The sequence below is a fragment of the Oncorhynchus gorbuscha genome, linkage group LG16, assembly GCF_021184085.1.
Source record: "Oncorhynchus gorbuscha isolate QuinsamMale2020 ecotype Even-year linkage group LG16, OgorEven_v1.0, whole genome shotgun sequence".
Classification (NCBI taxonomy): Eukaryota; Metazoa; Chordata; class Actinopteri; order Salmoniformes; family Salmonidae; genus Oncorhynchus; species Oncorhynchus gorbuscha.
The window spans coordinates 55,451,718-56,028,433 of record NC_060188.1 but is presented as its reverse complement, the minus strand read 5'-3'; the positions used below and the strand labels follow the sequence as shown (position 1 = coordinate 56,028,433).

At 42.6% G+C, this 576,716-nt stretch overlaps 1 protein-coding gene across 4 annotated transcripts; it reads left to right on the top strand.

Annotated features, from left to right (window-relative positions):
- The first annotated feature begins 96,730 nt into the window (after window positions 1-96,730).
- LOC123999450 (cell adhesion molecule 1-like) lies at window positions 96,731-540,027 on the top strand. 4 transcript variants are annotated; one of them, XM_046305264.1, is made up of 12 exons: window positions 96,731-96,865; window positions 426,160-426,177; window positions 447,218-447,364; window positions 467,506-467,658; window positions 469,791-469,928; window positions 480,941-481,099; window positions 487,841-487,937; window positions 490,752-490,924; window positions 500,725-500,811; window positions 513,713-513,745; window positions 534,835-534,963; window positions 535,822-540,027. In XM_046305264.1, the coding sequence occupies exons 1-12, from the start codon at window positions 96,793-96,795 to the stop codon at window positions 535,938-535,940; spliced, it is 1,326 nt and encodes a 441-aa protein (XP_046161220.1). In that variant the 5' UTR covers window positions 96,731-96,792; the 3' UTR covers window positions 535,941-540,027. The 4 variants fall into 4 exon arrangements, with proteins under 4 accessions (XP_046161220.1, XP_046161221.1, XP_046161222.1 ...); XM_046305265.1 differs by lacking the exon at window positions 426,160-426,177; XM_046305266.1 differs by lacking the exon at window positions 513,713-513,745.
- The last annotated feature ends 36,689 nt before the right edge of the window (window positions 540,028-576,716 follow it).

Sequence of the window (576,716 nt, the reverse complement as noted above, 5' to 3'; positions counted from 1 at the left end):
TGTATATATACACTATCGTTCAAAAGTTTGGTGTCACTTAGAAATGTCCTTGTTTTTTAAAGAATAGCAAAATAGTAAAATAACATCAAATTGATCAGAAATACAGTGTAGACATTGTTAATGTTGTAAATGACTATTGTAGCTGGAAACTGACGTTTTTTAATGAAATATCTACATAGGCATACAGAGGCCCATCAGCAACCATCACTCCTGTGTTCCAATGGCACGTTGTGTAGCTAATCCAAGTTTATAATTTTTAAAAGCTAATTGATCATTAGAAAACCCTTTCCCAATTATGTTAGCAGAGCTGATAACTGTTGATCTGATTAAAGAAGCAATAAAACTGGCCTTCTTTTGTCACGCCTTGGTCTTAGTAGTTTGTGTTTTCTTTAATTATTTGTTCAGGCCAGGTGTGACATGGGTTTATTGTATTGTCGTATTGGGGTTTTTGTAGGCATTGGGATTGTGGTTGATTAGGGGTGTGTCTAGTATAGGCTTGGCTGCCTGAGGCAGTTCTCAATCAGAGTCATGTGATTCTTGTTGTCTCTGATGGGGAACCGTATTTAGGTAGCTGGGGTTTCACTGTGTATTTCGTGGGTGATTGTTCCTGTCTCTGTGTAGTTTCACCAGATAGGCTGTAATTAGGTTTCACGTTCCGTTTTGTTGTTTTGTATTTGTATCAGTTATTTCATGTACCGCGATTCATTCATTAAAGACATGAGTAACCACCACGCTGCATTTCGGTCCGACTCTCTTTCAACAAACGAAGAACGACGTTACAGAATCACCCACCACACACGGACCGAGTGGCGTGGTAACAGGCAGCAGGAGCAGCGAAGGGAGGAGGTTATGGACAGCAGAGGTATGGAGTATACTACGTGGGAAGAAATAGACAGGTGGGCGGTCGACCCAGAGAGAGTGCCGGAGCCCGCCTGGGATTCGCTGGAGCAGTGCGAAGAGGGCTATAGGAGAATGGAGTTGGAGAGGCAATCACGACGGCGCAGAGGGAAGCCCGAAAAGCAGCCCCAAAAAGGTATTGGGGGGGGCTCAGAGGGAGAGTGGCTGAGTCAGGAGATAGACCTGAGCCAACTCTCCTTGTTAATCGTGAAGAGCTAAGGAGGAGACCAGAACCAGAGCCGGTGTTAGAGGTGAGCGAAGCAGAGACTGTGAGGGAGTTAATGGGGAAGGTGGAGTGGAGAGTAATGAGGGAGTTGATAGCTTGGTGCGTTAGGTCCAAAAATTCATCCGACGGAGTGTGTCGGGGATTTGATGGCATCTGGGTTAGCGCTCCATACTCGTCCTGAGGTGCGTGTTAGTCGGCTGGTGAAAAATGTGCCAGCCTCACAAACTAGGCCTCTGTGTACCTACCTAGCCTTACACATCCTGTGCCAGTCCTGCTCTCAGGCTCTCCAGTACACCTTCACGGTCCAGTCCATCCTGTGCCACCTTCATATACCAGTCCTCCAGTAGCACCTCCCCTCACCAGGCTTCCTGTGCGTGTCCTCGGTCCAGTATCACCAGTTCCAGCACCACGCACCAGGCCTTCAGTGCACCTCGCCTGTTCAGCACAGCCAGAGCCTTGCTTCCCTCCTGCGCTGTCGGAGTCTCCCGCTTGTTCAGAGCTATCAGAGCCTTCCTCCTCTACAGTGCTGCCGGAGCCTCCTCCCTGTTCGGAGCAGCCTGAGCTGTCAGTCTGCATGAAGCAGCCAGAGCTGTCAGTCTGCATGAAGCAGCCAGAGCTGTCAGTCTGCAAAGAGCTGCCAGTCTTCAAGGAGCTGTCAGTCTGCAAGGAGCTGTCAGTCTGCAAGGAGCTGCCAGTCTGCAAGGTGCTGTCAGCCTGCATGGAGCAGTCAGAGCTGTCAGCCTGCATGGAGCAGTCAGAGCTGTCAGTCTGTATGAAGCAGCCAGAGCTGTCAGTCTGTATGAAGCAGCCAGAGCTGTCAGTCTGCATGAAGCAGCCAGAGCTGTCAGTCTGCAAAGAGCTGCCAGTCTGCAAGGAGCTGCCAGTCTGCAAGGAGCTGCCAGTCTGCAAGGAGCTGTCAGTCTGCAAGGAGCTGCCAGTCTGCAAGGAGCTGTCAGTCTGCAAGGAGCTGCCAGTCTGCAAGGTGCTGCCAGTCTGCATGGAGCAGCCAGAGCTGTCAGTCTGCATAGAGCAGCTAGATCCGTCAGTTAGCCATGATCTTCTAGATCTGCCAGTCAACCAGATTCTTCTAGATCTGCCAGTCAACCAGATTCTTCCAAATCTGCCAGTCAACCAGTCTCTTCCAGATCTGCCAGTCAACCAGAATCTTCCAGATCCGCCAGCCAGCCAGGATCTACCGGAGCCTACTACCTGCCTGAGCTTCATCTCAGTACTGGGCTTCCTCTCAGTACTGGGCTTCCTCTCAGTACTGGGCTTTCTCTCAGTACTGGGCTTTCTCTCAGTACTGGGCTTCCCCTCGGTCCCGAGCTGCCCCTCGGTCCCGAGCTGCCCCTCGGTCCCGAGCTGCCCCTCAGTCCCGAGCTGCCCCTCAGTCCCGAGCTGCCTCAGTCCCGAGCTGCCCCTCAGTTCAGTGGGGTTCTGGGTGAGGACTATTAGGCCATGGTCGGCGGCGAGGGTGGATTATCGCAGGACGCGAAGGGGAGGAACTATGACATTTATGGAGTGGGGTCCACGTCCCGATCCGGAACCGCCACCATGGACAGACACCCACCCGGACCCTCCCTATGGTTTTGAGGTGCGTCCGGGAGTCCGCACCTTAGGGGGGGGGGGGGGGTTCTGTCATGCCTTGGTCTTAGTAGTTTGTGTTTTCTTTAATTATTTGTTCAGGCCAGGGTGTGACATGGGTTTATTGTGTTGTCGTATTGGGGTTTTTGTAGGCATTGGGATTGTGGTTGATTAGGGGTGTGTCTAGTATAGGCTTGGCTGCCTGAGGCGGTTCTCAATCAGAGTCAGGTGATTCTTGTTGTCTCTGATGGGGAACCGTATTTAGGTAGCCGGGGTTTCACTTTATATTTCGTGGGTGATTATTCCTGTCTCTGTGTAGTTTCACCAGATAGCCTGTAATTAGGTTTCACATTCCGTTTTGTTGTTTTGTATTTGTATCAGTTATTTCATGTACCGCGATTCATTCATTAAAGACATGAGTAACCACCACGCTGCATTTCGGTCCGACTCTCTTTCAACAAACAAAGAACGACGTTACATCTTTAGACTAGTTAAGTATCTGGAGCGTCAGCATTTGTGGGTTCGATTACAGGCTCAAAATGGCCAGAAACAAATAACTTTCTTCTCAAACTCATCAGTCTATTCTTGTTCTGAGAAATGAAGGCTCTTCCATGCAAGAAATGTACACTCTAATGTACTTGTTCCTTTATTACTTTCTAACCCTACCACCCCTCCCCTCATTGGAGTAAACTAGTGAACAACAATGCTTATGCCTCTACTTCCAGCGTACACATATTATATACATTTCAGTCACACCGTCTATTTTTACAATAGTTATATTTGTTTGTTTTTACTACTGTCCTTCCTCTACCCTCAACCTCTCCCATCTGGTTTGATTTCTATTTGCCATAACTTTCAAACTGTGCTATTATTTGTTGTTACTAGTCCCAACCTTCAGCTCCGTTCAACACCTCCCATCTATCTTTTAACACCCTCCATATTGGATTTGTATTTGCCATATATTGTCAAGGGGTGAATGTAGCTGGTGCATGGAAGTGAGGCGCAGGAGAGCAGAGATGAGTGGACAAAGCCCTTTACTAAGGCAATAAATTGCACAGAACGCAACCGTGTCCCAAAACAAATGCCCAACGAACAAGTGAGGCAGCACAAAGTACAAAAACCCAAGTACAAAGTACCAGCTGCCACAAAGCACGGGTAATAAAACCGGTGCAAACCAGCCGGCAGCGTGCCAACCTTGACAATAAACAATTTCACACACAGACATGGGGGGGAACAGAGGGTTAAATACATGACAAGTAATGAGGGAAATGTAAACCAAGTATGTGGGAAAACGAGACAAAACAAATGGAAAATGAAAGGTGGATCGGCGATGGCTAGAAGTCCGGTGACGTCGACCTCCGAAAACCGCCCGATCAAGGAGAGGAACCGACTTCGCCGGAAGTTGTGACATATATTTTTCAACTGTGCTGTGATGTTTCAAAAAAGTTCTGAACCTTTCTATTCTCATAGTTTCTACAGATTGTAAATTGAAAATATATTTTTTTGCTTAAAGTATTATTATATTATTGATCAATTAACTATGACTTTTCAGATCACCCAGTAGTGCTATCTGCAGGGTTAGCTCCAGGAGACTGAAACAAAAACATGTGCTTAAAGCTTCCTCTTTCAAAATATAATTTGGTGAATCATGGGTGACTCCGTGATTTGTAAAAAGTTTTGGTAAATTATGTTTGGTAGCATTTCTATGTTGAAGAAGGGGAAAATTTTTCAGATCGTTTGTAATGTTTTTTCCTTTACGGTCCATTGAGGTATTTAAAACAGTATTATAATCTCACACCACAATAACCAAAACAAAAAATTGCTTACAGGATTGAAAATGTACTATATATATTTTCAAAGAAGTGTGGATCCTGATTATTTGGTCCGTAAAGATTAATGAGCCATATCTGTTTATGGTCCAATAACATTTAAAATCATCCATCTACCTTGCACATCTGTTTGAACAGTTTGCACATTCTGATAAAAAATGACTGTTAATTAATATCTTCACCCCCCTTGAGTTTCTTTGCCCATGGGAGATGGTATATTTTACCAACCCAGTCCTTTATCCACAAAATGTAACCTACGATTGTTGAGTAAGTTTCATGTAAACAATCAATATTACATTATTTCTCTTTGATCCAGGTAAATATTGTTCTTCTTTTCTTATAATCTGCTAAGACATAACAATTATAACTGGCTATACTTATTTCACCATTTACCATAATGAGATACAAATTTCAAATATATGTATCATAATATATGCTTGTAAATGTACCATTAAAAAGTACCATAGTGATTGGGTGTCCATATAGCTGTACCATGATATTTGCATTGCTACTAAGTAGCCCTCCAATTGTTCTCCACTATTCCACTGGCTAAAGCCCCTCCCCATTCCTGGTTGGGTTGTTATCCCAGTGACCAGCAGACCACCCCTGTGCCAGGATCAATCCTTTGAAAAGAGCACACAGTACCACCCATTGAACAGAAGCAGATCAACCGCTAAAATAATTTCCAATGCTCTCACCTCAATTTGCTTTATATATAGCAATTAAAAATATATATATATAAAATATTGAACAATTAATATGGGTAATACTGTTGACAGTTCATTCCAAGGATTGTTACCTATAGCCATGATTGCCATTGCATTACATTTGTCATGTTTGTCATTTATTATCATGTCTTGTCCCTGTGCTCCCCATTCTATTCGTTTCCCTCTGCTGGTCTTGTTAGGTTCTTTCCCTCTTTCTATCCCTCTCTCTCCCCCTCCCTCTCTCACTCTCTCGCTCTCTCTTCTCTCTATCGTTCCGTTCCTGCTCCCAGCTGTTCCTATTCCCCTAATCATCATTTAGTCTTCCCACACCTGTTCCCGATCCTTTCCCCTGATTAGAGTCCCTATTTATTCCTTTGTGTTCCGTTCCTGTCCCGTCGGTTCCTTGTTTATTATTCACCATGCTGTGATTGCGTTTCGCCCTGTCCTGTCGTGTTTGTGCTGTGATTGTGTTTCGCCCTGTCCTGTCGTGTTTTTTTGCCTTCATCAGATGCTGCGTGTGAGCAGGTGTCTCTGTCAACTACGGCCTGCGCCTACCCGAAGCGACCTGCAGTCTGTGGCCGCTTCTCTTGTTATTCCCCTCTACAGACTAGAGGATTTCTGTTATTCCCTGTTTGGACTTGAATAAACTCTGTTTCTGTTAAGTCGCTTTTGGGTCCTCTATCACCAGCATGACAACATTACATTTTTGTCAAGCAATTATTGTTTTAGCAAGCAGTTATTGTGATTCATCCTATATTGTCCCTAACATCCTTACCCCCCTTGCAACAGATGTGGGATACACACACACACACACAGCTGTTTGAGAAAGCATGCAAGATTGAGCAGAAATTCCTAGGTGATGGAGATCAGATCCACCCCTTTCGCCTGAAACACACGCTGGTCCCCCGTTGTGACCATTTTCTCAAGAATCTCTCTGCAGTCAGACCTAACCATGTGTATGTGACCAATAAACCAATACATTTGATTTGACCTTTGATTATTTTGTGCCACCAGGGCCACAATAATATGCCCCCTCTCTGATTGTCCGAGTGTGACCCCCTCCCCATGAGTTACTGGAGCCAGTGTTGCCAGCACTGCCACTTCCAGGGTGGGGGTACACCACCGGAATCCCCACCAGCTAGGTAAAATATCATCATGGTTCTCATTAGCAGCTTTGAGAATGTCCTTGTATATTATGCTCTCCCATCAGGGGGCTCTGGCTTTGTAGGACCAACCCTGCCCGGAAGGCTCAGAATCTTGAGGTGGTGGTGCTGCTCTAGTAGGTCTCTGACTGCATGTATCTTTCTGGTTTGGCTTCGTATAGGCAACTTACAGCAGGCCCATAAAACAGATAAGGACTTCTCTTTAGTGTATGGGTCACTCAAGTGGGTGTCTAGGGTATAGAATTGTGGACCGTTCCATTATGATAGGACAATCAATAAATGAGATGTATAATTTATTTCAAAATGTATATCCCTCACCTGCACAAAATGTAAAGCTCTCTTTCACAACCCCTGCTCACAGACACACATTGGTTCTGGGATATGCTACATTTCCTTTTCACTCACTTAACGCGACACTTTTCCAAACACAAAAACACACACCACACCTTCCATCACAATACATCCACACATACCCACATAGTGTGCTCTCTGTTTACTGTGTTTTTATCTCCACCATGTTGATTGAGTATTTATGTGTTCCAATTAGTTGTATTTGAAGATGTATTATTTTGCTAGTTATCCTTCCTTCTAATGCCGTCTTATTCATTTATAAAATAATATAAATGGAAAATTGAATACAAATTCTCTTACCACATTCCCCATCTTCAAGGGTACAGTGTAGTTTATTTATTTTACAATTGTTTTATTGTATTGCTTTTCTATCTATTATTAGTAGTATTACAATCCCTACCATGGCTGGTATCATGTGTTCCATTATTCATAATTTTAGAATAGCCATGGAGTAGTCTTCGTTTCTCGGAACATTGGTTGTCAATATACAGTTTATCGATTAAGAGAGCTACACGCTTCCCTTTTAATCTAATTCTCCTTGAAGATTGGGTACAGAACTTTGCGCCGCTCTGCAATCTCCCTCTGGAACTGAATATTCATGCCTATTTTCGTGCTTGCAAGTCTTTACCCAGGCTTTTAACCATTACTTTATCCTTAAAGAAAGCAAATTTGGCAATGATTGGGCGCTCAAATCTCTGTTCCCTTTGCCAGAAACAGTGTACACATTCGAGTTGGACTTTATCAATAGCATCGAGTGGGATTTGAAGCGCTGTAAGAAAGAACTCCTTCAGTACCTTTTCGGGAACTTCTTCTCTTTCTTGGATACCCGTAAGTACTAGATTCTCTCTCATAGATCGAGTCTGTTTGTTTAGTAAAGCTTCTCTCAGAAATATGGTCTCTTTTTAAGTTCATTAACATCCGTTTCTATCTTATTGACTGTCCTTTCTGCATTATCACAGCTTTTTCGTCACTCATTTCGAGGCTCGCCTTCAACTCTTTTTTATTCTTACAGAACAATTCAAGTATGCCAAGTTTGTCATTTATCGACTTTCTACAGATCGCTTTCCACCCTTACCTGTCCCGGTGGTGAAAAGCATTACTTTCCGTCATGTTTGAGTATTGCTTGTTTTCGTATTTTTTGCCAATACATTTCTCTAGCCTTATGATTTGTTATCCAGATTGAATGTTATTACCCACGAGTATATGAATTGTTAATATTTAGTCTAACTTACTGATATTGAAAATTACGTTTTTATCTTGAGGCCATCTGCACCGCTGTGTTTCATTTTACTCAAGGCATTCTTCGCAAAGAGCAATTTCTCAAGCAAGAAATTTGCTAGGACTGTCTGGGAGTGGACTTCCATAGACTTACACAGTAATTATGACAACTTCCGGAGGACATCCTCCAAACTATCAGAGCTCTTGCAGCATTAGCTGACATGTTGTCCATCCAATCAAAGGATCAAAAAATGAATCTAGTACTAAAAGCAAAGCTACACTAGCTAGCTTTGCAGTGCATAGAATGTGGTGAGTAGTAGTCTCAAAGAGAGGGGAAGACATTAGTTGAACAGTTTTCCTCAAATACATTTCTTCAAAAATGGAGAAGCAAGAGAGAGAGAGAGAGATTGTAATTTTTTCAATTTCATTTACTTAGCTAGCAAATGCAGCTGGCTGGTTTTGTTACTCAAACACCTGGCTCAAACAGAGAGATGCAATGTTAGCTAGCTGACCTTGACTCTCCAACACAACACTGGAACTCATGAAAGTCAAGGTTAGCTTTTAGTTTCATTAATTTACTGCCACCGGGCAACGCTGGTGTAAATACTTACTGAGTATACACTATAACATTACTGCATGATTGTAGCAGTTTTACTAATGCATTAGTTCTATTAGCTACAGTTGAAAACGGAAGTTTACATACACTTAGGTCGGAGTCATTAAAACTCGTTTTTCAACCACTCCACAAATTTCTTGTTAACAAACTATAGTTTCTACTTTGTGCATGACACAAGTAATTTTTCCAACAATTGTTGAGAGACAAGATTATTTCACTTCTAATGCACTGTATCACACCTCCAGTGGGTCAGAAGTTTACATACGCTAAGTAGACTGTGCCTTTAAACAGCTTGGAAAATTCCAGGAAATGACATCATGGCTTTAGAAGCTTCTGATAGGCTAATTGACATCATTTGAGTCAATTGGAGGTGAACCTGTGGATGTATTTCAAGGCCTACCTTAAAACTCAGTGCTTCTTTGCTTGACATCATGGGAAAATCAAAAGAAATCAGCCAAGACCTTTGACAAAATTGTAGACCTCCACCAGACTGGTTCATCCTTGGGAGCAATTTCCAAATGCCTGAAGGTACCACGTTCATCTGTATAAACACCATGGGACCACGCAGCCATCATACCTCTCAGAAAGGGGACGCTTTCTGTCTCCTAGAGATGATCGTACTTTGGTGCGAAAAGTACAAATCAATCCCAGAACAACAGCAAAGGACCTTATGAAAATGCTGAAGGAAACAGGTACAAAAATGTGCCACAAAAATATGTCCACAGTAAAATAAGTCCTATATCGACGTAACCTGAATGGCAAGGAAGAAGCCACTGCTCCAAAACTGCCATAAAAAAGCCAGACTACGGTTTGCATCGTTATGTTTTGAGGAAAAAGGGGGAAGCTTGCAGACTACGGTTTGCATCGTTATGTTATGTTTTGAGGAAAAAGGGGGAAGCTTGCAAGCCGCAGAACACCATCCCAACCGTGAAGCACGGGGGTGGCAGCATCATGTTGTGTAGGTGCTTTGCAGCAGGAGGGATTGGTGCACTTCACAATATAGCTGGCATCATGAGGCAGGAAAATGTGGATATATTGAAGCAACATCAAGAAATCAGTCAGGAAGTTAAAGCTTGGTCGCAAATGGGTCTTCCAAATGAACAATGACCCCAAGCATACTTCCAAAGTTTTGGCAAAATGGCTTCAGGACAAAAAAGTCAAGGTATTGGAGTGGCCATCACAAAGCCCTGACCTCAATCATATAGAACATTTGTGGGTGGAACTGAAAAAGTGTGTGCGAGCAAGGCGGCTTACAAACCTGACTCAGTTATACCAGCTCTGTTAGGTGGAATGGGACAAAATTCACCCAACCTATTGTAGGAAGCTTGTGGATGGCTCCCCAAAATGTTTGAACAAATACTACTGACCCACTGGGAATGTGATAAAATAAATAAAATAAAAGCTGAAATCAATTATTTACTCCACTATTATTCTGACATTTTACATTCTTAAAATAAAGTGGTGATCCTAACTGACATAAAACAGGGAATTGTTACCAGGATTAAATGTCAGGATTTGTGAAATACTGAGTTTAACCCGCCCAGCAGAAAAAGCATTACAAACCGTAACCAGCCAAGTAGACAAGTAACAAAAGTCAGAAATAGCCATAAAATTAATCACTTACCTTTGATGATCTTCATATGGTTGCACTCTGAAGACTCCATGTTACATGATAAAGTCCCTCTTTGTATTCAAAAACCTCCGTTTTGTTGGAGCGTTTTGTTTAGTAATACATTGGAACAATGTGCGCTCACAACAGACAGACGAAAAATCAAAGTACCATAAAAGTTTGTAGAAACATGTCAAACAATGTTTGTAATCAATCCTCAGGTTGTTTTTGTCATAAATAATCAATCATATTTCAACTGGAGAAAAGCATCATCAATAGAAAAGGAAAAACAAGAAAGGTGTGCTCCCGGTAAAGCGCTGGACTCATGTCTGGGAATTTCCACTGTCCACTCATTGAAAGTGCTGTTTCTCCCTCCTTTTTCAGAGTAAACGCCTGAAACAATGCCTAAAGACTGGCCACAAGTTGTGGAAGCCACAGAGATCGTGAACTGCGTCATAAGTCTTTGTATGGTGGATAGGCTTTCAATGGAAAAGAGACATATCAAAATAATAGCACTTCCTGGATGGATTTTCCTCCGTTTTTTGACTGCCATATCAATTATGTTATACTCACAGACATTATTTGAATAGTTTAGGAAACTGTAGAGTGTTTTCTATCGAAATATAGAATTATATGCATGTCCTAGCTTCTGGACCCGAGTAGCAGGTAGTCTACTTTGGGCACGCTTTTCATCCAAAATTCAGTATGCTGTGGCTGCTATGAAAGTGAACTGTGTTTATGTGTGATCAGCGGTGGATTAATTCCGACGATTCTGTTGAAAAATGTTTTTTAAACGGAAGCAAACGAAACAGGGATAAAATACCTGAATTTGTCCAATAGAAACTCTAATTTGCAACTGTTGGACTAATGATTACACCCTAGATATGCTAGATGCAGGCAAGAGTGTGCAAGGCGGGATTGGACGTGTCACTGTCTGACATCTCACACTTTTATATAAACCTGTTTGCACCTTCATTGAAAACCTTAATTCATAGGCTAGATTGTAGCAACCTCATGATGGGTATAGGGAAAAATGTTGTATCATACAGTAGCCTAAATCTATCGATGTTACATTGAGTTGGGTGAATGGAATATGAATGACAGTCATCCAACATGTTGTAATAGAAATAAATCCATGCTCATGAACAAAACAACATTGTCCTCCCTAATCATGAACGGCACTGACTGCCACTCCTATCAGCGGAGTCTGGCAGCAAAACAGTTCTTTCAGCCTCATTTACTGACTATGGCATAAGGGAATGATGAGCGGATAAGAGGCAATTCGTAATTTAGATTAAGACATTAATGAGCGAGCTTGGACAGACGTAGTCAATTTAACTTTGTTCAGCACTTTTGAAATGTACACAAACAGAATTCAGAACATGGGCCATTCTTAGAGTATTCTCCCTGTACACCAATTCAGAACCATAGGATAAATAAAGGGGGCATATAAGCAGACATTGAAAGCTTTTACAATATTCAATGATTACATTTCTCTAAAACAGGCTAGAGGCTACATGTGCACCATCAAGTCAGAAAAGTAGGCTAAGTTATGAGGGAGGAAAGGGACCAAATTATTAGGGTGAGACACATGGGCTACTAACAGCTTACTACACAACATACACTTAGTATTACTTTCTTGGCTACAGTATACATATCTCCCTGGCATATTACATTATTTATGCAGTGGCATGCAAGACATATTTGGACTCACCTTGTTGTGCTGTGCTCACTTGAACAGGAAGGTGGCACAGCAGTTCTTCTTGTGGACTCTAGAAAGAGGACTTGGAATTCCAAGTTGGAGCTAGTTTTATCCAAGTTTTCAGTTGTCTTGAACTCACTGAAGTCTGAGATTTCCCAGTTCCGAGTTTCCAGTTGTTTTGAATGCGGCAGAAGTCATGCTGGATTGATAGCATGGCCAACATGGTCAAATGTTTCTGGCCCATGCCGTTGCCCCCTTGTTTGCGATATCCAAATGGTAGTTACGATCTTGCCTCATTGCTGCAACTCCCCTACGGACTCGGCAAAGGTTGAGAGCCAAGCCATACAGCTTCCTGACACACTGCTCGCTTAAGCCGGAAGCCAGCCACACCAATATGTCAGAGGAAACACTGTCGAACTGACGACCGAAGTCAGCTTGTAGGCACCCGGTCCCCCACATGGAGTCGCGCGAGCATGATGAGACTAGGACATCCTGGGCCGGCCAAATCCTCCCCTAACCTGGACAACACTAGGCCATTTGTGCACCGCCTCATGGGTGTCCAATAGCCGATGAGCACCAATACGTTTTATCTATCATTTCTCTTCATATGACAATTGCCGATTTCAAACATGATGATGACTGCCTGTCTCGCTTGCTAGCTAAGATTTTGAAAGTATGATGTTGACAAGATCAGTTCAATCAAATCTATGGTAATTATAACGTGATTTGACTTCATTTTATCTGTGGCCAATGACCTTGAGCCTTCTTGGGTGGGCACTTAATATAATAATATAATGTAAGTCTGTGGCAGCACCCAAGGCGCTTGAATTTTCGAGCTCGACCCGTAGATTTTGCCGTGACGTAGTGTCCCCATGAGTGACAGAATCCTGAGCCAATCACGGCGCAACTGGAGAACATTACCAACCCCTAAGCTCCGTATTTTCCACTGGCTGGCCCACCACTACAGAAAGCACTGAGCTAGGCTGAAACACCTGCATTTTGGAGCCACCTCACTCACTTGTATGCATTTTTTTTTACATTGTTTGCAAACTGATATGTGACACGTATTGATGCCAAAATTACATGACGGCTGTAGACCATTGTGTGATTTTTCAATGTGAACTTGTCATGTTGCAAGGTTGCAAGTTCAAACCCCCGAGCTGACAGGGTACAAATCTGTCGTTCTGCCCCTGAACAGACAGTTAACCCACTGTTCCTAAGCCGTCATTGAAAATAAGAATTTGTTCTTAACTGACTTGCCTGGTTAAATAAAGGTAAAATAAAAATAAATAAATAAATGTTGAATATTAACTATACATCAATGCTCCACTGAGGTGCTACCTTCCAATTGCTACCTTCCAAAAGCTAAATGTTTTATACTTCCACAAAATCATGTGGATTATTTAGAAAACTACCAAATAAAACATTAGAAAATGTAGGGGAAAAGTATGGAGAAAATACAGTTTTTATTTAATGGTGTCTGATTATAGCGCTAGCTAGCAACTGTTCACATTGTGGTTTGTTGACATGAAGACCGGAACTGGATGGCCTGGCTTATGTTTTTGGCGGAAGTACCTGGTTCTACACTATTGTATGCGGTAAAGTTCACTAACGCTTTTGCAATTGAGTGAAGAATGATGCCTTTTAAAGTTATGGTTTGCAAATAATCAAAAGGAATGGCTTCTCTCACACTATGAAAGCCACACCATCAGAAAGGTAATCTAATTCAAATCTGGATTGAAAAGTGAAATAATGTGTTACCCTTAAAGGAATTCAACATATTGAATATTCAGTATTCCACCAAGGTTCAATTCCCTGAATTGGGTCTGATTTAGATACTGAGGGGAACACAATTGGATATTTCCCTGATTCATTTAATTTTCTCTCTTTCTTATGTGGTTGCCATTTCCCATTGCTACTCCATCAACCAAATAGAGTGTTCACGGTAATGGAACAAAGCAGGGGTTGATATAGCAGCAATTTGATAAACTGGAGAAAAAAATACATAATTTATAAATTACGTGAAGCTATAAAAGTAAGATGGATGAACACATTACATTAACCCTGAATTTATGCCATTATCTTTCAGAGGGGCTTGTCACACTCTGATCTGTTTCAGCTGTCTTTGTGCTTGTCTCCAGCCCCTCCAGGTGTCGCCCATCTTCCCCATTATCCCCAGTGTACTTATACCTGTGTTCTCTGTTTGTCTGTTGCCAGTTTGTTTTGTTTCGTTAAGCCTACCAGCGTTTTTTTCCTGTTTTCTAGCTTTCCCGGTTTTAACCTTTCTGCCTGTCCTGAGCCTGCCAGTCAGTCTGTACCTTGGCATACCACCTTGGATTACTCTCCTCTGCCTGCCCGCCGTTCTGTACCTTTTCGACTCTGCTCTGGACTGCTGACCTCTGCCTGCCCCTTGACCTGTCGTTTGCCTGCCCTCCTATTTTTGATATAAACATTTGTTACTTCGAAACTGTCTGCATCTGGTCTTCTCCTGAGCCTTGACAGTGCTCTTATACTGTTCTGGGATAAGGCCTCTCACTGGACTAAAAGTAATTTACTGACCCTACCATGGTCATTTACAAATGACTCTACATGATTGTTGAAGTTGAAGCACTGCTATTTTCTGGCAGGCAAGAGGAAGACAAAGGGGATTTATTTCATCTGACTGTACAATACATCAACTTGAGATATATGATTCCATAAAAAAATAAACAAAGTCATAAAACAACTAAGTCATATGTTTCATCATTTGGGGGTTGTTGCTGTTACAGTGTTACAAATGCCAACGTGATTAGATTTATTTATTTTTAAATCAATTGACAAAAGAAATAACAGTCTTGAAGCATACAATGCACAATGTCTTTGGCAAAAGCACATGACATACAGCATAAAATCTAAATGTCCAGAGCCAAACAGTAGGATGATGAAAAGGCAGATCTGTGTTACAAAAGCAATGTAATGTAATGTGCAATGAATTGTATTTTTTTTTTAAAGAGCGACTGCCCCTAAAAAGAAACAAATCCCTTTGATAAATAAACTATGTGGCATCTATAGTTAGAAACAGGATCATTTTGATCATAAAGTCACAGGGTTCTATATGGAACCCAAAAGGGTTCTTCTATGGTGACAGCCGAAGAATCCTTTTGGAACCATTTTTTTCAAAGAGTGTAGTATGTAGAACAGGTGGTTGGAGTTCATCGGTCCCCAAGTATGCACCAGTAATGCTAGCTTGGTGTGCAATAATTATAAGTGAGTATAACCAGAAATACTGGAATATAATGACCTCTCTGGTTTAATTTAGCTAACGACGTTAGATAATGTTACTGCTGTTTTTGTAGGTACCTATCTTTTGTTATACAACTTGTAGCTCTAATCCTGAATGCTGAATGCTGGTTAAAACCGCATCCATAGATCCAGAACAAAAAGACTGAACAACTGGGTCGCGTCTCTATCAACCAGCCAGGTTGGGTATCAACCCTAGATTTGTGTCGGCCAAATCCTAACCCAGACGACACTGGGCCAATTGTGTGCCGCCCTATGGGACTCCAAATCACTGTTGGTTGTGATACAGCCTGGAATTGAACCAGGGTCTGTAGTGACGCCTTTAGTACTGAGAAAGAGTGCCTTTGACCGCTGCTACACTCTAGACTATATCTTGTGGAAAGACGAAATAGTATGAATAAAGAAATATATAAAAATATGTCAATCATTATTTGAATATGTTGGTAAGCCGTTGTATAAAAGTGAAAATGCCCTCAAAGCCAGTGTTTGGAGGATATATTGGCATTGTCTGCTGGCCCTCGAAGAAACTGTGCCAATATATCCCCCAAACACCGGCTTTGAGGGCATTATCACTTAATAATCATTTGATAATGCTAGCGAGGTAGGCTAGCTATCTAACATTAGCCTACAAGTTGTATTTGCAAGTTAGTTTGTAGCTCATATAAGTGTATTTTGTATTGTCTTGGACTAAATCTGATTAATACAGTGGATTAGGAGCAACAAACTGTAACGGCATCACCTGCCTGAATCTAATCTAATCTGGAGCTACAGTCAGTCTACATCTGTTAAGCATAGAATTAGGGACTCTACTAGTTACCACAGCCACAAAATCTATTTATTTATTTATTTCAGCTTTATTTAACCAGGTAGGCCAGTTAAGAACAAGTTCTCATTTACCATTGCGACCTGGATGGGCTATATTGTATGGGCTATATTGTAAAAATTCAAGATTTTGTTGTTGCTTTTTGGTCTTAATTTCAGATTAGGCATAAAGTGATCCGTGTGGTTAGGGTTAAGGTTAGGTTTAAAATCTCATTTTAAGAAGAGAAATTGTAGAAATAGGCGGGTTTTATGACTTTGTGGATGTGGTACTAGTGGTGACCTAGAATTAGCGTGACCCCAGTTACTGCCCTGATGACACAGACGGCTTCATCAACAACGGTAATGTAAATTATGTGAAAATTTGTATAGAAAAATACCCGGTTTGATAAAGTAGTAGGTTAATTACCCAGCCAAGAAGATACAAGTAGTAGAGCCTTTCTATGTAACAAAATGCAATTTAGCATTTGGCTGTCTATTGTATCACTCTGTCACAGGTCCTCCCAGTCAACACCACCGCATAAGATGAGGAAGTACATTGTTTATGAGGATTGCCAGTTGTTCGAGAGATGCATGTTTGGCTGCGAGCTGTACAACATAGAGTAGACCAGCAAGTGGACCCCTCAACATCAGGGATGACACTTGAATCAGATTGGTGACATTTGACCCAGAGAAAGGTCAAAACAATTTTGAGTTCTGTCTGAATTCACCTTCATAACCTCGTCTGCTGGTACCAGCCTGATTGCTTTGTTTATCATTTGATATGATTTCACTTCACATATCATGCTATCTGAAATGAAATAGAGAGGTGAACGCAGCGATCAGCGATCATGTTAATCATAACCACCATTGATAATGTCACCAGTGCTCTGTGTGTGTGTTTGTGTGTGACCAACCAGTGTCTTTGATGAGAGGCCAGGAGCTGATCAGTGCTGCTATGCCCATCATTGGGATGCTGGCAAAGACCTCACCTCCAGCCTCACCTCTCGCCTGCTCACCAACGGTCTTCGATGCATAGACCAGAATTAGGTAGGTTTAGTCTGACCTGTTCAACATAGTATATGTTTTTGTGTCAGCAATAAGATGTTACTGGACAAAACTGGTACTTTTATTGTTATTGAATTAAATGGCACTAGTCAATAGGGGGAGGAAGAAACCCTGTGTATTCTCCACCAGGACCAGGGAACTCCTGTGTTATGTTTTTGACGCTGCTGCTACTCTTTACTAGCTGTCACTTTATTCCTAGTTATATGTAAATATCTACCTCAATTGCCTCGTACCCCTGCACATCCACTCTGTACTGGTACCCCATGTATATAGTCATTACTCATTATGTATTACTTTTATTATGTGTTCTCCTTTTCTATTATTATTTTTTAAATCTCTGCACTGTTGGGAGGCATTTCACTGTCAGTCCACACCTGTTGTTTATGAAGCATGTGACAAATAAAATTGGATTTTTATTTGTATATGGAACAGCACACAGGAAGGTTTGACCACTTACATGTTTGGCAAGGAAGCCTCAGCACAAGCACGGTATCTGTATCGCCTGGGAATGACAATGGAAGATGAAAGACAAGTGTGACATTTACATATTGTCATATTAGCAGAACACTGCTTCTATGGTATTATGTAAAGGGTTGTTTATTCTACATGGACCTGTTACTACATTTGAAAGTTATCTAAACACTTTGTTTAGAATATCTACATAAGTTCAGAAATGGCACTGTTCTCTATTACTTTGCTGACTACTGATCTATTCAAAGCTTCCCCCGCATCTCCCAATACATCTGCCTGTAGTTACTGAACACAACCTGCAAGACCCAAGGGTTGAGGCAAACTCCCTCATATCCAGGATGACACGCAGGTAGCCTAGTGGTTAGAGCTTTGGGCCAGTAATTGGAAGGTTGCTGGATCAAATCCCCAAGGTAAAAAATCTGCTGTTCTGCCCCTGAGCAAGGCAGTTAACCCACTGTTCCCCAGGTGCCGTGGATCTCGATTATGGCAGCCCTTTGCACCTCTCTGATTCAGAGGGGTTGGGTTAAATGCAGAAGACAGATATCAGTTGAATGCATTCAGTTGTACAACTGACTATGTATCCCCCTTTCCCAAAGACCCAAATGGAGTTCCATATACTGTAGATATACTGTCTTCATATAAGTACCTTAATATGAAACAATTGTACAGCAGAAAATGTTGGAGAAATCTTCCAATTGGGATTTTTGGAAAACCTGGTGATTTTGGTAAAGTTAACGGAATTTACCCAGCCAAGAAAGAAAGAAAAAAGCTGCCGCTTTTTACTTAATGATGTCTTATGGTATTCAAATGCATTTTATGGTTAACATCGAGATCAATCGTGAGCTGGGCATTATCAGGCCCTGTTCCCTCTGATCTCATTTGTCCCACAGTTTTAAGACAAATAAGCTTTAGACTCAAAGGAAAGATGTATTTTACTTCCACACCATTATTTCCCAAAATTGCCCTCGTAATGCCTCGTAAAATCGAACCTCTCATTAACGTCACCTTCAATTCCGAACTAAAGAAGCGTAATGTCGTCAGTCCCCTTTGGTCTCAGAGCAATCACATTCAGTGAGTACACATGAAGCGTGTTTGATCGCTTGACTTGAGCATCTTCAATGAAAGACAGGCCACTTACAAAAAGAGTTGTGGCACAGCTGAAGAAGTGCACGAGGCAGCCAACTGAAGAGATCAGCCACTTCAAGATGAGGAATATGCCTATCGACTGCATTTCATAGTCTGTGAAACATTCAGGATTCTGTGTCATCTGTGCTGGAGACCCTTTGTTCCAGCCTCACAATTATTTCCTCCTAGCAAGCCCATCTCTCAAACATTACCCACAACAGTGCTATTTGCGATTAAAATAGAAAATGGAGGAAAGAGACAGTAGTAGCAATTACAGTATAGCATGGCTGTTAACAATAGTATCATCATATAAAAGCAGTAGTAGGGGGTGAATACCAAAACAGCTATTTAGTTGTAATCATAGCAGTAGTAGTAGTGGTAGCATCAGCAACTTTAGTAGTAGTAATAGCAGTAGTAGTAGTAGTAGTGGTAGCAGCAGCAACTTTAGTAGTAGTAGTAGTAGTAGCAGTGATAGCAGCAGTTACAGAATTATTAGTATTAGTAGTAGAAGTAGTAGTAGTAGTAGTAGTAGTTTTAATTACTGCTATAGCAGCAATAGTTGAAGTAGTAACAGTTCTAGTTGTAGTGTTGGTAGCAATAGCAGCAGAGAAAGTGCAAGCTACCTGTGTAATAGCAGAATTAAAATAGGTTGAATAAGGCATTTCACATAGTCATAAATAGTCATTGAAAGAATGCGTGACACCTCAGAAGTGAAACGTTTTACTGAAGCAAGTTCCAGGGCGCCACATGCTATTTAAAAGCAGTTTTCAAGATGACTGGCAATTTCCCAAAAAGGGAATTGCGAACGTTATCTGGCTTAACATTCCGTTCACAAAGAAAGTGGGAGCGAGAGTAAGCTGAGAGACTTAGCAATCAATTGAACTGAAAAAGAGAATGCGTGACACATCAGAAGTGAAAACTTTTTACTGAAGCAAGTTCCAGAGCGCCACATGCTATTTAAAAGCAGTTTTCAAGATGACTGGCAATTTCCCAAACAGGGAATTGTGAATGTTATCTGGCTTACCAAGTAGATAATGACGCTACAGTCTTTTGTACCTTTATCCAATCGGGCAGCAATAGTTTTGAGCCTTGAAATGGTCCATGAATTCAATTGCATCAGCACATCACAGTGAATCTCAACATTATAAAGGCTGAGCAAACAAAAGGTACATGACACCATAATGGGTGCAAATTGCCCTTGACAGTCCTTGGTAATCAATAGAGACAGGAGATGATTGATGACTGTGAACAAAGACAGTGTTGTCAAGATCCATTAAAACGTTTCAGTGGTTGCCGTGGTAATCATAATACTAATAGTATTACACACAGAGCACAGATTTCTTTTAACTAAGCAAGTCAGTTAAGAACAAATTCTTATTTACAATGACGGCCTACACCGGCCTAACCCGGACGACACTGGGCCAATTGTGCACCGCCCTATGGGACTCCCAATAACGGTCGGTTGTGATACAGCCTGGATTCGAACATTTAACTATTAGTGATTGAATGCAGTTGTGATTGTAAGACTTGTGATAAGGATTTACAATCCTATTAGTATGCCCTCATATTTACACCCAGGCTTTATCTTTAGGCTTTAAGTAAAGTGAAGCAAAACAACTCAAATGTACTATCTGAAGTGTTAAGAAAACATTCCATCACAATAATGTCACAAAATGACTACCTGTTTTGAAATGGTATGATGATATTTATGCTTTTCAATAATGCTTAAAGGACTACCGTTTTCAGGCTCATTTCTGCATGGCAACTTGTGATACGAATTCAACAGTTTGTGTTGTTTAGTTCTAATTTACAGTGACACACAGGGGTGGAAAAAGTACCCAATTGTCATACTTGAGTAACAGTAAATATACCTTAATAGAAAATGACTAAACTAAAAGTGAAAGTCACCCAGTAAAATACTACTTGAGAAAAAGTCTAAAAGTATTTGGTTTTAAATATACTTAAGTATCAAAAGTAAACGGAATTGTTAAAATATATTTAAGTATCAAAACTTAAAGTAAAAGTCATGTCACATTCGTTATATTAAGTAAACCAGACAACACAATTTTCTTGTATTTACAGATAGCCAGGGGCACACCAACACTAAGACATAATTTCCAAACGAATCATTTGTGTTTACTGAGTCCGCCAGATGAGATTAGAGGCAGTAGGGATGACCAGGGATGTTCTCTTGATAAGTGTGTGAATTGGACCATTTTCCTGTCCTGCTAAGCTTGCAAAATGTAACAGGTACTTTTGGGTGTCAGGAGATGTATGTTAAAAGTACATTATTTTCTTTAGAAATGTAGTGGAGTAAAAGTAGTCAAAAAATATAAATAGTAAAGTGATGTACAGATACCCCAAAAAACTACTTAACTAGTACTTTAAAGTATTTTTACTTAAATACTTTACACCACTGGTACCACAGGATGTAAAATATTCTGTGCCTCTTATCTCTTGCATGGAAAAAAAGCATGACTCGGTGGCATGCAACTCAACCGTTCACACACCAGGGGGTAAAATAATGTGTGCGCATTTTCCTGATGCTGTGGAGGATAACCTAGCTACTACAGGAATGCGGGTGGATGCAGAGATGAGATGGGCAGTGAAGCCCAGGAATAAATCATCCCCAGTCTGTGCAGTAATCCAATGCCTCACTGGTCTGTCACTGCCAAGCTTGGCTGCAGAAAAACTGCAGATGGGGAACAGATATCATCTGCAAGTATTGATGTGGCCTGCTGCCCGTTTCATCGGAAAGGACTACAAGCGAGCTCTGGATGCTCTCTGCCATTTCATTGTTCCTCGCTCCCCTGCGACAGTGAGATTCATGTGGATATGGTCGAAATGCAAACAGCACTCAAGTTTACTTGCATGGAATGCCGATGTCTGGTCCTGCAAAATACAAAACACATTAGAAAAGTGCAGTACAGTACCTTTGGAGGTTGACAGAATGAACAGAACGTTATTTGTTTTGTTAATTTTAGGATGGATATGATCCGGTGACATTGTTTAAAAGGCCAAAGAATCCTGGATTAGTGTGTGTGTGTGTGTGTGTGTGTGTGTGTGTGTGTGTGTGTGTGTGTGTGTGTGTGTGTGTGTGTGTGTGTGTGTGTGTGTGTGTGTGTGTGTGTGTGTGTGTGTGTGTGTGTGTGTGTGTGTGTGTGTGTGTGTGTGTGTGTGTGTGTGTGTGTGTGTGTGTGTGTAGTATGTTGGTCTTACAAGAAAAGAGAAGAACAAGATACATATATTGGCCAATTAGCTGTATACAAATTACTGTATACTAAGTGTGAGCAATAATTTCACCAAACACTTACGACTATCACTTCATGACAGTAGACAACAGCATTTGCAATGAGTGTCAACACGTCTACAAAACAACAGAGAATGAGGTAATGAAAATTGAATTCCTCTATTTGTTTGCCAGTATTCATGCGTGTGGCAAGACAACTAGAATACAAGCTATTGGGACATTGGTCAGTAATGTCACCTGCAAAATTCATCACATTGGCCTCATTGTTGGTGCCATGAACAATCCACCATGGGTAGCTGGGGAGAGGATTTGATTGCATTCATCAGTAATGGCACGTTCTCCTCAGAAACAGGTTTCTGATCTGATTACTAAAAAACAACCTTGATGTATCAGGGAGAGGGGTTGTCCTGGGCAAAGGTGTATACCCTGAAAAGATTAGGGAATTTGAGACCGAATCGGTCTAAAAAGGAATAATTTGCACTCACAACAAACTCGCTCGACCACAAATCTGAGAAATACAAAAAGTAAAATAAGAAAAGCAAAACAGGAGATTAAGTGAAAGAGCAGGATGTTGATGACTGTATGTTTACTGTTCACATTGATATTTAGATTTTTTTAGATGGTGTAAAATACTCATGATAAAGATGTTGAGCAGTAAACAATAGTTTTTTCCACTTTCAAAGCCTATCCATCCAGCAGTCCATCTCTAATTTTACATCACTGTCACAGTCAGAGGAAAACTTGGACATGGTTTCCAGCTATTTCGCCACAGTTGTTGAAAGCAGTGTCAAAATCATTATCCGCCCATCAAGCCAAGCCTTTGATAAAGATGACAGTTGGCGAGCAGGAAACATACAATAACACTCCGGCTGTGTCCATCTCACCACATATTCCAACTTGATTGGAAATACTCAGATTTTGTCCTCATCAATTTTGTCCCAAGATGGCTGATCACGTGCTCGGTGATGACAGATTGAGGCCGTTAAGACAGTCAAAGATCAAAATCAAATGTTATTGGTCCGATGTCATTTTATTTAGCAGATGTAATTGCAGGGTGTAGCGAAATCCAACAGTGCAGCAATATCTAACAAAGTAAAATAATGGAATTAAGAAATATATAGATAGGATGAGCAATGTCAGAGTGGCATTGACTAAAATACAGTCGAATAGAATACAGAATATACATATGAAATGAGTACGTAAACATTATTGTCCATTTGGAACAAAATCATTTTTCAACCACTCCACAAATTTCTTGTTAACAAACTATGGTTTTGGCAAGTTGGTTAGGACATCTACAGTACTTTGTGCATGACAAGTAATTTTTCTAACAATTGTTTACAGACAGATTATTTCACTTCTAATTCACTGTACCACAATTCCAGTGGGTCAGAAGTTTACATACACTAAGTTGACTGTGCCATTAAACAGCTTGGAAAATTCCAGAAAATTATGTCATGGCATTAGAAGCTTCTGATAGGCTATGTGACATCATTTGAGTCAATTGGAGGTGTACCTGTGGATGTACCTTCAAACTCAGTGCCTCTTTGAAAAACATGAACAAATCAAATAAATCTGCCAAGACCTCAGAAAAGAATTGTAGACCTCCACAACTCTGGTTCATCCTTGGGAGCAATTTCCAAACGCCTGAAGGTACCACTTTCATCTCTACAAGCAATAGTACACAAGTATAAACACCATGGGACCACGCAGCCATCATACCGCTCAGGAAGGAGACGCGTTCTGTCTCCTAGAGATGGAAATACTTTGGTGCGAAAAGTGCAAATCAATCCCAGAACAACAGCAAAGGACCTTGTGGAGATGCTGGAGGAAATGGGTACAAAAGTATCTATATCCACAGTAAAAACGAGTCCTATATCAACATAACCTGAATGGCCGCTCAGCAAGGAAGAAGCCACTGCTCCCAAACCGCCATAAAAAAGCCAGACTACGGCTGCAAACTTTCTACTTTTAAACTCGGACAAAACAGAGATGCTTGTTCTAGGTCCCAACAAACAAAGAGATCTTCTGTTGAATCTGACAATTAATCTTAATGGTGTTATGCAGGTGAATGAGGACCCAAAAGCGACTTGGCGAAAACAGAGTTTTTAATCCAGTAAAGATACTTTACAAAACAAAAGGCATAATACTACTCGTAAAGACGAGAACAGACTGGAGACTTGATCAAGAACTGCAGGTTGCCTCGGGAAGGCACTTGAACCTAGCAGACTCAGACACCTGCTCACCACGCAGCATCTGAGGGAAACACGACACGACAGGGCAATACATAGACACAGCACGGTGAATTATAGACAAGGATCCGACAGGGCAGGAACGGAAAACAAGGAGAGAAATAGGGACTCTAATCAGGAAAAAGGATCGGGAACAGGTGTGGGAAGACTAAATGATTGATTAGGGGAATAGGAACAGCTGGGAGCAGGAACGGAACGATAGAGAGAAGAGAGAGAGGGAGGGGGAGAGAGAGGGATAGAAAAAGGGAACGAACCTAATAAGACCAGCAGGGGGAAACGAACAGAAGGGAAAGCATAATGACAAGACAATATATGACAAAACATGACAGTACCCCCCCACTCACCGAGCGCCTCCTGGCGCTCTCGAGGAGGAACACTGGCGGCAACGGAGGAAATCATAGATCAAACGGTCCAGCACGTCCCGAGAAAGAACCCAACTCCTCTCCTCAGGACCGTAACGGAAAAACGAAAAAAAAGGGAAACTAGGGTACTACTCTAAAAAAAAAAAAAATGAGACACGGGTAGAGAACTGAAAACTTTAGAGCAAACAGGACCAAACAGGCCAGGAGAGTAACAACTAGGGACAGACTGAGACACAGCAAGGGCAGGAACAAGAACAGGAGAGATGCGATGGCAGGGAACAGACTGAGACCCAGCAAGACCAGGAGCAGAAGCAGAAAAATACGCACAAGGGTGGACCCCATCGTCAGTATCGGAGCGCTGGGACAGAATGGCTCCCACGCCCACCCCGACGCGTCAACCTCAACAATAAACTGTTTAGTGACGTCAGGTGCAACAAGGATAGGAGCGGATGCAAAACGCTTCTTAAAGAGATCAGAACAACAATCATACGACCGGTGAGGAGGAAGGGAGTTGGTTCTGGACCGACTGAAGACCGTGCGCAGACCATGATATTCCTCCGACACTCCTGTCAAATCACCAGGTTCCTCCTGAGAAGAGGGGACAGAACAAACAGGAGAAATAGCAGACATTAAACACTTCACATGACAAGAAACGCTCCAGGAAAGGACAGAACCACTAGACCAATCAAAAGAAGGATTATGACACACTAGCCAGGGATGACCCAAAACAACAGGTGTAAAAGGTGAACAAAAAATCAAAAAAGAAATGGTCTCACTATGGTTACCAGATACAGTGAGGGTTAAAGGTAGTGTTTCACATAATATACTGGGGAGAGGACTACCATCCAAGGCAAACATGACCGTGGGCTCCCTAACTGTCTGAGAGGAATGTCATGTTCCCGCGCCCAGGCTTCGTCCATAAAACAGCCCTCTGCCCCAGAGTCTATTAATGCACTGCAGGATGCTGCCGATCCGGTCCAGCGTAGATGGACCGGTAAAGTAGTACATGTACTTGACGGAGAGGACCGTCTCGTAGCGCTTATCAGTCGCCCTCCGCTTACTGATGAGCTCTGGCCTTTAACTGGACATGAAATGACAAAATGACCAGCGGAACCGCAATAGAGACAGAGGTGGTTGGTGATTCTCCGTTCCCTCTCCTTAGTCGAGATGCGAATACCCCCCAGCTGCATGGGCTCAACACCTGAGTCAGTGGGGAAAGACGGTAGTGTCGGAGAGAGGGGAGACACTGTTAACGCGAGCTCTCTTCTATGAGCTCGGTTACGAAGATCTACCCGTCGTTCAATGCGAATAGCGAGTTCAATCAAAGAATCCACGCTGGATGGAACCTCCCGAGAGAGAATCTCATCCTTAACCTTAGCGTGGAGTCCCTCCAGAAAACGAGCGAGCAACGCCTGCTCGTTCCAGTTACTGGAGGCAGCAAGAGTGCGAAACTCTATTGAGTAATCCGTTATGGATCGATTACCTTGACATAGGGAAGACAGGGACCAGGAAGCTTCTTTCCCAAAAACTGAGCGATCAAAACCCTTATCATCTCCTCTTTAAAGTTCAGATAATTGTTAGTACACTCAGCGCTTGCCTCCCAGATAGCTGTGCCCCACTGCCGAGCCCGACCAGTAAGGAGTGATATGACGTAGGCAATCCGAGCTCTCTCTTGAGTATGTGTTGGGTTGGAGAGAGAACACGATATCACACTGGGTGAGAAAGGAGCGGCACTCAGTGGGCTGCCCAGAATAACAAGGTGGGTTATTAACCCTAGGTTCCGGAGGCTCGGAAGAACCGGAAGTAGCTGGTGACACGAGACGAAGACTCTGATACTGTCTTGAGAGTTCGGAGACCTGAGCGGCCAGGGTCTCAACGGCATGCCGAGCAGCAGACAATTCCTGCTCGTGTCTGCCGAGCATCGCTCCCTGGAACTCGAGAGTAGAGTAGAGAGAATCCATAGTCGCTGGGTCCATTCTTGTTCGGATCCTTCTGTTATGCAGGTGAATGAGGACCCAAAAGCGACTTGGCGAAAACAGAGTTTTTAATCCAGTAAAGATACTTTACAAAACAAAAGGCATAATACTACTCGTAAAGACGAGAACAGACTGGAGACTTGATCAAGAACTGCAGGTTGCCTCGGGAAGGCACTTGAACCTAGCAGACTCAGACACCTGCTCACCACGCAGCATCTGAGGGAAACACGACACGACAGGGCAATACATAGACACAGCACGGTGAATTATAGACAAGGATCCGACAGGGCAGGAACGGAAAACAAGGAGAGAAATAGGGACTCTAATCAGGAAAAAGGATCGGGAACAGGTGTGGGAAGACTAAATGATTGATTAGGGGAATAGGAACAGCTGGGAGCAGGAACGGAACGATAGAGAGAAGAGAGAGAGGGAGGGGGAGAGAGAGGGATAGAAAAAGGGAACGAACCTAATAAGACCAGCAGGGGGAAACGAACAGAAGGGAAAGCATAATGACAAGACAATATATGACAAAACATGACAAATGGTTATACAGTCGTCTCAAATAAAACTATGAAGGATAAAGAAAATGATTTTGGGAGGTAATGCGGTTGGCATCTGATCGTAAGGTATTCTAGGTCGGGTGAACAGAAGGACTTGTGTTTCTGTACGTCATCACAATCACACTATGAATGGTTAATCATGAAACATACTCCACAACCTTCTTCCCTGAGAGTTCTTTATTCATCTCGATGTACTGACAATCCAGATCGCTGTATGGACAAGGACAATATATCCGGAGAGAGCCATGATTCCGTGAAACAGTGTATGTTACAGTCCCTGCTGTCTCTCTGGAAGGAGATCCTCGCCCCGAGCTTGTCTACTTTATTGTCCAGAGACTGAACATTAGCGAGTAATATACTCGGACGTGGTGGATGGTGTGCCCGCCTCCTGAGTTGGACTAGAAGTCCACTCCGAATAGCTTTTCTCCTCAGGCGGTGTCTTGGAGCAGCCTCTGAAATAAGTTCAATTGCCCTGAGGAGGTGCGAACATAGGATCCAATTCGGAAAAGTTGTATTTCTGGTCGTAATTCTGGTGAGTTACTGCCACTCTATTAACCTCTTGAACCTATGGGGGCGCTGTGTCATTATTGGATAAAAAGACGTGCCCGTTTTAAGCGCAATATTTTGTCACGAAAAGATGCTCGACTATGCATGGAATTGACAGCCTTGGAAAGACACAACTCTGACGTCTCCAAAACTGCAAAGATATTATCTGTGCGTGCTCCAGAACTAATGCAACAGGCGAAACCAAGATGAAGTTTCATACAGGAAATGCCCTGGATTCTGAAGGCGCTGTGTTCCAATGTCTCCTTATATGGCTGTGAATGCGCCAGGAATGAGCCTGCACTCTCTGTCTATTCCCTGAGGTGTCTGCAGCATTGTGACGTGTTTGTAGGCATATCATTGGACGATTGACCATAAGAGACTACATTTACCTGGTGTCCCGCCCGGTGTCCTGTGTGCGTAATCTGTATGTCCATGCGCGTTCCATTTCTTCAGAATTGAAAGTAAACTGCCACGATGGATTTTATCGTCGATAGATATGTGAAAAACACCTTGAGGATTGATTCTAAACATCGATTGCCATGTTTCTGTCGATATTATGGAGTTAATTTGGAAAAAAGTTTGCGTTTTAATGACTTTTTTTTTTCCTTAACCAAACGTGATGAACAAAACGAAGCGATTTGTCGACACAAATAATATTTTTTTGTAAAAACGGAACATTTGCTCTAACAGAGTCTCCTCACTGAAAACATCTGAAGTTCTTCAAAGGTAAATTATTTTATTTTAATGCTTTTATGGTTTTTGTGGAAAATGTTGCATGCTGAATGCTAAAGCTAAATGGTACGTTAGCCATCAATACTGTTACTGTTACACAAATGCTTGTTTTGCAATGGTTGAGAAGCATATTTTGAAAATCTGAGATGACAGTGTTGTTAACAAAAGGCTAAGCTTGAGAGCAAATAGATTAATTTCATTTCATTTGCGATTTTCATGAATAGTTAACGTTGCGTTATGGTAATGAGCTTGAGGCTGTAGTCACGATACCGGATCCGGGATGGCTCGACGCAAGAAGTTAATACACAATATACATTAGTAGCTGTAGCGGTTAGCCTTGAAAGCTTAATAATGATTTTGTTTTGTAGTTGCCGATAGGGGGAAGTGTACTTTCTAATTGACATATTTTGCAATTAAAAGCTGGCTAACACAACTTAATACACAGATGTGCTTATCTGTATCAGTGTACATTTCCAGTCTTACTGTATGAATCAACAATCTCACCTAATTTTACCTTGTCAATGCACAATGGCCACTGTGCAGACCTGTTGGCTTGAATGGAAAATAAATGAGACGTTACATATTACTCTACCTCTAGAACTCACCCCACTGGAATAACAACAACTACAATGCTTGACACAACCACAGAAGTGCTTAATTTCATGCTCAGGTGGCACAAACATTATACTAAAGACCTTAAAAAAGGTTTTCCCTGTTAACACTGGATCCAGGGCCCACATTTACATGAGGACGGTTTGTGTGATCAAGAAGCATGTAATAAGGTAATGAAATTTGAATCAAAAGCATGATGATGAAGATATATCCCTGCCTCTGGCAGGTTCTGGGGCTGCCTCCTTAATATACAGATGTTTATTAATTACTATGCAGTTACATCAGTCCAATCAAAATCAGTTTACTGCACCCATAGCAGTCCTTTGTCTGGGTTAATGCTCCAATTCTACTGCATTATTAAGCGAACAGATGTTTATTTAACACTCATAGCTAATTATACTATTTTCGCCCTGGCAAAATACTGAATTATACAATGGATTTACTCCTGCAGAATAGCAATATTTTCCTCCTCTGAATGCAATATCTACACACATGTATAAGTGGCTGTGCGCTAGTAGTCAACACAGAGGTCTACGTGAGTTGTATGTCCAAATCCTCAATGTAGATTGTTGAAAATTCCTGAGGCGTAACTATCAACATGATATCATGAGGCTAAATGCGGTCACTGGGGACCGGCAATGTTCAACTGTCAACTTTTTGTCCGTTTTGGATTTGGAATTGGCTTAGTTTGTGAAGTAGTGCCAGGAGAGAGAGCAGAGAGATTGTCCTAAAGCACGTTACCTTCTCTTCTGCATTTGCAGTGTTAACCCCAGATAATTATAATCTGGTAATCACATGGTGTGTCCAGGAGGTTGCCAGTTCAAAGGTGTTTTAGGTCTTGTCAGTTACAAGACGGGATGCCAGCAGGTTTGTGGTCGAACAGGAGCGGGTGGTACAGCCAAAGTCAGCCATGGCGGGAGGAGTGATTGATTGGGCCTTGCACGTTGCTACGATGAGCTACATGCGAACATATCTGATGTCAGAATTATTATTTATTTACAGAAGAAGACGATGGTGGTGGTGGTTGTATTGAACTATGCATGTAAACAAAAAATATTGTTGCTGTACGTGGGCCCAATAATGGTAGGGTATTATTGTAATGTTCATACCTCTTGATCTGAGTAAGTTTTTACTCAAGTTGAATGGAGTTTTTAGTTGCTTGCAAGTAAAAAGTAAAAATGTTGACATTTGAAAAAAATAGGATTGGATCTTTTTGTAGAATCAGTTTTTATTTGTGTGTTCGTTAGAACAAAACAACTTGATGAAAGCCACTGTTGAGTATGGCACAGCTCTATTAAAAATATGAATTCCCAGACTTCAAGCACTTTTTGATTTGATGTGATGGCGCACTACTGCCTATGGAGATTTGCAGTGGGAAAAGCTGAAAGGTTTGATCACCAAGAAAACAATTGTCCTTGATGCTGATTCAACGGGATTTTTCGAGAGATTGATCAATAATAGATCAATGGCTTAATGTTGCGGCTATAGAGAGATACTTCCAGATTTTATCTTTATTTTACTCTCTCTCCCTCTCTCTCCCTCCCCTAGTACAGTGCTATTCAGTTCTGCTTGTCACATAGGATGCAGCAGAAGTGATTTCAAATTACCAGTCACCTGGAGCACTTTGGATCCATTCTCTGATGGCACACAAACTGACAAAGGTCAGTCTGCTTTTCTGACATTTGAGGATCAAATAACACTCAATCACAGATCCTTGGACTGTGTAGCAAAGGCCGGTGCCCCGAGTTTGTACATTTTAGACCATTGCATTGGGCCTTAAAAGTGCAAAATGTAGAAATCTCTCCCTCATTTCCTGGTTGCTAAAATTCTAATAGTTTGCTTAATTTCAGTTTATGCAACAAAAACAAGCAAGTATAGTGTAGAGAAACACTGTACCATCTAAACCGCTATGAAATATCTTTTCCATAACCAAAAATATTGTATTTGTTTTTTTGAAGCTGGTCTACAAAACCGAAAATAAATAATAAAACCTAAACTTAAGAATTGGAAGCATAGAAATTGTGCACATAGAACAGATCTACTACTTCTTATACTTGTTTTCAATGAGAACGACAGATCTATAACCCACATTTCTATGTGCATTTCGTTAGGTCTTCCAAAAAGTGACGTATTACATTGAAATCTCCATCCACCCGGGGCACTGGGCCATGCAAAACTAACTGGACCATTGCCTTTACCATTCAACTGTACTAGAGCAGAATTTTGGAGTGATAGTGGAATGACCCAATTTTGACTTGCAATGGGTGGGGCCATACATATTTCCCGTTCTTAATGCTCACTAACAGGGATGTTTTGATAATCATGTAAATGTCTTTCGAACAAGGTGACTTTTATCAATATATTTGGCTCTATTTACGCTCAGAATCGAAAATGCTAATTAGCATCAAAGTAGACATGATGCAAGACTACAAATCCCTAAAAACTCCTGCATGTCATCTCCCGCTGACACCTTTGCTAACAGGTATTGGGTCAATTTAAAACTTACACAAGACAGTTCAGAGAATTGTCAGTTTAAAGAAATGTAAATGTAAATTAAATGTATTCATTATATATATATTTAGCTAACATTAAATAGTTAATCCAGAGTTTCTTACTTTACCAGCTAATTATCTTTTCATTTTGGTGGGGGGTCTTCACACGGTTATCAAAAAGTTATGCTGAGGTAAGCCTACATGAAACACAGCCCTTATTTTAAGTGTTTCTAAAACGATTGGAATCATTTTCTAGTTTGACCACTAGGTTGTATGGCTATTATGACTCATACTGTGATAATCTATTAAAGGCTACTTTAAAATGTGCAGTTTTGAGGGAGTGTGCAATTGGCATGCTGACTGCAGGAATGTCCACCATAGCTGTTGCCAGAGAATTTAATGTTAATTTCTCTACCATAAGTCACCTCCAATGTCATTTTAGAAATGTTTTCAGTACATCCAAAAGGCCTCACAACCGCAGACCACGTGAAACCACGCCAGCCCAGAAACTCCACATCCAGCTTCTTCACCAGCGGGATCGTCTCAGAATAGCCACCCGGACAGCTGATTTAAACTGTGGGTTTGCACAACCAAAGAATTTCTTCTTCAGAAACAATCTCAGGGAAGCCGGGTCACCAGGGTCTTGAACTGACTGCAGTTCGGTGTCATAACCAACTTCAGTGGGCAAATACTCCACTCCGATGGCTACTGGAATGCTGAGAAGTGTGCATTTCACTGACAAATCCTGTTTTCAACTGTACCGGGCAGATTGCAGACAGCGTGTATGGCATTGTGGGGGCGAGTATTTTGCTGATGTCAATGTTGTGAACAGAGTGCACCATGGTGGGGTTATGGTCACATCAAATCATATTTATTTATATAGCCCTTCGTACATCAGCTGATATCTCAAAGTGCTGTACAGAAACCCAGCCTAAAACCCCAAACAGCAAGCATTGCAGGTGTAGAAGCATGGTGTGGACAGACATAAGCTACGGACAACACAATTTTTTACCTATGGCAATTTTAATGCACAAAGCAACCGTGACGAGATTCTGAGACGCGTTGTCGTTCCATTCATCCGCGGCCATCACCTCATGTTTCAGCATGATAATGCATGGCCCAATGTTGTATGGATCTCTACACAATTTCTGGAATCTGAAAATGCCCCAGTTCTTCCATGGCCTGCATACTCACCAGACATGTCACCCATTGAGCTGCTCCATTGGGATGCTCTGGAGAATAAGAGGACCTCCTCCCAGCTGCCCAATGCACTGGGCATTTTCTACAGCTGGCCATGCCTTCCACCTGGCTACCCCTACCGTGATCAACTGCCCTCCAACCCCCACAGCAAATTGCCCAAACCTCCCCCACTTCTCCTTCACCCAAATCCAGATAGATGACAACTGTTCTTCGATGCAAGTAAAACTAAATGCATGCTCTTCAACCGATCGCTGCCCGCACCTGCCCGCCCGTCCATCATCACTACTCTGGACGGTTCTGACTTAGAATATGTGGACAACTACAAATACCTAGGTGTCTGGTTAGACTGTAAACTCTCCTTCCAGACTCACATTAAACATCTCAAATCTAGAATTGGCTTCCTATTTTGCAACAAAGCATCCTTCACTCATGCTGCCAAACATACCCTCATAAAACTTACCATCCTACCGATCCTCGACTTCGGCGATGTCATTTACAAAATAGCATCCAACACTGTACTCAACAAATTGGATGCAGTCTATCACAGTGCCATCCATTTTGTCACCAAAGCCCTATACACTACCCACCACTGTGACCTATACGCTCTCGTTGGTTGGCCCTCGCTTCATACTCATCACCAAACCCACTGGCTACAGGTCATCTACAAGTCTCTACAAGATAATGCTCCACCTTATCTCAGCTCACTGGTCACCATAACAGCACCCACCCATAGCACGCACTCCAGCAGGTATAATTCACTGGTCACCCCCAAAGCCAATTCTTCCTTTGGCTGCCTCTCCTTCCAGTTCTCTGCTGCCAATGACTGGAACAAACTGCAAAAAAATCACTAAAGCTGGAGACTCTGACCTCCCTCACTTTAAGCACCAGCTGACAGAGCAGCTCACAGATCACTGCACCTGTACATAGCTCATCTGTAAATAGCCCATCCAATCTACCTAATCCCCATACTGTATTTATTTATCTTGTTCCTTTGCACCCCAGTATCTCTACTTGCACATTCATCTTCTGCACATTCTACCTTTCTAGTGTTTAATTGCTATATTGTAATTGCTTCGCCACCATGGCCTATTTATTGCCTTTACCTCTCTCATCCTACCTCATTTGCCATGCTGTGTTTAGATTTGCCGACTATATTATTGATTGTATGTTTGTTTATTCCATGTGTAACTCTGTGTTGTTGTATGTGTCGAACTGCTTTGCTTTATCTTGGCCCGGTCGCAGTTGCAAATGAGAACTTGTTCTCAACTAGCCTACCTTAAATAAAGGTGAAAAAGAAAACTGAAAATCAACATGTACAACAGCGTTTTACAGTTCCCACCAATATAAAATCAAATCAAACTTTATTTGTCACATGCACCGAATACACCAAGTGTCACTCCAGAGAACACATTTACACTACTCCAGAGTCCAGTGGTGGCGAGCTTTACACCATTCCAACCGACGTTTGGCATGGAGCATGGTGATCTTAGGTTTGTGTGTGGCTGATCGGCCATGGAATCCCTTTTCATGAAGCTTCCGACGAACAGTTCTTGTGCTTACATTGCTTCCAGAGGCAGTGTTGCAAAATAGGACAAGATTTTCACGCACTACGCGCTGCCTCCGGAAAAACAAGGGGTGACAGTCTGTGTCTATTTGTCAATAACAGCTGGTGCGTGAAATCCAATATGAAGGAAGTCTTGAGGTTTTGCTCACCTGAGGTAGAGTATCTCTTGACAAGCCGTAGACCACACTATTTACCTATATTTTTCGTAGCTGTCTATTTCCCACCACAAACCGATGCTGGCACTAAGACCACACTCAACAAGCTGAATAAAGCCATAAGCAAACAAGAAAATGCTCATCCAGAGGCAGCACTCCTAATGGCTGGGGACTTCAATGTAGGGAAACTTAAATCTGTTTTGCCTTATATGTGCAACAAGAGGGAAAAACACTCTAGACGACCTTTACTCCACACACTGAGACGCTTACAAAGCTCCCCCTCGCCCTCAGTTTGGCAAATCTGACCATAATTCTATCCTCAAGATCCACTTTACAAGCAAAAGCTCGACTCCAACGCCATCATTAAGTTTGCCAATCACACAACAGTGGTAGGCCTGATCACCAACAACGATGAGACAGCCTATAAGGAGGAGGTCAGAGGCCTGGAAGTGTGGTGCCAGGACAACAACCTCTCCCTCAATATGATCAAGACTAAGGAGATGATCGTGGACTACAGGAAAAGGAGGCCCGAGCACAAACCCATTCTAATCGATGGGGCTGTAGTGGGGCAGGTTGAGAGCTTCAGTTTTCTTGGTATCCACATCACCAACAAACTATCATGGTCCAAACGCATCAAAAAACGCGCTAACAAAAGGAGGTATTTGGACATAAATTATGGACTTTATCGGACAAAACAAACATTTATTGTGGACCTGGGATTTCTGGGAGTGCATTCTGATGAAGATCATCGAATGTAAGTGAATATTTTTATAACGTTATTTCTGACTTTTACTGACTCCACAACATGGTGGGTATCTAATGGCTTGTTTTTGTGTCTGAGCGCCATACTCAGATTATTGCATGGTTTGCTTTTTCCATAAAGCTTTTTTGAAATTTGACACTTCTTGGTGACAGGGGGGCAGTATTGAGTAGCTTGAATGAATAAGGTCCCCATAGTAAATTGCCTGCTACTCTGTCCCAGATGCTGATATATGCATATTATTAGTAGTATTGGATAGAAAACACTCTGAAGTTTCTAAAACTGTTTGAATGATGTCTGTTAGTATTACAAAACTCATATGGCAGGTGAAAACCTGAGTAAAGTCCACCAGTGGGAAATCCGCAGTGGGAAATCTGAGGCTTGCAGTTTAACTCAGCCCCTATTATAGATACAGTGGGATATTGGTTATGTTGCACTTCTTAAGGCTTCCACTAGATGTCAACAGTCTTTAGAACTTTGTTTGAGGATTCTACTGTGAAGTGGGACCGAATGAGAGAGGAATGAGTCAGAGGTCTGGCAGATTGCCACAGGCTCTGAGGCGCGGTCATGAGAGAGTTAGCTCTCGTTCCATTGCTTTTCTACAGACATAGGAATTCTCCGGTTGGAACAATATTGAAGATTTATGATAAAAACATCCTAAAGATTGATTCAATACTTAGTTTGACAAGTTTCTACGGGCTGTAACGGAACTTTTTGAACTTTTCGTCCGACGTTCGCCTGGACCTGAACGCGCTTTTGGATTCGTTTTACAAACGCCCTAACAAAAGAAGCTATTTGTACATAAATGATGGACATTATCGAACAAAACAAACATTTATGGTAAAACTGCGATTCCTGGGAGTGCATTCTGATGAAGCTCATCAAAGGTAAGTGAATATTTATAATGCTATTTTTGACTAATGTCGACCACCCAATATGACGGATATCTTTTTGGCTGAATGCTAAACTCAGATTATTGCATGATTTGCTTTTTCCGTTCAGTTTAAAAAAAAATCTGACACAGCATATCTATAATTCCATGTATACCAGTTGTATTTTCAGCAACATTTATAATGAGTATTTCTGTAAATAGATGTGGCTCTCTGCACAATTAAAATTAGATTTTTGATATAAATATGCACTTTAACGAACAAAACATAATTGTATTGTGTAAAATGAAGTCCTATGAGTGTCATCTGATGAAGATCATCAAAGGTTAGTGATTCATTTTACCTCTATTTGTGATTTTTGTGACTCCTCTCTTTGGCTGGAAAAATGGCTGTGTTTTTCTGTGAGTTGGTGGTGACCTAACATAATCGTTTGTGGAGCTTTCGCTGTAAATAATTGTTTTATTCAGACACAGTGGCTGGATTAACGAGAATTGTATCTTTAAAATGGTGTAAAATACTTGTATGCTTGAGGAATTCTAATTATGAGATTTGTGTTGTTTTGAATTTGGCGCCCTGCACTTTCACCGGCTGTTGGCGAGATGGGACGCTATCATCCCACATATGCCAGAGAGGTTAAACAAATCAAAGTATAAGTTCTTCAAAGTAGCCACCATATTCCTTGATGACAGCTTTGCACACTCTTGGCATTCTCACAACCAGCTTTACCTGGAATGCTTTTCCAACAGTCTTGAAGTAGTTCCAATATATGCTGAGCACTTATTGGCTGCTTTTCCTTCACTCTGTGGTCCAACTCATCCCAAATCTCAATTGGGTCGAAGTCAGGTGATTGTGGAGGCCAGGTCATCTGATGCAGCACTCCATCACTCTCCTTCTTGGACAAATTGCCCTTTCACAGCCTGGAGGTGTGTTGGGTCATTGTCCTGTTGAAAAACAAATGATAGTCCCACTAAGCGCAAACCCGATGGATGGCTTATCGTTGCAGAATGCTCTGGTAGCCATGCTGGTTAAGTATGCTTTGAACTCTAAATAAATCACTGACAGTGTCACCAGCACTGTATTCACACACCATCACATTTCCTCCTCCATGCTTCACTGTGGGAACCACACATGCGGAGATCATCCATTCATATACTCTGTTCCTCTCTGTGGTTGGAACCAAAAATCTCAAATATTGACTACTTTGAAGAATCTAAAATAGAAATATTTGTTTGTTTTTTGGTTACAACATGATTCCATATGTGTTATTTCATAGGGTTGATGTCTTCACTATTATTCTACAAAGTAGAAATAGTAAAAATAAAGAAAATTTTAAAACTTTTGACCGGTAGTGTAGATTCATGAGATATAGAAACAATCTGTACATACAGTTCAGGGATGGCCACAATTGCTTTAGAAGAGCTACAGGGTTATGCACAGTGCTTCATTTGTGAATCGGAAGGTCCCTAACACATAGTGAGCGTGAGTGGGGGGGTTTATCTGGGGGGCTCTGAGGTACCGGAACACATTGAGAAAAAAAGTGTTGTTTCTAAGCCGAAGCGCCCTACCTTTTTTCATGTTGTACAGCCCAACTTTGATATCTTCATGACAAGCCAGGGGTTATACGTTTGCTTGTTCTTGAACTGCATATTGCACCTGCTCCGAGCACTTCATCAGATGCACTGCCACCCTCCCTCAGCTCCCCGTCTCTCTCTCCCACTGAGTCTGACTCGCTGGTAGGCCTACTAGCTAGTGGAGGTGCCGGTGGTGATGCAGAACTGGTGGGATTAACATCGCCATCAGGAACAGCTTGCCCCTCAGTTCTTTCCTCCGGCACTGACAGTTCACTGGCTCGTGCTGGGTTTGATTCATCATCTTTCTCTGGATTTTTGGGCTTGAAAAATGTTAAACTCGATTGCCTTTTCTTGTGCATTTTTATTTGGCTTTCCCACAATTCAAATTCAGTAGGGAGATGAATAGACTAGTCTACGTGACGTGATTAAGTATGTACCTCTTCACTAACTGACCACCACTATGAAGACCTGTGTCAAAATCATTTACTTACCCCACTGGCATTTGTGGAAACATTACCCTGATTAACTCTTTAGTCATATCCCAGTTTACATATTTGCTTACGGTCTTGCCTACACCTAGCGACCTGTTTTTTAAAAAATTATATAAGTAAAGAAATATTCAATTTCAAGTGGAAGGGAGAAAAAGTAAGGAACGTGTCACTCGTCCCTGTATTAAAGCCAGAATTGTAATAAAAAAAATTGTAATTAATATAACATTATACCAGTTTAATTTAAAACCTCTATGGGATCGGTGTCCCTCCACGGGACGGTTGGGCTAATGTAGGCTAATGTTATTAGCATGAGGTTGTAAGTAACAAGAATATTACCCAGGACATAGACATATCTGTTTGGGCAGAAAGCTTAAATTCTTGTTAATCTAACTGCACTGTCCAATTTACAGTAGTGATTCCAGTGAAAGAATACCATGCTATTGTTTGAGGAGAGTGCACAGTTATGAACTTGAACATGTATTAATTAACCAATTAGGCACATTTGGGCAGTCTTGATACAACATTTTGAACAGAAATGCAATGGTTCACTGAACCAGTCAAAAACTTTGCACATACTCTGCTACCATCTAGTGGCTAAAATCTAAATTTGAATAGTACATTATGGCATTTCTCTTGCGCTTCGAAGATGATGGAACAAAAAAATAACATTAATTTCACATTTCCACAAAGTTCAAAGTGTTTCTTTTCAAACGTTATCACGAATATGCATATCCTTGCTTCAGGTACTGTGTTACAGGCAGTTAGATTTGGGTATGTCTTTTTAGGTGAAAATTGAAAAAAGGGGTGGATCCTTTTTAGAGGTTTTAAGGGCCAAATAAATGACAGCAGTGCCATGTAGATTGCAAAATAGTTTTGACCTACCGATTTCATGCCACATGGTTTATGAACTGATACGCAAAACGACGATGCCAAAATCCAAAGTTTGAATTTTTCAATTTAAATTATTGTACACATAATTTTATATATATGTGGGGGATAGAAACTTCCCAGCTCTGCAGATTTTGCTGAGAAGAGACAGTCATTATATTAATTTATTTTCGTACTATCCATATGTAGCTTGTTTTTGGTCACAGGTCCAGAATGGACATAAAACTGCAGATAGCAATACTGGGTGATTTGAAAGTAATAGTCAATCAATCAATAATATAATACTACTTATAGCAACAACAAAAAATATTTAATTTACAATCTGTAGAGATTATGAGAATAGAAACGATCAGAACTTTTGTGAAGCATCACGGCACAGTTTAAAAATATGGCAAAAATCCACAAATTAACTTTTAACAAGGCACACCTGTTAATTGAAATGCATTCCAAGTGACTACCTCATAAAGCCGGTTGAGAGAATGCCAAGAGTGTGCAAAGCTGTCATCAAAGCAAAGGGTGGCTACAAATATAAACATTTGTTTAACACTTTTTTGGTTACTACATATGTGTTATTCCATATTTTTAATGTCTTCACTATTATTCATCAAAGTAGAATGAGTAGCTGTGTCCAAACTTTTGACTGGTACTGTATATATTTACAACAAAAAATATATATATGGAGGACTGGAAATGATGCAGACAATAAAATTGATGGAAGCTACAATCTATCCCCAATATTAAAGCTGATTTAAACCCTAAAAAAAGGTAATAATAAAATAATTATAATCATCATCTTTATTATTGTTGTGGTTAGTAACAAGTCATTTCATCCAGTAGATTAATCAATACAATGCACGTTATATTTCTTTTGTCTTGATACATGTTATTATATGTCTTGAGACATAATGTACATACACTAAAATTATGTGGACACCTGCTTGTTGAGTATTCATCTAGTTCCACTAGGTGTTGGAACATTGCTGCGGGGACTTGCTTCCATTCAGCCATAAGAGCATTAGTGAGGTCAGGCACTGATGTTGGGCGATTAGGACTGGAATCAGCCTTCCAATTCATCCCAAAGGTGGTCAATGTTGTTGAGGTCAGGGCTCTGTGCAGGCCAGTCATGTATGGACTTCGTGTTGTGCACGGGGGCATTGTCAGGCTGAAACAGGAAAGGGCCTTCCCCAAACTGTTGCCACAAAGTTGGAAGCACAGAATTTTCTAGAATGCCATTGTATGCTGTAGCGTTAAGATTTCCCCGTCACTGGAACTAACCATGAAAAACAGCCCCAGACTATTATTCCTCTTCCACCAAACTTTACAGCCTTATAGATTCGCTGCAATGACTTTTAGTGTGGCCTAAACACAACCACTCATGATGTTTTTATCTGATTGTCAAACAATCTTATAACAAAGGCAATCCTCTAGGCTACCAACGCACATTCACCCACTCACACAATAATTTCAGCATCCAAACCCCAACAGTGCACTGTGCACCTACAATTTGATGAATAGAAAGAGACATCTGCTGCAAAACACCTACATGTATTGTAATGACATTCTGCAATTGTCATTAGGCCTACACTTGTAGCCCGAGTTAATGCATCCACTGTTTTCCGTGTGCGCCTTGGTCTTGGCCACTCACCTCTGCCTTAACCAAATGTAAGTGTTCTCTTCCAACCACAATACAATTTGAAGCGTATGCCACCCAGTTTACATTCAATTCGTACATTTTGTATGCGGCTGACATACAGGAATGTTAAATGAGGGCGTAATAGCCTATAGTTTTTGTATTAATTGTGATAGGCTCACGTTTTACCTGAACGGTGTGCCACCATTATTTACTTTCCCCCTGGTCATACCTCTTTACCTAGCAACCAGTTTAGGAGAATTGGAATACACAAGTAACCTGTATACTCCAAAATGTGTTCAATGATTAAACACATCAGAGTAACATGCTTTAGCAGTCAACATCAATGATGAATGAACACGAATGCCAATAGGATGCAATTCAAAATTGTACTGTGTATCAAAACATCTCCCAGGCATAGCCATGTATGAAGTCAAGCATTTCATGTAGACATCTAGGCATGTAAAAATCTAAATCAAAATGGTTTGCCTTCAGGGAACACCACGAAGTCGCACCACTCTAGCCAAGTTATTAGCATCTGGCCTTGTGTCTGTCAGTAGTAGGCATGCTGTGGCTTCAGCTCCAGTTTGCCACGCTGGAGCTTCAGGTAAAGCAGTCAACATAACCTGGAGTATGGGCATTTGATCTCCATTCGGCCAAATGGTGGGCTCTCAATGGGGTCGTAGATCAGCCCATCAGACCTGAGCCAAGGGGCGTAAAGGTGGATTACAAACCCACATGATGTGTAGTTTATGTTCTTGATGTGGCAGTACTCACAGACAGCAGCAGGTTCCATGGCCAGACCCGTCTGAGGGGTACCTACGCTGAGCTCTGTCCTCGGGAAGAGGCAGACTTCACTGAAGCCTGAGAAGATTAGGCGTGGCCAGGGGAGGATTGGACATCTGGCAATTCTGGCAAATGTCAGATAGGCTGGACCCTTTTTGTTGTTGTGTATGCTTGTGGAATTTGGCACACGCACACATTTTTATTTTATAAAAAAAATGAAAAGGGTGGCCTGTAAAGATTTTTCCTTAATTAGTTTTTTTTCACAATTTCTCTGTTAAACTAATCTAGAATCAGCATTTGGCTGAACAGTTGGCAACCACCAGCCCCACATTTTCTCTGATAGGCTGAGCTCCGGTCACGCAAACTCACATTCAAAGTCAAATGAGGATTCACACCATACACAACATTCACATACATATATTTATTTATATTCCGGACTCTGAGCTTTGCACATTCTGATATTGCTTGTTCTAATTCATTTTTATTATTTTTTACATCTAAATGATGTGTGTATGGTTGTTATTATTATTGTGTATTGATAGATATTCCTGTATTGTTGGAGCTAGAAACTTACACATTTCACTTCACCTGCGATAACATCTGCAAAAATGTGTATGCGACCAATAAACTTTTTATTCGATTTGAAACGTTAAAACCATGATTTGTTCAAACAGGAAAATGCATTATCCTCATGATTCCTGTAATGAAAGTGTCCGCCCTGTGCCTGTGCCCTCGCTGGGGTCTGCTGTTGTGATGAGCAAGCCACTCTCATCTCCCCCATGCGCTCGAGAGAAAAATGCATTCTGATCATATAACATTTCAAAATGCAATTGAGGGAAAAGCAGAGCTTTGGAAGCTTTGTCCCCTTGACCCTGTCGAAGAGAGGAGGGTCCTAGCTTTCTGTAGGTATGATTTGTATTACCTCTGAATATTCAGCTCAATAACAGCTATTTTACAACCAAGATATTTGATATGGCTTGGAGATAGGGAGTGGCGCACACACAAAATGCGCACAGGCCATTGCGGGGGCATATGCCTATAGGTCTCATGGGTAGTAGCCTATAACTGCAAAGTTTTGTTAAGATATTAGATTTACTGTTGGATGAATACATGGCTACTAGCAGTGGGTATCACATTTACAGTTATCAGTCTAGTAAATGTGTTTTGAGTTTCCACTTCCTCAGGTGTTGCACCCCAAATCAATTAGCCCATGATATTAGTTAGTGCACATAAACATTTATGTAATTCAACTCTATTGAGAAAAAAAAATATCTGAAATCCTGGAGTCCTATTTTGACAGTAAAAATATCAACTATAGTCAACCCAAAATTCATGACAATCACTGGATTAGGTTGCACATCCGACTATCTTGAATCATGAATTCCTGCTTAGACGTATTAGAGGAGACAACGTATTTATTGAATGCCTCAGTAGTCTATTTATTATACTTCTTAATAAAGCACTATGAATGACATCATGAAATGAATACTCAGGATTTGGGTCTGACCAACTGTAAAAGTCAGTGGCAACAGTGACACCAGTGGAAAAAAGTGTTAGCTTGGCTTTTAAGTATATGGCTTAAGCAGACAGGTAGACAGACAGACAGAGAACAAGAAGAAGCTAAGAGTGACAGCAGAGAAGATGCCAAGGCAGATAGAGAGCACAAGAGAGGCAAACAAAATGTAAGGAGCAGAGGCATAGTTATAGTGGTGAGTGGTATCTCCAGTGGTGTATTTTCATATTGTATTTGTTTTAAACATGAGCTGGTTATAAAATAGTAGGAAGACCATGTCTGTCTCACCAATCACTGGTACAGAAATGGACGAGAAACGCTGTACTGTACTTCCAGTGTTATGTGTCATCACAACCAGTGGTGTAAAGTTAGGGGTATCTGTACTTTACTATTTATATTTTCGGGAACTTTTACTTTTACTTCATTACATTCCTCAAGAAAATAATGTTATTTTTCCTTGACACCCAAAAGTACTTGTTACATTTTGAATGCTTAGCAGGACAGGAAAATCGTCCAATTCACACACTTATCAAGAGAACATCCCTTGTCACGGATCCCTCTGGAACTTTCATTACGCACACCTGTCCCCTATTGCCAGTGATTAGTACTTGTATGTGTGTGCCCTTTGGTTTCCATTGGGCTGTCGATTATTGTTCTAATGTCCGTTGGTGTGTGTGAGTACCTCTGCTGTGTGTTTTGGCTTTCGTGCCACTGTAGATTGCGCAGATGATTATGGGTCTTGTCCAGTGCGTTAATCATTGTGCACATGTGTTATTTGTTCGAGGTACTCCTTGCTCTTTTGTTTTTGAGATTTAACCCTGTGTTTTGTATAGTATTTATTTGGTCTTCGTCCCTGTGCCTTTATACGGCACGCCATATTTTGGGTACAAAAAAAACTATTACGCATTCCTGCGTCTGACTCCCGAATCCATTTATAACAGCATGACAGAATAATCCAACATTGAGGGACGCTGCGGCTGGTCCATCCAGCACCACCGCTAACTTTGACGCAGCGACTGGTCTGTCCGGCGCCACCGCAACTTCGACAGCTACAACTGGGCCATCAGACATCGCCACAACGAGTTCGTCCAACGTCCCGCACTGCATTCCTGTGATCATCTTTGAGGCTGGTGTCGTTGCGCTGGGGGGGTGGGGGGTGTACTGTCACAGATCCCTCCGGAACTTTCATTACGCACACCTGTCCCCAATTCCCACTGATTAGTACTTGTATAAGTGTGCCCTTTGGTTTCCATTGGGCTGTCGATTTTTGTTCCAATGTCCGTTGGTGCGTCTGAGTACATGTACTGTGTGTTTTGGCTTTCGTGCCATTGTGGATTGTGCAGATGATTATGGGTCTTGTCCCGTGTGTTAATCATTGGAGGTACTCCTCACTCTTTTGTTTTTTGTTTTCAACCCTGTGTTTTTGTATAGTGTTTGTTTGGTCTTCGTCCCCGTGCCTTTACTTGGCACGCCGTAATTGGGTAGAATAAAAAAAACTACTACGCATTCCTGCGTCTGCCTCCCGAATCCATTTATACCAGCGTGACAGTCTGACTCACTAAACACAAATGTTTAATTGGTAAATGAGTTCTGGAGTGTGTCCCTGGCTATCCGTTAAAAAAAAATGTTACTGTCAGGTTTTCTTAATGTAAGGAATTGTAAATGATTTATACTTTTACTTTTGATACATAAGTATATTTAAAACCAAATACTTTTAGACTTTTACTCAAGTAGTAGTTTACTGGGTGACTTTCACGTTTACTTTAGTCATTTTCTATTAAGGTATCTTTACATTTACTCAAGTAATACTTCTTCCATGGCTGACCACTACTGCCTGTGTGAAGGGTCAGGGTGTATGTGTGGGGATGGGGTGTGTGTGTGGCGGTGTGTTGGCTGGTGTGCCAGGTCATACACGCCCCAGGACATGGCCTTAGTTTCTGCCAGTCCAGTGAGGTGCTCTGTTCTTCAATGTTGTGAACCCTATCCCAGGTGGTCTCCAACAATCTGAGCTGTTTGTTCACCTGCACCCGCCTGCAATTGCTAATAACCCATTTGCAACCACCCGACTGTACTGTATGTGATAAAATGAAAATCTGAAGCCCACCCCCGAACCTTTACAGTCAGAAATGGCGGAACATTTTTTTTGACATGCCTTTTTTAAATAGGCTTTTGATTCTGCTTACAATTTCCAACATTTTGGTAGGCTATTTGTTAGTCAACTTGTCTATAATTAGATACATGCATCTTCTGTCATTACTTGTTGCCCTAGAAAACTAAATAAATCCTTGCTCACCAGAATAATGTCATGAATCGATAGAATGAATGCTTCAATCTAGTTGACATTGGTAAAGTTTGTTTTCTCTTTCCACTTTCATCTCCGTTTCTCTCAAGCAGCAAAGACGTTTAGGGACCGGAGAGAAAATACAATAACTCCCCCCAATTTTTTTTGTGATTTTCTGTGAAAAATGTGCAAATGACAGTTTCGCAGGTTTAAAAAAACGAAAACCTGTTAAAACGACCAAACATGTTGGTAAGATATCAGTTGGTCTTGGATACATATTTTATGTAGTTGAAATACTATCAGCTATTATGATGCTGTTAAAGGTAGCACCTTTATAGACGGTCCCTAACCGTGCGTTCATTCTTTCAAGATGCTGAAAGAATTCAATCATATTTCTCCAATCCTGTTCTCGAGTCAATGTACATTTGGTGTAAAGTTTTATTGCAATAAATGCTTAATTCTGCAGGAGTTAATATTATATTAGGCTATGTGAGAGGTTACTGACCTACAATCTGTGTCCAGATATCAGTGTGGCTACTTTTCCATTTAACCCATATGAACAGTACAGTTCCCTTGACCTGCCATGTTGAAGTCCCCATCTTGTGACTGTCAAATTTGTATAGCACCTCACAATCATCACACATAACATGATGCTATCATCCTCTTTTAACACTTTACCAAATCTTTCCCAAACATTAATTTACTGTTCTGGCTCTCCCTTCTATTTATTTCCAACTCTCCATTCCGTGGCTTTTCTCTTATTGAATTAAACTCCGACATTATCCTTTTTGACTCAGTGGAATGACAATTCATTTTTCTGCCCAAGTTCCCAAAGCATTTGGCAATTGGCCTGTACTTGGCACGCTACAGTTAGGCCCTAAAGCTTAGGCTTAGGCTATGCACTAAATGCCAGATAAAATATGAATTGCACAATAATTATACATTTATTGATTTTTTATGCATTGTTTTATTTTTATTCAACCCGCTTGCCACCCAGCTGCCCTTCATCCATACACCATTTCATAACCCTAAACCTGCATGCCCCAGGACCTGCAGGTTATGAGTCAACCCGCGCATCACTAATCCACACACAGATTTACCAACAGTGAGTAGTGCTTGTGCCAACACTACTCGCTGTCTGTGCAGCTAAGGACTGGGGGCCAGTTTTGAGTTGTGAATAATGTGCTTGCTGGTACAGCAGAGCAACTACAGTGCATTCGGAAAGTATTCAGACGCCTTGACTTTTTCCACAGTTTGTTACGTTACAGCCTTATTCTAAAATGGATTAAATAAAACAAATCCTCATGAATCTACACACAATACCCCATAATGATAAAAGTAAAAACAGGTTTTTAGAGATTTTTGCACATTTGAAAACAAAAAAACAGAAATACATTATTTACAGAAGTATTCAGACCCTTTGCTATGACACTCGAAATTGAGCTCAAGTGCATCCTCTTTCCATTGATCATTCTTGATATGATTCTACAACTTGATTGGAGTCCACCTGTGTTAAATTCAATTGATTGGACAGGATTTGGAAAGGCACACACCTGTCTATATAAGGTCCCAAGGTTGACAGTGCATGTCAGGGCAAAAACCAAGCCATGAGGTCAAAGGAATAGTCCGTAGATAATCGAAACAGCATTGTGTCGAGGCACAGATCTGGGGAAGGGTACCACAATATTTCTGCAGCATTGAAGGTCCCAAAGAACACAGTGGCCTCCATCATTCTTAAGTAGAGCTAGCCGCCCGGGCCAAACTGAGCAATCGGGGGAGAAGGGCCTTGGTAAGGGAGGTGACCAAGAACCTGATGGTAACTCAGGGCTCCAGAATTCCTCTGTGGAGATGGGATAATCTTCCAGGTGGACAACCATCTCCACAGCACTCCACCAATCAGGCATTTATGGTAGAGTGGTCAGACAGAAACCACTCCTCAGTAAAAGGCACATGACAGCCAGCTTGGAATTTACCAAAAGGCACCCACAGGACTCTGTTGAAGTCGATGCCTCTCCTTGTTCGGGCGGTGTTCGGCGGTCAACGTCGCCGGTCTTCTAGCCATCGCCGATCCATTTTTCATTTTCCAATTGTTTTGTCTCGTTTTCCCTCACACCTGGTTCTCATTTCCCTCATTATGTGTTGTGTATTTAACCCTCTGTCCCCCCCCCGTGTCTTTGTGTGGTATTGTTTATTGTAAGTGCTTGTGCACATTTTGTTTGACTGGTGTGCCTCGGGTTATTGTGCCCATACTTTATATTTCTTATGCCGTTGGTTTAACTATTAAACAGCTCCGGCTATTATCAAGTTCTGCTCTCCTGCGTCTGACTTCCCTGCCACCAGATACGCACTTCTTACACTCAGACCATGAGAAACAAGACTTTCTGGTCTGATGAAACCAAGATTGAACTCTTTGGCCTGAATGCCAAGTGTCACATCTGGAGGAAACCTGACACCATCCCTACAGTGAAGCATGGTGGTGGCAGCATCATGCTGTGGGAATGTTTTTCAGTGACAGGGACTGGGAGACTAGTCAGGAGGAAAGATGAATGGAGCAAAGTACAGAAAGATCCTTGATGAAAACCTGCTCCAGAGCGCTCAGAACCTCAGACTGCGGCAAAGGTTCACCTTCCAACAGGACAACGACCCTAAGCACACAACAAGACAAAGCAGGAGTGGCTTCGGGATAAGGCTCTAAATGTCCTTGAGTGGGCCCAGCCAAAGCCCGGACTTGAACTCGATCTAACATATCTGGAGAGCCCTGAAAATAGCTATGCAGCTACACTCCCCGTCCAACCTCACAGAGCTTGAGAGAATCTGCAGAGAAGAATGGGAGAAAGTCCCCAAATACAGGTGTGCCAAGTAGAGGTCGACCGATTATGATTTTTCAACGCCGATACCGATACCGATTATTGGAGGACAAAAAAATCCGCTACCGATTAATCGGTTATATATATATATATATACACACACACACACATTTCTGTAATAATGACAATTGCAACAATACTGAATGAACAATGAACACTTTTTTATTTTTAACTTAATATAATACATAAATAAAATCAATTTAGTCTCAAATAACATGAATGATGAATGTTGAAAACAAAAACTGTAATTTCTATATGCAGGAAATCCTATTTTAATAATGGGCATGGTAAGAATTGACTACCAAAGTGCGAGTCATAATTCCCATGACACCTTCTAGCAAAATCTGAAAAGCGGTTCCTTCATTCATTTATTCCATAGGATATTTTTAGATTAACTTAAAATACGATCTGTGTAGGCTTACACCACCTTGCTAATTTCATAACTGTGTAGATACCCATAAGACAAGGTAACTCTGATCAATATTGACTAAATATAAGCGAAGATAAAAATTTGTAGAGTGGATTTATGAAAATATGTTGACAAACGTTACCTTATCCTAGTGAGATTTACACGGGTATCAAAATGCCAAGGTGGTTTAAGCCTGCACGAAACAGACCTTATTTGAAGTAGATCAAGACATTCTCTATTCTCCCTTTCAAGTTCAGCCGCAAGTTATTACAGGAATTATAACGCGTTGGCTATTTCGCTCTAAACCATATACCTTTGACTATTACGAGCATGCTGCTGCCTACCACCCCTCAGTCAGACTGCTCTATCAAATATCAAATCATAGACTTAACTATTTATTTATTTATTTATTTATTCCGTTCCGTATTTTATCTAAAGGGTGGCATCCATGAGTCTAAATATTCCTGTTACATTCCACAACCTTCAATGTTATGTCATAATAACGTAAAATTCTAGAAAATTTGTTCGCAAAGAGCCAGGCGGCCCAAACTGTTGCATATACCCTGACTCTGCGTGCAATGAACGCAAGAGGTGACACAATTTCCCCTGGTTAATATTGCCTGCTAACCTAGATTTCTTTTAGCTAAATATGCATGTTTAAAAATATATACTTGTGTATTGATTTTATGGTTAAGTACACATTGAAGCAACGACAGTCGTTGATTGATTGTTTTTTCTAAGATAAGTTTAATGCTAGCTAGCAACTTACCTTGTCTTACTGCATTTGCGTAACAGGCAGGCTCCTCGTGGAGTGCAATGTAATCAGGTGGTTACAGCATTGGACTGGTTAACTGTAAGGCCCAAAAATACAGATTTCCGATTGTTATGTCAACTTGAAATCGGCCCTAATTAATCAGCCATCCCGATTAATCAGTCGACCTCTAGTGCCAAGCCTGTAGTGTCATACCCGAGAAGACTCAAGGCTGTAATCACTACCAAAGGTGCTTCAACACAGAACTGATTAAAGTGTCTGAATACTTATGTAAATTTGATATTTATTAAATTTTTAATACATTTGCAAACATTTCTAAAAACCTGTTTTTGCTTTGTCATTACGGGTATTGTGAGTAGATTAAAAAGCAATTTAATCCGTTTTATTTTAACATAACAAACATTTTTACAAGTCAAGGGGTCTGAATACTTTCCGAATGCACTGTTTTTGGTTTCATAAAGCTGTAGCAGCTACACATGAACAGCACAGGGCGCGAGTCCTTCAACACGATCTGTAAGTAAAGGTGTAGAATATAATTTATGCCAAAAATATGTCACATTTCATTCAAATGTTCTAGAAATGATGTAGGCAGAAAGTTAAGTACGTTAAGATATGATGAATTAAGGAAAGGGAGCACGTTGAGACAATGAAAGTCAATGGGCTCATACTGTATACAAACTATATATACACAAAAGTATATAGACAGGCCTTCAAATCAGTGGATTCAGTTATTTCAGCCACACCCGTTTTTAAAATCAAGCACATAACCATGCAATCTCCATAGACAAACATTGGCAGTAGAATGGCACATACTGAAGAGCTCAGTGACTTTCAACGTGGCACCATCATAAGATGTCACCTTTCCAACAACTCAGTTCGTCAAATTTCTGCCATGCTAGAGCTGCCTCGGTCAACTGTAAGTGATGTTATTGTGAAGGGGAAACATCTAGGAGCAGCAATGGCTAAGCCGTGAAGTGGTAGGACACACAAGCTCGCAGAACGGGAACACCATATGTGCTGAAGCACGTAGCGGGACATAATCATCTGTCCTTGGTTGCAACACTCATTCCCGAGTTCCAAACTGCCTCTGGAAGCAACGTCAGCACCGGTACTGTTTGTCGGGAGCTTCATGAAATGGTTTTCCATGGTCGAGCAGTCGGCTGAAGATCCCCATGCGCAATGCCAAGTGTCGGCTGGACTCTGGAGCAGTGGAAACGCGTTCCCTGGAGTGATAAATTGCGCTTCACCATCTGGCAGTCTAACGGACTAATCTGGGTTTGGTCGATACCAGGAGAACGCTACCTGCACGAACGCATAGTGGAAACTGTAAAGTTTGGTGGAAGAGGAATAATGGTCTGGGGCTGTTTTTCATGGTTCGGGCTAGGCCCTTTAGTTCCAGTGAAGGGAAATCTTAATGCTACAGCATACAATGACATTCTAGACAATGCTGTGCTTCCAACTTTGTGGCAACAGTTTGGGGAAGGCCATTTGCTGTTTCAGCATGACAATGCCCCCGTGCACCAAACGAGGTCCATACAGAATGATTTGTCAAGATCGGTGTGGAAGAACTTGACTGGACTGCACAGAGCCCTGACCTGAACCCCATCGAAAACATTTGGGATGATTTGGATCGCCATGCGAGCCAGACCAAATTGCCCAACATCAGTGCCCGACCTCACTAATGCTCTTGTGGCTGAATGGAAGCAAGTAACTGCAGCAATGTTCCAACATCTAGTGGAAAGCCTTCCCAGAAGACTGCAGGCTGTTATAGCAGCAAAGGGGGTTTCCAACTCCATATTATTGCCCATGAATTTGGAATGACATGTTCAACGAGCAGGTTTCCAAATACTTATGGTCATGTAGTGTATGTATATGTAACAATTATTATTATCACAAAGTATTGAGCAATTTTATATATTATGTTCACTGAACAAAATTATAAACGCAACATGTAAAGTCACATGTTTCATGAGCTGAAAAAAAGATCCCAGATATTTGTGGGCTATACTCAGCCATGTCTCAGGATGGTAAGTTGGTGGTTGAAGATATCCCTCTAGTGGTGTGGGGGCTGTGCTTTGGCAAAGTGGGTGGGGTTATATCCTTCCTGTTTGGCCCTGTCCGGGGGTGTCCTCGGATGGGGCCACAGTGTCTCCTGACCCCTCCTGTCTCAGCCTCCAGTATTTATGCTGCAGTAGTTTGTGTCTCCTGTCCTATTCGGTGTCCTGTGTGAATCTAAGTGTGCGTTCTCTAATTCTCTCCTTCTTTCTTTCTCTCTCTCGGAGGACCTGAGCCCTAGGACCATGCCCCAGGACTACCTGACGTGATGACTCCTTGCTGTCCCCAGTCCACCTGGCCATGCTGCTGCTCCAGTTTCAACTGACCTGAGCCCTAGGACCATGCCCCAGGACTACCTGACATGATGACTCCTTGCTGTCCCCAGTCCACCTGGCCATGCTGCAGCTCCAGTTTCAACTGTTCTGCCTTACTATTATTTGACCATGCTGGTCATTTATGAACATTTGAACATCTTGGCCATGTTCTGTTATAATCTCCACCCGGCACAGCCAGAAGAGGACTGGCCACCCCACATATGTTCTCTCTAATTCTCTCTTTCTTTCTCTCTCTCGGAGGACCTGAGCCCAAGGACCGTGCCCCAGGACGACCTGACATGATGACTCCTTGCTGTCCCCAGTCCACCTGACTGTGCTGCTGCTCCAGTGTCAACTGTTCTGCCTTGTTATTATTCGACCATGCTGGTCATTTATGAACATTTGAACATCTTGGCCATGTTCTGTTATAATCTCCACCCGGCACAGCCAGAAGAGGACTGGCCACCCCACATAGCCTGGTTCCTCTCTAGGTTTCTTCCTAGGTTTTGGCCTTTCTAGGGAGTTTTTCCTAGCCACCATGCTTCTACACCTGCATTGCTTGCTGTTTGGGGTTTTAGGCTGGGTTTCTGTACAGCACTTTGAGATATCAGCTGATGTACGAAGGGCTATATAAATAAAATTTGATTTGATTTGATTTGCGATCCAATTTTGTGCACACATTTGATTACATCCCTGTTCGTGAGCATTTCTCCTTTGCCAATAATCCATCCACCTGATAGGTGTGACATTGAGCTGGCTAATCAGAATGCGGAAGTGTTGCCAAAGTGGGCGTAACTAGAGGCTATTGAGTGTTCCTGGCCTATTCATGAAAATCAGTATTTTTTGCATTGAAACGTAAGTTTATTACTTTTTCATTTCCACTGTAATAACCCATTTAGGACAACAAGAGACAGGCATTTTCTACTCAGCCTCACTCAACATAGTTCAGGATTACAGTAAGCAAACAATTGCAGGCCTGGCCAGTGATTCTTCATAGATAGTGCTGATTGGATGTTTTAATAATAAACTAGCAGCGTAGAGCCAAAGTCTTCTCTTAATGCTGTTGGAAGCCATCAGTAAAACGTGTCGAAAAACATTTGGAACCCAAATCACATTTGTCTAAGACAACTCTTATTTTCCCAGCTATTCTGTCGACCCGGCCGAGCACTTCAATGCAATGAATCATATGCGTGTGACTCCGGAGTGGTTACTATTTGCATCCAGCAGATAAACTGGAGTCATAAATCAAATGGACGCTTGTACAACTGGATATATGAAAAGCCTTTGCCGTGAATAACAATGATTTTGAGGAGAAAAAAAGACACATTTACATTAGAGGGATTTCATGACCAGTGTTACTTATATGTCATATTTCCTCACCGCGCCATGCCGCCCGCTCATTCCCTTTAGGTATAGCCGCGGGAAGATGTTTTGAGTTGGGGTTGCTGTGGACACGTTATTTATTTTTAGCTGTGTCTGTGGCCATTCATAAACGCATTTAATGTAACTCAACATCATTAAGCCTAAATGACCGCCCTTACAAAAACAAAACAAAAATCACATGTTGAAACTACATTTCACATGAAACCATATTTCCATATCTATAACATTTAGGGTTTACATGTTAACATCACCATTTCACATAAAACATATTTTAACCTCATGTGAATTACTGTTGCACACTTGAAATTTGCAGTTTAAACATGTGGTCCTTCTGTAGCTCAGTTGGTAGAGCATGGCGCTTGTAACGCCAGGGTAGTGGGTTCGATTCCCGGGACCACCCATACGTAGAATGTATGCACACATGACTGTAAGTTGCTTTGGATAAAAGCGTCTGCTAAATGGCATATATTATTATTATTATAAAAACTTTCACATGTATCAAATCGGATATGCAGTTTTACGTGAGAAAACTCCACATGTGAAAATCTGACTTTCACATATGGAATGGTATTTTCACATGTAAAAATCACATTTGCAGTTTCACATGTAAGAAAACTCCTTGCAGAAATCTCACTTTGATTTTATAGATGCAAGTGTCTTTGGATATGTCTCTATAAGCTTGGCACATCTAGCCACTGGGATTTTTGTCCATTCTTCAAGGCAGAACTGCTCCAGCTCCTTCAAGTTGGATGGGTTCCGCTAGTGTACATCAATCTTTAGGTCATACCACAGATTCTCAATTGGAATGATGTCTGGGCTTTGACTAGGCCAATCCAAGACATTTAAGTTTCCCCTTAAACCAAGTGTTGCTTTAGCAGTATGCTTAGGGTCATTGCCCTGCTGGAAGGTGAACCTCTGTCCCAGTCTGAAATCTCTGGAAGAATGAAACATGTTTCCCTCAAGAATTTCCCTGTATATAGCGCCATCCATAATGTCTTCAATTCTGACCAGTTTCCCAGTCCCTGCCGATGAAAAACATCCACACCGCATGATGCTGCCACCACCATGCATCACTGTGGGGATGGTGTTGAGAGGTGTTGGGTTTGCTCCAGACTTAGCATTTTCCTTGATGCCCAGAAATCTCAAATGTAGTCTCATCTGACCAGAGTACCTTCTTCCGTATGTTTGGGGAGTCTCTCACATGCCTTTTGGCGAACACCGAACATGTTTGCTTATTCTTTTCTTTAAGCAATGGCTTTTTTCTGGCCACTCTTCCGTAAAGCCCAGCTCTGTGGAGTGTACGTCTTAAAATGGTCCTATGGACATATAATCCAATCAAGCTTTGCAGCTCCTTCAGGGTTATCTTTGGTCTCTTTGTTGCCTCTATGATTAATGCCCTCCTTGCCTGGTCCGTGAGTTTTGGTGGGCATCCCTCTCTTGGCAGTTTTGTTGTGGTGCCATATTCTTTCCATTTTTGTAATAATGGATTTAATGGTGCTCTGTGGGATGTTCAAAGTTTCTGATATTTTTCTATAAACCAACCCTGATCTGTACTTCTCCACAACTTTGTCCCTGACCTGTTTGGAGAGCTCCTTTGTCACGTTCTGACCTTTATTTCTGTTGTTTTTGTCATTATTTAGTATGAGTTGGGGTGGGCAGTCTGTTTGTTTTTCTATGATTTTGGGGTTTCTATGTTTCGGCCTAGTATGGTTCTCAATCAGAGGCAGGTGTCATTAGTTGTCTCTGATTGAGTATCATACTTAGGTAGCCTGGGTTTCACTGTTTGTTTGTGGGTGATTGTCTATGTTGATTGCTTGTGTCAGCACAGTTCTCATTAGCTTCACGGTCGTTATTTTTTTGTTGTTTTTGTATAGTGTTTCAGTGTTCAGTGTTTTCTTTATTAAAATTCATGATGAACACATACCACGCCGCATTTTGGTCCTCCGATCCTTCTCGCCTCTCCTCTTCAGATGAAGAGGATGACGACCGTGACATCCTTGGTTTTCATGGTGTCACTTGCTTGGTGGTGCCACATGCTTAATGGTGTTGCAGATTCTGGAGCATTTCAGAACAGGTGTATATATACACACGACAGATCAGGTGACACTTGGATTGCACACAGGTGGACTTTATTTAACTAATTATGTGACTTCTGAAGGTAATTGCTTGCACCAGATCTTATTTAGGGGCTTCATAGCAAAGTGGGTGAATGCATATCCACGCATCACTTTTCCTTTTGTTTACACATTTTTTTAAACAAGTTATTTTATTTCATTATATTTCACCAATTTGGACTATTTTGTGTATGTCCATTACATGAAATCCAAATAAAAATATATTTAAATTACAGGTTTGAATGCAACGAAATAGGAAAAACACCAAGGGGGATGAATACTTTTGCAAGGCACTGTAGTAGCAGGGGCTTTTATCCAAAGAAACTTAGTCATGCATGCATACATTTTTTACATATGCGTGGTCCAAACCCACTATCCTGACATTGCAAGAGTCTTGCTCAACTAACTGAGCTACAGAGGACCATGTGAAACTATGTGAACATTTGCAGTTTCACATGTAAGAAAACTCAACATGTGAAAATCTTACTTTCACCATTCACATGTGAGGAGAATAACTACAGTGCCTTGCGAAAGTATTCGGCCCCCTTGAACTTTGCGACCTTTTGCCACATTTCAGGCTTCAAACATAAAGATATAAAACTGTATTTTTTGTGAAGAATCAACAACAAGTGGGACACAATCATGAAGTGGAATGACATTTATTGGATATTTCAAACTTTTTTAACAAATCAAAAACTGAAAAATTGGGCATGCAAAATTATTCAGCCCCCTTAAGTTAATACTTTGTAGCGCCACCTTTTGCTGCGATTACAGCTGTAAGTCGCTTGGGGTATGTCTATCAGTTTTGCACATCGAGAGACTGAAATTTTTTCCCATTCCTCCTTGCAAAACAGCTCGAGCTCAGTGAGGTTGGATGGAGAGCATTTGTGAACAGCAGTTTTCAGTTCTTTCCACAGATTCTCGATTGGATTCAGGTCTGGACTTTGACTTGGCCATTCTAACACCTGGATATGTTTATTTTTGAACCATTCCATTGTAGATTTTGCTTTATGTTTTGGATCATTGTCTTGTTGGAAGACAAATCTCCGTCCCAGTCTCAGGTCTTTTGCAGACTCCATCAGGTTTTCTTCCAGAATGGTCCTGTATTTGGCTCCATCCATCTTCCCATCAATTTTAACCATCTTCCCTGTCCCTGCTGAAGAAAAGCAGGCCCAAACCATGATGCTGCCACCAACATGTTTGACAGTGAGAATGGTGGTTCAGGGTGATGAGCTGTGTTGTTTTTACGCCAAACATAATGTTTTGCATTGTTGCCAAAAAGTTCAATTTTGGTTTCATCTGACCAGAGCACCTTCTTCCACATGTTTGGTGTGTCTCCCAGGTGGCTTGTGGCAAACTTTAAACAACACTTTTTATGGATTACTTTAAGAAATGGCTTTCTTCTTGCCACTCTTCCATAAAGGCCAGATTTTGTCATGTTTTGTCTTATATTGTCTTGTCATTTTGCTTTTCCCTCTGTTCGTTTTCACCCTGCTGGTCTTTTTAGGTTCGTTCCCCTTTTTCTCTCTCCCTTCCTCTCTCTCTTCTCTCTATCGTTCCGTTCCTGCTCCCAGCTGTTCCTATTCCCCTAATCAATCATTTAGTCTTCCCACACCTGTTCCCTATCTTTTTCCCTGATTAGAGTCCCTATTTCTCCCCTTGTTTTCCGTTTCAGTCCTGTCGGATCCTTGTCTATTGTTCACCGTGCTGTGTCTGTGTATCGCCCTGTCGTGTCGTGTTTCCCTCAGATGCTGCGTGGTGAGCAGGTGTCTGAGTCTGCTACGGTCAAGTGCCTTCCCGAGGCAACCTGCAGTACAGGATCGAGTCTCCAGTCTGTTCTCGTCATTACGAGTGGAATTGTGCTTTATGATTGTATATTTACTTTACTGGATTAAAGACTCTGTTTTCGCCAAGTCGCTTTTGGGTCCTCATTCACCTGCATAACAGAAGGATCCGACCAAAGAATGGACCCAGCGACTACAGACGTTCGTAACACTGCCGTCGAGATCCAAGGAGCCATGCTCGGCAGACACGAGCAGGAATTGTCTGCTGCTCGCCATGCCGTGGAGAACCTGGCCGCTCAGGTTTCCGACCTCTCTGGACAGTTCCAGAGTCTTCGTCTCGTGCCACCTGTTACTTCCTGGCCTGCCGAGCCTCCGGAACCTAGGGTTAATAACCCACCTTGCTACTCCGGGCAGCCCACAGAGTGCCGCTCCTTTCTCACCCAGTGTGATATTGTGTTCTCTCTCCAACCCAACACATACTCTAGAGAGAGAGCTCGGGTTGCTTACGTCATTTCACTCCTTACTGGCCGGGCTCGAGAGTGGGGCACAGCCATCTGGGAGGCAAGGGCTGATTGCTCTAACAATTACCAGAACTTTAAAGAGGAGATGATTCAGGTTTTTGACCGTTCAGTTTTTGGTAGGGAGGCTTCTAGGGCCCTGGCTTCCCTATGCCAAGGTGATCGATCCATAACGGATTACTCTATTGAGTTTCGCACTCTTGCTGCCTCTAGTGAGTGGAACGAGCCGGCGCTGCTCGCTCGTTTTCTGGAGGGACTCCACGCAGTGGTTAAAGATGAGATTCTCTCCCGGGAGGTTCCTTCAAGTGTGGACTCTTTGATTGCTCTCGCCATCCGCATAGAACGACGGGTAGATCTTCGTCACCAGGCTCGTGGTAGAGAGCTCGCGTCAACGGTGTTTCCCTGCTCCGCATCGCAACCATCTCCCTCCTCTGGCTCAGAGACTGAGCCCATGCAGCTGGGAGGTATTCGCATCTCGACTAAGGAGAGGGAACGGAGGATCACCAACCGCCTGTGCCTCTATTGCGGACTTGCTGGACATTTTGTTAATTCATGTCCAGTAAAGCCAGAGCTCATCAGTAAGCGGAGGGCTACTGGTGAGCGCTACTACTCAGGTCTCTCCATCTAGATCCTGTACTACTTTGTCGGTCCATCTACGCTGGACCGGTTCGGGTGCTACATGCAGTGCCTTGATAGACTCTGGGGCTGAGGGTTGTTTCATGGACGAAGCATGGGCTCGGAAACATGACATTCCTTTCAGAGAGTTAGACAAGCCTACGCCCATGTTCGCCTTAGATGGTAGTCATCTTCCCAGTATCAGATTTGAGACACTACCTTTAACCCTCACAGTATCTGGTAACCACAGTGAGACTATTTCTTTTTTGATTTTTCGTTCACCTTTTACACCTGTTGTTTTGGGTCATCCCTGGCTAGTATGTCATAATCCTTCTATTAATTGGTCTAGTAATTCTATCCTATCCTGGAACGTTTCTTGTCATGTGAAGTGTTTAGTGTCTGCCATCCCTCCCGTTTCTTCTGTCCCCACTTCTCAGGAGGAACCTGGCGATTTGACAGGAGTGCCGGAGGAATATCATGATCTGCGCACGGTCTTCAGTCGGTCCCGAGCCAACTCCCTTCCTCCTCACCGGTCATATGATTGTAGTATTGATCTCCTTCCGGGGACCACTCCTCCTCGGGGTAGACTATACTCTCTGTCGGCTCCCGAACGTAAGGCTCTCGAGGATTATTTGTCTGTGTCTCTTGACGCCGGTACCATAGTGCCTTCTTCCTCTCCGGCCAGGGCGGGGTTTTTTTTTGTTAAGAAGAAGGACGGTACTCTGCGCCCCTGCGTGGATTATCGAGGGCTGAATGACATAACGGTTAAGAATCGTTATCCGCTTCCCCTTATGTCATCAGCCTTTGAGATTCTGCAGGGAGCCAGGTGCTTTACTAAGTTGGACCTTCGTAACGCTTACCATCTCGTGCGCATCAGAGAGGGGGACGAGTGGAAAACGGCGTTTAACACTCCGTTAGGGCATTTTGAGTACCGGGTTCTGCCGTTTGGTCTCGCCAATGCGCCAGCTGTTTTTCAGGCATTAGTTAATGATGTTCTGAGAGACATGCTGAACATCTTTGTTTTTGTCTATCTTGACGATATCCTGATTTTTTCACCGTCACTCGAGATTCATGTTCAGCACGTTCGACGTGTTCTACAGCGCCTTTTAGAGAATTGTCTCTACGTGAAGGCTGAGAAGTGCTCTTTTCATGTCTCCTCCGTTACTTTTCTCGGTTCCGTTATTTCCGCTGAAGGCATTCAGATGGATTCCGCTAAGGTCCAAGCTGTCAGTGATTGGCCCGTTCCAAGGTCACGTGTCGAGTTGCAGCGCTTTCTAGGTTTCGCTAATTTCTATCGGCGTTTCATTCGTAATTTCGGTCAAGTTGCTGCCCCTCTCACAGCTCTTACTTCTGTCAAGACGTGTTTTAAGTGGTCCGGTTCCGCCCAGGGAGCTTTTGATCTTCTAAAAGAACGTTTTACGTCCGCTCCTATCCTCGTTACTCCTGACGTCACTAGACAATTCATTGTCGAGGTTGACGCTTCAGAGGTAGGCGTGGGAGCCATTCTATCCCAGCGCTTCCAGTCTGACGATAAGGTTCATCCTTGCGCTTATTTTTCTCATCGCCTGTCGCCATCTGAACGCAACTATGATGTGGGTAACCGCGAACTGCTCGCCATCCGCTTAGCCCTAGGCGAATGGCGACAGTGGTTGGAGGGGGCGACCGTTCCTTTTGTCGTTTGGACAGACCATAAGAACCTTGAGTACATCCGTTCTGCCAAACGACTTAATGCTCGTCAAGCTCGTTGGGCGTTGTTTTTCGCTCGTTTCGAGTTTGTGATTTCTTACCGTCCGGGTAGCAAGAACACCAAGCCTGATGCCTTATCCCGTCTTTTTAGTTCTTCTGTGGCTTCTACTGATCCCGAGGGGATTCTTCCTTATGGGCGTGTTGTCGGGTTGACAGTCTGGGGAATTGAAAGACAGGTTAAGCAAGCACTCACGCACACTGCGTCGCCGCGCGCTTGTCCTAGTAACCTTCTTTTCGTTCCTGTTTCCACTCGTTTGGCTGTTCTTCAGTGGGCTCACTCTGCCAAGTTAGCTGGTCATCCCGGTGTTCGAAGCACTCTTGCGTCTATTAGCGAGCGCTTTTGGTCGCCGACTCAGGAGCGTGACACGCGCCGTTTCGTGGCTGCTTGTTCGGACTGCGCGCAGACTAAGTCAGGTAACTCTCCTCCTGCCGGTCGTCTCAGACCGCTCCCCATTCCTTCTCGACCATGGTCTCACATCGCCCTAGACTTCATTACCGGTCTGCCTTTGTCTGCGGGGAAGACTGTGATTCTTACGGTTGTCGATAGGTTCTCTTAAGGCGGCACATTTCATTCCCCTCGCTAAACTTCCTTCCGCTAAGGAGACGGCACAAATCATCATCGAGAATGTGTTCAGAATTCATGGCCTCCCGTTAGACGCCGTTTCAGACAGAGGCCCGCAATTCACGTCACAGTTTTGGAGGGAGTTCTGTCGTTTGATTGGTGCGTCCGTCAGTCTCTCTTCCGGGTTTCATCCCCAGTCTAACGGTCAAGCAGAGAGGGCCAATCAGACGATTGGTCGCATACTACGCAGCCTTTCTTTCAGAAACCCTGCGTCTTGGGCAGAACAGCTCCCCTGGGCAGAATACGCTCACAACTCGCTTCCTTCGTCTGCTACCGGGTTATCTCCGTTTCAGAGTAGTCTGGGTTACCAGCCTCCTCTGTTCTCATCCCAGCTTGCCGAGTCCAGCGTTCCCTCCGCTCAAGCGTTTGTCCAACGTTGTGAGCGCACCTGGAGGAGGGTGAGGTCTGCACTTTGCCGTTACAGGGCACAGACTGTGAGAGCCGTCAATAAACGTAGGATTAAGAGTCCAAGGTATTGTTGCGGCCAGAGAGTGTGGCTTTCCACTCGCAACCTTCCTCTTACGACAGCTTCTCGTAAGTTGACTCCGCGGTTCATTGGTCCGTTCCGTGTCTCCCAGGTCGTCAATCCTGTCGCTGTGCGACTGCTTCTTCCGCGACATCTTCGTCGCGTCCATCCTGTCTTCCATGTCTCCTGTGTCAAGCCCTTTCTTCGCACCCCCGTTTGTCTTCCCTCCCCCTCCCGTCCTTGTCGAGAGCGCACCTATTTACAAGGTACGTAGGATCATGGACATGCGTTCTCGGGGACGGGGTCACCAATACTTAGTGGATTGGGAGGGTTACGGTCCTGAGGAGAGGAGTTGGGTTCCGTCTCGGGACGTGCTGGACCGTTCACTTATTGATGATTTCCTCCGTTGCCGCCAGGATTCCTCCTCGAGTGCGCCAGGAGGCGCTCGGTGAGTGGGGGGTACTGTCATGTTTTGTCTTATATTGTCTTGTCATTTTGCTTTTCCCTCTGTTCGTTTTCCCCTGCTGGTCTTTTTAGGTTCGTTCCCCTTTTTCTCTCTCCCTTCCTCTCTCTCTTCTCTCTATCGTTCCGTTCCTGCTCCCAGCTGTTCCTATTCCCCTAATCAATCATTTAGTCTTCCCACACCTGTTCCCTATCTTTTTCCCTGATTAGAGTCCCTATTTCTCCCCTTGTTTTCCATTTCTGCCCTGTCGGATCCTTGTCTATTGTTCACCGTGCTGTGTCTGTGTATCGCCCTGTCGTGTCGTGTTTCCCTCAGATGCTGCGTGGTGAGCAGGTGTCTGAGTCTGCTACGTTCAAGTGCCTTCCCGAGGCAACCTGCAGTTCATGATCGAGTCTCCAGTCTGTTCTCGTCATTACGAGTGGAATTGTGCTTTATGATTGTATATTTACTTTACTGGATTAAAGACTCTGTTTTCGCCAAGTCGCTTTTGGGTCCTCATTCACCTGCATAACAGATTTGTGCAATATACGACTGATTGTTGTCCTATGGACAGAGTCTCCCACCTCAGCTGTAGATCTCTGCAGTTCATCCAGAGTGATCATGGGCCTCTTGGCTGCATCTCTGATCAGTCTTCTCCTTGTATGAGCGGAAAGTTTAGAGGGGCGGCCAGGTCTTGGTAGATTTGCAGTGGTCTGATACTCCTTCCATTTCAATATTATCGCTTGCACAGTGCTCCTTGGGATGTTTAAAGCTTGGGAAATCTTTTTGTATCCAAATCCGGCTTACACTTCTTCACAACAGTATCTCGGACCTGCCTGGTGTGTTCCTTGTTCTTCATGATGCTCTCTGTGTTTTTAACGGACCTCTGAGACTATCACAATGCAGGTGCATTTATACGGAGACTTGATTACACACAGGTGGATTGTATTTATCATCATTAGTAATTTAGGTCAACATTGGATCATTCAGAGATCCTCACTGAACTTCTGGAGAGAGTTTGCTGCACTGAAAGTAAAGGGGCTGAATAATTTTGCACGCCCAATTTTTCAGTTTTTGATTTGTTAAAAAAGTTTGAAATATCCAATAAATGTTGTTCCACTTCATGATTGTGTCCCACTTGTTGTTGATTCTTCACAAAAAAAATACAGTTTTATATCTTTATGTTTGAAGCCTGAAATGTGGCAAAAGGTCGCAAAGTTCAAGGGGGCCGAATACTTTCGCAAGGCACTGTATGTTTCACCAACACGTGAAAAGGTGGTGTTAACATGTTGCAGTAACAATGTCTCCACATATGAAATTGCAAATTCTGTAATGCCATTCTGTAAAAAGGTGAATTAGCCTATCTGAGAATTATAATTGAATTGTGTTAAAAATAAATATTTCTTATTTCTGAGACATCCATTCTGAGTGTACCAGCTCCTCTTCTTCATACAATGGTCAGTGAAAGTTGGAAGTCCAGTGAAAAGAACAGAGAAGCTAAAGTAGCACTCAGTGTCTCCTTATTTATCAATTTTAAATGTTCTTTTCCTTGTTTTATGTATATTTCCACAGTATGATTTTGGAATAATACTGTGAAATTGTGAAAATTATGATAATGCCCTTGTAGTGTAAGAGCTGTTTGAAAATACTGCCTGAAATTTCTGCTTAATTTGGTAGGATAGAGTTTTAGCCTGTCCGGTGACATCACCAGGCGATAAATTAGTCGATAGACCGATAAGAAAGAGGTCCATACCTCTATGCCAATAACAGCTCGTTTTCAGTTTTCCCATCCCCACTCAGGCCCCTCCCAGATAGTCCTAGAAAATTCATGCTTGAGAAACTGCTCTTTGCTAAGAAGTGATTTTTGTTTCTTTTTGACAATTTAAATTTAAATCAATCACAGTAATGTACATGGCATACTTCATTAAATTATTTGATATTGAGATAAAAGTGGCTGCATTGGACTTTAGTTAATGTTTTGTCATTTTAGTGCACAATAATTTGAGGAGAAAGAAAAAGAAAGTGTGATTATCAATTTACCTGATTTTGCTAACCATTATTTTGGACAAAATAAAACGGCAAAATAAAAATATTATTCAAATGCTTTTTGTACAAAGAATTTAGGTTTAAAAAATGTATTGTTTGACAGTCTTAGTTATTTATTTATTTAAACTTTTTTTAAGCAGGGAGACATCGTAGAAAGCAGGGAGCCCTGCATATAGAATTTCATAAGACAAAATCAAATACAAAATAAAACAACACAGATATTCAAGAAAAATAATTACATTCCTCAATTACATTCCTCAATAAGAAGGTCCCAAACAATATTTGAATTCCCCGATCAACACCAGTACATCCACTTCTAATGTATTTTGTAGTTGGTTCCAGCAATGAGGTGCTTTACAACTAAAATTGGATTTCCCTAGTTCAGTGAAGACCCGAGGAACCTCGAGTTAACCAACCTTGTGAACGGATTTGTATCAAATGTTTTTATACAGTGCGTTCGGAAAGTATTCACCTTGACACCTTGACTTTTAACACATTTTGTTACTTTACAGCCCTGTTCTAAAATGGATTAACTATTATTTTTTTCTCATCCATCTACACACAATATACCATAATGACAAAGTGAAAACAAGTTTTTAGACATTTTTGCAAATTTATTAAAACAAACAACAGAAAAACCTTTTTTACATAAGTATTCAGACCCTTTGTTATGAGACTCGAAATTGAGCTCAGGTGCATCCTGTTTCCATTGGTCATCCTTGAAATGTTTCTACAACTTGGTTGGAGTCCACCTGTGGTAAATTCAATTGATTGGACATGATTTGGAAAGGCACACACCTGTCTATATAAGGTCCCACAGTTGACAGTGCATGTCAGAGCAAAAACCAAGTCATGAGGTTGAAGGAAATGTTCGTAGAGCTCCGAGACAAGATTGTTTCAAGGCACAGATTTGGGGAAGTGTAGCATTGAAGGTCCCCAATAACACAGTGGCCTCCATCATTCTTACATGGAAGAAGTTTGTAACCACCAAGACTCTTCCTAGAGATGGCCACCTGGCCAAACTTAGCAATCGGGGGAGAAGGACCTTGGTCAGGGAGGTGACCAAGAACCTGATAGTCACTCTGACAGTGCTCTCCAGGGTTCCTCTGTTGAGATGGGAGAACCTTCCAGAAGGACGACCATCTCTGCAGCTCTCCACCGATCAGGCCTTTATGGTAGAGTGGCCAGACGGAAGCCACTCCTCAGTAAAAGGCACACAACAGCCTGCTTGGAGTTTGCCAAAAGGCACCTAAATGACTCTCAGACCATGAGACACAAGATTCTCTGATGAAACCAAGATTGAACTCTTTGGCCTGAATGCCAAGCGTCATGTCTGGAGGAAACCTGGCACCATCTCTACGGTGAAGCATGGTGGAGACAGCATCATGCTGTGGGGATGTTTTTCCGCAGCAGGAACTGGAAGACTAGTCAGGATCGAGGGAAGATACAAAGAGCTCTTTGATGAAAACCTGCTCCAGAGCACTCAGACTGGAGCGAAGGTTCACCTTCCAACAGGACAACGACCCTTAGCACACAGCCAAGACAAAGCAAGAGTGGCTTTGGAAAAAGTCTCTGAATGTCCTTGAGTGGTCTCTTGGCCCTCCCAACCCTCCTGCGTATCCCAGTCCAAGCTCTTAATCTGTCCTGGCATCCCAATGATGGAACCAATTTCCCCTTAGACTAGGACAGCTTCCCTTCCCATCTTCCAAAAGCATCTAAACCCTATCTCTTCAAACAGTATCTAAAATAATCCTCCTCACCTCGAATCCCCCTCAAATATTTTTTAAAAATAACCAGCACTTGCACTTGACCCCACCCCACCTCCTTCTAGCTCTGACTCTACTGATAGTTACGTTATTGAGGAAAATTTTTATTTCTATGCCTGTGATATGTGGTTGTCCCACCTAGCTATCTAAGATGAATGTAAGTTGCTCTGGATAAGAGTGTCTGCTGAATGACTAAAATGTTTTTAAAAAATCATCTATTTAAAAAAAATCTTAGATTTTTAACTAGCTCATCCGCATGTATTTTAAACGTAAAATCTTTGTCAATTGAAATGCCCAGATATTTAAAACGGGAACCTGATTGATGGGTGAACCATCCAATTAATAAATATGTCCACAGGTCTTGCACTGCGCCTGTGACAGAGTGCAAATCTGCAGACTAATTTTCCCGGTCTGGACCCATGAAGCACCTAAAATAAAACACTTAAAACAAAAATATTGAGGCTATAAAACAATTTAAGAAGCGGGCAACTTTGAAAAACAGTGCTATTACCGCTGAGTAGCATAGTTGTTGAGAAAAAAAATGGTAACTTCTACAGACAGATTTTCGCGATACCCACAATAACATCTGCTAAACACGTGAAGGTGACCAATAAAATGTGATTTGATTTGATCAGTCTTCTCTTTTCAGCAGTAGACATTTGCTTTCCAAGCGTTTTTTCGCAATTGTATTTAGAAATTTGCGATAGGCTGATTATAACTGCTGTTTACTGACAGCCGCAATCATGGAATATAATCTATTGAACGGACGTGCCCATTCCAGTCAGGACTGGCAGCCACTGCGAGTGTACCAATGACTTTACAAGTCAAATTGCTAGGGTTAGAGGTGCCAAGGCCCTTCTACGGATTATATTTATATGGCCGCAATACAACAAGCTGTTCATGCTTGAGTCCCAAATTTTTGCTCTCTGGTATTTTTTTGATGTCTCTACAGACAGGAGTAATATTATAATATTGGCAAATGTGTTTCAATTTATCAGATGGTGCTGCAGCAACTCCACCACCCCTACTTCACGCGGCTATGCCTTGAGGATATGTTCTCATGAATTATCCTAAAACCTTCTTGGCAGCAGGCACAGAAGCATTGCCAGTCACAGATTAAATGCAAGGACATTCAATTAAAGGAAAACCTTCCCTTAAACTGAACATGCCTTTGACTCTGAGAAAAGAACAGAAACAGTCAATAACAATGATTAAATCCACAGTCATAACGGTACCAGCTAACCGAACAGATAAGACTGCCTCAATTAGCTTAATCAGCAGACCAATTATCATAGTTTTACAATTATCTGTCTTCATGTAGTGTTAGGGTTATGATTTTCGTGATGCAAAACATTAACTGGGGCTTTGCCTTGATAAAGTTGCGTATTGTTTTCTTTGCTTGTTTATTAAAGCATTACTCATAATTAACATACTTAACCAATTTATTGGATGATTTTTGTTTTGGCTATTGATGCTGCTGTCATGGGAAACATTATTATCGCTCTCTGATTCATGGCCATTGATCTAGAAGAACCTTGGTAGATGAAATTTGGCAGATAAATTGCCAATACTGAGCTCTCTGTCTCACACTCCCTCCCTCTCTCTCTCTCTCTCTCTCTCTCTCTCTCTCTCTCTCTCTCTCTCTCTCTCTCTCTCTCTCTCTCTCTCTCTCTCCGGTTTCCTCAGGAAAGAATTGTATGCTTGAAACTAATCCTTTGTATATCCGCCTGTTTATACTGTGCTGTCAAATTATCTCTCTAAAGTCTTGTTCACACTGCAGGCCTTAATGCTCAGATCAGTTTTGTTTTTAAAATCCATTTTGGAATACTGACTGTCCAAACAGCAAGTTACAAGTGACCAAATCGGATTTGTGTGTGTTCAGACAACAGTCATTTGCTGACATGGCTACACTAGTTGTCATAGTAACAGTTGGTGTGTGCACAGTGGTGTAGGCTGATTGGAGTGGTGCTTCCTATCACTCAGAAGTAGTTTTTTTAGCAAGCTAAGGTGACAGCAATGCCTGCCATGGATGCTTCCCAGCTCCTTAGAATGTTCAAAATCATAGTGTAAAAACACTTTTAAAGCCTCAAAGGACAAGATGATCCAACTTTCAAAACAAGTCCTTTTTGGCTAAGCACAGCAGACAACTAGCTAGCTAGGTAGCTGTTTAGCTTTCTAGCGCATTCACTAATTTGTTTGTAAACAATTAACAAGCTAGTTAGTTACCACACATTCTTGTCAAACTGTCAACAGAGTTGTTAGCAAGTATCAATGTATGCCAAATAACAGTCTTAAAAAACACTTATGGGCAAGTAAATCAGACTTGTCAATTCAGACACAAGTTGCATGCCAGGAATCAGATTTGTGTCTGATTTCAAACAGCGTATGAAGGAGGTTTGAAATGTGACATGAAATATCTGATTCCCATGTGCTTTTTGGCTGTTCAGACTGCAGGAAAGCGAACATATTTGAATCGGATATGCAAAAAAGTAGGATTTAAGTCAATCTGCAGGTGCAAACAAGGCTTTAGTAACGATGTAGCATCCACCAGAGCTTATAATGAAGAGGTGGAGGTGACACAAGGCTCACTCTTTGGCTTATAGGGTATCATCAACATGTGTTCAACTTAAAGCATGCTGCTGCTGGTTAGAAAGCTGACTGGTTTCTTGACATGTTTTATTTATTTATTGCATAATGTGTCTGACATTTACAACTATTACTCTTTTCTTCTGGCAAAAACTGAAAAATAGTCTGCAATCATGAGAACGTGACATAATGAGAATCACAGACTGGTCAACTGAATGCCGGAGGACCTGTTTTCCTGTTCCAACTCCTTCACCTTCTCATGCCTCATTGTCCCTGGTCTCATCTATCCATTGACTTTATCCCTGATCTCCCCTCTGACGGTTTCAGCACCATTATGGTGGTTGTGGATATATTTTCTAAATTCTATCGTTTTATTCTTCTTTCTGGTCTCCAGGTCGCTGAGGCACTATTCCAGCAGGTCTTCCAGCATTATGGCCTTCCGGAGGACATCGTCTCCGATCTTGGACCCCAATTCGCATCACGGGTATGGAGAGCCTTTATGGAGAAGCTCGGGGTCACGGTTAACTTCACTTCCAGGTACAGGCCTCAGTCCAATGGGCAGGTGAAGCGAATGAACCAGGAGTTTGGGAGGTTCCTGAAGTCTCTGCCAGGACCGGTAGGGAGAGTGGGCCCAATTCCTTCCATGGGCGGAGTACGCCCAGAATTTGTTAAGTCACTCCTCCACCGGGCTGACTCCCTTCCATTGTGTTCTGGGTTCTCTGCCAGCTCTGGCTCTGTGTACCCCGGGCCAGACCGACGCTCCTGTGGTTGATGAATGGTTCAGACCTGCATAAGAAGTGTGGAGCGAGGCACACGTCAGACTCCAGCGCGCCGTCCACCATCAGAAGGAGCAGGCAGACCGCCATTGCAATGAGACTCCATTGTTCCATCATGGGGATCGTGTCTGGCTCTCTACCGGGATCCTCCCACTCTGCCTATCCTGCAAGAAGATGAGCCCCCGGATTGTGAGGCCATTCACGGTTCTCCAGGGGGGTCAGTGAGGTGACTTATAGGTTACAGCTTCCCAGTGAACACTGTATCGCACCTTCTTTTCATGTCTCCCTTCTCAGGTGGGTGGTTCCTGGTCCCCTGGCTGATGCTGTGCCCCATCTGGACATCAAAGGAGCTCCTGCCTATGTACTCCCGACATTGTGGGGGTCGACTCCAGTACCTGGTGAACTGGGAGGGGTATGGCCCGGAGGAGTGGTGTTGGGTTCTGGTGGAGGACATTCTGGACCTACGTTTTATCGGTCGATGTTCGTTGCTATATTAATCTCACCAAATGCTTCTCGACTCCCAGCGTCTACATAACACCCACGATGGAGAGCCGCGCCACCTTCCTCTTCAAGTGAGCACAGCACAACAAGGTGAGTCCAAAAATGTATTGTATGCTGCTGCATAAATTATGTAATATGTAATCAAATCAAATGTATTTGTCACATACAAATGGTTAGCAGATGTTAATGCGAGTGTAGCGAAATGCTTGTGTTTCTAGTTCCGACAATGCAGTAATAACCAACGACTAACCGAACAATTCCAAAACTACTACCTTATACACACAAGTGTAAAGGGATAAAGAATATGTACATAAAGATATATGAATGAGTGATGGTACAGAACGGCATAGGCAAGATGCAGTAGATGGTATCGAGTACAGTATATACATATGAGATGAGTAATGTAGGGTATGTAAACAAAGTGGCATAGTTTAAAGTGGCTAGTGATACATGTATTATATAAAGATGCAGTAGATGATAGAGTACAGTATATACACATACATATGAAATGAATAATGTAGGGTATGCAAACATTATGTTTAGTAGCATTGTTTAAAGTGGCTAGTGATATATTTTGCATCAATTTCCATCAATTCCCATTATTAAAGTGGCTGGAGTTGAGTCAGTGTGTTGGCAGCAACCACTCTATGTTAGAGCTTTCATTATCTGCTTATATGCCCCCCTTATATACCGTATTTATTTACAGTTCTGGCTTGGTGTACAAGGGAGAACACTGTAAGAACGGCCAATGTTCTGAATTATGTCGTTATACATTTCAAAAGTGTTGAACAAATAGTTATATTAACTACGTCCGTCCTAGCTCGATCATTCACGTCTTAATCGAAATTACGGATGGCCTCTTATCAGCTTGTCGACTCATTATGCCATAGTTTGTACATCTCAATTGTCAGTAGAAACCACATTTGTTTAAGCAAGTCAGCCACATCAGCTATGTTTATTTAAAAGGCAGTAAACAAGGTTGAATTGACTGTTTCGCTGCCAGACAAGGCTGCACTGATTGCCAGTTGTCTCTCAGTGGTAAGGTGTTGGTTGGGACTGCTGTAGGGCCTTAACAGTTTTTGGTCACGACGTTTGGCACCGTTATAGTGCAATTCATGTATTGTTTAGTGTTGTGTAGTGGCTTTACTGGCATGCATCCCCCCCAAAATATTTTTTTGTTTGCCCCACAAAGATTTTTATATGCTAAAATCGCCACTGTGTTTGACAAAATGCAAAGATTATGTATACTGTTTGCAGAGTGTAATCTGTTACATGCAAGGAATTACAAAAAACTGGTAACTGTAATCCGTTACGTTACCAGCAAAAACATTGCAATTAGATTAGATACTTTTGAAAAACTAGATGATTACTTTTAAATTCAGAAAGGATGTTTGCGAGAAATCTTTGACACTTCTCTGTTTTCTCAAGGACATTCAAATCAGCATTGAAAAAAGGTGCAAGTTTAAATTTGTTCCACCTGAGCGAGTCTGATCACAAGTCAGAGACCACTATGATGATGCACCCAAATGTGTTTGAAGGATCGTGGGAAAAGAGCTTGTACTGTAGCCTACAAAAGCCTATTCGTAATATGTCTTATAATGGTGCGACGGCTGTCGGCATCCAAATATGATTTAAACTTGAATAAATGCTTGAAGGTAAGGATGACAGCAGTTGTGTAGTCTACGGCGATACGAATATCTCTTATTATTGATATCTACAAATAGCGCATTGATGTGAATCACACTGCTGCTCTCTCATTTAGGTATTTGCACCTTTCGGATTGGGGTTGTTGTGGATGGCTGTTCACAAATCTAAATGTGTATTTGAACCATATGGTTAAATTCAAGAAGTTTAAAATGCCTTTTTATAATTGTTTTTAAAACCAGTGGACAGCCAGTGAAAAAGGTGCTGTTGCAACAGCTGCATAGTGTGAATCCCAGCCCATGGAATAAAAATGTTTTTAAAAATCTAATTCATGCTGATAAAACAAAATCCATAGGCCTAATGGACACATGCTCAAACTCGTACTCTTTTGATAGGTATAAAGGGGCAATCTGTTTTTGCTACATCCGTTTTTGGACTTATAAATGATATATATTATTGTAAATATATAATTGAATTGTATTATGTAGTAGAAAGTGATGGGTTAGAAGAAGCCTACATAACCAAACCATGAAGTAAAATGTAACATCCATATATGGCCAGCTACGTAAACTTTAACATTGATTTATCCTGCAGTAGATGTCATTCAATTGGTAACATACATTTTTGTCTTCTAATGCCTTTTAAGTGGAAAGTAATCTAAATGTAATCAGATTACATTACTGAGTTTGGGTAGTCCAAAATGTACATTACTGATTACAATTTTGGACAGGTAACTAGAAAAGGTAACGGATTACATTTTGAAAGTGACCTACCAAATCCCGATTGTATGTACTGTGTGTACATTGTTAGTTTGCGATACTACCAGTTTTTTTACAATGGGATAAGAGGTTGTTGCTGTACACCTACCTGATACTTAAATATCAGGACCAATATGAACTGATTTGAACACACAACCGTAAACAGTTCTTAAACTCAAGCTTGAACCCACCTACTGGAACATTCTCCAGCTCACTGCTTATTTCCGAGCATGAACTTCAAAATATCCACTCGCTAAACCACTGTTTTATGTGCCACAGCACATTCATAGTTTCACCGACTTTAAACAATTACCTACACTTTAATGGAGACCTGATGCTGTTACGGAGTAGAGGAAAACAATAACTGGACACTGATCCATTGTCTCACGTCTCAAGTTGTCAGTCTCCCAAGGATAATTACAGTGACGACAAGACAGCCACTCTCCGCATTTTACTGTCCACCCTAAGGTGAAGAGACAAATTGAAAATGTCCGGGCCTCCAGTGGAAACGATTTATGGTTCTTTTCAGTATTAATTCTCCCTGATGGCTGGAGTTAAAGCAGAGAGACCCCGCCACCCTAGCCTCCAGGAAGGGATTAAGCTTAGTGCTTCATCGGGCTGATGTGGCAATCAGCTAGGAGGAAATGTTTCCGGCCAGTTCAGTCGCTAGCTACAACAGGGAGGACTAGTTTCTGTGTGGAATGCCACAGCTATCTGTGACAGGAATGAAACGTTTCTGGCGCTTTCCTTGCATCCATTATCTCTCTTATTAGAAAGCATGGGTCCTTTGAGGAAATTGTTTCCAAAGTATCAAACCTGATGAATGAATGGTGACAGAGGAGTTGCTGTACTCTCTTCTGAAGTTGTGTTGAGCCTGTCTCTCTGCTGCAACAGTGGTGAAGAAATAAATGCAACAATGTATTTTCACTGCTGCGTTGACAAATCAATGTGCCACTGGTCTGAAGAGAATGTAATGGTTCTGGCTGACGTATCTGCAATTGAAGAGTCAGTGTACACAAACCAAAAAATCTGTCAAGTTGGATTGATAAACCTTGGTCCTATCCTTGGAATCATTGAGAAACTGGGATTCCATTCACTGTACAGTAAAGGTGGTTGTGCATTGTAGTACATGTATCGTCAATCAAAACTTTTTAGATTAACCCTGACTGCCCCAATGTCCTGTTGCTGTTGGTTGGAGCAGTGAGTTCCTAGAATGTTTGCTTTTAAATATTGGGGATCACAGTCTGACTGCCCTTTGAAGAGAGCTTCTTTTGGCAAGTGGCATCTGTCAATGGGAACTATGGTCAGGGCAACTCTACCTTTGATGGGCAAACAGTTTTGTGTGCAGTTCACCTCTACACATCCACATGTGTATTGTAGGCTATCGTAGTGTAATGGTTGTGATAGCAGAACTATTATCGAAAACCTCTGGCAAAGGCTGTTTTATACATCATACTGTGAAGTATATTTAGATTCAGGCTCCTATGGGTCCTGACGTTTCTTAACTGGGACCTTCAGAAACTCAATTTGAGATTTAAATCTTTCAGAATCTTTATACAATTGTCTGAAACTCCATCTATCTGCTTTCAGTACTATTAGATGCATTCAGTATGAAATGGTGGAGACTTTTAGTGTACTGAAATTTCAACCCACCAACATACTGAAGAGTAACAATTGGGTATAAAATTGTATTGTCGACAATTATTGTAATTTGTTACAACCCTGAAATATGCTCATGTAGTGGTTTACAGTAGGGTCTCAGTCGTCAAATGACATGTATACTAGAAGTTTAAATAAGTTAAATATGAGCTCTCCTCCATCCTGCTAGCCTGATCTATTTCTATCAAGATTTCATTTCGTTTGGCTCATGGGGAGTAGAAGACTTTTCAAACAATGTTATGGTTATTACCTATATGTACATAGAACATCAACTTCTAAGTGCTATGAGACATTTATGGCATACTATACAAATCATGTGCAACAACCTAGGTTGTCTGTGTGCTCACTCCAATAAAGTGTTAGCCTGCAGAGCTAAAGCATTAACACCGGTCTTCAGGTCTGCGTGTTTCATTGAAACACCTCACTTACAGTTGCATTATCAAAGTAAAAATTAGATGCACATTTTGTTCAGTACAGCATTACCAAAATGGGGATGTATATGTAACATTTTATACCCTCTGTCCATTGGCATTCACAGACTTGACTTTTTATAGAGAATACAGAAAGACTTCTCTGTGATTCTGTTAGTAAAGTATTTCGAAAAGTACAGGCTGTGGATCATTGTTAGAGATCCGGCTCTTCAGTATTGCTTGAGGTGATACTGTACTGAATAGATTTATGACATTCAGTGTTTGCACACGACAGCGATGGCCTCTCCTTCTATTAATTCTGACACAATTCTGAGTTTCTCACACCATTCAGTCCATTTTTTACTCCCTCCACGATCACTGTAGATGCCAGGCCTGGAAATTCTCTACATTGTGCACTTTATGAGAATCTAAAAGTAGAACTTGTAAACTAGGGGAGTATATTGGGCTTTCACCCAAATGTAAATCGTTTCTTAGGTTATGTGGTGGTAAATGTCGTTATGGTGGTATAAAGATGGAGTCCTCACAAGGTTTAAACAAGAGGACACTGAGTGATAGTACTTGTCATGGCTTTTAGCTTCTCCATTGGGACTGCAACACCAAAAGCTTTCCCTAGCCCCCACATCCTTACACAAAGGTTTTTCTCCCCCCTCTGTCACACTATGCTCTTAGCAATAAAGACCCTGTACTCCGAGCAACCATAACAGACTTGTAGGGACCTATACTGTCATCATGACAATGACCCTGGGCCTTCACACAACCGATACAAGGGGAGAGAGTGACCTCTGGACACTAGATCACATGGGAGGTATTGGGCTTCTGCTTCTATTGTCCAAGGGTCATCAAGCCTTGTTCTAAGCATTGAACTCTGTGGCACTTACTTTTGTAAATATAGTGTATGTGGACACCCCTTCAAATTAGTGGATTTGGCTATTTCAGCCACAACCGTTGCTAAGTAAAGATGGCACCGACAGAGAGGGCTGCCTCGCTTCTAGTTCTTAGGGAATTTTGCAGTGTTTTTTAAATGTATAATTTCGTACCAAAACAAAGGAGATGATCGTGGACTTCAGGAAACAGCAGAGGGAGCACCCCCTAATCCACATTAACAGGACAGCAGTGGAGAAGGTGGAAGGTTTTAAGTTCCTCGGGGTACAGATCACTGACAAACTGAAATGGTCCGCCCTCAGACCGTGTGATGAAGAAGGCGCAACAGCGCCTCTTCACCCTCAGGAGGCTGAAGAAATTTGACTTGTCACCTAAAACCCTCACAAACCTTTAGAGATGCACAATTGAGAGCATCCTGTTGGGCTGTAACACGACCTGGTATGGCAACTGCAATGCCCACAACCTCAGGGCTCTCCAGAGGGTTGTGCAGTATGCATAACGCATCACCGGGGGCAAACTACCTGCCCTCCAGGACACCTACAGCACCCGATGTCACAGGCAGGCCAGAAATATCAAGGACAACAACCACCCGAGCCACTGCCTGTTCACCCCGCTATTATCCAGAAGGCGAGGTGAATCAAAGCTGGGACCCCAGAGGCTGAAAAACAGCTATCTCAAGGCCATCAGACTGTTAAACAGCCATCACTAGCACAGAGAGGCTGCTGCCTACATACAGACTTGAAATCATTGGCCACTATAATAAATGGAATTACCCCTTAATTCCATGACAAGTACCATCACTCAGTGTCCTCTTGTTTAAACCTTGTGAGGACTCCATCTTTATCCCACCATAACCACATTTACCACCACATAACCTAATTCCAAGGATCAAGTGTAAGTTAATTTCCTTTATCCCCCAGTAGTTTGTCAAACGCTCTTAGCAACTGTTGATCGGGTTATTAAGAGCAAATTTCTGAGTAGCTAGCGGACACTCTGGTACTTGGAACCTCATGGATTTTCACCTAGAAAAAGAAACAGGAGACTATTTAAATCAACAACACAAGCGTCAAAATATTTACTCGCTCCTATAGGTTCTCAAAGTTAGTCTACTGCATGGGGACAAAGATGACTGAAAAAAAACAGAGCTTTCATTCTGTATTTACGGTAGGTTATAGATAAATTAAAATAGTTTATTTGATTACTTTGGTTTTAAGTTTTTGGAATCTGGGAAAATGATGTTCTTTCAATACATAAAGCAGATGAATATAGCAAGGCTTGAACAGTTCTCACCCTATTCTGTATTCTCACTTTACATTCGCACTCTCTCCCACACACTGGGCCACCATCTGTCAACATGTCTCAATTCCTCACACAAATTCTATTTATGACACAAACACGACAACTTCAATGAGTCTGCTATGGCACTGAGATCGACAAAATTCAAAAGTCCTCAAGGTGACGTTGTCATCCTAAATAACTTCAGGGATTGTCAGATCCTTCAGTAGAGAAATAGAACATGTCTGATATGTGTGGAATCGCACTGTTGTACCCAATACACCCAGGTATAATCAAATCATTTTAATCCAGTTTGGTGGCAATTACCTTGCCAAAAAATGCTGGTTGTAGATGCAGTGCAATAGTCCCACTGAGCATGCCACACACAGTTGACCTCTCCCTTGGTGAGGGGGAAGAAACAAGTGGTTGCCATCTTGTTGGTTGGCTCTGGGGGATAACCCCTAGGAAGTGTCCTGGGATGCTTACGTCCCTGACGCAGACAGCTGGTCTGGGAACAGACTGAATATGGAGAGCGATTTCCCCTGAGTTACAGCTGCCGCCAGGGGTGTATCTAGGATTTGAAGACATTCGGGGCTTACCCCAAAGCCAGTAGCGTGGTCTGAGGGCATCCTCCAAAGGCAAAAGAAATTTCAAAAGCTACATGTATGAATTTGGTGCACTTTGAGAGATTTTATATTTTTCAGGTACAGTGGGGAGAACAAGTATTTGATACACTGCAGATTTTGTAGGTTTTCCTATTTACAAAGTATGTAGAGGTCTGTAATTTTATCATGGGTACACTTCAACTGTGAGAGACGGAATCTCAAACAAAAATCTAGAAAATCACATTGTATGATTTTTAAGTAATTAATTTGCATTTTATTGCATGACATAAGTATTTGATACATCAGAAAAGCAGAACTTAATATTTGGTACAGAAACCTTTGTTTGGAATTACAGAGATCATACGTTTCCTGTAGTTCTTGACCACGTTTGCACACACTGCAGCAGGGATTTTGGCCCACTCCTCCATACTGACCTTCGTCCAGATCCTTCAGGTTTCGGGGCTGTTGCTGGGCAATACGGACTTTCATATCCCTCCAAAGCTTTTCTATTGGGTTCAAGTCTGGAGACTGGCTAGGCCACTCCAGGACCTTGTGATGCTTCTTACAGAGCCACTCCTTAGTTGCCCTGACAGTGTGTTTCGGGTCGTTGTCATGCTGGAAGACCCAGCCACGGCCCATCTTCAATGCTCTTACTGAGGGAAGGAGGTTGTTGGCCAAGATCTCGTGATACACGACCCCATCCATCCTCCCCTCAATACGGTGCAGTCATCCTGTCCCTGTTGCAGAAAAGCATCCCCGAAGAATGATGTTTCCACCTCCATGCTTCACGGTTGGGATGGTGTTCTTGGGTTGTACTCATCCTTCTTCTTCTTCCAAATACAGTGAGTGGAGTTTAGACCAAAAAGCTATATTTTTGTCTCGTCAGACCACATGACCTTCTCTCATTCCTCCTCTGGATCATCCACATGGTCGTTGGCAAACTTAAGACCGGCCTGGACTTTGCGTGCGCTGGAGGATTTTTATCCATCACGGCGTAGTGTATTACTTATGGTTTTCTTTGAGACTGTGGTCCCAGCTCTCTTCAGGTCATTGACCAGGTCCTGCCGTGTAGTTCTGGGCTGATCCCTCACCTTCCTCATCATCATTGATGCCCCACGAGGTGAGATCCTGCATGGAGCCCCAGACCGAGGGTGATTGACTGTCATCTTGAACTTCTTCCATTTTCTAATAATTGCGCCAACAGTTGTTGCCTTCTCACCAAGCTGCTTGCCTATTGTCCTGTAGCCCATCCCAGCCTTGTCCAGGTCTACAATTTTATCCCTGATATCCTTACACAGCTTTCTGGTCTTGGCCATTGTGGAGAGGTTGGAGTCTGTTTGATTGAGTGCGTGGACAGGTGTCTTTTATACAGGTAACGAGTTCAAACAGGTGCAGTTAATACAGGTAATGAGTGGAGTACAGGAGGGTTCTTAAAGAAAAACTAACAGGTCTGTGAGAGCCGGAATTCTTGCCAGTTGGTAGGTGATCAAATACTTATGTCATACAATAAAATGCAAATGAATTACTTAAAAATCATACAATGTGATTTTCTGGATTTTCGTTTTAGATTCCGTCTCTCACAGTTGAAGTGTACCTATGATTAAAAAAAAATACAGACCTCTACATGCTTTGTAAGTAGGAAAACCTGCAAAATCGGCAGTGTATCAAATACTTGTTCTCCCACTGTAAACTTGCACCTTCCCACCTGCCACAACAGACACTGCCGGTATTCAATTACAGTAGCTACTGAGGATCTCTACATTTACATTTACATTTAAGTCATTTAGCAGACGCTCTTATCCAGAGCGACTTACAAATTGGATCTCTACTCTGGAACACTCTACTCTGGAACACATACATCTAAAGTTTATTGCCAAAAACCTCCATACCACTCAAACGTTGGACAAACAGTAGACTCTGACCTGTCCAATGAGCCAAGCTGATTTAAAGAATCACACACACACACACACTGTGCAGCTTTAAGTGATACATCTACTGTGTGTTCCACCCCTACTCTGCTTCTCTCCACCACTGTCTTTGTTTCGTATGTTGCTGTCTCTTTTGTCTACCCTTCTCTCTCGTACAAATACTGATTGTAAGTGTAAAAGGGTCATGTCCACAGAATGGGTTCCTTTTGTGACCTATTGAAATTGAAGCATCCTTTAATATAGACCACATGGAGAATAAATAGCTAAAGTGCCAAAATTTGACATTTTGACATGTCCCTCCATCAACACTTTGTCACCTCTAGGAACATTTTAACCCCAACATTTCTCCAGGTTTCACCATTACTGTAAAGGCCTAGTTACGTTGCTTTGACAAAGTCATTTCTGAAGATGATTATTTATTTAATCTGATTAGTGATTCACTTGCCTGTCACTAATTTTAAAGTCAACCCTGTTACGTGAACTGAATTCTTGCTTTAATATGGTGAAACTATTCAGTTTGTATATTTATTTCAAATAAAATAATAATAAATAATAAAATAATATAATAATAATATATGCCATTTAGCAGATGCCTTTATCCAAAGCGACTTACAGTCATGTGTGCATACATTCTACGTATGGGTGATCCCGGGAATCGAACCCACTACCCTGGCATCACAAGCACCATGCTCTACCAACTGAGCTACAGAAGGACCATGAACATGAACATGAAACATGAACAAATCATTGTGTAAAAGCAGGTGAGCTGGTTCTATTTTTTTGTTGCCATTTTCTGGTTTGTGTTGGAAGACTGAGGGAGCATAAGACTTCAACGATGTTGCCCATAGATAGACAGGCTAGAATTCTTTTTTTAGTTTTTTTGTGAAGCTTGCATTTTATTGCCAGCCCCTATTGCACACAACAAGCTTCCATTCCCCTTGTCACAATGGGATTTGTGGCTGACTTAAGATAAAATCGTCAACCCTGTTACTTTATTTGGCACATAAAATCTGTTAAACTTTTACTCTCTCTGGTGGCATTTTCTAAACAACGTATAATATTGTATGCTACCCTAATAAAGTACATTTCAGTTTTTGTTTTCATTTAGCAGAAGCTCTTATCTAGAAGAACACAGAAACAATTAGGGTTTTGCTCAAGTAGACACCGACATATTTTTCACCAAGTCGGCTCAGAGATTTGATCCAGCAGCCTTCCAGTTACTGGCCCAATGCTCTTAACCACTAGGCTACCTGCCAATTTCAAAACTGCAATTCCTACAAACACATGCTTGGTGTCAGAAACACTGACGCTTACAGAGCCCGAGATACAGCATGTTCCCTAATTGTTTCCATGTTGGGGAATAAGAGATATGTCACCAATTACTGTTCCAAAATCTTTTACCTGATGGTGGCACTCTAGACATGTGCAAATTCACATTAAAATGAATTTAATTGTAATTTTTTGATCAACATTCTACACAAGCCTCCTGAGTGGCGTTGTGGTCTAATGCAGTGCTAGCTGTGCCACTAGAGATTCTGAAACCGGGAGACCCATGGGGCAGGGTACAATTGGCCCAGCGTTGTCTTAGGAGAGGGTTTGGCCGGCAGGGATTTCCTTGTCTCATCGCGCACTAGCGACTCATGTGGCGGGCCAGGTGCAGGTCGCCAGGTGTACAGTGTTTCCTCCAACACATTGGTGCAGTTGGCTTCCGGGTTAAGTGGGCATTGTGTCAAGAAGCAATGCGGCTTGGTTGGGTTGTGTTTCGGAGGAAGCATGGCTCTTAAACTTTGCCTCTCCTGAGTCTGTACGGGGGTTGCAACGATGAGACAAGACTGTAACTACCAATTGGAGAGAAAAAAGGGGTATTTTTTACAATCTAGACAAAATACATATAAATATATATATATGTTTTTTAGATAAATAAAAAGAAACACTTAAACATAGCCGTTGCATATGTATTCAGCCCCTTTGTTTAGGCCTAAATTAGTTCAGGAGTACAATTTGGCTTAACAAATCATGTATAAGTTACATGGACTCACTCTGTGTGAAATAATAGGGGTTGACATGATTTTTGAATGACTAACCCTTCCTCTGTCCCCAATACAGTACATACGACATCTGTAAGGTCCCTCGGTCAAGTATTGATTTTTAACCTATAAAGACCAGGGAGCTTTTAGAAAGCTTTGTAAAGAAGTGTAGTGATTGTTAGATGGGTAACAATAACAAATCAGATGTGGAATATCTCTTTAAACATGATCAAGTTAATAATTATGCTGTGGATTATGTGTCAAACCACCCAGACACATCGAAGATACAGTTGTCCTTCTGAACTGAGCTACAGGACATGAATGGGGTGGCAGTTGTCCTAGTGGTTAGAGCGTTGGGCCAGTAATCGAAAGGTTGCTAGATCTAATCCCCAAGCTGACAAGGTAAAAATCTGTCATTCTGCCCCATAACAAGGCAGTTAACCCACTGTTCCAAGGCTGTCATTGTAAATAAGAATTTGTTCTTAACTGACTTGCCTAGTTAAATAAAGGTTAAAATAATCTGTATATTAATAGAGATACCCCTCTATACTGCCCCCGTTGGAGAAAGTGCGTACCCATAGTAAACTGAAAATATTTTTTGCTAATATATGCATATAAAAATTATTATTGAATAGAAAACACTCTAAAGTTTCTAAAACCGTTTAAATTATGTCTGTATGTAAAGCAGAACTATCAGGGCAGCCTTTCTCCCAAATTCTCACTTGTGAAGAGAAAAGTTGGGTCAACTTTGACGTCATGGCCCCCACCCTTCCCAGGCAGCTACGGATCCAGGAACAGTCTCTATCTGTTCATCGCGATGTCAGCTTTCAAATGGCACGTTCATTGTGAGAATCTCACGAGCCCTGCACGTTTGGCGGGCGAAATTGCTCGTGTCCCTCTGAAAAACAGGCACTCTTTTGCGCGCGGCCGATTTGGAGTACGTCTTTTTCCATGATGCAGCATTTCAAGCCGGATTGTCTGTTAGCGTTGCTCTTTGTTCTACATGCTAAAAACATCATAAAGCTCAATTTTTCACATTGTTTGACCAGTTTAGTGGACATATAATATGTAAATTGGAAGTTTTGATGCGCAAGAGTGCTGGACCAGAAGTCATTTTGGATGCATTTCAGCCGAAGCTGTTAACATGTGCTAATACAGAGAGTTCCCAAATTGGAACCCTAGTCCCCTTCTGGTTAAAATGAAACTGCTCAGTGATGTTACCGTAAGGCCATTGGAGATTTTAAAACAGCTACAGAGTTCAATGGATGTGATGGGAGAAAACTGAGGATGGAGCAACAACATTGTTGCGACTCACAGTAACGACCTACTGTGAATGACAGAGTGAAAAGAAGAATACAAATATACAGAATCAAAAACATTCATCTTGTATGAAACAAAACACTAAAGTAATACTGCAAAAAAACACAGCAAAGGCCTAAATGGATTTGTTTGGGGGCAAATCCAACACATCACTGATTAACTGCCTCTTTATTTTCAAGCATGGTGGTGGCTGCATGATCGTATGGGTATGCTTGACATCGGCAAGTACTGGGGAGGTTTTCAGGATAAAAATAAACGGGAATGAGCTAAGCACAGGTAAAATTCTAGAAGAAAACCTTCAGTCTGCTTCACACCAGAGACTGGGAGAGGAGTGCACCTTTCAGCAGGACAATAACCTACTACAAAAGGCCACGTCTACACTGGAATTGCTTACCAATAAGGAAGTGAATGTTCCTGATTGGTTACAGTTTTACTTAAGTAATATTTAGAAAATTGCTGTCTAGCCATGATCCCCATCTTGACAGAGTTTGAAGAATTTTGAAAAGAATAATCAGTAAATATTGCACAGTCCAGATGTGCAAAGCTCTTAGAGACTTACCCAAAAAGACTGTAATCGATGCTGTGGGTTAAGGTGTTTCTAACAATGTATTGACCCAGGGAGCTGAATACTTATGCAATGACTGTATTTGAGTTACTACATACTTAATCTTTTTTTATTTTTTTATTAATTTTTCATCCATTTTGGCAGAGTATTTTGTGTAGATTGTTGGCAAGAAATTACAATTAAATACATTTTAATCCCACTTTTTAACACAATAAAATTTGAAGAAATCCAAAGGGTCTGGATACTTTTACTAGACATATGAGGAGAAAGCTGAAGTCTCTACCTATCCATTGATGTAAATATATCCCCGTCTGATTCCCAGTTTGTCCACTAGATGGCAGCATGACATCTCTTGGACACTTGGAACGAGTTATGTCTGGTTTGGGGTGTGGGATGTACCCCCAATGCTGGAGTGAAAAAGTTTTGGAAACCCCTAATTTTGCATAAATTTGTGGTGGCAGGGTAGCCTAGTGGTTAGAGCATTGGACTAGTATCCAGAAGGTTGTGAGTTCAATACCCTGAGCTGACAAGGTAAAAATCTGTTGTTCTGCCCCTGAACAGGCAGTTAACCCACTGTTCCTAGGCCGTCATTGAAAATAAGGATTTGTTCTTAACTAACTTGCCTGGTTAAATAAAGGTAAAATAAATAAAAAAGATGCTCTTATCCAGAACAACATACAGGAGCAATAAGGGTGAAGTTCCGTGTTCAAGGGCACATTGACAGATTGTTTTCACCTGGTCTGCTCTGGGATTCAAACTAGCAACCTTTTGGTTATGCTTAATCGCTAGGCTACCTGTCGCCCCAAACTCACCAGGCCCTGTACAGGGCACAAAAACCAACTCAGAGTTTAACAAGTTTTATTTTCCTCTTGAGATGGGAAAACGTGTTTTTTATGATGTTGAACATGTGCTCTGTATGACAGAATGTTACAATTAGGTGAAATCAAAACTTCTCAAAATGCACTGAATTAGTGAAACGACCCAAAAGTAAACAATTGTTTTAATTTCAGACTTTTTTGCCTCTGCTGAAAATTCTTTGTAAACCATTTTTCACTTTTTAACTGTCTGTATTTCACCTGTTATCTGTACAAATAAATATAACTAATTAGAATCTATAGAGCAGCTTGAAGTGATAGTCTACTGTGTGCTCAACCCACCTCTATTCTCTCTCTCTCATCTGCCCTCTTCAGTCACTTTCTCTGTGTCTTGTCTGTTGCTGGCTGTCCTCTTCTGTTATAACCTGTGCTGTTCTTGGTGTCTCTCTCCATCAATATATGCCATTTTTAGCAGACGCTTTTATCCAAAGCGACTTACAGTCATGTGTGCATACATTCTACGTATGGGTGGTCCCGGGGATCGAACCCACTACCCTGGCGTTACAAGCGCCATGCTCTAGCAACTGAGCTACACAGGACCATCAAATCATATATCATAAGTTAGAGGTGCAACATGTCATTAGTTAGTTTTAAAGTTACTGTATACTAACGAGACCAGGACAACTCAAGCGTAAAGAAAAATGCTTGTGTCCGCATAACAGAGCAACACAGGTTCAAATGTGACAGTTAAGAAGTTACATATCTGCTTCGCTGTAAGAATATGAAGTCACATGAGCCACAAAAACAAACTGCAAAATTGAATAAGTTATGCGTAATTCAATCAGTTCTACCAGCTAATGTGAGATCTTTAAATTACTAACATTTGAGGACACATATCTAAGTAGCTCAGTGAATAAAAGGAGTACTACAAATAATAGCTGAATGAAATAATTTCACCAATGTAATAATGGGCAGTTTTTTACAAAGTTACATAGCCTATAAGACCTATATGATTAATTGAATTTAGTCAGTTCTACCATCTCAACATTGCCCATTTAAACAGGGTTCAATATCTAGTTGAAGTAAAGTTCAGCTTAAGTCCACAGAGTGGCACTGTGTCACTGTCACAAGATATGCGCTTCAGACAATTTTTTTCTCTCATCTCTTTTCTCAGCTAGTATCTTCTAAAGTGGCTAGCCAGCCAAGCTAGCTACAGAAACGAAACCATCAAATACACTCGCTGGAAAGAAACACCTTTCCTAATATCATGACATATCAGCATTCTTAGCTTGCCTATTCACTAAATATACTGTTAAATAACTGACACCCAATAGTTTAAGAATGCTGAGCGCTAATGCTAGCTTATTAGCATTAGCCAAACCTTATGCTGAGGGAGACTAGCTAGTAGACTACCACCAACCCTGCACAAACCTGTGGCTAACTCTGCTGCTGCTACACTTTGACTTTCTGGCTGTTCTGCCCTCTCTACTTAATTTACTGCTGCCTGCTCGTGCTCAACCTGCTCGCTTTTCTTGCCTCTCTTTCGGAAGAAAGAAATGGGTTTCCATGGCCGAGCAGCCGCACACAAGCTTAAGATCACCATGCGCAATCCCAAGCGTCAGATGGAGTGGTGTAAAGCTTGCCGCCATTGGACTCTGGAGCAGTAGAAATGCGTTCTCTGGAGTGATGAATCAAGCTTCGCCATCTGGCAGTCTGGCGGACAAATCTGGGTTTGGCGGATGCCAACTGAACACTACCTGCCCAAATGCATAGTTCCAATGGTAAAGTTTGGTGGAGGAGGAATATGGTCTGGGGACATTTTTCATGGTTCAGGCTACGCCCCTTGCTTCCAGTGAAGGGAAATCTGAATGCTACAGCATACAATGACATTCTAGACGATTCTGTGCTTCCAACTTTGTGTCAACAGTTTGAAGCAAGTCCCCGCAGCAATGTTCCAACATCTAGTGGAACGCCTTCCCAGAAGAGTGGAGGCTGTTATGGGGGGACCAACTTGATATTAATGCCCATGATTTTGGAATGAGATGTCTGACGAGCATGCTTTTGTTTATGTGCTGTTTATTATTATTATTATTAATTTTATTTCTATTATTACCATCAAAAGGTTCGGGGCTGGACCAAAACAATCTGGGGCCATACACCCAGTCCATCTAATGACATCATATGATGTGTCAAAGCCGGACTGGGATAGGCTCACACAGCTGAGCAGGGTCTGAGTGGCAACCATGACGCAACCGGAGCATTGTGGAGTAATGCTCTCCCTCGTGCTTATGATCAATGGGCCTGGTACATCAACGTGTCCGCGACAGACTGCACAGCACACAAAAGGAGCACACACCTTCCCAGGAGATCTTGCACGGCTCTCAGTGACTGCACATTGTTTACAGGTGCAGATTAGAATAACAGTCAACTTTTACCCTGTTAGTCAAATATATGCTGCTATGGTCCCCTATTCTCTGCATTCAAGTAACCTCCTCAGGGACTTGATTGTGGATGTTACTGTGGGATCCTTCCAGTTGGGGGTGCTCTAATCATGTGACCGTTGATGTCTCTCTGTGGTCTTCTGAGCAGTATGAGGTGGCCCTGCAGTAGCACAGGTCTTGAACCAAGAAATCACGTTTCTGATTTGATGAGGCAAAGTGCAGTGTCTATGCCACACTCTGGTTGTGGGGGTTGAGCAACATCCTGTTGAACTAATCAGAAAATTAACAAACAAAATGAGGCATGTTGGAATCATGTGACCCCACCGATTTAATACATAAAAAAGCATGCATGGGCAAACAAATAAACTAATGAGGCTTGATTCCAAAGAGAAACTCATTCTAAGCCCGGACTAGAACAAGGCGGCATGGAAACGTATACATTTGCTGATAGGGTTGAGCGTGCAAAATAACAGGACTGGTGAGCTTATGAGAGGGCAATTATGATAAAGCCACAAGGCTCCCAGATGACCAGCCCCAGACACAATCTGCCCAGCCCTGAGGGAGGGAGTGCCTGCTGCAACTCTAGGGGCTGGTCTAGGGCTCTAGTAGGGAATAGCGGGGTTGAAAGGCAACACAAACAACCCTCTAACATCTCCACACACACACCTGCAGTACACTATCCACTCACACGTGTTAAATACTTAAATCCACCAATCAAACTTACACAAAAAGGATCCACATATTTCAAAGGTCTCTGTATGCCTGGCACTCAAGGGGACAGAAAGCACCTCCTTCTCCAAACAGCTAGGCAACCCACGACAGCTGAAACGGAGCAGTACCTAGCCCATTGCTTTGCCCTAGTTTTTATCGGGCTGGCAATCTGGAGGCCACGCACTGCAAGCCTGTGTACGTGGCTGAGACTGCCGAATATCAGCGCCACCAGCTTGCACCTACACCCGAGGCTGTCCATGCATGCCACAAGGGGCTGGTACTTAAGCAGCTTCCCGGCAAAGGCCTGCTCCATGTAGCAGTCAAATGAGCAGCACACTCCCAAAATGAATACCTCCCCCACAACAACAATATCTGGCGTATTTGGCACACAGAAAAACACATCATCATCAACATCAAACCAGCTTCCCCTTACACAACAATGTTTATGCATGTGTGCTGTTGGTGAGACTACTTGTCTCACCTCGCTGGCTATCAGGTCAACAAGGCGGTCATGTGTAGCAATGTGCAAATCCTATTCACACACACAAACACATGCAGTACACTATTCACATATACACACTTAAATGTAATACAATTCATGCACCCTTTGCTTCCATTCTAAGACACATACAGACCACAAAACAAAGCCGCAAAGAAGCACAAACTTTGCAATCACTAAAAACAAAGGGTCCAACTGAGTCCTGAAGGGCTGACTAGACTAGAGCAAGCACCTCCTGTGGGCTAACTAGCGATCTGTCAAACCCTTGTCGACAGAGAGCCATAGACTCACCACTACTAACTAAATAATGACTAGCTAAAGAATGTCACCTTTTAATTATCTACTGACACTAATGATTACCATTCTCTTTACCAAAAAACGTCTTTCATTGCATTCTGCATTGATGAGTGATAGAGTATTTTTAACAGAAACAATGCTATCTTATCCAGTTGAAAAGTTGTGGTATGTGTGAAGGGTCTGCTATCTGTGTGTGGTCTTTGGACATTGTCTCTGCAAATTGAGCTTTTCATATCACATTCTTCTGTGAAAGAGCTGAAATCAATGGGAAAGTGGAACCACACAACCTTAAATCACGTCCTACAGTTCAAGACAGTCCATGCTCAACATGAGAGAGGCTCAAACTAATCTGTTTACCTCTTTCTAACTTCACTCCCTCCCACACCCACCTCGTTACTATTTCCGTCACACAGCCAGTTTGGAATACATGCAGTTTGGGTGACATGGGTGACAAACTGTGAATGGGGAACGTTCAGTCAGATAACGAGTACCAAAAAGCAAAGGGCTGTTATTAAAGACAGCTGCCAGTTTACAAGCTTGTATACATCTCCATGTTATATTTATTCCAATGGCGTTGAGAGGGGAAGAAAGGAAATTAATGTGCTCACATGGATAATGACATCAAACTTGAGTTTCCTGTTTGAATTTCAATTCTCCGGGATTTAACTTGTATGATGTGGATAGACTCGTGGAAAATAAACTGCTCAAAATATTTGTGGCACGTGCGCATACACACACACACACACACACACACACACACACACACACACACACACACACACACACACACACACACACACACACACACACACACACACACACACACACACACACACACACACACACACACACACACACACACACACACACACACACACACTTTAGTACTTCAGGACTCCACAGGTATTTTTTTGTTTAATAAAATGTCAACTTTGTGGGTTGGTTATTTCTTCATTTCTATTGGTTATTTCCACATTTGTTTCTTTGAGAATGTATCCATGTTTAGGATGTGACAAAAAGGAGATACCAGTTTATAGAACATAATACCATAACAGCGTCTTTCTGGTACTCAGTCTCAACAGAAGGGCATAGCCTCTATCATATCCTGTTGATTAAGTAATCACTTGCACACATGACACTCAACAGTCTACACAGCATGTAGTGGTGAATGGGGAGATTCCATCTGCAATCAATCAGATGATATAATGGACAGCCAAGAGATAGTGTGCTTGGGTGAGCTCCAACATGCAAACACAGAGGTCTTGAGCCAGTCCCGCTCACGTGACATGATCAATACAAATAATGCAACAAATGGAAGACTCCATCTTATTCCAGCAATTTTATAGCACCAAGCATTTGTCCACTGAACCGGGCACAATCCAATTCTGTGCATTAGTGCTGAACATTAGCCTGCATTGTGCCCACTTTACAGATAAAAGCCTGGGCTTATCGATAAATCACTTCAGATGCGAACCAGTACGATTTCCACTTTTGAGTTCTTATTAATCAGATTCTCCGGCAGTTGGAGACCTGCACTTTAAACAAATCATTACAGAGGAGGACAACCACAGTCTGTACCTTGGGACAAAATGTGCACTGTAGTGTTTACTCCAAATCAAATAACCCCTATTTGCAGACAAGAACAAAGACCTTCGAAGCAAATCAATAAATAACAGGGAGATTTCATTAACTGAAGAGCCCTTATGGTGACATTCCAGAAAAAAAGCGTTGATCCAACAAGCTATCAGGAGCGTGTAGTCTATTACAGCAGGATCTAAAAACATTACCATCGTGCTCAAAGGTTACATTGTATTCTTGCTGTGGCCTCCTGTTGGGAGTTGCTTTAATCTGGGAGCAGCTTTGGGTTTGTTTTTAACTGATTGCATTTCGTTTCTATTTATTTTCATCACGCTTTGGGTCAGGGAAGTTGAAAGATACACACGACTACATCTCTTCTTTATGCCTTGGGTAGAACTGTTTATCATATTTTCGGGGTCAGTTTGTCTTATGTGGGTACGCATTTGACTGTATGTGGTTGATAAATTACTGTAAGTCTCTGAAATATTCCTATAATGTACATTGGGAACAGAATGATTTGCATAAAATCCTGTTTGTACATGAGAGAGGGCGAGAATAGATTCAAAATAAATGCAGACCAAGTGCATTAGTTGTGCGCCATGACAGCAGATTTGTCAACCAAAGAAAGTATCAGCGTGTCACAAAGTTACCAGAGTCACACAAAGTAGGTAAAGCACAGCCTGCACCCACTTTATTGGAGAGGGGGAAAACAGAATTTATCTGTAGCTATTTCAGAAAGAACACACTCAATGGGAGATACTGTAGTTGCTTCCCCCTCAAAAAAGAGTACAATGAAACAAAATTGGCGATAAGTGCAGAATGGATTTGGCTGAGAGTTGTATCTCCAACCCTGTATAGGCATGGAGGTATATCATTGGAATGTGAGGCATGTATAAACATCATGAATTACTCTTCATCTCCAGAAAATCAAAGCACTTACACTATGAACCATTGCAGATGGTAGTCTATTACGGCGAATGGGAAAGCTGCCGTTACCGTCAATATTACTTGCCAACATACAGTCATTGAAACATATAAATTAGACGAGGTACGATCACGAATATCCTACCAAAGGGACATCAAAAACTGTAACATTTTAGGTTTCACGGAATCGTGGCTGAATGATGACATGGATATTCAGCTAGTGGGATATACACTGCACCGGCTAGATAGAACAGCACACTCTGGTAAGACGAGGGGAGGGCGGTCTGTGCATATTTCTAAACAACAGCTGGTGCATGAAATCTAAGGAAGTCTTGAGATTTTTCTTGCCTGAAGTAGAGTATCTTATGATAAACTGTAGAGCACACTATTTGCCAAGAGTTTTCATGTATGCTTTTCGTAGCTGTTTATTTACCACCACAGACGGACGCTGGCACTAAGACCGCACTCAGTCAGCTGTATAAGGAAACAAGCAAACAGGAAACCGATCACCCAGAGGTGGCGCTCCTATTGGCTGGGGACTTTAATGCAGGAAAGCATATCAGTTTTACATAATTTCTTTCAACATGTTAAATGCGCAACCACAGGGAAAAAAAATCTAGATCATCTGTACTCCACCCACAGAGACACGTACAAAGCTCTCCCTCGCTCTCCATTTGGTAAATCTAACCACAATTCTATCCACCTGATTCCTGCTTACAAGCAAAAATTAAAGCAGGAAGCACCAGTGACTTGGTCTATAAAAAAAGTGGTCAGATGAAGCAGATGCTAAACTACAGGACTGTTTTGTTATCACAGACTGGAACATGTTCCAGGATTCTTCCGATGGCATTGAGGAATACACCACATCAGTCACTGGCTTTATCAATAAGTGCATCGAGGAAATTGTCCCCACAGTGACTGTACGTACATACCCCAACCAGAAGCCTTGGATTACTGGCAACATTTGCACTGAGCTAAAAGGTAGAGCTGCCACTTTTAAGGTGCAGGACTCTAACCCGGAAGCTTATAAGAAATCCTGCTATGCCCTTCGACGAACCATCAAACAGGCAAAACGCCAATACAGGGCTAAGATTGAATTGTACTATACCAGCTCCAATGCTCGTCTTATGTGGCAGGGCTTGCAAATTATTATAGACTACAACGGGAAGCACAACCGCGAGCTGCCCAGTCACACGAACGTACCAGACGAGCTACATCACTTCTATGCTCTCTTCCAGGCAAGCAACACTGAGGCATGCATGGGAGCATCAGCTGTTCCCTGATGACTGTGTGATTACGCTCTCCGTAGTCAAAGTGAGTAAGACATTTAAACAGGTCAACATTCACAAGGCAGCGGGGCCAGATGGATTACCAGGCCGTGTGCTCCGGGCATGTGCAGACCAACTGGCTGGTGTCTTCACTGACATTTTCAACATGTCCTTGACTGAGTCTGTAATACCAGCATCTTTCAATCATACCACCATAGTTCCTGTGCCCAGGAACACAAAGGCAACCTGCCTACATGACTACAGACCTGTAGCACTCACGTCAGTAGTCATGAAGTGCTTTGAAAGGCTGGTAATGGTGTTGATGTGAGCCATTATCTCAGAAACCCTAGACCCACTCCAATTTGCATACTGCCCAAACAGATCTACAGATGATGTAATCTATTTTGCACTCCACACTGCCCTTTCCCATCTGGACAAAAGGAACACCTACGTGAGATTGCTATTCATTGACTGCAGCTCAGCATTCAACACCATAGTACCCTCAAAGCTCATCACTAAGCTAAGTATCCTGGGACCAAACACCTCCCTCTAAAACTGGATCCCCGACATCCTGAAGGGCCGCCCCCAAGTGGTGAGGGTTGGTAGCAACACATTTGCCATGCTGATCCTCAACACTGGAGCACCTCAGGGATGTGTGCTCAGTCCCCTCCTGTACTCCCTGTTCACAGGAGGAACAACCTATCAACCTAACAACCTAACAACCTATCCCTTAACGTAACCAAGACAAAGGAGATGATTGTGGACTACAGGAAAAAGAGGACCGAGCACGCCCTCATTCTCATCGACGGGGCTGTTGTGGAGCAGGTTGAGAGGTTCAAGTTCCATGGTGTCCACATCAACAACAAACTAGAATAGTCCAAACACACCAAGACAGTCGTGAAGAGGGCACGACGAAGCCTATTCCCCCTCAGGAAACTGAAAAGACTTGGCATGGGTCCTCAAATGTTTCTCCAGCTGCAACATCCTGACTGGTTGCATCACTGCCTGGTACGGCAACTGCAAGGCACTACAGATGGTAGTGCGTACGGCCCAGTACATTACTGGGGCTAAGCTGCCTTCCATCCAGGACCTCTACACCAGGCAGTATCAGAGGAACACCCTAAAAATTTCAAAGACCCCAGCCACCCCAGTCATAGACTGTTCTCTCTACTACCGCATGACAAGCGGTACCCGTAGCGCAAAGTCGAGGAACAAAATGCTTCTTAACAGCTTTTACCCCCAAGCCATAAGACTCCTGAACAGGTAATCAAATGGCTACCCGGACTATTTGCATTCTGCCCCCCCCCAACCCCTCTTTTACGCGACAGCTACTCTTTGTTTATCATATATGCAGTCACTTTAACCATACCTACATATACATACTACCTCAATTAGCCTGACTAACCGGTGCCTGTATATAGCCTTGCTACTGTTATTTTTCACTGTCTTTTTATGGTTGTTTTTATTTCTTTACTAATCTATTGTTCACCTAATACCTATTTTTACTTTAAAAATTGCACTGTTGGTTAAGGCCTGTAAGTAAGCATTTCATTGTAAGGTCTACTGCTGTTGTATTTGGCGCACGTGACAAATAAACTTTGATTTGAGATACATTTGTATAATGAGCCACCACATGTAGGAGCTACCTGGATTACCAAATTAATTTACATTATAAAGTCAACATAATTCTGTTAATGAGAGGTCCCCAGTTCTTATTCTTGGAGGGTGAGGTAAGGTTTGGACTGGGCATGTAATCTCCCTAAATGTGGTGTTCTCTAAAATCTTTCTATATTCAAATAAATTTTAGCTTGAGGGGTAGATTTTTAAATATTTTTTTTGGGCAAATTAAAATCTTACAAAAACAACTGTCTCTGCAATAATGTTCTATCTGTGCAGTACACCGTGGCTTTGGTTGGCTTAAGCAGTTTTGTTACCAGTGCAAAATGTGAAAATATAAATTGTGTTTCTTTTCACAACAGAAAACCATTCATTTCCCCTGCTATTTCTGTTGAAAAAAAGAAAAACAGTAGATGGATCAGGGTTGTCATATTCCAACATTGGCAGGCTTTCGACAGACCAAAGGTATGGACCGTTCACAAACAGAATTTTTAACGCTTGCCAGGATCAAGTAGAGCAAGAAACTTGAATTGATAATGTATAGAAGGCTAGAGTACTAAATCAAGATGTTGTAGATTTGGTCAAAGAAAATGAGATTCTGCTTTATTTCAATTCAGTTGTACAAAGCCAATACTTGTCTAGTTACAGTATACAAGTAAAGTATTAGCTTATCTGCCACAAACCTTGCATAGTTGAACTACTTTATTTATGACAGAATTATGAAGAATGAAGAAAGCAACTCATTATGAGATTGACTTTGCATCAGTGCAAAAAGTGCAGTTGTTACTATCCAGAGGGACTATAACCTAAATGTCAAACAGAAGGGACAATAAAGACAAGAACATGATTAATACATTTAGGAACAGTGTAAATATGGACAATTTCATGTTTGTAGCTTTCCTTCTGATCTTTTATTCCCATATGACTTTGAAATAACAGCTGCAAACCTATATCCCAATGACACTGGAAATATGGTAAGACATCCTCATGTCTTCAAGGATGAGGACTTTTTCTGTAACCTTCAAATGTGGGAGAGAAGTAAAAAAATATTTTAAAAAAATAATCTAAATCACACACTTCCAAAAAACAATGGTTGATTGGCCTAATCTCTGATTGGATTTCTGAATGAGTATAATTAGAAATATAAATCAAACGGAAAAGTTCTCATTCACATTCCTCTCAAAGCAATCTGTCACATGTCATAGCCAGACAGACTCGTTTTGTTCCATTCCCTCTAGGCTCTTGCGCCTGTAATAATGGGAGGTTATGCAATAAAATAAATGTCCACCACGAAATTATAGGAGGTTATGTAGCTTTTGGGCATTCATTAACCTACATAAGAAGGGTCTTTCTCAATGAGGCACTAATTGCATACATTGATTAAAAACGTTAACATAGCTTATCAGTATTCCCTTTCAATCTTTCAAAATATCTGGAATATCCCAACTACTGTCCTCTAGAAACAGTCATTTCCTCTTAACTTATGGCGAGACTAAAATGTGTTCACTTTTACACGTAAGAATAGACACTAAATGTTCTATGTATCTGCATATTTACTGTTATACCAGTTAATTAACCATTTGGTTATTTATCGCAGCACTTTTTCAATTAGGTTACTTCATCTGCACTAATCGATTAAGCAGCATATGCATAACTAATTATTTAACCCTCCCATTGCCACCCACCAATACTTGTATTTAAACTAACATTTCATGCTTAACATTTAAGTTCAGAAATATCATTAATATGTTGTTGTTGATTATGAGGGACTTATAGCCAGTTTGAGTGTTATGCAGTAACACATCAATACAACGTCACTACACTTTAAACATGCAAACTTCAAGCGGATGAGCACAAGTCCCTCAGCTTAACTTCTGCATGTTTGTGTCATTATAACTTGAATTAGATAACTTCACAGGAGGATACTGGGCAATGACAGGCCTGTGAAACACAGACGTGAACACATCGAACACAGCAGCAATACTGCAGTTTCACTCTTGGTGTGTGTGTCAATCTCTGCAGGGTACAACTCGAATCAGAAAGGTATTAGACCTTTCATCTGGTCATGATTCCCTCTGGATCTCAGAGTCCTGAGATCTGTTCGACTCAACCTTACAATCCAATACCGATTTACAGTCCTTGGTCCAAAAAATTATTTGGTCAGAACATTTGTAAATCACAAGGGATTTTAAGACTGAGCAGGCAAATTACAATCTAATATTGAAGGAGAACAGAGAGCTGTTAAGCATATTTTTTTGATATGATATAGAAGAAACCCTTTGATTTCAGATTGCATTTGGGATTGCATGTGTTTTACTATGAATTTGTATCCTCCTTTCAAGACAGTTAATATCTCACTTTGGCCTTCCCACTAGAAGGACTATTCTAATCAGTACATGTACATGTAGCCTAATGTATGCTAACATTCTTACATAACTTAGTACCACCACTAGAGGCACCACTTTGTAGGCTACTTCTGTCAGAACATTCATTCCAATGATCCTCTGATTAGAGGTCTTCTCGTGTCCAACTCCAAACGAACCTGAGGATAATCAGACCCGGACCCGAGTGGACACAATATATATATATATATATAAAAAAGGGGGTAACGGACCCAAACGAATCCGAGAACAATCAGACTCGAACACGAATGGACCTGACGACAACCAGATCTAGACCAGACCTGACTGGATCCGAGTGACAAACAAATCATCTCTTTCAGCCAAGTTGCTCTTCTGGTTAAAGAATAGTTATTTATGGGCCTCTCAAGTGGTGCAGCAGTCTAAGGCACTGCACATCAGTGCTAGAGGCGTCACTATAGATCCAGGTTCGATCCCGGGCTGTGTTGCAGCCGGCTGTGACCGGGAGACCCATAATGAGGTGCACAATTGGCCCAGCGTCATCCGGGTTAGGGGAGGGTTTGGCCAGCTGGGATGTCCTTGTCCCATCGTGCTCTAGCGACTCCTTGTGGCGTCCGGGCGCCTGCACGCTGACTTCGGTCGCCAGACGTATGGTGTTTCCTCTGATACATTGGTGAGTCTGTCTTCCGGGTTAAGTGAGCAGTGTGTCAAGAAGTTTACAGTGAAATGCGTTTACAGTGAAATGCTTACTTACAGGCTCTAACCAATAGTGCAAAAAAATGTATTAGGTGAACAATAGGTAGGTAAAGAAATAAAACAACAGTAAAAAGACAGGCTATATACAGTAGTGAGGCTATAAAAGTAGCGAGGCTACATACAGACACCGGTTGAGTTGAGGTAGTATGTACATGTAGATATGGTTAAAGTGACTATGCATATATGATGAACAGAGAGTAGCAGTAGCGTAAAAGAGGGTTTGGCGGGTGGTGGGTGGGACACAATGCAGATAGCCCGGTTAGCCAATGTGCAGGAGCACTGGTTGGTTGGCCAAATTGAGGTAGTATGTATATGAATGTATAGTTAATGTGACTATGCATATATGATAAACAGAGAGTAGCAGCAATGTAAATAGTCCGGGTAGCCATTTGATTACCTGTTCAGGAGTCTTATGGCTTGGGGGTAAAAACTGTTGAGAAGCCTTTTAGTCCTAGACTTGGCACTCCGGTACTGCTTGTCATGCGGTAGTAGAGAGAACAGTCTATGACTGGGGTGGTTGGGGTCTTAGGGCGATACCATGGAATTGGGGAGAAAATGGGGTAAAAAGTACTTTTTTTTAAACAAAAATAATAATTCTTTATATGCTGACTAGGCCTTCTATGTCAATAAACTCACCTTATTGGCCTAAAATAAATCTGCTATAGTCTATGAAGAGCAATGGTCGGGTCCGCACGGGTCTATCAGCTGTAGTTACATAGACCTGTGACCTGATGACAATCAAACAAACCGACCTGGACCTGAGGGAAAAGTTAGGACCCGGATCCGTTCGGTTATTCGGGGTTTGTGTGGATGTAATGTGGACATAGAGCAGAAGTCTATATCTTGCTGAACTGTGTTTAAGAAATAAAATATAACAGTGAAAACTATATGTTCTATTCATACAGTACTGACTGTATGCTTGTTTATTTTTATTTTAGTTGCATGATGCCCAAAGTGGATGTAGCCTATTTACTTGAATGTGAGCGCAGGAAATGTTATATGCAAATGTACATGCAATTGAATTGATGCAGGAAAGAATGTCCAGCTTCACTGCATTCAAGTCCAGCAACTTTGATAGTTACCATATAAAGAATGCATGCATTTCAAAGCTGCCAACCACATGATACTACCCAGTTCATCATGAGTCATCTATCATTGAGTCATGTAAGCACTGTACTAGCTGTATGTCACACAAAAATAGTTAGGAAAGTTCACTGCATGTTTGCCTCGAACCCATTTTAACCCTTTACACAAAAATAATTTCATGTTATGGAATGGATGAACAATTGAAATAAAAAGCTTAAGAATTTTCCCTTGCTCATATTCATAAGTATCCACAGTAACACCTCTGTTGGCTTTTCAGTTACCTAACCATCTTTTTTAAACGAGCAATTTGAATTGTCCCCTCCCTTCCATGCATATCATTAAAGAGAACGCTGTTGTCGCTAGGTGAAGTACTACTCGCGCCGCCAGATAGAAAGAAGCAGGTGTCCAACATGGCGATCACAGGCAACGGATCTCTCGCTACTCTTCTCTTTTTGTTCATGATTCCAGCAGCTCTTCATAAAGGTAGGATTTCGGCCGATAAACTTAAGTGAAACAAACCTACGTCTTTGAATAGATTTCTATGGACATGGGGTACAAAAATGTGTCTGCATTAAGCGCAAGCTTTTTCTGGATGTGTCCGCATGATTGTGGATCGATAATAATAAACGAAGAAGCTGAATGTAACTGTTCTTCAAGTTGTAATATGGTATTTAAATGTGCCTAAAGGATGAAAAAAATACTCAAATAGTTGTTACAATCGTTGAGTATTTCGATTTATCTCAAATACAGCATTTACAGATGTTTTTGTCTTCCATATAGTCAACTAACCCTTCACACAAATCACTTTGGCTAGTTTTCCCTTCTCGTTTCGAGCCCTGTTCCACTGCCACATACACGCACATAGCTTGCTGGCAGTTTAAATGAGCGAAATTAGATATGAAAACTGTTGTTTTTCAAGTATTCAAGTTGTACGTTCAACTTCAGTGTAAAAGTTGAACGTGGTTTGTTTAAGTTAACCAGTCAGCTGTTCTCAATACTTTTGGGTTGTGATTATCCAGATTCTGTAGAACGCCGAAGCCTACAATGAATGCTGAATATTCTAGCGCAAGCTATTCAGTGCGATGCTTGATTTAGGCAGGCTACCATTGCAATTGCATCATTTTTTTTCTGGGGAGAGGATCAGTTTTATTATGATGATGTTGGCAGTTAGATCTTTACAAATAATATTTAGTCTGCTCAAACTATGAACCTTACTGGGGCGATTGATTGGCCACAGTGTGTGTTACATGCGTAATTTAGCGGGCTGTTGATGCAGTGTAGGTAGAAAGGATACTCTGTAGCTTAACATTTGAATGCCCAGGGAACGGCATTAGTGGTGTGCAGATGCTATACGGATGTAGACAAAAGTTGTTAGTGGTGCTTTTTTGATTTGGCTTGCTTCCTAAACACCTGTTTAAAATCAAATCAGTGGCTTACATAAAACGACATGAGCGTGTGCTGTTATAGACTACGTGATAGGCTATTACGAATTAAACTGATTCAATGATCGCAAATATCGTGCAAAAGGAATGCAGTCCCCGCGTTGAGCATACATTTCAATTCAGATGTAGCTAAACTCCTGAATCTCTGAAGTTTTTTTGAATATGTCTTTCATGTTAGTTACCTCAATTTGAAGCATAGGTTACCGGTAATTATTTCTTGAATTATCATCGTCTATTTAGTCTTGTGGAAAGGAAGGAATAAACGATTCTCCTAAAAATCCGGCGGGCGCATTAGGCAGCTCTGCCATTTGCCAAGCACACTTGTTTTGTTAGTACACATCTATTTTCGAAATTATATGAAGTTTAGTTTACTGTAGGCTGAACATTAACAGGCTACTCTTAATTAAAGCTACCAAGTACCAACACTTGCTGTATAACCTATGATATTGCAGTCCACAAGATGTGCACGGACCTATTTAAAAAAAAATGTATTTAACCAGGCAAGTAAATTAAGAACAAAGGATATATATTTACATACACGCTCACACATATAACGTTAGGCTGAATATTTGGCACTTATTCAGTGTGTTATCTTCTTTCAGAGTGCTTCTTCTGGATGCTCTTTAGCATTTCATTGCCAAGGCTTTTATACTAGGTGCCGTATATTTATATTAGGTAGCCTGTACTATTACGTTTTTGTTAATATAAGTTAATGTATCCTAATCGGACCAAGTCAGTCAATACGTGGAATTCATAGAAAACATGTTTATGCGTTCAACACGTGATTTAACCATATCAGTCCCAAACCACCAGCACAAATCTGCTTTTAATTGATCTGACTTTAATTTATCTGCATGTCCAGCTCATACATTTTGCCTCACAATTAAGTGTTTTATTTTAAGGACAACCATGACTACAAGTAGAACACAAACAGTTGCATTCATGAGTTTAATTGACAAATGAAATAGTTTGCTCACTGGGAAATTAATATCAATCTAGTCAGTGACAACTGTGTGGAGTTTAGAGTTTGTGACAGCAACTATGTGCAATTATTACCATATTATAAAGGAACGGGGATACCTAGTCAGTTGTCCAACTGAAATGTGTCTTCCACATGTAACCCAACCCCTCTGAATCAGAGAGGTGCAGGGGGCTGCCTTAATCAACATCCACATATTTGGCACCCGGGGAACAGTGGGTTGGTTAGTTTCCGTGCTCAGGGGCAGAACTACAGATTTTTTACCTTGTTAGTTCTGGGATTTGATCCAGCAACCTTCTGGTTACTGGCCCAATGCTCTAACCACTAGGCTATAGCCACTATGTTCTGGGGTTTCCTATGATCTTCTATGCAAAAATACCCCTTACCTTCTAACAGCTCTGGTGGGGCTTGTGAGCGTCATAGAGCAAAACATTACATGTGCGTGCTTGTGAGAGTCTGTTTTGATTATATATATATATAGTTTGTAGCTCAAACCATTCAGACTCTAAAGACGTTTTGTAAAAATACCCGGTCCCGGGGCCCTTCGGGATCAACCCTTGTCTTACAAACACTGCTCTAGCTCAGCCCCCGTTAATCACACAGACTAACGGTTATCTGCGGATGCAGAAGAAATTGATGAATCCAATGTTACAACCCATAAGTCTGAAGCTAAAACATACAATATTTAGAAGACCTAAATGTGCCAACATTACATTGGGACTCATTGGGTTAAATAGGAGGCTATTGCTGCTTTTCACTCAAATGAAGCACCAACTTTAATGCACCACATTCACATTAGGGATGATAGAATAATGGAAACCGACTAACCGTGATTTCTCCCCAAACCCACCTTTTCCTGGGATAAATAACTGTGGGAAACAGGTAAATTATAATAATTGATTTCTATGAACACAATAACATGAAATGGAACTGTTAAATGATATGCAATGTCTAAATCTGGCTTCTCCACAGCCTTTTCTCTGCGATCTGCATGATCAATCATCAACACTCAGGATGGGTACAGACTAACTAGTGATGCACCGGTATTACATTTTTGGCCGATATCTGATATTTTCCTTGACAAAAAAACAGATACCGATATTTAAAATTTTAGTACCCTTTTTAAGCATTCTAGTACAGTTAAATAGTTAACACACATGGACGCAGCGGTCGAAGGCACTGCATCTCGGTGCAAGAGGCGTCACTACAGTCTATTGTTCGAATCCAGGCTGTGTCACATAATTGGCCCAGTGTCGTCTGGGTTTGGCTTGGGTAGGCCGTCATTGTAAATAAGAATTTGTTCTTAACTGGCTTGCCAAGTTAAAGAAAGGTTACACACCACACTGACCAAAAATTTATTTTGTTGGCGTTTACGTATGTCCCCATTACCAGTAAAACATAATCAAAAACTATATATTTCACTTACTTGCTGTGCTGTTTCATTGTTCATTTGTTCAGTCGTTTCATTCTCAACAAGGATTTCTTTGGAACGCCGTTTGGGTCTTTGCCATGGAACGCTGTTTGGGTCTTTGCTATGGAACGCTGTTTGGGTCTTTGCTATGGAACGCTGTTTGGGTCTTTGCTATGGAACGCTGTTTGGGTCTTTGCTATGGAACTCTGTTTGGGTCTTTGCTATGGAACGCTGTTTGGGTCTTTGCTATGGAACGCTGTTTGGGTCTTTGCTATGGAACGCTGTTTGGGTCTTTGCTATGGAACGCTGTTTGGGTCTTTGCTATGGAACGCTGTTTGGGTCTTTGCTATGGAACGCTGTTTGGGTCTTTGCTATGGAACGCTGTTTGGGTCTTTGCTATGGAACGCTGTTTGGGTCTTTGCCATGGAGCGCTGTTTGGGTCTTTGCTATGGAACGCTGCTATGGAATACCGATTATTGGAGGACCAAAAAAAAAGCAGATGCCGATTTTTGTATATATATTTGTAATAATAACAATTACAACAATACTGAATGAACAATGAACACTTTTATATTAACTTAATATAATACATAAATAAAATTAATTTAGTCTCAAATAAATTATGAAATAGTTTCAATTTGGTTTAAATAATGCAAAAACACAGTGTTGGAGAAGAAAGTAAAAGTGCAATATGTGCCATGTAAAAAGCTAACGTTTAATTTCCTTGCGCAGAACATGAGAACATACAGTGGGGCAAAAATGGATTTAGTCAGCCACCAGTTGTGCAAGTTCTCCCACTTAAAAAGATGAGGCTTGTAATTTTCATCATAGGTACACTTCAACTAAGACAGACAAAATGAGAGAAAACATCCTGAAAATCACATTGTATGATTTTTAATGAATTAATTTGCAAATTATGGTGCAAAATAAGTATTTGGTCACCTACAAACAAGTGAGAAAAGTGACTAAATACTTTTTTGCCCCACTGTATGGAAGCTGGTGGTTTCTTTTACCATGAGTCTTCGTTATTCCCAGTTAAGAAGTTTTAGTTATTATAGGATTTATGATCCATCAACTTTTTCTCTCTATATCATTTGTATTTAATATTGGATGTTCTTATAGGCACTTTAGGATTGCCAGCCCCTGGAGTTCATAGGCTTGAAGTCATAAACAGCGCTGTGCCTCAAGCAATGCTAAGAGCTGCTGGCAAACAGTCAGACTGCTCTATCAAATATCAAATCATAGACTTAATTATAAAAAACACACAGAAATACGAGCCTTTGGTCAGTAATATGGTCAAATCCAGAAACTATTATTTTGTTCTTTCAGTGAAATACGGAACTGTTCCATATTTTATCGACCGGGTGGCAACCTGAAGTCTAAATATTGCTATTACATTGCACAAGCATCAATTGTCATGCCTTGGTCATTGTATTTTGTGTTTTTTGTATATGTTTGGGTAGGCCAGGGTGTGACATGGGTTTATATGTTGTGTTTCGTATTGGGGTTTGTATTAATTGGGATTGTGTATGATTAGGGGTGTGTCTAGTTAGGCTTGGCTGCCTGAGGCGATTCTCAATTGGAGTCAGGTGATTCTCGTTGTCTCGGATTGGGAACCGTATTTAGGTAGCCTGAGTTCGCGTTGTATTTTGTGGGTGTTTGTTCCTATCTCTGTGTAGTAGTCACCAGATAGGCTGTAATTAGTTTCACGTTCCGTTTTGTTGTTTTTGTATTTAGTTCAGTTATTTCATGCACCGTGATACTTTCATTAAAGTCATGAGTAACCTACACGCTGCATTTCGGTCTGACTCTCTTCTTACAACAGACGAACGGCGTTACATCAATGTTATGTCATAATTATGTAAAATTCGGGCAAATTAATTACGGTCTTTGTTAGGAAGAAATGGTGAGGCCAAAACTGCTGCATATACCCTGACTCTGCTTGCACTGAACGCAAGAGAAGTGACACAATTTCCCTCGTTAATATTGCCTGCTAACATGCATTTCTTTTAACTAAACATGCAGTCCAAAAAATATATACTTCTGTGTTTTGATTTTAAGGAAGGCATTGATGTTTATGGTTTATGCGATTATGCTGCGGTACTTAGAGGTAATTTGTGGTTTAGAATGGTACCCTACTTCACCACTTCATTACACCAGACCAGCGCAAGGTGGAGTTAGAGCACTGATTATGCTTTCGGGTTCTACTGTGTCTAAATAGAAACTTCTAAAGCCATGACATCATTTTCTGGAATTTTCTGCGAAAAGTGCAAATCATTCCCAGAACAACAGCAAAGGACCTTGTGAAGATGCTGGAGGAAACAGGTACAAAAGTATCTATATCCACAGTAAAATGAGTCCTATATCGACATAACCTGAAAGGCGGTTCAGCAAGGAAGAAGCCACTGCTGCAAAACCGCCATAAAAAAGCCAGACTATGGTTTACAACTGCACATGGGGACAAAGCTCGTACTTTTTGGAGAAATGTCCTCTGGTCTGACGCAACAAAAATATAACTGTTTGGCCACAATGACCATCGTTATGTTTGGAGGAAAAAGCGGGAGGCTTGCAAGCCGTATAACCCCATCCCAACCGTGAAGCACAGGGGTGGCAGCTTCATGTTGTGTGGGTGATTTGCTGCAGGAGGGACTGGTGCACTTCACAAAATAGATGGCGTCATGATGTAGGAAAATTATGTGGATATATTGACGCAACATCTTAAGACTTCAGTCAGGAAGTTAAAGCTTGGTCGCAAATGGGTCTTCCAAATGGACAATAACCCCATGCATACTTCCAAAGTTGTGGCAAAATGGCTTAAGGACAACAAAGTCACGGTATTGGAGTGGCTATCACAAAGCCCTGACTTCAATCCTATATAACATTTGTGGGCAGAACTGAAAAAGCGTGTGCGAGCAAGGAGGCCTACAAACCTGACTCAGTTACACCAGCTCTGTCAGGAGGAATGGGACAAAATTCACCCAATTTATTGTGGGAAGAATGTGGAAGGCTACCCGAAACGTTTGACCCAAGTTAAACAATCTAAAGGCAATGCTACCAAATACTAATTGAGTGTATGTAAACTTCTGACCCACTGGGCATGTGATGAAAGAAATAAAAGCTGAAAGAAATTATTCTCTCTAATATTATTCTGACATTCCACATTCTTAAGATAAAGTGGTGATCTTAACTGACCTAAGACAGGGAATTTTTACTCTGATTAAATGTAAGGAATTGTGAAGAATTGAGCTTAAATGTATTTGGCTAACACCGAACCCAAACACGCGCCATCGTACAAAGATTTATTTTATCCCCCTACACCAAATGCGATCACAACACGCAGGTTAAAATATCAAAACAAACTCTGAACCAATTACATTAATTTGGGAACAGGTCAAGAAGCATTAAACATTTATGGCAATTTAGCTAGTTAGCTTGCACTTGCTAGCTAATTTGTCCTATTTAGCTAGCTTGCTGTTGTTAGCTAATTTGTCGTGGGATATAAACATTGAGTTGTTATTTTACCTGAAATACACAAGGTCCTCTACTCTGACAATTAATCCACACATAAAACTGTCAACCGAATTTCTAGTAATTTCTCCTCCTTCCAGGCTTTTTTGTCTTTGAATTTATATGGTGATTGGCATCTAAACTTTCATATATATATAGAGATGTCCTAGCCTATCTCTTTCAGGTTATAAATTCAATGCAGTATTAGCCTGATATTTAGCTAATGAATGATGGGTTATACTATGCAGAAGGTTCTAACTTAGAGCTTCTGTATGTTGCGCGATACGCAACTGCACTCCGCTTGCCTCTTTCCTTAAACAACGCCCCTTAGCTGTTGGAGTCTCAGGAGAAGCTAGACTTGAATGGCGTGCTGGACATTTTTTTGCATTTCTTATTCTAATAGACTTCGAAAAGGGACGCAAGCTCATTTTTGTTGAATGTTAAGTACAGCAGCCAAGAAAATACGCTATGGTGGTAGGCTATACCAATTATTTGTTCAGACCCATACCCATTCAATCTTCGCAAAGAGAAGTGAAAGATGTCTGCATCTTATTCTACTCCTATATTATTCAAGCATGTCATTACAATAATGAAGATAAGGACAACTGTACTTATTTAATACTTATTTAATTTAACTGTTGAAAGTTATGGAAGAATTAAGAGGTAGGCTAATACTCATGTCGCACAACATTAGGGGACATATTATGAAAGGTGTCTATATGCTCAAGTCCAGCCTACTAATTATAAAAATGTAAAATAGGCCCTATTATATTTCAAAATCAGATTTGCTAACCTATAATTGTAACTTTTTGGAGGCTACATGTCTTTCACCAGCATTGCATGTCCTCTCCCAGCTTCATGGTTTGAATGAGGTGTGTATATCCTGTCCATATAATATACAGTACATATGGAAAGTATTCGGAGCCCATTTTCCCCCCACATTTTGTTACATTACAGCCGTATTCTAAAATTGATTAAATGTTTTTTTTTAACTTAATCAATCCACACACAATACCCCTTAATGACAAAGCAAAAACATGTTTTTAGAAAAATGGAAATATCACATTTACATATGTATTGGATGGGGAGCGTCGCTGCACAGATATTTTCAGGTATCTCCAGAGCTGTTTGATTGGGTTCAAGTCCGGGCTCTGGCTGGGCCACTCAAGGACATTCAGAGACTTGTCCCGAAGCCACTCCTGCTTTGTCTTGGCTGTGTGCTTAGGGTTATTGTCCTGTTGGAAGGTGAACCTTCGCCCCAGTCTGAGGTACTGGGGTGCTCTGGTGCAGGTTTTCGTCAAGGATCTCTCTGTACTCTGCTCCATTCATCTTTCCCTCGATCCTGAGTAATCTCCCAGTCCCTGCCGCTGAAAAACATCACCACCATGCTTCACCGTAGGGATGGTGCCAGGTTTCCTCCAGACGTGATGCTTGGCTTTCAGGCCAAAGAGTTCAATCTTGGCTTCATCAGACCAGAGAATCTTGTTTCTCATGGTCTGAGGGACCTTCAGGTGCCTTTTTGCAAACTCCAAGTGGGCTTTCATGTGCCTTTTCCTGAGGAGTGGCTTCCGTCTGCCAACTCTACCATAAAGGCCTGATTGGTGGAGTGCTGCAGAAATTGTGTTCCTTCTGCAAGGTTCTCCCATCTCCACAGAGGAACTCTGGAGCTCTGTTAAAGTGACCATCGGGTTCTTGGTCACGTCCCTGACCAAGACCCTTCTCCCCCGATTCCTTAGGTTGGCTGGGCGGCCAGCTCTAGGAAGAGTCTTGGTGGTTCCAAACTTCTTCCGTTTAAGAATGATGGAGGCCACTGTGTTTTTGGGACCTTCAATGCTGCAGAAATGTTTTGTTATCCTTCCCCAGATCTGTGCCCCAACACAATCCTGTCTCGGAGCTCTGCAGACGATTGCTTTGACCTCATGGCTTGGTTTTTGCTCTGACATGCGCTGTCAACTGTGGGGCCTTATATAGACAGATGTGTGCCTTTCCAAATCGTGCCCTTATAATGGATTTTTCCACTGTTGGACTGGATTATGTTGTAGAAACATCTCAAGGATGATCAATGGAAACCTGATGCACCTGAGTTCAATTTCGAGTCTCATAGCAACGGGTCTGAAAGCTTTGTAAGTAAGGTTTTTTTTTGTCTTTGTGTGTATTTTTATTTAGTCTATTTTAGAATAAAGCTGCAACGTAATAAAATCTGGAAATAGTCAAGGGGTCTGAATACTTTCGGAATGCACTGTAATACAGTACAGTAGTGGTTCACAATCCTGGTCCTGGGGACCCAAATGGGTGCACTTTTTTTTGTCCTACCACTAGACACTTGCTTCAAATCATCACAATCCTGATGATGATGAGCGGATGATTTCAATTAGTTGTGTATTTCTAGGACATAAACTAAAACCAAAATGTCCACCCCTTTGGGTCCCCAGGACCAGGATTGAGAACCACTGCAGTACAGTAATACAGTCCACACAAAAATGTTAGCTTGTTTAATTGATTTACCTTAGAGAGCATAGCTACATCTATGGACTTGTATTTCTTCTGTTGTGTGTAATATGCGATAGCCTATATGTCAAAGGCTATGTGTTGGATAACGGTACAATCATTTGGGCTTTTTTAGACTTGGGTTCATAAAATGGCTCAGGTAGCATCAGGCTTGAATTTTCATGCAGGTCAAAGATCTAACCAAGTCCAGACATTGATATGCTTTATATGCTTTAGAATGATACCGGTTTTGGCAGGAAATACCGGGTTACCTGGGAGAAAAGTGATTTTATTCTCTGTATGGAACTTTTGTAAAATGCTGGGAAAATATTAAACCCTAATCCATTGTTGGAACAGTGGTAGGTGCTGGATAAACTATCACATTTGCTGCCTTGTTGATTTTTAAACAAAGCATGGGGTAGGCCTACAGTCAGACAGAGCAAATCAACAATTTAGCTTTTTAAATATATATTTTTTTTACCTTTATTTTACTAGGCAAGTCAGTTAAGAACAAATTCTTATTTTCAATGACAGCCTAGGAACAGTGGGTTAACTGCCTGTTCAGGGACAGAACAACAGATTTGTACCCTGTCAGCTCGGGGATTTGAACTTGCAACCTTTTGGTTTCTAGTCCAACGCTCTAACCACTAGGCTACCCTGCCGCCCTTTACAATTTAATAAGGAATGCAGGATTTAAGATACATGGAGTCACTGAAACAATGGTAAATATTGCAGTGTATTCAAGACAAGAGAGTGCTGCAGATGCATTCATTTGATCACCACTACATGTTGGCGCACGCGATGGTTTTAAGTTCATCATACGAGCCGTCATCAAATCACTCAAGTGCTCCAAACAAAATTGTTCAGCTGGTGAGGCATGGGAAGTTCTTAATGTAGATTTCATTTAATGGCTTGTGGCCATCTATTTACTTTCAAAGCGTTCAATATTGCATAACTAGAGCATATTTTCAAAAATCACCATGAACAATTGGCCTAATGTGCAGTAATTTCCCATGTAGTTGGGCATTTTAACGATAGTTATTCTATTGATTTTGCCTATTGCCATTGTTTCACAGCTAAACAGAAGAACCAGTACAGTTTGTTTGGCGTAGGCCTTTGGATGACCTTTTTAGTGAGACTGAATCTGTTAACCTCACTGTAATATTAAGTCAGAGTCAGACTGGGTAATAAAATCTCTAATTTCTCCACATCATTTGAATATCCCCCTGTATCCTGTATTGAGTTTGGCTCACTGTAAAGTCAGTAGCCCAGTGATTGAAAACAGGTGTGGAAATGGACTTGTATATTTCCTGCTGCTCTCTGTTTCTCTGGTGCCCTGAGCAGTAATGAAGAACAATGGCTTTATTTTGAGGGGAGGGGGCTGAAGATGTTGTGCCATCCAACAGATGATTGGGTTTGGTCACATCTGGCCACTATGTACTCAGCCTTCTCTCTCTTTGATTATACTAAGTAATTACTGAGGTGCTAACTGATCCCTGATGAGGGATGCTGGATTAAAATCACATATTTTGAAACTACTGTACAAAATGTGCCACTTTATTGGTCTACTTTTTTTTTACAGTAAAAATTGAAATGTAGAGAAAAAACACATTCATAGCTTTTGAAGATGTCAATCATAACAACAGTACTAAGTCTAGCACACTGCTCTGAAAATATTTGTTTCAAAACAAATATTTTGATTAGGCCTAGTTCTTTTCCCCCGGGAGTTGTTAGGCCCCAATAAGCTTGTTATAGCAGGATGTCATTAAATCAGACAGGAAGGGATGTTGTATGATATAAGTGGGCACATTTTGCATGAATTCATCCATATAATGCTGGGTTAAACAATGAATAAACAATCTATGGATATTATTTATGGTTCCATAACCCTGAATAACAAAATGCTGGTTCATCATTGTAAGTGGGTAAGGAAAATGAACGTGTCCTTTTGAATACAATACAGGTAATTATCAACTGGGCTTGATGGGCTTGAGTGATCTGCGTTCTCATGTCTGACATTAGCATAACACTCGAGCCGGTATTACATTTCAGTGCCCCTTACAAGACCCTTCAAGCAGCCTCACTGTCTCCCACGGAATTGGATCCCTTGTGCTCATTGTATTCAGTTCCTGCCTATTGTTCCTACCTATTGCTGCAGTGTCTTGTCTGATGATAGGTTCTCTGCTGTTTTGTCTGCACAAATGCCAGATGCTAGAGGATTATGCTGTCTAATGCTCTTTATGCCTGAGCTGGGTGATGCAAGGAGGGTCTTGTGTGAAAATGCACACTAGACCATCCCTTGTGGTAAAGCTATTGAAGTACAGGTCAGAAACAATGTCCCTAAATAGCATTATTATATAATAACATAACACTGTGTATTGTCAGAGTGATGACTTTTTTATGAGCAACATATTAACAGTCACTGCAGTAGGCACAGCCTAGGCCCAGCCTATTTCGTAATCCAACTAAATGTTTGAACCACGTTGCTTTTCTTAGACGGTTTGCTGCTGCATTAAAGTGTGCAGTATTTGTTGGGCTTCACTTGGCTGTCAGACTAATACCTTCCAGACTGAAAATGTGTGAGGGAGACACTAATCTGCATAAGAATATTTTTAAGGATTATGGCTGGAGTCTAGCAAGCTGCCTTCCTATTGATTGGTCGCTTGGCCCAACAGAAATGACAGTGAGACCAGATCCCTCTTAATTCTTACTTAGTTTGAACACAGACAGATTTCCTGCCTTATTCTTGATGCTTTCTGTCCTAGGGCTGGGTGGTATTATGTATTTTATGATATACCGGTATTGATGCATGGAACAGTTTGGGTCTTTACTTTGCCTTATATAAAGGTATTTGAATGTTTGGTTTGTTAAATATGATAAGCCGTGTGTAAGGTCTCTCTCCGCTCTCTCTCTCCATGCCACTTTCCATACAGACCTAGCCCTGCCGTGCCCCCTTTCACTCAAGGAGCGCAATTGTTGTTCCTCGACCACAAGACACTTGCGTTCTGTCTGCATCATCAATGCAGCACATGCAAAAATGTTGATGACTACTACGCTGTTTTTACTTAATATAAATCCACTATTCGTTTGTGTTTCTAACATCTGCAAACAGCTAGTTTTGTCTTTTCGTAGCAAGTTGGGCCTAAATCTTAATCACTAGTTAGTTGGCTAGCTAGCTAATAAATGTACTGAGTCAGAGCAAACTTAATTAACTATACAGCCTGATAATTTCAGTGATGGGGTAGACCTAAATCAGCATGTTACTTGTGCAACAGTATCTTCTAAATCAAAAAGGAATAAGTGAAGCATGAATATGTTGGCTAAATGAAGTAGCTAAGAAAAAAAACTCAATGTAGACAAAGATTATAGGGTCCCCTAGGAAACACTTAACAACAGTTTGGTTCCCACCCTGTTACAATGGCATTTTCATTCATGTCATGTCAAACAACACTGTATTCAAGTGCCCACTATTATACTGGAACTCTAGAAGTAGAACAATCATTCTATTTCCATGATTCCAACAGTTCACCCAAGTGTTTTGCTCTAAATCGTAATTGCAACATTTGGTTTAAAATGAGGCCTAGATTGTTTGCTGATATCGTGCAGCCCTACATGGCAGTGTGGAAATGATCTCAAATGAGTGCAGAAATTGTTGACAATGCAGACTTTTGTTGTTGTTGTTGGTTGCAGTTGAATTGAAAAGTATAAAATAATTAGAATGGAGAAACACCCATTGAAATCACTTAGGGTCACGCACTACTCAAAGCAAATGTTGAACTTTTGTTATTCAGAAACATAAAATAACGTCAAATAACGTCATACTGTTAATATTTGTGTAAATACTGAGATAGGATATTTTGGCCATATCGCCCAGCCCTATTCTGTGCTGCAATATTGATGATAATGATGGCATCAACATCAGCAGCAGACACAACAGCAACAGAAGTGTTATAACAGTGAAGTGGTTAGAGTTTTGGCTCTGGGCATACTGAACTAAATGCTCGCGGTTGTTGGTAACTTTTGAAGTTGTTTTCACAAAGCAGTGTTGATAATATTCATACATAATTAATTGAGAATTAAATTGTACTGCATTAAGGCAATGCAGGATGTATGAAACTTCAGTTCACCATTTAGGCCTAGGTTCTGAGGTAATTTATTTTTGTTTGCAATTTTGCTCAGGTCTTTAAAATGAAAGCCTTGGATGATGGGGGTTTGGTTTATAATGACTAACAGAACATAGGCCGTAAGTAATACGCTATTTAATACAGATGTTGATTCAGCATCTGGATACAGATAGAAGTTTAATTTATCAATATACTAGTGCAGGGTTCCCCAATTGGCTGCCCTAGTTTTCTGAGCAATAATATATAAAATCCCTAAAATATATATATGATTTTTCAACGCCGATACCGGTTATTGGAGGACCCTAAAAAAGCTGATACCGATTAATCGGCCAATTAAATGTTTTTTGTTGTTGTTGTAATAATGACAATTACAACAATACTGAATGAACACTTATTTTAACTTAATATAATACATCAATAAAATCAATTTAGCCTCAAATAAAATGAAACATGTTCAATTTGGTTTAAATAATGCAAAAACAAATTGTTGGAAAAGAAAGTAAAAGTGCAATATGTGCCATGTAAAAAAGCTAACGTTTAAGTTCCTTGCTCAGAACATGAGAACGTATGAGAGCTGGTATTTCATATACCTTTGACTATTGGATGTTCTTATTAGAGGTAGACCGATTAATCGGAATTTCAAGTTTTCATAACAAATCGGAAATCGGTATTTTTATACACCGATTTTTAATTTTTTAAAAATGTATTTATATTTTTTACTACACCTTTATTTAATCTTTATTTAACTAGGCAAGTCAGTTAAGAACACATTCTTATTTTCAATGACGGCCTAGGAACGGTGGGTTAATTGCCTTGTTCAGGGGCAGAACAACAGATTTTCACCTTGTAGCTCGGGATTCAATCTTGCAACCTCATAGTTAACTAGTCCAATGCAATAGCAACCTGCCTCTTGTTTGTTGCACTCTACAAGGAGACTGACTGCCTGTTACGCGAATGCAGTAGAAGCCAAGGTAAGTTGCTAGCTAGCATTAAACTTATCTTTAGAAAAAAACAACCATAATCACTAGTTAACTACACATGGTTGATGATATTACTAGTTTATCTAGCGTGTCCTGCGTTGCATATAATCAATGCAACGCTGGGGGAATGATTTAACAAAAGCGCATTTGTGGAAAAAGCACAATCGTTGGACGACTGTACCTAACCATAAACACCAATGCCTTTCTTAAAATCAATACACAGAAGTACAGTGTGGGGAAAAAAGTATTTGATCCCCTGCTGATATTGTACGTTTGCCCACTGACAAAGAAATGATCAATCTATAATTTAAATGGCAGGTTTATTTGAACAGTGATAGACAGAATAACAACAAACAATCCAGAGAAACGCATGTCAAAAATTTTCTAAATTGATTTGCATTTTAATGGGGGAAATAAGTATTTGACCCCTCTCAATCAGAAAGATTTCTGGCTCCCAGATGTCTTTTATACAGGTAATGGCCTGAGATTAGGAGCACACTCTTAAAGGGAGTGCTCCTAAATCTCAGTTTGTTACCTGTATAAAAGACTGATTGCTTCTGTGGACAGGTGTCTTTTATACAGGTAACAAGCTCAGATTTAGGAGCACTCCCTTTAAGTGTGCTCCTAATCTCAGCTCATTACCTGTATAAAAGACACCTGTCCACAGAAGCAATCAATCAATCAGATTCCAAACTCTCCACCATGGCCAAGACCATGGAGCATCGCCAAGCAGCTTGGTGAGAAGGTGAAAAAGTTGGTGCGATTATTAGCAAATGGAAGAAACACAAAATAATTGTCAATCTCCCTCGGCCTGGGGCTACATGCAATATCTCAATGATCATGAGAACGGTGAGGAATCAGCCCAGAACTACACAGGAGGATCTTGTCAATGATCTCAAAGAAGCTGGGACCATAGTCACCAAGAAAACAATTGGTAACACACTACGCCGTGAAGAACTGAAATCCTGCAGCGCCCAAGCCCCCCTGCTCAAGAAAGCACATATACATGCCCGTCTGAAGTTTGCCAATGAACATCTGAATGATTCAGAGGACAACTGGGTGAAAGTGTTGTGGTCAGATCAGACAAAAATGGAGCTCTTTGGCATCAACTCAACTCGCTGTGTTTGGAGGAGGAGGAATGCTGCCTATGACCCCAAGAACACCATCCCCACCGTCAAACATGGAGGTGGAAACATTATGCTTTGGGTGTGTTTTTCTGGTAAGGGGACAGGACAACTTCACCGCATCAAAGGGACGATGGACGAGGCCATGTAGCGTCAAATCTTTATTATTATTATATATTATTATCTTTGGTGAGAACCTCCTTCCCTCAGCCAGGTCATTTAAAATGGGTCGTGGATGGGTATTCCAGCATGACAATGACCCAAAACACACGGCCAAGGCAACAAAGGAGTGGCTCAAGAAGAAGCACATTAAAGTCCTGAATTGTCCTAGCCAGTCTCAGACCTTAATCCCGTAGAAAATCTGTGGAGGGAGCTGAAGGTTCGAGTTGCCAAACGTCAGCCTCGAAACCTTAATGACTTGGAAAAGATCTGCAAAGAGGAGTGGGACCAAATCCATCCTGAGATGTGTGGAAACCTGGTGGCCAACTACAGGAAACGTCTGACCTCTGTAATTGCCAACAAGGGTTAAGTCATGTTTTGCAGAGGGGTCAAATATTTATTTCCCTCATTACAATGCAAATCAATGTATAACATTTTTGACATGTGTTTTTCAGGATTTTTTTGTTGTTATTCTGTCTCTCACTGTTCAAATAAACCTACCTTTAGAATTATAGACTGATAATTTCTTTGTCAGTGGGCAAACGTACAAAATCAGCAGGGGATCAAATAATTTTTTCCCTCACTGTATATATTTTTAAACCTGCATATTTTGCTAAAAGAAATCCAGGTTTGCAGGCAATATTAACCAGGTGAAATTGTGTCATTTCTCTTGCGTTCATTGCACGCAGAGTCAGGGTATATGCAACCGTTTGGGCAGCCTGGCTCATTGCGAACTAATTTGCTAGAATTTTACGTAATTATGACATCACATTTAAGGTTGTGCAATGTAACAAGAATATTTAGACTTATGGATGCCACCCGTTAGATAAAATACCATACGGTACCGTATTTCACTGAAATAATAAACGTTTTGTTTTCAAAATGATAGTTTCCGGATTTGACCATATTCATGACCAAAGGCTCGTATTTCTGTGTGTTTTTATGCTATAATTAAGTTTATGATTTGATAGAGCAGTCTGACTGATGGTAGGCAGCAGCAGGCTCGTAAGCATCTTCGCAAGCACAGCGCTGTTTATGACTTCAAGCCTAATATCTGGTGTAACCGATGTGAAATCGCTAGCTAGTTAGCTGGGTGTGCGCTAATAGCATTTCAAACGTCACTCGCTCTGAGACTTGGAGTAGTTATTCCCCTTGCTCTGCAAGGGCCACGGCTTTTGTGGAGCGATGGGTAACGCAGCTTCGAGTGTGGGTGTTGTCAATGTGTTCCTGGTTCAATCCCAGGTAGGGGCGAGGAGACGGACGGAAGCTATACTGTTACACTGGCAATACTATAGTGCCTATAAGAACGTCCAATAGTCAAAGGTATATGAAATACAAATGGTATAGAGAGAAATAGTCCTATAAATAATATATTAACTACAACCTAAAACCTCTTACCTTGGAATATTGAAGTCTCATGTTAAAAGGAACTACTAACTTTCCTATGTTCTCATGTTCTGAGCAAGGAACTCAAATGTTACCTTTTTACATGGCACATATTGCACTTTTACTTCTCCAACAGCTTTGTTTTTGCCTTATTTAAACCAAATTGAACATGTTTCATTATTTATTTGAGGCTAATTTGTTTTTATTGATGTATTATATTAAGTTAAAATAAGTGTTCATTCAGTATTGTTGTAATTGTCATTAATACAAAAATAAATATAAAAATGGCCGATTAATCGGTATTGGCTTTTTTTGGTCCTCCAATTATCGGCATCGGCATTGAAATATCATAATCGGTCGACCTCTACTTTGGACACACCTACTCATTCAATGGTTTATTTTTCACTATTTTCTACATTGTAGAATGATAGTGAAGACATCAAAACTCTGAAATAACAAATATGGAATCGTGTTGTAACCAAAAAAGTGTGCTACCCACACTGAACAGGCAGTTAACCCACTGTTCCTAGGCCGTCATTGAAAATAAGAATTTGTTCTTAAAAATAAGAATTTGTTCTTAACTGATCTTGCCTAGTAAAATAAAGGTGAAAAAAAATCCTTCTTTTATTGGCACCATGTGCTATACAATGCCGTATTTTGACAAAAGCTCTTATTCAGCCTCTTATCTTGTAGGCCTACATTATTTCCAAGTTAAAATAAAATGTTTCCCTTTTCTTGGGTTTGATTCAAAACAGGCTTCTACGTTTACATTTTTAGCATCAAAATGTCTTTATACCAAAATTCATGCTGACTAGCATCAGAATTGTTTAGCATAAATCGGAGCTTCTTAATTCAACACAGGGATTCAAGCTGAACTGATCTGCTATTTGTGCTGAATTTATGAAAAGTTGTCTGTCCAAAGTTTGCCAACATCTTGTTGTAAAACCTTAAAACATTCATTAAGCTCTTGTGATATTATAAGACATTGTTTCTAAGGGCGTTTTCACACATAGTTCTGAGCTATAGTTTGATTCTGAGTTTGTTTTAATTTTTAAAAAATTGTTTGAGTCCGGTTGGTTTCACTAAAATGCCTAAACTTTTGTTCATGCAAGTAATTTATTTATTGGAGGACAATGCTCACATTAAATGCATCTATGATTATCAAGAAGCATAACTTTTGTGTCCCAAACTTCATATTTAACATGTGGGAGGAAATGGCGCAATAGCCGCTTTTACTGTGACATGAAAATACTATATTCAATAACCTACAGTATATCCCTGGTATAGCCCCCTTTTCCCTTAATCTGCATCAGATGCTCTCATAAATGCGCTGCTACTCACAATGTTTCAGAGATATCAAGTTATGGTAGGCCTACTGCGTGCATTTCATCAAATTCTCGCTGTCAAACAACCAATAATACTGTGCGCCTCTGATTCTTTTCCTGTGTTTGGTCTGGACTGCATTCTGACCTGCAGCGAACTGCACCATGGATCAAATGGGATCTGACCGAGACCACCCTTTTTGAGCAAACCACGGTGCGTTTTTTAGTGCGCTCCCGAGTGCGTATAGAGAGTTCAATCCAGTCTAAACAAACTGAACTAAGGGGGACATGTGCCAGAGTTTGGAAAAAGTGCTCCAAACCAATTTGGTGTGAAAGCCCCTTAAATAAAAAGATTACATCAAGAAAGAGATATAGTTTATTTGATAGGCCATGTTATTACCAAACATCCACGGGAGTGGTTGATATCACAAAACATTACTTTCATGGGATTCTTTTGTTATAAACATTAGGGGTATATTAAACCTCATTGATATCAATCAATCTTAATGATATCAATCAATCTTTAATATCATTAAGGATGGCATCACATCTGCCATCGTGCCATAGCTTTGCATATATGGCTATGTTGAACATTTAGCATCAATTCTAATTAGCCGGCACTGAAAATGAAAGTCGTTTACACATAACCTATTTACAAGTCAACATGATCAGTCATTACCAGAATGTACCTTGACGCTGGCAGGAAATTTGACCTTATTAACGGATGGTTTGAATCTATTCAGCAGGTAGTTAATGAGCGGTGGAATTGAATTCTGAGATACAGACCCCCCCCCCACACACACACACTTGTCCCCCTCCTGCAATCTCATCACCCCGCCTTCCCACCTCAGCCCTCCCCAACCCCTGACTTGTGTAAAGCCATTGCAGCAGATTAAACTGTGCTACCCCATACATCATATTGCCTCCTACACAAGAATGATCTCCCATTAATTGTAGCTTACGAGGATCTATTAGCACTACTTTAAAACCCATACAACATTCTCATGTCTCATGTTCGAGGTCAATTACGCCATTTTTCAGAGTAAAGCTTTTCTTTATTGAGACAAAAATGCACTCTTGTGCTAATTCTGCTCTAAAGGTGCTATCCACTGAAACCATAACCACTTCATCTATTCAATGTGTGGGTAGATGCTCTTATCACCAGGACTTTTTTGTGCAATTATTTTCCATCGATTATCTGTAAGAGTGGTCGTTCAACAAGATCATCCATAGTCGCTGCGCAGGATCTGTCTTGGTTGGTTGCAAGGATTATGGTAAATTTTAAACTTCAGCAGTGGGTAGTAAAGTTGACTAACACTGTAACCACACACCTTGTAGTAATTGGGATTAGCAAAGCAATCATTTTAGGTTAATCAGCACGAAAGCATTTTCAAAATAAATTAGTTTTGTTATAATTTTCTGTATCAACCTCTGGCGACTTTGATCAAGAGGCCCAACTCTGTGGTAGGATACAGGTTATTGCTCCTCATCATTCATAGTGCAGTTCGTATCGACTGGACCTTGGCTGCTTTGGAGGGAACTCCTCATGCTGGAGGCATTTAGGACGTTCAACGATGTGCAAGTTGTAGGCTCTCTTTGGATGCCAATCCTTTCTTGATGGCTTCCATTTTTCATGGCTTTGATTGTTCACAGTTTCATTTGTGGCTCAAAACAATAGAGTTTCCTTGCAGACAAAAAGATAAATGTGCATGCTGTCTTCGGTAGTTTGCGTCAATTAATTTAACAATGCACAAGTGCTTTGTGAGCCTATTTTTGCTCTTGTCATTTAGTCGCGTTCCGGGATTAAATCATTGAGTGCATTATAATTTGTTATCCATTCCCCTGTTGCATTTCCTTTGTGGGTTTTGTGTGCCAGAAAATGACACTTGTAGGTTTTGGTGCCCTCAGAGAATTTGTTTAATTTATTATGCCTCTTGAAGGGCATAATAGTTGGAGGCTCACTATGTTCTTGACAAATGATTTAGTTTTCCTGATATAAAATTAGGTCACAGTCACTTACAAAAAGTATTTCAGGAGCCTTAGCCTTACAGTAGTTGTATTCATGTTGTGATTTAGTTTGAGTTGATCTAATCACTGTCATCTATGACATCAGTTGGTAGAGCATGGCGCTTGTAACGCCAGGGTGGTGGGTTCGATCCCCGGGACCACCCATACGTAGAATGTATGCACACATGACTGTAAGTCGCTTTGGATAAAAGCGTCTGCTAAATGGCATATATTATTATTATTATATTATTATTATTATAACCTATAGGCTCTAGGTTATAGTTGACTAGCCTATCTTTATGGAGAGCTGTGATTTGGTACAGATAGAAACCATGGACCACGTTAAGGCAAGCATGGATGACTATGTTCCATTTAACCAACATTTTTAATCTGGTCATTCAGTGCACATTGCTGGAAAAGCAGCAGTTGAAGAGAGTAAGCGGCTTTAAAACATTGCTGTCATCAGCTGACACTGGAGTAATGTCAAATTTATCTCTGTAAGGGACTTATTGTCATTGCAACAAACCCCTCACTCTAGTCTATCAGTTGGTGTTTACAGCACCCACAGAGGCTAGGCCTAGACAAGTCACCCAGCATCATTCCCATGTGCTCTGTCAAAATGAATCATGAAATGACCCCTGCTTGCTCTCATTGCTCAGTGACCTACAGTGAGTCATATTAGATTTCATATCAGACTAAGTAAGCTACAAGAACATTGCCCTGTAGCCAGTCATGTAGGTAGTACTTAGATAAATAATTATGAAATGTTTGTTTTTTTCACTGGCACAGTAAGACATTCATAGACATATACCAAATAACATTTTGTCCTTTGGCAAGATACAGTCACCTGAAAGATGTAAACCTACTTGAGGCATATGTTACGCGTGGTTTGGTCATTAGTGAATTGTACAGGATCAGACAGACATGCTTAGGGATAGCCTAATTGTAAGGAATTTAGACAATTCGAATACACTATCATGAGCTCTTGATTTAGTTAAAAGACCTAATAATGCATGTTATCATCTGGCAAACGTTCCAGTCCCCTATTATGATTGGAATCAACAAATGTCACTGGACATCCTGACCAGAAAGCAGCAGTAGCCCTGTATACATAATGTAGGTGAACATATTATAGTAACACTGGTTTTGCCAGCCTTTCAGTTCCTAGCCATGCTCAGATACTTGAGCAACTAACCAATCAATTATGAACACCAGCCATAATGGAATGTGGTAATATATTATGGATTGGTCATAACCCTTTATGGCCTATAAATATATGCTATGATTGCTGTTTTCGAGAGGACTTCAGTGGTCTATGTTTATGCTTTGCCGCAGTTGTTCAGAGCTGAGATTAATAAGAAGGGTGAGTTGTAGAAGACGAAGAACAACTGCCGAAACAAAATGAGATGCAGCAGTTCGACATTGCTAGCAAATATTGTACAATTGAGTATTGCTTGAAAATTTACCAATAAATGTTTGTCAAGAGATCTCTGTTGTGCTCAAATCCGACCACCTTAACGAGACTATCAGACAACCCCAGGAAAACCCTTTGTCTCCCGAGACCGCTTTAGCAATTAATGCCCTGTTTGTCAGTGGCCGATCTTACAGAACCCCCCCAAGTTCCTTGATAAGAGCAATTGCTAAGTGCGTCCAATTTTAAGACCATTAGGAACTTCTAAGATTTTTAAGCGGGAGCAGAAGTTCTCAATAAGGAGTTCCTGCTGTGGCCATATTTGTGCATTCTGAACCAAATATTCTCAATCCGGATTACCTAATCCCTTTATCATGGGGGTCTCTGCCTGCGCTTCACCCCCTACTGTGCTCAGTCCAGACATGTTTGGGCTTCAGACACGTGCACGGATGCAGGGGCCATCTGGATGTGCTTTTGTTCAGGTCATAAGGAGTTACGCTTGCACGGGTAACAAGACAGAAGGCACAGATAGGATGGCTCCCCCATTCTGGGTCAAGAGAATAGGAAATTGCTGTAGCTTTGGAGAATTACAGTTCAGGACATAGTATGAGAGAGCCATGCAGAATGAATATAAAGAGATAGAAGTCGGGGGAGGTTGAATGCAATGTGTTCTGATGCCTTGCCAAGGCTGTCCTATTCCCTACTCTCAAACATTAAATGTCTGCTGCCCCGTAATGGAAATTTTACAATGATACAGACCTATAAAGTGTCTAAATGAAAGATAACTTTATCATTCAAGGTCAAGAGAAAGGTCACTAACATCACATTCTGTCCCAAAACTTGTAGTCCTAGGCTACATATTTTATTTGTATACAAGAGTTATTTGTATACAAGACAAGTTTATCTACCTATCACACAGAGAATGGTAAACGGGACACACTACTGGGTCAGCCCAGTTGGCGCTAACATATTTAAGCTCCAGTCCAGCACCGATGACATTTGGGAGGATCAATGTTTCTTGGAATAATGCCTGCTAAATGGTAAGGAAAGTACACAGAAGCACTACGCTCAAAAGTCTGACAAGCTCAGCCAAGCAGACAGTTGTGTTCATGTTTTGCACCTCAGATACTTATCTGACCAGACACAACAATGGTTCCTACTACATACTCAGGAATACACTCAGCGTGGTTGTTTCATTTTGGAGTGTGAGTAACGCCAAGTCAAATTCCACCCCTCCGTTGTCAGAGTCATCCTTAAGTGCTTTTTCTCTTTCCTCTGCCTGTCTCCTTATATTGGGTTTTTCACCCCGATGTAATTTCTGATACCTCATGTCGAAGGCTTTACCTTGGTTGGGGCTGCAGTAGTTTTCAGTTAGGCCCTCTGCTCTCTAACTCTCACTTGGAGTGATTAAAGGCATTCATTCCTCTTAGGTCATCTTTGAGATCTTTGAGTCAGCTTTGATTGGCTGTCTCATCCTTTTGTCCAGAAGAGACTATTGTCCCTCTGGCCAAAACACGTCCTATCCGCATGGGACTAATATTACTAGAAAACGTTGGTTATGTAACTATTACCCCTACTCTATACCACTATTACTATTCTGACCGGATTCATTTTTCCCAAACTGCCCCCTGCATGTAATTCTTCTTTTTTTTCAATGAATTAACCAGTATAATGGAATCCTGGAGGTTTATATTCTAGACAATACGATATTTCAACATGTCCAGGCGATATGAGGATTCACTGATAAGTGAAATTGTCATTTCCAAAAGTTTAGCTCAGTTTGAATGCTGTTTTGCAATCTATTAACAGCAAGGGTTGCATTAAATAGGTGCAATATATTTTTCCCAGATGCATTTGGCGATGTTCAATTCATTGTCACAAAACGTATAAACATAAACTTTGACAATGGAAGTTGATACATGTAGGCCCTTCATATATTCAGTTGAAGTCGGAAGTTTACATATACCTTAGCCAAATATATTTAAACTCAGTTTTTCACAATTCCTGACATGTAATCCCAATAAAAATTCCCTGTCTTAGGTCAGTCAGTATCACCACTTTATTTTAAGAATGTGAAATGTCAGAATAATAGTGTAGAGAGTGATTTATTTTATTTCATAACATTCCCAGTTGGTCAGAAGTTTACATACACGATTTGCACTTTTCGCACCAAAGTACGTTCATCTCTAGGGGTGTTTATACTTGCATACTATTGTTTGTACAGATGAACGTGGTACCTACAGGTGTTTGGAAATTGCACTCCAGGATGAACCAGACTTGTGGAGGTCTACAATTTCTTTGCTGATGTCTTTGCTGATATCTTTGGATTTTACCATGATGCCAAGCAAAGAGGCACTGAGTTTGAAGGTAGGCCTTGTAATACATCCACAGGTACACCTCCAATTGACTCAAATGATGTCAATTAGCCTATCAGAAGCTTCTAAAGCCATGACATCATTTTCTGGAATTTTCCAATCTGTTTAAGTTTTGGGATAAGGGGCAGCATTTTTACTTTTGGATGAATAGCATGCCCAGAGTGAACTGCCTCCTACTCTGTCCCAGATGCTAATATATGCATATTATTAGTAGTATTGGATAAAACCCACTCTGAAGTTTCTAAAACTGTTTGAATGATGTCTGTGAGTATAACAGAACTCATATGGCAGGCGGAAACCTGAGAAAAATCCAAGCAGGATGTGGGGAATCTGAGGTTTGTAGTTTTTCAAAGCTTGGCCTACCGAATACACTGTGTCTATGGAGTCAAGTCGCACATCCTACGGCTTCCACTAGATGTCAACCATCTTTAGAAACTTGTTTCAGGCTTCTGCTATAAAGGAGGGGCTCATGAGACCTGTTTGAGTCAATGGTCTGGCAGAGTGTCTCAGGCTCGTGACGCGTGCTCCTGACAGAGTTAGCTCTCGTTCCATTGCTTTTCTTTAGACATAGGAATTCTCCGGTTGGAACATTATTGATGTTTTATGTTAAAAACAATCTAAAGATTGATTCCATACATCGTTTGACTTGTTTCTATGACCTGTAACGGAACCTTTCCAGTTTTTGTCTGGACGTTGTCATGCAGGTGAAAGAGGACCCAAAAGCGACTTAACAGAAACAGAGTTTATTCAAGTCCAAACAGGGAATAACAGAAATCCTCTAGTCTGTAGAGGGGAATAACAGGAGAAGCGGCCACAGACTGCAGGTCGCTTCGGGTAGGCGCAGGCCGTAGCAGACAGAGACACCTGCTCACACGCAGCATCTGATGAAGGCAAAAACACGACAGGACAGGGCGATACACAATCACAGCACGGTGAATACTAAACAAGGAACCGACGGGACAGGAACGGAACACAAAGGAATAAATAGGGACTCCAATCAGGGGAAAGGATCGGGAACAGGTGTGGGAAGACTAAATGATGATTAGGGGAATAGGAACAGCTGGGAGCAGGAACGGAACGATAGAGAGAAGAGAGAGCGAGAGAGTGAGAGAGGGAGGGGAGAGAGAGGGATAGAAAGAGGGAAAGAACCTAATAAGACCAGCAGAGGGAAACGAATAGAATGGGGAGCACAGGGACAAGACATGATAATAAATGACAAACATGACAGTACCCCCCACTCACCGAGCGCCTCCTGGCGCACTCGAGGAGGAATCCTGGCGGCAACGGAGGAAATCATCGATGAGTGAACGGTCCAGCACGTCCCGAGACGGAACCCAACTCCTCTCCTCAGGACCGTAACCCTCCCAATCCACTAAGTATTGGTGACCCCGTCCCGAGAACGCATGTCCATGATCTTATGTACCTTGTAAATAGGTGCGCTCTCGACAAGGACGGGAGGGGGAGGGAAGACGAACGGGGTGCGAAGAAAGGGCTTAACACAGGAGACATGGAAGACAGGATGGACGCGACGAAGATGTCGCGGAAGAAGCAGTCGCACAGCGACAGGATTGACGACCTGGGAGACACGGAACGGACCAATGAACCGCGGAGTCAACTTACGAGAAGCTGTCGTAAGAGGAAGGTTGCGAGTGGAAAGCCACACTCTCTGGCCGCAACAATACCTTGGACTCTTAATCCTGCGTTTATTGGCGGCTCTCACCGTCTGTGCCCTGTAACGGCAAAGTGCAGACCTCACCCTCCTCCAGGTGCGCTCACAACGTTGGACAAACGCTTGAGCGGAGGGAACGCTGGACTCGGCAAGCTGGGATGAGAACAGAGGAGGCTGGTAACCCAGACTACTCTGAAACGGAGATAACCCGGTAGCAGACGAAGGAAGCGAATTGTGAGCGTATTCTGCCCAGGGAGCTGTTCTGCCCAAGACGCAGGGTTTCTGAAAGAAAGGCTGCGTAGTATGCGACCAATCGTCTGATTGGCCCTCTCTGCTTGACCGTTAGACTGGGGATGAAACCCGGAAGAGAGACTGACGGACGCACCAATCAAACGACAGAACTCCCTCCAAAACTGTGACGTGAATTGCGGGCCTCTGTCTGAAACGGCGTCTAACGGGAGGCCATGAATTCTGAATACATTCTCAATAATGATTTGTGCCGTCTCCTTAGCGGAAGGAAGTTTAGCGAGGGGAATGAAATGTGCCGCCTTAGAGAACCTATCGACAACCGTAAGAATCACAGTCTTCCCCGCAGACAAAGGCAGACCGGTAATGAAGTCTAAGGCGATGTGAGACCATGGTCGAGAAGGAATGGGGAGCGGTCTGAGACGACCGGCAGGAGGAGAGTTACCCGACTTAGTCTGCGCGCAGTCCGAACAAGCAGCCACGAAACGGCGCGTGTCACGCTCCTGAGTCGGCCACCAAAAGCGCTGGCGAATAGACGCAAGAGTGCCTCGAACACCGGGATGACCAGCTAACTTGGCAGAGTGAGCCCACTGAAGAACAGCCAGACGAGTGGAAACAGGAACGAAAAGGAGGTTACTAGGACAAGCGCGCGGCGACGCAGTGTGCGTGAGTGCTTGCTTAACCTGTCTTTCAATTCCCCAGACTGTTAACCCGACAACACGCCCATAAGGAAGAATCCCCTCGGGATCAGTAGAAGCCACAGAAGAACTAAACAGACGGGATAAGGCATCAGGCTTGGTGTTCTTGCTACCCGGACGGTAAGAAATCACAAACTCGAAACGAGCGAAAAACAACGCCCAACGAGCTTGACGGGCATTAAGTCGTTTGGCAGAACGGATGTACTCAAGGTTCTTATGGTCTGTCCAAACGACAAAAGGAACGGTCGCCCCCTCCAACCACTGTCGCCATTCGCCTAGGGCTAAGCGGATGGCGAGCAGTTCACGGTTACCCACATCATAGTTGCGCTCAGATGGCGACAGGCGATGAGAAAAATAAGCGCAAGGATGAACCTTATCGTCAGACTGGAAGCGCTGGGATAGAATGGCTCCCACGCCTACCTCTGAAGCGTCAACCTCGACAATGAATTGTCTAGTGACGTCAGGAGTAACGAGGATAGGAGCGGACGTAAAACGTTCTTTAAGAAGATCAAAAGCTCCCTGGGCGGAACCGGACCACTTAAAACACGTCTTGACAGAAGTAAGAGCTGTGAGAGGGCAGCAACTTGACCGAAATTACGAATGAAACGCCGATAGAAATTAGCGAAACCTAAAAAGCGCTGCAACTCGACACGTGACCTTGGCACGGGCCAATCACTGACAGCTTGGACCTTAGCGGAATCCATCTGAATGCCTTCAGCGGAAATAACGGAACCGAGAAAAGTAACGGAGGAGACATGAAAAGAGCACTTCTCAGCCTTTACGTAGAGACAATTCTCTAAAAGGCGCTGTAGAACACGTCGAACGTGCTGAACATGAATCTCGAGTGACGGAGAAAAATCAGGATATCGTCAAGATAGACAAAAACAAAGATGTTCAGCATGTCTCTCAGAACATCATTAACTAATGCCTGAAAAACAGCTGGCGCATTGGCGAGACCGAACGGCAGAACCCGGTACTCAAAATGCCCTAACGGAGTGTTAAACGCCGTTTTCCACTCGTCCCCCTCTCTGATGCGCACGAGATGGTAAGCGTTACGAAGGTCCAACTTAGTAAAGCACCTGGCTCCCTGCAGAATCTCGAAGGCTGATGACATAAGGGGAAGCGGATAACGATTCTTAACCGTTATGTCATTCAGCCCTCGATAATCCACGCAGGGCGCAGAGTACCGTCCTTCTTCTTAACAAAAAGAACCCCGCCCCGGCCGGAGAAGAAGAAGGCACTATGGTACCGGCGTCAAGAGACACAGACAAATAATCCTCGAGAGCCTTACGTTCGGGAGCCGACAGAGAGTATAGTCTACCTCGAGGAGGAGTGGTCCCCGGAAGGAGATCAATACTACAATCATACGACCGGTGAGGAGGAAGGGAGTTGGCTCGGGACCGACTGAAGACCGTGCGCAGATCATGATATTCCTCCGGCACTCCTGTCAAATCGCCAGGTTCCTCCTGAGAAGTAGGGACAGAAGAAACGGGAGGGATGGCAGACATTAAACACTTCACATGACAAGAAACGTTCCAGGATAGGATAGAATTACTAGACCAATTAATAGAAGGATTATGACATACTAGCCAGGGATGACCCAAAACAACAGGTGTAAACGGTGAACGGAAAATCAAAAAAGAAATAGTCTCACTGTGGTTACCAGATACAGTGAGAGTTAAAGGTAGTGTCTCAAATTTGATACTGGGAAGATGACTACCATCTAAGGCAAACATGGGCGTAGGCTTGTCTAACGGTCTGAAAGGAATGTTATGTTTCCGAACCCATGCTTCGTCCATGAAACAACCCTCAGCCCCAGAGTCAATCAAGGCACTGCATGTAGCACCGAACCGGTCCAGCGTAGATGGACCGACATAGTAGTACAAGATCTAGATGAAGGGACCTGAGTAGTAGCGCTCACCAGTAGCCCTCCGCTTACTGATGGGCTCTGGCCTCTTACTGGACATGAATTAACAAAATGTCCAGCAACTCCGCAATAGAGGCACAGGCGGTTGGTGATCCTCCGTTCCCTCTCCTTAGTCGAGATGCGAATCCCTCCCAGCTGCATGGGCTCAGTCTCAAAGCCAGAGGAGGGAGATGGTTGCGATGCGGAGCAGGGAAACACCGTTGATGCGAGCTCTCTTCCACGAGCCCGGTGACGAAGATCTACCCGTCGTTCTATGCGGATGGCGAGAGCAATCAAAGAGTCCACATCTGATGGAACCTCCCGGGAGAGAATCTCATCCTTAACCACTGCGTGGAGTCCCTCCAGAAAACGAGCGAGCAGCGCCGGCTCGTTCCACTCACTAGAGGCAGTAAGAGTGCGAAACTCAATAGAATAATCCGTTATGGACCGTTCACCTTGGCATAAGGAAGCCAGGGCCCTAGAAGCCTCCCTACCAAAAACTGAACGGTCAAAAACCCGAATCATCTCCTCTTTAAAGTTCTGGAACTTGTTAGAGCAAACAGCCCTTGCCTCCCAGATAGCTGTGCCCCATTCTCGAGCCCGGCCAGTAAGGAGTGAAATGACGTAAGCAACCCGAGCTCTCTCTCTAGAGTATGTGTTGGGTTGGAGAGAGAACACAATCTCACACTGCGTGAGAAAGGAGCGGCACTCAGTGGGCTGCCCGGAGTAGCAAGGTGGGTTATTAACCCTAGGTTCTGGAGGCTCGGCAGGCCAGGAAGTAACAGGTGGCACGAGACGTAGACTCTGGAACTGTCCAGAGAGGTCGGAAACCTGAGCGGCCAGGTTCTCCACGGCATGGCGAGCAGCAGACAATTCCTGCTCGTGTCTGCCGAGCATGGCTCCTTGGATCTTGACGGCAGTGTAACGAGCGTCTGAAGTCGCTGGGTCCATTCCTTGGTCGGTTCCTTCTGTCATGCAGGTGAAAGAGGACCCAAAAGCGACTTAACAGAAACAGAGTTTATTCAAGTCCAAACAGGGAATAACAGAAATCCTCTAGTCTGTAGAGGGGAATAACAGGAGAAGCGGCCACAGACTGCAGGTCGCTTCGGGTAGGCGCAGGCCGTAGCAGACAGAGACACCTGCTCACACGCAGCATCTGATGAAGGCAAAAACACGACAGGACAGGGCGATACACAATCACAGCACGGTGAATACTAAACAAGGAACCGACGGGACAGGAACGGAACACAAAGGAATAAATAGGGACTCCAATCAGGGGAAAGGATCGGGAACAGGTGTGGGAAGACTAAATGATGATTAGGGGAATAGGAACAGCTGGGAGCAGGAACGGAACGATAGAGAGAAGAGAGAGCGAGAGAGTGAGAGAGGGAGGGGGAGAGAGAGGGATAGAAAGAGGGAAAGAACCTAATAAGACCAGCAGAGGGAAACGAATAGAATGGGGAGCACAGGGACAAGACATGATAATAAATGACAAACATGACAGACGTAGTGCTCACGCTTCATGAAGATGGATTATTGGGCTGAACACGCTAACAACATGTGGCTATTTGGACATAAATGATGGACTTTATGGAGCAAATCAGTCATTTATTGTCAAACTGAGATTCCTGGGAGTGCCTTCTGATGAAGATCATCAAAGGTAAGTGAATATTTATAGTGTTATTTCTAACACCTGTTGAATCTGGCTGAATTGGGCTCTGAGCGCCGTTCTCAGATTATGCTTTTTCCGTAATGATGTCCTATGAGTGTCATCTGATGAAGAACATCAAAGGTTAGTGATTCATTTGATCTATATTTCTGCTTTATGGGACTCCTATCTTTGGCTGGAAAAATGGCTGTGTGTTTTTTTGACTTGGCTCTGACCTAACATAATCATATGTTGTGCTTTCACTGTAAAGCATTTTTTAAATCGGACATGATGGGTAGATTAACAAGATGTTTATCTTTCATTTGCTGTATTGGACTTGTTGTGTGAAAGTTACAGTACATATTTCAAAAACATATTTTTTGAATTTCGCTCACTGCCTTTTCAGCGGAATGTTGTCGAGGGGTTCCGCTAGCGGAAGGCCTGCCCTAGAAAGGTTAAAGGCACAGTGAATTTAGTGTATGTACATTTCTGACACACTGGAAATATAATGCAGTGAATTATAAGTGAAATAATCTGTGTGTAAACAATTGTTGGAAAGATTACTTGTGTCATGCACATAGTAGATTTCCTAACCGACTTGCCAAAACTATAGTTTGTTAACAAGAAATTTGTGGAGTGGTTGAAAAATGAGTTTTAAACTTCCGACTTCAACTGTAGTTTTAAGCATCAATTTATCGAATCAGTTATTGTTTTCTTGCTCAAACCGCAAACAAAACCTGTCAAACTCAGGCATTTCTCTCAAAACACAGGAATGTAGATTCTCACGAGACTAGTATTATCAGAGGACCTTGGAGTTAGTTGGAAAAAGTAGCTTTTTCGGCTGGAATTATTACTCTCCTGCTATGTAAAAATGGGTGACGTGCCAGATTCGGACCGGGCGTAAATTACAGATGTGGTGATTTGTTCACGTAATTTCACAACTCTTTCTTCCCCAGTATAACTAATCCGTTGTAAATCGGGATTTTTACTACTTTACTTTTAGTATTTTCCTTCTTGTAGGAAAAATAAATAAATAAATAAATATATATATATATACACCCCCACATGACACATTTTGGTCATGTGTATGTATACTACATGACCAAAATGTATGTGGACATAAATGGATCGAACATCTCATTCCAAAATCATGAGCATTAATATTGAGTTTGTCCCCCTTTGCTGCTTTAACAGCATGCACTCTGGGACGGCTTTCAACTAGATATGGGAACATTGCTGCAGGGACTTCCATTCAGCCACGAGCGTTGTTCAGGTCGGGCACTGATTTTGGGCGGTTAGGCCTGGCTCGCAGTTTGTGTTCCAATTCATCCAAAAAGGTGTTCAATGGGGTTGAGGTCAGGGTTCTGTGCAGGCCCGTCAAGTATTTCCACACTGATCTCGACATACCATTTCTGTGTAGACCTCCCATTGTGCACAGGGTATTGTCATACTGAAACAGGAAAGGGCCTTCCCCAAACTGTTGACACAAGTTGGAAGCCGGAATCGTCTAGAATGTCAGTGTATGCTGTTGTGTTAAGATTTCCCCTTTCAGGAACTAAGGGGCCGAGCCCGAACCATGAAAAACAGCCCCATACCATTATTCTTCCTCCACCAAACTTTAGTTAGCGCTATGCATTGGAGCAGGTAGCGTTCTCCTGGCGTCCGCCAAACCCAGATTCGTCCGTCGGACTGCCAGATGGTGAAGCGTGATTCATCACTCCAGAGAACACGTTTCCACTGCTCCAGAGTCCAATGGCGGTTAGCTTTACACCACTTACAGTGCTTGGCATTTCACATTGTGATCTTAGGCTTGTGTGCGACTGCTCGGCCATGGAAACCCATTTCATGAAGCTCCCGAGTTCTTGTTCTGACATTGCTTCCAGAGGCAGTTTGGAACTCTGTAATGAGTTTTGTAACCGAGGACAGACCATTTTTACATGCTACGTGCTTCAGAACTCGGCGGTCCCGTTCTGTGAGCTTGTGTGTCCTACCACTTCGCGGCTGAGCCGTTGTTGCTCCAAGACACTTCTACTTCACAATAAAAGCACTTACAGTTTACCAGGGCAGCTCTAGCAGGGCATACATTTGACAAACTGACTTGTTGGAAAGGTGGAATCCTGTAACGGTGCCACGTTGAGATCCTGGGTGAAGGCAGCAGAGGTGTATTGAGGGCAGGTTGGTCAGGATGATATCTAAGAGGGTGCCCATGATTATGGATTTAGGGTTGTACCTGGTAGGTTCCTTGAACATTTGTATGAGATTTAGGGCATCAAGCTGAGATTGTGGGACATCTGGGGTATTAAGCATGTCCAGTTCAGGTAACCTAACAGTACAAACTCTGAACATAGATGGGGGGGCAATCAATTCACATGTGGTGTCCAGGGCGAGGCTGATGGGGTTCTATAGCAAGGGGCAACGGTGAATTACTTGTTTCTGGAAAGGTGGATTTAAAAAAAAAAGTAGAAACTCGACTTGTTTGGGTACAGACCTGGATAGTAGAACATAACTCTGCAGGCTATCTCTGCAGTAGATTGCAACACCGCCCCCTTTGGCAGTTCTATCTTGTCGAATGTTATAGTTAGGGATGGATATTTCAGAATTTTTGGTGGCCTTCCTAAGCCAGGATTCAGGCACGGCTAGGACATCCGGGTTGGTGAAGTGTGCTAAAGCAGTGAATAAAACTTTATTAGGAGGAGGGTTCTAATGTTAACATGCATGAAACCTGAAACATTCATGAAACTTGAAATCGGCCCTAATTAATCAGCCATTCCGAATAATTGGTCGACCTCTAGTCTGAGTCCTTTAGGTGCCTTTTGGCACATTTCAAGCAGGCTCTCATGTGCCTTTTGATGAGGTGTGGCTTCCGTCTGGCCACTCTACCATAAAGGCCTGATTGGTGCAGTGCTGCAGAGATGTTGTCCTTCTGGAAGGTTCTCCCATCTTCACAGAGGAACCCTGGAGCACTGTCAGAGTGACCATCGGGTCCTTGGTCACCTCCCCCGTTTGCTCAGTTTTGCCAAGTGGCCAACTCTAGGAAGAGTCTTGGTGGTTCCAAACTTCTTCAATTTAAGAATGATGGAGGCCACTGTGTTCTTGGGGACCTTCAATGCTGCAAAAATCTTTTGGTACCCTTCCCCAGATCTGTGCCTCGACACAATCCTGTATCGGAGCTCTACAGACAATTCCTTCGACCTCATGGCTTGGTTTATGCTCTGACATGCATTGTCACCTGTGGAACTTTATATAGACAGGTTTGTGCCTTTCCAAATCCTGTCCAATAAATTGAATTTACCACAGGTGGACTCTAATCAAGTTGTAGAAACATCTCAAGGATGATCAATGGAAACAGGATGAACCTGTTCATTTTAGATTCTCATAGCAAAGGGTCTGAACACAGAAGGAGTGCCTTCGTAAGAAGCATTTCAAGGTCCTGGAGTGGCCTAGCCAGTCTCAGATCTCACCCCCATAGAAAATCTTTGGAGGGAGATGAAAGCCCGTGTTTTGGGGCTGTTGCTGGGCAACATCACTGCTCCTCATGGAGGAATGGGACAAAATACCAGCAACAATGTGTGAAAACCTTGTGAAGACTTACAGAAAACGTTTGACCTCTGTCATTGCCAACAAAGGGTATATAACAAAGTATTGAGATAAACTTTAGTTATTGACCAAATACTTATTTTCCACCATAATTTGCAAATCATTTCATTAAAAATCCTACAATGTGATTTTCTGGATTTTTTAAATTCTCATTTTGTCTGTCATAGTTGACGTGTACCTATGATGAAAATTACAGGCCTCTCATCTTTTTAAGTGGGAGAACTTGCACAATTGGTGGCTGGCTAAATACTTTTTTGCCCCACTGTATGTTTGTATACACACACACACACACACACACACACACACACACACACACACACACACACACACACACACACACACACACACACACACACACACACACACACACACACACACACACACACACACACACACACACACACACACACACACACTGGATCTGTTATTCTGTCTTTATGGGCCTATATCAGTGCAGTTTACCAGTGTATGAATGTCTTTAGTGCCGGCCAGCATGAACTTGATGCGAGGTGTGTAATTTTATGCCTTCTCAACCAGCTCATGAATTATGGATAGGTAGCTAGGTTTCCATCCAATTGGCTACAGATTTTCATGCAAATATTCAAAAATCCTTATAAAAGCAATATGCACATTTTCCTACCAGAGATGTTTCCATCATATTGAGTTGTTGCACATAAAGGCTGTGTGCGATTACGTAGTGTACATGAAAATACCTTTTGCAGTTAAATTCCCATTCCCATGGGCTCCTGAGTGGTGCAGCTGTCTAAGGCACTGTATCTCAGTGCAAGAGGCGTCACTACAGTCCCTGGTTTGAATCCAGGCTGAATCACATCCGGCTGTGATTGGTAGTCCCATAGGGTGGTTCACAATTGGCCCAGCGTCATCCGGAGTAGGCCGTCATTGTAAATAAGAATTTGTTCTTAACTGACTTGCCTAGTTAAATAAAAAATGTAATGAATAAAAAATATTTAATGGGTTTCCATTCCATTTTCAACTCTACTCATGGTTTTCTCACCAAAGATGTTGCGTTACAGTGCCTTGCGAAAGTATTCGGCCCCCTTGAACTTTGCGACCTTTTGCCACATTTCAGGCTTCAAACATAAAGATATAAAACTGTATTTGTTTGTGGAGAATCAACAAGTGGGACACAATCATGAAGTGGAACGACATTTATTGGATATTTCAAACTTTTTTAACAAATCAAAAACTGAAAAATTGGGCGTGCAAAATTATTCAGCCCCTTTACTGTCAGTGCAGCAAACTCTCTCCAGAAGTTCAGTGAGGATCTCTGAATGTCCAATGTTGACCTAAATGACTAATGATGATAAATACAATCCACCTGTGTGTAATCAAGTCTCCGTATAAATGCACCGTGATAGTCTCAGAGGTCCGTTAAAAGCGCAGAGAGCATCATGAAGAACAAGGAACACACCAGACAGGTCCGAGATACTGTTGTGAAGAAGTTTAAAGCCGGATTTGAATACAAAAAGATTTCCCACGCTTTAAACATCCCAAGGAGCACTGTGCAAGCGATAATATTGAAATGGAAGGAGTATCAGACCACTGCAAATCTACCAAGACCTGTCCGTCCCTCTAAACTTTCAGCTCATACAAGGAGAAGACTGATCAGAGATGCAGCCAAGAGGCCCATGATCACTCTGGATGAACTGCAGAGATCTACAGCTGAGGTGGGAGACTCTGTCCATAGGACAACAATCAGTTGTATATTGCACAAATCTGGCCTTTATGGAAGAGTGGCAAGAAGAAAACCATTTCTTAAAGATATCCATAAAAAGTGTTGTTTAAAGGTTGCCACAAGCCACTTGGGAGACACTCCAAACATGTGGAAGAAGGTGCTCTGGTCAGATGAAACCAAAATTGAACTTTTTGGCAACAATGCAAAACGTTATGTTTGGCGGAAAAAGCAGCACAGCGCATCACCCTGAACACACCATCCCCACTGTCAAACATGGTGGTGGCAGCATCATGATTTGGGCCTGCTTTTCTTCAGCAGGGACAGGGAAGATGGTTAAAATTGATGGGAAGATGGATGGAGTCAAATACAGGACCATTCTGGAAGAAAACCTGATGGAGTCTGCAAAAGACCTGAGACTGGGACGGAGATTTGTCTTCCAACAAGACAATGATCCAAAACATAAAGCAAAATCTTCAACGGAATGGTTCAAAAATAAACATATCCAGGTGTTAGAATGGCCAAGTCAAAGTCCAGACCTGAATCCAATCGAGAATCTTTGGAAAGAACTGAAAACTGCTGTTCACAAATACTCTCCATCCAACCTCACTGAGCTCGAGCTGTTTTGCAAGGGGGAATGGGAAAAAATGTCAGTCTCTCGATGTGCAAAACTGATAGAGACATACCCCAAGCGACTTACAGCTGTAATCGCAGCAAAAGGTGGCGCTACAAAGTATTAACTTAAGGGGGCTGAATAATTTTGCACGCCCAATTTTTCAGTTTTTGATTTGTTAAAAAAGTTTGAAATATCCAATAAATGTCGTTCCACTTCATGATTGTGTCCCACTTGTTGTTGATTCTTCACAACAAAAATACCGTTTTATATCTTTATGTTTGAAGCCTGAAATGTGGCAAAAGGTCGCAAAGTTCAAGGGGGCCGAATACTTTCGCAAGGCACTGTATATAGCGAGTGTGCCCACTCTGGTATGGCATGTGTGCTCTAGCCAGCAGAGCGCAGATATTGTCTGCTAGAGCGTATGTATAGCCTACATGATGAGATTATTATGGACAAAAGAGCGAGATTATTTTGTTTTGTCAAATGCCAGCCAAGCATCGATGACCATGTCACCAGAATAAGACTCTTGATATTTTTTGGGAAAGAGCATCAAGCCTTACGCTTTCACAACCTTGTGAAGTTCATCATAACTTATTCCATCTTTAGCCGAATAAATGTATTGCTTTCCCTTAGAGTTGTATTGGAAGGACCACACAACATGTCATCGTGTGACTCAGGCCCGTCATGACATTTTTTATTCAACATGCACTTTACTCACATAAAAAGGTTGGATGGAAACCTGGTTAGTGACAAAATGTTGAGCATTGGGGCTAGGCACAGAATCCTAGTCCCAATATACATACATTTTCCAGCAGCATTATTTGATAATGTTTCCATGGCTCATGTCGGTTTTCGATGTGAAAAGAGGACCTGTGATCTAATATCAAGCAGACCCATAGATAATGCATGCTTCATGTCCCCTAACCCACAGTCCCTAGAGCCTGGGCACCTAACTACGCCAGTTTCTTTGAAGTTGTTGTTATCAAAGTTCCTGGATGGCGGTAACATCAGGACCCTTTGGAAACAAGGGGATTACAGTGCACCCAGGCTACTCTTTGAGAATAATCAGTTCTGCCTGTGGAGAGGTAGGCCTGTGATCTTCCCTCTAAGCACAGACAACAGTATGGAATCAGCATAGTCTCCAATCACAAGTACGGTATTGGTCCACCCAGCTCACAGACCCCCACTGTTTTCAGTGGGCCTTTACCCGTTTATATGTCTTTGCATAGCTCACAGCCATCAGTGACGATAAGGGAAGCATCTTGCGCAAAGCAATAATATTCTTTGAGAAAATTGGCAATTTCCCGCCCTTTTCTAAAGCAGCCATGTTATTTGAGTGCCCATCATTGTTTATCATACTCATATGGTAATGAGGTAAGTATCATATTCCATATTTAGGTGGCTTGGGCCTGCATCATAGCCTCAAATTAGATTGTTTATTTAATTTCTCAAATTCTGACTTGCTCTATAATTTCACAGCGTTATATAAGCAGAAAACTAAGACAAGCTATTTAGAGTGTCGTCGCCAAAAATAGATGAAAATGGAAGGTAATAAAATATGGAATTAATGTAGGACATACTAGGTTTGCCTCAGCCTTGCATATCTTTCTCTTAAGCTGTTTACAGTTTATTTTTGTTGTACTGTGTTGGGGGTGGGTGTCTAATAAATTATGATAATTCCTTATGGCATGATTTCTACAGAACCAAAAAGCTTAACAGCTACAATTAAAATGCATTACTTGTCATGCACTGATATCAAAATGTTAATGTCAGGACAAGCCATCATAGAAGAAAATGTTTTTCTGTAAATGTTTTTCTATCAGGGATCTCACAGACAGTAAATCACTGCTGTGAGATGAATTAATGTATACCATACTGTATAACCTATATGCAAACAGAACGACAACTAAGTGTACAAAGTATTAGGAACACCTGCTCTTTCCATGACATAAACTGTCCAGATAAAAGCTATGATCCCGTATTGATGCCACTTGTTAAATCCACTTCAGTCAGTGTAGATGAAGGGGAGGAGACGGGTTAAATAATGATTTATAAGCCGTGAGACAATTTAAACATGGATTGCGTATGTGCCATTCAGAGGGTGAATGGGCAAGACAAAAGATTGTGCCTTCGAATGGGGTATGGTAGTAGTTGCCAGACGCACTGGTTTTAGTGTGTCAAGAACTGCAATGCTGCTGAGTTTTTCACACTCAACAGTTTCCCACGTGTATCAAGAATGGTCCCCCACTCTAAGGACACCCAGCCAACATGACACAACTGTGGGAAGCATTTGAGTCAACATGGGCCAGCATCCATGTGGAAAACTTTTGACACCTGGAAGAGTCCATGCCCCGACGAATTCACGCTGTTCTGAGGACCAAAGGGGGTGCAACTCTATATTAGGAAGGTGTTCCTAATGGTTTATACACTCAGTTTATGTGCTTTAGCCTACATTGCAAACATTTTGTGTATGTATAGCCTGTATACGTGTTTAGCTGCCTTTAAGTTGCATAACATAACACTTAAAGGTCTCTGCAGTATTGGTTAATGGGCAGACCTTTCCATTCTCTAGTTTTTAATTCATCTCTAACTAATAGGTTCCCTACTGTTGCCAACTAATAAACTATTTTAGAGCCTCTTGGTTTGTTCACTACATCATTGCAACAGGGATATACTTCCCTAGTAAAAATTAATTTATAGATCATTAAATACACACCCACGTGTAATTACTAAATAATGCACAGTAGTTTTGGGCGATGTCAACCTTTGTCCTATTGGGATTATGTACCCATAAAACATTGATATATGATGGATTCGTCCTTATTGGCCATCCCCAATCGAGAGAAAACCATGCATAAAACAATGAAACGTAGCCTTCAGTTATATTCATAGCCTATCGAATGGAGAGAGAAGGGAATATAGGCCACGTTTTTTAAAACAGTGCTGTGAGCTGCTAGACTTAGCAGTTTTTTACTGCTCGGCGAAAGTCAAGTTCAAATAGGCTAAACCATTGTCTGTCACATCATGATGTTGTCAATCATGGTCGATAGACAATGCTATCGTAATATCGCCCAACGTTAATGCACAGCCTATCATATCTTAGCAAATGATTGCAGGCCAGAAAAAAAGTAGGCTAATAGTTAGTTGCATTGGGTGAAGAGAGGGAGGAAATTTGGCTAATGCTTGGACAACTATTATCTGAAGGAGGTGAATGTAAAATATGTTGTGTATGTCAGTGAATGTAATTACATTTACATTTTTGTAATTTAGCAGATGCTCTTATCCAGAGCACCTAACAGTAGCAATTAGGGTTAAGTGTCTTGTCCAAGGGCACATTGACAGATTTTTGTTGTTGTCATTTAAATGCTAGTCTGGAGTACAAATGTGCAAGAAATTATATTCATGTTGCCCATTCACACACGGACCACTTCTGCCAAAAGAGATGAAATTACTTCCTTCAAAATACAAAATGGTCTTTCCTCATATCACAAGCAGCAAAATAAACACTATATTCTAAGTTCATCTGTACTTAATTCATATTTGATCAAGGCTCTTTTCCAAACATGGTCTTTGTTCACACCACGGGCAATCTAAATGTGCAATATCATTTGGGCTGACAGAAATATGGCCTAAGCTCAGCTGTTAAGTAGTTACAAATTTATTTTTCTATTCACCGCAAATGAAATGCGGTGTACATATTCATTAGCATGGTCTTGCTCGTTCTCTCCCTGCTAGTGTCTGCCTTCAAAATGCCATTTACAAGCATATGAGAAGACTTCATCTTCATCCTGGTATTTCATGGAAATAATAATAGCCTGCCTCTTTGCAATCAAAGAACGGGTTCAAATAAATGTAACCCACATGTTGCCTCCTACATGGCCAGTATTTTGTGGCAAAACAGACTTTGAATTTGATACACACAACCAGAATGCTAATTAATGCAAGCATATCACTTGACATTTTAACCAGTTATGGCCTACCAATGATTTTCCTTGGCTTTGTAAGGTTCTTCACCTTGAGACCTTAATACTTAGGCATAGCGCATGTCAAACCTAGAAAGGGCCTTTGAGATAAGTTTTTTTGGAGAAAGCTTAAAACTTTCCTAGAACTGAGGATTTCTTCTGCCCATAAGGTCTACATGACAATGCAGTTGAAAATGAACTGCTCTCTCTAAATACGCATGCCATCATGTACACTCCCTCAGCAACCTTCAGTGACACTCACTGATCACTGTAGCGCTAAGGGCCATGGCTTTGCTATCAAACAAGTTCCATGAATGTGTAACAGTGGTGAATAGATTTTCTAGCACGTTTTATCTTTGGGTTCTGCTCTTTGGCTCAGTTCCGGCAGGGTAGAGTGCCTTCAAAGCACAGGAGCGGCACTGCAACATTTCAAGAGATTAAAGGTTGGATGGCCTGAAGAACCAAATCGATGCATCCTCTCAGAGAAAGGGTTGACCATGTATCGATCCAGTCTAAACAGGAACTAGCAATCATACGAACCACTAAAACTTGAGGAAAACACCAATCCTCCCCAGACTAGGACTGTTACAGTGACCGTATTATCGCCACACCGGCGGTCATGAGACATGATTAGTCAAATTCCACATGACTGTTTAGTCACGGTAATTAGGCTTCTCCAAGCTCTGATGCTAGTCATTAGTAGCCTACCAAACTTGCTAACTACTTGGTACTCTATTGTTCCTCTAATCACTCTGACATCAATGCAACTGTAATGGAAAGTCTAATTAAAAACTTCACGAGAGCCCATGAGCTCATGTTTCCCAAGATTTTGATAGGCTATGCAATTGCATGAGAAAACAGAGGGATGGCTTCTATTAAAAAGAGGAGGATCCCATCAGCTTTCTATAAGCTAAGCTAGGTGGCAGCGTAGCCTAGTGGTTAGAGTGTTGGACTAGTAACCGGAAGGTTGCGAGTTCAAACCCCCAAGCTGACAAGGTACAAATCTGTCGTTCTGCCCCTGAACAGGCAGTTAACCCACTGTTCCCAGACCGTCATTGAAAATAAGAATATGTTCTTAACTGACTTGCCTGGTTAAATAAAGGTAAAATAAATACAAATTTCTCAACATTCCTAATATAAGCACATTGCTTTTCTTTAAAACAGGACTATAGCCTACCTGGCTGGCATGAAAATTAACCACTGGAAAAGCATCCTCCATTCGCTATTTAAGTGCATAGATTACATATTTTCTGCTACCCATGTTTTGAAATAGGTGCATGATAATGGTCCATTCTAAATCAAAACAAATTTCACACATGATTTAGTATATGTAAAGACAAGATTAAATCAAGAATAGGGTGATGGTTCACAATATTAGCCTTTCACTTGTGACTGATATATTATCATTTGTGAATGATGACCAGTTTAAGGCAAACAGCACATGCTTTTTTTGGCGAGTTTTTCACAACAAAAGTTGCCAAATAACTTCTTATTATGAAGCGCATTAATCTGCTTTACAACGGGCGTAGAGCCTAACTGGAATACATACGCAAATGCGTGAATATCAAGTTTGGGGATAATAAGTCTAAGATAGTTTTCACCATAAAAATGCACCTTTATAATAAAATAATTAAATACATAATCGCATTTGTGATCACTTTTGAGAATGGTGTTTTCCTGTTAATGGAACATTCGCGCTTATAGCCTACTGACGTGTGTGTATTGCTGCGCTTATAATGTGAAGAAATAGCCAAATAGTTTGTCAACATTTTAAGCTAAATGTTCTCATTTGTTGAGTCCGGCTCATTGCTTAAAACATGTTTTTTGATGCTAGTGGTTGTATTAATTTGGTATCTATGTTTGGAATAATTATTTCTCGCACAGAATAGAATAGGTCAACATTTTGTACAATCGGGGATAGTAGATGGACCTAGTCTTTTGCTTTTGCTGTTCATTAGGCCAGCTCATCTTGTTGGCTGACGAAACGTACATGTAGACAGTTCTTCCAATGTCTTCAATATGCGCCTCGGAATTGGATAAGGACGCAGGCAGTTGCTACCCCGATGTGTCTGTCTTCACTTGTAGCCTGTCTTCACGGTTACTAAGAGCCATGTGAGTGAGAGGTGCTTCGGCACGCAGCTGAGAGAAGGGAATTATATTTATTATATTCAGCCGAAGGGCACAACAGCCACTGGCCTCAAAGGGCATTGATTTCTTTAGGGGGCATTACGGCCAGACAAAGGGGATGCAGCTGGGAAATATTAAGGCATTATCAAGTGCTTGTCAAGTTGTGAATGTGACTGATAAAGTGTGTACAGCCTGTGCAGAAAAACAAAGCAGAGATCATGTCTTTCATGCAACTTTTTTCAAATCATCATTAAAGTTGCATCATGCAGCCTTAGATTGTATTACAAATCTAATCATATAGCCCAACATTTGTAACTAAAGTTAAAAACTCTAAATTAAGCATATAGGAGTACCTGTTTCTTTGTTAACCACAACACAGAATATCTGCATGTCCCGCAAATCATTTGGAGAAAATATCCTTTATCTTTTATATTTTATTCAGCTTTGTTCTTCATACTATAAAATAATGCCATGGAATGCTAAATTAACTAGTGTAGCCCACAGCTATATGGCATAGCCAGATCAGGGCCTAACATAAGGACAACCCAGTATGCTATTCTGTTCTTCTGAAATAAAATACATTTTCTTCATATCATGTTTCTTTAAACCTGTCTAAAATAAATCATGGATTTATTGTGATAGTGTATGCTATATTACATGGATTTATTTGACTTTTCCAAATGTAGATGTTCCAAAGGTCTGCATCAGTGGCTTGTAGGCTATATGTGGAAGCCAGGAGATGCTAAATGTGTTTATGTTAATTAACGTTCAATTACCGTGAGACCGGCAGTTATTTGCTTGACAATCACCAGCTGACAAAATTTCATGACTGCCACAGCCGTACCAAGGACCTTAATTTCTAAACCACAGTGGGCATCCGTTGTGACATTTATGCAGTCGGCACCGACTGAAAGCAAGATCTCGGGCGGTATGGGCGTAATTGTTGTGTTGGAGTGAGAGAGAGAGAGACTTTTGCAGATCCTAATGCTACAATCAGTATTCATATTGTTTTCACCTTGCCTGTGTTGTCAGATGCAGTGCAGAGACAGAAAAGAGACAAGAGAATTAAGCTTGTTTAGACTTGAAATGCAACCCTAGTTCTCCTGCCCCGCCTATTTCACTCCCTCCTTTCCCTATGGGACTGAACTATGATGGGGTTCTGCCCGGTTGGATCAAACACTGCTTGTGGTTATTATAATCAATCTGCCACTGGTGGCCATTTTGAATTGAATTGTAAAATGAATGGGCCACTGCACATTGGTCTAATATTACCTCAATACAAGTAGGCAGTCTAAATGGAGCCTAGAACAGCAATGTCTCTCACTAGGACTGTCTTCGCCATGCTTAGATTTTCAACCTCTCCTCAGCCTACGAAAGAAACATTTTTTTCTTTCCTCCCACCTCTTTTTGCTCCCTTTACAGTCACATGTATAATATGTTTCATAACATGTGCCTGTTCCTGAGGATCTAATTGAGGTATTAATATGGTGTTATTTCTCAAATCAAATCAAATCTCTGGCAACCTCAAGCACACACTGAGGTAAGGCAGACGGCATGATGCAGAGGGAGTAGTGACTGAAATATGTGATTGTTTATGTCGATATGTGATTTGTTTAAGTTGGTGTGTTCCACACATGCTAACCTATTGTCAGAGAATATCAAAGCTGTCCCATATATTGTACCCTTTCAGCTCTTGCTACCTTAGTATTTGTAGCATATTGCCTTTCCTCTCACTGCTCTCTACTAATAACCCCTTCTTATTGGATGCCTTTTTCTGGAGGGTAATCTCACAAAGGTTGAGCAACATTTAATTGCCATCCCGTTCTTCCTTTATCTTCCATAGGAAGGAAGTGTTTAAAATTGCGGCAGTGGAAATTAGTGTTCTGTCATTTGGGAATTTGTCCAATAGTATAGCTGCTGTCCTATTAATTACACACACATAACAACGGTAGCAAGCATACTGCGAAATTAACCCAAAGGCTTGATGTAATCTGGGGCGTATGGATGAGATGGCCTGATTGTTTTCAGCTAGCCCTGGCTTTGAATTTGAATATTGACCTTGTCCATTGGCACTACCCTTTATGTTCTCAGTTAATTTCATTGAATGAAAAGCAACTCTAACAGGGCCCTCTGAGTTTGTGATTCGTAGTCTTTTTCTGATCTCGTGATAATGAATGGAGAAGAATGGAGAACATTTTGTTTTTTGAGGTGGAACACGGGTGCAGGTCAAGGGTCAGGTTTGATTTGAGTTTGATTGGTTTGAGGGTTTTCATTCAGCCTGGCAAATCGAACCTTGTCCAGCGACTTTGAGGCCGCAAAGGCTTTGAGGGGGCCCTTTTTCATTCCCACCCTTTTGTCAAACTAGTTCATTTCAGGCCATTCAGATGGCCCCATTGTGCTCTCTCTGCTCATGCATTTCATTTTGTGGGCTTTGTCTTGACTCCTCATCAATATGATCAGGGGGAGTTGAAGCTAGGGCATTGAGTTGAGGCAGGCGGAATTTGAAAATGTCAAGTAGGTTTGAGTGAAATGTCTCCATCAAAATTGTAAACTGCTAGAGCAATCATTGCTGTAATGTAGCCTATGTTATGATACATTTACTTACAGTAAGCTATTATTGACTGTCTCAAGTCCCTTTTTGCAACACATCCTGAATCACAGCCTCATCTCAAAACGCTGCATCATGTATGGAACACAGGGAATGGGAAAAGCCTGATTCTGTCAAACAACCAACCATGAAATCTGTCGCATCTACTTCTGTCAATTTTCCTTCCATGAAACCCCCCCTCAAAACAAAATAGTCAGATGCCAAAAACACTAATTTACTAATCAAACTTGGGACAAGGGTAATTAATTATTTGAAATCAGCCAATTAATTTGCATAATAAAGGTACCATAATTATGACTTCTGCTAATCGAGCCCGAAAATGTAATTAGAGTTTTAGTTTGCATTACAGCAGCAAAGCCTGTTTTTGGGAGCCATTTCAGAGAACGGGGGAGAAATCCGCAGCTCTGGGATGGAAAACACTGCAGGAATAAAAGGTCCTCTCCATGGCTCCTTTTTGCTCAGTCCAGAGGGGGAACGCCGAGGATGACTGATCTCCTAATCTGGAAAGTACCAAGCGCTTGGCTTCCAGGGCCTGGGTTTTGTCGACGGGCTCCAGTTTGCATTCTATGCCTTTTCCCATTTTCCATTTGCAAGGAAAATCCATAATTTGCGGTGCGTATTGCTGACACAAAAACTAGGCTCTGGTTAGAAGATGAAGGGTTGCATTAGCATGGCCATGTTAGCCTCCTCCATGCTCTTACTCAGCTGTAGACCTGAGGAAAAAAACTGGGAAACAAAGCAAAGAAAGGCAATGAAAGAAGAAACAATCGGCAGAGGAAATGCCACTTGAGACCGCCGGGCCACTCTGATCGATTCTAGATGATCATCCACTTTATTTTGTTTTAGAAGGTCAATAAAATGACTCCACTCATTTGGAAGATTCATGGTACTGTTTTAAAAGCAAATGAGAAGGCACTCTACCCTTACTTTGTTATCCGACTTTTCTTTTAGTGGCAGAAAAGACACAACACCAGGAACGTGGCGGCTATGATTTGTGAACTCCCTAACTAGTCTATGCTGTCACAGTGAATCCCTTATGCCTTTTGCCCATACAGGACATCTCTTTTAAGAAACTGCAGTCTACAAGTAGAGTGAACAGAAATCCATACCATCCAACAATATGCATGAAGGAGACATGGCTTTTTGTTGAAAGGGTCCTCTGTTATGTTTGGGGAGATTAGGGGAGTCTGTCTATGCAGAGTAAAACGCTTCACTCTCTTTCTCTGATGCAGTATTAACTGAATGGGAGAATCAACTGGAGTTGCATAACATTTTCTCTCCATTTAGCCGAGGGGGGAAAGCTCAGGGTAAAGGGAGAGAGTGTGTGTGTGTGTTTAGGCCTGTGTGTGTGTCTGCTGCTTTAGTTTGTCTATCTACAGAACAGTGTGTGCCTGTGAGTGGGTGTATGTGTTTGGCTCTCTATGGTACTGTGGACATGTCTCAGTATGTGTGTGTGTGTGTGCCTGTTTATGTGTGTGTGTGTGTGTGTGTGTGTGTGTGTGTGTGTGTGTGTGTGTGTGTGTGTGTGTGTGTGTGTGTGTGTGTGTGTGTGTGTGTGTGTGTGTGTGTGTGTGTTAAAAGGACCAGCTTAAACTTGCTTGGCCGTAATCCTATCTCTGCAGCGCATCCGTGGCTCCGGCGCTCTCGGGTGAATTGAGACCTTCGCTAATTCAAGCGTAAGCTCCCTCTTTCCCCCCATCCATCCTCTTCTTGCTTGGCTGCCACTGCAAGCGGGATGCGGTCAGGCTTAGAAAAACAAGCCCGGGCACAGGGCGTCTCCAGGTATACGGGTTGAGGCTTACGCTCACTTTCTGCACCACACCGACCACAGAGAGCTCTGCTACTTCTTTTTAAGAGTTTCACTTGAAGGTCATTGACTGAGCAGGAGACACTAATGGCGTAGGTAATGAACAATGGGCCCACAGAGATGCTGCGGCTAAGCTAATTAGCGACATTGGCAATGACAGAACATGTCTGGGCTGCTTTCTGTCCTACATGAAACAGCTTGAGTGCCTCGAGAGATTTGGTTTGTTGACATCTTTGCCCACTTTACATTTTGCAGGGCCAGACATTAGAAAGAAGAACCGCACATGGAATCATTTCAAGCTTTAGTCTGGAGTTCATTTCCACAATGTATTGATCAATTATTATCTGGAAATGAAATGTTTTGGTGTTCTTTGCTTTGACTCTGTCTACAGGGGTCTGGCAGTGTGTGGGTGTTCACTCTCCTCCCTATAGTCCTCTGTCTTTTAGACCTTTCTGATTTGTCGTTCAGACCTTGAGTTGGGGGCTGGATTTGACACCTCTGTACTACCGCTTCGTTTGCTGAGATGAATCAACATCCTCCAGCTTGCGCCATTACAATGAAGGAAAGAACGGCCGTGATGTACCAAGGGTCAAAGAACCAAATAGGGGGGAATTTGCTGCAATACACAGCTTTGGCTGGCAAACAAGGGGAAGGCAGCCTGTTGTGTTGGAGGCACTTTCGTTCCGAGACCTCTGCACCCCTTCAACAGCTCCTGCTGTAGGGACTTTGCTCTTTCACTGTGTTATGAAAGACTTAACCTTGGCATCATTCAAGCCCACTCTTTCTTTTGCAAAAGTGCAACTTCAATAGTCTGCACACAATTTAGTTGGGTGTTCAGTTCGAAACAACAGTAGAGCGGGTAATGGTCGTAGATACACCCATGAAGGGACCCGGTGGCTCATCGCCGTTGGCAACAGGAACCTCTTCTAAGGACCCATCTCTTCAAAGCAAAGGAGAGCGATGGGGTCCTAAGACGTGCTCCCAGAGTGTCTGACTGTATGACAGTAATAAAAATGACGAAGGGGAGCACTCTGTAAAAGAAACAGACAAGGCCTGGTAGAAAGTTGTCACAGGATGTTGTGGTAAGTGAGCAATTATTAACAGATGGGAGATGGTGGGACGGCCTCCCTCCCACATTGACAAATAATGCTCCCCATTCATGCCAGAGCAGTGCTAATGAGAAAGATGGAAGGAGGGAGAGAGGGAGAGAGAGCGGGATGAGGAAGGAGGAAGAAAAGCTGGAAGGGCCGGGGTCATGACTATGACATTGTTTTCCACCGTGCCCCAGTTTGTTTCCGCCATCCAGCTCATTGTCTGAGCCCCAGCATGGTAGGGTGAGCTCAGGCTTTGGGTGCAGCAGCCAGAGGGTGGGAACACAAGGGTCAGCATATTCTCTCAGCCAGAAGCACCGAGTACTGTACCCCATTCAGAAAAAAGTATAATGTACCCATTCAATGGGCGTCAAGCCGAATTGGTGCCTTTGGCCTCATTTAAAAGGAAAGGAAAGGGGGATACCTAGTCAGTTGTACAACTGAATGCCTTCAACTGAAATGTGTCTTCCGCGTTTAACCCAATCCCTCTGAATCAGAGAGGTGCGGGGGGCTGCCTTAATCGACATCCACGTCTTCTAATAACTGCAAGCTAGACTTTGCCTTGACAACATCACTGCCACTCAATGGATGAATGCTGAAGGTCTCTCTCTCTCCTTTTCAAATAGCAACCATACAACATGATCATATTTTCATATTTTATACAGTAGAAAAGCTCTAGCGATATCTGTGCATAACAGGCATTGTGAGATGTTTTGATAGCCAATATAGATAATGTTTGTTGTCTTTTTCTGCGACTACGATGAAAACTTTCCTACATTCCTGTGGAGATCACGCTTTCCATGTCTTTAACCTGATTTGTAGCTGTCAAAGAGATTCTGTGCTCATTTCCATCACTTCTTGGTGCTTCTCTTTCCTTTACGGATGATGAATTAACCTGCCAAGGGAGCAGGGAAGTGGATTGCCAAGCAGCAGGCAATTTGTAAATTTCAAACTTGTTTTGAAAGCTAAACACCAAGTTGTGTCCTTGCTGAATTGCACTTACTGTATACTTTGAATAATATAGGAAGATACTATGCCAGTCAAGATGGAAAAAAAGACAATGTGCGGTTAAGAAGCAGCATGATACCACAATCTATCCCTAAACCTTTTTAACAGCTATAATCATCTTCCTATATGGCCCACTTCATTATTCTTTGCCAGGTGGTTGTGGTTACAAAAAGTGGGTTTAAAAAAAAAATGTAATAATGAAGACATTGTTTCAGATCATTGTGAGCTATGACCCATTTTGCACCTAAAAAAACTGTCAGAGGTTTTTTTGTGTGGTTTGCTGACGTCGACCTCCTCCTTGCAGCCATGTCGACCTCCTCATTCCCCAAACTCACATTCTTCAAGCCGTGGGCCTACTACAGATTCAAATGCTATTTAAGCATTTGCTGAAGCATAAAACAGCAACCTACTACTCCTATTTTCCTCCCTGTTCTGTTTTCTTGACAAATTGTCTTAGCTCTAAAATGGGCTCATGAACACAACAGTGACTTTTCTGTTTATAGTGACTTAGTTAGCATCTTTCATCCCTACTAATGCTTTTGTAAAATAGCATAATATACCAAATGTCTTGTTCATTTGCAAAAATTGAATATTGTAGTAAGTTTGTAGCACATTTTGTTGGAGCTTTCCCACACTATTTTCATTAAAGGCCCAGTGCAGTCAAAAATGTCATTTACTTGTGTTTTATACATATTTCCACACTATGAGGTTGGAAAAAAACTATGAATTGTGAAAATGATGATCAGTTGAAATTTCTGCCTGTTTTGGTGGGATGGAGTTTTGGTTTTGAGTTTGGCAGTAAAGTAGTTTAATTGACCAAAAGAAAGAGTTCCTAACCTCTCTGCCAATAACAGCTAGTTGTCAGTTTTTCCCTCCCCACCCAGACCACTCCCAGACAGTCCGAGCAAAATTCTCGCTTGAGAAATTGCTCTGTGCTAAAACAATTTTAATTGAAAACAATCGCATTAAGGCACTTAATTGTTACTCAGAAATGATTTGATATTGAAATAGAAACGGCTGCATTGGAGCTTAGGGTTTACTCAAAATGGGGTTTACTCAGAATTGAGTATTTTCTGGTACATTTGGTTCAGTTATAATTCAGACATTTATGAGTTTGGGGTATATTACTGGGCTACAGACCATGGGCTTGTGTAGTCTAATATCAGTTAAAACTACCCTTACTTGTAATAATGTATTTCTGTACAAACGTAGCGAGAGGATTGAGAAAAAAGGAATTAAATTAGTGATGGAACAGTGGATTTGTATATGCGGTCTATGTTGTGTACTGTCTGGTTTTCCACTAGACGTCCTGTCAGTAAGTAGACAGCCTAGTCGGATCATTATAATTCCGGTATGCTTAGATTTCATTAAGTCTTTAGCTCCAGGGTAGATCTGCAGGGAACCTTGCTTCAGTCAAAAGAAAAGGCACATGTGCCTGCAGGTTACATTAATTGTTCAAAGCTCTGAGTCAGCTGTATTTCCACGCCTGGTCCTTACTGTGATTTCGGCAGTTCTAGCGAGATGGATGTCTTTAGGAGACTTGCTTGCCAGGATCTGTGCATTAACATGCAGCCAGGGTTGCCTTTCCTGCATGACTTTGTGTGGGTGGGTGGCTAGAAGAGACACTGTCCAAACATTTTGGGTCTCTCTGGCTGCGTTTACACAGGCAGCCCAATTCTGTTCTTTTGCCCAATCATGGGCAAAAGAGCTGATCTGATTGGTAAAAAAATAAAAAATTGTGCAGAAATATCAGAATTGGTCTGTGTCTTAGATTCTATAGCCTGAAAACCTTAGATATAGTTGATTAAATGATTGACAAGCCATTAGAACAGACTGAGGTCTGGCGGTGGGTGTTTTATCACGCTCTAGCCAGCACGACCTTTTTAGGCACGTCAGTTAACCAGAAGAGAGGAGTTGACGCTGATAGGGGATCCTGTGAAGCCAGCGCAGACTGACAGATGTTGATGTGCAATCCTGGGAGTAGCACCTATGAGCCACCATCTGTAAGTCTACTGAAGATGTGTGTGCATGTCTTTTTCCTCATACTGTCCTCCCACATCAGCCAACAACTCTCCAACAAGATGAGTTCATCTGCTATGAAGCGTTGCTTTGAGTCTACTATAATGCACATAGTAGCATCTAAGGAAAGTAAACAAATAAAGTGCCAGTTTCTCTGGTGTTAGAATAGCAACTCATCAGGGTATAGAAGATTGGAGTTACATAATTGTTCAACCATGCTAAGCTGCATTGGAATGTTATGATAGTTGTGGTATTATACTTCCAGTATAGTTGCGTCATAGGGCTAGGAACCAGAAAATGTTTTTAAATTCCTCACTGCTTTGATACCGACTTGACACTAGCTCGCCACTTTCCTTTTATTGAGAAAACAGGAGTCTCTCCTTATCAGTCAATTAAATATTGCTCAGGATTTTGTGTTCTACCGTAGATGTTTTTTAAGAAGCATATCAAAAAATAACTGACTTGCAAGGATATGTTAAATTAAGGTCTTGATACAATGCACTCGGAGCTCTTACCCACAGAATTAATATTTCATGTGGAGCCATCACTGGCGTATTGGGAATAGCGAATCCCTAAAATAAATACAAGGGAAAATTCAGGTCTCTGGAGAATTTTAAAGCTCCTAATCTGACCCTTTTAAAATGTAAGTCTACTTTTGGGAATGTGGGAAGTTCCAGGCAAATAGGAAGCTTTATTTAGCTCACTTGTTATGTGTGAGTCAGAAATCTACTGGATACTCACACAGACCCACTGTGGCCTTAGGAACACCATATTGACAATTTACCTCTAAGTGCAAGTGCAGCTCCCTTGTTATTCTAGTGTCACCGACAGAGGCCTTGTGTCATGCAACAAGTAGGCTCTTGGTTCTGAGATGGTGACAGTTCCATCATACAAAGCGATCCCACTGCTCCCCTACATATTTATTTGGACAGTGAAGGTGAGGGTATTTTCATACATAGGTCTGTTTTACCGTTTCGAAATGAATGCACTTTATGTACAGTTGAAGTCGGACGTTTATATACACTTGGGTTGGAATCATTAAAACTAATTTTTCAACCAATTCACAAATTTCTTGTTAACAAACTATAGTTTTGGCAAGTCAGTTAGGACATCTACTTTGTGTATGACACAAGTAATTTTTCCAACAATTGTTTACAGACAGATTATTTCACTTATAATTCACTGTATCACAATTCCAGTGGGTCAGAAGTTTACATACACTAAGTTGACTATGCATTTAAACAGCTTGGAAAATTCCAGAAAATGACATCGTGGCTTTAGAATCTTCTGATAGGCTAATTGACATCATTTGCATCAATTGGAGGTGTACCTGGGGATGTTTTTCAAGGCCTACATTTAAACTCAGTGCCTCGTTGCTTGACATCATGGGAAAATCTAAAGAAATCATGCAAAGGAATAAAAATCTCAGGAATAAAAATTGTAGACCTCCACAAGTCTGGTTCATCCTTGGGAGCAATTTCCAAACGCCTGAAGGTACCACGTTCATCTTTACAAACAATAGTACGCAAGTATAAACACCATGGGACCGCGCAGCCCATGATGAACGTACTTTGGTGTGATAAGTGCAAATCAATCCCAGAACAACAACGAAGGACCTTTTGGAGATGCTGGAGGAAACGGGTACAAAAGTATCTATATACACAGTAAAACAAGTCCTATATCGACCTAACCTGAAAGGCCGCTCAGCAAGGAAGAAGCCACTGCTCCAAAACCACCATAAAAAAGCCAGACTACGGTTTGCAACTGCACATGGGGACAAATATCGTACTTTTTGGATAAATGTCCTCTGGTCTGATGAAACAAAAATAGAACTGCTTGGCCAAAATGACCATTGTTATGTTTGGAGAGAAAAGGGGGTGGCTTGCAAGCCAAAGAACACCATCCCAACTGTGAAGCACTGGGGTGGCAGCATCATGTTGTGGGGCTGCAGGAGGGACTGGTGCACTTCACAAGATAGATGGCATCATGAGGCAGGACAATTGTGAACATATTGAAGCAACATCTCAAGACATCAGTCAGGGAGTTAAAGCTTGGTCACCAATGGGTCTTCCAAATGGACAATGACCCCAAGCATACTCACAAAGTTCTAGCAAAATGGCTCAAGGACAACAAAGTTGAGGTATTTGAGTGGCCATCACAAAGCCCGGACCTTGATTCTATAGACAATTTGTGGGCAGAACTGAAAAAGCGTGTGCGAGCAAAGAGGCCTACAAACCTGAATGACTTACACCAGCTCTGTAAGGAGGAATGGGCCAAAATTGACCCAACTTATTGTGGGAAGCTTGTGGAAGGCGACTTGAAACGTTTGCTTTTAATAATAGGATACCTTTAAATGGGGGGATTTGATACACAAAGTGTATTCATTTCTAAACGGTAAACACAGATATGAAAATAACCTCAAATAAAAGGTGACATTCTGTACTGTCGCCTCATATAAAACATTTGATCTCAAATCCAATATGCTGGAGTATAGAGACAAATTCAAAAGTTTTAGCTTCACTGTCCAAGTTAATACATAGGGGAGTGTATGTAATGCTGTGTAGCATTGTATCTTGAAATATTATGATTAGTCAGAATTAGATTTTGGGATTAGTGGGAATTTGCAGCACTGTATTGCACATGCATATTTTACATGAAGGGACAGCCTTTTCATCCAATTGAGGGATTAGTGTGTACGTGCTTCAATCACCTACTCTTTGCCAGCATAAATGTTCCCTGTGCCTTTAAGCCAACCAACACACAGCATTTGTGCTGGGGCTTGTACCAAGTCATTACTACAATGACGGAGAGAGTAGACTTGCCTTAACAGGAGCACTGTGTAAGCCTACAGGACAAAGCAGCTATGGCAAGGTTATTCCAGGTTGTTTGCTTGGGCTGTTTAACATGTGAGTCATCACTTTGGCTTACTTTAACCATCTTAATTATCCTGCCACTGAAGGCCCCCACCCCTAAATGTATCATCTTCAGCAGTCTGTAGAGTGCAACCTAGGCAATAATGCCACTTCACCTAAACCAGTATCCTATCGATCGGCGCCCATGGTAAGGGACATCTCAGTGAATGTAATGGGGTGGGACAGTAAAGCTGCGTCGTTAAGCGAAGGCACCTAATCCTTTTCTCATCCATTGCTCTTTTATATTTCCCAGCTAATGTTAATGAGAGGCAAATGTTCCCGCTGCAGACCTTTTTATTGACCTCAATGTCGGGACTTGAATTGACCAAGAGCCACAATTTATTGGACAAATCAGCATCAGGAAGAAAATGGCCAATGCCGAGCTGACATGTGGGACTGCCAGTTTGTATTTCGTTGTAGTTGAAAAACTAACAAAATCTAAGCTAAAGAGAACGATTTGTTCTGTTCACTTGTTCTTTATCGATAGAGCAACTTCCATACATTGAGGCGCTAGTTGAGATAGAGGCCCGCTCTCTTGTTAACATGCCACCGTGACAGATTAATACCAGTTTGGTTGTTGGCCAGATGTTGAGTGTCAGTGATGTTCGTAGCCCAAAATGTGATTCCATTTATTCTACCTAACATTACACAGGAAAATCTGCGTCCTTGAGTTCCAAATGGAAATTTGTTTCAATATGTTGCCAGGGTTTTTTTCTGGATCAAAACGGGGCTTAGGTGGTGGGTATGGCATGGACATGGCCGTGGGCGTGGCTAATGGTGCAGTCACCGATCAACATTTTTAGAGGCCTTCTAATGTGATTTCAATGTGCTAATTTCCTGCAATTCTACACATTTTGCCATGAGAAAAATGTGCCATTGCTATCTGAGTGACTCAAACATTTATATCAAAATCAATGCCCAAGATATCTTCTGAATGCATCATTTTGGTAATTATAGATTCTCACTGAATGTCTATAGCTTTTATTTATTCCTTATTTTACCAGGTAAGTTGACCAAGAACACATTCTCATTTCCAGCAACAACCTGGGGAATAGTGACAGGGGAGAGGAATCTGCAAATTGTAAGCTGGGAATGATTAGGTGACCATGATGGTACGAGAGCCAGATTGGGAATTTAGCTAGGACACCAGGGTTAACACCCCTAAGTTCCATGGGATATTTTAGTGACCACAGAAAGTAAGGCCCCCCATTTATCATCTCATCCAAAAGACAACACCCTACACAGAGCAATGTCCCCAATCAATGCCCTGGGGCATTAGGACATGTTTTTTTAGACCAGAGGAAAGGGTGTCTCCTACTGGCCCTCCAACACCACTTCCAGCAGCATCTGGTCTCCCATCCAGGAACTGACCAGGACCAACCCTGCTTAGCTTCAGAAGCAAGTAAGCAGTGGGATGCAGGGTGGTATTCTGATGGTCTGGGTTGGGTTATTTAGGTGATTGTTAGTTCTCAAAGAGGTTGTATGAAAAAAAATATATAGGTCCATTATCTTATCTACATACTTTATATATGAAAACCATTTTTCATCAAACTTTAAAAAAGTATTATACTTTATATCTGGTTGAAAACCATTTTCTCACCCCAAACTTTATTATATATATATAAATATATATTATATATATATATATATATATATATATATATATATATATATATATATATATACATATATACATATATACATATATATATACATATATATATATACATACATACATACATACATACATACATACATACATACATACATACATACATACATACATACATACATACATACATACATACATACATACATACATACATACATACATACATACATACATACATACATACATACATACATACATACATACATACAAAATACAGTGGGGCAAAAAATTATTTAGTCAGCCACCAATTGTGCAAGTTCTCCCACTTAAAAAGATGATTTGCAAATAGGTAAATTCAAAATCCTACTATGTGATTTTTCTTTTTTTTTCTCATTTTGTCTGTCATAGTTGAAGTGTACCTATGATGAAAATTACAGGCCTCTCATCTTTTTAAGTGGTAGAACTTGCACAATTGGTGGCTGACTAAATACTTTTTTGCCCCACTTTTTTATTTTATTTTTATTTTTACAGATGTTTGAGTTTTTCTTCCTCTTTGACATTAGAATATTTTGTGTAGACCATTGACAAAATATGAGAATTAAATTCATTTTAATCCCACTTTGTAACACAACAAATTGTGTAAAAAGTCAAGGGGTATGAATACTTTCTGAAGGCACTGAAGGCCAACTTGTGTTTATCAAGGACTGTATTGAGTGTGAAATGAATGTGCCAATCCTAATTGTGCAGTTATGCGAGAAATGTGAATGTGCTTTCATGTCAACAAAAGAGGACATAATAACATTGCTTTAAATGATTTCACCAAGTAAAAGGTCATAATTTTTATTATTATTATATATTTCTGCACCTTCCATCATTCAGCACTACCAAACACATGTACAGGTCATGACTTTCACCAGTCTAAGCTCAAGCCATGATTGTGTTTTCAGGCATCATTAAAAGTCAGTTAGCCTATGTCCTTCTATGATTGTCTAAGATGCAGGCCGTTGATTTTATGAGAAGAACAATGGAATATAGTTATATGAAATGAGACTGCTCATTGAAACCACACAACTTCATTTGGTTTTCCATTCAGACTCAATATGGTTGAGTTGTGGAATACCATTACCTTGCTTGCATCTCCCTGCAACTCTATTCATCCCCCCACCACTTGCTGAAGAGTGGCTGGCATAATGAAAAAAACACAATCACGTTAATATTTGGGAAGAAGGTCAGTTGCCATCCTGGGAGGGACAGTAGTATGCTGGTGTGTCTGGAAAGCGGTATAATTGATCATGTGGGAGTCCATCTTCTCTGTTACTCCTGGCAGCCCCCTGCAAAGTGCATAAGCTGCTGACCAATCTGGAAAAAGCTGGCATCATCAGTAAAAAAAAAACCTTGAACCTAGTGGGTGTTCCCTCTCCTTCTGTACCAAAGTTCTTAAGCGAGAGCCTGTCTGCATGATGTTGAATGCAACAGTTTTCCCTGAAATAAAACGTTAGCGTAAAAGGGATAAGGTTCCGTTCAGAGTTTTAACAGCATTAGTTTTCATAGCAGTGCTCTCCTGGGGCCAGGAAACGTCATCATCAATTATCAAGCCAATTTCGAGCTCTCCTTTTCTTCCATTCTGTCAACATACCTTGTTAGAAAACCAGACAAACTACAAATGAAGCTAAAGCACTTAATGCTACAGAGACGTCATTTAACTTGCAGAGTTGGCAGGATCACCGAGCTAAGTTTGCAGTGTATGTAAAGTGTTCAAAGTTCTTACACTCTGGAATTTCAGATATTTGATCCCTTGGTTTGAATAGGAATACAGATGTTTTCCTGATCCAAAAGGTTTCTATGAACTCCTACTACAAACGTTTTACTCGTATGATACTTATTCAAAGGAAAATGTTTGCTGTACATGTAGACGACCAACTTGCCACTCTACAGCTCCTAGGCCTAAAGAAGAATCTCCCAAATGGTGGGTAGTGGATGAAATTGATAAGATTCTCAAGAAACAATCTATTGTGGTAAAGCTGAACTGTTAAGACTGTTTAGGTAAAATACTTGGCCCTCATTACCCTGCCCCCTGTAATCAGTCATCTGTTACTCTTTCAGGGAATGAAGTTGTTCATGCTCTCCAAAATAATGTTAAGGGAGGATTTCAGTGGTGTTGACATTAGAGGAGGCGACGGAGGTACACAAGTCAAATCGTCTGGCTAATGTCTGCACCATCTGTATCCTCTTTAGACTAGCGTAGCAATTAAAGCCTACAGTCGAAAGGCTTTGTGAGGACAACTAGGCTACACAGCCGAAACCTCTCATTCGCTTGTGTAATGTATGCCATCAATTCACCTGTCTAGAGCAAGTGCACGGTAATACATTTTATATTTGATGTGGTCATTCAATTAGCCTTTTCCACTTTACATAGCCAATGATGCTTGGACCTGCGATGATGTATTAATGCAGACATGCATGGCCAACAGCTGCAGCGTGAGCCCCAAGAAATAGGCCTAGGTTGAAATGGTTTCTGTATAAAGGCGGTGGTTGTGCTCAATGGAATAGCCTACATTCTTTAGACTTAGGCAGTGATGGGGGAAAAATCAGTACAGTTACATATTGGGATATTATTTTTGACAATATATCCGTTTTGACAGTATAGCAATATTATTTTTGTGCTACTTTTCTGTACCTGCACCAAAACAGACATATGGTGAGCAATATGTTTGGAACATCGAATTGGAATAAAATCACAGTATCGAATCGCAATACATACTCATTCAATTCTAGCTCGCTCATTGGCAGATGCATTTAGTCTCTGTGGCTTGTAGCTCCAGCAGGCCTTTTTGCATTTGAACTGCATAACGACTTTATCTCACACTTTGATGTCATTTGCCTGGTTCCATTACCTTTTTTCAACAGCCCCTTTTGTTTGCCAGTGCTGATGTCTGAATTCATATCTTGTTCTCCCATTGTCGCCGCTCTGTGTCACCAAATGAGTATGTCTCGCTGCTTGACAATGCGCGTCATTATTCTTACCATTATGCATATTCAGTCTTCTCAATTAAAGGATAACACAGATCTTGTCACTTGCATGCTGACTCTTAGTGCAGCAGACTAGTTTTTAATCCCAAATTATTATTATTTTTTCAAATGTTTTTATTTTTCCAGGTTTCTGTTTTTCCCCAGTCTTTTCACTTTTCTCTCAAAATCACACTTTTTAATAGAACATCCAATTTAGTTGTTTTTCTAAGTCCACAACAACCCTTAAACCACATCAGGAGACTGTTGAGGTCTGGGAAAAGTAGAAGTAATTTGGATTTTTGGCTACACTTACACTTTAATGCAAGTAATCACCAACAAGAGACTGTTGTTTGGTTAGCGATGTTTGCAAAACAAATTAAACTGGATAGATGCAATAATCATATCATTCTGCTAGGTACAGTTTACATACACCTTAGCCAAATACATTTCAACTCAGTTTTTCACAATTCCTGATGTTTAATCCTAGTTAAAATTCCCTGTCTTAGGTCAGTTAGGATCACTACTTTATTTGAAGAATGTGAAATGTCAGAACAATAGTAGAGAGAATGATTTATTTATTTCAGCTTTTATGTCTTTCATCACATTCCAAGTGGGTCAGAAGTTTACATACACTCAATTAGTATTTAGTAGCATTGCTTTTAAATTGTTTAACTTGGGTCAAACATTTCGGGTAGCCTTCCACACGCTTCCCACAATAAGTTGGGTGAATTTTGGCCCATTCCTCCTGACAGAGCTGCTGTAACTGAGTCAAGGTTCTAAGGCCTCCTTGCTCACACCCGCTTTTTCGCTTCTGCCCACACATTTTCTATAGGATTGAGGTCAGGGCTTTGTGATGGCCACGCCAATACCTTGCCTTTGTTGTCCTTAAACCATTTTGCCACAACTTTGGAAGTATGCTTGGGGTCATTGTCCATTTGGAAGACCCATTTGCGACCAAGTTTTAACCTGACTGATGTCTTGAGATGTTGCTTCAATATATCCACATCATTTTCCTGCCTAATGATGCCATCTATATTGTGAAGTGCATCAGTCCCTCCTGCAGCAAAGCACCCCCACAACATGATGCTGCCATCCCAGTGCTTCACGGTTGGGATTGTGTTCTTTGGGTTGCAAGCCTCCCCCTTTATCCTCCAAACATAAAGATGATCATTATGGCCAAACAGTTCTATTTTTGTTTCATCAGACCAGAGGACATTTCTCCAAAAAGTATGATGTTTTGCAAACCATAGGCTGTCTGTTTTTGAGCAGCGGCTTCTTCCTTGCTGTGCGGCCTTTCAGGTTATGTCAATATAGGACTTGTTTCACTGTGGATATAGATACTTTTGTACCTGTTTCCTCCGGCATCTTCACAAGGTCCTTTGCTGTTGTTCTGGGATTTTATTTGCCCTTTTTTCACCAAAGTATGTTAATATCTAGGAGACCAAACGAGTCTCCTTCCTGCGCGGTATGACGGCTGCGTGGTCCATTGGTGTTTATACTTGTGTACTATTGTTTGTACTGTTGAACATGGTACCTTCAGGCGTTTGGAAATTGCTCCCAAGGATGAACCAGACTTGTGGAGGTCTACAATATTTTTTCTAAGGTCTTGGCTGATTTATTTTTTTCTCCCATGATGTCAAGCAAAGAGGCACTGAGTTTGAAGGTAGGCCTTGAAATACATCCATAGGTACACCACCAATTGACTCAAATGATGTCAATCTGTCACGCCCTGGTCGAAGTATATTGTGTTTGTCTTTATTTATTCGGTCAGGCCGGGGTGTGACATGGGTTTATTGTGGTGTGTTTTGTCTTGGGGTTTTGTTAGGTATTGGGTGTGTGGCTTAGTGGGGGTATCTAGCAAAGTCTATGGCTGTCTGGAGTGGTTCTCAATCAGAGGCAGGTGTTTATCGTTGTCTCTGATTGGGAACCATATTTAGGCAGCCATATTCTTTGAGTGTTTTGTGGGTGATCGTTCCGTTCTCTGTGTTAGTGTTCACCAGATAGGCTGTATAGGTTTTCACGTTCCGTTTGTTTTTGTTTGTTCGTGTTTTCATTATTAAAGATGTATCGAACTAACCACGCTGCATTTTGGTCCGACTCTCTTTCGAAGCAAGAAAACCGTTACAGAATCACCCACCACAACTGGACCAAGCGGCGTGTCAACAGGCAGGTGCAGCAGGAGAAGAGGCAACAGGAGCAGCCCAAAGAGGAGTAGGGTTTGGACGACAAGATTATGGACTATACTTCTTGGGAGGAGATAGACAGGTGGGCGGTCGACCCAGGGAGAGTGCCGGAGCCCGCCTGGGATTCGATGGAGCAGTGCGCGGAAGGTTATCGGATATTGGATTTGGCGAAGCAAGCACGGCGGCGCGGACGGAAGCCCGAGAGTCAGTCCCAAAAATTTCTTGGGGGGGGGGGCTCACAGGGAGTAGAGCTACGCCAGGTAGGAGACCTGCGCAAACTCCCTGTGCTTACCGGGGGCTAGTGAGACCGGGCAGGCACTGTGTTATGCTTTGGAGCTCACGGTGTCCCCAGTGCGGGTGCATAGCCCGGTGCGGTACATTCCAGCACCACGCATCAGGCCTACAGTGCGCCTCGCCTCTACAACTGCCGGAGTCTCCCGCCTGTTCAGCGCAGCCAGAGCCTTCCTCCTCTACAGCGCTGCCGGAGTCTCCCGCCTATCTAGCGCTGCCAGAGCCTTTCTCATCTCCAGCGCTGCCGGAGTCTCCCGCCTGTTCAGCGCAGCCAGAGCCTTCCTCCTCTACAGCGCTGCTGGAGTCTCCCGCCTGTTCAGCGCTGCCAGAGCCTTCCTCCTCTACAGCGCTGCTGGAGTCTCCTGCCTGTTCAGCGCAGCCAGAGCTGCCAGCCTGCATGGAGCAGCCAGAGCTGCCAGTCTGCATGGAACAGCCAGAGCTGCCAGTCTGCATGGAGCAGCCAGAGCTGCCAGTCTGCATGTAGCAGCCAGAGCTGCCAGTCTGCATGGAGCAGCCAGAGCTGCTAGTCTGAAAGGAGCTGCCAGTCCGCAAGGAGCTGCCAGACTGCAAGGAGCTGCCAGACTGCAAGGAGCTGCCAGTCTGCAAGGAGCTGCCAGTCTGCACGGAGCTGCCAGTCTGCACGGAGCCGCCAGAGCTACCAGTCTGCATGGAGCAGCCAGAGCTGCCAGTCTGCATGGAGCAGCCAGAGCTGCCAGTCTGCATAGAGCTGCCAGTCTGCAAGGAGGCGCCAGTCTGCACGGAGCCGCCAGAGCTGCCAGTCTGTAAGAAGCCGCCAGAGCTGTCAGCCTACATGGAGCAGCCAGAGCCGCCAGTCAGCGTGGAGCAGCCAGAGCCGCCAGTCAGCATGGAGCAGCCATATCCGTCAGTCTGCCAGACTCTTCCAGATCCGCCAGTCAGCCAGACTCTTCAGAGCCAGACTCTTCCAGATCCGCCAGTCAGCCAGACTCTTCCAGATCCGCCAGTCAGCCAGACTCTTCCAGATCCGCCAGTTAGCCAGGATCTGCCAGAACCGCCAGCCAGGATCTGCCAGATCCAACTACCTGCCTGAGCTTCCTCTCAGTGCTGAGCTTCCTCTCAGTGCTGAGCTTCCTCTCAGTGCTGAGCTTCCCCTCAGTCCCGAGCTTCCCCTCAGTCCCGAGCTTCCCCTCAGTGCCGAGCTCCCCCTCAGTCCCGAGCTGCCCCTCAGTCCAGTGGGGTTCTGGGTGAGGACTACTAGGCCATGGTCGGCGGCGAGGGTGGACTATCCTAGGACGCGAGGAGGAGGGACTAAGACATTGATTGAGTGGAGTCCACGTCCCGCGCCGGAGCCGCCACCATTGACAGACGCCCACCGGACTCTCCCTATTGTTTTGATGTGCATCCGGGATTCCGCACCTTAGGGGGGGTTCTGTCACGCCCTGGTCGAAGTATATTGTGTTTGTCTTTATTTATTTGGTCAGGCCGGGGTGTGACATGGGTTTATTGTGGTGTGTTTTGTCTTGGGGTTTTGTTAGGTATTGGGTGTGTGGCTCAGTGGGGGTATCTAGCAAAGTCTATGGCTGTCTGAAGTGGTTCTCAATCAGAGGCAGGTGTTTATCGTTGTCTCTGATTGGGAACCATATTTAGGCAGCCATATTATTTGAGTGTTTTGTGGGTGATTGTTCCGTTCTCTGTGTTAGTGTTCACCAGATAGGCTGTATAGGTTTTCATGTTCCGTTTGTTGTTTTTGTTTGTTCGCGTTTTCATTATTAAAGATGTATCGAACTAACCACCCTGCATTTTCGTCCGACTCTCTTTCGACGAAAGAAAACCGTTACACAATCAGAAATTTCTAAAGCCATGACATAATTTTCTGGAATTTTCCAAAATATTTAAAGGCACCATAAACTTCTGACCCATTGGAATTGTGATACCATGGTTTATAAAATAAATAATCTGTCTGTAAACAATTGTTGTTAAAATTACTTGTGTCATGCACAAAGTAGTTGTCTTAACTGACTTGCCAAAACTATAGTTTGATAACAAGACATTTTTGGATTGGGCGAAAAATGAGTTTTAATGACTCCAACCTAAGTATGTAAACTTCCGACTTCAACTGTATACACTGAGTATACCAGACATTATGAACTTCTTCCTAATATTCAGTTGCACCCTTTGACTCAGAACTGCCTCAATTTGTCGTGGCATGGACCGTACAAGCCGCTGAAAGCGTTCCAGTGATTTTGGCCCGTGTTGACTCACAGTTAATTTAATATTAAATAAAATGTTATTTTTCATTTGCGCCGAATTCAACAAGTGTAGACTTTATCGTGAAATGCTTACTTTCGAGCCCTTAACCAACAATGCAGTTAAAAAATAAAAACATTAACAAATAGATAAAAGTAAAATAGTATCTCAATAAAAAAACACAATAAATATGCAATAACAAGGCTATATACAGCCAATATACAAGGAGTACCAGTACCAAGTCAGTGTACTTGGAAAGGAAAGGGGGATAGCCAGTCAGTTGTACAACTGAATGCATTCGACTGAAATGTGTCTTCCGCATTTAACCCAACCGGTACGAGGTAGTTGGGGTGATTCATTGAGGTAAAATATACATGTGGGTTTGGCATGGTGATTGGTTGAAGTACTCTGTACATTTAGGTATGGGGTAAAAAGCAGAAAGTCCGGGTAGCCATTTAATGAACTGTTCAGCAGTCTTATGGGTTTGTGGTAGAAGCTGTTCAGGAGCCGTTTGGTCCCAGACTTGGTACCCCAGTGCCGCTTGCTGTGCAGTAGCAGAGAAAACAGACTGTGGCTTGGGTGGCTGGAGACCTTTTACTGCCTAGTATAGAGGTCCTGGATGGCAGGGAGCTCGGCCCCAGTGATGTACTAGGCCGTACGCACTACCCTCTAGTGCCTCAGGGTCAGATGCTAAGCCGTTGCCATACCAAGGTGTAATGCAGCCAGTCAAGATGCTCTCAATGGTGCAGCTGTATAACTTTTTGACGATCTGAGGGCCCATACCAAATATATCTTCAGCCTCCTGAGGGGGACGAAGTGTTGTCGTGCCCTTTTCACAGCTATGTTGGTGTGTTTGGACCATGAATGGTCCTTAGTGATGTGTACACCGTCATGGAAATTCTAATCAAGTCAGGGAGAAGAGACTTTACATTTTTTTCAAACAAACAATCTTTAATATCAACGACTACACGTAGGTGATCGTTGAGAACCCAAATAATACAGAAACGCAAGGTGCTTATATAGAAACCCAATAATGACTTAGTCATGGTTGGTTCCACCCCTCCCCGGCAGATCGGGCATCATAAGCTAACTTGTTTTATTCTTGTGGCTCTGTATCGGTTGTGTGATGTCATAGTGCACAAACAAGTGATATCGGCAGTTCTGTCACAGTCGTGGGTGAACAGGGAGTACAGGAGGGGGCTAAGCATGCACCCCTGAGGAGTCCCCGTGTTGAGGGTCTGGGGGCGGCCCATCAGAAAGCCCAGTATCCAATTGCAGGGAGGTGTTTAATCACAGGGTCCTTAGCTTAGTGATGAGCTTGGAGAGCACCATGGTGTTAAACGCTGAGCTGTAGTTAATGAACAGCATTCTCACATTCTCACGTGTTCCTTTTCTCCAGGTGGGAAAGGGCAGTGGGGAGTGCAATAGAGATGAAGTCATCCATGGATCTGTTAGGGTGGTATGTGAATTGGAGTGGGTCCTGGGTGTCAGGGATGATGCTGTTGTGCGTTTCATGGCTGTAGATGTGAGTGCTACGTGGCAATAGTCATTTAGACCGGTTACCTTGACGTTATGTGGGTACGGGACTATGGTGGTCTGCTTGAAACATATGCATAGTACAGACAGGCCAGGGAGAGGTTGAACATTTCTGTGAAAACACTTGCTAGCTGATCAGCACATGTTCTGAGTATGCTTCCTGATAGGCCATCTGGCACCAGCATTGTTCAGTGTTGCTTGCCTCGAAGCGAGCATAGAAGGCATTTAACTCATCTGGTAGGCTCGTGTTACTGGGCAACTCATAGCTTGCTTTCCCATTTATAATCTGTGATAGTTTGCAAGCCCTGCCACATCCGATGAGCGTTTGAGCCAGTGTAGTAGGATTCGTGCTTAGTCCTGTTTGATGGTTTGTCGGAGGGTGTAGCTAGATTTCTTTTATAAGCGTCTGATTTTGTGTACCGCTCCTTTAAGCGGCAGCTCTCGCCTTTAGCTCAGTGCGGATGTTGCATTTAATCCATGGCCTCTGGTTAGGATATGTACTTATGGTCACTGAGGAGACTATGTCATCAATGTACTTTCTCTTGGTAAGTAGTGTGGTGTACAGTTGTGTCAAGTTGGCTGGATGCCCTTTGGGTGGTGGATCATTCAGTTCTAGTTCTTGACACAAATCGGTGAACCTGGCACCTACAACCATACCCCGTTCAAAGGCACTTAAATATTTTGTCTTATCCATTCACCCTCTGCATGGCACACATACACAATCCATGTCTCAATTGTCTCAAGGATGAACAATATTTAAACTGTCTCGTCTCGTTTTGTCTACACTGATTGAAGTGGATTTAACAAGTGACATCAATAAGGTGTCATCGCTTTCACCTGGTCAGTCTGTCATGGAAAGAGTTGTGTAACAAAGATACATTTTTGACATCATCAAAATATAGTGTGCTGTAAGTGCAGCACCTATTCATTCATTAATGTATAACATGAGTTCCTATTTCCTATTTTACCATTATAAGTTCTCAAATAACCTTAGTTAATTATTTATTCAGGCAGCCAAAGGCTTCAGATGGAATAGGAAGCTTATGAATGTGTAATTATGTGTAGGCTCAATCATTACTATAATTAAAGTTATGCGTCTAAGTGACTTAAAAACATGTAACAGGTAGACTACCGATTGCAAGGTGCAGCATGTGTCCAAAATATTGGAGTTTGGTCCAGTCATTCAATGCGATGGCCTTTACCACGTTTGCGCTGTTTTCATTATACACACTTGCTGCTCCTTATTCAGGCCCCAGGCAGCTAAAGCTTCTCACAACACCAGAGCAATGTTTTCTCCCGTGTGATATCCAGGAAAGAAGCCTATGATGTTTCCAAGAACCGACCTTTCAGTTGAAACTCCTCATCAATAAAGTCTACTGTCAAACGAATGTACTGTAGGGCCTAATTTTTCTTATAGTGTTGGGATGGCAAGATGGAATCTTGTGTCTCCTGTCCTGTACCGCTTTTTTGTATCATCTTCTTGAAGCTGTCTTTGCTGACTGTGTAAATAGGAACCATGTCTTTGGCTATGTGATAGGGAATAGCCTATGTGAATGTTTTATCGGAGTGCTTTTTGAAAAAGCATTGGCAATCAATGAGGGACTTTGCTGCTGTCGGGTGCTTTTTTCACCACGTAAAGTAGGGGATGGTTCTTCTTCAAATGATTTGAATACATTTGTTGTCAACACAACTCCGAGACACTTTCTGCACAACACTTTGTAGCCTAAATACTGCCATACTGTAACGGCGTTCGTCTGTTGAATGAAGAGAGTCGGACCGAAATGCAGCGTGTAGGTTATTCATGACTTTAATGAAGGAATCGCGGTACATGAAATAACTGAATCTAAATACAAAAACAACAGAACGGAACGTGAAACAAATTACAGCCTATCTGGTGACTACAACACAGAGACAGGAACAAACACCCACAAAATACAAAGCGAACTCAGGCTACCTAAATACGGTTCCCAATCCGAGACAACAAGAATCACCTGACTCCAATTGAGAACCGCCTCAGGCAGCCAAGCGTAACTAGACACACCCCTAATCTTACACAATCCCAATGCTAATAAAACCCCAATACGAAACACAACATATAAACCCATGTCACACCCTGGCCTATCCAAACATATAACAAAAACACAAAATACAATGACCAAGGCGTGACACATACCACTGCAGGTCCGCCTTTCTTTGGCACCAAATCGATCTTGTTAGTAACTCGCATCACTCATGTCAATTGCCAGGGGCCTCACGATAGGTGCCCATACAATATGTATTGCGATTCAATGTTCCAAACATATTGCTCACTGTATGTCTGCTGCAGAGAGGCGAGAGAGCATGAGAAATATTTTTTATTTTATATTTAATTTGTAAACATTTGTTATTTTTCACTTTTGTAGATATATACAGTACCAGTCAAATGTTTGGACACACCTAATCATTCAAGGGATTTTCTTGATTTTTTAAAACTATTTTCTACATTGTAGATGAATGAAATAAAACATATTTAATCATGTAGTAACCAAAAAAGTGTTAAACATATATATTTTAGATTCTTCAAAGTAGCCACCCATTGCCTTGATGACAGCTTTGCGCATTCTTTCAACCAGCGTCACCTGGAAGGAGTTTCCACATATGCTGAGCACTTGTTGGCTGCTTTTCCTTCACTCTGTGGGACAACTCATCCCAAACCATCTCAATTAGGTGGAGGTTGGGTGATTGTGGAGGCCAGGTCATCTGATGCAGCACTCCATCACTCTCCTACTTGGTCAAATAGCCCTTACACAGCCTGGAGGTGTGTTGTCATTGTCCTGTTGAAAAACAAATTATAGTCCCACTAAGCGCAAACCAGATGGGATGGCGTATCGCTGCAGAATGCTGTGGTAGCCATGCTGCTTAACCTCTCTAGGATGCTAGCATCCCACCTGGCCAACATCCAGTGAGATTGCAGAGCGCCAAATTCAAATACAGAAATACTCATTATAAAAATTCAGAAAAAGTACAACTATTTGACATAGGTTTAAAGATGAACTTCTTGTGAATCCAACCACGGTGTCAGATTTAAAAAATGCTTTACGGCGAAAGCATACCTTACAATTATTTGAGAACATAGCCCAGCAGACAAATCATTACAAACAGTAACCAGCCAAGTAGAAGAGTTATACAAGTCAGAAATAGAGATAAAATTAATCACTTACCTTTGATGATCTTCATATGTTTGCACTCAGAAGACATTCATTTATTCAATAAATGTTATTTTTGTTCGATAAAGTCTCTCTTTATATCAGAAAACCTCCGTTTTGTTCGAGTTGTGTTCAGTAATTTTTCTTCAGGATTTTTCAGTAATCCTAAATAATCGATAATATTGCAACTGGACAATAACGTTGTCAATATAAAAGGTAAACAAGAAATGCACTCTCTCGGTAGTGCGCATGAAAAAGCTCTATGACACACCTGGGTCCACTCATTCAGACTGCTCTTACTCACTCATTTTTCAGAATACAAGCCTGAAACAATTTCTAAAGACTGTTGACCTCTAGTGGAAGGCATAGAAACTGCAATTTGAGTCCTAAGTCAATGGATACTGTAATGGCATTGACTAGAAAACTACAACAACAAAACATCCTACTTCCTGAATGGATTTTTCTCAGGTTTCCGCCTGCCAAATGAGTTCTGTTATACTCGCAGACATTATTTTAACAGTTTTGGAAACGTTAGTGTTTTCTATCAAATCCATCAATCTAATAAACTAATTATATGCATATCCTATCTCCTGGGCCTGAGTAGAAGGCCTAAATTGGGCATGTTCTTCACCCAAAATTCCAAATGCTGCCTCCTACCCTAGAGAAGTGTTAAATCACTGACAGTGTTAGCAGCAAAGCACCCCCACACCATCACATCTCCTCCTCCATGCTTCACGGTGGGAACCACAAATGCGGAGATCATTCGTTCACCTTCTCTGCTTCTCACAAAGACACGGCGTTTGGAACCAAAAATCTCAATTTTGGACTCATCAGACCAAAGGACAGATTTCCACTGGTCTAATATCCATTGCTCATGTTTCTTGGCTTTAGCAAGTCTCCTATTATTATTATTGGTGTTTTAGTAGTGTTTTTTTTGCAGCAATTCGACCATGAAGGCATGATTCACTCAGTCTCCTCTAAACATTTGATGTTGATGTGTCTGTTACTTCAACTCTGTGAAGCATTTATTTGGGCTGCGATTTCTGATGCAGGTAACTCTGATTAACTGATCCTCTGCAGCAGAGGTAACTCTGGGTCTTCCTTTCCTGTGGCGGTCCTCATGAGAGTTTCCTCAATTGCTCTTGATGGTTTTTGTGACTGTTCCATATTGACTGAACTTCATGTCTTAAAGTAATGATGGACCGTCATTTTTCTTTGCCTATTTTACCTGTACTTGCCATGATATGGACTTGGTATTTTACCAAATAGGGATATCTTCTGTATAACACCCCTACTTTATCACAACACAACAAATTGGCTCAAATGCATTAAGAAGGAAATACAATTTTACTTTTCACAAGGTACACCTGTTAATTGAAATGCATTCCAGGTGAGTACCTCATGAAGCTGGTTGAGAGAATGTCAAGAGTGTTCAAAGCTGTCATCAAGGCAAAGGGTGGCTACTTTGAAGAATGTAAAATATATATGATTAATACTTTTTTTGGTTATTACATGATTCCATATGTGTTTTTCATAATTTTGATGTCTTCACTTTTATTCTCTTAATGTTGAAAATAGTAAAAATAAAGAAACTCTTGAAAGAGTAGGTGTGTCCAAACTTTTGACTGGTACTGTTTATAATGAGTATGTATATAATTTGTATCTATTATTTGTTATTTGCTCACATTGCCATGAAATGAGCAGCAGCAGTACGGAACCATGACTGGACCAGCACATTAGACAGCACATTCCTCACTCACTAGATGCGTAGTTAAAGTGCCAGATGCACAATTAAAGGGGAATTACACAATCCTAAAAATTGTCTTCTGATGTGATTGTTTCTCTATTAACAATTGTAATTCTGAGAGTGAAAATCTGAAAAAAATGAATTTTTCTGAGAACATCAGAAAATATGAAACACAATTTGGGAGGGAATCACAAATCTTATAGCTCCGCCATAGAGTTGTTTTATTAATCATTAATTTACCAGGTGTATATATATTGACACACTAATTTATCTTGGTCCTTCTGTAGCTCAGTTGGTAGAGCATGGCGCTTGTAACGCCAGGGTAGTGGGTTCGATCCCCGGGACCACCCATATGTAGAATGTATGCACACATGACTGTAAGTCGCTTTGGATAAAAGCGTCTGCTAAATGGCATATATTATTATTATATTATTATTATTATTATTATATTATTATCTTGTACACTGGGGAAGAGTTGCAGGGGAGAGGAGAAGTGAAGAATGTACCTATTTGAAAGCTAGAAAAAAAGAGTAGCTCACGACATGTTACAATTTTCTTTGAAGTAGTTCTCATGCTAAAAAAGGTTGGTAACCCATGCTTTATGTGCTCACTTATTTGGTTGGTTAGCTATATGTGACAGTGAGTTTATTGAAATAGAAACATTTGCTTACATGCTTGAGATGCCGTTTACCGGAAAGGATGTGAAGACTATTCAAGTTAAAATCAATTGAAATTACTCCAGTGAACTTCCAGTTTGCCACCAAGGAGAAGTAAAGTTTTGACTAAAGCTTTCTCGCCAGGATGAGGGAAATGTCTTAGCAAATCACGTCTCGATTAAGATAAAATTGTCAACATTCTTGCTGGATTTGACTCTCTTCAGTGTGATGTACTAATCCTGAGTGAATGTCATTAAATGTATCCTCACCGTTTTGTGGTTATTGCCTCCAGCCATGTTCTGGTAGAGAGCGAAAATATCCCCCAAATAAAGCATAAATCACAAAGTTAGTGGAAGTGAGACAGGAGGAATAAATCAAAGCTGTTCACTCACAGCACTAAATTTGGCAACAAGATAAACAGATGTAGGATATTAATTTGAGGCAGTTTGCTATAGCAGGAAAATAATCCTGCAGCAACAGCAACTGCGGATTATAATTAGCTGACATTTTTTGTAGGGGTTGATCAATTTTTCGTTACGGTAAATCAAGTCTGACATTTTAAAGTGGAAATTACAAACGTTCAAAGCCTTTTTCAACCTTGAATGCACATTTGCTTTTCCTGCTTTGGAAAACTGTTCTCAACAACAAAATAGTGATCAAATTAAGATCCTACATCAGTAGTCTTTGTCACAGCAGTGTGACTTATAGCCCCGAGGCACAGCAATGGCATTTATCAGTTTAAGATATATAGAGAAAAATGCAAATTTAGTGCTGGATTTCAAATGTCACTTACTTTTAAAAACATGGTCTGTGGTATGTGTCTTTGGAATGTGTGTGCAATGTCTGGGTGCATAGAGAGAAGGCATTTATCTCGTATGGGGAGGGGGGGGTGATTGAACAGGGCATTTTCGAGTCAGAAAGTGACTAAGGCTGACTTTTGACTTCCCAGAGGCCTTGGAGAAAGGCAGCGCCACAACAATGGCTGCTTCTTCCTGCCTGGAAAGAGAAGAAGGTTATCTTAGTCATGGTAATTGGTTTGCCGGCGTGGAAGTTGGATCATTTGTAAAACCTCATTCAGTCCCAACTCAGTCACATTTAAATGTCTGGAAGAGCAGGGGGTTGGGGGGAGAGGAAGAAGAGGGAAGGAAAAAGGTGTTGCTGCAAAGAAGGAAATGAGAGGCATTTCCATAAAAAGGCTAAGGTGAACGAGTGCGTCTGGGGGCACAATCTGATTGCAGCCAGAATGAAGGATCCCTTTGGAAATCTGACGCATGAGAGAGGCTTTTTAACCCATGCAAGCACCTCTCCTGAACCCCTATAAGATAAAGTGATCTCTTTTACAAATTATGATGCAGATAGAATCTGTGTGTATTAATATGGGGTAGACACAGATAGTTAACAGTGCAGAGGCACAGAGGGGTTGTGGGGTGGTAGTAGTATCATCAAATAATTTCTAATTTTCGGTTTATATTAATGAGGGTGGAAATTGTGTCCCTATTGCCACCTACTATCAGCTGTCTGGGCCATGTTTCAAACGAAATGGAAGGGTTCTTGCGTAGGGCAATAATATATATATATACAGCTTATCATTACGGGGCTTTGTTAACAGACGATGAGGTTTTCAACCTTCCCAGGTTCTCTCATGTCACCCCACTCTGCACACTCCACTGGCTTCCAGTCGAAGTTTGCATCTACTACAAGACCATGGTGCTTACCTATGGAACAGCAAGAGGAACCCGCCCTCCCTACCTTCAGGCAGGCTATGCTCAAGCCCTACAACCCAACCCGAGCACTCCATTCTGCCACCTCAGGTCTCTTGGCCCTCACCCCCAACGGGAGGGCAGCTCCCGCTCAGCCGTCCAAGCTTTTCTCTGTCATTGCACCCCAATGGTCACTCAGCGTGAAAGGATATATGGAAATATACACATTTGAAAAGTTTGACCGATCAATTGGTCAAAAGAACAGACGACTTTTGGTCGACCAAGATTTGTTTTATTTGGGGACAGCCCTAATAGAATTGCAACAAAATTGTATATTTGCTGTCAATGGGGGGGGGGCGCTAAAATGTTTAGTTCTCAAGGTGGGGCGGTCCCCCAACAAAATTTCACGTAGGGCCCCCAAAAGGCTAAGGCCGGCTCTGACTGCATGTGTGGGTATAGATGTGGGTACACAGACTAGAGGTCAACCGATTATGATTTTTCAACTACGATACCGATTATTGGCGGACCAAAAATAGCCGATACCGATTAATTAACCAATAATTAACCAATATTTATTTTTTAATTTTTAATTTTATTGATTTATTTGTAATAATTCCAATTAGAACAATACTGAATGAACACTTTTATTTGAACTTAATATAATACATCAATAAAATCAATTTAGCCTCAAATAAATAATGAAACATGTTCAATTTGGTTTAAATAATGCAAAAACAAAGTGTTGGAGAAGAAACTAAAAGTGCAATATGTGCCATGTAAAAAACCTAACGTTTAAGTTCCTTGCTCAGAACATGAGAACATATGAAAACGGGTGGTTTCTTTCTTTTAACAGTCTTCAATATTCCCAGGTAAAAGTTTTAGGTTGTAGTTATTATAGGACTATTTCTCTCTATACCATTTGTATTTCATATACCTTTTGACTATTGAATGTTCTTATAGGCACTTTAGTATTGCCAGTGTAACTGTATAGCTTCCGTCCCTCTCCTCGCCCCTACCTGGGCTCGAACCAGGAACACATCGACAGGCACCCTCGAAGCATCATTACCCATCGGTCCACAAAAGCCGCGGCCCTTGCAGAGCAAGGGGAACAACTATTTCAAGGTCTCAGAGCGAGTTACGTCACCGATTTGAAACGCTATTAGCACGCACCCGCTAACTAGCTAGCCATTTCACATCGGTTACACCAGCCTAATCTCGGGAGTTGATAGGCTTGAAGTCATAAACAGCTTGAAGCACAGGGAATAGCTGCTGGCAAACACACAAAAGTGCTGTTTGAATGAATGCTTACGAGCCTGCTACTGCCTACCACTGCTCTATCAAATATCTAATCATAGACTTAATTATAACATGATAACACACAGAAATACGAGCCTTATGTCATTAATATGGTCAAATCCGGAAACTATCATTTCGAAAACAAAACGTTTATTCTTTCAGTGAAATACCGAAACGTTCCGTATTTTATCTAACGGGTGGCATCCATAAGTCTAAATATTCCTGTTAGATTGCATGTCATAATACGTAACATTCTGGCAAATTAGTTCGCAACGAGCCAGGCGGCCCAAACTGTTGCATATACCCGGACTCTGCGTGCAATTAACGCAAGAGAATTGACACAATTTCCCTAGTTTAATATTGCCTGCTAACCTGGATTTCTTTTAACTAAATATGCAGGTTTAAAAAAAATATATATCTCACTGTATTGATTTTAAGAAAGGCATTGATGTTTATGGTTAGGTACATTCGTGCAACGATTGTGCTTTTTTTCGCAAATGCGCTTTTGTTAAGTCATGCCCCATTTGGCAAAGTTGGTCTTCACACAGTTCGCAACGAGCCAGGCGGCCCAAACTGCTGCATATACCCTGACTCTGTTGCACAGAATGCAAGAGAAGTGACACAATTTCCCTAGTTAAAATAAATTCATGTTAGCAGGCAGTTTAAAAAATATATACATGTCGTGTGTATTGATTTTAAGAAAGGTGTTGATGTTTATGGTTAGGTACACATTGGTGCAACGACAGTGCTTTCTTCACGAATGCGCTTGTTAAATAACCGTTTGTTGAAGTAGGCTATGATTCAATGATAAATTAACAGGCACCACATTGATTATATGCAACGCAGGACAAGCTAGATAAACTAGTAATATCATCAACCATGTGTAGTTAACTAGTGATTATGTTAAGATTTATTGTTTTTATAAGATACGTTGAATGCTAGCAAGCACCTTACTTTGGCTCCTTGATGCACTCACATAACAGGTAGTCAGCCTGCCACGCAGTCTCCTCGTGCAATGTATTTGGCCGTGAACGATGTCCAAAAATGCAGATTTACCGATTGTTATGAAAACTTGAAATCGGCCGTAATTATTGGGCCATTCTGATTAATTGGTCGACCTCTAACACAGACCCATGATGAGTTCAGATTTCTTGTGGGCCCCACCTCTCAAGGTTTCCCCTCCCTAACCTAATTTAATCAGGAAAATGTGCAGGCTCCCTGCTCCCTTTCTCCAGGCTCCTCTTGACTGATCACTTTTCCAGGTGATCAGACATGTTCAACTGACCCTTCCTTTTCTAAGGTCTCTCTCATACTCCTGCCTCTCCTTGTCTCTTTCTGCCTCTCTCTTCCTCTCTCTCCCTCAAATCTCTTCACTCTGCCTCCATCTCTCTTCTCTCTTCCCTTTTTTCCTCTTTGTCATTTATTTATTTCAGGGGGCCTAGGTTGTAAACAGGGGCCCGACCCAGCCATAGGGGGTTATGAGGGTCATACACGGATGGATGATAGTGGAGGCCCTGTGTCCAACCCCTGGCAAAATTTAGGTGGCGAGGTGCTGGTGCGAGGGGTAAAGTGATCAGAATCCATCCTGACACGAGTTGTTGTCTCTGGTTGTGTCAGTGACATTGCTAGAGCGATGCCCAGCCTCGCACAGTGATGCATCACTTAGCCTAAAGGCAGAGAGTCATGTAGAGGTGGAGGAGGAGGGGGAGGAGGAGACAGAAAGAGAGAGAGGGAAATAGGAGAGATGCCTTGATCAACTGCTAGTAAATGTTTTTGCAGCGGCTCTGCAGCACACACACCAGCTGCTTCCTAGCCTGTTTCATTCAAGCCTCTTGAACTCTCCTGTTATTGTTAATAACTCACTTTGAGTTTTTAATGGGGGCTTGGATATATGGAGACAAATGATGCCTAGGCTTATCTCAGGCCAACATATTGCAATTTCTCAGACCAGTACCATTTGATCTGGCTAGATGTCAGATATATAGAGTTGTTTATGTGTTGAGATATAAGCTAGTAATTTTCTCTTGTATGCCAGGGCTTAAAAATATATTTCAACGTGATTTCCAACAACAGACCATGGATTTGGTACCTCGTCTTCCTATTGAATATTGTCTGGCCTGTCAATCGAAGTTGCCAACATTATTGGGTTTAGCAATTTTGTTAACCACAAGGTCTCCTTCAGGATGAATCTTTGGGCTTGATATTTTGTACAAAGAAAAGATCCCCCAGTGGAGCTTTTATTGGTAAAGTTCCCAGCTGTATTGGTTTGTAGAAGTCTCTTAAGTTAGAAAGCGGTGGAGTTGTGGCATACTGTACGAGAGGCAAAAGCCAGTCACCTTAGAGTGAGCCACAACGCAGGCCAATAAATCATACTTGGAGCTATTGTATGCAAGGCCGTGTGCAACACAATGAGCCACGTTGAATGTGCGTTGAGTATCACGAATATACCAGCACACAATTTGCCGCGTCAGCAACACTGCCCACCCGGTCCTTCACTCTCTGTCCCTCACCACAGTTATTCATAGAACACATCAATGATTTATTGAATAACAAATCGTGAATAATGGGACCCCAATCCATCATCCTGACTCCCTAACCCTCGCAGCTGTAAGACACTTCCTTTTGATTTATTTCATTTGCTAGATTTCCAAATTAAATTTCACAATTGCTAATGGATTAATTGTATTTCATTTCAAGGAATTGGGGTGGAGGAAGAAGAATGAAAAAAATGACAAGGGGCTCTTGTGGAAACCAGGCTCTTATTTCATTTAGTCTTTCTCTTCCATTGAACATGGCCACCTGCTTTTTTTTTATGGCGGCCATATCATCAGCATAGCTGGCTGATTTTCACTGTAATTAGTGGGTTGTCATGCTGGTGGGAAGCATTTTACATCCTGGCTCGTTTAGACATGACATCCCTTACAGTTCCTACAGTCAGGGGCAGAGGCTGTCTGAGAGAAACCTCCTGTTTGAATAAGGAAAGCTTATTAAGCCTCTTATTTCTCCACATTCTTAAATTAATCCATAAAACCTGATGGCCCATGAGGAGGGAATGTGTGCATTGGGGACAAGCAAAGGATGTCGTTCTTTTGGCAAACCGAGAACTGAAATGAGGAACTATTAATATAATTTTTTAATTGGGTCCCCAAGGGTATTTGAAGGGAAAAGATAAAAGTCTGACTCAAAAAGTATCATTGAGTTCTAGAAATTATAGGCCACAATTGCAGGACTTGCTAAATGTGACCCGATTCAGGAAACTAGACGTATGTCGCAAGTCACGACAGGAGAGAAGTTTGAGAGTAAAAAAATATTTAAAAAAAAATCAAAATGCGTTTTTTGGCAGAAATCCCTTCTTGAACATGTGAACTTTCATGTGCCTTAATAACACATTTTTATGCATCTGTAAATACGAATATAATTGTTAAATTGCGAGCCTTGTTGGTTAAGCCACATAAAAAGACAGAAAACTTCTCACTAGCCATGATTGCCTGAGATAATGAGTGGGCTGGACATGCTGAGAGATTAGTTCGGATTGGTCTGCCAAATAGAAGGCTTTTGTTTATTTGAGCTGGTCAGTCTGTGATGTGTGTGATCTTACATGTTGTTTACCTAGCTAGGTTAATTGTTAACCTAGGCAGCTAGCGACGTGTCTCGAGCAAAAGTGTACAACACCCGTTGAATATGGGTAAACGTCAGCAAAGAAGCATAATGGAATTGTTGCCAGCAGAGCTGCTTAGGCTGTTTTTATGCTATCCAGAGGTTAACAAATCATCGGCCAGAGTGTCAAGTGTGTGCTCTGAACACAAGGAGATGGGTGGGGCTAAAGCTTAAGAGGGTGTGAATGATGCTGAATGGGTGTAGTCAAAGAGGAGCTCTCTCACCGAAACACTAAAATGCCCTTTTCTCAAAAGTGAGTGTTTCAACATTCAAAGCAGAATTACTTTCCCATTGTTCCTCAAAAATGCAGTGTATGATATACCATTTTGTAGCCCTGAGTGTCTACTTTGTACCAATGCAAAAAAACTACATTTCAAATTTTGCCACATAAGACCAAATCCAGGTGGTGAGTCACAAATATGCTAAACATGGAGCCTTGCTTATTATTTACTGCAGACCAGTACATAGGCATTCTGAAGGATGGAAATCAGATTTACAGTGGCTAAGTATGTGTGCGATAAGAGGCCTAGCTCCACCACATTTCAACATTAGGCACACACTCCAATACACTCGCAAAGCAACATACTCAAGCAGATGTTGTTCTGGACTAAGTGGAGAGAATCTGTGATGGTGCACATTTGGGGGAAGTCGTTCCAGTATTTCATTTATCTTTTCCCCCCCGTTTGGAGTGTTGGATGTCAGTTGGAAGCAGTCATCCAGCTGAGAACAAGTTTGTGTGCAACCAAATGCAAACACTTTTCCATGCTTAGGGGGGTTAACCAGGTCGGGTTAACAAGTTGTTATGCAAAACGCCTCCGCATCACAAATCTCCACTTGAAATTGAGTTAGGCACATCCAGTATGCAGTCCATCTGTTTAACATTTGACCAACATTTCTACATCCGCCTAAAGCCTAAGTGTATTCTCAAGGCCTAAACCCAGTCAGTTATGCATTTGGCCTACTACAGATTACAGAACTGGGCCAGACGGTTATGAGAGCAGTCTTGACAGTTATCCTCATGTTGTGGAACACGGTCTTAGTGATTAATTAAGAAATTCCACCGGCCCGTCAGGTGTCCTGCGCTTTTGGGCCAGGAATTCGCCTCCACTCTCAGCATGAGTGTTCCTATGTGTCTGGAAAATATTCAGTGAACCCAAAGCCACAAGTGAATTATATACAATGCAAAGTCAACAGGAGTGAATCAGGAACGTCTATTAAGACATCTTGTATGTCAAATAATAATTCATAAAATGTAGCTGAAATGTGAACAGGAAATTATTTCACACAAGATGTGCTTATCATGAAAGAGACAGACATCACACTCAATGACTGTAGCAAAATAATAATACAAAAATAAAAAACCGTTTGATGTAGGCTTAGCACTTACATACAACATCAAAACAAGTGTTACATTTTAGATTGCAGGATTTTATTAATTTATCGACAGGTACACCAAGCCACCTTTTTCCATACTGGCTAGCCCTGAGAGAGTATTTGGGTCAGCGATTCACTGCTGCTCTTTGGCGACACAGGGAAATATTTGATTTATGGTACAATAACTCCCCAAAGATACCCACTTCCTCACACTATTTTCGGATGTTTCAAGGATACTGTAGGCCATGTGTTAGCACCTTTTTTTAAATAAGAGTGTATCTAGAACTTAAAAGGGTTATTCGGCTGTCCCCTTATGAAAACCCTTTGAGAAACCCTTTTGGTTCCTGCTAGAACCCTATTGGGTTTCATGTAGAAAGAATCCTTTCCCCAGAGGGTTGTACATGGAACCCAAAGGAGTTCGATCTGGAACAAAAAAAGGGTTCTACCTGGAACCAAAAATGGTTCTCCTATGGGGACAGCCGAAGAACCCTTTTGGAATACTTTTTTTCTGAGAGCGTAGAGGAAGGGGGAGAACAGGCACTGCCAGACCGATTCCTAGTGATTTATCTGACGGTCAGAAAAATCATATCAGCATATATCAAACAGGATTTTAACTGTTATGCTCAACTCCTATTTAACCATTCAGTGACTCAATGCAGACTACTGCCTCATGCTGAGTTAAACCTGTAGTGTGAATGTACTGAACAACATCATCGAGTTCAGAAGGATACATTGAAGATTCGTTTTTTCACTGCCTCGTTGGCTCTATTCGCACTGTTTGAGTGTATGGAAGCTGAGAGAAATTTAGAAGTAAAGGTATTTTAAGGGTGTTTATATCTGTTTTGGAGCTGTAGTGGGAGGAGTAGGCTATTTAAATGTAAAATCCACTAACTCAGTCTTTAGAGACTCGTTGGCTCAACCACCTGTGGTGATCATTGGACTTTGCTGTAAACAGCATAAATGGTAAACACATTTTTTACCATTTATGCGGGCTGATTAGCCCTTGATTCGATTTTAATCCATGTTTTTGTACGATCCCCCCCCCCCCCCCCCCAAATTATCATCAGTCAATAAAAAAAAGCCTGTGGCTGGTTTTGCCACGTTCTACTGGCTGGCACCATTAGGCGTTTGATATGATGCAAACCTGCCACATTTGCAATTCTCCAAGCACGTGCGCGCTCCGGCAGATAATGACGGCTTAAAATACATACTCATCTGGAGCCTTGTAATTAAATCATTTGAGAGGGTAAGCAGCGAGCTGTGATGGTGTGCCAGATGCTGTTTTGTTTCGAATGATGCTAATATTGGGCGTACAGAGGACGCAAGAATTTTCCCTCTATTCTGCTGGCATATGGGGTAGACAATCAGAATTCCGCCCACTCAAATTGGAAGAGGAGAGTCTGTGCTCGAAAAACGGCTTCACAGAAGCATGGCATTTAGAGTTTGGCTTGGATAGTTGAACTTTTGGAGGAGTTTGATTAGTTTGCTTTTTGACTGGTTGTTTAGCACAAGTGGACTGGAGGGGAGGGTTGGTTAAGATTGCTGCACTTGTGACAGTGCACTGCCACGCTCTTAACATTTAAAACTAAATTTCAAGTGGGAGATAGGCATGGGTTTGAAGTTGAAAAATAAAGTAAATTCACAAGCACCACAATGCCTACTCCACCCTGGCTCTACCAAGGTTTTCCAGCACACAGCTTTGACCAACTACAGTAACTATGTTGGTCTATTGTTCTTCAAACAATGTGTAGGCAGGTTGCTTAGGATTCAAACCTTCTCAAACAGCCTAGTTAATAACTATTGCATTCTTCACACACCACACTAATATTATCCCATTCCACTACCTTTTCAAGCTTGTTTTTATTACATGAAAGCAAGCTTTACTTTTATTACAAGACCACCAGGCTTGATTGAGTGAGCTGTTTTGTTTTGTAGTAGATTAGATATTTTATTTATTTCATAATAACGTCCTTTTTTGGCCAGTAGGTGCCCAACATAACAGGTGGTGGTGTGTTGGACACAGTTACTCAGATAGAGCCTGTCTGCATTCCTGAAACTGTTAGCTTATCTGTGTGATGTTGACATAAGCTCTAAACTATTTGTTTTACAAACATGGTCCTGTTTTATCAATCGCTCTGCTGATCAATGGACAGTTTATTACCTCTGTCAAATGAATATGTAGCTTATTTGTATTTGTTTTTGTATATATTTATTTTTTAAATAAATGGTGACGCCACAATAATAATTAGGGCTGGGAATCGCCAGGGACCTCACGATACGATATTATCACGGTACTTACATGCTGATATGATTATGCTTGGGTAGTATCCAGTTACTGGGGTATTTGGAAAAAGCCACAGGATGGTTTTTCAATACCTTCAATACATTAGAATATTTGTTGTTACTTTTCAACTTGTGTAATACGTTAGGAGATAAAGCAGATCTTCATTTCACCTGTCACATTATTTGACATGAAATCAAATCAAATTTGATTTGTCACAAATGGTTAGCAGATGTTAATGCGAGTGTAGCGAAATGTTCCCCAGAACAGTTGAGCCAGTCACGTGTTTGTTTGTAAATAGCACAAAGGGAGAACGCGGAGGCTGGTGAGTCTATACTGAACAAAAATATAAACGCAACATGTGAAATGTTTGTCCCATTTTTCATGATCTGAAATAAAAGATCCCAGAAATGTTCCATACACACAAAAAGCTTATTTCTCTCACATTTTGTCCACACAATTGTTTACATCCCTGTTAGGGAACATTTCTCCTTTGCCAAGGTAATCCTTTCACCTGACAGGTGTGGCATACAAAAAGCTGATTAAAAAGGATGATCTTTACATAGGTGCAGCTTGTGCTGGGGACAATGAAAGGCCACTCTAAAATGTGCAGTTGTGTCACACAACACAATGCCACGGATGTCTCAAGTTTTGAGGGGGCATGCAATTGGCATGCTACACCCCAGCTGAATGACTGAGCGTTCGGCCATCTCTATTTGCAGGTGTGGTAGAAGTGGGCTTGAACATAAAAGCCTGCATAACCCTACCTTTAAGCTGTGTGTCCCTGGGATGTACCGTAGAGATGGCATCTGACAGATGAGGGCAACGACTTCTTCCTTGAAAGTTTGAGGGCAGGTCTCTTCATAGTTCTCTCCTCCGTAGTAGCAAGACACGTGCAGTACTAGTACACATCACACTCCCTTTCCCTTGCCAGTCAACAATACCCAACAAAACCAAAGGCTAATAAATGAAAATACACACACCGTGCGTGTGCGTACCGGTATGTATGTGTGTGTGTGTGTGTGTGTGTGTGTGTGTGTGTGTGTGTGTGTGTGTGTGTGTGTGTGTGTGTGTGTGTGTGTGTGTGTGTGTCGGGACTGGGAGGGAGTGTCAAAACTATACACGAAAGAGAATGGTCAATATGTCTCCTCTAGGGCACTAACCCACAATCTTCCGGTATACGGGCGGTAACGCTACTAACCCTGTTGTTAACCATCAACTTGACACTATTTAAACCGACAAGCTGATGATGACACAATGTTTTTGTTGTTCATTCACTTAGTACTGATTAAATGTTTATTTCTCATGCACGAGTCATTCTAAAACAGTGGATGTGTTGAAAACAGCCTCATTTATAGCTAACCAAGCTTTGAAATCCAATCAAGCATTTTAGTTTTTAAATGAAATAAGCTTTGAATAATTAGCCTAAACAATAAATAAACCGCAATGCACGAATGCATGCAACTGTTTTTAGTCTGCTGTAATAAATGCTTTTTATATATATATATATATCATTTTGTTAGAACAGGCGCTCTGGTACAATTATTTATTTCCAAATGTTCCAAATGGTCAGAAAAATGTGTAATATTGTAATCTAACAACAACTGTTTGGCACACATAATATTCATGCAAAGCTTGCTCCTATACCCTTCTTTTTCTTGATCTCCAGTAGTTTCCACCAAAGTAAAATGTCTTCCACAGATCTGACTTCCCCTTTCCCTCCTGAGCAACCAGTAAACATTCGCCCATTTCCAGTTCCTTTTTCACGTCCTCCGCATCCATTTTGCTGTCACGTGTTACTGTGTTCGAAGTTTATTATGAACAATTTATTGATGTGATTATGATAGGCTATAGGCCCTATTGGTGACATGTATGCATGTTTCACGTAAAGAGAGCAAGAGTTGAGGGAATATGGAATATTTTTCCTAAACAAATTAGGGATTTTGGTAACATAACTTTTCAGTCAGAAACAACTATAAGAAACTAAATGGCTGACATGATGTTGCAGCTTCAGCACGGACAGCTGTGGTGCCTTTGCTGCAGTAGGGAGGAGAGCGAGACAATGTGCGACAGTCACACAGGCACTTGCTGTCATTTCTTTTAACACAGTGTGACCATCGGGTTCTTTCTTGAGTTATTTGTGTGTCTTGATTATTTAATCAGTGTGGTTAAAGCATCAGACAAGCTCAGTGTATATGTGACCGACCAGTTCAATTCAGTCTTATGTAGCAAAATTTGAAATTGTGTTTTTTACATTGGATAAAAGTAGAGACTCAGAGCTAAAAAAAAAAGGCATATCATACTCTACAGTTGAGGAACAATGGCTACAGTAATTCTGCTTTGAAAGTTAATAAACTTTTGAGAAAATGTCCCTTGTATGTTTTTGTAAACCTACTGGAGAGCTCTTCTTTGTCTACACCCATTCCGCATCGTTCACATCCTCTTAAACCTTAGTCCCACCCATCTCTTTAAGGATTCACATGTGAGGGCATGTACTAAACAACCAAAATTTAAAGTCTAAAGACAAGTTTATACCACGGGTGTATTCGTAAATTCAATCTGGAGTGCCAGAGTGCGCCCTGGGCATTCGTAAACTCATTTCGCTATCAGAGCATTCGGAGCATACACTTGACACTCTTGCCGAAGAGTAGGGTTGATCCGAGCGTTCTGGCCTAACAGCAGTAGTCAAGCTAATTAGCTTGCGAGCTACTTCCAGACACATGAGAGAACAGCTCACTCTGATCATTTTACTCGCCCTAGCAGAGCTAGTTAGGCTGTTTTTATGTTAGCCAGAGTGTTGGTGACTAACTGTGCTGCTGGCAGTAATTTAATTACGCGTTTTGCCTATGTTTACTGACACCGGCCATTTATTCTGTTGTAACACCCCATCCCGTGTCCGGGAGAGTAATCATCAACTGGCCCTAATTAGCATAACGCAACGCACATAAATATTACTAGAAAATATTCATATTCATGAAAATCACAAGTGAAATATATTGAAACACAGCTTAGTGTTTTGTTAATCACCCTGTCATCAGATGACAAGTTTATCGATAGCCTAGCATAACATTATGTCCAGCTAGCAGCAGGTAACTTGGTCACGAAAATCAGAAAAGCAAATCAAATTAAATCGTTTACCTTTGATGAGCTTCGGATGTTTTCACTCACGAGACTCCAAGTTAGATAGCAAATGTTCCTTTTTTCCCAAAATATTATTTTTGTAGGCGCAATAGCTCCGTTTGTTCTTCACGTTTGGCTGAGAAATCGACCGGAAATTGCGGTCACGACAACGCCGAAAAATATTCCAAATTAGCTCCATAATATCGACAGAAACATGGTAAACGTTGTTTATAATCAATCCTCAAGGTGTTTTTCAAATATCTATTCGATAATATATCCACCGGGACAATTGGTTTTTCAGTAGGAGTGAAAGGAAAAATGGCTACCTCTGTATTTTACGCAATAATCACTCTGAGAGCCATCAGGTGACCACTTACACAATGTAGCCGCTTACGGGTATTCTTCAACATAAAGGCCAACAACTACGTCACAATGCTGTAGACATCTTGGGGAATACGTAGAAAAAGTAATCTGGTTGATAGCCCATTCACTGCTCAATAGGGACGTATTGGAACACAGAGCTTTCAAAACATGAGTCACTTCCGGATTGGATTTTTCTCGGGCTTTTGCCTGCAATATCAGTATCACAGACAATATTTTTACAGTTTTTGAAACTTTATAGAGTGTTTTATATCCTAAGCTGTCAATTATATGTATATTCTAGCATCTTGTCCTGACAAAATATCCCGTTTACTTTGGGAACGTTATTTTTCCAAATATGAAAATACTGCCCCCTTGTTACAAGAGTTTAACGGGTGTTGAGCATCTGCAAATTTGTCAGTTATTCTGCGCGCGCTCTCACACTCAGACGAGAGTGTTCTGAAATCTGAATAGATAGCCAGAGCGACTTTACCAACTACGTCTATCGACAGTTGTCACAGTGACATCATGAACATTATATTGAAATGGTTACTTGCATAGTGGAGTCTTTTTGTTTAGACATGTAGCTAGTTAGCTAAACAATAAACCATAATCCCAACTCATAATGTTACTACCCTGCATGAATCTGCAGGTAGCTAACCAACCAGGTTCAATGTTAGCTAGCGAACATTAGGCTATAAATAGCAATGCAAATGGCTCTGAGATATGAATAATATTACTACACAGATCATACACGTAACGTTAGCTAGCAAGCCAGCCAGCTAATGTTAGCTAGCTTCCTAACAGTATGATTTAACTTGAAATGAAAATGACTTTCTTACAAAATTATAATCGTGTAATATCTGAAATTCTTACCCGTATACATGGATGGACTCTTCTCCTTCTCTGTCACAGATGCCATGGTTGCCCTTAGTTTGAAGATATAATCTGGAGACAGGTGATTTATGCAGCCTTCTGTGTGTTCTCATTTTGACTCCCTCTACACATTTGCAATCAAAGGCCAGAATTTTTCTCCTTAACTATCATAATATAATTCCACTGGTCCTTCCACTTATTTCAAAACTCGGTCCTCCAGAAAGTGGAGAGCAACACTTTGATATCTTAAAATAAAGCTGCATTAGAAAGGATTACTTACAAATACTGACCAGCTCATGTTATAGACAGAAGTGTGATACATGGCAGACCAATCCAAACTCTCAGCATTTCCAGCACATCCATTATCTCAGCCAATCATGGCTAGCGGGAAGGTTCCTAACTTTTTCCATGGCTAAACCAACCAGGCTTGTAATTTAATTTAATTTGTACGTACAGATGGCATACACTTTTCTTATTAAGGCACATTAAAGTTAACATGTTCCAGAAGGCATTTCTGCCCAAAAACACATTTTCGTAAAAAAAAGTATGTTCAAATGGCTCTCCTGTGAAGTAGTGACGTGCGACATACGCCTAGTTTCCTGAAACTAGTCACATATGTAGTTGATTTTACTCAAACACACAGGGTGTGTCTGTCTATATATGGAAAAATGTGTTTAAACATTTAAAGTATAAAAAAGAAAAGGCACGACTCTCGGTCGACCAAGATTTTGTTTTGTCAGGGACAGCCCTAAACTGCTCGCATGTAGCACAAGCAAGCAGTGAGATCCCACTAAGCATATACTGAAGGCAATGTCTTTTGGACATCTTAATTTTGGTGCAGTCCTGACTGGCCATCATTTTTTGGTCTTATTTTGGTACAGTCCGGACCGGCTCAGGCACAGACGTCAACTTAATGTTGGTTCAAGGTAATTTTAATAAAATGATGTGGAAACAACGTTGATTCAACGTTATTTTATTAAAGTGATGTTGATTCAACCGTGTGTGCCTATTGGGGAATCTCTCTAGGGTCTCTTGAATAGGCTGTAGACTTTATGAACACAAAAATAATAACCATCATACGACCAGAGTATGAATCAACGATACAATGACAATGAGGTGAAAATACGCACTGTCAGCTTTGCATTGAGGGTTTTTTCATCCATGTTGGTTGAACAATTTTATGGGAACAAAAGTATTGGAACAAATTCAGTTATGTGTATTAAAGTAGTAAAATATTCCCCAAAGACATGCTAACCTCTCACCATTACAATAACAGCTGAGGTTAGCATTTTGGTGAGGAATGATACAGTATTTGCGCATCTAACTTTCTCACTCATCATTATTCATGAGTCTTTCAGGATTATCTGTAATTATGGTAGCATCCACATTAATGTAGACGTGGTTAGAAACATATTCTATTCTTATTTACAATAAAAGTGACTCCAAAATGACACAACACATTATTAACCATTCATTTCTATTGGGCATAAAGTAATCAGATACAAATAGCAAATGTATCCAACATATTTGTAGTCACAAGCTTGATGTAGTCATTGCGTGCTATGAATATGGGACCCAATACTTAACTTTTCACTACTTTCATACACATATAAGTGAATTTGTCAAAATACTTTTGGTCCCCTAAAATTGGGGGACTATGTACAAAAAGTGCTGTAATGGATTAAAATACTCTGAAATTAAAGCTGACAGTCTGCACTTTAACCTCATAATAATTGTATCATTTCAAATCCAAAGTGCTTGAGTACAGAGCCAAAACAACAACAAAAAATGCACTGTCCCAATACTTTTGGAGCTCACTGTAGTTGTCAGGATGCATACTCTAATGCAGTCAACCCATCAATCCAATCTCCTTCTCCACCTAAACTCCCCAACCTTCCATATCCCTTGGCCATGCACAAACCTGGACCCTTTGAAAGGGGAAAAGCCCCTATTGAATGAGATCAAATCACAGTGAAACCAGAAAACACTTGGCCATCCCTCAGAGTCCCTCGGAGTACAGAGATGCAGGATTTTAGTGTGAGCAAGGCGAGTGAATGCACTGATAACTCTAAAACCTATGTTGCCTGTCATATAGTATTTATAGAATGTCCCCCAGGCTGCCATGTCTTGGTTCTGTGAAAGCACAATATAATATTTATATTGTGAGTAGAGAATAACGGAGGGTTTGGCTTAATATCAGGGCACATCTTGACAGTTTGTCTATAAATCAGAAAGGGCCATTATGAACCTCAGATAAAAGTGTTATATTATCCTCACCCCTGGGTGTAGATTCATTCAACACAAAGGCATTATTACCCAAACAGACAATGAGGGGGATAACTTGGAGGCAGGACTTGCCTCGGTAAACACATCTCTTAAATCGCACTAGCCACTTGGCATTTAAAATAAATATCCCTTTGTTCAAATTGTGTTTATGCATCCATTCACCTTACCAGCTGGTGTTACCACATATCTCAAAGCACACCCCAGTATCATTTTCCATGCAGCCATGTATATAGCATAATATCCACAGTGCTGCACACCCTGCATTTTGCCTCTGCCAGCCTATTAATCTGCAGTCAAATCACTTCCATTAGATTTCAGGGGAAAAAGCATTTAGCAATGGGGATTTGCTGAGGCATTGCTCAAAGGGAGAGGTAGAGATGGAGAGAGGCTGGCGATAAGCCGTTAGGGAGAAATGAGCAAGCCACCACAACTTGTAAGAATGATGAATGAATAATACTCATCCAGGGCTGACTGTTTTCATCATGGAACATTTCTTTGGAGACACATTCACCTGTCAGAAAGGCCCCATTCGGAGGCACAGTAATGGGCATTATTCCTGAGCACATAGGTGCAGCTGGATTGGGATGATCATCGAGGGGGTGCTAGGTGGTTAACAGTGATGGGGTAGGGGTGTTTGCACTTTCGCTGATTGGCGCATATTGGCGCATATTGTGCTAAATGGACTTGTGGTAATTCCCGGTGAAGGCAAATAGATCCCCTCTCTGTTTCCTTTGGACGTAAAGCTTCCTTGACTGCTCAGCCAGGCTCACTTTACTGTAGCATCAGCCCTGTAGCTCTTTGTTCCGTTCCATTTTGGTTTGCGCTTGCTAATGCTAACAGTTGTCATCCGGCCCTGTGTTGTGTTATAGTCACAGAGGTTACAGTGGCCGTATGGATTTAAGTTCATAGGCCCCATTAGTGTGATTGATGGAATGTTTTGGGCACCAGACAGTCCCTTGTTCAGCGATTACGGGTCATGCTGAAGCAGGGTTGCTCACTTGCCGGAGCTGCTGGCTGCGTCCCACTGTGCTCGGATTGTTATGCCCGAGTGTCTCTGCCTCTTCTCTCCTAGCCCGGTGTGGGTGGGTCAGTGCGCCAGAGCCACTAACACCAAGGCAATTGGTCATAGTGGCGCTTCTAGGGCCTTATGCGCTGGGAGTCAGAGACAGCATAGACTCACACTGCTGTAGACACTAGAGCCCACTCCCTCTCTCTCTCTTTCTCTCCCCCTATCTCTCCTAGTTAGTTTTGTTAGAGAGGGTATTACAGCCAAACACATACACAGCTATTTAATAGGACAACACCATCAAGGGGACGAAATGGGAATGACCTTTGTATTAGAGAACAACCCATATGGATTTTTTTAGGGCCGATAACAATTTCTAGTGGTTAAGGAGGCTGATGGCTGATGTTGTAGACCTATATTCGATATCATTCAATTTGAACATTTTGTTGACAACATTTCCAAGACAGCATTGCATGTGTTAAGGAATACATTTTTTAATCAAACAATACATTTGACTTTATTTTTTACCAATCTAGCTACATAACAACCTAATGATGATAATTGTATTTGAATGGTAAATCTCTTAATTAAACTGGATATGTTAAGATGGCATAGGCCTACTCACAATACAGGTGAATGCATATTCAATAGGAGTGTGTGTGTGCATGCATTGAGTTATTGAGCTTGTTTTGGCTGATCAGTGGAGTCTATGGTGCTACAGATGACAAACAATCTGTTTGCCTTCCATTTTGGAGTTTTTTGTATTTTTTTTGCCTACTGATTAACACCATTTGCAAAGAAGCATCACTCCAGCATGTCACGCCTGTATGGAAGGAAATCATTTAGGCACTGCTGTTAGTTTGAGAATATAAAATAACATCAATGCAAATGGGTCCAACGTAACGTCAGGATTTGTAATCACGGATGCTTATGAAACTGCAGCTTTTTGGTCAATAAACATGCAGACGGATTCTTCGGTACCTAAACCTTTTTAGCTATTTTAAAACACTTTCTTCTTTCCCTATTACAACAATCATCTCATCCGACTAACAACTGTCAATTTATAGATATGATTGCGGCTGGTCAGATCAGCACACAAGTAAATAACTAACGTTACACCACAAGAGATGGCTCGTTGGCAAAAATTATGCATGTTCAAAATGATAAACAGCTATTGTTAGCTAGCTATGTTGGCAATTAGCTCCTATCTGATATGTTTAGCACCATGTTTATCTAGCCAGCTAGCTAGCATAGTAGCTAATATTGCTAGCTAGCTTAAAGCAGAGATGAAAGGGTTAGCTATCATAATCTTTGCGAACAGGTCACAGAGCTATCTGCTTAGCTAGCTAGCTTGCTTATTGTATGCATGTCCGCGAATGTCGACACAAGCCTTATTATTAGTGAATTAAACTAAACTAATATTTTGGTCACTGTGCCAAGTCATCCGTTTCTTTCTTGTGTGCAATCGTGATTACGATCTTGTTTCATCGCTGAAACTCGGGAGAGGCGAAGGTTGAGTCATGCGTCCTCCGAAACATGACCCGCTAAGCCGCACTTCTTACCACCCTTCTCGTTTTAACCAGGAAGCCAGCTGCACCAATGTGCCAGAGGATACACTGTTTAACTGACGACCGAAGCCAGCCTGCAGGCAACCGGCCCACCACAAGGAGTCGCAATAATGTCCCCCCCCTGCCAATCCCTACTCTAACTTGGATGACGCTGGGCCAATTTTTCGCGTGAAACCATGTGGTCTTGAAACACTTCATATGATGATATTTCACATGAAGTTTCACATGTGGGTAAAAATGTTCACTTGAATATTTTTCACATGAGATTTCACAGGTGATGCCCTTCAAACAAACATGTGTCATTAGGATGTCCCCAGAACATCAAGAAATAGTCAGTGTTTTTATTTATACAGTAATTATTATTCAACATGTCCTCACATGGGATTCAAACTCACAACCTCTTGGTTCACGATATTTCAATCTTCCTGCTACTCCATCATGTCTGTGTTAATTCCATCATGTCTGTGTTAATTCCATCATGTCTGTGTTAATTCCATCATGTCTGTGTTAATTCCATCATGTCTGTGTTAATGACGGATTTCACCTGTATTCCTACACTTTGTACTTCAAAGTAAATCTCAGCTTTGTATAATACACTAAAGAAAAACTATGATATTTTTCATCGTGATTCAGGAGTAACATTTAAAACAGAACTATATGCCCCACCAACATTATACAACTATACAGAAAACCCTAAAATGATGGAAACAAGAATATTATAAATACAGCCAGATAATTCCTTTGTTTGACATGGTGGTGTAACGGGTTTCTTCTTCCTCCTCTGAGGAGGAGTAGTAGGAAGGATCAGAGGACCAAAATGCAGCGTGGTGTGTATCCATAATGTAATTTAATGGAAAATGAATACAAAATACAAAAGAACAAGAGAATCAAAATGAAAACCGAAACAGTCCCGAATGGTGCAAACACTGAAATGGAAAAAGAATCACCCACAAATCAAGCGTGAAAACAGGCTGCCTATGTATGGTTCTCAATCAGGGACAACGATTGACAGCTGCCTCTGATTGAGAACCATACCAGGCCAAACACAGAAATACCAACTCATAGAAAAACAAACATAGACAATCCACCCAACTCACGCCCCGACCATACTTAAACAAAGATATAACAAATGAACTAAGGTCAAGACGTGACAGGAGGGTTATTTTGGTGTCGTTAATGTTACTTGGAGTCACACGATGATATGTTGTGTGGTCCTCCCACTACGACTATGGAAACCATGCAGTTTTATTAGACTACAGATTAAATAACTTATGATGAACTTCACAGCACGGTGATCTTGATACTCCTTTCCAATAAATATCGATGGTCTGATTCTGGTGACATAAATATCGATGCTTGACTCCCGTTTGACAAATAAAAAATGTCTCGCTTTTATCCATAATAATCTACTTGTATCCGAGAGCTGTTTGCTAGAGCGCACGTGCCAAGGCCAGAGTAGTCACATTTGCTATTTAACCCAACAGTTTTTGTGAGAAAACAGTAGAGTTGAAAATGCGATGGAATCACATTGAACTTTAGATTGTTATTCAGTACATGAAAGCTTCAGCGAAAAAGTACATTTTGTGTGCACTAGGTCATCACACATGGATTTTTATTGAAAAGTCAGTACAAAAGTCAGTCCTCCCCAACCCCCTCCTCCCTTTTTACCTTCAGAACAGCCTCAATTCGTTGGGGCATGGACTCTACAAGGTGTCAAAATCATTACACAGGGATGCTGGTCCATGTTGACTCCAATGCTTCCCACAGTTGTCAAGTTGGCTTTATGACCAACACTTTACATGTTGCGTTTATATTTTTGTTCAGTGTAGATGAAAACTAGATGAAAACACACACACACAATCCATGTTTCTGTTGTCTCAAGGCCTAAAAGTTCTTCTTTAACCCGTCTCCTCCCCTCCTTTTGGATTTAAGAAGTGACATTAATAAGGGGTCATAGTTTTCACCTGGATTCACCTGGTCAGTCAATGTCATGGAAAGCTGTTCAGGTGTTTTTATTTTTTTGTATACTCTGTATGTTTACATGTATTCAATTTAGAGTTCACATGTTAAGACCACCTTTTCACATGTGAGGAGAAAAACATGTTTTCACCTGAAATTAGCTGTTTTACATGTAAAAAACGTTCAAATGTTGTCACGTGTAGTTTCATGGTATCACATGTTTAATTTTTATTTCACAAGATCAAGTTTCACATGGGCTAAAAAAAATCACGTGTAGTGTCATGTTACCACATTAACTTCACATAAGATCATGTGATCACAGGTGTATTTTCCGTAAAGGTTCACACAGTTCTGGAGAGCATCCCCCTATAGTATTTAGTTGCCAGACACTGAATAGCTAGACGTTAATTCACCTGGCAAATTCTCTTAAGAAGTTACCAGGACAGCAAGGATGCTTGGGCACACATCGAGTGACATTGAATCAGTTCCGGCGTGCTGGATGGCTCACTCCAGAAGAGTGAGGCGAATAGATCTCGTCCGCCGGTAACGTGTTGGCTTTGAGCTCCACTCGTAACTCGCTGTTTTGATTTCTTGTGCCATGCCTCTCGATATGGGTGGTACCCTCTCTTTCAGCAGGGTGTAATGAGAGCTGAATGCATTAACCTTGTTTTCATTTACTCCCAATCGACACAGCACACAGAGCTAACAGAGCAGGAGCTTCCTTCTTCCCACTTTTGTCGCAACACTATGTCTTCCCTGGCACATTCCGCAAAGTCTGGCGACCTTTTTGTGACCTTGCAGCACAAATCCTAGGGGAGTATCCTCTTGAGTTGACTTTGGCCTTTGTTTGCAGAGAAATTCACACCCTTCTTCATGCCTCAGGGCACTCCTGTTCACAGCTCGAAGCCCCCCGTTCCCCATCATCACCTGCCAATGTGAGGTTTGATGCATTTTAATAATAAATGGCTTCAGTCAAGGCACGTGCCAACTAATAGACGCTAAAAAGAGTTTGTTTTCACTGGCTTGGGGACTGTATCCAATAGACCTAGTGGGAGTGCTCACTTCTTGGCTTTGCTTACATCTGTTTTTGTCGAGTATATAAAAAGGTGAAATAATTGAAGGATTCATTCACTGTGAAGTTTAGCCCTAAACCAAACCAAATCATTTCAGAGACTTCACAATTCACCCCTTGGAGGAATGTAGAAGTCATCAGAGAGATTTATTTCATTTCTGGTACAAAATCATTATTTGAGGCAAAACTCATACGAATCATAATATGCACATTCACCCTTTATGGAAAATAAGTGATTCCTGAAAAAACTTAATCTAAAACTGGGAATAATATTTTATTGAGCACATAATCATTAGCATGATTTGCTTGCATTTGACTAAATTAATCATGTACACTTTCAATTTGACGAGTTCCTTACTTACCGAAAATCACTGCAGTCTCCGGTGCTGATAGAGCAGATGACAGCCTCGCTAACTACACACTTACACATTCCAGGATAATGACATTTAATGTATATCTACACAGGTTAAAGCTGTGTAAGTACAAGAAATGGTCCTTTGAGATAATTGAGTCCATGAAATTTTACGAGGATATTACCATTAATGCCTAAATAATTTCCAACCGTAAAACCCCTACCAGTTGGAATTACAATGGATAGGCAGAAGCCTCTCCTCATATCCTGCGCCATTCGGTTAGGTTTGTCCCATTTCAGATGTTAAATAGCAAGAGGAGGTGTTTATGACTTAGTCTATGTGTTATATTCTCTATTTACCAGGGAGTTGTTCCCCAGATGTTGTATGTTTGACCCTTACTCCCTGCCCTCTGCTTATCCTAGTTTCGGGCTACTGTATTAGAGTGAGCAGGGGTTAGATACGCAGCTGGTGCTCTTGAGCCTGCTCTGGATTTTAATATGCACTTGCTATTAATCAGCAGTTTTATCCCAGGCCAAGGGGTTTATGGGATACAATGTAATAGGGCTGTAGGCAGCCCCAAGTAAGTTTTGCTTCCTGTCATTGACGTAACACTGCAGCAAAGAGTGGATCTGGAGCAGATTTGACAGCTTCAACACCCACGAGTGAATTCACAGGCCTATGACACATCCGATTTAAACAACGGTTACAGCACCGTCTGTATGATTTGTTTTGCACCACTGTTAAACCGCGATACTTCGCCAACAGTTACAGCTTGCCTGCAGCCAGCGTTTAAAATTCAAACTTGTCTTACACACCTTGCAGTAGCTAATAATGAGAGAATCCATTGTTTCACCCAACGTGAGCTGCTCAGACCTCCTATTTGTCATGAGGAGAGGTCGACATCTGGAGAGCTGAAATATTACCTGAAGTGAATCCCCCCCAGGCTGCTGCCTTGTTGTTCTGTCACCATATTGTACAATTGTCGACAGGCTTGTGACTGTGACAGCAGCCTAGGGGAAAAGAGATACAGAGCTTAAAGGCGAGGAGGTTACCTCAATAGAACCCTTATTACTACAGAGGCTGGCAGCTGAAAGTGGCTAGTGCCAATCTGTCACAGCATTTCTAGCCGAGCCAGTGATTTGTCCTGTGTCCATTAGAGACTAACCCTTTGTGACCCTGCGAGAGCCACACAAGGGGTCGCCAGAAGGGCTTTACCTCAGGGAACCGGAAGAGGTCAAGGGGGCAACACTCCAAACGTACACAGCCACCTTTACAAGGGCCCACTTTCCATCTGTTCAGTAACACAGCCACTGTCCAGAGATGGAACAGTCCAACTGACTGGGCAGCAGGGTGGTGGCGTCGGGCAGGCAGAGACAGGCGTGGTTGTATCCCTAGCTCCTCTCTGAGAAAGCATCCACTCCCCCTCCCACCCCTCCATCAGATGGATTATTTATGCTATCCCTCTGCCCAATGTCACTTATTTATGGCACATTTGCATACGCAGAGCGTCTCTCCTTTGACAGCTCACGGTATAGCCTAATGTGTACAGATTGAACACAATAAGTGGGAGATCTCACCCGGGCTCCAAAATGAAACACTTTGTACGCAGCATAATGGCTGACGAGGCAGTACTGATTGGGGGGGACAGAAGACCACACAAGCGGAGGCTGCAGCAGGTTGTCACAAGACACAAGCCAGTAAAAAGTAATGGGGCACTCCCCTTTCCCAAAAGTTTTAACTATCTTCTGTCTTTCTTTGAAAGACCTTCGCCTTCTGTAACAGAAAATGTTGCGGAAAACAAGCCGAAGAGCAGGCGCGTGTATTTAAATTGCAAATATTCAGTGGGAGTCCAGACTTCTGTACGCAGCAGTGTGTGCTAACGAGCGAGCGAGCGAGCAACATTCTTGCGCTTGCAGCGACTGTTTACTGTAACAGTGGCATACTAAAAGTTTTCAATGGCCCACTGCTGCCTCGTCGACTTGCCCGTTTCCTGAGTTGGGCTCTGGAGAGGATCATCAGTTGGCAGGTGAGAGTCAGCTGAACTCTGAATAGTATTTGGGACATGGCCCAAGGGGTGTGTATGCCACAAGAACTGTATGCAAGAGAAATGTAGGCCTGGCGCAAGACATTCACAGCCCAATACAGACTTCGACTGAATTAGCTGTTTAGAAAACTGTACACTCCCATAACTCCCCTGAACTTTCAGGGGATACTGGTAAGTAAGTAGCTTCAAGCACTCTGTCTGTCAGCCCTCGTCATTTGGCCACATGCCATGGAATATGATTTTGTTATTACTATTCAAAAATCAGTTTTAGCAGTTGATTTTTATGTTGCTGTAAGCAAGTTGGGAGGATCTGAAAATAACTGAGCAAATTAATTGGGTTGGGCCCTATGAAAGCAGGCTGGCATATTATTTTGAATATCATACTTCCTCTCCAAAACGCATTTGGGTTTGGACATGAAAATTCAACATTGGCTTCAGAGTATGTAATTGAAATGCCCTTTAGAGTCAGAATGGAATCTTCAAAGATTGCTGTGTTGCCTTGGTCACAGTGATTTATGGGCAAGAATTTTGACCTCCAGCTACAAAAGAGAGAAGCAGCTGTTTTTTGGGGACTTTTTCCAGAGACAACATGTACTGTATATTATCATGTTACACTATCAGTGAGGTGTAAAAACTGTCCATTTCTTTAGACTCAGACATGAGCCTTGAAATGGTTTTTGTAGGGCATTACACTTTTCAAAGCTAAATCACATTCTTACAATGTGCAAGCCATATTAGTCTACATGCAAGCCATATTAGTCTACATGCAAGCTACTGTTGCCTTTGGTAGTCTATATCAGGGAATTACTATAAATAAAATATAAAACAATGTGCCATTTTCTCGAGGAGCTAAAAGTTCTGACAGGTTTAATGTTTTTCTTAGAGCATGGTAATAAGAAAAGGGAGATTTGGGATGTTAAGAGAGTATGCTGGTACTGTAGTACACTGCTCTACTAGGTTCCTTTACTGTATTCAGACTGTGGAATTTAGCTCACTCCTCCCTTTACCACACACAACATTGCCAAAAGTATGTGGCCACCCTTGCTCATCAAACATTTCATTCCAAAATCATGGGAATTAATATGGTGTTGGTCCCCTCTTTGCTGCTATAACAGCCTCCACACTTCTGGGTAGACTTTCCACTAGATGTTGGAACATTGCTGTGGGGACTTGCTTCCATTCAGCCAAAAGAGCATCAATGAGGTCGGGCACTAATGTTGGGCGATTAGGCCTGTCTCACAGTCGGCATTCCAATTCATCCCAAAGGTGTTCGATGGGGTTGAGGTCAGGGCTTTGTGCAGGCCAGTCAAGTTCTTCCATATCAACTTGTATTAGTCACATGTGCCCGAATACAACAGGTACAGTGAAATGCTTACTTTTTTAAATTGTATTTTATTTTACCTTTATTTATACAGGTTTTTCTCATTTAGAACATCTCTTTTCAAAGAGAGACCTGGTCCAATAGCAGCAGAGGGAACAAAGTTTCAGACAAAACATCTTACATACACTAACACAACATTAAAACAAAACTACAAACACACGACATTAAAACAAAACTATTAACACACATACAGTACAACAAAAACAGTTTACGTTAAAAAACAAGAAAGTCTTGACTAAAAACAGGTGTCCTAAAGACAATTACACACTTCTATGATATTTACATCGATCATGTGTTTAAACTCCACCAACGAGACTAGATCTTCACATTTTTAAATGTTCAAGAGAGAATTCCAGGACCACAGAGCTAAGTAACTAAAACTATTTCTACCATGACCTGTTCTAATTTTTGGCACTGTTAGAAGCAAATGAGAATGGGACCGTAATTGATATTTATTTACCGACCTGACTACAAAAGAACAGAGATAAAATGGAATTTTACCCAATATGGCCTTATAAATCAGTGTATACCAGTGTTTAAGCCTACGCAAGGTCAATGACGACCAGCCAACAGCACTGTAGAGATCACAATGATGTGTTTTTGATTTGTAATGAACCTGAGGGCTGCCTGATACACTGAATCAAGTGCTCTCAGGGTAGTGGTTGAGACCTGCATATATATATAACATCACTAAAATCGAAAACTGCAAGTAATGTACATCATACCAGCTCCTTCCTGGCCTCCAAATTAAAACAAGCCTTATGCCGGTAATAAAAAACCTATTCTCAGCTTGAGCTTTCTTCTCAAGTGATTAGTAACATGCATGGCATTTGAAAATACCATGCATTTTGAACCAGCTTTAAATCATACAGATTCTGTTGTATGATGTTAAATGCTTTTTGGGTATTTTCAAAAGCTAAAGATAAACTACTACCACTTGAATAAAGAACAGTATCATCTGCATAAAAATGAACATCCACTGTTTCATTAAGATCCCTAATGTTGTTGATATACAAAATGAACAACAGTGGGCCCAAAACAGAACCTTGCTGAACATCTGAGCACACCTCTATGGACTCACACCACTATGATTTACAACCATCCACCATTACACATTGTGTACTATTTGATAGGTAATTTATAAACCAATCTAGAGCATGACCAGTAATGACACAACATTTTAACCTTTGCACTAACACAGCATGGTCCACGGTGTCAAAAGCCTTCAAAAAATCAATAAAGACAGACACACAATGTAACTTCTATCAAGAGCACAGTGGATGTCATTTAAAACCTTCAATGTTGCTGAAACAGTGCTGTGGCCAGACCTAAAACCTGATTGCATTCCATTTAAGATGTTGTTTTCTTGGAAGTAGGCCTTTGGCTGCCTACTAACTAAGGACTCCAGTACCTTTGACAGTGCAGCAAATTTTGATATGGGTCGATAGTTGTCAAGTAGCGAAGAATCTCCACCTTTCAGGAGAGGCAGTACAACAGCAGATTTCCATAACTTGAGGATTTCCTTAACATCAAGCGTGAGTTTAAAAATACATGTTGGGGGGGGGGGGGGGGGGGTCTGGAGCTAGGTGTAGGATGTGTCAGGTAAATTCACAGGGGGCTCAATTATACCTTTGACCTTTTAAAATAAACTGCCTGCATCTAAAAAATGCGGATTCAAGGCTTTCAGAATGGAGGTTCTCTTAGTTTCAATCTGTGTGCCTACCAACAATTGTTTGGGGAGCTGTGTATCTTTTTTGCACTCCAAACCTTTCACTACTTGCCAAAATTTGGATGGATTATTTAAATGATGTGAAGTAGATTTCAGGTAGTGGACTGCTTTCAATTTACGGATCATAGCCACACCCATATTTCGAAGCGCGAACCACTGCTTTTAATCAGGGCAAGGTGTCTGGCAACATGACCGAATACAAACAGTGCAGCTATTCCCTCCGCAAGGCTACTAAACAAGCTAAGCGTCAGTACAGAGACAAAGTAGAATCTCATTTCAACGGCTCAGACACAAGAGGCATGTGGCAGGGTCTACAGTCAATCACGGACTACAAGAAGAAACCCAGCCCAGTCACGGACCAGGATGTCGTGCTCCCAGGCAGACTAAATAACTTTTTTGCCCGCTTTGAGGACAATACAGTGCCACTGACACGGCCTGCAACGAAAACATGCGGTCTCTCCTTCACTGCAGCCGAGGTGAGTAAGACATTTAAACGTGTTAACCCTCGCAAGGCTGCAGGCCCAGACGGCATCCCCAGCCGCGCCCTCAGAGCATGCGCAGACCAGCTGGCCGGTGTGTTTACGGACATATTCAATCAATCCCTATACCGGTCTGCTGTTCCCACATGCTTCAAGAGGGCCACCATTGTTCCTGTTCCCAAGAAAGCTAAGGTAACTGAGGTAAACGACTACCGCCCCATAGCACTCACTTCCGTCATCATGAAGTGCTTTGAGAGACTAGTCAAGGACCATATCACCTCCACCCTACCTGACACCCTAGACCCACTCCAATTTGCTTACCGCCCAAATAGGTCCACAGACGATGCAATCTCAACCAAACTGCACACTGCCCTAACCCACCTGGACAAGAGGAATACCTATGTGAGAATGCTGTTCATCGACTACAGCTCGGCATTCAACACCATAGTACCCTCCAAGCTCGTCATCAAGCTCGAGACCCTGGGTCTCAACCCCGCCCTGTGCAACTGGGTACTGGACTCCCTGACGGGCCGCCCCCAGGTGGTGAGGGTAGGCAACAACATCTCCTCCCCGCTGATCCTCAGCACGGGGGCCCCACAAGGGTGCGTTCTGAGCCCTCTCCTGTACTCCCTGTTCACCCACGACTGCGTGGCCACGCACGCCTCCAACTCAATCATCAAGTTTGCGGACGACACAACAGTGGTAGGCTTGATTACCAACAACGACGAGACGGCCTACAGGGAGGAGGTGAGGGCCCTCGGAGTGTGGTGTCAGGAAAATAACCTCACACTCAACGTCAACAAAACTAAGGAGATGATTGTGGACTTCAGGAAACAGCAGAGGGAACACCCCCCTATCCACATCGATGGAACAGTAGTGGAGAGGGTAGCAAGTTTTAAGTTCCTCGGCATACACATCACAGACAAACTGAATTGGTCCACTCACACTGACAGCGTCGTGAAGAAGGCGCAGCAGGAGGCTGAAGACATTCGGCTTGTCACCAAAAGCACTCACAAACTTCTACAGATGCACAATCGAGAGCATCCTGGCGGGCTATATCACCGCCTGGTACGGCAACTGCTCCGCCCTCAACCGTAAGGCTCTCCAGAGGGTAGTGAGGTCTGCACAATGCATCACCGGGGGCAAACTACCTGCCCTCCAGGACACCTACACCACCCGATGTTACAGGAAGGCCATAAAGATCATCAAGGACATCAACCACCCGAACCACTGCCTGTTCACCCCGCTATCATCCAGAAGGCGAGGTCAGTACAGGTGCATCAAAGCTGGGACCGAGAGACTGAAAAACAGCTTCTATCTCAAGGCCATCAGACTGTTAAACAGCCACCACTAACATTGAGTGGCTGCTGCCAACACACTGTCATTGACACTGACCCAACTCCAGACACTTTAATAATGGGAATTGATGGGAAATGATGTAAATATATCACTAGCCACTTTAAACAATGCTACCTTATATAATGTTACTTACCCTACATTATTCATCTCATATGCATAAGTATATACTGTACTCTACATCAGACTGCATCCTTATGTAATACATGTATCACTAGCCACTTTAACTATGCCACTTTGTTTACTTTGTCTACATACTCATCTCATATGTATATACTGTACTCGATACCATCTACTGTATGCTGCTCTGTACCATCACTCATTCATATATCCTTATGTACATATTATTTATCCCCTTACACTGTGTATAAGACAGTAGTTTTGGAATTGTTAGTTAGATTACTTGTTGGTTATCACTGCATTGTCGGAACTAGAAGCAGAAGCATTTCGCTACATTCCCATTAACATCAGCTAACCATGTGTATGTGACAAATAAAATTTGATTTGATTTGAAGACGTTTTAAAGCCATCCAATCTGCCAAACCAGTCCCTCTTGCTTTAGCCCACATAGCATTTTGTTCCCTTATGGTTTTTGTAAGTTCCTTAGTAAACCAAGGGCTCTCATTGCCCTTAATCCTGACATTTTTAAAATGGTCATGCCTATTGCATACTTCCTGGAATGCGTTGTGGAAGTAAGAAAAGGCTAGTTAAACATCAGAGATTAATTACATTCTATTCCATTCAATGCTAGATACATCATGTAAAAAACCTTGAACATCAAACCACTTCCAGTTTCTTTTCGTAATAACACGTGGAGATTTCTTAGGAATTTTATCTCTCACACAGGCAATAGCACAGTGATCACTGTAATTTGCAAAAATACCAGAAGCATTAAAACGATATTGGTTAAGATCAAATCAATCAAAGAGGATTTCAGAGGATATTTGATTTTCAACCTAGTTACACTGTTGACAATCTGAGTGAGTTTATAGGTATTGCATAAAAGTGTGAGTTAAGCAGAGCTAGATGTTAACCAGTCCTAATTCAGGTCACCCATCAGGACAAACTACTTACAATCCCCTAACCAACGATGCAGTAAAACATTTTTTATATAAGTAAAATAACAATAGCGAGACTATATACAGAGGGGTACCGATACAGAGTACATATTCTGCAGTCTAGCCTATGCTACGGTAATATAAAGACCAAATGCGCATCTAATTTACCCATCTCCATCTGGCTTGCAGGGGACACCATGCAGTTTTTAATTGCAGTTGCAAAGTTTTAAAGCAGTGTATCACTCAAATAGCGTTGTTTTAAATCAGTGCACGCATGAGCACATGAGCACTCTCTCACAGTCTCTCTCTCTACCACTTTCAGGTAATAAATTCAATGCTGTATTTGCCTTATATTTAGCAAATTACTGAAGGGTTAAACATACGCAAGCACCTGTGCTCTGCTGGCCTTTCTTCTTTAAAGCTCTCCTTAGCAGTTGCAGTCCCATGCAGGAAAAGCTAGACAAGAGTAGCTTGCTGGACATTCTTTTTGTTAGCATTTCTTATACCAATAGACTATTCGAAGAGGGACGCAAGCTCTTTTTTTGTTGAATCTTAAATATAGCAGACATTACAACTCACGGGTAGTTTGAAAGATGATTGGGCTATAGGGGTTATTTGTTCAGAACCATAACCATTCAATCTTCGTAAAGAGTAGTGAAAGCCTTCTGCATCTAATTATAGTCCTATATTATTTAAGGATGTCATTAAAATGGTGAAAATAAGATAACATGATGCTGCCACCTCCGTGCTTCACAGTTGTGATGGTGTTCTTTGGCTTGCAAGCTTCCCCCTTTTTCCTCCAAACATAATGATGGCCATTATGGCCAAACAGTTCTATTTTTGTTTCATCAGACCAGAGGACCTCCTTGCTGACGGGCCTTCAGGTTATGTCGATATAGGACTCGTTTTCCTGTGGATATAGATAATTTTGTACCTGTTTCCTCCAGCATCTTCACAAGGTCTTTTGCTGTTGTTCTGGGATTGATTTGTACTTTTCACACCAAAGTACGTTCATCTCTAGGAGACAGAATGCGTCTCCTTCCTGAGCGGTATGAGGTCTGCATGATCCCATGGTGTTTATACTTGCGTACTGTTTTTTGTACAGATGAACGTGGTACCTTCAGGCATTTGGGAATTGCTCCCAAGGATGAACCAGACTTCATCCTTGGGAGCAAATGGAGGTCTACAATCTTTTTTTCTGAGGTCTTGGCTGATTTGGTTAGATTTTCCTCTGATGTCAAGCAAAGAGGCACTGAGTTTGAAGGTAGGCCTTGAAATACATCCACAAGTACACCTCCAATTGACTCAAATGATGTCAATTAGCCTATCAGAAGCTTCTAAAGTCATGACATAATTTGATGGAATTTTCCAAGCTGTTTAAAATCAGTCAATTTAGTGTATGTAAACTTCTGACCCACTTTAATTGTGATACAATTATAAGTGAAATAATCTGTTTGTAAACAATTTCTGGAAAAATTACTTGTTACAAAAGTTTTTTTTTTTTTTTTACATGCACAAAGTAGATGTCCTAACCGACTTTCCAAAACTATAGTTTGTTAACAAGAAATTTGTGGAGTGGTTGAAAAACAAGTTTTCATGACTCCAACATAAGTGTATGTAAACTACTGACTTAAACTGTATTTATTCGCTTTAGAATGGTTTTGAATGACACTTCTGGTTTTGGGTTACCTGGGAGACCAGTGATATATTCTCCGGATGGAACATTTGTAAAATTAGTAAGATTAAACTACTCGGTAATGAGTGTTGCAATCAGGGACAGATGATTTTTACACGCTTTGCATTTCAGCACTTAGCGATCCCGTTCTATGAGTTTGTGTGGCCTACCACTTCAGGGCTGAGCTGTTGTTGCTTCTAGATGTTCCACTTCACAATAACAGTGCTTTCAGTTGACTGGGGCAGCTCTAGCAGGGCAGGAATATGACGAATTGACTTGTTGGAAAGGTGGCATGCTGTGATGGTGCCCGGTTGAAAGTCACTGAACTCTTCAGTAAGGCCATTCTACTGCTAATGTCTGTCTATGGAGATTGCATGGCCGTGTGCTTGATTTTTATACACCTGTCAGCAACGGGTGTGGCTGAAAAAGCTGAATCCACACATTTTTGCCCATGTAGTGTATCTCTGTTCAAGCGATGAATACTCCACCATTCTCTGGGAAAGCTGTTATCAGCCAATAGCTCCAGCTCCTCCCAGCACTATGAGCAAAAAAGTGAAGTTTCTTTAAACAATACTACTTTACAAGGTTTTGCGGAGAATAGTAAGGTTAGCCAAATAGGAATGTGTCTGCTCGGAAAATAATGTCCAGTAGCCTATATTTTAATGGTAGATAATGAGACATTACAGCACCTTGCTGAAGAAATCTCAAGATACACCGATTTTGTTCTGTGCACTCAATTGTATCTCTCCCATGCTCCCTCTCACTCTCACTCTTTGCTCACACCTCAAAGCTTCTGTGGTAGACAATTAAAATCGGGAAAGCCGATATTGAGATCTTATCTTGGCTTTGGGTTTAAGCAGACATGGGCGTTTCTGTTATAAGGGGATCATATTCTGTGCAGTCGCACTGGCCAATTTCTGGCCAATTACCCATGCTACTCACAGACACACACACAGATAGACTGATGACACAGTTCTGATTGTTTGCTTAGTCTGGCAACAATGCCAACAAACATTCCGTCTCACTCTGGGATGTGACAATACCGTATGTCTGTTTACCCGGCCACTCCAGCCCAGATGTCGCTCCAGGTTGCTAACGGCCCCTGACCACTTTGGCGAGGGACAAAAGGATTTATTTTTAATTTAAGAGACTCTCAAATATGTGTTCGCCTCTTAAGCGTGAACGACTCTGGAATTACCTGAGATGTGTAAGTAACCAAGCTGTCCCTGTGTACCAGGGAGCATATGGTGGCCATATGTAGCTCGCTGGAAGGCATACAAACGGCAGGTTTTTCAGGTAGCAAAGGGTAATCCAATCGTGGTTTACGGCCATGCGAAACACATTGGCGAGAATCCTGGTTTACTAGGGATGTGCATCTCTCCTTTCATGAACTATTCGATGTGTATCTAGATACATGGGCTTTGACACGATACAGGAATGATATGTTTTAGCTAGAAATGATTCGGAACAAATTGATGCCGTTACGATTCGATGGACACATTTTTGTTGTTGTTGCATGAACACAATCCTTTTCCATTTTAAAGTCATATCTGCTGCTGATGGGATCTCAGGAGCCTCTGAGCTGGATCTGTCTGAGATGACATCTCTAAAATGACTGGCCCTCTGTTAGTGTGTGTGTGAACTGAGCCATAGGGCAGACGTTGCATCAACTTCCACACTATCAGATTAGAAGTGGGGGCAATTTATAATTTTATTTGTCACATGATTCGTAAACAACAGGTGTAGACTAACAGTGAAATGCTTACTTACGGGTCCTTTTCAAACAATGCAGAGCTAAACAATACAAAAATAAAGAGTGACACAAGGAATAAATACACAGTAAATGACAAATAACAATAACGAGTAAAAGTAACATGGCTATATACAGGGAGTACCAGTACCGAGTCAATGTCCGGGGGTATGAGATAATTAAAGTAGCTGTGTACATATATGTAGGGGTAAAATGACAAGGCAACAAGATGGATAATAGACAGTAACAGCAGTGTATGTGGTGAGTGTGAATGTATGTGTGTGAGTGGGTGTGTGTTAGGTCAGTATGCATAAGCATACTTACTGACTTATGTGTGTGGGGGGGGCATATTTAGTGTGTGTGTGTGTACAGTTGAAGTCAGAAGTTTTCATTTTCCTATGATGTCAAGCAAAGAGGCACTGAGTTTGAAGGTCGGCCTTGAAATACATCCACAAGTACACCTCCAATTGACTCAAATGATGTCAATTAGCCTATCAGAAGCTTCTAAAGCCACAACATAATTTTCTGGAATTTTCCAAGCTGTTTAAAGTCACAGTCAACTTAGTGTATGTAAACTTTTGACCCACTGGAATTGTGATAGAGTGAATTATAAGTGAAATAATCTGTCTGTAAACAATTGTTGGAAAAATTACTTGTGTTATGCACAAAGTTGATGTCCTAACTGACTTGCCAAAACTATAGTTTGTTAACAAGAAATTTGTGGAGTGGTTGAAATATGAGTGTTAATGACTCCAACCTAAGTGTATATAAACTTCCCACTTCAACTGTATGTGTGTGTTGGGATGTCAGTGTAAGTATGTGTGAGTGTGTAGGTAGAGTCCAGTGTGTGTGCAGAGTCTGTGCAACAGAGTTGGTGCAAAAAAGGGTCAATGCATGTAGTACGGATAGCCATTCGATTAGCTATTTTCCAGTCTTGTTTAGTTGCCTTATAGCTTGGGGGGGTAGAAGCTGTTCAGATTCCAGTTGGTTTCAGATTGGTACTGCTTGCTGTGCGGTAGCAGAGAGAACAGCCTTGTATGGGTGGCTTGAGTCTTGGACAATTTTTTGTTTGGGCCTTCCTCTGACACCGCCTGATGTGAAGGTCTTGTACTGGGCCGTACTCACCACTCTCTGTAGCGCCTTGCGGTCGGGTGTCTTGCAGTTGCCGTACCAAGTCCACCCACTTTTATCTGAAATCACCCTGATAAACTTGTCATTTTTGCAGATTACACATTTTGTGAGATAGTACTATAATAATATTTATCTTAAAAAATTTGCATGGAATTTAGCCAATTAATATATTGCAGCTTTGGATTTTACCCTGACTCAAAAGCAGGGAATTTTACAGAGTTTCTCCCGCTCCGACCAATGAATGTGACCATTCACAGCTCCAAAAAATGATTGCTGTCCTTCATGAAATTACCTTGTTCATGTAAAAATGACCAAATACACTGACTGTTTAAAGCAAAACTACCAAAACTATTTCTTATGGTGAACCTGAACAATTTAAATAAAATCTGAACGATTGAAAACCCCAATCAGCAGTTGGACATGAGTTGAGTCTACTCCGGTAGGATACACAACTCCAGTAAAAAACAATTTTCTACTGCGCATTTGGTAACAATTAGTTGTGTTACAAGTAGTTCACTTACAAGCTAATTTCATTGCTTGTCACTTAACTAGTTAAACCTATGATTTGACATTGTGAAAGCCATTTTACAAACATCTGAATGTTGAAGGTGCCAGATGTACGAATAGCCTATTAGAACAAGGATAGGCCTACCTCCCGTTGGCGCGAGCAGCTGAGTCTCCTGTACTGTGCGCACAGTTGTTATCTGACAGTCAAACGAAGTTACATGCATAAAAGTTTGATTCAGTCACAGCAGATAAAAGTTATTAGTGAACCGCGATTCGTAATGTTTGAATTGGTCTTCTTACCGATGCATGCTTAATTTGGATCGTTTGGGCTCCTGCTGACCAATGCATTTGTATCTTAAACATTTGAACCGGCAACCTTTGCGTGTAGATGAATTATTACATCCCTATGATTTACTTTTCTCTCTCTCTTTTTCTCTCTCCGTTTCCTCTAGGTAAGTGATGTTTGGCTTTTCATCTCCTTCACCGTAAATGTGCACCTCTACCCCACCACTTGAAGAACATACGCTGGAGATAAGGGTGCCTAGGTGATTCATCGGCGAGAAGGGAGCGGAGTGGTTAAAAATACTCCTTCTCTCACCTCACCAAGCCGCCGCCAGAGGAAATGAACCCTGCTTGCCTCGCACCCAAACAGGAAGCCTAGAGGGGCAATGAGCTCGTATGAATCATTGTAATGTTACCTTTAACTCCAGAAACGCATGAAATATTTATTGGGGAGTCTAAAACCGAAGAACGGCCTGTGAGTGACGGATAGGTTTAGGAGATTGAGGGGGGATGGAGGGTAATGAAGGTAATGACAGAGAACAATGTACCCCTTTTAGGACGTGGAGCTGGAGAAGGATGAGGGATATCTGTGTTGAGTGGGAGTGTGGAGACACGTGGCTGCAGCTGTTCATGTGCATAGTTCACTGCTTTATTCATGCCTGATGCTCACTGATTTGGCCTTAGAGGTCATGGATGAGCCTTCGACACCTTAGATATCTGAGAAAATAAAAAAACATTTACAAACTGCATCACATCTAGAATATCAACACATGGCTATTTGGTAGGCCTGTGTAACAATTGGCTTTAAGGTACCAAGTTTTCAGCGAGCATGAAGAATCCTGACCTTGAAAGAGGGCGAAAAACAATTAATTATCATCAGAATGTGTCTGATGCACAGTTTGGCTCCACCACGCGAGGAGCATCGCCTCACGTCCTTCCCGTTGATGCAGCCATAAAGTACTTTTATCACACACCTCCAGGAGGAACAGATTAATCCATTGAACAGTTTTTTAGCTAAGTCGGTGTTACTAAATCAAGGGGTGGGGGGGTGGGGGGGTTCTATTTTTGGGGGCCCCTACATTACAAAGTCACTCTTCTTTTCAAAATAGGGAGAAACATGTTTATGTCACCAAGATCAATCACTTGGCAGAACATAGTTTTTGCCTTGACTTTTGAAGTGCTTGTTGGTTTTGTGGATGATAAATTCCTGAGTAACGCTCTTCCAGCCCTGGCTCCCATCTGATGCAACGGGGGTGCAATGCCAATTGTTTTCTCGCTCCTGAACTTTGTTTCTCTGAACGGTTGTAAAGCCGGCGCGTTTTGTCTTTGTTCACCGCATCTGTTGTCAGCCGTTTCTCTCAAATGGGGGTGGAAGCAGGACTGGTTTTCTAGTGGCGGCCTTTGGGATGGGCGAAGGACGGCAAATTAGCCGAGGTCTGTGATGGTAAACGATGCCAGGAGGCTCCGGCTCTTCGTGATGGAAGGACATATGAATGAACCGGGAAGTGCAGATCAATTGTACTGCAGCCACCTCACCAGCGCCCATCCCATTCCCTCGGCCTCTCCTCTTGTCTACAACAGCCGCCGAAGCGTGGGATTTTATTGTAAGGATCTTAGTTTGATCACTGTGTTGTTGCAGAAAATGCCTAACTTGTATTGCATTTGAGGTTTAAAAAGGAATTTCCACTTAACAAAAAAAATGTATCAACCTCTACAAAAAGGTCTGTTAAGTAAGTATAATTCACGTTTCCTGTTGCTGCAGGATTATTTTCCTGCTGTGAGAAACTGGTCAAATTAAGATCCTACATCTGTATAGAATTTTGGGAGAATGTCATTAAGGGGCGCCAGCCATAGAAAGTACATTATTCTGTACTGTTTTTGTGTGTTACTGGGCGGGAAAGTGAATGGTGCTTTGTGAGTAGTGTGCTGCTGTACCAGATGACCTCTCTTACTCACATCTTCTCATTTGTTGGGTGAAACAGTGTAGTGGCTCAATGGGGTGTTGTGTTCCCTCTAATAGGGAGCCACTGCAGCCCCTACGGGCCCCGACCATTCACACATGATGGAGTGGCTTTGACATCTGCCATGGAAGTACAGACAGTAGTCTTGGGTGTGTATTCCCTATCGAGCATGTTGAATTTCATTTTAAATTTGAGTTATAAGCCTACACTCTGTAGTATTGATGGATAAGTCTCTGCTTATTAGTTAGATATTAAATAAAGATATAACCAACGTTGCTCAGTCGGATAGCATATGAATCCGAGGCCTGGAAATCGTTCTGATAAGCGAGTGATTGACAAAATACACAATTATAATAGAATGACTGTGGAAGCTCTGTATATTTCTTAAGAGGAATGGAATTAACAAGTCCTTAAGGGACTGGTGACCTTCCGCTGGTTCTACTGTGGAATAGGTTCGCAAAGACAGGGCTCCAGACTAACTTTTTCCCCTGGTAGCATTGGTGCCACTAAAATGTTTTGTTGGTGGCACCAGCCCATGAAAAATATTAATCTTATAAACTAATTCATAGTGCTACTGAGATAGTATGATGAAATAAAGAAGTTTTCATCATACATGTCCAAGGAGCTGTAATGCCTAATTCAAGATATACTATATATACACAAAATGATGTGCACACCACTTCAAATTAATGGGTTTGGCTATTTCAGCCACACCTGTTACTGGCAGGTGTAGGAAATTACAGTCATGCAATCTCCATAGACATACATTGGCAATAGAATGGCCTTACTGAAGAGCTCAGTGACTTTCAACCGGGCACCATCATAAAATGGCACATTTCCAACAAGTCAGCCCTGCTAGAGCTGCACCCGTTCAACTGTAAGTGCTGTTATTGTGAAGTGGAAACGTCTAGGAGCAACAATGGCTCAGCTGCGAAGTGGTAGGCCACACAAGCTCACAGAACGGGATTGCTGAAGCGCACAGCATGTAAATTCGTCTGTCCTCGGTTACAATACTCACTACTGAGTTCCAAACCGCCTCTGGAAGCAACATCAGCACAAGAACTCTTCGTCGGGAGCTTCGTGAAATGGGTTTCCGTGGCCGAGCAGCCACACACAAGCCTAAGATCACTATTCACAATGCCAAGCGTTGGCTAGAGTGGTGTAAAGCCATTGGACTCTGGAGCAGTGGAAATGCGTTCTTTGGAGTGATAAATCGCACTTCACCATCTGGCAGTTGAACTAAAGAATCTGGGTTTGGCGGATTCCAGGAGAACGCTACCCGCCTGGGTGCATAGTGCCAACTGTACAGTTGGTTGGGAGAGGAATTATGGTCTGGAGCAGTTTTTCCATGGTTCGTACTAAGCCCCTTAGTTCCAGTGACGGGAAATCTTAACAAATCTTAGCATACAATGATATTCTAGACAATTCTGTTCTTCCAACTTTGTGGTAACAGTTTGGGGAAGGTCCTTTCCTGTTTCAGCATGACAATTTTTTATTTTTTTTATTTTACCTTTATTTAACTATGCAAGTCAGTTAAGAGCAAATTCTTATTTTCAATGACGGCCTAGGAACAGTGGGTTAACTGCTTTGTAGCTGGGCAGAACAACATATTTTTACCTTAACCACTAGGCCACCTGTCGCCCCAATGCCCCCCCGTGCACAAAGCGAAGTCCATACAGAAATGGTTTGCCGAGATCAGTGTGGAAGAACTTAACTGGCCTGCACAGAGCTCTGACCTTAACCCCATCAAACACCTTTGTGATGAATTGGAACGCCGAATGCGAGCCAGGCCTAATCGCCCAACATCAGTGCCCGACCTCACTAATGTTCGTGGCTGAATGGAAGCAAGTTCCCGCAGCAATGTTCCAACATCTCGTGGAAACCCTTCCCAGAAGATTGGAGGCTGTTATAGCAGCAAATGGGGACCAATTCCATAGTAATGCACATGATTTTGGAATGAGATGTTCGACGAGCAGTTGTCCACATACTTTTGTTCATATAGTGTATTTAGATGTGAAACCTAAACCAGTGATTGTAATGATTTTGTGTTGACAATTAGGCTGTTGTTGCCAGGGTTGGGCGATATTACTATATAATCGTAAATCAACGATCTTTGAGATACATCGTTGATGGAAACCACATCGTGATGTGACAGACAACAGTTTTGATATATTTCAAATTTTTACAGATGATAGTTTAACCTATTTGAACATGACTGGCACCGCCAGAGTCGCGCAGCGCACAACAGTGAAGCTCACAACAGTGAATCTCACAGCCAGGCGACACGCCAAATTACCTACCTATTTCTTTTTGCCAAACATATTATGTTTTGACTAATATTACAATTGGGGTTGAATCAGCATTTTGAGGAAGTGGAAACTCAAAACTAATTAGCTACATTGATAAATATGATACTAAATATAATATGCTGCTAGTTAGCCGTGTAATGGATTAATCTAACAGTAAATGTAATGTCCTAAAAAGAACTAGGCCTACCCCAATGATGTCTATATAGGCCTATGCAATCACTGCAAATGAGCTATGCTCGCTTCACTCACTCTGTATCTCAAAGCCACCAGTTTGTCTACTTTGGTCAGTGGCGATTTTAGCATCAGCTGAACATGGGCTGTTCTTACAGTATTCTCCCTGTACACCAAGTCAGAACCATAGGATAGATAAAGGGGGCATATTAGCAGACAATTAAAGCTTTTAAAGTATTAGATGATGTCATTTCTATAAAACAGACTATAGGCTACATGTGCACCACCAAATCAGAACAATAGGCTAAGTTATGAGGGGTAAATACACCAAATTATTAGGGTGAGATTCAGGTCGCCACTGGTCGGGTTGCCACTGACTCTGGTTGTCAAATGGTGCTAAAACACTTAATATTAATACCTACAGAAAGCTGAGGTCCTCCTTTCTTCAACTATCACACATGGAGTTGCTTTCAACACTGTTTCTTTCTTATTTTTCCCCGCAATTGCATTTTGAAATATTGCGTAATCCGAATGCATTTGTTTTCTCTCTACTCGGGAGCGCACAGGGGGGGCAGAGGGAGTGTGGCTTGCTCATCACAGATACTCTACCCATATCCTTCCCAGCATTGAAACAGCCACAGACACTTTGATTGCAGGAATCAGGATAGGTCTAACGTACTTTACTGTTTTAGCTTCCCCCAAAACACCCAAAAAGCAAACAGCTAGAATTTGCAGCTCGCAACAATCACCAATTAAACTGAAATTCCACAGCCAAGTCAAAGGGTTGCAAAATGCGAACAAATGGTCCCACTCTGGAGCCCTCAAAGACAATGGCTGCTGCACACACTCTAAAGTGGCTTCAGACAATACAACAATACAGTTAGTGATACCTCTTCAGATTATTTTCTGCTTTGTTTATGTTCTAAAGACAATATGGTGTTACCACAAATATAACCTATCTTGTCTCGATACACTGTTGAAAGAGCATTGACAAATTATCACAATATAGTGATCAAAGAATGCAAAAATCCCCACTACTACTTTTTGTCCTTTTATCAAGCTAGTTTTTCTTAGAGAAATTGCTCATTCCGATTCCAATATCATCATGCCATGGTCTGCATTACCCTGCATGCCAAATTTGTGCGCTAAAGCATCGTTGGTTTGTGATAAAACATTTTTCCTTTCATAAATAATTGACTCAGGCGTCAATTGGCGAGGTCATGATCCACATAAATTGCTGTGCAAATTGGAAAAGTGGAAAGTAATAGCAGTTGTAGGAACTGTAGGTTTGCCATATAGGCTATACAGTACAATGTATGAAGAGTTGGTGAACTTCACTTTGGCACCCACTGACCGAGAAACTTTTTGCCTTTCACTGCTCGAATAGAAACCGTTTGAGCTATTTATAAAGTATTTAAATACGGCATTACCCAGAACATTCATTATCATTACCCGGAGTAAACGTTTATTTTGTCCCACAGATGGGTGACAACGTCAAGGTAATTTTATGGGAATAATTGCTTTGAAAATAGCATCTATTTCTCAGCCTCCTCTTGACAGGTACTGTAGCATTTCACAGGTTTTAGTTTGTGTAGATGTGTCAGGCCTGTGAACACGGTGTACCGTCCCTTTGTGTCTTCCTGCCTGCCTGGCCTCACGGCCCTGAGCCTTGTGTGACAGTGGGGACAGAATGGCGAGGGGCGGGAGGGCCGTCTGCACTCCTCCCTGTGGAAGGCTCAGCCACCTGGCCGCTCGCGGGGGAGGGGGCACGGAGGGCGTGTGCAGAGGAAGCGGGTCAGCAGGAAAAGAGTCTCTCCTACTCTCCTCCATCTCTTTGTCCTGTGTTCTCTCCCGCCCTCTTGGCTCAACTCTCCCTCTCTTTATCTCACACACTGTCCTACTCCTTTTTTCTCTGCATCTCTCTCCCTCTTCCCCTGTCTTTCACTCTGTCTTACTCTCTTTATTGTACTCGCTTTTCATATCGGTCTTTCTCTCTCCCCCCTCCCATCCTCAGAGACCTGGGTATAGCCATGCCAATGCGGAGCCCAGTGCTCCTGGCAGTGGGCATTAACCACAGTTCAACTGGGTGAACATCTGAGAAAGACAATAATGCGCTTCAGACCAGGCCAGGGGAGCGCCAGCCAGCCAATATTGGTCTACACACACACACACACACACACACACACACACACACACACACACACACACACACACACACACACACACACACACACACACACACACACACACACACACACACACACACACACACACACACACACACACACACACTTTTCGGCATTGACTGGAGCTTTGTGTGTGTGTGATGTGGAGGCATCCCGTCATTAACACACATTTCAACAGCGAGCAAGCCTCTCTGGAGAGCTGCATTGCTTTACATCTTAACATGCATAACATATCCTCTTATGAACACACTTTTTTATCTCTCTTTCTCAAAAAGGCATTTTTGTTTTTGCCCCTTAATTATTTTCAAGCTCTTCTAGAGGGGTCGACACATGGCACAGAGGTCAAACTGTGAGGCCAGGTGAAAATAAACTCACCATATTGCACTCGCCCCTGCCTCCTCCCTCTGCTGCCTTTCTCCTCAGGTCTTCAGGGCCGGTAATGGAGATTTGGGGCAGCCCCGCTGCTCAAGCCACCTGTGACATTATCCCCCGGCTCCTCAGTCAAGGTGTGCCGTGGCATCTTTCCCTCAGTGGCTCTCTGCAAAGATAAATTACACTTATTTTCACAGCTTAAAGGATCCAAGGCTATGAGGCAATTGGAGGAGGTTTGGCATAAGACGTCAAACCTGAAAACGCAGACCCCAGGACGCGGCTCAGGTGTAGGATATCAAAGGCTACCTTTGAAGGTTGCCTGTAGTTCCTTTGCTAGTCGACCTCAGATCCGATGGAGGGTTTGTTTTTCATTATGGTTTATCCTCTCCCCCATGTTCACTACTTTGGTCTGTGCTGTGGTTAAAATAGTTAGAATGCGTCTGGGAAAGTACTAAACGTCCTGGCAATCTGGTTCTACTTTTCTACTTACGGCCCTGCGGTGTGTTTAAAAACATCAAAAGCTGGCCCTAATCATTTATAGAAATGTGGCTACCTATTGCAAAAGGGACTACGGCAATTATTGCACAATTTTTGACAGGAAATCAAAAATGATTCACTAAGCCATTCTCCATTTCGTATTCTCCCAGCTTGAGGCTAGAATCAGTTTCTTCTCTTATGCTAGAAAATGTGCAGGTGTGTGAGGTGACCGTTCCTGGGACCTATTGGCTTCCAAAATCCCAAGTGCTGTGTTTTACTTTGTTACGTCATAAGGTGACCGCCGTAAAATATTTACTGACGTTAAAGTGGCAGCACGTCAAAGCTTACCTTTGTTAAACATTTCCGACATTGCCTCATGTAGGACTACATTGGAACCTCAAATAGGCCATCACCTAGTGTTCTTCATGTGGCTATCAGAGACAGGGTAGACGGCGCAACCATATGGGTGTCATGAGTGATTTTAGAGCAACTTGCCTGGTGGACTTAAGGGCCACTCATCATTAACATATGCCACATCCCTGGAAGAATGCTTAAATGTCATGTCTGTCATATCTAGACATGTTTCAACGTTCTGTAATGATCTGGATTGTTCATAAATAATATCTGCTTTATGAGCCTCATCAAAATGGACTGCTTAAAAGGAGGTCTCATAATGCTTACATAGAGAATGCCATGATTTTCTAATTAGGCTGCAATGTACAACACACTGTTCATACTGTTAACTGACAGTCCTTGTCAATTCCTCCAGTGTTGTGCAGTAGAGGTTTTAGGAGTCTGCAACATTTTGTACTGGTTAGTAGTCTCCACTGTTGCGGCTGTGGCAGACATACTTTAGACTAATTAGCCGCAGTCACAGAACAAGGCTGCAACTGGAGACTACTTATCTAATGAGATGAAATGCGTGATTACATCATCCATCATGCTACGCTCAGCCACTTTCGCTCACGTCCTCTAACCTCCGGCTCATTCTTAAATGGTTGTATAAATAACCTATCTTTCTTATTTTTCCACCACAGTGTCATGTGTAACTAATCCCATAATGCACAGAATGGTTCCTTTCTCAATAACGCCCTTCAGCCTTTGGCGCGGTGTCATGGAAATTTCTGACCTCACAGTTTCTGAACTGTTTTCTTCTCCCGGTCTCCATTTATTTCCTAGAAACCCTCTTCTGTCTTTGTCACCCAGTGTGGGAGTTACTCCCCTCTAATAGATAGGCCGGACACTTTACCATCCCCAGAAGAGCATTTGTCTCGCAGCATTCACATTTATAGGACACAGTTGGCAAAGGTGGTAAACTACTCAATACATTTCGTACACCCTTGGTGGCAATATTGACGGGGTCTGAAATGAGGGGTCTAGGATAAATGTCACAGTAGACCTAACTGTCAAAACAGACTCAATCTCATTCTCATTCTCAACTCATATAGGGCCTAACAGTTTATCTTTGTTCCTTATTTACTGACAAACGACCATTCCCCACAGTCTTAGTTTTAATTCCACATTGTATTGCTGAGGCATATTTAGGCAAACTCAGAACTCATTATTTATTTTCTTATTGCATATTGGTTTTGACCATGAATAGCATTTCAATCTATAGTTAAGTTCCTACTGACAGGCTATGTGCAGACTTAAGGTCATGAATGGAAATATAATTTATCACCTTTGGTGGCATTTATGGTGTTGGCAAACGTAATGTTTTCCTCCTTTCACTTGTTTGTTTTCTATGTTGGTGAATTCTATAAAAAAATGTTCACAGAAATCTCCAAAAGCCCAGGGCTCCCCTTAGTCTCTCCTGTGGGACAGCTAAGATGGGGCATAGCATTTCATTCGCTCGGTTCTTTAAAACCCCGGGTTTCTACATTGGCCAATGTTTGTTATTAGTCAGTCTATTGACTAATACATTTGATAGGAGGACTCTTGCCAAGCTTCTTTGTTGGAAGCCTGAGCCCCTTTCTGGTGGGACTAACTACAGTTTTCATAATGGGCGGCTGGTTTAAATCCCCAAGCCAAGTAGATGAAAAAAATCTGCCGTTGTGCCCTTGAGCAAGGCACTTAACCCTAATTGCCCGTGTAAGTCTGCTAAATTACTGAAATAATTGCATTGAACTGTCCCCCAGAGGCTCTCTCACCGCCACACTCTCATAGTTTACCCAAGTGAAAGAGGAGAGGGTATCAGATGCTGAATGAGATTGCTCGAGAAAAAACAGTGCCACCACAGTTTTGATATTAACACTGACTACATCACAGTTTGTGCTATAAAAAAAGGATAAGTTGAAGCTGGTTTGTGTGACATGTTTTCTTCACACTGTCATTTCAGGCTCAGTGCTGTGGTATTTGACTTTTTAATGACAGTCTCCTACTCCCACTGACACATCTTCCAATTAATTTTTCATCTCTCACTGTAGTCACTGACAACTTTGATTGCCATAATTTTTTCTTTTTTTTTTCTTTCTTGACATTACACTCCCTCCTTCGGAATCGTTTTACATCCCTTCTGAAACATAACAAGAGGTGTCAATCATGTCTGATTCAGTGGTCCTGACAGTGCATTTGAAAAAAACAAGAGTTCCACAATACGTTCATTTGTTTCTTGAGGGCGAACTGGTAGCATAGACTCCTTTTCAGAGGTAGGGGGACCTGCTGGACGTAAGATGAGGACTGACCTGTGGCTTTTCTTGTCGCTGTTGGCAACCAAACGTCTGGTCGTATTGGCAGTGCCTTTAGCATTAGCCTGTCTACGCCAGGTGGAATACGGCTGAGGTAAAAGCGAGCCTGTGGTAGCAACTAAGGCCTCACTCTGTCGAGCACTTAATAGAGTGCTGTCAAACACTAGGGCCATTACAAATGGATACCGGGGCTGTACATTTCAGCCCCTGGATGACAGGCTGCCTTGCGTCGACAAGGTGCCGGCCCTTCTGTTGGAAGACCCATTAGCATTGAAAACGGAGATGGGAAAGGGAACTCAGTCACCAAAGACATTTTTTTTTTCAATTGAGCACGAAAGACATTTGACTTCCATTGTCTGATTGGCCTATCAGAGCTGCCATGAAAGTGTTTGTGCCTTTGACTGAGCTTCTTTTGGTGGCAGTGCAAGCCACTATTCGCTCACAGAATCTATTTGAAAAGAGAGCTTGTTTTATTTTTATTTTACCTTTATTTAACTAGGCAAGTCAGTTAAGAACAAATTCTTATTTTCAATGACAGCCTAGGAAAAGTGGGTTAACTGCCTGTTCAGAACGACAGATTTGTACCTTGTCAGCTCGAGGGTTTGAAACACAAACAACAGTATATTACTTTACTGGTGCTTTCTGTCATACCTTTTTCATTAACATCAGAAAACGATAAGAACAGGACAACAATAACATTTGGGAAAATCAGACTTTCTAAGTTTTATGGGATAGGTTAGGTAGTTTAGACAGCACACTACAGCTGACTACCACTTCCACACTCCATTACCCCAGGGGGCAGCAGCAACCCTTGTCCAGGTGCTGAGCCTGGTTGTTAATCACATCAGGTGCTGCCAATTAAGGTGATCGTCAGTCAGTGTCCCAACTTGCAAACCGTAAGGCTGCTGGTTGGTTAGGTGGCAATTAAAACCCTTTGCTTGATTTCAAATCTTTAGTTTAGGTATGCCTTTTTGTATATTGGTTTTCAGTCACCATCTGAAAATGTATTTAATTACATTATTTATTGAACCTTTATTTAACTAGGCAAGTCAGTTAAGAACAAATTCTTATTTAAAATGACGGCCTATCGAAAGGCAAAAGGCCTGCGGGGCCGAGATTAAAAAAATAAGTATAAATATAGGACAAAACACACATCGACGAGAGACAACACAACACTACATAAAGAGAGACCTAAGACAACATAGCAAGGCAGCAACACATGACAACACAACATTGTAGCAACACAACATGGTAGCAGCACAAAACAGGGTACAAACATTATTGGCCACAGACAACAGCACGAAGGGCATTAAGGTAGAGACAACAATACATCACACAAAGCAGCCACAACTGTCAGTAAGAATGTCCATGATTGAGTCTTTGAATGAAGAGATTGAGATAAAACTGTCCAGTTTGAGTGTTTGTTGCAGCTCGTTCCAGTCACTAGCTGCAGCGAACTGAAAAGACGAGCGACCCAAGGATGTGTGTGCTTTCGGGACCTTTAACAGAATGTGACTGGCAGAACAGGTGTTGTATTTGTAGGATGAGGGCTGCAGTAGATATCTCAGATAGGCGGGAGTGAGACCTAAGAGGGTTTCATAAATAAGCATCAACCAGTGGGTCTTGCGACGGGTATACAGAGATGACCAGTTTACAGAGAAGTATAGAGTGCAGTGATGTGTCCAATAAGGAGCATTGGTGGCCAATCTGATGGCCAAATGGTTAAGTGATCTCTCCGTAATCTAACATGGGTAGGATGGTCATCTGAACATAATAATCTGCTTGGGCTCGCCGACCGAAAGGGGTTAAGACAGAACTCGCCCTGGACCTAATATAAGGTTGATGTCTCCCTGGACCTAATGTAAGGTTGCTGTCTCCCTGGACCTAATGTAAGGTTGCTGTCTCCCTGGACCTAATGTAAGGTTGCTGTCTCCCTGGACCTAATGTAAAGTTGCTGTCTCCCTAGACCTAATGTAAGGTTGCTGTCTCCCTGGACCTAATGTAAGGTTGCTGTCTCCCTGGACCTAATGTAAGGTTGCTGTCTCCCTGGACCTAATGTAAGGTTGCTGTCTCCCTGGGCACATGTGCATCCAACATGGTCCTCAAACACTGATTTCTTACATAAATGCACACATCAAATCAGGTTATAGACCAGTTAGCTAGGCCTAAAACCCCTAGATTTAGCAAGTGCAACAATATTAGAATGCTAGTGAATCAGTTTCGAATCAGAAGAAACACCTATTTGAAGAGTTCTGAGAGAGCGAATTCAAAAGAGGAGGCCAGAGTTGCACCGCCAACGAGAGCAAAAAGCTCTCAACCAAAAGGGAAGAGTGAGAGAGGGAGGGGTGTGTTTCCTCAGACGCCTGGCCTGTTTTATTATTGATAGGATTATGAGTCAATAACTAGGGGCTATGCCCATTAGCGCCAGCGCCTTGCCTCTGGAGACAGCTGTACACTGCACAGCGGGCAGACTGATTGACTTGGAAACACAATCGACTCCTAGCTGCAGCTAAGGCCAGTTAATGTCTACCTTTATTAATTAGCATGGCTGAATTTCGGCTGACGGTTGCAGTTGTCATATTACGATGAGGTAGCAGGATCAAAAGAAAAAAAAGCACAAGTGAACCTGTGGTTTAGTTACTTTGCTTTTAGTGTATGAGATTTTTCAGTAACATAAATGTGTCAACAAAGAGAACATGCTCTGACATGTCAAGCAGCGTGTGGGTGTTGTTGTTTTTGTCGGGACCAACTAATTAAGACATTTTATAACAATATTATGTTATCATTTGCACACAAGCTTGGCTAGAGTTTAGTCGTTAAGTTACTGCTTCTGAAGGTTGTGAATAAGTACTCTTTTTCTTTTATTTCCTTGCTCTCAGCAACTTGTTTTAAATTGTTCCAGTGAGTCCGTTAGATGGTTGAGTTTCCACGTTTAGCTCTGTATCAATGTGTCGGCTCAACAGGCAACTTCCCTGCCACCACCTTCTCCAAGCCGCAAATATATTTTGTGCGTGCTCAATAACACTTCACTGTAAACAGCAGAAATATGCTCAAAAATATTTTTGACAGCAACCATTTCAAATTAAGCTTTTCCACCACTCGGAAACGATGACCCTCTGGGCCTGGCCCATGAGATAGTAAATCTGAATGCGATAGGCTTGCCTTTCAGGGTCATTGATACTATCCAGAGTGCAAGAGCCCCATCTACGCGCTCACTGTATGGAAACATATGGTGCGTTTGTGAGAAGTGGTGTGACCAGAAACAGTTCATTGTTAAGGTATTTTCAGCCACTATCTCGGCCTGTCGTATAGGCTTCGACAATAACATGGTAGGGAGACACCTTCTGGTGTGTCCTTTCATGAAGGGAGTGTGTTGCTTACGCCCAGTCTCCAAGCCTTTAGCCCTGTCCTGGGACCTGGCTATTGTGCTTGAGACAATTTCTCAGCAACCTTTTGAGCCACTGGAAAGCGTGGAGTTGAAATATGTCCCTCTCTTGTTAATGGCTATCCTATTGGATAGGAGAGGTTATTATATATATACCTTCCTTGTTGATGGTGCTGTTAAGAAGGTAGAGCAGTGTTTTATTATGGACACAGACTTCTCCCCATCTTAGCTACAGTTGTATCAATATGTTTTGACCATGATAGTTTACAATCCAGGGTTACTCTCAGCAGTTTAGTCATCTCAACTAGCTTAACTTTGCATGTCGTTAATAAAGATTGAAAAAAGTAAGGGGCCTAGACAGCTGCCCTGGGTTAGAGCGTTGGACTAGTAACTGGAAGGTTGCAAGTTCAAACCCCCAAGCTGACAAGGTAGAAATCTGTCGTTCTGCCCCTGAACAGGCAGTTAACCCACTGTTCCTAGGCCGTCATTGAAAATAAGAATTTGTTCTTAACTGACTTGCCTAGTTAAATAAAGGTAAAATAAATAAGAAAATGTCAAAAATCTACCTGGATTACATTGGAGGCTTCCATAAAAGAACACCGCTGTGTTCTGTTAGACAGGTAACTCTTTATCCACAATATAGCAGGGAGTGTAAATCCAGTTTTTCCAGCAGCAGACTATGATCGATTATGTCAAGTGGCACACTGAACAAAACAGCCCCGACAATCTTTTTATCATCAATTTTTCTCAGCCAATCAGTCATTTGTGTAAGTGCTGTGCTTGTTGAATTTTCTTCCCTATAAGCGTGCTGAAAGTATGTTGTCAATTTGTTTACTGTAAAATAGCATCGTTTTTTCAAAAACTTTACAAAGGGTTGGTAACAATTGGTTGGCTATTTGAGCCAGTAAAGGGGGCTTTAATATTCTTAGGTAGCGGAATGACTTTTGCTTCCCTCCAGGCCTGAGGGCACACACTTTCTAGTAGGCTTAAATGGATTATCAATTATTATATTGATAATATTATATATTATTATATTGATTATTATTATCAATTATCAGTAATTGTCCATCCAAGTTGTTAGACCCCGGTGGCTTGTCATTGTTGATAGACAACAATCATTTTTTCACCTCTTCCACACTCACTTTACAGAATTCAAAATTACAATTCTTGTCTTTCATAATTTGGTCAGATATACTTGGATGTGTAGTGTCAGCATTTGTTGCTGGCATGTCATGCCTTATTTTACTAATCTTGCCAATGAAAATCATGAAAATCCTAAAATGTCATTAAAGGTGCTCCTAATCTACAGTGGGGGGGAACAAGTATTCGATACACTGCCAATTTTGCAGGTTTTCCTACTTACAAAGCATGTAGAGGTCTAATTTTTATCATAGGTACACTTCAACTGTGAGAGACAGAATCTAAAACAAAAATCCAGAAAATCACATTGTATGATTTTTAAGTAATTAATTTGCATTTTATTGCATGACAAGTATTTGATACATCAGAAAAGCAGAACTTAATATTTTGTACAGAAACCTTTGTTTGGAATTACAGAGATCATACGTTTCGTGTAGTTCTTGACCAGGTTAGCACACACTGCAGCAGGGATTTTGGCCCACTCCAATCCTTCAGGTTTTGGGGCTGTCCCTGGGCAATACAGACTTTCAGCTCCCTCCGAAGATTTTCTATTGGGTTCAGGTCTAGAGACTGGCTAGGCCACTCCAGGACCTTGAGATGCTTCTTACTGAGCCACTCCTTAGTTGCCCTGGCTGTGTGTTTCAGGTCGTTGTCATGCTGGAAGACCCAGCCACGCCACGACCCATCTTACATTTACATTTACATTTAAGTCATTTAGCAGACGCTCTTATCCAGAGCGACCAGAGCGACTTACAAATGCTCTTACTGAGAGAAGGAGATTGTTGCCAAGATCTCGCGATACATGGCCCCATCCATCCTCCCCTCAATACGGTGCAGTCGTCCTGTCCCCTTTGCAGAAAAGCATCCCCAAAGAAGGATGTTTCCACCTCCATGCTTCACGGTTGGGATGTAGTTCTTGGGGTTGTACTCAGCCGGAATTCTTACTGGTTGGTAGGTGATCAAATACTTATGTCATGCAATAAAATGCAAATTAATTACTTAAAAATCATACAATGTGATTTTCTGGATTTTTGTTTTAGATTCCATCTCTCACAGTTGAATCAAATCAAATCAAAAATCAAATCAAATTGATTTATATAGCCATTCGTACAGCAGCTGATATCTCAAAGTGCTGTACAGAAATCCAGCTTAAAACCCCAAACAGCAAGCAATGCAGTTGTAGAAGCACGGCTTTGCCTACATACTTTCTAAGTAGGAAAACCTGCAAAATCGGCAGTGTATCAAATACTTGTTCTCCCCACTGTATGTACTGTTAGTCTTTATGTTATTTAACTTTGTTTAATAGTATACTTCCTTCTTTTTATTCAGTTTAGTCACATGATTTCTCAGTTTGCAGTACATTTGCCAATCGTTTGTGCAGCCAGACTTATTTGGCATTCCTTTTGACTCATCCCTCTCAACAATAGGATTTTTTTTTCAATCCCTCATCAATCCACGGGGATGTAATTTGTGTTTTCAGTCATTTTCTTAATGGATGCATGCTTATTAGTAACTGGGATAAGCAATTTCATAAATGTGTAAAGTGCAACGCCCGTTTGCTTCTCATTACACACCATGAACCAACAAATATTCTTTACATCAACAACATCACCACAAAACGTATTTTATGACCTCTTATACACTACATTATGCCCAGCCTTTGTATCTTTGTTCTTCCTAGATATGGCTACTCTATTGTGATCTCTACATCCGATGGACCTGGATACTGACTTCAAGCATATTTTTGCAGCATTAGTAAAGATGTGGTCAATACATGTTGATGAGTTCATTCCTGTGCAACTACCATGGTATGTTGACTGATAGTCTAAACCAGGTTGCAGGCACTGGTTACAGTTTGAAGCTTTTTCTTGAGTGGGCAGCTTGATGAAAGCCAATCGATATTTAAATCACCCACAAATATACCTCTGTTGATATCTCATACCTTTTCAAGCGTATCACAACTTATCCGGATACTGACTGCTAGCACTTGGTGGTCTATAGCAGCTTCCCACAATAATTGGCTTTAGGTGAGGCAGATGAACCTGTAGTCATATTACTTCAACAGTATTTAACATGTGATGTGATTCTCAATATAAACAGCAACAGGTGTAACGATGTGCGCCGGGAAGCAAGTTTAGGGAGTGAATACATTTAATGAATAAATTAAGAATACAAGAAACATGAACAGAGCACCAACATGAAACATGAACAGAGCACCAACATGAACCATGAACAGAGCACCAACATGAACCATGAACAGAGCACCAACATGAAACATGAACAGAGCACCAACATGAAACAGGAACAGAGCACCAACATGAAACAGGAACAGAGCACCAACATGAACCAGGAACAGAGCACCAACATGAACCATGAACAGAGCACCAACATGAACCATGAACAGAGCACCAACATGAAACAGGAACAGAGCACCAACATGAAACATGAACAGAGCACCAACATGAAACATGAACAGAGCACCAACATGAAACAGGAACAGAGCACCAACATGAAACATGAACAGAGCACCAACATGAAACATGAACAGAGCACCAACATGAAACATGAACAGAGCACCAACATGAAACATGAACAGAGCACCAACATGAACCATGAACAGAGCACCAACATGAAACATGAACAGAGCACCAACATGAAACATGAACAGAGCACCAACATGAACCATGAACAGAGCACCAACATGAACCATGAACAGAGCACCAACATGAAACATGAACAGAGCACCAACCATGAACAGAGCACCAACATGAACCATGAACAGAGCACCAACATGAAACATGAACAGAGCACCAACATGAAACAGGAACAGAGCACCAACATGAAACAGGAACAGAGCACCAACATGAAACAGGAACAGAGCACCAACATGAAACATGAACAGAGCACCAACATGAAACATGAACAGAGCACCAACATGAAACAGGAACAGAGCACCAACATGAAACATGAACAGAGCACCAACATGAAACATGAACAGAGCACCAACATAAAACATGAACAGAGCACCAACATGAACCATGAACAGAGCACCAACATGAAACATGAACAGAGCACCAACATGAACCATGAACAGAGCACCAACATGAACCATGAACAGAGCACCAACATGAACCATGAACAGAGCACCAACATGAAACATGAACAGAGCACCAACATGAAACATGAACAGAGCACCAACATGAAACATGAACAGAGCACCAACATGAAACAGGAACAGAGCACCAACATGAAACATGAACAGAGCACCAACATGAAACAGGAACAGTGATGAGAGGGGGAGAAACCAAAGAGAGTGAGATATATAGGGCAGGTAATCAAAGAGGTGATGGAGTCCAGGTGAGTGTCATTATGCACTTAACACTGGTGACAGGTGTGCGCCCTAACGAGCAGCCTGGTGACCTAGAGGCCGGAGAGGGAGCACGTGACAAGCCAACCAAGATGACGATACCAGGGATCAGGAGTGGACCTGTCACCTCTGCTAAGGTGACCTGGAACCTGTCGATACGGGTGAGGCGCGGGAGCTTGACGACCTAGAGCGCCGGAGAGAGGGCATCTGTGACAGTATCCTCTCCCCAGCTCCAACCGCAGGACGCCAACCACAGGGACTATCCCGGGGATCTGCTGCGGAACGGTCGCCTCCACTGAGGTACAGAAACCTGATGAACTGGCTGAGGAGTGAAACAATGAGCCGGCAGTTCACCCAACTTCGGCATTGGAGCCTAACGAACACACTGAGGCATGGGAGCCTACAAACTGGCTGAGGCCTCCAGGTCGCTCCGGTTCCAACACCCGGACACGATATCACCCCAACACAAAAAAAGAACAAAAAACTCCCTGATGCTTCCCTGTGTTGAGTCGTCATTCTGTAACAATGTGTGCTGAGAGTCGCTAGGGAAGTTAATTTAATAAATAAATGAGCTAAACAAGAAACACGAACAGCGCACCAACGTGAAACAGGAGCAATAACGTCTGGGGAAGAAACCAAAGGGAGTGACATATATATCTATATATGTATATAGGGCAGGTAATCAAGGAGGTGATGGAGTCCAGGTGAGTGTCATTATGCACCTAACGCTGGTGACATGTGTGCGCCCTAACGAGCAGCCTGGTGACCTAGAGGCCAGAGAGGGAGCACAAGTGACAAAAGGTAATGTCTAAGTGAATTTCAGAGATAGAATATGAATGTCATCTGTTACTAGCAAGTTATTGATTTCATGAACCTTGTTTCTTGAGCTACATATGTTAACGTGGGCTATTTTGAGCTCTTTTCTGGGATGCTTGCTTGTTTTCATTGCTTTACTGGGAAGCTTAGCATAAGTAGATTTTCTCATGTTATTTATGTTAGTGCAGGGTGAGCTGCACACAGGGTACTTCCTAGTAGGCACACTGCCTTAGTGCTAACAGCATAAATCTGTTCATAGGCACATGCTTGCTGCATGCAATAGCTGTAGGATCAGCAGAGGCATTCAGGACAGATAGAGGGACATAAATTAGGTTACTTAAGGTGTGTCTACCCGGTATAATGTACAATTGCTAAAGCATTATGATGACTCATCGACAGGATGGTAGGGATTCACTGAGCTTGGCTCGTGTCACTGATAAGTCATTGTCTCAATGCAGCCTTATAAGGCTGTAAAAGGATCCAGGAACCCAAATGATTTGGGAGGATTTTGTTTCCAAAAGTTAGTGAAATTGTCAACAAAAGTTACACCCATTGAGCTGCAATAATCACAGTTTTGATGAGAATGAGCGCTTTAGCAAGATTCCATGCGACAATTCAGAGGGCACAGGGCCAGATATGATGGCTATTTTATTAGTGTCTAGCAGAGAGTCAATCAGATCTTTGAAATCCAGTTCAATTGTTCAGAGCTGCCCTTCATAATGTCATTAAAACCCACATGGACTACGATAGAATCGATATCCATGTCCTGCCATAGTACATTCGGGAGCAGCTTGGTAATGTAATTTACTCAAGCTCTGGGATAGGACATAGTTTTTGCACCAGGAATGGTCACATTTCTTACCATGGAGCTTCCAAAATTACGGCTTGCGAGAAGGACGAGGAAATCCGCCCACTCCAATGCTTCAGAGGAGGGTGCAGGCCTCGGTCAGATGGAGAAACCCCACTCGATCCAGAGCTGGGGTGGAAGGTTGTCGACTTCGAAATCCTAGGGGAAGGAGTAAGAGTAGGTACAGCGGCCGCAGACACAGGTACCCCCAGCAACGAAGGTGCAGGAAGATCAGGCTCTAGGGCGGCGAAACTATTTGTTCTTTGTATCTGCTCCGGGCCTCTCGTTGGTAGTGTAGAGTACTTTGCGGGAGGCCGCTGTCTTCGGCTTCCACGGCTCGTGACATGCGACCATCATTGATTGCCATGCTCCTCTTGCTGTGCTCTTGCTTTTCCCCCTCGATTCCGCTATCAGATGGGGAGGAGAGGCAGGAGATGGGGAATTCCCCTGGGGAATGAACTGCAGGCAACACCGGCCAGTCAGATAAAGACAAACGACTATACGGAGATGCAACCAACATGCGCAAAAGCCATCCATCCACTGGAATAGAAAAGGTAAACATTCCACTCTGCGTTTTCCCCGGTTTCTTACGTAGGCTGGCGACCTGTGTGATCAAGGAATCCACCTCATGCCTTTCATCCTCGGTAAGCAAACAATTGCCACATTGGAACTCTGAGTGATCCAGTTTGTTCCGAAACAAAGCGTAGTAGATAGAGCTCCTACAGCGCTGGAACCATTCATTTACTTCTCCCAACAAAGAGGCTCCATTGGAAAACTCCTCATCTTGGACTAACTTCCTTAACTTGATGGCTAACGTTAGCAGCTTAGCTAGGTTAGCGGCTCTTTCAAGCAGACTTTAACCTATCAGTTAAGTCGGATTCCGGGACAAGAAATAGCAGTCCTAGCTGTTAAAAGCTAACTCCATGGCGGAATACATGCAAAAACAAGTTTGGTTATGTTCTAGTTAAAATAACAAACCAAGTGTTTGAGGCATACAGTATTCAGCTGCTTACTCTCAGCAGATATATCGGTATCGGTAAATTTTGTCCCCCTAAAAATTGGAATCTGACGCTAGTGTTTTTCCCCCCGATCGTTCATTTGTAGATGGCGAATCTCATCCCCAACTGTCTTCTAGGTATAATGAATCTTCCCAGTGGAGCATACAGATGATTGATGGGAGAGGCACTTAGGCATGCCATGATGCTGGGATAAAGAGGGATAGGAGAAAACAGATGAGCAGAGATAATGGGAGGATTGCACCAGACTCATTACTGACTGTAGCACATCTGCACGTCGGAGAGGCAGGCATATCAGACAGTATGTGCTTTGGTCTTAATTGCACATTTGGGCACCTCTTAGTAAGGATGAGATGCATAGGCTCAAGCCTACATTTTTGTCAGATATCAGGTAATATTGGTGATATGTTTAGGCTGCCTCTCTCCCAACATACTTAATCTAGAAAGGGGTCCATAAGGGGTTCTGGAGGCCACTCAATTAACTTTTTAGTATGCTTAACTTAGGTATCAGTGAATCTCACTTTGATACTTGATCACAAAAATTGCACACAGCCATGCAATCTCCATAGAAAAACATTGACAGTCGATTGGCCCGTACTGAAGAGCTCTGTGAATTTCAACGTGACACCCTTATAGACTGTCACCTTTCCAACAAGTCAGTTTGTAAAATTTTTGCCGAAATAGAGCTGCCCCAGTCAACTGTAAGGGCTGTTATTGTGAAGTGGAAACGTCTAGGAACAACAACAGCAATGTAACGGCGTTCGTCTGTTGAAAGAGAGTCGGACCAAAATGCAGCGTGGTGGTTACTCATGTTCTTTAATAAAATAGAACGATGCATGAAATAACTAAGTAACAAAACAACAAACGGAACGCGAAAACCTATACAGCCTATCTAGTGAAAACAAACACAGAGACAGGAACAATCACCCACGAAACACACAGTGAAACCTAGGTTACCTAAATATGGTTCCCAATCAGAGACAACGAGAATCACCTGACTCTGATTGAGAACCGCCTCAGGCAGCCAAGCCTATGCTAGACACCCCTATTCAGCCGCAATCCCAATGCCTTTAAAACCCCAATATGAAACACAACAAAATAAACCCATGTCACACCCTGGCCTGACCAAATAGATAAAGAAAACACAAAATACTAAGACCAAGGCGTGACAAGCAAACCACAAAGTGGTAGGCCACACAAACTCACAGAACGCGACCACTAGGGGCTGAAGCACTTCAAAATTGTCTGTTCTCGGTTGCAACACGTACTACCGAGTTCCAAACTGCCTCTGGAAGTAACGTCAGCACAATTACTGTTCGTCCGGAGCTTCAAGAAATGGGTTTCCAGGGCCGAGCAACTGCACACAAGCCTATCACCATGCGCAATGCAAAGCGTTGGATGGAGTGGTGTAAAGCTTTCCACCATTGGACTCTGGAGCAGTGGATACGCTTTCTCTGGAGTGATGAATCACGCTTCACCATCTGGTAGTCCGACTAACAAATCTGGATTTGGCAGATGACAGGAGAATGTTACCTGCCCGAATGCGTAGTGCCAACTGTAAAGTTTGGTGGAGGAGGAATAATGGTCTGGGGATGTTTTTCAGGATATGCCTCTTAGTTCCAGTGAAGGGAAATCTTAACGTTACAGCATACAATGACATTCTTGACTATTCTCTCCTTCCAATTTTAGGGGAAAAGGGCAAAAGTTTGGCGAAAGCTCTTTCCTGTTTCAGCAGGACAAGTGCCCCGGGCACACAGCGGGGTCCATACAGAAATGGGTTGTCGAGATCGGTGTGGAAGGACTTGACTGGCCTGCACGGAACCCTGACCTCAACCCCACCAAACACCTTTAGGATGAATTGGAACACTGACTGTGACCCAGGCCTAATTGGTTAACATCAATGCCCAACCTCACTAATGCTCTTGTGGCTGAATGGAAGCAAGTCTCCGCAGCAATGTTCCAACATCTAGTAGAAAGCATTCCCAGAAGAGTGGAGGCTGTTTTAGCAGCAAAGGTGGGGGGACCAACCCCATAATAATACCCATGATTTTGGAATAAGATGTTCGACGAGCAGGTGTATTTGAGATTTGAGATTTGATTTAATATAGTTTATCATACATTTAATCACCCATAAAGCATCTTATAGCATGATTCATTATGCACCATTGACAGCTAGAACTCAGATTTGCTAGTTAACTCTGGTAAATAATGATTAAGCTGGGCACACTTCAAATTGGAACACTGATACACTTCACGTCTCCATAGCAACATCCTGTACTTTTTTGTTTTCCGTCATGTCATACCAAAATGAGTTAATTACAACCCTGCCCGAGATGACAGGAGGTCTCAGATGATGCCTGATGGATTAGCATGGCTGTTTATTTTTGTGCCCAAAGTGTTTATTTATTCATTCCTTAATCATTGATGCTTGCCGTAATTCTTTAATGACTGTGCCGTGTCAGTAAACAACCCCCCTTCCCTTTTTAAGCTTTTGAGGATTTGGGTAAAAAATGGTGGTTGGTACCTGGACTTCACACCGCCCATTGCTCCTCTCCTCTTCCTGCTGATTAGCATTGGCTGCTAATGACGGTAGAAGCTGTTTGAAGGCCATGACACAGGAGCAAAGAGCATGCTATGGCTATGGCTAATGAGACGCTTAATTGCCAATGCCCTCAATCTCTTTGAGCAACAAAACAGGAAGCTACGAAGCCATCTTTGACTTATGTTCATTGGAGACCGAAGGTTTATAGTTAGCCCTTGATAAAAATATAACAATGAGTTTGTTATTTATGTCTTGGTCAAAAAGAGTGGGTCTTATCTGGTCTTATCGTTGACTGGGGATTTTGTGCGGTAGGCGAGATGTTTCATCACCAGCTCATTCACAATAGCTTTACATCGTGATTATCTCAAGTCTCTGAGTCTATTAGATTAAAGAAATCTTCCTTCCAGGTATCTTCTATCAGGCTTTGAGGGGATAATACCAGGCTTTGATAGGCTCTGTCATTGAGGGAATGTGCTATGAATGTTGCCTGGTGAGCCATGCCATTTTCAACAAGGGCCAAATTTGTCTAGAGCGAGTCTTGTTTACCTTTCATGGTGATCATTTATTTGGGACTAATTTATCATTCTCTGGTTCTGCGACCGGATGCAGAAAAACGGTGTCTTTTGCGCAAATGACCTTGAATTTCTTAGCAGTTAAGCCTCTTTCCCGTTTTTCTTGTACAGCCCCATACTTGTCATTGTGTTGAAGGGAGGATGAGGAGCCAAGGAGACACTAGGTTGAGTGGAGTTTGAGTCATAAGCTGAGAGTCTGCCTTCTGGTTGGCTGGCTAGCAGCTCTATGTTCTGACAGACTTCTCTCTACCTGTCTCTGCTATATCTCTCTCTATCTTTATATTTCTCTCTGTTCTCTTCCTCTCCCATTCATTTTGGTCTTCTCTTAACCCTTGCTTGGCTGAGAATGCAGATATCTTCAGATGAGTTATGACCTGAAAGAAATCCATGATTCCACAAAGTGGTTAGGCAATGGAACCTTGTCCTTTTTGAATGTTGCATTAAAAATAAAGATGTTTGGTCGTTTTTTTCTCAGATATTGCAACGAAGGCTGCCTCATTGACAACACAAGAGGAACTACCACATGATGTCCAGATGTCATCCCTGAGTGGCTGCCGTCTCATACAGTATACCCACGCTTCCTGTCCTATTCTCCTCACACTGATCTTAAAATAATTGGACAGATGAAACCAGGTTACTCAGTAGTACTCCGGGTTGTTTTCACCTACCATGTGTTTTCATGTCAGTGCAAATTATGGAAAGGAGACAAAAGGGAGGAAGCCACTTTAGATTGGGGAGCACACCCTTGTGGGTGTCTTGTCTAGTGTCTTGCTTGCCTTCTCATAGACTGGACAGCCACTATACCCGCCATGGCCTCAACTTTGCTATAAAGGATTCTCACTATGCGATAATGGAAAGTCTTCAGACAGGATGCGAAGCGAGAAAAAAGGAGGGTGGGAGAGAGAAGAGAAAAACAGAGAGCTATCCATCAACGGCACAATCGAAGGCTTGGATCCTCCGTTCAGATTAGGACTGTTTAGAAAGATGGATGGCCATTGTCAGCGCCCAGCATCATCCCAAAAGGCTTAGCCTAAATGAAATCTAAAGAATCTCAGCAGTGGCTTGAATTACCTTTGTAATAACTGCAATAAGGCCCGGGCTAAACCCAGTTCAAGGGTGATTATAGTGGCAGTTTCTGGCGTTATTATTACAAATTGTAAACATTAGCCCACCCTAACCTCTTCAGTTCAGGGTCTGCCGGGGGAATAGAGAACAAGGGGAGAGAGAGAGAGAGAGCGAGAGAGTGTGTGATAGTGATGGTGGTGGGATTTGAGGAGAATACCATGGCTAGTAGAGAGGGAATGTGACTGTATTATTTCCTAAATTACAGTTCAGGTCTCAGGGCTTCAAGTCCATTGGCATTGGCATCCATGTCCATTTCCAAAGTTTTCCCTGGTTAATTTCACCAGTCGGGAATGAGGTTAGTAGCAGCCTTTTCCACCAGATTTGATTTGCAATGACACATTGGTGCCACCCAAGTTAGGCTATGCTGCTTAGGCCTACATCCCCCTGCCCAGTTGGATACATTTCTCCTGGTTCATTTCTATGGGGGATCACGTATATTCATAAAGTTACTCAAAAATCATTAATAATCTTTGGGCACTTCTGGTCATGACAATGTTTCTGAGGAAAACCATGGTCTGATGATGTAATAATAGGTCAATATTATAGACAGGTAAAGTTGTCCAGATAGCTGCATCAATCTAATCACTTCATTGGTGATACGGTTGTATGGAAACTTGAGCTTGGATCAGACGGCTAGGACTATATCCACTTTATTAATTCTGCCAATAAAGCCACCACAGGGCACTTATATTTGTTGTGTATAAGATAACGTCAAGAAAAAGTTATTTCTCCATTTCCAATTTGTTCTCTACCCTTCTCTCTCTACTATAAAGACATGGAAATCTAGCCTGAGAGGAAAGAAGGGCTTTGATTTTGACCCCTTGGTGAAGCACTTGTTGTCGGCTCATATTGACAGTCTATTTATGACCCCGGCGGAACTCATTTCTGCCTCGGTTCCCTGCTGAGAATAAATGATGCTTCTGGAGGACCCTCGCTGTGTCTCTGGAACTAGCCTGAGCATTCTAAAGTGCAGAAATTGGCAAAAGTACACAACACATTCAGCAAACCTTCCTTCAGCTAGCCTTCCTTCAGCAAGCCAAATCAATTTGGTCAATAGCTGCTTTTAATTCCTTTTTTCCTGCATGCTTTCGCAGGAGGATCCAATGAGGCAAACCTGACGATTTGTGAAGCCTCAAGGGACTCTAGCAGTGTGTATGTCAACTCCCAAGTTAACCATATGTGGCCCAAAATACAAATGTTGATGACGTCGGTCTTAACTCTTGCATTTCAACACTTCAAACTTATAAGAGCATTGAGTGAGCTCTGCCTCAGAAAACTCTTAGATTAAATAGCCTAGAGTACTATGAGGTTTTCAAAAGCCTAGTCCTGCCAATGGCATACTGTCATACATACATATCTCCTGGTCATCTATTGAGTAGTTGGTAGGAAACTTAATCAATTCAGGTCATGTAAGCCTACATCAACAGAGGTTTTTTAATGTTGTTCTATCACTTCATCATTAGGTCATTACTTGCTCCAAACAAACCGATCAGCTGGACAGGAATCATAAAGGGCAGGTTTTTTTCGCTGGAGGGAATATAGCTCACCGGTAACTTGGCTCAAATGCCAACCCACTGGACGAACGCTCCGAGCATGACCACACAGCCAATTTGGAAGGTTCTCGGGCAAAAAGCTGGACTGGCTATATTCCTTCTCGCCGTAGCCGACAGTACCTGTCAACACAAGCCCGTCAAGAGATGCCCGGCGCCACTGAGCAGGGTTTTATTTCAAAATGAGAATCAATGGCTGTTCTGACGGCTGCAATTAGTGTCATCTCCGTTTCGAGCTCCTCAAATGACTGCTGGCCTTTTGGCCCTGAGCCTGTCCCTCCAACAGAACAGCCTAATTACTCATTAGCAGCACCTTTTATAATCTCGCCCTTAAAAAAGGCTCTACCTTTTCATCTCGTTCGGGGGGAGGGCTGTCTGTCGGCTATCGTTAGTGTTAGCCAGCCCCTCCGAAGCTCTATTACCTTTATGCCAATGGTGAATTGATGAAATGCCGCAGCCCAAGTGCACCGTCTCTCAATATCCTGGGGTCAATAGGGCCTCCCCATGTCTTTGTCTCCTTATTTAATTTCCTGCCCCGGGCTTGGGCCTTGATTAATGCTTCGCGATGCCGGGGTTCGTCATCTGCTTTCTTTGTTTTTGCTTTGCTTTAGAGATTCGTAGTGTGCCACCTGCTCCTCTGTCTTTCGAAGGGGAATGTTTTGATTGTAATGATGGGTTTTATTGTGTGCTTTTCATTTTCATTCTGGGAAATGATGAGAGGTTTAATATATGAGGCTGAGTGATGGTTATAGCCTTGGAGCTCTCATAACATGGGGGATTGCATTGACACCTCCAGCACCTGTTGAATATCACTTTTGATGGGACATTGTTCAGTTCTGGATGAATAAACGCCTGTAGGAGCCCATATTTTACTAGACTGCACTCAAAATACTTGCAGCACAGTATCCCAAAACTCCATGGCTCATTGTTAACGACAAGACTGCTTTTTGGTTTCTGTTATCACCTGCAGAATTCTTTAACGAACAAGACCTACTGTAGTTTGGCATTTTGTTGCCATTGTAATGGTTCAGAGATGTTTTACTTGTTGTATTGTTGTAAACATGATAGGGTAGGTTTATAGTTGTATATTTACCCCAATGATGAACAGGAGACCCTAATCTTTTCCTTGCCTGGGATGTTTGTCCATAGTATTTTTAAAGGGGTGTGCATTGTCCAATAAAAATATGCATATTTTGAACAATGGGTAGATACTCCTCTAAGAAAACCAATGGTCCAAATCTTATGTCTCTATCACAATCTGTTCAAAAGTTATTGGAGTTTCTACACTTAAAAAAAATGTATCCATTATTTTACCAGGTAAATTGACTAAGAACACGTTCTCAGTTACAGCAACGACATACATGGGGAATAGTTACAGTGGAGAGGGGGGATGAATGAGCCAATTGTAAACTGGGGATTATTAGGTGACCGTGATGGTTTGAGGGCCAGATTGGTAATTTAGCCAGGACACTGGGGTTAACACCCCTACTTTTATGATAAGTGCCATTGGATCTTTAATGACCTCAGAGAGTCAGGACACCCATTTAACGTCCCATCCAAAAGACGGCACCCTACACAAGGCAGTGTCACCAATCACTGCCCTGGGGCATTGTTTTTAATTTTTAGACCAGAGGGATGATTACCTCCTACTGGCCCTTCAACACCTCTTCCAGCAGCATCTGGTCTCCCATCCAGGGACTGACCAGGACCAAATCTGCTTAGCTTCAGAAGCAAGCCAGCAGTGGTATGCAGGGTGGTATGCCTTTTGGAAAAACAGCCATACATTTCACTCATACACTATCACACAAACAATTTTAAAAGATACTGGATTATTGGGCTTTTGGGGAATACAGAGGTCGCTCGCTCTCTCTCAGCACAACACTCTAGATTGTAGGGTGGCCAGAATTAGGGTGACCAAATCAATGGGGGCCAGATAAAAAGTTGTTCAAAACCTGGAAAATTGCATCAGCTAGGCTGGATTCTGTGCAAGAATGAATGCTACTGGCTACCTGAAAGGCTCATATTCCCCTTGAACTCAAATCCGCAAGACATAAAACAGTATAGAGGTAAGATTAATTTGAAAATCCTACTATTTTTTGAAGATTTCTCACAAATACGATTGTTTATCTGTGAAATGTCAACGAATCACTGAGCATATACCTTGCTTTTTATTTTCAAAGTCTTTTGCATTTAATTCAGCTCGTTTCATGCTAATTTAGCTTTTTGTGACCCGTGGAAACAACTTTGAAGACAACAACCACAAAATGTAAAATCCTCAAAAGTTGTTACAAGAAACCTGCACCGCTGTCAACAGAGCTCGGTGCTTATTATCGGATGCATTAGGTTACAAAATCCGAATATTTGGATATAATGTTAATGATATGTTAGGGAAAGAACCCACTGAACGATTCAGAACATGAGTAACCATATTTGTCTTGATTAAATGTATTTTATAACATAAGGAAGTGAAAATTAATCACCAAAGTGTGTTTTTACCCATTCTAGGCAGAGTGAGTAGACATCCTAGGGGGTGGCATTATAATATCTGGGTTGAATTGAAAATGAATGTTCATGACATTTATGGGAAAAAAACCTGAGTTGCATAACATCGTTATCAGAATAAGAGGTTGACATTAATACACTGCATGTTTCTCCTGACAGCTCGCTCACTCGCTCTCTCTCTCTCGCTCTCTTTCTGTAATTCTCTCTCTAATACTCCCTCATCTCCTCCTTTTCCCCTCTTTTCTTTCTCTCTCTCACACATCCTACTCTTGTTCTCCTATCCTCTGACCCTCTTTTTCTCTCTCACTTTCCTTCTCTCCTATGCTCTCTTTCAACTCCCCCCTTTCCCAACATCTCCTCCCTCTTTCCCCTTTGTTGATGTTGGAGGGCCAGTAGGAGTCACTCTTTCCTCTGGTCTAAAAAATAATAATATGTATATCCAGGACAGTTATTGAGACATTACCCTGTGTATTTTGCCACCTTAAATGGGTGTCATGACTTTCGTTGGTCACTAAAGATCCCATGGCACTTATTGCAAGAGTATTTTTCATTTTTTATAGACCTTTATTTATCTAGGTAAGTCGGTTAAGAACACATTCTTATTTACAATTGTGTGCCACCCTGGATTTGAACCAGGGTGTCTGTAGTGAGGCACTGAGATGCAGTGCCTTATACTGCTGCGCTACTCAGGAGCCCCCTGAGTAGGGTTGTGGCCCCAGTGTCCAGGCTAAATTCCCAATCTGGTCCTCATACCAACATGGCCACCTAATCATCTCCAGCTTCCAATTAGCTCATTCATCCCCCTTCCTCTTCCCTTTAACTTTTCCCCAGGTCGTTGCTGTGAATGAGAAAGTGTTCTCAGTCAACTTACCTGGTAAAATAAGGGTTAAATAAACAACTATTTGAGTTGTATTTATAGGTTGGCATCCTTTTAAACAATGTTGCTTATTTGCAGAGGCCTGTACAGATTGTGATTCAAAATTGGTTCACATATTGGTTCGCATATTATTGAATTGCAAAGAATGTCATACAACAATTCATGTGTGAACAACAAGGCTGCCACTTTGGCTGTTAAGCCTCCTTTGTAGGAAAAGGGGCCCAATCATTAGATATCATTGTTTTCCCGCTCCGGGGTCAGACACTGAATATCTTGAGACTTCAGAGGGGCGGTCACAATTGGCAACATGAAGGTCTCCCTCTCTTTCCTTCTATAAAACACCCAAACCGGAGGAGAAAGCCAGCCAGGGTACTTCTAATAGATCGAATAAACAGAAACATGTTGGTTACAAGCGACCCACGCCCTTTAGCAGGCCCTTCCATCGACTTTAAAGCCCATTTCAAAGATAAAGACGTCTTTTAATGGGATGGTAATTAAACCGCTATGAGCTAAAGGCCTTGTGCCTAAGCTAAGAGAGCTAAGTGGACCACTAGAGCACCCCTGGCCCAGTGTGACGACGCATCCCAGGTAGAGGCACTCTACTGTGACCACGGCACCGGGCCTCGCCTGCCTCTCTTGGCTGCCACAGTTGTTTTCAATGAAATTACCCGAAGCCGCTTTGGAAAATTCAATGCAGAAGGTGGGATAGGGTACAGGATGGATTGTATGGGGGTCTGTGAGCCGCCTCCTGGCAGTAAACCTGGATTATTCCACAACGCACACACTACCAGATTCATTCTGCTTGACCTCCTTCTGTACACTCACCCCCCTAAAAGCTTACAGGTGTGTTCAGGGCTAAGAGAAGCAATTTAGATTTTAATTGTTTCAAGACTCGTTCTAGTGATGAGGCAGGGGGAGAAGAAAAACAGATGAAGATTCCCTCGTGAAGTAGTAGTTGTCATTTGGATTAGGTGAAATAATCCCTTTCCTCCTTGATGAAGCCCACCTCTCTCCAACCTCCATCCCTTTTGGCACTATCCTTCCTCCCTGTGCCAGTCTTAAAGCTCAGGCCTAGTGCTGATGTAACTTTTCTTTCTCATTCCTTCTCTACTTCCATCTGAAATATGGCAGTGAACTAATGCAGCCCAGCCACAGAACAGTGGGAAGATTAGCACGCCCACCCTCTCTTACTGCTTCCTTTCTTCCTCGACCTCCTGCCATCAGGCTACTCCACACGTAGATGCCCCACCTAGAGAGAGAGAACTGAGGGAAAAATCTCATCTCTGCTGAGGATTTAGCACTTCCTGGGAGATGGAGGAATATGTAGCCTATGTGGAGGACTGAGGAAATGAAGCAGCCTGTCAGTGAGGCTTGATGAGGAACAATCTGAGGAGAGGACGAAATGGCAGCTGTGTAAGACAAAGGAGATGATCATGGACTACAGTAAAAGGAGGACCGAGCATACCCCCATTCTCATCGACGGGGCTGTAGTGGAGCAAGTTGAGAGCTTCAAGTTCCTTGGCGTCCACATCACCAACCAGCTAGCATGGTCCAAGCACACCAAAACCGTCGTGAAGGCACAACAAAACCTATTCCCCCTCAGGAGATGAAAAGATTGAGCATGGTCCTCAGATCCTCCAAAGGTTTTACAGCTGCACCATTGAGAGCATCCTGACGGGTTGCATCACTGCCTGGTATGGCAACTGCTTGGCCTCCGACCGCAAGGCATTACAGAGGGTAGTGCGTACAGCCCAGTACATCACCGGGGTCAAGCTTCTTGCCATCCAGGACCTCTATACCAGGTGGTGTCAGAGGAAGGCCCTAAAAATTGTTGAAGACGGCAGCCACCCTAATCATAGACTGTTCTCTCTGCTACTGCACGGCAAGCAGTACCGGAGCGCCAAGTCTAGGTCCAAGAAGCTTCTAAACAGCTTCTACCCCCAAGCCATTACATTTAAGTCATAACACTCCTGAACATCTAATCAAATGGCTACCCAGACTATTTGCATTGCCCCCCCCCCCCCCCTCTACGCTGCTGCTACTCTCTGTTATTATCTATGCATAGTCACTTTAATAACTCTACCTACATGTACATATTACCTCAATTACCTCTACACCAGTGCCCCCACACATTGACTCTGTACCGGTACCCCCTGTATATAGCCCTGCTATTGTTATTTACTGCTTCTCTTTAATTATTTGTTATTCTCATCTTTTACTTCTTTTTTGGGGGGGTATTTTCTTACAAGCTATTAACCAACAATGCAGTTAAGCAAGCATTTCACTGTAAGGTTGCATTTCACCCGTTGTATTCGGCGCATGTGACAAATACAATTTGATTTGATTTCATACGGCAAATGATATGCCCCTGATGCGCACATACATACACAAAATGAGGTATAAGCATACCTGTGTGCCCCCAGAAAAAGCTATCTGAATGAGCAAATGAATAATTGAGCTCGGCAATGACCAGGGTCTGATAGGGTGGTTGCTGCATCCACTCTCGTCGAGACGTTTTTGAGACCACCTTGACAGAAATGGCATGTTTGCTGCACTTGAGATTCAGAATAATGGAAATTGCATATGCCACCGCCGGAGCACGGATCAGATAACACCGCATGCATGTTGATGTTATCGGTTTACTGCCCGCCCGCCGGTATATGACTGGCTTGGAGAGAAGCGTATTGACTCAGGAGGGGAATTGATCACTTTCTGAAGGCGGTGAACTGAGGTTTTTGGGATATTCTCCGCTGGCGTCTCCGTGGAGCTAATTCTAATGTAAATGTCAGTCAAATGGACCATGTCCAGGCTGTGAATCCTGACAAGGCCAGAAATTCTGTAGTTATTTACCGTAGATTCTGTCTCCTCCATGTCGGCTTTGGCACTTGTGGCTTTTCTTCTATCCATCGCCGGTACCATTTAATGCCATTGTTTGGCTCCCAATAGAAGACGGACAATACATTTTGAAGGGAATAGGCTCGTCGGGTTTATGTACACCCATATTCATTATAAACTGAGTAGGTATATATCGAAATTCAAGAAATAGTCGGAAAAGCAATAAAGGGTTTTGTGAAATCCTCTCAAAGGGACTTTTAATCTGAGGCCTTCTCATGGCGTTTTCCTGAAAAGCTTAGGACACCAGACTGAGGCAAATAGGGTTACTCAGAGGAGACTCCTGCGGTGTCCTAAAATGAACCAGACAGGATAGACTGGAATTGAATTTCTAACCTTTTAACAAAACTCTCATGACTCTACAGTGACCCACTGTCATTTATGGTCACGCAGGCTTACTAATATGTCCCTATGGATCCCTTTTTCAGGCCATTTTATGATTGTATTTTCAAGTTTATGGTTGGTCATACTGAAGATTTAGGCCTGCAAATCTAGTCTCTTCCACCTGTTGATATATCTGTTTAACACAGACATCAATAGTGACATTTTGTCACCCAACACATAGAAATGCTTGTATGTAAGAATGTTCATTTCAGCTGCTTCCAGCAGACCAGACTGGTCTTAATTCTGAGCCCAAGCCATCTCCATCCAGTCTGCCTGGGACATGGCTGTACTTTTCTATCCGACACTGTTGTTTATACATGCCATACAGAGTTTGTTTGAGCGGTATGTATTTGCTTCCCTGAACTTAGCATGACATTTTTCGTTCTCCCATTTCTGGTGATAAATGATTTGTTTTTTTTGTGCTGGCAATTTTTGTCTCCACTACTTTTATGGAGGCTTACCTCAACACACGTTTTAAGCACAGTATACCACATAGTAAATGGCTGCTGTGTTAAGGGTGTCTTTGTGTGCTGGATTGTGACAAATGGATAATTACCTGAGGGAAAACAATACATATGAAACATAGCAAAGACAACTTCAAGACTTGTTCACGTGCGGGAATATTAGTGTTTACACATTGTAGGACTCAATATTATGACCTGAGCACTGACCGAGAAATGCCTATTTTTTTTGTTGCATACTCTGATTGCATTTTTTTCTCATTAACATTCAATTATTCTTCAGCTGGTGTTTTACATAGTTTCAAAGGGAAAGAGCTGACATTTTTATTATATTTTTTACACTGAGCTGTCACAGGATAAAATTGTAGTTATACAAGGATGATTATTCATTCATCTTCTCCCAGAGGAAGGTACCTTCATTTCCATAACTTGAGGCTCTACTGTACACCACCCTTTTACAAACACAAGGCCTGGCCAAACAGGTTGTGTTTCACTAAGTTTTTTTTGTATGTCTGTGGGGAGAGTCAGGCACATGTTTGTGTACAGTCATTTTCTTAAGCCAATTGATGTTTGCCTTTGAAGAGAGCCTTCTTGATTCTTGGTGGTTTGTGGAAAGCTTTCAAGCCCTTTCGCTTTAAACATCAAACCAGCTGTCTTAAGATTTGCTCTTGGAGTGAGAATTGAAAAGCAGAGAGAGAGTCTCTGACAGTGAGAGCACCCAGCAACGTGTCAGGTGTGTGATCTTAAACTTCTCCTGAGGGCGGAATCAGAGGAGCAGAAGCAGCGGATAAGGCCAATCTTAAAATGCCACGGCTGCCCCGAGAGGGAAATTACATTTGACTTGAAAAGGACAACTCTGACATGGCCAATTTAATAATTAAAGTAGTTTTGGCTTTAATGAGCTGTTCTATTACAGAGTTGTCCCTTGAGAAGATGGTTTATATAATTTAATTTTTGTATCTGTTATTTTACCAGGTAAGTTGACTGAGAACACATTCTCATTTACAGCAACAACCTGGGGAATAGTTACAGGGGAGAGGACGAATGAGCCAATTGTAAACTGGGGATTATTAGGTGAACGTGATGCTTTAAGGGCCAATAAGTGCCATGGGGTCTTTAATGACCTCAGAGAGTCAGGACACCTGTAACATCCCATCCAGAAGACAGCACCCTACATAGGGCAGTGTCCCCAATCACTTTGGGATATGTTTTCAGACCAGAGGAAAGAGTGCCTACTACTGGCCCTCCAACACCACTTCCAGCAGCATCTGGTCTCCCATCCAGGAACTGACCAGGACCAACCCTGCTTAGCTTCAGAAGCAAGCCAGCAGTGGTATGCAGGGTGGTATGCTGCTGGCTTTATGGTGTTGCGGCATTGTCATGCTCTCTCCATGACTGCCCTGTGCCATCATTTTGAGGGGGCTACATCACGAATGAGCTGGATAAATCGCCCTAAACCTTGTCCCTTAAAGACCACTTCCAGAGTCAACAGGATGATGATTGTGGCTTTACGGTTGTTTAGAACGCGGCGGTGGGCAAACGCCCCGCAAAGTTCAGAGGCCTCGACCATTAATCAAGTCATGGAATTCAATACCAAGTGTCCCTTTTCAAGTGTACGCTCTTCATATCAAAAGGAGCGTGATGACCTTTTTAAGTGCTATGCAAATTAAAACTTATACCAACTTTCCTCCTACTCTATCAGCAGTGCTATTCACCATCAAATACAGATGGAACAAAGTGACGGTATATGCCCTTTACAACGACTTGTTTTGACAGACGCTTCCTCTTTTGCGGATCTTCATACAAAGACCCCATGCTGTAAGTCCACAAGCTCTCGAGCATTCTTGAAAGACGCTACACTTCCTTATCAAAGCACTGACATGAATGTGTTGTTTGATGGTTTCAACCCATAATAACTTCCATTTGATGAAGCGATCATGGCAATCAGATATTACAGCACCCCTCCTGTTATTGACATCTGTCATCGTGGCCACTTTTGTCTTCTCATGAATTGGTAATCAGTCTCAGGCAAACGCAGGGAGCCACTATTTATGTGCTTTGTTTAGAAAATTGATAGGACAGCGTCGAGCATTGTGGGATGCCTGGTAACCTGACACTGAGAGTGTTGTGACTGTCAAGTTTTGCAAAGAATTGGGAAGACTTTGTTACATTTTAATGTCAGGTCGAGGGTCTTTATGATCAACCAACTTGAGAAATGCTCGGTCAAACCTCATCAACCAGGCTCTTTCTTTTTCTGAAACATTGTGTTGGGAAAATTCTGCAAATTTCTTGTTGACACAACTATAAAAACCAATAACCATGAGGCAATTTCTGCAATCTGCATGAAATCATAAAGAACCAGTTTTCACTTGACATAAGGCGCCGCATGCAAACGAATGTTAATGTGTCGTTATCACGCCGCTAACGTGATATATTCATATTTTATTAGCGCTTTGGCTTTCCAACAGTGAACTACAAATGTTTACAATGCCCATTGGTTACAAATCTTAACACTTCTCACACCCCCAAGCCAAATTCAGTCCTATGATGACAGCCATCTGCTCAGAGCAGATCAGAATATGTCTAAAAGCACACTCCCGTTCGAGTGTCAACTCACCACAAACGTCACTTTCCGTTGGTTCGTTACATAAGCATATTTCTCTACGTTCTCTTTGGGCGATGTACCGTATATACCGTATACCAGGTTATTTGAAAAAAGCCATACCGCTGAAACTATTTCTTAGATGTATTTTTTATACATTAAATACCTGCAGTCAACTTGTGCAATACGTTAGGAGATAAAGAACATTGCATTGTTTATTTTAGCTGTCACATTATGAAGCTTACGGTAGTCCCCAGTCATGTATAATGTGGTGTTTGTTTAGAAGGACACAACCATGCTGAGAGCTGAGCCTTGTGAGTCACTCACTGTTGTGCAGCATGTTACAGGTGATTTGTTTACAGTATGGAATAAACATGTTTGTCAGCTATCTAAAAACTATTACGTTAACTGTGCTAAATGCTCTGCAGTTGTGCATTTGGTTTGCTAATTTAGTAGCTAGTTAGCTATCTAACTACAGTGAGGGGGAAAAAGTATTTGATCCCCTGCTGATTTTGTACGTTTGCCCACTGACAAAGAAATGATCCGTCTATAATTTAAATGGTAGATTTATCTGAACAGTGAGATACAGAATAACAACAAAAACATCCAGAAAAACGCATGTCAAAAATGTTATACATTTATTTGTATTTTAATGAGGGAAATAAGTATTTGACCCCTCTGCAAAACATGACTTAATGCTTGGTGGCAAAACCCTTCTTGGCAATCACAGAGGTTAGACGTTTCTTGTAGTTGGCCACCAGGTTTGCACACATTTTAGGAGGGATTTTGTCCCACTCCTCTTTGCAGATCTTCTCCAAGTCATTAAGGTTTCGAGGCTGACGTTTGGCAACTCAAACCTTCAGCTCGCTCCACAGATTTTCTATGGGATTAAGGACTGGAGACTGTCTAGGCCACTCCTTTGTTCCCTTGGCCGTGTGTTTTGGGTCATTGTCATGCCTAAATACCCATCCACGACCCATTTTCAATGCCCTGGCTGAGGGAAGGAGGTTCTCACCCAAGATTTGACGGTACATGGCCCCGTCCATCGTCCCTTTGATGCAGTGAAGTTGTCCTGGCCCCTTAGCAGAAAAACACCCCCATAATGTTTCCACCTCCATGTTTGACGGTGGTGTGCTTAGGGACATAGGCAGCCTTCCTCCTCCTCCAAACACGGCGAGTTGAGTTGATGCCAAAGAGCTCCATTTTGGTCTCATCTGACCACAACACTTTCACCCAGTTGTTCTATGAATCATTCAGATGTTCATTGGCAAACTTCAGACGGGCATGTATATGTGCTTTCTTGAGCAGGGAGACTTTGTGGGCGCTGCAGGATTTCAGTCCTTCAGGGCGTAGTGTGTTACCAATTGTTTTCTTGGTGACTATGGTCTCAGCTGCCTTCAGATCATTGGCAAGATCCCCCCGTGTAGTTCTGGGCTGATTCCTCATCGTTCTAATGTTCATTGCAACTCCACGAGGTGAGATCTTGCATGGAACCCCAGGCCAAGGGAGATTGACAGTTTGAATAATCGCACCAACTGTTGTCACCATCTCACCAAGCTGCTTGGCGTTGGTCTTGTAGCCCATTCCAGCCTTGTGTAGGTCTACAATCTTGTCCCTGACATCCTTGGAGAGGTCTTTGGTCTTGGCCATGGTGGAGAGTTTGGAATCTGATTGATTCCTTCTATGGACAAGTGTCTTTTATGCAGGTAACAAACTGAGATTAGGAGTACTCCCTTTAAGAGTGTGCACCTAATCTCAGTTCGTTACCTGTATCAAAGACACCTGGGAGCCAGAAATCTTTCTGATTGAGAGGGGGTCAAATACTTATTTCCCTAATTGAAATGCAAATCATTTTATAACATTTTGACATGCGTTTTTCTGGATTTTTTGTTGTTTTAATGTCTCTCACTGTTCAAATAAACCTACCATTAAAATTATAGACTGATCATTTCTTTGTCAGTGGGCAAACATACAAAATCAGCAGGGTATCAAATACTTTTTTCCCTCACTGTAAGTGGTTAGCTTGTTCCAAAATTAAGTGTTCACTTGGTAACAGCAGAGAATCCCCTCTTGGATCAAGAGCCTTGCTGGCTAATATTTACCTGAAACCCCTCCTCTTTAAGGAATACCTAGGATAGGATAAAGTAATCCTTCTCACCCCCCCAATTTGTAAGTCGCTCTGGATAAGAGCGTCTACTAAATGACTTAAATGTAAATGTATTTACAGTGCAAGAAGATACCAGTAGCGTCCAGCTTTTTAGGCTAACTTGCTACCTTACAGCTAAAGCTAACATCAATTCTCTATCCTAGTACTTTTTAGTGCCCGACCGATATGTTTATACTGATTCTGATTTTTTTGGGGGGCAAAATTTACTTATACTAATATACACTATATATACAAAAGTATATGGACACCCATTCAAATTGTGGATTTGGCTATTTCAGCCACCCCTGTTACTGACAGGTGTATACAATCGAGAACACAGCCATGCAATCTCCATAGTAGAAGAGTGTCCTTAATGAAGAGCTCAATGACTTTCAACGTGGCAACATCATAGTCAGTTCGTCAAATTTCTGCACTGCTAGACCTGTTCTGGTCAACTGGGAGTTGTTATTGTGAAGTGGAAACGTCTAGGAGCAACAGCGACTCAGCAGCGAGTGGTAGGCCACACAAGCTCACAGAACGGGACCACCGAGTGCTGAAGCGAGTAGTGTGTAAAACTAGTCTGTCCTCGGTTGCAGCACTCACTACCGAGTTCCAAACTGCCTCTGGTAGCAACGTCAGCACAATAACTGTTTGTCGGGAAGTTCATGAAATGGGTTTACATGGCCGAGCAGCCGCACACAAGTCTAAGATCACCGTGCACAATTCCAAGCGTTGGCTGGAGTGGTGTAACGCTCGCTGACATTGGAGCAGTGAAAACTTGTTCTCTGGAGTGATGAATCACACTTCACCATCTGGCAGTCCGACAGACAAATCTGGGTTTGGCGGATGCCAGGAGAACGCTACCTGCCTGAATGCGTAGTGAAACTGTAAAGTTTGGTGGAGGAGGAATAATGGTCTGGGGCTGTTTTTCATGGTTCGGTCTTGGTCCATTAGTTCCTGTGAAGGGAAATCTACAGCATACATTGATATTCTAGATGATTTTGTGCTTCCGTCTTTGGCAGCAGTTTGGGAAAGGCTCTTTCCTGTTCAGCATGACAATCCCCTGTGCACAAAGCAAGGTCCATACAGAAATGTTTTTTTAATGTCGGTCTGGAAGAACTTGACTGGCCTGCACAGAGCCCTGACCTCAACCCCACTGAATACCTTTGGGGTGAATTGGAACGCCGACTGCAAGCCAGGTCTAATTATCCGACATCAGTACCTCTTGTGGCTGAATGAAAGCAAGTCCCCACAGCAATGTTCAACATCTGGGTGGACCAACTCCATTTTAATGCCCATAATTTTTGAACGAGTTGGTGTCCACATACCTTTGGTCATGTAGTGTATCTGCCAATATAAATTAAAAAGTTTTTTTTTCCCCCCACACTGAATTGTCATACATTGTCATCCAAAAGAGAAATGATCCCATAGCTAAACGTGATGTAATGTATTGTGACTATAATGACACATGAGAATGTTTTTAGATAAGCATGATATTCCCCCTTTTCATCCTATTTATTGAATATCGGTTATTGATGGAATTATCGGCCGCAACCGATAATATAGCGTTAAAAGGCCAATACCGACCAATAATATTGGCATATATATCGGTCGGGCTCTAGTACTTTGTGATGAATTTAAACCATAATGGTAATGATCCTGTTTTCAAAGCTGTACCACCAGAACTTTATTAATTCACTTAAATCGCTTTCTCTCAGGTTTCTCCCAAAGATGTGAAGGGCCGCCCCTCTCTTGCCACTTGACTGACCTCATTGCTGGTTAAATAGACAGTGCACACTTTTATACAGTATGATACTTTCATGCAAAGGTTGTTGATCAGTACAATAAAATAAGTCCCAATGGAAGGGAAACCGATTGTTTTGTCATCTGTAACGCCATGAAATCTGCCAAAACAAGCTCAATAATTCATTGTATGCACTCCGTTGAATATGCATACACCTGTATTGTGAATAGGCCTAGGCTACATCTTGTTTTACCCATGTAATCAAGAGATTTTTCCATTTCATTAAATTACCTTTACGTTGTTATGTAGTTAGATTATTAAAAACAAAGTCAAATTGATCAAATGATTGTATAATTGATTAATTGATGCATACACGTCTGTCTCTGAAAAATGTTGATGTAAAAAAATGTTAACTCAAAAGATGGAGCAGTAGCTGAGTTTATCTGTCTGGATCAAGTGTCATCCTTTGACTTTGGTTAATATGCCTTCTTTATTTACCATGGTATCATTTTGGTATTGAGTATCGTGAATGTATCCAGAATTGTGTTCTGGTATCGTGACAACACTATTGGGCTATGAATAATTCTTCAGAGACAATGGCTGTCATGCATTTGCTTCCCTGTGCATAATCCTGGTCGAACCCTCAGGAGGAGTCTCGCCGTGTACGCTGGATGGCCTTCGACGACACAGGGAGGAAGGGTGGGCCCTGGAAATGGAAGACAAAGGACTGTGAGATGCAGGCTTGATAATGGAGACATGAAAGGTGAGGTGTATACAAAGGGTACGGGGCAACAGAAGACGAACAGCAGAGGGGCTAAACCGGGGGACAGTTTGCGAGACTCCACCCGGACCGGCAGATCCCGGGTGGATAGCCTACCTTCTGCCCGAGATGATACCGGGGAGCTGGGGTCTGATGGCGATCCGCTTGTCATCGAAACCTGGAGGTGGTCTTAAAGGCCGATCAGGCCCTCCTCAAGAGTGGGGGCTGATACCCTGGTTAACACTCGAAGGCAAATAGGCCTGTGGCAGAGTAGGGAAGGGTGTTGCGGGCATATTTGACCCACACAAGCTGCTGGCTCCAGGTGGTTGGGTTGGCAGAGACCAGGCAGCGCAGGGTGGTCTCGAGGTCCTGGTTGGCACGCTCTGACTGGCCGTTGGCCTGGGGTGAAACCCGGAGGACAGGCTGGTCGACGACCCAATGAGGGTGCAGGACGCCTTCCAGATCTGGGACAAGAACTGAGGACCCCGGTCGGAGACCATGTCCACGGGCAGTCCGGAAGACATTCTGCACCATGAGCTGGGCTATCTCTTTGGCAGAGGGTAGTTTGGGGAGAGGACCACGGTCAGGATGGTGGTGTGTCCATCAGACAGTGGAAGACCCATGACATGTGAGACCAGGGACGGTGGGGGACAGGCAGTGGTTGGAGGAGACCAGCTGGAGCTTGCGAAGGAGTCCTGTTCTGTGCACAAACTGTGCAAGCGGCGACGAATGTGGACACGTCCTGGACCATGGTAGGAAGCGCTGGAAAGACCATGGTAGGAAGCGCAATAGCACTGTCGCATAAAGGCCAGGGTCCGACAGGCGCCATGTGGCAGGCCAGCTTGGAGGAGTGGGCCCACTCCAGGAACGTGGCGCGGACGGTGTCAGGAACGAACATCCAGTTATCATGGCCCCCCGGGGTTTGACTGGGAATGCTGCGCCTCACGGACCTACTTCCCTATTCCCCAGCTGAGTGCCATCGCCAGGCATGAGGTGGGAAGGATGGTCTCAGGTTCCGGGGTAGTAGTCAAATCAAATCAAATTTATTTATATAGCCCTTTGTACATCAGCTGATATCTCAAAGTGCTGTACAGAAACCCAGCCTAAAACCCCAAACAGCAAACAATGCAGGTGTAAAAGCACGGTGGCTAGGAAAAACTCCCTAGAAAGGCCAAAACCTAGGAAGAAACCTAGAGAGGAACCGGGCTATGTGGGGTGGCCAGTCCTCTTCTGGCTGTGCCGGGTAGAGATTATAACAGAACATGACCAAGATGTTCAAATGTTCATAAATGACCAGCATGGTCAAATAATAATAAGGCAGAACAGTTGAAACTGGAGCAGCAGCACAGTCAGGTGGACTGGGGACAGCAAGGAGCCATCATGTCAGGTAGTCCTGGGGCACGGTCCTAGGGCTCAGGTCAGTTGAAACTGGAGCAGGAGCATGGCCAGGTGGACTGGGGACAACAAGGAGTCCTCATGTCAGGTAGTCCTGGGACATGGTCCTAGGGCCCAGGCCAGTTGAAACTGGAGCAGCAGCATGGCCAGGTGGACTGGGGACAGCAAGGAGTCATCATGTCAGGTAGTCCTGGGGCATGGTCCTAGGGCTCAGGTCCTCCGAGAGAGAGAAAGAAAGAGAGAAGGAGAGAATTAGAGAACGCACACTTAGATTCACACAGGACACCTGAATAGGACAGGAGAAGTAGTCCAGATAAACAAACTGACCCTAGCCCCTCGACACAAACTACTGCAGCATAAATACTGGAGGCTGAGACAGGAGGGGTCAGGAGACACTGTGGCCCCATCCGAGGACACCCCCGGACAGGGCCAAACAGGAAGGATATAACCCCACCCACTTTGCCAAAGCACAGCCCCCACACCACTAGAGGGAAATCTTCAACCACCAACTTACCATCCTGAGACAAGGCCGAGTATAGCCCACAAAGATCTCCGACACGGTACAACCCAAGGGGGGAACCCAGACAGGCCGACCACAACAGTGAATCAACCCACCCAGGTGACGCACCCCCAGGGACGGCACGAGAGAGCCCCAGCAAGCCAGTGACTCAGCCCCCGTAACAGGGTTAGAGGCAGAGAATCCCAGTGGAAAGAGGGGAACCGGCCAGGCAGAGACAGCAAGGGCGGTTCGTTGCTCCAGAGCCTTTCCGTTCACCTTCCCACTCCTGGGCCAGACTACACTCAATCATATGACCCACTGAAGAGATGAGTCTTCAGTAAAGACTTAAAGGTTGAGATCGAGTTTGCGTCTCTGACATGGGTAGGCAGACCGTTCCATAAAAATGGAGCTCTATAGGAGAAAGCCCTGCCTCCAGCTGTTTGCTTAGAAATTCTAGGGACAATTAGGAGGCCTGCGTCTTGTGACCGTAGCGTACGTGTAGGTATGTACGGCAGGACCAAATCAGAGAGGTAGGTAGGAGCAAGCCCATGTAATGCTTTGTAGGTTAGCAGTAAAACCTTGAAATCAGCCCTTGCTTTGACAGGAAGCCAGTGTAGAGAGACTAGCACTGGAGTAATATGATCAAATTTTTGGTTCTAGTCAGGATTCTAGCAGCCGTATTTAGCACTAACTGAAGTTTATTTAGTGCTTTATCCGGGTAGCCGGAAAATAGAGCATTGCAGTAGTCTAACCTAGAAGTGACAAAAGCATGGATAAATTTTTCTGCATCATTTTTGGACAGAAAGTTTCTGATTTTTGCAATGTTACGTAGATGGAAAAAAGCTGTCCTCGAAATGGTCTTGATATGTTCTTCAAAAGAGAGATCAGGGTCCAGAGTAACGCCGAGGTCCTTCACAGTTTTATTTGAGACGACTGTACAACCATTAAGATTAATTGTCAGATTCAACAGAAGATCTCTTTGTTTCTTGGGACCTAGAACAATCATCTCTGTTTTGTCTGAGTTTAATAGTAGAAAGTTTGCAGCCATCCACTTCCTTATGTCTGAAACACATGCTTCTAGCGAGGGCAATTTTGAGGCTTCACCATGTTTCATTGAAATGTACAGCTGTGTGTCATCCGCATAGCAGTGAAAGTTTACATTATGTTTTCGAATAACATCCCCAAGAGGTAAAATATATAGTGAAAACAATAGTGGTCCTAAAACAGAACCTTGAGGAACACCGAAATGTACAGTTGATTTGTCAGAGGACAAACCATTCACAGAGACAAACTGATATCTTTCCAACAGATAAGACCTAAACCAGGCCAGAACATGTCCGTGTAGACCAATTTGGGTTTCCAATCTCTCCAAAAGAATGTGGTGATCGATGGTATCAAAAGCAGCACTAAGGTCTAGGAGCACGAGGACAGATGCAGAGCCTCGGTCCGATGCCATCAAAATGTCATTTACCACCTTCACAAGTGCCGTCTCAGTGCTATGATGGGGTCTAAAACCAGACTGAAGCATTTCGTATACATTGTCTTCAGGAAGGCAGTGATTTGCTGCGCAACAGCCTTCTCTAAAATCTTTGAGAGGAATGGAAGATTCGATATAGGCCGATAGTTTTTTATATTTTCTGGATCAAGGTTTGGCTTTTTCAAGAGAGGCTTTATTACTGCCACTTTTAGTGAGTTTGGTACACATCCAGTGGATAGAGAGCCGTTTATTATGTTCAACATAGGAGGGCCAAGCACAGGAAGCAGCTCTTTCAGTAGTTTAGTTGGAATAGGGTCCAGTATACAGCTTGAAGGTTTAGAGGCCATGATTATTTTCATCATTGTGTCAAGAGATGTAGTACTAAAACACTTGAGCGTCTCTCTTGATCCTAGGTCCTGGCAGAGTTGTGCAGACTCAGGACAACTGAGGTTTGGAGGAATACGCAGGTTTAAAGAGGAGTCCGTAATTTGCTTTCTAATAATCATAATCTTTTCCTCAAAGAAGTTCATGAATTTATCACTGCTAAAGTGCAAGTCATCCTCTCTTGGGGAATGCTGCTTTTTAGTTAGCTTTGCCACAGTATCAAAAAGGAATTTCGGATTGTTCTTATTTTCCTCAATTAAGTTAGAAAAATAGGACGATCGAGCAGCAGTAAGGGCTCTTCGGTACTGCACGGTACAGTCCTTCCAAGCTAGTCGGAAGACTTCCAGTTTGGTGTGGCACCATTTCCGTTCCAATTTTCTGGAAGCTTGCTTCAGAGCTCGGGTATTTTCTGTGTACCAGGGAGCTAGTTTTTTATGAGACATTTTTTTAGTTTTTAGGGGTGCAACTGCATCTAGGGTATTGCGCAAGGTTAAATTGAGATCCTCAGTTAGGTGGTTAATGGATTTTTGTCCTCTGGCGTCCTTGGGTAGGCAGAGGGAGTCTGGAAGGGCATCAAGGAATCTTTGTGTTGTCTGTGAATTTATAGCACGACTTTTGATGTTCCTTGGTTGGGGTCTGAGCAGATTATTTGTTGCAATTGCAAACGTAATAAAATGGTGGTCCGATAGTCCAGGATTATGTGGAAAAACATTAAGATCCACAACATTTATTCCATGGGACAAAACTAGGTCCAGCGTATGACTGTGAGAGTGAGTGGGTCCAGAGACATGTTGGACAAAACCCACTGAGTCGATGATGGCTCCAAAAGCCTTTTTGAGTGGGTCTGTGGACTTTTCCATGTGAATATTAAAGTCACCAAAGATTAGAATATTATCTGCAATGACTACAAGGTCTGATAGGAATTCAGGGAACTCAGTGAGAAACGCTGTATATGGCCCAGGAGGCCTGTAAACAGTAGCTATAAAAAGTGATTGAGTAGGCTGCATAGATTTCATGACTAGAAGCTCAAAAGACGAAAACGTCATTTTTTTTTTTTGTAAATTGAAATTTGCTATCGTAAATGTTAGCAACACCTCCGCCTTTGCGGGATGCACGGGGATATGGTCACTAGTGTAGCCAGGAGGTGAGGCCTCATTTAACACAGTAAATTCATCAGGCTTAAGCCATGTTTCAGTCAGGCCAATCACATCAAGATTATGATCAGTGATTAGTTCATTGACTATAATTGCCTTTGAAGTAAGGGATCTAACATTAAGTAGCCCTATTTTGAGATGTGAGGTATCATGATCTCTTTCAGTAATGACAGGAATGGAGGTGGTCATTATCCTAGTGAGATTGCTAAGGCGAACACCGCCATGTTTAGTTTTGCCCAACCTAGGTCGAGGCACAGACACGGTCTCAATGGTGATAGCTGAGCTGACTACACTAACTATGCTAGTGGCAGACTCCACTATGCTGGCAGGCTGGCTAATAGCCTGCTGCCTGGCCTGCACCCTATTTCATTGTGGAGCTAGAGGAGTTAGAGCCCTGTCTATGTTGGCAGATAAGATGAGAGCACCCCTCCAGCTAGGATGGAGTCCGTCACTCCTCAGCAGGTCAGGCTTGGTCCTGTTTGTGGGTGAGTCCCAGAAAGAGGGCCAATTATCTACAAATTCGTGGGGCTATAGTCGTGGGGCTATAGCGACAGGACAGTGCACGAGAGGTACGAGAGGGAAAGGTGAACCGTGTGAACAGCAGGGCCCATCTGGCTTGCCTGGAGTTGAGGTGCTTGGCAGTGTGGAGATGCTCCTGGTTCTTGTGGCCAGTCCACACGATGAACGGATGTGCCACCGCCTCCAGTCAGTGCCTTCATTCCTCCCACACCATCTTCCCCGCGAGAAGCTCCCAATTCCCCACATCGTAGTTCCTTTCTGTGGCGTTGAGGCGATGGGAGAAGAAGGCGCAGGGATGTAGCTTGAGGTCAAGGGCAGAATGCTGGGATAGGACATCCTCCACTCCGACGTCTGAAGCATCAGCCTCCACCACGAACTGACGAGATGGGTCCAGATGACCCAGGATGGGAACTGTGGTGAAGTGATGTTTGAGGTCCATGGAAACGCCCGGCCAGCAGAAGATGTTTTGTCTACTGATGTTTTCATTATTTGACCACTTCTTTTGACCGTGTGTCTTGATGGTTGAGGTATAAAAATGGTAACAGCTTATAAAAATAAGTTGTAACAAAGGCACTCCACAAATAAAATAGATTGAACGCTTACATTTTTTATTTATAGCCTACAATTACATAACCTAATGAAAATACTCATGTGTTATTTGAAATAAAATACAGATTGTATTCTAATGTTACCCAAGGCCTTCATAAACATTTTTGCGAGAGCATATATGAAATATATGAATTACACTGTTAGAATGTTGCAGTCAGAATGACTGCTCTTTAGCTTGAAGGGGGGTCCATCAAGGCCCAGAGGTTCTAGTGTTAAGGCCTGTGTGTGTGCTTGTAGGTCTGCATGCTTGAAAGTGAGAGAGTGTGTGTGTTCTTTGAGATTGAGTGTTCCAGTGTGTCTGTGTGGACATTTCACGCCAAGCCCCATTGTATGCTTGGTGTAACTGCACAGTTAGTTTGGATTCATTGGCTCGCCTCGATGTGTGAAAGTGGCACCACTTTGCGAACCCAGTGCATGAAAGTGGCATTGCTTCACCAGTCAATAGTATGAATTATGTATGGCAGGAGTAGGTGAAAGCCTTGTTCCGCATCATCTGCAGCCTGTTCAGCAAATTAGCATTTGGAAAGGTGTCAGCCTTTGTCAGGGGTTTTAGCTCTATTTTATGGCTTATAATATGGAAATAGAAGGAGCAAGGGGTGCCTTTTCAGCGTCTGTTTCACACTGTTCCTTTTCCTGATTGGTCAGCTTTGAGGGAACATGCTGTAAGGTGTGGACATGGCATATGGGGTTGATCATCGATTGGATAGAACCCAGTTGGGTTCAGCTTGGACCAGTGGATGGTCATCAAAACCTGTCTAGGATTGGCTGGAAAACAACAAAGCTGAAAGATGCCCTTGCTACTGATTGAATGCACTTGAGTTGACATCGGACTGATTTTGCTCAACAGTCAATAGGTTTTTAATTAATTTTAGTGCAGTGCATCTACGCTACCTTATCTGTGTGCTATCCAGGCTGTATTACATCTGGCCTTGATTGGGAGTCCCGGCACACAATCGGCCCAGCGTTGTCCGGGTTTGGCCAGGGTAGAATTGGTTCTTAAGTGACTTGCCTAGTTAAATAAAGGTTAAATCAAATGAAAATAAGTATTCTCCCTTCCCCCCTACCCCTCCCCTCTCCCTCTTCACTTCCCTCTCCCTCCCCTCCCCTCTCCCTCTTCACTTCCCTCACCCCCTCAACTTTTACATCATCTGTCTTCAATTCTCCTGTCTACCCTCTTCCCCTCTTTTATTTTTCCTCCCCCTTCCCATCCCTCCCCTCTAATCTTCCTCTCTTCTCTCCTTATATCATCTCTATAGGCTCTAACTGGCCCTCAATAGTTTTCAATTGACACTACAGTTGTCCATCACACTGTAAAAAGGCATTGAGTTTCAAATTAATAATGGCTAAAGTCCATTGAGAAATAATAGAGTGAATTTCTAGAGGAAAGTTAAAATCGCTAAGCAGGCCAAGTAACAAAGCCAAATAGTGGGGAAATTCAAACACAAAAACACACTGTCAGTGTTGCCCTTAATACATTTACTTGACAAACCAAGCCCTGCTCTGTTACTTCTAGGCTAATTCATTCAGAGTGCACTGCATCTTTTTTTCTCCTCTTACTTGAAGATTTGGAATTAAAGGAGAAAGAAAGAGCTGCTTTTCTTCCCACAAGTCAAGGGTTTGTTAGACGCGATACATAAAATCTGCTAGCTGCAAATGGCAAGGACCATTGAGTACAAGAGGCGCACTTTGTTTCCAGACAAACAAGGTCGTTGCGTTTTACTGTTGCCACTGCTGTTTTTTTCCCTGTGTTCGACGTCTGTGATTTTGTCTCTCTCTGCCTTGGCTGCTCTGTAGGCTTGGCTCAGCGAAGCCACCATCAGTCTTGATTCGGGCCGAGGCTAGAGCCTCTGGAACAAATTAAGCCAGATAATGCAATCTCTCCATCCATCCACCACCTCCAACATCCTGCCCCTCTGCTCTGTGCATTGGTACCTCTTCCTCTTGGGCAATTTTAGCTGGCCTGCTTGGAAACGTTTTTGATGTGCAATGTTTTTGATGTGGAATTTTAATCTTAGGCTAGTTAGCGTGTAGGCGAAAAACGATACAAAAAGGAAAAAAATTCATCCAAGGCCACTTGCATTAAAATTGATTTCAGTGCTTTCCAGTGCCATCTTTCTTTTTCCATGTTAACCCCTCTTCAGTGAAGAGTTAACCTGTGTAGTCTAATAAAGGCGGTCTGCAAGACTGGGATACATAACGGTTGTGGAGGGAGTGTTGATCATAACTAACCACAGGCTCACAATCAGACTCCTAATGAAAAACCCACCAAATCACTCACCCACCCACCAGCTGTGGCAGGAGCGGGTGTTCTGTCTGTGTGGGGTTTTTGTTTTTCTTTGCTTCACTGATAATGGCAGTCCTAATAGTGCTGTAATTATCGCGCCGGTGGGGGAAAACCAGGAAATGTATGTTGATCATTCACAGTCCTAATGGGAAACCCTCTCAATCACTTCTCCCAGGGATCATCAGCAACATCCTCGTGGAGAGGGCTATGGGTGGTAGGGTAGCAATGGGACTGGAGGTGCACCTAGGCCTAATGTTAAGGATTCTCCTGCATGCCAAGTCATTGCCATGTAAGACATCAGCTCTGGCCCTCTGGTGAATTTAGGAGAGTGATCGGATCATCTCGAAAAGCGAGCTCATAGACCTGCTGAGTGTATCGTAACATGGCAGCTTGAATAATCCTCTTTCTCTCTTCTCTCTCTCTCTTTCCGTCTAGGTAAGCACTTTCTTTGGCCCTTGGTGGTAATGATGATGATGATGGGGGATGGTTTGAGTGAGAGCACCTCACATTGCCAGCAGGTCCTGATGGTTCCAGCCCTGTGAGGAGCTGTACCGGAGGGGGACCGATTAAGGTGACAAACCGCACCATTGAGTTCAGGGCTCAGAGAGATGTCTGTGGCCCTGGCTCTTGCCGACCAGGCAGGATTAGCACACACTGGACTGATGTCATGTCCCCATTCCATCTCTGACCATTGAATCTCAGACCCCATCACTAGACAGAGGAGAGAGGTTGAAGAAAGGAATGAACTAGCTTTTGATCTGTCCCTCCTTAATTTCAGGGCTACCATGTGGGATTTGTTCACTAATGTTACCAGAATTTGAACTCTAACCCTAACTGACCTGATTTTTGTCATCAAGCGCTCTATTCTTGGCCCAAATTGACTGTGCCAGGCCTATACCCACTGGCTCTTTAGATCGGAAAGAACATGATCGACACTGAACAAAAATATAAACGCAACATGAAACAATTTCAATGATTTTACTGAGTTACAGTTCATAAGGAAATCAGTCAATTGAAATAAATTCATTATGCCCTAATCTATGGATTAGGGGTGCAGCAATGGGCAGCAATGGGTGGGCCTAGGAGGGCATAGTCCAACCCACTTGGGAGCCAGGCACAGCCAATCAGAATTATTTTTTCCACACAAAAGGGCTTTATTACAGACATAAATACTCCTCAGTTTCATCAGTGTGGCTGGTCTCAGACGATCCCGCAGGTGAAGAAGCCGGATGTGGAGGTCCTTGGCTGGAGTGGTTACACGGGGTCTGCGGTTGCATTGCCGATTGGCCAAATTCTCTACAATTTTTACGTTAGAAGTGGCTAGATAGAATAATGAACATTACATTCTCTGGCAATAGAATTGAGGTGGCTTATAGTATAGAAACTCTCAGGCAAGAGCTCTGGTGAACATTCCTGCAGTCAGCATGCCAGTTGCACGCACCCTCAAAACTTGAGGCATCTGTGGCATTGTATTGTGTGACAAAACTGTACATTTTAGAGTGGCCTTTTATTGTCCCCAGCACAAGGTGCACTGGTGTAATGATCATGCTGTTTAATCAGCTTCTTGATATGCCACTCCACTGTCATGTATGGGATTATCTTGGCAAAGGAGAAATGCTCACTAACGGGGATGTAAACACATTTGTGCACATAATTTGAGAAGATAAACCTTTTGTGCGTATGGAACATTTCTGCAATATTTTATTTCATCTCATGAAACATGGGACCAACACTTTACATGTGATAATATTTTTGTTCAGTATACTTTGGTCCTGTAAAACAGGTGGTAGCGGACGAGGGAGGTACAAATGATCTCCTACCTAGGTCTCCCAACGACATCTGTCTGTTACTGCCCACTCGCCATACATACAACCAAAACATTTTGAGTGGAATGCTGACAGAATCTCCATCTGTACTTTCAATCCGCTTTGAGTGGCAAAATGGCTTTTATTTCATATTATTGTTATCTATACAATAGCCCATCTTTATATTATGTTGTGTATTGTTATTTTTTTATCTTTATTTTACTAGGCAAGTCAGTTAAGAACAAATTCTTATTTTCAATGACAGCCTAGGAACAGTGGGTTAACAGTGGATATATGTATAAATCTTGCTGTCTATCTCCCCAACATTTGCAACATTGTTTCAATATTAAAAGTTGATCTCCAGGTGTTGCATAGTAATGAACGTGTCGGTAGTCGGGACGAGACAGACAGGCAGGCAGCTTTTCTCAGCCAGTCGAAATCATCAATCAGCTGACATAGTTCTTTGTATGTTTCCATAAAAATTATCAATAGAAAACAGGTTAAAAAAACAATGCAGCTAGTTTGCAGTCTTTCCAGCTTCAGTTTGAAGTCATTGTGTTTGCTGTGTTGTTGGCTAGCTTCTCTGAACAACAGTGTCCTGACGAGAGAGTACATTTTCTATGCTAGTTGAAAACTCGCATCATTAGCTCATTGTTATGGATGTATCCAAATAAATGTAACTAGAAAACAGCTTAAACAAATGCAAATGCAGCTACTTTGCTGTTATTCTGGCTGCACTGTTTGACGTGACTGTAAGTTAGGCATAGTTGGCAAGCTAGGAAGCAAGGAGTAAGAACATTGCCAGCCAGAATGACAATGGAATATTTAGAACAAAAATACTTAACATCTGGGTCGCGTCTCTGGGGCAACCGAACTGATAGAATGAACGACCAGCTGGCTTGGATAGCAACCTCTTAGATTTGTGTCGGGACAATATCTTGTGGAAGGATGAAATAGTATGAATACATTCATCAAAATAAATGCTTATACTAAAATGTATCAATCATTAGCCGATGCATAGGCCTAACAACACCCGTGCCGATATATCCTCCAAACACCGGCTTCAAGGACATTATCACTTAAGTAGAGTATATCTTTCTGTTCTCTCCTACATGGCCATATGCACAGATATTGACAAGCACCGGTCAGAAATAGCCCCATTTGGATGCAAAGGCATAAATAGCACAGGCCTCCCAATCATGTTTCCAACTGTGGCCGTTTTCTCTCTCTATCCTATTCCCATTTTGATGGGAGGAAAGATGTGGAAAACAGTAGAGAAGGAGATCATGTCAAAGCAGAGGGCCTAGCCAAGTTTGAACCCCTGATCCAAGTGAGGACCAATCAGCTACTCTTGTCCAAGACTTCAGGTCAATAGGGACATTGGGCCTATGCAAGTCTGTTTCTCTTTCTCTTCTCACACTCACTCACTCTGCTCTCACAGTTCATGTCCCAACGGGATGTTCAAAATAAAATCAAAGACAGTTGCAGGTTCATCCAGAGGACTCTCTGGGTCCAGTGAAGGCCAATGTTTTAAAAGAGGCCCTAACTATTGTTTGACAAACACAATTCAGTCTTCTTTTAGGATGTGACTAGAGTGCACCTCAGTAGCTATTCTATAGTTGAGGAAAGTGGAGTTAAATTACAGGTCTAATGTACATCCATAGTTTGTTTTCGGTACAATCTACAGGAATAATAGGATTAGGGATAAGAAGATGAGTCTCAGCAGTGCTTAGACTTCACACAGTAAGATTTTCACAAGAAGACCTGTCTCAAATAGGTGTGACAATAACACACAAGCCTGAGGCAGTAAATACCTTACCTATGCTGACATTTACGTCTCTTCTTAAGATAATGAATTCAGCAATGACTGAATGTGCCTATGTCCTTGATCAAATAAAATCCTGTTATATTTAGCTTGTTTAAATTGAAGCCCTATTCATTTATATCTCGGTTGAACAGCTAATTGGATTTGTGGCTCCTCGTGCTAATGCCTGAAGCTTAACCACTCTGCAAGGCACAACCTTTAGATTTATCACAAACAAATTCTCCCAATATATTCCAAAAGACCACCATTTATTTTGTCCTTGTCAATTTTCCACGAATGATTGTTGTCTGTACAATAGCACATCTTTCTATTATGTTGTGTACTGTTACAGAGTGTATATCTCTCTATGGTGCTTCATTAGGGGTCTAGAGAGAACAGTTACTACATTTAATGACATTCTTAAACCTAAAACGTGTTATTGAAAAGCATGGCTGTATTATACGGGATTAGACACGTTTTTATGGGTGTATTATTTACATGCTGCCGAGCTTTAATGTAAGTGCCGCTTTCCATTTGGGATGTGGTTTTCCTGAATATAAAAATTAAAATGATATCAATGCAGATGGCACGCAGTGCTTTGTTGTTAAGTGAGAGAACACAATTTCAAGGTTTATTTTTATTTTTGAAATCTAATACATTTGGAGTACTGTACTTGCATTGTCTCTGAGGATATGGCTGCTAAGAAAACAAATCTGCATGTATTATTTAAGTTGTTTGCCACGACAAATCCTTGAGCCGTCAAAGAAAAGTAGTTTCCAAATGGATTGTGTATACAAGAAACAAATATGCCTGTATCTGCAGTTCTATAAATCATAAGATGACCAGAACAATACAGGGGACTACTGCATTTACTAATACAAAGAAAACGTATATGACAATTCTGCACTTTTAGAAAAAAGGTGCTATCTAGAACCCGAAAGGGTTCTCATAGGAGTAGCAACTGTCGTAAAAATGTGTGAGAGGTCCAATATACAGTGTGGATAAATGTAACAGCTGCATAATCAAGTAAGATAATCAACTCTTTTAGAATAAACAAAAAAATCCATGAAATATAGACTGTATTATAGCACAAACAATTGGATAATAAGAGACAGAAAATCAATGGAATCCAGACATTTGGGTAGGACATCAGGTATGAACTGAATGTCAGGTGAAACTTTACTAGGATAGTCCAGCTGTAGATGCTCTACAGCAGGGATCATCAACTAGATTAGGTTGCGGGCCAATTTTCTCTTGGGCTTAAGGTTGAGGGTCCGGAACAGACTGCAAATTGCCCACAAGAAGAACAAACCTATCATATTTGACTAAAACAGAATCATTTCGAACCTTGCTTGCATTTGTATGCGATCATGTGCCTCTCTATTATGCATTGGAATATATATTTCCAAAATGTAAATGAAGATATACACAGTACCTGTCAAAATAGTTTGGACACACCTACTCATTCAAGGGTTTTTCTTTATTTTTACTATTTTCTACATTGTAGAATAACAGTGAAGACATCAAAACTATGAAATAACACATGTAGTAACCAAGAAAGTATTAAACAAATCAAAATTTGAAATCAGTAGTTTACACTTAGGTTAGATTCATTAAAACTCGTTTTTCAACCACTCCGCAAATTTCTTGTTAACAAACTATAGTTGTGGCAAGTCAGTTAGGACATCTACTTTGTGCATAACACAAGTAATTTTCCACCAATTGTTTACAGACAGACAGGTTATTTCATTCTAATTCACTGTATCACAATTCCAGTGGGTCAGAAGTTTACATACGCTAAGTTGACTGTGCCTTTAAACAGCTAGAAAAATTCCAGAAAATGACATCTAAGAAGCTTCTAATAGGCTAATTGACATCATTTGAGTCATTTGGAGGTGTACCTGTGGATGTATTTCAAGGCCTACCTCAGTGCCTCTCTGCTTGACATCATGGGAAAATCAAATGAAATCAGCCAAGACCTCAGAAAATAAATTGTAGACCTCCACAAGTCTGGTTCATCCTTGGGAGCAATTTCCAAACGCCTGAAGGTACCACGTTCATCTGTACAACCAATAGTACGCAAGTATAAACACCAATGGACCACGAAGCAGTCATACCGCTCAGAAAGGAGACACGTTCTGTCTCCTAGAGATGAACATACTTCGGTGCGAAGAGTGCAAATTAGAACCAGAACAACAGCAAAGGACCTTGTGAAGATGCTGGAGGAAACAGGTACAAAGTATCTATATCCACAGTAAAACGAGTCCTATATCAACGTAACCAGAATGGCCGCTCAGCAAGGAAGAAGCCACTGCTCCAAAACCACCATAAAAAAGCCAGACTACGGTTTGCAACTGCACATGGGGACAAATATTGTACTTCCTGGAGAAATGTCCTCTGGTCTGATGAAACAAAAATAGAACTGTTTGGTCCTAATGACCATCGTTATGTTTGGAGGAGAAAGGGGGGGGGGCTTGCAAGCCGTCATTGTGGGGGTGCTTTGCTGCAGGAGGGACCTCACAAAATAGATTGCATCATGAGGATGCCATAGTTTTGATGTCTTCACTATTATTCTAAAATGTAGAAAATAGACCCACAGAAGCAACCAGGGTCAACGCCCTCCTCAAGGGTACGCCGACACATCTGCCACAATGTCAAAAACAGGGACCCGGACCCGAACAAGCAACCTATCAGCCACCGGCCCAAGCTCCCAACCTCCAGGTCACCAGCCCTCCAAGTTCCCCCCCACAGTTCCCAGAGAGCTGCCACTCAACCATCCGAGACCCGCACAAAAAACCCCATCTGAGACGCCCCCAGCCCCTGTTCCCCAATACATCAACAACTAACAAAATGACAAAAAGAGGAAAAAGGAAAACAGAAAACAGCCATGCGAAATACAAAAGAGATCATGGACAACAAAATTCATAACAGCAAGACCAACTGAATATGTTTGAGCGCATGTATGGGACCATTTACATGTGTGTGTGGGTCTGTGTATATGCATGTGTGTGCGTTTGAATGAGAGTGTGTGTATATGTATGTGTACACGCATACAAACACCTGCGCGACATCAGCCTCAGGCAAATGCATTAGATGTAACAACGTTGCCCATCAGTGTAATTTAAAAATATATTTTTTGTTTGTTTTATTTTTACTTTAGTTTTTTACATTTATCTTTGACAGTCATTCTGTCCCCCACCCAGCAACTCCACTCTAACTTGTCTCCAATTCCACATCCCAACCCTCAGTTTCTCTCAGCCCATCCCACCTATTTATGCTGGCCACCCTCTTCGGATTTCTACACACCAAATATCTTTCAACTATGCTGTGACTACCTGAGGCAATACCAAAACAAATGGTATATTGATTATGTATCCTCACAACAAAATATGCAGTGCTATATGCCCCAAATATTCCAAATTGTGTTGTTGGTAAGAATTCTGTACAGTAATTTTAGCTGAATAGCAAGATGTCTTGTGTTGTTGTTTATATATCAACTCATATACCCTGTACCATGGAAATGGTACATCACAGATATATTTTACAATCTGTACGGCACAGCTGTCAACATCCTGGTCCTCAAATGAAACTGGTATACTTTCCAATTTATGCTATTTTTATTCCTCCGACAGGTTTGATCCTTTTATATTGGGTAGACAGACCAGTTCCCTATCTCCTTCCGCTGCCACCTGCCTCCTCCATTTTTGGGGTAATTCTGTAATACATTTTTTGTAATCTTGGATTGAGCAGATCTTCCCATAGAATTTATAACTTTACCATTCCAATTTACAATATTATTTAACAACAAAATACCCTTTTCCATGAATAGAGGTATTTTATCAACGAGCACATTTTTCAGCCATAATATTTGTTGTAATATTTGATCTGTCTTTTCAGGAGAGTGAAATTGTAATTGTAACCACATTGACATATTGAGAATGAGACATGGCGATCTGTACAAACGCACAAAGGCCAATTTTAAACAATAGATTAGCTTTTCTTAGTAATCTACTTGAGAACCATTTAGGGTGCAATTAAAACTTTTGCATAAGTGAGGCGTTTAGAGAAAGGTTTAATGCTTTTGTATTTAATAAAATAAACACACCCAGCTCATATTCATTATACAGATACGCACGCTTTATCTTTTTCTGGTTTAGCATTCCAGATAAAGCTAAATATTTTTTGCTCATATGATTTGAAAACCGAATCATCAGGAGTAGGCAGCACCATACGTAAGTGAGTAAACTGAGATATGACTAAGGAGTTAATCCATGCATTTTTTTCAGAAATAGACAGATATTTACCTCTCCATGGTTGCAGGATCTTGTCTATTTTTAAGCTATTTCTATTGAAATTCATTGTGGAGAGCTCATTTATATATTTTGTGATATGAATACCAAGTATGTCTACTTCACCGTCTGCCCATTTTAAAGGTAAACTGCAGGGTCATGTAAAAGTTATATTTTTTAAAGATCTAAAAATGTAATATTGTACATAATTAGGTTTTTGTCCAGAGAGTCCAGAAAAGTTATCTTCAATGAGACATTGCAGGGATCTAACTTGCGGACTTAATATAAATCTTGAGTCATCGGCATACATATGGACACCTTTGTTTTTCACAGAGGGTTCTAAAAGGAACCCAAAAGGGTTCTACCTGAAACTAAAAAGAGTTATCCTATGGGACAGCCAAAGAACCCTTTTGGAACCCTTTTTTTCTAAGAGTGTATATGGTATGTTTCATCATCCAAATGCTCTCTAGCAAATTTCAGACGGGCCTGGACATGTACTGGCTTAAGCAGGGGGACACGTCTGGCACTGCAGGATTTGAATCCCTGGCGGCGTAGTGTGTTATTGATGGTAGGCTTTGGTACTTTAGTCCCAGCTCTCTGCAGGTCATTCACTAGGTGCCCCCGTGTGGTTCTGGGATTTTTGCTCACCGTTCTTGTGATCATTTTGACTCCACGGGGTGAGATCTTGCGTTTAGCCCCAGATCGAGGGAGATTATCAGTGGTCTTGTATGTCTTCCATTTCCTAATAATTGCTCCCACAGTTGATTTCTTCAAACCAAGCTGCTTACCTATTGCAGATTCAGTCTTGCCAGCCTGGTGCAGGTCTACAATTTTGTTTCTGGTGTCCTTTGACAGCTCTTTGGTCTTGGCCATAGTGGAGTTTGGAGTGTGACTGTTTGAGGTTGTGGACAGGTGTCTTTTATACTGATAACAAGTTCAAACAGGTGCCATTAATACAGGTAACGAGTGGAGGACAGAGGAGCCACACTTCTTAAAGATAGGGGGCAGCATTTCCACTTTTGGATAAATAGCGTGAACAATTTCAACTTCCTGCTACTCATGCCAGGAATATATTATATGCATATGATTAGTAGGTGTGGATAGAAAACACTCTGAAGTTTCTAAAACTGGTTCAATCATGTCTGTGACTATAACAGAACTTATGTAGCAGGCAAAACCCCAAGGAAAAACTGTTCAGAATATATTTTTTTCCTCTGACAGTTCCCTCAGTTGTCTTTGCCAAGGGAAATTAGATAGCTCCCATTTTACAGTTCCTACGACTTATTGGAGTGCCAACAAAGAAGCTCGTCAAAGATAATGCATGTTTTATATTTTATTTAAGCGTTTTGTGTAGTGCCGGCTACGCTAATTATTTTGTTTACAACTCGTTCAGGTGGTTCAGGGGGGTGCATACTATCAGATAATAGCTTCCCATGCTTTCGCCGAAAAGCATTTTTAAAATCTGACATGTTGGCTGGATTCACAACGAGTGTAGCTTTAATTGAGTACCCTGCATGTGTGATTTAATGAAAGTTGGAGTTTTATCGCGTTTTATTTGAATTTGGCGCTATGCATTTCCTGAGGCAATTGGCCACTTGAGACGCTAGCGTCTCACTATCCCTAAGAGGGTTAAAGAAGAAGTTACAGGTTACAAATCTTGCTTGTTTGTAGGTGACCAAATACTTATTTTCTACCATAATTTGCAAATAAATTCATTAAAAATCCTACAATGTGATTTTCTGGATTTGTTTTCCTCATTTTGTCTATCATAGTTGAAGTGTACCTATGATGAAAATTACAGGCCTCTCATCTTTTTAAGTGGGAGAACTTGCACAATTGGTGGCTGACTAACTACTTTTTTCCCCCACTCTTTTTTAAAAGTCTTGAGTGCATCCATAACATGGTATTGTTCTTAGACTATGGAAGCCGATAAGGCAATGGGCAAAATCAAATCAAATGTTATTTGTCACATGTGCCGAATACAACAGGTGTAGTAGATCTTACCGTGAAATGCTTACTTGCAAGCCCTTAACCAACAATGCAGTTCAAGAAATAGAGTTAATAAAATATTTACTAATTAAACTAATGTTTAAAAAATGTAATCAGTCAAAAGGTAACACAAGAAATGTTCATAACAATAACGAGGCTTCATACAGGGGGTACTGGTACCGAGTCGATATGTGAGGGTACAGGTTAGTCAAGGTCATTTTTAATGTGACTATGCACAGATAACAAACAGTGAGTATCAGCAGTGTAAAAACAAAGGTAGGGGGTCAATGTAAACAGTCTTGGTGGCCATTTGATTAGTTGTTCAGCAGTCTTATGGCTTGAGGGTAGAAGCTGTCAAGGAGCCTTTTGGACCTTGACTTTGTGCTCCAGTACTGCTTGCCGTGCGGTAGCAGAGAGAACAGTCTGTGACTTGGGTGACTGGAGTCTTTGACAATTCTCTGTGCCTTCCTCTGACACCGTCTAGTATATAGGTCCTGGATGTCAAGAAGCTTGGCCCCAGTGATGTACTGGGCCATACACACTACCCTCTGTAGCGCCTTACGGTCAGATGCCGAGCAGTTGCCATACCAGGTGGTGATGCAAACGGTCAGTGTGTCCTTCTGTAGCTCAGTTGGTAGAGCATGGCGCTTGTAACGCCAGGGTAGTGGGTTCGATCCCCAGGACCACCCATACATAGAATGTATGCACACATGACTGTAAGTCGCTTTGGATAAAAGCGTCTGCTAAATGGCATATATTATTATATTATTATGATGCTGTCAATGGTGCAGCTGTATAACTTTTTGAGGATCTGGGGACTCATGCTCAATCTTTTAAGTATCCTGAAGGGGCAAAGGTGTTGTCATGCCCCCTTCACAACTGTCTTGGTGTGTTTGGACCATGATAGTGTGTTGGTGATGTGGACCAAGGAACTTCAAACTCCACTTCAGTCCTGTCAATGTTAAAGGGGGCCTGTTCGTCCCTCCTTTTCCTATAGTCCACGATCAGCTCCTTTGTCTTGCTCACATTGAGGGAGAGGTTGTTATCCTGGCACAACACTGCCAGGTCTCTGACCCTTGTCCCTATAGGCTGTCTAATTATTTTTTGGTTGATCAGGCCTTCCACAGGCCTTCCACAAACTTAATGATGGTGTTGGAGTACATTAGGGGCCTAAGTATGCACCCCTGAGGTGCCCCAGTGTTGAGAGTCAGCATAATAGATGTGTTGTTGCCTACCACCTGGGGGCGGCCCGTCAGGAAGTCCAGGATCCAGTTGCAGAGGGCGGTGTTTTGTCCCATGGTCCTTAGTTTAGTGATGAGCTTTGTGTTGAACGCTGAGCTGTAGTCAATGAACAGCATTCTCACATAGGTGTTCCTTTTGTCCAGGTGGAAAGGGCAGTGTGGAGTGCGATTGAGATTGCGTCATCTGTGGATCTGTTGGGGAGGTATGCGAGTTGGAGTGGGTCTAGGGTTTCTGGCATGATGGTGTTGATATGAGCCATGAACAGCCTTTCAAAGCACTTTATGGCTACCGACGTGAGTGCTATGGGGCTGTAATAATTTAGACAGGTTAACTTCGCTTTCTTAGGTACAGGGACAATGGTGGTCTGTTTGAAACATGTAGGTATTGCAGACTCGGCCAGGGAGAGGTTGAGAATATCAGTGAAGACACTTGGTAATCCGTCTGGCCCTGCGGCTTTGTGAATGTTGACCTGTTTAAAGGTCTTGCTCACATCGGTTACGGAGAGCGTGATCACACAGTCGTCTGGAACAGCTGGTGCTCTCATGCATGCTTTAGTGTCACTTGCCTCGAAGCAAGCATAAAAGGCATACATGCTCATCTGGTAGGCTCGCGTCACTGCGGAGCTCGGGCCTGAGTTTCCCTTTGTATTTCATAATAATCTTCAAGCCACATCCGACGAGAGTCAGAGCCGGTGTAGTAGGATTCAATCTTAGTCCTGTATTGATGCTTTGCCTGTTTGATGATTTCTTATAAGCTTCCGGATTAGTGTCCCGCTCCTTGAAAGTGGCAGCTCTAGCCTTTAGCTCGGTGCGCATGTTGCCTGTAATCCATGTCTTCTGGTTGGGAAATGTACGAACGGTCACTGTGAGGATGACGTTGTCGATGCACTTATTGATGAAGCCGGTGACTGTGGTAGTGTAATCCTCAATGCGGTTGGATGAATCCCGGAACATATTCCAAAGTCTGTGCTAGCAAAACAGTCCTGTAGCGTAGCATCCACATCATCTGACCACTTCCGTATTGGGTGAGTTACTTGTACTACCTGCTTTAGTTTTTGCTTGTAAGCAGGTATAAGGAGGATAGAATTATGGTCAGATTTACCAAATGGAGGGCCAGTGAGAGCTTTGTATGCATCTTTGTGTGTGGAGTAAAGGTGGTCTAGAGTTGTTTTCCCTCTGTTTGCACATGTGACACGCTGATAGAAATTAGGCAAAACAAATTTACGTTTGCCTCCCTTAAAGTCCCCGACCACTAGGAGCGCTGCTTCTGGATGAGCATTTTCTTGTTTGCTTATGGCCTTATACAGCTCGTTGAGTGCGGACTTAGTGCCAGCATCGGTATGTGGTGGTAAATAGATGGCTATGAATAATATAGATGAGAACTCTCTTGGTAGATGGTGTGGTCTACAGCTTATCATGAGGTATTCTACCTCAGGTGAGCAATGCCTTGAGACTTTTTAACATTAGACATTGCGCACACCCCCTCGCCCCTCGTCTTACCAGACTGCTCAGTCCTGCCGGAACACAGAGAAGCCACCCAACAATTTATTCTCTGTGTCATCAGCCAAGTCTCGGTGAAACATAAGATATTACAGTTATTAATGTCCAGTTGGTCGGATATTCTTGATCGTAGATCATCCAGTTTGTTTCCAATGATTGCACGTTGGTCAATACAGAGGGTAGTAGGGATTTACCTACTTTTCTCTGTCTCTTCTTCACGCTGATGACGGGGATTTGGGCCTTTTCTCGACAAAGCAGTAAATCCTTAGCGTTGGACTCGTTAAAGAAAAACTCTTTGTCCAGTTTGAGGTGAGTACTCACTGTTCTGTAGTACAGAAGCTCTTTTCGGGGTTAAGAGACGTAGCAGCAACATTATGTACGAAATGAGTTACAAACAATGCATAAAAACAAACAAAACAGCAAAGTTGGTTAGGAGCCCGAAAAACGTCAGCCCTCCCCTTCGGCGCCAAACAAGCAGCCTTTCAAGTCTCCACAGTGTCCTGTTATCCCGCCGTCCAGGGTAGTTTTGACAGACTAAGCCAAGGTTGCCATAGGAGCAAAGTGTCTGTCTGAGCTCTGGATACATTTTAATTTATGACTCAAGGACACTGCCTCCGAGCAAATTATAGAGTTAAAACAATTGGCTGCTTTCTATCTTACTTTCTCTCTGGAAAGGGGGAGGGAAAGAAAGAGATAGAGGAAAGGAAAGCACTGAGGAATGTGACGGACCCCTCCTCGTTTTCTAATAACATCTGAACCGGGGGGGTACAGCAATTAGAATCGCAGTTCCACAGCCTACGGGCCCTTTCCCGAGCTCAGGATCTTTTTGCTGTGGAAAAACAAGACCACCGCAGAACATTCATTTAAAAGTCTGAACAAGCAATTATAAAGTACCCTTATGGGGCCTTTATAGCTTTTGTTTGTAGGAGAACACACACTTACACACACAAGCACACACAGAAAGATACATCTTTCGCAGAAATTGTCATATAGCAGAGAGTGGGCTATGGTGGCTCTGTGGAAGACTGCGGATGTGTCTCTGTTGTCAGAGCTACCCTGCAGAGTTGAAAAGCCAATTTCAGCTGGAGGGGTTCTTAAAGACATGGTTTTGATGGGTTCGGTTGGGGAAGCAGAATGCCAGAGAGAAATGTTTTGGAGTCTTAATTTAGTGTGTGTGGTCCGTAAATATGCGCTGTAGTGCATGCCCCTCTGTCCTCGTCTGCATCATTGACTGTGTGTGAGTGTGTGCGGTCCGTGCACGTGTGTGTTTTTGTCTGTGTGTGAGTTTTTCATGAGTCTGTGTGTCTGTCTGTGGTGTAAATGGGAATGTATGAGGGCATGAGTGAACGTGCATGGCTGTAAGCATTGTCTGTCAGCAAATGTACCCGTGTGTGTGTGTCTCTGAGTGCTCATTGCAGACCAGTATCTATCTATCGGTACGGGTCTCTGCTCTCCCTACTTCAATGACGTCTTAGATCTGCATGCAACTTCACACTCAGTGGAGTCCATTCTGTGGCGCTCTTTGCACCCGAACTCTCTCTCTCTCAAACACACACACAATTTTATCCCTCTGTCAACCCGATCAGCAGTGATACTCTGTTCTTTTCAACGAAAGCCCTGCGGAGTTAGGCAATAAATCAGGGATTAAGGTGCGGTGTGACACTCCATTCCCTCACGTGTGTCTTCATCTCATCAAGGTGCAAACAGAGGAACACGGCCGTGATGGCACCACTACACTTTAATAATCGCCGGTGACCTCGCTCATCAATAGTAAATTATAAAATAATCTCCTGTCTTGTCTTGTCCCGTATCTGCACTCCTCTCCACTCCTCCCAGATAGTTTATTTATTTTCTCTCCATGTGCAAATGGTCTATAAATCAAAAAAGCCCATCAATAAGAGTCCCTCCATTTAGACAGGGGCTTGTGTTAGTTGTGCGGCTGCTGATTGGGTATGTTTAACCAGAGTGAAGGCTTCGAGAGGCAGATAATAACGCCATTCAAATGACGCTAGTGTAATACAGGTGATTTCGGTATCGACTGATTTTTTTATTAAACGGGTCTCGAGAGTCTCACGGCAAGTCAATAGATGGCTTGACGGATAGAGAAAGTATGGAATTGAATGGTATTGTTTGTAGTCATTTGAGTGTGGAATCTCATAGTACTAATTTAGCTGGCTCTAACGTCTATGATTATTAAAAGACTCCAAGGATTCTCAGAAGAATCTCTTGAGACACGGGAGTGTTTTTCCAATACGTCTGAACAGCCACAGTCACAATCTTTTCTAGGAGTAAACATTCACATGCTGAAGCACATACGGTATCTCATCCAGTGATAGTGTAGGTAGACTTCTTTACCTCATACGGACAGCGGTCAGTCAATACTCTCATCTCCACCTGAAGAGAGCAGTTTGTTCGCTCTCATTTAAATCAACCTCGGTGAATTCCATCAGAGATCATTCATTGGCACCCTTAGCAGAGCAGATAGGTGAAGACAACCAGGGTTTTACCTCCCTTATCAGGCCGTGCAGATTAGACCTGATCAAAACGTAATCTGGGTTTGTTTTACCCCAAGGCTCCACTCTGTAATCTGCTGGGAGATTTGGGCCATGAACTGAAGATGAGTATCACTCAAGGGGGTCAATTTACTGCTATCCCTGATGATGAAATCCAAACAAAATGAAGACCATTGTTTTATTTTTAACTGAAATGCTTTCGGTTGTGGTGTAGGCCTAATTACTGAAATGGAAAATAAACTTGAACACTTTTTTAGATGTAGGCCTAGTTGGAATTTAAGTTAAAGTATAGTAAGAGAAGGTGGTTTGGTATTCATTATTTTCTGTACCTCTGCTGTTTTATTTGAGAGAGTTGGGAGATGAATGAAAGAGACAGTTTATTTTAGAGCTGATATGGTTTATTACGTGCTTTATGCCATAGTAGACTGGATTTTTCCCGATCCCTAGACGCGAGTTCTTTCCTAAAACTGTCTTTGTCACTTTGATTTTCTTATCATGCCACCAAACTCAGCAAAAAATAAACGTCCTCTCACTGTCAACTGCTTTCATTTTTTAGCAAACTTAACATGTGTAAATATTTGTATAAACATAACAGATTCAACAACTGAGACATGATCAAGTTCCACAGACATGTAACTAACAGAAATGTAATAATGTGTCCCTGAACAAAGGGGAGGTCAAAATCAAAAGTAACAGTCAGTATCTGATGTGGCCACCAGCTGCATTAAGTACTGCAGTGCATCTCCTCCTCATGGACTGCACCAGATTTGCCAAAACTTGCTGTGAGATGTTAACCCACTCTTCCACCAAGGCACCTGCAAGTTCCCAGACATTTCTGGGGGAATGGCCTAGCCCTCACCCTCCGATCCAACAGGTCCTAGACGTGCTCATTGGGATTGAGATCCAGGCTCGTCGCTGGCCATGGCAGTACACTGACATTCCTGTCTTGCAGGAAATCATGCACAGAACGAGCAGTATGGCTGGTGGCATTGTCATGCTGGAGGGTCATGTCAGGATGAGCCTGCAGGAAGGGTATCACATGATGGAGGAGGATGTCTTCCCTGTAATGCACAGCGTTGAGATTGCCTACAATGACAACAAGCAGAGTCCGTTGATGCTGTGACACGCCGCCCCAGACCATGACGGACCCTCCACCTCCAAATCAATCCCTCTCCAGAGTACAGGCCTCGGTGTGACGCTCATTCCTTCGACGATAAACGTGAATCTGACCATCACCCCTGGTGAAACAAACCATGACTCGTCAGTGAACAGCACTTTTTGCCAGTCTTGTCTTGTCCAGCGACGGTAGGTTTGTGCCCACGGGCGACGACGTTGTTGCTGTTGATGTTTGGTGAGGACCTGTCTTACAACAGGCCAACAAGCCCTCAGTCCAGCCTCTCTCAGCCTATTGCGCACAGTCTGAGCACTGATGGAGGGATTGTGCATTCCTGGTGTAACTTGGGCAGTTGTTGTTGCCATCCTGTACCTGTCCCATCGGTGTGATGTTCGGATGTACTGATACTGTGCAGGTGTTGTTACACGTGATCTGCCACTGCGACAGCTGTCTGTCCTGTCTCCCTGTAGTGCTATCTTAGGTGTCTCACAGTACGGACATTGCAATTTATTGCCTGGCCACATCTGCATTCCTCATGCCTCCTTGCAGCATGCCTCAGGCACGATCAAACAGATGAGCAGGGATCCTGGTCATCTTTCTTTTGGTGTTTTTCAGAGTCAGTAGAAAGGCCTCTTTAGTGTCCTAAATTTTCATAACTCTGACCTTAATTGCCTAACGTCTGTAAGCTGTTAGTGTCTTAACCACCGTTCCACAAGTGCATGTTCATTAATTGTTTATTGAACAAGCATGGGAAACAGTGTTTAAATCCTTTTCAATGAAGATATGTGAAGTTATTTGGATTTTTACGAATTGTCTTTGAAAGACAGGGTCCTGAAGAATGGATGTTTCTTTTTTTGCTGAGTGTGTGTGTGTGTGTGTGGTGTGTGGTGTGTGGTGTGTGTGTGTGTGTGTGTGTGTGTGTGTGTGTGTGTGTGTGTGTGTGTGTGTGTGTGTGTGTGTGTGTGTGTGTGTGTGTGTGTGTGTGTGTGTGTGTGTGTGTGTGTGTAAGAGAAAAGAGAGGGGAAGGAATAAACGAAAAGAGAGAAGGATATTGTCAGGAGAGCCATTGAAAGACAAACGGAGAAGCGCTCAGAGGCATCCTTAATGGCTCCCCGATGGTTGCCTATGCAAATGATTGTGTTAAGAACAAAAACTCCCTTAACACTTAGCACTTCCAGGATTAAATGTAACACATCCCTTTCTTTTGCACCTCAGTAGGCAAGGTGTCAAACTCACCATGCCTTTTATTTTAGTACAAACTCCCAGCAGAGACGTACAGTAGTAAATATTTTTTATTTATTTAACTAGGCAAGCCAGTTAGGAACAAATTCTTATTTACAATGACGGCCCACACCGGCCAATTGTGCACCACCCTATGGGACTCCTAATCATAGCCGGTTGTGATACAGCCTGGAATCGAACCATGGTGTCTGTGGTGATGCCTCTAGCACTGAGATGCAGTGCCTTAGACCGCTGCTCCACTCGGAAGCCCTAGTAATGGACAAAAGCTTGGTTTGGTTTCACCTTCTTTGTAAACTATGCTACATGTGCCAGTTCCTTCGATACAACTATTTCAGCAATACCTTTTTTTCCACTTTCCACTTTGTGTTCTGGATCAAAACCGTCCAAGACCGGTACATTCGTGACCTCGCCTACGCCACCTGATAGCCTGACCTCTGCAATGCTGGGTGAGATATCTGACATCCGTGAGAGCCGGTGTGAATGGGCTGGGTTGGGTTCCCTGTATATTATATTTAACTGAATGATACAAAAAAACACTAAGATTAGAAAAGTTCAACCCTTAGCAGAAGATATTTGATGTGTAATATTTTAGCTGGGGCAGTAAGGAGCACAGCACTCTAGTGGTGATTGTTTGGACGGCTACAGAGGATCTCGAAACTCAGAAGTTAAGAGTCTATGGGGGTATTCCATTTACCCCCAAGGGGTTCCAAATCCAGAAGCAGAGTTTGAGTAGCCCATAGAGAAGACTGGCCTAACTCTGACCTCCCCCTTCTATCAACGATATTAAAATAATGGTTTTCCTCACTTCTCCTTCCTCTTACCTCTTCGCTCAGGGGACGCCCAGAGACAATCAGGTGATGAGAGGAGTGGTGCCGGCGTGAAGAAGGCGCGACGCCATTGTCTGAGGGCTGATGATTGGGGGGAAAGGCCCAGATACCTATCAACCCACAGGGATTGTGGGACAATGAGGGATTAGTGGTGGAGGTGAGGAGGGTGTGATGTTTGTCTCAGGTATCTCTGAATTTTAGCTCTTAGCTTTACCTCGCTAATATCAATGGTCAAAGTATTGGTGTCTGTCGTCGTCACTTCTAATTGGTAGCACCTCTATGATTTAGCTCTGTTTTTCAAAGATAGATGTTATCCAGATTATAACAACATTGAATACTCTGACAGAATATAATGAATATATTTATCAGTTCAAGAATTCAATTTTCAATATAAGGCATGTTGAATAAATCATCTTCTGATTTGCATCGGCACAATGAAAGCTGAATCTGCTGATGTGAAACACTTTTGTGCTCCAGCGCCGTTGATGTCTCAGTCTGAGCCGCACACATTTGCGTGTGTGTGAAGGCATCACATTGCCATCATGCTGATCAGGATTTCCTATTGCATCCCACATCCTGGCTCACTGGGATGCCATTGATGGATCAGGGGACGTGGCGCGCAAACATAAATAAACAGATCATGCTCCAGATAATTAAACTCACTGAGACTTGACACACTGTAAAAGCTTGGTGTTTGTGATGTAAGAAGTGTGGATGAGGGAGTGGAGGTGAGGGGGGGAAGGTCTGTCCCAGAAGACCCCATATCTCTGACGTTAGGCTACCTGTTTAGCACAGCGCTTTCACTTTTTTGTAAAGCGCCCCAGTCTCCTGTGGCTTGATTTCTATTCCCAGCTTTGATTTGGTTATAGAGCATTGAGTCAACTTTTCACCCCGGTTTTGGATTATTCAACATGAATGGGCCTGGACAGCGGAGTCCGCCAGGATAGCGGAGTCAATCACCGCCTTCCGGAGACACCTGAAACCCCACCTCTTTAAGGAATACCTAGGATAGGATAAGTAATCCTTCTCACCCCCCCCCCTTTAAGATTTAGATGCACTATTGTAAAGTGACTGTTCCACTGGATGCCATAAGGTGAATGCACCAATTTGTAAGTCGCTCTGGATAAGAGTGTCTGCTAAATGACTTAAATGTAAATGTAAATGTCTCTCTTTGTGACCTGCTAGCCAAACATATATCCATGCAATCACTCATCATTTGCCTTTGACCTGATAGTAATGTGTGGATGTAAACTGGGGAGATACACAGTTCCCACTGGGCACAGATGACTTAAATGTAAATGTAAATGTCTCTCTTTGTGACCTGCTAGCCAAACATATATCCATGCAATCACTCATCATTTGCCTTTGACCTGATAGTAATGTGTGGATGTAAACTGGGGAGATACACAGTTCCCACTGGGCACAGACGTCAATTCAACGTCTATTCATCTTCTTAAGACATACAGTATGTCTAAAGAAGTGTTGCCTACATTCCAGAGCAGGCACCCTGACTGGATTGACATACGAGGGCATAACGCTGCCAAGTTTCAACCCACCGGGAACACACTTGTTGAATCTGCGTTGTTTCCACCTCATTTTCATTAAATTACGTAGAACCAACATTGATTCAACCAGTGGGTTGGATCTTGGCAGTGTTATGCCCTCGTATGTCAATCTAGTGGGGGCTGCTTGCTCTGGAATGTACTGTAGGGCACGCTACTTTAGACATAAAGTCTTCCAAGGGCCAAATTAACACCCGATTTCACTTTAAATTCAATCATTTACCACAAAATGATGTGAATTAGGCTTATGTAGTATATTGCTTCAAGAACCTTTAGTAATAATTCTGTCAATTTGTCATTATTTCTGTATTTTGCTAACCATTTGACAGTAGCTGCATTGGTTGGCTTGACTTTCTTTCTTGTTGTAGCATCCTATCTCAGAATTATAATTAGCATTTGGCTAAATTAGTTTTAACTCTTCATTAATTAATTCACACCCTCCCTAGGTATTTCAGGTCTTAGCTGGCTAAATAGCAGTTTTATTTTACACAGCAACTGACAAAACAGCTTTATAAAAACGAAATCCCTATTCTCATGCCAGGAATGGTTTGTTGTCATCAATTTATTGTCAATTTTGCTAAATTCATTGCCAATGTCGCCCACTTAATAAGAACCATTTAGACATACCATCCTAAGCAGTTCTCGGTCAACACATAAATTGCATACAGACTGTATTTATAAGGCACTCACTCCTTGATATTGAAAGCCGTGGTTCATATTCTGCAAAATGTACAAGGGGTCAATTGAGCCATTAATTTGATCCATTGTGGATTTGAGAAAAAGTTCAAATAAGGGCTGTGTTTCGTGTAGGCTTACCCTGGCGTGACGTTTTGATAACCGTGTAAGTCTCTAGGATGAGGTGACGTATCAATATATTCATCTCTATGTACTCTCAGATTCTCTCAGAAAATGCTAATTAGCATCAAAGTAAACATCATGCAAGACTACAAATCCCTGCAAGCTCTTGCACATAATCTTTATCTGACACCTTTTTTGTCAGCTAGCTAGCTACCTTGATCCAAAACAAAATATATATTGAACAATTTTATTTACTGTTCTATATTTTATTTAACTCATATTTTTCTTATTTATGCATTTGGTAATACTATCCTAGTAGCAGGCAGATATGTATAATTTACCATGAATACTAGGCTTGTTTTTTTGCAAGGAAGCTATATAGCTTCCTAGCTACCTACCTAGATCATCTTAGCAACATACCCTTATTTTACCAGATCCTCTTCCCCTTCAGCCTGTGGAGGTCTTTATTTAATCCATTATAATTTATTACAATTATATGAATAAGGATAAATCTGTACTGAACAAAAATATTAACTCAACATGCAAAGTGTTGGTCCCATGTTTCATGACCTGAAATAAAATAACCCAGAAATTGTCCGTACGCACAAAAAGTGTATTTCGCTCACATTATATGCACACAGTTGTTTACATCTGTGTTAGTGAGCTTTTCTCCTTAGCCAATATAATTCATCCACCTGACAGGTGTGGCACATCAAGAAGCTGATTAAACAGCATGATCATTACACCAGTGCACATGGTGCTGGGGACAATACAAGGCCACTCTAAAATGTGGAGTTTTGTCACACAATTGTCTCAAGTTTTGAGGTAGTGTGCAATTGGCATGCCAACTGCAGTAATGTCCAACAGAACTGTTACCAGATAATTGAATGTTAATTTCTCTACCATAAGCCACCTCCAATGTCATTTTAGAGGTCTGCATACTCACCACACAAGTCATCCTGTTGAGTATGTTTGGGATGCTCTGGATCAACGTGTATGACAGAATGTTCCAGTTCCCGCCAATATCCAGCAACTTCATAGAGCCATTGAAGAGGAGTGGAACAACATTCCACAGGCTACAATCAACAGCCTGATCAACTCTACGCGAAGGAGATGTGTGACGCTGCATGAGGCAAATGTTGGTCCCACTAGACACGGATTGGATTTCTGATCCACTCCCCTACCTTTTGTTTAAGGTATAGGTGACCAATATCTGTATTTCCAATCATATGAAATCCATAGATTAGGGCCTAATGAATTTATTTAAATGGACTGATGTCCTTTTATGAACGGTAACTTAGTAAAATCGTTGAAATTGTTGCATTTATATTTTTGTTCAGTGTATTTCAATTAATGGTGTCAGAATGCACTGCGGTATTAAAGCAATTCAGAACTATCTTGGTGATTCACAATATATATATAGATTTTAAAAAGTTATCCAAATAAGCTTTATTGTACAATTAAAAGGTCCAATAGATTGCATTTCAAACAGTCGGCAATAATCTAATGAATTCAGGTCGTGTGAAACTACCTACAGTTGAAGTCGGAAGTTTACATACACTTAGGTTGGAGTCATTAAAACTTGTTTTTCAACCACTCAACAAATTTCTTGTTTACAAACTATAGTTTTGGCTAGTCAGTTAGGACATCTACTTTGTGCATGACACAAGTAATTTTTCCAACAATTGTTTACAGACTGATTATTTCACTTACAATTCACTCTTTCACAATTCCAGTGAGTCAGAAGTTAACATACACTAAGTTGACTGTGCCTTTTAACAGATTGGAAAATTCTCGAAAATTATGTCATGGCTTTAGAAACTTCTGATAGGCTAATTGACATAATTTCAGTCAACTGGAGGTGTACCTATGGATGTATTTCAAGGCCGACCTTCAAACTCAGTGCCTCTTTGCTTGACATAATGGGAAAATTAAAAGAAATCCGCCAAGACCTCAGAAAAAATGGTGGACCTCCACAAGTCTGGTTCATCCTTGGGAGCAATTTCCAAAGGCCTGAAGGTACCACGTTTACCTGTACAAACAATAATATGCAAGTATAAACACCATGGGACCACTCAGCCATCATACCGCTCAGGAAGGAGATGCATTCTGTCTCCTAGAGATGAAGGTACTTTTGTGTAAAAAGTGCAAATCAATCCCAGAACAGCAGCAAAGGACCCTGTGAAGATGCTGGAGGAAACAGGTACAAAGTATCTACATCCACAGTAAAAATGAATCCTATATCGACATAACCGGAAAGGCCGCTCAGCAAGGAAGAAGCCACTGCTCCAAATCCGCCATAAAAAGCCAGACTACGGTTTGCAACTGCACACGGGGACAAAGATCGTACTTTTTGCAGAAATGTCCTCTGGTCTGATGAAACAAAAATAGAACTGTTTGGCCATAATGACCATCGTTATGTTTGGAGGAGAAAGGGGGAGGCTTAGATGACACCACGAGGATGGAAAAATTATGTGGATTTATTGAATCAACATCTCAAGACATCAGTCAGGAAGTTAAAGCGTGGTCTCAAATGGGTCTTCCAAATGGACAATGACCCCAAGCATTCTTCCAAAGTTGTGAAAAAATGACTTAAAAACAAAACAAGGTCAAGGTATTGGAGTGGCCATCACAAAGCCCTGACCTTAATTCTATTGAAATATTGTGGGCAGAACTGAACAAGTGTGTGCGAGCAAGGAGGCCTGACTCAGTTACAGCAGCTCTGTCAGGAGGAATGGGCCAAAATTCACCCAACTTATTGTAGGAAGGTTGTGGAAGGCTGCCCGAAACGTTTGACCCACATTAAACCATTTAAAGTAAATGCTACCAAATACTAATTGAGTGCATGTAAACGTCTGACCTACTGGGAATGTGGTGAAATAAATAAAAGCTGAAATATTTACATTCTTGCTGCTATTATTCTTAAAATAAAGTGGTGATCCTAATTGTGAAAAACTGAGTTTAAATATATTTGGCTAAGGTGTATGTAAACTTCAGACAATAACTATAGGCTAAATTTATGCCCTCCAACAGTGTTAGATTAACCTACTTTTTAATAAGTTTTGATTGCCAGTTCAGTGATTATCTAGACATTTTACCAGAACTTGCATAAATGCACATTCCCTTCTTGTTGCAGGCATAATAGAACATTAACACAGGTCTCATAAACAATCTCTCAAGCACAAGGCCACGTGCTCGTGAATAACCAGATCATCTTTATAAGCATCTTTACATTTTAAGTTTAGCCAACTTGGATCCATTTGCTAGTTAACAAGGCAGAACAGTTTAGTTTTTATGAACACACCCTTCTGTCCATCTCCAACTATTTAAACAGCATGCTAGCCTGTCCACTTTGTTCAGGTGTTGAAATCAAGTGGCCACCTTATTTCTCAGAGTGACAGCGAGTTTCCCATTTCCTTATATAACTGTGTTTTATACTTATTGCACATTTTTAAAGCACAGACCAGACAGCTAGTATAACAGTCCGTTTCTAAAATGCTGCTAGCCGTATGTGTTTCCGCAATGTAGTACCACAAACTGAGCAATAGTTTTCCAGAATCAATGTTCATTGATACTCCTGTTTTAAAAGTGTCTACTCTGCACACAATTTGACTAATTGAAACATAAAAATGGTATGTTTATAAAGGTTAACCTCTCCTCTATTACAGTCAAATAATGTCTCAATGTGTTTTGGTGTCCATATGACCCATTCTGTTGGACCAAACCTCAAATGCAAATAACAAGTTGAAACTGCTTGTCAGAGAGGAAGAAGTGATCTCATCTTTTTGTTGTGAGTGGCAGGGGAACGGTCTTGGTATGTGTGTAGAGGTCGACCAACAATGATTTTTCAATGCCGATACCGATTATTGGAGGACCAAAAAAAGCCGATACCGATTAATTGGCCAATTTTTAAATTTGTATTTTATTTATTTGTAATCATGACAATTACAACAATACTGAATTAACACTTATTTTAACTTAATATAATACATTAATAAAATAAATTTAGCCTAAAAAAATGTATGAAACATGTTTAATTTGGTTTAAATAATGCAAAAACAAAGTGTTGGAGAATAAATTAAAAGTGCAATATGTGCCATGTAAGAAAGCTAACGTTTAAGTTCCTTGCTCAGAACATGAGAACATATGAAAGCTGGTGGTTCCTTTTAACATGTCTTCAATATCCTCAGGGAATAAGTTTTTGGTTGTAGTTCTAATAGGAATTATAGGACTATTTCTCTCTATACTATTTGTATTTCATATACCTTTGACTATTGGATGTTCTTATAGACACTTTAGTATTGCCAGTGTAACAGTATAGCTTCCGTCCCTCTCCTCGCTCCTACCTGGGCTCGAACCAGGAACACATCAACAACAGCCACCCTCGAAACAGCATTACCCATGCAGAGCAAGGGGAACAACTACTCCCAAGTCTCAGAGCGAGTGACGTTTGAAACGCTATTAGCGCTCACCCCGCTAACTAGCTAGCCATTTCACATCGGTTACACCAGCCTAATCTCGGGTGTTGATAGGCTTGAAGTCATAAACAGAGCAATGCTTGAAGCATTGCGAAAGAGCTGCTTTGCAAAATGCACAAAATTGCTGTTTGAATGAATTCTTACGAGCCTTCTGGTGCCTACCATCGTTCAGTCAGACTGCTCTATCAAATCATAGACTTAATTATAACTTAACACACAGAAATACTAGCCTTAGGTCATTAACTTCTTATGGCTGCAGGGGCAGTATTGAGTAGCTTGGATGAAAGGTGCGCAGAGTCGTATTATTATTAGTATTGGATAGAAAACACTCTGAAGTTTCTAAAACTGTTTGAATGATGTCTGTGAGTATAACAGAACTCATATGGCAGGCAAACACCTGAGAAGAAATCCAAACCGGAAGTGAGAAATCTGGGGTTGGTCGATTTTCAACCCAGCCCCTTTTGAATTCACAGTAGGATATGGATGAAGTTGCACTTCCTAGGGCTTCCACTAGCTGTCAAACGTCTTTAGAAACTTGAATGAGGCTTCTATTGTGTTGTGGGGCTGAATGGGAGCTGATTGAGCCAGGTGTCTGGCATAGAGCCAAGGGCTGGTCACATGCAATTCACATGATAGCGACATGAGCATAATGAGAAACACTTTTAACAGACGCAAAACAAGTAAGCCATGCCTAACACGCAGTAACATCAACACCCTTCTTGTCAATTTAATAGATCTATGCTGCAGCTTTCAAAAGTGAACGGCACATTTACCACTGCTTTCAGTCTGAACCCGAGAATATGGAGGACAACAGCATTACACAGGTGAAAAAATGTAGCAAAAACAGTACACCACAACACTTAAACATGTTACGAGTCTAGGAAGCAGCATAGGGAAAATGGGTAAAGGAAGGGGAGGTTTATAGAGATAAGATGGAGAGTTCCAAAGTGCCGAAGTTCAGGGACCATGGGGCATAAAAGGCATAGCGTGGAATAAGGGGTAGTTAGAGAGATGGCAGGCCATAGACTAAACATAAAATGGGATGCTGATGTGCTTCTGCACCCCTTTTAGGTCCATGTCACAAATATCCGGTTCATGTCGTCATACTCAGGGTCTCCGCATGTATCCCTCGAAGTCATTCCGTCTGTTGCAGCATTAAAATTGTGGTCATCGTGTCTGTGAATCACAACATTGAAGACGATGGGTGATCACAGTATTTTCACAAATTATAATAGAGCCATAGACAATGCAATTTGGTCCCTTAGGCCTGCACATCAACCAGTACTGGGACCATAGGATACTTGGAATGCTTGCTCTCAAAGTGTTGCTTGATTGTTTTCAGTTCTGCATCTATAAAGGTCAAGTACAACATGGAGGAAGTTAACAATCTGTGGCTTAGATTGAATTAAAAGTTGACACAAATGTGAAACTAAGCAATACAATCCAACAAACACATACACATATGAAAGACTGCACCAAAGACTGCACCACAGAGGCCAGTACAATAGCCTACATATGGAGAGGAACCTGAAGGCACAAACAGTTGCAATCAATACTGCTCACCTGACAGACAAGGCAGGTGTGGATCAGTGCTGCCTTGGCTGCAGTCTTGTGGTTCACAGCTTCTCCCTTCTTAGCAGCCACCGCCATGGCATCAGTCAACAAGTTCAACTTCAATTTGAGAGTGGAGCAGGCATTGTATGAATACCACCTCCCCCCTCCGAATTGTACCCCATAGTACAGAATAATGAATGAAATGGGTGGACAGCTCCAGATCTGTATTGCAAGAGTGTGTATAAGCTTTTGTTCCAGCCCATACCGGATTATAAATCATAGCCTATTGCTGTGATTCAATATGTTGATTATATAAGTAAGGTGTTAAAGCTGGGGAGGGACAAAAACCCTTCACACACTCCTCCTCTTCAGGACTCCCTGCAATGATTGAAACAGACTACAGCTTACCTAGTTGAGAGGTGATAAAACTCAGGCACACCAATTGGTTCTGGAAAGAGAAGGCGATAAAATAAGGTTTGCAATTTGGCATCAATAACATGACAGTAATTTCACCTAAAAAACAAATGTGTGTACCAATTCATTTTAAATCCACCGTAGCAGGTACAGTGCATTCGGAAAGTATTCAGAGCCCTTGATTTTTTTCCACAATGTTACGTTACAGCCTTATTCTAAAATGGATTAAATACATGTTTTTCCTCATCTACACACAATACCCCATAATGACAAAGTGAACACAGGTTTTTAGAAATGTTTGCAAATGCATTTTTATTTTATTTTAATTACATTATTTACATAAGTATTCAGACCCTTTGTTATGAAACCCGATATTGAGCTCAGGTGCATCCTGTTTCCATTGATTATCCTTGAGATGTTTCTACAACTTAATTGGAGTCCACCTGTGGTAAATTCAATTGTTTGGACAGGATTTGGAAAGGCACGCACCTGTCTATATAAGGTCCCACAGTTGACAGTACATGTCAGAGCGAAAACCAAGCCATGAGGTCAAAGGAATTGTCCGAAGCACTCCAAGACAGGATTGTGTCGAGGCACAGATCTAGGGAAGGGTTCCAAAAAATGTCTGTAGCATGGAAGGTCCCAAGGAACACAGTGGCCTCCATCATTCTTAAATAAAAGAAGTTTGAAACCACCAAGACTCTTCCTAGAGCTGGCTGCCCAGCCAAACTGAGCAATCGGGGGAGAAGGGCCTTGGTCAGGGAGGTGACCAAGAACCCGATGGTCACAGACAGGGCTCCAGAGTTTCTCTGTGGAGATGGGAGAACCTTCCAGAAATAAAAAAAATATGTGCAGCACTCCACCAATCAGGCCTTTATGTTATTGGCCACTCCTCAGTAAAAGACACAGCACAGCCCACCTGGTGTTTGCCAAAAGGGACCTGCTTCTGTTCTGTGGGTGGCACTGTGTGCTCTTTTCTTTAAAGGATGAGTCCTTGCCTTTCGGGGGCCTGGGGATCCGGTGGGATGAGGGTGGTCTGCCGGTCACTGGGATGAGAACCTAACTTGGGAGGGGCTTTAGGGAGTGGAATAGTGGAGGGTTACTTAGTAGAAATGCAAATATCATGGTACATGGTATATGGACACTCAATCACTATGGTACTTTTTAATGGTACATTTACAAACATATTATGATAAATATATTTGAAACTTATATCTCATTATGGTAAATGGTGAAATAAGTATAGCCAGTTATAATTGTAATGGCTTAGCAGATAATAAGAAAATAAGAACAATATTTACCTGGCTCAAAGAAAAGTAATTTAATATATATTGTTTACAGGACACTCATTCAACAAGTTTAGATGACGTTGTGTGTAAAATGGACTGGGGGGGGAATATACTTCTCCCATGGGCAAAGAAACTCAAAAGCGGTGATAATATTAATTAACAGTAATTTTTATCAGAATGTGCAAATTGTCCAAAATGATGCGCAAGGTAGATGGATGATTTTAAATGTTATTGGACCATAAACAGATATGGCTCATTAACCTTTACGGATCAAATAATCAGGATCCACACTTCTTTGAAAATATATATAATACACAATAATATCAATGGATTAGAAATACAGGATTTAAAAACAAAAGTGTCATTGTATGCTGATGATTCATGTTTGCTTTCAAATCCACAACTTGGATCCCTCCAAAGCCTCAAAGGATCTGAAAAAAATGTTTTTAACCTCTCTGGATTACAACCAAATTGTGATAAGTGTACTACAGTATATTACAAATTGTGATAAGTGTACTACAGTATATTACAAATTGGATCACAAAACAATACAACTTTTACATTACCGTGTAGTTTACCAATACAATGGTCTGATGGTGATGTTGATATACTCGGTATACATATCCTGAAAGAAAGAAATGATCTCACTCCAATACATTTTTATAGAAAGTTGGAAAATTTGATAAGATCTTGCTACCATGGAAAGGTAAATACTCGTCTATTTGTGGAATAATCACCCTGATTAACTCTAGTAATTTCCCAGTTTACCTATTTGCTTATGGTCTTACCTACATCTAGGGAACAGTTTAAATTATGAGATTTAAAAAAAAAAAAACATTTTATTTGGAATGGCAAGACGCACAAAATTAAACGGGCCAATTTATATAATGTATAATATTATTAAAGCATTAGACCTGAAGGCTTCAGTCATACAAAAGTTATACTTAAATACAAAACTGGTTCTCTAGCAAATTAGTAAGAATGTCTCACCCTTTGTCCAAGAAAGGCCTTTCCCCCTTTATTCATATTACAACCTGTCACTTTCAGTTATTTGAAAAGGAAATCATCTCCCAAATATTGCTATTTTTAAGACAACCCATAGAAAGTTGGTTGCAATTTCAATTTAATCCACCAGAAAAGACAGAACAAATAAGACAACGAATAATGTGGTTAAACTCAAATATACTAAAAAAAAAAATTAAAGTTTTAATCATTGCAAATAATATCAGAAATATGACTGGTGGAGTTATATCATACATGCAGCTAACAAAAACATATAGAAATGTCTGCTCTACCCAAAATTACAACCAACTAATTGCAGCATTACTGCAAAAATGGAAGAGTAAAGTGGAAGGGGGAAAAGTAAGGAACTTGTCTGTCGGCCCTGCAATAAAGACCATCATTGGTTAAAGAAAATTGTGATAAATTAAAAAGTATACCAGTTTCATTTAAGGTCCCAAACATGTACAGCCGTGCAATATATATTGCAAAATAGTTGGGAAGAGATTTTTGACATACCAATTCCATGTCACATGGTTTATGAACTGATACGCAAAACTATGCTGTACAAAATATACAAAATTCTTGCAACCAATAGTATGTTATTTATTTGGGGGATACAACCTTCCTAGCTCTACAGATTTTGCTGTGAAGAGGCGGAATCATTACAGTGTGGAAGAAAAAGTATGTTAACCCTTTAGAATTACCTGGATTTCTGCATAAATTGGTCAAAGATGTTATCTGATCTTCATCTAAGTCACAACAATAGACAATCAGTCTGCTTAAACAATAACACACAAACAATTATAATTGTTCATGTCTTTATTGAGTACACTGTGTAAGCATTCAAAGTGCTGGTTGGAAAAAGTATGTGAACTCTTGGATTTAATAACAGGTTGACCCTCCTTTGGCAGCAATAACCTCAACCAAATGTTTTCTGTAGTTGCAGATCAGAATTGCACAACTAACTGTCAGGATGAATTTTGGACCATTCCTCTTTACAAAACTGTTTCAGTTCTACAATATTCTTGGGATGTCTATCTTGAGGTCATGCTACATCATCTCAATTGGTTGAGATCAAGACTGGGTGGGCCACTCCAGAAGGCGTATTTTCTTCTGTTGAAGCCATTCTGTTGTTGATTTACTTCTGTCTTTTGGGTTGTTGCATCACCCAACTTCTGTTGAGCTTCAGTTGGCGGACAGATAGCCTTACATTCTCCTGCAAAATGTCTTGATAAACTATTATTAATAGTTTTTAATTATTTTTTTTGTCGGTGACAGCAAGCTGTCCAGGCCCTGAGGCAGCAAATCAGCCCCAAACCATGATGCTCCCTCAGCTGTTCAGGGAAGTCAGGAACCAATACACACAGTCACTCAGGAAAGCTAAGGCCAGCTTCTTCAGGCAGAAGTTTGCATCCTGTAGCTCCAACTCCAAAAAGTTCTGGGACACTGTGAAGTCCATGGAGAACAAGAGCACCTCCTCCCAGCTGCCCACTGCACTGAGGCTAGGGAACACGGTCACCACTGACAAATCCATGATTATCGAAAACTTCAACAAGCATTTCTCAACGGCTGGCCATGCCTTCCGCCTGGCTACTCCTACCTCGGCCCGGCCCGGCCCCCCCGCAGCTCCTCGCCCAAGCCTCTCCAGGTTCTCCTTTACCCAAATCCAGATAGCAGATGTTCTGAAAGAGCTGCAAAACCTGGACCCGTATAAATCAGCTGGGCTTGACAATCTGGACCCTCTATTTCTGAAACTATCCGCCGCCATTGTCGCAACCTCTATTACCAGCCTGTTCAACCTCTCTTTCATATCGTCTGAGATCCCCAAGGACTGGAAAGCTGCCGCAGTCATCCCCCTCTTCAAAGGGGGTGACACCCTGGACCCAAACTGTTACAGACCTATATCCATCCTGCCCTGCCTATCTAAGGTCTTCGAAAGCCAAGTCAACAAACAGGTCACTGACCATCTCGAATCCCACCGTACCTTCTCCGCTATGCAATCCGGTTTCCGAGCCGGTCACGGGTGCACCTCAGCCACACTCAAGGTACTAAACGACATCATAACCGCCATCGATAAAAGACAGTACTGTGCAGCCGTCTTCATCGACCTTGCCAAGGCTTTCGACTCTGTCAATCACCATATTCTTATCGGCAGACTCAGTAGCCTCGGTTTTTCGGATGACTGCCTTGCCTGGTTCACCAATTACTTTGCAGACAGAGTTCAGTGTGTCAAATCGGAGGGCATGTTGTCCGGTCCTCTGGCAGTCTCTATGGGGGTGCCACAGGGTTCAATTCTCGGGCCGACTCTTTTCTCTGTATATATCAATGATGTTGCTCTTGCTGCGGGCGATTCCCTGATCCACCTCTACGCAGACGACACCATTGTATACCCTTACGGCCCGTCATTGGACACTGTGCTATCTAACCTCCAATCGAGCTTCAATGCCATACAACACTCCATCCGTGGCCTCCAACTGCTCTTAAACGCTAGTAAAACCAAATGCATGCTTTTCAACCGATCGCTGCCTGCACCCGCATGCCCGACTAGCATCACCACACTGGATGGCTCCGACCTTGAATATGTGGACACCTATAAGTACCTAGGTGTACTTCCGCAACAAAGCCTCCTTCACTCACGCTGCCAAGCTTACCCTAGTAAAACTGACTATAAAACTGACTATTCGGCGACGTCATCTACAAAATTGCTTCCAACACTCTACTCAGCAAACTGGATGCAGTTTATCACAGTGCCATCCGTTTTGTCACTAAAGCACCTTATACTACCCACCACTGCGACTTGTATGCTCTAGTCGGCTGGCCCTCGCTACATATTCGTCGCCAGACCCACTGGCTTCAGGTCATCTACAAGGCCATGCTAGGCAAAGCTCCGCCTTATCTCAGCTCACTGGTCACGATGGCAACACCCATCCGTAGCACGCGCTCCAGCAGGTGTATCTCATTGATCATCCCTAAAGCCAACACCTCATTCGGCCGCCTTTCGTTCCAGTACTCTGCTGCCTGTGACTGGAACAAATTGCAAAAATCGCTGAAGTTGGAGACTTTTATCTCCCTCACCAACTTCAAACATCAGCTAGCTGAGCAGCTAACCGATCGCTGCAGCTGTACATAATCTATTGGTAAATAGCACACCCATTTTCACCTACCTCATCCCCACAGTTTTTATTTATTTACTTTTCTGCTCTTTTGCACACCAATATCTCTACCTGTACATGATCATCTGATCATTTGTCACTCCAGTGTTAATCTGCAATATTGTAATTATTCGCCTACCTCCTCATGCCTTTTGCACACATTGTATATAGACTCCCCTTTTTTTCTCTGTGTTATTGACTTGTTAATTGTTTACTCCATGTGTAACTCTGTGTTGTCTGTTCACACTGCTATGCTTTATCTTGGCCAGGACGCAGTTGCAAATGAGAACCTGTTCTCAACTAGCCTACCTGGTTAAATAAAGGTGAAAAAAAACAAAAACAAACATACTTTACAGTTGGGATGAGGTTTTGATGTTGGTGTGCTGTGTCATTTTTACTCCACAGTTGTGTGTTCCTTCCAAATAACACAACTTTAGTTTAATCTGTCCACATAATATTTAGCCAGTAGCGCTGTGGAACATCCAGGTGCTGTTTTGCGAACTTCAGACGTGCAGCAATGTTTTTTTTAGACAGCAGTAGCTTCTTCCGTGGTGTCATCCCATGAACACCATTATTGTTTTGTGTTTTACGCATTGTAGACTCGTCAACAGAGATGTTAGCATGTTCTGGGGATTCTTCTTAACTTCATTGAGAATTTTGCATTGTGCTCTTACAGTCATCTTTGCAGGATAGCCACTCCTAGGGAGAGTAGCAACAGTGCTGAAATTTCTCCAATTTGTCTTACCGTAGACTGAGTTTTAGAGATACTTCTGTAACCCTTTCCAGCATTATGCAAGGCAACAATTCTTGATCTTAGGTCTTCTGAGATCTCTTTTGTTTGAGGCATGCTTCACATCAGGCGATGCTTCTTGGGAATAGCAAACTCAAATTTTGTGAGTATTTATGGGGCAGGGCAGCTCTAACCAGTGTCCAATCTCGTCTCATTGATTGGACTCCAGGTTAGCAGACTCCTGACTCCAATTATCTTTTGGAGAAGTCATTAGCCTCGGGGTACACATACTTTTTCCAACCTACACTGTGAATGTTTAAATTATGTATTCAATAAAGACAAGAAAATACAATAATTTGTGTGTTATTAGTTTAAGCACACTGTGTTTGTCTATTGTTGTCTTAGATGAAAATCATATCATATTTCATGTCAAATGTATCCAGAAATCCAGGTTATTCCAAAGGGTTCACATACATTTCCTTGCCACTGTAGATCATTTGTTTTGGTACTGCCCATATGTAGCTTGTTTTTGGTCACAGGTCCAGGAATGGCTGAATAATTATAATATTTACCTGGAGCTAACCCTGCAGTTAGTACTTGCCGGGGTTGGTTCCTTGTCAATCATTTGCTTGTTGGTGAAATCAGCAATCAGACAATATCTTTAAGTAAATCAATCATTCATTTATTAATGCAATTGCAGACAGAAGTTGACAACGGGAACATAGCACTCATGTTTCCGAGTAAGTTCTGCACCCCACCTAAGGGCACAGCTGATTTTATATATATATATGTGTGATCACTCCCTAGTGGTATGATCACCTACGTCAATGTATGTGTGTATCAAGACGCTGAGGTTACCTTATAAGGCAGCCTAGTACAGTATCCTCTCTGAATTTCTTAGAAATGTCCATTGTCACGTCACACAAGATCAAAATGTCAAAACCGGACAGGTGTTACTTCCCTTTTTCTAGTTTTGCTCTGACTCAGACCCAGCCTGCAAGCACACTCTCACAACAGCCAGGGCTTAACCACAAAGACTAATATAGATCGCTTGTGCAACATATAGTGGCAGAGTTTTTAGACACATAGCAACATAATCTTATTATACGGCCTGCAGCAAAACATATGAATCTTAAGGTCCCCTTAATCAATAATGGGGAGGGTCTTTGGAACCTGTCCCCTACACACTACTGGGCGATCTGAAAAGTCAGTCAATCGATCAATAATTGAATAATAATTTGGGCATTTTTAAAATATTTAATTCACAATCTGTAGATACAATGAGAATAGAAAGGCTCAGAGCTTTTGTGAAACATCACAGCACAGTTGAAAATTATATGGCAAATAGAAATCCAATATGGATGGTGTTAAGAGATAGATGGGAGGGGTTCAATGGACCTGAAGATTGGGACTAATAACAAGATAACTAATGTAAAACATACTGTGCCTGTAAAACGTACATAGGTTAAGAACTTTTTTTAAAGCGCACAGTTTGAAAGATATGGCAATTAGAAATCAAACCGGATGGACATCAGAAATAGATGGGAGAGGAGATTTTTCCATCAATGACAGCAAGGTTTCCAGGCTCCGAGGCAGCAAAGCAGCCCCAAACCATGATGCTCCCTCCACCATACTTAACAGTTGGGATGAGGTTTTAAGGTTGGTGTGCTGTGCCATTTTTTTCTCCACACGTAGTATTGTGTGTTCCTTCCAAACAACTCAACTGTAGTTTCATCTGTCCACACAATATTTAGCCAGTAGCGCTGTGGAACATCCAGGTGTACCTTTGCAAACTTCAGACGTGCAACAATGTTTTTCTTTTAGAGAGCAGTTGCTTCTTCCGTGGTGTTCTCCCATGAACACCAATATTGTTTAGTGGTTTATGTATCGTAGACTCGTCAACAGAGATGTTAGCATGTTCCAGAGATTTCTGTAGGTCTTTAGCTGACACTCTAGGATTCTTCTTAACCTCATTGAGCATTCTGTGCCGTGCTCTTGCAGTCATCTTTGCATGGCAGCCACTCCGAGGGAGAGTAGCAACACTGCTGAACTTTCTCCATTTATAGACAATTTGTCTTACCGTGGACTGATGAAAATCAAGGCTTTTAGAGATACTTTTGTAACCTTTTCCAGCTTCATGTAAGTCAACAATTCTTAATGTAAGGTCTTCTGGGATCTCTTTTGTACGAGGCAAGCTTCACATCAGGCAATTCGTCTTGTTAATTGGAAAAAAATTGTGAGTGTTTTTTTATAGGGCAAGGCAGCTCTAACCAACATCTCCAATCTCGCCTCATTGATTGGACTCCAGGTTAGTTGACTCCTGACTCCAATTAGCTTTTGGAGAAGTCATTAGCCTAGGGGTTCACATACTTTTTCCAAGCTACACCGTGAATGTTTAAATAATTGTATTCAATATAGACATTAGTTATTCGTTTCTCATACATTCCTCTTTGGTCAAACTCTCCTACATGGATATGTACAATAACTGCATTTGTTTTAGAGAAGGTTGCATGTGGACAGGGAAAATAGATTGGTAATACGGTTGAAATCCTTGTTTGGGATACTGCTTCTATTTCCCTCATGCAAATCAAAGAAAGTACCTAAAGGTCGTTTGTTCTTCAGGACAATGTGGACTTATGGCTGCTTATCAATGTAAAAATAAACATTGCTATTATACTTGGCATGGTTTGTTAATTAATTTCCTTGTGGTAAGGACAATCACCTAAGCTATATATATATATATGGAACTAGCCCTATCCCAGGCACGTACTGAAAACCTTCCTAATATTGAGTTGCAACCCATTTTGCCCTCAGAACAACATCAATTTGTCGGGGCATGGACTCTACAAGGTGTCGAAAGCGGTCAGCAGGGATACTGGTCCATTTTGACTCCAATGCTTTCCGCAGTTGTGTCAAAATGGCTGGATGTCCTTTGAGTGGTTGACCATTCTTGATACACACACAGGCAACTTTTGAGCGTGAAAACTGTAGCAGTATTGCAGTCAAACCGGTGCGCCTGGCACCTACTAACTCGTTCAAAGGCACTTAAATATTTTGTCTTACCCATTCACCCATTGAATGGCACACAGACAAAATAATCTGTCTCAATTGTCTCATGGCTTAAACATCCTTCTTTAAGCAGTAACATCAATAAGGGATCATAGCTTTCACCTGGAGTCACCTGGACAGTCTGTAATGGAAGGGGCAGTTGTTTCTAATGTTTTGTACACTCAGAGTATGTAGAGCAATGTTGGCCCCATATACAGTACTTCTGGTTTCTTGTTGTGATGCAATGGATGTGATGTTCAGTGGGAAAGTGTGGCGCAACGGATGTTGAGTGTAAAAAAAAAAAGCCAAGACTAGCCTCCCATGAATGAGAACCATTAATTGTTAAGAAACAAAACAAAAGTGCACTTGTCACAGTTGAACAGAAGTTCACGGTCCCCATTACAGAGAGCAGAAAGAGTAGGCCATTAGTGTTCACCTGTTGGATACTGTGGCAACCCCTGGCTGACTTTTAGCATTGTCAAAAATGTGCAACCCTATCCTGGCCTTATGTTAAATCTCACAATTCAACCATCAGCTGAATAAACTTTGCCACGCAGAGGTAATATCTCTGTAAAACCACGCTGCCACAACTTGTTTTTCCACCACAGAACAGACTCCCACACACTATCCCCTCCCACTGGGCACAGACGTCAGTTCAACGTCTAGTTTTGATTTACATTTGGTTGAGTTGTCCACTCACGTGAATTAAAGGTGGAATGTTTTTTTCAACATGTCATTGGATTTAGTTTAAAAGTTGTGTGAAAAAAAGACTAAATGTCCTTATTTTTATGACTTTTTGCAAATCCAATTAGTTTTCCATTTTGATTCAACGTCTCACATTGATTTTGGGGAATGAAATGGAAACATTGATTCAACCAGTTTTTGCACAGTAGGCTTTGCCTTCCTATCAGTGAGTCACAATAGATTCAATAATTATTTTACATTCTCCACAACAATAGGACAAAGTTTGACAATGTCAGAAGCGATGTTGAAAACGTCAGAAGACAGATATTACACAAAGCGACAATCCTCCACAATTTGTGTGGTTAACATTCCTCCTAAGAATATTTCTACTCTCTGATACAGTTCATCCATGTTACATCAAGCTTATATAACAAACAAGGTGAAAACATGATTTCTGAGCTTTTCTATTTATTACAAGCTTTCCTTTGTAGCAGTTTATTACGCAAGAACCAACAGCCTTGTGGGTGGACATTTAGAAACAAAACCATCCAACACATTTCCATCAAAGGGTGTATAGCAAAATTATTTTTTTGTGATGAACTAAGGCTGTGAATGTCATGAAAGTTTGTCAGCCGGTGATTGTAAAGCAAATAACTGCCACTCACAGTAATTGAACGTTAATTAACAAACACAAAAGCATCTTCTGGTTTCCACGCATAGCCTACAAGCCACTGATGCAGACCTTTGGAACATCTACATTTTAAAATGTCCAATAAATCCATTTAATATAGCATACACTATCACAATAAATATATTATTTATTTTAGACAGGTCTAAAGAAACATGATATGGTCTATTTCAGAAGAATCAAATCAAAATCAAATCAAATCAAATTTTATTTGTCACATACACATGGTTAGCAGATGTTAATGCGAGTGTAGCGAAATGCTTGTGCTTCTAGTTCCGACAATGCAGTGATAACCAACAAGTAATCTAACTAACAATTCCAAAACTACTGTCTTATACACAGTGTAAGGGGATAAGGAACATGTACATAAGGATATATGAATGAGTGATGGTACAGAGCAGCATACAGTAGATGGTATCGAGTACAGTATATACATATGAGATGAGTGTGTAGATAAAGTAAACAAAGTGGCATAGTTAAAGTGGCTAGTGATACATGTGTTACATAAGGATGCAGTCGATGATGTAGAGTACAGTATATACATATGTGTCATGTTTTGTCATATATTGTCTTGTCCTTGTGCTTTCCCTTCTGTTCGTTTCCCCCTGCTGGTCTTGTTGGGTTCGTTCCCTCTTTCTGTCCCTCTCTCTCCCCCTCCCTCTCTCACTCTCCCGCTCTCTCTTCTCTCTATCGTTCCGTTCCTGCTCCCAGCTGTTCCTATTCCCCTAATCAATCATTTAGTCTTCCCACACCTGTTCCCGATCCTTTTCCCTGATTAGAGTCCCTATTTCTCTTCTTGTTTTCCGTTTCTGCCCTGTCGGTTCCTTGTCTAGAATTCACCGTGCTGTGTTTGTGTATCGCCCTGTCGTGTCGTGTTTCCCTCAGATGCTGCGTGGTGAGCAGGTGTCTGAGTCTGTTTGGTTCAAGTGCCTTCCCGAGGCAACCTGCTGTTCACCTGCTGTTCAAGATCGAGTCTCCAGTCGGTCCTCGTCATTTCGAGTGAAAGTTGTGTTTTTTTTATTGTGTTTTTCGTTACTGGATTAGAGACTCTGTTCTCGCCAAGTCGCTTTTGGGTCCTCTTTCACCTGCATGACACATATGCATATGAGATGAATAATGTAGGGTAAGTAACATTATATAAGGTAGCATTGTTTAAAGTGGCTAGTGATATATTTACATCATTTCCCATCAATTCCCATTATTAAAATGGCTGGAGTTGGGTCAGTGTCAATGACAGTGTGTTGGCAGCAGCCACTCAGTGTTAGTGGTGGCTGTTTAACAGTCTGATGGCCTTGAGATAGAAGCTGTTTTTCAGTCTCTCGGTCCCAGCTTTGATGCACCTGTACTGACCTCGCCTTCTGGATGATGGCGGGGTGAACAGGCAGTGGTTCGGGTGGTTGATGTCCTTGATGATCTTTATGGCCTTCCTGTAACAACGGGTGGTGTAGGTGTCCTGGAGGGCAGGTAGTTTGCCCCCGGTGATGCGTTGTGCAGTCCTCACTACCCTCTGGAGAGCCTTACGGTTGAGGGCGGAGCAGTTGCCGTACCAGGCGGTGATACAGCCCGCCAGGATGCTCTCGATTGTGCATCTGTAGAAATTTGTGAGTGCTTTTGGTGACAAGCCGAATTTCTTCAGCCTCCTGAGGTTGAATAGGCGCTGCTGCGCTTCTTCACGACGCTGTCAGTGTGAGTGGACCAATTCAGTTTGTCTGTGATGTGTATGCCGAGGAACTTAAAACTAGCTACCCTCTCCACTACTGTTCCATCGATGTGGATAGGGGTGTTCCCTCTGCTGTTTCCTGAAGTCCACAATCATCTCCTTAGTTTTGATGACGTTGAGTGTGAGGTTATTTTCCTGACACCACACTCCGAGGGCCCTCACCTCCTCCCTGTAGGCCGTCTCGTCGTTGTTGGTAATCAAGCCTACCACTGTTGTGTCGTCCGCAAAATTGATGATTGAGTTGGAGGCGTGCGTGGCCACGCAGTCGTGGGTGAACAGGGAGTACAGGAGAGGGCTCAGAACGCACCCTTGTGGGGCCCCCGTGTTGAGGATCAGCGGGGAGGAGATGTTGTTGCCTACCCTCACCACCTGGGGGCGGCCCATCAGGAAGTCCAGTACCCAGTTGCACAGGGCGGGGTCGAGACCCAGGGTCTCGAGCTTGATGACGAGCTTGGAGGGTACTATGGTGTTGAATGCCGAGCTGTAGTCGATGAACAGCATTCTCACATAGGTATTCCTCTTGTCCAGGTGGGTTAGGGCAGTGTGCAGTGTGGTTGAGATTGCATCGTCTGTGGACCTATTTGGGCGGTAAGCAGAATAGCATAACGTTTTCCTTATGTTGGGCCTTGATCTTGCTATGCCTTGTTGGGCCTTGATCTTGCTATGCCTTGTTGCTGTTGCTGTTTGTTACACTAGTTAATTTAGCAGACAATATTTGCTTAGAATTCTATGCCATTGTTTTATAGTATATATAGTATGAAGAATACAATGGAACATAGTTGAATAAAATAGAAAGTATGTTTTATCCATACGATGTCACGCCTTGGTCATTGTATCTTGTGTTTTTGTTATATGTTTGGGTAGGCCAGGGTGTGACATGGGTTTATATGTTGTATTTCGTATTAGGGTTTGTATTAATTGGGAGTGTGTATTATTAGGGGTGTGTCTAGTTAGGCTTGGCTGCCTGAGGCGATTCCTAATTGGAGTCAGCTGATTCTAGTTGTCTCGGATTGGGAACCGTATTTAGGTAGCCTGAGTGCGCGTTGTATTTCGTGGGTGATTGTACCTGTCTTTGTGTTAGTCACCAGATAGGCTGTATTAGTTTCATTCGTTTGTTGTTTTCTTCTTCCGTTATTTCATGTACCGTATTAGCTTCATTAAAAGTCATGAGTAACCTACACGCTGCATTTCGGTCTGACTTTCTACAAACAACAGACGAAGATCATTACATACGATTTCTCCTCACACTTTCAGAGTGAGTGAGCACATGCGGCTATTCTGTGTTGAGCAGTTAACAAAGAAACAGGTCCTCATATGCTTCATTTAGAGTTATTTATGCACTTTAGTTGTTATACAAATGTTGAGCTACATGTTCTGATTTTTAATACATCCTAAGGCTGCATGATGCAACTCTAATGATGTTGCATGAAATGCATGAGCTCTGCTTTGTTTCTTGCACAGGCTGCACACACTACATCAGTCTCTCATTCCCAATTTGACAAGCACTTGATAATGCCTCAAATTTTCCGGCAGCAACTACCCTAGTGTGGTCATAATGCTCCCTAAAACAATCCATGCCTTTTGCGGGCAGTGGCCATTGTACCCTTGGGCTGAATATAATAATAATTCTCCTGGCTGAGTGTTCCGAAGCACCGCTCACTGACATGGTTCTCTCAGATATCTCCGTTTTTATTAGCCAATGGCCCTCACGTGATCAGGTTTTTCTCACAGACATCTATCTCAGCTCCAAAGTAGGCTTCAAGTGAAGACCGACACATCGGGGACGCCACTGCGCCTGTCCTTCTTATCGAATTCCAAGAACAGTCCACATTTACTTGTTGTCAGCCAACAAGAGGACTAGGTCGAACGAACGGCAAAAGCAATAGCCTATGTCAATCTACTCTTCCCCATAGTACCAAAGTTGACCTATCCTATTGGTTAACTTGTCCTTCTGTGCGAGAAAGAAATATTCCAAACACTCTGGGAAAGTTGTGGGATGCAATTGATCCCAAATTAATACAATCATTTACATCAAAAAAACATTTAAAGTAATGAGGCTGATGCAACAGATGAGAACATTTAGCTCAAAATATTGATACACTTTTAGACTATTTCTTCACATTACATTATGGTAGTGGACTATAAGTGTGAATGTTCCATTAGCAGGAAAACACCATTCTCAAAGGTGACCACAAATGTGATTATGCATGTAATTCTTTATTATAAAAGGTGCATTTTTTTGGTGAAAATGATCTTCCCCAAATTTGAAACTCTCTATGTATGCAAGTGAAGCTCTACACCGGTTGTAATGCGGATGAATGTGCATTTGGCCACTTTAGTTGTGATACCAACCTTATCAAAACATATAGGCCTATGGGATAGGCTAGGTGAGGGACTATGATTTGAAAAAGTCATGCGCTGTTTCTCGCCTTACTGTACCCAAGCTGGGTATCATTCACATCATTCACTCTCTTCGTTCCCAGGACTTTATCCTGCCAACTGTTCCAAATGTCCGAATTTAATTTGGTAAAAGGGCTTTTATTTACTCTGTGCCATCGGCTTGGAACGCCTTACAAAATTATTTTGGTCAATGTTTTTAATTTGCTGTTTTATGATTTTGTTATACTTCTGTGATTTCTATGGTTTTTACTAGATTACTTGTAGTTTTTCATGTTGTCTGTTTGTAATTGTGTAATGACTAGGTGCTGTCTTTCTTGGCCAGGACGCTCTTGAAAAAGAGATTTAATCTCGTCTTTACATATACTTAATAATGTATGTGTGAAATTACTATAGAATGGACAATTACTGTGCACCTGTCTCGAAACAGGGGCAGTGGAAGAAAATACATGTTATCTATGCACTTAAATAGCGAATGGAGGCGCTTTTCCCGTGGTTAATTTTCATGCCAGCCAGGTAAGCTATACTCCTGTTGTAAAGCGAAGCAATGTGCTTGATATTAGGAAGGTGGAGAAATAAATATAGTAGGCCTAGCCTATAGAAAGCTGATGGGATCCTCCTCTTTTTAATAGAGGCCATCAAAACTCTGTTTTCTCATGTAATTGCGTAGCCTATAGAAATGTTGCGCAACATGAGCTCATGGGCTCTCATGAAATGTATGATTTGATTTTCAGTTACATTTTCATTTTCGGTTATCACGTTTGGTAGGCTACTAATGACCACCAACAGCATCAGAGCTTGGAGAAGCCTAGTTACCGTGACTAAACCGTCACGTGGAATTTGACTGCGGTCATGACTGCCGGTGTGACGGTAATACAGTCACCTAAACAACCCTAGGATAAACCAACTCGAGATCTCTCATTGGATGTCTCCTGATGGCAAGATCATGTAATTAAAAAGCCATTCATCCCTCCAACACACCATCATACCACTGCTTTGCAGATATGCATTCCAGCAGACTTGAAACTCCTTTCAATAGAGAAAAACGGACTTGAGTGAAGTCCCTGACCTAGATTTAGTTGTATCTCATCCTCCATCCAAGCGGCACTCTGTTGTGGCTTGCATCATTTATGAGTGCAATAGGTTAACACATGCTCGAGGTGAGATTGCCACTCAAGTCACATGCTTTGGGTGACACGTTGCATTATCAAACAAGTAAATACTAAAGAGATGTTCTGAATGTGAGAGGTTATTTTCTACTCGCCGCTAATTGTTTTGGATATTCTTCCGTTTCACCAGGAAATCACCAAGTCAATGGTAGCCAAACCACAATGTAACATACCTAATAGTGTCTAAATATACTGAACTAAAATATAAATGCAATATGTATAGTGTTGCGTTCATGTTTTATGAGCTGAAGAATTTTTTTTCCAGAAATGTTCCGTATGCACAAAAAGCTTTTTTTGTCTCAGATGTTGTGCACAAATTTGTTTACATCCCTGTTAGTGAGCATTTCTCCCTTGCCAAAATAATCCATACACTTGACTGTGGCATATCAATAAGCTAATTAAACAGCATGATCATTGCTAGTGTTGTCCCCGACTAAAATAAATATTTGCTAACCGAAAGTATTCTGTTCTTTTGACCAATCGATTAACCCCCCCCAACATTTTATTTTAATAGTAATTATATATATATATATATACGTATATACGTATATACACAGTTGAAGTCGAAGTTTACATACACTTTAGCCAAATACATTCAAACTCAGTTTTTCACAATCCCTGACATTTAATCCCAGTAAAAATTCCCTGTTTTAGGTCAGTTAGGATCACCACTTTATTTTAAGAATATGAAATGTCTGAATAGTAGTAGAGATAATTATTTATTTCAGCTTTTATTTATTTAATCACATTCCCAGTGGGTCAGAAGTTTACATACACTCCATTAGTATTTCGTAGCATTGCCTTAAAATTGTTCAACTTGAGTCAAACGTCTTGGGTAGCCTCCCACAACCTTCCTACAATAAGTTGCGTGAATTTTGGCCCATTCCTCCTGACAGAGCTGGTGTAACTGAGTCAGGTTTGTAGGCCTCCTTGCTCGCACACACCTTTTCAGTTCTGACAACAATATTTCTACAGGATTGAGGTCAGGGATTTGTAATGGCCACTCCAATCTGTTGTCCTTAAGCCATTTTGCCACAACTTTGGAAGTAGGCTTGGGGTCATTGTCCATTTGGAAGACCCATTTGCGACCAAGCTTTAATTTCCTGACTGATGTCTGGATGTTGCTTCAATATATCCACACGATTTTCCTCCATCATCATGCCATCTATTTTGTGAAGTGCACCAGTCCCTCCTGCAGCAAAGCACCCACACAACATGATGCTGACCCACCCCCGTGCTTCATGGTTGGGATGGTTTTCTTCGGCTTGCAAGCCTCCTCCTTTTTCCTCCAAACATAACGATGGTCATTATTGCCAACCAGTTCTATTTTTGTTTCATCAGACCAGAGGACATTTCTCCAAAAAGTACAATCTTTGTCCACATGTGCAGTTGCAAACCGTAGTCTGGCTTTTTTATGGCGATTTTGGAGGTGGCTTCTTCCTTGCTGAGCTGCCTTTCAGGTTATGTCGATATAGGACTCACTGGGGCGGCAGCGTAGCCTAGTGGTTAGAGCGTTGGACTTGTAACTGAAAGGTTGCAAGATGGAATCCCCGAGCTGACAAGGTATCTGTCATTTTGCTCCTGAACAAGGCAGTTAACCCACTAGGCCATCATTGAAAATGTAAATTTGTTCTTAACTGACTTGCCTAGTTAAATAAAGGTAAAAAAAAATAAAATACTGTGGATACTTTTGTACCGGTTTCCTCCAGCGTCTTCACAAGGTCCTTTGCTGTTGTTCTGGGATTGATTAGCACTTTTCGCATCAATGTACGTTCATATCTAGGAGACAGAACGCGTCTCCTTCCTGAGCAGTATGACGGCTGCGTTGCGCCATGGTGTTTATACTTGCGTACTATTGTTTGTACAGATGAATATGGTAGCTTCAGGCTTTTGGAAATTGCTCCCAAGGATGAACCAGCCTTATGGAGGTCTACAATTTTGTTTCTGAGGTCATGGCTGATTTCTTTTGATTTTCCCATGATGTCAAGCAAAGAGGCACTGAGTTTGAAGGTCGGCCTTGTAATACATCCACAGGTACACCTCTAATTGACTCAAATTATGTCAGAAGCTTCTAAAGCCATGACATAATTTTCTGGAATTTACCAATTTGTTTAAAGGCACAGTGTTTGTAAACTTCTGACCCCTGGAATTGTGATACAGTGAAATAATCTGCCTGTGAACAAATGTTGGAAAAATGACTTGTCATGCACAAAGTAGATGTCCTAACCGACTTGTCAAAACTATAGTTTGTTAACAAGACATTTGTTGAGTGGTTGAAAAACAAGTTTTGATGACTCCAACATAAGTGTATGTGAACTTCCGACTTCAACTGTACACACACACACACACACACACACACACACACACACACACACACACACACACACACACACACACACACACACACACACACACACACACACACACACACACACACACACACACACACACACACACACACACACACACACACACACACACACACACACACACACACACACCCAAATGTTTGGACACACCTACTCATTCGAAAGGTTTTTCTTTATTTTTACATTGATGAATAATACTGAAGACATCAAACTATGAAATAACACATGGAATCATGTTGACTAATTTGCGTCAGCCCTAATCATTACACAGGTGCTCCTTGTGCTAGGGACAGTAAAAAGGCTGTGCAGTTTTGTCATTCAAGACCATGCCACAGATGTCTCAAGTTTTGAGGGAACTTGCATTTGGCATGCTGAATGCAGGAATGTCCACCAGAGCTGTTGCCAGAGAATGTAATGTTAATGCCTCCTCCAATGTAGTTTTAGATAATGTTTAGCAGTTCGTCCAACAGGCCTCACAACTGCAGACCAGGTGTAACCACGCCAGCCCAGAACCTCCACATCCGGGTTCTTTACCTGTGGGATCGTCTGAGACCAGCCACCCTAACAGCTTTTAGGGTGTGGGTTTGCACAACTGTATAATTTCTGCACAAACTGTCAGAAACCTTCTCAGAGAAGCTCATCTTCCTGCTCGTTATTCTCACCTGACTCCAGTTCGGCGTCGTAACCGACTTCAGTGGGCAAATGCTGACCTTTGATGGCCACTCGCAACGTTGGAGAAGTGTGGTCTTCAAGGATGAATCCTGGCTTCAACTGTATTGTACCGTGTGGGCGAGTGCTTTGTTGATGTCAACGTTGTGAACAGAGTGCTCCATGGGGGCGGTGGGGTTATGGTATGGGTAGGCAAAGCTACAGACAATGAACACAATTACATTTTATTGATGGAAATACGAATGCACAGAGATAGCGTGAAGAGATTCAGAGGCCCATTGTTGTGCCATTTATCCACTGCTATCACCTTGTGTTTCAGCATGATAATGCATGGCCCCATGTTGCAAGGATCTATACACAATTCCTGGAAGCAAAATACTGTGCTGTGAAAAGTATTTGCCCCCTACCTGATTTCTTATTTTTTTGCACATTTGTCACACTTAAATGTTTCAGATCAAACAAGTTTTAATATTACACATAGATATCCCAAGTAAACACAAAATGCAGTTTAAGTGATAATTTTATTTATTAAAGGTAAAAAGCTATCCGAACCTTCATGGCCCTATGTGAAAAAGTAATTGTCCCCTAAACCTAATAACTGGTTGTGTCACCCTCAGCAGCAACAACTGCAATCAAGCATTTGCGATAACTGGCAATGAGTCTTTCACATCGCTGTGGAGGAATTTTGGCCCACTCTTCTTTGCAGAATTGTTTTAATTCAGCCACATTGGAGGGTTTACAAGCAGGAACTGCGATCACGCCACAGCATCTCAATCAGGTTTAAGTCTGGACTTTGACTAGGCCACTCCAAAACCTTCATTTTTTAAAGCCATTCAGAGGTGGACTTGCAAGGTGTGTTTTGGATCATTGTCCTGCTGCAGAACCCATATGTGCTTCAGCTTGAGGTAACAAACTGATGGCAGGACATTCTCCTTCAGGATTTGTTTTGGTAGAGAGCAGAATTTGTGGTTTCACCAATCACAGCAAGTCGTCCAGGTCCTCAAGCAGCAAAGCAGCCCCAGCCCATCACACTTCCAACACCATATTTGACTGTTGGTATGATGTTCTTTGTTTGAAATGCTGTGTTACTTTTACGCCAGATGTAACTGGATGCACACCTTCCAAGAAGTTCAACTTTTATCTCGTCAGTCCACAGAATATATTCCCAAATGTCTTGGGAATCATCAAGATGTTTTTTTGCCAGAAGTGAGACGAGCCTTTATGTTATTTTTGGTCAGCAGTAGTTTTCACCTTGGAACTCTGCCATGGATGCCATTTTTGCCATTTTTGTCTCTTTCTTGTGGTTAAGTCATGAACACTGACCGTAACTGAGGAAGGTGAGGCCTGCAGTTGTTGTGGGTTCTTTTGAGACCACTTGGATGAGTCGCCGCTGCGCTCTCGGGTAATTTTGGTAGGCCAGTCACTCCTGGGAAGGTTCACAACTGTTCCAAATGTTTTCCATTTGTGGATAATGGCTCTCACTGTGGTTCGCTTTAGTCCCAAAGATTTAGAAATGGCTTTGTAACCATTTCCAGACTTTGTTTCTCATCTGTTCCTGAATTTCTTTGGATCGTGGCAAGTCGTCTTGCTTTTTGAGATATTTTGGCCTACCTGACTTTGTCAGACAGGTTCTATTTAAGGGATTTCTTGATTCAACAGGTCTGTCAGTAATCAGGCCTGGGTGTGGCTAGTGAAATTGAACTCAGCTATCCAACAAATGTGATTAACCACAGTACATTCATGATTTAACAAGGGGGGGGCAATTACTTTGTCACAGAGGGCCATGAAGGTTCGGATAGCTTTAATAAATAAGATTATCACTTAACTGCATTATGTGTTTACATGGGTTATCTTTGTGTAAAATTGACATTTGTTTGATGATCTGAAACATTTAAGTGTGACAAATGTGCAAAAGAAATAAGAAATCAGGAAGGGGACAAATACTTTTTCACAGCACTGTATGTCCCAGTTCTTCCATGGTCTGCATACTCACCAGACTTGTCACCCATTGATTATGTTTGGGAGGCTCTGGATTGACATACACAACAACGTGTTCCAGTTCCCGCCAATATCCAGCATCTTCACACAGCTATTGTGGAGGAGTGGGACAACATTACGCAGGCCACAATCAACATCCTGATCAACTCTATGCTGCATGAGGCAAATTGTGGTCGCACCAGATACTGACTGGTTTTCTGATCCACACCCCTAGTTAAAAAAACTGTGGGTTAACTGCCTTGTTCAGGGGCAGAACGACAGATTTTCACCTTGTCAGCTCAGGGGTTCCAATCTTGCAACCGCACAGTTAACTAGTCCAAAGCTCTAACCATTGCACTCCACGAGTAGCCTGCCTGTTACGCGAATGTAGTAGAAGCCAAGGTAAATACCTAGCTAGCATTAAACTTATCTTATAAAAAACAATCAATCATAATCACTAGTTATAACTACTAATCCAGTTTAGCAGGCAATATTAACCAGGTGAAATTGTGTCATTTCTCTTGCGTTCATTGCACGCAGAGTCAGGGTATATGCAACAGTTTCAGCTCAGGGGATCCAATCTTGCAACCGTACAGTTAACTAGTCCAACGCTCTAACCATTGCACTCCACGAGTAACCTGCCTGTTACGCGAATGCAGTCGAAGCCAAGAGTCAGGGTATATGCAACAGTTTGCGCTGCCTGGCTCATTGCGAACTTATTTGCCAGAATTTTACGTAATTATGACATACATTGAAGGTTGTGCAATGTAACAAGAATATTTAGACTTAGGGATGCCACCCGTTAGATAAAATACCGAACGGTTCCGTATTTCACTGAAATGATAAAAGTTTTGTTTTCGAAATGATAGTTTCCGGATTCGATCATATCAATGACCAAAGGCTCGTATTTCTGTGTGTTATGTTATAATTAAGTCTGATTTGATAGAGCAGTCTGACTGAGCAGCAGCAGGCCTGTAATCATTCATTCAAACAGCACTTTCGTGCGTTTTGCCAGCAGCTCTTCGCGAGCACAGCGCTGTTTATGACTTCAAGCCTATCAGCCTAATGGCTGGTGTAACCAATGTGAAATGGCTAACTAGTTAGCTGGGTGTGCGCTAATACTGTTTCAAACTTCACTCGCTTTTAGATTTGGAGTAGTTATTCCCCTTGCGCTGCAGGTTTTGTGGAGCGATGGGTAACGCTGATTCGAGTGTGGCTGTTGTCTATGTGTTCCTGGTTCGGGGCAAGGAAGGGGACGGAAGCTATACTGTTACACTGTCAATACTATAGTGCCTATAAGAACATCCAATAGTCAAAGTTACATGAAATACAAATGGTATAGAGAGAAATAGTCCTATAAATAATATATTAACTACAACCTAAAACCTCTTACCTTGGAATATTGAAGTCTCATGTTAAAAGGAACCACCGACTTTCACATGTTCTCATGTTCTGAGCAAGGAACTTAAACCTTAGCTTTTTTACATGGCACATATTTTACATGGCACACATTTTTACATGGCACATATTACTTTCTTCTCCAACACTTTGTTTTTGCATTATTTAAACCAAATTGAACATGTTTAATTATTTATTTGAAGCTAAATTGATTTTATTGATGTTTTATATTAAGTTAAAATAAGTGTTAATTCAGTATTGTTGTAATTGTCATTATTACATTATTTCTTTTTTAATCGGCCAATTAATCGGTATCGGCATTTTTTGGTCCTCCAATAATCAGTATCGGTATCGCCGTTGAAAAGTCATAATCGGTCGACCTCTAGTGGATACCCCTTCAAATGAGTGGAATCGGCTATTTCAGCCACACCTGTTGCTGACAGGTCTACGTATAAAATCGAGCACACAGCCATGCGATCTCCATAGCCCAACATTGTTTTTAGAAAGGCCTTACTGGAGAGCTCAGTGACTTTCAATGTGACACTGTCAAAGGATGATTTTGGAATGAGATTTTCAAAGAGCAGTTGTCCAAATACTTTTGATCATGTAGCGTTTCTGTGACCAATAGATGCATATCTCTATTCCCAGTCATATGAAATCCATAGATTAGGCCTTAATGAATTTATTGAAATTGAGTAATTTCCTTATATGAACTGTAACTCAGTAAAATCTTTGAAATTTTTGCATGTTGGTTTGTATTTTTTGTTCAGTGTATATACCAGCTCCCTCGGTTATCCCCAGTACAAAAATGTGTCGGTTGACACCGTTGCCAAAAGTACACTGTAGGCCTACTCAACAGATCATAAATTAACTTTCCGGGCTTTTAGTCCATCTATTATAGGGCCACATCAACCTACCTACGACAGTTTTGGAAACACTGACTTCGCTGACAATCTCTCTTGGTACAGTCATGTCATCTTTTTGCTCCATTTAACTTATTTCTGCTTAAACAACATAAGCAGCTTTGGAACCTTATTTGGGACGGGCTCATAGTAATGACTGGAACAGAATAAATGGAATGGTATCAAACACATGGTTTCCACGTGTTTGATACCATTTTATTGGGATCCATTCCATATATTATTATATGCCATCCTCCCTTCACCAGCCTCCTGTGCTAAACACAGTATTTTATTAGCACAGACTTGGATGTGCTACTATGGGAACTGTGAACACACTGCACTGGGACACCCTCATCCCTGTTTTTTGTTGCATTCTCACCATTGAGGGGTTGAGGAGTAGGGCAGCTCTGATTTATTTATCAGGTTCATGTAGAACACACACAGACATACACACACAGATCCCTCTCGCCTGCTGTCGCATTCTTCCTTTTTGAAGTAAGGGGGTTTTCCGATTTAAATCCCCAACGGGAAAGAATGATTGGCTTAGACGGCCGGGGCAGGTGGAGGCAGTGTCACCAATATGCTAATGAGGGGCCAGTGGGCATTGTGGGCGTCTTTGTGAAGTGGACGGTCTTGCCACTCATCTCTGCCACCCTGGCTGGAGAGCAAAAGACAATAAGGGAGACAGCACCCTAAGAGAGAGACAAGAAGCAGCTCTGAAATAATTTGCTTTATTATGTATTTGTCAGTCAAAGATATGTAGTCTTTGATTCTGTTACTTGAGGTCTTTGGTATGCAAAGTTTGCCAGGCCTGTCTAGATAGGCTAGTTGTTGTAAACACACCCTTATATTAACTGAAAATATTTGAGCAAAATGATATAACAGCACCCACAGAAAGAAGTACAGTTTCCCTATGAAAAAGGCTCTTCTTTGAGGGTGGAAATGGAAATTGGCAGACCTCACTAATAAGCCAGTCCAAATCTCAGGTTCTTTTGACATGGAGAGCCTTGCTCTTGCACACACGGGACACCTCACTTCAACAGGTCTGGCTGCTGATCTGTCAGAATCGCTCCATGCAGCAAGGCCCCAAGTGGCTCTCCACTGTCAAGCCAAATTCTGCACCTCCACCGTACAAAGTGCAAATGGGAATATAAAACCTTGATGCTCAACAGCCTTATTACCAGTGAAACTACTGGAGTTTCTGCTCGCAGCCCTCCACAGGGACGCTCCCAGGCCGGAGCTACGTACAGACTTTGGAATTCTCCCATCCGTAGACCTGGGGGAAAAAAGTAGACAGACTTCAGAACAGTCACTCTGAATGTGCTCTGATTCCTTTGGAGCAAGTCAAAGGAAAACAGGTGTCATGTTTATTGCATGGTGACAATTCACCAAAGCCCTATGCATTTCAGGGAACAAAAACAGCAATATTCCATGCTTACTCACGTCACATATGGACTGCATAGTCATTGGACTGCAGGGTCATTCTTTGCCCTCTTGTCAAGTGGTTCCATTTGGTCTGGAGAGAAGCCACCTGTCTACCCACTGTGTGTGGGGTATTGGTTCCGTGGTTGTCATCACAGTTGGTTATTCTCCTAATCACATTGACACACAATTTTCCCCAGACACATACTACCGATCATGTGGGCAAGACAGGAACAAGACAAGACACTGTGTCTATTTAAAAACCCAGGGATGATAATAAAATCCCACTATAATTAGCAGCCACCACAAGATCTTTGCTTCATAAACAAACACCAACAGAGCTACAGCTCTATGAATATAGGAACTCTAATCAAGCTAGCTCACGCTAGGATATAGGGTCATCCTATTCTACAGTGGTGCTTCTGAAGTCAATGTTACCTTCAAGATGTTAGGAATTACATAATAACTGGAAATATTGGCTGTGATTAAGGAACCAGACGAAAATATTATCTCCCAACTTCGTAGGTCTTTATTATAAGGCAGTGTCACGTCCGACGTTTAAATAAGTGGACCAAGGCGCAGCGTGAGTAGAGTTCCACAGTGAATCTTCAAAACAGCAAAGAATTAATGAACGTGCCAAACGTCGCGCACATAGGCACTAAACAAAACAGTATCTCACAACGCAGGTAGGAAAAGGGACACACTAATTATGATCCCCAATTAGAGGCAACCATATTCAGCTGCCTCCAATTTTGAACCATACTCACACACCAACATAGAACTATAATAACTAGAAAAAAAACCTAGTCACGCTCTGACCTATTAAACCATAGAGAACCCAGAGGGCTCTCTATGGTCAGGGTGTGACAGGCAGAGTGTTTCACATGTTGATAAATGGCTAGTGCTTCTTATAATTGAGAGACAGATCTTACGGGTAGGCTACATCTACTCAGCTACATCTTCCCTTCACCATTTTGACTGGTGGAGTATCTCATTAGCCAGGCCCTCACCTCTGTCCTAGAGTTGCCACCGTTTCTCCCACCCTGGATAATGACTAGGGCTCTCTGAGCCACGGCCAGTCATGGACCCCCGGCTAGGCAATGATAGTATTCCTCCACTGACTAATTTAAATTCCCAGAGGACTTGGCAGATTAAGGTGGTCTTAACTGGGGGCCCGGTTTAATGAACAACTTGTTCCGAGCAATAACCTTTGAGTTGACACAAACAAATCACTCAGCAGAGCACTAATAGGGAGATTCGCCTGCCGCACAATGCATTTGCGTGTGTGGTTTGCTAACGTGAGATGGAGAGAAGAGGGTGATGGAAGTAAAGGTACCGCAGGGAGAGCTGACACGACAGAAGAGAAGCGCCTAATCACTCACTCTGTTTCTGGAAACATCTTCTCCAGCGAGGCGTTGTAATGAGGGCCCTCTGGTTCAACCAAAATGTTATGTTCTCGAAGTAGCACCAATTTGACAATTCCCACTAGGTAGGTAATAAGGTTAACTTATTGGCGCACCCATCCCGTTAGCAGGATCATTTTCGTCAACATCCGCTGAATTGCAGAGCGCCAAATTCAAATTAAATTACTAAAAATATTTAATTTTCATGAAATCACAAGTGCAATATAGCAAAACACAGCTTAGCTTGTTGTTAATCCACCTGGCGTGTCAGATTTCAAAAAAGCTTTACAGCAAAAGCTATCCAAGCATTTATGTTAGGACATCTCTCTCAGCAGACAAAACATTACAAACAGCTAGCAGCAAAGTAGAGTGGTCACGAAAGTCAGAAAAGCAATAAAATGAATCGCTTATCTTTGATGATCTTCGGATGTTTGCACTCACGAGATTCCCAGTTACACAAATGTTCCTTTTGTTCCATAAAGATCATTTTTATATCCAAAATACCTACATTTGGTTGGCGCGTTTTGTTCATAAATCCACAGGCTCGAGCGGTAACGACGGGGCAGGCGAAAATTCCAAATAGTATCCGTAAAGTTTGTAGAAACATGTCAAACATTTTTTATAATCGATCCTCAGGTTGTTTTTACAAGAAATAATCTATAATATTTCAACCGGACCGTAGCTTTTTCAATAGGAGAGAGAGAGAAAATGTCTGTTCCAAGCTGTTGCGCATGCAAAACTCTGCTGAAACCCAGCGCTCCACGGACACGATGTGATCCTTCTCGCTCATTTTTCGAAATAAAAGCCTGAAACTATGTCTAAAGACTGTTCACACCATGTGGTTTCCATAGAGAAAAGAATATGGTTGATATCCCTTTAAATGGAGGGAAGGCATGCAATGGAAAAGAGGTTTCAGGAAAAACAGCACTTCCTGGTTGGATTTTCCTCAGGTTTTCGCCTGCAATATCAGTTCTGTTATACTCACAGACAATATTTTGACATTTTTGGAAACTTTAGAGTTTTCTATCCTAATCTGACAATTATATGCATATTCTAGATTCTGGGCCTGAGAAATAGGCAGTTTCATTTGGGTACGTTTTTCATCCAAACATCAAAATACACTCAAGAGGATAATTATTAAGGTAATACTAGATGTAATGGTTCAATCTTACTTTTTTAGCACAACTGTCATAATCTTCTGGGAAGTGAGTCAAAAGTACCTGTGGGGAGTATTGGATAATAAGTGATGCTGTGTTGCATCAGGCAGAACTGTCCTTTTATTCTCTCCAATTTGCTACACTTCTCTGGAAATGCACCATCAAAAGTCTCCACATCCAGGTTTTACATTTCCCGTAAAAAAGAGAAGCTTGTGCTTGTGAGTTCTAGTGCTTGAGTGAATTAAGCCTCAGAACACAGCACTGTAGATCATATTGACATTTTGTTAAGTGAAATAATTATTTAAAATTCAACATTCAACAAGACTACGGTAGATTTTTTCCCCCTGTATTTTACAAATGTTCCATCCCGAGAATAAATCACTTTTCTCCCGGTATTACCCGCCACAACCAGAAGTGTCATTCAAAAGCGTTATAAAGCATATTAATAGACCTATGTCTGGATTTGATTAGAACTTCGATCGAAAATTCAAGCCTGATGAGCCAAACTTAAAAAAACATTTAATGAGCCCAAGCACAAAACAGCCCAAGTGCCATTATCCAATACATACAGTTGAAGTCGGAAGTTTACATACACCTTAGCCAAATACATTTAAACTAAGTTTTTCACAATTCCTGACATCTAATTCTAGTAAAAATTCCCTGTGTTAGGTCAGTTAGGATCACCACTTTATTTTAAGAATGTGAAATGTTAGAATAATAGTAGAGAGAATGATTTATTTCAGCTTTTATTTCTTTCATCACATTCCTAGTAGGTCAGAAGTTTACACACACACACAATTAGTATTTGTTAGCATTGCCTTTAAATTGTTTAACTTGGGTCAAACGTTTCGGGTAGCCTTCCACAAGCTTCCCATAATAAGTTGGGTGAATTTTGGCCCATTCCTCCTGACATAGCTGGTGTAACTGAGTCAGGTTTGTAGGCCTCCTTGGTCGCACACGCCTTTTCAGTTCTGCCCACACATTTTCTATAGGATTGAGGTCAGGGCTTTGTGATGGTCACTCCAATACTTTGACTTTGTTGTCCTTAAGACATTTTTCCACAACGTTGCTTGTAAGTGTAACAGATGTGAAATGGCTAGCTAGTTAGCGGTGGTGCACGCTACTAGCATTTCAATCGGTGACGTCACTTGCTCTGAGACCTTGAAGTAGTGGTTCCCCTTCTCTGCAAGGACCACGGCTTTTGTGGAGCAATGGGTAACGATGCTTCGTGGGTGACTGTTGTTGATGTGTGCAAAGGGTCCCTGGTTTGCGCCCGGGTATGGGTGAGGGGAAGGTCTAAAGTTATACTGTTACATTGATGCTGTTGACCCGGATCACTGGTTGCTGCGGAAAAGGAAGAGGTCAAAGGGGGGTGAGTCTAACGGATGTGAAATGGCTAGCTAGTTAGCAGTGGTGCGCGCTACTAGCATTTCAATTGGTGACGTCACTTGCTCTGAGACCTTGAAGTAGTGGTTCCCCTTCTCTGCAAGGGCCACGGCTTTTGTGGAGCAATGGGTAACGATGCTTCGAGGATGACTGTTGACGTGTGCAGAGCGTCCCTGGTTCATGCCCAGGTCGGGGTGAGGGGGCGGACGTAAAAGTCTATACTGTTACACAAGCATACTTGCCCCGACCTGGGCATGAACCAGGGACGCTCTGCACACGTCAACAGTCATCCTCGAAGCATCGTTACCCATTGCTCCACAAAAGCCGTGGCCCTTGCAGAGAAGGGGAACCACTACTTCAAGGTCTCAGAGCAAGTGACGTCACCGATTGAAATGCTAGTAGCGCGCACCACTGCTAACTAGCTAGCCATTTCACATCCGTTAGACTCACCCCCCTTTTGACCTCTTCCTTTTCTGCAGCAACCAGTACCAAATGGGTATTCCATTTGGAATACCCATTTGCGACCAAGCTTTAACTTCCTGACTGATGGCAGGAAAGCACCCCCACAACATGATGCTGCCACCCACGTGCTTCACGGTTGGGATGGTTTTCTTCGGCTTGCAAGCCTCCCCTTTTTTCCTCCAATGGTCATTATGGCCAAACAGTTCTATAGTTGTGTCATCAGACCAGAGGACATTTCTCCAAAAAGTATGATCTTTGTCCCCATGTGCAGTTGCAAACCATAGTCTGGCTTTTTTTTACGGCGGTTTTTGAGCAGTGGCTTCTTCCTTGCTGAGCGGCCTTTCAGGTTATGTCGATATAGGAATTGTTTTACTGTGAATATATATACTTCTGTACCTGTTTCCTCCAGCATCTTCACAAGATCCTTTGCTGTTGTTCTGGGATTTATTTGCACTTTTCGCACCAAAGTACGTTCATCTCTAGGAGACAGAACGTGTTTCCTTCCTGAGCAGTATGATGGCTGCGTGGTCCCATGGTGTTTATTGTTGAGTACTATTGTTTGTACAGATGAACGTGGTACCTTCCGGCATTTGGAAAATTGCTCCCAAGGATGAACCAGGTCTACAATTATTATTCAGAGATCATGGCTGATTTCATTTGAGTTTCCCATGATGTCAGGCAAAGAGGCACTGAGTTTGAAGGTCGGCCTTGAAATACATCCATAGGTACACCTCCAATTGACTCAAATGATGTCAATTAGCCTATCAGAAGCTTCTAAAGCCATGTCATAATTTTCTGGAATTTTCCAAGCTGTTTAAAGGCACAGTCAACTTACTGTATGTAATACTGCTGACCAACTGGAATTGTGATACAGTGAGTTATAAGTGAAGTAATCTGTCTGTAAACAATAGTTGGAAAAATGACTTGTGTCATGCACAAAGTAGATGTCCTAACCGACTTGCCAAAACGATAGTTTGTTAGCAAGAAATTTGTGGACTGTTTGAATGTTTTAATGACTCCAACCTAAGTGTATGTAAACTTCTGACTTCAACTGTTTATGATATAGGTTACTGCACATTACACACAACATAATTAAAATAACAGCCCATTGATTCGGAAAGTATTCAGACCCCGTGACATTTGACAAGTTTTGTTAAGTTACAGCCTTATTTTTAAATGGATCAAATATTTGTTATTATAAATCTACATACAATATCCCATAATTATAATGCAAAAACAGTTTTGCTATTTTTGCAAATGTATAAAACATAAAAACAGAAATACCTTATTTACATAAGTATTCAGCCCCTTTGCTATGAGCCTCTAAATCGTGCTCAGGTGCATCCTGTTTTCATTGATCTTCCTTGGGATGTTTCTATAAGTCGATTGGAGTCCACCTGTGGTAAATCCAATTGATTGGATATGATTTGGAAAGGCACACACCTGTCTATATAAGGTCCCAAAGATGACAGGAATTGTCCGTAGAACTCTGAGACAGGATTGTGTCGAGGCACAGATCTTGGAAAGGGTTCCAAAAAATCTCTGCAGCATTGACGGTCCCCAAGAAGGCAGTGGCCTCCATAATTTTAAAATGGAAAAAGTTTGGAACAACCAAGTCTCTTCCTAGAGCTGGCTGCCCGGCCATACTGAGCAATCGAGGGAGAAGGGCTTTGGTCAGGGATATGACCAAGAACCCGATGGTCCTCCTGACAGAGCGCCAGAGTTCCTCTGTGGGGATGGGATAAACTTCCCAAAGGATAACCATCTCTGCAGCACTCCACCAATCAGGCCTTTATGGTAGAGTGGCCAGACGGAAGCCACTCATCAACAAATTACTGAGTAAAGGGTCTGAATACTAATTTTTAAACCTGTTTTTGCTTTGTCATTATGGGCTATAGTGTGTAGGTTGATGAGGGGAAAAAAGAGAAAACGGCTGTAACGTAACAAAATTTGAAAAATGTCAAGGGGTCTGAAGACTTTCCGAATTCACTGTATGTGGTCTCTTGGGTAAATAAATGAAACTAGCTGCAGTAGGCTAATCTTTTTGAGTGTGAACTGTATTACTGTAACTTATTGTATTATGCTGTATTATATGGACTGGAATTACACACATTGTTCAAACTATGATAAAGCAGGGAGAGAACATGGGATTCTGATGGCCTACAAAGTTACAAGTATTGGCTAGTGAATTTGATTACAATTTTGAAATATAATATGGCCTATTTGTATAATTAGTAGGCTGACACATATATACACCTTTCAAAATATTACCCCTAATGTTATTAGCCTAGTGTGGTCTTTATTGTTGCTTCATTTCTTCCTTTTAACAGTTAAATTAAATAAGTTATTGTCAAATCAAATCAAATCACATTTATTTATGCTGTACAGAAACCCAGCCTAAAACCCCAAACAGCAAGCAATGCAGGTGTAGAAGCACGGTGGCTAGGAAAAACTCCATAGAAAGGCCAAAACCTAGGAAGAAACCTAGAGAGGAACCAGGCTATGTGGGGTGGCCAGTCCTCTTCTGGCTGTGCCGGGTGGAGATTATAACAGAACATGGCCAAGATGTTCAAATGTTCATAAATGACCAGCATGGTCGAATAATAGTAAGGCAGAACAGTTGAAACTGGAGCAGCAGCATGGCCAGGTGGACTGGGGACAGCAAGGAGTCATCATGTCAGGTAGTCCTGGGGCATGGTCCTAGGGCTCAGGTCAGTTGAAACTGGAGCAGCAGCATGGCCAGGTGGACTGGGGACAGCAAGGAGTCATCATGTCAGGTAGTCCTGGGGCATGGTCCTAGGGCTCAGGTCCTCCGAGAGAGAGAAAGAGAGAAGGAGAGAATTAGAGAACGCACACTTAGATTCACACAGGACACCGAACAGGACAGGAGAAGTACTCCAGATATAACAAACTGACCCTAGCCACCCGACACATTAACTACTGCAGCATAAATACTGGAGGCTGAGACATCTTTATCACTCTCGGACCATCCTTGAATATTATAGGACTAGAATTCTATGCAGAAGGCTTTCACTTCTCTTCACGAAGATTGAATGGTTATGGGTCTGAATAAATAACTGCTATCGTGTGTTCACTCTTCTTTCAAAATAAGTTATTGGTATGAGAAATGGGAACAAAAATATTCTCCACCAAGCTATTTTTTTACCCCTTTTTCTCCCCAATTTTGTGATATCCAATTTGTAGTTACAGTCTTGTCCCATCGCTGCAACTTGTGTATGGACTCGGGAGAGGTAAAGAAGAGAGCAATTCGTCCTCCGAAACATGACACTGCCAAGCACTGCTTCTTAACACAGTGCTCGCTTAACCAATAAGACAGCGACTCTAATGTGTTGGAGGAAACACCGTATAGCTGGCGACCGAAGTCAGCTTGCAGCTGCCTGGCCCACCACAAGGAGTCTCTTGAGTGCGATGGGGCAAGCAAATCCCTGCCGGCCTAACCTTCCCCTAACCTGGACGAAGCTGGGCCAATTGTGCTCTGCCTCATGGGTCTCCCGGTCCCGGCCGGCTGTGACACAGCCTGGGATCGAACCCGGGTCTGTAGTGACTCTTAACCTCTCTGGGATATGTTGAACGGCAGCGTCCCACCTCGCCAACAGCCAGTGAAATTGCAGGGCACCAAATTCAAAACAACAGAAATCCCATAATTAAAATTATTTACACCAATTAAAATTTTTACACCATTTAAAAGATAAACTTGTTGTAAATCCATCCACAGTGTCCGATTTCAAAAATGCTTTAAGACGAAAGCACACCAAACGATTATGTTAGGTCAGCACCTAGTCATAGAAAAACACAGCCATTATTCCAGCCAAAGGGAGTCACAAAAAAACAGAAATAGAGAAAGTTAATCACTAAGCTTTGATGATCTTCATCAGATGACACTAATAGGACTTCAACATACATGTATGTTTTGTTCGATAAAGTTATTTATTTACAAAACTCTCAGTTTACATTGGCGCGTTATATTCAGTAGTTCCAAAACATCCGGTGATTTTGGAGAGAGCCATATCAATTTACAGGAATACTCAAAGATACAAATGTTGTGCATGGAATTTTAGATCCACTTCTACTTAATGCAACCGCTGTGTCAGATTTTTAAAAAAACTTAGCACTAAAAGCAATAATCTGAGTACAGTGCTCAGACACAAAAACAAGCCATACAGATACCTGCCATGTTGTGGAGTCAACAGAAATCAGAAATAGCATTATACATATTCACTTTGATGATCTTCATCAGAATGCACTCCCAGGAATCCCAGTTCCACAATAAATGTTTGTTTTGTTCGATAAAGTTTCATCATTTATGTCCAAATATCTCCTTTTTGTTCGCGCGTTTAGCCCAGTAATCAAAATTCATGAGGCGCGAGCACTAGGTCCAGACGGTAAGTCAAAAAGTTCCGTTACAGTTCATAGAAACATGTCAAACGATGTATAGAATCAATCTTTAGGATGTTTTTAACATAAATATTCAATAATGTTCCAACGGGAGAATTCCTTTGTCTTTAGAAATGCAATGGAATGCAGGTCGCTCTCACGGGCGCACGCGTGATCAGCTCATGCCAGACACCTGGTTGAAACAGCTCTCTTTCTCCCCCCCTTCATAGTAGAAGCCTAAACAAGGTTCTAAAGATGGTTGACAGCTAGTGGAAGCCTTAGGAAGTGCAATATGACCCCATACACTGTATATTCGATAGGCAATGACTTGAAAAACTACAAACCTCAGATTTCCCACTTCCTGGTTGGATTTGTTCTCAGGTTTGCACCTGCCATATGAGTTATGTTATACTCACAGACATCATTCAAACAGTTTTAGAAACTTCAGTGTTTTTTATATGCATATTCTAGCTTTTAGGCCTGAGTAGTAGGCAGTTTACTCTGGGCACCTTTTCATCCAAGCTACTCAATACTGCCCCCCCAAAGAAGTTAAAGCACTGCAGTGCCTTAGACCGTGTTTTTAAGGAGAGAGGCCAGCGGAGCATAGGTGCATGCATATTGCGCAAGAGACAGAGGCTATAAGTTAAAAGCTTATTGTGCATAATCAATCATTAAGTTGATAAATTTAAGTTTAATACTGCATTCAATTTTTTACCTGAAAGTGGTTGGCTAGGACATCTATATACAGGGCTATATATCAACCTAGAACAGGATTACCTATTTTGGATGCAATTTGAATGGAATTGATGGAGAGAGAGAGACTGTGAGAGAGTGCTCACACATGCTCTGATTTAAAACAATGATTTTCGAGTGATAGGCTGTTTTAAAACATATTTACAATTATTAAGGTGACCCCCGAAAGTCAGATGGAGATGAGTAAATTAGACGCACATTCAGTCTTTGTATTGCTGTAGCATAGGCTATGCTGCAGGAAATGTAGGCCTTTCCGTCACAAGAAAGAAAATGTGACCATGATGATATGATAGATCTACATGAATTGTGAACTGCGCTCAAATCTTAGATGGGCTGTCTGTCCCTACTTTGAGCGTTGATCATTCATCTTGCAGAGGCCGTAGAGAAGGCAGATTTATACATCGCATATAATTTAACACCATGTTGTTTATATAAATCATTTATTATAATTTACCGGTGTCTCGCCGTTATTTATCCTGGGAGAAGGGTAGCGGTTTTGGGCCGTAAATCTCAGTAACTGGGTTTCTGCCATTCAACCGTAGTCAATACTATGGAAAGCTATTGAGCATGCCAGTGTTAGTTTGCGTTCACACGCCTGAAAACAAATCTTTATAGAGGTTTCTTCAATGTCTTGCCTATTTCTATTTTTTTGCATTAAAGCAACTCTTATTTAATATCTTTCTCCTCCAAGTGTTGCCAATTTTCCTCTGCGTCAATTCGCTCCTCATTTCATGCACCTTGGTTGGAAAGCGAGGTAGCGGCAATGATCCATTCCCTTTGCATTGCCTTTTTTAACAGCCAGGACAGCTATTTGTCATGGTGGGCTGGTTAAACAAGCTGAAAACTATTGATTCAATTTTGCCCAAGACTAATGTAATTTGAATAACATTGTTAAGGAACATCAACTTTAATTTAATCCTGTTGTCTGTCTATTTATAGATTCCTGTGTAATCTCACAACCGTATAATCCATCACAATGAATTCCCCCTTAAGATAAAATATTTATCATATCAACATTTCATCTTGATATTTGGGTGGTCAGCCAAGCCAAAATGCAATGCATTTTCCACCCACATTTTTTGCTTCATTTATCCACATAACCTCCATCTCTTGTCTTATTTTTGAGGGGAAATCAATACCTCTCTTACATGTTTTCAAGAAAATAATAACATCATGGGACGAGAAGGATAATGAGAAATTGGCTCCCAAGGAAAAACGAATTGCATGCAGACCTTATTTAGAAGAAGTATGCTACTACAGTCTGTAGTGTACAATATCATCCTGGTACAGGCAATCTAAGTATAGTTGGAATAACTGCTTTGGAAGAACATTCCTTTATGTGAAAAGCTAAGTTTATAGTGAGGATGTCCTCTGTTTCCAGCACCTCTTATGGTTTATTTTGTTGACATTTTTGAAGGCAGACTATGTTGCTGCAAAATTCTTCAAGCTCATTTTCTACACGGAAGTCTCTTGAATAGTTGACTGGTCTATGTTAAAATGTATCTTTAGCGTCTTACTGAACAGGGCAGGTGGCTCGTGGCTAACTCTTGAGTGTCGACTAGAGTGCTGTCAGTGGCTATTCTTCTGGGAACTGGGCCCCGTTAGCGCTCCCTATGGGAGTTTCATGTCCAGTGTCAGGCTCAGGTCCCCACCTTTCTCAACGGTCCTTGTAATCCCAAGATTGATTCAGATCCCTCATACGGGGCACTCGTTTCCAATTATGGTTTCAATTTACCGTATAATTACAGTAGCATTTAACCATTAAACAGCAACAAGCGGGGGAGATAAGCCAATGGATATCAATCTGCAGAGTGGGTCACTAGTTCACCATTAAAAAAATGTAATTGTATCTTGGGGTGGGTGGGGGAGTTTTTCCCAAACCCATTTAAAGTCTAATCTAATCAAGGCATCTGCCGAGACAGCTTTTTTTTACAGAAAGTCTCTGCACAGCGTGACTTTAATCTAAAAATGAAATTTCCCTCCAACAGTCTTCTCTCCCCATTGTTGTGCATCAACAGTCTCATCCTCACTCCAAATTAAATAGTTTTCTCATGCCCCTTAATATCAGCAATCTAGTGTACTAAATTGTAAAAGAGAAAACGAGATAGGGAGAAATAGAAAAGGCTTCAGGTAAAGTACAATCTTGTCAGGAGTGTGAGAATAAATGGGGAAGAAATACAAGCTAGGCAATTCCATGGTAACATAATTTCGCTGAGACTCAGATTTTTCGCCTTTAAATGTAGGCATATGCCAAACATATTTTGGGGATTTTAATGTTTAACCTCTTTAATGTAATGGCAAAATGTTTATTTCCGCCTAAATAGACATACCCAAAAGTAACTGCTATTCATGTGTAATTACATGATTCTGACATGCCAAAACTTGGTATATTTGGAAAGAAGACATCTGAGAGTTAATGAGGGAATTATCAGAAGATAGGAGTTACATAGTTCAGAATACACAAGATCAAGCACACTCAAAATAAAAATAAAATACTTTGAAAGTCATCTTTCATTGACAAGCTATAAGTGAATTAGTGATTCCTAGAGCTGGAAACACATCAGATTACTTCCATAACATGTGCACAATATTAGAAAGAAAATAGGATTGATAGACCTAACAACTAGAAATGGGCAGATGTTTTAGTTAGTGGTGTTGGGTGTGGATTTTTTTTTTTTTGATAATTCCAATGCTATTATATATTTGCTACCTCTAAATGCTATTTGTTCAGTGCAAAAACACAATTTCTACCATATCAACTTCACTCAAACATTGTGGTGGTGTTATGGGGTATCCAGGGTACATTCAAGTGTCCTTTCATCCTCTCCAAAGTGTCAGAATGTGGTGATTTCACTGTTTTTGCACACTGGATGTGCCTAAAAGTTATTGTTCACTATAAACAACATTTCTACAACACCAAACTCTCTCAAACATTGTGGTGGTGTAGGAGGACATCCAAGTGTTTTTTCAACCTCTCCAAAGTGCCTGAACATTTAGCCTAGGCATATCCAATGTATCGGTCCCACATACAAATGAACTGTTTACAAAAACAATCCGTGGTGGGCCGTCAGGGCCAACAAGGCCTTCTCTGCTGGCCTAAACATCATCAGAATATATATATATTTTTTAAATATATTTTCCCACAAATATGTATTAAATTATTCCCCAGAGTAAGAGTTATACTCTTCATTTCATAGCTTTCCTCTTGGTTGCACTGCTTCCTGTTATGCTGATGAATGAGGACCCAAAAGCGACTTAGCGAAAACAGAGTCTTTATTCCAGTAAATGGCAAAAGTAATAATCCTGGAAAACTCAAGACGAAAACAAAACAGGAAAAAACTTAAATCCACTCGTAGTAACGAGGACAGACTGGAGACTCGACCATTGACTGCAGGTTGCTTCGGGAAGGCACCGACCGTAGCAGACTAAGACACCTGCTCACACGCAGCATCTGAAGGAGACAAGACACGACAGGGCGAGACAAGGACACAGCACAGCGAACATCATACAAGGATCCGACAAGGACAGAAGTGGAAAACAAGGGGAGAAATAGGGACTCTAATCAGAGGACAAAATAGGGGACAGGTGTGAAAAGACTAAATGAGTGAGTTAGGAGAATGAGGAACAGCTGGGAGCAGGAACGGAACGATAGAGAGAAGAGAGAGAGGGATAGAAAAAGGGAACGAACCTAATAAGACCAGCAGGGGGAAACGAACAGAAGGGAAAGCACAATGACAAGACAATATATGACAAAACATGACACTTCCAGCCCCAGGTTGAGATTTGGAGGGCTGGTCTTTATGTTAGATCTTTTATCCAATCATATTCAGCCATCATGTGTTGCCAGGGGTCTAAAATTTGCCCTCAGGCAATCAGAATCAACGGTGCGGGCGCTTGTAGCTTAAAGTGAATGGAAATTAAAATGTAGTGTCAACCAATCAGCTTTACAGTTGGCTATTGTACGCCTGCTGGCTGGCTCCAGTGTTACACAGGAGCCAGCTAGCAGGCGTAGTGCGTGCGCATCTTTTGATTGGATTACCAATATTGAGAGGCAGGTCCTATATGGGCAGGTCTATGCAGAATCTCAGAACTAGGAAACTGAATTTGATAAACTAATTAATTTGCGTACTGGTAAGCTGTTTTTTTCAACCCACAACGGCGGAAGGAGAAGATATCGATTTGGTCGAGGGTATAATTATAACGCCATTCTCAAGACATTGTCAGGAGAGGTCGACGCCGACGCTACAAAGCCTGTCACATTCGGGAAAGAGGTTCGTTCGCCACTTTCAAAGTTCCAACTACGAGCGCTATCAATGGCTCACAGGCTCCGAGAAGCACTGCAAACTGTACTGCTGGGAATGCCTATTATTTGCAAGTGATCGATTTGGCGTTTGGAGCCACACTGGCTTTGCAAACTTGAGTTGTCTAACCAAGGCAGCAACGAGACACCAAAGTACGGCTAGGCACTTACAAGCAATGGTGCTTTTGAAAACTTTTGGGGACACCCAAAACAACGAACAAGCGCGCAGGGCAACGAAGCTGCACAATGAAAAGGTATTGTACTCTTCCCCTGCAATTCTCTGAATAAAAATGTTAATTTCAAGGTGACGCAACGCCTGGTTATACTGCGTTTCTGTCTAAATGTATAGTGTCTAGAGCCATGGCACCATAATGATGGTAATAAGAGGTGGATTAATTTGGGTGGGACTGTGTAGGACTTCACTGAAGGCCCAGGCCCCAGGCCCACGGCACGCTACTGAAAACAATATAAAAGCAACAGATGTACATAAAATATACATAAAATGTCTTATCAAACACGAACTTGGTTACACACATTTTCTTCCAAAATATAACTATTTACAAGTGGCATTCATTTTACATCATAGGTGTAGATGATTAGATTTCACTTTCACCGCAGCTTGTGCATGTCATGATATTCTTTGAAGCAGTCCCCCTCTGCCAGGAAACAAAAAGCGAACTGGCATTTCAGACAGGAGATCTGGCATTTCACTCCCTCCCCCTATGTTATGTGCAATGCTTGCAGTTCTTCCTTTTGTCTTTTAGCATATGTGTTGAGCATGGTTACTTCCCTAGTGTCCTTCCATTTCACAAAATGCAGCTTGTTAGTTCTGATCCAATGTAGGATCCCCCTCTCCGCTGTCTTTGTCATGTTGTTTACCTTGGTCTCGGGGAAACCGATTTGTGTTAGGACGAATGGTGCCTCATGCCCCGATTTAATTTTTTCAAGAGGTCTATGAAAAGTGGATGTAGAACCATCAGATGGGGTGATGACATAGCAGTGGAGGGGGGGGGGGTGAAGACCTTGACTGGCGGGGGGCGTTTACTGGAGAAGGGTGGCTCCCAAATCTCATCATCCAAATCTTCTGCATCCTCCACTCTGTGGTGAATAAAATAAAGGGATATATTGTATACACACACAATTACAGTTGACTAAATTGACAAAACAACATTACTGTAAAGTAAAAGCACCAATCTTAAACTGGATCTGTACAGGGACTCACATAGAAGGTGTGAATCACACACACAAAATGCAAACAGTAACACTTTGGAGACAAAGGCAGAGGTGAAAACCATAAATAAACAATGGCCATGAGAGTTGAGTGGCCTCTCCACAGCTACCTCCCCCCCTATTCTGTATTCTTAGTTTTATACTTTTTTCCCCCCTTGATGGCACACTGGTCTTTCCTTTGGTTTTTCTATTTACTTTTCATAGGAGCTTACATGCATGGGTCATGGACCTTGATTGTGTTGATTGCTCTAGTTCATTCATTAGACCTCTATAGCGAGGATCATGAACCAGAGTCAGCCGCGGGAAAACATCTTCTTCAGAGGATGGTCGGGGGGCCGGAACATAATTACAAATAATTTGTAGACTGCAAATTGACCAGATATAATGTTTGACTAAAACATAATCATTTCAAACCTAGTTTACATTTGAATACAATAATCTGTCTCTCTATTATGTGTGGGAATACATGGGAACACATTTCTTAAATTAAAATCACATTGGGGGGATAAATAAAACCACCCGCAGGCCGCCAGTTGGGGAACCCTGCCCTAGAGGGTTATTGGTCTGTTACTGTTGTTTGACTTGTATCGATTGGTTATGCATCACATGCAAGGAACACTAAACTAGGGGCTCTATTCAATCAGAACCGCTGTAGCCGACATCCACATAATGGTGTCAGAGGTGGAACTGTGTTAGAGCTGTCGATTCCACAAGCGGCTCCTGGCATTATACCAAAAGTAGACATTGCCATTGGCTGCACGGAGTTGCATTAACAGAAATCCCATGCGGCCTTCTTTACAAGTTTGAACACTGGAATGTGAGATGTAATCAACACCTTGATCAGGCTGATAGAAATCCTCATTATTTTGTTTAATGATTTTCAATTTGAGCATCATTATTTTTATATTGCTCACTGATTTGACAGCTCTAATACAGTTACACCTACACCGCCAAAACATCAGCTATGCGGGTGTCGGCTATCGCTGGTAAACGCTTTATCTGATTAAGTCTAGGCCTACATAAAAATATATAAATCCAAGGTAACATTAAACAAATATTCATCCACACACAGGCTTTGTTTGGCTCCTATTAGTGAGCATTTAAAAATAAAATGTTTTAACGAGGTAGGCTAGTTGAGAACAAGTTCTCATTTGCAACTGCGACCTGGCCAAGATAAAGCAAAGCAGTTCGACACATACAACATCACAGAGTTACACATGGAATAAACAAACATACAATCAATAATACAGTAGAAAAAGTCTATATACAGCATGTGCAAATGAGGTAGGATAAGGGAGGTAAGGCAATAAATAGGCCATGGTGGCGAAGTAATTACAATATAGCAATTAAACACTGGAAAGGTAGAATGAGCAGAAGATGAATGTGCAAGTAGAGATACTTGACCACACCTGACACCACTTACTAAAATATCGGCCCATGCAAAGGATGCAAAGGAGCAAGATAAATAAATAAATACAGTATGGGAATGAGGTAGTTGGATGGGCTATTTACAGATGGGCTATGATCTGTGAGCTGCTCTGACAGCTGGTGCTTAACGCTTGTGAAGGAGATAAGAGTCTCCAGCTTTAGTGATCTTTGCAGTTTATTCCAGTCAGTGGCAGCAGAGAACTGGAAGGAGAGGCTGCCAAAGAAAGAAATGGCTTTGGGGGTGACCAGGGATATATACCTGCTGGAGCGTGTGCTACGGGTGGGTGCTGCTATGGTGACCAGTGAGCTGAGGTAAAACGGGGATTTACCTAGCAAAGACTTGTAGATGACCTGGAGCCAGTGGGTTTGACGACGAGTATGAAGCGAGGGCCAGCCAACGAGAGCGTACAGGTCGCAGTGGTGAGTAGTATATGGGGCTTTGGTGACAAAACGGATGGCACTGTGATAGACTGCATCCAATTTGTTGAGTAGAGTGTTGGAGGCTATTTTGTAAATGACATCACCGAAGTCGCCGAAGTTTTACGAGGGTATATTTGGCAGCATGAGTGAAGGATGCTTTCTTGCGAAATAGGAAGCCAATTCTAGATTTAATTTTAGATTGGAGATGTTTATTGTGAGTTTGGAAGGAGAGTTTACAGTTCAACCAGACACCTAGTTATTTGTAGTTGTCCACATATTCCAGGTCAGAACCGTCCAGAGTAGTGATGCTGGACGGGCGGGCGGGTGCAGGCAGCGATCGGTTGAAGAGCATGCATTTAGTTTTACTTGCATTTAAGAGCAGTTGGAGGCCACGGAAGGAGAGTTGCATGGCATTGACACTCGTCTGGAGGTTAGTTAACACAGTGTCCAAAGAAGGGCCAGAGGTATACAGAATGGTGTCATCTGCGTAGAGGTGGATCAAAGAATCACCAGCAGCAAGAGCGACATCATTGATGTATACAGAGAAGAGAGTCGACCCGAGAATTGAACCCTGTGGCACCCCCATAGAGACTGCCAGAGGTCCAGACAACAGGCCCTCCGATTTGACACATTGAACTCTGTCAGGGAGGTAGTTGGTGAACCAGGCAAGGCAATCATTTGAGAAACCAAGGCTGTTGAGTGTGCCAAAAACAATGTTGTGATTGACAGAGTTGAAAGCCTTGGCCAGGTCAATAAGTACGGCTGCACAGTAATGTCTCTTATCGATGGTGGTTATGATATTGTTTAGGACCTTGAGCGTGCCTGAGGTGCACCCATGACCAGCTCTGAAACCAGATTGCATAGTGGAGAAGGTACGGTGGGATTCGAGATGGTCAGTCATCTGTTTGTTAACTTGGCTTTCGAAGACCTTAGAAAGGAAGGGTAGGATAGATATAGGTCTGTAGCAGTTTGGGTCTAGAGTGTCTCCCCCTTTGAAGAGGGGGATGACCGCGGCAGCTTTCCGATCTATGGGAATCTCAGACGATATGAAAGAGAGGTTGAACATGCTAGTAATAGGGGTTGCAACAATGTCAGCAGATAATTTTAGAACGAGAGTGTCCAGATTGTCTAGCCGGGCTGATTTGTCGGGGTCCAGATTTGCAGCTCTTTCAGAACATCAGCTATCTACATTTGGGTGAAGGAGAAATGGGGAAGCTTGGGCAAGTTGCTGTGGGGGCTGGAGGGCTGTTGATCGGGGTAGGGGTAGCCAGGTGGAATGTATGGCCAGCCGTAGAAATGTAAAATGTTCAATTATAGTGTATTTATCGGTGGTGACAGTGTTTCCTAGCCTCAGTGCAGTGGGCAGCTGGGAGGAGGTGCTCTTATTCTCCATGGTGTCCCAGTACTTTTTTGAGTTTGTGCTACAGAATGCAAATTTCTGCTTGAAAATGCTGGCCTTAGCGTTCCTAACTGCCTGTGTATATTTGTTCCTAACTTCCCTGAAAATGTGCATATCACAGGGGCTATTCGATGCTAATGCAGAACGCCACAGGATGTTTTTGATCTGGAGAGAACCAAGGGTTATATCTGTTCCTGGTTCTACATTTTCTTAAATGGAGCATGCTTATTTAAGATGGTGAGGAAGGCACTTTTAAAGAATAACCAGGCATCCTCTACTGATGGGATGAGGTCAATATCCTTCCAGGATACCCTGGCCAGGTCGATTCGAAAGGCCTACTTGCTGAAGTGTTTTAGGGAGCGTTTGACAGTGATCAGGGTGGTCGTTTGACCGCAGACCCATTACAAATGCAGGCAATGAGGCAATGAGCAGAGGTGTATTTGGAGGGCAAGTTGGTTAGGATGATATCTATGAGGGTGCCTGTGTTTAAGGATTTGGGGTTGTACCTGGTGGGTTCATTGATAATTTGTGTGAGATTGAGGGCATCAAGTTTAGAGTTTAGGTCACCTAGCAGCACGAGCTCTGAAGATAGATGGGGGGCAATCAATTCACATATGGTGTCCAGGGCACAGCTGGGGGCAGAGGGTGTTCTATAACTAGCGGCAACGGTGAGAGACTTGTTTCTGGAAAGGTGGATTTTTAAAAGTAGAAGCTCAAATTATTTTGTTACAGACCTGGATAGTAAGACATAACTCTATCTCTGCAGTAGATTTCAACACCGCCCCCTTTGGCAGTTCTATTTTGTCGGAAAATGTACAATTTAGGTATGGAAATTTCAGGTGTTTTGGTGGTCTTCCTAAGCCAGGATTCAGACACGGCTAGGACATCCGGGTTAGCAGAGTGTGCTAAAGCAGTGAATAAAACAAATTTAGGGAGGAAGCTTCTAATGTTAACATGCATGAAACCAGGACTTTTTCATTTAACATTACATTTAAGTCATTTAGCAGACGCTCTTATGCAGAGCGACTTACAAATTGGTGCATTCACCTTATGACATCCAGTGGAACAGTCACTTTACAATAGTGCATCTAAATCCTAAAGGGGGGGGGGTGAGAGGGAATACTTATCCTATCCTAGGTATTCCTTAAAGAGGTGGGGTTTCAGGTGTCTCCGGAAGGTGGTGATTGACTCCGCTGTCCTGGCGTCGTGAGGGAGTTTGTTCCACCATTGGGGGGCCAGAGCAGCGAACAGTTTTGACTGGGCTGAGAGGGAGCTGTACTTCCTCAGTGGTAGGGAGGCGAGCAGGCCAGAGGTGGATGAACGCAGTGCCCTTGTTTGGGTGTAGGGCCTGATCAGAGCCTGGAGGTACTGAGGTGCCGTTCCCCTCACAGCTCCGTAGGCAAGCACCATGGTCTTGTAGCGGATGCGAGCTTCAACTGGAAGCCAGTGGAGAGAACGGAGGAGCGGGGTGACGTGAGAGAACTTGGGAAGGTTGAACACCAGACGGGCTGCGGCGTTCTGGATGAGTTGAAGGGGTTTAATGGCACAGGCAGGGAGCCCAGCCAACAGCGAGTTGCAGTAATCCAGACGGGAGATGACAAGTGCCTGGATTAGGACCTGCGCCGCTTCCTGTGTGAGGCAGGGTCGTACTCTGCGGATGTTGTAGAGCATGAACCTACAGGAACGGGCCACCGCCTTGATGTTGGTTGAGAACGACAGGGTGTTGTCCAGGATCACACCAAGGTTCTTAGCGCTCTGGGAGGAGGACACAATGGAGTTGTCAACCGTGATGGCGAGATCATGGAACGGGCAGTCCTTCCCCGGGAGGAAGAGCAGCTCCGTCTTGCCGAGGTTCAGCTTGAGGTGGTGATCCGTCATCCACACTGATATGTCTGCCAGACATGCAGAGATGCGATTCGCCACCTGGCCATCAGGAGGGGGAAAGGAGAAGATTAGTTGTGTGTCGTCTGCATAGCAATGATAGGAGAGACCATGTGAGGTTATGACAGAGCCAAGTGACTTGGTGTATAGCGAGAATAGGAGAGGGCCTAGAACAGAGCCCTGGGGGACACCAGTGGTTAGAGCGCGTGGTGAGGAGACAGATTCTCGCCACGCCACCTGGTAGGAGCGACCTGTCAGGTAGGACGCAATCCAAGCGTGGGCCGCGCCGGAGATGCCCAACTCGGAGAGGGTGGAGAGGAGGATCTGATGGTTCACAGTATCGAAGGCAGCCGATAGATCTAGAAGGATGAGAGCAGAGGAGAGAGAGTTAGCTTTAGCAGTGCGGAGCGCCTCCGTGATACAGAGGAGAGCACTCTCAGTTGAATGACTAGTCTTGAAACCTGACTGATTTGGATCAACAAATGAGAGCACCTGGGGAGTAGGAGTGGAGCTAGGCACTGCAGGGCCTGGATTAATCTCTACATAACCAGAGGAACCGAGAAGGATTAGGATAAGGGTATGGCTAAAGGCTAACTGCGTGTCTATTACGTTAAGAACAGCTAGTAAAAGGAGCAGGTTTCTGGGCGCGATATAATAGATTCAAGGAATAAGGTACAAACAAAGGTATGGTAGGATGTGAGGACATTGGAGGTAAACCTAGGCATTGAGTAATGATGAGAGCAATATTGTCTCTAGAGATGTTGAAACCAGGTGATATCACTGCATATGTGGGAGGCGGAACTAAATGGTGGGTTAAAGGCATATTGAGCAGGGCTAGAGGCTCTACAGTGAAATAAGACAGTAATCACTAACCAGGACAGTAATGGACAAGGCATATTGATATTAGGGAGAGGCATGCATAGCCAGGTGATCAATAGGGGTCCAGTGAGTGGTTGGGCTGGCTGGAGACACGGCGATTCAGACAGCTTGCAGGCCGAGGCTAGCATGCTAGCAGAGGGCCTTAAGAGGGACGTCTCGACGGAGGAAAGTCTGTTTTAGCCTCCGCGTGCGAGGACGTCGATAGACCAGTCGTGATGGATTAGTAGGGTTCCGAGGAGCAGAGGGATCCAATTGGCAAAATAGGTAGAGTGGCCCAAGAAATTGGCCGATGGATCTATACAGCTAACAGTCCAATATGCTCTAGACAGCTAGCGGGCCACGGCTAGCAGCTAGCATCCTGAAACAATGAATGGACGGAATGCCAATGAAGAACTTTTTTCCAGTATGGCCTGAAGACTATTTATCTTAAGATAATAACACAAGTGCACTTAAGAACATGAATCTCATTGATTATGGCGGGAGTGTGCTTTCTTAGCGAGCTAGAGGGCCTTGACTCCTGGCCGCCTGGTGTTGGTTGGCCATATTTCTTACCCCACCATAGATGACGATATGCGTCACTGTTTCCCCCCCTCATTGCAATACTAGACACCCATCTCATATCAATGGAGTGCAAATAGATTACTATGGCTTCATTAGAGCCGATAGAGAGATTACACTGCAATAGACTTCCTAGTATCTGTTCATTGCTTAGAGGCAGGAAAACCAAAATAGTACATTTAGTCTCAGCTACTGTGACATTCTCCAAGGTGACCAAAGCAGCAAGTGGAGGAATCTGTGCATTGCATAAAGGTAGGCAATGTCAAGTAGATTTGCGATAGTAGTGGTTAAGAAACAAGGCAGATTGAAATAGTACATGTAGTCTCGGAGAGAGGATGTCTTTTTTCTGAGCACGCTGCAGAAAGGACACGTCTAAGCGCTGATTTCCCTTTTCAAAGAGCGTACACACACATGCACGTTACTAGATTCAGGTGACACAGAGTGAGACAGGCCATTGATATTGATACAAAGCGAGCATAACACTAGAAATACACTGCTCAAAAAATAAAGGGAACACTAAAATAACACATCCTAGATCTGAATGAATGAAATATTCTTATTAAATAATTTTTCTTTACATAGTTGAATGTGCTGACAATAAAATCACACAAAACTTATCAATGGAAATCAAATGTATCAACCCATGGAGGTCTGGATTTGGAGTCACACTCAAAATTAAAGTGGGAATCCACACTACAGGCTGATACAACTTTGATGTAATGTCCTTAAAACAAGTAAAAATGAGGCTCAGTAGTGTGTGTGGCCTCCACGTGCCTGTATGGCCTCCCTACAACGCCTGGGCATTCTCCTTGACAGTCTGTTGGTGGATGGAGTGAGACGTGATGTCCCAGATGTGCTCAATTGGATTCAGGTCTGGGGAATGGGTGGGCCAGTCCATAGCATATATGCCTTCCTCTTGCAGGAACTGCTGACACACTCCAGCCACATGAGGTCTAGATTTGTCTTGCATTAGGAGGAACCCAGGGCCAACCGCACCAGCATATGGTCTCACAATGGGTCTGAGGATCACATCTCGGTACCTAATGGCAGTCAGGCTACCTCTGGCGAGAACATGGAGGGCTGTGCGGCTCCCCAAAGAAATGCCACCCCACACCATGACTGACCCACCGCCAAACCGGTCATGCTGGACGATGTTGCAGGCAGCAGAACGTTCTCCACGGCGTCTCCAGACTCTGTCACGTCTGTCACATGTGCTCAGTGTGAACCTGCTTTCATCTGTGAAGAGCACAGGGTGCCAGTGCGAATTTGCCAATCTTGGTGTTCTCTGGCAAATGCCAAACGTCCTGCATGGTGTTGGGCTGTAAGCACAACCCCCACCTGTGGACGTCGGGCCCTCATACCACCCTCATGGAGTCTGTTTCTGTCCGTTTGAGCAGACACATGCACATTTGTGGCCTGCTGGATGTCATTTTGCAGGGCTCTGGCAGTACTCCTCCTGCTCCTCCTTGCACAAAGGTGGAGGTAGCGGTCCGGCTGCTGGGTTGTTGCCCTCCTACGGCCTCCTCCACGTCTCCTGATGTACTGGCCTGTCTCCTGGTAGCGCCTCCATGCTCTGGACACTACGCTGACAGACACAGCAAACCTTCTTGCCACAGCTCGCATTGATGTTCCATCCTGGATGAGCTGCACTACCTGAGCCACTTGTGTGGGTTGTAGACTCCATCTCATGCTACCACTAGAGAAAAACATCAGCCAGGAAGCATAGGAACTGAGAAGTGGTCTGTGGTCCCCACCTGCAGAAACGCTCCTTTATTTGGGGTGTCTTGCTAATTGGGAATTGATGGGAAATGATGTAAATATATCACTAGCCACTTTAAACAATGCTACCTTATATAATGTTACTTACCCTACATTATTCATCTCATATGCATACGTATATACTGTACTCTACATCATCGACTGCATCCTTATGTAATACATGTATCACTAGCCACTTTAACTATGCCACTTTGTTTACATACTCATCTCATATGTATATACTGTACTCGATACCATCTACTGTATCTTGCCTATGCTGCCCTGTACCATCACTCATCATATATCCTTATGTACATATTCTTTATCCCCTTATACTGTGTATAAGACAGTAGTTTTGGAATTGTTAGTTAGATTACTTGTTGGTTATTACTGCATTGTCGGAACTAGAAGCACAAGCATTTCGCTACACTCGCATTAACATCTGCTAACCATGTGTATGTGACAAATACAATTTTATTTTATTTTATTTTATTTGAATTGCCTATAATTTCCACCTGTTGTCTATTCCATTTGCACAACAGCTTGTGAAATTTATTGTCAATCAGTGTTGCTTCCTAAGTGGACAGTTTGATTTCACAGAAGTGTGATTGACTTGGAGTTACATTGTGTTGTTTAAGTGTTCCCTTGTTTTTTTGAGCAGTGTATTTTTACATTTTGTTTGTGAAACCTGCATTCAATTGCCCCTTCACTAAGCCCCGCCCCAGAATTTTGTGCAACCAATTGCAGCACTCCAATGGATAGTAACTGTCGTCAAGTCTGACACCTCAGACAAGCTCACATTTAAATCACATGAAAACCAGTGAGGGCTATGGCAAAAAAATAGGAGTTTTCTTAAAAAATATGTTTTAATGGCTAAATAATTGAACAGTGCAGCAGGAGTACTTGCTACTGTGATTCCTGAAATGCAGAGCCTATTGGATTATTTTTCGATGTTAGCTCAGCAGGTTAGCAAGCTCTCAATCTCATTGCTTATGCTAGCTAGCAAGCCACTTAATATAACTTGATTTCTCAAAATGTATGTTAGCTAGTTAAGTTTGCAATGTTATGAATACAACTCCCGTCTGCCTTTTGACGTCAGGATACAATTTAAGAGCATTAGTTAGCTTCAAAAGTGGTTATAACTTTGACTACATGCTGACCGGGATTCAGAGCCATTGAATTCAGTGGCTAGCTACACTACAAACATAATTTTGCCAGGTACCCATGAAGCAATTGTAATGACAATCCTCCACAACATACCCAAGAGTTTCCTGATTAGCAAGGGGTAGTCTGTTTCATTTCATTGTGTATTAGAAACGCAGTTTGAGATCATTGTGAGGGGATTTCCCCAGTGGTTGAATGGGGAATTGGGCTTCCAGGAAAAATGTTGTCCGAGGTTGCAACAGTAACCAAGGGGGCAGGGGCTTAGCAAAGGGTATATTGCCACTCCCTGTTGCACACAAGCTTCCATTCCCCATCTCACAAGGGGATTTATGACTGATTTTAGAAGAAATCGTAATCTCTGTTATGGTCAACCCTGTTACTTTATTTGGTACTTAATAGGCACTGTAGCCGTTTTTATTATTTAACTTCTTGAGATGGGATAACTTTTTTCATTAAGTTGAATATGTGCTCTTTGATTTCACCTAGTTTTAACATTCTGTCAAAACATATTTTTGTTATCAAGTTACACTTACACCGAATTGGTGGAACGAACAAAAAGTAAACAATTGTTTTGATAGTAATTTCACAGACTTTCTCCTTTCTAATGTGATGTTGTTTGATGCTTATTGTGGCTACCCCGGTATCCACGCCGCATTCCCTCAGGAGACGGTGCAGGATGGAGAGACAATCGGGAAATGATTTCTCTCTGTGAATTAAAGACCAGGAGAGAGGAAGACAGGAAGCCAAGCCTATTCACTGTCATTTGGCTCTGAGCCATCTAACAACACTGAGAGGGAGAGAAAGAGAGAGAATCCTCCTAAATCCATTAGCTAAACCTAGGCAAAGACGAGCACAGAGAAAGAGAGAAAGGAGGAAGAAAGAGAGAGAGTGAATGAGTGAAAGAGCAAGAGAGGGTGCAAAATGCAGAATCACTCAGGGGGTTTTAGCAACTCAACAAATATGTGCTCAGAGGGTGTGAGAGGATGTTTGTGCGTCTGTCTGCTCGGCGGCATTAAGAGCACGCCGGCACATAGTGTGGGCGATACACTTAAGAAGTGAGCTGCAATATTCATCCGCTGTTCCATAATTTACATTTAGAGCAGAAATTACAGAGTCAAGACTCGTTAAAAAAAGAGAAAAGTGGCAACATATAGTTTGGAAGGCCTGGCGAAAACAACATGGAGTGGTCGGTCCGTCTGGTCGGTCTGTCTGCATAATGAAGTAAATAGGGCCATGATTAAAATGGCTGGACAGGAAATGAAATTATCCAGTAAATCAAAGGAAGCAACCCCCCGCCGGCAATTTACCATAGTGGAACATTTACGGTGGCCAAAATGCAGATTACTCTCTCAATCAGGATTGCTTTGGTTGTGATTTCAGGTGAAAATCACATCTCCCCACTGATAGGTTTGAGTTCAGCATGCAATCGCAGACACACACACACACACACACACACACACACACGCACGCACGCACGCACGCACGCACGCACGCACGCACGCACGCGCACGCACGCACGCACGCACGCACACACACACACACACACACACACACACACACACACACACACACACACACACACACACACACACACACAACTGGTACAGGTGCATGATTTGGCAGAAAGATGTGGAACTAACTTGGCAGTATGCAGATAAAAATCTGAATATGGCCTAATGACAATCATTCTTCATGGATTTTAATTTATCAAGTGTGAACAACAGAGAATAATGTTGTTATTTTCAGAATCTGTGCTCTTGGTCCCTCATGGTTTATAACCGACTTTGTGTTGAGGGATGGGAACAGCATCACTGTTCCCATAAGCCTAGCAGATTAAATTATTCTTGGTTTTTGTATTACTTGCTTAAAATATAATGGCTATCGGATTGTATGATAGACCAGACGACTGGTCAACCCACGCTGGACTGGAAACTTCTTATTGACCCACCCCCATACAACATCATGGCAAATGAAACAGGCAACATTTTGTCCCTAAAGACTACATCACCCTTGTGTTCATTCTCATTACAAGTGAAGTATTAGCTCAAACTAATGCTGTCCTGATGGTGGTGCCCTTTTCCCTCGGCCGTATCGAGGCGATGAAGGAATGGTCACGGGCTCAGCTGTGAAGCCCATGCTTTGGCAGGTCAGGGGTATTTTTAGTGCTGTTGACTGAGAGCGCGGCCAGTGTGTTATATTCCCCTAGGCAGCTGTCACACACACAACCCACCACAGAGGAGAACCAGCTGTGTGTGGAGGGAGGGAACAACAGGTCCCGGGTCTGGGGACAGTAGTGTGCCTGTTGTGGCCACCCAATTATCACACGCCAATCGACCGGCGAGAAGGGGAAGAAAAAAACAGTACATGTTGGCATCAGAGGAGGACTGCAACCTGGAAGAGTCGCCTGTCAATTAGTGGTACTGTAAAAGCCGACGGACAAGAGTGTGGGGCAGACATTCCATTCCCTCTTGTAATGGTCGGGGATTTTCTGTCTCCAACATCCCGCAACCTTTAACCCTGGTCACTCTCTATTTCTGTCCTCCTTTTTTCAGCTTTCAGTGTCTCATGGGGATTTGACATGCTGTCCTCCGCCACCGCAGAGTCTGGTCTCTTTCTCCTCCACCCCGTACTCCCGTATTCCCTTGCTCTCTTGCTGCCTCCCTCTTTCTGACTCCCCCCCCCCCTTTTCCTTGTATGGGGTTCTGACAAGTCTCCTCCTATTTATGGATCTGGTGCCTCTCCTGCTCTACATCCCTTCCTCCCCCTGTCATTATACCTGCACCTCCCCTGTCCTCCCGCCCACTCTCCCCCTCCCCACTCTATCCTCCCTTCCCGCTCTCCCTTGCTCTCCTTCCCTCCCCTGTCTCAGCGTGGAGCGGCTAACTCACTGCGCTGGGCTTCATTACGTCCGCCTGGGCGTCTTTCGCTTTGCTATGAGATTTCATTACTGGCCCAAAACTGAGAGATCACACTGGTAACATCAGTGTGCGTCCCTCTTTCCCCCTCTCTTTTCGCTCCCTCTCATTCTCTATTTCTCTCTCCTCCCCCCCTCTCTCTCTCTCTCTCTCTCTCTGCTGTCCATACACTCTGGCACTGCATCCACACAGTACAATCCCTGTGTGTGCTGCATTACTACTGAGTCATCTTATTATACACCAACAGTGCAGGGTGCCCCACAAGGTTCCATCCTCTGGCCACTTCCTTTTCCCTGTCATTATAGTGTCCAAACTGGATGGACAGGAAATGAAATGATCCAGTAAATCAAAGGAAGCAACCATCTGCACATCATGGGAAAATGAAAAATTCAGTGTAGACTGCAGGAAGAGTTCATTAATTACCATCCAAATTAAACCCACACAGTTTCAGACCATGTCCAAAACATTATTAGAGCACAGGACAGGGATATTACGTTTTGATTTCCTCCAGCTTTTCTGTCTCCCTAATAGGAAAGGCACCCTGAGGATTACACTCACGAATAAATTGTATGTCTGAGACGGAGCCTAGTCATCAGAGAGCTGCTGCACCTTCAGCCGTGCCGCAGTGTATGCTCTCGCTGCTTTAGCCGCTAACGGGCTGATGGCAAACTTTCAGCGCACTTTGGCAGCATGTTGTGGGGGTTGGGCGGGGATGGGTGAACTGGGGGTGGGGGAGGAAAGCCCCAGCTTGCCTGATTAATCACTTAAGAAAACTCCCTTCTTGGTGATGAAGTAATTACATTGAGCATACTGACCAACATGATCCCAGCTCAAGGCATTAGTCACATCAATGCTCCCACTGTTAATTTAGCTCTCTCTCGACAATCCAATAGGCACTCTGGAGTGAGTAGGCTAATGAGGACTTCCTAAAGGTTAAGTAAACAAGGAGCGAGAGGGAGCAAGACCAGAAGCTCTATAGCAATTGGAGGATGAAGAGCACTGCAGGGACCAGGCTGCTTAGCAGATCTTAGATGATGCATGTCGGTGAGACTAGGTTTGTGGTCAGAGTTGGTCTGGGGTAGCCTAGCTAGTAAACCTACATTTCCTACTCTGATTAAAGCTGATCCTGGTACAGATGTTATTTCAGAGATTGCCAAGTGTTTGTTGTATTTAGGTATTCTCTTGGAATACAATGTCACAGAACTGCCTGGCCTTGTCTTAGAATATTGTCAGGAATGCAGACAAAACAATATATTTTATTCAGGCTAATAAGTCTGAATCAGAGCTCTATTTGTAAACAAGATAAAAGTTTGCAATTGAAATGATACTCTTCGGGAGTGAAGGATGAGCGGGCCACTCTGCTTACCTTCTTATGAATAATAATCAAATAAGCATGAAGCGTGAGTAGATTAAAAAATAGCCCCTCCAAGTATGTGGGGATTGGAATTGAAAAAAATATTGTCTGGAGAAAATGAAAGTTATTCTGTAAAGTGGAATATGCATCAAGATATTTGGTTTCAAGTGATGGGCATTATGGTTCATCTTCATTGTAGGTCAAATGCAATTGGTGCTGAACAGAATTTTTATGATGTAGTAGGCTACTGTTTTAAATAAATAATTTTGGGTGGGCATTTTACCACTGCTGTATTCAAAGTACCAAGCTACTATTGATTGTCCCATTTTACAGTTTGGAGAGTGCAGCAAAGCATGTGAATACCAAGACGCTCTTCAAAGCGCCCACTCGATTATCAAGTTATTTTCAAAATGCACAGCCAATAATAAATGGTAATTGATCAAGACAGATAAACTCAACTACTGCTCTGTTCAATCGTTTGGCATCTTTTGAGTTCAATGTCATTACATTTGAACATAAGGTCGATGGGTCGATGTTCGCGCCACCATGGAAATCGAATTAGCATAATTTAAAAAATCCCCATCAAATCTCAGTTTTAAACTAGATATTTGTTTGCATTGGATGCTTCTCAATCGACCACATCTGCCTATGTCGCACTTCCGCATCTGCGGTGAAAGGTGACACAGCTAGAGCGATGTTTATTAGACCATGTATATCCCAAATATCGGTCTTCTCACAAAATCGTCTGTAGCGTTCGAACGTTTTGCTCTACGACCCCCACAAGTGTCTTGGTACTCGGTACAGCCGATCTGCCATCTTCTGTCTGTAGCATCCGAACAGTTTGGGCTACCCACTAATATGACCCCTCGGTGTAAAGGTGAGGCTCTCACCAACACGTACATGTCCGTTGGTTTGCTCTAGGGTGCCCACAGGCCTCACAAGACTCGTCTGAAGGTCCCCCGGTACCAGTTGAAAAGATGAATGGAAGTACAGTAACAGTCAAAAGTTTGGACACACCTACTCATTCAATGGTTTTATTTATTTTTGCTATTTTGTACATTGTAGAATAATAGTGAAGACATCAAAACTATGAAATAACACATATGGAATCATGTAACCAAAAAAGTATTTAAAATAAAAATACTTTATATACTCTAATTATACTTTATATTTGGGATTATTCAAAGTAGCCACCCTTTGCCTTGGTTACAGTTTGCACACTCTTGGCATTCTGTCAACCAGCTTCATGAGGTAGTCACCTGGAATGTTTTTTATTTGATTTACTTTTCTGCTCTTTTGCACACCAGTATCTCTACTTGCACATCATCATCATCTGCTTATTTATCACTCCAGTGTTAATCTGCTAAATTGTAATTATTCGCTCCTATGGCCTATTTATTGTCTACCTCCTCATGCCTTTTGCACACACCGTATATAGACTTTATTTTTTCTACTGTGTCATTGACTTGTTTATTGTGTTATTGGCTTGTTTGTTGTTTACTCCATGTGTAACTCTGTGTTGTCCGTGTCACACTGCTTTGCTTTATCTTGGCCAGGTCGCAGTTGCAAATGAGAACTTGTTCTCAACTAGCCTACCTGGTTAAATAAAGGTGAAATATATATATATATATTTTTTAAGTGCAGTCAAAAAAAACATCAAGCACTTTGATGAAACTGTCTCTTATGAGGACCACCACAGAAAAGGAAGACCCTGAGTTACCTCTGCTGCAGAGGATAAGTTCATTGTAGTTACCAGCCTCAGAAATTGCAGCCCAAATAAATGCTTCACAGAGTTCAAGTAACAGACACATCTCAACATCAACTGTTCAGAGGACACTGCGTGAATCAGGCCTTCATGGTCGAATTGCTGCAAAGAAACCACTACTAAAGGACACCAATAAGAAGAAGAGACTTGCTTGGGCCAATAAACACAAGCAATGGGCATTAGACCAGTGGAAATCTGTCTTTTAGTGGGATGAGTCAAGATTAGAGATTTTTGGTTCCAACCGCTGTGTCTTTGTGAGACGCAGAGTAGGTGCAAATATGATCTCCGCATGTGGGGTTCCCACCGTGAAGCATGGAGGAGGTGGTGGGATGGTGTGGGTGTGCTTTTCTGGTGACACCGTCAGTGATTTAAGGCACACTTAACCAGCATGGCTACCACAGTATTCTGCAGAGATACGCCATCCCATCTGGTTTGCACTTAGGGGACTATCATTTGTTTTTCAACAGGACAATAACCAACACACCTCCAGGCTGTTTAAGGGCTATTTGACCACGAAGGAGAGTGATGGAGTGCTGCATCAGATGACCTGGCCTCCCACCTCATCCGACGTGTGTGTGTGTGTGTGTGTGTGTGTGTGTGTGTGTGTGTGTGTGTGTGTGTGTGTGTGTGTGTGTGTGTGTGTGTGTGTGTGTGTGTGTGTGTGTGTGTGTGTGTGTGTGTGTGTGTGTGTGTGTGTGTGTGATGGATGAATGTATGCTTATTCTGCACTTCCTGACTCCATCCCCTCTGCCAAAGCAACCCCCCAACTCCCCCCTCCTCTCTTGGCCCAACAAATAGCCGCTGTTCTCCGGCCACTGCAAGTCACTTTTCCCCAATTGAAACAAATGAGAGCTAGCGAAACTGACATATGAATTAGGAACCCAAAGGATCCAGGCTGTGATTGCTGTAATGAATTACTTTAATCAAGCATTCATCAACTGTATTTTTTTAAAGTGGGAATTTAGTAAAAGTGAAGAAACAGAGATCAAGCGTAGAGGTTAGAGCCAAAGTGTGGGATATGAGGATAGATGGTTGGTTGGTTAGTTGTGCCACTGGGGGCACTGGACTGCCCATTCTGGATATACAAAGGGGTACTTTCCTGGGAGAGGTTGGCCTTTGTGGTGCCTGCTTCAATATGCAGCTTTTTTGTTAACAGTGCAGTTAGAATGACCGCAGGGCATTTTTATTGAAGAGAGGCACTGCTCTCTGTGCCACCCAACTTAACCTCAGAAGAATATATAGAAGAATAAGAGTCTTTGTTGTTTTCTCTTTGTTATTTATTTTCCTGATTTAATGATAACTTCCTCAGAGTTCCACCTACACACAAACCCACACCAACCCACAGCGGAGGTTTTCCTGGAGGTGCTGCACCATTATATTGCATTCTATGTTTATGCCAATATTTCTAGACAAATCTTTTTCCTCTCTCACACACACTCATAACCCCCCCCCCCCCCCCCCGATGGGTGTTTTTCCCCTTTCAGATAGGTACCATCTGATGGATGTTCCTATGAGATAATTGCAACACTACCACACACACACTTTGAGAGTGTTTCAGAAGAGAGACATGTCTGTAGAAGAGAGAGAGAAAGAGGAGAGAGGGAGGCTGAGAGGCAGTGGGCCGTATCCCCCATGCACATCTCTCCACGCCTGGGTGAATCTGCTAAGTGTAGTCAAGTGCATTAAAGCCTGAGACAGGCTGGAGCTCCCTCCATTCGCGCCTGACTTCCCTTCCCCATATTTTTCCAATTTCCAGCTGGTCCAACAGACTACCCCCTCCCATCACCCTCCATCTCCATATACCTGCCACTACATTGGTGGCTGGTAGAACCTTAATTGGGGAGAACGGGCTCATAGTAATGTCTGGAACGGAATTAATGGAATGGTAGATAGTGGAGCACAGGAGGATGCTGTGTTTCCATGTGTTTGATACCTTTCAAGCCATTATTATTAGTCATCCTCCCTTCAGCATCCTCCTGTGCACCACTACCTATCTGAGCATCCCTGTCCCACCTCATCCGACATGGGGGAAGGCACAACGTCTCCACTCCCAAAGTGCCCCATATACGCACACCAACCAACCATGTCGCCGAGCTGCACAAGCTCAGCAAGGAATCGAGGAAGGTTTCGTGAGTCTGTAAACCTCATGTCACAATTAATTTGCCTCATCATTGGAGCCTGCGAGCTAGCTCATGTGTGTGTGTGTGTGCCTGTGTGTACTCCCATGAACCACACAGTAGGAGTGCATCTTGAGAAAACCCCCGTCAGGTGTGAGGGGGCGGAAAGCTTTGATGCCATGCAATAACAAACATCGGCCCCAAATGCTAATGAGCGATCAAGGGAGCATAAGCTAGTGCACCACGATGGAGACGTATTGTACTGTGTTCAAGTGAGACTGCAGATCAACTCCTTCACCGATGAATATCCTGGGATAGGAAATGTCGGCTTTACCTGAGCTTAACTTCAGCAGACGCCACAAAGAGCGCAGCTGTTCTAATTTAGCAGTGCTGGCAACCGCTCAGGGCCAGGAAACTTTTTTCTTTACCGCGACGTTGACTGTGCGTGTTCTTTTCCTTTTTTCTCTGAGTGAATAAAGACAAAGCACCCAGAGTAATATCTTTCAGCTGAGAGTCGGCGGCGGCAGCAGTGGTTCCCATCCGCTTTTTGGAGCTACTGTAGCAGCACGGTGACAACCAGCATATTGCTGTGTTTTGGCTCAGAATAGCAGCCCAATGCGAGCTCTGTTTCAAAGAGAAGACGGTACCAGCTGTTTCACATTAGTTGACTCTGTCGCTTTCTCTCTCCCCTCTCTCCCTCTCACTGTCTCACACTTAGTCTATCCACAACTATTTCTGTCTCTCTCTGATGCCGTCTCTTCCCTGAGGGCTTAAATGTTTTAATTAGCACACGCTAACCGGACTAAATGCATTATTGAATGTAATTGACAGAAAAGGCCGTTTGCAAACCAACTTTTCCCTTCCCTGAGTGATTTCCACAGTTTACTCAAGTTGTTCATATAGGAGTCTCTCGCCCATGGCTTTGGGTACATCCCATCCCCCACCGTGTGTGTGTGTGTATTGGGGAAACATCTATGATATTCTACTCCAAATATTGCGATATCCAATATAATTGATTTGCGGCGGTAATGACTTTGATGCTTATTTACGATATTATAGGTGCATTCTCATTAAATAATCATTGTATGGCTAAAGAATAAGGCTTAGTTCATTCATTTGCACTTAATTTAACATATTAATACAACATAAAACTGCACAGTATAGATTTGTTCAAAGTCCAAATAGAGAATATAGTCTTGCACATCACAATATATAATCTTGCAATTCAAGATATCAATGTCAAATATCACGATATTCTATTTAATCATATATTGGCCCAATATTAGTGTATGCCACTTCTTGACACCAAGTAGGCAAAAAAAGTCAGAATGAATTGCTCTCCCAATTAAGGAACTGGAAGAGTTGGCAGACTTTGGCGTTGCCCGGTCTCAGTAATATGAATGATTTATTTATTTACTTACTTACTCAGTGTTACCATTCTGCTTTGGTTAAAAAGAGCTGACATCAGCTGACAAGCCGAGTCGCTAATCCGATGGTGTTTTTTGAGAGACGTGGGCTGCAAGGGATACAGATGGTATTACATTTCTTGTTGTCGTTGTTGTGGGAAGTTGGGACAGGTTGCACGCAATGAAAAGGTAGTTTAGCAGTACATTAATTAATACATGCACACGGCAGTGTATGCACACAGGGGCTTAATGAGATTTTATACGTTGGCCTTCTCAAGCAATTTGAAATGTTGTTATAATAGTGCCTTAAGCTGGGGAAAATATATTCAGTGTGAAACAAATGTAAAATCAGGCTATATTTTGCTGTTGGCTGTGTAATATGAACTTGGGCAGGGCGTTAGTTTTGTGGCAGACAACAGCGTATGTTTTCCACTAGTCTCATCAAGCAGGTTATGTCACAATGGCAAAAGACAAACAACTCTGGGTGTCATTTCAGTTGTGCCAAGTTCAAAACCAATAGAATATTCCCCCCATACTATATTCTCACTTGAATGTCTGGAGGTATAGGGGAGAGTTTGTGAGTGCCAAGGCCACCTAATCATTTTCCTGGTGCCATACAGGAAAGCATGAACTTTGATTCTATTTTATTTTATTAGGATCTATTTTAGTCTTCATCTGGACTAATCTTCCAAGAGTCCTAAAACAATAAATACAATTTACAATACGATCACATTTCCACATAACGTACTTTTACAAACAGATATAATACACTGACATATTGACCACATAAATACTCTAACAGTCTGAAATGATAGACTGATTCCTTCATCTACCATGGTCCTGCACAACCTTCCAATATATTATATTCAAATGGTTCTAAAGTATTGTTTGAATTTATATATTGAAAGGTTTCTAGTTTGCTCACATACATTATAACATTTCTTTATTGCTCTGAATCGAAATGGTCTTTAGCCTGAAGAGATTCCTCTAGACTAGTTGAAGTACAGTGGGGAGAACAAGTATTTGATACACTGCCGATTGTGTAGGTTTTCCTACTAACAAAGCATGTAGAGGTCTGTCATTTTTATCACAGGTACACTTCAACTGTGAGAGACGGAATCTGAAACAAAAACCCAGAAAATCACATTGTATGATTTTTAAGTAATTCATGTGCATTTTGTTGCATGCAATGAGTATTTGATACATCAGAAAAGCAGAACTTAATATTTGGTATAGAAACCTTTGTTTACAATTACAGAGATCATACGTTTCCTGTAGTTCTTGACCAGGTTTGCACACACTGAAGCAGGGATTTTGGCCCACTCCTTCATACAGACCTTCTCCAGATCCTTCAGGTTTCGGGGCTGTCGCTGGGCAATACGGACTTTCAGCTCCCTCCAAAGATGTTCTATTGGGATCAGGTCTGGAGACTGGCTAGGCCACTCCAGGACCTTGAGATGCTTCTTACGGAGCCACTCCTTAGTTGCCCTGGCTGTGTGTTTCTGGTCGTTGTCATGCTGGAAGACACAGCCACGACCCAGCTTCAATGCTCTTACTGAGGGAAGGAGGTTGTTGGCCAAGATATCGCGATACATGGCCCCATCCATCCTCCCCTCAATACGGTGCAGCTGTCCTGTCCCCTTTGCAGAAAAGCATCCCCAAAGAATGATGTTTCCACCTCCATGCTACACGGTTGGGATGGTGTTCTTGGGGTTGTATTCATCCTTCTTCTTCTTCCAAACACGGCGAGTGGAGTTTAGACCAAAAAGCTTTATTTTAGTCTCATCAGACCACATGACCTTCTCCCATTTCTCCTTTGGATCATCCAGATGGTCATTGGCAAACTTCAGACGGGCCTGGACATGCGCTGGCTTGAGCAGGGGGACCTTGGGTGTGTTGCTGGATTTTAATCCATGACGCCGTAGTGTCTTACTAATGGTTTTCTTTGAGACTGTGGTCCCAGCTCTCTTCAGGTCATTGACCAGGTAGTGTAGTTCTGGGCTGATCCCTCACCTTCATCATGATCATTGATGCCCCATGAGGTGAGATCTTGCATGGAGCCCCAGACCGAGGGTGATTGACCGTCATCTTGAACTTCTTCCATTTTCTAATAATTGTGCCAACAGTTGTTGCCTTCTCACCAAGCTGCTTGCCTATTGTCCTGTAGCCCATCCCAGCCTTGTGCAGGTCTACAATTTATCCCTGATGTCCTTACACAGCTGTCTGGTCTAGGCCATTGTGGAGAGGTTGGAGTCTGTTTGATTGAGTGTGTGGACAGGTGTCTTTTATACAGGTAACGAGTTCAAACAGGTGCATTTAATACAGGTAATGAGTGGAAAACAGGAGGGCCTCTTAAAGAAAAACTAACAGGTCTGTGAGAGCCGGAATTCTTACTGGTTGGTAGGTGATCAAATAGTTATTGCATGCAATAAAATGCAAATTAATTACTTAAAAATCATACAATGTGATTTTCTGGATTTTTGTTTTAGATTATGTCTCTCACAGTTGAAGTGTACTTATGATGAAAAAAAATTACAGACCTCTACATGCTTTGTAAGTTGGAAAACCTGCAAAATCGGCAGTGTGTCAAATACTTGTTCTCCCCACTGTATGTGGGATGTCCTGGCTACAATGCATTCGGGAAAGTATTCAGGCTCATTGACTTTTTCCAAATTTTTCTAAAATTGATCTAATTTGTTTTTTTTCCTCATCAATCTACAAACACTACCCCATAATGACAAAGCAAAAACTGTTTCCATTGATCATCCTTGAGAAGTTTCTACAACTTGATTGGAGTCCACCTGTGCTACATTCAATTTATTGGACATGATTTGGAAAGGCTGTCTATGTAAGGTCCCACATCTCAGAGCAAAAACCAAGTCATGAGGTCGAGGAAATTGTCCGTAGAGCTCCTAAACAGGATTATGTCGAGGCACAGATCTGGGAAGGTCCCCAAGAACACAGTGGCCAAACTGAGAAATCAGAGGAGAAGGGCCTTAGTCAGGGTGGTGATCACTCTGACAGAGTTCCAGAGTTCATCTGTAGAGATGGGAGAACCTTCCAGAAGGACAACCATCACTGCAGCACTCTACCAATCAGGCCTTTATGTTAGAGTTGCCAGACGGAAGCCACTCCTCAGTAGAAAGCACATGACAGCCAGCTTGGAGTTTGCCAAAAGGCAACTAAAGAGTCTCAGACCATGAGAAACAAGACTCTCTGGTCTGTTGAAACCAAGATGGAACTCTTTGGTCTGAATGCCTAGGGTCATATCTGGAGGAAACCTTGCACCATCCCTACGGTGAAGCATGGTGGTGGCAGCATCATGCTGTGGGAATGTTTTTCAGCGGCAGGGACGGGGGACTAGTAAGGATCGAGGGAAAGATGAACGTAGCAAAGTACACAGAGATCCTTGATGAAAACCTGCTCCAGAGCGCTCAGGACCTCAGACTGGGGCGAAGGTTCACCATCAAACAGGACAACTACCATAAGCACACAGCCAAGACAACACAGTAGTGGCTTTGGGACAAGTCTCTAAATGTCCTTGAGTGGCCCAGCCAGAGCCCTGACTTGAAACCGATCAAACATCTCTAGAGAGACCTGAAAATAGCTGTGCAGCGACGCTCCCCATCCAACCGGATCCGGAGAGAAGAATGGGAGAAACTCCCCAAATACTGTTGTGACAAGCTTGTAGCGTCATACCCAAGAAGACTCAAAGTTGTAATCGCTGCCAAAGGTGCTTCAACAAAGTGCTGAGTAAAAGGTCTGAATACTTATTTAAATGTGACATTTTAGTTTCTAATATACTGTTTTTGCTTTTTCACTGTGGAGTATTGTGTATAGATTGATGGGGGGGGGTTAAATCAATTTTAGAATAAGGCTGTAACGTAACACAATGTGGAAAAAGTCAAGGGTTCTGAATACTTTCCGAATGCGATCTAGAACAGGAATGGATATGATAGAGAGAGAGAAAGACTGTAAGATTGTGCTTGTGTGTTCACTGATTTAAGGTAAGGGTATTCGAGTGATAGGCTGTTTTAGAACTCTGTAGCTGAAGTTTTTAAAAATCTACATTTTTACAATAAAAGGTATGATGACCACTGAAAGACAGATGGGTAAATTAAACATGCATTCAGTCGTTACAGTATATTACTGTAGCATAGACTATGCTGCAGCAAATGCAGGCCTAACTGTCACAAGAAAAACAATTATGATAATGAGATGATAGGTTTACATACTGAGATGGGCTGGCTGTTCCCGCCATGAGTGTTGATGTTTCATCATGCAGAGGCCATAGATAAGCCAGTTTTATACATCACAGATAATTTAACAGTTCTATTTCACACCACGTTGTTCATATGCATCATTTATTGTAATTTACTGGTTTCTCGCAGTTATATATCCCGGGAAAAGGGGTTTTTTTTTTTCGGTAACCGGGTTCCCGCCATTCAACTCTAGTGGGGAAGGGGTAACTCTTTGTACGCCGTAGAGTAGATTTTCCAATAACTGTCATGCTCAACAAGTTTTTTTACGAGATGAAAGTATTACGTTTTTTACTCATATTTCATAACAAGTGGGAGGGGAGTTGCGGCTGTGTTCTTGGCACAAAGTGGTGTTGTCATTTGATCTGACAGAGCGTAGACATCAAGGCCTGATTAGGTCCAAAAACTGTTTGACACGAGACTCAAACTTTGCCATCCGCTTTGAAGAGACAATTAATATGGAAGCCAATCCCTTTCCACTTCCCTCTCTCTGTCTCGACTGTTGCGCTTTCACACACAATGGCATGTGGATCGTTTGGAGTGTAGTGCTCGATTAGTGTCGTGTCATCTCTGTGGTTATTGCTTATGTGACTCACATTGACTATTTCCAGAGATGACAACCTGGTTTGTTTGATCGGATGTAAATCTTATGCAGTGACAATGGGGTTGGGAAGACAGTTCAGCTCAGTCCCTTCAGCTCACCTACCTGCCTCCCTCCGGCAAAACGTAGAAGTGCCTTTGCTTTGTTCGTTTGGATAGTAAACGTCTTAGTAGTGATGCACCGATATGACATTTTTGGCCGATACCGATATCCAGTATTTTCCTTGTCCCCCCAAAAAACGATACCTTTATTTAACTAGGCAAGTCAGTTAAGAACAAATTCTTATTTACATTGACGGCCCGGACGATGCTGGGCCAATTGTGCTTCGCCCTATGGGACTCCCAATCACGGCCGGATGTCATACAGCCTGAATTCGAACCAGGGATTGTAGAGATGCCTCTTGCACTGAGATGCAGTGCCTTAGACCACTGCATCCATGTGTGTGTGTTAACTATTTAACTGTGCTAGAATGCTTAAAAGGCAGCTAAAATGTTTAATAACATCGGCGTTAAACTAGACATTGGGCCGATACCGATGTTTGCAATTTTTAGCTAGTATCGGCCGATTCCAACATGTTCACCGATATATCGTGCATCCCTACTTCTTAGTCAGGATGAAGATAACTTTCCCTGGGGTAGGTTTCTAAACATTTCCCAAATCATTGACACAAGGAAATCTAGAGGCCTTCCCTTCACCTTAGCTTATCCCTTACTCACATCTTCATTGTTCCACCCAAAAATCTAAATCTAACTTTGTGGAGGGTATCCTTTGAGTCAACAATGGGCAGCAGAGCTAGGCAGCCTGGGAAGTTTAATCGATAGCCACAGAGGGCAGCCCCACGTTGATCACTCTGTAAATCTTGAAGCTGATCGGAGTTGTTGTTCAGCACAAGTAGCGCTGTCTCAGACGATTAAATCTCCTCGCCTTCCATCTCCTCCCTCCCCCTTTCCTCTCCCCTATCCCATCCACCCAGACTGATAGGGGGATTGGCTGTCTAAGGGGAGACAGCAGTGGAGAGAGCAATGGGAAGGGGGGGGGGTGTAGTTGAATACAGAGAGATTGATCGTGAATTCAGCTGAGAGTACAACCCCAGAGTGTGTATCATGCAACACCCTGCAGATATGATTATCAACAAAAAAAGAGAGAACACTTACCACATTGTGAAAGTATATGTAAGAGGGAGTCTTTTCTCAGACAGGCCTTAATTCAACAATATTTACAGGCTCCTATTTTCCTTTTTATCTCCGCCACCAGCTTAAATGATATTAATAAATAAATCAGAGAATACCACTGCAGTCCAGGGTGTTTTATATTGTGGGGAGACGAGGGGCTTTCTAATGCAGTGAAATAGTGAATTTGTCACCACGAGTGAGAAAAGTGAGGAGCCCATGCATCAAACAAGGCTGGCAATTCTGCGTGGCGTCATTGACCGGTGTGGATTAGCCACTCAATATGATGCATTGGAGTTCAGCATCAGTTTTTATTGTGAAGGCCCTAATCTTTCCCCAACTGTGTCTGTGTTGCTCAAATTAATTGACTCTAGATGAATAGATCTCTGATGGCACAATTTTTCCCTCATTTTCATTTTAACATTCATCTTACAATGGAGGGTGGGCCACACAATGAGAATGTTTCGGGCATGGGAACTGTAAGTAACATTTTATTTCGTAAATTGTGGAAATATGAAAGTGTGGAGTCTAAATCCTGCAGCTTGATAAATCAAAGTTTGATTGAACCGTGCCCTCTGGCTATCTTCTCTGACAGCTCTTGCTACTGACAAGTAGTCTCCCGAGTGACCAGTTTAACGTAATTTTCGACAGAAGGGGAAATAGACGCGGGCAGAATCTGGACTCAGAGACGGCTTCTTGTCGCCTCAGCTCGCTATCCACTGCCACCTCTTCTCAGGCAGTCGAACCTGGCTGGCTGAGATAAATTTACTCAGCGGTGAAGTACAGCCACCACTGTCAATCCGAGGCCGTCCTACATCCATCGCCATCAATGTCTATGTCAGACAGTAGAGTGCCAGGCCCAGGACACACCACTGAGTTGCCCAACGTCATCTTGCCACGTAATGAAGATCCAGGCCATTGTGTCTGTGTACGTCTCTCCTCAGAGATATCATGGCAGCAGTTAAACATTATCATAGCCCGACCTTGCCTGCCCTTGTGTCGTCTAATCCCCATGTTAGAGTAACCTAGTGTATCGCGGGCTAAATTGCGCTAAGCAGTAATTAACATTTGAATAAGAGACATCCGTCTTATTTGAATTCTATGCCCAACCGGTTGTGACACGATTACCCTCACAGCCAGTGTCAGAGAACGCTCTTGGTGATCGTCGTTGACAGCCCTGTGTTATGTCATACTTAACCCTCAAGACAAACGTGTCAGCCAAGTCAAGGACTCGACCTGCTGTAAGGCTGACACATTTGTAAACTATCGCTGTGAATGAATGCGAGTTAGCGTAGCAGGGAGCAGAACCTGGGGTTCACCAAAAGCTCAAGCAGGGGCAACTGTGTCATGAACTGTAAGTGAGACTCCCCATGGGGAAGGGATGAGAAGCTCTACGGTGACTACACCCACTTTTACTAGCGTCCATGCTTGTAGCCCCTTGCAGGCAACGCGTAGCCTTGGGCACAATGCAGGGGCTCTAGCTGGCTGAAGGGGTCTCTCCATCCCTCCACCATCCCTCCCTCTCTGGACCCCACACTACTATTCCTCCTTTTTCCATTCCCTATCCTCCCACGCCTGGCCTCTTTCTCTTAACTGATACTAGCCTCTGTTTGGGGATCCATGCCTCCAGATAGTTGATGTGAACTAGCTGCAGCAATCCACCTACAGGTTAGTCAAAGATATACTGCCTAAGGGACGTCTAGATGGAGGGATAACATGGTGGAGGGAGGGAGGGGCTTATATGGAAGTCAAAGGTCTAAGAGCTAAAGAGAGCAGAGTCTTTGGCATCATACATACCTGTGCACTCCCCTCCCTAAAGCGGTTATTTTCATCATAATGTAAATTTGAACCCAGCTTCAAGCATGGAGGAAGACTAAAGTTAATTGTGAGGGAAAGAGATCATGAAAGGACTTGTGAGGAGAACAAGCAGAGTTGCTACAGTAAATACAACAATGCCATCATCGCCCCACTTTGTTCAAAGAGAGAAAGAAAAAAAATCTGTCAGTCTAAGATGCTACAACACAGCAGTAGGCAGAGTACAGCGATGACAGTGACATAACTGTACAAGGAACCTTGAACAAGTATTACACTTTGAGTGCATGTAAGTGCCTACCCTCGTTTAAATTCTTTAACTGCCTCCCCTTTTGTTAGTCACCAGACACATTTCATTATTGATGCCATGTATAATCCATCGCTTGCCCCTGACAACGTTGGAGGAGTGTGAAATCTGGGTCACAATGTGTGACTTTAGTCTTTGACACTGTGCAGCCAGAGAGGTTCGACTGAAGGAAAGTCAAGTCGCCATGCAGTCTTCCGTACCTACTGTGTGTTTTAGATATTTGCAAATCTTTGTCAGCCCTACTGGCCCTATTCAATCAAAACTACTATGCAGGAGTTTCCGGTTTACGAGTCAGACAGCACCTGTATTTTTTCTTACACAAGTAACTCTTGGGTTACTGGTGTTGATAAAATATGGTCCCATGTCCTTTAATCCATTAGAGTCTATTGATGCACCCGTGCGTCAATCTAATTAACATAATGCAAAAGAATCCCCATCAAAATCAGCCAGTTTAAACTAGAGATATGTTTTGCATGGGCTGCAATGATTTTCAAATGACTACCTGAAACTGTACCCCACACATACAATTATCTGTGTGGTCCCTCAGTCGAGCAGTGAATTTCAAGCACAGATGCAACCATAAAGACCAGGGAGGTTTTCCAATACTTTGCAAAGAATGGCACCTATTGGTAGATGTTTTTTTTTTTAAGGACATTGAATATCCCTTTGAGCATGGTTATTAAAGTTATTAATTACACCCAGTCACTACAAAGATACAGGTGTCTTTCCTAACCACTCAGGGATTTTACCAGGAGGCCAATAGTAACTTTAAAACAGTTAAAACGTTTAACCCCCTAGAGTCGATGTCCACGCCCCTGTGGAAATGTAATTTGCATAATAAAAACATCCCCATAAAAATCTGTCAGTTTAAGATGAAGATATCTGCTTTTTTGCATTGGATAAGTCTCATTCCACAGTGTCCGCCAATGTTGCACTTACACATCTGCTGTGAAAGGTAGCAGAGCTAGAGTGGTGTTTGTCAGCCCATTAGACATCGCGAAAATCGGGTGTTCTCACAAAATCGTCTGTAGCGTCCGAACGGACTGGCCTACAAACTATACGTTTTTTATGGAAATATGACTCTCACGAACACAATGTTGTTCTCCGTTTTGCTTTACGGCTCCCACAAGGGTCTTGGGACTTGTATGAAGTAGATACAACCGATCTGCCAACTTCTGTCTGTAGTGAGAATCTCACGTACATGTACAGTGGGGAGAACAGGTATTTGATACACTGCCGATTTTGCAGGTTTTCCCTACTTACAAAGCATGTAGAGGTCTGTAATTTTTATCATAGGTACACTTCAACTGTGAGAGACGGAATCTACAACAAAAATCCAGAAAATCACATTGTATGATTTTTAAGTAATTAATTTGCATTTTATTGCATTTATTTCTGGATTTTTGTTTTAGATTCCGTCTCTCTCTCTATAACAGTAGCACGCCCACAGGCTTCACAAGACTCGTCTAAAGATCCCCTGTACCAGATGATAAAATTGTTTGGAAGTACACTACATGACCAAAAGTATGTGGACACCTGCTCGTTGAACATCATAGGCATTCATATGGAGTTGGTCCACCCTTTGCTGCTATAACAGCCTCCATTCTTCTGGGAATGCTTTCCACTAGATGTTTGAACATTGCTGTGGGGATTTGCTTGCATTCAGCCACAAGAACATTAATGAGGTCCAATTCATCCCAAAGGTGTTTGATGGGGTTGAGGGTAGGGCTCTGTTTAGGCGGGTCAAGTTCTTCCACACCGATCTCGACAAACCATTTCTGTATGGGCCTCGCTTTGTGCATGGCTGAAACAGGAGAGGGCATTCCCCAAACTGCTGCCACAAAGTTGAAAGCACAGAATCATCTAGAATGTCACTATATGCTGTAGTATTAAGACTTCCCTTCACTGGAACTACGGATTTAGCCCGAACCATGGAAAACAGCCCCAGACCATCATTCCTCCTCCACCAAACTTTACAGTTGGCACTATGCATTCGGTCAGGTAGCGTTCTCCTGGCATCCGCCAAACCCAGATCCGTCCATCGGACTGCCAGATGGTGAAGCGTGAATCATCACTCCAGAGAATGCGTTTCCACTGAGCCAGAGTCCAATGGCGGCAAACTTTACACAACTCCAGCTGATGAACTGACTTGTTGGAAAGGTGTCATCCTATGACAGTGCCACGTTGAAAGTCACTGAGCTCTTCAATAAGGCCATTCTACTGCCAATGTTTGTGTATAGAGATTGCATGGCTGTGTGTTCGATGTTATACACCTATCAGCAACGGGTGTTGCTGAAATAGTCGAATCCACTAATTTGAAGGGGTGTGCACATTGTATATATAGTGTATATATGGAGACAGTTTAGTGTCAAAAATAAGGCTTCAACGCATGTAAAAAATATTATAAGAAATGTTTACTGATCTTTCTTTTATCTCAGATATAGGACAGACACTAATTTTTGGAGGGGGTCAATCTGTTGTTCCATGTAGTGAATGTGTTATTTGATGCATTTGAATGGGCTAATAGCTTTAAGGCCCAAAAATGTTTTCATCATGTTTTTTTATACTTCAAGGGGTCTTAAAATTATAAATCAAATAGCTAAATGATCATTGGTATGACCTTCCATTTAGCTTATAGCTTGTTCAGTCTGCTTTCCAACAGACACTGGGAGACTAAGTCACCTTTCAGCAGGACAATAACCTAAAACACAAGGCCAAAAAATACACTGGAGTTGCTTACCAAAATGACTTTGAATGTTCCTAGTTAAAGTTTTGTCTTAAATTGTCTTGAAAATCTATGGCAAGACTAGAAATGGCTGTGTAGCAACAACCAACTGGACAGAGTTTGAAGAATTAAAATAATAATAATAATGTGCAAGTATTGTACAATCCAGGTGTGCAAAGCTCTAAGACACTTACTCACAGCTGTAATCGCTGCCAAAGATGTTTCTAACAGGGGTGTGAATATTTATGTAAATTAGATATTTCTGTATTTCATTTTAATACATTTACAACAATTTCTAAAAACATGTTTTCACTTTGTCATTATGGGGTATTGATTTAATCCAGTTTGAATTCAGGTTGTAACACAACAAAATGTGAAATAAATCAAGGGGTGTGAATACTTTCTGAAGGTGTTGTGTCTCCTAGATGTCGGACAGACACTTCAAAACCTTATTCCATATGATCAAATCAAAGTTTATTTGTCACGTGCGCCGAATACAACAGGTATTTCACCTTACAGTGAAATTCATAGTTACAGGCTCTAAACAACAGTGCAATTTCTAAGTTTAAAAAAAGGTATTAGGTAATAAGACAGTGAAAAATAACAGTAGAGAGGCTATAACAGTAGTGAGGCTATAACAGTAGCGAGGCTATAACAGTAGTGAGGCTATAACAGTAGCGAGGCTATAACAATAGTGAGGCTATAACAGTAGTATGGCTATAACAGTAGCGAGGCTATAACAGTAGCGAGACTATAACAGTAGTGAGGCTATAACAGCAGTGAGGCTATAACAGTAGCGAGGCTATAACAGTAGCGAGGCTATAACAGTAGCGAGGCTATAACAGTAACGAGGCTATAACAGTAGCGAGGCTATAACAGTAGAGAGGCTATAACAGTAGTGAGGCTATAACAGTAGCGAGGCTATAACAGTAACGAGGCTATAACAGTAGCGAGGCTATAACAGTAGAGAGGCTATAACAGTAGTGAGGCTATAACAGTAGCGAGGCTATAACAGTAGCGAGGCTATAACAGTAACGAGGCTATAACAGTAGCGAGGCTATAACAGTAGAGAGGCTATAACAGTAGCGAGGCTATAACAGTAGCGAGGCTATAACAGTAGCGAGGCTATAACAGTAACGAGGCTATAACAGTAGCGAGGCTATAACAGTAGCGAGGCTATAACAGTAGCGAGGCTATAATAGTAGCGAGGCTATAACAGTAGCGAGGCTATAACAGTAGCGAGGCTATATACAGGCACCTGTTAGTCTGGCTGCATGTAGGTATGGTTAAAGTGACTATGTATATATGATAAACAGAGAGTAGCAGCAGCATAAAATAAGTGTAGGGGGGGTTGGGGGGTGGGGGAGTCACACAATGCAAATAGTCCAGGTAGCCATTTGATTACCTGTTCAGAAGTCTTGGCTTATGGCTTGGGGGTAAAACCCCCACTGATGTACTGGGCCGTACGCACTTCCCTCTGTAGTGCCTTGCTGTCGGAGGCCGAGCAGTTGCCATACCAGGCAGTGATGCAACCAGTCAGGATGCTCTCAATGTTGCAGCGTGATGATGATCATTTTTACTGTCTGTTTTGCAAATGTATGAATGTCATACAATGTGTTTCTATGGGCCATAGTAGGGTTTTTTAAATTCAAAATCAAATAGCTAAATGATCCATGGTATGACCATCTTAAAACAATTCCATATGTTAGTTTAGACTTTTAGAGGTTAATTAGACTTAAAAATTCATCAGCACATCTTCGCCTGAGCTTCAGCATATTGAGCTTGTATTTCATAAGCCACACTGAAAGACAATGATCCCCCCCTCCCCTTTTTCTCTTATACAACACGAATGCGACATGTGGCCCGAGTATGTTGCTAATTGACAGCAAATTAATATTTAAAGGTTTAATCTCATGATGGCTCATTAATATCTTCATTAGTATGCAAACTGACTTTGCACATACGAATGGAAAATCTATGACACATTCCATTTTGGGCTTTTGAAGTTCTGTCACGCTTCCTGAGGGTTTGGAATTGGAACTCGGAGCTGCACGGCATTAGTCAGTGATTAGTCCATGTATCATAGCTCGGCATGGTGATTAAGTATGTTATTTAGCAGCAAAAGAGAATTAGTTGGGTGGCGCTTCAATCTAAACCCTGCATACAAAATAAGTGCCATCAGTTTATCAGCGTGAGTGTGTTCACTAGGGATCCCACCCTGCCATCACACCACGGAGAGAAGCTCCTAGCCCCTCTTCCTCTCTTCCTCTTCCTTCTGTGTATAAGTGAGACACTGCTGGAGTGGGAAAGGGCCAGAGATGGCTAACCAGTGGCCTGGCAAAGTGCTGGTGGTGTATTCATGAGAGGATTTCCAAAGAGCCTTGAGCTGTCAGCAAACAACATAGGCAGTGGCTCTGAGATTCCCCACCCTGATTGAATTAAGGGAACTGGAAAGGATGGCTATTGAAGTGGAGAGTAACAGGTTGGAGAGGTTTTGTGTTGCACACTGCTTGAAGTCCCCAGTGTGCGTTTCTCTCGGCTGGATCGTCGATGGGCTGTTGTCTTTGATAGTGTGTGATGGGATCTGTGCGACAGCTGTATGGCACCGATCAAATCTATTTCAGGGGCACGACAATGTAGTCGGGGATTGTTTATTGAGGTCTCATTAACCATCAGGAGGAATTAACTCACCGGCATTTGAGACCGCGTTGGATTGGTCTTGGATACATTCAGAACCCAGGGATACTCTTATGCAAATCATGTTTAGTAATGTGATATGTTTATAATGTGTCAAATGAGGAACTACGTGAGCTCTTTTATTATTTGACACCAATTTCATCAGTTTTACCATATTCAACTGTTTGTTTCGGCTGTCACATGCTGCATTTCAAAGCCATTATTCCAAAGATTTCACACTCGGCGGGAGAACCTTTGACTTGAATGAGCTGCCCTTTTTTTCAATCGACAAACCCAGATGTCAGATAGACTGCCTGGCTGCGTTTGAAAAATAAAGTCTTATGGCTGAAATGTCACTCCACTACAAAGTAGCACTGGGTTCGTCCCACACACACAAATAAACCTCACATCATATCTATATCATTTTTTGAGTGGCACCTTTTTAAAGACTGACACATGGGGGCGATCAACCAGACTGAGTTCCTGGTGAGAGGAATTTAAATGTCTGTCGGAAAATATTTTTTTCTTCACGAAGATCTCCAGTTTCTGACTTCTTTGAGGTTCCTTCTTCTCCTCTGTGTACTACTGCCTGTCAAGAGCACTTTCAGTGTGACACATTATGCAGAAAAAACTGGATGAAAGTGCTAGCAGACAGGGATGTAAAAGAACCAACCTGTTTTAGGATTTCGACGAACATAAATGATTGCCACCTTGATTAAAAATCTCTCCCCGCAACTCTTCCGGCTACCAACCCTCCCCCTTCATTTTTGATGACGACGAAAGTTTCCTTCGTGCAACTTCATTGGGCTAAAACAGTCACGGGGTTAATGCGTCACCCACGTAAGGCGTGGTGCCCAGTCATTACCATTATATCCACCTAATAAAAGGCGATTGCCAGATTATTATGGGAACTCCTAATTGCCATCTCAGGGTGCTCGAGTTATTAAGTGTCGACCTCTTGTCTTCCCCCCATCCCTCAAAACCTGCCGTTGCTGCCCCGCGAGGCGGCTTCAAGAAAGCCTTTCATTTTCACCTGTAATTTTTCTGATAAATGATTAATCAGGCACCGTCTAATGTTATGTAGAAAATAAAATGTTTGGTGTCTTATTACAATTAAATGATGCACGTGGTTCTGAATTTCCTACTTTATTGCGCCTTGCAGTCAAGATTATTAGCTGTGACTAATTCCCTCTAAAACAGACGAGTGTAGAGAGTCAGGGAACGGGGCTGGGTCTCAGTAGTTTTACTCTTCTTGTCTCCTTTCCTCCACCACCAATGTCGATATTGCTCAGATTTATCCAGGGCTTCCTTTCTACCATCAAGGGTAATGAAGGAAAATAGATGAGGAAAAGATGGAAGCAATTTAATAGGGCTGAGACAATGTCCTCCTCCAGTCCATTAGATCCTCTCTTTCTTACGCTTCACCTTTGTGTGAATAAACCTTGAATCGTTTATCTTGCCGTTTCTATTAATGAGACTGACAAGGTACAAATCTGTCATTCTGCCCCTGAACAAGGCAGTTAACCCACTGTTCCTAGCCGTCTGACTTGCCTAGTTAAATAAAGGTCAAATAAATAAAAAGATGTTGTTTTGCAAATGTTTAACATGTTTCTCTCCCTCTTTCTCTCTAGGTAAGTTCCGTTGTGACAGTGTGTGGATTATTCCGACTGCCTCCCAACTCCTGCAGGGTCCTAGCTTCTCTGCACTTTGGTCAAGTGTCCAACTCTACCACTAGGTTTGAAGAGACTGTCCAATTTGTATGCGTCTTCTTTTTTTTTGCCGAAGCACACTTTGGTGACTGCAATGGTCTGATGGTGGAGACATTTGTAAAGATGTTCCATTCTTGAACGGAGTGTTCAGATCTAAACATTGAGTGGACCTCTACCGAGTATGGTGTGTATATATAGGATACTAGAGCAATGATGCATCACACATGACAAAAGTATGCCTTCTACTTGTCTTAATACTGAGTAGTAGCACTAACGTGCGATCAAAACCTTTCTTAAAGTTCCATGTTCCACATCTCTGCCTTGTATTATCTCCAGTGCATCTCATGGGATTGACTCATTTCAGGGTTTTCTTCCATAGCCTACACAAAATTCCATATACGATCGAAGGCGTAAATCTTGAATCTTGAGTGCAGCTCGATTTTTTGTATAGGAAAATCTGTAATTGCCACGTTTTGATCCTTTTTGCATGTTCACATCGTCAACTTGTACTCAACCGTCTGATAATGCATCTCAGAGATTTGGCCGTGTGTTGAACTGATGAATGCATACAGTAGGCCTAATTGCTTACATAATGGTGTCTTCTCAAGAGCTTTGTTTTTCTCTTTCCTTTTCTCTCTCAATCCCTTTTCTGAGCTGTGTTTTCAGATTGTCCCCCTTGAAGGATGCATGGGGACAATGGATAGGATGTGGCATCAACGTCAGTCGCCACTGTTCTGCCACCCATCCCCCCCACCCCTGTACATCGTTAAAAGCCGCATCACGGGCATATCTGTGGCAATGGGCGCCAAGGCCATTATCCACCTCATTGTCCTACCCGGGCGCTTTGGCACGGATCAGAACAATTAGGCCGGATCAGTGGCAACCTTCCTTGCCCTCACCCCATTATCAAGATCACTAATTACCTCCAATGTTCAGTCGTCTCTGCTCTCCTCTACTGTCTATGTCTGGAGGAGTGGGCCTCATTTACTGCATGGAAACATGAAAGAGGAGGAGGGGGCAGGTGGTAGAAAGAGAGACAATGGGCGATGTAAAGGAATAGGGTGAGGCAAATGAGGTGCTTGTGAATGGTTTTGTTTCGGGGTGCTACTGAGGACCTTGACACTATGTGAGTGTGCAGGCCTGCTTGCGTGTGTGTGTAAGGGAGTGGTGTCTAAATGGAATACTTTTGAAAAGTGTCAGACAGCTGATTGAAGCTCAGAGGTGGCTGGGTCAGGGAGTTGTTGGCAGTGGCTGTATTTGTAGTTGGAGGATGTCTGCCTTCTTGTCTATTTGTAGAACTGAGCAATTGCATTGAATGGGTTAATGGAGACTTACTACACAGGGAATTGTTGCACTCCTTATTGCACTCTTTTTTTGCACTTTTAGAGGCAGGTGTGAATGGGCTAGACAGAGCTATTGATTGTGCAAACGTGTGTGTGTGTGTTCCTTTAAGTGTGTGTGCACAAGCCAGGCAGCCATGCTGCGATACGGAGGAGGTAAAAAAGTGAGTACTATTGACTAGTCGTGTAACAATACCAACATTTTACAAACAATACAATACCAGGGCAAGTATCACAATACCAAGTAGTATCGTGATACCACTGTGGGGGAAAAATCAGTGGCCTAACATCCCGTTCGCCCCGTCCCCCGGACGTTTGTTGACATTTTCTAAACGTTCTCCAATAACCTGTCACTGAAATTCACACTTCAACACAACACATTGAATTTAACTCCACACTGTTCACTGTATAATATTTTACTGCATAGAATGGCGGATTTGCTCATATTTGCAAAAGCCTACCTGTGATTTGTCTGGAGAGATGGGAGGAAGGAGTACACATCAGTGGAGGCTGCCCGAAGGGAGGCAGGCTCATAATAATGTCTGGAACGGTGCACATGGAATGGAAACCACATTGAAACCATTTGTTTGATACCATTTCAGCCATTACCAGAACCCGTCCTCCCCAATTAAGGTGCCACCAACCTGCTGTGATATACATGCATATTTACCTGCATGCCATTGTGTCAGTAAGGGGAAAACACTGCCATGAAACCTTCCTCACACACTCTCTCTCTCTCCCACAAACACACACACTGCTCCCAACTTTTAAAATGTTAGGCACCAAACAGAATTTAAGGAGCACCAAATGAATAGATTTTTGCTGTAGTTTAGGCTTACATCAGGTGTATTTGAATCCTACCTTTTGAAGCACATCTCATGAGTAGCAGACCATTTTCCTTTCTTCCTGTGCCAATCGTATTAGCCTAAACCTACTGTCAAGCTACCAGGTTATCAAACCAATAATTAGCGACCCAGGATTAGTTTAAAACTGCCTGCGACATGGTTTGTGAAATAATATCAAATGCGCGTGAATCCTGATAGAAAGGTAATATGGGTCCTATTTTATGAACTGTTTAGACTAAAGACAAGCTGTTTCCTTTGCTGTAAAGCTGTAAGCATGCCTGTCACGAAGCAGTGCTCCATTTTCCCTCTCGGACACTCAAAGGCTGCATGACAGTGAGCTTGTAAAGTATACTCAGACTGCTCTGTGCTCTTGGTTATAACAGGCGATGAAATGATACAATGTTTTAACAACATCAAACAACAGAAGACTCATCAGGGTCTGGGTCTGCACCCCCACTCTCCATCATGGCTAAGTTATATATTTGTTTAAACTGATGGAGGAATAGACGCGCGTGAAGACCAGACGGAGAGAAGGAGGTGAGTGATGGCTGGTAGGGGAGCTGTTTACAGCTGCCACACATGAAGTGGATGTTATTGGACCTGCTAGTGGCTGCTGCCTAAATTCAACTGACTTTATAAACATTTTATAACAGGCGCCAGCAGGTTCTTTAGATTGCTGTGGATGATAAAGTCTGTAGTATCATGTGAAACATTACTACAGTATTCTAAAATGTTGGTATCATACATGACGTTTTGGTACTGTGATATTACCGTGGTACTATTGACTGGCTTTATTAGGGATATTTGCATGATTCATTGACCCGTCTGGGCCTTGATCTAACCGTTTTCTCCCTCTCTTTTCCCACCTCTTCTCCCCCTCCCCAGCCTATACACACACACTCCTTTATACACACCATACAGCTTCCACTTCCTTTGAAAGCTGAAGGTTAGAAAAGGTCTTGTGAAGTAAGGATAAAGAAAAGAGACCACCAGAGAGCAGCGATATCATAGCAGACCTTAGCTACTGCGAACGCACCAAAGGTCAGCTATCACAGATCACTTTTAAAGCAATAGCTACATGCCGTGACAGATATCTGGGAGAGAAGGTGAAAATGGCGGGGCTGTCATCGGAGGCGATGCAAGTGAGGGTAGAGAAGTCTCCCGAGAGGTTTGGAGGTGTGAGTCAGGCCAGGCGCTAGGAGTGGCGCGGTTATGTTCCCAAAGGACAAATTCAAAATGGCGTCGCTCACAGAAAAGGGAACTAACAAAAAGTCACTTCGACAACAGAAAGGGGTTCAAAAGGGGTTCTGAAAGGCACCTATGGGGCATCCACTGAAAGTTGGCAAATTTTCCTCAGGGGATAAACTAAAGGAAAACAATCCACACCAATTTAGTAAAATGAATATGGAGCAAACAGGGGAAAACACAAATCTCAGGCTTCTTTTTGGCTAACTAAAGTCGAAGCACTAATGTGAGGTGTAGCTCTCCCAACGTCTCCTCTCCCACTGATGCACTGGGTCAGCAGGTCCTAAATACCAGCTGGGCCAGCACAGGTGAAACACATCCTCACTGACGAGGTGACTCCAATCAGTGCGCCTCTGCTAACATGATAACATGCTAATTATCTGAAAAATGGATAGAGAAACCAAAACCCTAAACAGTGGGGTGAGTTGGTTTAGCCCTAATGGATAAGACCTCATTGGTAGGCAGGCTCAGACTTCTCTCTTTCTCTCTCCACCTCTCCCACTCTCTACACTCCACTCCTCCTCTCTGTCTCTCCCTCACTCTCTCCCCTCTCCCTCTCTCTCCAACTTGATTAATTCCCCCTAGTGGGTAAGAGGATAGTCCTCTCCTTTTTCCGTAGGAAGTGGTTGGAAGGCAAAAGGGGAGAGAGGGGGGGTGTTGGAGAGGGGGAGGGATAGAGAAATAGTCATCTAGAAGGGTGTATCATGTCACAGTCAAGTGTTTGGAAAGTAGGAGGGAAAGAGAAGAATAAGAAGAAGAAATGTCTAGTTGCTTTGTATAACCAAGTAGCCTAGAGGCATAGCAAAGAATACTATTACTATTAGTGGCAGATTTACATTGTGGATCTATTTCACTACGTTTGGTATCATAGCCACTTTTCTTTGCTGCTCTTCATTTGTTTTTCTCTAAAGTTATAGAATCCGTGCCTTTGATAAGTAGATCAAAGTCCATGTCATATTGGTGAATTGTTTGTAGAAGTTAGACAATTTCCATTTATCAGCTAAAGAGTCTACACTTGAGTTGGGCACACTGATGCTGTAATGTGTCATCTGTAAACTCTGAATAACCATTAGAGAGAAATGAAAATGGTCTTCTATGACTGTTTGTATTTCCCCATTCCTTTTGCCAGAGGCTCATTTGATAATGCAATAAAAGTTTGTTTTATTGATTTTGATGAATTATCTATTACTAGTGAGTTTGAATAAATCAAAATAACTTTAAAGTCAAATCTTTAAAAGTAATTTAAGTGAAAAATTACCTTGTGGAGGGCCACTATGCAAGCATAAATAAACAGAGCCACCGAGTAGATGTCTATGAAGCCAGCCAAAGCCAAGTTGATTTTAATAATTGATCATAGGAAAGTACTGTACCTCAGCCGAAGTTTGCTGATAAGCAAGAAGAATAGGTTGTAGTGTTTGAATCGCAAGAGTCGTATCGATCCCTCTCTGAATAATGCACCGCGGCAGAGACTTTGTCTCAGGGGTAATTTATGGATTGCTGTTGACCTCACCAGCTTCCCCTAGTGTTTTCCTCCCTCCTGACTTCCTTGTGTAGTCGGCTGCCAAGCTCCTATTGGTGTGGCGATAAATTGGCAGTGACTCTGCAGTATTCTTCCCACCGCTACTCAGTTACTTGCTTGGGAGCCTGTAGTCAAAAGGTCAAATGCTTTATCATCTTTTCTCGCCCATACTTGGGCAACACATGCCATGTTCGATACCTCCACCCATTAATTGTCAGCCTGGATGTGTGGAAGGGAGACTTTAAGCTGTGGAATTCCTGATCAGTGTATACATGAAAACATGAGATACACCACCGGAGCTAAAGCTGGAATGTGTAGCTTGTCCTCTATCTTTTATTTATACTGTATCTGTCAGCTATTTATTTTTAAAATCCTTTGTTCCTTACTGAATTCCGCCCATAATTCATGCAGACCCGCTTTTTGCCTGTTGATAGTGTTTGTCACTTTAATTTATACGTTCACAAATACAGCATACAATTTAGGTACTTTTTTTAAGTACACCCGTCTAGTACCGGGTTGGAGCCCCCTTTGCCTCCAGAACAGCCTGGCATTCAAACGTTGCGTTCAGGCGTTGCTCAATTGGTATCAAGGGACCAAACGTGTGCCAGGAAAACATCCCCAAACCACCGCCGCCAGCCTGTACTATTGACACCGTGCAGAATAGGGCCGTGGACTCATGCTGATTATGCCAAATCCTGACTGCCATCAGCACGACGCAACAGGAACCGGGATTCGTTGGACCAGCCAATGTTTTTCCACTCCTCAATTGTCCAGTGTTGGTGATCGCGTGCCCAGTGGAGACGCTATTTCTTGTTTTTATCTAATAAGAGTTCAACCCGGTGTGGTCGTCTGCTGCAGTAGCCCATCCGTGACAACGACTGACGAGTTGTGCAATCCGAGTGGCTGTGCTGCACACCACTGTTGTACTGGTCCATTATTTGCCTGTTTGTGGCTCGCCTGTTAGCTTGCACCGTTCTTGTCATTCTCATCAACGATCTGTTTTCACCCACAGGTCTGCCGCTGACTGGATGTTTTCTGTTTGTCTCTCTATTTTCGGTGAACCCAAAACGCTGTCGTGTGTGAAAAGCCCAGGAGGCCGGCCGTTACTAAGATACTAGAACTCGTTTTGCCCATCCTAATATTCAACCGAACAGTAACTGAATGCCTGTCTGCCTGCTTTATATAGCAAGCCATAGCCACGTGACTCACTGTCTGTAGGTGCTAACCATTTTAGTTAATGGGGTAGTGTACCTAATAAACGTATAGGGAAGCAAGACCTCATGCAGATTGAATGGCCCTCGTTCCAAAGAGAATCGCCTCGTCGTCTCTCGTCTGCATGGGCCGTGTTGAGAATGAACTGGAGTCTGGACATGCTGTTGAGCACTCAGTTCTGCAGTGTTGCAGTGTGCCAGCCAATGAGTGTGCATGGTGCTATGCAGCCTTTCTGCACTACATGCTGTATGGTCCATATCCATGCTGTAGTTGCTTATAGGCCTACTGTACCTCTCCAAAAGCCAACAGCAGACAGTATTACGCATCCGTATCTGTATTGTGGTATTACAAACGTAAATCACACAATTGTGACACCTGGCTGACTATGAATAACATCATTTGATTATAGCTTTGAACATGTGTACTGCTGTACTTAACTATACTATGGCAGTGATATCGACTTTCATACTGAAAATGTTAACAGGCTCAAACTGAGAAGAACATCAGTCAGGTTCAATTAGGTTCTGCCTGTATAGATGAATTACTTTCACTGAAGGTAGTTTCAAAAGTATCATTCTTAAGCCTAATTTGTGCTTTTCTCCCTGAAGTGGTCCAAGCTGCTATTTCCACCTCAAGGGCATTGCATATAATTGTATTTCCCGACAACGTCCACCGGCGATGGATTACAAACTAACCCTTTTTCTCGCTCCTCTTTACCTGCCTTTGTTTTAGTCGCAGGTGCCGTCTGCTATCAGAGCTCATGGCCTTTTGGCGTGGCACATTAGGTATTCAAAGTATAGCTCTGCTTACTGACAAGACACCACAACTTTGCCGAGCTATGCTGAAAGGTGCTCAGCTCTTACAATTACTCCACTCAAAGTGACAGGGAATGACAATGGCTAAGATGAAGAGGGAAAAAATAACCTTTGGTAGGAAATGCGAAAACAACAGCACACAAACTCTCCATTCTAAGGAGCTGTCATCTGGCAAATCTGGCAAACAATTGCATTTTTCTTTCTCTTAAGTCACTGAACTGCTGATTTGTTTGTAGTAAAGCATAGGCATACCTGTGTTACTTCATTGGAAGTATGCAGGATATCACTTTGATTTTTACTAAGAGAAGGTGAACATATTACACTACTCAAAAAAAATTAAAAATTAAAAAGGGAACAAAAAGGGAACACTTAAACAACACAATGTAACTCCAAGTCAATCACACTTCTGTGAAATCAAACTGTCCACTTAGGAAGCAACACTGATTGACAATAAATGTCACATGCTGTTGTGCAAATGGAATAGACAACAGGTGGAAATTATAGGCAATTAGCAAGACACCCCCAATATCAAATCAAATCAAATCAAATGTATTTATATAGCCCTTCGTACATCAGCTGATATCTCAAAGTGCTGCACAGAAACCCAGCCTAAAACCCCAAACAGCAAGCAATGCAGGTGTAGAAGTGGTTCTGCAGGTGGGGACCACAGGCCACTTCTCAGTTCCTATGCTTCCTGGCTGATGTTTTGGTCACTTTTGAATGCTGGTGGTTCTTTCACTTTAGTGGTAGCATGAAACAGAGTCTACAACCTACACAAGTGGCTCAGGTAGTGCAGCTCATCCAGGATGGCACATCAATGCGAGCTGTGGCAAGAAGGTTTGCTGTGTCTGTCAGCGTAGTGTCCAGAGCATGGAGACGCTACCAGGAGACAGGCCAGTACATCAGGAGATGTGGAGGAGGCCGTAGGAGGGCAACAACCCAGCAGCAGGACCGCTACCTCCGCCTTTGTGCAAGGAGGAGCACTGCCAGAGCCCTGCAAAATGACCATCAGCAGGCCACAAATGTGCATGTGTCTGCTCAATCGGTCAGAAACAGACTCCATGACGGTGGTATGAGGGCCCGACGTCCACAGGTGGGGGTTGTGCTTACAGCCCAACACCGTGCAGGACGTTTGGCATTTGCCAGAGAACACCAAGATTGGCAAATTCGCCACTGGCGCCCTGTGCTCTTCACAGATGAAAGCAGGTTCACACTGAGCACGTGACAGGCGTGACAGAGTCTGGAGACGCCGTGGAGAACGTTCTGCATCATGTCTCGCTCCATCCACCAACGCCACAGACTGTCCAGGAGTTGGCGGATGCTTTAGTCCAGGTCTGGGAGGAGATCCCTCAGGAGACCATCGGCCACTTCATCAGGAGCATGCCCAGGCATTGTAGGGAGGTCATACAGGCACGTGGAGGCCACACACACTACTGAGCCTCATTTTTACTTGTTTTAAGGACATTACATCAAAGTTTGATCAGCCTATAGTATGGTTTTCCACTTTAATTTTGAGTGTGATTCCAAATCCAAACCTCCATGGGTTGATAAATTTGATTTCCATTGATAATTTTTGTGTGATTTTGTTGTCAGCACATTCAACTATGTAAAGAAAAAAGTATTTAATAAGAATATTTCATTCATTCAGATCTAGGATGTGTTATTTTAGTGTTCCCTTTATTTTTTTGAGCAGTGTATTTCATTACACAGATAGTGCCTTTTGTGTAGTGTGATTTTGTCAAAATAACTATTTATTTCACCTAGTTTTAACAATCTGTCATAATGAGCACATGTTCAAAAACATTTTTGGGGTCCCATCACTGCAACTCCCGTACAGACTCGGTAGAGGCGAAGGTCAAGAGCCATACGCCCCCCGAAACACGACCCCGCCAAGCCGCACTGCTTGACGTAATGCTCGCTTAACCCGGAAGCCAGCCGCACCAATGTGTCGGAGGAAACACTGTAATTCAGGTGACCGAAGTCAGCGTGCAGGCGCCCGGCCCGTCACAAGAAATCACTTAGCACATACAGTGCCTTGCGAAAGTATTCTGCCCCCTTGAACTTTGCGACCTTTTGCCACATTTCAGGCTTCAAACATAAAGATATAAAACAGTATTTTTTTGTGAAGAATCAACAACAAGTGGGACACAATCATAAAGCGGAACGACATTTATTGGATATTTCAAACTTTTTTAACAAATCAAAAACTGAAGAATTGGGCATGCAAAATGATTCAGCCGCCTTAAGTTAATACTTTGTAGCGCCACCTTTTGCTGCGATTACAGCTGTAAGGCGCTTGGGGTATGTCTATCAGTTTTGCACATCGAGAGACTGAAATTTTTTCCCATTCCTCCTTGCAAAACAGCTCGAGCTCAGTGAGATTGGATGGAGAGCATTTGAACAGCAGTTTTCAGTTCTTTCCACAGATTCTCGATTGGATTCAGGTCTGGACTTTGACTTGGCCATTCTAACACCTGGACATGTTTATTTTTGAACCATTCCATTGTAGATTTTGCTTTATGTTTTGGATCATTGTCTTGTTGACATAGACAAATCTCCGTCCCAGTCTCAGGTCTTTTGCAGACTCCATCAGGTTTTCTTCCAGAATGGTCCTGTATTTGGCTCCATCCATCTTCCCATCAATTTTAACCATCTTCCCTGTCCCTGCTGAAGAAAAGCAGGCCCAAACCATGATGCTGCCACCACAATGTTTGACAGTGGGGATGGTGTGTTCAGGGTGATGAGCTGTGTTGCTTTTACGCCAAACATAACGTTTTGCATTGTTGCCAAAAAGTTCAATTTTGGTTTCATCTGACCAGAGCACCTTCTTCCACATGTTTGGAGTGTCTTCCAGGTGGCTTGTGGCAAACTTTAAACGACACTTTTTATGGATAAATGGCTTTCTTCTTGCCACTCTTCCATAAAGGCCAGATTTGTGCAATATACGACTGATTGTTGTCCTATGGACAGAGTCTCCCACCTCAGCTGTAGATCTCTGCAGTTCATCCAGAGTGCTCATGGGCCTCTTGGCTGCATCTCCGATCAGTTTTCTCCTTGTATGAGCTGAAAGTTTAGAGGGACGGCCAGGTCTTGGTAGATTTGCAGTGGTCTGATACTCCTTCCATTTCAATATTATCGCTTGCACAGTGCTCCTTGTGATGTTTTAAAGCTTGGGAAGCTTTTTGTATCCAAATCCGGCTTTAAACTTATTCACAACAGTATCTCGGACCTGCCTGGTGTGTTCCTTGTTCTTCATGATGCTCTTTGCGCTTTTAAAGGACCTCTGAGACTATCACAGTGCAGGTGCATTTATATGGAGACTTGATTACACACAGGTGGATTGTATTTATCATCATTAGTCATTTAGGTCAACATTGTATCATTCAGAGATCCTCACTGAACTTCTGGAGAGAGTTTGCTGCACTGAAAGTAAAGGGGCTGAATAATTTTGCACGCCCAATTTTTCAGTTTTTGATTTGTTAAAAAAGTTTGAAATATCCAATAAATGTTGTTCCACTTCATGATTGTGTCCCACTTGTTGTTGATTCTTCACAAAAAAATACAGTTTTATATCTTTATGTTTGAAGCCTGAAATGTGGCAAAAGTTCACAAAGTTCAAGGGGGCCGAATACTTTCGCAAGGCACTGTAAGTAACACAGATGGCTAGCAAGATAATCTTACTACCTTGCTGGCAAGCTAGCCAGCTAACATTAACTAAGTGAGAATGTGATGAGGACAGGGCTACATTCTTGTGTGTACTTCTTACTTATTTGAATACGCTGACTCTTGCAAGCTACTCGCCTACTCTCTCTCACATTTTGACCTAGGGCTGAATGATGTTCAAAGAACAACTCGTAGAGCTCCCTCTTCAGGCAACCATTGAACATTTTAAATAATGACTGTAAAGGAGCAGACATATTTGTAGCAGATGATAAGAATATTTCTGTGAAAGGCTAATATCAGCAGATAATAACGGTCAAACCAATTTATCGGTGTGTTCTACTGACAGCCCAGTTTAATTTGGATACATTTATCTACACTGGATGTAGTTTAAAAGGATGGCCTCAGTTTACCATTTAGTTACACGAAACTGAGGAAATGGCTAATTCCAAACAATCAAAAACCGACTCCATTTGTCACAGGCTAAGCAGAGTAAGTTGTCCCTATCTGCCACAAGTGTCCCATCTACAAGACATGCATCTCTCACTCACATGCTTCAGCCATTCAGGCCATTAGTTACCCTCACTAAATCAATGTAGCCTAGTGGTTAGGGGGTTAGACTAGTAACTGAAAAGTTGCAAGATCAAATCCCCAAGCTGACAAGGTAAAAGTCGGTCATTCTGCCCCTGAACAAGGCAGTTAACTCACTGTTCCTAGGCTGTCATTGAAATTAAGAATTTGTTCTTAACGGACTTGCCTAGTTAAATAAAGGTAAAATAATATTTCCTTTCAGTTCTAACGCTGCTGGGCTAGGTGAAAGTCATTATGTAGCAACATTAGCGTGCAGCAATTACCTGTCCCGTGATCTGGGCTCATGGTATATTAATAAGCCCAGTCTTTCAATCCATCCATCTGAAGCTGTCAGGGCCAGGAAACACGGTGGCCGCAGCACCGAGATTTATTGCAGTGTTTTGGAGGTGTGCACAAGCCGCCCGCATGGAGATCCGTGCACACACACACACACACACATATTCAAAATAAGGCTGGGCGATATATCAAATTAATTTGATTAATTCAAATGTATGTTTTTTAATATTCCAAATACTTTTATTGCAAGAATTCAGGTTTTGTTGTTTTTTTATGAGTGTTTACGTTTGCTTGTTCTCTTGTTGTATTTTTGGTCTCGTCTCTTTTGCTCCTTCTGTGCTGTGCACCTCCCCAGTTACAGCAGAGATCTGTATATAATGACAAGATGCACGTCTCCACCCTAACAATGGGAGTCATTGTCCCAAAGGTGGGAAGGCAGGTGACAAGCTTAGGTAAAATAAGCCCATAGAAACGCTTTCGGCTTATTTTGGACAGATTTTAGCGAGAGGTGCTTCAACTCTTCCTATATGGTTTACACACACACACCAAGCACCTCCCCCTGCCATTCACGCCAACAAAGTTGAGAGATCACATCTCTGACCAGCGGTTTGAACTCACTATTTGCATTTGAGGTTTGGTCCAACAAAATGGGTCATATGGACACCAAAACACATTGAGATGTTATTTTACTGTAATAGAGGAGAGGTTCACCTTTTTGAACCATACTCTTTTTTTATGTCTCAACTACTCAATTTGCACGCAGAGCAGACACTACTAAAATGAGAGTATCAGTGAACATTGATTCTGTAAAATGAATGCTCAGCTTGTCGTGTGAGACATTGGGGTACTGCTAGCAGCATTGTAGACAAAGACTGTTATACTGGCTGTCTAGTTTGTTTTATAAATTGCAATAAGCATAAAATTATATCAGGAATTGGCAACACGTTCTCATTCTGAGAAATAAGTTAGGCCACTTGATTTCAACATCTGAACAAGGTGGACAGGCTAATATGCTTTTCAAATAGTTGGAGACAGACAGAAGGGTGTGTTCATAACAATTCAACTGTTCAACTTTGTTAGCTAGCAAATAGATTCATGTTTCGCTAAACTTAAAATATAAAGATTAGCTGGCTCATCACTAGCACATGGGTTTGAGAGATTGTTGATGAGACCTGTGTTCATTTTAGCCTAATGCCTGCTACAAGAAGTTAGTTATTATTAGTGAATGTGCATTATGCATGGTTCTACTTAAATTTGCAACAAAAAAGGGCATTTTCGTTTTTTTCTTAGAATTTTACCCCTTTTTCTCCTCAATTTCGTGGTATCCAATTGTTTTAGTAGTTACTATCTTGTCTCATCGCTACAACTCCCGTACGGGCTCGGGAGAGACTAAGGTTGAAAGTCACACAACCCCACCAAGCCGCACTGCTTCTTAACACAGCGCGCATCCAACCTGGAAGCCAGCCGCACCAATGTGTCGGAGGAAACACTGTGCACCTGGCAACCTTGGTTAGCGGCACTGTGCCCGGCCCGCCACAGGAGTCGCTGGTGCTTGATGAGACAAGGACATCCCTACCAGCCAAGCCCTCCCTAACTCGGACGACGCTAGGCCAATTGTGCGTCGCCCCACGGACCTCCCAGTCGCGGGCGGTTACGACAGAGCCTGGGCGCGAACCCAGCGTCTGATGGCACAGCTAGCGCTGCAGTACAGCGCCCTTACTGCACCACCCGGGAGGCAAAAAAGGGCATTTTCATAGCCAGATCAGTGATTATTGAAGAACAAAAAGCAGGTTAAACTAGTGATAAATATAGAAATGTATGGTTGTGGAAGGCTTATATTTAGCCTAGGTATAACTTCACAAGCCCCGAAGTCATTCAATTATTGCTGAATGTTTGAAATGCAGTGTATTTGACCTTAAAGTGTACAATAACGCTAATTTAGAGAAACATATTTTTAGGAGTAATATTGTGAATCGCCCATAGTTTAAAAAAAGAATAATTTTAAAGCAAGATAGCACCCATCCCTAACTCAAACGCATACTAGTGTGACTGCGCTGGCTCTCCTTCACGCTCTGACACACACACACGCACAGGCACCCACCCCCTCAGTTCAGCTACATTATACATTTTGCTCACATGGCTTTGGTTGGGATTAGCCCGGATTAGATTGGATCTAGTGTAAAAAATAATTGAATTGAAATGGAACTCAATAATGAGCTTTAGGGTGGCTATGTTAGTTTGAGTAGGTCGTTATCAATAAAACGTCACAATAAGGTGCAGGGCGTTCAATTTCCTTTTTCCATTTGAGTCATTTAGCACACATTCTTATCCTAAGTGACTTAGTTCTGAGTTCATACTTTTTTCAATTTGTCTGCTAGCGGGCAAGGAGGCCCCATCTATGCTAAACCATTGCGTTTTCAAGGGATTGTTAAATAAATGTGAACTATTTGGTTGTAATATCATCACCTCTTGTAGAGTATAGTCAGAACTGCATAAAAGTTCTGATTTATTTAATGCGCACATTTAGCTCTATCAGAGTTATACAGCAGGTAACTGCATACTTTTCATGATCAGTAAACATCAATTGATAATGTAATTTCAGATACCTTTCAGATAGCCATCCCAGATGGCTATGTCCAAATATTGTTTCATATGCTTGCCATCTATAGTGATGATGACAGTAGTCTGACTGAAACATTAACCAGGAAGAGGACTGTCCGATGTCAAGCTCTTTCCAAAAGCCTAATTTCTGATGAAGCAAGCTACATGACACACGTTGTTTGCTTAGCTAGCTAGTTAGCTACATGCCAAATGGATAGGCTACCCTCACGCATCTGCAATGAATCTTCAATTGATGTTTACTGGTCATGAAAAGCATGCAGTTCCTTGCTGTATAACTAAATGTGGAATAAACGGAAATGTGTAGTTCTGACTATGCTCCTCAAGAGGTGATGATATTAAAATCAAATAATTAAAACATTTATTTAACAATCCCTTGAAAACGGCACGTAGTTGTCAATGGTTTAGTTCAACTTGGGGTCTCCTTTCCCCCCAGCAGCCAAAATTAATGCTCTGCTCTGTATTGTGACGTACTTACTGATAATGAACTATAAACACCACATTGGACCCCTCACTTCCACCACTGCAAATCCAAGATGATAATGGATTTGTCTCGAAAACTACTGTTGTAAAGCCTTTGGTCACTATCTCCAAATATGTTGAGTTGGTTTGCATCATCAAATGAGCCTCATACTGTATTATCAAAGGTGAGGCTACGAAAATGCAGGGAATATTCACCGCCTCTGAAAAAATTATGCAAATGTGAGGAGATAAATTAGACTTTGTTTGTTGCCATAGCAACTCCTGGGGTCACAAGCCAGTGATGAGATGAGGCCGGGGCTAGAGCTGTGAAGGTGATTAGGCTTTTGTGTCATGGTTAATTCAGTATCTAGTGGGGGAGGAAGGTGCACACACACGCATGTGCACATACATTTGTGAGAACACACAGAGACAGACACACACACGTCTCATTCTAACACATGAACACAAAAGCATATCATATCATAAACACCCTGAATGCATACTAAGTGCACACCTGCACACACACACACTATACACCACAGAGAAACAGCTTAGATTGCGCGCATACATCACATCCTACAGACAGCTCTTGTTTTAGCAGGAATTAAAGATGGGGGGGGGGGGGGGGGGGGGCATTGGCGGGGTGATAACGACACCATATTTTATCTGGTACAGGATGCAGCCGACATTGTTTACATAGATCCCAATGTACAATACACAGGCTTTCTACTGCCACTTAGGAGCTGTGCTGTGGACTAGCTGTGACACGACAGGTGGAATTAAATGAAAGGCTATAGAAACCTTTTGTTTTTCTTCTTGGCAACCGAGAGTTCCCCCGAAGATGACACAATGTATACACATGATATGTTGTATGGGCCTTATTATATTATGCTTACGTGTGACTTCATTTTCACCTCGCTTAATGGCTGTTGAGGGCTATATTATTGTGATGTGTGTGTGTATATAAGATAACCTTAATGAGCTTATGTGTTTGTAGTTGTTTTATGTAGATTGCTGTAGCCTCACATACTGACCACACCGGCCTCGTTGCTTCGGGGAGCGTTGCAAAATACATTGGCACATACATGTTGTTCAATCATTTCCTCCAAACTGCTTGTGCGTGTCTGCGTAGCCAGGCTCTAAAATAGAACTTGGTTCTATTTTTGAGACTTGACGCCCTGCAAGTCCCCACCTCTCTCATCTCCTCATTGGTTTTTAGGAGCATATACACACGTGGGTGATTGAAAGATGAATTGAGGTCCACATTCCAGTCAAAGTTGTTTGCCAACCGCCATATAAAGTCCACATAAGAAGAATACTGAAGAAGGAGAGATTACTAGAAACTAACTAGGTTTCAACTTTTATCTGTGGATTCATTGTTGGAGTAGAGAACACACAATTTTGTGACTCAAAATGGGTCAAAATTCTACAAAGATCCAGAAAAAAGGACCTTGTGCATTTGCTAGCAACAGCAAGCTAACTAGCAAAATTTCCATGAATGTTTCATATTTCAACCAGTCCCAAAATGAATATAGTAGATTCAGAGTTGTTTTGATATTTCAACCTGCATGACCTGATCGCATCTGGTGCCCGGTCTAGTCAGCATGTCGCTTGAACCTTGCTTGACCCTCCTCCATTCCAATTTCTTCAAAACACACAGGGTAAAAAAATGCCACGCACATGTGTGCATGCAACAATCCCCCAGCTGTGTTCAGTGGTTAATGTGACATATCCTTATGCCTCCAGTTATGCCCAAAGGACCTCACAGTCCAGCATGTGAGTGCATCAGTCCTGTCCCAACTCATCCTTCTCACACACACAGGTTTGATTCTCTCTCTCTCTATATATATATATATATATATATATATATATATAGAGAGAGAATCTGCCAGATACTGCACCTTTACAGTCCCATCCTGTCACATCATAAGCCCTCCCCGCAGTCTTACAAATGGAGTCAGCCATACGGCTCCCAAGCACAACATCCTTCCTAACTGTGGTTGTAAATAGCCAGCATCTAATAACCCTACTTGAGATCCAGGCACTTGATCAACATGTGCTGACTAACTCCCCTTCACCTGTTGCCTGGCTGGGTGAGTTGTTGTAGTCAGGGGAAGACGGGGGAGCGGTCTCAGGCATCAAAGTATATCAATTTCCGGGGCTGCGTGAACGGCCTCAGTCTGCGGGGCTTAGCTAGTCTCAACCTCCTTCAGCTCCTCTCCCCCAGACTCTGTTAATTCCCTGCAATCTGGTGGCCAAGACAGAGATACCGGAGAGAGGGAGTCAGGGGGAGCAGTGAGGGAGACAACGTGAGAAATGGAGAAAGAGAGAGAAAATGAGACCAGAGAGAGAGAAAATATGAGAAAGAGAGAAAAAAAGAGCGCAGATGATTATTATTTCCTGTCACTAAGGTGGGCGCTGTTGTCGCGACGGCAATATCTCCACTCCTCGGCTGTTTTCTGGACGGCACCCCACAGGGGCCATAATTGCACCGGGTATGCAAATGGAAGGACCGGGGATAGGCTAATGCTTTTTACCTAAGTAATGGTTCCCACAGTTTCACTTGCACCATTCAAATCCCCCAGTACCACCTAGCTAGCTACCTGTCATTTAGCTACATTAGCGTGTGACTTAGCTGCAGGCCCGCTAACCCCATAACGACTCCTTTTTTGCCTTTGCTATTGATTACCGTTTTCAGCCATACAGTTTGGGGTGTGTGAGGGAAAATGTTCTAATTTGATCCTGCCCGACAATAATAATATTGTTGGGCCAGTGAGCCACTACTCACAGTCTGCAATTAGGTGGCTGTAATGAATGGTTTGTAATCATGAGGAGACCGAAAGAGAGGGAGCAAGGGCAGAAGGAGAGGCAGATGTCAAAAGACGGATCAAATATATTGTTTTTTTGCTGACTCTGTGAGGTAAAAGTATCAGTGAGACGAACTAGGCCGAAGACACTGTGTGTGTGTGTACTAAGCCTATACTATGCCTTACAGTGTGTGTACGACGTACATCTTTTAGTATCACATCACATAACCATATGGTTTGCCTATATTTCTAATTTTAGCAAAATATACATAGGTGTGTAGCACACTAACACACACAGAAACACAGACACTGCACGCCTACTCAGTGTCACTACCAGAAAGCATGAGTCATAACAAACGCATGCAGAATGTGGCATCATCAAGATCAACATGTCTGAGGAAGAAGACAAGCAAGCAGAGATCACGTCTCGATTCAGACTGAATCCAAGTTAAAGTGTGACGCAGAACAATTCTAAAGTCAATGCTATTAACTCAATGTGATTCAGTCATTTAGTGTCACGTCCGTTGAAAGGATCGGACCAAGGCGCAGCGTGGTATTCGTACATATTCTTTTAAGAAATGAATACCGAACAAACCAACTAAATAAAACAAACGAAACGTGAAGCTATATAAAATAGTGCTGACAGGCAACTAAACATAGACAAGATCCCACACCAGAAAGTGGGAAAAAGGTTGATAAACAGCTGTCTCTGATTAGGAACCATATCAGGCCAACATAGAAATACAAAACATAGAATGTACAAAAACTAGAGTACCCACCCTAGTCACACCCTGACCTAACCAAAATATATAGAAAAACGGGGATATCAAAGGTCAGGGTGTGACATTTAGACCATCCTATTGTTTGTTTTTTGGGGGTTGGTTTATCTTAGGTTTATGTGCAATGTTTTAAATTCCAAAATAATCATAAAGGCAAATCATGTCAGCGTATTTGCGGTAGTATGTCGTCACGTCACCTACTGTGGCAAGTCGCCTACAAAAAACAAATGTGATAATTCAAATTTTGTCCATTTGGTTTGTTTATTTTCTATGCCATCTGGTGTTTTCCGCTACTTGCAGTGCTTGAGTTGGGATGCTAGAGGTGCAGGAGCTGTCTTTTTTAAAGTCTGTTCATTAGACTATGTTCACAGAAATTCCCAGATTCCGTTATGCTATAGAGACCTATTCACTGTTATTAATAAGGGTTCATACACATTTTTGACAGATGGAATATCATGACTTTTCCATCAGAGACCAACAGCCTTCTAGTGTCAATACCACATTCATGCAGAATTAATCATGTGGGCTACACAAACACCACCAATTATTGGTCATAGAAATTTGGTTAAAAGTCATGGAGAAACAATTATTGGTCATGGAAATTTGGTTAAAAGTCATGGAGAAGCTCCATGACTTTTAACCAAATTTCCATGACCAATAATTGGTGGTGTTTTTGTAGCCCACATGATTAATTCTGCATATATGTGGTATTGACATTGGAAGGCTGCTGGTCTCGGATCCCATGAAGGTCTACTATCTCCTGCCGTTGTGCCCTTGATCAAAGCACTTAACCCCCCATAAAGTAGAATAACTGCACTGTTAGGCTACTATATAAAACACATATGGTCAACCTCTCATCTGGAGAGCTACTGGGTGTGCAGGCTTTTGATCCAGCCCTGAAACACACCCGAGTCTGCATTATCAAAGTCCTGTTGAGCAGCTGATGTTTAGGCCACAATGTAGTGTGTTATAGCAGGGCAGGAACAAAAGCATGCACACCCAGTAGCTCTCCAGGGTGGGTACTCTGAGGTTCATGCACCTGAGGTGTGTGAAGCTCAGCCTTTTCATTTGGGGTTGTAGTGTCTTGTAAATGTGGACAAGATGACCAGTGTGAGGTTTTCCATTGGCACCTAGGCTGCTATTATAAGATGTGTGAACAGTTGTTTTTTCTGACATTATTATCTCTTGAAACAGCATAGTTTTCACCTCTAAATGTCTTCTGTACCCAGGTGTTAACATGCACAAGCACCCCCCCCCCCCCCACCACCACGCACACACACACCCCCCCCCCCCCTACTGTGACTAAGCATGTAGTGTTTTACCTCAGTAGCTCTGCTCTGTGTTTCCATCGGGACAGCAGCAGTATTTACTGAGGTGGTGTCTGTGTGGGCCGGCCGATACAAGCTTTATACTTGACATCAGGTCAAGCACTCCAAGCTTTACATCAGTGTGGTTTCTCATCCCTGTTGGTAAGACAGTGATGCTGTATATCCTAGCCTATGCTGGAATAAAGCAAGAAATCACTGGACGCCCACAGAAAGTACTTGGTGCAACAACACATAAAAGCCCTAACCCTGCAGTATAGAAAATCAAAGACAAGTCTTCCATTCACAAGAAACTCTTTTTTCAACAGCCCCTGTTCTGATTATGCAACTTGGATCGTTGTTGTGCTATTGCATTAAAGGAAAATTGCACCCAATAACTATATTTTGGTATTTGTTTCATTAGTCCATTGTTGATATTGGCCCAAAATGTTTGCATGACAGCAAATTTTCTGAATATATAACTTTGAAAATAAAGCCGGTGTGATGCATTTAGCATCATATCATGCAAAGTGCATAATAATGGCTGTATTTCTGTATTTTTAAACTTATATCTCAAACTTGGTTGCTGACATACAAAACATTTTGGCACGATATCAACGAGGACTAATAAAACAAATAAACAAAATATAGTTTTTGGATGGAGTTTAAGCATCAAAATAAAATATGCATGTCTGTTCTAGTCTGACAGACCTTACTTTTAGTCTTAATCACGTCGTCATTTATTTCATTGTTAAAATCTGCTACTGGACGATCTCCTATCATTTTCATTATCTCCAGCACCATACCAGTGTTAACACCTTTTAACATATTGAAGTACCCCTTTAAACATTTTAGTTATTTAGTAGATGCTCTTATCCAGAGCGACTTAGTTAGTGAATTCATCTTAAGAAAGCTAGGTGGGACAACCACATATCACAGGCATAGTAATTACAATTTTCCCCAATAAAGTAGTAATCATCAGTCAGTTAGAAAATGGGAGGGGGATTTTTTAAGATACTCTTTGAAGGGGCAGGGTTTCAGGTTCTTTAGGAAGATGGGCAGGGACTGTGCAGTCCTAGCTTCAGGGGGAAGCTGGTTGCACCATTGGGGTGCCAGGACAAAAGAGCTTGGATGGCAAAGCTGGAGCTGCTCTTCAGTAGGGATGGGAGGGCCAAGATACCAGAGGTGGCAGAACAGAGTGCTCAGGTTGGGGTGTAGGTTTGAACATAGCCTGAAGGTAGGGAGGGGCAGGTTATCTTGCTGTTCCGTTGGCAAACAACATTGTCTTGTAGTGGATGCGAGCTTCGACTGTGGAGTCCAGCTTCCAGTGGAGTGTGTTGAGGAGCGGGGTGACATGGGAGAAACTTGTGAAGGTTTAAAACCAGGTGGGCTCCAGTGCTCTGGATAAGTTGCAGGAGTTTGATGACACAAGCAGGGAGCCCAGCCAACAGTGAGTTGCAGTAGTCCATATGGGAGATGACAAGTGCCTGGATTAAGACCTGCACCGCTTCCTATATGAGGTAGGATCGTACTCTACGGCTGTTGTAGAGCATGAACCTGCAGGAGCGAGTCACTGCTTTGATGTTTTGCAGAGAACCACGGGGTGTTGTCTAGGGTCAAGCCAAGGTTCCTTGCACTCTGGGAGGCCAAGACTGTGGAGTTGTCAAATGTGATGGAGAGGTCATTGAGCGGGCAGGCCTTCCCCGGGAGGAAGAGCAGCTCCGTCTTGTAGAAGTTGAGCTTGAGGTGGTAAGCCGACATCCAAGGTGAGATATCTGCCAGACACGCAGAGATGGGGGGGGGGGGAGTAGTTGAGTGGCATCCACACAGCTATGATAGGGGAGACATTGTGATAATATGACAGAGCCGAGTGACTTGGTGTATAGAGAAGAGGGCCTAGAACCGAGCCTTGGGGGACACCAGTAGTGAGAGTATGTGGTGCAGATCCTCTCCACTTCACCTGGTAGGAGCGGCCTGCCAGGTAGGATGCAATCCATGAGTGTATAGAGCCTGAGATGCTCAGCCCTGAGAGAGTGGAGAGGAGGTTGTTAAGTGTCGAAGGCAGCAGATAGATCTAGGAGGATGATAACGGAGGAGAGAGAGTCATGCTTTGGCAGTGTGTACAGCCTCCGTGACAGGAAAGCGCAGTCTCGGTTGAGTGACCCATCTTGAAGCCTGACTGGTTAGGGTCAAGAAGATCATTCTGAGAGAGATAAGAGAGTTGATCAGAGACAGCGTGCTCAAGTGTTTTGGAAAGAAAAGAAACAGATACCGGTCTAAAGTTTGACATCAGATGAGTCGACTGTTGGTTTCTTGAAGAGGGGAGCGACTCGGGCCATTTTGAAGTCAGAGGGGACGCAGCCAGTGGTAAGGGATGAATTGATGAGGGAAGTGAGGATTGGGAGAAGGTCGAGCGGGCAGGTTGTCGGGCGGCCAGACCTCACTAGTCGCAGGATTTCATCTGAAGAGGGGAGAAAGAGGTCAAGGCGTAGGGTAGTTCTGTGTGAGTGGGACCAGTGGACTCAATAGGCTGAGTGAATGAAGAGAGGATGTCGTTAACCTTCTTTTCAAAGTGGTTGACAAAGCCGTCTGCAGAGAGGGAGGGGTGGAGGATTACAGAGGGAGAACATGGAAAATAGTTTCTTATGGTTAGAGGCAGAAGCTTGAGATGTAGAGTGGTAGAAAGTGGCTTTAGCAGAGGAAACAGAGGAAGAGAAGGTAGAGAGGAGGGAGTGAAAGGATGATAGATCCTTCAGAAGTTCAGTTCTCCTATATTTTCACTCAGCTGCCCGCAGCCCTGTTCTGTAAGGTCACAATAAGTCAAACATACACGGAGCAGGAGGGGAGGGTCGCGCCGGCCGGGGGGACAGGGGACAGTGCGAGTTATAGGATGCGGAAGGGAGGAGTAGGGTCAAAGAGGCAGAATCAGGAGACAGGAGGGAGAAGGATTTAGCAGAAGATAGAGATATGATAGAAGCGTGGGAGAGAGAGCCAAGATTGCGACGGTGCATAACGATCTGGTGGGGCTGGGTGATATGGAGAAGTGATCATATCACAACATTTTTGACGGTATTGTTTTTTTTAATAATACAAGTTTTAAATATGCTTTGGGTGGCAACAACAATTATAAGTGATTTCAAATGAGTCTTTCTCCATTTATACTGTTTAATCCAACTCAAAACAAATTAATTTCAGCATTTCCATACAATTTCTGCATATTTATTATCATCTCCACACGCAGCATGATATGGGCAAAAATAAACAGGCTAGTTAAATTAACTGTTGGAGTCAATATAGTGGGCAGCACCTTGAATAGATTGTTGTTTGACATCACAGAAAAGTGTAAGCCAGTGAGGAATTATTGACAGGGTATGAACCAAAGTTTGTGTTATTGTTTCCAGTTGACCGTAGTTTGATCTTTTCATACTTCATGTAGCTAATCTAGCTAGCCAGCCAACATATTCATGTGTCGCCTACTCCTCTTGGTGTGGTTAGTGGCATGCAGCAGCAGGAGGGGGAGAGATGACTCAAGTAGCAAACGTAGTAAACTATAAAAACGGACATTATACTCGCCGGAGTAGCGCCTCACATTTAACAAATCAAACATTGAAATACCGTTATAGAAGGTAATGTAAAAATTAAACCGGTCCGTGCATCAATACTAGTATATAGTAAAATACGGTAGACCACTCAGCCCTATCATCTGGGTAGGGGTGGCTAGGGTTGGAGGAAAGGGAGACAGAAAATGAAAAAAGTAGTGACCTGGAGGGGGGTTACAGTGAGATAACTAGGCATATTGCCTTTAGTAAAGATGAAGTCAAGTGTATTTCCTGCCTTGTGAGTTGGAGGGGAAAGGGGAGGTCAAAAGAGGTAATTAATCGAAGGCAGACGTCAGGAGGCTGAAGTCAAGTACGAAGAGCGGTGAGCCATTGTCAGGATATTAGCTTATCAAGGTGTCAAGCTCATTTGAGGAACTCTCCAAGGGCACCTGGTGGGCGATAGATGACAACAATGTTAAGCTTGAGTGGACAAGTGACAGTGACAGCATAGAATTTGAAATGAGCAGATGGACAGGTGAGAGGGAGAAAAGAGAATCTCCAGTTAGGACAAATGAGTAGCTCTGTGCCACCACCGCGATGACCAGATGCTCTCGGACTATGAAAGAAACAGTCAGATAAAGAGCAAGCAGCTGGAGTAGCAGTGTTCTCTGGGGTGATCCATGTCTCCGTCAGGGCCAAAAAGTCAAGGGACTAAAGGTTATTAGAGGCTGAAATGAACTCGGCATTCTTGACTGCAGATTGGCAGTGTTTGGAACTGCCAGAGACCTGGAAATCCACATGGGTTGTGCGTGCAGAGTACACTAAATCAGAAGGGTTGCAGCAGAGGGGTGGGGAGCATCTGTAAAGCCTACAGGCATAGAGTGAATAGGTATAGAAAACACAGGTGCCAAAGCTACAAAAGAGCAAAATTAGATAATCAGAAAATGACAGGGTAAGATACTCGACTGAGCGGTAGAACAGTCTTTGTTTCGGCGACGGTCTACGCTTTTGCCGAATTGACTGACACAAACGCCGCTAAGAAGCCAGAGGAGACTGAAGTACTAACACTAATTGCTAATTTCCTAGCAGACGGTCTAATTGCTGATTGCCTAGGACAAGAGAAACACCTCCCCCTCCAATACAGCCATTGATTACCAAAACAAGTCACAAATTGCCCTGCCCCTTGATGCTGGTTGATGTGTCAACAATCATCTGCAAGTTATGAGCAGTCAGCAGTTCACACACCAAGTAGGCTCCTGGGAAGACAGGCAGCACTTAAAGTAGATGGCCCTGGCTAGCAAAAAGACAGTACGTACTAGACCACAACAGATAAAGACAAAATATTATAGCTGTAGAATGAAGCACCCTTTCATTGCTAATCAACTGGCATTAACCCTCCCCTCCCCCTACTGTCAGAGGAGGTCCCTACTTCCCCAAGTGGACCACACAGGGCTCCAGACTAGCATGTTCCCCCGGAGGGGGATTTCCAAGCAGGAATGCATGATTCAAAATATTTTTATATGCAACCTGATCCAGTGATTGTCATGAATTTTGGGTATTTTTGTTATATTTTACTGTCAAAATAGGTATCCAGATTTGTGGTATTTTTCTAGGTTAACTAGTTGCTTCCAAAGTAGTTTTTCCCCCCATTTGCATGTTGAAATGTATACACACACGAGGGGTAATTCAAGTAGCCAACCCCAGTGAAACAAAGGATAATTCAAGTATAATGCACTTTACTACAAATTCATGGTTTTCTCCTCCCAAAAAAATAGGATGTTTTGATTGAAGTGACTGGGTAGAATGTGCAGCTCGTACCAGTGTGTCCAATTAATAATGTAACTCGCACAGCCAAGTCAAAGGGTAAATAAATAGTGGCAGTCTGGAGCCCTACCCCCCCCCCCACCCCACCCAGCAGCCCATGGTTACGACACTATTCCCCCTCTTCCCCCTTTGGATTTAGATCACAACTAGGCTGTACCTCAAATGGCACCCTATTCCCTCTGTAGAGCACTACCTTTGACCAGGGCCCATAGAGTGCCATTTGGGAAACAACCTAGGGCTCATGGCTGGTGGTTCCCTCCCCACCCCTCTTGGGTCTCTCCCACCTGTCATAGTGGAGGGGCGGGGGGGTTTAAGAGGGTGTAATGTCAGAGGTTCCCAGAGTGGCCCAGAGAGAGACTGGCAAACAGGCTGATGATCAAAGGTACCCCCACCACCACCACTCCTGTTTTTTCCCCCGGGAGTGTCCTGCCTCTTATCTATCATCATCGCAGCTCCAATTTGGTTCGTGTCTGATCGCCCTTCTTCCCACACACACACACACACACACACACACACACACATGAACGGGAACACACACACATGAACGGGAACACACACACACACATGAACGGGAACACACACACGTTGGATCCCCAGAGTGTTCATCACTAAGTCAGGCGGTAGCGGTCTCGTTTCATCTCATTACACTCTATTTCTATCAGTGCTACTCCTCTCCCCTATTTCCCCTCGCTTTTCTTCGTCTTTCCTTGTTTCTCTCCCTCCCTTGCTCCCCTTTAGACTGCCTCTCTTTCCCTCTCCCTCTTTCCCTCTCTATTCCTTACGATCCTTCCCACTTTTGTCATCTCGCTCTCACACTCTGCCTCCCTGCATCCAATCCACTTTCCCTCCATATCCCACTCACCTTCCCTCCGTTCCCTTAGTCTCCTTCCCTCTCCTTCCCTCCTTTCCCTTAGTCTCCTTCCCTGTCCTCTTTCCTCTCTCTCTACATCCTATCTCCCTTTATCTCCCTCTCTCCAACTCTTTCCCTTCTCATCCCATTTTCCTTCTCCCTCCTGTGTCCAGTTGTGTCCAGTTCTACCCCCCTCTTGTTAAGGTTGGGTTGACTCCAGTGTCTCAGTTGGTGCAATGAAGCCCCCCCCACCATCCCTCCATCCTCCACTCAGGTCCGTTTCTCTAAACCAACCATCTCCCCCATCATAACCATTGCGAAGAAACCATTATTTGGTTTAATCTCCATAGATTAATCCTTGACGGCTCCACTACCTGCCAGGCTATTGATAGGTTGGATGTGTGCCAAAGCTGCGACCTATCCAAGAGGATCCCTTTGAAGAGAGCTGGGACACAGACAAACCTTCACTCACAAGTACACACGCACACATCTGTGCGTAAACACACACAGGAGCACTGATGCATAAACAAACAGACACATACAAACAGACACACACACACACATAGACAGACACACTGCCACGACCTCCCAGCTCAAACAGCACTAGCATGGCTCTTTCTCCCTGGGATAGTTGTGAGAGCCCTGTGTAGTAGCAGCACACCATAAATTCCAGAGTTAATCAAATATTTCTCCAGGAGAAGAGTTCAGCTACTTCAGGGACAGAAGGGAGGAAAAAAAGCAGGGAAATGTATGCTCACCACTACTGTCTTCTTCACAGACATGATCAGGATATTGTGTTAAAGGCAAAGGTCAAGTTATAAGTGGATATATCATTCAAGTGTATTTGCTTCTAAAAGCAGGAGGCAAAATGTCAAGTCAATGTACAGTATGATAGGTGTTTTCTGATTCCTGTTTACCTTGCTAGATTTAACTCTTTCCTCAACATGAATTTAGGTCGAATGCATCCAAATTCAGGTAAAGCATTGAATGGAATTGGACATGGAATTCTGTCTGAAGTTTTTGGGGGGACTTTATAATGTCATTACATTTCAGTGGACCTGGATTCAAATGAATTTGACCAACACTCCGGTTAATATCTGCCTTCATGTGCCCTTCAGTGTCCAATGAAGTTCAGATATTTCCTTCAGAACACTTTGAAAACTTCAGGAGGGAGACTTTTTAGGTAGGAAGGCTGGCTATGGGGCGATTTCAGAATTTGAATTACATCATTTTGGAATTTGAAATGTACCAATTGAATCATTGAATTAAAGAACGTTACTTGGATTTCATGATTTGAAACTGAATTGAATGAAATTGCATTCCGTTTTAAAATGTTATTTCATTGAATATTCAAGTTCAATATTTACACAGTGTACAAAACATTAACAACACCTTCCTAATATTGAGTTGCACCCACCAGGATGCTAGCCCACGTTGACTCCAACGCTTCCCACAGTTGTGTCAAGTTGGCTGGATGTCCTTTGGGTGTTTGACCATTATTGATACCCACGGGAAACTATTGTGTGTGAAAAACCCAGCAGTGTTGCTGTTCTTGACACTAACTGGTGCGCCTGGCTCCTATTACTGTACCATACCCCGTTCAAAGGCACTGGAATACTTTGTCTTGCCCATTCAACCTCTGAATTTCTCAATTGTCTCTGGTTAAAAATCCTTCCTTAACCTGGCTCCTCCCCTTCATCTACATTGATTGATGTGGATTTAACATGTGACATCAATAAGGGATCATAGCTTTCACCTGGATTCACCTGGTCAGTCTGTCATGGAAAGAGAATAATGTTTTGTACTCTATCTATTCAGTTTCAATATGGTAGATATTGCATTCATTGTCTGTGTATCAAGTTTACAAACTATCATTTGAAGTTGATCAAAGTGTCATATTTTCAATTTATAAGATATATTCAGTTCAGGCGCTGGCACCATAATTTGTCACATAATTACCATGTGATAATTAGTTTGCGAAGTGTGTCAAGTGAAACTTGTGACTTGTTTTTAAAATGCATGCGGTGTCTTGTGTTTTTTTAAACCTACCCTCCGGGGTCAACACATGAAGTGTGGTGCAGGTCTGTTCATTTGGCACCTCCTGTGGATTGGAGACATGATGAATTCTCCACTGTCTGCATCCTGTGGTATAGGGGGAAGGTTTAGTGTGCGACACCGCTCATGTGTCAAGCTGGGGTTAGGGCCCTGGGCGAGACACGTTGACCTGTTAGTGTCCTACTTAGCCTCTTATAGTTTAGAACAAGTTCTAAAGGCCGTTTCCAAACCAGGTCATCGCTTTGTGGATTCTGGGAGAGGAACTCAATATTTTATGTTTCTTTTTTACTGTGATATCAACTGCTCTATACAATTTTTGCTTCTATTTCTATATATATATCCAAAACCCCAGATGAGTATTATTACAGTTCTAGAAGTGTTAAGACCCACCAGTCAGCATTCTGAATCATGTCTATATTTGCCTTCAAAGACAGACACACACACGCCACTCCAGCAACACTAGTCGTGTATGTTTTTCGGTGTTGTTACGGTTTTCTTCCGTCGAAGGAGAGTCGGACCAAAATGCAGCGTGGGAATTTTGATACATGTTTAATAATGATGAAACACAAACAATACAAAAACAACAAACGGAATGTGAAAACCTATACAGCCTATCTGGTGAACACTAACACAGAGACAGGAACAATCACCCACGAAATACTCAAAGAATATGGCTGCCTAAATATGGCTCCCAATCAGAGACAACGATAATCACCTGACTCTGATTGAGAACCGCCTCAGGCAGCCATAGACTATGCTAGACACCCCCAAGACGAAACACACCACAATAAACCCACGTCACACCCTAGCCTGACCAAATAAATGAAGATAAACAATATATTTCGACCAGGGCGTGACAGGTGTATTTGTTTTTCTGTTTCTGTGTGACAGCTAGCAGTGCCGTCTAATTAAACATCCAATGGACCACGTCAGTGGATTTGATATTCTATCAGAAATGAGGAGCTGTAGGAGGATTTTGTTTTTTGCCGATATTATGTTTTTCCTGTCCTCGTTTTAGGACAGCTGTACCTGTAATTTGATGACCTGTGGTGTTATCCTAAAGTCTCAGGAAACGTTAATGCACATTATGTCATTACTGCAAATGAACAACTTGGCTAAATCATTAACAAGGTCCACTAGTAGGCTCCCTCTGTTCCAAGGTTTTTTTTCGCAATCCATTGCTGGCAGCAACCCAGGTTGTGCACGTTTGTTTTAGCCCTGCACTAACACACCTGACTTAACTAACCACCGAATGATGTGTGTTAGTGCTAGTCTATAACAAAAGCCTGCATACCCTGTGGGTCCCCAGGACCAGGGTTGAAGAACACTGCCCTAGACTTGTGTTATACCTGGCCTCTTAAACAGGATTGGGTTTCTGCTGTAAGGCTCCACAACTGTGTAGGTTATGAGTGGTATAGGATTGCATACATTGTGTGTATGTTATTGCCCTTGACAGGCGAGCATGCTTAAGAATGCCTGACATCTACACATGTAGCACCCTGCTCTCTCCTCACCTTCATTCCATGATTGGTAATGACATAGCACCACACACACTTGTGTGTTTGCGCAGGTAGCTAGCCAGAGAATGGTGCATTCACTGGAGCACATGTTGAATAGTGAATGTAATACAGTGGGTGCAGTGCAACCGACAAGACCAATCATTCAGAATTAAGCATGAGATTCAATTGGATGCCGAACAACTTGATACCACAGTGTATTTGGAATATGAACATTATTTCTCAGCACAGTAGAGCATGTCACTGTTTGGAAGTGTCTTTTTTAGAACTAACGACCCATGCAGTCCGACCACCGACCACACCATGAATGTCATTCTGTCTTTGCTCAGTCCTCCTCACATAGATCGATGCCAGTATGAAGTATAATGCCCCCTTCTACTCAGACACCCTGTTTCCTACTTAACCACCTCTTCTCCCCCCTTTTCTCCATCCTTCGATCTGTCCATCCCTCTCTCCCACCTCAACACAGACACCCTGTTTCCAAATCAAACAATTCTCCCTATACATGTAGCTCACTTTGTTTCCATCTCAGCTACCCCCCCCCTCCCTCTTTCCCTCCATCCCACCACTCTCCTATCCTCTCTCCTATTTGTCATGTATCAAAATCCCCATCTGGAATGTTGTTTAAAGATTGCTTGCTGAGGCGCTGAGTGTCCAGTGAGCTATCTTTCTGGTCACAGCTGTCGAAGTTGGGAATTTCACCTCCCGTTTGGGATGAGCGATCCCGGAGAGCTGATCCCACAGCCTGATGGATGGTTCCGGTGCAAGGGTTAAGCTGATCCACTTGTCAGGACACTTTTCCTGTTCTTCCTTTTTTTCTTTATCTCTCTCTCTCTCTGGCTTAGTTACAGTAAACATTGACAGAGGTTTTGTATGGTAGTTGGATAGGATGGAAGGTGGTGGGTTCACTAGGTTCATTTGTTGAATTTTTCTGGTGTGGGTCTCTCTTTGCGCATGTTGTGTGAGACTGTGTGCATACACACACTTGTGTATGTGTGTCCATCAGTGAGGACATGGCGTGTCTGTGTTCGTTACCCTTTCTTCCCACAGGCTGCATTTGAGAAAATACTCAACTGAAGTTCTCTACCAATTAGTCTGAGAGCTGAAAGACCAGTCGCTTGTGCAGCTTAAAACAAAAATATATATAAATATATATCAAACAATGCAAACCGGCTGTGGGGAGTGTCAACTCTCTGCCCCAGTGCAGCGTGGGTGAATAACCTTCACTTGACCCAGGGACTGATTTTCTTTCATTGCCACTGTCTCACAATTGCAACGAGGAACGAAAGCAGAAACACAACAAGTGTGAAAGGGAAGTTTGAGATGCATAATTACATAAGCTGTGGCAGAGAGGGAGAGAGAAAGTGCTGAAATCAACTTTTCCCATCTAATAAAAAATCTCTATAGTAAGTGCCTATGAAGTGCCAAATAAGGTAACAGGGTTGACCGTAAACATGGTAAATCAGCCATTAATCAAAACAAATGAAATTGTTAAATCATTTCTACCCTGTCTATGGCCCAAAAAGAGTAGAATCAGCTCACTGTAACGGCGTTCTTCGTTTGTAGAAAGAGAGTCGGACCGAAATGCAGCGTGGTGGTTACTCATGACTTTAATGAAAAAAGCGATACATGAAATAACTATACAAAAACAACAAACGGAACGTGAAACCTATTACAGCCTATCTGGTGAAACTACACAGAGACAGAAACAATCACCCACGAAATACACAGTGAAACCCCGGCTACCTAAATACGGTTCCCAATCAGAGACAACGAGAATCACCTGACTCTGATTGAGAACCGCCTCAGGCAGCCAAGCCTATACAACACCCCTACTCAGCCACAATCCCAAATACTACAAACCCCAATACGAAAATACAATATATAAACCCATGTCACACCCTGGCCTGACCAAATATATAACGAAAACACAAAATACAATGACCAAGGCGTGACAGAACCCCCCCCCCCCAAGGTGCGGACTCCCGGACGCACCTCAAAACCATAGGGAGGGTCCGGGTGGGCGTCTGTCCAATGGTGGCGGTTCCGGCTCGGGACGTGGACCCCACTCCATTAATGTCCTAGTTCCTCCCCTTCGCGTCCTGGGATAATCCACCCTCGCCGCCGACCATGGCCTAATAGTCCTCACCCAGATCCCCACATAACTGAGGAGCAGCTCGTGACTGAGGGGCAGCTCGGGACTGAGGGGCAGCTCGGGACTGAGGGGCAGCTCGGGGACTGAGGGGCAGCTCGGGACTGAGGGGCAGCCCGGAACTGAGAGGAAGCCCAGTACTGAGAGGAAGCTCAGGCAGGTAGTAGGCTCCGGTAGATCCTAGCTGGCTGGCGGATCTGGAAGATTCTGGTTGACTAGTAGATCTGGAAGATTCTGGTTGACTGGCAGATCTGGTAGAATCTGGTTGACTGGCAGATCTAGAAGATCATGTCTGACTGGCAGATTTAGCTGCTCTATGCAGACTGGCAGCTCCTTGCAGACTGACAGCTCTGACTGCTCCATGCAGGCTGACACCACCCTGCAGACTGGCAGCTCCTTGCAGACTGACAGCTCCTTGCAGACTGACAGCTCCTTGCAGACTGGCAGCTCTTTGCAGACTGACAGCTCAGGCTGCTTTATGCAGACTGACAGCTCTGGCTGCCTCATACAGACTGACAGCTCTGACTGATCCATGCAGGCTGACAGCACCCTGCAGACTGGCAGCTCCTTGCAGACTGACAGTTCCTTGCAGACTGGCAGCTCTTTGCAGACTGACAGCTCTGGCTGCTTCATGCAGACTGACAGCTCTGGCTGCTTCATGCAGACTGACAGCTCTGACTGCTCCATGCAGGCTGACAGCACCCTGCAGACTGGCAGCTCCTTGCAGACTGACAGCTCCTTGCAGACTGACAGCTCCTTGCAGACTGACAGCTCTTTGCAGACTGACAGCTCTGGTTGCTTCATGCAGACTGACAGCACCTTGCAGACTGACAGCTCCCTGCAGACTGGCAGCTCAGGCTGCTCTGAACAGGCAGGAGGCTCCGGCAGCGCTGTAGAGGAGGAAGGCTCTGATAGCGCTGAACAGGCGGGAGACTCCGACAGCGCAGGAGGGAAGGAAGGCTCTGGCTGTGCTGAACAGGCGAGGCGCACTGAAGGCCTGGTGCGTGGTGCTGGAACTGGTGCTACAGGATCGAGGACACGCACAGGAAGCCTGGTGCGGGGAGCTGCTACCGGAGGACTGGTGTGTGGAGGTGGCTCTGGATAGACCGGACCGTGCTGGCGCACTGGAGCTCTTGAGCACCGAGCCTGCCCAACCTTACCTGGCTCGATGCCCACTCTAGCCCAGCCAATACGAAGGACTGGTATGAACCGCACCGGGCTATGCACCCGCACTGGAAACACCGTGCGCTCCATAGCATAACACGGTGTCTGCTCGGTCTCTCTAGCCCACCGGTAAGCACAGGGAGTTTGCGCAGGTCTCCTACCTGGCATAGCCATACTTCCTTTAAGCACCCCCCCCCCAATAATTTTTTTGGGCTGCTTTTCGGGCTTCCATCCGCGTCGCCGTGCTGCCTCCTCATACCAGCGCCTCTCCGCTTTTTCCGCCTCTAGTTCCTCCTTGGGGCGGCGATATTCACCAGGCTGAGCCCAGGGTCCTTTTCCGTCCAGTTCTTCCTCCCATGTCCAATTCTCCAAGTGGTGCAGCCTCTCCCACTGCAGCTGCTCTTCACGATTAACAGGGAGAGTTGGCTCAGGTCTGACTACTGACTCAGCCACTCTCCCTCTGAGCCCTCCCCCAATAAATATTAGGGGGTGACTTACGGGTTTCGCTCTGCGCCGCCGTGTCTTTCTCTTCGACTCCATTCTCCTATAGCCCTCTTCGCACTGCTCCAGCGAATCCCAGGCGGGCTCCGGCACTCTCTCTGGGTCGACCGCCCACCTATCTATTTCTTCCCACGTCGTATACTCCAAGCTTCCGCTGTCCATAACGTCCTCCCTTCGCTGTTGCCTGTTAACATGCTGCTCGGTCCGAGTGTGGTGGGTGATTCTGTAACGGCGTTCTTCGTTTGTAGAAAGAGAGTCGGACCGAAATGCAGCGTGGTGGTTACTCATGACTTTAATGACAAAAGCGATACATGAAATAACTATACAAATACAAAAACAACAAACGGAACGTGAAACCTAATTACAGCCTATCTGGTGAAACTACACAGAGACAGGAACAATCACCCACGAAATACACAGTGAAACCCCGGCTACCTAAATACGGTTCCCAATCAGAGACAACGAGAATCACCTGACTGATTGAGAACCGCCTCAGGCAGCCAAGCCTATACAACACCCCTACTCAACCGCAATCCCAAATACTACAAACCCCAATACGAAAATACAATATATAAACCCATGTCACACCCTGGCCTGACCAAATATATAACGAAAACACAAAATACAATGACCAAGGCGTGACACTCACCTGCTTTTACTCTATGACTTGATTATTAGATGTTCAATGTTTCTTTTGGATTTTTTTTAAAAAGGAATAGTTTCACCATATTAAAACAAGAATTAAGTCTATGTAACAGGGTTGACCTTAAAATGAGGGACAGACATAAATGAATCACTAATCACATGAAATAACTAATAATCTTCAGAAATTACTTTGTCAAAGCAACAAAATAAATAGGGCTTTACGATGATGGTGAAAATTGGAGAAATGTTGGGATCAGGTTGGTTAAAATCTAAAACCAGAAACTACACAGGGTTGACAGAGTGACATATCAAAATGATGAATTGTGGCACTTAAGCAATCCTTTATACATATACAAAAAAATCGGATTTATTGAATTTTCCATGTGGTCTATTTTAAAGAGCACCTCATGAAAAATGCAATATTGACTTTAAAAAATATATATATATTTGTGCACAATTTCCACTAAAAATATTAAAGGGACACAAAAGACACTCATTTCGTGGAACAACCCATTTACTTTATAGAGCACCCACAGCTATTGTATAGAGAATCCAGCCCGAGTCTCACAGCTGAGGTGGCTCAAACATGAGGGGAGAAACGGAAAAAAGTCTGACATTTTGATTGTGTGTACACGCATATTGCTGTGTGTTGTCTATTCTTGTAAAAGGGTGTAGTTGAACTGATTCGGGAAAATAATAGAACATAGTTGAGTGTGCATGGAGAGGCTTTTTTGTTGGACTTATACAAAGTTTAGGGGTACAGTAGTTTGAAAATATCATTGCATCGGATTTTATTTGTAACAGATTGCATGCACCCTGAGAGTAAATGCTATACATTTAGTCAATGAAAGAAACATTTTCTACCGACAAATAGAGAACCTTATTGTGTAAATTCATTCATTCTCATTGACTATCTCCTCTTGAGGTTTTGGAGGGAGAGAAAATTGAAAATCCTCCATAACAGCTCCTCGGCGAGCCCAATACACAAAACAAATAGAAAAATTATTTCAATTTGTCGCAACATTCCAAGGTGTCACAGGCAATTCAGACCATTGTAAAACACTAGGCCTCTTTCAGGCTCGGGAGGTAGACCAGACATGTAGCGTTGTTTTCCATTTGAAATGAAATGTGATCAACGAGTGGCCACTTCCTTCGACGTTCTGGTTCCTATGGATTGTCCCTACGTGTTGTCGTCAACACACACAAACACTTCCGCTGAGAAAGCCATGTATGGTAAATACAAAGCCATTTTGAGCCCCTGTTCAGTTGCACAGTCCGATTCCACAAACAACAAAGGATCAGGAGCCAACCACTGATCTGACATTCCTTTGTAGCAGCAGAATCAGTGACTATCGCTCTGGCCTTACAGTGACTTTCCCTTTGAAATGTCCGTTTCATCATCCACATTTTAAAAAATAAAAAACTTACCAATGATGAAAGTGCATCACCTACTTGCTGTAGTCGTAGAGTTTGTGACCTTAAAGAGCGACTGCCTTTAAAAAGCAACAAATCCCTTTAAAAATGGCCTTTGTGGCATATACAGTGCATTCGGAAAGTATTCAGACCCCTTGACTTTTTACCCCAAAAATGTACGTTACAGCCTTATTCTAAAATGGATTTTTTTTTTATTGCAAATGTATTACAAATACAAAAACAATCACATTTACATAGGTATTCAGTATTCCTTTACTTTGTTGAAGCACCTTTGGCAGCGATTACAGCCTCGAGTCTTCTTGGGTATGATGCTACAGGTATGGCACACCTGTATTTGGGGATTCTGTCAAGTAGAGGTCGATCGTTTATGATTTTTCAACGCCAATACCGATTATTGGAGGACCAAAAATAGCCGATACCGATTAATCGGTCGATTTGTATTTATTTATTTGTAATAATGACAATTACAACAATACTGAATGAACACTTCTTTTAACTTAATATAATACATCAATAAAATCAATTTAGCCTCAAATAAATAATGAAACATGTTCAATTTGCTTTAAATAATGCGAAAACAAAGTGTTGGAGAAGAAAGTAAAGGTGTAATATGTGCCATGTAAGAAAGCTAACGTTTTAAGTTCCTTGATCAGAACATGAGAAAATATGAAAGCTGGTGGTCCCTTTAAACATGAGTCTTCAATATTCCCAGGTAAGAAGTTTTAGTTTGTAGTTATTATAGGAATTATATGACTATTTCTCTCTATACGATTTGTATTTCATATACCTTTGACTATTGAATGTTATTATAGGCACTTTAGTATTGCCAGTGTAACAGTATAGCTTCCATCCTCTCCTCCTCCTCCCTGGGCTCGAACCAGGAACACATCGACAACAGCCACCCTCGAAGCAGCGTTACCCTTGCAGAGCAAGGGGAACAACTACTCCAAGGCTCAGAGTGAGTGACGTTTCAAACGCTATTAGCGCGCACCCCGCTAACTAGCTAGCCATTTCACATCGGTTACACCAGCCTAATCTCGGGAGTTGATAGGCTTGAAGTTATAAACAGTGCAATGCTTGAAGCATTGCGAAGAGCTGCTGGCAAAACGCACGAAAGTGCTGTTTGAATGAATGCTTACGAGCCTGCTGTTGCCTACCATCACTCAGTCAGACTGCTCTATCAAATCATAGACTTAATTATAACATAATAACACACAGAAATACGAGCCTTAGGTCGTTAATATGGTCGAATCCAGAAACTATAATCTCGAAAACAAAATGTTTATTCTTTCAGTGAAATACGGAACCGATCCGTATTTTATCTAACGGGTGGCATCCATAAGTCTAAATATTCCTATTACATTGCATAACCTTAAATGTTATGTCATAATTACATAAAATTCTGGCAAATTAGTTTGCAATGAGCCAGGTGGCCCAAACTGTTGCATATACCCTGACTCTGCATGCAATGAACAATTTCACAAGTGACACAATTTCACCTGGTTAATATTGCCTGCTAACCTGGATTCATTTTAGCTAAATATGCAGATTTAAAAAGATATACTTCTGTGTATTGATTTTAAGATAGGCATTCATGTTTATGGTTAGGTACACGTTGGAGCAACGACTGTCCTTTTTCGCAAATGCATACAGCATTGATTATATGCAACGCAGGACACGCTAGATAAACTAGTAATATCATCAACCATGTGTAGTTATAACTAGTGATTATGATTAAATAAAGGTGTAAAAAATGTAACATTTAAAATAAATAAAAATCGGCATCCAAAAATACCGATTTCCGATTGTTATGAAAACTTGAAATCGGCCCTAATTAATCAGCCATTCCGATTAATCGGTCGACCTCTACTCTCAAGCTCTGTCAGGTTGGATGGGGAGCGTTGCTGCACAGCTATTTTCAGGTCTCTCCAGAGATGTTCGATCGGGTTCAAGTCGGGCTCTGGCTGGGCCACTCAAGGACATTCAGAGACTTGTCCGAAGCCACTCCTGCGTTGTCTTGTCTTTCTGTTTTGTGTCGTTGTCCTGTTGAAAGGTGAACCTTTGCCCCAGTCTGAGTGCCTTAGCGCTCTGGAGCAGGTTTTCATCAAAGATCTCTCTGTGGTTTGCTCTGTTCATTTTTCCCTCGATCCTGTCTCCCAGTCCCTGCCACTGAAAACATCCACACAGCATGATGCTGCCACCACCATGCTTCACCGTAGGGATGGTGCCAGGTTTCCTCAGATGTGACGCTTGGCATTCAGGCCAAAGAGTTTAATATTGCTTTCATCAGACCAGAGAATCTTGTTTCTCATGGTCTGAGAGTCCTTTAGTTGCCATTTGGCAAACTGTCATGTTCATTTTACTGAAGAGTGGCTTCTGTCTGGCTACTCTACCATAATGGCCTGATTGGTGGAGTGCTGAAGAGATGGTTGTCCTTCTGGAAGTTTCTCCCATCTCCACAGAGGAACTCTGGAGCTCTGTCAGAGTGACCATCGGGTTCTTGGTCACTTCCCTGACCAAGGCCCTTCTCCCCTGATTGCTCAGTTTAGCCAGATGGCCAGCTCTAGGAAAAAGTCAGTCTCGTATAAAACAGAGTTTGGAACGTCTGTGTGCCACAACGGGTAAATGAAGGTTGGGTTTTGATTTTATGATGTACATTTGCCCACTAACATGGGTAAACAGCTACAGTGATTGCTCTCTATCCAATAGGCATTTTTTAACTTGAGAAATTCTGCACCAAACACCTTAATGTAAATATGCGCGGCAAAAACGTCAACATTTATTACATAGTTCTTGAGTTATCTTGAAGTGAGGTAGGCTTCCTCGCCTGTAGTGTCTCATGAGGGTCAAAAATCTTTACCCAAAGCGGAATCGGTCAGCTCCAAGACTAAAATCTCATTTTCCTAATGAGCAACAGACAAACACACGTGCCAACCGGTGTATTCAGTGGCTCTTTAAGCGCCAAATCCCTAATAAAAAAATAGAATCAACCCCCACTGTTTTACCTGAGCCTGACAACAACAGTGCCTTTTGCAGTTGAATGGAGTTCCATTAGTTAGCGCATCCTATTGTCAGCGCCCACTGTGTTCTGCGTCTTGCAACATATCACCCTCAGCCCTAGTCAAGCGGCGTAATTATCATGGCTGGACCGCTCCCTCTGTGTTGACCACAGCAGAAACGGCACGAAGCGCTCACAAAGCATTCAGTCGTAGCCTAGAGACCCACCGTCCTTCATTATCCTCCGTTGAAAGGAACGCAGGGGTGCCTTGAAACTCGCTTTCATCACAGTTGGGGCTTTGGCGTTCTACCATTGCTGTACATGTCTATTAAAAATACACTGTGTATTACAAGGACTGTGTCGGACTGACTGTCATCATCAGAAAGACTGTTCACAAAAAAAGTTTAACAAGGCCATTTCTTGGAGAAGGACGTACATCCACAAACCCTGAAAGTAAGTAGACAAAAGAGAGTTGGCCTTGCAGATAGATGAATGTAGAGCTAGAGATGTGTGTCGGTAGGGGTGTCGGTAGGGGTGTGTAGGTGGACTGGCAGAATTCTTTGCAACTTCACCATGATCGTGTGTATTTAGGTGTGTGAGGCCAGCTAGTCTCCGTACACTGTTAGTTAGTACACTGTTAGTCTACACCTGTTGATTACAAAGCATGACAAATGCAATTTGAATGACACGCTGAGGATAGGTAGGCCTATGCTTTGTTGCTATAGTCACATCTGGCCTGCAACTACTACTGCATCTACTCTTATCCAGCCACCTTTGCCCTTAAATATGTAACATTGGCCTGGATGCTTGGCTCATGCTATTACAGTGTTCATATGTTATCCATTATTTTCTCTCAGAGATCAAGTCTGTGGATCATGCAGCAAGTGATGATAATGCTCTATCAATATGTACCTGTAACCAATGTTCCTTCTAAGTCCTCCAGGACTGCCACCCAGAAGAAATGCCAGTCCCCGCAGAGACACACGAGATTGAATTTCACAGTTTGCTCCATTAGTTTGCCCAATAATCAACATTTTTTTATCTTAACTTGATCGAATCAAAATGATATCATCCCCTTTTCAATGCAACAAAGCAAAACAAATCTAAACTTTGCCAAGATTGCGTCTGTTGCCCTTGGGCAGTCTTTCAATCACCTACCTGTGAATGCACTTTTTATTTTTTGTTGATCAGAGCCACGCGTGTGCACACTTGATGACATTCTTTGCTAGTTAGCGAGTTATTTGCCCAGTTATAGGTAAGTATTAGTAAGCATGTACATTTCAAGCTGTCTTCAAAAAGCGAGTCAGGTAAAAACCTTGTTTATGTTTAAGGGGCATTGTTGTATTTTAAGACACATTTAAATATCCAAATAAGCCAATAGACAGAGGGTAGCCTACATTATCTAGTTCTGTATGGTAATAATTCATTGTATTTTGTCAATTGGTTTCTTTTATCATACAACACAATACAATGCAATTTACAGTCGCTTATTTGGCCCATGGTGTTATAGACCAAGTAAAAATAATGTCAATCCCTGCATAATCAAAAAAAATGTTTTTAAAAGTCTCATGATGGAATATAGGCCTGTATTGAACAACACATAGCCAGAATATCACAGAAATCCAAAGCTATTTCCATGTGAAAATGTTAAGGGATTTGCGCCATTGGTTTTGTTGGTAGGCCACTCTGATAGGCCTACATTATGCTCAAATAGCCACAATAGCGTATTGGCTAACAGTCTAATACGGTAATTTAAAAATGTTACAAGTTTCCTATCACAAGAACTGAACTTTGCTAAGTGACAAAAATATTGAGGGAACATCATTGTCTGTCATAGCAACATGAGTCAAATAAAATAAAATAAATGTATATAGCCCTTCTTACATCAGCTGATATATCAAAGTGCTGTACAGAAACCCAGCCTAAAACCCCAAACAGCAAGCAATGCAGGTGTAGAAGCACAGTGGCTAGGAAAAACTCCCTAGAAAGGCCAAAACCTAGGAAGAAACCTAGAGAGGAACCAGGCTATGAGGGGTAGTCAGTCCTCTTCTGGCTGTGCCGGGTGGAGATTATAACAGAACATGAACACAGTCCTATCTCCTGGTCAAATACAGTAGACGCAATGGAGGCAAAGCTACAATGGGCTTTGATATAATCCATCATGGCAGCCAACAGAGCTCTTATCCATTAGTCTGTGTTGCGGCAGGGCCCAAGAATCACTGCCCTTTTAATATAAAACTATTCAGCTATTCATCAAAACTATTAAAGCAGATCTGGCCTGTCTCGGCTAAAGCATACACAAAATCATTAATTATCTCCGAACCCTAGGAGTCCTACCACGCTAATATCAAATATTCATTTCCATTCTGTTAGAAATAGCCTACTCCAGCTAGTCAATAAATGAGAGGGGCGGTTGTATATTTCTCCGGCGTTGCAAGTATAGCTGTCAGTAAATATAGACAGTTGTAATATATGTGTATTTTAATCAACTCGTCTTGCAAGAATATAGTGGATGAATAAAGAAGAGAGCAAGGCTAACAACCTCCCCCTCTAGGAGGTAGTCGTGAGTGCCACCTTGACTATAATCATCTCAGCCTTATCTTACTTTTATGTTTTGACAAGTGCCATTTTACTAGAGTAGACTGCACTCGCATCCATGAAGAGTAATGGAATAGAGAACCTGTCATATACAGGACCAGTCTAAAGTTTGGACACACCTACTCATTCTAGTGTTTTTATTTATTTGTACTATTTTCTGCATTGTAGAATAATAGTGAAGACATCAGAACTATGAAATAACAACTATGGAATCATTTAGTAATCAAAAAAAGTGTTAAACAAATATTTGAGATTCTTCAAAGTAGCAACCCTTTGCCTCGACCACAGCTTTGCATCTCAACCAGCTTCATGGGGTCGTCACTTTGAATGCATTTCAATTAACGTGTGCCTTGTTCAAAGTTCAATTAACGTGTGCCTTGTTCAAAGTTCAATTAACGTGTGCCTTGTTAAAAGTTCAATTAGCGTGTGCCTTGTTAAAAGTTCAATTGTGGCATGTCTTTCCTTCTTACTGCGTTGTGTTGTGACAGGGTAGACAGAAACTAGCCCTATTTGGTAAAAGACCAAGTCCCTATTGTGGCAAGAACAGCTCAAATAAGCAAAGAAAAACGACAGTCCATCATTACTTTTAAGACATGATCAGTCAATCCGGAAAATTTCAAGAACTTTGAAAGTTTCTTCAAGTGCATTCGCAAAAACCATCAAGCGCTATGATGAAACTGTCTCATGAGGACAGCCACAGGAAAGGATGGCTGGAGTGCTGCATCAGATTACCTGGCCTCCACAATTGTAATGAACATGAGGGGAGACAGAGAGCTGGTTTCAAGTGCAGGGCGCAGCTGGGGTTTATTACAAAGGACCACAGGAGGAGGCAGGTAGCTGGGTCCAGGGGCAGGCAGAAGGTCATACACAGGGGGTCCAAAAGGGCAACAGTACAGGCAGGGAAAAGGCTATTAATGTAGTCTGGGAGATCAGGCAATAGGTAGTTAACAGAAAATCTGATTGGCTAAAGTACTAATGTACAGGCAGGGAATAGGCAAAAGGTATCATTAGTCAGGCAGGCAAAAACTATCATAAGACGGAAGGAGTCAATCACGGAAGAAACAGAGCTCCGAAAGACGTGTCACAAAACAAACAATACCTCACAGTGATGGGGTGCAAAGAACTGAACTAAATATTGTATGATAATGACATACAGGTGTGTGAACAGGTGATTGGGATCTGGAGGGTGAGCTGCATTCAGGGGATCTAGGTGTTTTGAGAGTGTGAGCTGGAAAGTGGACTGGAAAGCGAACTGCGTTCAGAGGATCTAAGTGTTTGAGGGTGTGAGTTGGAAGCAGACGTTACAACAATCACCCGACCGCAACCCAATTGAAATGGTTTTGGATGAGTTGGACTGCAGAGTGGCGAAGTAGCCAGCAAGTGCTCAGAATATGTGGAAACTCCGGCAAGACTGTTGGAAAACCATTCCAGGTGAAGTTGGTTGAGAGAATGCCAAGAGTGTGTAAATCTGTCATCAAGGCAAAGGGTGACTACGTAGAAGAATATAAAATATATTTTGATTTGTTTAACCTTTTCACACGTACAAACAACATCTCCAACATTACGTCTTAAACAGCCATCACTAGCACAGAGAGGCTGCTGCCTACATACAGACTTGAAATCATTGGCCACTTTAAAACATGGATCACTAGTCACTTTAATAATGCCACTTTAATAATGTTTACATATCTTGCATTACTCATCTCATATGTATACACTGTATTTTATACCATCTATTGCATCTTGCCTTTGCCCCTTGGTCATTGCTCATCCATATATTTATATGTACACTACCGTTATAAATGTTTGGGGTCACTTACAAATGTCCTTGTTTTTGAAAGAAACGCTAATATTTTGTCTATTAAAATAACATCAAATTGATCGGAAATACAGTGTAGACATTTACATTTACATTTAAGTCATTTAGCAGACGCTCTTATCCAGAGCGACTTACAAATTGGTGCATTCACCTTATGACATCCAGTGGAACAGCCACTTTACAATAGTGCATCTAAATCTTTTAAGGGGGGGGGGTAGAAGGATTACTTTATCCTATCCTAGGTATTCCTTAAAGAGGTGGGGTTTCAGGTGTCTCCGGAAGGTGGTGATTGACTCCGGAAGGTGGTGATAGACATTGTTTATGTTGTTTATGTTGTAAATGACTATTGTAGCTGGAAATGGCTGATTTTTATGGCATATCTACACAGGCGTACAGAGGCCCATTATCAGAAACCATCGCTCCTGTGTTCCACGCTGTGTTCGCTAATCCAAGTTTATCATTTTAAAAGGGCTAATTGATAATTGAAAACCCTTTTGCAATTATGTTAGGACAGCTGAAAACTGTTGTTCTGATTAAATAAGTAATATAACTGGGCTTCTTTAGACGAGTTGAGTATCTGGAGCGTCAGCATTTGTGGGTTCGATTACAGGCTCAAAATGGCCAGAAACAAATAACTTTCTTCTGAAACTCGTCAGTCTATTCTTGTTCTGAGAAATGAAGGCTATTCCATGTGAGAAATTGCCAAGAAACTGAAGGTTTCGCACAACGCTGTGTACTACTCCCTTCAATGTGCTTTTCTTTCATAAACAAGGACATTTCTAAGTGAACCCAAACTTTTGAACTGTAGTGTATATATTCTTATTCCATTCCTTTACTTAGATTTGTGTGTATTAGGTAGTTGTTGTGGAATTGTTTGATTAATTGTTTGATATCGCTGCATTGTCGGTACTAGAAGCACAAGCATTTAGATACTCTCTGCTAACCATGTGTATGTGACCAATAAGATTTGATTTGATTTTACATACATACTTCATGCCACAGTAGTAGAAACGACAACATGATATACAGAAAATAAGGAACTTACTTTGATAGGAATGCACACATGTCCAAAGTTATTATTTGTAAGGAAAACATTAATGGTGGCAATGCGACCGCTAGCCAGAAAATTTTCCAGTTCGTGCAAGACTGCGCAAATGTCTGCATACTTGATGTACAAAAAAGGCTCAGTAAAGCCTCAAACATAAATTGTCCTCAACACTGAACACACCTCAATTCAAACCGTTGTTCGAAAATACAACTTCTTAGAAAATAATTAGAAATTGGCAAGTTTAAACATAACCTATAGATAATTAGGAGGCAGCTCTTGTTAACTGTGCATTCTGACATCATGTGCATTAAACAACTCACGCTGCAGCTACCGCTAGAGATATTTGGAACTCACATATGAAAAGGTTAATACATGATTCCATATTTGTTATTGCATAGATCTGATGTCTTCACTATTATTCTACAATTTAGAAAATAGTAAAAATAAAGAAAAACCCTTGACTGTACATTTACTTCTGTGCATGCACACATGCATTTTGTGCAAATAGCTCGACACACACACACACACACACACACACACACACACACACACACACACACACACACACACACACACACACACACACACACACACACACACACACACACACACACACACACACATGCATACAAGCACACATCCCCACATCTAAACCTGCACAGCCAGCTGAAATCCTTCCTGTGTGTCCCCTGTGGGAGGGCCCGTCTCCGTCCCTGTGGGTGTGGTTGTTCTGCACGCTCCACTAACCCTGGCCTGAGAGCGGCATCTGCATGGCAGACACACCTCACCGACCACAGCCTGGTCTGAGAACTGTGGTGAGCACTGTGTCAGTGTAGCGGTTAGATGGTCAGACACTTTCTTCACTCTGCGATATCTTGGCTAGCTCTCTCTGTCGCCTGCTTTCCCATTATCCCTCCTTTTCAACCTGATTTCCTTTATTTTCTTCCATCCATTTCCTTCACCTCTCCTTCCTCCCCTGTTTTCCCTGTTCGCTTCTGTCTTTATCTCCTCTTCTCCTGAACTGACCTCAGACTTGCCACAGTTCCACACTCCCCTTTCCTCTTCTTTATTTCCCTCCCTCGCTCACTCCCTCTATCCTCCTCCTTTCCTTTTCTCTCTCTCTGGCCACTGGACACGGTAGTGCCACGTTGCCCAGAGCGGCTCATCCTGGAGGGCTCCCCACTACATAGCGTTCCCCTCTTCTTTTCACATAGTCATTAACACCGTAGCGAGACGTTCAAACAGTTCATCCAGCCATTCCACTATGGAAGCTTCTCCCTCTTTTACCACTCTGCATTGTCGTTGTTTCACCCCGCTCAACTATACAATGAAGCCTGTAACTGGCCAACCGTCCACTGACTCTTTAAGGACATGGGTTTGTACATGGAGGTACTTTACTGTGTCCCTGCAACGTCCCAAAAAAATACCACTTCAGCAGCAAGCAAAAAATTGTCTTGTTCTGATTATGTAGCAAGGCTTTATCGTACTAGGCTCTTAAGCCTGGTTCTCCTAGTCATGTGTTGTCTGTGTGTTACATAACACAGCTTTGCAATGCCGCTTAATGATTCTGCGTTTTGAAGCAAAACCGGTAACCCTAAAGTACTGCCCATCTGTTCCTCGTTAATTTGACTCTTCCCCTGGGATGGACGTATATTACATTACTGCCACAAGCAGAAAAAACAACTACCGTCATTGTTCGCAATGTAATTGCTGTGTTTACTTTAGGATGTTTCCCGCGCATAATGATGGAGGGTTTTTTTTTATCCTAGAGGTTTATTTATATTCATGATCTCACCAGCTTAATTCTTTATGCATGTGCACTCTGTTTAATTTGACATTTCCCAGTCAAACAACGAGAGGAAGAGATGGGAGAACATGGCCTAGTTCTTCACCAAATTAGATTCTTCATGTTTTTGACCGAAAAGTAACCCCAGAAAATGAGCAGTGTGGTTTGTCTTGACGCTTGTACAATCTGTAGAAATGTATGTAGATGAATGTTTCTCTCAAAGGGTAGCTACGAAACTGACTAAATAAAGCAAACACCAACATAGTGTCTAAATAGGGTGCTGGGCCATTAGAACAACTTCAATGTGCCTTGACATAGATTCTACAAGTGTCTGGAACTCTATTGGAGGGATGCAACACCATTCTTCAACAAGAAATTCCATCATTTGGTGTTTTGTTGATGGTGGTGGAAAACGCTGTCTCAGCACCGCTCCAGAATTGAAGTGTTTGATTGGGTTGAGGTCTGACGACTGACACACACAATTTAAACCCCCTATGCTTCTTTGAGAAACCTCTTTGAAAGTCACTGAGATCTCTTCTAGACATGGTATCCATGGCTAAACAATGGGCAATTGGGCATTTTTATACATGACCCTAAGCATGATTGGATATTAATTGCTTAATTAACTCAGGAACCACACCTGTATGGAAGCACCTGCCTTCAATATACTTTGTATCCCTAATTTACTCAAGTGTTTCCTTTATTTTGGCAGTTAACTGTATATGGTGCAATAGAATTGCACTTACTTATCGAGGGGAAAAGCATTGTATTACCGTTACTTAATAACTATGCATGTTTTGACATTGTTTCGTCGACCCAATGATAAATATACTGATCGGATTCCAGGGTGACTACCCTGCAGTCGCCTGCCAGATCTCACAACGCCTGTATAGATGTTTGACATATCAGCTAACTGCAATATATAGCAATGTGATGGCCGGCAGGGAAGTCGATGATGTGGCACACAACCACAGGGTCTATAATCGGCCTTCAATGTGACCCTTAGGAGCAGTGCTTAATGTACTTCCCATTGCCTCTTGATCAGAATTAGGCAGGTCAAATTTCAGACAGTACTTGGCATTACTGGCAACACTTGAAACTTTCAGATCACAGTCGCGGGCATTAACTTCCAAATCACTGAGTAACTTCTGGCTTGTTGAAAGGAGTTTAATATTTCTTAGCTACGCTAAGATTACTAATTTTGAAAAAAGGCAATGTTTAGCCTGCAACAAAATAATAGACGCAAATTGTATTACTTGTTTATATAGACTTACATTCATTACTTCTCATTTTTCCCATCTCTTACTATCCATAGTAGTTTTCCTTCTCACCCAGCGGTAGTGCCTAATCAGTCACAGTATTGAGTAATAAGTGAAGGCACTATTAGCTGAGTAGTGTGACACCCGGTGAGCGATGCTCAGCTTGGGTTTAGAATGAGAATGCATGGGCCCAGGGTCTCTACCTCTGGGACCTAGCAGCTCATATTCACCAAGACTCTAGGTGCTCTCCTCTCTGCTATTTATTATTGGCGGCTCACTGACATTCACATCCTCTCAACCCTGTGATATTTAAGCACCCTTTGCATTTTGTCTTCAAAGTAATGCTTTGAAGATAAGAGGCGCAGGCTTCCCGAGTTGTAAACAGGGAGAGGAGGTGGTGGCAGATATGTGGGGGAAGCGCTTTGTGATATAAATGAAGTTTCATTATTTTCCTTCCTCCGTGCAATATGTCATGTACAATAATGGCGCATGTAATATTCCCACGCAGGTAGGGATCACGGAGAAGGAGTGAGCCTGTGATCCCAGTTCCCAGGAAGAATGCGGAAGAAAGGGAGGAGCACTGGAGATGCTCGGAAGTTGAGATTGAGTTGGCGCTCGACGTGAGGTTTCTCCGTCACCGCCGAGACCTGACTGTCAAACCGTCGTGGCAGGAGAAGCGCTCCATCTTCCCCTCTACAAATAGTGACACATAGTGTGGCGCTGCCATTTTTCTGTCCTCTTTGATAGATAAGTCCCCGTCACCATATAAACACTTCCCCACCTTTTTTGTATAAGGCTTTGACAATATATCTTACCGGCTGCTTGCGTAAAATATAGGGTAGATGTTTACCATTGATGTGTTGCCGTGTTGTTTTCTTCGGCTTGTCATGATGGTGTCAATTTAAATGATTCACCTGGATACTTGGATACTTGTCCTGGAGACATTAGGAATACAGTTAAAGGGTATTGTCGGGGGGGGGGGGGCATAATCCTTTTCCAAACATACTTACAGACACGTACATGGCAGCTTACCAATTTATTTCATATTGAGAATGTGATTATTTTGGAAAAGCTGAGATGAAAAGAAACGGAAGCTAGATGGATGGCACATGCTCTCTTTAGTCACAAATTGCTATATTGGCTCGGCGCCAACTCACTTCAACTTGGATAAATACATCCTCTTCAGGTAAGTCTACCCCCAGAGTGCAAACATCCCCCTCCATCTGGGGATGTTTCTGAATGGAGATATAGGCCTCACAATTTGAATCACTAATAAGCCAATTACACCAATCCACAGTGTTTTGCTGATGGAGAATGTGCACACATCTATCTTCCTCCTCCACCCCATCCCCGTCTGCATCAAAATGCTTTTTCCCTCTCCAGCAGCAGCAACATGGGTCTGTTTGGTTTAATACGTTGGTTTGCGGCGGCTGCAGCTGCTCCTCCCCTTAGTGGTCATGCACAGTGGAAGTGGAAGAGGACACTGCAGGGTTTATTCCCCTAATTAGGCTGGCTAGAACCTGATGGGCGTGGGAGCATCTCACGTCGACACTGCTGCACCTATGGTTCGGTTGAAGGTGCAGTTGGAGAGAAAGCGATGGAATCTTCCCCCTTTCCTTCTTTAGTGAAGGTACTTTGTGGATATCGGATGAGGTCCCTTTGTGTTGTCACTTTTCCCTTTTGTTTTGTGCCATCGGATGGAATGGCAAAGGATCCGAGGATTTAGGAGTTCCTTGGTTTTTGTCACCTGTGGGCTTGGTTTCATGCTTGGACATGCACCGGTCCTTCATTTCTCTCTTGATGGAGACATTCACCATAAGAACAACTGGAATTCAAAATACTGTTATGATTTCTATTATGATGATGTTATGATATCGTCATGAAAGAATAATACTTTGGGAGGTGTGAGGGGCAAAAAGGTTTTCTGTTGCCTGATGGCAACGATGTGCAGTAGAGGGTTAGAATATGAAAGAACATTTATTTCAAAGAATACAGTAGCATTTTCATTAGTTTATGTAACTGTAGGCTATATGTACAAATGAAAAAGCACTAAAACACCACAATTTTATGTGTTAAAATCCAATGAATTAAAGCCATCACAAAGATCATTCATTATTATTATCGTGAAGCGATTCTATAAAGACATCAAAACGTCTTACTTGCTTGTGACTCAGTCGGAGAATTTGATAAGGGAGGGAGGAGTCCACATGCCGTTCTCAGCTCTCCTAGTGTTAAAGCCTTGCCCTAAACCACAATTAGTTGTTTATCCTTAGCTACAGTTGATTTTCTCTTGGGTCCAGTAAGGGATTAAAAGTGCAGCATTACGGTTTTATTAGAGCGGGTTGTTTATGCTAGCCAGTTGCCTTTGGTTGAATGTGATCAATAGGCATCATAGGATGTAACAGATCCGAGTCCATTTGTGTTTGCAGAGTTTAGTATTGACACTGCCCGTAGGGTTGCTGCCGCTACATTGTGCTGTTGTCTATTGTGTTCTCTCACTATCTCACCATGTCTCAGCAAAGATCCCTCGACCAACGAAGTATAAACAAAAAATGAAGTTTACCTGGCTCGCCCCATAGGCACAACATCCTCGCTGATCAATTCTTCCTTTCTCCAGGCTCAGGAAGCTTACAGTCTTCACTACACCGCCTTGCCCGACAGAGAGCCAACAACACGGCCCCGCCAGGGCCTGTCAGACTGAGTGTCTGATATTATTAGAGGGAAGACTTGTTATTTTCCCCTATTCGCAGGCCCGGCTCTCAGACACCTCTTGGTGTAATACACACGGGGTTTCAGAAAAACCTTCTCCGTGTCTGTCTGTTTCCACCATGTAGCCGCCGCTCTCCCGTCTTGTCACAGACAGCATTCTCAGACGACGGGATAGGAGGGGTGTGTGTGTGTGTGTGTGTGTGTGGTGTTCTGCTTTTGTTTTGACTCAGTTTCATGGACAGAGCCCGGGCGATAGTGGGTAGCTAGCAGGGGAGAGCGCTACAGTAGAGTGTCAGGCTTCTTGCAGCTTTCAGTGGACATGTATGTGAGACTCAGCCAAATAGGCACCTTCATAGAGAGGGAAGGGAGCGCTAATTATCATATTTGACAACACCACTTCTGAAATGTCATCACTCTCCCTGGCCTTGTGGGTTTATTAGCTGTCCAGACCAAGGGTTGCCGTTAGGAAATAGGGGTTGAACAGAGAAAGGTAGGCTGTTGCACATGATTCCTAGAAAGGTATTTTGTCATCATTATTTTGTTCTAGTAGCCTCAGGCGGTGGATTCCAAGTCAGCTGTCGTGAGGGATGTAGGCTGACATATTAGCTGGAGCGAGGTGTTTTATCAACATCAGAGTTGAGTGTTAACGCCATGAGATCTAAACATGGAGTCAATTAGGCGATTCCCTTGATTCTTTGGACTAGGCTATGTTAGGATGTTTTATGACACCCTGCACCTCTTTGGCAATGATTCGTTCATTTTATCATGTCAATGGATGAGGGCAGATCAATAGTGTTTTGAGGTCATTGTACAATGCATTCGGAAAGTATTCAGACCCATTCACTTTTTCCACCTTTTATTACGTTACAGCCTTATTATAAAATTGTATTTTTTCCTCATCAATCTACACACAATACCCCATAATGACAAAGCGAAAACACGTTTGCAAATTTATTCTAAAAAGACAAAAACAGAAATGCTTTATTTACGTAAGTATTCAGACCCTTTGCTATGAGACTCGAAATTGAGCTCAGGTGCATCCTGTTTCCATTGATCGCCCTTGAGATGTTTCTACAACTTGATTGTAGTTCACATGTGGTAAATTCAATTGATTGAACATGATTTGGTAAGGCACACACCTGTCTATATAAAGTCCCACAGTTGTTATTGTCATGTTGTGTTGCTACCATGCTGTTTTGTCATGTGTAACTGCCTTGCTATGTTGTTGTCTTAGGTCTTTCTTCATATAGTGTTCTGTTGTCTCTCTTGTCGTGATGTCTGTTTTGTCCTGTATATATATATATATATATACATACATACATACATATAACAAAGTACCTAGTAAAGGGTCTGAATACTTATGTAAATGTGATATTACAGTTTTTAAGCCTGTTTTTGCTTTGTGTAGATTGATGAGGAAAAAACACTATTTAATCCATTTTAGAATAAGGATGTAACGTAACAAAATGTGGGAAAAGTTAAGGGGTCTGAATTCTTTCCGAATGCACTGTAATGTTAGTAATGGATAACTGTGTGGGCATCAGGGCATATAGGTTCATTCATATTGAAACCAAATAAGACTTTGTTTGCATCCAGCATGCTGCCAGCCCTTACGGACTTGTCATGTGTGTCAAATAGAAGGCTCCTGCTCCCCTGGACCGTGATCTCTCATCCTTCACCAGTTTAACAGAGTGATTGGTAACATCGTGTTTGTGCTCCATGCACCACATATATTTCCTGGGATGCCAAACAAATTGAGCTGGGGATGGAGCAGATGTATCCTTCACAAGAGCCTCTCTTTCTCTAGCCTCAAGCCATGGCTGATTGATAGCTGTGATATCCGTGGAAAGGGATTGCTGTGTGTGTGTGTGTGTGTGTGTGTGTGTGTGTGTGTGTGTGTGTGTGTGTGTGTGTGTGTGTGTGTGTGTGTGTGTGTGTGTGTGTGTGTGTGTGTGTGTGTGTGTGTGTGTGTGTGTGTGTGTGTGTGTGTGTGTGTGTGTGTGTGTGTGTGTGTGTGTGTGTATGTGGGGGGTTAGAGGGTTGTGTGTGTGCTCGTGCTCGTGCGTGCATCATGTCTATTTCAAGAAGAGGTGGAAGGGTGGGGAGGATAAAGATGAAAATAGTGGGTGAAGATTAGAAATTTGAGCACCGTTTATAAACCCCTGTTCCTTTTTACACGCTTGGGACAGTAGGAAGCAGGTGTTTGTGACAGGTCTGATTGAGCCCCACAAAAATACATTGAAATAATATCCAAATTGGAGGAAGCGGTGTTCGCTGTGCTTTTCTGTGATTGGTGTCAAGGCTGATGGATGGTACTACCCAGGGAGGCTGTCATCCAATTGGCTGGCTGGGGAAACAAAGGTGTCAGCAGAGGATCAAAAATTGGAAGTACACGGAAAGAACCAGAAAAATAAACCCCTCAGAGCTCTTTGTGAATGACAGACCGGGGTCACAGCCTGTCTCAATACCAGAATGGTGCTTTGATAATGCCAATTTCGTAGGTGGAGAAATCGCTAGGCGATAAGGGGAATACTCAAAAGGCAGTAAGTGTGTCTGATGTTGACACAATTAGTTTTCTATTGGATGTGGAATTATTTCTTGACCCATTCACATTGAGTGATGACCTGTTTTGTGAAGGACTCCATACTACATCTTTGTACGATTAAATAATTTAGGAGTCGATTTGCTGTCAATGACCAAGTGCCCTAGTGCCACCAGTTTGATAGTAATCAAAGTCATTGATTGGCTTGTCTGAGCACTGATTTCCACTGCTAAACCTATCCTAATCCCACTGTATCGGTGTGGATTAGCACATCACTGCCGTGCTGCTTCTCCATGCCCGTTAAAAAATGGACTGCTCCCTTAGAGTTTAATTTCAGGCCAAAATATCCCGGGGCTTGTAGTTTTTCGGGAGGAATCTGCACTGTGTAATGGAATGCTGGGAAACACTTAGGCCGACCTAGCAGTATGCAGTAAATCTGCCGTTTCGTGAGAAATGGCATATGCACACATACACTTACACACATACACTTACACGTGCACACATACACTTACACGTGCACACATACACATACTTCACCGCAGTGTTGATTACTCGATTAAAAGGTAGCTTAAATGGTGTGATTTTAGAGTAAAAATACAAGATATTGATCATTTCCTTTCCTACCCAATGCAAGGAATCACCTTAAACTGAGTTAGATTTGATTTCAAATCTATGGTAGTCTAACCATCATTTCAACCAGTTTTGTCAGGTGGGTAGTTTTGGTTAAAGGAACATTAGCTAACTCAGGAATCTCTCCCAGTTACATAAAATATAAATAATAAATATAAAATCGAGCACACCGCCATGCAATCTCCATAGACACTCCATAGACACACATTGGCAGGAGAATGGTACTGAAGAGCTCTGTGACATAGGATGCCACCTTGCCAATAAGTCAGTTCATCAAATTTCCGCCCTGCTAGAGCTGCCCCTGTCAACTGTAAGGGCTGTTATTGTGAAGTGGAAACATCTATGAGCAACAACTGCTCAGCTGCGAAGTGGTAGGCCACACATGCTCACAGAACGGGAACATCAGGCGCTGAAGCATGAAATGCGTAAAGCCTAAGATCACTCTACGCAATGTCAAGTGTGGTGGAAAGCCCGCCTCCATTGGACTCTGGTGGAGTGGAAACGCGTTCTCTGGAGTGATGAATCACGCTTCACCATCTGGTATTCCGTCGGACGAATCTGGGTTTGGCAGATGCCAGTAGAACGCTACCTGCCCCAATGCATAGTGCCAACTGTAAAGTTTGGTGGAGAAGGAATAATGGTCTGGGGCTAAACCACTTAGTTCCAGTGAAGAGAAATCTTAACACTACAGCATAAGATGACATTCTAGATGATTTTGTGCTTCCAACATTGTGGCAGCAGTTTGGGGAAGGCCCTTTCCTGTTTCAGCATGACAATGCCCCTGTGCACAAAGTGAGGTCCATGCAAAAACGGTGTGGAAAAACTTGACTGACCTGCACAAAGCCCTGACTTCAAACCCATCGAACACCTTTGGGCTGAATTGGAACGCCGACTGTGAGCCAGGCCAATTCGCCCAACATCAGTGCCCAACCTCATTAATGCTCTTGTGGCTGAATGGGAGCTGCAGCAATATTACAAGATCTAGTGGAAAGCCTACCCAGAAGTGCAGAGGCTGTTATAGCAGCAAAGGGGGGACCAACTCCATATTACTGCCTATGATTTTGGAATAAGATGTTTGATGAACAGGTATCCTCATACTTTTGTAGTGTAGTGTATTTAGTTGTAATATGTCAACTGCCTCATGGCAATGTGTATTCCTGATTTGTAGTGTGACTGAAGCTTGGAGAATGATGGAATTCCCTGTAGATTTCATTTTACCTACCATCATGTACAGTCATCTGGCTCTGTGTTTGAGCAGAACATATATGTCCATCATATTGAGATTACCTTTCCAGGACAAGTGTCCAGGAGTTTAATTGACCTGTGTAACTATGATACTAGGAAAAAAGCAGGTGTGTGGTGGTGGAGTTTCACTTCATATTGGAAGCATACAGACGAGACAAAGAACAGAGGAAACCACTCTTCAGAGTGGTTCATATGATCTTAGGCTAAACAATCTAGACTTAGGCTAGCCTTGTCAAACACCAAACACTCCTCGCTCTCGTCCTTCAATGGGCTACATTGTACTATTCTCAAAGCTTCCTTCAGAAATCCAAATAACTCTCTTTGCTTCTTAACTGGAGGAGAGAGGGAAAGAAAGAAAAATCCATACGGCTCATTGCAATGGCCACAGAAATCCTCCAAAAGTCCCTCTTCTGATTTTGGCGCTCAACTCCAGCGCTAGAACCCATTTCTAAGAGCCTCCCCCATCCCCATGCAGTTTTATCACTCCCTCAAATCTTAATACCTTTGTAAGTAGGGCATTGAATCTAAAGCTATTTGTTTGATACTGACTTTACCCTCTAATCCATTTTCAAATGATACCGATGACTCCTTTCAATTGAGACATCACATCATAATGGTATGTATTTTCTTCCTTTTTTCTCCCGTATTCGGTCTTTCCTTCGTTATTTTATTTACTCCCACCCCTCCCTACCTCGCATCTACCACAATTTCCTAATCTTTTTGAAGTCACTGCCTTCCACTGGTGGAAGTCTGACAGATGCTGAAAATGGGATTGAGTGATAAATTGAATTATGCCAGAGCATAATATGCCAGAATGGCAGGTGTACAGTGGTGGCAGTGTGGACAGCCTTGATTGGTGGCAGCTGTGAAAGCTAGTCTTGTCTTTTGGATGACGTCTAAATGGAGTGGCGACAGTCCATGTCATTGTGTTGGGGAACAAGAACCACATTTGGCCACGAAATGGGTGGCAGGAGACGAATCCTCTCACGGTAGTTTGCCTCACAATATTGCCCGGCATCGAGGGTTCCGCATCGTGTTCCAGAGCTGTCGTGATGAACACATCTTCTCTTGTTTCCACTAGCCTATAGTTGGCAGCTCCACTTCAAAATATAATAGAATGTTGTCCATGACACTCTAGTTGTTCTCCTCAAGCTCCAAAGCTAACCTTATTCTGTTGGTTCGGCTAGTTTTGTGGACTCTGTGTTGTGGTAATAATGCATGACCAAGTAATTTGTAGCTATGCCATTGGTCATATTCAGCATGGATATTTCCTAGGTACTTCCTTCATACTCTCTGATTTGATGTTTTCTGATCTAGTTACATTATACATCAAGTTCAGTGGTTCAAAACAAACTGCTATTTTTTCTCGCTTTGGGGTTTTGGGCAGCAAAATGTCAACATTAAGGATGAATAATTAAGCCAAAGAGGGGACAAAGCTTTGGCCCATCGTCAAGGAGCCACTACTGTCTCGTGTCTTATTTTGTCTCAAGAGAGGTCCAAAGAATTGCACTTGTTGCCTCTCCTCTGAGTCCTCTCCCAGTTGCCGGTTGACCATTTTGAAGCGAAGTCATGCCGTTCTTCTTCCCCATGCCCATTTGAAAATGGAGTGCTCCCTTAGAGTTTCATTTCAGGCCAAAATGTCCTGGGGATTGTTGTGTTTTTTTTTTGCGGGGGGGGGGGGATCTGCACTGTGTAATGGCATGCGGGGAAGCACTGATCAGTATGCAGAAAATAAGCAATTTTGCCAGTAATGGCACACGCACCCACACACACACACACACACACACACACACCCACACACACACACACACACACACACACACGCACCTCTAACACCTCTGCAAAATTACTAGAACTTCTAAGAGTCAGGAGAGTGTGCAATGTCCCACTTATTTTACTGTTCTACACTTCTAATATGATGTTAGGCCAGGCTATATCCGCATAGTACCACCGATTCACTGCTCATTGGGTGAGGAAAGATTTAGAATGTCATTTGATGGGCTCTGTGATGGAATATCTGCAATACTCCGGGTAACCTTTTCCCCGTAACCAACGGTTTGTACCTGAATGTCAATAGCTTAATTTAAACGTAGAATAACAGCTGACAATTCATTTGTTCGCTGTTCTCCGCTCTTTGTTCCTCTCAAAGTATGTGTTATGACAGCGTAGTAGCTGCCGCCATCGAATTAGAATCGATCTAATTTGAGTTCTATGGCTGCTGCAACCGCAAACAACTACAGTAGAAGTTTTGGTCCTGAGGTTTGCACCAAGTAAAAGGGAAGAGTTTGCGGCTATCTTCTGCAGAACCTGAATGGTTGTTGTTTTTACCCCTCCCTCATTCCCTGGGTCGGGACAATTACTGCCACCACCAAGTGCAGCCAATCCTCTGAGGTAAATGTGTTTAGCCCTGTGTGCCGCGCGGAGGGGGGAGGTGAAGACAGCCTGGGCGTGTGATGAATGACAACTCATTCAACAGCAGCTGCCCCATTTTCAGCCCATCCACAATGACGCGCACTGCGGCGACCCTCTCCCTCACTTCTCTCTCTCTCTCTCTCTCTCTCTCTCTCTCTCTCTCTCTCTCTCTCTCTCTCTCTCTCTCTCTCTCTCTCTCTCTCTCTCTGTCTCTCTGTCTCTCTCTCTCTCTCTCTCTCTGTCTCTCTGTCTCTCTCTCTCTCTCTCTCTCTCTCTCTCTGTCTCTCTGTCTCTCTCTCTCTCTCTCTCTCTCTCTCTCTCTCTCTCTCTCTCTCTCTCTCTCTCTCTGTCTCTCTGTCTCTCTCTCTCTCTGTCTCTCTCTCTCTCTCTGTCTCTCTCTGTCTCTCTCTCTCTCTCTCTCTCTCTCTCTCTCTCTGTGTGTGTGTGTTATCTAACTGGCAAGGAAGGACCTTTGAGAAGGGAAAAGAGAGACTCAAAGCCTACGGGAGTATTTTGTGTAGTCCCCTCAGACGTCCTCAAGGATAGACATGTTACTGATACATGTTATGTCTTCTGGGATTTACTCAAAAGGACGGTGGGGCTTTCTTCCCTGACATGAAGATAGAAGGGCCGTTGTTGGGCCTGTGACATCACAATTCCTTCTCTTTTAGAGAGTGGCATAAAAAGGAAATATCATTCCCCGCCACCCTTTGAGTAAGGGGCTCTGTAATTGGTTGAAACATCTGCTCTTTCCCCTTTCCATTTCTGGAGGTAATTGGTGTTTATTAAGTATTATGGCCAGTATATGTCAACTCAATGGAGTAAGATATAATAATATAGCCTTTTTTAGTGGACTCTGGTTTACACATTCATGAATTCAGCAGAGTGATGAATTGTTGTACTATAAGCGTTAGAAGCCACAAGATGCAGTTATTTTGATGCGATTGAATTAGTCTGCTGTCTGCCGTCCCATCTGCGACAGTGATTTGAGGAATGGAAGGGATGCCCCTTGCCACTCCCTTCTAATGAGCAGGTTTTATCTGGAAATTAAACCACAGTCTGTGAAAATATAGTCACAATTGTTTACAGATCAATCAAGCAAGGATCCCGCGGTTCGCCTGTGAACCAAGCTTTTCCTCCGTCGCGATTAAAAAGGGAATGGGTACTTCCCAAGGCAATGGGAAATACGTGATGGGGCCGTCAACATGGGCTTGACACCAGACATTCAAGGATTTTTTTTTTTACCACAACTCAATGTAGGCAGAATTGGAGCTTTAGGGGGGAAAACAACAATCAGTGCAGTGGGAAAAGAGTGGACCCTGTCTATGTCAAAGTGCAGTGGGAAAAGAGTGGACCCTGTCTTTGTCAAAGTGCAGTGGGAAAAGAGTGGACCCTGTCTATGTCAAAGTGCAGTGGGAAAAGAGTGGACCCTGTCTATGTCAAAGTGCAGTGGGAAAAGAGTGGACCCTGTCTTTGTCAAAGTGCAGTTGGAAAAGAGTGGACCCTGTCTATGTCAAAGTGCAGTGGGAAAAGAGTGGACCCTGTCTTTGTCAAAGTGCAGTTGGAAAAGAGTGGACCCTGTCTATGTCAAAGTGCAGTGGGAAAAGAGTGGACCCTGTCTATGTCAAAGTGCAGTGGGAAAAGAGTGGACCCTGTCTATGTCAAAGTGCAGTGGGAAAAGAGTGGACCCTGTCTTTGTCAAAGTGCAGTTGGAAAAGAGTGGACCCTGTCTTTGTCAAAGTGCAGTGGAAAAGAGTGGACCCTGTCTTTGTCAAAGTGCAGTGGGAAAAGAGTGGACCCTGTCTATGTCAAAGTGCAGTGGGAAAAGAGTGGACCCTGTCTATGTCAAAGTGCAGTGGGAAAAGAGTGGACCCTGTCTATGTCAAAGTGCAGTGTGGACCCTGTTTGTCAAAGTGCAGTTGGTCAAAAAAGAGTGGACCCTGTCTTTGTCAAAGTGCAGTTGGAAAAGAGTGGACCCTGTCTTTGTCAAAGTGCAGTGGAAAAGAGTGGACCCTGTCTTTGTCAAAGTGCAGTGGAAAAGAGTGGACCCTGTCTTTGTCAAAGTGCAGTGGAAAAAGAGTGGACCCTGTCTTTGTCAAAGTGCAGTGGAAAAGAGTGGACCCTGTCTTTGTCAAAGTGCAGTGGGAAAAGAGTGGACCCTGTCTTTGTCAAAGTGCAGTGGGAAAAGAGTGGACCCTGTCTTTGTCAAAGTGCAGTGGACCCTGTCTTTGTCAAAAGAGTGGAGTGCAGTGGAAAAGAGTGGACCCTGTCTTTGTCAAAGTGCAGTGGGAAAAGAGTGGACCCTGTCTTTGTCAAAGTGCAGTGGGAAAAGAGTGGACCCTGTCTTTGTCAAAGTGCAGTGGAAAAAGAGTGGACCCTCTCTTTGTCAAAGTGCAGTGGGAAAAGAGTGGACCCTGTCTTTGTCAAAGTGCAGTGGAAAAAGAGTGGACCCTGTCTTTGTCAAAGTGCAGTGGGAAAAGAGTGGACCCTGTGTTATGCTGGTGAATGAGGACCCAAAAGCGACTTAACGAAAACAGAGTCTTTATTCCAGTATATGACAAAACTAATAATCCTGGAAAAATCAAGAAGAAAACAAAACAGGAAAAAACTTAAATCTACTCGTAGTAACGAGGACAGACTGGAGACTCGACCATTGACTGCAGGTTGCTTCGGGAAGGCACCGACCGTAGCAGACTTAGACACCTGCTCACACGCAGCATCTGAAGGAGACAAAACACGACAGGGCGAGACAAGGACACAGAACAGCCAACATCATACAAGGATCCGACAAGGACAGAAGTGGAAAACAAGGGGAGAAATAGGGACTCTAATCAGAGGGCAAAATAGGGGACAGGTGTGAAAAGAGTAAATGAGTGAGTTAGGAGAATGAGGAACAGCTGGGAGCAGGAACGGAACGATAGAGAGAAGAGAGAGAGGGAGGGGGAGAGAGAGGGATAGAAAAAGGGAACGAACCTAATAAGACCAGCAGGGGGAAACGAACAGAAGGGAAAGCACAAGGACAAGACAATATATGACAAAACATGACACCCTGTCTTTGTCAAGGTGCAGTGGGAAAAGAGTGGACCCTGTCTTTGTCAAAGTGCAGTGGGAAAAGAGTGGACCCTGTCTTTGTCAAAGTGCAGTGGGAAAAGAGTGGACCCTGTCTTTGTCAAAGTGCAGTGGGAAAAGCAACGGCTGTGTATTCTGCATCCCCTGTGTTTCTCTTTTGCCTTGTCAGATACTGTGCATAGTGATCCCCCCCTACATTATTTGACTGTTTATCCTCTACAGGAATACTAGCCGGCTGCATCACTTGTTCCTGCTCATACAATCTCTGCAGATTCAATTATACGCTGCTCTGGACACACTGAGAAATATGAGAGGATGAGAAAGAGAGGGAGGTATGGATAAAAGGTGGGAGAGAAATAGAGTAAGGGAGAGAGAAGCATGCTAGAGGGAAAGGGAAAGAGAGAGAAAGGGAGTGAGGGAAAGAGGGAGGCTAATGCAGAGCATTCCCTGGAGGCATGTATTTATGCTGTGGGATGATGTTATGCTGGAGTGGATGATGTAATGGTGCCCTACTGTATAATGATCAGCAGTGACCTCCTAAATGAGAGGATTAGTCCAAGAGGCCTGAGCTGTGCAGAAATAATGGGCCCCGGGCTCAGTGGGGGTCTAGCCTTCGCTTGACATAGCAACAAAAAAAAATAATGGGGGAGATGCTGTTGTATCCCACCACTGCCACCAACATGCACTCACTGTCACGGTAGCATGTTGTTGTCATATATCATGAGAGGCCCCCTGCTCTCCTGTTACATCAGTGACCAGACAGACAGCAGAGATCTATGGGTCATGTGCATCACAATTTTTATCACAAGCACATCAGTGGTCCATTGTCACAGCTCCATTGCACAGACACCCGACCCAAGTCAGACAACCAGACGATATGAGGTGCGTTTGCTAGGTATAAGCAAACAGATGCTCACAAATGCTGACTTTCTCAGTCTTTTGATGGGGAATGACCTGGAGGTTCAATGACAAATGGACACATATTACCCTGGTCGGTGGTCATTTTACCGATGTGCTGACAATTACTAACACAATTGGAGTGAACCTCAATGACCGGAAATAGTACAAACATCTAAAAATGTAGCCTGGTGTATGTGAAGAGTTGTGCCGCGGTGAATATCGCCCTCTCCACGGCACCACAGATGAGAGTGCCTGTGAAGGAGAATGAGCGGGTGGTGGGGGCTTGTTGCCATTTCTGTCAGGCAGCATCAGGGCAGCCTCCAGGTTTGAACACAGGGCTTAGGAGTGAATGGCTAATGGTTGACTGCGGGCAACGCTCTCTTTTGTGTGCTCTGATCAGGCGGATTAAAGCATCCGTATTTCTGCTTCTCCTGGTATTAGCTTGTAGATTGGGATATGTTTTAGTATTTCCGCTAAGGAATATATGAATATATGTAGACCCGACCAAGATGATTCAATTTAGTAAAGAGGCAAAAACAGGGCTAAGAGAGAGAGGAAATGGAGAGGCAGGGCATTGTCGTCTCAGCAGCATTCCGACTCATGGTTTCTAAAGGGTTTGGAGCAAATCTTTGTATTGGAGCACTTTTTATCCTACCTCTAAAACCCATTTTCACTGCAGGATGGGATATGTGTTGAATATGTGGCATGTAGGCTAAATTGTGAAGGTTTCTGAAAAAATATATGTGTTTATCTCAGATGGAAAGTAGATAGCCAAATGTTTTTCTGCACGTCAACATATATCTTGTAGGCCCCAATACTATTGGTCAATTCTGAATACAAAAGTGATAGTACGCTCTTCAATAGATTGCTCTCTGATATTGATATCTCTCCACATAGCCTAGCATTGCAATTTGATTAGCAATATATTGCCAGTATGTGAAAAAGAAACCATACCAGATTCTGGTCTGAAATAGGCTACATTGTGTTTTATTGTCCTATGTCTTGCTCTTGGCATGATGTAATATTTGTTATTGAGTAGTAATTCAATTCCTTTCGTTACATTTCTTGTATTGTATACGGTAATACAGGGTTTCTGTGTCTTTTCAGTCCAGGGTTGTACAGTAATATTTATCCAGATTTCCTGAAATTCTATGCATTTTTCCATGGCTAATACTGTGTTCTTTAGCTTAAACATAATAACAAAATTTAAAAAATTAAAATAAATAATAATGTTTTATTCTCGCTGACTGTATCTTTTATTTTGGTGACTGTTAGATCTCAAAGATTCTACAATTTTAAAAAACATATAGGTCCATTATCTTTTCCAGAGACTTTATATTGTTCTGTATGAAGTGGTTTCCCATTCCAATGGACACTTTCTGGACTAAAGCGACCTGATAAAACACTTAGACGGCCCACCCAAGGATTTCAATGGCAGAAAAGCCTTGAATAACACTATCTATGATCTACCAATGTAGAGGCTAATGTCCTAGGAATTACATTTCAGATTCAGGAAAACGTTTTTGCCCCAACATTGGGCATTGTGTTGTCGAACACACCCTCAAGAATTTCGCTACACCCGCAATAACATCTGCGAAAATATGTGTATGTGACCAAGACAATTTGATTTGATTATCCTTTGAGTCATAGCCCCTTGTATGAGCCTTACAAACGACTGTAGCCTAAATACATTCATCAGTATGCCCATGCACAAGTAGGCTAGAATTGATCCTAATCCGCTCATAAAAGTGTAAGTGCATTAGTGCAACCATAAAGTATAAAGTGTTTTCTAAAAAGTGACCCTGAAAACTCAAATCCGAACTCATCAAATAGATCTGTTTGTTTGTTGTCCCCGGAAGTGGTGTGGTGGTGGCAGGCACGATGCATCAACCTGAATGGAGCTCGTTGAATGGCCCATCATTCTAGGTACAGTTGAGCGGTCCGGTTATCAGTGTCATTCGCTGGGCTCGTAACCCCGGTTCCATGTCTGTCTGGAGCCATTGGGTTTCCATTACCACAAATCCATTCCGCTCATTTAATAATAATGACTGAGGCCCTGCCACGACCCCAGACTCAAACTGGGCTAAGTCTCGTCCGAGAAGACACTAGACGTGCCTTTGGTTTGGTTCAACCCAGACTAGACGTGCCTTTGGTTTGGTTCAACCCAGACTAGACGTGCCTTTGGTTTGGTTCAACCCAGACTAGACGTGCCTTTGGTTTGGTTCAACCCAGACTAGACGTGCCTTTGGTTTGGTTCAACCCAGACTAGACGTGCCTTTGGTTTGGTTCAACCCAGACTAGACGTGTCTTTTGGTTTGGTTCAACCCAGACTAGACGTGTCTTTTGGTTTGGTTCAACCCAGACTAGACGTGTCTTTTGGTTTGGTTCAACCCAGACTAGACGTGTCTTTGGTTTGGTTCAACCCAGACTAGACGTGTCTTTTGGTTTGGTTCAACCCAGACTAGACGTGTCTTTTGGTTTGGTTCAACCCAGACTAGACGTGCCTTTGGTTTGGTTCAACCCAGACTAGACGTGTCTTTTGGTTTGGTTCAACCCAGACTAGACGTGCCTTTGGTTTGGTTCAACCCAGACTAGACGTGCCTTTGGTTTGGTTCAACCCAGACTAGACGTGCCTTTGGTTTGGTTCAACCCAGACTAGACGTGTCTTTTGGTTTGGTTCAACCCAGACTAGACGTGCCTTTGGTTTGGTTCAACCCAGACTAGACGTGTCTTTGGTTTGGTTCAACCCAGACTAGACGTGCCTTTGGTTTGGTTCAACCCAGACTAGACGTGCCTTTTGGTTTGGTTCAACCCAGACTAGACGTGTCTTTGGTTTGGTTCAACCCAGACTAGACGTGCCTTTGGTTTGGTTCAACCCAGACTAGACGTGCCTTTTGGTTTGGTTCAACCCAGACTAGACGTGTCTTTTGGTTTGGTTCAACCCAGACTAGACGTGCCTTTGGTTTGGTTCAACCTGGCTCCTATATTCACTGACTTATGGTTTCATCCAGGCTTTCAGTTGATAAACCTCAAAGTCCAGAATTGAGATTTCTCTTCTAAAGCCTAGATGACAACATTATGGTAAATGTAGGGTAAGTTGTCATTTGAATCATGTTTTGGAACACTTCTGTAACATAGAAACACTGACACATCTGTCGCGACAAATAAAAATTATATTCCAAAATATGTTTACTTTAAAATGTATTCCAAACAAAAACAATGATTGCGAAGTTAAACAAACCAAACAACTCTATTCAGAATGACAGCATGAACGGCACAAACTGTCATTCTGTTACAAAACTTTGCACCTGCACAGTTTTTCAAGTTAACTTGTTTTGTGGAAGTTGTAGTCCTTTTGCATAGAGTTGTATGGTTTGTTTAACTTTGCAATCATTGGTTTTTGTTTGACATACAGTACCAGTCAAAAGTTTGGACACACCTTCTCATTCCAGGGTTTTTCTTTATTTTTACTATTTTCTACATTGTAGAACAATACTGAAGACATCAAAGCTATGAAATAATACATATGGAATCATGTAGTAACCAATAAAGTGTTAAACAAATCAACATATATTTTATATTTGAGATTCTTCAAAGCAGCCACCCATTGCCTTGATGACAGCTTTGCACACTCTTGGCATTCTCTCAACCAGCTTCACCTGGAATAATTTTTACAACAGTCTTGAAGTTTCTTTTTTTGGTTACTACATAATATTTAATTGTTTTGATGTCTTCACTATTATTCTAAAATGTGTAAAATACTTTTTTTTTAATAAGGAAAAACCCTTGAATGAGTGGGTGTGTCCAAACTTTTGGCTGTTACATCATTCTGTTCTGTGGATTTGTCCTAAATCATACCTCTATCACTCTGTAAACTGCTATTCGAAAACAGCTTTAGTCCTACTGAGAAAAAGAATACAGGCGCACATCTGAACCATTATTTTGTCACGCCATCTAAACAGGTATTGGTGCCCGGCTGTTTTGTAAGATAATAACTGAGCGAGCCAATCTTGTTGCCGTGGTGTCTATGTCGCACGCCATGGCCTATCCAACCAATCCCCCTCTGATATGAGAACACGGTCGGCCCTCCTAACCTCTTAATTACACGACAGCGTGGCGGGTCACGCTCCAGCCCCCCCCCCCCCCCCGAGTCCAGTCAGTGGTGTCCATCTGTGCTTTCCCTGTACCCCAACCATCCCGCTAGCAATACGGAGCCCTGCACGCAATAACCTAATTCCCCAAAATGGAAACACTGGGACCTGTAATAAGATAAAGTTCCTGGCCAAAGCACAACGCAACATGTGGTTGGAGGGAGGTACAGATAGGGACATCAGTGCTACAATAAAAGACGCAATATTGGTGGAGGGCTGTATGTACTGTACAAGTGATACTATCAGGGCCATATGTCACAATTACCATTGCCAATGGCCTTATATACCACAGCAACTACTAGTGGAATAATTATACAACCTCAAAACAGATTAGTTGCTTTGTAGCTATGTACAGTGGTGGCTACCACTTTTGCGCACATGTTTTTGTCTACATGGACAACATTATTTGCTGCAATACTAAGTAGTAGTCAACCATATGTACAGTGCATTCAGAAAATATTCAGACCCCTTGACTTTTTCCACATTTTGTGACATTACAGCGTTATTCTAAAATGTATTAAATTGTTTTTTTTTCTCTCTATCATTATACACAATACCCCATAATGACAAACCAAAAACAGTTTTTCAGACATTTTTGCAAATGTGTGTGTGTATATATATATATATATATATATATATATATATATATATATAAATATAAAATTTACATGAGTATTCAGACCCTTTACTCAGTACTTTGTTGAAGAACCTTTGGCAGCGATTACAACCTTGAGTCGCTACAAGCTTGGCACACCTCTGTTTGCGGAGTTTCTCCCATTCTTTTCTGCAGATCCTCTCAAGCTCTGTCAGGTTAAATGGGGAGCGTCACTGCACAGCTATTTTCAAGTCTCTTCAGAGATGTTAGATCGGGTTCAAGTCTAGGCTCTGGCTGGGCCACTCAAGGACATTCAGTGAATTCACTCCTGTGTTGTCTTGGCTGTGTGCTTAGGGTCGTTGTCTTGTTGGAAGGTAAACTTTTGCCCCAGTCTGAGATGCTTAATGCCCTGGAGCAGGTTTTAATCAAGGATCTCTCTGTACTTTGCTCCCTTCATCTTTCCTTCGATCCTGACTAGTCGTCCAGTCCCTGCCGCTGAAAAACATCCCCAAAGCATGATGCTGTCTCCACCATACCAGGTTTCCTCCAGACGTGATGTTTGTCATTCAGGCCAAAGAGTTCAATCTTGGTTCCATCAGACCAGAGAATCTTGTTTCTCATGGTCTGAGAGTCTTTAGGTGCCTTTTGACAAACTCCAAGCATCCTGTCATGTGCCTCTACCATAAAGGCCTGATTGGTGGTGTGCCGCAGAGATGGTTCTCCCCAGTTTGCTCAGTTTGGCCAGGCGGCCAGCTCTAGGAAGAGTCTTGATGGTTCCAAACTTCTTCCATTTAAGAATGATGGAGGCCATTGTGTTCTTGAGAACCTTCAGTGCTGTAGAGATGTTTTGTTACCCTTCCCCAGATCTGTGTCTCAACACAATCCTGTCTCGGAGCTCTATGGACAATCCTTTCTACCTCATGCATTGGTTTTTGCTCTGACATGCACTTTCAACTGTGAGACCTTATATAGACAGGTGGACACCAATTAAGTTTTAGAAACATCTCAAGGATGATCAATGGAAACAGGATGCACTTGAGCTCAATGTTGAGTCTCATATCAAAGGGTCTGAATATTTATTGTTAATTTTGTTAATGTTTCATACATTTGTTAAAAAACTGTTTTCACATTGTCATTGTGGGGTTTTGTGGTAGATTGATGATGGGAAAAATGTCATCAATTTTAGAATAAGGCTGTAATGTAAGGGGTCTGAATACTTTCCTAATGCTCTGGAACTGCCTTGGCCCTGGAATGTTTATTTTGAGTTGCACTTACACAGCATTGGTTACATACTGTAGTGTACATTCACATGCAAAGTTCAAAGTTAACATGCAGGTGTAGGATCTTGATCACCCTGTTGAAGGAGAACTTTCCTGCAATGTAGGAATTTTAAAAAGTGTATCTAATGTTTAAAAAGGCTTCTGAAGTTTGTAATTCCCACTTTGAAATGTCAGACTTGATTTTCCTTTCCATTTTTACAACCCTTACAAAAGTAGCGAACTGGCTCCAATTAAGATCCGACATCGTGTATGGTTCATCATTTATGTAACCAGTCTGTATGCTTTGTATAGCCTATTTAGCCTAGATAGTGCTGAATGAGTTGGCTCATTACAGATGAGTGAGTCACGTTGTGTTTGCGGTTTACCCGACTTACTTTAGAGCCATGACGAGAGCCATGTTTTTTGTATGATGACTCTTTGCCACTTATGGTACTTCAGTGCATCTTAACCTTTACAGGCGTCGCGCACAATCAGCACAGTGCATCACAGCGCTTAGTAACAACAGACCTCATCTGTGACTTCTCCTGTCTCAGCGGTGCAACAGGAAAACTCACACAAAAAGAACTTAATATTCCAAATGAGTGCTACACTGTGTCTGCTCTGCAGTGCACATAGTTTTCCCCCCTCTTGAAACACTAAGAAACCTACATTAATCCAAGATCTCCGGGTTTGATATTTTTCCAATCTCTCGGCGCCACCCATGATTGTGGTGGTGACCTCGCCTTCCTCTCCCAGGTCACGCTGGGACATGGCGGGGGAATTTTCCCATCACCGCCAGCTTATCAGTATGACAGCGCAGGCGTTTAATCGCGGCGCCGCAGACAGCTGTTAAGTCCCTCTCCATACTGACTCAGATGCCGAGCGTGGATGAGCGAGCCGATGCTTCCAGAGGAGAGAGAGAGAACGAGCGAGAGAGGCTGGTTTCATAGAGCTCTGCTGTGTCCCTGCTCAACAGTGGCCTTCGTCTCATCCCCTGGTGTGTGTGTGTGTGTGTTTGCGTGTGTGTGTGTGTGTGAGTAAGTGATATTTCAGACATGTAGATGTCTTTCTTGCAGTCTGTGTCACTTACACACACACAGAGTCACAGTGGCACACACACAATACAGTATGATCTCAATCACGAGAAGAATGCTCTCACAGTAATGTAGTCACAATTGGGTCACTGGGGCTTTGAAAACAAAACAAATTGTTACAGTGTTGACTGGAACAAGGTTGAATCCATTTTCATTCAGACTTTGATTCACTTCAGCGGCTTGTAAGGGAGACAATGGGAGAGCGGTATCGATAATTACTTTTTAATGTGGCACACTCATCATGTCCAATTTCATGGCCCTCCAGCTGCAGATTTCCGATTTAATCACGACGTAATGCGGTTACACTCCACCTTTTGAATGGGGTGGGGGTGGAAGAGGAGGACCCAACTACCGCCAACTTCTCCATGTCTGGATCTGTGCCATTCAGACCTGGGTCAAAAATAGATTGCCTATTATTTTATTTCAAATACCTTCGGTACACTTTATTTGGGGCTGGCGCACAGGGTGGGCGAGCTTTGCACTTTTGGGACTACTACATAAAAGGTTGACAAGGATGACAAGGTTAGTGGTATGGTTCCTCCAGTAAGGACTTAGATCAGTGGAGGAAAGGGTTGAACTAATGTTAATGTAGAGAGTTCAGCAGAGGGTTAATGCTGTCAGAAGCTCCTTAACGTGATAGGATTTTGCTGACAGTAGCAGATTGCTATGTCTGGATTATTAACCTACTGTAGGTCTGCAATAGAAACCATATTACATATGCAATAAGGCCCGTATTTCTATTGGGGCTTTGAATATGAACTTGGTCATATTTTGCTGCTGCTAAAGAGATTCTTGCAGGTCTCTCACACCCAGAAATGTTTGTGTGTGTCCATGCATAGGGATGGGGATGTGTGTGTGCGAGAGAGAAGGCCGGCCTGTCTTTGAGCTGTTCTGTAGCCATTTTATGAAGTGAAGTGTTCTTGCGGACTGTAGAGGTGATTTTAAAGAGAGGCATCAAGCCTTCATTAATGCAGCCCAGCCTGTCTGACCCCTGGTTAATGTTCCTATCATTTTTAGAGTAGGGTGTAGCTACCTTTCATTTGAAATGACTCATGTTTAATGCATCTCTCTGGTTCCAGCATTTAACCTCACCTCCAGGGTTGTTGGAGGGTTGGATGGTTGCATACCGGCGACATGGCCATGCCGGGCAAGAGGGGTTGGCGGGTTAGCCAGGCAGCCCCCCTCAGGACCAGTGGGGTTGAAATGGCCATGCAGAGTTATTCACACCCGTCTGGCATTTACTTAACATTGCAAGCCCCTTCCCCCTGGCCTGTGTTCCAGGAACCTGATCTCCAGGGCGGCCTGGGTCCCCCCGTGGCTCTCTGAACCACTTAGTTGCCGTGGCCTGGGCCATGACTGGAATCCTTAAGCAGAGGAGACTGGCTTGCGGTGGTGCTGGGGTTTTGGGTATGCGTGTGTGTTTGTGTTTGTTTTGTGTGTGTGTGTGTGTGTGTGTGTGTGTGTGTGTGTGTGTGTGTGTGTGTGTGTGTGTGTGTGTGTGTGTGTGTGTGTGTGTGTGTGTGTGTGTGTGTGTGTGTGTGTGTGTGTGTGTGTGTGTGTGTGTGTGTAGTGGGTAATAATTTGACATACTGTATAACTCACCTGCAACCCGTAATGAGACTATGCCATTTATATTCAAAAAGTCTATCAAATGCATCATATCATTTGACTCCATAAGATAAATAGCAATGTGGACTATTGTTGAGCAGGACTGTTGTTGAGTTACAGAAATAGACTATCAAGAAAGGTCTGAGAATTTAATATCAAAGGCTAAAATTGGTTGACCAATAGAATAATGTAAAAGTGAACTTCTAACTAGATATCAGACCTACAGGCTGTTATCACGACAGAATGGGTGATGGTGAGAGAAACACAAATAATTCAGCATTCCTGAGAAACACAAAATAATTTTCATACAGTGTTGATAACAGTCACTTCAGGTGTAGGTGTGTGTGTGTGTGTGTGTGTGTGTGTGTGTGTGTGTGTGTGTGTGTGTGTGTGTGTGTGTGTGTGTGTGTGTGTGTGTGTGTGTGTGTGTGTGTGTGTGTGTGTGTGTGTGTGTGTGTGTGTGTGTGTGTGTGTGTGTGTGTGTGTGTGTGTGTGTGTGCAGAATGAGTAAGGAACACGTATGAGTGATTCAAATAAAAATCCAATCACATTTTATTTAGCACATGCTTCGTAAACAACAGGTTTAGACTAACAGTGAAATGCTTACTTATGAGCCCTTCCAAACAATGCAGAGAGGAAAACAGAAAGATATTCAATGTCAGGCAATTCATATCAGTAGCCAGGTTTCCATCCAATTGGCGACAGATTGTAATGTGAATATTCTAAAATCTGCATTTTTAAACAATATGCAAATTTCCCCACCAGAAGTGAACTTGTTGCTGATGAAAGGATGTGCGTGATGACGTAGGGCACATAAAAATGACTTTTACGGTTAAATTCCCATGTACCGAATTAAAAATACAAGTTACAAATGCGTTTCCATTGCATTTTCAATTCTTCTGATGGTTTAGTAAAAAATCATGTTTAGCTAGAGCGCAGCTAGAGCGACATTATGAGTGACATTATGAGATTATTATTACATTTACATTTAAGTCATTTAGCAGACGCTCTTATCCAGAGCGACTTACAAATTGGTGCATTCACCTTATGAACAGCCACTTTACAATAGTGCATCTAAATCTTTTAGGGGGGGGGGGGGTAGAAGGATTACTTTATCCTATCCTAGGTATTCCTTAAAGAGGTGGGGTTTCAGGTGTCTCCGGAAGGTGGTGATTGACTCCGCTGTCCTGGCGTCGTGAGGGAGTTTGTTCCACCATTGGGGGGCCAGAGCAGCGAACAGTTTTGACTGGGCTGAGCGGGAACTGTACTTCCTCAGTGGTAGGGAGGCGAGCAGGCCAGAGGTGGATGAACGCAGTGCCCTTGTTTGGGTGTAGGGCCTGATCAGAGCCTGGAGGTACTGAGGTGCCGTTCCCCTCACAGCTCCGTAGGCAAGCATCGTGGTCTTGTAGCGGATGCGAGCTTCAACTGGAAGCCAGTGGAGAGAGCGGAGGAGCGGGGTGACGTGAGAGAACTTGGAAAGGATGAACACCAGACGGGCTGCGGCGTTCTGGATGAGTTGTAGGGGTTTAATGGCACAGGCAGGGAGCCCAGCCAACAGCGAGTTGCAGTAATCCAGACGGGAGATGACAAGTGCCTGGATTAGGACCTGCGCCGCTTCCTGTGTGAGGCAGGGTCGTACTCTGCGGATGTTGTAGAGCATGAACCTACAGGAACGGGCCACCGCCTTGATGTTAGTTGAGAACGACAGGGTGTTGTCCAGGATTATGGACAAAAGAGTGAGATTAATCATGTCACCAGAATAAGACCCTCTATATTTATTGGAAAGGAGTATCAATCGCCGTGCACTTTCACCACCCTGTGAAGTTTGTCGTAACTTATTTCATCTGTAAGCCGAATAAACTGCATGCTTTCTCCGAGTCATAGTGGGAGGACCACACAACATACATGTATCATCTCGTGACTCCAAGTTTACTTTAATAGTATGGTTATTATATCAATATTTGCGCATAAAGGCGTTTCCACCCCCATTTGTCACATAATACATTTTACAGACACAAAAAGATCCCACCTTGTCTAGAGTATTTTGGAACATTTACATATTTGGAAAGTTTACAGACAAATTTGCTGTTTGCATTCCATCAGTTCTGCCGTGAAGTGTTTTATCCGACATGTACTTTATTCGCATGAAAAGGTTGGATGGAAACCTGGTTTTATGTATCAGTGTTGATGAATCTATTACTGTGCTCATGGAGGCCTGGAGGGCTTTGGTGTAGTTAACCTGCTGACAATCTCAACACTTAATTTCTATATGCATAATTAGGCTACTAGTACTAGGCTATACTCTGAGAAACAAGGTGTTATCTCAAACCTAAAATGGTTCTTCAGCTGTCCCCATAGGAGAACCCTTTGAAGGACCCTTTTTGGTTCTAGGTAGAACCCTTTTGGTTCCAGATAGAACTCTTTTAGGTTCCATATAGAACCCTTTCCACAGAGGGTTTTACCTGTACCCTCAAAGGGTTCTCTTATGGGGACAGCCAGACAATCCTTTTGGAACACCTTTTTCTAACGATGTACCACTTGTGTTTTTACATGTTGGTTTGTTTTGTATCAGTAGATGGTTGGAGAGATTCAGGCTGATTGCTCAGCAAAGTTCAATGGAATAAAATCTAGACGATGTCAGCCGTTGATACATTTTAGACCATTTCAGACATCCATTAAATACATCTGTGCCACAAATACAAGTTGAAATGTCTCTCAGGATATAAACGGAAACCAAATAGGATATATTTTCTTTTCAGTCTCCACTCTGAAAATTTCAACTGATTTCTCGGCTACTAGGAGGAATCAACAGACTCCCACTTGTCTCTTGGAGAATTGATAATTAGTATGTCACCGTGATTGAAATTTGGCAAATGTTGAAAGGATATGGGTTGTCTAATCAGAACCAGCCTCAGAGCAGAATCCTGATGCTCAGTTGGCGTAGAGCGGTTTTTAAAGATGTAACGGGTGACAAATGAATTGCATTATGGGTGAAGATGCTCATTTTCAGGGGGATAGCAGATAGCGATGGCAGAAACCACAGATGGACAAATCTGGTACCTAACATCTCTGAAATGGTGTAATTTGCATTTACTGTCATATGAATTGAACCACCGATAAGCTTATGCTTGCTATTCAGAAGAATTCTGAGGTGTTCAATATTAAGCTATGTTTATTATACTATGATTATGTCAAGCTGTATTGAATGTGACTGAACTGAAAAGTCAAATCTTCTACTGGTGAATTGACTGAATTGAAATGTCATGTGTGCTATTGAATGAAGGAAACTATTCACCCTTTCCCTGAGAAATCAAGAAATCAAGCACCCTAGAAATCCTCTCTCTCTGCCTTCATATGTTGGCCTCACGCTATGCTAGTGAGCTACCTCTCCTCTGCACTGGTGATGTTGGGGGCTGTTAATCTGTGGTGAAAGGGGCTTATCGCTAATGCTAATGCTACTCTCTCTCTTTTCCTTTCCCCTGACACAGGAGCTGCTCAGTACCCAGGTAAACCCCTCCTACCTCCTTCTTCTCTCTTTTCATTGATTTCTCTCTCTCTCACTCGTGCCCTTCTCTTCTCTCTTAGTTTTTACAGAATGGTCGCCTCTCAGCATCTAGTGTTTGTGTGCTGCATACTAACTATCGCAGTGGTCTTTCCATATCAATTTTCTTTTATCACACTTTTTCTCTCGCTGCCTTTCCTTCTCTGTTTCCGTACATCTTCCCTCGCCGTCGTCGCCGCTCCATAGCTGCTGATAGACTATCTCTTGCTTCTGCACCTGCTTTTGTTTCTTCTTCACGTCTTTTCGTCTCTTGTTCTTGCAACCTTTTGCTCTCTATAGCTGGTCTAGGGTCAGTTTTGTTGAGTACTGCATAATGGATGATGTTAGACATGGAGGCAGGGAGAGCTGATCTTAAAACCAGTTTGTATGAGCAGAAGGTCACTAGACTCTAGAGCTCCAATTTGTCACATTCTCTTTTTCTTGTCAGTGTTGTTTTGTGTTAGGTGTTTAGATGTTGATGGTCTGTGGTATGTGACATTGCATTGTCCATAAAACAAAGTATTTTTGTGAATGAATTATGACATTGGAAGGACTTCGATGAACCCGTTTCAAAGCTTATCATCTCACATGTCTCACTAGAATATATCACAAGTTATTCATAATGAAATCATTTTGATACTCCTTAGCAAAACTTAAGAGGTTATTTGAAGGATGCCACTGCATTCATACTTAGTTATTTTTACATGGATGGCAAACCAGGACGTACCTGCTTCAAAACAACACCGTTCCTCATTTGCCTGCTAACAAGACCTGTTTCAGTCTGTTTGTGTTACACCATGGTACCATGGCAAACTGGTCTGAATTTGTGGTTGGAACTAAAAGAAATGACACAAGCTACAAAGTAAGGTCTATTTTGTTGTCTTCAACTGGACTGTCTTTCAAACAGTCAGCCACAATGAAATAGCACTTTAGCAGTTAGCATACAGTCACTACTCTCTCAACAACTCTAGTACATCTCCAGTCCTGGAGAGCTACAGTGTGTGGATGTCTTTTCTTCCATCCTAGCTCATCTAATCATGGTCTAAATTGAAGACCACTATCAGTTAAGTCACTGCATCAGGTGTGTTGGTGCAGGGGTGGAACCAAAGCCTGCACACTCTGTGGGTCTCTGGGACCAGAATTGTCCAACACCTTCACAGCCTCATATCCGAACCAGACCGTTGGCTTTTAGCACGTTAGCTGTAGACTACTGTAGACAAGAGGTTGAGGACAGTCAGACTTTGAAACTAGACGGCCCGACAACGCCCCTCACTGCGGCACGGGCGATTAATGCTCCCACCCACCCCCCCATCCACATTCAATCACACCAAAGATGCTGAGCCAGTATTGAACTAGCGTTCGCAAAAACACTGCCTCGCTTGGCAGAGGGCCTGGTGTGTGTGTGTTTAGCCCCTGCCTTCGATCCAATTATTAATGTCACCCTCCGTTATTTATACGTATATAAATTAGAATTGAGCTGCGAAAGATTCTTCCCGAGGGGGATTGGATAGGGCCCAGCCCTTGCTGAAAGGAGGACAGTCCTTCACGGCTCTATGCTCAGTGATATCCTGTCCTATCCTACCCCACCCGCTGTTCTGCTGTGGTCTTCTACAACAGATTGCCAACTGAGCATCACTGCTCTGCTCTCCTTCCCTTCTGCCAAAAACATAATGTACTGTACAGTCGCCATCTATATATTAAGTAAAATACCAAAACTATAAAGCGCTTTATGGCTTGAGGACTGGTAAAAGTTGCTGGCTGTAAACTTACAGTAAATCCCTAAAGGACTTGATGGGGACAGATGTTGATGGCGAGAGCTGTTGAGCAGAGAGCTGTTGATGAGGAGAGCTGTAGAGGGGAGAGCTGTTGATGGGGAGAGCTGTTGATGGGGAGAGCTGTTGAGGGCAGAGCTGTTGAGGGGAGAACTGTTGAGGGGAGAGCTGTTGATGAGGAGAGCTGTTGAGGGGAGAGCTGTTGATGGGGAGAGCTGTTGATGGGGAGAGCTGTTGATGAGGAGAGCTGTTGATGGGGAGAGCTGTTGATATGGAGAGCTGTTGATGGGGAGAGCTGTTGATGAGGAGAGCTGTTGAGGGGAGAGCTGTTGATGGGGAGAGCTGTTCATGAGGAGAGCTGTTGAGGGGAGAGCCGTTGATGAGGAGAGCTGTTGAGGGGAGAGCTGTTGAGGGGAGAGCTGTTGATGGGGAGAGCTGTTGATGAGGAGAGCTGTTGAGGGGAGAGCTGTTGATGAGGAGAGCTGTTGAGGGGAGAGCTGTTGATGGGGAGAGCTGTTGATGGGGAGAGCTGTTGAGGGGAGAGCTGTTGATGAGGAGAGCTGTTGAGGGGAGAGCTGTTGATGGGGAGAGCTGTTGATGAGGGGAGCTGTTGAAGGGAGAGCTGTTGATATGGAGAGCTGTTGATGGGGAGAGCTGTTGATGAGGAGAGCTGTTGAGGGGAGAGCTGTTGATGAGGAGAGCTGTTGAGGGGAGAGCTCTTGATGGGGAGAGCTGTTGATGAGGAGAGCTGTTGAGGGGAGAGCTGTTTATGGGGAGAGCTGTTGATGAGGAGAGCTGTTGAGGGGAGAGCTGTTGGTGGGGAGAGCTGTTGATGGGGAGAGCTGTTGAGGGGAGAGCTGTTGATGAGGAGAGCTCTTGATGGGGAGAGCTGTTGATGAGGAGAGCTGTTGAGGGGAGAGCTGTTGAGGGGAGAGCTGTTGATGAGGAAAGCTGTTGAGGGGAGAGCTGTTTATGGGGAGAGCTGTTGATGAGGAGAGCTGTTGAGGGGAGAGCTGTTGATGGGGAGAGCTGTTGATGGGGAGAGCTGTTGATGGGGAGAGCTGTTGATGGGGAGAGCTGTTGATGAAGAGAGCTGTTGAGGGGAGAGCTGTTGAGGGGAGAGCTGTTGACGTTTTAGTGATTTAGCATATACTTTTATCCAGAGTGACTGACAGTAGTGAGTGCATACATTGTGTTCTACCCACTGAGCCAACAGGAAGGACAGCACTCGTGCTGGAATTTAGACCTAGCATAGCGTAGGATCAGGATCAATTCCAGTCCCTTTGAAGTCGGGAATTGAAATAAAATTATTCAGCTGACATTATATGGGCATTTTCCCAATTTGTGATTTGAATTCTATTTCCTTTCCTGAACAGACGATAAACAGAGGCTGTCCTAATGATGTTTCGCAGGAGCAGAGGAGTAGATACATTCTCCAGACACTTGATTAGAAGAAATACTTAGTAATGCAACACTGCGCCCGGTAAATCCACCACCTCTATTATACATTAATGTTTCAGCCTGAGACCTTTGTGTTTCAGTCTAGATCAATTGTCTAGACTCATCCCGTTTTAGTATAACTGACTGGAATTTCATTTAGGTGAGATAAGGTCAATAAAGTCCTATGAAAATTACCCAATATAACAGAACAGACCAACAAAATATTTAATGCACTATAATCATGTTTACTAAACGTCTCATTCAACCTATCAGTTGAATCAGATGTCCAAGTCCTGGAATACATAAAATACATTAAATTAGCTGCGCTGAGATTTTACAACAACAGGACCTCCTAAATATGTCTTGTTGAACAGTGTCTGCCTCCTGGCTCTGACCTTAAGGACAAGCCTGTGCCCCCCCTCTCCCAACGCAATGATGACATTAGTGTGTATGAGTGTGTGCATGCAAGTGTGTTTATGTGTGTGTGAGAGAGGGGGTTATTTCGGGGCAATCAATAGAGGGAGATGTGAGGGGAGCAGAGGACAGGGGCTTCCGCATGGCAGTTAATCTGCAGGCCACAGTACAGGGATTCATATCTGTGTTCAGATGGGTCCTTGAGATCACATACACGCTCTTCTCTCTCACAAATCACAGACTCTTTCTCTCTCTCTCGCTCTCGCTCTGCACGTGCACACACACACACACAAAAGCCTGCAAATACTGCACAATTTAAACACTTGCCCTCACATTCCACCTTTCTCTGATGTGTAAATATTGGACTATAAATTGTGCCTTCCTGTATTATACTGATGCAAAAAAAGATATTCTATTCCACTGAGCTATTTACTTTGTTCGCATTCTCATCTTTATTATGTGTTATTGTTGTGGCATTGTAGAGAAAGGAACCAGAGAGTAAGCAATTTCCTTAGACGGCGTACGCCATGCGTATCCTGTACATACCACTAATACAACTAGAAACACACACACACTACGACACAGAGCTATGCCTGCAACATTGTCGTTGAGTGGTTCTAGTCAATGTTTACTTGTGTGCCCTTTGCATTCCTTTACTCTAGATCTGCTCCAAAGCCTGTTGAAAACACCAATGCAACCACTATATTTTCCTCTGAATTGATTGGTTTGCAGGTGTTGTAGAGCAGACTGTTTGATGATGATGATCTTCATGAAGCAATTCAAATACAAGTGGATTGTAAGTAAGCTTTGCGAGGGCATGGAGACACCAGTAAAGGACAGACATACCAGACTAGATAGTAGAGAGCAGCAGGTTTGTAAATGCTTTGTTTTGTGTTCGTGTACAAGATGGCTGTGGAGAGACAGCCAGGTGCTAGAGCCACGTAGCACATACACAGGCACTCCCTCTCACACACACTAACACACACACACCACTAACCAAGAGGAGAAACAGTGACTGTGGAGGGGAGGGGGGGAAGAGGGATGCTGATAGCCTGTGTTCTGCTGCAGTGCCCTCTACCTCACCACCTCTCTCTTTCTCTCTCTGTATCTCCCTCTTGTTCTCTCTCACCACCTCTCTCTCTCCTCCTTCATCCCTTCTGCAGGGTCTCAGCTTGCTTTTGTTTATCTGGCTGGGGGTGGAGGAGAGGAGACCCCTCCATCCGTCCTTCTCTCTCCCTGCCTCCATCCCTCCCTCTCTCTCCTTCCTGAAAGAGATTTCCAAATGAGAGAGCATAATGGCAGGCCGTCTGGTAGCGTGCTCAGGCCACCACTGCCTATCTGACACCCTCCTGTCCTACACATCCTCCCATCCCTCCCCCACACACACCCACAGACACACACACATCCTCCCACCCCCCACACACACCTACAGACACACACACATCCTCCCACCCCCCCACACACACCCACAGACACACACACATCTTCACATCCCTCCCGAATACACACCCACAGACACACACACACACACACACACACATCCTCCCATCCCTCCCTCATACACACCCACAGACACACAGACCCTTCCCTCCCTCACTCCCTCATACACACCCACAGACATACACACCCTCCCCTCCCGCCCCCATACACACCCACAGACACACACACACCCTCCCCCATACACACCCAGACACTCACTCCCCTCCCTCCCACATAAATACCCACCAACACACCCTCCCCTTCCACACACCCACAGACACACACACACATCCTCCCATCCCTCCCCCACACACACCCACAGACACACACACATCCTCCCATCCCTCCCCAACCCACAGACACACACACACATCCTCCCCCCATACACAACAACAGACACACCCACATCCTCCCATCCCTCCCCCCACACACACCCACAGGCACACACACACATCCTCCCATCCCTCCACACACACACATCCCCCCCCCCCACACACACACATCCCACCCCCCACACACACACACCCACACACATCCCCCACACACACACACACACACACATCCTCCCATCCCTCCCCTGATTCAGATGCTGTTCTGCACCACTTCTCTCCATCCATCCATCCATGGACAGCTCCCACGTGAACTCTATTTTCTTGGTCATTAGCACCACACAGGCCAGGCTTCCCCCTCCTTGTTTACCTCTCTTCTCCCTCTTTTTATTTGAATGCACTGCACATGTCTCCCCACTCTCTCCTCTCTGAGTGGAGAGGAGGATGGTGATGAGTGAATGAGAGAGAGAGGGAAGACCATTACAGAATAGCCTTTGAGGGATTTTCCCGGGTGTTTTCTCCTCCAAAGCATGGAGGCGTAGGAGGTCAGTTTATAAACACTGTCTCATAATCTGCATGTAAAAACGGCATGCCGTCGTTGCTAATTAGCCACTACAAAAGCTTCTTCAAACTCTTCTTCGGGGCGAGTAATCACAACGTAAGCGCTAGGCCCTTTTGGAATATGCTTCATGATTCTGGGTGACATCAGTTCACTGTTAACATGATAAGTAGTACAGAGTTGTTTGCCAGTGTGTTTCATAAGTGTTTGTTCTTGAGACAATTCTTTTTATTCAAACAATTACCACTTAGTGAAAGGACTTAGTAAAAGTCAACGATGATGTGGAATCATTCTTAGTCATTCCCTTTGAATGAGCGAGCTATCTCAAATACTAAAACATCCTCGGTATTTAAGAAACCATTAACGTTTCTGAGGAAAATTAAGCCACTTGACGTCGTTGAATGATTCAGCATCATCACTAACAAACCTTTGTATTTTACTACAGTGCAATAAAATATCTCTATAACGTCCTCTTTCCTCCATTTAATGAGATATGTTTCATCTTAAAAGCAGGACATTTTTAAATGGTGTAAATCAGGCTTAATACATTTGCTTTTATTGAGTAGACGCAGGGTTATTTTAGCCTGGTCTCAGATATATGTGTGCTGCACAGCCGACTACGATTTAGCGTGACATGGAACATAGGAGTTTGCAAGACGGCACAAACAGATTGGGACCAGGCTAGGGTTCGTTGCTTCAAAGCAGTATGTGTGAATATGAGACTGTGACTGGTTGGTTAGGGACTTTGGCAGGGCTGCATCACTGTGCATTTCTGTTGAACAGGGTCTCCCACTCACAGATGGAGGGGTCAATGGCCACTGCCACTCATCTGGTCCACAGCAGAATTGGATTGTGAAAAATCGCAGGGAGAGGAAAAAAAAGAGCCTCTTGTTTTTGCGGGAACACCAACAAAACTTATACACACACACACACACACACACACACACACACACACACACACACACACACACACACACACACACACACACACACACACACACACACACACACACACACACACACACACACACACACACACACACACACACACACACACACACACACACAGTGGGAGAGACAGACACATACACATAATGCCATCGGATGAGACTCAAATCATCTTGGGTGCTTAGATACACATTGACTGTCAAACACACTCTCAGTGAGAAATGACTAGATGACCTCTCAAATTCACCATGTCAAAATACAGCATTGCTTGTTTGTTCTAAAATGTCCCCTTAGCTGTGGTATGACACAAGCTACAGGCCTAGTTAAATGCTTGGAAAATAGACCCTTCAACACTAATCTGACAGAACTGGTTAGCTGTAACCATTACAGTGGCAACCTTGCTTTTCACCCAATCAATTCTGTTAGTTCAGTGTTCATCTCAAGGTAGGACGCTAGCCTTGTGCATATTAATAGGGTAAAAAGCTCTACAAGCACCACATTAACATTCCAATAACGTTCCAGCAACATTACTTACTTATTGGCAGTTAGCATTAGCAGAGTACAGTTCAACAAAGGGCGTGGCACAGTAAGAGCTCCTCACTGCGTCTGTTCAATAGGCTGCTGTGTGCTAGCCAGCTGAAGAGCCACTTTTGTACGCAACTCCCATGGTCAATGCTAATTTGACACCGGTGCTATTTTCTCTGATCGAACTGGCAGTGTGTGTACTGGGGGGGGGGGCTAGTACCAGTCCTGGTTGCCGGACACTCTACGTTCCCCTCTACATAGAGAACAGGACCAATGACGAGGGCCCAATGACCTTTCCAATCCAGCCAGCTGTCTCTGACTTGCACCGCATGTGGGCTTCTCCCAACCGGTGGTGCTCTCTCTCATGTGAGCGAGCGTGGAAATGTACCACACACTAGCAAAGACACACTCGGGTCTCTTCTTTCTCTCACATACACACTCAAATGTGTGCACAAATACACTCACACAAGTACAGTCGAGCACACACACACACACACACACACACACACACACACACACACACACACACACACACACACACACACACACACACACACACACACACACACACACACACACACACACACACACACACACACACACACACACACACACACACACACACACACACAGTGTAGGCTAGTGCTGCTGAATGTACAGAGCATCCTCATCTGACAAGTTTAATCTAGGCCAGAATGATCAATGCTCTGTGCTAGCGCTTTTGAACGTCACTAATTACATACAACGATAATGTCACAGATCTGTTTGAACAAGTTATGCAAATGGCACCGATATGAATCCTTTCTTGCATGACGGCAAGCCTTGTTGATTGTTGACACATGCACAGAAAGCAAATGCACAGCAAAGCTTAGAGAGCCTTTAAAGGGAGAAACTAATGTTACATTGTACATGCTAGTTTGGTTCTGTGTTTACAAGATTCCATTTGCAAATAATTAATTTGATTCCTGTCAGTAAGGAATTCATTTATTTTATTGCTCAGTCAATTCATTGAAGCATAGATACAAAAGCCATCCTCTAATATGCACGTGTCCCTTTGTCCATTCTGGTGTTGTTAGACCATATCTTTGCTTTTGTTTATCCTCTGCTTTCTGGTCAGGTGCATGCTGGGTGAGTTGAGAGACTTTTCCCCCAACTCTTGGTGAGTAGAGATAGATTTTTGCTGAAGACTCATCCAATACGCACACACGTCTCTCTCATTGAATTTGCCAAGGTGGCTCCTCCTCCTCCTTGCTCAAACACATGCACATCTATACGTGTATGTATGTTGAGCTGTAGCTCGGTCCCATCTGTAGGCGAGGCTACCGTGATTTATCCATCTCTCTCTGCTGCATTCCTTTGTTGTTATTCCAAACATGTATGGCGGTAGATGCACACAAGGATAGTTAGAGGATTTGCCAAGGTACAGATCTAGACGAGTTGTATTGAGAATGATCGATCTGATACTCTGGTCACTGAAGCCATGTGATATGGTCCCGCTCTGACGTGCTCTGACATGGTCTGACATGCTCTGACGTGGTCTGACGTGCTCTGACGTGGTCTGACGTGCTCTGACGTGGTCTGACGTGCTCTGACGTGCTCTGACGTGCTCTGACGTGGTCTGACGTGCTCTGACGTGCTCTGACGCGCTCTGACGTGCTCTGACGTGCTCTGACGTGCTCTGACGCGCTCTGACGTGGTCTGACGTGGTCTGACGTGCTCTGACGTGCTCTGACGTGGTCTGACGTGCTCTGACGCGGTGTGACGTGCTCTGACGTGGTCTGGCGTGCTCTGACGTGATCTGACGTGCTCTGACGTTGTCTGGCGTGCTCTGACGTTGTCTGGCGTGCTCTGACGTGGTCTGACGTGCTCTGACATGGTCTGACGTGCTCTGACGTGCTCTGACATGGTCTGACGTGCTCTGACATGGTCTGACGTGCTCTGACGTTCTATGACCTGCTCTGACATGGTCTGACGTGCTCTGACGTGCTCTGACGTGCACTGACGTGGTCTGACGTGCTCTGACGTGCTCTGACGTGGTCTGGCGTGCTCTGACATGGTCTGACGTGCTCTGACGTGCACTGACGTGCTCTGACGTGGTCTGACGTGCTCTGACGTGGTCTGGCGTGGTCTGACGTGCTCTGACGTGGTCTGACGCGCTCTGACGTGGTCTGACGCGCTCTGACGTGGTCTGACGTGGGCAAGTTTTTGGATGCGGTTTCTGACGTGCTCTGACGTGGTCTGACGTGCTCTGACGTGGTCTGACGCGCTCTGACGTGCTCTGACGTGCTCTGACATGGTCTGACGTGATCTGACGTGCTCTGAAGTGGTCTGACGCGCTCTGACGTGCTCTGACGTGGTCTGACGTGCTCTGACATGGTCTGACGTGGTCTGACGTGCTCTGACATGGTCTGACGCGCTCTGACGTGCTCTGACGTGCTCTGACGTGGTCTGACGTGCTCTGACGTGCTCTGACGTGGTCTGACGTGCTCTGACGTGGTGTGACGTGGTCTGGCGTGCTCTGACGTGATCTGACGTGCTCTGCGTTGTCTGGCGTGCTCTGACGTTGTCTGGCGTGCTCTGACGTGGTCTGACGTGCTCTGACATGGTCTGACGTGCTCTGACGTGCTCTGACATGGTCTGACGTGCTCTGACATGGTCTGACGTGCTCTGATGTTCTATGATCTGCTCTGACATGGTCTGACGTGCTCTGACGTGGTCTGACGTGCTCTGACGTGCACTGACGTGCTCTGACGTGCTCTGACGTGCTCTGACGTGGTCTGACATGGTCTGGCGTGCTCTGACATGGTCTGACGTGCTCTGACGTGCACTGACGTGCTCTGACGTGCTCTGACGTGGTCTGACGTGCTCTGACGTGGTCTGGCGTGGTCTGACGTGCTCTGACGTGGTCTGACGCGCTCTGACGTGGTCTGACGCGGGCAAGTTTTGGATGCGGTTTCTGACGTGCTCTGACGTGGTCTGACGTGCTCTGACGTGGTCTGACGCGCTTTGACGTGCTCTGACATGGTCTGACGTGGTCTGACATGCTCTGACGTGGTCTGAGGTGCTCTGACGTGCTCTGACGTGCTCTGACGTGGTCTGACGTGGTCTGACGTGCTCTGACGTGGTGTGACGTGCTCTGACGTGGTCTGGCATGCTCTGACTTGATCTTTTTGACGTTGTCTGGCGTTTCTGACGTGGTCTGACGTGCTCTGACGTGGTCTGACGTGCTCTGACGTGCTCGACATGGTCTGACGTGCTCTGACATGGTCTGACGTGCTCTGACGTTCTATGACCTGTCTGACATGGTCTGACGTGCATGCTCTGACGTGGTCTGACGTGCTCTGACGTGGTCTGATGTGGTCTGGCGTGCTCTGACATGGTCTGACGTGGTCTGACGTGGTCTGACGTGCTCTGACGTGGTCTGACGTGCTCTGACGTGGTCTGGCATGCTCTGACTTGATCTGACGTGCTCTGACGTTGTCTGGCGTGCTCTGACGTGGTCTGACGTGCTCTGACGTGGTCTGACGTGCTCTGACGTGCTCTGACATGGTCTGACGTGCTCTGACATGGTCTGACGTGCTCTGACGTTCTATGACCTGCTCTGACATGGTCTGACGTGCTCTGACGTGCTCTGACGTGCACTGACGTGCTCTGACTGGTCTGATGTGGCGTGCTCTGACATGGTGGTCTGACGTGCACTGGCGTGGTCTGTGGTCTGGCGTGCTCTGACATGGTCTGACGTGCTCTGACGTGCACTGACGTGCTCTGACGTGGTCTGACGTGGTCTGACGCGCTCTGACCTGCTCTGACTTGATCTGACGTGCTCTGACGTTGTCTGGCGTGCTCTGACGTGCTCTGACGTGGTCTGACGTGCTCTGACATGGTCTGACGTGCTCTGACATGGTCTGACGTGCTCTGACGTTCTATGACCTGCTCTGACATGGTCTGACGTGCTCTGACGTGGTCTGACGTGCTCTGACGTGCACTGACGTGCTCTGACGTGGTCTGACGTGCTCTGACGTGGTCTGATGTGGTCTGGCGTGCTCTGACATTGTCTGACGTGCTCTGACGTGGTCTGACGTGGTCTGACGCGCTCTGACCTGCTCTGACGTGCTCTGACGTGCTCTGACGTGGTCTGACGTGCTCTGACGTGGTCTGCGTGGTCTGGCGTGGTCTGACGTGCTCTGACGTGGTCTGACGCGCTCTGACGTGGTCTGACGTGGTCTGACGCGCTCTGACCTGCTCTGACGTGCTCTGACATGGTCTGACGTGGTCTGACGTGCTCTGACATGGTCTGACGTGGTCTGACGTGCTCTGAAGTGGTCTGACGTGCTCTGAAGTGGTCTGACGCGCTCTGACGTGGTCTGACGCGCTCTGACGTGCTCTGACATGGTCTGACGTGGTCTGACGTGCTCTGACGTGGTCTGACACGCTCTGACGTGCTCTGACGTGCTCTGACGTGCTCTGGCGTGCTCTGACGTGGTCTGACGTGCTCTGATGTGGTCTGACGCGCTCTGACGTGGTCTGACGCGCTCTGACGTGGTCTGACGTGGGCAAGTTTTTGGATGCGGTTTCTGACGTGCTCTGACGTGGTCCGACGTGCTCTGACGTGGTCTGACGTGGTCTGACGTGCTCTGACGTGGTCTGACGCGGTCTGACGTGCTCTGACGTGGTCTGACGCGCTCTGACGTGCTCTGACGTGCTCTGACGTGGTCTGACGTGCTCTGACATGCTCTGACGTGGTCTGACGTGCTCTGACGTGGTGTGACGTGCTCTGACGTGGTCTGGCGTGCTCTGACGTGATCTGACGTGCTCTGACGTTGTCTGGCGTGCTCTGACGTTGTCTGGCGTGCTCTGATGTGGTCTGACGTGCTCTGACATGGTCTGACGTGCTCTGACGTTCTATGACCTGCTCTGTCATGGTCTGACGTGCTCTGACGTGGTCTGACATGCTCTGACGTGCACTGACGTGGTCTGACGTGCTCTGACGTGCTCTGACATGGTCTGACGTGCTCTGACGTGGTCTGACGCGCTCTGACGTGGTCTGACGCGCTCTGACGTGGTCTGACGTGGGCAAGTTTTTGGATGCGGTTTCTGACGTGGTCTGACGTGCTCTGACGTGGTCTGACGTGCTCTGACACGCTCTGACGTGCTCTGACGTGGTCTGACGTGGTCTGACGCGCTCTGACGTGCTCTGACGTGCTCTGACGTGGGCAAGTTTTTGGAAGCGGTTTCTGACGTGACACATTCAGTATTATCAGAACTATTTGTGTTGCACATGCAGTGCCATCTCTTCTTTTGGTAAACACCTGCTAAAACATATTCTCATCATTTTACCTACTCATTTCATTTGGTTTAATTACTCAATTATGATAATGCCCTTTTTGTGAAAGAACTGTTTTTTTTTTTTTTTTTTTTTTTAAATGCCTGGAATTTTAGCCTGTTCAGGTGGGAGTTTGTAACCCAGATCATGACATCACAAGCTGATCTTATTATTCTGACTAATAACCAGTCATCTTTTATTTGCATATGTATCCTCCAAATTTGAAGGGGGTTTGCAGGGTAGGCTCATAGAGATCCTATTACATTACTTATTCTATGGGTAGGCTTTAGAGCAGGGTTACTCAACTCTTACCCTACGAGGTCCATAGCCTGCTGGTTTTCTGTTCTAACTACAGTGCCTTGCGAAAGTATTTTTTTGTGAAGAATCAACAACAAGTGGGACACAATCATGAAGTGGAACGACATTTTTAGGATATTTCAAACGTTTTTAACAAATCAAAAACTGAAAAATTGGGCGTGCAAAATTATTCAGCCCCTTTAAGTTAATACTTTGTAGCACCACCTTTTGCTGTGATTACAGCTGTAAGTTGCTTGGGGTATGTCTCTATCAGTTTTGCACATCGAGAGACTGAAATTCTTTCCCATTCCTCCTTGCAAAACAGCTCGAGCTCAGTGAGGTTGGATAGAGAGCATTTGTGAACAGCAGTTTTCAGTTCTTTCCACAGATTCTCGATTGGATTCAGGTCTGGACTTGGCCATTCTAACACCTGGATATGTTTATTTTTGAACCATTCCATTGTAGATTTTGCTTTATGTTTTGGATCATTGTCTTGTTGGAAGACAAATCTCCGTCCCAGTCCCAGGTCTTTTGCAGACTCCATCAGGTTTTCTTTCAGAATGGTCCTGTATTTGGCTCCATCCATCTTCCCATCAATTTTAACCATCTTCCCTGTCCCTGCTGAAGAAAAGCAAGCCCAAACCATGATGCTGCCACCACAATGTTTGACAGTGGGGATGGTGTGTTCAGGGTGATGAGCTGTGTTGCTTTTACGCCAAACATAACGTTTTGCATTGTTGCCAAAAAGTTCAATTTTGGTTTCATCTGACCAGAGCACCTTCTTCCACATGTTTGGAGTGTCTTCCACGTGGCTTGTGGCAAACTTTAAACGACACTTTTTATGGATAAATGGCTTTCTTCTTGCCACTCTTCCATAAAGGCCAGATTTGTGCAATATACGACTGATTGTTGTCCTATGGACAGAGTCTCCCACCTCAGCTGTAGATCTCTGCAGTTCATCCAGAGTGATCATGGGCCTCTTGGCTGCATCTCTGATCAGTCTTCTCCTTGTATGAGCTGAAAGTTTAGAGGGACGGCCAGGTCTTGGTAGATTTGCAGTGGTCTGATACTCCTTCCATTTCAATATTATCGCTTGCACAGTGCTCATTGGGATGTTTAAAGCTTGGGAAATCTTTTTGTATCCAAATCCGGCTTTAAACTTCTTCACAACAGTATCTCGGACCTGACTGGTGTGTTCCTTGTTCTTCATGATGCTCTCTGCGCTTTTAACGGACCTCTGAGACTATCACAGTGCAGGTGCATTTATACGGAGACTTGATTACACACAGGTGGATTGTATTTATCATCATTAGTCATTTAGGTCAACATTGGATCATTCAGAGATCCTCACTGAACTTCTGAAGAGAGTTTGCTGCACTGAAAGTAAAGGGGCTGAATCATTTTGCACGCACAATTTTTCAGTTTTTGATTTGTTAAAAAATTTTGAAATATCCAATAAATGTCGTTCCACTTCATGATTGTGTCCCACTTGTTGTTGATTCTTCACAAAACAATACCGTTTTATATCTTTATGTTTGAAGCCTGAAATGTGGCAAAAGGTCGCAAAGTTCAAGGTGGCCGAATACTTTCGCACGGCACTGTAATTTGTAATTGCACACACCTTGTGTCACAGGTCTAAAACGATCCCTGATTAGAGGGGAACCATAAAGAAATGCAGTGAAACTGGCTTTGAGGTCCAGAATTGAGTTTGAGGGCTCTAGAATGTAGACTGTGTATATAAAAATGTATATCAACACGGCCACACAGTCAGACTGAGCCTTTTAATGGCAAAAGGAGGCTCAGGAAAATAAATTAGTAAACATACATTACATGACCAAAAGTATGTGAACACCTGCTACTTGAACATCTCATTCCAAAATCTTGGGCATTAAAATGGAGTTGGTCCCCCTTTGTTGCTATAACAGGAAGGCTTTTCTCTAGATGTGGGAACATTGCTGCGGGGACTTGCTTTCATTCAGCCACAAGACCGGGGGTCGGGCACTGATGATGAGCCATTAGGCCTGGCTCGCAGTCGGCATTCCAATTCATCACAAAGGTGTTTGATGGGTTTGAGGTCAGGGCTCTGTGCAGGCCAGTCAAGTTCTTCCAGACCAATCTCAACAAACCATTTCTGTATGGACTTCGCTTCGTGCACAGGGGCATTGTCATGCTGAAACAGGAAAGGGTTGGTAGCACAGAATTGTCTAGAATATCATTGTATGCTGTAGCGTTAATATTTCACTTCACTGGAACTAAGGGGCCTAGCCCAAACCATGAAAAACAGCCCCAGACTATTTATTCCTCCTCCACCAAACTTTACAGTCGACACTATGCATTGTGGCAGGTAGCGTTCTCCTGGTATCTGCCAAACCCAGATTCGTCTGTCGGACTGCCAGGTGGTGAAGCGTGATTCATCACTCCGGAGAACGTGTTTCCACTGATCCCAAGTCCAATGGCTGCATCTTTACACCACTCCAGCCAACGCTTGCATATGCGTATGGTGATCTTAGGCTTGTGTGCGGCTGCTCGGCCAATGAAACCCATTTCATGGAGCGCCCGACGAACAGTTATTGTGCTGACGTTGCTTCCAGAGGCAGTTTGGAACTCATTAGTGAGTGTTGCAATCGAGGAAATAAAATGTTTACACGTTACACACGTCAGCACTCGGTGGCACAATAGCAGCACTTACAGGTGCAGCCTAGCGGGGCAGAAATGTTACTTGTTGGAGAGGTGGCAGCCTTCTTCTGACGGTGCCACGTTGAAAGTCACTGTGCTCTTCAGTAAGGCCATTCTACTGCTACTGTTTATCACATGGCTGTGTGCTCTACTTTATGCACCTGTCAGCAACGGTCCTCCCGAGTGGCGCAGCGGTCTAAAGAACTGCATCTCGGTGCAAGAGTCATCACTGCAGTCCCTGTTTCATTTCCAGGCTATATCACATCCGGCTGTAATTGGGGTCCCATAGGGCTGTGCACAATTGGCCCAGCATCGTCCGGATTTGGCCGGGGTAGGCCGTCATTGTAAATAAGAATTTGTTCTTAACTGACTTGCCTAGTTAAATAAAAAATAAAGGATGTGGCTGAAATAGCTGAATCCACGAATTTGAAGTGGTTTCCACATACTTGTGTATATTTGGAGTTATTTTCATGAAATAAACGCAGTGATTTATTAGACTTACGCATATGATTTAAAAGTTCATTTGCAATCCAGATTAGTTGGTAGTGACTCGATAACGTTTACATTTTCTGGGTGACGTCTGTGTACGTTTGATGTTGTCATTAATGAGCATGTTCCCTTGTAATTATTCCCCTCACGACTCGTGTTCAAGTGTTTGTTCACCAGAGGAAGAACAAATAACCGAATGAACACCTCCCACTAGCCCACTGTAGTAGGAGACTAAATTTAGCAGCATTGCCACGGCGACATCCGCTGCACTAGTTACCTTCCATGCTTAACCTTCTGCAGGATAACCTTTATCCTGAAGAAACAGTGTTAGTGTAGGATATTAGCATATCATATTACCCTAGCATGTTACCATAGCATATTAGCATATATCCAATAATGGCGGTCCTTATTGAAAAGTAGGCTGAATTCGCTTCTTACAAGTGGGGAGTGGGCCTTTTTCTGGCGAGGTTCATTTTCAGGGCTGTTTGGGGTGTTGTTTGACAGGCAGATTTAAATCCTGTTTGTCTATCCTGGCGATTGCTTTCTTCCCCTGACAACAAGACATGCAAATTAGCATTTGATGTGTTGCAGGTCCATTCAGGTTCCCCTTATTAGCTCCCAGGGGAGGGAACAATAAATATTGAATGGGGTTTTTTATTTTTTTTATTTTATATATTTGAGATATGCATCTAGGAGGCAAGAGATGAATCTTGGAGATGATGAAAATCAAAGACACTCTCTCTCTCGCTCTCTTGACTTTAATGAAGTAGCTCAAATCCATTTAAAGTGTGTACATGTGCGTGTTTTTGGTTTTGAAGTAGATTTACGGGGAAATTTTCAGGTGCATGTCCACGGTTGATTTGTGATACGGTCTGGGATCACACGCACGCACGCGCACACACACACACACTCACACACGCACGCACACAAACACGAGGTCAGCCAACAGGAGCAACCTTTACCAGTTTGCTCATAAAACACATACACACACACCAGGGAGTCCTGAAACTACCAATTTTCAATACAGGAATAATTCATATTTATCCCCAGACATCCAGGAAATACTGCAAAAATTTGAGGTGCCCATTTAAAACCAAGATATGGTCACTCAGGGTTCTCCCAAAAGAAGATTGGAGGTGCCCATTTAAAACCAAGATATGGTCACTCAGGGTTCTCCCAAAAGAAGATTGGAGTTGCCCATTTAAAACCAAGATATGGTCACTCAGGGTTCTCCCAAAAGAAGATTGGAGGTGCCCATTTAAAACCAAGATATGGTCACTCAGGGTTCTCCCAAAAGAAGATTGGAGGTGCCCATTTAAAACCAAGATATGGTCACTCAGGGTTCTCCCAAAAGAAGATTGGAGGTGCCCATTTAAAACCAAGATATGGTCACTCAGGGTTCTCCCAAAAGAAGATTGGAAGTGCCCATTTAAAACCAAGATATGGTCACTCAGGGTTCTCCCAAAAGAAGATTGCCACTGCGCCACATTGCCGTCTTGGCTGCACCGGTATGTGAAGATTTGACAGCAAGTGAAACTGATATTTAGGAGTGATAGCGTAACTTTCATCGCCAATTACATTGTTGTGAATTGTGAAACAGGCCGTTAATAAATTCAGAGCGTTATCATGTTCCTCAATTAATTCAGTGCATTTCAGCAGTAGGCCATGTCGATACAGAGCATGCTCAGGACACACAGAGTTCAGGCCATAGCGTTGTCGAATCATAAACACTTTGTAACGGCAGTCAAACAAAAGTAAACCAAAGTTGCTAAGCTTGCTAGATGACTTCCAAATAACTTCCAACTTCCAATATCTCCTATTTGGCAAAATGTAGTTGATGATTATGCAGATAGCAGATCAGCTCATGAATAATGGCGATAAAGAGAGGAAATTGTTTAAATAGCAAGGTGTCTTAACAGGGACCAACTCTGTAAAAAAAATAAAAAATTAAATCCATATCTACCCTCGTACCGTTTGTTGATCACAAATCCAATACCGAAGCTCTCAATGGGCAGCAATATGAAATAATGCAGAAAAGCGGGGGAAATGTTATAGTGGTATTTTGACGTGCATACGGAGACGTGCTTTGATAATGCTACCTATGGATCACAGAATAAAATTAGGAATTTTAATGTGAGTCAGGATTTTGGGTTTCAGTGGGACTGATTTAAGGCTGCTATGTGAGTCAATAGATCAATAATGCAAATTTGTAGCCTAAATCCAGTGTATGCTAAATGTTTCTGATCAGAATCAGTGCCCTAGGGAAACCATTCTGACCCCTTGACTTTTTCCACATTTTGTTATGTTACAGCCTTATTCTGAAATGTATTAAATGGTGTTTTTCCTTATTAATCTACGCACAATACCCCATAATGACAAAGCAAAAACAGGATTTTAGAAATTATTGCTAATTTATTCAAAACAAAAAACTATATCACATTTACTTAACTATTCAGAGCCTTTACTCAGTACTTTGTTAAAGCACCTTTGGCAGCGATTACAGCCTCAAGTCTTCTTGAGTATAATGCTACAGGCCTGGCACACCTGTATTTGGGGAGTTTCTCCCATTCTTCTTTGCAGATCCTCTCAAGCTCTGTCAGGTTGGATGGGGAGAGTTGCTGCATTGCTATTTTCAGGTCTCTCCAGAGATGTTCGATCGGGTTCACGTCCGGGCTCTGGCTGGGCCATTCAAGGACATTCAGAGACTTGTCCCAAAGCCACACCTTCAATGTCTTGGCTGTGTGCTTAGGGTTGTTGTCCTGTTGGAAGGTGAACCCGTCGCCCAGTCTGAGGTCCTGAGAGCTCTGGAGCAAGTTTCATCAAGGATCTCTGTACTTTGCTCCGTTCATTTTCCCTCGATCCTGACTAGTCTCCAAGCCCCTTCCACTGAAAAACATCCCCTCAGCATGATGCTGCCACCACCATGCTTCACCATAGGGATGGTGCCAGGTTTCCTCTAGAAGTGACGCTTGGCATTCAGGCCAAAGAGTTCAATCTTGGTTTCATCAGACCAGAGAATCTCTTTTCTGAAAGTCTTTTGGTGCAGTTTGGCAAATTCCAAGCAGGCTGTGATGTGCTTTTTACTGAGGAGTGGCCACTCTACCATAAAGGCCTGATTGTTGGGATGCTGTAGAGATGGTTGTCCTTCTAGAAGGTTCTCCCATCTCCAAAGAAGAACTCTAGAGCTCTGTCAGACTGTTCACCTCCCTGACCAATGCCCTTCTCCCCCGATTGCACAGTTTAGCCCGGTGACCAGCATTAGGAAGAGTCTTGATTGTTCCAAACTTCTTCCATTTATGAAAGCTGGAAGCCACAGTGTTCTTGGGGACTTTCAATGCTGCAGACATTTGTTGGTGCCCTTCCACAGATCTGTAAGTCAACACAATCCTGTCTCTGTGCTCTGCAGACAATTTGGTTCGACCTCACAACTTTGTTTTTGCTCTGACATGCACTGTCAACTGTGGAACTTTATACAGACAGGTGTGTGCCTTTCCAAATAATTTCCAATCAATTGAATTTACCACAGATGGACTCCAAGTTGTAGAAACATCTCAAGGAGCATCAATTGAAACAGGATGCACCTGAGCTCAATTTCGAGTCTCATTGCAAAGGGTTTGAATTCGGAATTTTTGCAAAAATGTGTTTTTGCTTTGTTATTATGGGGTTTTGTGTGTAGATAGATGAGGGGAAAGTATTGTCAGTATGGGGTATTGTGTGTAGATTGATGAACTTTTTTCTTTTTATGTAATCCATTTTAGAATAAGGTTGTAACGTAACAAAATGTGGAAAAAGTGAAATGGTCTGAATCCTTTCGAAGGCACTGTACATGAGTAAATTAGAATAAAGATGATCATTAGCACTCAACTTATCTAACATTTCCCCAGCCAAATTGTTATCAAATATTCAAATGGAGATTCCCCACGCTTGTCTCAAAGCATCTCGATGATGCTGTCCAAATCAAAATGGTGCCTGAAATGATCATATAGTTCAGGGTTTCCCAAACTCGGTCCTGTCCTGTCCTGCCCCCCCCACACACACACACGGTCGCGGCCAGCTGTGCCAAACCTGCGTCTGTAGTGACGCTTCCAGTGCCTTAGACTGTTGCGCCACTTGGGAGATGATGAGAACTCTAAACTGTATTCGGGTCTTATCTGCAGTACGTCAGTGTCAATTATGCGTGTTCTTTGAATTTATGGCAACTTTGTGTGGAGTAAATACGCGAAGCTCAACCTGTTTGAATAATGTGCTGCACATGTTGTGGAATTGCATTAGTGCGACCTTGGTGTAAAATGTTGTAATTTCCCAGGTCTTGTCATTTAATTTTTTCGGGAAATGTGAAGAGTGGTCCCTGGACAGTCCCGGAATACTGGTTACCCGTGTTAATCCCTAATACACGCTGACTTGAAGAAGCAAGTACATCATTTGTCACCTAACTCTGCTGCCGTTTCTCCCCAGTCTTCTTTGCGGTTGCTTTGGCATTTTAGAGAGCACTTCCGGGCTTATTATGATTTAAGTGGGTATACATAACATGTTGGTGTTGATCTCCAACACGTAAGGGAATCATATCAAAAGGTAGTAATGCTTGAATTCATTTCATACAAACCAAATTGTGCTCACTCAGATATGATATTTTCACACCTTTTTAGCACAGTTCCAGCAACTATGGTGGATGTCTTGGCTCGTTGGTTTGAAAAACTAGACTGCACACAGCCTGCCAGTAATGATGAGTGTTTGTCTCTGTCTGTGCCCTGCAGTCCAGAGTCAGAACCTGGTGACGGACAATGTGGCAGTGGTGGAGGGAGACGTGGCCGTCATCAGCTGCCGGGTGAAGAACAACGACGACTCGGTCATCCAGCTCCTCAACCCCAACAGACAGACAATCTATTTCAGAGACGTCCGACGTGAGTACCACACATACACACAGACAAGCATACATTCACTCACACACACACACACACACACCTTGGAAATAGATAGGCCTGTTACACTGAGTGTACAAAACATTAAGAACACCTGCTCTTTCCATGGCATAGACTGACCAGGTGAAAGCTATGATCCCTTGTTGATGTCCCTTGTTAAATACACTTAAATACACTCCTGTGTGTATCAAGCATGGTCCACACAAAGGACATCCATCCAACTTAACACAACTGTGGGAAGCATTGGAGTCAACATGGGCCAGCATCTCTCTGTGGAATGCTGGCCCGTCTGGGCATGGACACCTTGTAGAGTCCATGCTCAGATGAATTGAGTCTGTTCTGATGGCAAAAGCATGCAGTGCAAATCAACATTAGGAAGGCGTTCCTAATGTTTGGTATACTCAGTGTAGTTCTACATTGACACACATACACATACAGTCATCAAGTCTACAATAATCTTTCGGTCCACTTCAAAATCAAATCAGATCAAATTTTTATTTGTCACATATTTAGCAGATGTTAATGCGAGTGGAGCAAAATGCTTGTGTTCCTAGCTCCAACAGTGCAGTAGCATCGAGCAATTCACAACAATACACACAGATCTCTAAGTAAACGAATGGAATTAAGAAATATAAATATTAAGATGAGCATTGTCGGTGTGACATTGACTAGAATACAGTAGAATACAGTGTATACATATGAAATGAAAAAAAAAACAGTATGTTAACATTACTAAGGTGACCAGTGTTCCATTATTAAAGTGACTATGTACAGCACATAGGGCAGCAGCCTCTAAGTTGAACGGTTGAGTAACCGTGTGGTAGCCAGCTAGTGATGGCAGTCTGATGGCCTTGAGATAGAAGCTGTTTTTCAGTTTCTCGGTCCAAGCTTTGATGCACCTGTACTGACTTCGCCTTCTGGATGATAGCAGGGTGAACAGGCCGTGGCTTGGGTGGATATCCTTGATGATCTTTTTGGCCTTCCTGTGACATTGGGTGCTGTAGCTGTCCTGGAGGGCAGGCAGTGTGCCCCCGGTGATGCGTTGGGCAGACCGCACCACTCTCTTTAGAGCCATGCAGTTGCAGGCGGTGAAGTGTCTGTACCAGGCGGTGATACAGCCAGACAAGATGCTCTCAAATTTCTTCAGCCTCCTGAGGTTGAAAAGGTACTGTTGCGCCATCTTCACCACACTGTCTGTGTGGGTGGACAACTTCAGATTGTCAGTGATGTGTACGCCAAGGAACTTGAGGCTTTTGACCTTCTCCACTGCGGTCCCATCGATGTGGATGGGGGTGTGCTCCCTCTTCTATATATATATGTCTCCTGAAGTCCACGATTAGGTCCTTTGTCTTGTTGACGTTGAGGGAGAGGTTATTTTCCTGGCACCACTCCGCCAGGGCCCTCACCTCCTCCCTGTAGGCTGCCTCGTCATTGTTGGTAATCAGGCCTACTACTGCTGCTACTACAAACTTGATGATTGCATTGGAGTTCGTGCGTGGCCACGCAGTCATGGGTGAACAGGAGGAGGATCAGTATAGTGGAGGTGTTGTTTCCTGCCTTCACCACCTGTTGGCGGCCCGTCAGGAAGTCCAGGATCCAGTTGCACAGGGCGAGGTTCAGACCCAGGGGCCGAACTTAATGAGCTTGGAGGGTACTATGGCGTTGAAGGCAGAGCTGTAGTCAATGAACAGCATTCTTACATAGGTATTCCTCTTGTCCAGATGGGATAGGGCAGTGTGCAGTACGATGGCGATTGCATTGTCTGTGGATATATTGGGGCATCATGCACATTAGAGTTGGTCTAGGGTGTCAGGTAAAGTGCAGGTGATATGATCCTGAACCAGCCTCTCAAAGCACTTCATGATGACAGAAGTGAGTGCTACAGGGCGATAGTCATTTAGTTCAGCTGCCTTTTGCTTGGGTACAGGAACAATGGTGGACATCTTGAATCAAGTGGGGACAGCAGACTGGGATAGGGAGAGATTGAATATGTCCATAAACACTCCAACCAGCTGGTCTGCACATGCTCTGAGAACACAGCTAGGAATGCCTTCTGGGCCAGCAGCCTTGCGAGGGTTAACACGCTTGAATGTCTTACTCACGTCCGCCACGGAGAACTAGAGCCCACAGTGCTTGGGAGCAGGCCGCGTAGATGGCACTGTGGTATCCTCAAAAGCAGGTGAAGAAGGTGTTTTGCTTGTCCGTGAGCAAGACATCAGTGTCCGCGACGTGGCTGGTTTTCCCTTTGATTGTCTGGAGTCCCTGCCACATACAGTTGAAGTTTACATACACCTTATCCAAATACATTTAAACTCAGTTTTTCACCATTCCTGACATTTAATCCTAGTAAAAATTCCCTGTCTTAGGTCAGTTAGTATCACCACTTTATTTTAAGAATGTGAAATGGGGGGGGGATCACGTGACCCTTGAACGAGATGGCCGCATGAACTAAGAGCTCCGCACAAGTAGTTTTCAATTCCTAATCTTACCTCCACTCCAAGTTCACACTCATTTAGCTTTAGTAAGAAAAAGTCATGGCGGCTACAAAAGGCGACACTACAGGTGACATTTTTACCCGGACTCGAGTATTAGCGACGGAAAAAGCCTCCAAGAAGAAGCTAGCTTCAGAAAAAAATAGCACCATTAGCCAGGAGCAAGAGAACCCGCTCCCCCACGAGGCACAGTGAATGCCAACCTCGCACTCTGTCGAAGACATCCTTTCTGAGTTGAGATCCCAACGTACAGAACTAAACACCAAATTAGATGCCATTAACTCTCAGCTCAGTGCGATAGGGGGCAAGGTGACAATCCTGGAAAACGCTTTGCCTGACATCAACAACAAGATAACCATAAACGCGGGGCGCCTGGACGAGGCAGAGGGGCGAATCCTATCCATGGAAAACTTATTGACAGATGCCATGGAAACAATAGCATATGCTAAAAAGAAAATCGAGCATCTGGAAGAGAAAACAGAGGACCTGGAAAACAGGGGGCGAAGGAATAATTGTGTTCTATTCAATCTGGGCGAAAAAGAAGAGGGAAACATGCCACAGGCCGGCCCATAGAACTCGAGAGAGCTCACCGAGCACTGAGGCCCCCACCAGCAGCCAGACAACCACCGCGCCCAATCACCATACGTTTCCTGAGATTCACCGACAAGGAACGAGTCCTACAGGCGGTGAAAAACAACACCATCACAGTGGGAAACGCCAAACTCGCTTTACACCAGGACCTGTCAGCTGGAATACACAGAAAGCACCGAGAATTTGACGAAGTGAAGAAATACTCCATTGACCGAGGCATCTTCAGGGGATTCAAATACCCAAACGAGCTCAGGATTCTTCACCAAGGAGCCTTGCGACACTTCAAAACTCCCGAAGAGGCAAAACGTTTTTTGAAAGACAATCCTGGCCAATGAGAAACAGACCAAATACTAAATGCGATTAATGCCATTACGAAAGGAGGTAAGACGACATATAGCCGATATCCAGAGACCCACCCCCTAAATGTCATTATAGCCGTCCAATTTATATTTATTTTCCTTTAACTGAGAGGGATGGGCTGTATAGCCTAACCTAGGCCTACTAATATTTCAGCCTACTTTTATTTCCCTGTTTTTTTGTTGTTGCTATTATTACCTGGGGTTCCCTATGTCCCTTGGGGGAGGTATATGTAGGCTGGGCTATTGATTTTGTTTTTTCTCCCCTCTTTTACTGTGGTCTGGACAAGGGCAACTGTGTTATTTACTCAATGCGGAGTGGAGAGGATGAGGCATTTCTTTGGTGGGGACAGGGAGACGTTGTGCGTTGCTAACTGTTCCCGGTTTTTGTTTTATTCGGAACACAGAATTGAGACTGAGCGGGGGGGGTAATAGATCCAACGGGATGTGTCGAGTTGTTTGGGAACTCGGCTGGGGTGTTCAGAGATTATTATTTTATGTACACCATTTATTTTCCTTTAATGTGAACGCAGCTGTAATTACTATCCACTTTTACCCAGCGATGACTTGCACTGAAGTTCGATTACTGCTCGATGACGATGACTAGTACCTTAAATCTATTGACATGGAACTGCCATGGTCTAGGGCATGCAATAAAACGAAAAAAGATACTATGTGCTCTAAAAAAGGAAAAAGCAGACATTGCGCTATTACAAGAGACACACCTCTGTGATGCTGAACATGCCAAACTCCGCAGAGCTTGGGTGGGACAGGTGTATTTCTCATCTTTCAAATCAAACAGTAGAGGCACAGCCATACTTATCCATAAAACTGTTCCATTCATAATAGACAAAAACGTATCTGATCCGGAGGGGAGATTTATTTTGATAACTGGGTCACTATATGGTCAACCAATAACTATATTAAACATATACACCCCTAACACAGATACTCCTGCCTTCATGTCAAAAATTATAACCCTGTTCAATGAGCATTGTGTCTCCTTTGGTGTGGTGGCCGGAGATTTTAATTGTACCCTTAACCCAACCCTAGACAAATCATCTCAAGTCCCCACCACAAATCCTAGATCTGCAAAGATGTTGAACTCTCTTACTAAAGAGATGGGACTGATAGATATCTGGAGAGAGAATAATAGCTCATCTATGGACTATAGCTCAGTTGGTAGAGCATGGCGCTTGTAACGCCAGGGTAGTGGGTTCGATCCCCGGGACCACCCATACGTAGAATGTATGCACACATGACTGTAAGTCGCTTTGGATAAAAGCGTCTGCTAAATGGCATATATTATTATTTATTATTATACATACTACTCTAATGTCCATAACACCTACTCCCGTATAGATTATATTTTTATCCCAAAGACTTTCATAAATTCAGCCACTTGTACAATCGGACCCATAGCACTTTCAGACCACGCCTTTGTCCACCTCCGCTTTGACCTCTGCAAAAACATCCCGAGGTCAAAGAGCTGGAAATTCAACACCTCCATGCTATCAAATGACGAGTTCCATACATTGGTAACTACATGGATAGACAACTACACACATGACAATAAAGATTCTCCTGTTTCTCCGGCCACAATGTGGGACGCTGCTAAAGCCACACTAAGACGTCATCTAATTGAATATGCTTCGTCTAAGAAAAAAGCAATGGAAGCACACAGGCTAGATCTTGAGAGGGAGCTGGAATGCTGTGAAAAAATACATAAACAACAACAGCACCTCCTGGAGTCATCTTAAAGCAGCCAAAGCCAAACTGAATTTGGACTACACTCGGGAGATTTAAAAAAAGTTTTCTTTACTAAACAGAAATACCATGAGTATAGCAATAGGCCCAGTAGATTGCTTGCTTACCAATTAAAAAAGGATCAGTCAGAGCGTACAATCATGGCTATCCGAACAGCAGAAGACGAGATCACATATGACCCAAAAAATATCAATTTAACTTTTCATGATTTTTACTGAAAACTATATACCTCTGAGAGAAAATACACGGAGGCAGAACTCCACTCTTTCCTAGAGGGAATCTCGCTACCTAAACTATCAGAGACCGACCAAGAAGATCTCGACTCCCCCTTCACTCCTGAGGAGATCCTGGAGGCAATTACCTCCATGCCACCTAATAAGTCCCCAGGCCCAGATGGATTTCTACAAAGCTTTTTGCCCCAGCTCAGCCCTATCTTCATGCCAATGCTGGAGGATTTTTGCAAAAACGGAGTTCTCCCAGACTCAATGCACACAGCTCGCATTACAGTGTTGCTAAAAAAGGACAAGGACCCCCCTATCCTGCTCGTCCTTCCGGCCCATAAGCTTGTTGGATTTCGACTATAAAATAATTACCAAATTGCTCGCCAAAAGACTAAACACTCTTCTTCCCAAAATAATAAAAGCGGACCAAACTGGATTTATTAGAGACAGATACTCTTCTGATAACATTCGCCGTCTTTTTGATATTATTGATCAAGTAAACGCACAAAAGACCCCTGTCCTGCTGGCTTCACTGGATGCTGAGAAGGCGTTTGACAGGATGGAGTGGAGCTTTCTGTTTTCAGTCTTAGAAAAGTTCAATATGGGCCCAAATTTTATTAAATGGATCAAATCACTATACTCTCATCCAAATGCCATGGTGACTACTAATGGACTGAACTCTGACAGATTCCCTCTGGAACGGGGCACAAGACAAGGGTGCTCGCTGTCCCCGCTGCTCTACTTGTTGGGGGTGGAGCCTCTGGCAGAGCTGATAAGGAGCAATCCAAGTATTATGGGTGTTTCTGCAGGTGGCCTGCAGCACAAGATTTCGCTTTACGCAGATGATGTCTTGCTCTACATATCCAACCCTGAGAAATCCCTCTCTCTCATTTTAGACACAATTGCTCAGTATGGCAAGTTTTCAGGTTATAAGATCAATTTTAACAAATCTACTGTCTGCCCTCTCAATATTACACTCACCAGCTCTATGAAGACACTTTGTCCTTTCCAATGGAAAACACAGGGGTTTCAATACCTCGGGATCTTCATAACACCAGATCTGAATAGCCTTTTTAAGGAAAATTATCTTCCACTCCTGGATCGAATCAAGAACGATCTCCAAACCTGGATCTCCCTCCCAATTAGCTTAGTAGGAAGAATTAATGTAATCCGTATGAACGTCCTCCCTAGACTGAACTACTTATTTCAGATGCTCCCATGCTATCTCCCAGTTTCCTTCTTCAAAACAACTAACCAAAGCATCACCAAATTTATATGGGGCAATAAAAAACCTAGGATCAAGTTTTCCACTTTATCAAAACCTGAATCTAAAGGTGGTCTTGCCCTTCCCTCCCTTCAATTGTACTACTGGTCTGCCCAAATCCGCAACATGCTAACATGGATCACAAACAGACAAGAGTTAATGTGGATTCAGATAGAAGCCCAATCCTGTGGTTCATTGCCCTTAAGCTCAATTATATTCATTAATAACTTTAGTGAAGTGGGCAACATAGCCAAAACCTTTGCGATTTACAGCACCCTACTAGCGTGGAGGGACTGTAAGAAATACCTGGGGATTTCCTCCCAAATATGTTCTCATTCGCCTATAGTAGGCAACCCAGACTTGCCAAAAGCCCTGAGGGATGCCAACTTTAATCTTTGGCATACTCTAGGAATCAGGACCTTTTCAGACCTATTTCATCAGAAAACCACTACACTGAAATTCTTTCAAGAGCTCTGCAGTGAATTCGATGTGCCAAGATCCCATTTTTTAAAATATCTTCAAATTAGACATGTAATTTCCTCATTTTACCTCCAAGAGGAGGTTTAGAACTCAGTTGAATGAAGTTGAAACCCTTCTTGTCACAGCACAATCCATTAAAGGCAAAATATCTTACATCTATAGACTCCTTTCTGAGAAAGGAAGGTCCTCCTTTACTCCTTTGAAAATAATCTGGGAAAAGGACCTTGGTCTGACTATCAGTGATGAGTTATGGGCGGAGGTTTGCGACAGGGTATACTGCTCCTCTACCAGTGCAAAAATGAAAGAATCTAATTACAAATTTTTGTACAAATTTTATTATACTCCTTTGAGACTCCATAGAATGAAAACAGATATGTCTCCTAACTGTAAAAGATGTACCTCTGAAAGTGGAACCTATATGCATGTATTTTGGAGCTGTAGGGAGATTGCCAGATTCTGGAAATCTGTACATACTGCTGCACAGAAAATACTAGAGGTACAGTTTGATATGACCCAGTGTATCTATCTTCTTAATGCCCAGCAGGACTTTGTTCTTGATCCTTACAGAGAAAATTTGCTTATGACTATTACATACTTTGCTAAGAAATGTATTCTTCTATTGTGGGCCTCTAATACCCCCCCCTACATTTAAAATGTGGATTGACCAGATTGTTGACTTTCTTCCTCTTGAAAAGCTCACTTATGACCTCCACAAGAGACAGCCCAAGTTTGATAGACTCTGGTCTCCACTATTCAACTATATTTCAAACTGGACAGAGTGAACGGGGTGACTAGGGAAATGCGCAGATACATGTTGTGTAAGGTACTGTAAAACCTAAAAACGAATTATTGGCTCGTCGTCTCAGCGAATGCTTGAAATAGCTGATAAGAACCTTGATAGTGCTGCTGCAAGTGTTGTGCTTTTTTGTGTGTGTTTTTATTTTTATTTAGTTTTTGAGTACGTGTGCGTATGTGTGTGTGTGTATGTATATGTGCGTATGTATGTACGTATGTATGTGTGTATGTATGTATGTATGTATGTATGTATGTATGTATGTATGTATGTATGTATGTATGTATGTATGTATGTATGTATGTATGTATGTATGTATCTATGTATCTATGTATCTATGTATCTATGTATCTATGTATCTATGTATCTATGTATCTATGTATATATATATGTACCAAGGAAAATATATAGATTAAGAAAAATAAATGCTTATATTTGACTTTATCATTCATTTTAATTGTATTTTTATTTTTTCAAATGTATTATTATTTTTTGACTATTTATTTTTTTAAAGCCTGTCACATCTGTGAATGTGGAATGTGTTTTGTTGGTTGATTGAAAAACAATAAAACTTAATAAAACTTTAAATTGAAAAAAAAGAATGTGAAATGCCAGAATAATAGTAGAGATGTCATGTTTGTCATTTATTATCATGTCTTGTTTTATTTATTTCATCACATTTCCCAGTGCTAATCATCATTTAGTTTCCCACACCTGTTACGATCCTTTCAATTATTTATATTTATGCTGTAGCATTGTCCTGTCGTGTTTTTGCTTGAATCGCCCTGTCCTGTCGTGTTTTTGTTTAACTTGAGCAGGTGGTCAAACGCCTTTGCAGTTTGCCTTCCTGTTACAAGACTAGAGGATTTCTCTGTTTGGACAATAAAGTTAGTCCTCTTTCACCTGTGATGATTTATTTGGCTGCATCAGTTTTCCAATTAATATTTAGTAGCATTGCCTTTAAATTGTTTAACTTGGGTCAAACGTTTCAGTTTGCCTTCCACAAGCTTCTCACAATAAGTTAGGTGAATTTTGGCTCATTCCTCCTGACAGAGCTGGTGTAACTGAGTCAGGCTTGTAAGGCCTCCTTGCTCACACATGCTTTTTCAGTTCTGCCCACACATTTTCTATAGGATTGAGGTCAGGGCTTTGTGATGGCCACTCCAATACCTTGACATTGTTGTCCTTAAGCCATTTTGCCACAACTTTGGAAGTATCCTTGGGGTCATTGTCCATTTGGAAGACCCATTTGCAACCAAGCTTTAACTTCCTGACTGACGTCTTGAGATGTTGCTTTAATATGTCCGCATAATTTTCCTCCGTCATGAAGCCATCTATTTTACAAAGTGCACCAGTCCCTCCTGCAGCAAAGCACCCTCACAACATGATGCGTCACCCCCGTGCTTCCCCCTTTTTCCTCCAAACATAACGATGGTCATTATGGCCAAACAGTTCTCTTTTTGTTTCATCAGACCAGAGGAAATTTCTCTAAAAAGTATGATCTTTGTCCTCATGCGCAGTTGCAAACCATAGACTGTCTTTTTTATGGCGATTTTGGAGCAGTGGCTTCTTCCTTGCTGAGCGCCCTTTCAGGTTCTGTCAATATAGGAATTATTTTACTGTGATATAGATACTTTTGTACCTGTTTCCTCCAGCATCTTTACAAGGTCCTTTGCTGTTGTTCTGGGATTGATTTGCACTTTTCGGCACCAAAGTACGTTCATCTCTAGGAGACAGAACGCATCTCCTTCCTGAGCGATATGACGTCTGCATGATCCCATGGTGTTTTTACTTGCATACTGTCACGCCTTGGTCTTAGTGTTTTGTGTTTTCGTTGATTGTTTGGTCAGGCCAGGGTGTGACATGGGTTTGTTTTGTTGTATTTCGTATTGGGGTTTTGTGGTTATTGGGATTGCGGCTGAGTAGGGGTGTTGTATGGGCTTGGCTGCCTGAGGCGGTTCTCAATCAGAGTCAGGTGATTCTCGTTGTCTCTGATTGGGAACCGTATTTAGGTAGCCTGGGTTTCGCTTTGTATTTCGTGGGTGATTGTTCCTGTCTCTGTGTAGTGTTCACCAGATAGGCTGTAATAGGTTTCACGTTCCGTTTGTTGTTTTTGTATTTATTAGTTATTTCATGTATCGTTCTGTTTTTCTTCATTAAAGACATGAGTAACCACCAAGCTGCATTTCGGTCCGACTCTCTTTCAACAAACGAAGAACGCCGTTACACATATGATTGTTTGTACAGATGAACGTGGTACCTTCAGGCTTTGGAAATTGCTCCCAAGGATGAACCAGTGTTGTGGAGATCTACAATTTTTCAACCACTCCACACATTTCTTGTTAACAAACTATAGTTTTGGTTAGGACATCTACTTTGTGCATGACAAGTAATTTTTCCAACAATTGTTTACAGACAGATTATTTCACTTATTTGTATCATAATTCCAGTGGGTCAGAAGTGTACATACACTAAGTTGACTGTGCCTTTAAGCAGCTTGGAAAATTCCAGAAAAGTATGTCATGGCTTTAGAGGCTTCTGATAGGCTAATTGACTTAATTTGAGTCAATTGGAGGTGTACCTGTGGATGTATCTCAAGGCCGACCTTCAAACTCAGTGCCTCTTTGCTTGACATCATGGGGAAATTAAAATAAATCAGCCAAGACCTCAGAAAAAAATTGTAGATCTCCACAACTCTGGTTCATCCTCCAACCTAAGTGTATGTAAATCTCTGATTTCAACTGTACGTGTCTGAGCCATTGAATTGTGACTCCGCTTTGTCTCTTTACTAATGTTTTGCTGTTTGATTGCCTTACGGAGGGCATAACTGCACAGTTTGTATTCGACCATATTCCCAGTCACCTTGTCATGGTTAAATGCGGTGGTTTCGGGCTTTCAGTTTTGCGCGAATGCTGCAATCATGCCACGTTTTTTTGTTTGGGTAGATTTTAATTGTCAGTGGGAACAGCATCCCCTATACACTTCCTGATGAACTCAGTCACCTTGTCAGTGTATACATCAATGTTATTCTCAGAGGCAACCGGGAACATATCTCGGTCCGGGTGGGTCCGGGTGATCAAAACAATCTTGAAGCGTGTATTCCGATTGGTCAGACTAGTGTTGAATTGACCTTAGCACGGGTACTTCCTGTTTGAGTTTCTGCCTATAGGAAAGGAGGAGCAGATTAGAGTTGTGATCAGATTTGACGAACGGAGGGCGGGGAAAATACCTTGTATTCAACCCAGAATGGAGTGTACCAGTGGTCGAGAGTTTTTGAAGTGCGTGTACTAGAACATCAGTAGCGTTTTCCTCAAATTGCATATCTGTTTCCCCAGTCATTTGAAATCCATAGATAAGGGCCTAATTAACACAAACTCTGTAACGGCGTTCTTCGTTTGTTGAAAGAGAGTCGGACCGAAATGCAGCGTGGTGGTTACTCATGTCTTTAATGAATGAAATGACAATACATAAAAATAACGTAATATACAAAAACAACAAAACGGAACGTGAAACCTAATTACAGCCTATCTGGTGAACACTACACAGAGACAGGAACAATCACCCACGAAATACACAGTGAAACCCCGGCTACCTAAATACGGTTCTCCATCAGAGACAACAAGAATCACCTGACTCTGATTGAGAACCGCCTCAGGCAGCCAAGCCTATACTAGACACTACAATAACTACAAAACCCCAATACGAAATACAACAAAATAAACCCATGTCACACCCTGGCCTGGCCAAATAATTAACAAAAACACAAATACTAAGACCAAGGCGTGACAGAACCCCCCCCCCCCTAAGGTGCGGACTCCCGGACGCACCTCAAAACCATAGGGAGGGTCCGGGTGGGCGTCTGTCCATGGTGGCGGTTCCGGCTCGGGACGTGGACTCCACTCCATTAATGTCATAGTTCCTCCCCTTCGCGTCCTGGGATAATCCACCCTCGCCGCCGACCATGGCCTAATAGTCCTCACCCAGAACCCCACTGAACTGAGGAGCAGCTCGTGACTATGGGGCAGCTCGGGACTGAGGGGCAGCTCGGGACTGAGGCAACTCGGGACTGAGGGGCAGCTCGGGACTGAGGGGCAGCTCGGGACTGAGGGGCAGCTCGGGACTGAGGGGCAGCCCGGGACTGAGGGGCAGCCCGGGACTGAGGGGAAGCCCAGTACTGAGAGGAAGCCCAGTACTGAGAGGAAGCTCAGTACTGAGATGAAGCTCAGGCAGGTAGTAGGCTTTGGTAGATCCTGGCTGGCTGGCGGATCTGGAAGATTCTGGTTGACTAGCAGATCTGGAAGATTCTGGTTGACTGGCAGATCTGGAAGAGACTGGTTGACTGGCAGATCTAGAAGATCATGGCTGACTGGCGGATCTAGCTGCTCTATGCAGACTGACAGCTCTGGCTGCTCCATGCAGACTGGCAGCACCTTGCAGACTGGCAGCTCCTTGCAGACTGGCAGCTCCTTGCAGACTGACAGCTCTGGCTGCTTCATGCAGACTGACAGCTCTGGCTGCTTCATACAGACTGACAGCTCAGGCTGCTTCATGCAGACTGACAGCTCTGGCTGCTTCATGACTCTGACAGGCTTCCGAAAAGGCAGGAGGCTCCGCTCATGCAGACTGACAGCTCAGGCTGCTCCGAAAAGGCAGGAGGCTCCGTCAGCGCTGTAGAGGAGGAAGGCTCTGATAGCGCTGAACAGGCGGGAGACTCCGACAGCGCAGGAGGGAAGGAAGGCTCTGGCTGTGCTGAACAGGCGAGGCGCACTGAAGGCCTGGTGCGTGGTGCTGGAACTGGTGCTACAGGATCTAGGACACGCACAGGAAGCCTGGTGCGGGGAGCTGCTACCGGAGGACTGGTGTGTGAAGGTGGCACAGGATGGACTGGACCGTGAAGGTGTACTGGAGAGCCTGAGAGCAGGACTGGCACAGGACGTGCAAGGCTAGGTAGGTACACAGGAGGCCTAGTGCGTGAGGCTGGCACATTTTCCACCATCCGACTAACACGCACCTCAGGACGAGTATGGAGCGCTAACCCAGGTGCCATCAAATCCTGACACGCTCCGTCGGATGAATCTCGTACCTAACGCACCGAGCTATCAACTCCCTCATTACTCTCCACTCCACCTTCCCCATTAGCTCCCTCACAGTCTCTGCTTCGCTCACCTCTAACACCGGCTCTGGTTCTGGTCTCCTCCTTGGCTCTTCACGATTAACAAGGAGAGTTGGCTCAGGTCTATCTCCTGACTCAGCCACTCTCCCTCTGAGCCCCCCCCCAATACATTTTTGGGGCTGCTTTTCGGGCTTCCCTCTGCGCCGTCGTGATTTCCTCTCCAACTCCATTCTCCTATAGCCTTCTTCGCACTGCTCCAGCGAATCCCAGGCGGGCTCCGGCACTCTCTCTGGGTCGACCGCCCACCTGTCTATTTCTTCCCACGTCGTATACCCCATACCTCTGCTGTCCATAACGTCCGCCCTTCGCTGCTCCTGCTGCCTGTTACCACGCCACTCGGTCCGTGTGTGGTGGGTGATTCTGTAACGGCGTTCTTCGTTTGTTGAAAGAGAGTCGGACCGAAATGCAGCATGGTGGTTACTCATGTCTTTAATGAATGAAATGACGATACATGAAAATAACGTAATATACAAAAACAACAAAACGGAACGTGAAACCTAATTACAGCCTATCTGGTGAACACTACACAGAGACAGGAACAATCACCCACGAAATACACAGTGAAACCCCGGCTACCTAAATACGGTTCCCCATCAGAGACCACAAGAATCACCTGACTCTGATTGAGAACCGCCTCAGGCAGCCAAGCCTATACTAAACACACCCCTAATCAGCCGCAATCCCAATAACTACAAAACCCCAATACGAAATACAACAAAATAAACCCATGTCACACCCTGGCCTGACCAAATAATTAACGAAAACACAAATACTAAGACCAAGGCGTGACAAACTCCTATTTAATTGATTTCAATTGACTGATTTCCTTATATTAACTGTAAAATCATTCAAATATTTGAAATGTTTGCTTGTTGCGTTTTATTTTTTTGTTCAGTGTGGTACTCTCTACTCGCCCACACATTAATTTGAAGAGGTTGGATATACACCCACACACACAAACATACACACAAACATACAGTATAGTTATACATACAGTATAACACTTTTGCAACAAGTTCCTAAGTCATGTCTACTAGTCTTCAGGCATGAGTGTACACACACACACACACACACACACACACGGACACACACACACGGAGAAGCAGCCACGTCCTCGGAAGGTCTCCCATCTATCTCTGACGCATCCAACGTTGTGTCCCTCCCTCCCTTTGCACCAACACAAACTTCTTCCTCACACAACTACACAGCCACTCAGCCATGTCCTCAAGATCCCCATCGCATGCATAAATCGCGCCTCGTGTTTTTCTGTTTCGCTGGGGCACCAAATACCAAGCCCACAGCTGGCTGTCAAGGGCATCTCATCTTTTGACGGGGCGCCTTGATCTCTTGTGATCTTTTCCCAAGAACACTCTGGCATTTCACTGCAGCTGCACTGTTTAATTATAGCTTGGCTCTGCTACCAGCCTCCCCTGGAATATCATATTGGGCCCCTCCAACTAAAATCCATATTGGGGGGGGGGGGGGGAGAAAGAGAGGAGAGAGCTTTGACATTGACATCCTGTGACCCCACTTCAAGGGAGCGGTCATAGCCCTGTGTGGTGAGGGGGCCTCACCTCCTCCCAGGCTTAGCCCTCTGCACACAAAGTGTGCACACACAAACACACAACACACACAATGATATACTGTAGGCACACTTAACGAGTTAAGAGACACACACACGCTTTTGGACTGGCATTCACAGTGAAGAGACAGACACTTGATACCTGTACAGTGGATGGACAGCCATACTTTTGAAGGCCAGGGTGTGTGCGGGGTCCCCTGGGCCCCGGATGGTACCTGTCTGAAAGCAGCCTCTGCATTACCAAAGGACACCTTTACCTTACCTTGACCACTACAGCTCCCAATCTCTTAAAGAAGACCTCACCTCCATCTCCTCTGGTTTTTCAAGTCACTGACCCGGCCATTAGGAGGACGGCAGCAGCCTAGCCAAAAGTTCACCCTCTCTGATCTTTCCGCCCCTCACTTTATCATTTAGGTGTCTCTCTCCGGCACTGTTCAAAGGTGAGAAAACCGCATGGAATCCGCTAAAGGGCCATGGGAGAAGAGGAGGGTTGGGCGCCACGATTCCCTTTTCTACAACACTTGAAGTGTGTGTGTGCGAGTGTATCGGGTCTGCATATGTGCGTGCATGTGTGTGGTGGGGGTCTGTCAGAGGAGCCAAAATTACCCTCCCCCACATACCTTCGCCCTCTCTCGCTCCTTAATAAAACTTTAATGGGCTCCTCTCAAAAAGTAGCCGGGTCCACTAATCAGAATTGATTGCCGCCACTTAGGAAGAACCCAGAAGCTTGTCTCCAAGAAGCTGGAGCCAGCCCTCCTCGATGAGACCAGGGAGAAACGAAGCAAATGATATACAATGAGAGAGAGAGGGAGAAAAGAGAGAAAGAAAGAAGAAAGGAATAACCCATTGCAGCCATCAAAGTTGAGTTTATCGCATCTTTATATATATTTTTTTGCTCTGCTATGAATTGGAGTTTATTTTCCCCCTTTTGTGTTTACAGTCAGCTTCATTTCAATGCAGAGATTGCCAGGACTCAATGGATGTGGCTGGGTGTGTTTGTGCAGCCTTTTGAGCCCCATCATCCGTTTCCTCGACGGTGCCGAACGGACCTTTGGCTATTTGTGATAACACGAAAATAAGCAATGTATATTCAACACCACTTTAGGCGACTGTCCACCCCTCGCGAATGGAAATGAGTGGCATTTAAAAATATTTTAAAAAATGCATTGTCCACGTTGATCTGACCCAGGCAAATGAATTTGAAATCTTGGACAGAAAGTCCTCTGTTTTATTATTTCATACTATTTCATACCTAAGTAGGATCACTTTATTCATGAGATGGCTTGGGGTCTTCTGATACGAGGTAAATAACAAAAGAGACGAATTGAGTGATGCAATACCCTCCAAAACCAATTATGTTTTGTGAATACTCTTGCAATGTGAACAGTGAATCGGTTTTATTTTGAAGAAAGCTGTTTATTCATTTTCATAGAGGGCTGTTTGTTTGGTTGTAGAGAGGCTGCATGAAGAACATTGACTTTGGTTTTCACAATCTAATTCAAGACCACCATAGAAATTAAACATATACATTCCCTAAAATAAAATGTATACTGTACAAACGTTCCTCCATGTCTCTGCCTTGTGTGGGTGGGTGTTACATAAAATAAATGTGCTAGTTTTGAAACTCCTATAGCTGCTATATTCAAGTTTGAATCAGCAGGAATAGTCTACTGCTGTGTTTTGAGACTTCCTCAGCAAAAACACACCGCTCCCCCCCACACTTAATCCAAATACTTTGTTTTCATTATTGTTACCAAAATCCTCCCGGAAGGCATGCTTCAATTCTAATTAGGATAGTCAGAATTGCTCCATCTCTCCTCAGCCCAAACTCATGATGAGGGAGAAAGGGGTGGAAAAAGAGAAGAAAAGGAGAAGGGTCATCCTCCATGTTGTAGCATCTCTGAACCCAAAGAAGAAGGGGCTCGGGAGAAATACCTCAGAAATACCTCGCCAGGCATGCTTTGACATTCCTGGAATTCATTTGTTTGCGAAGCCTTTTCTTTACCGCCCACATCTATTATTCCGTCTGAAATGTACTGCAGTTTCCAACCCTGCTGTGTGACTGGGATATTTCCCATTGTTTCCTTGTCCTTGTTCTTCTTTGTGTCTGTTTTCTCCCTGTTCCTTGCCACTATGAATCATATTCCCACATATTGTTTTGATCAAGTGTTTGTTGCTTCACCAGTGTCTCTCCACACTTGTTTTTACTGTGTTGTCATTGCCTTTTTTTGCCCACTTCTGTCTGCCCCTGTGTTTGTACCTTCCAAGAAGTACATTATCTGAGAAACCCTCTGTCAAACTAAAGGAAATGAAAGAACGAATCAACATCGAAATACTTTCTTTTTCAGTTAGTTTTCTTTAGTGGAATTGCTTTCCACTTCTAGTGCCTTTGTTTTCCTTGAACTCACCCCATTGGACAGCACTGCTGCGGCAGGAGCTAGTGGGGACAAGCTGCGTGTCCATTCCCGGGCTCCCCCGTGGTGAGCTGGATGTCGCGGGCGGGTGCCGTTGTTGTGCCGTAATGGGGACATGGCGGGCCACTGAACCCTCACAACATGGCGACGCTTGTGTCCAGGAACAACATCACTGCACTAGTGAAAGGCTATGTTCCCTGTTGAACACAGAGCTTTTGTGTTGTCAAGCCCTAACACTGTTGTACCATCCAAAAAAATGTATCAGTGTTCAGTTTCTCACCACCTCCAATTCTCTCCGTTTTTTTGGCCAAAGCCACATCTGTGTTGTTGATATACACTACCTTTCAAAAGTTGGGGTCACTTTGAAGTGTTCTTGTTTTTGAAAGAAAAGCACATTTTTTTGTCCATTAAAATAACATCAAATTGATCAGAAATACAGTGTAGACATTAATTAATATTAATATTAATATTGTAAATGACTATTGTAGCTGGAAATGGAAAATCTACATAGGCGTACAGAGGCCCATTATCAGCAACCATCATTCATGTGTTCCAGTGGCACGTTGTTTTAGCTAATCCAAGTTTATGATTTTAAAAGGCTAATTGATAATTAGAAAACCATTTTGCAATTATGTTAGCACAGCTGAAAACTGTTGTCCTGATGAAAGAAGCAATAAAACTGGCCTTTAGACTACTTGAGTCTCTGGATCATCAGCATTTGTGGGTCGATTACAGGCTCAAAATATCCAGAAATAAATAAGGCCAGCATCCCGGAGTCGCCTCTTCACCGTTGATGTTGAGACTACAATTTAGCATGCAATGGGCATGCTTGCTGTCCACCAGAGCTGTTGCCAGAGAGCTAAATGTTCTCTACCATAAGCCTCCTCCAAAGTCGTTGTAGATAATTTGGCAGTACATCCAACCATACACAACTGCAGACCACGTGTAACCACGCCAGCCCAGGACCTCCACATCCGGATTTTTCACCTACAGGATCCTCTGAGACCAGCCACCCAGACAGCTGATGAAACTGTGGGTTTGCACAACCAAAGAATTTCTGCACAAAATGTCAGAAACCTCATATTTGTGCTCGTCGTCCTCACCAGGGTCTTAACCTGACTGCAGTTAGGTGTCACAACAGACTTCAGTGGGCAAATGCTCACCTTCGATGGCCTCTTGCTTGCTGGAGAAGTGTGTTCTTCACAGATGAATCCCGGTTTATCTATACCGGGCAGATGGCAGACAGCATGTATGGCGTCGTGTGGGCTAGCGGTTTGCTGATGTCGACATTGTGAACAGAGTGCCCCGTGGTGGCGGTGGGGTTATGTTATGGGAAGGCATAAGCTATGGACAACGAACACAATTGCATTTTATCGTTGGCAATTTGAATGCACAGAGATACCGTGACGAGATCCTGAGGCCCATTGTTGTGCCATTCATCCGCCACCACCACCTCATGTTTCAGCATGATATTGCAAGGCCCCATGTCACAAGAATCTGTACACAATTCATGGAAGCTGACAATGTCCCAGTGCTTCCATGGCCTGCATACCCACCAGACATGTCACCCATTGAGCATGTTTGGAATGCTCTGGATCGACATGTACGGCAGTGTGTTCCAGTTCCCGCCAATATTCACCAACTTCACACAGCCATTGAAGAGGAGTGGTACAACATTCCACAGGCCACAATCAACAGCCTGATAAACTCTATGCAAAATAGATGTTGCGCTGCATGAGGCAAATGGTGTTCACACCAGATAGTGACTGGTTTTCTGAACTACGCCCCTACCTTTTTATTTAAGGTATCTGTGACCAACAGATGCATATCTGTATCCCCAGTCATGTGAAAGCCATCAATTATGAATTAATGAATTCATTTAATTTGACTGATGTCCTTATAAGCGCTGTAACTCAGTAAAATTGTTGAAATTCTTGCATGTTGCGTTTGTTCAGTATAAGTCCTCTTGTTGGACTGACAGCCTCTCTTGCTCTCCTCCTCCTATTTTCCTCTTTTTCCCATGCTTTTGGAATAAAAGCAAAAGAGCACGGCTAACCAGCTGGAACCAAGAACAATCAGCTTCACCCCATCCCCCATCGCCATCACAACCCTGGCTTTCATGTGCCCGCCGCTGCAAACTGTAATGATGCCAGATCATTTTGCTATTTGTTTCCATTTATTTATGTATTTATTCACGCTACCTCTTTTTATGTTGTTGGTTTCGCTCTTTTGAACTGGTCTGCTGTGGGTGAGAAGAAACGTGGCTTGGGGAGGGGAAGAAGACACAGAGAGCAATAAATGGCCGCTGTCAATCTGTTGGGGTTGGTGGGGGGAAGGTTTCATCTTAACCAGACGTTGGCATTCTCCGTTGGAATTCTCCATCGCGTGATCCAAGGCAAAACAAACCATTAATGGACTGCTCATTAGTCTGCGAGCGTGTGTGTGTGTGTGTGTGTGTGTGTGTGTGTGTGTGTGTGTGTGTGTGTGTGTGTGTGTGTGTGTGTGTGTGTGTGTGTGTGTGTGTGTGTGTGTGTGTGTGTGTGTGTGTGTGTGTGTGTGTGTGTGTGTGTGTGTGTGTGTGTGTGTGTGTGTGTCATTCAGCACACACTGCTGTTCCAATTAGGTGAGGGACCCTGAGCTGGATACGAAGACCTCAAAGTTAAGACGTGGCGTTTGTTGTTTGGTTTGGTTAGCATCCCTCTATGTGAGCTCTCTCCATAGGGGGCAAGCAAGGTTTGCTGGATGTGATGGACTAGAGTCGGAAGTGTGGGAGTGAGCATATGACGACCACGTGCCTGTAGACTTTACCTCATACTTTAACTCTTGAAACTCCACCTGGAACTCCACTCAAATATACTCTCACCTAGTAGGTCGACAGTCATTTTCATAGTCAGTGCATAACAATGACACTCTTTTGACCCCCCCCTTCTATCGCTCCTTTTCTCTCTCTCCCTCTTTCTCTCCCTGTCTCTCTTTCTTTGACCGTACAGCCCTGAAAGATGCCCGCTTCCAGCTGGTGAACTTCTCGGACAATGAGCTGCGGGTGTCTCTGTCCAACGTGACCCTGTCTGACGAGGGGAGATACGTGTGCCAGTTGTACACAGACCCTCCACAGGAGGCCTACGCTGACATCACCGTGCTGAGTATGACTACACACACTTTTATTTGTATTTATTTTTATATTTCACATTTATTTAACCAGGTAGGCCAGTTGAGAACAAGTTCTCATTAACAACTGCGATCTGGCCAAGATAAAGCAAAGCAGTGCGACAAAAACAACAACGCAGAGCTACACATGGGATAAACAAACGTACAGTCAATAATAACACAATAGAAAAATATATGTACAGTGAGTGCAAATGTAAGATTAGGGAGGTAAGGCAATAAATAGGCCATAGAGGCAAAATATTTACAATTTAGCATTAACACTGGAGTGATAGATGTGCAGATGATGATGTTCAAGTAGAGATACTGGGGTGCAAAAGAGCAACGACAACAACAAAAAAAACATTATGGGGATGAGGTAGTTGGATGTGCTATTGACAAATGGGCTGTGTACAGGTACAGTGATCGGTAAGTTGCTCTGACAGCTGATGCTTAAAGTTAGAGAGGGAGATAAGTCTCCAGCTTCAGTGATTTTTGCAATTTGTTCCAGTCATTGGCAGCAGAGAACTGGAAGGAAAGGCGGCCAAAGGAGGTGTTGGCTTTGGGGATGACCAAAGCCAACACACAATGTTTATAGAAGGGAAATATGTCTCAGACCATCTACGTTAACATTAGTTATGAGAGTATGATTGAAAACACAAAATAGCCTTTTTACAAGTGAGAACTGGCAAAATTACTTCACTATTCAGAATTGTAGTTGTTTTTCTATTCTTGTGAAGACCTCTGATACTCACGAATATGGTAAAACATGTACACACACACACGCACACACACACACACACACACACACACACACACACACACACACACACACACACACACACACACACACACACACACACACACACACACACACACACACACACACACACACACACACACACACACACACACACACACACAGCTATCACTGGCACGTCAAAGACCGATGGAGTGGTTGATCCCACAGCTGTATCTTAAAGTAGCCTTCTCTCACTCACTTTTGCACTGAGACAAACTTTAACCCTTTCTCTTCACTCTGTTTTTGTGACAGAAGATAAGTGCAGGGTTTCAATAATGACAATAAAGGACAAATAAATACAGTCATCAAGGTGTCAAGCAAATGTGCAAAGCATGAATTGAATAATAATTTCCTTGAAAAACAATTAACAGGAGTAAAAGTCTTGCTTTTAGGGATGAGGCCATTTCATTGAAAAGCAAAATATGTTTTATATGTCACTTTCATGATGTCATGTTTTGTAAGCATACATACAAAACAATCCAAAGCCAACAGAATGGCTTCAATCTAAACCTTGTCAAGCTAGTTGACGAACATTGTCTTCAGCTCACAGCCGAAATTTGCCGTCAAAGCAGAAACACTTCAAGAGCCCTACGCCAATCAAAACCCAGCACCCATCCAGTTCTCCACTGTGCATCTTCACAGGGTTTTTGTGGGGAAATTACATTGTGTGCGTATTATACTGTACAATGCGACGTACAAAATGTGCTTGAAACAAGAGCACGCACTTAGACATAATGATGGCATTTTGGCAATGAAGTTTGACAGCGGGATGCGGGGAATGATTGTGATCTGAAAGTGTTCACAAGGAGAAAATGGGGAGGCTGGCTCTGGCTTGGATCTGTGTGTCTGGGCCAAGGCAGGGGTAGAACAGTGCAAATGGTATCAAGCTGTTTCAAGTGGCAGTAGGTAGCCAGCAAGAGCTGGAATTAAGTAACCCAAAATCGGTGAGTGGTCTCTAGTTTAGAGAAGTGGGACAAAATATCCTATAACATCTAAAGTGTCCTGTGTATTGTCAGCGTATGGGCTTTATTATAAAGTGGGTGATTATTATTTTATTTTGTGTAGAACCTTCCGCCAAAAGCTGATAGGTGCCGATTCTGACTTGGATACGCGCGCTTAAATATAACTTAGTCCTTTTTCACTTTCTTTTCTGCACGCATTCTGACTTTGTTTTGTTTACAACAAAACGACTGTAGTCAATCTGATTTATCTCAAAGTATTTCCAAAAATGGTTAAGACATCTAAGATGGTGGTTTAAACCCCCTGGTTTTTAGGGTGATTTATGCCCCAAGTTCCTTAAACACTGTGTCTATTTGTCCCCCCTGCCAGTCCCTCCAGGCAACCCAATCATCGAGTCCCGGGAGGGGCAGGTAATCGAGGGCAATGAGACAGAGATGACCTGCACCGCCATGGGCAGCAAGCCCGCTGCCACCATCAGATGGATGAAGGGAGACAAAGAGCTCCAAGGTAGGTCACTGCCCGTTAACACTGTCACGCCCAAAACACTTTGTCAACCCTGTCACTCAGAAAATACTTGAGTGGTCTTCTACAACTCAGCGGAGTCTCCGACTGAAAGACCAAAGTCTTAAACTAGATGTTTAATTCGAAGACAGATAAGAAGGCGACGGTTAAAGTCATTGTAGTGAATTACTCAGTATGAATTGTAAAGTTGTCTATTGTTGTAAATGCATCATTTTCCATTCCCTACATTGATTAGGTTCAAATGAATTGACTCAGTGATATAGTGACACATTCATGACCATATCTTTCTTCAAAGACCTTCACATAGTGTGTCAATAAAACCAGACAGAGACTCAGTGAGTGATGGCTCATCACCAAGTCAACACCAAAACCTCTCCCCTCATCATCTCCATAGATGTTTCCTTTAGCCCATCTCTTGGCACCTCTACGGTCTCTTTCTAACTTTCCTCTCTCTTGATTTATTTTCTACTTCCTTCCTTCCCTCATTCCTTTATAATTAGCCCCACGTCAATGACACTTCCGCCTAATTGGGTCACTCCCGTGGCTCTGAATGAGTTCCATTAGAGTGATGGGCTGGCTCAGTGGTCGACGAGCCTCTTGGCACAGTGGCAGCTTTCAAGCCTCTCTTCAAAGGGAGCTGGGATTAGGGGGGCCCAGGATTGGGCCAATGGAATGACCCCCTGCTGTTCCAGTTCCTACTCAGCATAGTCCAAAGCTCTTCACCCACGTCATAACCACAACCTCATACCAATCACTAATGGTGCAAAGCCCTAATGAGGAGTCAAAGCCTTTCAACTTGGTTTCATCTACTCAATGACCACTTTAACTCAGGAGACGGCCGGCTGACTCTGGTCCTGCAGGACTGTGTACAGTGTATGTAGGCTTAAAGGAAAACTCCACTCAAAAACTATATTTTGTTCCACTGTTAATACAGACCCAAAATGTTTTGCATGTCAGCGGTCAAGTTTTCAAGATATTTGACTTTCAAGAAGCAAAGTGTCACTTGCCACATCATGATGATGCGTGGACTAATATTGTAATTTTTTTAAGATCATTTTTGAATGGATTTTTCCTTGAACTTTCTGCCAAGCGCTAACACCTGATTCACGTAATCAACGAATCATGGTCTTCAATATAGACCAGGTTTAGAGGAATCCGGTGTTTTAGTGCCTAAGTCTGCACCCGCTGTGGCACTCCAGGACAGTTGGACAGTTCCATGCGTTAACCATTAGCGTAACTACTCCAGTCTTGTTGAATATCGCTGGCAAGGCCTAGCTGTGTGGATGATATCTTTCTTCACTCTCTGGGTTGACAAAAGAAGTTACCTGACAACAAACAGAGGATGACGGAGAGTTCCAACATCTGAACTTTACTGCAAGCCGTGTAAAATGTTTTGTGATGTTGCTAGACAACAGTTCCAGGGCTTTCTATTGCCAACCACCACTGAATGTAGACTTGCTTCGTCTTGAACGATGTGGAGTGGAGGCCATGTTTTTGCTTTTAATTGCCACATGAACATGATGAATATGGCATGCCACATTGTTCAAATCAGATTTCAAATCACATGTTATTTGTCACATGCTTCGTAAACAACAGGTGTGGACTAACAGTGAAATGCTTACTTACGGGCCTCTTCCCAGCCGAAAGAAAGAAAATAGAGAAATAATCAAAAAGTTATATTAATAATACAGTCCCTTCAGAATGTATTCATACCCATTTAGTTATTCAGCCCAAATTCAAAATGGATTAAATATATTATTTTGTCTCACCCATCTACACACAATACCCCATAATGACAACATGTTTTTGGACATTTTTGCAAATGTATTGATAATTATATAATATATTTAATTTACATACAGTACCAGTCAAATGTTTGGACACAAATTAAATCAAACTTTATTTGTCACATGCGCCGAATGCAACAGGTGTCACCTTACCGTGAAATGCTTAGTTTCAAGCCCTTAACCAACAATGCAGTTCAAGAAAGAGTTAAGAAAATATTTACCAAATATACTAAAGTTTAAAAAATAATAAAAAGTAACACAATAAAATAACAATAACGAGGCTAAATACAGGGGTTACCGGTACCATGTCAATGTGCGGGGGTACAGGTAAGTTGAGGTAATTTGTTAATGTAGGTAGGGGTAAAGTGACTATGTGTAGATAATAAACAGCGAGTTGCAGCAGTGTAAAAACAAGGGAGGGGGGGGCGGATTGGGGTAGAAGCAGTTAAGGAGCCTTCTGGTCCTAGACTTGGCGCTCCAGTACTGCTTGCCGTACGGTAACACAGAGAACTGTCTCTGACTTGGGTGACTGGAGTCTTTGGCAATTTTTGGGGCCTTCCTCTGACACCACCAAGTATATAGGTCCTGGATGGCAGGAAGCATGGCTCCAGTGATGTACTGGGCCATACACACTACCCTCTGTAGCCTTATGGTCTGATGCCGAGCAGTTGCCATACCAGGCAGTGATGCACCTACTCATTCCAGGGTTTTTCTTTAGTAAAGTTAGGAGGGTATCTTTGTAGTAACTCAGTGTATTGATACGCCATCCAAAGTGTAATATAACTTCACATTGCTCAAAGGGATATTCAATGTCTGTTTTGTTTTTTTACACATCTACCAATAGGTGCCCTTCTTTGCGAGGCATTGGAAACCCTCCCAGGTCTTTGTGGTTGAATCTGTGTTTGAAATTCACGTCTCGGCTGAGGGACCTGACAGATAATTGTATGTGTGGGGTACAGACATGAAGTACTCATTCAAAAATCATGTTAGACCCTATTGCAACGTATTATGTGATTTGTTAAGTATATTTTTACTCCTGAACGTATTAAGGCTTGCCATAACAAAGGGGTTGAATACGTATTGGCTCAAGACATAGTTCCACTTTGAAATTATGGGATATGGGGCGGCAGGGTAGCCTAGTGTTTAGAGTGTTTGACTAGTAACCGGAAGGTTGCAAGTTCAAACCCCCGAGCTGACATGGTACAAATCTGTCGTTCTGCCCCTGAACAGGCAGTTAACCCACTGTTCCTAGGCCGTCATTGAAAATAAGAATTTGTTCTTAACTGACTTGCCTGGTTAAATAAAGGTAAAATAAAAATAAAATAAATGGTGGTAATTGAGGTAGATATGTGGGAGTTGTAATAACGTCATGGACGGAATGTGGAGGTTGAGAAGGAGGAGGCTTGAGGTCAGATGAGACCAGGGCTCTTTATAAAGTCATATTTCCTGGGTTCCTTGCAAAATCATTTATAGATGGTCTGAGGGGAAGGACCTTAGACCTCTAATATGGTTGAGAAGGACACAAGGAGATAGGAATTGAGGAATCATGGAATGACTAATTGAGATAGAGCCAGGATGTAGGACACAAGAGGGAAGAACGTGTCACCACGGTCCATGCCACTCGCCGCCTGCTCCAAATTGCTTTCAGCACCTTGCAGATTTATTTCTAATTAAACATCCTCATGATTTAACCTAATTACCTTAAGGGATAATCGGGCGTGTTTTAAATATCATTTAAAGGTTACATACCTGTCCTGAATGTAAACCAAGATGTCGGCCTCTGAAGCAAAGCCTCAGTTATCCTACTACCATTATAGCTCTTCTCTTGCCCTCTCTCGGTCTCTCCCGCTCTCTTTCTCCCCTCACCCTTGCCCTCTCTCGGTCTCCCTTCTCATTTCACCCCTCTCCCTCTTTGTCCTCTTTCTTATCCTGCTTGTTTTGTTCTGTGGTTAATATTTCCCCCTCTTTTATTTCCTGACTTCCACGGATACCTTCAGCACTTAAGCGTACGAGTGAAATGAAAGTCAAGGAACAATGGGAGTTCCAGCAGCACAGGTTTTTGTCTGGACAAGACTAGATGAGAGAGAGTGAGGCGGGGGGTGGACGGAGAAGTGACGGACAAGGGCGAACATGGCCATTAGCCTTAAGTCTTCAAAGAGAACCACCAGGGTGATTTCAATTATCCTGCCACACTGTGCCAGAATGACTGGCAAATTGATAAAAGCATAATTGAACTTGCAGTCGGCAAGTAGTCAAGAAATGTCTGAGGCGTTTCGACGGATCTGATTTCATTCTCCCCAAATGCAGGCCACCAGCGTACCCCCCCGTGCTCCTAAATGGCGCTTAAATTACAATGATCGATTTTCGAATGTAAAGTAACGGGGACTGTTAATGGCGCTGCATGTGAAGGAATAGCTAAGCAATTAAAAGTAGCTTGACTCTGTCTGCATTGATGTTGAACCCCGAGCTTCACTCTTTAACTACCAAAGCAATTTGCTTTTCATTAACGTTAATTTGTATGCTAGCACTCAAAAATGGTGTTGGAATAATCTCAAGCGCCACATCTGAGATTGTGGCTATCAAACGGAGATGCTATCACCGTGGGAAGATGATATCTTATCTTAAGATTCAGTTTGCATCATCCAATTCAAAAGGTATTTGCATCTCCATCTTTTGAGGAAGTGCCCAGCACAGGGTTACTATAGTATCATGTTGACAGCGCAGTGCAGTGATATGCAACATACCAGCAATTATCTACTGTGTAATAATAACATAAAATGTAGGGAGAATCAAATTAACTCCATAGGTCAAGACATACATTGCACATTCTCGATGTGATAGAGCCAGTGTCTGCTGACTGTCTTTTCCCCTGGTAGTAAATTGTTCACTTGATCTCATTGGTCAGGCAGTTACCTCAGCTGGTTTCTCAGTTCGGAAAAATAACTGACTGTGTTTGATATAAGACACACCTCGGTGCTCCATCTCCACGATGTTTTATTAGCGCCAAGTTCGTTTTTTTACAGTGCTCGGCGTGTGCTGCTATCTTTATTGATGCCAGCAGCATACCACACTGCATCCCTCTGCTGGCTTGCTTCAGAAGCTAAACAGGGTTGGTCCTGGTCAGTCCCTAGATAGGAGACCAGATGCTGCTGGAAGTGGTGTTGGAGGGCCAGTAGGAGGCACTCTTTCCCAGGGCAGTGATTGGGGATGGTTCCCTGTGTAGGGTGCTGTCTTTCAGATGGGACATTAAACAAGTTTCCTGATTCTCTTTCTTCACTAAAGAGCCCTTGGCACTTATTTTAAGAGTAGGTGTCCTGGCTAAATTCCCAAGCTGTCCCTCATACCATCACGGTCACCTAATCATCTCCATCTGACAATAGGCTCCTCTGTAACTATCCCCCAGGTTGTTTCTGTAAATGAGAATGTGTTCTCAGTCAACTTACATGGTAAAATTGACTTGGCCAGAGCTTTTTATACGGTAGACCATTCCATTCTTGTGGGTCGGCTAAGGAATATTGGTTGCTCTGATGGGTCTTTGGCCTGGTTTGTTAACTACCTTTCTCAAAGAGTACAATGTGTAAAGTCAGAACATCTGCTGTCTCAACCACTGCCTGTCCCCAAGGAGTTCCCCAAGGCTCGATCCGAGGCCCAACGCTCTTTTCTATTTACATCAACAACATAGCTCAGACAGTAGGAAGCTCTCTCATCCATTTATATGCAGAGGATACAATCTTATACTCAGCTGACCTCTCCCCGGATTTTGTGTTAAACGCTCTACAACAAAGCTTTCTTAGTGTCAACAAGCTTTCTCTGCCCTTAACCTTGTTCTGAACACCTCCAAAACAATGGTAATGTGGTTCGGTAAGAAGTGTTAGCTATTTCCTTATGGCTTGGGGGTAGAAGCTAGTCAGGAGCCTGCTGGTGTCAGACTTGTTGCTGCAGCCATGCGGAAGCAGATAGAACAGTCTATTGATTGGGTGGCAGAACTCTTTACCAATGTTCCAGGTTTTCCTTTCACACTGCCTGATATACACTGAACAAAAATATAAACTTAACATGCAACAATTCTTAAGATTTTACTGAGTTACAGTTTATGTAAATTTCAATTAATTTATTAGGTCCTAATGGTGTGACAACCATTTGCCTCAAGCAGCGCGACACATCTCCTTCGCATAGAGTTGATCAGGCTGTTGATTGTGGCCTTTGGACTGTTGTCCCGCTCATCTTCCATGTCTGTGTGAAGTTGCTGGATATTGTCAGGAACTGGAACACACTGACATACATGATCTTCCAGAGCATTCCAAACATGCTCAATGGCGGATGAATGGCAGGTGGCTGGTCTCAGATGATCCCGCAGCTGAGGAAGCAGGATGTGGAGGTCCTTTGCTGGAGTGGTTAATAATGGTCTGCGGTTGTGAGGCCGGTTGCACGTACTACCAAATTCTCTAAAACAATGTTGGAGGCGACTTATGTTAACATTAAATTCTCTGGCAACAACTCTGGTGGATAATCCTGCAGTAAGCATGCCAATTGCAAGATCCCTCAAAACCTGAGACATCACTGGCATTATATTGTGTGACAAAACTGCACATGTTTGGGGTCTTTTATTGTCCTCAGCACAAGGTGCATCTTTGTAATCATCATGCTGTTTAATCAGATTCTTAACTTGGAACCACCCATCCCGGATCCGGGATAATTGTCATCAACTACGCTAAATAGCATAGCGCAACAGTCAAATAATCTTACTAGAAAATATTCATGAAATCACAAGTGAAATATAGCAAAACACAGCTTAGCCTTTTGTTAATTACCCTGTCGTCTCAGATTTTGAAATGATGCTTTACAGCGAAAACAATACAAGCGTTTTTGTAAGTTTATCTATATACTAGCAAAACATTATGTAGACCTAGTGGCAGGTAACTTGGTTACGAAAATCAGAAAAGCAATCAAATTAATTGTTTACCTTTGATGAGCTTCAGATGTTTTCACTCACAAGACTCTCAGTTGGACAGCGAATGTTCCTTTTGATATTTTTTATATCCAAATACGTTAGTTTGATGCATTATGCTTAGGAATCCACCGGAAATAGTGGTCACGACAACGCAGACGAAAATTCCAAATTATATCCATAATATCGACAGAAACATGGCAAACGTTTTTATAATCAATCCTCAAGGTGTTTTTCAAATATCTATTTGATAATATATCAACCGGGACAGGTGGCTCTTCACTAGGACCGGGAGGAAAAATGTTTTGCGCAAAAAATCACACTGAGAGCCAACAACAGACCACTTACACAATGTGGACGTTTATGCTCATTCTTCAAAATAAAGGCCTGAAACTACGTCTAAAGGCTGTAGACACCTTAGGGAAGCCACAGAAAAAGGAATCTGGTTGATATCCCTTTCAATGGGCAATAGGGATGCATAGAAAGACAGGAGTCACTTCCTGATTGGATTTTTCTCAGGATTTCGCCTGCAATATCAGTTCTGTTATACTCACAGAGAATATTTTTACAGTTTTGGAAACTTTAGGGGTGTTTTCAATCATAAGCTGTAAATTATATGCATATTCTAGCATCTGGTCCTGAGAAATAGGCAGTTTACTTTGGAAATGTTATTTTTCCAAAAATAAAAATAGTGCCCCCTAGCTTCAAGAGGTTTAATATGCCACACCAGTCAGGTGGATGGATTATCTTGGCAAAGGAGAAATGCTCACTAACAGGGATGTAAACACATTTGTGCACAACATTTTAGAGAAATACGATTTTTGTGCATTTGGAATATTTAAGGGATCTTTAATTTCAGCTCATGAAACACTTTGCATGTTGCGTTTATATTTTTGTTCAGTATACATTCAGTTGCCAGTTTATTAGGTACACCACTCCATTCACGAAAATGGTTAGCTCCTACAGACAGTAATTCACTTAGCCATGGCTTGCTATATAAAGCAGGCAGACAGGCATCGAGGCATTCAGTTACTGTTCAGTTGATCGTTTGAATGGGCAAAACGAGTGACCTAAGCAACTTTGAGCATGGTCATCATTGGTGCCAGGGGTGCTTGTTCCAGTATCAGAAATGTCTGGCCTTCTGTGCTTTTCATGAACAACAGTGTCCAGGGTTTACAGAGAATGGTGCACAAATAAAAAATGTTCAGTCAGCAACAGTCCTGTGACTGAAAACAGCTCGTTAATGAGAGAAGTCGAAGGAGAATTGCCAGAATTGTGCAAGCTAACAGGCCAGCCACAAACAGGCAAATAACGATGCAGTTCAACAGTGCTGTGAAGAACGGTATCTCGGAATGCACAACTCGTCGGGCCTTGTGACAGATGGGCTATTGTAGCAGACGACCACAGCCTGTTACACTCCTATCAGCTAAAAGAAATATGCAACTCCAGAGGGCACGCGATCACTAACACTGGACAGTTGAGGAGTGTAAAAACATCACCTGGTCCGACAAATCACGGTTCCTGTTGCGTCATGCTGATAGATTAAGCAGCATGAGTCCATGGTCCCATCGTGCCTGGTGTCAATGGTTTACTTTGTAGAATCCATGCCCAAAGAATTCAGGCTGTTCTGGAGGCAAAGGTCCGACGCGGTACCTAATAAACTTGCCACTGAGTGTAGAGGTCCTGGATGGCAGGGAGCTCGGCCCCAGTGATGTACTGGGCTGTCCACACCACCCTCTGTAGGCGGTGCTGTTGCCATACCAAGCAGTGATGTAGCCTGTCAAGATGCTCTCAATAGTGCATCTGTATATCTTTTTGTGGATTTGAAGGCCCATTCCAAATCTTTACAAGATTCTTCTTCACAACTGTGTGCTTGTGTATGGACCATTTGAAGTCCTTAGTGATTTGGACACTGAGAAACTTAAAGCTCCCTACCCGCTCCACTACAGCCCAGTCGATGTGGGTGGGGGCGTGCTCACCCCCCCCCCCTCCCCCTTCGTGCAGTCCACAATCAGCTCCTTGGTCTCACTGACGTTGAAGTTGTTGTCCTAGTACCACACTGCCAGTTTCTGACCTCCTCCTTGTAGGCTGTCGTGGGTGGCCACGCAGTCATGGGAGAACATTGAGTACAGGACAGGACGAAGCACACAACCCTCATGGGCCCATCTCTCTCTCAACCCCCCTTTCTCTCCTGTCCCTTGTTCATTCACACTCATTCTCTATCCCTCTCTCTCTCCCTCGTCAACCTCCCCATCTCTCAATCCAATTGAAATCTATTTCATTTATTGACAAGACCAAAATACACTCATGCTTCCAAATATTGTTACAAAATGGGACAATGGGGAAAGGTACACATCCCTGCCCACTCTCCCTACCTCTCCGCTCTTTGTGCAGTTGCGGGGCGCAGTTAGCCTATTCAGTGTGTGGATAGTGTGTTGTCTGTATTGTGTAGCACCACAGTTACTCATCAGAACAAGGTATGTGTGTAGGCCTGCTTCACACCTCGCTGTGTACTGTTGGCAGGGGTTACTTTGGGTCAAAATCCATAAATACAACACAAATAAACTGTCCCATCCAACACAGCAGCCATTGAGTGACTCAAAAAAGCAAGACATTTCCAGCTGATTCTCCTTCCATTGACCATTCTCAAGGACGTATCCCTCTCTCCACTACTTGTACCGTACAAGGTCACTTTCACAGAGCCACTCCATTCAGAGACCCACAATGGACGCCTCTCCCTTACGCTAAGTTATTACTAGTCTTCCCACGTAGCCTTGAGTACAACAGTATCCCTTTGTTACCATTTCGTTACAAATTAAACATATTCCACTCCCAATTTCATGTGGTTGGTTACATAATACAAGCTTTTCATAGGGGAAAAAAATATGTTTTGTTTTCAGGTACGTTCAGAGATGTGTACTTCCACAAAAAGTACCAAATACCATGTGGTGTCCTTATGAAGAGAAAACGTATATAGCTAGGCCAGTTACATTAATGGTCTAAAGATTAAGAAGATTGCGTTATAGTAGGTCCTTACAGTCTTGTATGGCATTTTTCTTCCCTATAGGAAAGTATGTCGCAGGTACAGTTGAAGTCAGAAGTTTACATACACCTTAGCCAAATACAACTTTGGAAGTATGCTTGGGGTCTTTGTCCATTTGGAAGACCCATTTGTGACCAAGCTTTAACTTCCTGACTCATCTGACATCCTGACACATCTATTTTGTGAAGTACACCAGTCCCCCTGCAACAAATCAACCCCACAACATGACGCTGCCACCCCCGTGCTTCACAGTTGGGATGGCCTCCCGCCTTTTTCCTCCAAACATAACGATGGTCATTATATCCAAACAGTTCTATTTTTGTTTCATCAGACCAGAGGACATTTCTCCAAAAAGTCCGATCTTTGTCCCCATGTGGAGTTTGCAAACCATAGTCTGGCTTTTCTATGGCGGTTTTGGAGCAATGTCCATATAGGACTCGTTTTACTCTGGATACTTTTGTACCTGTTTCCTCCAGCATCTTCACAAGGATCCTTTGCTGTTACTCTGGGATTGATTTGCACTTTTCGTACCAAAGTACCTTCATCTCTAGGAGACAGAATGCGTCTCCTTCCTGAGCGGTATGACGTCTGAGTGGTCCCATGGTGTTTATACTTGTGTACTATTTTTTGTACAGATGAACATGGTACCTTCAGGCATTTGGAAATTGCTCCCAAGGATTAACCAGACTTGTGGAGGTCTACAAATGTTTTTGCTGATGTCTTGGCTGATTGGCCTACTCCGTGCTTTTACACCTGCATTGTTTGCTGTTTGGGGTTTTAGGCTGGGTTTCTGTACAGCACTTTGAGATATCAGCTGATGTACGAAGGGCTATATAAATAAATTTGATTTGATTTGATTCTTTTGATTTTCCCATGATGTCAAGCAAAGAGCCACTGAGTTTGAAGGTAGGCCTCCACAGGTACACCTCCAATTGACTCAAATGATGTCAATTAGCCTATCAGAAGCTTCTAAAGCCAGGTGCCGTATATCGTCATACGATAAAACAATGTAAAGAAACTCTGCACACTGCAATCTATGTTCGGTTTATTGGTGACAACGTTTCAACCACTCAGGTCTTCATCAGGTGCCATAAAATACTGTGGTCTGTGTTAAACAACCCACTAATTAATTCCAAAAACAACAAAATTATGATAGAAAATGGCTGTAAATAACACACAATGGACCTTTAAATGTGTCTGTCTTCATTTTCCCTCCCAGGTAAGTCGAAGGTAGAGGAGATGTACGACACCATGTTCACGGTGACCAGCCAGCTGACGTTCACCGTCACCAAAGAGGATGACGGTGTGCCCGTGGTGTGCATTGTTGATCACCCAGCCGTCAAAGACGTCCAGGCCCAGACGTACCTTGTGGTTCATTGTGAGTATGGGCCGACACTCAAACCCTGTCTATTTTTACAGAAATATTCCTTGCACATATGATACGGAAACGTATGGAGAGCAAGGGTGAGATACATGTTTTCTACTGATTGAGGGAAATTGTTTTAGATTTTGTTGTTCCACATATGTTGACTGAACTTTGTCTATCCATCATTTTTTGCACCCAACACAAGTTTGCTCCTTTTTCTCAGAGGCCTTTGTCCAACCTGAGACGACAGACAAAGGCCTTCAGACTGCATTTCAGGAACTAAAATCAACCAACTTAATGTTTGGCCTATGTTTAATATGCAGTAGTGGCATTATGATACAATGGGTAAGGCCCTGAAGTGCTTGACTTGGCCTTTGGGCTGAAGACCTAGGCTTCAGATACCATTATCTACATAAAAGGGTAACGGTATTTTCTCTTGCCTTTCCTTCCAAAACTTGACATACAAAATAAACAAGGATGCTCCATCTGACTCTTCCTGGGAAGAGACGGGCTCATGTGCCTCGTCGTGACATTTGGCCGCTCTCCCATTACAGTAGCAGACTGGTTCTCTAGGCTGCCCCTCTCAACTGCTTCTGCAGAGCTTGGTTGGGCTGCCCCTGCTGTCACGTTCGCACAAGTACTTCTTTCACATTGCGCTGGATAGATATGGAAGGGGAAGAGAGGATACGGTTCAATGTTTCACATTGAACTACCAATATGGTGGCAATTGGATTTGAAATTTTAGCAAATACAAAAAGAATTGTGTGATAATGAACTATCATTCCAAATTCTTAAAATTCTCCTCCAAGGTGAGCCAGCCAGCAGCCCAAATTCTACCCGTTCTCATTCCACAGTCCGCCTTGCGCGCTCTCATCAGAAACATCGCCTCGCCATGCTGTTGGGGCAGGCAAAAGCAATCAATGTTGAAGTCATTGAGTGCACAGGCTGGCCTAATAGACTTCTTTCTGCCATAGAAAATAGAAAAAACATGGCCAGGGATATTAAATAAGTCCAGTAATAATATTGATGGCTTGCTGGGCAAGGAAAGCAGGGTTACCCTACTGCTCTGTTGCCCCCACCCCCCACCACCACGGGGTCACTAGTTCAGCTTTCCATGGCAGATGGATGTCCGAGGCCTGAGTGCTGCTGGGGGACGCAGATAATAAAGCAAATAATTATATTAGCATAATGATAATGGTCGTCTCCCTGGACGATACAGACGCTCTCATTTTCCCCAAGTGGTAATACCAGGAAGTCACCAGAGCGTGTGTGTGTCTAGTGAGTTTAAGATGGTACAACTCTGAGACAGACACTGGTACTGTAGCCATCAAAACACTAAACCTCTAGTTTCATGATGACATTTTGAAGATGACAAGGACAGGAGATATTACACTGCAGTAAGAGGACAATTGAGGGATGTACTGTAGTGTCTTTTATCAGTACCAACCCTCTGCATTGCATGTAATGGTTTCATTTTAATCCACACCACAAGATTCGAGCAAAGTAGTTTCAATAACTTTTGTGAGAGTGCAGTGTAGAAACTAACACATCCCAAGCCTGAAACAAAGTTCTCTCTCGTAAAACGGGTACATGCCTGTCCGACCAATGTTGCGCCACACCCATAACCCAGTCAAAGTGGCACAGCCTCTGCCAGGGCTGTAATTTGGACTCCTGGGCGGCCTGCAGATTGCTGTGTGTTGACCGAAAAGGCTGGGCAGTGGAGCAGCCTGGTTGAGCTCCGCTGTTGTAATATTTAGTGGTCTGCAAGTACAGCAAATTCCACTACGTGAGCCCTACTCCAACTGCTTCTGCAGAGCCTGGTTGGGCTGCCCCTACTGTCACGCTCGCACAAGTACTTATTCATATTGCGCTGGATAAATATGGAAAGGGAAGAGCGGATACGGTTCGATGTTACACGATTTCACATGGTCCCACCAATATGGCGGCAATTGGATTTTACATTTTAGTGACTACTACGAAATAATGTGATAATGAACTATCATTCCAAATTCTTGAAATTCTCCTCCAAGGTGAGCCAGCCAGCAGCCCAAATTCTACACGTTCTCATTTCACGGTCCGACTTGTGCTCTCTCACCAGACACTTCGCCTTGCCTGGCTGTCGGGGCAGGCAAAAGCAATCAATGTTAAAATCATTGAGTGCACATAGAAAATATAAAAAACATGGCCAGGGATATAAAATAAGTCCAGTAATAATATTGATGGCTTGCTGGGCAAGGTAAGCAGGGTTACCCTACTGCTCTGTTGCCCCCCCCCCCCACGGGGTCACTAGTTCAGCTTTCCATGGCAGATGGATGTCCGAGGCCTGAGTGCTGCTGGGGGACGCAGATAATAAAGCAAATAATTATATTAGCATAATGATAATGGTCGTCTCCCTGGACGATACAGACGCTCTCATTTTCCCCAAGTGGTAATACCAGGAAGTCACCGGAGCGTGTGTGTGTCTAGTGAGTTTAAGATGGTACAACTCTGAGACAGACACTGGTATTGTAGCCATCAAAACACTAAACCTCTACTTTCATGATGACATTTTGAAGATGACAAGGACAGGAGATATTACACTGCAGTAAGAGGACAATTGAGGGATGTACTGTAGTGTCTTTTATCAGTACCAACCCTCTGCATTGTATGTTATGGTTTCATTTTAATCCACACAGCACAAGGGAGCAACGTGGTTTCAAGAACCTTTGGGAGAGTGCAGTGTAGAAGCGAACAAGCCTAAACAAAGTTCTTTCTATTAAAAACAGTACATGCCTGTCCAACCAACATAGTGGCAGGTAGCCGGCAGGTATCCTAGTGGTTAAGAATGTTGGGCCAGTAACTCGAAAGGGCTGTTGGTTCAAATCCCCTAGCCGACTAGATGAAAAATCTGTTGATGTGCCCTTGAACAAGGTACTTAATCCTAATTGAGCCTGTAAGTCGCTCTGAATAAGAGCGTCTGCTAAATGAGTAAAATGTAAATGGTGCCAGACAGTGGCACAGCCTCTGCCAGGGCTGTAATTTGGACAGATGGATGGCCTGCAGATTACTGTGTGTTGACCGGACAGTGGATCTCCGCTGTTAACATATTTAGAGATCTGCAAGTACAGCAACTTCAACTACAGGAGCCCTGGGGACAACAACATCAGTCTTAGTGAAAGTACCCGAATACACCTCGGGAAATGAACCCATCAACAGGTCAAACACTGAGCAGAATAGGCAAGTATCCACTACATGACCAAAAGTATGTTAACACCTGCTCGTCGAATATCTAATTCCAAAATAATGGGCATTAATATGGAGTTGGTCCCCCCTTTGCTGCATTAACAGCCTCCTCTCTTCTGGGAAGGTTTTCATCTAGGTGTTGGAACATTGCTTTCATTCAGCCATGAGCATTAGTAAGGTCAGACACTGATGTTGGGCGATTAGGCCTGGCTCGCAGTCGGCGTTCCAATTCATCCCGAAGGTGGTTGAGGTCAGACTCTGTGCAGGCCAGTCAGGTTCTTCCACAGCGACCTTGACAAACCATTTCTGTATGGACCTCGCTTTGTGCAAATCAAATCAAATTATTGCAAATTTATTGATAATGAAATACAGAAATATCTCATTTACATATAATACCAGTCAAATGTTTGGACACAAATCAAACTTTATTTGTCACATGCGTCGAATACAACAGTGAAATGCTTACTTACAAGCCCTTAACCAACAATGCAGTTTTAAGAAGAAAAAAAAAGAGAAATATAACAAATAATTTAGGCACAACAATAAAATAACAGTAGCAAGGCTATATACATGGGGTTCCGGTACAGAGTCAATGTGCGGGGGCACCAGTTAGTCGAGGTATATTAGAGTGTCTAGTTTGAGAAACAGACGCCTCACAAGACCTCAACTGGCAGCTTCATTAAATAGTACCCACAAAACACCAGTCTCAACGTCAACAGTGAAGAGTCGATTCCGGGATGCTGGCCTTCTAGGCAGTTGCAACGAAAAAGCTATATCTCAGACTGGCCAATAAAAGGAAAATATTAAAATAGGCAAAATAACACTGGACAGAGGCCAGCATCCCAGAGTCGCCTCTTCATTTATTTTTAATTTATTTAATTTTTTATCCGTTATTTTATTGGGGTAAGTTGACTGAGAACACATTCTCATTTACAGCAACGACCTGGGTAATAGTTACAGGAGAGAGGATGGGGATGAATGAGCCAATTGTAAACTGGGGATTATTAGGTGACCGTGATGGTTTGAGGGCCAGATTGGGAATTTAGCCAGGACACCCCTACTCTTACGATAAGTGCCATGGGATCTTTAATGACCTCAGAGAGTCAGGACTCCCGTTTAACGTCCCATCCGAAAGACGGCACCCTACACAGGTCATTGTTGAGACTGGTGTTTTGGATACATTTGCAAACTATGCTTCGTTTAGCCCTAATAACATGCCCCAAACTGCCGCTCTTATGGGTACAGTGCCTTGCAAAAGTATTCATCCCCCTTGGCGTTTTTTCCTATTTTGTTGCATTACAACCTGATGATGATGATGAATGAATGTGATGATAATGATGGTCATATTAACACAACACCCAGCAGGAGTGCATTAGCCATACTGTGTGTGTTTTATTCTCGTGGTCCACGCCAGCCGTTGTTGCCAGGGCACTGTTAATGAAAGGGAGGTAATGGTGTGCTTTCTTTGACTTTCTCTCTCTTCCTTCTCTTTCTTTCTCTCTTCCTTCTCTCCCATCTTTTCCATTCAAAATGCCTCAAATTCAAAATGCCTCTCTTTTCTCTCTTTCTCTATCGCCCCGCCACCCACCGCTCTCGCTTGCCTCTTTCTATTCCCTTTCGTCTCTCTCTCTCTCTCTCTCTCTCTCTCCCTTTTTCTCTTTCACTTCCACCTCTCTCTCTTTCTTCCCCCTCTCAGTGTCGCTCTCTGTCTCTCTCTCACTCGCTCTCTCCCTGTCTGTCTCTCTTTCTTTTCCTTCTCTCCCTTCCTCTTCTCTCCCTCTATTGCTCTGTTCTTTCTCCCCCTTGCTCTCATTAGCTCTGTACATAATACAGAGGCTGCTCTTTCTTCTGAACACGGCAGGCGTGTTGGAGTTCTGCCAAAGGGAGCAAAGGGGGGCCTTATTAGTGTTAACTTACTGTAAGGCAACATTAAAAGGCAGCCCCGACTGATTTACCCACTTTTATAACCCTGTTTCCGTCTTAAATGTTGTTGAGAGGACATTTATGGCTTTCTTACATAAAGCGTCCAAAGCGTCTTTGAGGTCCAGACGTCTTGTTAGCGAGGCAGCTTTATTTTCTCTTTCATCTCGTTGCCTTCCCCGGATACTGCAAGGACGGCAGATAGTGTTGGAAGTTCATAAACATTACGGCAACTGTGGCCAAAGTCCCGGAGGGACTTATTTAATTTCAACCAATTTCACCCTGCAAAAGAACATCTCTAAATAAACCAATCGATATCGTCTGGACGACTAACCAACAGTTAAAAATAAACAGTATAGGTTCGCTGTGGGACACTCCTTCACACACTACCGCAACCTGAAGGCCAGAATCTGTCAAATCGTCTAGGTTGCGTACAATAATGACAACCTCGCCTCAAACAGTCCCTTCACAATCCCTCCAACTCCCCCGTAGGCAACATGCCACAAGCCTGTTTAATTTCACAGCAAATGTTGTAAAAACAGCTATGGACGACACATCTGCATCAAAGCCATCCCTTTACCCGTTGTCTATCACCGGGTAGTGGGGAGTAGAACCTGGCCAAACCTGTCCATTCTGCAGTCTGCGTATGACGGCCAGTCATGTTAATGGACGAGCTAAAGGTTGTTACTGATAGACCAGAAAGGTCAATGGTGTAGCTGTAGCCTGCTGTCGGTCCCATGGACTGTTGACAAACTGCACACCACAGAGGAGAGAGGAAAGGCTTGGAGCATCGGTTGGAAGTGGACAGTGTGCTGCTGTGAAGATAGGAGGATACAGTAGGAGAATGTGGCCGTTTTTGAGGGGGTTGTGTGTAGGCTACTTACCAGTGTAGACTACTGGAGGGAGAAATCATTGGATGGGGTCATTGTAATGGATAGAAAGGAGCCGATCCTCCGATTTTCCCATCCACCAGCCTCCACTGGTACTTAGTGAGGCCCAAACTCTGAAAGACCTTAGCATTGCATAGATCATTTTTATTTCACTTTATTTAACTAGGAAAGTCAGTTAGGAACAAATTCTTATTTACAATGACGGCCTACACCGGCCAATCCCTAACCCGGACGACGCTGGGACAATTGTGTGCCGCCCTATGGGACTCCCAATCACAGCCGGTTGCGATTCAGCCTGGATTCGAAACAGGATGTCTGTAGTGACACCTCTTGCACTGAGATACAGCGCCTTAGACCACTGCGCCACTCGGGAGCCCAAATAATAGCAACGTGTTGATAGATAAAAATATGGTTTCAAACAAAGATTTACCAAACTACAATACAAACGCTGAGTTTGTACCTAAAGCTTTAGAACGGTCTTTTTTATACAATATTCATATATTTTGCTCCAAATTTTTAAACATTTGTTTCGTGAACCTCCCAACCACACGTCCTTACATTTCACATTGCGTAGTATGCATCAACTTGGAATGAAGAAACATTAAGTAGACTAGAGCCTACCTACTTGATAAACCTGTAATGGCACTAATGACTTGCATATTTGACTCACTGTCTCTCTCTACCTCTCTCTCTCTCTCTTCCCCTTCCTCTCCTTCCACAGATAAACCAGAGGTGAAGATCGTGGTGGAGTTTCCTGATGGGCTGCCAAGGGAAGGACAGAACATGGAGCTGTCGTGCCAGGCCAAAGGCAAACCCCAGTAAGACGCACACACGTTTTACACATCGACACCTTCACACACCCCCACGGGCTTACTAATGTACGTGTATGAATATTTATGGCTGGTACGGAGTAGGTTGAATGTACTTTTCATATGCCTCCAAAGGGGAAACTGCTCCCCCTCCCCTCTTCCTGTTAGCTCACAACCTCTGTTATTAGCATACTACACATGCTCCAGGTGTAGCACAGTGTGGTTGTGGGCTTGTAAATGCGTTGAAGACGGACACATGCAGAGACTGAAACGCCCGCCGGTAGCTCAGGGAGCAAGCGGTGGCCGGTCGTAGTGGAAACGTGATGCCGGCAGCAGCGTTTCGCTGCGGAACACAAACGGTCATTACATGATGCTGTCAGACGTATGATCCCTGCGAAGACATTACATCATTACCCATCCTCTAGTCCCGAGGCACAATAATTGTGAAGGAGGAGACCTCTAACATTTCCACATTTCGACAGATACAGACGACTCACACACACACATGCACACCTCCCTCCCTTTCCCCCTTCAGGTTTTGCACTCAGCAGGGAGAGAGAGACAAGGCGACTCTCACCCGTATTCATTTAATAAAGATGAAAATACAATCAATACAGTTGGCCAGAGAATTGGAAGTCATTTTCATTAGAGCCCGTGAGATGTTCTCTGCACTCATTACTGCGGCCAGATAGTGGCGGGCTCTGGCCGTGTGTGTCCATTTGTATTCTAGCCGCCCATCCTCCCTCTCTCCAATCCCCCACAGTCTCTATCTCTCTTGTGTCATCCCCACTTCCTCAGTAAACCACTTCTTCTAGGTCATTTCTCCTTACTCCGTATCGGGAGTGCAGCAGAAGCGGCCGACGCTGTGTGTGTATATTTAACCTCTGATTCCGGCTACCTAAGATTCTCGCCCTGACGAGGGATTCTGATTTGCTTTCTCGAGCCGCCCGCCGCCTTCGCCATCAAATGTTGTTTTTTCACCAAGCCACAAAGGCGGGAGATCAACTGTTATTGAGCTCAAACTGCTCTTTTGTTTCGTGCCTTAGTGCTTTTTTTTTCATATTTCTCTCCCTTACTCTCTCTCTTCCTCGCTTTTCTCTCTCTCCCTCCCTCCCTCATTCTCCCCCCAAAAAGTTTTTTCAAAAGAAGGGAACAAGTTTAAACGGCAACACAAAAACAGAACAACAAGGGAGAGGCCTCTGCGCCCACTCAAGGGAAATAACGGTGCGCTAGCTAGCTAGCAAACCATCCATTGAAGGTTGTGAGAGCAGAACAGAGCTAAGAGGTGCTTTGTTTTTTTCCCCCTCTGTGCCGTCTGGTTCTTCTCACATAACTCATCGTCAAAGAAATGGGATCCAGATCCAGCACTTCATGTAAGCTTCCTGCCAAGGTAGCTAGGGAACAAATATGGCTGGGTAATGTAGTTAACCACGTCGAGAGGCCAGGAAGATAAAAGGCTACCCAACTAATAGCTCACACAGTTCAACACACACACACACAGCTATGAACACACACACACACACAAATATACTGAACAAAAATATAAATGCAACAATTTCAAGTTCGTATAAGGAAATCTGTTAATTTAAATAAAGTCATTAAGCCCTGATCTATGGATTTCATAGGGCATAGGCCCTCCCACTTGGGAGCCAGGTCCACCCACTGGGGAGCTAGGCCCAACCAATCAGAATTTGTTTTTTCCCACAAAATGGCTTTATTACAGACAGAAATACTTCTCAGTTGCATCAGATGTCCAGTTGGCTGGTCTCAGACGATCCCTCAGGTGAAGAAGTCAGATGTGGATGTCCTAGGCTGGCATGGTTACACGTGGTCTGCGGTTGTGAGGCTGGTTGGACGAACTGCCATATTATCTAAAATGAAATTGGAGGCAGCTTATGGGAGAGACATTAATATTACAATATCTGGCAACAGCTCTGGTGGACATTCCTGCAGTCAGCATGTCAATTGCTCACTCCCTTAAAACTTGAGACATCGATAGCATCGTGTTGTGTGACAAAACTGCACATTTTTGTGGCAGTTTATTGTCCCCAGCACCTGTGTAATGATCGTGCTGTTTAACCAGCTTCTTGATATGCCACACTTGTCAGGTGGATGGATTATCTTGGCAAAGGAAAATGCTCACTAACAGGGATGTAAACACATTTGTGCACATAATTTGAGAGAAATAAGCTTTTTGTGCGTATGGAACATTTCTGGGATCTTTTTTTTCAACCCAATCTAACATGGGACAAATACTTTACATGTTGCGTTTATATTTTTGTTCAGTATAGTTTGGCACGGTGAAAGAATCTAATTGGGTGTGTTTATGTTTATCCTAAAGGATACACCCTATCAGATGTGCCATAGAAAAAGAAGTACAAAGGAACCAATTAAATAATCCCATTATTTAAAAAAGAAAATTGGACATAATATGTATTCGACATCCAGGTCTAGGGGAAAACAATGCACGTGACTAGTGACACTACTGTCTCCTCTTTTTCCCGTGTAGCCAATAGACCAGTCCCAAAAGTCCAAATGCATATTATTTAATCACTGAGTGATATTGCTGTCCTCTCTCTGTCTGTCTCTGTTTCTCTCTCTCTGTCTCTCTCTCTCGGTCTCTCTCTGTCTGTCTGTCTGTCTGTCTGTCTGTCTGTCTGTCTGTCTGTCTGTCTGTCTGTCTGTCTGTCTGTCTGTCTGTCTGTCTGTCTGTCTGTCTGTCTGTCTGTCTGTCTGTCTGTCTCTCTGTCTGTCTCTCTGTCTGTCTCTCTGTCTGTCTCTCTGTCTGTCTCTCTCTGTCTCTCTCTCTGTCTCTCTCTCTAGTCCCCAGCAGATCAACTGGGTGAAGGTGGACGACGACCTTCCCTCACACGCCCTCATCACCGGCCCGGACCTGTACATCGAGAACCTCAACAAGACCTACAACGGCACCTACCGCTGCTTCGCTGCCAACTCAGTGGGCGAGTCGTATGACGACTACATCCTCTATGTCTATGGTACATACCTCTCGATTCAGTGCTCTCTCTGTCTTTATCTCTCCCCCTCTCTTATGACTACATACTCTACGTGTGTATGGTACCTACCTCCCAGCACCCTCTCTCTCTCTATTCATCTCTCTCTCTCTCTATCCCCCTCTCTCCTGACAGCATTATCTGAACACTGTTCAATACCATTGATTCCAATGACATTCCTCTCTTGCAGGACATTCCCATCTAATCTGGTCATTTTCCATCCGGCAAATTGACTCGGCAGATATCGCTTACCAAATCGTACTAAGCTTGCAGGATAACTTATTTGGCTGCTATTTTGAGGGCATTAATGGACTGAAAAAATGATTTGTTGACTGACATAGGAACAAATTGCTGAATGGACGTTATTTACAATGGAAGCAGGAGGTGGTGTTAATGACGAACACGGTAAAACAACAGGGCTTGTGAAAGATTATGCGTCGACTTGTCTCCACCTTTTTATCGCACTTGTTAAACATGTATTGTATTTTGAAAAATTTGGTGTACGACAATACCTGCGTGTAATCTCAACAGTGGCCAACATTGAAAAATGCATGTGTGACATTCAGGGCTTTTGTTGTAAACAGTATTTATTTCCAGTATTAACCACACTGATACTACACATTTTCACTATAATCACACTTTCCTGTCAGGGGAAATTACAATAGGAAATCCATTTAAGTTATTACCGTCCCAGTATGCTCAGTGGGGGCCTCAATATCCTCTAGGTTGGATTGGTCTGGAAATGTGTAATACACTTTTCCCCCCTTCCATCATCAAGCTCACGTACAGTAAGTCAAGAAGCCTCAGCATCCCGCCCCATCCCACCCTGTCTCCCCTTAGTTGACAGGCAGAACTGATATAACCCCGGCCCCCATCCCTCTAATACGTTTGTTTCCCCGACTATTGTGAAGCTAAGTGATGGAGAGCAACGGCAGGGCAGTTGACACTAACTTGGTTACCGGGAGAAAGAATGCATTCCCCGGTACCCATTTCTTCAAGCGGCCCGTCGGTAAAGGAAAATTGGTGGGGCCCTGCAGTCGAATGAGATTTAGCAACCAGTTTACAGAGGCGTCCCTAACCCAATAAAGAGGACCTCCTTCCTTTACTATCTCTGGCTTTTATTGCGCCGTGCCCGGCGGCATGTCGCTCTAGTTCTCTCAGCTCTCTACACTTCCTCCCCTTCCTCCTGCGATGCTTCCGGGGGTTTCCACTTCCTGCCCCTGGCCTCAACATCGGCGCTGAAGATTGATTGCTACTATGGACGAGACACTCCCCTAAACTGGTCTGGAGTATGTGCTTTTCTGTGTTTATCTCAACCGCCAACACCCGACCTGAGTCAAGTTGGAAGTCATATTGTTGTGTGGCCAATACAGAATGAATTCCCCTGTAAGGAGACACACAGCCAGAGCTGAACTGTATCGGACCCTTTACAACCGATCTACACGCTGGCTTGGAAAATGAACAACATAACGTAAAATATTGTCGAAAATAAAGAGACACCGTTTCCTATTAAGGGAAAGGGGGATTACTAGTCAGTTGCACAACTGATTGCATTCAACCGAAATGTGTCTTCCGCATTTAATCAGAGAGTTGCGAGGGGCTGCCTAAATCGATGTCCACGGCTCATAGGGAGCAGTTGTTGGGGGTTAACTGCCCTGCACAAGTGCAGAATGGCAGATTTTTCCACCTTGCCGGCCGGCACTGGGATTCAAACCAGCAACCTTTCGCCTCACACCCTAACCTAGTATAAGGAAACATATCTTTATTCCCGGCCAGGCAACAACACGTGTTTTACAGTTGTTTACTCTCTAGAGGCAGCCAAGCAAGGTAAAGCAGCATCAGATGTAACTCACGATCAGGAAGCCTAACTGGAGACAATCTACAGCACAGCAGCTGTAGGGAAACAACATGTGCAGTCCTGCCACAGCCAGAACCAATATCATCAGCCAGCCATTATAATGAAGCCATAAATGATCTCATCTTGACACCCTCCTCCAACCCCCATTCTTAACCAGGGTCTTGTGCTCTTTCATTAGATTCTGGGGGCCAATATTTCCTCCTGGTTAGGGGTCGGCTGGCGCTTCACTTTACAAGGCAGATAACCTGAGATCAATTGTAGACTATTAGATCATGTCAGAGGTGGCTATTGGCTACTGTGACACCCATAATCACGCCCATCTGCAGACACGCAAATGTATAGAAATATCAGCCTTCCATATGGAAGATAGAGCTCCTCTTCATCTTTCTGGTTGAATAACTACCAATTGCATAATTAGTGCAGTGTACTGCTTCTCACCATGCAAGATGGCATTGATTTAGTCCAGCAAAGGTGGCTAATTTGCAGAGGGATCCCAGTGTCAGTCTCTCCCTGCAACGAAAATGAACACAATTAAGTAAACATACAAAAGGATGCCATTCAAAACAGATGAGTTGTCTCGACGAGGGACTTGCCCCCTTGTAAAACCACCACACCGTCTTTATTAACGCGTAATTGTCCACCCGTTGATTGCGTGAGACAAGCATTCGCTGCAGATGTGCCGTTGGCTTCCAATGATCATTGTTAGCGTGGTGCCGTTGCCGGAGTTATTTTCCTCCCCTGTTCTTTTCTCCTCCACTCTTCCTAGTTAGGAGAAGAGAGGCCCCATCACTCTTGCTTGTCATATCGCGCGGCTGGCAGATTTGGGAGAGGTTCTTTGCGTGGCGAATGCCGGGCACCGTCCCATTGCTGTGCAGGCGACAGAAGGGCCTCGGTAAGAGTCGCCTGCTATCTGCCAGGGCGAATAGGGGGGGGGGGGGTCAGTCCCCCCCCCCCGTGCTGTTCATAAGCTTTTAAATTGGAGTCAACTACCCCTATGGCGCTCTTTTGGGAGTGGGAGAGTGTTATTAGTTAGTTAGTGTTTTAGTTAGTGTTATTCTGCTGGAGTGTAACGTTATTCACCCATCTCCACACTTCATAACTCTCTGGAATGATATTCTCTGTCAGGCAGTACCAGTATTTTAATGCAGCCTCCGCTCCAAGCTCTCTGGGCATCTCCACACTTCTTCATAACTCTCTGGAATGATTGAGTAAGAAAAGGAGTGATTTCTGTCTGAACGAAAGCTGTACCTGGGTTTTGTCCTTCACATACCGTGTGGCTCTTTCGTTTACCACTTCAATCTGCTTTCACCTTTGGACATTGGAAACCAAAGGCGATACACTTTTAATGAGCTCAGGAAGAGAATGTTTGGTAGACATTTAGGAGATTTGACCAGATTTCTTTCCACTCTTCCTGCTTCTCTCCAATATATAAAGTTGTGTGACTCCAGCAGGTGGCTGGTAGGGAAATCAACAGCCCAAAGTACACTTTACTTTAAGTGCTCTATTAGCCAGATTGTTCTGTGTTTTCTTCATTGACTTTTACTCTGCCCCTTATTGAGTGAGATTCTTATACTACCCCCACATGTGCCAGTTTGCCACTCCCACATCAATCCCTTGGTTAAAGGGGTGGCAGCTAGCCTAGTTGTTAGAGCGTTGGGCCGATAACCGAAAGGTTGCTAGATTGAATCCCCGAGCTGACAAGGTAAAAATCTGTCGTCCTGGCCAAGGCAGTTAAATCACTGTTCCGAGGCCGTCATTGTAAATAAGAATTTGTTCTTAACTGACTTGCCTCGTTAAATAAAGGATACATTTTTTAAATGTATTAATTGAGACGTTGCCTGCTTGCCTCTCTCCCTACATCTGTGTGTCTCGGCTGTATCACCTCAGCTAATTTCCAGAGGTCTGTTTGTACTCAGCTGTCTAAGGGGATAAAACCAAGAGACACGGAAAGTGAGAAACTCTCCATTTCTTGAGTTTCTTAGCATTTAGCGTGACTGTGGAGGGATATTCTCTGTCAGGCAGTCCCAGTATTTTAATGCAGCCTCCGCTCCAAGCTCTCTGGGCCCGGGATGCTGATTCATAATCTGCCCTGGTAAACAATCCACAGTGATTTAACAGGAAAACTCACACGCAGCTCCCCATATTTAAAACGCTTCCACTGCATTTGATACAACATCATTGGAAAAGCGGGTAGCATGGAGTGCTGCTTTTTTAAGGGACACCTTGGTGAACATTCACTCTAGTCGAGCTTGTTTGGAGGGTTGGAAGCAGGGAAAGTATAGATCTTATTATCGCTGCCAAGTTTTTAATGAGCTATTGACACCGATGATCCCAAACATCTGCTGGGCCTCACAGTTTATTACGGGATAAAAAACCAATTAAGTAGCGTCACTTCTGAGCTCAAGTTTGTCAGCTCCTGACACGTGTGAAACTCATCAAGTGGCGCAAGCCCAGTTAGCCGGCTCCCGCCGCAAGAGAGGCTTCCCTATTTGTCCGTTCAGCCATTATTTTTTCAAACCTCAGTTTACAGGAATGGAATATGTTCTTTGTTAGTAATTAAAAATGAATATTCGAGAGTGTGTTCGAATACAAATTCAGATCACCTCAAGGCCGGCTTGGTTTGCTTCTGAAACCGCTCCTGGCTGGATTCATGGGGACTTTGCACATCTCCCTAGCTTTCTCTCACATTGAATTACTCACTTCTTTACGCATGTATCTATTTTATAATGTGTTGGGTGAAGATGAATGTACTTTTTGGGGGGAATGTCCAAACGATTAACTGGTCATTAACAAAATATGCTGAACAACCATAAAGGACTCTGGGAGCCAAACATAATATATTTCAATAAAATATATTACAACTGTTCCTCTTTGTCGAATGTACCTAAATATACTGCAGTTTAAATATACTCCTTTTCACTGACAAGGTGATCAACCATAATCAAGCACTTCACCAATATATTTTCCATTTCTTAATGCCAAGCTGAATTCCTCCGTTAGTGTAGAAACGTATCACGCCACTACTCCCCAAGCCACCTTCTGTCTCCCCTTTGGCAAAGGTAATCAACATGGGTGCACTGTTCCGAGAAACAGCGTGAAAGCAACTGCCCTGTCGAGGCATGCCTTGTTAATCACAGGGAGTTTGGGACAGGTAACAACTTAGTTCTGACAACCCATGATCCATAAAAGTACTTTATTGACATGCCAAACAAACAAATCTCTTCAAGTACCTCTCCCTTGGAGAAATATGCCACCAAACTCGACCACACTTTATTCAATTTTTATTAGTATCCACATTAGCTGACGCCAATGGCTACAGCTATTCTTACTGGGGTCCGACACATAATGAAAAAGACATTACAGACAAAATACTTTACATACATTAATATCTAGTGTGTGTATTTGCATCTATCACATACATGTCAGTACATTTATTTATTTAACTAGGCAAGTCAGTTAAGAACAAATCCTTATTTACAATGACAGCCTACCCCAGCCAAACCCTAACCCGGACAGCGCTGGGCCAATTATGCGCCTCCCTATGGGACTCCCAATCACGGCCAGTTGCGATACAGCCTGGAATTGAACCGGGGTCTGTAGTGACGCCTCTTGCACTGAGATACAGTGCCTTAGAACGCTGCGCCACTTGTTGTTACACACCAAGTAGGTAAGAGGGAATGTGCTACAGATATACCAACGGTAGCCTAGGTGGGCTGTAGTAGAGGGAAGGTGACCCTTGGATCACAAGATGGCCACCACCTTTGAGTGTTGCTGACGTGAAGGAACGTCTGGAAAGATCGATTGATGCCCACTGTGATTTGATGGATCTTAGTCAAATGAAAGAATGTGTTTCAATCAGGAAAACTAGAAGGGAAATGGCACCAGCAAATCTACTGGTTATGATTAGGTTAGGGTCAGGATTAGAGTTATGTGTTTGCACGAGAGTAAATGAAAGTGTTGCAAGATATATGATCTTAATTTGAGACCATTTTCAGCAACAGGAAATGTGAAGTATTATGTGGATTTTAATGAATGGACATTTTTGTAGGGATTGACATATTTTTAGTTTGGGAAAATCAAGTCTGGAAATTACACACCTCAAATGCACTAGACGTTTTACATTTCCTGCATTGCAGGGAATTTCTCCTGCAACAGGGTGATATAATTAAGATCCTACAGCTGTAGTTCAATAGCCTTGGGATGCATCCCAAATGGCACCATATTTCCATATAGTGCACTACTTTTGACCAGAACCCTATGGGAAAATTCTGAAAGTTGACGTGAAGTCATTGCCAAAGCTATCCGAAATCATTCAAAACCTATGAAAACAGTCCACCAGCATATGCTAATTTCAGACACACAAGTTGCAGCTGGTATTACAAACTGTCAGTCAGAACAACCGAAAGCAATAAAAACTGAGGAGAAAGTGACCCCTCCATTTCAGCAGATACAAACACTATTTCTCAATTTCTTTACTTTCAAGCTGCATTTTCCTGCATTTTCCTGCAGGGATGGGTAGTATTCATTCAATTTAATTGACATGCATTTGGAAGATATTTGAAATATTTGTGTGTATCCTGTCAGTGATATTTGAAAGGCTTGGTAAACACAGCATGTTTGAAGACCACGTTTTTGCCGTCACCGTCTCTCTGATGTGTCCCTGCCAGCCTCCCAGTCCTCCCAGTCCTCCAAGTCCTCCTTGTCAGTTGGAAAGTGTCTCTGGGCCCTCCTGCCGTGATGTTCTGATAGAACTCAGACAACAAGGAAAGCAGAGAGGGAGTGAGGAAGGGAAGCTGTCGGCCAATTTCCACCCACCTCCACAGATGTTAACACAGTGGTATCTGTCTGGCTGGACGAGGACAGACAGGCAAAACAGTTGTGCGGCCGTGGGCGCACGTCACCATTCACGCCTGTTAGCACAACAGAAAATACTCTCTAACTCTATTTCACTCCCTCTCTCTCTTTCTCTCCATCCCCCCTCTCTCTCCTTCTCTCCATCCCCCTCTCTCTCTCCTTCTCTCCATCCCCCTCTCTCTCTCTTTCTCTCCATCCCCCTCTCTCTCTCTTTCTCTCCATCCCCCTCTTTCTCTCCATCCCCCTCTCTCTCCTTCTCTCCATCCCCCTCTCCCTCTCTCTCCTTCTCTCCATCCCCCTCTCTCCCTCTCTCCTTCTCTCCATCCCCCTCTCCCTCTCTCTCCTTCTCTCCATCCCCCTCTCCCTCTCTCTCCTTCTCTCCATCTCCCTCTCTCTCTCTTTCTCTCTCTTTATTTCCCCTCGTTTCATTTACCTGTTTGGTTGTGTCTCTCTCATCCTCTGGGAAAAAATGCTGCAATCACTCGCTCTGCACTCCTTTAACACTTCCCCCTGTTTTTCGCTACACTCTCAGGCAACTGAGCAGCATGACAAGTGACGAGGCTCTCTCCTCACCGCAAGCCTCAGCCCCAAGTTCTTATCAATGCAGCACCACCAGTCCAACTGAGAGAATGTCACTTTTGATTTCCCCCTACAGTTATTGGTGGGGGGTCGAGTCGACTAATGAAGTAAATGGAAAATGCAACTGGGGGGTAGTCCTCGAGTTGAAAGAATGTGTGCTGAACGTCCCTTCCTCCATCGGACCTCACATTGCACCAATTTGTATGTTTGTTGATGTTTTGAGACTTGGACAGTGCATTTTCATCACTTATCATGTCCATCATGTTTTTTTAAATTATTGAGTTTTGGTTTTATACAGTGCATTTGGAAAGTATTCACACCCCTTCACTTATTCCACATTTTGTTACGTTACAGCCTTATTCTAAAATTGATTAAGTCGTTTTTCCCCTCATCAATCTATAAACAATACCCCATAATGACAAAGCAAAAATTGTTTTATAGATGTTTGTGTAAAAAATATATATTGTTTTATAATCTGAAATATCACATTTACATAAGTATTCAGACCCTTTACTCAGTACTTTGTCGAAGATCCTTTGGTAGAGATTACAACCTCAAGTCTTCTTGAGTATGACGCTACAAGCTTAGCACACCTGTATTTGGGGAGTTTCTCCCATTCTTCTCTGCAGATCCTCTCAAGCTCTGTCAGGTTGGATGGGGATGGTCGCTGCACAGCTATTTTCAGGTCTCTCCAGAGATGTTCGATCGGTCCGGGTTTTGGCTGGACTACTCAAGGACATTCAGAGACTTGTCCTGAAACCACGTCTGTGCTGTCTTGGCTGTGTGCTTAGGGTCGTTGTCCTGTTGGAAGTTGAACCTTCAACCCAGTCCTGAGCACTCTGGAGCAGGTTTTTATCAAGGATCTCTCTATACTTTGCTCCGTTCATCTTTCCATCGATCCTGACAAGTCTCCAGGTCCCTGCCGCTGACAAACATCCCCACAGGATGAGGTTGCTGCCACCATGCTGCACCGTAGGAATGGCATTCAGGCCAAAGAGTTCAATCTTGGTTTCATCAGACCAGAGAATCTTGTTTTTCATGGTCTGAGAGCCCTTTAGGTGCCTTTTCGCAAACTCCAAGCGGGCTGTCATGGGCCTTTTACTGAGGAGTGGCTTCTGTCTGGCCACTCTACCATAAAGGCCTGATTGGTGGAGTGCTGCGGAGATGGTTGTCCCATCTCCATAGATGAACTCTGGAGCTCTGTCAGAGTAACCATCGGGCTCATGGTCACTTCCCTGACAAAGGCCCTTTTCTCCCAATTGCTCAGTTTGGCCGGGCGGCCAGCTCTAGGAAGAGACTTGGTGGTTCCAAACTTCTTCCATTTAAGAATGATGGAGGCCACTGTGTTCTTGGGGACCTTCAATGCTGCAGAAACGTTTTGGTACCCTTCTGCCAATCAGTGCCTCGACATAATCCTGTCTCAGGGTTCTACAGACAATTCCTTCGACCTCATAGCTTGGTTTTTTCTCTGGAACGCACTGTCAACTGTGGGACCTTATGTAGATGGGTGTGTGACTTTCCAAATCATGTCCAATCAATTGAATTTACTACAGGTGGACTTTAATCAAGTTATAGAAACATCTCAAGGATGATCAATGGAAACAGGATACACCTGAGTGTAACAGTATAACTTTAGTCCGTCCCCTCGCCCCGACCCGGGCGCGAACCAGGGACCCTCTGCACACATCAAAAGTCACCCTCGAAGCATCGTTACCCATCGCTACACAAAAGCCACGGCCCTTGCGGAGCAAGGTGAACCACTACTTCAAGGTCTCAGAGCAAGTGACGTCACCGATTGAAACGCTATTTAGCTCGCACCACTGCTAACTAGCTAGCCGTTTCACATCCGTTACACTCACCTGTTTCCGCTTTGTCATTTTGGAATATTGTGTGTAGATTGATAAAAATATATATATTTAATCAATTTTGTAATGAGGCTGTAACAGAACAAAATGTGGAAGAGGGAAGGGGTCTGAATGCTTTACGAACGGACTGCAGTTTTTTCTGTGATGGGCTTGTTGTTATTATTATCATGCCAACAGCATGCGTAGGAGAGATTCATTGACACATTTGGACACCCTAACCTGAACCTTAACCACCCGGAATTAATCCCTTAATTTAGTCTTTAAAAAATGATATAGCTTGGTTTATGACTGGCTTAAAGGCAAACAAATGCACTGCCACTGGTATGAATTAATCATTTCCCCATCAGAATTGTTTCATATTATTGCAGACCTGGGTTCAAATACTATTTGAAATAATTTCAGATATTTTATCTGTGCTCGATTAAGCTGGCTGGCTTCATGGACCAATACAATAGTCTCAGTAATGCAAACCCTGCCCAACTGGAAATCTATAGGGGTAAAGTGAACACTACAAGTATTTAAAAGGTTTCAAATAGTACTTGGACCAAGGTCTGTTTCATTGTGTCTTTTGTTTTCATGGTTTACTCATTAGTTTCCTTGTCTGTCATGTATTTGTTTTCTTCATCCAGATGCCCCCACCACTACCCCTATACCCACTACAGCTACTACCACCACTCCCACCACCACAACCATCTCCCTCCCTGAAGCCACTGCAGGTACAGTATCACCTCCCACCACCTCCCTGTGTGTTTTGTGGTTGTGTGTGCGTTGTTTGTGTGCATATGCGATACCCTCATACCCACCAAACCCGACCCTCACCACAAACACCACCACTTCCACCACCCACACTGTGTGAGTGCATGCGTATTTATGTGTTCTCATTCTATTGTTACCATTACCCACTGTAATGTGTGACCTGACACCCCCTTGTGCATGCCTGTGTGTGTTTGTGAGCAAACAAGAAAGAGAGTGTGAGGAAAAGAGATAAATATTTGCCGTCAGCCAGTCCTGATAAGATTCTGAGAAACGATAATAATAACAGAGTCGCACTGGAGGGGCCAGGCCTCGGCTCCCTCCTCCCACTGCAGCGCGGGGCTGTCAATGGCACTCATCATCCGCCCGCTCGCACCCATCACATTTCTCTCACTAAAATGTTCAGCCGCTCTCTCTCTCCCTCCTCTCTCTCTCTCTCTCTCTCTCTCTCTCTCTCTCTCTCTCTCTCTATCCCTTTCTTCTTCTCCCCTCTCTCCCCCTTTCTCTCCCTCCCTCTCGCCCTCCTTCTGTATTCCCCCCCTCCTCCATCTATTCCCTCCCCCCATCTACGCCCAAAAAAAAATATTCTAGGTGTCTCAGATTGTTCTGGCAATTCTCACATAGAAAGTTAATTAGAGGGAAGGATGTTTGACATGCTTTTTACATTTGTATAAAATTATTTATATTTTTAAAAAGATGAAAGCGGACATTTTAGGCCCTATTTAGACCTATATGTGCCTCCTGTAAGACCCTGTGATCTGTGAACCATACATGATACAGACAACATCTTATGTCTGCGCTCAAATATGGAGGTATATCTAGATTCAGAAAAACAAACGTTCACATTAATTTATTCAACATAAAAATATGAATACCTAAAAAGTACCCTTTTTATTTTTATTATTTTTTATTTTCAAATGCAACCTTTATTTAACTAGGCAAGTCAGTTAAGAACAAATTATTATTTACAATGACAGCCTACTGGGGAACAGTGGGTTAACTGCCTTGTTCAGGGGCAGAACGACAGATTTATACGTTGTCAACTGCGGAATTCGATCCAGCAACCTTTCTAGTTACTGGCCCAATGCTCTAACCACTAAGCTACTTGTTTGGAATAATATACTCTTCAAACATGTCAAATTTCCAGAGTGGACTCTCTGGTACTTTTAATGATATGATCCATATTATACATAGAAATTGACATAATAGGCCATTAACCAATCACAGCCCTCCTTTAGGATTGCACTTTCAGAAAATCAGCAGCAGAGGGAGTTCCATTTGAATCTGTTTTCCCATTTACTGTGTTGGTGTTGCTCATAAAATAGATTATAATTTAGAATTAGCAGAGAGCCCACTCTGGAAATTGTATGTACTTGAACAGTCTATTGTTCCAAACAATATGTCTTAAAATGAAAAGTGTGCTTTTGAGATTAGGAGTATCATGACACCAAGATGTTGTCTGTATCATGTACAATTCACGGATCGTAAGATCTTACAGGAAGCATATATAGGACCTAAAGTACCTAACATTGCCAAGCTCATCATTATGTTCACAAATTGTGATACAGATGTAAAAAGCATGACAAATATCATTCCTCCCAGTGAAGTTTATATGTGAACATTGACAGAACAATCTGAGATACCAAAAATATTTTTGGCCTGTCCTGGCCTTGAATCGCCTCTCTCTTTCTCTCTCTCTCTCCCTCTCCTGTTGCTCTCACAAGCTTATCACGATCTGGGCTGTATCCTGCCCTGTCTGAGCCAGGGATTACATATCTCCTTTGTGTTTCCTGCGGGTTGACCGGCATATTTTCATACGCTCAAACAAAAGAGCGGAGATGGGGACAGGCAGACGACTCCCTTCTCTTCCCATCCAGCTATTCACATTCATGTCCTGTAGACAAATAGACTCGTCTTTCCCCAAATGAGGTGCGTATCACTTTTAGGCAGCATTCACACAGGCAGCCCAATTCTTATCTTTTTTTCCATGAATTGATGTTTTGATCAATCACATCAGATCTTTTCACATCAGCACTTTTTCAGAGCTAATCTATTTGGTCAAAAGACCAATTAGTGAGAAGGAAAAAATCTGAATTGGACTGCCTGTGTAATCGCAGCCTTAGTGACTGGAAAAGTTCATGTCCCTTGCCTCTCCTCAAAATACATTCGCAATCAACTTAGTCGCAAAAGCGATATATGCGAAAAGTTAACCGTCCCTGGCGTCGTCATCAGAATACATTCATGGTGTGAATGTCGGCACTGAGGTTCGGATCGTTCATGGAATCCCAAGTTTGATCCTATTTCCTGTTATACAGAATGCAGGTACGGTGATACATTTAGCTCTGATCTCTCCCCTGCCTTTCTTGTTTTATCGTGTACCTGTTGCAATGAACAGGCAATATATTTCCTTTTTTTGTTACAACTCCTGTAATCTTGGCTCACCTCCTCAAAACCAGTTGCTGCAGATTCAATGTCTGTCCTTACTATTGCTTTGGTTTACTTTAATTCCCCCCAAACTTGAATTGGTTTCTTTCTAGGAGAAACACTGACAAGATACCAATGAGTCCTCTAGATCTGAGGCCGTAAGTACCGAGCATCTCAGAGTAAGAGTGCTATTCTAGGATCAGTTTAGCCTTTTAGATCAGAATGAATAAATATGACTACATGGACAATGGGCCCTGGTATTTGTAGGCTGTGATTCAACCAGTTGATCTATAATTGATGTTGAAACAATTGTGTTTTTTTTACATTGGATAAAAGTAGAGACTCAGAGCTAGAAAATTGTATATCATACACTTCAGTTAAGAAACAATTGGAATTAAATACTGCTTTGAAAGTTGACAAACCCCACTTTTGAGAAAATGGCCCTTGAATGTTTTGATACACCTACTGGGGAGCTCTACTTCGTTACGCATCGTTCACACCCTTTTAAGCCTTAGCCCCACCCATCTCTTCGAGGATACATGTGAGGCCATGAGCTAAACAGAGTGAGTGGTGTAGTAAACAACTTAAGATTTCAAGAAGTAGTCTACAATAAGGAAAGACTCCAGATAAAAAATAGTCTTTATCTAGTCCTTGGCCTATATCCTAATCTGATTTAGGTGCAGGTCATGTTGTTCTTCACATTACTGTCTCTGGTAAACACACACTATCAAATAATATCTAAGTTTATTTGTCACATGCACAGGATATAGAAGGTGTGAGCGGTACAGTGCAATATCAAAAACAGAAAGTGTCCAGATAATTATTAGATGATGCTTACCCAGACACACTTGTCTAAATTGATGGTTCATGTGAAATAAATGCTATAACCACCATCTAGCTATGTGGATGGGTCACTATTGTTCGACATGTACACATGAAATACAATGAATGGCCGTAATCACCCCCAGACAAACCTAACTGACTTGATAGGTTGTGTAATCATCTGGCAAAGTAGAGTATTTTGTTTGGACATGTAGCTAGCTAGCTAAACAATGAACCAGCATAATCTCAACTCGTACTACTACGAATACAAACTGATTGTCATAACTGTAGTATGACTATGCAGGTAGCTAAAGCTAACCAACTAGGTTCAATGTTAACTAGCCAGCTAACATTAGGCTATAACTAGCAATGCAAATTGTTTTCTGACTTCGAATAACATTACTACACAGATCATACACGTAACGTTAGATAGGGAGACAGCAAACTAACGTTTGCTAGCTGGCGAACAGTATGCTTTAACTTGCAATGAAAACGACGGCAGACTGGAACCATTTAACTCCATTTTGTTTGGCCAACATTGTGTCAAGTCACTCCGATTCACACTGACCGTGGCGTGTGCAGATTTTTTTCTCAAAATGATCTGTCGATAGCACCTGCTAAATTCAGGGTATCAATGTTGTTGAGAAAAGTAGCACAACTTTTCTAGTTCTTGATAGCTAACGTTAAACCCTTCAAAAAAGCCACGGTAGAAAGGATTATCAACACATACTGATCAGGTCACTTTATAGACAGAAGCACGCTACATGGCAGACCAATCCAAACTCATCTCCCAGCATGTCCAGCCCATCTATTATCTTAGCCAATCCTGGCCATCGGGAAGGTACCCCCCTTTATCCATAGCTAAACCAACTGGGCTCATAATTGTATTCGTATTTACAGATGGAATACAAGTTTGTTATTAAGGTACATGAAAGTTCACATGTTCCGGGAGGCATTTCTGCCTGACAAAAAAAAAACACATTTTGATCGAACTTTTAAGAAGTTCAAATGCCTCTCTGTGAAGTAGTGATGTGCGACATACCCGTAGCTTCCTGAAAAGGATCAAATGAGCATGACAACACAACACGATGATGCCACAAATCATCATTATTCAATTACATTTAAAGTCAATTATCAGGTCAATACGACATCTTGGTTGCCATTCTACTGTGGACTAAGTGCTCTATTCAATCTGTATTGTGGAAATTCAGTGTTACAGCAATGTTTTTGCGTTAGTGGAAACTGCATTCACGGTAAATGCTGCAGATGACGGCTCAATAGGAAATTATATTTACATTTCTATCACTCATTCTGTAACACTTCAGCAATACAGATTGAATAGAGCCCTAACTATAACCATTCGATTGTATTAGGTTTTCAACTTAGTGCCACATAAAGCCATTTGCGACGGCTAGTAAATTAACTTGCAATTGCAATTCTCTCTCTTTGTTCATAACAACTCTCATTGTCAGAAACTATTTGCTGAAGGCCATTTTCAGCATTGCAATCCAAATCTTTCAAATGTGCATAAACAAAACAACACTTAAGGATGGCGTTTGAGCTGAGCAGCCCTGAGCTAGAAATGCTATGAAAGTATCTGACAGACCATTCTCAGCACAATTGGAACAAATCTACTGAGGCCGGGAAATCTTAGGCATTGTGCTCGATTATGCTATCTGATTGGATTAAATGAAAAACCAAAGACCTAATGACATTGCTGATTGGATACACCTTCTACTCACATCAAACAAGTGAGTGTGTCTTAGTAGGCTGTTACCTGCTTTGTCAGACTCATGTAATCTAGTATCGCAATTAGATAAGATAAGATGTACTATATTTTCCATTAACTTACATAGAAAAGAAATGTGTATTTCTGCTCACAACCCAACCCCCCAAGACACGGACACACAGCGAAGGGCTTGATGCATTGGGTCAGGTGCAGTGCAGCACCCCTGGAGCAATTATAGAGGTTAATGCACTAAACACATAATGAGAATCAAGTTTATTTACGCAGGAGTACAGTGACATCACACACATTTCAAGAAGAGTGTGATACTTTGCTTCTTGAATGTCCAATATCTTGAAAACTTGACTGCTAACATTTTGGGACTGTATCAATAGTGGACTAATGAAAATAGCAAAATATAATTTTGAGAGGATTTTTCCTTTAACTCTCTGGGGCGTTCCATTATTACTGTGTATTTAGATGTGAGGGAACAGTCTGTTATGGTCATAATCCGCTGTGCCGGCTGATTTCATTTCTCCACTGGCGCAGGTGCATATACAGTTGAAGTCGGAAGTTTACATATACTTAGGTTGGAGTAATTAAAACTCGTTTCTCAACCACTCCACAAATTTCTTGTTAACAAACTATAGTTTTGGCAAGTCGGTTAGGACATCTACTTTGTGCATGACACAAGTAATTTTTCCAGCAATTGTTTACAGACAGATTATTTCACTTGTAATTTATTGTATCACAATTCTATTGGGTCAGAAGTTTACATTCACTAAGTTAACTGTGCCTTTAAACAGTTTGGAAAATTCCAGAAAATGACATCATGGCTTTAGAAGCTTCTGATAGGCTAATTGACATAATATGAGTCAATTGGAGGTGTACCTGTGGATGTATTTCAAGGCCTACCTTCAAAATCAGTGCCTCTTTGCTTAACATCATGGGCAAATCAAAATAATTCAACCAAGATTGTAGACCTCAAGTCTGGTTCATCCTTGGGAGCAATTTCCACATGCCTGAAGGTACCACGTTCATCTGTACAAATAATAGTACACAATTATAAACACCATGGGACCACGCAGCCGTCATACCGCTCAGGAAGGAGACGCGTTCTGTCTCCTAGAGATGGACGTACTTTGGTGCGAAAAGTGCAAATCCATCCCAGAACAACAGCAAAGGACTTTGTGAAGATAATGGAGAAAACAGGTACAAAGGTATCTACATCCACAGTAAAACGGGTCCTATATCGACATAACCTGAAAGGCCGCTCAGCAAGGAAGAAGCCACTGCTCCAAAAGCGCCATAAAATATGCAGACTACTGCACATGTGGACAAAGATCGTACTTGTTTTGGAGAAATATCCTCTGGTCTGATGAAACAAAAATAGAACTGTTTGGCCATAATGACCATCATTATGTTTGATGGAAAAAGGGGGATGCTTGCAAGACGAAGAACACCATCCCAAACATGAAGCACGGGGGTGGCAGCATCATGTATTGGGGGTGCTTTGCTGCAGAAGGGACTGGTGCACTTCAGTGGCCATCACAAAGACCTCAATCCTATAGAAAATATGTGGGCAGAACTGAAAAAGTGTGTGCGAGCAAGGAGGCCTACAAACCTGACTCAGTTACACCAGCTCTGTCAGGAGGAATGGGCCAAAATTCACCCAACTTATTGTGGGAAGCTTGTGGAAGGCTACCCGAAACGTTTGACCCAAGTTAAACAATGTAAAGGCAATGCTGCCAAATACTAATTGAGTGTATGCAAACTTCTGACCCACTGGGAAAGTGATGAAAGAAATACAACCTGAAATAAATCATTCTTTCTACTATTATTCTGACATTTCACATTCTTAAAAAATGGTGATCCTAACTGACCTAAGACAGGGAATTTTTACTAGGATTAAATGTCAGGAATTGTGACACTGAGTTTAAATGTATTTTGCTAAGGTGTATGTAAACCTCCGACTTAAACTGTATATCATAGGCAGTAGCGGGAAACAATCTAGCAGAGGGTACGCGGGGTAGAGGCCACTTAGTTTATCAAAAGTATATTCTATTTCTGTCTATAGGGGGACTGGAATGGTGGTATACTGCAATTTTATTGAACTGGCTTCAGGAGGTGGCATTTAGAGATTACTAAATTTCCATTTACACTGCAAAATAAATGGCTAAATGGAATGACCGTACTCATTACACTCTTAGAAAAAAGGTGCTATCTAGAACCTAAAATTGTTATTTGGCTGTCCCCATAGGAGAACCCTTGAATAACCCTTTTTGGTTCCAAGTATAACCCTTATTTCCACAGAGGGTTCTACATGGAACCCAAAAGGGTTATACCTGAAACCAAAAAGGGTTCTCCTATGGGGACAGCCGAAGAACCCTTTTGGAACCCTTTTTCTAAGAGTGTACCATCCATACTATAGACAGATGTCATTCATTTCTATTTGTTGTGCCTTTTTTTTGCCCTATAAAAACAGCTCTGAAATGTATGTTTATCGATATCTATTTTTTTTTGTGCTTTTTTTTGTGCAAATTTTATCCAAGTCTAAATCTTGCTCCCATTTTCTCTGTATGTCTCCATTTATACCCGCATCCCTCCCCTGTCATTCTTTCTACCAAATATGTATTTCTGCTTCCCTTATTCTTTTCCTCCCTCTTTGTACTGTTTCCCTCCATTTCTCCAGATCCCTTATTCTTTCCCGCTATCTCTTTCTCTATCTCTCTGTCAGAGAGGCAAAGAAATAGATTTTCCTCTTGACATGCAGTGTTTGTGCTGGCCCTGTCCTCAGGGCAGGCTGTTGTCCTTTTGGTAGTCAGGGGCAACAGTAGTTATTGTCATCTCTTATGCGGACCCACTCCTCTAGAGCGGAAGACGGTTGAATCTATCTGTTTGGTCCACAGATACCAAGACACAGAGTCATCTCTAGCACACTCACTATGTCTATCTTCCCCTCTTTCTCTCCATGTACCTCTCTCGCTCTCTCTCTCTCTGGATCCCTCTTTCTCTCCCTCCATTTCTCTACCTCTCACCCTTACTCCCTCCCTTTCTCTCTCTCAGATTGAATACAGTATATGACTAATGATGTACCAGAATGAGACGTCACAGAATTATACCCCAACCCAGCAATGGAAATAGATGCTCGTAAAGCAACGTTTGGGAGACGTACAACAGAAAAAGCCATTAATAAAATGTACCCGTGCTAATAAAAACAATTGTGTGTCAGGAGCCCTAGCCGCCACCGCCTGTTAATTGATGAAAATACATAAACAGAGATGGCAACCAATTCATTTTACCCCTCCCCCCAAATATACTTTTTTTCGTCAAGGCTTAAATTGCAAAACACCATCTGGTAAACTGATTTTGGAATTGAACAAATGAGGCCCTCGCCTGCACAAGCTCTTGCGAGATAGAGTAGTCAATTTCTCTGCCTGTCTTGATTTCTTCCAGCGGCATAAAGCAGGGACAGAGAGGGATGGCTCACCGGCAGAGGATAGGCTAATTCACTAAAGGTCAATTGTATTCCCACGGGGGAAAACAACAACTGCAGTCGTGTGATACACCGCTCAGAGAGAGCATCCCGCGGAATTTATTAGGCTTAGCATCATGCAAACACAGAAATGCGGCAAATACGTCTTCTTTATGTAGAGGTATATTGTTATTGGAGGCCATGATTGCGCTCCATGATGGCTCCAAGAAGATGGGACTCATAAAGTAGGCTGGGAAAGGTAATCAGCTAGCTAGCCCTGAATCACCTACGACAGCGAATCTAGTGTGTGTGTGTGTGTGTGTGTGTGTGTGTGTGTGTGTGTGTGTGTGTGTGTGTGTGTGTGTGTGTGTGTGTGTGTGTGTGTGTGTGTGTGTGTGTGTGTGTGTGTGTGTGTGTGTGTGTGTGTGTGTGTGTGTGTGTGTGTGTGTGTGTGTGTGTGTGTGTGCGTGCGTGCGTGTGCAAAAGCATTGGTATATTTCTGTTGTGTTTACGCCTTGATTTTGAATGGAGATTATCAGTCATACCAGAGCACTGCAAGTCAAGTTTATTTAAATACAAACTATTGGTACGTTGATGAAAAATATAATCTGTGGCCTAAGCAATGTAATTCTGTAGTGATTACTGTACCTGCCACCCACTGACAGAATATATCATAGTATCCTCATTTAGATTATGTAAAAAAAAAAATAGCTAGGTGGGAGAACGCAGATTGCTGTTCACAGTGAGTAAAGTAATACTCCCTATACTTTTATAAACAGATTACCGCAAAGGGTAGGTAAACAGTGGAGCAAAATAAAATAGGTGCATATACGGCATTTACCCTCAACTACACCACTGATTCTGACTCTTGGGTCCGGTTTCCCATGCAGATCTAGGGCTCGATTCAATCTGTATCGCCAAAGTCCAGCACTATAGCGCAATTTACATTTAAAGGCAATGTTCCCGCGTTCACAGGGACTGCATTCATGGTAAACGCTGCATATGTCGGCTCAATCGGAGATGACCTTTACATTTCAAGCGCGCTGTTGCATGATCTAATTGTGACATTGTACTTCTACAGTACAACCACTGTGGTTCCAGTGGGGATTATCTTCTATGTTCTGTCAACCAGAACAGACTTTGCAGAGATGGTGCTGTGGCATTATCAGTAAAACTTTTAACAGGTGTTCCTCATCACAAGATGACTACTGAAGCTACAGTATGTCACATTTTGCCACTAGGGGCTTGTGGGGAACCAAAGCAATTAGCTGGGAAGCTCCGTGCCCATTGTCACGTCTGCGGATGTCAATAAGGACGCAAGTGTCTCAGGTGACCCGCGACACGAGGCGAGAGAGAAGGAGAAAAGGAAGGAGGGCCGCACCGGGAGCTGGCGATAGCTCATCAGTAAACATATTGACCAGCCGGCGCAGCTGCCACAGCCAAGTAATGGGGTTAGCAGACATCCAGGGGCCACCGATGATTGAGGGTTGCAGAGACGGGCGCTTTATTGTACTGCTTGATTTGAATGAGCAGTGGTATATTACTGCTGTATAGTGACACATCCCTAGCGGAGCCCCTTGAGCAGCCCCTCCAGCTGTCTTAGGAGGACTGCTTATGGCCCGTCTCTCCCGAAGACATTTTACTAGGCCTCAAATAGAGGCTGTGATGTTGTATTATGTCTTAAAATGTAGATTGAGAAAGGAGGTAAAAACCCTTGAACCACTGCGTCTTTCTCTTCCCTCCTTCCTGAGGCCATGCAGTGTACTCCTCTTTGATAACTTCAGTTGTACCAGTGGTGATCTGGCCTACAAGCAGCCCGATAGAGGAAGCTCTAGGAGCCGTCCGTGTAGAAGTAGCAGCTGCAAAGAAGCGGTAGTTAAAAAGCAAACAGTGAAGTGGCCCCTTTTCCCTTTTACAAGGTTGGAATCTATTTTAAAGAGCAAGCCGAGGTGCTCAAGCGATTATGCTAAAGAACTGTCATCCTAGCTGGAGCCCTGTGGCATTACTTAACAGGACTACAGTGCGTTTCTTCTGGAGCTCCATAGGAAAAGCAGGCCCTCCGAGGCCTGGCTCTCCCTGCTGAAAGGGACATGATCTAGGCTCGCTGTTTGAGATCTCTCCCTGTTCCCTGGTCCTTTGGCAATATGAGGTGAAGTGTGAACTCTAATGTCTCTGGTGGTTTGATGTGTAGAAGTGTTGAGATGCCTGCACACCCTGGTAGAGGTTTTCACGGGTCTTCCCTAACCCAAACTTTTCCCTTGGGTCCGGGTCGGGTTCTGTTTGATTGTCATTGGGTCTCAGACTTACGTAACTTCAGCTGATAGAACCGAGTGGACACGAATGGACCCGACTACGACTCTGCATAGCCTATAGCAGGGCTCTCCCACCCTGTTCCTGGGGAGCTACCTTCCTGTAGGTTTTTGATCCAACCCCAATCTAGCGCACCTGATTCTAATAATTAGCTGTTGTTAACCTGAATCAGGTTAGTTACAACTGGGATTTGAGTGAAAACCTACAGGATGTTAGCACTCCAGGAACAGTGTTGGAGACCCTTGGCCTGTAGCATATTTATTTTACATTAATAAGGTGAATTGATGGACTTATAGAAGGTCTACATGAGAGGTAGTGAGAAGAGAGGTGTGGAAAGCGAGGGAACACCTCCCTCCACTCATCCTCTCATGTCTACAGTAGATAAGAAGGGGAAACATGGGAAGTCTGTTTACATACAGCTCTGGAAATGCATCTAGCCCCAACTTAACCGTGACTGAGATGGAGGTGTCTAACCACTTTCAGAATAAAATATGTTTGATACCTATGTTGTCGTTGTGTTGTCTGGAATTGAAACATTGCATTATGCAAGGTGTTCACGTGATTTCCGATGCGCTAGCTAGTATCTGTGTTCGTTGACAGGTTTCTCAACAACAATCTAGCTTTGGTTGGGTACAGGCCTACTTTGATAAAACAGTGAGAAACCATGTTACCTGACAGGCTGCTTTGATTGGCAAGCAGACATCTCCCTGCATTTCTAAAACCAGCCGAGTCCTCCGAGGCAGGTGTTTCATCTCAGGAAGACACAGGCTACATCCCTAATGGCACCCTATTCACTATATAGTGCACTACTGCAGTATATAATGCCATTTTGGACTCAGATTCGTCCCCCTGCTCCCATCTCCCTCTACTCCGACACAGTGGAGCACAGTCAACACATATCTCCTTCGTTTCCTAAGATTTCGGATAAACGCAAAGGAAACTGGTAAACTGTGCCCAAAATCATCAAAAGACCACAATCGGCTTATATCAAGATTTCGATTTAATCTCCCTGGAGAGGGAGCGGGATGTGGAGTTACGCCCCACTCTTGCAGAAATTGACATTGCAAATGGGGTTACCGCATAACAAGCCCTACAGGTTCCTGGATCTCGACGTCTGATAAAGCTGAAGTGTGGTAAAGGGAAAACAACCTTTGCTTGTGTCCCCACAATGGCACTGCATGGGGACAATGACAATGATGCTTTGTTAATTGGACTAATCTGCGATAGTACATTTTGGATTTACAACAGAAAAACAAATGGGCTTTTTTTTTTACATTGATCCATCATGGATACTTATAGTTAAGGCAGAAAGAATAAGTTAAATAAACAGCAAATTCAAAGTGCCTGTTTTATCCTCCAATGTCCTCTGCAAACCACATTTATTTTATTGAAATACTCTTGATGTCATTTTATCATAAAAACAAATACTGAAGTATTAAAAACGAATAAAGGTTTTCATATGCAGTGCTTTTATACTGCTTCCTCTGCTGAGAAACCAAGCCACCAAAAAATATATATATTTCACAACTCAAAGGTCCTATGGGTAATATGCGTGCCCTGTACCATTGCGGTTTGTCACATCAAGGTTAGTATGATTGCATTTGACAAAGGTTATTTCAGTGGTTTTTATTGAGATTCCCAAAGTCATGTCATATTGATCAAAATATGCACAGCCATACCAAAATCTGCCCTTTGTAAATGAAATGTAAAATGTTTTCCCCAGCTCCCCACAGTCACACATTGGCCTTCAACATAATGCAGGAGTGTGTGCACTTGTATTTTATTGATGAGCTGTCATTGTACCATATGAACGCTGTCTATGCCGCCACGATTGCTGCCGTCCTCCCATAAGCGGCAATGGCGCTCCCCTCACAGTTTGATGTCTAACGTGTGTGTGTGTTGTGTTTTATCTTTGCACTGCTTTGGTTCCCTTTGATTTCCCTTAAGCCTTGTGTCTTAGTCTTTGTCATGTAATGGTCTCTGAATGCTTGCTTATGGGTTCCATTTGTTTTTTCCCTCCCGTCCCCATTTCTCCTTTTTTTTGCATGCCACGTTCCTCCTGTTCCCTCCCTCCACCACTACTGTCCCTCCGTCCTTGTGTGCTCAGACACTACGCCCAGCACTGAACCCACAGCACACGGTTGGTATCTCTTCCCTCCTCTTCTTTTTCGTCTGCCCGCCACAGCATGACACCTGATAACCAGCTCTGTTTTAAGGTTCTCGCTCTCCTTTGATTACCCTACTGTACTGTCTGCCACACTGTGGATGAATGCCTCCTGTACATGAAACACTGATTTGCTGTGGTTTAATTTGTTCCTGTGTCCGTCTGTCTCTGCTTGTTTGTGTCTGCATCTGCATATTTCTGTCTGTTTCGTACATCTATTGCTTAACCCCAATACTTCCTCCTGGCCTCTACACACTTGTGTAGATCTGAAATAATCAGAAGGGTATAGCCAATATGCTAATAGCTCCACTTTGCCTTCTGATAGGCTAGGTGGAATTTTGCCAGCATTGCTTACACATTACTGTGTAGGCTCAATTCCCCTATAAGAAAGGAATTAAGGGTCGATTTGGAATTGGGCATTTGTATGACTAACTTGCTGGTCCTTTTAGCCAGTTTGTCCTTTTAGCTAACTCCTCTCTGTGTTTGTTCCTTTTCATGACATACATGTATACCATGACAACAGGAGAGGAGTTGGCTACAGCACATACAGAATGGGTCCGGTCTATTGTGTAACTATTCATCCGTCATGTGTCGATGTCCGTCTGTCCGTCCACCTGTCGTTCTGTCTGTTAGTGTATTTGCGTTAGAAATCCTTGCCAGTACATTTTCATTTGAAAAACCCCCACCCCTTTTGGGTTTAATCAAAATGGCCACTCTTAATTGAACACCAGATAATATCTCCATAACATCGCATGAGTGTGCATAAGTACTTGTTGACATTTGCCTCCAGTGTTCTCATTTTGCGCCCAAAAGTAATAAATATTGACCTGCCTCAAATAATTTTTTAATGGATTTAAATGATGTCTAAATGGCTGGTTTTGTAAGGTGATGGATTACCTGGTACTCAGACAGCGTAGTTCAGTTTGCCAGATAATTACCGCTTGGTTTCTGTCCACATGGGCCACAAACAGCAGACTATTCATAGAGCTCAGAGGACAAGACATTTTTGTATGCAGCTAGTGCTTTGAGACATGGAGTGCCCGTCTACTTGGCTTTTCAGGCATAGGAAGTGCCCTTCTACTTGGCTTTTCGGGCATAGGAAGTGCCCTATTACTTGTTCTATGAGTAGCAGCACCAGCCTGGGTGTGCAGTGTGTAAGTGGTGTTTTCTGAGGGAGAAAGGCACTGAGGTTTGACTACATATGCTATGTGGTACATGTAGCCAGGTTAAAATTTTGCCTTCTCGCAGTTAACTGAATCTAAATACTAAATACCATGTCACAAGGGTAATGTTAACCTTGTGGAGTAATGTCTGCATGGCCTATGATGTATCACTTATAATTGCTATAAGCCCCAGAATAAGTTATTGCAATTTCCACTATTCAAATAGGACATTGGTGAAACCCGATGAACAGATTTGCAGATATGATTTTACATATGCAGACATGTAAAGGTATTTGGGGCATGGAGACGGGGAGGGAGGTATGGTATTGTATACACACAATTCAAAAAAAAGAAACAGCCCGTTTTCAGGACGCTGTCTTTCAAAGATAAATCGTAAACATCCAAATAACTTCACAGGTCTTCATTGTAAAGGCTTTAAAAAACATGCTTGTTCAATGAACTATAAACAATTAATGAACATGCACCTGTGGAACGGTCGTTAAGACATTAACAGCTTACAGACGGTAGGCAATTAAGGTCACAGTTAGGAAAACTTAGGACACTAAAGAGGTATTTCTACTGATTCTGAAAAACACAAAGAAAGATGCCCAGGGTCCCTGGTTATCTGCGTGAACATACCATAGGCATGCTGCAAGGAGGCATGAGGACTGCAGATGTCGCCAGGGCAATAAATTGCAATGTCCATACTGTGAGACGCCTAAGACAGCGCTACAGGAAGACCGGACGGACTGCTGATCATCCTCACAGTGGCAGACCACGTGTAACAACACCTGCACAGGATCGGTACATCCTAACATCACACAGGCAGCGTCCTACCTGGATGGGCTGAAGAGGCCCTATTAGAGGGCTCCTCCCTTACCTCCTCGCACTAGCCTGCCAAAGACAGATTGACCCACCCCTGCCACGTGTCATACAAGAAGGGACCGGAGGGGTCCTACTAGAGGGCCCCCTCCCTACCTCCTCACACTAACCTGTCAGAGATAGAAGCGGGACAGGTACAGGATGGCAACAACAACTGCCCGAGTTACACCAGGAACGCACAATCCCTCCATCAGTGTTCAGACTGTCCGCAATAGGCTGAGAGAGGCTGGACTGAGGGCTTGTAGGCCTGTTGTAAGGCAGGTGCTCACCAGACATCAACGGCAACAACATCGCCTATGGGCACGTCGCTGGACCAAACAGGGCTGGCAAAAAGTGCTCTTCACTGACGAGTCACGGTTTGTCTCACCAGGGGTGATGGTCGGATTCGTGTTTATTGTCACAGGAATGAGCGTTACACCGAGGCCTGTACTCTGGAGTGGGATCATTTGAAGGTGGAGGGTCCGTCATGATCTGGGGTGGTGTGTCACAGCATCATCAGACTGAGCTTGTTGTCATTGTACAATCTCAATGCTGTGCGTTACAGGGAAGACATCCTCCTCCCTCACGTGGTACCCTTCCTGCAGGGCCATCCTGACATGACCCTCCAGCATGACAATGCCACCACCGATATTGCTCGTTCTGTGTGTGATTTCCTGCAAGACAGTGTTCTGCCATGGCCAGCGAAGAGCCCGGATCTCAATCCCAATGACCATGTCTGGGACCTGTTGGATTGGAGGGTGAGGGCTAGGGCCATTCCCCCTAGAAATGTCCGGGAACACCAAGGTGTCTTGGTGGAAGTGGGGTAACATCTCACAGCAAGAACTGGCAAATCTGGTGCAGTCCATGAGGAGGAGATGCACTGCAGTACTTAAGGCAGCTGGTGGCCACACCAGATACTGACTGTTACTTTTGATTTTTACCCCCCCTTTGTTCAGGGACACATGATTAATTTTCTGTTAGTCACATGTCGGTGGAACTTGTTCAGTTTATGCCTCAGGTGTTGTATCTTATGTTCTTACAAATATTTACAAATGTTAAGTTTGCTAAATATAAACGCAGTTGACAGTGAGGGAACGTTTCTTTTTGGCTGAGTTTACCTCTAACTTCCTCCATACTGGATGCAGATACATAAAAATGGTATCCATGAGTTCACCTGACTCTGGCGAAGTAGATAAATGGCCTCATTGTCAAAATCCTGAAGTAACCTTTAACATAATGCCAACTCTGGTGTGAAATATGTTTTATGCAAAAATTTCAAGCAGCTTTATCTCACACCAACTGCTAAATCAATGTTTGTGATCAGTAAGATGCATGCAACTCTCTCTTAGGGTTAAGCTAGCTTCTGAGTATCGCGTTATAGTTTTTCTTTATCGGCAAGATAGACATATTGATTCAACTGTACCTTTGCATTCTGTTCAGAAAGCTATTCAGTGGCCTTAAAAAACATTTGAGTCATTCAAGGTGCATGGAATACAAAGATGCCAACAAAACAAGTTTCACACAGGTCTCTGTGAAATATTAAGCTGTCGCAGAAGGATTACACATTTGCATTCTATCGTTACAAAATGTGTTCTTGTTGTTTTGGTGCCCTTTCACTGTTCGGAAGCTGTTTCCGCCCTCTGATAAATCTATTTTACCCTCGGTATAGCCTAGAAACAAGATGTTACATAAATAAGAGGGGGGTGGGGTTTGACTGAAGGGGGTAGAAAGATACTACAGTGAAGTGTAACCAGTACACTACCACCAAAGTAAAGCAGTCCCATTTGTGTATTTATGCTACATTTTTTGCATCGTCCCCTTTGTCAGAAGTGCTTCACTCTGAAGCTGAAGGTCTATTCAGTTGCTTTGGAGATGGATACTACAAGGCCAAGTTGTTGTTACTCCTTTGCGGCGTAGAGCTGAAGTGGGGTTGCCTCAGGAATATGAATTACAGTGCAGGGCCGGGAGACGCATTGCTGTCCTGGTCAGATAGATCAAACCCTTATCAGCACGTCAGCCTCGCTGTCAGACAGCATCTCTATCGCCACACACTGGCACCGGCGGCATTCATAGCCTTTCCTTTACCTGACCCACAGTGTATTTAGTTTCAAACTGCCTGGGGTGCTGACTTTTTCAATCTGATTTATCAATAATGTGTCATCTTGTGTGTTTTACTTTACGATAAATGATGTTGGCGTTTTTCCTCAAAGAATGCATTCTTCAGAGGCTGTCCTCTCTCGTGCTGTGTGAATGTATTCAGGATTGGTCCCTCGTTCTCTCTGTTAATTTCCAAAGCCAACATGTTTCACTCTGGCCTTTACAAGCATGAGGCTAACATGTCCAGGCCAGTTGTTTGATGATGTGCCTTAAGTAACTTGATTGCAAAAAATATATCTGCAAGAAGCCCGCCGTAAAGCCAGCGTCGGTATTATTTCAGATCCCCACACAGATTAAGGCAGAAGGTGTGGTGGTGGCAAGGTAATACTATTTCACCTCTTGGTCGAAGTAATGCAATTGAATTTCAAGGACTGGTGCGCTTGTTTGTTTTTTTTGGGGGGGGGTGATTGTGTGTGTCCATTTCATGCATGACATTTTAGAGTACATGATTTTGGCTGTTGTCCTACCTTGTTCTTCATGCTTGAATTACCTCGAGGCCAGGAAATACCATCTCACCATTGCCCAATGTGTAGCTGAGGGCCCTCTCCTTTTCTGAATGTTACTCAGAATATTTCATTCATATTCCTGAAGCAATCACAAAGTCACCCCCACTAGAACAAAACATCTGAAGTAAACTCCCTGCAATCCTCAGGAATAGTGACATTTGCTGCTTGGGGAACATTGAGCAACAGCTTATTTATGTATCTCTCTCTCTCTGTCTCAGCGCAAAGTAACTTAAGCCTCTGTTTGACATGAGCTGAGCCTCTGCTGATGCGCGCCTGTTTTACATGCCGAAGAGTGCCAGCACTAACTAACTACCTCTCCCCTGGAAGCTGTCACCATGGTGATGCCCCTGCTTGTTGTGGCAGAGAGAAGCCAGCATTATTGAACTTCTTGTTTCAAGAAACAGACATTTTGCTCTGCATAATGCTACACTTGAGAGCCCCTGTTTGGGTTGGCATGGGGACGACATCTCTATATCTTCAACAGAATCTTCTGCTCTTATCCACACTTTCTTTTTGAAAAGGGCATGGTCAGAGGATGGAACAGGTCTAAAGTCTGTTCCATTAGTTGATAACGAGCTCTGCCTGCTAATCTTCTATCTGGAGAGGTGAGCACGCTGGAAAAGACACTCCTGCCAACGTGCCTGTCAGGGCGGTGTGCGAGAGAAGGAGGGGATAATTGAGCTAGGAACAGGAAGCCACTGGGAAAGCGATGGTGGAGCGGGAAGACGGCGGAATAAGGGCCACTTTGCTCCCAGCTGGAACTGCAGCAGGTGAAGCGGAAGACTTATCTCTTCCATTTAATAGGGAACAGAGTTTGCCACATTTGAGCCCCGTTTATACCTGGTTCTAACATGCATCCTTGTTCCTGATCTTTTCCACATACTGATTGTGCTCACATTTTCAGGCAGGTGAAGATGATTAAAAGATGCATTGTGATCTGATTGTGATCAGATCTTCCTGACCATCTCAGGAGGTGTTGAAGTATGCATTGTGTCTGTATATCTTACAAGTGATCTGGACAGTGAAACCGATAAAATCAGGGATGTGCAACTTCAGTCCACGTGAGGCCTGATTGGTGTTACGCATTTGCACCAGCCCCAGCTAACACACCTGACTCAACGAATCATGATCTGCAGTTTGGAATGCAATTAGTTTAATCAGCTGTGTTTGCTAGGGATGGGGGGAAAGTGTGACACCACTCCGGCCCCCAAGGACTGGAGTTGCCCAACCCTGATTTAAATCATCATTATCCCGCCTTCTAAAATCATTGACAGGTGGCACCATTGACTTATGGCATCAATATGTGTCTTAAATAAATAAAGATAAAGGAAGGACCAGAGAATCTGGTCGCAATGCGGACACAGTGGACAGATAAGAGACACATTTTAATACCATGTGCAGATGCATATCTGAAAATGTGGCCACAAATCAGTCATAAAATAGGTTTTGTATGCCATTAATATTCCGACCTGGTCAGTAAATTACAGGAACACGACTTTGAGTTACCTAGAGGATTCGTCACAAGACATGCCGCATCCTATTGTTTCCCCCGGTATGTTTATTTCTCGGGTCTCTTGGAGTTGTCAGGGTTTTCATTGACTCCTTCATCACTGCTTTAGTCCACTGGCTTTCGAAGTCATGCTAAACGGGTGGGAAATTAGGTGGGAGAGACTTGGTGGACACACCATGCATTTAAATGGCAAGTATCTCTGTGAGAGCTGTATCTGTGTTTGTGTCTGTGTGTACGTGTACATAAGCTGAATATGTATGGCATAAGTGTAGCATGTTGATGGTATGTATGTGTGGGTTTCATGTGAGATGCGTTTGTAATTTAGAGCACGCTCTGTGTGTGTTTGTAGCACGTGTTGTGTCTGTGAGCCTGCCACTTGTGGGGCTCTCTCTGGTGAGGCGCATATGCTGGCGTAATTAGCCAGGAGACTCGCAAACCAATAAGGCAGACAACCAAAAAGGGACCCTCTTCCCCTCCTTCTTCTCCCTCTCTAACTCATCCTCGGCTGACATTAAATGGACCACCGAGGGGTCGTCTGGGGCCTAGACGCCCTGGTGGTTGGCGGGAAGCGAGAATCAGTGGGGGTGGTTTCTAGCAGCGGGGCAGACGAGTGTGGAAATTAGCTTCGTCTACTGAATCAACAGTTCCTCAGTCACCTGCCGTTCCTCTCCATCGCTCGCAGCCCACGCCAAATGCTATCTTCCAAGGCTCTGGCCCTTCATTTAAGCCATTTTCTTCAATTATTCTCCCCTTTTCCCTTCTATGGCCCTGTTTGAAATGTTGGATAAACAGAGGTACAGTTTGTAATTCTCTGGCAAGGCTTCTTAGCCAGTTGTTTTGGGGGTTTCAGTTCTCTACATGGTGTAAAGATTTGTTTTGGCCTTTTGAAGGAAATGTGTTTCCAAATCTGCCTTAATTTGTTGGTTTGGTTTGCTCTTAAGCTCTACACCGCAAAGAAAAAATGTACATTCTGAATGTCACAAGCCTTTTAAAGCACCGGTACAATGACTGGCTGAAAAATTAGCCGATCTGTGGAATAGAGGGATAATAGACGCTCTTTGATGTACAAATGTTCCCATAATTCATATTCATGAGAGCAGAGACCCCTTTGAGGTGAGGTTTTGGATTACAGATCACCTCTTCTCGACACTCTGGTGGACTCCATTATCACTGCGTGCTTTGTGAACAATGGCCTCACCGAGAAAGCACTACAGGATTGTGCTGTATGTCCTCAGAAAGGGACCAAAAATCACCCAAAAACCTGATAATGACAGCTCACAGTGGTCTACAGCTAGGAAATCAAAACACCCTGCTAGGCTGACATTCATGTATTGACACATTTTATTCCTTCCACTTTTTTGCCTGCTTTTTGTGGTGTTTTCATTGTCCAACTCAAAGCCATCAACCAGCTGTAAACTCTTGGGGGAAAATATGCTATCTAGAACCTAAAAGGGTTCTTTGGCTCTTTTGGTTCCAGGCAGAACCCTATTGGGTTCCATGTAGAACCCTTTCACAGGAGGTTTCTTCTACATGGCCACCACCGCAGTGAGCCAAAGGTGATGGCTGTCAATGCGAATCTGTGTATGCTCGCTGGTGTGGGTCGACTGCTCCATGGCAGCCAAGGACAAGACTTAGCCTTTATCCGTCTTTTCTCAGGAAATGAGGGAAGCTTTTGAGAAACAGGACCTGCTCGCCCCAGGCTTTGCACCGTTCCCTGGAAGGGACATCTTATCCTGGATTAGCCCTGACAAAACTCACTTCCCCTGGCTCTCGCACAAAGGACAAATGGTCCCCAGTGTTGTCTTGTGTTGTTTACACATATTTACATAATTATTTTTTTGTCATGTTATATACACGTGGCACCCCAACACACACAGTGGGGGGGGATCTAGATGTTGACTCACTAAGAAAATAAGCAACATCAGAGTCCAATTTTAACCGAGCCCTGCCACAACATCTGTCCCTAATTCTTTACTTGCCACAGGATATTCTACTTTTCCTTTTTTTCTTTGCCCACAACTACATTAAAGCAGCTGGAATTTAATGGGGTGGTTTGTTTGTCTGATACAAAGACTCCTCAGGCACTCTCTGTCAAGCTAAAAATCCATTTGGTTTAACCAGCTTGTAAAGGTTGCCCTCCTCTCCTTCCCCTGCCTCCGCGCCACACCGGCGGCCCACTCCTGTCCGACCCTCGCTACTGTAAATATAAATCTTGGGGAGTTTGTCGGCCAATACGGTAATGACAAGGCTCCGGGCAGCTTGGTGACAGAGAGGGGTGGGGAATTGGAGAGGGGACGATAAACAGACGGTAGAGGGGAAGAAAAGGGCAAACGGTGAAGCTAAAGCAGTTATTGCTCCGCTGTTCAGGTTTTTTTCTCTGCCTCCCATTAACAGGGCTGGCGGTGTGTCTATGAGATGAGCTGCAGAGTCTCTGGGCCTGTCGAGTCCTCTGAACATCCTGACAAACATAGTAGGCCGCTGGAATACATTAGGACGTGGTTATGGAGGGAACCAGGAACTAGTTCTTATTCAAACGTTCTTAGTTTAGAGGTCATGCAAATGAGAACTTGTTCTCAACTAGCCTACATGGTTAAATAAAGGTGACATTAAATAAATAAATAAAAATCATAGGTTTTATTTGTCAGTTATGTTTGTTGGGTCTATATTTTTCATTGTCCATGATTATATCAGTCTCAATGAGGATTTCAAATGGTTGCCAAGATACCGAGAGCTCTATTGAAAACGTCCAAATTAATGTAGGTCTTTCCTAAGAGACAGAAGATGCATGCAACTCATAAAACTTGGTTCATTTTCACAATGAGTGAAATACTTTTTTCTTTCAGTAAAATCCTGACCCCAAACTCCGTGAATGGAGAGGGGACTTCATAGAAAAGCACAGAACCCAATTTCTCATTCATTATGTACATAATGGCTGTACAAGTGTAGGGAAAACCATAAAAGACTTGGTATTAATTGACATTACTTTCACCTTTCCCCACTATCCCCATATCTCATAATAGAGAAGCCTTAGTCACGCACTAATAATACTCTTCCATGGTTTGAAACAGTTTTTTGAGAGACGTCATGCCTTCCACCTATCCGTCTACTGTTACCATGGCACCCAGATTAAATGTATTAACTAAACAATTTAGATCAAAATGGCAAAGCTATCCCAGATCATGATTTTGGAAATGAAATCTATTCAGCATCACCTGAGTTTTGTGTTTTTGAAGTAATTAGATTGTTAATAGGTTTAACTGTAAACCCTTTCAAAGCAACCCCAGAGGTTGTCTGCCAAGGACATTTAGTGAATAGATCCGGGTTGTTGCCTTCAATAGGCCATCCTTCAGTGTAATCGCTAATTAGAATCACGGTTTGTCATTTTATAAGAGACACCCCACTGTGAACAGAAGTCAGTTCAACATCTAGTTTTGAATTACATTTTGTTGATTTGTCGATTAACGTGAATTCAACAAAAAGTGTCACCATGTCATTGGATTTAGGTTAAATGTTGGGTGACAAAATTACAAAATGCCCTTATGTTGATTTTTTTGGAAGTCCAATCAGTTTTCCACATTGATGCATCATAATTTAGATTTTTGGGTTGAAATGACATGGAAACAACGTTTATTCAACCACTTTTTGCCCAGTGGGATTCCTCTATCTGGAACACACATCTCAAATAGCTAATTGTTATTGACACTATATTTATAATAAAAGGAGAATACACTTTTATTGCTTTCTCTTCTGTAAAGGAGGTAGAAACAGAACAGTTTGACCTCTCTTTTTACATTTTGTTGGGAAGTGAGAATTGAAATAAATTCACTCCAAAGAATCAAACCATCCAACTAATTAAGTTTTTGGCACACACTCATCTGACTGTCTGTCAACTTGTATACAAGTTCTTTCTTACAAGTTAAACAAGCAGTAACCAATGTCTGAGTCACACACATTCTGTCTCAAAAGGCTTCTCGACTTGTATTAAGCTGGGCTCCTTTATTTACAAGTGCATTATCTAGGAGGCAAAATATTAAACTGACATCATTAAATGGTCTCAATGGGCTTTTTAACAGCAGAAATGGTGCAGTTGTGATGCAGTTATATCTACTGAGGCCATGCAGTAACACATGTACTATATGTATGAAGCTTTGTATGGCACCCACCTGCTTGATGCTGCTGTCTTCCTATCCGCAGGCAGCACAGCTGCACCACTGCAATCACTAATGTTTAATTACCAGATTAGAAGATCCAATTAGCAGATCTCCTGTCATTCAGATCAGCCCACTGCCTGATCTGAATGAGATACTTTCGTGTGTGTGTGCGTCCCCCCCCCCCCAGGGGTTGGCATTCCTCCCCTAAAAATGGATCGCACTCGCCAAACGGCGACGTGCTTTGTTTGGCACGTGGACACCTTGTTTCCGCATGCTCTCGGAGGTTATGATTTATATTTCAGAGAATGCGGAAAGAGACACATCTTCCCGGCTGGTGCTTTGTGGGTAAATGTGTCGCTGGCAGGTTGCGCACGGAGACAAATCCTCTTGTTAATTTGTTTTTTTTTTTAAGCCATTTCCTCTCTGTCATTTAATTCACTGTTCTTTGTTGAACTGCCTCTGACTTTACCGTACACTTACTCAAATGGTGGTACTTAAAGGAGCTACATATAAAATGAAGCCCCTCCAGGAAACTAGAAGAACACCACACACAACCCCACAGCGCCAACCCCTTCCAATACAACTGTTGGATTTTCAAATCTTAACAGCGTGAGGTCTCAACTAGGGCTGTGGCTGTCAAGCAAATAACTGCCGGTCTCACAGTAATTTGACTGGTAATTAACATAAACACATTTGCATCTCCTGGCTTCTATACAAGCCGCTGATGCAAACCTTTGAAACATATACACTTTAAAAGTTGAATAAATCCATGTAATGTAGCCTACACCTTCACAATAAAACCATCATTGGTTGTGCTCGTGAAGAGATGGCCATGCCTCTAAATTACGCTGATAGAAGACAGAGAGGATGCAGCCTTCCTATTCGACAAGAAAATACTATTATTGACAAATAGGAAGACTGCACCATCAGAGGCAATTTTGTGTCGGGCCAAAAATAATTTGGATTGGAAAAAATATTGTGAAACACTATTATTCTACAATTACTGCAGACATACAGTGCCTTCAGAAAGTATTCACACCCCCTGACTTTTTCCACATTTTGTTACAGCCTGAAAATGATAAAATTGAGATTGAGTTACTGGCCTACACACAATACCCCACAATGTCAAAGTAGAATTCACTCTGTTGCCAGAGTGGAATAAAACCGTTAAGGGATTTCACCATGAGGCCAATGATGACTTTAAAACAGTTACCAAGTTTAATGGCTGTGATAGGAGAAAACTGAGGATGGCTCAACAACATTGTAGTTACTCCACAATACTAAAATCCTAGAGGAAAACCTGGTTCAGTCTGGTTTCCAACAGACACTGGGAGACAAATTCACCTTTCAGCAGGACAATAACAATAAACATAAGGCCAAATATACACTAGAGTTGCTCACCAAGACAACTTGAATGTTCCTGAGTGACCTAGTTACGGTTTTGCCTTAAATAGGCTTGAAAATCTATGACAAGACAACCAATTAGCTTGAAGAGTTTAATTTGCAAACATTTCTAAAAACATATAGATGGGCGATTTAAAAAAAAATGTATAATGCATTTTGAATTTATGCTGTAACACAACAAAATGTGGAATAAGTCAAGGAGTATGAATACTTTCTGAAGGCACTGCGTTATGGACATTTTCTGAAATTATAATGCACAAACGTTATGTGTTTAAGGATAAAAGTAATCACATTTTTTCATTTAATATGTATGGGAATGATGGAAATTCACATCCATCTTAAAAGTGGCACCTGAGAGAAAACAATTAATAAAATTACACTGGACTTGTGATGCACTCTTTTTAATGCCAAGACAACCACCATGCGAGTGGAAGTAATGTTAAAATTGAAACAAAACATTTTCTCTGTGAGTTAGTTTTTTCACAAGTCCTCAACCTCTATCGGCACATTGACGTTTGGTAAAAACACTGACCTTCATACCTTATACCTTCAACGTATAGGACCTCCTTAAGTGTGACGTTGAGAAGGATAGCACACATATATCAACATGCTGCCATGTAGTATTACCATTGCGCCTATGTGATATACAAGATTGACACAACATACTTCAGATTTATGATCTAGTAGTACAACATACACTTGTACACGTGTTTTTCCCTGTGGACACTACCACAGCCACACACTCCAGCAGAGCCCAAGATGGCCTGTTGCCGTGCTTTGCCTCCTTGTGGAGACGTCTAATTAGGGCCTAATCATGAGATATTAAAGCTGAAAATGGCATGTCCTCCTTATTTCTTCTCATTATTCACACATACAGACCTCAGCGGATGACAGTCCAGAGCGACACACCACCATGATCGGGCACACAGTTTCCATACCACAGAAAGCAACACATGTAATCATATATTTACAAACTCAGTCAGAGACTTAGGAAAACACAAGCACACTCACTTGTGTACATTCACATACACTTACCATTCATAAGAGAGACAAATTCACAGAAATTCACTCTCACGCACGGCAAACGCTGCATATGTCAGCTCCTCAATCTGGAAATTACCTTTAAATGTCAATCACGCTATAACGTGGATCTTCCACAGCCCAGATTTAATCTAGGCCTATGTCTCTTTAAGCTAGCCTCTAGCCTTTCTAGAATAGTTCATACAAATGGCAAATATAGGCTACCTCATTGTATGGATCACTATAGACTTTAGAGTAGTCTATGGACCAAGAGAGTTAGTGACCTCAGATTGGGATTTATTTATGTTGCAACAGTTTACCATAATCATTGAAAAATAAAGCAGGCTGAAAAACTATTGGAGGGCCTTTCTAGATATTGGCTTGGTAATTCACAAGTTTTGCATATTGAAACAGAGAGGATATTTTCAAGGAAACACTTAAAGTATCCTTGGTTTCAGTGAGCGATGCTCATTAAATTGGCTCGGCTAATGTGTTTGAAATACCTGGTGGAGATACTGAAAGAGTTCATATGAGTGTGTTTGTGTGTGCGCCCTAAATGTCAAAAGGCAACAAAACAAGGAGAGATGGCGATAAGCCAGACTGAATACCATTTTAATTGTCCACCAGAGGATAGCATCGAGGCCTATTGCTATCGTGTGCTTCATTTGAGAAAGTTATTAGAACTTGACAATGAGCGCCCCAATCCCGGATGCTGAAAAACAACAGCAGCCTTATCCCAAGGAAGCGAAGTAATTGACTCTGAGAGCAAGATCAAGTGTGGCTACAGGCTCCACTCACACGAGCGGGGATGGATGGGGGTGGTGGAGAGAAAACCAACACTATCTCTCCACATAAACAGCAAACAACTGGGAGAGGGCTGGAAACACTCACCCTCTCTATCCTCTGGCGACGCTTAGCAAAACAGTCATGGAGAGAAAGAGAATGCGGGGGGAAAGGAGAGCAGGGAGGACAGAGTCAGATCCCTGTGGGACTCTAGTATATAGCTTGGGCGTTTGTCATTCAAGTTGTTTGGTGGTAAATTGGAGTGTGTTGGGCTAGATCAGAACCTGGACTGTAAAGAAACCACAGGGATGTGTGGGTGACTGGGTACAATACATTCTCAGCAAACAGTATAGACATAGACTCTTCTGTTTTCTCTTCTTTCCCACTGACAAGATAGATGGATAGATCAAGAGCGAGAGAGGGAGGGAAATTACCCCACGGTGTCCCGCTGGAAAAAGCGTGAGGGGACCAATCTCAAAAGAACGCTCCTTCTTTGGCAGTGTTTTTGGTCCAAAATAATCCCAAGTTGTTGAACACCTCAGGAAGGTGCTGCTACTCACACACGACACGTCGCCACATCACAGCAGCAAAACGCTTGAGACTCCATCACGTCTGTGTTTTCCTCTCTGAGTGTTGGAGGATGTGTCTCGGGTTACAAAAGGTGTGGACGGCAGAGTGCCTCGACCCTCTCAAGCTAACCAGCCCTCAGCGAGTGTAAACGTGACTCCATTGTCCGCGGGTGACTTCCTATAGGGGCCGGTCACCAACTCTATCAGGAAAGCGTGTTTGAGAGTAACCCCGCATGACAGCACTCCCACTGTGGTCTGTAGATGGACACCCCCTGAGAGTCATCCTTTCCTTCCCCTCATCAAGACTGTGTTCACACTGGTATTTCACTTCAACCCCAAGGTCCTGTATCCACACAATGCTTTGTAGGGACCTATTCTTCTTTCTCTTTAGGTCTTTGTCTTGGACTTTGAAAACCCAGAATGAAATGTCACTTGGGTGTTTGTACTCAAGTTTATAGTTTCAGTTGTTGTCTGATGGAGATCTAGAGACTACCCTATTGGCATTCTGTCTACCATTTTCTCCATACAAAGGAGAGAACGGTTCTCTGAATTCAATACATCACCTTTCCTTGGGTTGAGTGTTGTATCCTGGCAGCTGAAAATAATACTTGTCTTTATATTTACATAGATGTTTCTAAAAGCAAAAGTTGGTGGTTGCACATTTTCATTCTTCACTTCCACTCATTTTGCTCCCATTTATTCAACACTTTCTTTGTACAGTTCACAATAAGATATCACCCTTCTGGACATAATGGTAAACAGTATTAAATGAAATCATTCTGCTTTTGAGGCCTGTTTTTAACCTTTCCTGTATATGTGCATGCAATTCTAACTTTCCACCTCAGACACTTTCCCTCGTCATGTGTAACAGTATAGCTTCGGTCCCTCTCCTCGCGCCTACCTGGGCTCGAACCAGGGACCCTCTGCACATATCAACAACTGCCTCCCATGAAGCATCGTTACCCATCGATCCACAAAAGCAGCAGCCCCTGCAGAGCAAGGGGAACAACTTCTTCAAGGTCTCAGTGCGAGTGACGTCACCAATTGAAACGCTATTACGCACACCCCACAAACTAGCCAGCCATTTCACATCAGTTACACATGCATGAGATTAGTTGAGCTTGAGACAGGCCTTCCGAGATTCCCTAAAAACACTCACTCACACACTTCGATTCAGCTACAACTGGACGTGTCTTTGGTTTGGAGAACTCAGGCAGTAGGTTTGGATAATTAATGTAGCAGGTTAAAATAATTAGATTAAGGTTAGGAAAAGTCTTATGGTTAGCCAAAATGCTCTCCTAACCTGCTCCAAAAAGTCACTTCCAGTCGTAGCTGTATCGAAGTGGCGTAACCAGGCTGGCCCACCAGGTTGGCCCATAGTAGGCACGTTTACACTGCACCTTAGCCCACTCTTACAAAAAAATAATACAGTTTTGAAACTGTAGTAAAAGTGGAGTAACTGGTATTTTGGACACAGTAATTGCAGAATAACTCCACACTGCCCTTTCTCACCTGGACAAAAGGATCACCTATGCTGTTCATTGACTACAGCTCAGTGTTCAACACCATAGTGCCCTCGAATCTCATCCCTAAGCTAAGGGCTCTGGGAATTAACACCTCCCTCTGCAACTGGATCCTGGACTTCCTGACGAGTGGTAAGAGTAGGCAACACTGATCGTTAACACTGGGGCCCCTCAGGGGTGTGGACTTAGTCCCCTCCAGTATTCCCTGTTCACCCACGACTGCGTACCAAACACGATTCCAACACCATCATTAAGTTTGCTGACGACAAACTGATCACCGACAACGATGAGACGGCCTACTGGCAGTCTGGTACCAGGACAACAACCTCTCCCTCAATGTGAGCAAGATGAAGGAGCTGATCGGTGACTACAGGAAAAGGCAGGCCGAACAAGCCCCCATTAACATCAACAAGGCTGTAGTGGAGCGGGTCAAGAGTTTCAAGTTCCTTGGTGTCCATGTCACTAAAGAACTATCATGGTCCAAACATACCAAGACAGTTGTGTAGAGGACACGGCAAAACCTTTTCCCCCTCAGGAGAATTAAAAGATTTGGCATGAGTCCTCAGATCCTCAAAAATTTCTCCAGCTGCTCCATCGAGAGCATCCTGACCGGTTGCATCACCGCCTGGTATGGCAACTGCTCGGCATCTGACCGTAAGGCGATATAGAGGGTAGTGCGAACGGCCCAGTACATTACTGGGGTCAAGCTTCCTGCCATCCAGGACCTATAAAATAGGCGGTTTCAGAGAAAAGCCCATAAAATTGTCAGAGACACCAGTCACCCAAGTTATAGACTGTTTTCTCTGTTACCGCACGGCAAGCGTTACCGTAGCGCCAAGTCTAGGACCAAAAGGCTCCTCAACAGCTTCTACCCTCAAGCCATAAGACTCCTGAACAACTAATCAAATCGCCACCGGGCTGCTCCTCGCTGTTTATTATCTATGCATAGTCACTTCACCCCCACCTACATGTTCAAATTACATCAACTAACCTGTACCGCCGCACGCTTACTCAGTATCGGTGCCCCCTGTATATAGCCTAGTTATTCTTATTGTGTTACTTTTTATGATTACTTTTTATTTGGTAAATATTTTCTTAACTCTTCTTGAACTGCATTGTTGGTTAAGGGCTTGTAAGTAAGCATTTCACAGTAAAGTCTACACTTGTTGTATTCGGCGCACGTGACAAATAAAGTTTGATTTATACTGCACTCTAACTGCAGTTACACTGCAAAATTACCACTGTAAAAAAACGGTGTTATTTTGGCTTTAGTATTTGCCACATACTGCAGAAACATGGTGCCAAAATAGCCCGTGTGAAATGGGGTCAAGAACAACGCATCTAATTTTCAATGCCCAATCACAAAAGCTATACTTTAACCTAATTTGCATATGCTTGTGATGCATGTGATGCGTTCTGCATGGTATTTTAATAAGTACATTTATAGTACTCCCATCTGAGGACAAATCATTGACAAGGAAACCAAATACTTTTATCCATGCAAAAACCTATGGCTAACAAAAATGATAGCTCTGCAGGCTGGCTACCATCTCACTTAACTAGCCAACTGAAAGCCACAAACTTTCCAGCTAGAAGGGCAGCAAATGCTTCATTTCCATCTGTTTTCATAGCTTTTCTATTGACATTTAATTGGATATAGCAATCCATGATAATATTATTGTTGCATGATTTCGGCTGGATCAGAGAAGTTTGTCTCGTCCATGCACAGCATTCGCTGCAATATCATATGTCAAAAGTGAAATGTTGTTTCCGTGGTCAGACAGGCAGACAGCAAGGTTTATTCAAACCATCACTGTTGAAAATAAAAGGCTAGAAGCAAGAGGAAATCATGTGTAAATAAATTGCTTAACATTGGCCACGTGGCAGAGATAGAATGTGTGTTTGTCAGTAAGCACAGTGCTTTGGAATAGAAGTGTGAATCCTTAGCCCAGGTCTAAAGCTTAGCCCAGGGTTAAGATAGCCTGAGGATAAGAACAATGCAGAGTGAAAAGGCCTAGTGTGTTGCCTTGGGGGGCTCCAGCATCTGGGTAGTACTCTGGTGAACACCCCAGGCCCGGGGATGGAGAAATACGTCCGCCCCTGATTACCTACCGTCTGGTAGCACCAATGTGCCATCTCGCCATGTCTGTAACAATCTCCCCTCTCCACAGGGGGGCCACCTGTGGAGAAGATGGGTGATGGAGGATAAAGAGATCTGAGTACCTAGCTGTTCTCACTGGGTGCTGGCACGTCGGCCTCAAAAGCATTTTGTTTTACTGACATTTACACTCGGGCCCTGTTCAGACAAAACATGAACCAGGTGTTTCCAGGTTAGACATAACAACACTGTGTTGTGCTGCGAGAATGCACAGCAGGATTCATTTTAAACCAGGTACAATGTGTGAGACAAAAAAAGTTAAAGGGATATAATCTCCAGCATGCAACACATGAAGAGTTGTTGTGTTGCCTCACCCTGAAAACTATCTTATACCCGTTTATGATTGAATAAAGTCTTGGTCTTAGTCCACATGATGGAGGGTTAATCTGCCTAAAGATTTTGGGGTCAATCAACTGAGAATATACACCTTGTTATATTTTTGTTGACGCCAATATCTGTTTGAAGTATAGGAAAGTATGGATGCTCCGGAGCACCAGTTTTATACCATTAAATCCTAAGTGTTTAACAAGGATCGTTGTTGGTGGTAATGACTCATCTATAAGCACCATGCAATATGTATAATTAAGTGACTCATTGCAGTCAATTTGGATGGAGGGACATTTCAGGGGTTTCCATTACCATGCCAATTCTCTGTGAATTATTGAATATTCCTGGGGCAGAATGGGCTGGATGAGATTAGGCGTTCATTGGTTTGTGTTATGAGAGTGAAGCAACTCATTTCCAAACCATCTGGCCCTCTCTAAAATTACACAATGCAACAATGTTGGTTCACAGTGGATTTTTTTATCAAATTACAATTTCCCCCTCTTCTGATTGCGTTATGACCTGAGTGACGCCCCTCGCTGCAATCCATCATAAACTCCAATCTACAGTCAGATTTTTGTTGCCTGTGTTCCCTAGCCCCCTGTCATTTGTCTACAGTCGCTGCACTGAGGCTGACAAGGCAGGGTGGGCCGACAGAGATGACGAAGAAGGGGTGGGGGTCAACTGGGGGTCAGATCACTCCCGATGTAGGATGGGATACGACAGTCGGTTCCCCGAGCCCCGTTCATTTGTCAGTTTATGTTAATTAGAGTCAAGTACTGAGTGGGATGTCAAACCCACCATGGACCCAGTACCTCCTCTCCTCCCTCATCCACCATTCCTTCATCCAGTACAGAAAAAGGAAGTAATTTTATTCAGGGGGAAGGGAGAGAGCAAAATTCCCTGACATTTCCATAGGCCTCTGTTTATCCCCCAGCCTGACGGACTGGCGTAGCCCAAGTCCACATTAACATCTTAATAGGAAAGAGTGTTAGCGCACGTCTTTACCTCCCTCCCTGACAAGAGCGAATTAAGTGTCAGAAGGATTTCTGCAGACTTTAATTGAATCTGCCCAGCGCGGAAAAGGGAAATCTGAAGTCAAAATAACCTATTAGGGTTATCAAGTAATGTTTGGCTGAGTTTGGCAGGTAGCACTGTGACTGTGGCGTTCTCTCCCCCCAGTATTACCAGTGAGTTGTTTATGAGGTGAGTTGGGTAACGAAGAGGGTGGCCATGTTGCCCAACAGCATGGGCTTCTCTCTCTCTTCGTTAACCTTTAATAAATTGTGGCAAGTCCAACAAGTAATTCCTTAAGCTGGGATTCAGGCTAGCGATGAGTGCGGTGGATGTGAGTCGATTGGAAAGAGGATGGGTGTTCAGTTTTCCTTCCTTCTCCATTCCCTCTAGCCTTCCTATCTTTTCGGGATAGCTCTTTGAAGATGATGCACCTGTAAACATACATAGCTCTGGAATTAAACACCCGGAATGACAAAATCGAATCGGTTAGTCTTTGATATACAGTATACAGGAATGTAGCTGCGATATGGCATAGGCTATTACCAAAGCCTCACTTTCACAAATATATAATCCCTCATTGAATCTGAAACTTTTCCCTCTCTCAATGACGTAAGGTCTTGTCGAAAGCCCCCGGTCTCCTATCTATTCTCTCACCCAAAATCATTTCCTAGCAGAGTGTGAGCTATTGATGAAAGATTTTCCTCCTTTGCGCCGTGAAGAACCAATCAAGTCCACAAACCGCCATTAACTTTTGGTTGTCATGGATCCCTACACATGATCAATAACCTTCACATATCATTACGGTTTGGAGCCTCTGAGGCCTGCCTTGTTCTTCAGGCCAAACTGGTATAAATCTTTGAATTCTTTCAAAAAAATTGCCTAGAAACTGCACTTTTAGTCGTTGCAGGCTAAATGTATTTCAATAGCTCTGACTGGAGACAGGGCAGGGTCCAGATTTATTTGAACAGTGGTGCTTGCTCTGATAGATTGAAGTTGAGAACCACCCGTATCACTTCATAAATCATGTTTAAATGTTCCACTATCTTCTCCTGCCATTCAGTTAAATGGCCAACCACAGTAGAGTTATGCATGCTCTTACTGTAAATTGGATAACATGCTATGTGTCACGATCGTCGTATTGAGGAGACCAAAGCGCAGCGTGGTGTGAATACACTTTTAATTATAGACGAAAAAACACGAAGTACACTAAACAAAACAAAACAAACTAACCAGACGACCGTGACCGCTATAGAAAGTGAGTGCTAACATACAACATCACATAGACAATAACCCACGAACCACAATACAAAACAGGCTACCTAAATATGGTTCCCAATCAGAGACAACGACAAACACCTGCCACTGATTGAGAACCATATCAGGCCAAAACATGCAGACATGCAACATAGAATGCCCACTCATATCACACCCTGACCAAACAAAACATAGAAACAAACAACGCAAATAATGGTCAGAGTGTGACACTATGTGCTATGTAAATTATTTTTTGTATAGCAGTTCTCCAAAAGCAGTAATTTTGCCTAATAAACCAAACTCTTACCACATTCTGGACATTTTATATAATTCAGTTCATTATATATTTAGTTTCATTATGGTGGAAGCTGGAATATAAAATATACATTTTACTTTAATAATATTGTGTGTTTTAGAAAGAATCTTCATGGCCTTTATTGCTGTGATTTCATAAATGTTTTCACAATTCTCATTTTGTCCTTTTTTCCAACTGCAAACAGAATTTGTGTATTTTAGGCTGGAGTAGTTGACAATATACTTTTAAGGATTCATGTTATCATTATTTCTTTGGAGATCTTTAATCCACCAAAGTGGGTGTGATATCCTCCATTACCATGCACTGTTTATGGATTCTCTAAAAGATGTTTCTGTTACTGTACTTACAGATTCCAGAGCTGGAGAGGGAGCACCGAGAGCGGTCGACCATGCAGTCATTGGAGGAGTGGTGGCTGTGGTTGTCTTTGCCATGCTCTGTCTACTCATCATTTTGGGACGGTACTTTGCAAGACACAAAGGTGTGTGACAAACCCTTTTGTTTTCTATCTATAGAAGCACCTCTGTGGAATCACAAGGATAAAAAGTACACAGACACACTATAATTTCATGTTTTTGATTACTCAGTATCATACTAATATTGCCCTGGGCTATCAAAAGAATCCACTTCCCTCTCCCCGCTGAACACTGTTTTAGGAATTCTACCATACCGCCTGAGCCCAATCAGAGTTTTTCTATTTTATGGCAACTGTACTTTTGAAGGGGTGGTCTTTGGAGTGCAGCCCATGCTTTTGGTTTTGATTCTAAATTACTCCCTGCCCTTCTCCATGTGATCTGGGCTATCGCCTTCATTATCAGGCCCAACACTGTTGGGATGTGAATAATCCCTGTCAGAAATGAAGTTTGAAGTGGATTGCTCATTCCTACTCGTTCGGTGAACTTGGCAAGGTTCATTTTGAAGTCGTGAGTCGAGCTGAAGCAGAATCTGTATATCCATGTGCGAATCTTGAATGCCAACAGAGAGGTTTTTAACCTTTATTTAACTAGGCAAGGATTAACAAAAAATGACAAAAATAATACTTGTTTAATGGTTTACAGTGGCAAATAAATAATTGACCTACAAGAATTAAAAACTTAGCAGCTGATATATAACTTTTAAGTTACAGTTTCCGTTAGAGGTTGTGTTGGTGTGCCAACGGACATGATTATGAGTTTAATATGATTATATTTTAATAATGTATTTTATGAGATCAAATATTTGACAATTAACCTCATGGTTTGTTTTGGTTCAATGATTTGCTTCTTAATGTCAAGGAAACTTGAGTAGGAATTCAGGAGCTTAGCAATGAAGTGTCCATTTTTATCATCCCCCCCTTCAGGTACCTACTTCACGCATGAAGCTAAAGGAGCCGACGATGCAGCAGATGCAGACACAGCCATTATCAACGCAGAGGGGGGCCACAACAACTCGGACGAGAAGAAGGAGTACTACATATAGAAATCACAGGGCCCCAATACTGTCTTCTGTGGAACACCACGCTGTCTTTGGGTTGGGGGGAAGGGGGATTGCTTGGGGTTTGAGAATTGGTTGGATTAGGTTGGGTAGGTTGATTTTAGGGGTGATTGCCCGGGATTGAACAATGTATTGTCCAGTCTCTGCAGCTGAGGAGGAAAGGTTTTGTGTGTATAAGGTGAAAATATGGGGAGGGGAGGTTTTTGGTAAGGGTGGGGGGTTCAGGGGTTGCCAGAAATCACTGTAGAAGAGAGCGTCACCATGCGACACCTCCCAAAACTGCTGGTACGAATTTTGTTTAGTTCAACCATTTGCAGAAAATTCTGTGCCTTGTTCTGAATTTATTTTCTATTCATTCTTTATTTCCCCCCCATCAACATGCCCTGTTGCTCCCCACCCTCCCTCTTCCACTCTCTTCATTATCATTGTGCTGTTGGCTTTCCTATGAGGGTAAAATTACACAGCGGCTCTGTTCATCTCTCCCACTGTGTTCGCACACACGTCCTCTCCTGCATACCAAAAGCTCATAAGAACCCTATTTCCACTATACTGTGAGCAGGCCAGGTCTCAACCACCACTTTTCTTTTTTTCCAAACCTTTTGAAAGCACCAAAACACATCCAACGCTTTACGTATCATATTCGAAAAATGAATATAAGGAAAATATTATTACCCATAAATAACATTGTGCCCCCTCCCCCCTCTTCAAAACACAAACACACAGAAATATAATCTAAAGGAAGACAGTAGAGGACAATTGGTCTCGAAAACTGTCCTTGTTTTCTTTGTATCGGGGCCAATTCCTCATCACCGTGGATCACTTGTATTCCTTCCTCTGTCTCTTCAATTTGTTTTTCAAATTAGATATGCCAGCGCATTTAAAAGATTGCCACAATTTGGAATAAGGAAAGTAGAAGGCACATTATTTCACCCTCGCTATGCTGAACTTAGAGGCATTTTCAATTCATTATTTTCACCTTTTATTCTCTGTACAATGATGTTTTTGTTCTGTTCCACTGAATGGAACCGCAATCCCCCGGCAGGCATTTATTTCTTTTTTTGTGATGACATTTTTGGGTTTTACATCCTCTCTCATTCAGATTTTTGAATCTGACAAAAATAATTTGTTTTTAATGATTTCTTTGGTGTTGTACTCACCCTTTGTCTCTAAATCAAGATGACTCAGTTTAGCCAAGCTGTAATATAGTAAGGGGGGAAAACAAACTATGTAACACAGATAGGATTCATTTCAATGTGAAATGACCGGAAGACATCTCCAAACTATAATGTTGATTATCAAAGATGAATATTCTCATTATAAGAGAGATATCAATCTAGGTTGTGAGGTACTTACTGCATTAATAAAGTGATACTACCTTCATCTTGGTATATACTGAACAGGTAAATCACACATTTAGTTGTATTTTTCCAGCTTTGTGTGTAAAATTAGAACTAGAGCTGTAAAAGGGGTATAGGATTTTGAAGGAGATGGTGAAAAATAGGGTATACATAGCTTCTGAGCAAAGAACATACAATCATTGTATCTAAGACATTTTTACAAGGGATATGATTTCAAGACAAGTTCAGTAGTTCCAACAATATACAAACTATGTCCAGCCAATAAATTTACACCAATGTATTATACATAAACACGTGCCAGGAAATATTTTTTACATCCTAGTGGAATTTCATGACAGAATCATTTTGTGGTTTTTATGATTATCACAAGCTGTTTGTTGTGAGTTTTGTCACTTCATACTGTACAACACTCCTGAATGGGTGATGACAGTTGAGGAGCGTGTGGGTCACTAGGAATTACCACTGGAGACGGCCTTATGCCACTACCATCACACCTCAGCCTCTGGACTGTACATGGTCTTGTCGTGATGCAACAATTTTCATTTGCCAAAACAGTCAGTCAACACCACATTGCATGTATGTGAGTGTGCACCATTTCTCTTTTCTTTCTTTGTGAATGACCTGCCTAAGCTTTAAGATGGACCATGTAGAAAGGGCCAGTGGGGGAGAATTGGGGAATGCCAAAAGTCATTTTTTGTTATCTATTACTTTTCATTTAATTTCTACATCACCACAGTCAGCATTGCTGTTCAATGTAGTTACTGTCCTGCTGAGGTGGTTGATATGACAATGAGGTTGAAGAGGTGAAGTTGCTTTCATGTTTGATTTGACATATATTCCAAATATGATATCTTGGAAAAGGAGCTATCACTGATTTAACACTGTACCACGACGACAATGCTGTTTGTTTATCAGGACAGCGGTGGCTTCCTGACTCGTTTAAATGCTTCATTTTAGACTGTGACATCATATGAAACATTTTGGATTCCCTCTGTTGTTTAAACGGAACAAACAACAGAGAGAATGTTACCGTCGTTTAGATTGAGGTTGTGTGACTTGTATTTAACATTGAGCATTATTTCGCTTCGGTAAAAAGTGTGGTGGCTTCCATTCAAACCTGGACCTAAAAAACGTATGTTCTTACCAAGTGAACACATCTATTCACTCTCTCTGTAGGTGGAGATTTTATTAAATGTACTCACCGCTGTGTGGACTGGGTCGATATATATGTTTGTTTATGCTTTTTAACCTTTTACTTCTGTGTGTTGTGGTTTGGAATGGGGACCACTTTCAGAACCAATAGGAAACAGGAGCATATTGTGGAAAGTATGCATCTCGAGCAGAGTTGACAATAAATAAATGTTAATTTGTATGAGCACCTACTTAACACCGGTGATATGAAGACTGAAATATAATTCGATGATGGACAACTATTTGGGTGGATGTGAAAAGTCCAGAAAGGTGTAAAATGTTTTTTTTTTGTCATTTCTTTTTCCTAGGTGTTATCTGTTTTATTTTTCTCATGAAATGCCCCTTTGTGACTCAAGGTACTGTTAACTTGGTAGTCTGACCGTGTTATTTTATCAAATTACTTTTTACATTCTTTTGTTAATTCCTGTCTCAGGCGGTGGTGGGAAAAGTACCCAATTGTCATACTTTAGTAAAAATCTAAGATACCTTATTAGAAAATGACTCAAGTAAAAGTGAAAGTCATCCAGTAAAATACAACTTGAGTAAAAGTCTAAAAGTATTTGGTTTTAACTATACTTAAGTATCAAAAGTAAAAGTATGAATAATTTCAAATTCCTTAAATTAAGTAAACCAGGCGGAACCATTTTCTTGTTTTTTTTGTTTGCTGATAGCCAGGGGCATACTCCAACACATAATTTACAAACGAAGCATTTGTGTTTAGTAAGTCCGTCAGATCAGAGGCAGTAGAGATGCCAGGGATGTTCTCTTGATAAGTGTGTGAATTGGACCATCTTCCTGTCCTGCTAAGCATTCAAAATGTAACTAGTACTTTTGGGTGTCAGAGAAAATGTATGGAGTAAAAAGTACATTATTTTCTTTAGGAATATAGGGAAGTAAAATATAAATAACAAAGTAAATGATAGTTACCCAAAAAACGACTTGGTAGTACTTTAAATAATTTTTAATAAAGTACTTTACACCACTGGTCTCAGGTTCATGTGCATTGAATGGTGTGATTGCATCTCAGGTAGAATGCAAAGTCTAGGCCCCACCACAAATTAATGAAAAAAACGCTAATGATTTTAGATCAAGAGACAACTGGTGTTTTTTTTTTTTTTTTGCATTTAAGCTGTACATGTTTTATGTATTTTCTTAAATATCCAGTGCTGTATAATATGTGTTTAAGTATGACTTTGTATAGACATAGTTCATAATGTATCAGTTTGTTAAAATGACACAGGAACAGAACACAGCTGTGGCTGTGCAACTATCAATTTAAACACGTCTCATGTTTGGTTTTCCTCCCAGGACATTTGGTTGTTTATCAATTCATTGTCTTCATTGATTATTTTTTGTCTTTCTGCTGTAGGTCTACTTGGGCAATGTTAATGTGTATTAATGAAGAAAAAAGATATTCACATTCCCATACACATTTTGTATTGGTTCATTAATAGACATTTTTACAACAAAAAAAACAAGTTCTTGTCTTAATAAAAAAGAAAATATATTAATGTTCAAAGTAACTGGTGTATGTGTTGTTTTTCATTCTTCCTTATTTTATTTGTATTTTTCATGCATGAAGAGACATGTATAAAGAGACATAAAATGTGATCCTTAACATTGAAAGGCCTCAGGTTTTTCGAGCCATTACACAGTCCATTAAGCACATTTTGTGGTTTGAGGAGCATATCAAGAGCAAGCTCTGTCTCCAAACTACGGGGCCGATTCAGATTTAGGAAATGTATGCCTTTTCTATGCACTTCTCAGTAGTTGGTATTCAGAAGTACCTTATGCAGGCACATACAGTTGAAGTCGGAAGTTTACATAAACTTAGGTTGGAGTCATTAAAACTCGTTTTTCAAACACGCCACAAATTTCTTGTTAACAAACTATAGTTTTGGCAAGTCGGTTAGGGCATCTACTTTGTGCATGACACAAGTAATTTTTCCAACAATTGTTTACAGACAGATTATTTCCCTTATAAATCACTGTATCACAATTCCAGTGGGTCAGAAGTTTACATACACTAAGTTGACTGTGCCTTTAAACAGCTTGAAAAATTCCAGAAAATTCTGTCATGGCTTTAGAAGCTTCTGATAGGCTAATTGACATAATTTGAGTCAATTGGAGGTGTACCTGTGGATGTATTTCAAGGCCTACCTTCAAACCCAGTGCCTATTTGCTTGACATCATGGGAAAAGAAATCAGCCAAGACATCTGGAAAAAATTGTCAGCCTCCACAGGTCTGGTTCATCCTTGGGAGCAATTTCCACATATCTGAAGGTACCATGTTCATCTGTACAAAAAATAGTACGCAAGTATAAACACTATCATACCGCTCAGGAAGGAGACGCGTTCTGTCTCCTAGAGATGACGTACTTTGGTGCAAAAAGTGCAAATCATTCTCAGAACAACAGCAAAGGACTTTGTGAAGATGCTGGAGGAAACAGGTACAAAAGTATCTATATCCACAGTAAAACGAGTCCTATATTGACATAACCTGAAAGGCCACCATAACCACCATAAAAAAGCCAGACTACAGTTTGCAACTGCACATGGGGACAAAGATCGTACTTTTGGAGAAATGTCCTGTGGTCTGATGAAACAAAAATAGAACTGTTTGGCCATAATGACCATCGTTATGTTTGGAGGAAAAAATGGGACGCTTGCAAACCGAAGAACACCATCCCAACCATGAAGGACGGGGGTGGCAGCATCATGTTGTGCGGGTGCTTTGCTGCAGGAGGGACTGGTGCACTTCACAAAATAGATGACATCATGACGTAGGAAAATCATGTGGATATATTGAAGCAACATCTCAAGACATCTTAAAGCTTGGTAGCAAATGGGTCTTCCAAATGGACAATGACCCCAAGCATACTTCCAAAGTTGTGGCAAAATGGCTTAAGAACAACAAAGTCAAGGTATTGGATTGGCCACAAAGCCATGACCTCAATCCCACAGAAAATTTATGGGCAGACTGAAAAAGTCTGCGAACAAGGAGGCCTACAAACCTGACTCAGTTACACCAGCTCTGTCAGGATGAATGGGCCAAATTTCACCCAACTTATTGTGGGAAGCTTGTGGAAGGCTACCCAAAATGTTTGACCCAAGTTTAACAATGTAAAGGCAATACTACCAAATAATTGAGTGTATCTAAACTTCTGGCCCACTGGGAATGTGGAAGAAATAAAAGCTGAAATAAATCAGTCTCTCTACAATTATTCTGACATTTCACATTAAAATAAAGTGGTGATCCTAACTGACCTAAAACAGGGGATTGTTGATGAGAGAGGCCTGTACTTTTCATCATAGGTACACTTAAACTAGGACAGACAAAATGAGAAAAACAATCCAGAAAATCACATTGTAGGATTCTTAATGAATTTATTTGCAAATTATGGGGAAATGCAAATAGTCTGGGTAACCATTTGATTAGCTGTTCAGGAGTCTCATGGCTTGGGGAAGAAGCTGTTTAGAAGCCTCTTGGACCTAGACTTGGCGCTCCGGTACCCCTTGTCATGTGGTAGCAGAGAGAACAGTTTATGACTAGGGTGGCTGGTGTCCTTCCACTGACACCGCCTGGTATATAGGCTTGGCCCCTGTGGTGTATAAGCTTGGCCCCTGTGATGTACTGAGCTGCATGCACTACCCTCTGTAGTGCCTTGTGTTCAGAAGCCAAGCAGTTGCCATACCAGGCAGTGATGCAACCAGTCAGGATGCTCTCGAAAGTGCAGCTGTCAAACCTTTTGAGGATCTGAGGACCCATGCCAAATCTTTTCAGTCTCCTGAGGGGGAATAGGTTTTGTCATGCCCTCTTCACGACTGTCTTGCTGTGCTTGGCCCATGTTAGTTTGTTGGTGATGTGGACGCTAAAGAACTTGAAGCTCTCAAAGATGTGAGTAAGACCTATTTAAAGGTCAAACTCACATTCTGGGTTAGAGTCCCGCTCCTTGAAAGCGGCAGCTCTACCCTTTAGCTCAGTGCAAATGTTGCCTGTAATCCATGGCTTCTGGTTGGGGTATGTACGTACAGTCACTGTTGGGATGTGGTGTACTCCGCAATGCCATCGGTAGAATCCCAGAACATATTCCAGTCTGTGCTATCAAAACAGTCCTGTAGTTTAGCATCTGCTTCATCTAACAACTTTTTTAGAGACCGAGTCACTGGTGCTTCCTGCTTTAATTTTTGCTTGTACGCAGGAATCAGGAGGATAGAATTACGGTCAGATTTGCCAAATGGTGGGCGATGGAGAGCTTTGTATGCATCTCTGTGTGTGTAGTAAAGGTGGTCTAGAATTGTTTTCCCTCTGGTTGCACATTTAACATGCTGATGGAAATGAGGTAAAACTGATTTAAGGTTCCCTGGATTAATGTCCTCGGCCACTAGGAGCGCCGCCGCTGGATGAGTATTTTCCTGTTTGATTATGGAGGTATACAGCTCATTGAGTGCAGTTTTAGTACCAGCATCAGTCTGTGGTGGTATGTAGACAGCTACAAAAAAATACAGATGAAAACTCTCTAGGTAGTTAGTGTGGTCTACAGCTTATCATGAGATACTCTACCTCAGGTGAGCAAAACCTTGAGACTTCCTTAGATATTGTGCACCAGCTGTTGTTTTCATATATGCAAGGTCCCCGCCCTTGTCTTACCAGAGGCTGCTGTTCTATCCTGCTGATCGAGTGTATAACTCGCCAGCTGTATGTTCTTAATGTCGTCATTCAGCCACGACTCGGTGAAACATAAGATATTACACGCTTTCAGTTCGTCCCATTTATTTTCCAGCGATTGAACGTTAGCTAGCAGGATGGAAGGCAAAGGCAGATTAGCCACTCATCGCCTGATCCTCACAAGGCATCCTGTTCTTTTCCACGGAATCTCAGTTTCCTTCTCCAGCGAATGACGGGGATCTGGGCCTAGTCGGGTGTCTGTATTATATCCCTCCTCTCTGACTTATTGAAGAAAAACTCTTTGTCTAATCTGAGGTGAGTAATCGCAGTTCTGATGTTCAGAAGCTCTTTTCGGTCATAAGAGACTGTAGCAGCAACATTATGTTCAAAACAAGTTACGAACAACGCAAATAAAAACATAGCATGGTTGGTTGCAGTTACACTGCATAATTACTGCAGTAAAAAAACGTAGTATTTAGACACAGTATTTGCAGCCTCAGTTATACTGCACACTAACTACCGTTATACTGCAGTGTACTGCAATTATACGGCACTCTGACTTTTTTTCATAAGTTTGGAAAAACGGAATATTTGCATCTTAGAAGTAGTTTTCACATACAAACTTTATATGTCTGAACTATGCTTCCCAAAAAGAACATGGTCGCTGTGGTACGTTTATTTTGATTGCCGATTTTCTGCATTTATTAGAGTGCCATCCAACCTGGTCTCAGAGCATTTCATATTATTCTGTATGTAAATCCGAGACACTCCATTTAGTATGATACATTACGTTTCATGTGGTATGTATTCATTTGTGGATGTCCATCATCCACTTCGTATGATATGTTGCGAAAATCTTTGTAATTGTTGCATGTTCGGTTTATATTTTTGTTTAGTATGTGTATTAAAGTCCAGCTACGGGCAGGGAGCCGAATATCTGCCATTCCCTCCTGACACACAGAAAAGCAGAACCAAAAGCAGGTGGTGGGCAAAAACACGAGCAATATTGCACTGCAATTATGTTTGCTGGACTGGTAGGAGTACATTAGGTAAGAGAATTTGTTAATATTTGGTAGCATGCTGCACACTGATCAGCTGAGATAAAGACTGACTAGAGTTTCCTGATGGAATCTTGCTTTGAGCTGCTAACTCGTGGGGCATTTAAGCCCTGAACACCATCTGACAGGCAACCCTGAGAGGCAGCACTGTCTCCCAGGCTACGTGACGCCCCCAAGACCAGAGCCAATCACAGGAACATCGAGCCATTGAGACACATTCAAACAGAGGCAGAAAGCTGCAGCCTAGAGGACAAAAAGGTAATAAAGTTAGCATCCATAAATAAGGCAACTTTATACTGACATATCACTGATATTATATCAGATTGATTGTTGTAGATGAGCAATATTTTTATGTTCGTTAGCTAGCTTGCTATCCGGGATGGCAGCAAGCTAATTTGGCTAGCTAGTCTTGTGCGCTAGCTAGCTAGTAAGCTAGGTTGTCTTGTTAGCTAGCTAGTTATCTGTGTTGGTTGTTAGCTTTCATACCTGATATGTGTAGAATTATAAGGGACACTTCATGTTTTGTGGGTAACATTTACATTTAGAGCTCCATTCCTGACAGGCTGATCAGATTAGCTTTCAGCCTCAGAGCTTGATCAGATTCAATAGCAGCCTCAGAGTCTGATAAGTCAGGATGCTCCCGTGTAGGCTGTTTCATGAGCAATGCTCCTTGCAGGCATATTAGCAGTCAAAGTACCTTATAGGCTGATGCATATGATCCATTTGGTGTGCGCTATTCCTGCCAGGCTGATGATATTCAATAGTAGCCTCAGATGCTCAGTATGTCAGGATGCTGCCATTCATGGTTCCATGTTGACTCAATTAACCCCTTCCCTCCTCTCTGCCAGCTCCCTGTGCCACTCCAGACTAGCCAGGTCTCTAGGCAGCATGCATGTGGTGGCCAATGACAGAGAGCCAGTGTGCTGTGAGCCATAGAGACATTGCCAACAACACAGTCAACGCTGGCATCACAGACAGCACAAGCAACCTGTCCAACCTAAACTTGCTGCAGGCCCCTCAGAAGGCACACCCACCTATAGCCCCACTTCAACCCCTTTCTCTGGGCTCAACCTCACGCTCTCCTACTCTGTGGGTCCCCCACAAACCAAGGGGTCTACCTGAGTTTTTGCAATCACATAAGCAAACACCTTCTATATCTGCTAGGCTTCCAACACTTCCAAGCTCTCTTCAACAATCAAGCTCAAACACTTGAACAGTCTCCAGCTCTTTACCCTCCCTATGGTTCCTTGCATGTTCTATTGGAGTGGATTATTCAGGAGTATATCTGGCTACAGCTTCTCTCGACTACTGCTCACACCGTGTCTCCTTGCTTTCAGTCACCGGCAACCTGTCACTGGCCGTTTGTTATTCTGCTGACATAAATCACTGTTCTACAAGAGGAATCACATATCCCTTTACTTTTTCTTTCCACCATATTTTTTCTCTTTAAAATGTATCTCTAACAGATGCACTGTGTCCAGAGGACTGAAAACTTTATGTTCATTACAATCTATGGGCTTTACCAGACTATGGCATCTAGTTCCCTTCTCTCTCTCCTTTCATTATGTCTCACTTCTTTGTTCTATGCTGTTGTGTTTGTGTGCAAGATTTGTCTCCACTCAGCCTCTTCTCTTCTCTGCCCACGTCCTTTATTAAAGAGGAATTTCACCCTGGGAGAATCTGGGCTTGTTTTCATCATGTCCTAGGCATTTCTAGGTCAGTGAGATGTGTTTCACACATAATTGCCGAAGAGGAAGGCAGGTCTGTGCTTCGCCCGCTGAATGATACACCCTATGATGGCTTCCGGTATATTGATGAGGGACGAGATCTGAAAATAAATGTAGTCTTGACTTGTGGCATCTTACGAAGGCTCTATGTTATACTGTTCGCACTCTACATTTTTGTGCGTGCAGATATGGTTGTTTTTGTGCGATAGAGCGTGGTGGTTAATTTATTTTCAAACGAGGAGAGACAAACTTATCACACAAGTCAGAGTCATACTTAAACTAAATCTTTATTCACTTAATAATAAGGGAGCAGGTCAATACAACACACATATATAAAGTGAATTGATTGAGTGCTCTACGATAATGATGGCTGGTCAACAATTCACTCTTAGGTGATTCGTTGAGAGCTCCGAGACAAAGGTACACAGGTATTTTATAGCCATGATACACTCCCTTCAGCCTACATGACAAACAACAGATGTATGGAATGGGTCTCACGGTTAAGATTTGTATGAAAGATACTTTTAATTCACAGCAGACAGTATCTGCTGTAAAAACTGTTGTCATCGTGTAGAGACCCTGGAGTCGGTCTTGGAACACGGTCTTGTTAGGTTTATCCCCCAAAGCATCATACATCTTAAGCCCCCCCCCCCGAGGCCCACTTTCAGTTCACACAAACACAGTAGAGTTATAAGAACCCTCTATTCTGTTGCGCAAAACAACCATTTGATGCAATAACAGTGTTATAACATAATACTGTAATTTCTAAAACATTCCCCCATTTTGAGAGTCCACTCAACTTAAAATAAAATTACAAGATTTATGAACATTAATTCACATGTAGGAAATGCATACATTCTTCATAAAACAAGAAGCATAAAAGCAATAATTCATTGCATGGTTTCCTGCATGTGACCGGCTGCTATAGCACGGTCTCAGCCTCCTCCCAGGAAATATAGCACTCTCCCATTTCAACCTCTAACACATATTCTAAGCATTCTACCAATTTGTCTGGGGAGGTCATGATACACAGTCACCTGCACAAACCCACGAAGAAAATGAAAAGATGCATACAGTTTACACGATTCAAGGCTATATCTTCATAGACAGTGAAAAGGAAATATTTCATGCTCAATGCTGTTCATGTCACAATGGAGTTTAATAAAATAACATTTAGTCATTTAGCACACTCCAATGGATCAGCATGGTGGAAATAACTATTTCCATCCCAGAAACTAAAATTGGCATACCTTGTTGGTCAAATCCAGGGAGTGACTCCTGGTTTAAGTAAAATGTATTGTTTTGGTACCTAATGAACATGTCCCAGGACAGTCATGATTCCACTATGTATAAGGCAAAGCTTATAGATCAAATAGATTGGGATCAGTTTAACTTTCCGGATCAGAGTTCACCTTCTCCATTCACCAGGGCATGCTGAGAATAGTGTCAACATCTTCAGTTCAAAACAGCAATCAAAACAATCAATCCATAATACATGAATTGCTTCACTCATATAGTTATCAACACACTAAACTCAAATCAATCCTTCAGTTTTAAAAATCATTCAGTTTCCACATCATAATCAAACCCCAATTAATTATCAAACCCAAGTGTAGAGTGATATTGCTCAGTGATTCACATTGGTCCTATCACTCAAAGGCAAAACCTCTAAATTTAACACACACCGACATTGGCAGGTTGTACAGTGGCAAGAAAAAGTGTGAACCCTGTGGAATTACCTGGATTTCTGCGTAAATTGGTCATCAAATGTGATCTGATCTTCATCTAAGTCACAACAATAGACAAACATCACGAACTAATAACACACAAATTATATAATTTTTCTTGACTTTATTGAATGCATCATGTAAACATTCACAGTGAAGGTTGGAAAATGTATGTGAACCCCTAGGCCAATGACTTCTCCAAAACCTAATTGGAGTCAGGAGTCAGCTCACCTTGAGTCCAATCAATGAGACAAGATTGGAGATGTTTGTTAGAGCAGCCCTGCCCTATAAAAAACACTCACAAAATTTGAGTTTGCTATTCACAAGAGGCATTTCCTGATGTGAACCATGCCTTGAACAAAAGAGATCCCAGAAGACCTAATATTAAGAATTGATGACTTGCATAAAGGTTGAAATGGTTACAAAAGTATCTCTAAAAGCCTTGATGCCCATCAGTCCACGGCAAGACAAATGGTCTATTAATGGAGAAAGTTCAGCATTGTTGCTACTCTCCCTAGGAGTGGCCGTCCTGCAAAGATGACTGCAAGAGCACAGTGCAGAATGCTCAATGAGGTTAAGAAGAATCCTAGAGTGTCAGCTAAAGACTTACAGAAATCTCTGGAACATGCTAACATCTCTGTTGACAAGTCTACAATATGTAAAACACTAAACAAGAATGGTGTTCATTGGAGGACACCACGGCAGAAGCCACTGCTGTCCAAAACAATCATTGCTGCATGTCTGATGTTTGCAAAAATGCACCTGGATGTTCCACAGCGCTACTGGCAAAATATTCTGTGGACAGATGAAACTACAGTTGAGTTGTTTGAAAGGAACACACAACACTACATATGGAGAAAAATTGAAGCTTAACAGAAGTTGGGTGGTGCACCAGGACAACGACCCAAAGCACAGAAGTAAATCAACAACAGAATGGCTTCAACAGAAGAAAATACGCCTTCTGGAGTGTCCCGGTCAGAGTCCTGACCTCAACCCGATTGAGATACTGTTGCATGACCTCAAGAGATAAGTTCACACCAGACATCGCAAGAATATTGCTGAACTGAAACAGTTTTGTAAAGAGGAATGGTCCAAAATTCCTCCTGATTGTTGTGCAGGTCTTAATCCAGAACTACAGAAAACATTTGGTTGAGGTTATTGCTGCCAAAGGAGGGTCGACCAGTTATTAAATCCAAGGGTACAGATACTTTTTTCACCCGGCACTGTGAATGTTTACATGGTGAGTTAATTAAATAAAGACATGAAAACATATAATTGTTTGTGTGCTATTAGTTTATGCAGATTGTGTTTGTCTATTGTTGTGACCTAGATGAAGTTCAGATCACATACTTTTTCCTGTCACTGTACATTTATATTAACATACAGTATAGTTATCCTATAATTCTAATATTAACTTTCTTATCACGATTATATTTACAGATCAGTATCTTCTTCATTGTCTTCAGATAGCTTTACAGTTCAAAGTGGATGGCCCATGATAATGTCCCAATTTCAATATCTCACACCTGAGCCGCCACCACCTTTCCCACCCATTATGTCTTGTCCAATCGTCAGCCAGTATATCAGCAAAATAAGAGAAGTTTGGAACAGATCTCTCCCCATGCTCACTCCACGTGGACTCTTCTAACACTCCTGTGAGAAAATACATGAGAGAAAAGCAGTTGATAGCTTAGATGGGATGCTGCACACTGGTTGCCGGCTCGGACTCAGGTCCCTCGGTAGAAGTGGTGCAGAAAGGGCCATATTGAACGCCTTTGTTGCTATTCTTCAGCCAGTTAGAGGGGGTTTTGATGTACACACACTGTTCGGTCCAATTATCTCTTCCATGCATTAAGACACCGACTTACGTCACTTTTCACGATAACCTCAAGAGAGGACAGATCAGAACAGAGTTGTTGAGCGTGTTATCAATTTAATGCCACCTGAGTCAGCTCTCCGTATTCGTCCTGTGGAGCGTGCTATCAGTCTGGTAAAATCTGCGCCGGCTCCACGCACTAGGTCTCCAGTACGCCTTCTCAGCCCTGTACGTCCTGTGCCAGCTCTCCAAACTCGCCTTGAGGAGCATGTCATTGGTCCGGTACCATTTGTGCCGGCTCTACGCACCAGGTCTCCAGTGCGCCTCCACAGCCCAGTACGACCTGTGCCAGCTCCACGCACTGGGCCTCCAGTACGCCTGCCCAGTCCGGTGCATCCTGTGTCTCCTCATCGCACTCGCCCTGAAGTGCGTGTCCCCAGTCCAGTTCCACCTGTGCCGGCTCCACGCACTAGGCCTCCAGTGCATATTCCAGATAAACTTAAGACAGCCTACCCTTAGTCAAAGGTAATGCCCTCTCCTTCTTCCCATTGGTGCAAATTACAAATATGGCTAAGAACTATAAACTTCATCATAATTATCAATATTACAAATTACCTTCAAATCAGTATTACAAATGACCTTAAATTCATTATCCAAATGGATTTCCAGTGAGAGTGATCAAACCACACTGGAAAGTCAGGAGAGGTCAGAGGTCATACAAACCCTTCAAATAAGTGTTTCTCATATATATATATATATATATATATATATATATATATATATATATATATATATATATATATATATATATATATATATATGTTTCCAGTACATGTCTTATCAAAACAATTCACGTGTTCAATTAAAACATAGAAAATGTGTGCCCCTTTAAGATATCTTGGCATGAAGACAAATGCAAAACTCACGAAACCCAAATGAAATAGAACACTCACAATAAATCAAACAGTATTTTAAAAACACCAACAAATAGTCAAAACAAGTGTGTTGTGTGTGTGTGTGGGTATTTGCAAACAATTTCATTAGGATTCACTATACTAGTATCATAATCAGTAACCTAAAGGTCCCATTGTACTCCCTCAAATCATGAATCATTTGTTTTAATGTACCCCAACGTTTATGTGCGCTTAATATAGCATGTGCTAGCCTTAGACTCAGCAAAATGTATCTCGCAACTGAGTCACTCCCATTTTATATTATATGACTGGTCTCGCTTCTCCATAACCATATACCATTATCCTGGTATTGTTTCTAAATATAATACTTTTATTTTCTGTCGCAAATGTAGTCAATTTCTCAGCTTAAGGAATCAGTGATATTTGATCCCAGGCATCTATGTAAAAGTTGCTCGAGACGTGGTCTCCTACATCTCCATTAACATACATACTGTAGGGGACTTTCAATAGTCATGGAAGGAAGAATCCTACTCAAAACACATCAGATAATAGTGTTTGGACACCTGAAATAAACAGTAAACAAACCCGTAACCTATTTCCAGTGATCTAATCATTTCAACCTGTTGCATTAATTTAGTAAAAATATAAACCTGTTATTTAACAAACCTAGAACCTTCAAAAAGTTAGTGCTGTCTCATCAGCGTAATAGTCAAACTAACTGTTGCCCAGTCTTAGCTATGATGTGGGCGTGCCCCAAGGGTCTACTGTTCAGCCTGTACATTAACGATCTGCCTTCTGTCTGTACTGGGTCTGAAGTTCAAATGTATGCAGATGATACAGTGATATATGTGCATGCAAAGAGCAAACAACAAGCTGCACGAGAACTCACTACTGTAATGGTTCAGGTTGCAAAGTGGCTCAGTGACTCGTGTTTGCATCTCAATGTGAAAAAAGCAGTCTAAATGTTCTTCACAAAGAGGACAACTGATGCCACTGAGCCAGGTGTCTATGTGTCAGGGGAGAAGCTCCAGGTGGTAACCGATTTTGAGTACCTTGGCATCATACTTGATTCCAAACTTTCATTTAAAAAACAGGTGAAAAAGGTAACTCAAATAAACCAAATTCAACCTAGCTAATTACTGATTTATTACGAAATTGTTTGACTACAGAGGTAGAAAAACTGTACTTCAAATCTATGATTCTTCCCCACTTAGCATACTGCTTGACTAGTTGGGCCCGAGCTTGATGTACAATATTAAAGCTCATTCAGAATGTCTACAAACAGGCTCTCAATGTGCTTGATAGGAAGCCCAATAGACATATCCACTGTTTCATCCTCAGAAAGCATGAGCTCCTGATTTGAAAAAAAAGATTGTGCAATACACCGCCGCATGTCTTGTAATTAAGGTCCTTAATGGCCTGGCTCCCCCTCCACTCAGTACTTTTGTTAAACAGAAAACCCAAACCTATGGCAGCAGATCCACAAGGTATGCCATGAGAGGGGACTGTTCCCCTTAAGGAAAAGCAACTTCGGTCAATCTACTTTCTCTGTGAGAGCTTCCCATGTCTGGAATACCCTGCCATCAGACACACACAACTGTACCACCTATCACATCTCCACAAAAAACATGAAGACATGGCTAAAGGCCAATCAGACTTGTGAACATAATCCCTAGCTGTGTATTGTCACTTTCCATGTTGTTTGTAGCTTGTGAGGTGTTGAAGCACTTTGTTGCTTTTATGTATTTTGTCTTGTTGCTTTTTGTGCTACTTCTCTGTGATTGTCTGAATTGTTATTGTAATTGTTTTTAGTAACCTGCCCAGGGATTGCGTTCAAAAATTAACCGGCTGGCTAAAACCGGCACTTTACTGAAACGTTGATTAATGTGCATTGTCCCTGTAAACATAAAAATAAACTCAAACTGCAATCCACTTCAATGATCGGACACTGTTCCACGTAATGGAAACGGATTATATCATTAGAATACCTTAACTTCCTGGTCAAATTCACTGGTGTTACCTAAACCATAAAACCCAGAAACAGTCATCAGAAATTATCAAAGAACGTTTCCGATTAATCTTTTCAGACCTCTACAGCAAATGTTCCACTACATCCCTTACAGCCCGATATAGCCCAGTGAGCACTACTCGCTTTCACCAGCAGACTAAAATATGGAAACTCTTCTATTCTTACCAGTAAGAAAAATATATATAACCTATTCCCAACAACATTCTGCGCTTAACTCTATTGTAAAGTTAAAAACAAACTTGACAACTGTCTCATCTGTTTCGGCTTCCCACTAAAGAAATGTCCTAGACTTTAAAAGTAACATGTAATGCACCACATTTATAAAACACATCAGTCAATCCATAAGGAAAATACACATTTCGGAATAACAGAGCCGTTTCCTGCCCACAACTTCAGTTCATTGCAGTTGTATCCTGCGATAAGTAATACCCATGTTTAGATACCAATTATGATCATCTATCGCAATAACCTATCCACTATTATTAGAATTCATTATACCGTTGAAGTCGGAAGTTTACAAAACTTAGGTTGGAGTCATTAAAACTTGTTTTTCAACCACTTCACAATTTGTAAGTCGCTCTGGATAAGAGCGTCTGCTAAATGACTTAAATGTAAATGTAAATGTAAATGTCTTGTTAAAGAACTATAGTTTTGGCAAGTAGGTTAGGACATCTACTGTGTGCATAACACAAGTAATTTTCCAACAATTGTTTCAGACAGATTATTTCACTTATAATTCACTGTATCACAATTCCAGTGGGTCAGAAGTTTACGCACACTAAGTTGACTGTGCCTTTAAACAGCTTGGAAAATTCCATAAAATGATGTCATGGCTTTAGAAGCTTCTGATAGGCTAATTGACATCATTTGAGTCAATTGGAGGTGTACCTGTGGATGTATTTCAAGGCCTACCTTCAAACTCAGTGCCTCTTTGCTTGACATCATGGGAAAATCAAAAGAAATCAGCCAAGACATCAGAAAATATATTGTAGACCTCCTGGTTCATCCTTGGGAGCAATTTCCAAATGCCTGAAGGTACCACGTGTATCTGTACAAACAATAGTACACAAGTATAACACCATGGGACCACGCAGCCCTCACACCGCTCAGGAAGGAGACGCGTTCTGTCTCCTTCCTGCGAAGTGCAAATCAATTCCAGAACAACAGCAGAGGAGCTTGTGAAGATGCTGCAGGAAAACGGTACAAAATGATTTATATCCACAGTAAAACAAGTCCAATATGGACATAACCTGAAAGGCCGCTTAGCAAGGAAGAAGCCACTGCTCCAAAACCACCATAAAAAAAGACAGACTACGGTTTGCAACTGCACATGGGGACAAAGATTGTATTTTGTGGAGAAATGTCCTCTGGTCTGATGAAACAAAAATAGAACTGTTTGGCCATAATGACCATTGTTATGTTTGGAGGAAAAAGAGGGGGAGGCTTGCAAGCCGAAGAACACCATCTCAACTGTGTAGCACGAGGGTGACAGCATCATGTTGTGGGGGTGCTTTGCTTGCAGGAGGGACTGGTGCACTTCACAAAATAGATGGCATCATGACATAGGAAAATTATGTGGATATATTGAAGCAACATCTCAGGACATCAGTCAGGAAGTTAAAGCTTGGTCGCAAATGGATCTTCCAAATGGACAATGACCCCAAGCATACTTCCAAAGTTATGGCAAAATGGCTTAAGGACAACAAAGTCAAGTTATTGGATTGGAGTGGCCATCACAAAGCCCTGACCTCAAACCCATAGAAAATTTGTGGGCAGAACTGAAAAAGCGTGTGCGAGCAAGGAGGCCTACAAACCTGACACAGTTACACCAGCTCTGTCAGGAGGAGTGGGCCAAAATTCACACAACTTGTTGTGGGAAGCTTGTGGAAGGCTACCCGAAATGTTTGACCCAAGTTAACCAATTTAAAATCAATGCTACAAAATACTAATTTAGTGTATGTAAACTTCTGACCCACTGGGATTGTGATGAAAGAAATAAAAGCTGAAATAAATCATTCTCTCTACTATTATTCTGACATTTCACATTCTTAAAATAAAGTGGTGATCCTAACTGACCACTAATACAGGGAATTCTTACTAGGATTAAGTGTCAGGAATTGTGAAAAACTGAGTTTAAATGTATTTGGCTGTATGTAAACTTCCGGTGTAAGGTGTATGTAAACTTCCGACTTCAACTGTATAACAATTTTATAACATTGCATAGTATTTATCTACTAATTATTATTTATCTCAGGCTCACACAGAGCCTTCATGATCACCCACACAGGATTCATCAAATGCTCACATAGAAAATGACTAAATAACCATCATGTCACCTGTGCTCCCTTTCCGGCCTCTAGGTCACCAGGCTGCTCGTTATGGAGCACACCTGTCACCATCATTACTGCGCGTTATCAGACTCACCTGGACTCCATTATTTCCCTGATTTCCTTCCCTATATATGTCACTCCCCTTGGTTCCTTCCCCAGGCAATATTGTTTCTGTTCCTGTGTCATGTCTGTGTGTTGTTTGTATGTCTTAGTTTGTGTTATGTGTTCATTTATTAAAACACTCACTCCCTGAACTTGCTTCCCGACTCTCAGCGCACATTGTTACACATCCACACAGGATTGATTAATGTCCACACAGAACATCATTGAAAGATTACCCATACAGAATGCTTCTACAAGGATTACCTATACAATCTATATAAACAGGGAATCCCATAACATTATCAAAATATTACCTAATTAGTGGTCCCAAAACACTCACACAAGAGTAACACAGGGCATACCTGGCTAGCACATTTAAAATTGGATCATTGGATTTCACCACTTCTGAGGATTACTTAGACACTTTTCAGAACAAGGTTTTTTTTCTCGAATAGGGCTTCACCAAATACTTTGTTTCACATACAAACCACAGTCACCCTGGCCCCTCACCCCTTCAGACCGCACCAATTCCCACTGTGATCAATTCAGTGTCAGGACAGTTCTAAGTTGCCTGCAACCGACCAATGATAGTCGACTCAATGACACCTAACTCTCAGATCATCCTCCACTCGGCCCTGTTTACGCCTCCAAGGTGCCCCCTCACACAGGAAAACACACCCAGAGCCTACGTAACAGAGGCTTTTCTCAAAAACTCGACATTACGTGCTTCGCTCACCTCTTTCTTTTGTAAAACTATGTTCGTGATGTGATATCCACTCAGCTCGCTGCCTGTCAGATCAAAGGTGGGTCCATCTGCTCTTTTCCCGAAATCTGGTCTCCCTGAGATCCAAAGTTTGAGGGATCCCTCGTGCACAATTTACTCAGGTCGTCAGGAGCGGCGGTCACCAAGTGAAGATTCACATCCCATCCTCGTTTATTTACTATCAAATGAGTAGAGCCAAACTTATCACACAAGTCAGAGTCATACTTAAACTAAAAATCTTTATTCACTTATTAATAAGGGAGCAGGTCAACACACAAAGTGAATCGATTGAGTGCTCTACGATAATGATGGCTGGTCGACAATTCACTCTTAGGTGATTCGTTGAGAGCTCTGAGACAAAGGTACAACGTTTTTTATAGCCAAGATACACTCCCTTCAATCTATATGACAAACAACAGATGTATGGAATGGGTTACAAGGTTAAGATTTGTATGTATTTTGTACTGTCTGCTGTGAATTACAAGTGTCTGCTGTAAAAACTGTTCTCATTGTGTAGAGACCAGGGTCTGACCCTGGAGTCATCTCCCTCTGGTACTCTATAGAACAGAAACACCAACTCATGCTATGGAACGAGGTCTTGTTAGGTTTATCACCCAAAGCATCGTAAATCTTCTGTCAGCATTAAGCCCCCCAAAGGCCCACTTTCATTTTTTTTGTTTACTAGGTTGGGTAGATAGATAAACAACTAAAACGAGAAGAGATTTTATAATATGAGATGTGTATCACGATTGTAAAACAACTTATCTATTTAAACATAGCTAGCTAGCTATGTTAGCTATATAAGGATACGAAATTGCAAACTACTACAAGATACCTAGCCAGGTTTACCAACAAATGTCGCTAACATTAGCTAAGCACTTGACTGGAGATGGATAACTAGCTTACATGGTCAGCCCGGCTGCTACTTGCTAATGTCATGCATCGCGTTTGTAACTAAACTTGTTTGCTGGCAAACTAACTAAACGGTCAGCTACTGAGTCATTTTTTGGCATAATTCTTTCTTAAAGCGATTGTTGGTTATGATTGACAGTCGATGTATTTCAATCACGTCATTAGAGACATGATTCCGCAAAATACACTAGGACTCTAAACAGATGTTAATCCAAAAAGTATTGGCTATCTAATTAAGTTCACTAACTGAGAAGAAATGATCACGCAACCATGTAACGTTTCTGTTGTAGTTCCATCTCTGAAACTGATGAGCTAGTTTCAATAGAAAATATAATCAACCTCTAGGTACACGAGCAGACGTTGAGGGCCACATTTCTTTCTCAGGCTGGATATTGTTCTGGTATGTCAACTCTGTGCCTGTGCACATATATACATGTTAAATTACCCCGCCCTATTGTTGATGTTATGCTAACACAGATTTCTGTTCAAAATGAGAATTTATTATATTTTCTGTGTTGCAGACAATACCGCTTGGTTGCATACTGATTCTTCAAGGAATGTATCCTGGATGGAGAGAAACATTGGAGTGGGAACAGAATTCCTTTGCCTGCTTGTGTTGAGCTGAATAAAACAGGTATTCTTACTGTGAAATGCTTAGTTACAAACCCATAACCAGCAATGCAGTTCAAGAAATAGAGTTTAAGAAAATATTTACTAACTAAAGTTACACAACAAAATAACAATAATGAGGTTATTTAAAGGGGGTATGAAGTCAATGTGCAGTGTACAGTTTAGTAGGTAATTTGGGCAAAGTGACTATGCGTAGATAATAAACAGGAAGTTGCAGCAGTGTAAAAACAAAGAGGGTCAATGTAAATAGTCTGGGTGGCCATTTTATTAATTGTTCAGCAGTCTTATGGCTTGAGGGTAGAAGCTGTTAAGGAGCCATTTGGTCCTAGACTTGGCGCTCTGCTACCACTTGCCATGCGGTAGCAGAGAGAATAGTCTATGACTTGGGTGACTGGAGTCTTTGACCGTTTTTTGGGCCTTCCTCTGACACTGCCTTGTATAGAGGTCCTGGATGGCAGGAAGCTTGGCCCCAGTGATGTATTAGGCCATACCCACTACCCTCTGTAGCCCCTTTAGGTTCAGATTCCGAGCAGTTGCCATACCAGGCCGTGATGCAACTGGTCAGTATGCTATCGATGGTGCAGCTGTAGAACTTTTTGAGGATCTGGGGACCCATGCCAAATCTTTTCAGTCTCCCGAGGGAGAAAATGTATTGTCGTGCCCTATTCACTACTGTCTTGGTGTTTTTGGATCATGATAGTAGGTTGGTGATGTGGACACTAAGGAACTTGAAACTCTTGACTTGCTCCACTACAGCCCTGTCGATGTTAATGGGTGCCTGTTTGGCCCGCCTTTTCCTGTAGTCCCCGATCAGCTCCTTTGTCTTGCTCACACTGAGGAAAAGGTTGTTGTCCTGGCAGTGTGTCTCTGACCTTCTCCCTATAGGCTGTCTCGTCGTTGTCGGTGATCAGGCCTATCACTGTCAGCAAACGCAGTCGTGGGTAAACAGGCAGTACAGGAGGGGACTAAGCACGCACTCCTGAGGGGCCCCAGTGTTGAGAATCAGCGTGGCAGATGTGTTGTTGCCTACCCTTACCACCTGGAGGCGGCCAGTCAGGAAGTTCAGGATCCAGTTGAAGAGGGAGGTGTTTAGTCCCAGGGTCCTTAGCTTAGTGATGAGCTTTGTGGGCACTACAGTGTTGAACAGCATTCTGACATAGGTGTTCCCTTAGTCCAGGTGGAAAAGGGCAGTGTGGAGTGCGATTTAGATTGCGTCATCTGTGGATCTCTTGGGGCGGTATGCGAGTTGGAGTGGGTCTAGGGTTTCCAGGATGATTGTGTTGATGTGAGCCATGACCAGCCTTTCAAATCACTTCATGGCTACTGACGTGAGTGCTATGGGGCGGTAATCATTTAGGCAGGTTACCTTCGCTTTCTTGGGCATAGGCCTTTACCGTCCGTCAACTCCTCGCCTGCACCTTGAGTGACTCTTTGCACACCAGCACCTTTAAAGACTATTTCCACACACACACCACACTCTCACACAGCTCTCGCATACAGCCCCAAACACCACACGCACATGCACACAAACTTTACATGATTATTTTTAGTTGGTACAATTTACTTTAGTGCACATCCCAGTATGTTATTTAGTATTCATAGTATGATCTGTATATTCCAGTTACGTATTTTCTTGTTTCCATTCCTGTTGCTTCCTTTAATCTTTTTTTTACATGTTTACTGCACATGGGTAAGCTTTCGCTGCAAATTTTACATCCTGTACATGTGAATAATAAACTTTGATTTGATTGGAATGTCAGTTTGGTTAAGACAACTCCTTTCCCACTGATGATCAACAGATGTTTGCACCTTACACCTCAGACACACTAACAGACAATGCAGCAGCTGCTGCAAAGTCACACAGCTGTCAGCCTACAAGTATTCCCTGAACTGTACAACATTGACCGTAATGCATTTTTTCTAATGACCAGTTTTTTTTAATGACCAGTTCTGCTACTTACTGCACCTGGGACACAGGACATGTTTATATATCTGGTCACTCAAGCCCTCACAGACATGTACTTTTAGGTCCTTACTGAGGTATGATACCCCCACCTCTGCAAAGGGAAATGCACACCTATTTTGCTAGGGGCAACTTTCTTTTGACCAAAATGTGGTCAGCAAGGGAGTTTCTCCTGGCAAGAGAGGTGTAAATATCTCTTGCAGAGGTGGGGGGTAGCCTACCTCAGTATGGACCGAAACATTTGTGGCTGAGGTGGGGATAGTTTGAATGGCAATTTCATCATGACCAGTATTTTGCTACTACACCAGACACACAGAGGGTTACAATAACTATTTTCACCATATTCATAATCAATCAATGAATCTCAGTTGCATTTTGCACTCCAGTAGAGATGATTGGTGATTGAGCGTATCTAAGGACACAAACCCTGGTTCCCTCGCTTTTTGGACTTCAACACCAGCTTTTCGAGTCATGTTAAAAAAAATATTGAAAAACAACACACTGAATAGCCTGTCTTAAAACATTGAGTGAAAAATTTTATTTATTTAGAAAGCAAACTAGTACTAACCTTTTACTGTATGCCATACATCAATCTGACGGAGGATTTCAGAGAAGGTTTCGAGCATCATTTTATGAATGTAGTAACTATATCCACTTGAAGATCCATGTCAAGAAGTGAAGTCAGGGAGCGCTTGAAGCCAACTGGCTCCATTGCAAAAGAGTTGGGAGACTCTGTGACTTGTAATGGACATTAGTGTTCCATTACAGCATGCTAAAAGGTCAAACAGACTACAATGTACTTTTTATTTTATTTGCACTATTCATTAGAATGTATCAGCTTGTTTGTGTATCGTCTCTCATCGTGGTGTAGTTTGTCAACTTTGCATTGAAGCCAGGGAGTTACTGCGTCCATCCTGGACATCTGTTCTCCAGATGTCCGGGATGGACGCAGTGACTCCCTGAGCATATCGCAGTGGACGCAGTGACTCCCTGAGCATATCCAGGACAGTCTTCCTAAGATAGCTGTCCTCCCTTCTTCATATTCAGCATTTATCACTAGAAGCAGGTAAGCCTTTTGAATGTCATAGAAGGTTGTGCTGCCAATCATCTTCGGGTGCATAGTCGTAGCCCAGTCTTCCAGTTCAGTGTAGCTACAACCTGTGAAAAGCACAGATGCAGCAGTGAGGAGAGGAAGCTCAGATTTCAGACTGTCCACCATTACAGTCCCATTTGACTTCCATCATTGCTCCCAGGTATGAACTCTCCGTGTCCACTATTCGCTGTGCACATATCTTGCGGAACTTCATGAGTTCCATGATTTTGGACTCATTCACGATACACTTTGGCTCTTGCCAGTCAGAATCTTGCCACTCAGAACCTAATCGTGTCTCTTCCTCTTCTGAAGATGACTGTAGAGCTTGATCCCAGAGGAAAAATCTCATCCTTTGGGTCTGCGGGCTCAGTGCTGTTGAAGCTGGGGTCATGACCTGATGAAGAAGCAGCAGCTTCAAGGTCAGTCGGAAAAACACAGTACAAATATAGTACACACAGATACCAATTACCTCCGTATCAGTCATTATACAACACAAACTCTATTTCTGTATCATTTTCATCTTGACACAGCTAACTCTAACATGTCTTTGCCAAAAATGGGATATTTACTAATTCCATAGTTTTTTTTACCACCGCCTGCTCAAACCTAGCGTGAGACTAGACAGAGTACTCCGGCTGATCCTCATGCTACTTCAAACAACCTGTATCCCCATAATAGAAACACTATCCAAATGTTTATGCCAAGGTTACTGTAATTTGAAGTACTTTAGTGGTAGAAGCACATGATGGTGGAATCAAATCCTGTAACACAACACACAATTTAACCACCCGCCAAATTTCTTGGCCTCTATTTGGATTGCACTGGCTACCTTAGCAAACCTAACCAGGCCATTTTATCAACATAAATATTATCAGCTACAGGCTACTATCATTTGCTAACGTTAGCTAGTTAAAGATAGAACCATAAAATCGTAATTCCTAATAATATGGATAGAACAAACTAGCCAAGTTACAATTCTAACAGTGACTGAAAAGGTTAGCTAGCTAGCATGGCATAGGCAAAATTGCATAGGCAAAAATGTTGATTGTGAAGTTAAAAACAAATTGGTATCATTTCACTTTTCATAAGTTGAATTGGATTCCCTGGCATCAGTTTAGACCACATACCCATTTTTTTAGATGCATGCCAGCAAACCCACTACACAACATAACACCAAACAATACATTAATTGCTCTATAATGGTGACAAACGGTGTCCACAAACTGTTAGGGCCTACATAAAGCTGTCCCGACAGCAGAGCTTTCCTTTCAGCACCATAAAGTGAATCCTTACCACCGCTACACCTGGCTATCAGCGGAGACTTGTTTGGCAGCAAAAACATTATTTAATACATTTTTAAAAACCATAACTGACATGGCTGACTTTCTTAAATAAATATAGTTTCTACTGACTACTTGTGGATTTGTGTGACTCGATTAGAACCGCATTCTCCTTCAATAATAAGGAATGACAACATGAGTTTTGACTTGTGAACCATACACAAACATTACAGTTATGTTCAGAAAATTCGTAATGTTTGTTCTTATATCATTAACACTTAGCTCTAAGTATAAGTGCAAGCAAACGAGCTGCGATGAGGTAGGCCTATTTGTTCAGTACTTTTTTTTTTTAATTCAGGAAGATGTTGAGGCCTTAACTTTACTCTTCTTTAACTTTACTCTTATAAAATGTTGAAAGTATGATGTTGACATGATCAGTCCAGTCAAAGCTATGGTATATATGACGTGATTTGACGTAATTTTATCTGTGGCAAATAACCTTGAGCCTTCTTGGACGGGCACTACAACTGTAAATCTATGGCAGCACCCAAGAGGGATTGAACAGCCTAGCTCTCCCTGTAGATTCTGCGGTGACATAGTGTCCCCATGAGTGACAGAACACTGAGCCAATCAAGGTGCAACTAGAGAAGATTACCAACACCTACGCTTTGTGATTTCCCTGGCTACCCTCCACCAAAGAGAGCACCTGCATTTCGGATCTGCCTTACTCAAGAAAGATACCGTGTTTGTGTGCGTCTTTATTAACTCAAGGACATTTTTTTTTGGTAGGTTTATGGTAGGTGAGGCTGCCCCACATGTCCTGACTATGCATCATATATGCATAGTCACTTTAACCATACCCACATGTACATACTACCTCAATAAGCCTGACTAAACGATGTCTGTATATAGCCTTGCTACTCTTATTTTCAAATGTATTTTTACTGTTGTTTTATTTCTTGACTTACCTACACACACACACACACACTTTTTTTCTCCACACTATTGGTTAGAGCCTGTAAGTAAGCATTTCACTGTAAGGTCTACACCTGTTGTATTCGGCGCACGTGACAAATAAACTTTGATTTGATTTGATCACTGCTCCATACCCAAAGCTAGAGTCAATCAATAAATCAAATTGATTTATAAAACAATGCAGATGTAGAGCTCCTCTACTACGCTTAGCCTGGGGTTCCGGAATTCTAAAGGAGTTCTACATCAAATCAAATCAAATGTATTTATAAAGCCCTTCTTACATCAGCTGATATTTCAAAGTGCTGTACAGAAACCCAGCCTAAAACCCCAAACAGCAAGCAATGCAGGTGTAGAAGCACGGTGGGTAGGAAAAACTCCCTAGAAAGGCCAGAACCTAGGAAGAAACCTAGAGAGGAACCAGGCTATGAGGGGTGGCCAGTCCTCTTCTGGCTGTGCCGGGTGGAGATTATAACAGAACATGGCAAAGATGTTCAAATGTTCATAGATGACCAGCAGGGTCAAATAATAATAATCACAGTGGTTGTAGAGGGTGCAACAGGTCAGCACCTCAGGAGTAAATATCATTTGGCTTTTCATAGTCGATCATTCAGAGTATCTCTACCGCTCCCGCTGTCTCTAGAGAGTTGAAAACAGCAGGTCTGGGACAGATAGCACGTCCGGTGAACAGGTCAGGGTTCCATAGCCGCAGGCAGAACAGTTGAAACTGGAGCAGCAGCACGGCCAGGTGGTCTGGGGACAGCAAGGAGTCATCAGGCCAGGTGGTCCTAGGGCTCAGGTCCTCCGAGAGAGAGAAAGAAAGAATTAGAGAGAGCATACTTAAATTCACACAGGAGAAATACTCCAGAAATAACAGACTGACCCTAGCCCCCCGACACAAACTACTGCAGCATAAAAACTGGAGGCTGAGACAGGAGGGGTCGGGAGACACTGTGGCCCCGTCTGACGATACACACAGACAGGGCCAAACAGGCAGGATATAACCCTACCCACTTTTCCAAAGCACAGCCACACCACTAGAGGATATCTTCAACCACCAACTTACCATCCTGAGACAAGGCCGAGTAGAGCCCACAAAGATCTCCTCCACAGCACAACCCAAGGGGGGGGGTGACTCAACCCACTCAAGTGACGCACCCGTCCTAAGGATGGCATGAAAGAGCACCAGTAAGCAAGTGACTCAGCCCCTGTAATAGGGTTAGAGGCAGAGAATTGCAGTGGAGATTCATGAGTCCAGTCTACCTAAACAATTTCACCCTCAACAGTTTCCCATGTTTATCAGTAATTGTCCACAACCTACAGGACATAAGCCAACTTGACACAACTCTGGGAAGCATTGGAGTCAACATGGGCCAGCATCCCTGTGGAACGCTTTTGAGACCTTGTAGTCCAATATGCATACAGATTGAAGTACAATAGACCAACATAGCTACTGTAGAAGGTCAAAGCTGTGTGCTGGAAAACCTTGATAGAGCCGATATTGGAGTAGAGAAACCCATGCTGGAATAGGTATTGTGTTGCTAATGTGAATTTCCTTTATTTTTCAGCTTCAGACCAATCCCTACTTCTCAGTTAAAACATTGTTTTTTGTTTTTAATTTCCATGGGTTGTTACACCGGAAGGTTATTATACATATATAATATACATATACATATATATTATGCATACATATTATACATATATTATACATTTCCACATGCAAAAGGTGTCTTTTGAAATTGTAATTTGCGCTTCAAATTATGTTTAAAAAATGTATGTGTTTTGTCTCAAATAATTTATTGTCCAGAGCCCAGTTTCCCAAAGCATCGTAAGGCTAAATTCATCATTAGAACCTTTGTAGATGCATTGTTAAATCTCCAAGCTGTTTCTCAAAACCATCATTACTAAAGTTGCACTTGAAAACACTTGCTGCCTGACTGCTGCTGACCACTAGTAGAACAGCTAACTGGGTCATTAGATGCTTTTTGCCCCACTTTATACACAGAAATTCTCTGATAAGCATATAATCAAGACCGCCGATAACCTCAGAACGAAGTTGACTACAATACAAAAGTGCCGATGTCTTTGCAAATGTTATAAACAAGCAAAGGGTATAAAAAAATGCTTTGAATGAAAACTGAGATAACTGCATTAAAATACAAATACAGTAGGTTACATAGGCCTATACATTTCCATCATATTGAAATACATTTCATGTGCAATCTATTTGGCTAATTGTAGGCTAATGTCTGTAATTGTTGCCTCAAGTTCATGGTGTAGGCCAGGATTCCCCAACTAGCGGTCTTATTTGGCCCTTATTTGGCCCCCCAAATTTACTGAGCAAAACAATGTTATTGTTTTTTTGGGGGGGATTGAATCTTCATTGTTGGACATAAAAAGAAAACAGGAAATCAGCTGCAAATGATTTTAATTTGGGAAATATGTTCCTAAGTATTTCCACATATAATAGAGAGACACATGATCATATACAAATGTAAGCAAGGTTTGAAATGATTGTTTTAGTAAAATATATCTGTTTGGGCTTCTTGCGGTCCATTTGCAGTCAACTAATTATTTGTAATTATGTTCCGGCCCCCAGACCATCCACTCAAGAAGAAGAATGGCCTGCGGCTGAATCTAGTTGATGACAACATGTGTGCAATGATGTGCCAAATATTCAATTTAGTGCATAGCCTTAGCATTAGAATAAGCCGCCTCAATATTTCCAGCCATAGGTGATCATTTCTCTATGGGAGCTGATCCGTCATCCGTATCTAATGTTAAAACTTCTTATGGCTGGGGGGCAGTATTGAGTAGCTTGGATGAATAAGATGCCCAGAGTAAACTGCCTGCTACTTAGGCCCAGAAGCTAAGATATGCATATTATTAGTACATTTGGATAGAAAACACTCTGAAGTTTATAAAACTGTTTGAATGATATGTGAGTATAACAGAACTCATATGGCAGGCAAAAACCTGAGAAAAAAATCCAACCAGGAAGTGGGAAATCTGAGGTTTTTAGGTATTCAAGTCTTTGCCTATCCATGCAGTGTAAATTTGGTCTGATTGCACTTCCCAAGGCTTCCACTAGATGTCACCAATCTTTGTAACCTTGTTTCAGGCTTCTACTGTGAAGGGGGAGCGAATAAGAGCTGTTTGAACCAGGTGTCTGGCAGAATGCCATGAGAGCGAGCTGCGTTCCCTTTCTAAAGACAAATAAATTGTCCGGTTAGAACATTATTGAAGATTTATGATAAAAACATCCTAATGATTGATTATGTACATCGTTTGACATGTTTCTACCAATTGTAATGGAACTGTTTTGACTTTTTGCCTGGCACTAGTGCTCGTGCCTTGTGAATTTGGATTTGTGAACTAAACGCGCAAACAAAAAGGAGGTATTTGGACATAAATGATGGACTTTATCGAACAAAACAAACATTTATTGTGGAACTGGGATTCCTTGGAGTGCATTCCATTGAAGGTCATCAAAAGTATGTGAATATTTATAATGCTATTTATGACTTCTGTTGACTCCACAACTTGGTGGGTATCTGTATGGCTTGTTTTGGTCTCTGAGCGCTGTACTCAGATTATTCCATGGTGTGCTTTCGCTGTAAAGCTTTTTTGAAATCTGACACAGCGGTTGCATTAAGGAGAAGTATATCTTTAATTCCATGCATAACACTTGTATTTTCATCAACATTTATGATGAGTATTTCTGTAAATTGATGTGGCTCTCTGCAAAATCACCGGATGATTTGGAAGCAAAACATTACTTCAATTTACGCGCTAATGTAAACTGAGATTTTTGTATAGAAATATGAACTTTATTGAACAAAACATACATGTATTGTGTAACATGAAGTCCTATGAGTTCCATCTGATGAAGATCATCAAAGGTTAGTGATTCATTTAATCTCTATTTTTGCTTTTTGTGACTCTCTTTGGCTGGAAAAATGGCTGTGTTTTTATGTGACTAGGTGCTGACCTAACTTGGTATGCTTTCGTCGTAAAGCCTTTTCGAAATCGGACTCTGTGGTGGGATTAACAACAAGTTTATCTTTAAAATGGTGTATAATACTTGTATGTTTGAGGAATTTTAATTATGGGATTTCTGTTGTTTGAATTTGGCGCCCTGCACTTTCACTGGCTGTTTCTTAAATCGATCAGGCTTAAGAAGTTTTAAGGTAAGATTTGACGGGGCCTATTCTGATATATTTTGCACCATCGCTATCTGGAAACCAGGTCCTGCTATTACTTCATAGACATGGCTATTTGCATTTCTGCAAAACATGTATTCTCTCTTTAAAAGTGGGAGAATTTTGCTTACCGGGTTCAGAATTTTGGAAGCCCACTGAAAAGTAATTTGGGATTTAAATAGCATGAAGAAAATTGCATTGACAAAGGAGGGAGTGTACTGAAGGTAAGTGCTGGAGTTGGTTCTGGATGCTCGAACAGTGACACGTCTGTCTCGTGTGATGATCTAGCACTGCAATGCACAGTTGATGCACTACTTGCATGTGCATTGCCGTGTTTAGATTTCACTGTAAAGCATTTCACGATAAAGTCTACACTTATTGTGTTCGGTGCATGTGGCAAACAAAGTTTGATTTGACTTGATTTGATTCAACATAGCTATTTGTGCAGCCAGACGTCAGTTTCAGCACAAACAGCTGCTAAATAGCCTGTATTTCCTCAACCAAAACCAGTCTCTCACAACACAAACTGTAGCCTATAAAACAAATTGTCTTTCTAAGAAACGGTTAGCTAGTTAGCCAGTTTAACTGTACCATGCTGGAGTAACTAGATGAGCATTGCCCATTGCATGTATTATAAGTTAGCAGCTTGTCAGTTTCTCAAAAGTTCCCAACATTTGGTGTTGACCATGAACTTTACTTAGCTAGCTACCTAGATATGCTTTATGGAAGAATGTAGCTGATTAGTATATATTGTGAACATTGAGTGTAGTGGACGATCTATACAGCTATGCTACAATCTATTTGGCTTCTAATTACTGGCTAGTTGGCTTGCCAACTGGCTATAATGTGAGCCATGAACATTCGCTAGCTTATTTGTTTGTGCTCTGGTTTAGTTTACACAGATGACTTCAGCTATATGAAAAACCTTCCACAGCAAAATATACATAGCTAGCTTCCTTTGCTTGTAGCTTGCTTCTCATCCGACTTGTGTTAGCTAGCTAGCTACTGTAGCTTGTTGGCGCAAGAGACACATTGGGAGAGAGAATAGAGCAGACCCAGAAGTTTTGACTTAACGCACATTGGATTGCCCCAGTATGGTTATTTACTTTGTGCTGTTATAATTTATGCTATGAAATACTGCGATTTCATTTGGGCAGTTCACATTTATAGCGTATAGCTGGCAAAACAATCCAAGCAATATTCGTATGGCCTATGCCCTTGTGGAAGTGGAGCTGTTGCTGCTGGCAGTCACTGAGGGGCAGAGTAGTAAGTAACTAGTAAGTAAGTAGTAAGTAAGTAGTAAGTAACAATATAATATTGAAACAGGAAAATATTTTTAAAAATTCCACACTTTTATGAACAATTAAAACATAATCCATGAATTTAAATACTTTTTGTTGTTGTTGAGCAATCAGAAGTTGCGTGCCGCCCTTAATGCCCTAATGGGCAGGCCACCACTGTTGAATTTTCTGTTTATGGACACCCCTAGCTAGCACCATTCACTACTCACAATTTTCAAATTAGAGCAACTGAGAACAGGCGAGTGGTTGCTGATCACAGGACAGTAAATTCTTCATGTTCTTAGACTGTGTTTACATCGGCAGTCCAATAGATTTTGTCAAAGATTTGATATGATTCCTCAAAAGACCATTAAGTGAGCAAAAATTCAGAATTTGGCTGCCTGTGTAAACGCAAGGCCGACTTTAGTGTTGGTCTGTCCCCACTGGGCAAAAACTGGTTGAAAACATTTCATGTGATGACGTTGAATCACATGGAAACATTGGATTTGAAAAAAGCCATCAAAGTAAGGGAATTTTGTATTTAACCTAAATCCAATGATATAGTAACATTTTTTGTTGATCTCACATTGAATTCACGTTAGTTGACAACTCAACCAAATGTAAATCAAAACTAGACATTGAACTGACGTCTGTACCCAGTGTCCCCGTAATAGGGAACAAAGTAAGACAAGCTATTATCTTCAACAGTGCATTTATTGTCACAGATCTAATTCAACATTTCCTCCACAGTGCTTATATCAGAACACAAGAAATAACACCAACATGTACACAAGAACCAATGTGTTGGATTAGCAACAAAAAAAAGATGTACTATGTAGAAATGGACAAACCTTTTATGGCTTCAGAGCACAATCAAAACTCCTAATGGGCTGTCACTGATGGCCATTCTGAGCCTTCTAAGACGATCCTGAAATCTCGAGCTTCCACTGTTCTGCTCACAGTTTGAAACTGTGAGTGAAACATAATGCACTTGAGAGAGGTAAACATTTCTCCAACCTCAGTCTTCAGCATTATGTGGCAGGGCTACCAATATGTTTACATTAGGACTAAGGAGTGCACCATTAAGTTGAAACAATATTATGCTACACAATATCAGATGCGTAACTTACTGTACTGCAATGTTTCAGAGACACCAGTCCTTTTAGCCTATCAGTAACGAACGTCTTACTAGCCAACAGTGTGCATCCTGAGAGTGAAACATTCATTTCAGTTAGGAGTTATACATTTATGCCTAACTTTTTTGGGCTAAATTACAATCACTGTAGTCCTATCTAAACCAATTAGCCTGGCAATTAGCCTGGCAATCATGTTCATATGTAAATATTTCAATTTATCATTGTGAAGCTGAATTTTGAAAGGAGGCTGTCAGATATGTCGTTTCATGAGACTTGTAGTACATGGAAACAACAAAGTAACACTGCAGACTGTGGGAAGACTGATTTGATTGCCTTTATTTATTTCATGTCACGGTCAACCACCACATATCTATAAGACAAAGACAAAAGCATTAGTGAAACAAAATAATACATCCAATCATTGTAGCATTCTTGACCCCAATTATATGGATAGACAAAACATGGGCTCATGAAACAGCCTATAAGGCAGCATCCTGACTTTATGAGCCTCTGAGGCTGCTATTGAATCTGATCAGTCTGGCAGGAATAGAGCTCAGCCCACTGGATTGTATGCATCAGTCTATAAGGCACTTTAACCGCTAATATGCCTGCAAGGAGCTTTGCTCATGAAACAGGCTACAAGGCAGCCTCCTGACTTACCAGCCTCTGAGCCTGCTATTGAATCTGATCACGCTCTGAGACTGAAAGCTAATCTGATCAGCCTGTCAGGCAATGGAGCTCTGTACATTGTTATATTATCCACAAAACATGAAGTAACCCTTATAACTATACACATATCAGTTATGCATGCTAACAACCAACATAGCTAAAAAAGACAACCTAGCTAACTAACAACCTAGCTAGCAAACACAAAAGTATTGTTAATCTACAACAAATCTAATATCAGTGATATATCAGTATAAAATGGCCTTAATTTTGAAATATGCTAGCTATACTACCTTTTCCCCTCTAGGCTTCAGCTTTCTGGCTCTGTTTGAATGTGGCTCAATGGCTCGTTGTTTCTGTTTCTTTCATACGATTGGCTCTGGTCTTGGGGGTGGAACGCTGCCTATCAGGCACTGTTCAGAGCTTAAATGCCCCATGATCTTAAATGCCCCATGAGCTTAAATGCCCCATGAGCTTAAATGCCCCATGATCTTAAATGCCCCATGATCTTAAATGCCCCATGAGCTTAAATGCCCCATGATCTTAAATGCCCCATGAGCTTAAATGCCCCATGAGTTTAAATGCCCCATGAGCTTAAATGCCCCATGAGCTTAAATGCCCCATGATCTTAAATGCCCCATGAGCTTAAATGCCCCATGAGCTTAAATGCCCCATGAGCTTAAATGCCCCATGATCTTAAATGCCCCATGAGCTTAAATGCCCCATGAGCTTAAATGCCCCATGAGCTTAAATGCCCCATGAGCTTAAATGCCCCATGAGCTTAAATGCCCCTAAAACGTTTAATACAATTTGTTAATACCTCGGGCAGCTTATATCTCTGGGGCAGCAAACAGTGAAAGTGCTTTACCCTTGTTGGGTTAAAGAGAAGCTCCATTGGGGCAATGTGAAAACAGTAGGTTTTTAGCTGCTACACTGGGCACATAACTTTTGCCAGCTTCAGCATGAATCACTTACAGATGCACTCTCAGCCAGTCGTTTTGAAAGTGGTTCTCACACACCAAAAGGGACCCCATTTTTTGTAAACTAAAACATCATCAAATTGTGTACAACGCTATCCCAAATCAAATCACATTTTATTGGTCACATACTCATGGTTGGCAGATGTTATTGCGAGTGTAACAAAATGCTTGTGCTTCTAGTTCCAACAATGCAGCAATATCTAACATGTAATCTAACAATTCCACAACAACCTAATACACACAAATCTCAATTTCGTATGATATGTTATGTCCTGCAATTATTATTATTATATATTTTTTTACAATTCATAGGATATGTTACATATGTAATTAGTACTGTATGTTACGAATTAGTTGTGTTTATGATCCTGGAGTGCATCTTGAATTAATCAAGTGTTCTCGGATGCGAGCCGCACGTCAAATTCTTAAAAAAATAGAGCAAGAGTGTAATTTTACGCTGAGCAGTGGAATTATTCAAATAACTTTTATTAATGTTTTATTAGACATTTTTGTCTATCTCCAGTGCTTACGTGTTACATCATGTGATCATGAATCACTTTCTAACAAAGTGCAGTTCTTTACACTCAAGTCAACTAAATGTGTCGAAGCACGACGACACAGAGGCAGTTTGAAAGGTAGAATTGAAAGTTTACCAAATGAGTGGCAGTACATTGAGCACAATGAGTGGCAACACAGAAATTGGAACAAATTTAGTAAATAATAAAAATAATAATTGAGTCCTAAGAGGCTTAACCAATGTGATAACTTCTGTCAGAAAACTGGATTTAATTGTATTTACCGTGCTTTCAGATAAATGGTTGTTTAATATAATTTTCTGCAGTCATTTTAATCTCAATATCAAATCATTTCTAGTAGTGTGGAAATATATATAACATCCAGGTAAATCACGTTTTTGAATGCACTGGGTCTTTAAAAATGTACTAAATTCAGTTTCCATATTGCCTAGTCACATATTCTTCATCAGTAAAACATTTTGAGAGGATATCTTCCGGAATTCAATATGAATATAGAGTATACTAAACAAAAATATAATAAAACATGCAACAATTTCAAGAAAACCAGTCAGTTTCTGGTGTGACCACCATTTGCGTGCAACGTGACAGATTGTAAATACTGAATTTAGTACATTTAAAGACCCAGTGCAGTCAAAAACATAATTTACCTGAATGTTATATATATTTCCACACTATGAGGTTGGAATAATTCTGTGAAATTGCGAAAAAGATGATAATGCCCCTTTAGTGGAAGAGCTGTTTGAAAAGATTTCCTGAAATTTCCGGCTGTTTTGGTGGGATTGAGTTTTGGCCTGCCTAGTTTTCAATGTGACACTTCGCAAAAGTTAATTGTGGACTGTGGAATGGTGTCCGACTCCTCTTCAATGGCTGTGCGAAGTTGCTAGATATTGTTGGGAACTGGAGCACTCTATCGTACATGTCAATTCAGAGCATCCCAAACATGCTCAATGGGTGACATGTCTGGTGAGTATGCAGGCCATGGAAAAACTGGGACATGTTCAGCTTCGAGGAATTGTGTACAGATACTTGCGACATGGGGCCGTGCATTGTCATGCTGAAACATGTGGTGATGACAGCGGATGAATGGCACGACAACAGGCCTCAGGATCTCATCATGGTATCTCTGTGCATTCAAATTGCCATCGATAAAATGCAATTGTGTTCGTTGTCCTTAGTTTATGCCTACCCATACCATAACCCCATCTCCACCATGGGCACTCTGTTCACAATGTTGACATCAGCAAACCGCTCGACCATACGACGCCGTATATGTGGTCTGCGGTTGTGAGGCCAGTTGGACGTACTGCCAAATTCTCTAAAATGTCATTGGAGACAGCTTATGGAAGAGAAATGAACATTACATTATCTGGCAACAGCTCTGGTGGACAGTCCTGCAGCCAATTGCACGCTCCCTCAAAACATGAAACAAATCTGGCATTGAGTTGTGTGATAAAACTGCACATTTTAGAGTGGCCCTTTATTGTCCCCAGCACAAGGTGCACCTGTGTAATGATCATGCTGTTTAATCACCTATCAGGTGAATGGATTATCTTGGCAAAGGAGAAACGCTTACTATCAGGGATGTAAACCAATTTTGCAAAACAACATGAGCGAAATAAGCTTTTTGTGTGTATGGAACATTTCTGGGATCTTTTATTTCAGCTCATGAAACATGGGACCAACACTTTACATGTTGCGTTTATATTTTTGTTCAGTGTACAATATGACAAGATGGAAAATATGGAAGCTGTTGTCCACATTGAAATTAAACGTGATGCATCCTCACTTATAGTTTGACATTACTCCCACTCCTGATGACATTTCGTGATAATAGTTTTCATCAAACATTTTGAATGTGATTCAATTGCTGCCTGTCGATAATTTTTTAACAGAGCCCATTGTGGAAGTCTTTAGAAGTCCAGGCAACAGCACATGCTCTGTGACTGCTCAACCATGGCCATATAGAGATTTCCCATGCTTGTGTCAAGAACACAATCTGGGCACTCAATGGAGCTATTTACCATCGTTGAGTGCTCTTTTAACAAAGTGTTTCCACTAAATCATATGGACTGCTGTAAAAAATAATATAGAAAAGCAGATGAAATTTGAGAAGATAGAACTGCTGTCCCACTGGGCACAAACTGGTTGAATCAATATTGTTTCAACGTAACATGTCAATGTATTGAAACATAGACTAATTGAAAAATATGTTTTACATTTTTTTTGTTTTGAGGGTGAAATGTCAATCACAAGATTATGTTATCATTGTAAACAACAACAAAGACAAACCTTGTATAGCATTTTGAATTCATACCACGTCAGATTTTCAATGTTATATCCACTATATTTAAAAAAAAAAACAATAGGCTGGGCAGCAACTCCGACTAGAGAGTTGATCTACAGCTATTTATTTGGTCTCCCATCAAGGGTTTTAACCAGCTTTTACTCAACGTCAACATCTTTTGCTCAACGTCAACAGTGAAGAGGCAGCTCCGGGATGCTGGCCTTCTAGGCAGAGTTGCAAAGAAAAAGCCATATCTCAGACTGGCCAATATAAAGAAAATATTAAGATGGGCAAAAGAACACAGACACTGGACAGAGGAACTCTGCCTAGAAGGCCAGCATCCCGGAGTCGCCTCTTCACTGTTGACGTTGAGACTGGTGTTTTGTGGGTACTATTTAATGAAGCTGCAAGTTGAGGACTTGTGAGGCATCTCTTTCTCAAACTAGACACTCTAATGTGCTTGTCGTCTTGCTCAGTTGTGCACCGGGGCCTCCCACTCCTTTCTTTTCTGGCTCGAGCCAGTATGCACTTCTGTGAAGGGAGTAGTACACAGCGTTGTACGAAATAGTCAGTTTCTTGGCAATTTCTAGCCATCATTTCTCAGAACAAGAATAGACTGATGAGTTTCAGAAGAAAGGTCTTTGTTTCTGGCGATTTTGAGCCTGTAATCAAACCCACAAATGCTGATGCTCCAGATACTCAACTTGTCTAAAGAAGGCCAGTTTTATTGCTTCTTTAATCAGATCAACAGTGTTCAGCTGTGCTAACATAATTGCCAAATGTTTTTTTTAATGATCAATTAGCATTTTATCATTATAAACTTGGATTAGCTAACACAACGTGCCATTGGAACATGAGTGATGGTTGCTGATAATGGGCCTCTGTACACCTATGTAGACATTCCATTTAAAAAATCTACCGTTTCCAGCTACAATAGTCATTTAAAACATTAACAATGTCTACACTGTATTTCTGAACAATTTGATGTTATTTTAATGGACAAAAATGTGCTTTTATTTCAAAAACAAGGACATTTCTAAGTGACCCCAAACTTTTGAATGGTAGTGCATAGAGAAGGTAATCAGGGACGTGGTGGAGTCCAGGTGAGTCTGACGACGAACAGGTGCGCATAACGATGTTGACAGGTGTGCGCCATAACGAGCAGCCTGGTGACCTAGAGGCCGGAGAGGGAGCACACGTGACAATTTGGCTGATTTCAAGTTAATCACTAATATGTTGGATTCACATCTCCATCTCAACCAAAAATGTAAGTTAAATAATATGACTAAATCAAATCAAACTTGATTTAAAATGCATTTAAAGGTTGATTATATTTGATTTAGTCCTATTCTTTAATGGTTGAGGAGAATGTCAGGCCATCTGTCTGTGAGCTGAAGCTGAAGCACAGCTGAGTCATGCAGTAAGACAATGACGGAGAGCACACAATCAAGTCTACATGAAAATTGCTAAAAAGCAACAGATTTTACGTTTTGGAATGACCTAGTCAAAGTGCAGACCTAATCCCAATTGAGATGTATTGGCAGAATTTGAAATGAGAAACTCATGCTTGAAAACTCACAAATGTCACTGTATTAAAGCAGTTCTGCATGCAAGAGTAGGCCAAAATTCCTCACAGCGATGTGAGAGACTGATCAACAACTACAGGAAGAATTTGGTTGCAGTCATTGCAGCTAAAGGTGGCACAACCAGTTATTGAGATTAAGGCGGAAATTACTTTTTCACACAGAGAAATTGGGTGTTGCTTAACTTTGTTAATTAAACAAATAAGTATGATTTTTTTGTCATTTTTAAACTCAGGTTCTCTTTATCTAATATTAGGTTTTGGTTGAAGATTTGATAACATTCAGTATCAAAAATATAGAATATCAGAACGGGACAAATAGTTTCCCACGGCACTGCACATGGTTGAGTCATCAGCATACATGGACACACAGGCTTTGTTTAATGCCAGAAGCAGGTCATTGGTAAAACTAGAAAAGAGTAGAGGGCCTAGAGAGCTGACTTGCGGTACACCACACCCTAAATCTTTGAAATTAGAGGCTTCCATTAAAGATAACCCTCTGAGTTCTATTAGATAGATAGCTCTGAATCCACACATACGTTTTCTCAAAAACAGGTTATGGTCAGTAATATCAAAGGCTGCACTGAAATCTGACAGCACAGCTCCCACAATCTTCTTCTTATCAATTTCTTACAACCAATCATCAGTCATTTGTGTCAGTGCAGTATATGTTGCATTATTTTCCCTTTTCCAAGAAATTGTGACATTGACACTGATGAATTCAAGGTCTATATCTCTCCAAAGCACACAGCAGTTCTCACTACTGCTGACCCCGCACTCAAGATGTCTTATGGTGAGGTTTCACTTCAACTCTCAGTGGCAATCTCTCGCAGCAGCCTACTGCAGATGTTGACTTTGGGTTGTTGTCTGTATGACGCCCTGGCTTTTGATTGCCTGAGCAAGGATGCTGCACCGGCTTGTCATTCTGCCAGGGCTCAAAGTCACCTTGTGCCCCTGATAGAAGCCTATCTGCTAGTTGGCTGCCAGAGCCCAGCACAGATGTCATGTGGCATCATCTGCTGTCCTGAGACATGGAGACACTTGTGGTTGTGGAGGAGAAGCGGGGCGTGCCAAACATGAAGACCCCTGTCAGGAGGATTCCAGAATGTTCCACACGTGTTGCTAGGAGATTTCATGTCAAGGCATGAGCACCAGTTCTCCTGGAATCTATCTTGCCTGGAAGGACAGAAGTACTACGTGAGCATGTTTTCCCAACGTGTCCTTTTTCACTCAGATTTCTGACTGTGACTTGACCCTATTGTTAACACTTAGAATATCAAAGTGCTTACTATTTCCTTGTTTGCTTTGTACTTAGTACTGGCATGCATATATACAAAAAATCATCAAAACTGGTGGAATGCTGAACATTGTGACAGTTAGTATACATAACTATATTAGTTGCATTATGGCCATACAGTACATGGAGAAAGAATTTCCCTCTCCAGTATCTAAATCAAACCACTGATGCTGTGTGAGGGGGGAAGAATTTCAACTGATTTAATAGCGTCAACACATTCCTCACTATGGCCAGGATCAAGAGGTAAAAAGGATGCTGATTATC

What these genes read in the sequence shown, in the direction of transcription:
- LOC123999450 (XM_046305264.1), top strand. Translation starts at nt 96,793, where the DNA reads ATGGCGATCACAGGCAACGGATCTCTCGCTACTCTTCTCTTTTTGTTC. An exon ending in CCTCCCTGAAGCCACTGCAG is followed by an intron (nt 500,812 to 513,712) that starts GTACAGTATCAC and finishes TTGTGTGCTCAG; the next exon opens with ACACTACGCCCAGCACTGAA. An exon ending in CACTGAACCCACAGCACACG is followed by an intron (nt 513,746 to 534,834) that starts GTTGGTATCTCT and finishes CTGTACTTACAG; the next exon opens with ATTCCAGAGCTGGAGAGGGA.